General features: G+C 40.8%; 1 protein-coding gene across 2 annotated transcripts; it reads left to right on the top strand.

Annotated features, from left to right (window-relative positions):
• Positions 1-257,981: 257,981 nt before the first annotated feature.
• RAPGEF5 (Rap guanine nucleotide exchange factor 5) lies at positions 257,982-529,946 on the top strand. Of its 2 annotated transcripts, none has more exons than XM_049894492.1 (26): positions 257,982-258,327; positions 307,703-307,753; positions 309,480-309,586; positions 319,856-319,977; positions 321,815-321,983; positions 344,199-344,265; positions 368,207-368,255; positions 404,684-404,757; positions 415,235-415,360; positions 449,445-449,563; positions 450,024-450,112; positions 476,910-476,988; positions 480,914-481,058; positions 483,021-483,118; positions 487,809-487,839; positions 488,823-488,901; positions 491,417-491,566; positions 495,390-495,487; positions 498,713-498,835; positions 501,130-501,308; positions 506,924-507,014; positions 509,566-509,616; positions 510,612-510,699; positions 515,833-515,897; positions 522,537-522,591; positions 525,934-529,946. In XM_049894492.1, the coding sequence occupies exons 1-26, from the start codon at positions 258,103-258,105 to the stop codon at positions 526,020-526,022; spliced, it is 2,619 nt and encodes an 872-aa protein (XP_049750449.1). In that variant the 5' UTR covers positions 257,982-258,102; the 3' UTR covers positions 526,023-529,946. The 2 variants fall into 2 exon arrangements, with proteins under 2 accessions (XP_049750449.1, XP_049750448.1); XM_049894491.1 differs by having other exon boundaries at positions 525,864-529,946.
• Positions 529,947-576,716: the final 46,770 nt, after the last annotated feature.

The following is a 576,716-nucleotide window of genomic DNA, read 5'->3' as shown; positions in this document are numbered from 1 at the left end:
CCTTCCTAAACTAACACATTCAGAAGTAGAACAACTAAATAGACCCATAACAAAAAAAGAGATTGAAACGGTAATCAAAAAACTCCCAACAAAAAAAAAGCCCTGGCCCAGACGGCTTCACTGCAGAGTTCTACCAAACTTTCAGAGAAGAGTTAACACCACTACTACTAAAGGTACTTCAAAGCATAGAAAATGACAGAATACTACCCAACTCATTCTATGAAGCCACCATTTCCCTGATACCAAAACCAGGTAAAGACATTACAAAAAAAGAAAATTACAGACCTATATCCCTCATGAACATAGATGTAAAAATCCTCAACAAAATTCTAGCCAATAGAATTCAACAACATATCAAAAAAATAATTCACTACGACCAAGTGAGATTTATACCAGGTATGCAAGGCTGGTTTAATATTAGAAAAACCATTAGTGTAATCCACCATATAAATAAAACAAAAGACAAAAACCACATGATCTTATCAATTGATGCAGAAAAGGCATTTGACAAAGTCCAACACCCATTTATGATAAAAACTCTCACCAAAATAGGAATTGAAGGAAAATTCCTCAACATAATAAAGGGCATCTATGCCAACAGCCAACATCACTCTAAATGGAGAGAACCTGAAAGCATTTCCCTTGAGAACGGGAACCAGACAAGGATGCCCTTTATCACCGCTCTTATTCAACATTGTGCTAGAAGTCCTAACCAGAGCAATTAGGCTAGACAAGGAAATAAGGGGCATCTGGATTGGCAAAGAGGAAGTAAAATTATCTCTATTTGCAGATGGCATGATCTTATACACAGAAAACCCCAATGAATCCACCAGAAAACTACTGAAACTAATAGAAGAGTTTGGCAGAGTCTCAGGTTATAAGATAAACATACAAAAATCACTTGGATTCCTCTACATCAACAAAAAGAACATCGAAGAGGAAATCACCAAATCAATACCATTCACAGTAGCCCCCAAGAAGATAAAATACTTAGGAATAAATCTTACCAAGGATGTAAAAGACCTATTCAAAGAAAACTACAAAGCTCTACTACAAGAAATTAAAAAGGACATACTTAAGTGGAAAAACATACCTTGCTCATGGATAGGAAGACTTAACATAGTAAAAATGTCTATTCTACCAAAAGCCATCTATACATACAATGCACTTCCGATCCAAATTCCAATGTCATTTTTTAAGGTGATAGAGAAACAAATCACCAACCTCATATGGAAGGGGAAGAAGCCTTGGATAAGCAAAGCATTACTGAAAAAGAAGAAGAAAGTGGGAGGCCTCACTCTACCTGATTTCAGAACCTATTATACAGCCACAGTAGTCAAAACAGCCTGGTATTGGTACAACAACAGGCACATAGACCAGTGGAACAGAATTGAGAACCCAGATATAAATCCATCCACATACAAGCAGCTGATATTTGACAAAGGCTCAGAGTCAGTTAATTGGGGAAAAGATAGTCTTTTTAACAAATGGTACTGGCATAACTGTATATCCATTTGCAAAAAAATGAAACAGAACCCATACCTCACACCAAGCACAAAAACTAACTCCAAGTGGATCAAAGACCTAAACATAAAGACTAAAACGATAAAGATCATGGAAGAAAAAATAGGGACAACCTTAGGAGCCCTAAGACAAGGCATAAACAGAATACAAAACATTACCAAAAATGACAAAGAGAAACCAAGTAACTGGGAGCTCCTAAAAATCAAACACCTATGCTTATCTAAAGACTTCACCAAAAGAGTAAAAAGACCACCTACAGACTGGGAAAAAATTTTCAGCTATGACATCTCCGACCAGCGCCTGATCTCTAAAATCTATATGATTCTGTCAAAACTCAACCACAAAAAGACAAACAACCCAATCAAGAAGTGGGCAAAGGATATGAACACACACTTCACTAAAGAAGATATTCAGGCAGCTAACAGATACATGAGAAAATGCTCTCGATCATTAGCCATTAGAGAAATGCAAATTAAAGCCACAATGAGATTCCATCTCACTCCAACAACAACAACAACAAAAAAAAAAACCACAAAATAATAAATGTTGGAGAGGCTGCGGAGAGATTGGAACTCTTATACACTGCTGGTGGGAATGTAAAATGGTACAACCACTTTAGAAATCTATCTGGCGATATCTTAAACAGTTAGAAATAGAACTACCATACAACCCAGAAATCCCACTCCCCGGAATATACCCTAGAGAAATAGGAGCCTTTGCACAAACAGATATATGCACACCCATGTTTATTGCAGCACTGTTTACAACAGCAAAAAGCTGGAAGCAACCAAGGTGTCCATCAACGGATGAATGGTTAAATAAATTGTGGTATATTCACACAATGGAATACTACGCATCGATAAAGAACAGTGACGAATCTATGAAACATTTCATAACATGGAGGAACCTGGAAGGCATTATGCTGAGTGAAATTAGTCAGAGGCAAAAGGACAAATATTGTATAAGACCACTATTATAAGATCTTGAGAAATAGTATAAACTGAGAAGAACACATACTTTTGTGGTTACAAGGCGGGGAGGGAGGGAGGGTGGGAGAGGGTTTTTTTTACTGATTAATTAGTAGATAAGAACTGCTTTAGGTGAAGGGAAGGACAATACTCAATACATGGAAGGTCAGCTCAACTGGACTGGACCAAAAGCAAAGAAATTTCCGGGATAAAATGAATGCTCCAAAGGTGAGCGGAGCAAGGGTGGGGGTTTGGGGACCATGCTTTAAGAGGACTTCTAAGTCAATTGACAAAATAATTCTATTATGAAAACATTCTGCATCCCACTTTGAAATGTGGTATATGGGGTCTTAAATGCTAACAAGCGGCCATCTAAGCTGCATCAATTGGTCTCAACCCACCTGGAGCAAAGGAGAATGAAGAACACCAAGGTCACATGACAACTAAGAGCCCAAGAGATAGAAAGGGCCACATGACCAGAGACCTACATCATCCTGAGACCAGAAGAACTAGTTGGTGCCTGGCCACAATCGACGACTGCCCTGACAGGGAGCGCAACAGAGAACCCCTGAGGGAGCAGGAGATCAGTGGGATGCAGACCCCAAATTCGCATAAAAAGACCATATTTAATGGTCTGACCGAGACTAGAGGAATCCCAGCGGTCATGGTCCCCAAACCCTCTGTTGGCACAGGACAGGAACCATCCCCGAAGACAGCTCATCAGACATGAAAGGGACTGGACAGTGGGTAGGTGAGAGATGCTGATAAAGAGTGAGCTAATTATATCAAGTGGTCACTTGAGACTGTGTTGGCATCTCCTGTCTGGAGGGGGTTGGGATGATAGAGAGAGTTGGAAGCTGGCAAAATTGTCATGAAAGGAGAGACTGGAAGGGCTGACTCATTCGGGGGAGAGCAAGTGGGAGTACGGAGTAAGGTGTATATAAACTTATATGTGACAGTCTGACTTGATTTGTAAACGTTCACTTGAAGCTCAATAAAAGTTAAAAAAAAAAAATCAAAAAGATGAGAAGCTGGTTCTTTGAAAGGATCAATAAAATCGACAAACTACTAGCTAAATTGACAAAAGAAAAAAAGGAGAAGATGCAAATAGCCCAAATAAGAAATTAGGCGGGCAATATCACAACAGAACCAACTGAAGTAAAAAAGATCATAACAGAATACAATCAAAACGTATACTCCAACGAATCTGAAAACTAGAGGAAACGCGCAAATTTCTAGAAACCCACTACCTACCTAAACTAACACAAACAGATAGAAAATTCGAACAGACACGTAACAAAAGAAGAAATTGAAGAGGTCATTAAAAAAAAAAAGTCCTAGCCCAGATAGTTTCACTGGAGAATTCTACCAAACATTCAGAGAAGAGTTGACACCAATACTTTTCAAACTATTCCAGAACATACAAAAGGAAGGAATACTCCCGAATTCATTCTATGAAGCCAGTATAACTCTGATACCAAAGCCAGGCAAATACACCACTAAAAATATTATAGACCAATATCCCTCATGAGCATTGACACAAAAATTCTCAACAAAATTCTGGCCTTTACAATCCAACAGCATATCAAAAAAAATAATACATTGCGATCAAGTGGGATTCATACCAGGTATGCAAGGATGGTTCAACATTAGAAAACCAATCAACGTTATCCATCACAGAAAGGAAACAAAGGAAAAGAATCACATGATCATTTCAACTGATGCAGAAAAGGCATTTGATAAAGTCCAAAACCGATTTCTGATAAAAACTCTAACCAAAATAGGAATAGAGGGGAAATTGTCCAACAAAATTAAGGGCATATATATATAAAAAAACCAACAGCCAACATTATTCTCAGTGGAGAGATTGAGAGCATTGAGATTGAGATTGGGGACCAGATAAGGATGCCCTTTATCACCACTCTTACTCAACATGGTATTGGAAGGCCTAGACATAGCTATAAAAAAAAAAAAAAAAGACATAGCTATAAGAAAGGAAAATAAAGGACATTCAAATTGGTAGGGAAGAAGTAAAGCTATCCCTGTTTGTAACAATATGATTCTATGCATAGAAAATTCCAGAGAATCCACAAGAAAGCTACTGGAACTAATAGAAGGATTCAGCAAAGGGGCAGGGTAGAAAACCAACATGGAAAAATCAGAATCCTCTATATTAACAAAAAAAAACTTCAAAAAGGAAATCAGGAAAACAATACCTTTTACAATTTTTCCCTAAAACAGAAAATACTTAGGAATAAACCTAACTAGAGACGTAAAAGACTTAAACAAAGAAAACTACAAAACACTACTGCAGGAAACCAAAAGAGACCTTCATAAATGAAAAAACATACTATGCTCATGGATAGGAAGATTTAAGATTGTGAAAATGTCAATATTACCCAAAGCAATCTATAGATACAATGCAATCCTGATCCAAATTTCAATAACATTCTTTAATGAGATGGAAAAACTAATCACCAACTTTATATGGAAAGGGAAGAATTAAATGAGTAAAACATTACCGAAAAAAAAGAACAAAGTGGGAGGCCTCACACTACCTGATCTCAGAACCTGCTATATAGCCACAGTAGTCAAAATAGCCTCATACTAGTGCAGGAACAGACACATAGACCAATGGAACAGAATTGAGAACCCAGAAATAAATCCATCTGCCTATGGATGGCTGGTCTTTGGCAAAGTGTCAAGTCCATTAAATGGGGAAGGGAAAGTCTCTTTAACAAATGGTGCTGGCACAACTGGATATCCATTTGCGGAAAAACGGAACAGGATCCATACCTCACTCCATACACAAAAACTAACTCAAAATGAACCAAAGGCCTAAATGTAAATCCTAAAGCTATAAAGTTCATGCAAGAAAACACAGGGATAATGCTAGGGACCCTAATTTATGGCATAAACAGAATATCAAGCATAACCAAAAATGCACAAATTCCAGAAAATAAACTAGATAACTGGGATCTCCTAAAAATTAAAAATTTAGGCTCATCAAAGACTTTTCCCAAGAGTAAAAAGAGAACCTTCAGAGTGGGAAAAAATCTTTGGCAATGACATATCTGATAAAAGTTTAATCAACAATACAAACAAATCAACAATACAAGCAACCCAATCACAAAATGGGCAAAGGACATGAACAGATACTTCGAAAAAGAGGACATTTAGGTGGCCAACAAATACATGAAAAGATGCTCTCCACCCCTGCAAGAATGGCACTGACCAAACATTTAGAAAACAACAAATGCTGGCAAGGTTGTGGGAAGATTGGAACTCTCATATACTGCTGGTGGGAATGTAAAATTGTACAACCACTATGGAAAAAGATATGACTCTTCCTTAAAAAGCTAGAAATAGAGATATCATATCCAGCTATCCCAATCCTAGGAATATATCCTAGAGAAATAAGAGCCATCACAGGAATATACATATGCAAACCCATGTTCATTGCAACATTATTCATGATAGCAAAAAGATGGAAACAACCTAAGTGCCTATCAACAGATGAATGGATAAACTATGGTACATACACACAATGGAATACTATGAAATGATAAAGAATAATGATGAATCCACAAAACATCTCACATGGATGAATCTGGAGGGCATTATGCTGAGTGAAATAAGTCAAACACAAAAGGACAAATATTTTATGAGACCACTATTATAAAAACTCAAGAAAACATTTATACACAGAAAGAAACAATATTTGATGGTTGTGAGGGAGGGGAGGGTTGGGAAGGGAAAATCACTAACTAGATAGAAGACAGGTGTTAACTTTGGTGAAGGGAAAGATAATACACAATATAGGGGAAGTCAACACAATTTGACTGAGGCAAAGGAAGACATTTAGAGGATTACAAGGAAAAAAAAAAAAAGAGACAACCACAGTAAATATTATGGCATATACAACCCTAAAAGAACAGTAAAAACAAATAATAAGCAGATACATAGGCAGATACTTATGTTGAATAGGGGAAGGAGGTTGTATAGGAGTATACCCATGTACATACATATAAGTTAGGCTGTGGATATTTTTACATACATGTTTGTATGTACAGCATGTATATTCATATATTTAGTAGAGCACAAAGTGGGCACAGTCATGGAAGCATCCTATTGTTGTTAAGTGCTGTCAAGTTGGTTCCAACTCATGGTGACTCTATGTACACAGAATGAAACACTGCTGGGTTCTGCTCCATCCTCACAATGATTGTTATGTTTGAGCACATTGTTACTGTTACTGGGTCAATTCATCTCGTCGATGGCCTTCGTCTTTTTCACTGACCCTCTACTTTACCATATGTGATGTCCTTCTTCAGGGACAGTTCCCTCCTGATAACATGTCCAAAGTATGGCAGACAAAGTCTCCCCATTCTTGCTTCCAAGGAGCACTCTGACTGTATTTCTTCCAAGCACATTTGTTTCTTCTTCTGACAGTCCATGATAAAAAATGTAGAATAAAGTTTAAATTAAAAAAAAAAAAATCCAGACTTATTGGTCTGAAAGAGGCTGGAGGAACCCCCTAGACTATTGCCCAAAGATAACCTCCTACCTTGAAACTGAAGACGCTCCTAGAGTCCACCTTTCAGCCAAATAATAGACGGGACTGTAAAATAAACAATATCATCCATGAAGTATGTGCTTCTTAGAACAATCAACTGTAAGAGACCAAAAGGGCAACATTTGCTCAAAACCAAAGATGAGAAGGTAAGGAGGTACAGGGAAACCAGGCTAATGGAAATGGGAAACCCAGAGAGGAAACGGGGAGAGTGCTGACACATTGCGGGGATTGCAACCGATGCTACGGAACAATTTGTTTAAGAATCATTGATTGGAAAACTAATTTGCTGTGTAAACTTTCACATAAAGCACAGTACCCCTTGCCGTTGAGTTGATTCCACCTCATAACAACTCTGTAGGGCAGAATAGAACTGCCCCTTAGGGCTTCCAAGGAGCAACTGGTAGATTCAAACTGCTGACCTTTTGGTTAGCAGCCAAGCTCTTAACCACTGCACCGCCACTAGGGCTCCGAAAGCACAATAAGATGTTCAAAAGAAAGAAAATGGTCCATTAGGTACCTGTCTTAGTTATCTAGTACTGCTCTAATAGAAATACCACAAGTGGGTGGCTTTAACAAAGAGAAAATTTCTTCTCTCACAGTCTAGTAGGTTACAAGTCCAAATTCAGGGTGTCAGCTCCAGGGGAAGGCTTTCTATCTCTGTCGGCTCTGGAAGAAGGTCCTCGTCCTCAATCTTCCCCTGGTCGAAGAGCTTCTCAGGCACAGGGACCCTGGGTCCAAAGGACACGCTCTGTTCCTGGTGCTGCTTTCTTGGTGGTATAAGGTCCCCAACTCTCTGCCTGCCTCCTTTTCCTTTTATCTCTTGGGAGACAAAAGGTGGTGCAGGCCACACCCCAGGGAAACTCCCTTTACCTTGTATCAGGGAGGTGACCTGAGTAAGGGTAATGTTACAATCCTACCCTAATCCTCTCAGCACAAAATGACAATCACAAAATGGAGGACAACCACACAATAATGGGAATCATGGCCTAACCAAGTTGATACACGTATTTTTGGGGGAACATAATTCAATCCATGACAGCAGTTTAGAAGCGGAAACCCATTGAATCTCTCTCTCTCTCTCTCTTTTTTTTTTTTTCCCCCTGCATTCTTGGTTCCAGCATCTCTCCCATACTGCTTTGGTCTTTTCTACTCCACACCCCCTTTACTCCTCACATTATCACTTTATCCTTGCTGTATGATGGGAAACTGGTCCTTGAATGAAGCCAAAATATAATTAGTGCTTGTTGTAATTATTGAATTACATTGTATGTTCTCTCCTTTTCTTAAGGCAAATGAAAATTTTAAAATTGTCTTTCTGAGAAAAAATGAAATGAACTGACTTTAAGTATATTGATTTCAGTTAATTTTGGGGGATAGGGATGAAGCATTGATGGTTTTCAGGAAGAAAGACATTCCTTACCCTTATCTTAAACCACTTTGCTTCTTATTTTGTTTTATTATTATTTATCTCAGAGCCACATATCTTCAGACTTTGCGGAACACAAACAAACAGAGAAAACCACACTCACTCTGCAATTATCAACTCAGGTGTCAAAAACCTTGATGCCTTTCTTTCCTTCCATCAGCAAGTTCTTTTGGCTATATCCACCCCCTTCCTCCACTGCCAGAACTACCACTCTAGTCACCTGGACTACTCACTACTCAAAAAGCCTCTTAAGAATTTCTCTGCTTCTACTCTCCAGCCCCTCTCAGCAAGTCTTCATAATAGCAAAAATAGGGTTGCTAGATTAAGCAAACAAAAACGGAGGACACCCAGTTAAATTTGAATTTCAGATAAATAATGAATAATCTCTCTAGTTTAACCAGGCGTCTGTATTTTATCTGGCAACCCTAAACTAGAATAATCCCTTAAAAATGTAAGTCAGATGACACCAATTCTCTAATGATTTCTCATTGCTTTCTAAATAAAAGCCAGATTCCTTGCTATAAACTCCCAAGACTTCCATGGACTAACCCTGTCTACCTCTTTGGTCTTAGCCATACCATTTTCTCCCTCCTGATTCTACTTTATCACAGAAGTCTTCTTCTTGTTCCTGTTGTTGTTGTTAGGTGTCATGGAGTTGACTTAGACTCCACAGTGACCATATATACAACAGAACGAACCACTGCCTGGTCTTGTGCCATCCTCACAATCGTTGCTATGTTAGAGCCCATTGTTGCAGACACTGTGTCAATCTATCTCGTTTAAGGTCTTCCTCTTTTTCACCAACCCTCTACTTTACCAAGCATGATGTCCTTTTCCAGGGACCGATCCCTCCTGTCAACAAGTCCAAAATATGTGAGACAAAGTCTCACCATCCTCGCTTCTAAAGAGCATTCTGGCTGTACTTATTCCAAGACAGATTTGTTTGTTCTTTTGGCAGTTCATGGTATATTCAATATTCTTTGCCAACGCCGTAATTCAAAGACATCAATTCTTCTTTGGTTTTCCTTATTCATTGTCCAGTTTCCAAATGCATATGAGACGATCAAAAATAACATGGCTTGGGTTAGGAAGAAGGACCTGGCAATTTACTTCCAAAAAAACTGCCAAGTGAAAACCTTCCTGTTCCTAGACCCAGATAGGTCCATTGGATGTGCTATTCCCTCAGCCTGGAATTCTCTTCTCCTAGGAAAAAAAAAGTTTTTTTCTTTTTTTTTTAGACTTTTACTGGGCTGGCTCCTTCTTGCCATTCAGGCCTCGGCTCATTTGTCTCCTCCTTAGTGGAACCCTCTCAGACTAAAGCAGCTCCCCACCGACCTCTACCACATGACTTTGTTTTATTTCTTCATAACTATCCCACTCGGAGATTCTCTTGTTTATTATCTGTCTCCTTCACTGAACTCCAAGAGATCAGGGAACTTGTCTGACCTTTTTCCCACTGAATTCCTAGCATTTAGAATAGTTTGGTCTATAAAAAAAAAAAAATAGCAGGTGCTCAATTCAACTTGCTGAATAAATGACTCTAACTCTCTAGTTGAGCAAAAAGATGGGGTCTGTTTGTCCTTTGTAACACTAGTCTGTGAATTCACATCACCGGTTCAGCTGTCATTTCTACCAGAACAAGCAGACACATCCACCCAGAGAGAACAAAAGAAACTGCATTATTGCTTGTTTAATTCAGGGCTTGGAACCTGGTTCAAACTCCTGCTGAAAATTTGTATTTCTAACAAGTTCCCTGCTGAGAATTTGCATTTCTAATAAGTTCCTGGGGATCTAGTTAAAATGTAGATTCTGATTGAGTATATCTGGGGTGGAAATGCAAATTCTCAGCAGGGGTTTGAACCTGAACCATTCAACCTGTTAGAAGCCCAGGTTTAATTGTATTTTGTACTTTGTTGATTTAGCTGTTGGCACTGAGAGATTAAGAACAAAAGTTACCTAATACATCTTTAAGGGAATAAAGCAAGTTACAAAATGGTGTATGTAGTATGACTCTTGTAATACTCATAACACAATAAATATTTATTGAATGAATCATGTTTCCCTAAAAACATGTCTATATACATATGTCTAGAGAACAGCCTGGAAGAATTGACACACAAATGTGAAAAACTAGATATTCCCAGGGATGAGATGATGAGTGATTCTTTTTCTTTTCTTTTCTTTAACTTTTTGTACCATGAGCGTGTAATCATAGTCATTTTTATAATCAGAAAAACCAATAAAGCCATTTCTATTTTTAAAAGAAGAAAAATGTATTTGTCCATGCAAAACTTAATGTTTGAAACGAAGTACATTGAAGAATATGAACTGATGGTTGACAGAAAAGGAATTACAGATGGCTTTTAAACATTGAAAAGCTGTTCATTATCAGAGAAATTGCAAATTAAAATTACTCAAAGGTACAGTTTTTTTAAGTCATTCACTTAACAAAAATCAGAAAGATTTAACATGGAACTGTTCTATAGGAGGAAAGAAAGAAAGATAATATTTCATAACAGATGAAACTAAAAATTATATGAAATTCAAATTTTAGTATCCATAAATAAAGTTTTTTTGTAACACAGCTATGCTCACTCATTTACATTTTGTCTGTGACTGCTTTTGCACTAAAGTGGAGAGCTGAGTAGTTGCAATACAGACCATATGGCTCACAAAGTTTAAAATATTTACTATCTGGCCCTTTACAGAAAAACTTTGCCTATCTACACCTGCAGAAATCCTTTGACCAGTGTTATGGATTGAATTGTGTCTCCCGAAAATGTGCATCAACTTAGCTAGGCCATGATTCCCAGTATTGTGTGGTTTTCCACCATTTTGTAATCTGATATAATTATCTCAAGTGTTATAAATCCTAACCTCTATGATGTTAATAAGGTAGGATTAGAGGCAGTTATGTTAATGAGGTAGAACTCAATCTACAGGATTAGGTTGTATCTTGAGTCAATCTCTTTTGAGATACAAAAGAGAGAATTGAGCAGAGATGAGAGGGACCTCATTACAAAGCCAGGAGCAGAGCACATCCTTTGGATTCTGGGTCGCTGCACTGAGAAGCTCTTAGACCCAGGGGGAGATTGATGACATAGATTGTCCCCTAGAGCCAACAGACAGAGAAAGCCTTCCCCTGAAGCTGGCACCCTGAATTTGGACTTCTAGCCTCCTAAACTGTGAAAGAATAAACTTCTGTTTGTTAAAGCCATTCACTTGTGGTATTTTTGTTATAGAAGCCCTAGATAACTAAGACAACCAGTAACTCCACTTTGAGTTATACCCTTAGACATGTGAAAAACGAAATATTCAGCATTGTTTGTAAAGCATATATTGCAGAACAACCAAAATGTCCCTTGTAGGACATTTAATAAATTATGATATATTCATGCCATGGCATAGTATGTGCCTATAAAATGAATATAAGATGTGTTAGGTACTGATATGGAAAGGTATCCAAGGCATACTGTTAAGCTAAATAACAACAACAACAAAATGGTGTATATTGTGTAATACTTCCATGTTGAATAATTCTGGGGACACCATTGTATTCTATGTAAATGGCACCCCTTGGAATCGTACAACAGCAGCAGCCCTGATAATATGTCATTGCTGTGCTAATAGGAGGGGGAACATACACTCCTGCGTGCTTACATATGTGTTACATGAGAAACGCATAATAATGATTATCTGTCGGAGCAGTGGGAGTCCCTGGGTGGTGCAGTTATTGCACTTGAATGCTAATGGTAAAGTTGAAGTTTCAAGTCCACGCAGAGGTGCCATAGAAGAAAAAGCAGCCATTGAAACCCATATGGAGCACAGTTCTGTTCTGAAACACATGGGGTTGCCGTGAGTCAAAATTGACTTGACGGCAACCGGTTATTGTTTAGTTATTGAAGTGGTGGGAGCTGGACAAAGAAGGGACAGAAGTGGAGGGAGAATTTTGACTATATCCTTTTAACTTTATGATATTTAAAGCATTGAATGTATAGCCTATTTAAAAATTAAGCAATTTTTTAAGAAATAAAAAAGTTATATATAATCCCTCAATGATGCCATCAATCATGTTGGAGTTTATTATCTTCTGGCCTGAGATGAAGGTAGCTGTCACTCAGCCGTGCCCTTCCTTCTCTTGCAAAGGTGCTATCCTGCTGTCTGCTTCTTCCTCCCTCCGGCCTGCATTCCGATTGTCTGCTTTCACCACCACTATCTCCCACAAGATCCTCATCCCTAACCCTCCACACATCTCTTTGTCCCTGTCCTGCCTACTATCTCCCACATTCTTTGTGCTCTATGACACTGCTGCTTATTAGGGACAAAAAACCCAGTTGTTGTCCGGTTGATCCTGACTCATGGTGACCCCACATGTGTCTGAATAGAACTGTGCTCCATAGAGGTTTCAATGGCTGATTTTTCAGAAGTAGATCACCAGGCATTTCTTCTGAGGTACGTCTGGGCAGACTGGAACTTCCAACTTTTCACTTGTCAGCCAAGCATGTTAACTGTTTGCACAACCCAGGTGAGTCCATTTACGGACAAGCTTACTTTAATTCTAACTAATTTCTTATCCTTTCTCTTCCTCTCGTGGCCCTGTGGGAAATATGGCTCTCGAGCTCCCTGAAGGCCCCAGTCCTCTTCTGCCCTTTCTCAGGTGGACCTCACCTCCTCCAAGGCCCGCTTTTCTCCTTGGCAGTGGAGGGGGTTGGGCAGGATGTTCTACCTCCTCAGGGCCATTTCTAGACTGTCAAAACACAGGTGCCTCCCTTTCTGTTTCATCTTTTGGATGCCATGTCATCTATCCATGCTGTCCTCTTCAATCAAAGATACTATTGCCTCTTCCTCTACTCAGAGTCACCTCCACATGTCCTCGCATTGTTCTTTCTTCACCCTCTGCCAACCACTCAGTCATCTTGATCACTCCACGTGCTTCTCTGATGCTGCAGACTCCCACCTTCATTTCACAAACCAGAGAAGCAGCACCCTCATCTCCCAGTTGGGATATGACAGTTACCACTGTCATGGATTGAACTGTGTCCCCCCAAAATGAGTGTCAGCTTGGCTAGGCCATGATTGCCAGTAGTATGTATTTGTTCACCAATTTGTGATTTGATGTAATTTTCCTATGTGTTATAAATCCTAAACTCTGCCTGTGGTTAATAAGGTAAGATTAGGGTATGTTAAAGAGGATTAGGGTGGGATTCAACATGCTTACTCAGGTCACAGCCCTGATGAAAGGAGAGTTTCCTTGGAGTGTGGCCTGCATCGCCTTTTATATTATAAGAGATACAAGGAAAGAGAAGGGAGGAGAGAGATACAGACCTCATACCACCAAGAAAGCAGTCAGGAGCAGAGTGCATCCTTTGGACGTGGGGTCCCTGTGCTGAGAAGCTCCTAGGCCAGGGGAAGATTGATGACAAGGACCTTCCCCCAGAGCTGACAGATAGAGAACCTTCCCCAGGAGCTGGTGCCCTGAATTTGGACTTCTAGACTCCTGAACTCTGAGAGAATAAACTTCCATTAGTTAAAGCCATCCACTTGTGGTATTTCTGTTATAGCACGCTACATAACTAAGACAGAATTTGGTACTGGGAGTAGAGTGCTTCTATAACAGATATATACAATGTGGAATCAAGGCTGGAGGCCGAAAGAGTTTTAAAGTGCCTCATAGTAAAAGCCTAGATTGCCTTGAAGAGACTTTGGTGGAATTATGGAATTATGGATCTCAAAGACAATTCTGGTGATGACTCAGAAGATCATAAGGAGAGCTCCAACACCAGAGATAGAGAAGATGAGGCAGCAGCAGAGAAATGGCAGCAGCAGAACCAGGAGACCAGCGTGGGACTGTGTGAGAGCCAACTTACGGAGCAAGAGAGCTGGATGCCTTTGTGCAGGAGGGTTCCTGGCAGAGTTGGGTGCCTCTGGGCATTTGTTGATAGAGCTAAAGATCATTGGAACACGTGCCCGAGTACAGCAGATGTCAGCCCCCCAAGGGCCCGAGGGGCAGACAGGCCAAGGAACCAGAAAGCAGAAGCTGAAGAGACAAGGAACATAGGACGCAGAGCTGCCTCAGTCTCAAAGGGTAGGGCCACAACATCTGGGGTCTCAAAGAGTGGAGCCATGGCCTCTGGGATTTCAAAGGATGGGGTCACAGCCTCCTAGGTTCCAGAGAGTCAGATCTTCGCCAACTTGGTTCCAGAGTGTGGGGCTACCTTTCAAGAGTGCCAGCAAGATGGGGCCAGATCCACTGCCCAAAGCTGAGGTAGTGGGGCTGCTATGCCCAAGGGGCAGAAGAACGGGACCTGCCTGGGCTGAGGGAGTAGGGCCACCACTCAGATGGATTAGTTGGTAAGTGGAGGGAGGTAGGAGAACCAGCAAAGGGGAGAAAGTGAGAAAACAGGAGTGAGATAGAGTGATACTACTAAAGTGATGTCACCAAATTCACCACCCCCCCAACAAAAGAACTGTCATATCCCAATGGGGTCAATGAAGGTGAACTCTCATGAAAGACCATTAGATGTGGCAATAAGATGGTCATTAGTAAGATGTGAGAGAAGGAGTTTGTCCATGTGGTGGTTATGAGTCAGAGGAAGAAAGCCAGGAGAGTTGTGGCTGCCCAGAAAGTGAGGCTGTGGTAGTAGTTCACATATTCAAGGGTTTGGACAAGAATGAGTTGTTAACCTGTAGCAAGAAGTTCAGGACCAGATGAACATCTTTTCAATTTGTGCAAATCTCAGTACAACTGAAAAAAAAAAAAAAAAATGAGCCAGAGGAAAGGGGAAACTTCCAAAGGAGAGAGTGGCTGGGGGATTTACAGGAAAAGATGGGATTCAGATGACTGAGGTCAGAAACCAATTCCTCCTGGCCCAGAAGGGCAAAATGAGGGCTCAGGTAAAGGGCCAGTGAAATGCTGAAAAAAAGACAGGGAAGAAAGTGAAGGAAGTTATATCATCAAAAGCCAACACTTCCAAAAGACTACAGAAACATCTGTTATGGAAAGCTAAGGGAAGGATAGTTTCAGGATTTGGAGGTCTGGGTTCAAATAGTTTAAGGTAGGCCTTTTAAAGGGGATCTGATTAGGACTGGGCAAAATGTGTAATACGATAGTTTAGGATTTGCGGACACAGGGAGGTGAGGGTTTAGCCTTAGATAAGTAAATGGTTGTTTGACAAGTGAACCGTTTGCCCAGGCAAACAATCTATTATCCTGGGAGGAGAGCTGTTTGCCCAGATGAGCAAACTACTTGCCCAGACAAAACAAACAGTGAAGTTATTTATGGGTTTATAGCCTTTTCTTCCTAACCCAGAAAACCCAGTGCCGTTGAGTCGATTCCGACTCCTATCGACCCTATAGGGTAGAACTGCCCGATAGACAGGGTAGAACTGCCCGATAGAGTTTCCAAGGAGTGCCTGGCGGGTTTGAACTGCCAACCCTTTGGTTAGCAGCCATAGTGCTTAACCACTAAGCCACCAGGGTATTTCCTGGAAAAAATATTTATAATGTTGACCGGGATGGTCTTAGCTTTCAGTCCTGAGAGTGTAGCTGCCGAAGCAGATAGTCTCAATTGTCAATACTGAGGGTCTCCTTAAGAATGAGCATGAACCAGACACAAGAGCTGTGGTTCCCAACTTGGCTGAATCATCCAGGGCTGTTCAAAACATACTGACACCTGGTTCCCACCCCCAGGACTTCTAAATTGGTGGGATGGGGTGTGACCCAGACATCAGGATTTTTAAAAGCCCCCCAGGAGATTCTAAGACATAAAGTTTAGGAACCATTTCATTAGGGTTAGGAACCATTTCATTAGGGTTAAAGGAGGAAGTAGAGAGAAAATAACCATTTGGGTGATGCCTTGGGGATATAAGAAAAGAAGAATAAAATATTGAGAAGCACAGCAGATTACAGGTTGAAATCAGACAGCAGAACCCCATAATAGGTCTGGCCTGCAGCCTCCACCACTAGTGCCTGTGGCATAGAGGGGATGGAAGTGGAAGAGGGAATGCCCCAGTGTGATGACTGGGGCTTGGATTGGTGTGGCAGGCTCAACGATATGTTAGGCAGAGGAAACTCAGGCTCTGAACCAGTTCACTGTGGTGATCAAAGTGGGAAGAATGGATTTGGGGTAAGGGAAGAGCAAGCAGAAAGCTGAGAGATGTGATCAGAAGCCTGAGGCATGAATTTCAAAAGTGGGAGATCCACAAAGGGGTAAATCACCCCCAAGTGATGTCATGAAAGCCAAAAAAAAAAAAAAAAAAGAGGGCAGTGTCTTAATTATCTAGTGCTGCTATAACAGAAATGCCACAAATGGATGGCTTTAACAAAAAGAAGCTTATTCTCTCACAGTTTTGGAGGCTAGAAGTCCAAATTAAGGGTGCCAGCTCCTGGGGAAGCCTTTCTCTCCCTGTTGGCTTTGGGCAGATGATCTGGCCCCAGCCCGCTGGCACTCGTGGAAGGCAGTCTCACTCTCCAGAACTAGCCCTGTGAAGATCTGACTCTTTGAAACCTAGGAAGCTATGGCCCCACCTTTGGAACCCCAGAGGCCATGACTCCACCCTTTGAGACCCCATAATTCATAGCCCTACCCTTTGAGACTGAGGCAGCTCTGCATCCAGTGTTCCTTGTCTCTTCAGCTTTTGATTCCTGGTTCCTTGGCTCTCTGCCCCTTGGGCCTTGGGCTGGCCAATGCCTCTCCTGCTCAATTAAGTGTTCCAAAGCTCTTTTAGTTCTACTAATAAGTACCTGGAGGCACCTCACTCTGTCAGGAAGCCTCCTGTGCAAAGGCACTCAGCTCTCTTGCTCCGTGGATTGGCTCGCATGGAGTCTTTCACTGGTCTGCTGGCTCTGCTGCTGCCATTTCCCTGCTGCTTCTTTACCTGCGCCGTCTTCAGTGTTACAGCTCTCCTTATGTCCTTTTGAGTCCTCACCAGAATTGTCTTTGGTGTCCATAATTCCATCAACAGTCTCTTCAAGGCAAGCTAGGATTTTACTCTGAGGCACTTTAAAAATTTTCTAGCCTCTAGCCATTACTTAATTCCAAAACCACTTCCGCATTGTAGGTATCTGTTACAGCAGCACCCGACTCCTGCTGCCAAATTCTGTCCTCCAATACTCCAGCCTACTCACAGTCTCTCTTTGAAGGAATTCACTTTCGTGGCTTCAATGGTCACCTCTGAGAACAACTTCCATCTCAACAATTTAAGCACAAGATACACCAGGTGCTTCACAGACAAACACGTTGAGTTTATTAATCCAGTAGCTGAAGAGGGAGAGCATGTCATTCCTAGGGTGTGTCTCAGAAGGCCAGCGTGGATTTCCTGGCAGAATCCTGCACTTAATTGTGAACTGAGTAGGGCTGCCCAACAGTGGGCCTGTCACCTATAGGAGAGACTTCCCCCAGATCATTGCTCTGATGGGTCTTGAAAGCCCCAGGGCTCCATCCCCATGATTATTGATTCATTCCAGCAGCATTGACTTCAGGACACTAGCCTCAGCTCTCTGGCTAACCCTCAGTATAATTGGAATGGGAAACACCCTTTTGAGTGTGTGATCTTTGAATGAAAAGCCTTCACTCTCATCTCTCTGATGCTATAATGGAAAACATGAGTGATATTTCTGCTATAGTAGGGACACAGTAACTATCTTGTCCTTATGTGATCATATCATAGGAACTGAATTAGAGATGAAGGAGGAATTGCTTGATGAGATATTCCTGAAATAGCTCTGGAGACATTCAGAAGTTGTGCAAGTCGTATTTGTGTTTCATCCATCAATTCGCTGTTAACAAATATGTTTACAAACTTTTTAGCATGTACTGTACTAAGTGCTTGTGATACAAACATAAATAAAACATGCTATATCCTCTGCTTCAAAGAGCTCACATTGGCACTGACACTCTCACATGTTAAACTAACTGTAACATAAAGTTAGGTGAGTCTTAAAAGACAGTACAAAATGCTATCATATTTGTCATAGTGTTTTATGTTTCATGAAGTATTTCACATTTATTACCTTATTTAATATTCATGACAACCCAATAAGGTAGGCAGAGAAACTGGTATTGGTTATTTTATGCAGAAGAGGGTATCAAGGCACAAAGGGAGAAGTAGTCTGTGCCAAATCATGTGCCTAGCAAGTAGCTGAGAGCTGGGACTTGAACCCATGTGGCCAGGTTGAATTTCATGCCTTTTTCCACCACCCCATGTTGCCTTTCTGCCTCTTCCTTCATTTATAAAAGGAAAGTACTAGGCTGATGTCCTTCTTCTATGGTTCCTTTCAATTATGAGATTCCACAGTCTGGAATAGGGACAGGTAGACCAAAAACCAACATTATTGTTTTCCCTTCCTACTTCATATGGATGTTGTGAAGATTACATTATATAATACACTTATCCATTAAAAACACTTCATGATTCAATAAAATTAGATTAGCAAAGTGCTAACGGTTGTAGGAGTTCTGTTGGTGAAATGGTTAAGGGCTTGGCTGCTAATCAAAAGGACAGTGGTTCCAACCCACCGGCCGCTCTGTGGGAGAAATGACCTGGTGATCTGCTTCCATAAAGACTACAGCCTAGGAAAACCTATGGGGCAGTTCTATTTTGACATATAGGGTAGCTATGGGGTTGGAATTGACTTGATGGCACAAAACAATGACCATAGCACTTGATAGGAGGTATTTTTCAAAGTTCTTATTAGTTTTCCAAGTATCTGCCTCCCCCAGAATACTATGGGGACAAGGAGCATGTTATATCCACCATCACTAAGAATGGTATCCTCAACATGGATTGTTGAGGAAGCAACGGGCAAGACTGAGGTGGGTTCATCTTACAGAGGGAGGTAGCTGGATCCCATGCCTTGTGTTCTTTCCACCTCAACACATTTTTGTGTTAACTGTAACTACCTAGCTTAGTATTTGGTGGAAGTTCATGGTGGAAGTTCAATGAATATTTATAAAATAGAGACGGGGAGAAAAGAGGGAGGATGGGAGGCAAGAGGTTGGGAAGGAGAAAAGAAACAGAAGAAAAGGGAAAGATGACCCTCAAAATCTGTAAAATGCTTTTATCTCCTTAGATGTAAGTTGTTGTTGTGGTGTGCCGTTGAGCCAATTTTGACTCATAGTGACCCTATATAACAGAGTAGAACTGCCCCATAGGATTTCCTAGACTAAAGTTTTTACAGGAGCAAATTTCTAGGTCTTTTCTCCCACAGACCCATGGTTGGGTTGGGACTTCCGACCTTTCGGTCAAGACCTAAGTGCTTAACCATTGTGCCACCAGGGCTCCTAGATGTAAGCTAGGACTTAAATTTGTCTTGACATCCTCATAAATTTTCAGTATCTTAAGTGAGCTCAACAGTAGTGCCAGTTCTGTCACGGGAGAGGAGAAGAGGTAGGGGAGATCTCATGATACATCAAGTTCCGGGAAATCATGCTGCAGTCACAGCAGCAATAGCTTCCCCTGCCCCACATTCCTCTGGAAAGGCTGGTAATTTGCTTTGTGTTGTTTTAGCCTCTCTGGCCCAGGAAGCCATATTGGATGGAAACACTCCACCCCACACCTCACTCCCCAGTGCTGTCTGTGGTCAGTGAAGAAAATACAGTTGTGCCTCTTAAGAAATGTGGGACAGGAGACTGTGTGGAGCATTGCCAGCGTGGCAGTGGAGGTGCGTCAGCAGGCTCAGTGATAGATGGCAGAGGTCAGGGGCCTGGGGAATCATTTACAGTCACGGTGGCTCCTTTCTCTCCTGCCATCGTCCACTGATAGGAATGAGGTGGTGGGCGGCCAAACCACACAATGGGAGCCTGGAGAAAGATGTCTTTGGCAGTTTGTCCACAAGTTTCCTTCTTTAATTACACAATAAGTCAATATCCCCGGGGGGAAATTTTCTTATTGGCTGGCATTAATTTATTTTATAAAAAGCTAATCTACCTTTCAATAACTAGAAAGGAGCCAGCTTTGAATTTTGGAACAAGAACAGATGCAAAATCAATGAGAGAGTGGGCTTTTTGTATGTCAGAGAAGAAGAGTGGCATCCACATATAGGAGAGAGTTAGGAGGGATTAGATCTACAAGGTGGGTTCTAGCCAGCACCCCCAAGGCAGTCAGCTAATGGTAGGGTTGGGGAAGGATACTATTGGGGGGAAAAAAAACCTGCAAACTGGGGTTGCCTCTCACCTGAAATATGGGGTCTTTATTGGTTGTAAATTCTCTCCACATGGAACGAGGCTGTAGCGCGCTGGGAAACTGGCTCTTGGAAAAGAAATAAAAGCCAGGGTTTGTAGTGTTAGCCAGTTTTCATGGTGTAAATAATCTGACTGTGGTCAATTTCCAGCTAATAGTTGACATGCTCACAAAATTCCATCTTTAACAATCATCTCTTGTTAACTGGTGCAGCAGTTCCAGCATACAAGTGGCTAAGAAACAAAACTGTATTTGCCATTTCCAGGCCAGCTTTGGGTCAACCCTCTTAAACAAAGCTTTGCTTTAGCTTTGACACTTATTAGATGTGTGCTGCTTGGCAAGTCTCTTAATTTCCCCAAACTGCAGTTCTGTCTTGATAAAAATGAGAGTTCTGACAATATAGTAGACACCACTTGGAGTCTCTGCCAAGTTTTCTGTGAGATTTGCATTCTTCTCCCTCATGGTGCTATATTTGGACTATGGGACTCTGCTTATTAAATCGGGGGGGGGGGATGACAAACCTACCCTAACCTGTTAAACCCATTGCTGTTGTGTCAATTCCGACTCATAGCAGTCTTATAGGACAGAGTAGAACTGCCCCATACAGTTTCCAAGGAGAGCTGGTGGATTAGAACTACTGACCTTTTGATTAGCAGCTAAGCTCTTAACTACTATGCCACCAGGGCTCCCAATTCATTGGATGGCCAGTGGTCAATCAGATCTCTCCCTTGATTATTTAAACAGAGCAACCCAGAGCCTGGATTTGGGCCAGAGAGAGAGAGCAAGTCCCCCAACTCCTGTTGCTGTTGCTGCTGCTGCTCTCCTCAGTCCACCTGCTCTTAGGACTGATGGTTCAACTTTATCTTACATTCTGGGAGGTACCACCAGGAGCTTCCAATAAACATTCTGCACTCAGGCCAGTGTGAGTGGGTTTCTGTAAATTGCAACCAATGGAGCTTTACATAAGGCAAAAATAATCCTCAAGGCCTCTTTGGGGCTCTCAAAGTGTGGTCCCCTGGCCAGCAGCATCAACTTCACTTGTTAGAAATGCCAGTTCTTCGGCCCCACTCCAGACCCATTAAATCAGAAAACTCTGGGGTGAGCCCCCAGCATTCTATATTTTAACAAGTCCTCCAGGTCATCTAATGTGTACTTAAGTTTGAGAACCAACACATTACTGTACTCAGGGGAGTTTGTTTTATGCATGCAAGGCATTTTCAGACTGATGCAATTTTATTTTCTGATTAATGTACTTGATGACAGCCAAAAGATCATTTTTATTGGCAAGAAAGTTAGTACTTTTTATAAACAATACATATTACTTTCACAATTTGAATGAAATTCCAACAAATTTCCTTTTTCCCATTTTTAAAATTTTAATTTCAGCAGATCAAGACTGACATTTACTGAAAGATTATAAGTCGAGGAAAAGTGTGAAGAATGGACATGTTGCCAATAAATGAACGGAAGTGGAAAATATGCACCAGGTAATTTCAAAATACTGGAGGCCAGAAGGAAACGCAGGGCAGATAACCCAGATGCCCTGTGGCTTTGCACTGGAGGCGATTTCACAAACTGTGCCATTAAACATCAAAATGACTAATAGTTTCTGGCCTTAGGACACAATTAGAGTCTACAATGGGAGATTTACATAAGTACAGTAAAAAGTGAAACAGGAAATTTTGACTTAACTTTATCCTGACGTACATCAAAGCAGTTTTCGCTGTTGGGTTTAGAGGGATTGGTTAGATGAGAATTTTCATTACAAAATGATCTTATGCATGCAAGTCAAAACTTGGGAGTGGATGGGACTTATTTGTAAGTTGGTTGTTTAAAATGGACATTTTTTTTTTCCAATGGAAAAACTTATTGTCAGAGGGAGGGTTGTGGGCTAGACAACATAATCTTTGAGGTATGTAAACTGCAGTGCTGGTACAATGCAGATTCCTATCTGGGCTGAGCCCAGGAGATGAGCTGTACTTTAATCATTCCATTACCAGCCCCAGAAAGCACACCTGGAGGCTGGGGTTAGAGAGAAAGACATGTGGAGAGAGAGGAACCCCAGAAAGGAAAGGAGTTTTCTGGTGGAAGGAATGAGGAGCAACAGGGGCTCTCTTTGCTGGTGTCAACAGTAGGGGAGCTGAGGGCAAGGGGACGTTCTGCAGTTGAGTGACCAAATACGTGTGTTACTAGAAAGTTGAATAATCAAAAGTTCAGAACTGCTCCTATTTGCCATCAGACGCTGTGCGCATACTCCATTGGGATGCAGACCTCTGAAGCAAGTTTGAATAGCACAGTGGATACACTACACTTACTGGTTCTGTAATTTGGAGGCTTCTGGTCTGAATTCCAAGTCTACCAGTTACCCACTATGTGACTTTGGGCTAGTTACTAAAATGTGCTGTGTCTTAGCTTCTTTATCTGTTAAATGGGTATAATAATGATGATAATAATAATAGCAGTGGTATTTACGGGCATATTGTAGACTTGCTTCCAGACCACTACTATAAAGCAAGCCACAAGAATTTTTTGGTTTTTTGGAGCATAGAAAAGTTATGGTTACACAATAGATAAGTGGTAACTTTGATGAAGGGTAAGACAGTACACAATACTGGGGAAGCCAGCACAACGTGTCCAAGGCAAGGTCACAGAAGCTCCATAGACATATCCAAACTCCCTGAGGGGCCAAATCACTGGGCTGAGGGCACTGAGGACCATGATCTTAGGGAACAACTAGCTCAACTGGCATAACATAGTTTATAAAGAAATTGTTCTACATCCTACTTTGGTGAGTAGTCTCTGGGGTCTTAAAAGCTTGTGAGAGGCCATCTAAGATACTCCACTGGTCTCACCCCATCAGGAGCAAGGGAGAAAAAGGAAAACCAAAAACACAAGAGAAAGATTAATCCAAAGGCCTAATGGACCACCACTACCACAGCCTCCCCCAGACTAAGTCCAGCACAACTAGATGGTACCTGACAACTACCATCAACTGCACTGGCAGGGATCACAATAGAGGGTCCTGGACAGAGCTGGAGAAAAATGCAGAGCAGAATTCTAATTCAAAAAAAAGGACCAAACTTACTGGTCTGACAGAGACTGGAGAAACCTGGAGAGCATGGGCCCTGGACAGCCTTTTAGCTCAGTAATGAAGTCACTCCTGAGGTTCACCCTTCAGCCAAGGATTAGACAGGCCCATAAAAAAAAAAGAGAGAGAGAGAGACTAAGTAGGCACACCAGCCCAGGGGCAAGGACAAGAAGACAGGACGAGATAGGGAAGTTGGTAATGGAGAACCCAAGGTCAAAAAGGGGAGAGTGTTGACATGTCCTGGGATTGGCAACCAGTGTCACGAAACAATATGTGTATTAATTGTTTAATGGGAAACTTGTTTGCTCTGTAAACCTTCATCTAAAGTACCACAAACAAAAAAAAGAAAAAAGTTATGGTTACACTACATTGTAGTCTACTAATTGTGCAATAGCATTATGTCCAAAAATATATATATACTTTAATTTAAAAATACTTTATTGCTAAAAAATGCTAACGAAACATCTGAGCCTTCAGTGAGTCATAATCTTTTTGCTGATGGAGGGTTTTGCCTTGCTGTTGATGGCTGCTGACTGATCAGGGTGGTGGTTGCTGAAGGTTGGGGTGGCTGTGGTAATTTCTTAAAATAAGACAACGGTGAAGTTTGCCTCATCGATTGACTCTTCCTTTCGTGAAAGATTTCTCTATAGCACGCGAAGCTGTTTGATAGCATTTTAACCACAGTAGAACTTCTTTCAAAATTGGAGTCAATCCTCTCAAACCCTGCTGCTGCTTTATCAACTAAGCTTATGTAATATTTTAAATCCTTTGTTGTCATTTCAACAGTGTTCACAGCATCTTCACCAGGAGTAGATTCCATCTCAAGAAATGATTTTCTTTACTCATCCATAAGAAGCAACTCTTCATCCATTAAATTTTTGTCATGAGATTGCAGCAATTCAGTCACATCTTCAGGCTCCACTTCTAGTTCTCTTGCTATTTCCATCGCATCTGCAGTTACTTCCTCTACTGAAGTCTTGAGCCCCTCAAAGTTATCCATGAGGGTTGAAATCAACTTCTTCCAAATTTCTGTTAATGTTGATATTTTGATCTCCTCTCATGAATCATGAATGTTCTTAATGGCATCTAGAATGATGAATCCTTTTAGAAGGTTTTCAATTTGCTTTGCCCAGACCCATCAGAGGAATTAAAATAGGGAGCAAAAGCCCTGAGATCGGAGGGTGCCTGTTTGACAAATAGCGAAGAGACTGGTGTGATTAGAAGAGAAGCAAATAAAAGAGAAATAGGCACCTACAGACTGGGAAAGAATTTTCAGCTATGACATCTCCGACCAACGCCTGATCTCTAAAATCTACACGATTCTGTCAAAACTCAACCACAAAAAGACAAACAACCCAATCAAGAAGTGGGCAAAGAATATGAACACACACTTCACTAAAGAAGATATTCAGGCAGCTAACAGATACATGAGAAAATGCTCTCGATCATTAGCCATTAGAGAAATGCAAATTAAAACTACGTTGAGATTCCATCTCACTCCAACAAGGCTGGCATTAATCCAAAAAACACAAAATAATAAATGTTGGAGAGGTTGCGGAGAGATTGGAACTCTCATACACTGCTGGTGGGAATGTAAAATGGTACAACCACTTTAGAAATCTATCTGGCGATATCTTAAACAGAAATAGAACTACCATACAACCCAGAAATCCCACTCCTCGGAATATACCCTAGAGAAATAAGAGCCTTCACATGAACAGATATATGCACACCCATGTTTATTGCAGCTCTGTTTACAATAGCAAAAAGCTGGAAGCAACCAAGGTGTCCATCAAGGGATGAATGGGTAAATAAATTGTGGTATATTCACATAATGGAATACTATGCATCGATAAAGAACAGTGACGAATCTGTGAAACATTTCATAACATGGAGGAACCTGGAAGGCATTATGCTGAGTGAAATTAGTCAGAGGCAAAAGGACAAATACTGTATAAGACCACTATTATAAGATCTTGAGAAATAGTATAAACTGAGAAGAACACATACTTTTGTGGTTACGAGGCAGGGAGGGAGGGAGGGTGGGAGAGGGTTTTTTTTTACTGATTAATTAGTAGATAAGAACTGCTTTAGGTGAAGGGAAGGACAATACTCAGTACATGGAAGGTCAGCTCAACTGGACTGGACCAAAAGCAAAGAAGTTTCTGGGATAAACTGAATGCTTCGAAGGTCAGCGGAGCAAGGGTGGGGGTTTGGGGACCATGCTTTAAGGGGACTTCTAAGTCAATTGGCAAAATAATTCTATTATGAAAACATTCTGCATCCCACTTTGAAATGTGGCGTCTGGGGTCTTAAATGCTAACAAGTGGCCATCTAAGATGCATCAATTGGTCTCAACCCACCTGGAGCAAAGGAGAATGAAGAGCACCAAGGTCACACGGTAACTAAGAGCCCAAGAGATAGAAAGGGCCACATGAACCAGAGACCTACATCATCCTGAGACCAGAAGAACTAGTTGGTCCCTGGCCACAACCAATGACTGCCCCGACAGGGAGCACAACAGAGAACCCCTGAGGGAGCAGGAGATCAGTGGGATGCAGACCCCAAATTTTCACAAAAAGACCAGACTTAATGGTGTGACTGAGACTAGAGGAATCCCGGTGGTCATGGTCCCCAAACCTTCTGTTGGCCCAGGACAGGAACCATTCCCAAAGACAACTCATCAGACATGAAAGGGACTGGACAGTGGGTAGGAGAGAGATGCTGATGAAGAGTGAGCTATTTATATCAGGTGGACACTGGAGACTGTGTTGGCATCTCCTGTCTGGAGGGGGGATGGGAGGATAGAGAGAGTTGGAAGCTGGCAAAATTGTCACGAGAGACTGAAAGGGCTGACTCATTAGGGGGAGAGCAAGTGGGAGTATGGAGTAAGGTGTATATAAACTTATATGTGACACTCTGGCTTGATTTGTAAACGTTCACTTGAAGCTCAATAAAAGTTAATAAAAAAAAATAGGCTATACTATCAGGGAGGTAATAGGGGGTTGGGTGTGGAACCTAGAGACTTATTAAGACAAGGAACAGAGGGGCCCCTAAATCTGCAAACAAAGTAACAAGAAATGGGCTAGGGCGCAGAAACAAAGCCATTCCCCAGAACAGAGGGGCAGGGTGTCTAAAAATAGCCCACAAACTTCTTTAAAGTTGCCTTTCAGAAGCAGCTGGAGAAAACCAGGCCCAGGGGCATGAGCAGAACATCCACCTGTGACTGTCGTATGACCTTCCACCAGGGGCAGTGAGGGGCTATAGCCCCAGCTGGGGAATCGAACCTGGGGAGCGAGATACTGCTACGAATCCCAGAGGTCTCCCTGACAGGAGCCATCTGGGAAAGCTGCTGCACACGCACACACCTTACTTATTTAACATATCCCTGCATGTGCCTATGAATAAACATGAACCTTTTCCCCACCCAAGAAATTCTAAAAACTCAGGCCTGTCTTTTGTTCTGTGAGATGAGGGTAAGCGTTGCTCTAGGCCCTCCTCGTCTCCGCTTGGAAGCCTCTTCAACAAAGCTTTGCTCATGTGGAAAACTACATTCCTTACCTGCTCATTCTTGACCAGCGAGAGGCAAGGACCTTATTCCAGTAACAGAATCACTAACTATGGCAGCTATAGCCTTATGAAATGTATTTCTTAAATAATAAGACTCGGCTACAGAATGGATGTTATGTTAGCAGGCATGAAAAAAATATTAATCTCCTTGTACATCTCCATCGGAGCTCTTGGGTGACCAGATGCATTGTCAATGAATAGTAATATTTTGAAAGGAATCTTTTTTTCTGAGCAGTTGTTCTCACTGGTGGGCTTAAAAATATTCTGTAAACCAAGTTGTAAAGAGGTGTGTTGTCATTCGGAGTTTGTTGTTCCATTTATAGAGAACAGGCAGAGTAGATTTGCATAATCCTTAAAGGCCCTAGGGTTTTCAGAATGGTAAATGAGCATTGGCCTCAATTTAAAGTCACCAGCTGGATTTAGCCCCTAGCAAGAGAGTCCGCCTGTCCTTTGGAGTTTTGAAGCCAGGCATTGACTTCTCTCTAGCTATGGAAGTCCTAGATGGTATCTCCTTCCAATATGAGGCTGCTTTGTCTGCTTTGAGAATCTGTTCAGTGTGGCCCCTTCATCAGTCATCCTAGCTAGAGCTTCTGGGTAACCTGCTGCAGCCTCTACATCAGCACTTGCTGCTTCACCTCGCACTTTGATGTCATGGAGATGGCTTCTTTTCGTAAACCTCCTGAACCAACTTCTGCTAGCTTTAAACTTTTCTTCTGTAGCTTCCTCACATCTCTCAGCCTTCACAGAATTGAAGAGATTAGGCCCTTGCTCTGGATTAGGTTTTGGTTTAAGGGGAAAGTTGTGGCTGGTCTGATCTATTCAGACCGTGAAAATTTTCTCCATATCAGCAATAAGGCTGTTTCACTTTCTTATCATTCATGTGTTTACTGGAGCAGCACTTTTAATTTCCCTCAAGAACTTTTCCTTCGCATTCACAACTTGGCTAACTATTTGGTGCAAGAGGCCAAGCTTTCGGCTTATCTCAGCTTTTGACATGCTTCCTCACTTAGCTTAATCATTTCTAGCTTTGGATTTAAAGAGAGAAATGTGGAAATCTTCCTTTCACTTGAACACTTAGAGGCCATTGTAGGATTATTAATTGGCCTAATTTCAATATTGACATGTCTCAGGGAATAGGGAGGGCCTAGGAGAGAGAGAGAGAGAGAGACGGAGGAAGGGCCAGTCGGTGGAGCCGTTAGAACACACTACATTTATTGATTAAGTTATCTGTGTTATATGGGCGTGGTTTGTGGCGCTCCTAAACAATTACAATAGTAACATCAAGGATCACTGCCCACAGATCACCATAACAGACACAGAGACATGAAGTGAGTGCATGCTGTAGGAAAAATCGTGCTGATAGACTTGCTCGACGCAGGGTCGCCACAAGTCTTCAATTTATAAAAAATGCAATACCCATGAAGCACAATAAAGCAAAGCGCAATAAAATGAGGTATATCTGTATCTTTAAAGGTGGTGAGAATTCAGTGAGATAATTCATGGAAAGCACTTAATAAACTGAGCACTTCATCTATTACATATTGTTATTTGCAATTAGCCCCCGAGATACCTAGTTAAATGATTCTTATTCTTTTTGAAAAAGAAAATGATGGATCAGAGTTTAGTTAGAGGGAGAGAGATTAGCCAACACATGTGAGAAGTATAAAGAGTACTTTAATGCTTGTAGGAAATGGTATCCACTGTCTTATGTGGCTGGTAGCCCACGTCTCTAAATTGCCATGAAATAGCCTACCAGTTGAACCACTTATTAGGAACACATTTCATAGTTATATAAGAGTTCTAGAGAAGATAAGCATAGGACATTTTTTCCATAACAACTCATAGTAACTTCATGATGTTTAGAGGAATGTTTATTATTACCGTGCTAATTTCCTTCAGCATCACTGCTGTGGGGAAGAAATAGGATTTACAAACAAAATAAAAACAAACCCGGCTTACTGGTGCAGGCAAACCACCTGAATAGGTTTAGTCATGCACCTAGGTCTTCTGACAGGGGCAAGTGCTGAAAATGTTACCAATCACCAATCTGACACAAAGGGTCCTTGTCTTTTCCCCGAGTAAAAATACACGTGAGAGACAAACTTTATCTTCAGCAAGCTTTGTTTTGCCTGAGGCAAGCAAAATGAGCCAGCGGGGGAATAAGCCTCTCCAAAAGGCTGACTTGAAAAGGGAAGCAAGGCTAGGGCTTATATGGGTTTGGTGGAGACAATAGAGTAATGAATATTTAGTTGGCTTCTTTTAAGGGACAGGTACTTCTCAGAATGGCAGTGCATGTTAATTAGATTGGGAAGGCATCTGGAATCCAAGCTGGAAGCTACTGATATTCAAGATGGAGTCCTCTCGGCAGCCCTTGGCATCACTTTTTATAGGATATAGCGCAAGCGCACTGATCTTTGGTGCTACATCACCATCTTTGGAGGGCTAAGGAAGGTTAAACAGTGGTCATACTTTGTTCTGTAAAGGGTAAGAGACTAGAAAAACACTAAGAAGAAGATAGTAATTCACTGGTTGTTTCATCCTTATCTCACGTTGATAGGGTGTGATTCCTGTTTACCCAACTTCTGGATGGTAATCTTTTAACAGCTCTTTTGTTCTACCAACACAGTTAACCCTATCTGTCTCAAAAATATTTATGAGCATGGTTTTTGCCTTCCTTAAGCTGGGTAAATACAGATAACAAACTTCTCCTCTAGGCTTTACAAATGCTTCGAAAGGCCTGAGGGGTTATAACTGTTGACTCTAACACTGGGTTTCCCAGAGCCTTTGTGGTGTGTGGGCAAAGCCATTTTTGTTAGCTTGCGACTCAGGGAGTGTTCTGTCTGTGTCCATTATCCTCCAAAAAACCAGCCTGAGAAATGTCCTCTAGAGCAATGTAACTGTCTGTCCCAGTTCACCACACAGAAGCACATCCCAGTGTGGTGCTATTGCCAGGTGGAAACCCCAGGTTTTGCTTGGCGAGCCTCATCACAGCCAATAAACAAGAGGCTGAGGCTAGAGATTAGAAAGGTGTCTTTATTTCATTGCACAGTTGGGGCTGCTGCCTCCGAGACTCCTCAGCGAGGGTAAGGGGAAGATTATTTTCATGGGGATTACAAGTAGGAAGTTCATACATGTTATATCAGCAACATTCTTAATCATACTATACAGGCACAATAGGGTTTATGTATAACTTCATGCCTCACATGTTTAGAAAATGGCAGTTAAACTCGACCCAGAGGAAGGGAAGTTACTATGTATGAGGTATTTAATAAGCTAAAATGTTATCCAGAATGTCAACATGGCACCTAAACTGGTTTCTGCTGATTTCCTCTAGTTCTGAGAGGCAGTTAAGGAAAGGGGACCAAAAAAGATACCAAACCTGTTGCCCCTGAGTCGCTTTGACTCATAGTGTCAGGGGACAGAGGACAGAGTAGAACTGCCCCATAAAATTTCCAAGTAGCAACTGGTGGGTTTGAAATGCTGAAATTTTTGGCTAGCAGCTGAACTCTTAACTGCTGTGCCACCAGGGATCCAAGGAAAGGGGAACCAGGATGATAATGTAAAGCTAGGGGCATGTCAAGCAAGGGAACAAAGATGTTAATATAAAGCTACAGAGCGTGTAAAGCAAGCTGCTTAAGGCAGTGGAATTTTCCACAGCCTGGGGACTTCTGTCTCAGTGCTTCTGGCTTCCAGCAGGATGACTTAAGTAGATCCTATCCATGTTCTGGAAACCCTGGTGGCATAGTGGTTGAGTGCTACAGCTACTAACCAAAGGGTTGGCAGTTCAAATCTGCCAGGTGCTCCTTGGAAACTCAGTGAGGCAGTTCTACCCTGTCCTGTCGGAATCGACTCGATGGCATTGGGTTTGGTTTTTTTTTTTTTGTCCATGTTCTACACATGATACAGCACAATCTCAAAGTCTAAGTATTTAAGGGATAAAGGAACAAACTTCAAAAAATACCAATGCTTGTACCTGATGGGACTTGGGAGCTCTTTCAGTCATTCTCTGAGTCCCCTCCTCAGGCACTGCATGGGTTCCCTGCGAGTGCCAAGATGTTAGGTTCAGACTATAGTGAGCCCAAAGCAGTGTGGCTTGGTCACACAGAGACAAAAGCACTGAAATCAGGAAGCCAGGCTCACATGCTAACGTTGTGACGTGACCACCACCGGTCAACGAACATCTCCAATTGAGACCCAATCAAAGTGGTTTTCTCAAGGAGTTTGTGTTGAAACTCTCCCCCCGAATGCCTTGTTTTGAAAGAATAACTCTCCCTGCTGACTCTCAGCCAGACCCTGATAAGACGGTTGTTTGCTTGGGCTATAAACCCACCTTAAGAGTACTTTCATTTTAAAAGTTAGAGAAGAAATTTAGGGGCAGTGAGTTCACGTTAAAGGTGGAGGAATAACTTAGGCAAGGAGGGTGAGAATGGTTGTACACCTTGAAGAACGTAATCAATGACGCTGAATTGTATATGTAAAAATTATTGAATCAGTGTATGTTTTCCTGTGTACATTTTCAAATTAGTAAAGGATGATTATCACCACCACGTCCACAAAAAAGAGTGCTTTTATTTTAATAAAAAGCAGTTGGAGACCTAAACAGATCATTAATCAAAGGAATAAACCTTTTATGGTAGAATGTTGAGTACAATAGCAGCCGAGGTGGGAAATATTTTTAATACACACGTCTTGCCAGGTAGTCTTAAATCACTTCCCCTGTACCTGTCTAGTTGGACAACCCTTTTCATGAAAGTTCCCTTCTGTGAAATAGGGATAACATCTGATGTGGCTGTTTCACAGGATGTATCATGACAAAAAGCAATAATAGACATGAACTTACTTTTAAAAACATAAACACAGGGGCATCTTAGTGTAATTTTTAATAGTCAGCAATGCAGCATAAAGGAAAAAATAGATTTGGGAGTCATATGTGGCAGATATGAATTCTGCCTGCTCCATGTTGACTGTGTGTCAAACGACTGACCCTCTGTGAGCCTCTGATTTTTCAGCTGTAAAATAGGGACGATAGCTTCCACATTCCAAGGTTAGAGTGAGAATGATGCTGTTGTGTGTCCTTCATGGTGCTGGGCACTTAGTTGGCACCATTAAATGATGGCTGTCATAGTTTCTCAGATAATTATAGAAATATAAGTTTTTATTATCTATGAAGGGCAGTTATAGCAGGAAATTTGGTCTAGCCTCAGATTGATAGAAGACTGAAGGACCTTTGAGGATCCAGGGGAGCTCTGGGGTACCCTGCAGAGTTCAGTCTGAACTAAATTGGAAAAACAGGAGCTTCATTTGATTTTAGGTGGCTTCCTTGGCACCTTTGGCCATCTTTCCCCATCTACTTTATCTTTCAGGCATCCTTTAAAACGCCATATTTGAGTAGATGACACCCAGTTTGTCTTATTTCTTGCTGTGTCCCCAGCTCTTATACAGGGCCTGGGACACAGGAGGTGCTCTACCAAGATTTATTAAATGGATGAGTGATCAGAATTGGCCATCTAGACTTATGTGGGCTCCTACACTTGAACTTCAAGAAGCTAGAATTAGGAGAAATGGAGATGGAATTGAGATCAAGTGTAAGTTGGGTGGGAATACATGGATATGACATGTCTTCCCTTCTACCCCATTCCAGCCTGGAAGAGTCATGTGTCTTGACCTTCAGAGCTGAAGGAAGTGTGGAAAATGTTAGCTCAGATGAGAGGAAGGCAGATGCATGTTTAGTACTTCTTGACACTTTGGGGAACAGGCTCAGGGATCATTCATTAATTCAATAAATATTCATTGAGGGCCTACTATATGCTAGGCATTATTCTAGACACCGATGATATATCAATGAGCAAAACAGACAAAATCTCTGTCCTTATGGAGCTTACATTCTAGTGAGAAAAACAGGCAGTAAACAAATAGAGATGGTTTTGGATTGAATTGTGTCCCCCAGAAATATGTGTTGTAAATCCTAACCTCTATGCTTCTGGTTTTAATCCCATTATAAACAAGGCAGGATTAGTGTAAGGTGTATCTTGAGTCCATCTGTTCTGAAATATAAGAGATTGAACAATCAAGCCAGCAAGCAGAGACAGGGAAGAGAGATGCCAAGCCACTTGAAGATCGCCCAGGAGCAGAAGCTCAGAAGAGACAAAGACCCTCCTCCAGAGCAGACAGAGAGAAAGGCTTCTCCTAGAGCCAGCACCCTGAATTTGGACTTCCACCTTCCTAAACTGTGAGAAAATAAGTTTCTGCTTGTTAAAGTCACCCGCTTGTTGTATTTCTGTTGCAGCAGCACTAGATAACTAAGCCCGAGATCAATACTGGGTGACGTAAATAAGATAAAGAAAATAAAATCAGCATTAGGGAATGGAAAAAAGCAAGGGATGCTATTTTGACTAGAGTGGTCAGAGCAAGTCCACTTGAGGTGAAGAAATTTGCACAGATGAGCAAAGGCATCATAATATCTAAAGTAAGAGTATTCTAGGTTGAGAGAGGAGTGAGTGCAAAGAGCCTGGGAAGGAGTATTGTTGGTGTACTTGAAAAACAGCAAGAAGGTCAGTCTGGCTAAGGAGTGTGCAAGGGGGGAGTAGGGAGAAATGAGTTTGACAAGGAAGCAGGGGCCAGATCCTGTATTACATTTTAGGCCAAGGCAAGGACTTTAAGTTTATTTTAAGTGTGAGGAAAGGATTTCGAGCAGAGGAGTAATTGCCGTCTTTAAAGGGTCACTCTGGTGACTGTGTGGAGAAGAAACCCTGTAGGGGCAAGGGTGGAAGGAGGAAGGCAAGTTAAGCAGAAGCCCCAGTGTTCCTTGGGCAGGAATGGGAGGGGCAGAAGTAATAATAAATGAAGACATTTGGGATATGATTTCAAGGCTGAGCCAACAGGATTGAATGTGGCATGTGAGAAAAGGGAAGAGCAAGGATGACTCCCAGGTTTTTGACCTGACCAAGTTAAGGTTTTTCCTGAGATGGGGTGCACAGAGGGAGGAGCAGGTTTTGTAGGAGATATGAAGCGCTTGGTTTGGGGCTAACGATTTCTGTGTAACAGACCACCCCAAAACTTAGTGACTTAAAACTACAATTTCTTACTCTTTCATGCTACTGTAGATTGACTCAGGTGGGTGATTCTCAGTTGTGTCTCTCTTGCAGTTGTAGTTAGATACCATATGGGGCCAGAATGCCTAAGACAGCTCACTCGCATGGCTGGTAGCTGATGCTGGCCGTCAGCTGGGAGCTCAGTTGGAGCTGTCAACTGCAGGGCCAACATGGGCCTCTTCATGTGACTTGAATTTCTTACAGTTATGGCGACTGGGTTTCCAGGGGGAGTATCCCAAGCACTAGAATTCCTAGAGATGGAGGTGAAAGTACCATGGGTCTTTATGACTTAGCCTCACCAGTAACTGATTGCTGTTCAGTAAATTCTGACTAATGGCAATCATATATGTGTCAGAGTAGAACTGTGCTCCATAGAGTTTTCCATGGTTAACTTTTTCAGAAGTAGATTGCCAGGCTTTCTTCCCAAGTGCCTTTGGGTGAGTTTGAACCTCCAACCTTTCAGTTAGCAGCCGAGCATGTTAACTCTTTGCAACACCCAGGGACAAGTGCCTAAATGTTATTTCTATTGTATTTTATTGGTTAGTCAAGTTACTAAGGCTAGCCAATATTCAAGGGAAGGAGAATCAGACTTTACCTTTTAACATGAGGAGTAGTATGCATGTAGAGGGAGGGAAGGAGTTGCTGGCATCCCTGGAAACCATCTGTCACTTATACTGTACATCTGAGATGTGTATTGATATTCAAGTCAGGGAGACATTGGGCCTGAAGACTGGGCAGGAAATTTTTCTTCATAGATCTTTGTTTAGAGTGTTAGACCTTATATTGTTAGATTAGAAACAAATTGCCCTCTCATCTTTTTTTTTATTTAAGTGACCTAGTGGGAATTATGTTGTTCTGTTAGATACATTTGTGGTAGCTAATAAATGAGCTGTATTCTTTTCTTTTAATCATTATCATTAATATTTATTAATCACTTAGCACAATGCCTGCAACTGTAAGAACTTAAGTGTTAGCCATTATTATTAGCTATTACATTTTATTTTTTAATAAATTTCCTTATTCACATTCTTACAAGATACATGTCCTATGTGTCTCTGTGATGACTAGTCTTCACATTGAGTTGGTTGTTCCTGTTGCTGTGTAACAGTTCAGATGACCTGTTCTTCCATCTGACCCAATTGTTAATGTGCAATGTTTTTCAACCTGGTGTTTTCTGACATATTTTTGTCAAAGTCTACAGGAACTAAATATTTAGTATTTTCATAGTTATGATAATCTTAAAGTAATACAGATACTTTCTAGAACCCCTGGAATTCATCCTTTTATTGAAGGACTACATGCAATTTCAGAGAGGCACTTGTATTGAATGTATGGTCAGATTGGTTTCCAGGGAAGCCAAATAATGTAATGACATATGCTCCGAAGGCTTTGCAGTCATTCCAATAGAGAAAGGTAGTGAGAGAATTGAATGTCTCATATCACAGGCATATGAAGCTAGAAGGACCCCAGAGCTGACTGTGAGTATGTTGTGGAATTCTGTCTCTACACAAATTATCAATGGCCTGTTAGAAGTAAATGCAGTAGCAAAAAACAAAGTTTTTTGGTTAAAGAGTTTTTCTGGTTTTTTACTTCAGTATTCTATTTTAAACAAATATATAGGGTCGCTATGAGTCGGAATTGACTCGACGGCACTGGGTTTGTTTGTTTTTTAATTCTATTTTAGAGTGTGTTATCAGTCTTTCAAAATAATGGACCCATCATTGGAAGCAATTTTAATTTTTAAAAAGGGAAACAATGATGATAACAGTGGTTCAAGCGATGGCCCAATATGTTCATAACCAAAAGACTCAAGTTTGCTGTGATTGAAACTAAATACATCAGTGAATTTTTTCTACTTTAAACCAAGCATCATCAATTCAGTGACAGCAAATAATGTTGATAATTTGAATTTTATTGATTTTGTAACTTAGCTTCTATTTAATTTTTAAACTTCATTTCATTTTCGATTTGCATAAGAGCTACACACTTAAGGCATTTACACTTCATTCATCTTAAGGAAATATTATAATTAAACCGATTTAATTCAATAGTGGAGCCCTCATGGCACAGTGGTTAAGCACTAGGCTGTTAACCAAAAGGTCGGCAGTTCATATCCACCAGCCGCTCCTTGGAAACCCTTTGGGGAAGTTCTACTCTGTCCTATAGGGTCACTATGAGTTGGAATTGACTCAACCGCACCTAACAAAACAATAATTCAACACCGAGGGTTTATAATATCTTTCTTTTAAAAAGGTTATTTTATTACTCATGTTTAAGAAAACACTACTTAGTGAATAAAAAAAATTATAAATCCAATTAACATTCTCACCAAATTCTCAACACATCACCGGAAAATTGTCTTGTGCCATTGAGTCAGTTCTGCCTCTTGGTGACCCGATGTGTTACAGAGTAGAGCTGCCCCATAGTGTTTTTTTGGCTGTAATTTTTATGGAAGCAAATTGCCAGGCATTTCCTTCTGCAGTGCTGCTGGGTGGGTTAAAATTGCCAACCTATTTTTTACCATTCGAACACAAACCATTTGTGCCACCCAGGGACCTGTGGCTGGGAAGAGGGTAAGAAAACCATGGTAAGGACCAGTTTTACTTCCCAGAGATGCTGATGCCTGTTGCCATCTAGTTGATTCCTACTCATAGCAATCCTATAAGGCAGAGTAGAACTGCCCCATAGGGTTCCCAAGGTTGTGATCTTTAGGGGAGCAGTCTGTCACATCTTCCTCCTGTGGAGTGGCAGGTGTGTTCGAACTGCCAAACTTTCTGTTCGCAGCCGAGTGCTTAACCACTGTGCCACCACTAGGGCTCCCTAGAGATGTTGACAGGCTTGTAAAATTCTGGGTCTAATTGTTTGTATTTTTTTTTTTTAATTGTGGTAAATATATATGTAACAAGTGTTTTGTTTTTTAAAGATTTGTTTTTTGCTTGTGTGGAATAAGGCAGAAATTTAAATATGTGTCTCTACGTGTGTTTTATCTTTTTCTAGAGGCATTCACTCACTGTACTCTAATTATACGAGTCTACTTTCGGTTCCAAGAACATGCCAAACTTTTTCCCTCCTCATCACCTTTGAACTTGCTGTGTTCTCTGTCTAGACTGGAATATCTTGCCCTGGCTTTTTGCATAAACCAAAAAACTAAACCCATTGCCATCAAGTCAATTCTGACTCATAGCGACCCTATAGGACAGAGTAGAACTGCCCCATAGGGTTTCCAAGGAGCGGCTGGTGGATTCGGATGGCGACCTTTTGGTTAGCAGCCGAGCTCTTAACCACTGTGCCTCATCCTTTTTAACCTTTACATTTCTGCTTAAACATCCCTGCCTCAGAATGGTCTTCCATGACCCCCTCCATCTAAAGGGTGTTCTACTCATTATCCCTCATCACCTTCTTTAATTCCTTCATGGCACTTACAGGATCTCTCATGATTTAAAATGTTGGTTTTTCATATTTATTGCTTGGCTTCCTCATCAGATTATAAGTTATAAGAGGGCAGGCTCCACATCTATCTTTTTGACCTTGTGTTCCCAGCATCTAGTGCACTGCATGTCACATAACAGGGACCCAATGAACACTGATTGAATTTGGAAGTAGGTTGATCTCTGCTTTTATGACACAGTGTATTCCTGGAAACCCTATCAACAAGGAGGCTGTTGTGAATGTACTGAATACTTATTTAATGGCAAAAACTATTCAGTGAGTGAATAAAGTATCCAGTAAGAGGGTCTGGGTGTATTAGGTGAGCTGAGTAGTGCAAAGCAATGAGAAGCAGAGACTAGTTGCCCAACAGAGTGTAGCTTTGCTTTTTGAGCTATGAAGATTCAATTTTTCTCCTGATTCCAATGGGTCGCCTTTCCCCATGGATTGATGGGGCTGTGGGGGATAAATAATGGCCCTGTTTAGTAGGCCTTAGGCCAGAATGAGTGTCTTAGTCGGGATGAGATCTATGTTGTTGTGGTTAGGTGTCGTCAAGTTGGTTCCGACTCATAGCGAACCTACACACAACAGAATGAAACACTGCCCGGTCCTGCGCCATACTTACAATCATCGTTATGCTTGAGCTCATTGTTGCAGCCACTGTGTCAATCCACCTCGCTGAGGGTCTTCCTCTTTTCTGCTGACCCTGTACTCTGCCAAGCATGATGTCCTTCTCCAGGGACTCATCCCTCCTGACAACATGTCCAAAGTATGCAAGATACAGCTTCACCATCCTTGCCTCTGAGGAGCATTCTGGCCGCACTTCTTCCAAGACAGATTTGTTCGTTCTTTTGGCAGTCCATGGTATATTCAATGTTCTTCGCCAACACCACAATTCAAAGGTGTCAACTCTTCTTCAGTCTTCCTTATTCATTGTGCAGCTTTCACATGCATATGATATGATAGAAAATACCATGGCCTGGGTCAGGCGCACCTTAGTCTTCAGGGTGACATCTTTGCTCTTCAACACTTTGAAGAGGTCCTTTGCAGCAGATTTGCCCAGTGCAATGCGTCTTTTGATTTCTTGACTGCTGCTTCCATGGCTGTTGATTGTGGATCCAAGTAAAATGAAATCCTTGACAACATCAATCTTTTCTCCGTTTATCATGATGTTGCTCATTGGTCCAGTTGTGAGGATTTTTGTTTTCTTTATGTTGAGTTGTAATCTATACTGAAGGCTGTGGTCTTTGATCTTCATTAGTAAGTGCTTCAGGTCCTCTTCACTTTCAGCAAGCAAGGCTGCGTCATCTGCATAACTCAGGTTGTTAATGAGTCTTCCTCCAATCCTGATGTCCTCTTCTTCTTAATATAGTCCAGCTTCTCTGATTATTTGTTCAGCATACAGGTTAAATAGGTATGGTGAAAGAATACAACCCTGACGCACATCTTTCCTGACTTTAAACCAATCAGTATCCCCTTGTTCTGCCCAAACAACTGACTCTTGATCTATGTAAAGGTTCCTCATGAGCACAATTAAGTGTTCTGGAATTCCCATTCTTCACTGTGTTATCCATAGTTTGTTATGATCCACACAGTCAAATGCCTTTGCATAGTCAATAAAACACAGGTAAACATCCTTCTGGTATCCTCTGCTTTCAGCCAGGATCCATCTGACATCAGCAATGATATCCCTGGTTCCACGTCCTCTTCTGAAACCGGCCTGAATTTCTGGCAGTTCCCTGTCGATTTACTGCTGCAGCTGTTTTTGAATGATCTTCAGCAAAATTTTCCTTGCGTGTGATATTAATGATACTGTTCTATAATTTCCACATTCGGTTGGATCACCTTTCTTGGGAATAGGCATAAATATGGATCTCTTCCAGTCAGTTGGCCAGGAAGCTGTCTCCCATATTTCTTGGCATAGATGAGTGAGATCTATGCAAGTTGAAATTCAGTGGAATTAGCGATCAAAATAGTGACTAGTTTTTAAAAAAAAAAATTTAAATTGTGCTGTAGATAAAGATTTACAGAACAAATTAGTTTCTCATCAAACAATTAATACACGTTGTTTTGTGACACAGGTTACCAACCCTGTGACTTGTCAAAACTCTCCCTTTTTCCACCTTGGGTTCCCCATTTCCATTCTTCCAACTTCCCTGTCTCCTCCTGCCTTCTTGTCCTTGCCCCTGGACTGGTGTGCTCACTTAGTCTCGTATATATGGTTGAGCTGCATGTGTTATTGTTTGTTTTGTGGGCCTTCCTAATGACTTGTTTTTAATTCTCAGATCTTTATTAATTCATCTCAGACCTCTGTTGATTTATGAATTGGATAAGTACCATTTTCATTAACTCTAATATATACATTTTCTCCATACTTTAATGATTCTGAAATTGAGATACATCTTAACAATTGATGTTATGTTGTGGTTTAAATGGTCGCTGTTATGGATTGAATTGTATCCCCCCAAAATGTGTATCAACTTGGCTAGGCCATGATTCCCATTATTGTGTGACTGTCCATGACTTTGTGATCTGGCGAGATCATCATATGTGTTGTAAATCCTAACTTCTATGACATTAATGAGCAGGATTAGAGGCTGTTATGTTAATGAGGCAGGGCTCAATCTACAAGATTAGGTTATATCTTGAGTCAATCTCGTTTGAGGTATAAAAGAGAGAAGCAAGCAGAGAGATGGGGGACCTCCTACCACCAAGAATGAAGAGCCAGGAGGGGAGTATGTCCTTTGGACCTAGGATCCCTGTGCTGAAGAGCTCCTACCTAGACCAGCGAAGATTGATGACAATGACCTTCCCCAAGAGCGGACAGAGAAAGCCTTCCCCTGGAGCTTGTACCTTGCATTTGGACTTCTAGCCTCCCAGACTGAGAGAGAATAAATTTCTCTTTGTTAAAGCCATCCACTTGTAATATTTCTGTTATAGTAGCACTAGATAACTAAGACAGAATTTGGTACTGGGAGTGGGGTGCTGCTCTAACAGATAACTAAAATGTGGAAGTGGCTATGAAACTATTAATGGGTAGAGGCTGGAAGAGTTTTAAGGTGCTTGAAGAGACTGTTGGTGGAATTATGGATGTCAGACAATTCTGGTGAGGCCTCAGAAGGAGTGAAGAGAGCTGTAACACCACCGAGACATCACAGATGATGAGAAACAGCAGCAGAGAAACAGCAGCAGCAGAATCAGGATACCAGAATGAGACAGTGCAGAAGCTGACCCAAGAAGCAAAAGAGCTGAGTGCCTTTGCACAGGAGGCTTCCTGACAGAGTAGAGTGCCTTGGGGCACTTATTGGTGGAGATAGGTTTGCCAACCCACAGAGCAAGAGAACTGAGTGTCTTTCAGCTGAGATTTACTAGTAAAGTGGAGTACTTCCAGGCACATATTGGTAGAGCTAAAGAGCTTTGGAACATTTGTCTAAACAGGGCAGATGTCAGGCCAGCCCAAGAGGCCAAGAGGCCAAGGAACCAGGACAAAGAGCTGCCTCAGTCTCGAAGGGTAGGGCCATGACCTCTGGGGTCTCAAAGGGTGGAACCATGGACTCTGGTGTTTTAAAGGATGGGGCCACAGCCTCCTAGGTTTCAAAGAGTGAGATCTTCACCAACTTGGCTCAAGAGAGGGGGGCTGCCTTTCACGAGTGACAATGGAATGGGGCCAGATCCACTGCCCAAAGTTGAGGAGGTGGGGCTGCCATGCCCAAGGGGCAGAAAAATGGGGCCTGCCAGGCCTACAGTGGTGGAATCACCACTGAGATGGTCTAGGAGAATGGGGCTGCCCAAAGTTTAGGGAGCAGAGTTGCCATTCCAGTGGGCCTAGAAAATGGAGCTGAAGCCCAGGGCCAAGGGGCCTGTACCCAGAATCCAGACAGTGTGGTCCACACCCAGAGTCTGGTGGGCAGAGCCTGTGCCTAAATGGTCTCAGAGAACAGAGGATTATTTTCAAGCTTCGAGAGCTAATGTGATGTCTTATGCTGACTTGCTTTTTACCTGTTATCCCTTCTTTCCTCCAGTTTCTCCCATTTGTAATGGAAATACCTACTTTGTATCTGTTCCATGACTGTACTTTGGAAGCAGATAACTTGTATTCTAGATTTCACAGATGAAGAGGAATTTTGCTCCAGGGTGGAAGTTGGACTTGGAGTTGATTTAAGACTTTTGGGAGGATATGATGGGGTGAAAGTGTTTTACATGTGGCAAGGACATAAATTTGGGGGGGCCAAAGCGTGGAATGTTATAGATTGAATTGTGTCCCCCACAAATGTGTGTCAACTTGGCTAGGCCATGAATCGCAGTATTACGTATCCATGATTTTGTGATCTGATATGATTATCCTATGTGTTGTAAATCCTAACCTCTATGATGTTAATGGGAGCCCTGGTGGCACAGTGGTTAAGAGCTATGGCTGCTAACCAATAGGTCAGCAGTTCGAATCCACCAGCTGCTCCTTGGAAACCCTGAGGGGCAGTTCTACTCTGTCCTATAGGGTTGCTACGAGTTGGAATCAACTTGATGGCAACGGGTTTTATGTTGTCAATGAGGCAGGATTAGAGGCAGTTATGTTAATGAGGTAAGACTCAATCTACAGGATTAAGTTATATTTTGAGTCAATCTCTTTTGAGATAAAAAAGAGAGAAGCAAGCAGAGAGATGGGAGATCTTCTACCATTAAGAATGAAGAACCAAGAGAGGAGCATGTCCTTTGGACCCGGGGTCCCTGTGCTGAGAAGCAGGGGAAGATTGATAATAAGACCTTCCCCTAGAGCCGACAGAGAGAGAAAGCCTTTCTCTGAAGCTGGCATCCTGAATTCGGACTTCTAGCCTTCCAGACTGTGAGAGAATAAATTTCTCTTTGTTAAAGCCATCCAGTTGTGGTATTTCTGTTATAGTAGCACTAGATAACAAAGACTGTGGCCTTTTTCTTTTAAAATGGTACATAAAATAATATGCATTTTACAATCAATGGCATTTTGGGGTCAATAAAATAATTTCTATATTCCTTTGAAACAATTGGCTAATATTAATTTGGTAAGTGGAGGCACTTAGAATCACCTTACAAGAAGTCAACAACTGAATAGTAACTTTTCAACAAAAATTCCAACAATTCGTATGCACCCACGTGCCTCTTCCAGTCAAGAAGTGGAGTCTATTTCCTCTTCTCTTGAATCTAGGCTGACCCCATAATTTACTTTGATTGATAGAATGTGTGAGAAGTGATGTACAGAGCTTCTAGGTCTTAAGGGGATTTCCAGTCCCTTTGGAGAGCCAGATACCTAAATGTAAATAAGACTGCTGAATAATGACAGACCACATAGAGAAGTGAGGTATCCGAGCCATCAGCCAGCACCAATGCCCAAGGCGCGTGAGGCCATCTTGGATCTTATAGCCCCATTTGAGCTGCCCCAGATGACACCATGTGAAACAGAGATGAGCCATCCCCACTGAGCCCTGACTGAATTCCTGACCCACACAACCATAAAGAATAAAATGGTTTTTGTTTAAGCCACTAAATTTTGGGGTGATGTTTTACGTAGTAATAGAAAACTGAGACAGCACAAAACTAGGATTTAAGTCCTACAAACTATTCTCTCAATTTTCCCAAATTTGTAATAAACTCTTCCCCTCAAATAAAGAAATGTACTTCAATGATATCAATGTTAGGCAAAAATGCTCATTTTTCTCCCAGACCAGATTTCCCAGCACTAACAAAACAATCCACCACAGGCTATGAGAAGTTACCATCCAAAAACAAAGCCCCTGGGATCATCATTTCCTCAAATGACCTGCCCACTCACAGTTGTTTCTATGCAATGTCACCATGCTCGACTGAGTACCTGGGGCTCCTTAAAGATGTTTTCCTGCATACCCTAATGGAAAACCGCATAATCGCCAGGGTGCCACATCTAAAAATGACTAATGCACTTAAATAAAAAATGATTACCTTAGCATGGCAATTCATAAGAGAATGAACTTCCAATGACAACTGTTGTTCAAGACCATGATTAGTCAGAAAGAGTGATCTGGATCTGACGAACCTTAGGACTACAGGGCCCAAGGCATACACCCCCCCGCCGCGTCCCTAACCCCCCTCCCCGCGTCCCTACCCTCCCCCCCCAAAGAACATTCAGGAGGAATGCTGGAGGAGGCATGTCTCCTGAGAATTGCCGCTCAGAGCAAATGACCTGCTGACCAAGCAGGATATCCTCAGTGTGCGTAGCAGTTTCTCAATCGGAAGCATGAAAATCAGGAACATTGCAAAAAGGAGGGCAAGAACTCAGAGAGATTAATTTCCGGTGAGGTGTGAGAGGGAAATTTAAGCTACTTAATTTGCCGTAACAACCTCAGAATGGAAACTATTTTGGTAGCCAAGTGTGGAAAGTTAACATTAACCAATTAAAAGCATAGGCTCATAAAGCTAGGAATGTGCATGAATTCATGAGTCTGGTTTTCCTAAGCTGATTTGCTCTTTTGGAAGAAATTTTCCTCTATTGCTTCATGAAATATGACTGTGTTGTGTGTGTATGTGTGTGTTTATTCTTTAAAATAAACTAGAGCATCTTTTCAGGTCCTATTATTTCTATTTTGCAGCTCAATCCATGGATGCAGTCCAACAACTATTTTAATATTTCTTTAAAAGTAAATACAGTATTTTCTCCTTCTGTGTCTGCATAGCCTTTTTAATCATACACTAAAAATTTAGAATGAAGTATCTTCTGCAGCCTATGACCAGCATAGGAGGCCTTCTTGAGGGACTAGCTGTTGTTATAAGACCTTCTGTGAGTTAGAGTCCAAATCAATCCATCGTCCCAGAAAACCCAGACAGCTACATGGAATCTGTCTAGACATCAATCTACTGATGGATACAATGTAGACAAGGATCAATATTTTCTTTATTACTATTCAGTGGAGAGTCATTCTAGGCTTTGGTTTTCTCCATAACATCCAGGAGAGAAATAAAGCCAGAAAGAAAACTATGGAATGAAATCATTACTAAGAAAAAGTAAACCACAAAGGAGAGTGTGGTGTCTGAATAGTTCAGCCTGACAGCTATTGCCATGATTTCAATGATTTGCAAAGAGGCAGAAAGAAAAGTATCATTTTCCTAAAAGTGTAAATTTTGTCATTGCTGCAAAAACACATTGGTTGACATTCAGTAGGCAACACTCTACTGAAGCATCCCCACCTTCCCTCTGGACCCCATCAGCAGATCAGGAAGAAACAATGCCAGATATTACAGGTCATGCATTACAAATCTTCATTGGAAGCTAGATTATTATCAGTTTTCTTCAAATAAATCTAGGAAAAAATCTCATGTTCTTTTCTAGAAAAGGAAGTAGGGGAATTCACACCAAATCAGAGGCCCAGATTTGAGTTTCATGGGGTGTGACACTTCTCTCTTGACAGGAAGAGCCTAAAGTAGCATTGGGGGCAGGGGTGACAGAGGTTCTCGTGACCTCTTCACAGTCCCCAACATTTCCCCTCACAGCACCTAGCACCTGAAGTGTTTTCACTTCTCTTTATGACACTCTATGAAGGACCATCAATTAGGCCTATTGCCAAAAATGCAAATGGCTCTGGTCCCTACTAGGGAAAAAACAGGGCTAGGGAAATATGTATTGAAAGCTTGAAGGTTCAAGGTACCTAGGACAGTGATCTTGTTGGGACACCTAGGTGAGTAACCAAGAGTTTGGACAGTGAGAATGAGAAGAAGGGAGGCTGGGATAGTGGTGATGGTGGGGGATGATGTTGGGGAAAGATACACTGAGTGAGACAGGACAGGGGCTTAAGGCAGTGAGAAGCACTGAGCATTCAAAGACAGGGACCCCCTGAGTGTGGCAAAAGGTTGGTAGAAGGAGGCTGTTCGAATTTTCTACGGTCAGTCCTTTTTACAGGAAGGGGATGAGGAAGTACTCTTCTCTCTCCTATTCACTCTTCTTTCTGTTCCCAGGGTCCAAGACTTAGGCTAGAATCATTGACCCCGAGGGTTAGCTTCACCAGGCTTTCTGGCATCTATGGATGAGTCTCATCAGAACTCAGTCACCCTTGTTAGTCATATTTGCATAGCATATAACATTCTGCAAACCACTGGCTTATCCAAACAACTCGTGGGCTGCTTTCAAGGTGAGACTGTGTCTATACCACAGGTAAGGTCTGAGAGGGTCTTTGTGTGGCTGCACCCAGAGCCTTGCTACAGACAGCCCCCTTGATCAGCTTAGGGAGCCACAGTTTGCCAATCAGGCCTAGACTTGAAACAGTTGGGCAATTAGCCTGTTTCCTTTATCTTCCTATGCATTTTCAGTGGTCATTGTGGTTCATATGACATAGTTCCTCAGAAGACCACAGAAAAAAAATGACAAAATTCACAGAATAATTCCTATTGTCTACGGTTTATGAACACATATTTAAATGTTATTTATAAGTACATGGTTAAAAGTGGGTCTTCAGGATTGGAAGCATAAAGAAAGAACAAATTCTGGTGATTAAATACCTTTTTGTTTGTTTCTAGTTTTTCTTTTTTAAAACTAACTTTCTCACTACAAACAAACTAATAGATAGCAACTTTTAGGACAAAGCTGACTTCTCAAACGTGAAGGTAGTAAGAGTTAAGATGTTATAGATATGTATGTGACATGGACAAAGTTTTTAAATATTTTATATTATGGATTAAAATCCTGGGGTTTGCATAACTAACAATACACAAACACCATAAGATGAGCTAAATAACTGGATCTTCTAAAAATTAAATATTTATGCTCATCAAAAGACTTCACCAAAAGAGTAAAAAGAGAACATACAGACTGGGAAAAATTTTTTGGCTATGACATATCTGACAAAGCATTAATCTCTAAAATCTATAGGAAAATCCAATGCCTCTACAAGAAAAAGACAAATAATCCAATTTAAAAAAACGCAAAGGATATTGAACAGACACTTCACCAAAGGAGACTTCAGGTGGCTAACAGACACATGAGGAAATGCTGTGATCAGTAGCCATTAGAAAAATGCAAATCAAAACTACAGTGAGATACCATCTAATAAAAAAAAAAATATAAAATAACAAATGTTGGAGAGGCTGCGAGGAGATTGGAACTCTTATGCCCTACTGGTGGGAATGTAAAGTGGTACAACTATTTTGGAAACCAATATGGCACTTCCTTAAAAAGCTGGAAATAGAAATGTCATACAATCCAGCAATCCCACTCCTGGGAATATATCCTAGAAAAATAAGAGCTGTCACACAAATAGACATATGCACACGCATATTCATTGCAGCATTATTCACAATAGCAAAAAGATGGAAGCAACCTAAGTGTCCATTAAGAGATGAATGGATAAACAAAGTATGGTATGTACACACAACGGAATACTACAAAACTATAAAAAACAATGATGATTCAAGAAGGCATTATGCTGAGTGAAATAAATCAATCACAAAAGGACAAATACTATATGAGACCACTATTTAAAAAACTCATGAAAAGGTTTATGGGTGGGAGAGAGGAAAAATGCTAACTAGACCATAGATAAATGGTAGCTTTGGTGAAGGATAAGACAGTACACAATACTGGGGGAGCCAGCACAACATGACCAAGGCAAAGTCATAGAAGCTTCATAGACACATCCAACCTCCCATAGGGATTGAGTTGCTCAGCTGAGGGCTGGGAACCATGGTCTCGGGGAACATCTAGCTCACTTGGCATAATGTAGTTTATAAGGCAAATGTCTAGGGCCTTAAAAGCTTGTGAGTGGCCATCTAAGATATGTCTACTGGGCCTACCCTGTCTGAAGCAAGGGAGAATGAAGAAAACCAAAGACACGAGGGAAAGATTAGCCAAAGGACTAATGGAACACAACTACCACAGCCTCCACCAGGCTGAGTCCAGCACAACTAGATGGGGTGCCTGGCTACCACCATTTACTGCTCTGACAGGGATCACAATAGAGGGTCCTGGACAGAGTGGGAGAAAAATATAGAACAAAATTCTAAGTCACCAAAAAAAAGACCGGACTTAGGGGTCTGACAGAGACTACAGAAATCCAGAGAGTATGGCCTCTGGACACCATTTTAACTGAGTACTGAAGTTACTCCTGAGGTTCACCCTTCAACCAAAGATTAGGCAGGCCCATAAAACAATAATACATGAAGCTTGACCATGTATATGAGACTAAATGGGCACATCAGCCTGGGGCAATGACAAGAAGACAAAAGGTTATGAGAAAGCTAGACAAATGGAAATGTGGAACCCAAGGTCAGGAAGAGGAGAGTGTTGACATGTCGTGGGGTTGGCAACCAATGTCACAAAATAATATGTGTATCAATTGTTTAATGAGAACTAATTTGCTCTGTACACCTTCATCTAAAGCACAATTTAAAAAATCCTGAGATTTGAATCCCTTTGGAACAGTATAGCTGGAAGAGGAGGCCCAATCAGGATGGAACCAGATAATAAAACCAACACTAGTCCAGAGCACAACTCAAAATGAGAAGAAACAGCTGCAAACATCCATCAATAATCAGAACCTGGAATGTACAAAGTATGAATCTAGGAACATTGGAAATCATTCAAAAATGAAATGGAATGCATAAACGTCAATATCCTAGGCATTTGTGAGCTGAAATGGACTGGTATTGGCCATTTTGAATTGGACAATCATATGGTGAACTATGCCAAGAATGAGAACTTGAAGATGAATGCCACTGCATTCATTATCAAAAAGAACATTTCAAGATCTATCTTGAAGTACAACACTGTCAGTGATAGGATAATATCCATACACCTACAAGGAATACCAGTTAATACTATTATTCAAATTTATACACCAACCACGAAAGCCACAGATGAAGAAATTGAAGATTTTTACCAGCTTCTGCAGTCTGAAATTGGTTGAACATGCAATCAGAAGACATTGATAATTACTGGTGATTGGAATGTGAAAGTTGGAAACGAAGAAGGATTAGTATTGGAAAATATAGCCTTGGTGATAGAAACAATGCCGGAGATCGAATGATAGAATTTCTCAAGACCAACAACTTCTTCATTGCAAATACCTTTTTTCACCAACATAAACGGTGACTATACACACTGTAGGGTCGCTATATATGGACCTTGCTAGATGGAATATACAGGAATCAAGTTGACTATATCTGTGGAAAGAGACAATGAAAACTCAATATCATCAGTCAGAATAAGGCCAGGGGCCAACTGCAGAACAGACCATCAATTGCTCATATGCAAGTTCAAGTTGAAACTGAAGAAAATTAGAACAAGTTCAAGACAGCCGATGTATGACCTTGAGTATATCCCATCTGAATTTAGAGACCATCTCAAGAATAGATTTGATGCGTTGAACATCAATGACCGAAGACCAGACAAGTTGTGGAATGACATCAAGGACATCATATGTGAAGCAAGAGGATATTAAAATGACAGGTAAGAAGAAAAGACCAAAATGAATGTTAGAAGAGACTCTGAAACTTGCCCTTGAATGTCTAGCAACTAAAGCAAAAGGAAGAAATGATGAAGTAAAAGAGCTGAACAGAAGGTTTCGAAGGGCAGCTCAAGAAGACAAGTAAAGTTTTATAATGACATGTGCAAAGAGCTGGAGATAGAAAACCAAAAGGGAAGAACACACTGGGCATTTCTCAAGCTGAAAGAACTGAAGGAAAAATTCAAGACTCAAGTTGCAATAGTGAAGGATTCTATGGGGAAAATAGTAAATGACACAGTAAGCATCAAAAGAATATGGAAGAAATACATAGAGTCATTATACCAAAAAGGATTAGTTGATGTTCAACCATTTCAGGAGGTAGCATATGATCAGGAACCGATGGTACTGAAGGAAGAAGTCCAAGCTGCACTGAAGGCATTGGCAAAAAACAAGGCTCCAGGAATTGATGGAATATCCATCGAGATGTTTCAACAAACAAGCGCTGGAGTGCTCACTTTTCTATGCCAAGAAATTTGGAAGATAGCTATCTGGCCTACCGACTGGAAGAGATCCATATTTATGCCTATTCCCAAGAAAGGTGATCCAACTGAATGCAGAAATTATCAAACAATATCATTAATATCACATGTAAGCAAAATTATGCTGAAGATCGTTCAAAAGCAGCTGTAACAGTATATTGACAGGGAACTGCCAGAAATTCAGGTCAGATTCAGAAGAGGATGTGGAACTAGGGATGTCATTGCTGATGTCAGATGGATCCTGGCTGAAAGCAGAGAATACCAGAAGGATGCTTACCTGTGTTTTATTGATTATGCAAAGGCATTCGACTGTGTGGATCATAACAAATTATGGATAACATTGCGAAGAATGGGAATTCCAGAACACTTAATTGTGCTCATGAGGAACCTGTACGTAGATCAAGAGGTAGTTGTTCAGACAGAATGAGGGTGTACTGCAGGGTTTAAAGTCAGGAAAGGTGTGCTTCAGGGTTGTATTCTTTCACCATACTTATTCAATCTGTATGCTGAGCAAAAAATCAGAGAAGCTGGACTATATGAAGAAGAACAGGGCATCAGGATTGGAGGAAGACTCATTAACAACCTGCGTTATGCAGATGACACAACCTTGCTTGCTGACAGTGAATAGCACTTGAAGCACTTACTGATGAAGGCCAAAGACCACAGCCTTCAGTACGGATTGCACGTCAACATAAAGAAAACAAAAATCCTTACAACTGGACAATAAGCAACATTATGGTAAATGGAGAACAGAATGAAATTGTCAAGGATTTCATTTTACTTGGATTCACAATCAACACCCATTGAAGCAGCAGTCAAGAAATCAAAAGATGCATTGCATTGGGCAAATCTGCTACAAACGACCTTTTTAAAGTGTTGAAAAGCAAAGATGTAACCTGAAGATTAAGGTACGCCGGACCCAAGCTGTGTTTTTTTTTTTTTTTTTTAATTGAACTTTAGATGAAGGTTTACAGAACAAACTGGTTTCTCATCAAACAGTATACACATTGTTGTATGACATTGGTTAACAACCCCAGAACATGTCGACACTCTCCCTTCTCAACCCTGGGTTCCCTATTACCAGCTTTCCTGTTCCCTCCTGCCTTCTAGTCCCTGCCCCAGGGCTGTTGCACCCTTTTAGTCTTGTTTTATTCCACGGTCCTGTTCAATTTTTGGCTGAAGGGTGAACCTCAGGAGTGACCTCGTTACTGAGCTGGAAGTGTGTCTGGGGGCCATACTCTCAGGGTTTTTCCATTCTCTGTCAGGCCAGCAAGTCTGGTCTTTCTTTTTGTGTTAGAATTTTGTTCTACATTTTTCTCCAGCTCTGTCCGGGACCCTCTACTGTGATCCCTGTCAGAGCAGTCAGTGGTGGTAGCCAGGTACCATCTAGTTGTACTGGACTCAGTCTGGTAGATGCCATGGTAGATATAGTCCATTAGTCCTTTGGACTAATCCTTCACTTGTGTCTTTAGTTTTTGTCATTCTTCCTTGCTCCCAAAGGGGTCAGACCAGTGGAGTACCCTAGATGGCCACTCACAGGCTTTTAAGACCCCAGACACTACTCACCAAAGTAGAATGTAGAACATTTTCTTTATAAACTATGTCAGTCCAGTTGAGCTAGGTGTTCCCCGAGACCATGGTCCCCACAGCCCCCAGCCCAAGAATTTGGTGACCCCTCAGGGAGTTTGGATGTGTCTGTGGAGCTACCAAGCCACGGTATTTTCAATTGCATCATATGCATGCATAAACTGGACAATGAATAAGGAAGAATTATCGACACCTTTGGGTTGTGGTGTTGGCGAAGAATATTGAATATGCCATGGACTGCCAAAAGAATGGACAAATCTGTCTTGGAAGAAGTACAACCAGAATGCTCCTTAGAAGCAAGGATGGTGAGACTGTGTCTTACATACTTTGGACATGTTATCAGGAGGGAACAGTCCCTGGAGAAGGACATCATGGTTGTTAAAGCACAGGGTCAGTGGAAAAGTGGGAGAGCCTCAATGAGATGGATTGACACGGTGACTGCAATGAGCTAAAGCATAACAACGATTGTGAGGATGGCGCAGGACTGGGCAGTGTTTTGTTCTGTGGTACATAGGGTCACTATGAGTTGGAACTGACTCAATGGTACCTAGCAACAACAAGAATAAATCCAGAGGTTGTCTCAAGGTGTGGCTAGAGAACCTGGGCCTCCCTGGGTTCTTTTCAGGGGATATAGAAGGTCTTCCCTTTTCCAGCTACATATCTGTATTAGGCACGATTTTCCTCAACCAAAACAACATAAGTAACAGATTGAACATAGAAATAGAAATTGAACATAGAAATAGATGAACATAGAAATAGATATTAACAACCAAGTGAACTAACTTTTTGAACCACTCAGGGACTCCAAGGAGTTTATTAATGTTATTTTAAATGAGTGAAGAAATATTACAAACATTTATCAGTTTTAATTTCTAATATCTTAAATATTATTAGATATAACCCATATAAACAAAAGCTCTTTAAGGTCCTCCATAGTTTCTAAAAGGGCAAAACCAGTTGCCATCAAGTAGGTTCTGACTCATAACAACCCCATGTGTTGTAGAGTAGAACTGTGCTTAATAGAATTTTCAAGGCTGTGACCTTCAGGAAGCAGATTGCCAGGACTTTCTTCTAGGGTGCTTCTGGGTGGGTTCAAAGAGCCAACCTTTTGGTTAGTAATTCGGTTCTTAGCCATTTGCATCCCTTAAAAAAAAAAAAGCAAAACCCGTTGCTATCTGACTCATAGTGACCCTATAGGACAGAGTAGAGCTGTGTTATAGGGTTTTAAATGAGTGGCTTATGGATTTGAACTGCTGACCTTTTTGGTTACCAGCTAAGCTCATTACTACTACACATCATGTTGGACTCCTTAAAAATGTAACAACAACAACAACAAAAACCTCACTGCCATTGAGCCAATCCCAACTCATAGCAACCCTGTAAGGTTTCCAAGGCCGTAAATCTCTATTGAAGCACAATGTCACTTCTTTCTCCCCCAGAGCCACTGGCAGTTTCCAACTACTGATCTTTTGGTTAGAAGTCGATCACTTTAGCCGTTGCACCACCAGGGGTCCTTTAAAAACGTAAAGGGGAGGCGGGACCAAGATAGCAGAATAGACAGATGCTTCTGGCAAGCCCTCTTACAACAAAGACCTGAAAAAACAAGTAAAATGAGTATATTTATAATAAGCTAGGAGTCCTGAACATCAAAGGCAAAGTTAGAAAAAGAACTGAGAAAGAGTGGCAGGGGGAGGAAGAGATGGTTCAGAAGCAGAGAGGAGTTACTGGACCTGAATCACTGGAGGCCCTCAGGCACCATTCCTGGGAGCGGCTGCAGTGGGCTGATACTAGCGTTGGGCCGCAGTTTCCTCAGGGAGAAGCAGCCACCAAACAGCCTACTCACACCTCTGGAACCAGAGAAGAATGGCACTCTCAGCAAAAGCTAAGTATTTGCGTATATTTGGCCATGCCCCCGTCCCCAAGCCGGCTTCAGAGGCTGTTGATTTCCCTGGGTCTGAGATAGGCCCTGTTGAGTGCCTACAGCCATCCTCCTGGCCTTGGAGAAGGAATAAATTTGCAATTGGAGGAAAAGAAAATTTGCCAGCTCCACTAACCGGGATAGCTCAGGACAGAAGCGGCGCCTGCAGGCATTAATGGTCCATGGACTTTGAGTACCTTTTCCCCCTGCATGGACCTGTGCGGGCCTATTTCTGGAGAAAAGGGCCTTGTTGACAGACTACAACTGTTTCAGCTGCGCGGTGGAGAGGCGGGTGTTTGATGTTTGACACCGCTTTGCCTATTAAACAGGGTCTTCACCTCCCACATCAGGGGCCTAAGGACTGGTGGCTCCACTCAGGTCACCCAGCCACCTGTGACAGGTGTCTAAGGATAACTGGTACCTCCCAGTCCTTACAACCAAAAACACTGGGTGCCCATGATCTGTCTGCAGAACCCACCCACCTATATGCTCTAGGAAAGAGGGACATGCTTTCCTCAGAGATGCTTGGGGGATGATTCTCAGCCCCCTGCCTTGCTGAGAGCATGAACCCCTGCTACAACCAGATACCGGTACCTACACCAATCACCCCAGCCCCTCTAAGACTGTAGGACAGAGCCTGTACCACACACCTGGACACCTGAGCTAAATTCATGCAAGAAAAGTGAATGGACCCCTAGACTGATATACCTGATTATAGCTCTAGCCATCTGGGGACAGGACATCAGAGCTCCAAACGTAAAAATAATCAAGCTAGCTCACTCAAGCAACCCATCTGGGTATATCAAAACAAAACAAAGCAAGAAACTACGATACAGTAAGCAAACATAAAATAAACCAATACAATAACCTATAGATGGCTCGGAGACAACAGTCAATATCAAGTCATATAAAGAAACAGACCACGATGGCTTAACAACTTCTCAAAACAAAGAATCAAGGGATCTTCTAGATGAAAGTACCTCCCTGGAATTACCAGAGGCAGAACAGAAAAGGTTAATATACAAAACCCTTCAAGACTTCAGGAGGGAAATCAGGCAATACTCAGAACAAGCCAAGTAAAACACAGATAAAGCAATTGAAGAAATTAAAAAGGTTATTCAGGAATATAATGAAAAATGTAATAAGCTGGAAAAATCCATAGACAGCAATCAGAAATTCAGAAGATTAACAGTAAAATTACAGAAGCATACAACGCAATAGAAAGTCAGAGGAGCAGAGTTGAGCTAGTGGAAGGCAGGATTTCTGAACTTGAAAATAAAGCAGTTGGCCCAATATATTTGAAGAAAAATCAGATAAAACAATTTTTAAAAATGAAGAAAACTTACAAATCATGTGGGACTCTATTAAGAGAAATAACCTACAAGTGATTGGAGTACCAGAACGGGGAGTGATAACAGAAAATACAGACGGAATTGTTGAAGATTTGTTGGCAGAAAACTTCCCTGATATAGTGAAAGATGAGAAGATATCTATCCAAGATGCTCATTGAACTCCACATAAGGTAGATTTTAAAAGAAAGTCACCAAGATATATTATAATCACATTTGCCAAAACCAAAGATAAAGAGAAAAGAGCAGCTAGGGATAAACAAAAAGTCACCTACAAAGGAGAGTCAATAAGAATAAGCTTGGACTACTCAGCAGAAACCATGTAGGCAAGAAGGCAATAAGATGACAATACCCTGCTAAGAAAAGACTGGATTGTAGAAGACATTAAGGATGGAATAAAGAAATTCATAGAATCCAATGAGAATGAAAACACTTCCTATCAGAACCTTTGGGACACAGCGAAAGCAGTGCTCAGAGGTCAATTTTTATCAATACATGCACACATACAAAAAAAAGGGCCAAAATCAAAGAATTATCCCTACAACTTGAACAAATAGAAAGAGAGCAACAAAAGAAACCCTCAGGCACCAGAAGGAAACAAATAATAACAATTAGAGTAGAACTAAATGAAATAGATAACAGAAAAACAATTAAAAGAAGTAATAAGACCAAAAGCTGGTTGTTTGAAAAAATCAACAAAATTGATAAACCATTGGCCAAACTGACAAAAGAAAAACAGGAGAGGAAGCAAATAACCTGAATAAGAAATGACATGGGTGATATTGCAACAGACCCAACTGAAATTAAAAGAATCATATCAGATTACTATGAAAAACTGTACTCTAGCAAATTTGAAAATGTAGAAGAAATGGATGAATTCCTAGAAACACACTACCTACCTAAACTAACACAAACAGAGGTAGAACAACTAAATAGACCCATAACAAAAGAAGAGATTGAAAAGGTAATCAAAAAACTCCCAACAACAACAACAACAACAAAAACCCTGGCCCAGACACCTTAGCTGCAGAGTTCTACCAAACTTTCAGAGAAGAGTTAACACCACTACTATTAAAGATATTTCAGAGCATAGAAAAAGATGGAATACTGCCAAACTCATTCTATGAAGCCAGCATATCTCTGATACTAAAACTAGGTAAAGACACCACAAAAAAAGAAAATTATAGACCTATGTCCCTCATGAACTTAGATGCAAAAATCCTCAACAAAATTCGAGCCTATAGAATTCAACAACATATCAAAAAAATAATTCACCATGACCAAGTGGGATTCATACCAGGTATGCAGGGATGGTTCAACATTAGAAAAACAATTAATGTGATCCATCGTATAAATAAAACAAGAATCACATGATTTTATCAATTGATGCAGAAAAGGCATTTGACAAAGTTCAACACTCATTCATGATAAAAACTCTCAGCAAAATAGGAATAGAAGGAAAATTCCTCAATATAATAAAGGGCAATTATACAAAGCTAATACCCAACATCATCCTAAATGGAGAGAGCCTGAAAGTATTCCCCTTGAGATCAGGAACTGGACAAGGATGCCCTTTATCACCAGTCTTATTCAACATTGTGCTGGAGGTCCTAGCCAGAGCAGTTAGGCTAGATAAAGAAATAAAGGGCATCCAGATTGGCAAGGAAGAAGTAAAATTATCTCTATTTGCAGATGACATGATATCGTACACAGAAAACCCTAACGAATCGTCAAGAAAACTACTGAAGCTAATAGAAGAGTTCAGCAGTGTGTCGGGATACAAGATAAACATACAAAAATCAGTTGGATTCCTCTACACCAACAAAAAGAACATCGAAGAGGAAATCACCAAATCAATACCATTTACAGTAGCCCCAAGAAGATAAAATAGGAATAAATCTTACCAGAGATGTAAAACACTTATACAAAGAAAACTACAAAACACTTCTGCAAGAAACCAAAAGAGACCTACATAAGTGGAAAAACATACCTTGCTCATGGATTGGAAGACTTATAAAAATGTCTATTCTACCAAAAGCAATCTATAGATTTAATGCAATTCCAATCCAAATTCCAAGGACATTTTTTAATGAGATGGAGAAACAAATCACCAACTTCAAATGGAAGAGAAAGAGGCCCTGGATAAGTAAAGCATTACTGAAAAAGAAGAACAAAGTGGGAGGCCTCACTCTACCTGATTTTAGAACCTATTATACCGCCACAGTAGTCAAAACAGCCTGGTACTGGTACAACAACAGATACATAGACCAATGGAACAGAATTGAGAATCCAGACATAAATCCAACCACGTATGAGCAGATGACATTTGACAAAGGCCCCAAAGCAGTTAAATGGGGAAAAGGCAGTCATTTTAACAAATGGTGCTGGCATAAGTGGATATCCATCTGCAAAAAATGAAACAAAATCCATACCTCACACCATGCACAAAAACGAGCTCAAAATGTATCAAAGACCTGAATATAAAATCTAAAATGATAAAGATCATGGAAGAAAAAATAGGGACAATGTTAGGAGACCTAATACATGGCATAAACAGTATATAAAACATTACTAACAATGCAGAAGAAAAACTAGATAACTGGGAGCTCCTAAAAATCAAACACCTATGCTCATCCAAAGACTTCACCAAAAGAGCAAAAAGATTACCTACAGACTGGGAAAACCTTTATAGCTATGACATTTCTGATCAGCGCCTGATCTCTAAAATCTACATGATACTGCAAAAACTCAACTACAAAAAGACAACCAAATTAAAAAATGGGCAAAAGATATGAACAGACACTTCACTAAAGAAGGCATTCAGGTAGCTAACGGATACATGAGTAAATGCTCATGATCATTAACCATTAGAGAAATGCAAATCAAAAGTAGAATGAGATTCCATCTCACTCCAACAAGGCTGGCATTAATCCAAAAAACACAAAATAATAAATGTTGGAGAGGTTGTAGAGAGACTGGAACACTAACACTGCTGATGGGAATGTAAAATGGTACAACCACTTTGGAAATCGATTTGGCGTGTCCTTAAAAAGCCAGAAATAGAACTACCATACGATTCAGAATCCCACTCCTTGGAATATATCCTAGAGAAATAAGAGCCTTTACACGAACAGATATATGCATACCCACTTTTATTGCAGCACTGTTTACAATAGCAAAAAGATGGAAGCAACCAAGGTGTCCATCAACAGATGAATGGATAAATAAATTATGGTATATTCACACAATGGAATGCTACGCATCGATAAAGAACAGTGATGAATCTGTGAAATATTTCATAACATGGAGGAATATGGAAGGCATTATGCTAAATGAAATTAATCAGTTGCAAAAAGACAAATGTTGTATAAGACCACTATTAAAAGAACTTGAGAAATAGTTTAAACAGAGAAGAAAATATTCTTTGATGGTTACAAGAGGGGGGAGGGAGGGAGGAAAGGAGAGTGGTATTCACTAATTAGATAGTAGATAAGAACTACTTTCGGTGAAGGGAAAGTCAACACACAATACAGGCGAGGTCAGCACAACTGGACTAGACCAAAAACAAAGAAGTTTCCTGAATAAACTGAATGCTTTGAAGACCAGCATAGCAGGGTCAGGGGTTTGGGGACCATGGTTTCAGGGGACATCTAAGTTAATTGGCATAACAAAATCTATTAAGGAAACATTCTGCATCTCACTTTGGAGTGTGGCATCTGGGGTCTGAAACGCTAGCAAGCAGCCATCTAAGATGCATCAATTGGTCTCAATTCACCTGGAGCAAAGGCGAATGAAGTACACCAAGGACACAAGGTAATTATGAGCCCAAGAGACAGAAAGGGCCACATAAACCAGAGACTACATCACCCTGAGACCAGAGGAAGTAGATGGTGGCCGGCTACAACCAATGACTGCTCTGACAGGGAACACAATAGAGAACCCCTGAGGGAGCAGGAGAGCAGTGGGATGCAGACCCCAAATTCTCATAAAAAGACCAGACTTAATGGTCTGACTGAGACTAGAAGGACCCTGTTGGTCATGACTCCCAGACCTTCTGTTAGGCCAAGAGAGGAGCCATTCCCAAAGCCAACTCTTCAGACAGGGATTGGACTGGACAATGGGATACAAAAAGATGCTGGTGAAGAATGAACTTCTTGGATCAAGTAGACACTTGAGAGACTATGTTGGCATGTCCTATCTGGAGGGGAGATGAGAAGGCAGAAGGGGTCAGAAGCTGGTGGAATGGGCATGAAAAGAGAGAGTGGAGGGAAGGAGCAGGCTGTCTCATTAGGTGGAGAGCAATTAGGAGTATAAAGCAAGGTATATTTAAATTTTTGTATGAGAGACTGACTTGATTTGTAAACTTTCACTTAAAGCACAATAAAAATTTTTACAAAAATGTAAAGGGGTTCCTAACACTAAAATGGAGCCCTGGTAGCCCAGTGGTTAAGAGCTCAGCTGCTAACCAAAAGATCGAGTCCACCAGCTAGTTACTCCTTGGAAACCCTACGGGGCAGTTCTACTCTGTCCTATATGGTTGCTATGAGTCAGAAACCACTTGAAGGCAATGGTTGAATACTAAAATGTTTGCTGATTGCTGCAGAAATCCTGGCTCATTTTTCAAGCTAATTCTCTAAACATTGTACCCATCTAAAGCCTCTTTCTTTAGCTTGAGCTTGGTACTACCTCCACACCCCCAACTTCTGTCCAACAGTATGCCAGTGTGCAAGGGTAATATAAAAATATTTAGCAACTGGTATAGTGTGGATACCCACTATTATGAATTGTATTGTGTCCGTCAAAAAGATATGTTAAAGTCCTAACCCTTGGTACTTATGAATGTGATCTTGTAGAGAAATAGATTTTGTTTTGTTTTTTCCCTTTTCTTGTCTTTTTATGTGAGGTCATACAATATTTGTCCTTTTGTGATTGACATATTTCATCATCATACTGTCTTCAAGCTCCATCTATATTGTAGCGTGTATCAAGATTTCATTTCTCCAGGAAATAGGATCTTTGCTGATGTAATTAGTTAACGCGAGGTCATACTGGAGTAGGATGGGTGCTAATCAATGAGTTTTGTCCTTATAAAAGAGGAAAAGAAACACAGAGAGACATGGAGAGTAGAAAGCCAAGAGACTACAGAGTCATGCTGCCTGCAGCTGCAAGCCAAGGAAGGTCTGGAGCTATCAGAAGCTGGGAGAGACAAGAAAGGATTTTCCCCAAAAGCCTTCAGAGAGAGCATGGTCCTGCCAATGCTCCAGAACTGTCAGACAATAAATTTCTGTTCTTATAAGCCACCCTATTTGTGGTACTTTGTTATGGCACACTAGGAAACTAATATAGCCACCAATCAAAATGTTTGCACAACCAGTAAGCAAGGACCGTGGCTGTAAGTGACAAGTTCATCCCCACTGTCTCTGAGCTTCGAGATCCTTCACTTTTAAATTCCATCTATCTGTGGGTGGGTAGGAATCTTCTCTCCCACCCAGGAGACTCTTCTGTTTGTGGTACATCCCCAGGGCTTAGCTCAGTACCTGGCACATTGTAGGCGCTTGGCCCAGCCTGTGTGCAAGCTCATTCTACCTGTCTTGAGTGGTGGAGTGCCCATGATTTGCTTTGACTAGCAGCGTCACTCAAACCAGTTTGAAGGGACACAAGATAGGGTTTCACTGTGATGAGAAGAGAGGGAAAAGTCATCACTTACCATCATCCCCAACCTAACTTGCCCCTGAGAAGATAGAGCTTCAACTGGTCTCATATGGCACAATGTCTTAGATCAGATTGGTTTAGGCTTAAGGGAATGGGTGCAATGCCTCAGAGGATCTTATCTTAACCAAATCAGTGAAGCCACTCTGGTTAAAACCTAGTAAGCATGCTGCATAGAGTGCAGCAGAGGGAGCCTTTCATCAAAAATGCATGGAATGTACATAGATATCTTTTTCGGTGGGATGAGATTATGGGAACTCGGAAAACTAGATGCAGGGGATTTCCAAAGGTCTGGAGGCTAAGCTAATGTCAGCCAAGACTGCACACTTAGGCTTCTCTGAGCTCTCCCTGTAATGATATGCTTCCTCAGGCACTTCCCTCTTAATTGCCTTCGGTTTCCAAGTTACAGCATTTTCCCTCAGGGGAGATAAATTTCCCTCAGGAAAATAACTATGAGGGCTCTTTATTGGGATAAGAGAGATAGAGAAGAATAATGGGCATTTTCTCCTGGTTCAGCTCTGACAACTGTCTCAGCCACAGGTGGCTTATGAAGTTGGCTTCCTCCATTTTCAGACTGAAAGGGCCTTCCATAATAAAGAAGCCTGAAGTGCTTGGTCTGAATGGTGGGACCTGGGAACGTGCCCTGCTGTTTCGTAGTGCTGCTGTAACACAATACCACAAGTGGGTGGCTTTAAAGAACAAAAATTTATTTCCTTACAGTTCAGGAGGCTAGAAGTCCAAATTCAGAGTGTGACTGTAGGGGGATGTCGTTGTATCCTTCAGCGTCTGTAGCCCTGGTATTCCTTGGTTCCTTGGAGAATCTCACATGGCATCTCTCTCCCCCCTTTCCACTTCCACCCCCCACCTTATGCTCATTTCTGTCTAGTCTACTCTTTTTATAACTCAGAAATGATTAGGTTCAGGACATACCCTATATTGATCCAAACCTGCTGCCATCGAGTCGATTCCTACTCATAGTGACCCTATAGGGCAGAGTAGAACTGCCCCATAGAGTTTCCAAGGAGCTCCTCGCAGATTCGAACTGCTGACCTTTTGGTTAGCAGCTGTAGCACTTAACCACTATGCCACCAGGGTTTCAGGACACACCCTGTACTGATATAGCCCCATTAATACACCAAAGAAAACCCTATTCCCAAATGGGATCAAATCTACAGGTATAGGCATTAGGATTCCAATACGTATTTGGCGGGGGGGGGGGGGGCGGGCAGCGTGTATACAATTCAATCCATAATACCCGGCATACATGGGAGCCAGGGCCTGCAGCCTTCCGGATACAACCCTCGTTTAGGGTCCTCTTCCTCAGGAACTCCTCCCTGTGCTCATCAGCCCTGCCAGAATGTGGCCCCAGTGTGTCTGTTCCATGCATCTTGCGCCATCTATGTCCTCTCTAATTTGCAACAGTATGAAGCCACTCAGGACTTTGATGTTGCTACTGACATTAGCATGCCCTGACCCAAACTTATCCTCTTCTTCCTGTCCCCACACCCTCTTCTGCTCCCCACTTCCCCAATGTCTTCTTTCTTGTCACATACTGACCACAAGAGTTATCTTTAGCCACTCTTTACATCCCTTTTGCAATACCCACTCTGTTGCCAAGTATCAGTGACTTTTCCTTTCAACTTTCTCTCCTATCTCCCTTTCCTTATAAGCCATTTGTGCTCCGTATATGGACATTTGGATGATACTTTTTGGACACCGGGAATATTTTGACATTGGGACCCTGGAAGGGCAGGTAAAAGATATGGGGAGATGTAAGAAGGCATGGGGTGAGAGTAAAGGATGGGCTATGGATAAGGCTTATGGGGAGTGCCTGGGTGGTGCAAATGGCATGCTCAGCTGCTAACCAAAAGGTTGGTGGTTTGAGTTTAACCAGAGGCACCTTGGAAGGAAGGTGTGGTTATCTAATTCCAAAAACAATCGGCCATTGAAAAATCCTATGGATCACAATTCTGTTCGGACAGACATGAGGTCACCCTGAGTCAGAACCAACTCAATGGCAACTGGTTTTTTGATCTATGGGGATGGTGAAGGATGAGATTAGGGCATCTATTATGCAAATCTTGTGATAATTAAAAGAAGGTAAAAGTTCAGTTGTTTTAGAGTGTTGAAAATTGCTATGAATGCAGGGGTGGATTAAGCAGTAAGCATGGTATGCACCAGCTTATAGTAAGTGAGGTACACACAGGTTTACTAATCTGTAGTGCACATCTGATGTGGTGAACACCATGTGAAACTGTTCATGATAGATTAGTAAGTAAGCACAATTAAGCCCATGCATATCTTGCTTATTGGGTAATCCGTCCCTGTATGAATATCAAAATGTCAACAACTGCCACAGAATGGCAATATCAGAATGTCGTGGATCATTGCAGAAGCCTCCTCCTGGTTGCTTGAATTTATTTTCTCTAATATTGTATACACCACCACCATATTTAAGTAATTTCAGCTAAATACACCATTTATTCGTACAGTCAACAAACATTTGCTGAGTCACTTCTCAAGAGTGGGATTTGGTAGGAAACAAGATAGACAAAGTCCCTGTTATTTTCCTTCCATCCTCTTCAACAACTCCTGCTCCAAGTAATATTTTTAGGCTGGCTCTTAAAAAGTTAGTCATGAAATGTATACATGACAAATATACCATGAAAGCTCCAGAGATAGATTTTTAACTCATTTATTATAATCAAAATTAAGATATTAATGGGTAAAGACAGTCAATGATTACTGAGGTGCTAAGCACTGTGCAAGTCATATTATTTCCCTTTGGTATTTTTTTCATTGGAAGATTGTCTTAGTTATCTAGGGCTGCTATAATAGAAATACCCAAAGTGGGTGGCTTTATCAAACAGAAATTTATTTTCTCACAGTTTAGGAGGCTAGAAGTCCAAATTCAGGGTATTGGCTCTAGGGGAAGGCTTTCTCTCTCTGTCAGCTCTGGAGGAAGGTCCTTGTCTCTATTCAGCTTCTGTTCTTTGGCTCCTTGGTACTCTTCATGTGGCATGTTATCTATCTTCCTCCATCTCTGCTTGCTAGCCTAATTTGCTTTTATATCTCAGAAGGGATTGATTTAAGAACACCCTACACCAATACTGCCTCATTAATATAACAAAGAAAACCCATTCCTAAATGGGATTATAACCACAGGTATGTTGTGTTGCTGTTTTATGTTAATTTGGACTCATAGCAACCCTATAGGACAGGGTAGAACTGCCCCATAGTGTTTCCTAGGCTGAAATCTTTACAGGAGCAGATAGCTGGTCTTTTTTCCTCCAGAGCCACTGGTTAGATCTGAACATCTGATCTTACAGTAAGCAGCTAAGTGCTTTAACCATTGCACCACCAGGGCTCCTCCAAACACGGGTATAACCCACCCATGACCCATTGCTGTTGAGAGGATTCCGACTCCCAGTGATCCTACAGGGTAGAGTAGCACTGCCTCATGGGGTTTCCAAGGAGTGCTTGGTGGATTAGAACTACTGACCTTTTGGTTAGCAGCTATAGCTCTTAACCACTACACCACCAGGGCTCCACCACAGGTATAGGGTTAGGATTTACAACACATATTTTGTGGGGAGAAGGGCACAATTCAACCCATAACAAAGTTGAAATGGAAAAAAAAAAATTATGGGGATATTCCAAAATACATGTTGGAATTATGCCACACATTTGTTTTAATCGTTTTCTTCTTTCAGATTTTAAGCTTGAGCACTTTTAAGCTTGCTTTTTCAAGTTGTGTTCAAAGAGAGCAAGTTCAGTGCCTGGGTTTGGTATTATTCTAACTCCTTAACATTTAATATAAACAGTTTTCAATTTTAACTTTGAAAGGCAAAGAGATAAACTCTTGCCTCCATCTTTCCCTGAATCTTCTTGTCCAGATTCCCCAAAACACCAACCACACAGGCATCCACTTTCTCTCAACTTTCCTCTCTCAGTTATAACCGTAAGTTTTGTGAGAAGTCAACCAATTAAAAATATTATGACATTAAAAAAAGATTAATCACACAGTCCTCACAGAGTGGTCATAGATAATAAATTAAAAAGTGCCGGGTATTATCTGGAGTTAAACCAACTAGGCAAAAGTTTGGTCCGTTTTGGACAAGTATGAGGAATGAATGAATGCCATCTGTGATTCAGTGCTCAATTCATCATGCCCCACGTTTCCTTTCGGATATCTGCTTAAGTAGACTTGGAGAGTGTCCAGGGCAGGAAGTGGGGGAGAGGAAGCCAATAGAAAGTGCCCAGTCTTCAATCTCCAGTGTTCTGAAGGGCTAAGATCTGTCTGGGCTTGTTTGAAATTTTTTGGAGAAGTGACTTGCACATGACGAATGGGGAAGTTCTGGTTACAGAAGCAGGAAATTATCTAGAGTGTCCCTAGGTCATGGACAAGAGAGGACAAGAAAGAGAAGCCTTTGGGTGTATATATACACATATATACAAAAACATGAAGAGACATGGGGATAGAAAGATAGGTCCCTGGCTATTGCTTCATAAACCCAATGCCTTACCTTCCTATCAGCTCTGGGGCCTCATGTGCAGGGATCAGCCATGCCTGCCAAGGTGGTTTTGAAGCCAACATTTATTGACCGCCTCAGGCATTGTCTGATTTAGTCCTTTTAGTAGGCATGCAAGGACCACTTTTAACCCCACTTGATAGGAGAGAACACTGAGACCCAGAAAAATTAACAAACTTGTCCAAAGTCACAAACTCACTCAGTCCCTCTGCCTCTCAGAACTTCCTAAGCCTTACCCTAACTCCCTCAATGCTCACACTAGTTCTCTTTTTTTAATGCTTTTCCAGAATTTTCTATACTGTACAGAATAAATACAGAACCTTCTTTTATACCATTCATTCAAAATTCAACAAGAATTTATTGAGCACTATTACTCATCCATCTATCTAGCAAACCTTTCCTAAGCACTTCCCATGCCCCAAGTACTGTACTAGGTGCTGGGAATAAAAAGTAAAATAAAATACTGTGTCTAACTTTAGTAATGATAATAAAAGGAGCCCTGGTGGTACAGTGGTTAAGTGCCTGGCTGCTAACTGAAAGGTTGATGGTTCGAACCCACCAGAATGAAATGCTGCCGTTGTGCTCCTGAGGAAGAGGTCTCTGTGAGGTGGTTACTATTATCATAATCTCCATTTTGCACAAGAGGAAACCGAGGCACAGAGAATTTAAGAAACTTGTGGTGGAGCCGAGATTCAAACACAGGCAATCTGAATGCTGTACTCCAGGGTGGGAGGCAATGCAAACAAACAAATGCTGGCAATGCACTAAAATCAATGAGGATTGGAGCCAGTCCATGGTTTTCGGGGGGAATCAGTGACAAAATGTGCTCAGGATGGGTCTCTGGCCCTTAGTGTGGGTGTGAGCCTATTGGCCAACCAAAAGTCGGGGAGTCACTGGGGTGAGGCGAACCACTGGGTGTTCAAGAGGCAGAAACAAAATTCTTATATTTTCTTTCAATTTCATTTCAGGCACATGGGGCTGTTTTCTACAACAATTGAACCCAGGGTCATGGCTAGGAAGAAATTGTTTTGGTTGTACTGGGAAAAGGATCAGTAAGGTGCTAGTGTCCTCATCCCAGTAAGAATCCCAGGATGGTTATTTCCCTTATTAAGAGTCAAATGCCTGGCCATTCTGTAGTGTTCATTCATTCATTCAAGAAACACTTATTGAGCACTCACTACGTGCCTAGAAACTGTTCTAGGTCTTTGGGATACTTCAGTGAACAAAACAAAAAAATAACCTTGCCTTCTCAGAGCTTACATTCTTGTGGGTAAAACAGGCAATAAAGAGTTACATTGTTTACTATAAAGTAGGTTTATACATGGGAACCCTGGTGGCACAGTAGTAAAAAGCTTGGGTACTAACCAAAAGGATGGCAGTTTGAATCCAACAGCTGCTTCTCAGAAATCCTATGAGGTCGTTCTACTCTATCCTATAGGATCGCTGTGAGTAGGAATCGACTTACATTCTTGCGGGTAAGACAGACAATAAACAATTGTCATTATTTATTATAGAGTAGGTTTATAAACTATAAAGTAGGTTAGAAGGTGGTAAGTGTTATAAAGAAATAGCAGGTAAGGAATGGGAAGTGTGGACAAGGGAATCCGGAATTGCTATTTAAGTAGGGGAGCCAGCCAGGCCTTATTGAACAAGTGACATTTGCGCAAAGTCCTGAAAGATGGAACAATCAGTGCCAAGTTCCTAAGGTGAGAAGTGTGTTTAGGGAACAGCCAGGAGGCAAGTGTGGCCAGAGCAGAGTTAGTGACAGGGAGTAATAGGAGATAAGTCAGAGGGGAAAATGCCTTATAGGATCCTATAGATGCTGTAAAGACTTTGGCTTTTACAGTAAGTGAAATGGGGAGGAGGGTTAAAAAGATTATTGTGGCTGCCATGTTGACAGTATGTTGAGAGCAGGCTAAAATAGTCAGAAAGCTATTGCAGTAACTGGAGCAAGAGGTTATGGTGGCTTGGACTATGGCAGTAGCAATGGAAGTATTGAGAAAGAGTTTGATTCTGGATAAATTTTTGAAGCCAACAGAACATCCTGACAAATGATGGGTGGGGTATCAGAGGAGAGGAATAAAGGACTATTCCATGGTCTTTGGCTCAAGCACCTGGATGGTGTTTCCCTCATGGGAAAGACTTCTTATAGAGTCACTGGGGGAATACCAGGTATTCTGTTGTAGACCAGCTAAGTTAGGGGAGGCCATTAAACATCAAGGTGGAGAGGTAAAGTTGGGACTTGGAGATGTGGGCTTGTGTATAGAAGAGAGGCCTGGGCTGGGGCTACAAATCTGGGAGTCCTCGACTTATGTTGTTATTGTCGGCTCCCGTCAATTCAGTCTCTGACTCATGGCAACCCCATGGACAATGGGATCAAACTGTTGTTCTTCATAGGGTTCTTACTGGTTGATTTTTGGAAGTAGATCGTCAGAGCTTTCTTTCCCTCAGCTTATAGGTTCTATTTAAAGCCATGGAGTAGATGAAATCACCCAGGGAAGGAAATAAATATGGAAAGAGGATTGAGGAATGAGCACCGGCCCTTCAATGTTAAGGGGTTAAGGAGGAACTGGCTAAGGAGACTGAGCAGGCGCAGGCACAGCAGTAGAGGAAAACAGAGCTTAGTGACCTGGATGCTCGGGAAGACCAAGTGTCAGGGAGGAGGAGTATCCTGGTCTGTCTGCTTGTCTACAGGAGTAGGCACGCTCCAAGTGAAAGTCAAGCCTGTGCCATCCTTGGGATCCCGAAGTCAGGAGTTAGTCAGGCAAAATAGTTTTAAGGGAGACAACAGCTTCTCTTTTCCTGTCGTGAGAAAACAACTTCGTAATTTGTATAATTGGGCCCCGTGAGAAGGACTGGTGTGAGTTCAACGATGAATGGAGGAGATTTTAGCACTATCAATGAGTCATTATGTAACCCACTTCTTCATATGCTATGTACATGTGGTTTCTAATCAGATTGGAATTTGTTTAACAAAACAATCATGGTCTCCATTTCCCCAAAGTCATCTACATATCAATTTTGAAATGTTAGTTCATGCTATAGTGCTTTCCTTGAGGTGTCTCACTTCCGTTTTCCTAATTTTACAGGGAAAACAAAAATGGATCTCCGATGAACAAATTTGAAATTAAAACTAAAACTGTTCTTGTGTTCACCAAAATGCATTCTCCAGCCATCTGTGGACCTTAGTACCCCCAAGCTAGTTCCTACAGAATTCATGACATAAAATGGTCCATTCCGTAAAAGGTTTCAACATTCTTTCACTTGTCTTCTTTACACTCTCTGGTTTGGACTGGATCCCAAAAGAGCTAGATTTGGCCACATCACAATGTGAGTTTGAGACAAAGGGAAACCAAAGTCTAAGTCTGAGCAATGTTGGCAGGAGACAAGGAACTGTTTAAAGCCTCAAATGTATGGGGGCCTACAAGTCAGGCAGCAAGTAGGCAGGTTGAGTGTGCAGAGACTGGAGATATCCCCCAAGCAACAGCGCTCCAGGGACCTGGGTTTTGGAGGTGCCTGTGGCTGAGTCTGTGGCTGACGAGGGGGCTGATAATGGCTTCATTTCACTAATCCATTCAGCTTCCACTTAATGAATAACTCCCATGCCCACCATTTTGTTTCTTGATGAACTGATAATGTTTATTTTATTGCACTTAATAAACCAGCCATGGCCTAATAATGAGAGATTAGGAAATAGTTTTTATAGGGTGGCCATTGAGTCAGGCTGGCCAATTTTACTTTAAGGTGTTATCTTGAGTCTCAGCAGCCTCATCCGGAGGGAGCATTTCAATATTTCCCTTGAAAGGTTGCTAAGATAACAGATGCTGCATCGAAAATACCCGATACAGCAATTCTCATATAGTTTTGTTAGCAGCCATCAAGTCAGTCCCGACCCAAGGTGACCCCATGCACAATAGAATGAAATGCTGCCTGGTTCTGCACCATCCCCATGATCAGTTGTGAATCGGGCTAGTGTGATCCATAGGGTTTTCATGGGCTGATTTTTGGAAGTAGGTTACCAGGCCTTTCTTCATAGTCTGTCTTAGCCTGGAATCTGCTGAAATCTGTTCAGCATCATAGCAACATGAAAACCTCCACTGACAGATGGGTGGTGGCTGCACATGAGGTGAACTGGCCAGGAAATCAAACCTAGGTCTCCCTCATAAAAAAAAAAAAAAAAATTTTTTTTTTTTTGGAAGGTGAGAATTCTACCACCGAACCACCAATGTCCGTCTTCTCACATAGTAAGGACTCCATATGTCGTAGCTGTTATCATGATTGTCTATTGGAGCACAAAGGTGTGGGTGAAACAGCCCAAAAGGGTCTTCCCGTGCAGTCTGACAAACTGAAGAATTGTTCCAGGAGAGAGGTGGTAAACATGCTACCTTCAGGCTATTGTTCACCATAGTTTGACTTTGGCAGGCCTTGGTAATCAAACACCAACTCCAGCTCCTTCCAAACAAGCCCAGGAATGGCTTCTGAGTTACCGCTCCAGACCAACACCAATTATTTGGAGTTTGCTTGTGAGGTGAAACCTCTTTACCACAGTCATCCTGAGCAGGGAGCCAAGAAAAGCATTTCTTAGACCTTGTGTGTTGATACACTTTTTAATGAGGTGAAGGGATTTGACCCAAAGACAGCCCCTTCACAGTGAAAATCAGAGCCCTGAGCCTAAGAGGAGGGATATAGCTGCAGAGGGGGGCCTCAGTCAGGAACATATTTAGAAAGAAGATTCAAAGAAATGCCATTATCTTCTTAGTGCTGAATGCGCTCTCCACCATCCACACCTGGGAAGGTGTAGAGGTAGCCATGGGCATCCCAGGCTGCCAAAACCGCTGAGTACTTGCTCAGCCTTCCTCATGGCCTGGAGCTTCCCAGGAAGAGGGAACTCTCCCCACCCCCGCCCCCACCCCAGTGCAGCCAGCCTCCTTTCCATCCTCCCTCCCCTGAAGCCCAGCCCTGGCCAGACTCTGGGGAGACAGGAAGGTGGCTCAGTCCTCAGCTTCCTTCTCCAACGCCATTCCTGTTTCAGTCAGAGCTGGCAGTGAGGAAATGAGCAGTCAATTTCTCCCCTTCCTGAAGGTGAAGCCCTTGGTTTTACTACTCAATTGAGATCCCCACAGACTAAAAAGTCTGAGTACCAATGATACCCGCTTCCAAGTGCAGGGTACTGAAAGTAGGTCATTAATAGCAGTTAAGTATTCACTGAGTGGTGAGAGCCAGGGGACTCTTGGTTTCAGATTCCTAATTTGGCCTAATCCTGGTGTTTCTGCTGTTTGTTTGGCAAATCAGTTAAGCTGCCCTAACAGGTAGTGAAGAGAGCAGCTGTGGGGTGTATTTGCTGATGACTCAGCCCATCTCAGGTCCTTTTCAAATGGCATTTCCTGATTCGTGATCTCTTCCCTGCAAGTCTTCTTCGAAGATCAAGGAAAGAAAAACTATTAATGAAGCATGCTGCTTCTAGAACCTGGGTTGGTCCTTCTATATTCTAATATTACAGTCACGTCAGCAAACATCCATTATATTAGGGCATTATGCATTTTATGAGATACAAAAGCAGCAAGCCCAGGAATAAGCATCAGGTACCCAATATACAAATAACTAGGAAAACTGGTTTCATTTGAGCAAACCAGCCTCTGAAGTCATATTGTAAGGGAGTAGGGAAGTAGGAAAGCTCAAAATCCATTTTGGGGCATCCATGGGAGTCCAACTTGAGTCAGTAAGCCTGAGGATGTAAAGTTGAATGAGTCCCTTAGCAAGAATGAAAGATTAGATAAAATTATTTAGATTTACTAAGAGTGGGAAATCAAGTAACTTCTATGGAAAAAACAGCATGCTATGGCCACAGATCAGATAATAATAATAGATGGAGTGATAACATGGAAGCGCTCAGGGATGGATTTTCCTAGCAATTATGGATGTCTTGCTTTCATATGACTAATAATAATCCCCTTTGTCTGTACATTAGCTATTTACTCTCAATCATACACCAGACTTTCCATATGTCAGAACAGGCTCAGAGAAGTTTAGTAACTATCTGAGGTCACACAGTGGAGAATATAGCCCAATTGTGAACTCAGATAGTTCTGACTCAGAAAGCTGGGCTCTTCATTGGCTCACCACACAGCTTCCCAATGACAGTAGACACACTTGAGAGCAATGTCCATGTCCTTTCAGTACTCTTAAATCAAAACTAAACCTACCCCCCCCAAAAAAATCCCCCAAACCTGTTGGCATCAAGTTGATTCTGCTTCATGGCAACCCCATATGTTACAGAGTAGAACAACTCCATAGGGGTTTCTTGGCTCTACTCTTTTTTTTTCCCCCCAACTCACCTACAATTTTTTTTTTATTGTGCTTTAGATGAAGGTCTACAGAGCAAATTAGTTTCTCATTAAACATTTAATACACATATTGTTTTTGTGACATTGGTTGCCAACCCCATGACATGTCAACACTCTTTCCCTCTTGACCTTGGGCTCCCCATCACGAGCTTTTCTCTCCTCTTCTGCCTTCCTGTCCCTGCTCCTGGGCTGGTGTGCCCATTAAGTCTTGTTTTGTTTTATGGGCCTATCCAATCTCTGGCTGAAGGATGAACCCCAGGAATGACTTCAGCATGGAGCCAAAAGGGTATCTGGGGGTCACACTCTCAGGGTTTCTCCAGTCTCCGTCAGACCAGTAAGTCTGGTTTTTTTGTGAGTTAGAGTTTTGTTCTACATTTTTCTCCAGCTCTGTCTGGGACTCTCTGTTGTGGTTTGGCTATACTCTTTACGGAAGCAGACTGCCTGGCCTTTCTTCCCTGGCTCTGCTGGATGGGTTCCAACCACCAACCTTTAGGTTAGTAGCCAGTCACAAATGGCTTGGGCCACCTAGGGACTCTTTATATGGCCTCGTCTTTCTCTGGGTCAGTGGTTCTCAATCTTAGCATGCATCATCACAATCATTTAGAGGGCTGGTATAAGTCCAGATTGCTGGACCCTATTCCTGGAGTTTCTGATTTCTTAGGTCTGGGGTGGAACCTGAGAATTTACATTTCTAACAAGTTCCCAGGTGATGCTGATGCTTCTGGTCCAGGGACCACACATGAGGACCATTTCTAAGGATGTTGTTGTTGTTAGTTGTCACTGAGTCAGCTCTGACTCAAAATGTTGCTCAGTCCTGTGCCGTCTTCACCATGATCGGTATGCTCGAGTCCATTGTCACCGCCACTATGTGTTTTGAGTGCCTTCCAACCAGGAGCTCATCTGCCAGCACTATATCAAAAATTCTGTTGTGATCCATAGGGTTTTCATTGGCTAATTTTCAGAGGTAGACTGCCAGGCCTTTCTTCTTAGCCTGTCTGCTGGAACTGCTGAGAATAAACCTGTCTTTCTTGGAGCATAATACTAATACTACAGAGAGGCAATTTTAACACACCTTTTCTTATTCTAATAAATAGATGAACAACAAATAAGAAAGGTTTTGTTTCATTATCAGTGGTCAAGTTTTCCTCTACTGCAAAAATAGTTTTTCAGCTGTCTACAAAGTTAAATACTTAAACAGGCAGGTTGGCCCGCATACCAATAACCATTTATAACCACACGTGAAATTTCTTTCTAAATTCTGGCAAGTGACTAATAACCAGTCTGTTTCAGATCTCAACCTTTTTGGAGAGTGGGTGTTTCTTGAGTGCTTGCAGTCGGCACGCGCTCAAGTTGGAGCTCATCCATGGATAAGCTGTTGTGTGGGAAGATCTGAGCAGTGGCTGCAGGCTGGGGGATGTTTCTTTTCCTGGCATAGCTGCCAGGGTGTGAGGTCTTGGTCAAGGAATGCTGTTAGAACGCTGGGTGGTCAAGACTTCTTCCTCTGAGCCCTGCATGTCTGCTGCCTCTCTCCTTTCCACTTCCAAGCTTGTATATTCTCTAACTAGCACTGTCTAATAAAAATACATTGCGAGCTACACATGCAACTTAATTTTTCTAGTAGCCACATTGAAAAACCAGTTGCCATTGAGCTGACTCCAACTCATGGTGACCCCATATGTGTCAGAATGGAACTGTGCTCCATAGTGTTTTCAATGGCTGATTTTGGGGAAGTATATCACCAAGTTTGTCTTCCCAGGTGCCTCTGGGTAGACTTGAACCTCCAACTTTTTGGTTAGCAGCGAGCACAGTAATCATTTGCACCATCCAGGGACTCTATCAAAACTGTAAAAAGAAACAAGTGAAAGTAATTTTAATCATGTGTTTTTATTTAACCCAATATATTTAAAATGATCATTTCAACATGTCATCAATATAAAAAGCTATCAATGAGATATTTTACAGAGTCCTGCTTCTTTTCCTGTCTGTCAAATGGTGTTATTTTACTGGTACTTGAAGTCTGGTTTGCAAAGATATGTAATCTTGATACATAAACATGCCAAGATTTTTATCGTTCCTCAGGTTTAGGTTATCATCCAATTTGTAGAATAAATGATGTTCACGTGGCTTTCTTGGCATAGTCTTCGTGATTGGGTTTGAGTTGTGCTGTAGATTTGTGTGCACGTGCTGCCACCTAGCGGTGGAAGAGGCTGTTGGCTTGTGCTGGAATAAATACAGGTTTGCCCTCTGCTGGTTAAGGCCCGTACGGTTTATACATAGGGCTCGCCTGGTGTGGCCCTATTGGTCACATCTGCGGCTGACTTTCTAAAGCCAGGGTTCTCAAAGCGTGGTTCCTGGGCCAGTAGCATTAGCATCACCTGGGAATTTGTTCGAAATGCAAAGTCTTGGGCCCTACCCCAGACCTACTGAATTAGAAACTCTGAGGGAGTTTAAAAAACTAAGTTTTAACAAGCTCTTCAGGCGATTCTGGAACCCTGGAGGTACAGTGGTTAAGAGCTAACCTGCTAACCAAAAGTCAGCAATTCAAATCCACCAGCCGCTCCTTGGAAACGCTACGGGGCATTTTCTTGGCAGTTCTACTCTGTCCTATAGGGTTGCTATGAGTCGGAACTGACTTGACGGCAACAGGTTTGGTGGTTTTTCAGGTGATCTAGTGCAGGATAAAGTTTGTGAACCACTGCTGCAGTCTGAAATGATGGTTCTTGGTCTTGTTTGGAGTCACGGGTTCTTTTGAAGCATTCTTTGAACTTCATGGACAGTCGCTGCAGAAAAAAAGGTACAAATGCACATGTACCCAGACTTTTGCAACCATTTTGGCAGAGTTTGTGGATGACTATAGATGGACCCCTGCTCCAAATCACGCAATTAGTAATAGTGGAGGGGGCGAGGGGTGGGCGGAGATTAAGAACTGTCCATCAGGACAACACCATGGTTTGTGTTGGACATGCGCCTCAAGGATCTGCATCATGGTTTGACTTGGTGGTTTTTAGAGGCAGTGGTAGCGTATACAGTAACTTTGTCGACATTTTTAAAAAACGTACCTTCACTGGAAGTAAAATCATGCTTTTTAAATTAGTATATTTTCAAATTTTTCAGTAATAAAAAGTATTTCAACATATTACAATAAACATAAAGTTCTATTACCAAAAAAAAACAAACAATCCAAACCCATTGCTTTCAAGTCAATTCTGACTCAGTGCCCCTATAGGACAGAATAGAACTGCCCCATAGGGATTCCAAGAAGCGGCCGGTGAATTGGAACTGAGGACCTTTTGTTTAGCAGCCCAGCTCTAAAAAAAACTAGTGCTGTATAAATTAAACAAATAAAATTATTGATGATAAAATAATAGAAAACCAGAAATTTTAATCAGATTAGGAATTCAATGTCACTAGGATTTTTTTTTAAGGATGTAATACTTTGTAATAAATTAGTGACTTGTTTTGCTTTCATGAAAGCAGTATCTTTGGACAGTTTCAATGCTTACTTGCTCCAATATATCATTTTCTGTAGAGATAATTGCTACATGTGATAGTCTTTACTGTGAAAATATAATCCTCAGGTGGGTTTTAATAAAATTTAATTTCAAGGGGCTATATTCCCTACTAACTATCTTTCCCAGTGGCCAAATTAACTGTATACTGAGAGTTACAAAAGTATGTGGAAATGTCTGGTAACTTATTGCTGCAAATAGCTGCAATGCTCATTGGAGATTCATGTTAGAGTTTAAAATGCAGTTTCAGGTTTTTAGTTTCTCATATATCAGTGATTCACATCTTACTGTGTTGATTGTTTATTACCCAACGCCAGTCACCCATTTGTGTATAATTAAAGTAGCTAACCTTCCTCTTAATTTTTTCCAATTACATATGTCATGCAGAAAACTGAGATGACCATGATATTCTTTTAGTGATGAAATTGCTCTGTCTAATGGAGACAAGGGGCCTGGGGGCAGAGTAGTTAAGAGCTACTACGTGCTATGGCTGCTAACCAAAAAGACTGGCAGTTCAAATCCACCAGCTGCTCCTTGGAAACCCTATGTGGCAGTTCTGCTCTGTCCTATAGAGTCACTGAGAGTTGGGATTGACTCTCTGGCAACAGGTTTGGGTGTTTTTGGTTTTAATGTAGAAAAAAGAAATTGCTTTTAAAATCTAGTTTGGGGTCATGGATCATGAGATTCTCAGTTGAAGACCTTCCTCCTCTCTCTGGTTTTTTTTTTTTTTTGATGGTAGACAACTTGGCTTCAAAATCAAGAGATTCTGCCATTTGTTTAGCATCTGTAACAGATGTTTGATAAACATAATCACTGTTTTCTTCAAATAATTTCTTAATTCATTTGATGCTATCAGGAGCATTGTATACATTGTATTTTGTTCCTGCATTATTTAGCTTATATCACTAGTTTTACTTAATGTATTATCTACAATTAGTACTGAGTAAATAAATTTTACAGCTCATATTTTCAGGAGTATCCCTCTGGCTTGCATTCTAAAATCTATATCAATAAAATCATCAGCAGTTTAAAAAAAAATATTGCAAACTGTTCTTTTAGCTCTACCTTTCCCCTGTGCCTTTGAAAATGGTCTCAGATTTAGATTTACTAAATATGTCTTTTAATACAATTCTGTACTTCATGTAGCTGTAAAGGTCTTGGGCAATATTAAAAAAAACTCAGTGTCAAAGGAGATTTTTTTTTGCTGCATTATTCACTATCAAGTGAACATAGAACACAGATTTAGAAATATAGATACCCTAGAAGTATTTTTGAGGATTTTCGGTTGCAATTTCATTACATTTTTTTTTACACATATTTGCAGCATTATAGTATCCCTGGGCCTTCAATCTATTTTTGTTTAGCTCTAGTTCTTACAAATGGGCTACTGAAAACATCCAGTTTCCTTTTGTCTACTAGACAACGCTCACCTCCCTTCAAACATGCACTTATGAGAATAGTTGCATTTAGGAAATTAACAACTTCACATGATTATCATCTGTTCTACAAAGTTTGTGTTAAAAGTTGTATCCAAGATAACTGAATGCTTTTAAAAATATTTCTTCTCTTATTGAGAATGATTTAATTCATCACATCTGCTATATTTTCCATTATTCAGCTCTGTGTTTTGTCCCCTAAATGAAGTGAATGATTATTTGGAGTTTATGTTCGTGTTCTTCATAAATGTGTTGCTGTAATAATATCAATATTTGCTGTGATTCGTTCCAAATAAAGATAATGCCTATATCACTGTCATAGATTGTTTTGGATGATTCCCCGTTAGATATTGCCTCTCCAAAAACTGAATCACGCATATTATGTGTTCAACAGAAGCACAATGATATGTTTATAGCAAAGATGTCTATGATGTGACCGGCATTGCTTTTGAAATTGTGCTCTTGTACAGTGCACAACTGAGCAACTGTACATGGTGACCCTAAAAGGTAGAGGTCTCAGTTGTGCCCTCATTAGAGATGAGCTTAGGGGTTTCCCTTCATCAGTAGGCACAGTAGGAAATTCCAATGCAGCTAGTGAAATATTATGTAAGTTGAAGATGTTTATTTCTCCAGTCCCCATGATTCTTTTTTTTTTAATTTTTATTGTGCTTTAAGTGAAAGTTTACAAATCAAGTCAGTCTGTTACATATAAACTTATATACACCTAACTATATACTCCCATTTACTCTCCCCCAATGAGTCAGCCCGCTCCCTCCTTCCAGTCTCTCCTTTCATGACCGTTTTGCCAGTTTCTAACCTTCTCTACCCTCCCATCTCCCCTCCAGACAGGAGATGCCAACACAGTCTCAAGTGTCCACCTGATACAAGTAGCTCACTCCTCATCAGCATCTCTCTCCAACCCATTGTCCAGTCCATTCCATGTCTGATGGGTTGTCTTTGGGAATGGTTCCTGTCCTGGGCCAACAGAAGGTTTTGGGGACCATGACCACTGGGATTCTTCCAGTCTCAGTCAGACCATTAAGTCTGGTCTTTTTATGAGAATTTGGGGTCTGCATCCCACTGTTCTTCTGCTCCCTCAGGAGTTCTCTGTTGTGCTCCCTGTCAGGGCAGTCATCAGTTGTGGCCAGGCACCATCTAGTTCTTCTGGTCTCAGGATGATGTAAGTCTTTAGTTCATGTGGCCCTTTCTGTCTCTTGGGCTCATAATTATCTTGTGACCTTGGTGTTCTCCTTTGATCCAGGTGGGTTGAGACCAATTGATGCATCTTAGATGGCCACTTGTTAGCGTTTAAGACCCCAGATGCCACACTTCAAAGTGGAATGCAGAATGTTTTCTTAATAGAATTTATTTTGCCAATTGACTTAGATGTCCCCTGAAGCCATAGTCCCCAAACCCCCGCCCTTGCTCCACTGACCTTCGAAGCATTCGGTTTATCCAGGAAACTCTTAGCTTTTGGTCCAATCAAGTTGAGCTGACCTTCCCTGTATTGAGTATTGTCCTTCCCTTCACCTAAAGTAGTTCTTATTTACTATCTAATCAGTAACTAACCCTCTCCCACCCCGCCCCGTAACCACAAAAGAATGTGTTCTTCTCAGTTTAAACTATTTCTCAAGACGTGATTCTCTTTTTAAACATATTCTGAATGTCAACAAAGACTCTGAAGACTTAAAGTCTGCAAATAATGTGTTTTCAGGAAAAGCATCCATTTGTGGAATGCATGGACATGTACAACAAGGAAATCAAGCACCTTTTCGTTTTTTAAATACGGCTGTGGGGAAAACCTTTGATTTAACCAAAGACAAATCTAAAATTATTTTGTTCTCATTCTTGAAAACACAGTGACAAATAGAAAAGGTTGTGGGGAAGTAAGCCCAGGGTCTCAATTACAGCTCAGTGCCAGTAGTCTTGTTTGTGTTTATATTTGGTCCTCTTTGCCAAATATCCTAAAACAGTTTCCAATTCTAAACTAAATCTTCCATTGACTGCAAGCAATTTGAATACCTTCACCAGGCCCCGGGAATAGAGAGCTAGTAGTCTGTAATTGGGCTTCCTGGGTGGTGTAAACAGTTAATACGCTTGGCTGCTAACCAAAATGTTGGTGGCTTGAGTCCATTCAGAGATACCTCAGAGGAAAGTCCGCAATCCACTTCCGAAAAATAAGCCACTGAGAATCCTATGGAGCATAGTTCTACCCTGACCCACATGAGGCTGCCATGAGTCTCTATAGCACCCTCTACTGGTAGAGTTTAGCATTGTGCCATCTGGCAAAGGAGAAATATTTACCTGGTCTCCAAGGAGGGTAAAGAAGGAAATGTGTTCCAGAGATATCCCTGGAGTTTCTCAGTGCGAATTCAAGGTATTGAGAGTGAAGAAAGTATTGTTAGGGACATAAGCAATCAGAAGAAAAGGAAGGCTTCTGAAAACGTCTCTTACTTTTCTTTTCATGAGCAAAGAAAATCCACACGCAGCTTTTCCTTATGGCCAGCATCTGGTTCAACCCCAGTACCTCTGCCCTCTCCTTTTGCAAATCCTCTGGCCAAAGCCGCTGCCTCCACTTGGGGCAAAGGACATCGCTGCTCCTGACCTGTTGCTCTGAAGGTCACTGTCACTTGTGTCATTGCCTTTTCTCTGGGGCCGTAGCTAGTACCACATCTATTAGAAGGCAAGTATGCACGTCAGGCCAGGGTGGGGGGCCCACCTCTGCTGGCTCTGCACTTGGACCATAGTTATTTAGGCATAGATGTCTTTCTCTTCCTGCTTCCCATCTAGCTCCCTCGCTAGGTGTTGTCCCTACGCTCAGGAGCCAGGTACCGCTGCCATTGCACAGGACTCTCACAGAAGTGCTCCCTCCCAGCCCCTGCCCAAGGCTTAGAGCCTGAAAGTAAGCTGAGGGTAACCAGTAGCTTCTCTATTTTTTGTCCCCAATTACTTCCCTTCTTAGCCTATATTCAGCCATTTCAGGAGGCAGCAAATGATCAAAAACTGCTGGTACTGAAAGAAGTGCAAGCCATATTGAAGGCATTGGGGATAAACAAGGCTCCAAGAACTGATGGAATAAAAATTGAGATGCTTCTACAAACAGATACAATGCTGGAAGGACTTATTTGTCTCTGTCAAGAAATTTTAAAGAGCTACTTGGCTAACCACCTGAAAGAGATTCATATGAATGCCCATCCCAAAAAAAGGCAATCAAATAGAATGCAGAAATTATTGAACAATATCATTAATATCACACACTAGCAAAATTTTGCTGAAGATAATTAAAAAATGGCTACAAATGTACAGGGACAGGGACCGGCTAGAGGTTCAAGCCAGATTCAGAAGATGACATGGAATAAGGGATATCATTGCTGATGTCAGATGGATCTTTGCCAAAAGCAGAGACTACCAGAAAGACGTTTACCTTGTTTTATTGGCTATGCAAAGGCATTTGACCTTGTGGCTCATAACAAATTATGGATAACTTTGCAAAGAATGAGAATTGTACTCATGCAGAACCTGTATATGGACTAACAGGTAGTTGTTTGAACAGGACAAAGGGATACTGCATGGTTTAAAACAGGAAAAGTTGTGCAACAGGGTTGTATTCTTTCATATTACTTATTCAATCTATATGCCTAACAAATAATCCGAGAAGCTGGGCTATGTGAAGAAGAGCATGGCGTCAAGACTACAGGAGGACTCATTAACAACCTGAGATATGCAGATGACACAACCTTGCTTACTGGAAGTGAAGATGACTTGAAGCACTTACTAATGAACGTCAAAGACTACAGCTTTCAGTGTATAGTACACTTTAACATAGAGAAAATGAAAATCCTTATAAGTGGACAAATAAACAATATCATGATAAATGGTGAAGAGACTGAAGTTGTCAAGGATTTCACTCTTCTTGGATCAACAATCAATGCCATGGACGCAGCAGTCAAAAAATCAAACAACATATTGCATTGAGCAAATCTGGTGCAAAAGACCTTTCTAAATAATCTTTTTAATTTCTTCAATTGCTTTATCTGTGTGTTCTTTGGCTTGTTCTGTGTATTGCCTCATTTCCTTCCTGATGTCTTGAAGGGCTCTGTACATTAATCTTTTGTGTTCTGCCTCTGATAATTCCAGGGAGGTACTTTCATCTAGAAGATCCCTTGATTCTTTGTTTTGAAAAGTTATTAAGCCATCGTGGTCTGTTTCTTTATATGACTTGATATTGACTGTTGTCTCCGAGCCATGTGTAAGTTACTTTATTAGTTTATTTTATGTTTGCTGACTGTGTTGTAGCTTCTTGCTTTATTTTGTTTTGATACATCCATATGGGTTGCTTGAGTGAGCTAGCTTGATTATTTTCACCTTTGGAGCTCTGATGTCCTGTCCCCAGCTGGCTAGAACTGTTATCAGGTATAACAGTCTAGGAGTCCATTCAGTTTTCTTGTATGAATTCAGCTCAGGTGTCCAGGTAGCTGATCATCAAGTGTGTGGTACAGGCTCTGTCCTACAGTCTTAGAGGTGCAGGGGTGACTGGTGTAGGTACCGGTATCTGGTTGTAGCAGGGGGTCACACTCTGAACAAGGCAGGTGGCTGAGAATAGTCCCCCACATGTCTCTGAGGAAAGCGTGTCCCTGTTCCCTAGAGCATACAGGTGGGTGGGTTCCGCAGACAGACCGTGAGCACCCGATGTTTTTGATTGCAAGGACTGGGAGGTACCAGTTATCCTTGGACGCCTGTCGCGGGTGGCTAGGTGACCTGTGTGGAGCCACCAGTCCTTAGGCCCCTGATGTGGGTAGGTGAGGACCCTGTTCAAACACCAAACACCCACCTCTCCGCCGCACAGCTGAAACGGATGGAGTCTGCCAATAAGGGCCTAGTCTACTGAAATAGGCCCACACAGGTCCATGCAGAGGGGAAAGGTACTCAAAGTCCACGAACCGTTTATGCCTGGACAGGAGTAGCTTCTGTCCTGAGCTTCCCCAGTTAGTGGAGCTGCAAATTATCTTTTCCCCCAATTGCAAATTTAATCCTTCTCCAAGGGCGGGAGGATGGCTGTAGGCGCTGAACAGGACCTATCTCAGGCCCAGGGAAATCAACAGCCTCTGAAGCTGGCTTGGGGAGAGGGGGTGCAGTAAAATATATGTAAGTACTCTGCTTTTGCCGAGAGTGCCGTTCTCTGGTTCCAGAGGCGTGAGTAGGCTGTGTGGCTGGCTGCTTCTCCCTGAGGAAACTGCGGCCAAATGCTACTACCAGCCTGCTGCTGCTGCTGCTCCCGGAAATGGTGCTTGAGGGCTCCCCATGATTCAGGTCCGGCAACTCCTCTCTGCTTCTGAACCATCTCTTCCTCCCCCTGCCCCTCAGTTTGTTTTCTAAGCTTGCCTTTGATGTCCAGGGCTCCTAGCTTGTCATAAATATACTTGTTTTTTTGGATCTTTGTTGTGAGAGGGCTCACCAGAAGCATCTCTCTATTCCACCATCTTGGCTCCACCCCGCAAAAGACCTCTCTAAAGTGTTAAAAAGCAAAGATGTTGCTTTGATGACTAAGGTGCGCCTGACCCAAGCCATGGCATTTTCAATCACCTTATATGCATGTGAAAGCTGGACAATGAAATAGAAAGACCAAAGAAGAATTGACACATTCAAATTGTGGTGTTGGCAAGGAATATTGAACATACCATGGACTGCCAGAAGAATGAACAAATCTGTCTTAGAAGAAGCATAGCCAGAATGCTCCTTAAAAGTGAGGATGGCAAGACTTTGTCTAGCTTATTTTGGATATGTCATCAGGTGGGACCACTCAGGAGCTCTGGTGGTGCTGTGGTTAAGAGCTCAGCTGCTAACCAAAAGGTCACAGTTCAAATCTACCAGCCACTCCTTGGAAACCCTATGGGGTAGTTCTACTCTGTCCTAAAGGGTCATTATGAGTTGGAATCGACCTGTTGGCAATGGGTTTAGGGGACCACTCAGTGAAGAAAGACATCATGCTTGGCGAAGTAGAGGGTCAGAGGAAAAGAGGGAGACCTTCAATGAGATAGACTGACACAGTGGCTCAAATATAGCAATGATTGTGAGGATGGCACAGGACTGGGGAACATTTTGTTCTGTTATGTATAAGGTCACTGTGAGTCCGAGCAGACTTGAAGGCACCTAACAAAAACCACACTAGACTATTCCACACCCAAACCCCTCACCATTGCCCCTTTCCTTCTCCCACTCTGAGCCAGCAATGCCTTCTTTTCCTTCTGTTGCTGGGGGAAGGATTGGGATTCTGTCTTGTTCCTTTTCCTTGGCCAGCTTGCAGAGTTCCAGCTGCCAAGCAAGCAGGCCTTGTTCCGTGGATGTGGGCAGGCAGCCCCATTGCCCCCGACCTATCTGGCTGGTTTCCACCCCTTCCCACAGAGGACCCCTCATTTAGGGAACCCCTGGCTATCACAGGATGAGAGGTGAGCTGGCTACAGCTGTGCACATTTTCCTATATTGTCACTTCCATGTGCCTCCACCACAGAACCATCTGGGAAAAGAACTTGGCCACCAAGACGGCTTGAGCCTTGGAGTAGGGATGGATTATCCAACAAGCAAGGTATGCAAAAGCTTACTTGTGCTTACTTACTAATCAAAGATATGGTGAAATGCATGTGAAATTGTTCACTATAGATGATCTGGTAAGCAAAGTAAGCACAGTTCTTACCTTGCCTATTGGATAATCTGCCCCTGGTTCTAGTTACAGGTCCACTGTGTTTGACAGATAACTATGAAAGCAAATCTTTAAATATTGCAGGGAAGCTTTTTACTCTTTTTAGTAAGCTGGCTTTGACAGAAACTCAGCTTCACCCACACAGGATACAGAATAAATACAGACTTACTTTAAAGTTATGGTAGAAACCTAGTAAATATTCTCTAACTTTCCCTCTTTCTAAATGATCAATCATGTCTAATCAGGAGCTCCACTCATCAAAAGCATCTGTATCAATAATGTCTTCATTCAAAGTTTTCATTACTACCATCGACACTTGTGGTCCATAGTTTCAAACTATAATACTATCTAATGTTGGATCAAAGTATTTGGGCTCATAATTTGCTACTTTACGGGTGGGTTTTCTAAATAATGGGCATTTAAACTGCCTTCAGTTTTTTGATCAAACAATCATTGCTTCAGTGGCATCTTTGTACATATATACAATTTTTTTGGAGGATAGATTCTTAGAAGTGGAATGATTATGTCAAAGATAACGTACACTTTACATTTAATAGAGTATTGGCAAATTCTGTTTTAAGGAGGTTGTTACAATTTACATGGTATATAAAAATGTGTATTTTCTACATTCTTGCTAATACCTTGTTTTTTTAACTTTCAATAAACTTAAAATTTTTTTTTGCCAATGTGATATGCAAAGAACAGTGGTTTCTCATTGTTTCAATTTCATTTCCTTAATTATGAGTCATTGGGGTTTCTTTTTCTCTTTATGCTTTCCCATTTTCTATTCAATTTCTGGTTTTCCTTACTAATTTGTATATGTCTTTTATTTGTTAAGTAAATTCGTCCTTTTTCATCTATGTTGCAGATTTTTTTTTCTCATTAGTTATTTGTTTTTATACTTTATTTTTTTTCATGCAGAAGATTTTAACTTTTATATAGTCAAATTGATCAGTCCTTGTGTTGATGGAGTCTGTGTTTTTGGTCTTCCTTTGAGAAACCTTTCTATTCACCCAGGTTTCCTCCTGGCGTGAGGAGGCTATATGACATAATGATTAAGTGTGTGTGTTCTCGAGTTAAACTGCCTGTGTTTACATCAGGCCTCTATGATTTGCTTATTGTGTGACCTGGCTGAGTTACTTAACATCTCTGGAAGTAGTCTCCTTATCATAGGGATGTTGTGAGGTAGTGCCTGACATAGGGTAAACACTCAATGTTTTTTCTTTTTATCCTAATCTAGTGCTTTCATGGTTTCACTTTTTATTTGTAAGTCTTTATTCATTAGGAAGTAGTTTCCATGTGAGGAGTAATTTAAGGATCGGGCATTATTGTTTTCCAGATTGCTAGTCAGCTTTTCCAGTGTCACTGACTGATTAATAATCTCTTTTCTCCACTGATTTGCAATGCCAACTTTACCATATACTAAATTCACATCTGTATTCGAGCCTATTTCTGGATTTTCTATTTTTCCCCACTGATTTTACAATTTCTGTTTAGCCACTGAGCTTTTTAATTATTTTAGCTTTATAGTTCATTTTTAATATATAGTACAATATATAGTACAGCTAGATCTTCCCTTTACTCTTCTGTTCAGAATTCCCTGGCTATTACATGTATATTTTTTCATATGAAGCTTTATATTAGGACTTCTTTGAAATTAGAGATTAATTGGGGAAGAACTGACTTCTTTACAAAACTGTTTTCTTAACCAAGAGCAAGATATTTTCCAGCTTACTCAAGACTTCTTTTATATCCCTCAAAGGGGTCTTAAGTTTTTCTTTATGAAGGGTCTGCACATGTCATATTATTTTTGTTGTTGTGGCTGTTATCTATTAGTTTTCTGTCTACTTTTTGTATGTAGGAAAGTTACCAATTTTTGTAATAAGCCACCTTGCTGAATTTTCTCTCTCTCTTTTTTGTAGTTTTTCAGTTGATTCTATTGTAATACAGTGATATCTACAAATAATAATAATGTTGCATCCTCCTTGCCAATGTTTAAACTTTATTCTTTTCTTTTGTCTAATTGTATTACAAAAACCTCCAGAACAATGTTAAATAGTGGTGGTGATAGTGGGCATTCATATAGGCTCCTGAACTTATGCATCTAGTGTTTTGCCATTCAGTATTATATTGGATTTGGTTTGGCAGACTTTTGAAAATCATAGGAATTTATTTTCTGCTTCTCAAGCATCCATTTCCCTTTTCTCCAGTCAGTAGTTTCCAAATCTTGCTTTGGGGTAAATACCTGTTTCTTCTTCTCAGCACTGTGGTTTGGGTGAGAGTGACTCCACTCATACCTGGGAGAAATGAATCTTGCCTGGATTCATTTCCAGAGGAAAATCCCTAACCTCCAGAGACATGCAAATATATACAATATAAAGATAGAGAATGTTTTCCTTCACTTCTCTTAGAAACATTTTATTTTTCATGTACCATGAGGATTGCATCTTAGTCTAGTTGATTGCTCTCATCAAAAGGATAATAAAACTTCTCTTGTCTCCCAAAGAGAGCCAAATGGTTACAGGTTGGTCTGGGTTAAGCCCCAAGGTGCCTGGAAGACTGGAGCACTCTCTCCTAGATACTTATATTTCAAGGAAGAATGAGGCCCAAGACCTTGGGAACTCAGAGACATACAGCCCCTGGAGAAATTTTACTGACATACCAAAGGCTTAGAGTGAGAACCAAGGGTCCTTTCCATCTCATCTCCAAGGCTGTTTCTCTCCCCTTTCAGGAGGGGAGGGGACAGATGCCCGTCTTCTGTGTATAAATTGAGAAAATCTATTGGTCTTAGTCCCTAGCCTATTGAGTGTCCCGCCACTTATGTAGGAGATTTTTCTACCTGGCTTTCATCATGTCCTAGGAGTAAGGACTGCAACAAAGGGGGCCACACAGTTATTATGTAGATAATAACAACTTATCTGTCTACAATCCAGAACATCTCCTGTGCATATTCAGCACAAGATTAGGAAAAAATGAATAGTAAAAACCCTGTAGTACCTAATTAATTAGTGAAAATGTACAGTCATTCTCTATGATACACCTAGAATTTGTACCAGCCAAGCAGGAGAGTTCAATGGGTTTGCAGTAGGAATCACCATCCCTGTGTCTTTCAAATCTTTAATGGTGGCGCTAACCTTGGCAGTTTCCTAGGGAATTGGCTTTGCTTTACATCTTGGCAGAGAGGTCACTTCCAGGGCCATGCATTTGGCCCTTCCAGCCATAATGGTCCTAAATCCACAGATCAGGGGACCAATGTGAGAATTCTGCCAGTCACTAAGGATGTTTATTCCTTCTATACATCTTGAGATAGAGGGAGTAACAGTGGTGAGTGTCCATGTTGGACCCACTGAGGTGGACTAGGGCCAGGACACTATCCATCACCTGACATCTGTGAGCTCCAATCCCAAGAGGTGGTCCGTGGTGGTATTTCAGGTCCCTGGGGACTCATTGGAAACCCTGGTGGCATAGTGGTTAAGTGCTATGGCTGCCAACCAAAGGGTCAGCAGTTTGAATCCACCAGGTGCTCCTTGGAAATTCTATGGGGGCAGTTCTACTCTGTCCTATAGGGTCGCTATGAGTCGGAATCGACTCGACGGCACTGGGTTTGGTTTGGTTTTTGGTTTTGGGGACTCATGTCAGTTCAGAGCCAGTATTTCATAACTCCAGGAAGGTTTGTATATTTACTTTCCCCCTGTTATGTTTACCAGGATAAATGGCCACAGTGTCCCTCTGGGAAAGTTTTGGGAGAAAATTTTTATTATATGTTATGGCTGCTTTGCAGGGTTTTCATTCTAGGGTTTTAGATATGTGAACCAGGAAAGAGGCCATGCATCCCCTGTGATGGTTTGATTTAGGTTTCTGCCTACCCATCTACATGTTTTCTCCCTATATATGTCAAGCAGCATCTTAGTAGGCTACTCATCTATTTCTTTTCTGATATCTCCACAATCACTTAGTCCTAGCCACAAATCCCTACAGTACCATTCCGTTCTTGTGGCTTATTGTAATTATACCCACCTTGTCTCTATTGGTTAAGTGCAGCCACCTGGGCTCCACTGCGCCAGAATTGTGTTATTTTCCTTGCATTCAAGGAAGCTAATCCCATGCTGAGGCTTTGGTGGTTCAGTGGTAGAATCCTCATCTTCCATGCTGGAGACCTGAGTTGGATTCCCAGCCAATGCATTTCATGCTTAGCCATCAGTACACTATCAATGGAGGCTTGCATGTTGCTGTGATGCCAAACAGGTTTCAGTGGAGCTTCCAGACTAAGATGGACTAGGGAGAAAGGCCTGGCAATCTGCTTCTGAAAATCAGCCAATGAAAACCTTATGGATCACAATGGTTTAATCTGAAACCTATGGTGTGGATGGCATAGGACCGGGCAACGTTTTGTTCTGTTGTGCATGGAGTTGCCATGAATCAGAGCTGACCTGACAGCAGCTAACACAACAGCAACGACAATCCCACGCAGCAGCCCACAAGTTATCTACTGCCTACAGAGGACAGCCACCACAGAACTTCCCAAAGATGCAGTTGTCCCCACCCCCAATAACCTTTTTTTTTTTTTTTTTCCAGTGGTGTTGAGTGTGGATAGTACTCCAGGATCTACCAGTGGGGTATGAGTGGGAGGGTGGGGGGGTGCTCTGCAGGTTGCACATAATACATTCCGTTGTTCCTATTTCCCTAAGCCTTTGCAGGGAGGTTCTGGTGATTCGTTCTGACTGTAGGCTACTATGCTGGGCAGAATAGTTGCAAAGGGAATTAAGGCTGCTAATCATCTGACTTTACAATGATTATCTGGATTATCTAGGGCTCAAGCAACCTTAAATGGAGAAGAAGAAGGAAGGATCAGAACCAGAAAGATGGCATCATGAGACGCACCGTTGCTGGATTCGAAGATGGAGGAAGGGGCCATGAGTCTAGGAAGGTGGCAGCTTCTGAAAATTACAAGAGGTAAGAGATTCCCCCAAGGCCTCCAGAAAGGACTGCAGTCCTGCTGACACCTTGATTTTTGCCCAGCAAGACCCATCTTGGACTTCTGACCTCCAGGAGTATAAGATAATATATTGGTAGATCTCAATGTAGCCCAGATAAAAAAAAAAAAAAAAACCTAGGCCTGCTCCAGTCTCATCAATTTGTGTTGGCAGGATTCCAAGGAGCAAGTATGAGAATGCATTCTAAGGGTGATACACAAAACAGGATGAAATATAAAAAATGGTGGGCTAGAGCTGGCTTACGCCAGCTTGTGAAAACTGTTTTAAGCCACTAAGTTTGTGATAATTTATTATAGCAGCCAGTGGAAACTAATACAGTTACCTCTCAGTCCGAATCTTGATTAATACCACTCCCAGGTTGTAGAGCTAATATATTAGATTCTGAACTTCAGATGAGTACACCCATGATAAACTCAGCCTTGTTGAGACTTATGGTCAGTGTTATGCTGATAAGTGTTTAACAATCAGATCTCCGTGGGTAGGGGTGGGCTGGTGGGGAGTTGAGGGGAGGGATGGGGTGGTGAGAGGCCTGATTTATAGCATTTGCCAATTTCCAAGGTGTAAATACTCTCCTCACGGCTTATTTCCCTCTATAAGCATGATACCACTGAATACAGAGTTGCTTAGTAGGACACCATTTTCATTATACAGATAAAAAAAAAATAGAAGAGGTAAATAGCCCCAAAAGCACAGATAATAATAAAATGTAGTAAAGACAACTAGAAGTGGAGTTTTGAGGATTTGTTACCTTTATTTTTTAATTTATCTAGCAGTGGTTAAGAGCTCAGGTTACTAACCAAAAGGTTGGCAGTTCGAGTCTACAGCTGCCCCTTAGAAACCCTATGAGGCAGTTCTAGTCTGTCCTATAGGGTCACTATGAGTTGGAATCAACTCAACAGCAATGTGTTTGGTGTTTTGGTTTTTTTTTTAATTATCTATATTAAATTTGTAAAATCTAAATTAAAAAAACTTTTATTATGGCAAAAATATACATAACAAAATATGCCATCTCAACAATTTCTCCATGTATAGTACAAGTAACACTGATTATATTCTTTAAATTGTGCAACCATTCTTGCTATCTTTTTCCAAATCATTTCACCACCCTTAACGTACACTCATGGCCCCTAAGCAAAAAAACTCTCCTTTTTCCCTCTTGCCCACCCCTGGTAACCACTAATAATCTTTGGTTTCCATATATTTGCTTATTTCATATGAGTGAGATCATATAATGTTTATCCTTTTGTGACTGACTGATTTGGTTCGGCATGTTGTGGCCTGTATTGGGTTTCATCTCTCTTAACGGCCGAGTAGTAGTCCTTCGTGTGTGTGTACCACGTGTTGTTTATCCATTCATTTGTTCACAGGCATTTCAGTTGTTTCCTTAAGTTTTAATAATGGTTATGTTTAACAACTACTTTGCAAAATTCATAAAATTTTAACAATCAGTTCTCACAAGCTGGTGTAAGCCAGCTCCAGCTCACCATTGTTTATATTTTATCCTCTTTTATCTATCACCCTTAGAAAGCGTTCTCCAACTTGCTCCCTGGACTCCTGCCAACACAAATTGCTGAGACTGGAGCAGGCCTAGTGTTTTTTCATCTGGGCTACATCTGATTCTAGAGGCACATCCTAGTGGTAGGATGGGTCCTGCAGAGCACTGGCATCTACTCTGAGCAACTGCCTCAGGGCTGCTGGTGAAAATTTTTTATGCAGGAGCTATTTCGTTGGGTGGGAGAGGGGCTGCCTCTCAGGACAGTGCAGATTTAAAGGGAATTGAGGGGTTCAGAATTTCCACCTTCGTTCATGTCTCCCCAGATGTCCCATCCTTCATCTCAGAGTCCCATTCCTTTCCCATCAGTGCCTTTAGCATAAAAAAGAAGTTGCTGTCAGTTTTGCTTCAGGACGACCCCATGTGTGTCAGAGTAGAACTGTACTCCATAAGGTTTTCTTTTTACTGTTGTTGGAAATAAGCACAGCAAAACATACACCAATCCAGCAATTTCTATAAGGACAATTCAGTGACATTGATTACATTCTTCAAGTTATGCAACCATTCTCACCCTCCTTTTTTGAATTATTGCTCCCCCTGTTTGCTAAGCTTCCTATCTAACCTTTTGAGTTGCTTGCTGTCAGTTTGATCCCGTATCGATCATTCTTTAAAAGAGCACAATGCTCAAGGGAGAAATTCTTTACTAATAAACTATTGTTTGGTTTAAAGAAGACTTCAGGGATATTTTTGGTTTAAGGTTTGAAGATTATCTTAAGACAGTAGTTTTGGATATTCATACAGTCTCAATGACTCCAGAATGTCTGGATTCTATAAGAATTTGAAATTCTGTTCTGCATTTTCCCCCCTTTGATCAGGATTCTTCTGTAGAATCCTAGATCAATATATTCAGTAATGGTAGCTGGGCACCATCCAGCTCTTCTGGTCTCATGGCAAAGGAAGTAGTTGATCTTGAAGGCAGTTAGCCATGCATTCTATTTCCTCCTCCTATTTTTGACTCTCCTTCTGTTGCTCTAGGCTAATAGAGACTAATTGTTGTACCTTGAATGGCTACTTGCAAGCTTATAAGACCCCACACACTATGCTATGAACTAAAAGGTAGAACAGAAGCACTAAGCACATTCTTAGGTCAATTAACTGGGATGTCACATGAAACCATGACCCTAAACCTCCAAACCAAGAAACCAAATCCCATGAGGTGTTTGGTTGTTCAAAAGCAGCCTCAGCAGTTACTCTTCGTTTTTTGTTGTTATAAAACATATATATGTATGTACACATACACATATATGTGTATATATGTAAATCACACAACATTTGCCAATTCAACTTTTTACAGGTTCCACAGGGTTTTCAATGGCTGATTTTTTTGGAAGTACATCTCCAGGCCTTTCTTCCGAGGTGCCTGTGGGCAGACTCAAACTTCCAACCTTTCAGTTGGCAGATGAATACATTAACCATTTGCACCACTTGCCTTTACTCTAGCGCAGAGGATTTCAATTTTAGTGTATATCAGAAACACCTGGAGGACTTGATCAATCAGAGTGCTGCACCCCATCTCCAGCGTTTCTGATTCAGTAGGTCTGTGATGGGGCCCAAGAATTTGCCTTTTTCATAAATTCCCGGCTGACACCATTGCTGCTGATATGGGAACTACACTTCGAAGAAAACACTGTATTAGTTTAAGAGACCTGGTGGGGTCAAATATTTATTTGTTGCTGCAGTTTTGCAACCCTAACAACCAGGTGCTGGACTTGGTTCCAGCCACGTCTGCCTGAGAGGACAGGAGATGCAGAATTCCCTCAAAGCTGCCCTGGAAACTTCTGGTTTTCTAGGTCTGTCTTCAGTTGGGAAACCCTGGTGGCATTGTGGTTAAGTGCTACAGCTGCTAACCAAAGAGTCGGCAGTTCGAATCCGCCAGGTGCTTCTTGGAAACTCTGTGGGGCAGTTCTACTCTGTCCTGTAGGGTTGCTATGAGTCGGAATCGACTTGATGGCACTGGGTTTTTTGTTTTTTTGTTGTTGTTGTTCTTGTCCTCAGTTGGACTTTCATGACCTTCAATTTCTCTTTCCACTTTATACTCTCTAGCATTATTAGAAAAAGCCAGGTGACCCTACAATCTTTATAATTACTATTTCAGTTAGTCTTTGAAGTATTACAAACTACCCCAAAGCATAATGGCTTAAAACAATCATTTTGTTTGTTTACAGTTCTGTGGGTCAACTGGTCACTTTTTCAGGTCTGGGTATCTTGACAGGCTAGGTGGTCTACAATGGCATGTCTGGGGCCTCCACCAGGATGTTGGAGACACTGGTAGGGCCAGGGCCTCTCTTCCCATGGTCTTATCCTACAGGTGTCTTGCTTAGGCATCAGGGCCGGATTACCCAATAAGCGTGGTACATATGGGCTTCCTTATGCTGTGATTACTAATCTGCAGTGAACAATTTCACTCGTTTTTCACCACGTCAAAAAAAAAAAAAAAAATGATGTGGTGAAATCCATGCGAAACTGCTCATTATAGATTAGTAAGCAAACACAAGTAAGGTCATGCGTACCTTGCTTACTTGTTAATCCACCCGTGCCAGGTGTCGTCACGTGGTGGCCAAAGGGTTCCCAGTGAACAGCAAGAGAGGGCAAGGCATAAATGCATAAGCGCTTTTCCAGCTTCCGCTGGTGTCACGTTTGCTAATATTCCATTGGCCAATTTAAGAACATGGCTAAGGCCAGAATCGAGGTGAAGAAATAAACTCCATTTTTTCAAGGGAGAAACTGCAAAATATCGTCCCTATTTTTTTCCCCCAGTATACAACAATATTATTGTTACTGTACCATAGAAATGCTGCAATCACTTGGTTTCCCAATGAATTTGTGTATTCCATTCCCTGCCTCCATGGTGGGAACTCTAGTTTCTGTTTTTTTTTTTTTTTTTTCCCTCGATTACCTGGTTTAAATCCATTGTGAACAGCAGATGTCACTGTTGCCTTCTGTGCGGTTCAGTCTCAATAAAAAGCCTGCGGTAGAAACAGCAACTTAACCAAGGCTACCATAGCCCCAGTCTTTGTGACTGCCAGCCATTTTTCTCATTCACTCTACTCTCTGATCCATTTGGGGACTTTTCCATGACAAAATGTAAAACCTTCCTAGCTTTTCTCTAGTTTCTAGGACCTTTCTCAGCCACTGCCTTTGCATATGCTGGCTCAGAACAATCAGCTGAAGACGCCCTGATTAGGAAAATAGGGACAAGGCCCCTGCAGTTCAAGTCTACATTTTCTTATCTCCCTCAACTTGCTTCTGCCCTGCTGGGTAGCACATAGCAGTGGCTTCCTCTCAAGGGGCTACTGGAATTACCATCTGTGATGTGGCTCCTCTTAATAGGTGGGGCCTACCTATTAACAACTCAACGTTAGCTGCTGTTGAGTTGGTTTGACTCATAGCAACCCCATGTACAATAGAATGCAACGTTACCCGCCCTTGAGCCATCTTCATGATCATTGGTGTATGAGTTCATTGAGTCAACGAGGGAAACCTCATTGAAGGTTTCTCTCACCTTCAATGGCCCTCCACTTTACCAAACACGGTGTCTTTCAGTGATCAGTCTCTCCTAACGACACATCCAAGGTAAGCAAGTTGCAGTCTCAGACAATATTCTGTGATAATTGTCTGAGACTGGGTAATTTTCAGAAGTAGACTGCCAGACATTTCTTCCTAATCTGTCTTAGTCTGGGAGCTCCATTGAAATCTGTCCTCCATGGGTGAACCTTCTGGTATTTGAAATATTGGTGGCATAGCTTCTGTGTCATAGCAACTAACAGGCCACCACAGTATGACAAACTGACAGACGGGTGGTGGACCAAGAACATTAGTTCCCATCTTTTTCTTGTGTTAGGGCTAAGGCATTTACTTTCTCTTCCCTGTTGGGTCTATATTTTAAGGTGTGATTTAACATTCAGGAAAGTAGGGTATAATGAAGCACAGAAGGGGTGAGGATGAGGGCGGGAGCTCCATTTATTCAAATATCCCTGATTCCCACTAGCCTCTGGGCATGGAGCCCACTCAGTGAGTACTATTGTGAAGGGTGTGACCCTTTTCTCTGGGTTGTAGAATAACAGATGGGAGGGAGGTAAGTTCCTAACGGTTGTGGCTCAGATTATAAAGTTCTTCCTTTCTTTTCTCTCTGTTCAAACACACACACACAAATGCACAGCTCTGCAGGAAATCTGGAGAAGGAGTACTTGACTGTGGGAAGGAATGGGTGGAGCAGGGAAGAAAAGGAAAGCACATCTGCATGGGTGAGCTGCTAGGTCCTGAAGGCCACATGCATGGGGCAGCTGCTCCCTGGTGGGTGGAGTCAGGAAGGGCCAAAAGAGCGGGAAGCAGAGGTCAGGGGCAGTAGCGCGGCCACCTGTTTCAGCCGTGGCTGGGGGTTTATGCAGCAATAACAATTTCTGTGGTGGCCCATGGAGTGGAAAGTCCCCTTTCCTTTTCCTGTACTCTCAACCTCAGGAATGTGCCAGGATGACAGTAACCCCTGATCAAGGGAGTTCTGGGACAATCCTAATTTCAATTATTCAAATAGATACATCGTTGTTTTAATTTCCGTCAAGTCAGCTCTGACACTTGCTGTTCCGGCTCTGACGCTTGGTGCCCCCATGTTTAACAGAAGGAAGCATTGCCAGGCCTTGCACCATCTTCACAACCTTTGGTATTCTCTAGTCCATAGTTGTAGCCATTGAATATTTTGAGTGCCATCCAACCTAGCAGGCTCACCTTCCAGCACTATATTAGATAATATTGTTTTGTCATCCATAGGGTTTCCACTGGCTAAGTTTTTGAAGTAGATTGTCAGGCCTTTCTCCTTAGTCTGTCTCAGTCTGGAAGCTCTGCTGAAACCTGTCCACCATGGGTAACCTTCTGGTATTTGAATTACCAGTGGCATAACTTTCAGCAGCTTAGTAACACTCAAGTCACCACAGTACAACAAACTGACAGATACAGGTACTGATGTAACATTGTTTTAATTATTTCCTTAGTTTTATATTTCTTTACATGTATCCTTATTCATTTTTTTTAGACAATATGATAAATGTATAATGAAATGTTATACATTTTATTTTTAATTTTGATACCATGAATCATAATTGACTCGATGGCAACTAGCAACAGCAACAACATACATTTGTAAGAATTTTCAGATTAATATTCTTATAACTGAAAAAGTCAGCTTTTATCAAACTCTTGGTCCTGAGTTGTAGTACAGGTTAGACCTGCTGTCATGGTGACATTTTCAGAAGTTCTCAGATCAATTACATGGACATTCCTTGGAGAAGGCATCATGTCCTCATTTTTGTATCTGCATGACTGGAAAATAGTAGGTACTCAGTATGGAGATGGTAGTTGTTGTTCTCAATGGAGATTTTTCATACCTTTTACCCTCCCTTCAAGGAGCCCTGATTGCACAGTGGTTAAGTGCTCTACTGCTAACCAAACGGTCAGCTGTTCAAACCCACCAGTTGATCCGTGGGAGAAAGATATGGCAGTCCGCTTCCATAAAGATTACACTCTTGGACACCCTGTGGGACAGCTCTCCTCTGTCCTATAGGATCGCTATGAGTCAGAATCAAGTTAACAGCAATGGATTTTGTTTTATTGTTTTTTTTTTTTTTTCTTAACCCTCTATCCCTTCTTTCCTTCCTCTGCCTCGTTGGAGAGACAGATAAACTAAAAATTACTATAAATTGTACAGTTTCCAAGGCTAGCCCTGTTGGCGCAGTGGTTAAGTGTTTGGCTGCTAACCAAAAGGTTGGCTGTTTGAATCCATCAGTGGCTCTTTGGAAACCCTATGGGGTAGTTCTACTCTGTCCTATAGGGTTGCTATGAGTTGGAATTGACTCAGAAGCAATGGGTTTGGGTTTTTTTGTTTGTTTCATCTTTACAGAAGCAGAGTGCCACATTTTTCTCCACTGGAGCAGCTGGTGGGTTTGAATTGCCAACCTTTCAGTTAACAGACAAGTGCTTAACCACTGCACCACCAGGGCTCCAGTTCATAACAATGGCCTTTATCATAACTCAGCCTTTAGAGATGAGAACACAGTTCCAGTGACATCTTCCTGGAGAAAGGCTGAGTGAGCTGAGAAGGCTGAGCGGGTGTCAGAGATGGTGAGAACATATCAGTCCACAGGGCAGCTGGTGTGAAGGCCCTGAGAGAAGAGGGAAAGCAAAGTCACCATGGCCAGTGTGACCAGATGAGAAGGTGCAACCCACAGAAGGGCTTGCATGGAAGGGGGTGGTAGCAATCAGGTAGGTATTTTAGCAGGATAACTTCTTGGCAGGATAGAGGTAGACAGGAAGGGACATAAGGATTACCTAAGATAGGGAGAACATGGTAGGAGATGTGGAAATTAGATGAGAAGTAGAAAGGACCTGAATATGGTGGTGCATTGGGACTGAAGAGAAGTAAAGTGACGCCCAAGCCATGAAGGAGGTGGGAGGGACTGGATGTGCAGCACCAGAGGTCTGGCGAGCTTTCCAATGTGCTGTGCCTTAGAGGGGCTTTTTTTTTTTTTTTTTTGCCCTTTAGGTGAAAGTTTACAGAGAAAATGAGTTTCTCGTTAAATAATTAATAAATACATTGTTTTGTGACATTGGTTGCCAACCCCAGGACATGTCAACACTCTCCCCTTCTTGACCTTGGATTCCCCATTTCCATTCGTCCACCTTTCCTGTCCCCTCCTGCCTGCTGGTCCTTACCCCTGGGCCGGTGTTCCCATTTAGTCTAATATACATGGTTGAACTACATGTGTTATTGTTTGTTTTATGGGCCTGTCTGATCTTTGGAAACCCCGGTGGCATAGTGGTTAAGTGCTATGGGTGCTAACCAAAAGGTCAGCGGTTTGAATCTACCAGGCGCTCCTCGGAAATTCTATTGGACAGTTCTACTCTCTCCTATAGGGTCACTATGAGTTGGAACCAGCTCAATGGCAATAGGTTTGGGTTTTGTGTGTGTGTGTGTGTGTCACCTTTGGCCGAAGGGTGAGCCTCAGGAGCGACTTCAGTGCTGAGTTAAAAGGTGTCTGGAGGCCATGCTCTCTGATTTTCTCGTCTCTGTCAGAGCAGTAAGTCTGGGCTTTTGTGTGTGTGTGTGTTTGAATTTTGTTCTATATTTTTCTTGGAGGGGCTTTTCTGAAAACAAGCACCACATCAGGAGGGGAGAAGAGAACTTGTAGAGAGGTGTGTGGGTGAGGGCTGGAAAAGTGACCATTTGGGACTCTACCTGGAGGCGGTCGGGAGAGGTGGGAGGTTGAGGCCGGGCCCATCGGAGGAGGTGGAGACCATGAGGAGGTAGAGGTAAAGGCATCAGGGCTGGCCTTGGAACAAATCTCATCAGCTAATGTTTCCCTGGCTTCATTTCTCTCATGGGAAGCCAGGTGTACTTCACTAGACCTGGGGGTTGTCCTTCCAGCTGCAGAACTGCATACACTTCACAGTCGCTATGGAACGTGCCATCCCATTGTCCTCTGCTCACCTCAGCTGCTATTAGAAATTAGAGAGTGTTCTGTGAATGTGACTTACTTTCTCTTTAAGCAACCGACCATCTATGGCAGTGCTTCTCAACCACAGCTGTACACTGAGAGCCCCCAGGGAACTTTAAAAAGCAGTGATGTCTGGTTTCTACCCTGCAAGAGATTCTGATTTAATTGATTTGGGGTGCAGACTGAGCACCGGGACGGTTTTCAATCTCTCCAGGTAATTCTAATGTGCAGCCAGGTCCAAGAACCAGCGAGTACAGGAGACTTACATATGCCAGGCATCATGCATTATCTCTTCCAGTCCCCTTAACCAGCAGCTCTCAAAGTGTGGTGTCTGAACCATCAGCATCACTTGGAAATTTATTAGAGATGTAAATTCTAAGCTTCCTACTGAATCAGAAACTCTGGGTGTGGGGCCCAGCAATCTGTTTTAACAACCCTGGTGGTGAGGGAGGGGGCTGGCATTCTCCCCAGTTGAGAACCACTGACTTAACTCAAAGGAATAAATCTCTAATGGTGGAATTTTAGGTATCAGTAATTATGTTGAGATGTATTGGGGACAGAAAGACCTTCTCAATGTCTCTCAAATAATACCCATAGGCACCTTTTCCACATTTCCTACTCTTTTAACTGGAGGAAAAGTGAACACATTCAGTTTGTACCTACTCATCCTTACGCAACATAAAGATCAGTTAAACTTGGCGTAACAGAACCTTTCTTCTAAGGGTGACTTTTTTCTCCCAGGTATCAAAATGAGTGGGATTCATTTTGCCTCTCTTAAGGTGAGGTGTAAAATTTGTTGACCTTTTTTTCCCCCAAGGTTTTTCTTTACAAAAGGCAAAAGAGCATTGCTGTACCAGTTCCTGGGCTTGCAGGAGCCTCTGATGTTTCCTTCTTCATGTTGCCAAGTGCTCTCCCATGTGGTAGCTTTTAAGATAACAACTTGGGCGCTCCTGTCTTTCTCTGCTCTTCTGAAAATTTATTCTAGGGGTGGATGCCGGGGTGGGGAATGGTGTAGGGGATCTACTGGGTAACAGGCTTGACAATACCAAAGCGTAAGTAAAGTGTTACCCCTCCTGACACCGGTTAATCCTATGTTAACTGCTTTTCATTTCTTATCCAGAGGAAACTAGTAATAGGGGAATAAGAAGAACCAAAGAAGGCTCACTGGTGGAAATGTTAGAGAGGGGTTCCCCTCCCTGCCCTCCTTCCCCTGAATGGTAAGGCTTGCTCACCACTTCCCAGCACCTGTCTCACAGAACCCCTGGTGTTCTGCAAAACAGGTACATAGGCAAAGTGCTGGGTTCTTCACTGCAAGACTTCTCAGGGTCTTTATAACACAAACATGAAGCTCTAAAGAAGTGACTACAGTTCTGAGTTTTCCAAATTCTTTTAGCCAAAGAACCTCATTTACAAGGGATATATATATATCCGTTGTAAATAAGATTCATATGGGAGACTTATTTATTCTACAAAATAATTAACCTCAGTTAATTATATATAGCTGGTGTCCGATGGACCACACTCTGGAAATTATATACAGCAAGGAGCTGGTGATAACTAGCAGTGACGAGAGGAGAGGGGCCTCTAAGGTTTGGAAATGTAGTTCCTGTGGCCTTCTTGATGAGTAAACAGGCAAAAATCTCTTCTTTTCCTACCAACCTCAATGGCCAAGTAGTTGGTCCTAAATACTTCTATTTACCCTCAGTTTTCTGTTGGGCTTTAAGTGGGCAAATACATGTCAAACACAACTCTGGAAATTTCTTTAGCTGCTTTTCACACATGTGCATTTTATATCACGTCCGTAAGCCATTGTGGGCATTTTATATTCCTACAGTGGCCCCGGCTAAGCCAGCCCAGAAAGGAGACTGACAAGTTCTTATTGCCTGGAAAGAGAGAACGTGGGTAAGAAGCTTCTCCCCTTTCCCCCATTCCCATCCTGGTGCAACAATGAACCCTGTTCTAGAAGCACCATGGAAAGAAAATGCTCAGTGGAGTTCTCGGAAGCACCCAGAGTAAACCAAAGTTGACAGGAAAATATGCTGATGATGCAGATTTCGCAGTTAATGGACAAAGCAAATTTTTGTCTATTTTTTTAAGTCCTATTTATGGATCAGAACCCTGGTCGCCTAGTGGTTAAGCATTCAGCTGCTAACCAAAAGGTTGGCAGTTCAAATCCACCAGCTGCTTCTTGGAAACCCTATGGGGCAGTTTGATTCTGTCCTATAGGGTCACTATGAGTCGGAATCAACAACAGTGAGTTTGGTTTTGGGATTTATGGATCTATTCTCAGTGAAATGGGAACCTTAGGAACAAAAGATCCAGGGATGCTTCCCAAGTTCAAAACCAAACAATAAGATGTGGTTGACTTCTCAAGGGCCTGAGGATGGCCAGCAGGGGTAGGTATTATGGATGCTATTGCTGCCAAACCTTGAGTGAGTATACTGGTTGTTGGTAGTTCCCAGCTAACCTCCGTTTCTGGAGAATTTCCCTTGGTCAAATGGGAACCACCTCACCCTCCTGGCCCATGAACAGTCCACCCCCCAGGGGCAGACCAATTCACTGGCACAAGGATACAAAATGCCAGCCCCTTTGTCTCAAGGTGTGGGACTGCCCCTGAAGTGCACTTTGAGATCCAGGAATCCCAGTGGAACGAAGCTGAAGCCAAGCTCCCACTGAGTCCACCTCCTTGCTTCTTTAGCTCCCTTCCCTGCCTAGCCTAAGTCTCTTGCACCTAGAGTTGGCAGATTTAGCAAATAAAACTGATGACACACAGTTAAGTTTAAACTTCACATAATGAACAACAACAACAAAAATATTTTAGTACAAGTATATCCCATGAAATATTTGGGCTATACTTATACTAAAAATTGTGTTGTTTATCTTGAAATTTAAATTTAACTGGGCATTCTGTATTTCATCTGGCAACCCTACTTATACCTCTTATCCTGAGAGCACTCCCCCAATAAATCACTTGAATAAAAATCCCTGTCTCATGCTTTGCTTTTGGAAGTCCCCAAAAAGGGGGAGGAGGAAGAATGGAGACAGTTTGAAACATCCAGGATCCTTTATTCTGACCTTTTGGGGAGTGGCTGGTAAGCAGCTTCCCTTGCAACCAGAGCTCTGGGAGTCTGAGGCCCAGGCCAGGTGCAGCCTTACCTGGCCCCTGTGATGAGCAATCAGTTCCCTGAGAGAATGCAGAGGCCATCCAGTCTCCCCAGAGCAGGATTCCAGCTCTCCTGGGTTTTGCCTAATTAGGCATGAAACCTTGATGAGAATACATGCCAACAGATTTCATTTGACTTAAATGATGCTTCCTTCCCAGCGCTCATAGATTATAGGAGCTGAGCTGCTAACGTTACCCTGTTGACTTTAGTCCTAACAGCAACCATTTAGCTTCATTTCCTCATCTTTCAATGCAATAATTCTCTGGTTTTATATGGCTGTGTGCAACTGAGTCCTCTAAGTGACATATGAAGTTTAACTAGCCCTGTGATGTGCCTGGCTTTCCAAAGCATACTCATGTGGGGGGTCTTATTTATTATACAAAATAATTCATCTCTGTACACTATTATTTAGGATAGGATCGTGCTTTTCAAACCCTAATGAGTAAACAGCCCTGAGGATCTCATCAAAGTGTGGTTCTGACTCAGTGGGTCTGCAGTGGGGCCTGAGATTCTGCATTTCTGACAGCTCTCGGGTGATGCCAGACACAGTAAAAACAAACTAGCTGCCATTCAGCCGGCTCTGACTCATGGAGACCACCCCCCCGCCGCGTGTCAGAGTAGAACTGCACTCCCTAGAGTTTTCAATGGCTGATTTTTCAGAAGTAGATCACCAGGCCTTTATTCTGAGGTACCTCTGGGTGGACTTGAACCACCTACCTTTCGGTTAGCAGCCAAGTTCATTAGCAGTTTGCACCGTTCAGGGATTCCACTAGACACAATATCATCTCTTTTTTACGAACACCAAGGCACAGAGGGATTACATAATGACATGCATGCTGCTAAAACACAGATAGCTTGGCCCCAGACCCAGTACTCTTAACCACTTAAGCCAGGTGAATGAGGTTAAAAGATGGGGTGGGTTGGTGGACATCTATATATATGGACAGGAAACTGCTAGGAGACTTGCAGGAACCCATAGTAGTTGTCAGATCACCTGGGTTCGAATCTGGCCTCTGCTGTCATTGCATGACCTTTGGATGTCACATGACTTGGCTACACCCCTGTGAAATGGGGTCATTCATACTCATGACCCCCTCACAATGCTGTTGGAGGGTTCCATGATGTAAGGTATGTCCAGATATCTAATAACGGGTAACGTTTATCATTAATGTGACCTCAGACAATTGACCCATGCAAGCCAGACAATGCACTGTAAAGGGCTGGACAGGCAGCTGGATATAGGCCAGACCTGTATGGGAACGCAGGCCTGTCCTCCCAGGGGCAAGATATGCACGGGCTTACTTATGTTTGCTTACTAATCTGTAGTGCACAATTTCACCTGTTTTTCATCATGTGGTTACTTACTATGGAATAGTAAGTAAACACAAGTAAGCCCGTGCATACCTTGCTTGTTGGGTAATCCGTCCCTGCCTCTTACTGTAGTGCTTGTGCTCATTGCCTTGCTGCAGCCTCTGTTTCCTTAGGATAGAACTTAAATTATTATGTTTTGATCCTGCTGCTTTTAGAAGTTCTGTGTAGGCATGCTGCAGCTGGCTCCTATTAAAAAAGGATAAAGGCTTCTCACAGGAGGCAGCATTATACTGCAAAGCTCATCTGTAGCAGCACCCACCCCTGTGCCATCTAAAGGCATGTCATCACTGGGAAAATGAGGGGGAGCATCTAACCATTCTCTGGATAATCAGGTGGTGTAGACAGTAAAAAAAAAAAAAAAAAAAAAAACCAGACAATTCAGCCCTGAGCCCTTTTCCCTCAATAGAGGCGATAGCTTAATGCCTTCATTACCTGCAACTCCCCGTTTCACTTGGCTTTTATAGGCTGAGTCTCCCTGGGGCGAGCTGCAAATTGGAGTAAATTTAATCCATCTCAGCAGCAGGGCATTACCTGTCCCCACCTTGCCTACGATCCCTCCCCATGCTCTCATCACCTTTGTGGAATAACCAGGTCTCTTACACAAAAGGCGCAAGCCCTGGGATATTGTCAGTCCCAGGGAATCAAAACACTTGGAGCTTTTAAGAGAAAGGAAAGTGCTGTGTGTGTGGGAGGACTTCACTTTTTGTGTTTTACTGTGAGTGATACGTAAAATTATGACTCTGGATTTTGATTCTTTAGGATTTGGAACGGCATACGTTTTGTTCCTGTTTTTTGAATGTAAAAAAATTATAGCTTATAAAAACCCTAAAAGGCGTTATTGAAAACCTTTTCCTGCACCTGCATTCAATGATATTCCTCTCAAGAGCAGGGCTGGACAATAGGGTATTTCTATCATTGCAGTGAGCTCTGTCTCTGCTCAATAGGGTAGTATGACTGAGGATATGAATTTGAATTAACTTCAATTATTTTTAAATTATTTAATACATTATATGTAAATAGCCACACAGGCTAGTGGCTACCATCTTGCACAGTGCAGTTCTAGAGAGAGAAAAGGAAATGTATACATCAAAGCCTTGGGAGGCTTACGGTTCCCATGTGGAATATGAGGGGAGTGTAAAGTCAGCAAGTTAAAGATAAAATATTGGCCAGCCAGCAAGTTGTTTTCCCTACTCACCCACTCCATGGGAGGTTACTCTATAGGAGAATAATGTAATGAATAAAATCTGTCTTCTTTTCTACTTACCTGGCATTAAGAATTAGTTATTATAGCTCCAAGGCTATTAATGAGAAGGCTGCAAATTGTAAAATACTATACCAAATAATGTGAGTCTATTAAGGGAAGGCAGAGTGAGCCCTCCGTGTGGGCAACTGGACTACCTCCATCCAGCATGGGTATATCATTTTGCCTTCCTCCCCAGCCTCTAGAGGTATCTCCTGCTTTTTTTTTCTTCCATCTGCCCTTTCTTCCAGTCCCAACCCTGGGCTATGATTCAGTCCCACCTAAGGTTGCATGACCTTTGGATGGTACATGCTTGGCTACGTCACTGTGAAATAAACCCTGGGACTTGCTTATTTCCTGGTGGAAATGATAACAATAATATAGCAAGGATGAACCTAATTCACCTTGGGCATGGAAGAAATGCCTTTATTTTCTTTAAACAGCATTTTCAAGCTGGTCAGGAGTTTAAGCTCAGTCATTTTGGCAGGCAGTCTTAGAGGATGCCTTAGTGGGTGCCACACTTAGCCCTTCTCTGGTGAGGTCCAGCCCCTACTGGGGTACAACTGGAGAGCTAGGCAAGGATTCTTGAGCTGCAGGCTCACCTCCACTCTGTCAGAGCCTCCGGTTTCCTCCCAGAGGAAGGAGCTCAGGGTTACTGAAACCACAGACAGAAGCAACGTGATCTTCATGCCCCTGAGATACATAACAGGCTCACTTCCTTTTGGGGATTGAGAAGGGAAAAAATTAAGAGAACAAAATCTAAATCTCATTTTTTCTGATTCTTCTAAGTCAGTGAAAACAAAAGATAAACTAACATTATAATGAAGTATTAAGACATCATTTTGCCATAGTAATAATTGTTGTTGTTGCTGTTAGCTGCCATCAAGTTGGCCACCAACTCATGGCAACCCCATGCACAATCGAACAAAATGCTGCCTGGTCCTGTGCCATCCCCATGATCAGTTACAGAAGATCCGACCATTGTGATCCATAGAGTTTTCATTGGCTAATTTTTCAGAAGTAGCTCGCCAGACCTTTCTTCCAACTGTAATATGTTGTTGTGTGCTGTTGAGTCAATTTCAACTCATAGGGACCCTATATGACAGAGTAGAACTGCCCTACAGGGTTTCCTAGGCTATAATTTTTATGGGGGCAGATTGGGAGGTCTTTTCTTCCATGGAGCAGCTAGTGGGTTCAAACCAATGATCTTTCAGTTAGCAACCAAATGCTTAACCATTGAATCATCAGGGCTCCTTATTGTATAATAATAATAATAAAAGCTACCACTTAGTAAGAACTTACTCTAGAGCTGCACTGCCCACTATGGTAGCCACTAGCCATATACCATGAACTAGTATACTAGTATATAGTAGACTACACACTGGTATACTATATACTGGTCCATGGACTGTCAGAAGAACGAACAAATCTGTCTCGGAAGAAGTACAGCCAGAATGCTCCTTAGAAGTGATGACAGCGAGACTTCATCTCATGTAATTTGGACATGTTACCAGGAGGGACCAGTATCTGGAGGACATCATGCTTGATAAAGTACAGGGTCAGTGAAAAAGAGGAAGACCCTCAATAAAATGGATTAACAGTGGCTGCAACAATAGTCTTAAACACAGTAACAATTGTGAGGATGGTGCAGGATCAGGCAGTGTTTCTGTCGTACATAGGGTCTCTATGAGTCAGAATCTTACAACAAGAAGCCACCTATGCTACTTAAATGTAAATTAATTAAAACTAAATACATTAAAAAATTCAGTTCCTCAGTTGCTCTAGCTACATTTTAAGCATTCAGTGGATGCATGCGGCTAGTGGCCACTGTATTGGACAGCACAGATACAGAACATTTTCATCACTGCAGCAAGTTTTATTAGTCAGTCTAAGTCCTATGGTGAGATTTTATATGTATGTTCATTAATAAGTATTACTATTCTCACATTCCCCCACGTGTCTGTCAGTTTGTCATACTGTGGGGGCTTGCATGTTGCTGTGATACTGGAAGCTATGCCACCGGTATTCAGATACCAGCAGGGTCACCCATGGAGGACAGGTTTCAACTGAACTTCCAGGCTAAGACAGACTAGGAAGAAGGACCTGGCAGTCTACTTCTGAAAAGCATTAGCCAGTGAAAACCTTATGAATAGCAGTGAAAAATTGTCTGATATAGTGCTGGAAGATGAGCCCCCCAGGTTGGAATGCACTCAAAAGACGACTGGGGAAGAGCTGCCTCCTCAAAGTAGAGTCGACCTTAATGACATGGATGGAGTAAATCTTTCAGGACCTTCATTTGCTGATGTGGCACGGCTCGAAATGAGAAGAAACAGCTGCAAACATCCATTAATAATCAGAATCTGGGATGTAAGAGGTATGAATCTAGGAAAATTGGAAATCATCAAAAGCAAAATGGAATGCATAAACATCAATATCCTAGGCATTAGTGAGCTGAAATGGACTGGTATTGGCCATTTTGAATCAGACTATCGTGTAGTCTGCTATGCCAGGAATGATAACTTGAAGAGGAATGGTGTTGCATTCATTGTCAAAAAGAACATTTCAAGGTCTATCCTGAAGTACAACGCTGTCAGTGATAGGATAATATCCATACCCCTACAAGGAAGACCAGTTAATACGACTATTATTCAAATTTACGCACCAATCACTGAGGCCAAAGATGAAGAAACTGAAGATTTTTATCAGCTTCTGAAGTCTGAAATTGATCAAACATGCAATCAGGATGCATTGATAATTACTGGTGATTGGAATGCGAAAGTTGGAAACAAAGAAGAAGGATCAGTGGTTGGAAAATATGGCCTTAATTATAGAAACAATGCCGGAGATCGAATGATAGAATTTTGCAAGACCAATGACTTCACTGCAAATACCTTTTTTCACCAACATAAACAGTTACTATACACATGGACCTCGCCAGAGGGAACACACAAGAATCAGATTGACTACATCTGTGGAAAGAGACGATGGAAAAGCTCAATATCATCAGTCAGAACAAGGCCAGGGGCCAAATGTGGAACAGACCATCAATTGCTCATATGCAAGTTCAAGCTGAAACTGAAGAAAATCAGAGGAAGTCCATGAGAACCAAAATACGACCTTTAGTATACCCCATCTAAATTTGGAGACCATCTCAAGAATAGATTTGACATGTTGAACGCTAATGACCGAAGACCAGACAAGTTGTGGAATGACATCGAGGACATTATACATGAAGAAAGCAAGAGGTCACTCAAAAGACAGGAAAGAAAGAAAAGACCAAGGTAGATGTCAGAGGAGACTCTGAAACTTGCTCTCGAACATCGAGCAGCTAAAGCAAAAGAAAGAAAGGATGAAGTAAAAGAGCTGAACAGAAGATTTCAAAGGGCGGATTGAGGAGACAAAGTAAAGTATTATAATGATATGTGCAAAGAGCTGGAGATGGAAAACCAAAAGGGAAGAAAACACTCGGCTTTTCTCAAGCTGAAACGGCCGAAGAAAAAATTCAAGCCTCGAGTTGCAATACTGAAGGATTCTATGGGGAAAATATTAAACAGTGCAGGAAGCATCAAAACAAGTTGGAAGAAATACACAGAGTCATTATACCAAAAAGAATTAGTTGATGTTCAACCATTTCGAGAGGTAGCATGTGCTCAGGAGCCGATGGTGCTGAAGGAAAAAGTCTAAGCAGCAATGAAGACATTGGCGAAAAACAAGGGTCCAGGAACTGGAATATTAATTGAGATATTTCAGCAAATAGATTGAGCGCTGGAAGTGTTCACTTGTCTATGCCAAGAAATATGGAAGACAGCTTTCTGGCCAACTGATTGGAAGAGATCCATATTTATGCCAATTCCCCAGAAAGGTGATCCAACCGAATGTGGAAATTATAGAACAATATCATTAATATCACACGCAAGCTGCTGAAGATCGTTCAAAAGCGGCTGTAGCAGTATATCGACAGGGAACTGCCAGAAATTCAGGCCGGTTTCAGAAGAGGACGTGGAACCAGGGATATCATTGCAGATGTCAGATGGATCCTGGCTGAAAGCAGAGAATACCAGAAGGATGCTTACCTGTGTTTTATTGACTATGCAAAGGCATCCTACTATGTGGATCATAACGAATTATGGATAACACTGCAAAGAATGGGAATTCTGGAACACTTAACTATGCTCTTGAGGAACCTTTACATAGATCAAGAGGCAGTTGTTCAGACAGAACAAGGGGATACTCAGTGGTTTAAAGTCAGGAAAGGTATGCATGGGGGTTGTATCCTTTCACCATACCTATTCAATCTGTATGCTGAGCAAATAATCTGAGAAGCTAGACTATATGAAGTAGAATGGAGCATCAGGATTGGAGGAAGACTCATCAACAACCTGTGTTATGCAGATGACACAACCTTGCTTACTGAAAGTGAAAAGGACTTGAAGCACTTAGTAATGAAGATAAAAAACCACAGCCTTCAGTATGGATTACACCTCAAAAGAGAGAAAACAAAAATCCTTACAACTGGACCAATAAGCAACATCATGATAAACAGAAAAGATTGAAGTTGTCAAGGATTTCATTTTCCTTGGATCCACAATCAACAGCCATGGAAGCAGCAGTCGAGAAATCCAAAGACACATTGCATTGGGCAAATCTGCTGCAACAGACCTCTTTAAAGTGTTGAAAAGCAAAGATGTCACCTTGAAGACTAAGGTGTGCCTGACCCAAGCCATGGTATTTTCAATCACATCATATGCACGTGAAAGCTGGACAATGAGTAAGGAAGACTGAAGGAGAACTGACGCCTTTGAATTGTGGTGCTGGGGAAGAATATTGAATATACCATGGACTGCCAAAAGAAGAACAAATCTGTCTTGGAAGAAGTAAAACCAGAATGCTCCTTAGTAGCAAGGATGGTGAGACTGTGTCTTACATACTTTGGACATGTTGTCAGGAGGGATCAGTCCCTGGAGAAGGGCATCGTGCCTGGTAAAGTACAGGGCCAGCAGAAAAGAGGAAGACCCTCAATGAGGTGGACTGACACAGTGGCTGCATCAGTGGGCTTAAGCATAACAATAGTAAAGATGGCTCAGGACCGGGCAGTGTTTCATTCTGTTGTGAATAGGGTCACTATCAGTTGGAACTGACTCGATGACACCTAACAACAACAACAATTCTCACTTTATAGAGGAGGACCAAAAGCCCAGAGATGCTTAGCGTTAACCAGGTACCGAATGGCAGACTTGAAGTTCTCAATCCAGGTCTCTCACATATTTCCTTAGAGAGCAAGAGGCTCCTCAGCTCTGCGACAGTATGTGGCTATCATAAGACCACGTTAAAGAAATGTGCTGACTATCCTGTGAGAACACTGTGATTAGAACAGATAGATAGTATTTAATAACTGGAGGAATGGCTGTATCTGAGAGCAGAAGTTTTTGCTTTGTTAGCTTCAAATCTCAGTGCCAGGGAGATGTGGGAATCTCTGTGGGCTATCCTCATTGCCTTTCATAACCAAAGATAAACTTCAGACTTTTAGAACAATGGTGTAATTGTTCACCTCTCTGTTTTTGAAAATAGCTTTGGTTATCCAGTAAATGGGAGCCTAATTGGGACCAGGTTCAGGTCTCACCAGTTTGGTGCTACAACAGGGACGTGTCTGGGCCTGAGTGTTGGCATCCTCCTCCCACCCCCATCCCATGTCCTCACAGCAGCCTCAGCCTTCCCAGTCTTGCTGACTGAAGCGAGTGAGCTCTGGGCTCAGATGGGTGGTACAGGGCCATGGAGTGAAGTGGGAAGGGTGCCTCTGTGCTTTCCCCTATGTGTTTGGTTACAAAGGGGGCTCTGGACAGACAGTCTACTTCTTCCACCAAGATCAGTGTCTCTTTCATGGAAATCATAGGTCTAAATAGGAAACATACAGAGAGAAAGAGAAAAGGACAAAGACATCTTCTAGGGGAAGATCCTTCCTTGTCTCCTTCAGCTTCTGTAGCCCCAGGCATTTCTGTCTGGATCCTCACAATACTGTCTTCCCACTGTGTGTGACTATTTCTGTGTCTGTCCTTCTCTTTTATAAAATGCCACTTGGCAGGGTTTAGGATTAGGACCTATCCTACTCTGGTATGACTTCTTAGTTTAAAAAAAAAGACCTCTATTTCCCTAAACAAGGTCACATTAACCAGTACAGGGGTTAAGACTTCAACATCTTTTCAGGGGTCAGAATTCAATCCATAATACCATATATGGAATGATACATACATTTATGTGTGCGTGTGCACACGCATGTGTGTGTGCATAGAATATGTATAGATACGGGTTTTTTTTGGTTATGCACATATATACATATGTACATAGAAAAAAAATCCTGACTCATGGCAACCCATGTGTTACAGAGTAGAACTATTCTGTAGAGTTTTCTTGGCTATAATCTTTATGAAAGCAGATTGCCAGGCCTTTCTTCTGCAGTACCACTAGGTGAGTTTGAACCAGCCACCTTTAGGTTAGTAGTTGAGCACAAACCATTTGTGCCACCCAGAGACCTCTGCATATGTGTGTGTGTGTGTGTGTCTGTGTGTGTGTGTGTCTGTGTGTCTGTGTGTATTCCCATGTCCGTATATATGCCTTAAAGTAGCAGGTATTTTTACTATACTAGGCAGACAGCTAGCACTGCATCAACAGAGAATGCTGTTCATTTGGCCCTTTTGAGCTTAGACAATAACACAAATCATTACTTGGTAACCCATAGGCTAAGGCACATATCTTTCACCTCTGGAGCTGATTCTCAGCATGCAGCCACAGAGATGGACATGTTCTAGTGGGTCCTGGGCAGGTTGTTAGCAGTGCAACAGGACTCTGCTTTTCCCCTGTTCCCTGTTTGCCGTCACCACTCTAGGCTGGAACTTGTAGCATGGCCTGGGCCTCAGGATCTCCTGGTTGGCCCCCAGAGCCCAGGCCATTCAGGAATTTGCAGGAATTCCATCCTGGAGAGATGCAGGAGCTAGAGCAGTGCTTTCCAGGCCCAACTTTGATTCACATTCACCTGTGGAGTAAAACCACCATCTTGAAACTATAGCATCCAGTCTTCCAACCCAGACCTACTGGGTCATCATCTCTGGGGGTGGGGACCAGGCAGTAGAATGATCAGTCAGATTTTGTAAATACTCAAGACTTACATCTTCCAAACAAATGTTTCAGAATTATATTGTTTTAGCGCTCTCATTAGTCTTGAGGCACAAATTCCATGTTTTCTAATTCTTTTTTTGCTTCTTTTTTTTTTTTTTTAAAGAAGACTGAAGGTAGAAGTAACACTGGTAGCTAACATATTAAACATAAATCTTGTGCACCTTCTCCGATTCCCTTACTGCCTCTTTCTTTCTTTTTCTTGTTTGGCACCTTACCCATCCCAAGTCACCCTTCTAGATTAAGATGAGATGCAACAATATGGCATATGGACTCTGGCTCCTGGAGAGACCAATGAAGAGTTGGAGGATTTAATCCAGTAGAGTGGGCTAACCCTTGATCAGCTAGAACAGGGACATGAGAGGGAAGCCCTCCTAAAACCCCTTTCCTGCCCCAGGATTGCTCCAAGGTGCAGCTTCTCCTTGCAGACCTTCCAGAGAAATCCCAAGGTGCTGAGTGAACATGCCTGCTTAGTGACTGCTGTGTCCCAGCCAGTACAGCGATGCATCACATTGTGCTTCTTTGCATCTTTCCTTTCCTCACTCCTGATTTTGTCCTCCCACTTACTGCCCTGGGCTTGCTTCTACAGGACCTGAGCTAAGACAGCAGCACTAGTAGTAAAACCACAGGATGGTATACGAAGGGCTTTCATTTTCACCATGTCATGTTTTTCTTACAGCAATCATATGAGGTAGGTACATCATCGTTGTCATCCCCATTTAACGAATGAGAAAGCTGAGGTGAAGTCACACAGCTCATCAGATCCAGGCATTCTGCCTCCATAGCCCATACCTGCTTCCATTCTGCTCTACAGCCTCCAAACAGCCATGATGAGCAAGGCGTGTGAGGGGAGGAACCCAGGGTGTGGAGTGTGGTGGGGGGAGGAGGGTGAATGTAAAGATGTCTGGGCAGGAGGGGAAGGCTGATGAGGAAAGAAAGGGGAACTTCTCTTACCAGCCCAGGAACTCGGCAAATTCACAGGCATGTTGCCAAAAGTTAGGAAGTGCTGGATTAGAGCAGTGGAAAAGGAAAAATTTTGCTTTTTTTTTTTAATTGTTAAATTCAACAGACATAGAATTACTTTGTCAAATTGCTATAAAGTATCTAAGTACTTAGCCTCAATTTTTGTTCTCATCTCATCACAGAGAGCTAGCATACAGTCTGCCAACCGCAGTTTGAGCAGCACGAGGCTAGAACACTTTTAAGACTCCATGCAGATGCTTGTGACATTTGCTATTGACGCGTGAATGCTCTTTGTCATTCCCAGGTCAATAGCAAATGGCACTAGTCAGACCCTGGATGCCCAGTGGCTGCAGACAGGGTGCAGGGCCCATCTGCCTTCCAGATCGGTGGCTTTACCTTCTAACGTTTGCACATATGAACTATTATGAACAGCCTTAGGAAGCTGGCCTGATGCCTGGAGAATCCATCCAGGTTCTATTTCTGTGACTGTGGAAAGGGACAATAACTGTAGTTTTCTCACCCCAGAAGCCCCAACAATCCCTGAACTTAAAAGATAAGCATTTCCAATGCGTCTTCATCATCTTGAATCTGATAAAGGTATTCCCACCTAGATGGTGTCTCCCTGGGTATCTAGATATTTTAGTTTTTTGTTTTGTTTTAGTAGGTAGCTATTTCTTCCATTAGCCAAATACATCTTTATAAAATAGTTATCTCAAATGATCCACATTATCAACATGAAAACATTTTCCATTAATCAAAATTGGCCTTTACTTTATGGGTGGATTGAAAAGGCAGAGACCAGTCTACTTCTCATACAGAATCTAACGCCTTAAGGAGGTAATATGTCTGGCTTTATGTAAAAGGAAAATCTGACTTACGGAAAGATATAAGATGTAGACAACCCTATGAAATGTCACAGTTTGGCAGCATCTTCAGATGGCAGCAGATGGTTTTTGCTTCGTTACCCACTAATAGTTTATTTATACGTTCAGAGATGGGAATTATTTTCCTCAAAAAAAAAAAAAAAAAATGAGGCAACTGGGAATCCTTAAGACCAGGCTTTGCAACTCTTGCTCTGGGTGGGGTTCCCCTGCATTGTTTTCCTCACAAAATCCGTGAAGGGTTTGCAGTCATTCTAACAGCCTGTGACACCCCTGGGAACCCATTTTCTCCAACCACACTTGGAAAAGCTAAGTGCAGCAGAGGCTGAAAAGGGGTGCAGCCCACCAACTGGGACTTGATGCTCTGTCAGTTTGAGCTGTGTGGGAGAGCGCCAGCTGCATTCAGTAGGAAATCCTGATTTAGAAGCTTCAAGAAGGAAAGAAGGGGGGTAGGGGGAACAGAGTCCTTATGATTCCCGACCCAATTTAAAGAAGAAAGGAAGACCAGAGAAATTATTATTTCGAAGTTTGGAAACCTGACCCTATCCTTAAAGCCCAAGTTTTCTCTTTAATTTTTGCTAGAGCAGGGGGAAAATAAGGATTTTGTTTTTTGGGTAGTAGTTTACTTTTAAATAATTTCAGACTTTCAAAAGAGTTGCAAAAATAGCACAAAGAGTTCCCATATAGTCTTCACCCAACTCCCACTTATGTTAACATCTTACGTGTTGTTGTTGTTGTTAGGTGCCATCGGTTCCAACTTATAGCTACACTGTACAGAACAGAACAAATCACTGCCTGGTCCTGCGCGATCCTCACAATTGTTGCTCCGCTTGAGCCCATTGTTGCAGCCACTCTGTCAGGCCATCTCGTTGAGGGTCTTCCTCTTTTTCACTGACCGTCTACTGTACCAACCATGATGTCGTTTCCAGGGACTGATCCCTCCTAATATTATGTCCAAAGTATGTGAGCTGTACTCTCGCCATCCTTGCTTCTAAGGAGCATTCTGGCTGTACTTCTTCCAAGACAGATTTGTTCATTCTTCTGGCAGTCCATGGTATATACAATATTCTTCACCGAGACCATAATTCAAAGTCATCAATTCTTTGGTCTTCCTTATTCATTGTCCAGCTTTTGCATGCATATGAGGCAATTGAAAACACCATGGCTTGGGTCAGGTGCACCTTAGTCCCTAAAGTGCCATCTTTGCTTTTAACACTTTAAAGAGATCTTTTGCAGCAGATGTGCCCAATGTAATATGTCATTTGATTTCTTGACTGCTGCTTCTCTGGGTGTTGATTGTGGATCCAAGTAAAATGAAATCCTTGACAGCATCAATCATTAACTGGTCTTCCTTGAAGGCTTGTGGATATTACCCTATCACTGACAGCGTTGTACTTCAGGACAGATCCTGAAATGTTCTTTTTGATGAGGAATATGATGCCATTCCGCTTCAAGATGTCATTCCTGGCATAGCAGGACCATATGATTGTCTGGTTCAAAATGGTCAATGCCAGTCTGTTTCAGCTCACTAATGCCTAGGATATCGATGTTTATCCATTCCATTTCATTTTTGACGATTTCCAATTTTCCTAGGTTCATACCGTGTACATTCCATGTTCCGATTATTAATGGATGTTTGCAGCTGTTTCTTCTCATTTTGAGTCGTGCTAATATCAGTGTGGAATCATGGATGTTATCTTATCCTTTTTGTTACAATCCAATGCTGTCAGTATTTGTTGCTCAAGTTGTTCCAACTTGGCCTTCGGGGACTTCTTATTTTCTGGCACCTCAAGGTATCCTAGGCTTATATTTTGAATTTTCTCTGCCCAGCCCTAGAATCAATCAGTTGTCCAAGGATTCCTGGCTTTTTTCATTGGAGAACAGTATTTAGGAACGAAGATCTAGGCTGTAAATGTACTTATTGCTCCTGGGGTGTCATATTTTCTAGCTTCTCTCACTGGATGTTGTTTTGTTGTCGAGTTAGTTCCGACTCATAGCAACCCTACGTACAACAGAATAAAACACTGCTTGGTCCTGTGCCATCCTCACAATCGTTGTCATGCTGTGCCCATCGTTGCAGCCACTGTGTCAATCCATCTCATTGAGGGTCTTCCTCTTTTTTACTGGCCCTCTACTTTACCAAGCCTCAGTGGATAGAGCTTGATAATATATGTATGCATACTAATTCATGCATATGCACAGCACTATTTTTATTTCTGTATCTAACTTTCCATGTGTGTATTTTTTAAACATGAGTCAATATTCGTGCCTCCAAAACCAGTCCAGCACCAAAGTATTCATTATAGCCTTCATTCTTCCCTTATTTGTAACTTTTCCCCCCAATATTGAGAAACATAGTTCTCATTAACTACAATGTATTCACTTCTTTGTTCCATATGAGCATACAAAAACTAATTTCAGAATTCCTAATCCTTACCCCTGTGAGGGAGCTCTGGTAGTAGAGTGGTTAAGAGCTTGGCTGTTAACCAAAAGGTCAGCAGTTCGAATCTACCAGCTCTTCCTTGGAAACCCTATGGAGCAGCTCTATCCTCTCCTATAAGGTTGGTATGAGTCAAAATTGACTCTATGGCAACAGATTTTTCCCCTGTGAGAAACTAGAATACAGTGTTTGTGTGCAGTTTTTTTTTTTTTTTTTTCCTTTAGTCTTATAGATGCCAATCAAAACACTTCAGAATTACCTAGGTCAGCTCCTTCTTCCCTTCAGTGTGGTCATGGACTCCATTCTATCTTTTTCCCCACATCATGGTTAATTTTTGTTATATTACACTTAGTAAAATTTGCTTTTTTTAGTGTTCCATTCCATGGGTTTTGACAAATGCATAGGGCCACATGTCTACTACCACATTTCCATCATCTCACAAATTCTCTGTGCTACTCCTTTATAGGTAACCCATCTGTCTGCCCCTGATGTTTTCCCTCCTATAGTTTTGCCTTTTCCAGAGTGACATATAAATGGAATCATATAATACATAGCATTTTGAGTCTGGCTTATTTTACTCAGCAAAAGATACTGAAGATCTGTCGTGTTGTTCCATGAGTCAATAGTTCTTTTCTATTGCTGTGTAGTATTCCATTATATTACAGTTTATTCACTCATGGGTTGACAAACATCTGAGTTGTTTCCAATTTTCAGCAATTATGAATAAAGCTACTATAAACGCTTGCATACAGATTTTTGGTGAATATAAGTTTTCATTTCTTTTGGGTAGATTGTTGTGTTGTTAGTTGCCAGATAAAATACAGGATACCCAGTAAATCTGAATTTCAGATGAACAAAAACTTTTTTAATACAAATATATCCCGTGTAATATTTCGGGCATACTTACACTAAAAATATTTGTTTAGCTGAAATTTGAATTTAGCAAATAAAAATACAGGACAGCCAGTTAAATTTGAATTTCAGCTAAACAACTATATTTTAATATAAGTATGCCCGAAATATTACATGGAATATATTTATACTAAAAAAATATGTATATTTATTCTACTGAAATTCAAACTTAATTGAACACTCTATTTTTTTTTAATAATTTTTATTGTGCTTTAAGTGAAAGTTTACAAATCAAGTCAGACTCTCACACAAAAACCCATATACACCTTGCTACGCACTCCCAATTACTCTCCCCCTAAGGAGGCAGCCTGCTCTCTCCCTCCACTCTCTCTTTTCGTGTCCTTTTCACCAGCTTCTAACCCCCGCCACCCTCTCATCTCCCCTCCAGGCAGGAGATGCCAACATAGTCTCAAGTGTCCACCTGATCCAAGAAGTTCACTCCTCACCAGCATCCCTCTCCAACCCATTGTCCAGTCCAATCCATGTCTGAAGAGTTGGCTTCAGGAATGGTTCCTGTCCTGGGCCAACAGAAGGTCTGAGGGCCATGACCACCGGGGTCCTTCCAATCTCAGTCAGACTGTTAAGTCTGGTCTTATGAGAATTTGGTGTCTGCATCCCACTTTTTCTTTTTTTTATCCCACTGCTCTCCTGCTCCCTCAGGGGTTCTCTGTTGTGTTCCCTGTCAGGGCAGTCATTGGTTGTAGCCGGGCACAATCTAGTTCTTCTGGTCTCAGGATGATGTAGTTGCTGGTTCATGTGGCCCTTTCTGTCTCCTGGGCTTGTAATCACCTTGTGTCCTTGGTGTTCTTCATTCTTCTTTGATCCAGGTGGGTTGAGACCAATTGATGCATCTTAGATGGCTTCTTGCTAGCATTTAAGACCCCAGACACCGCTCTTCAAAGTGGGATGCAGAATGTTTTCTTAATGGATTTTATTATGCCAATTGACTTAGATGTCCCCTGAAAACATGGTCCCCCGACCCCTGCCCCTGCTACACTGGCCTTCGAAGCATTCAGTTTATTCAGGAAACTTCTTTGCTTTTGGTTTAGTCCAATTGTGCTGATCTCCCCTGTATTGTGTGCTGTCTTTCCCTTCACCTAAAGTAGTTCTTATCTACTATCTAATTAGTGAATACTCCCTCTCCCCCCTCGAGTAACCACAAAAGAATGTTTTCTTCTCAGTTTAAACTATTTCTCCAGTTCTTATAATAGTGGTCTTATACAATATTTGTTTGTCCTTTTGCAACTGACTAATTTCACTCAGCATAATGCCTTCCAGGTTCCTCCGTGTTATGAAATGTTTCACAGATTCCTCACTGTTCTTTATCGATGCGTAGTATTCCATTGTGTGAATATACCATAATTTATTTATCCATTCATCCATTGATGGGCACCTTGGTTGCTTCCATGTTTTTGCTATTGTAAACAGTGCTTCAATAAACATGGGTGTGCATATATCTGTTCGTGTAAAGGCTCTTATTTCTCTAGGATATATCCCAAGGAGTGGGATTGCTGGGTCATATGGTAGTTCTATTTCTAACCTTTTAAGGAAGCGCCAAATCGATTTCCAAAGTGGTTGTACCATTTGACATTCCCACTGGCAGTGTAGAAGTGTTCCAATCTCTCCACAGCCTCTCCAACATTTATTATTTTGTGTTTTTGGATTAATGCCAGCCTTGTTGGAGTAAGATGAAATCTCAATGTAGTTTTGATCTGCATTTCTCTAATGGCTAATGATCATGAACATTTCCTCATATATCTGTTAGCTACCTGAATGTCTTCTTTAGTGAAGTGTCTATTCATATCTTTTGCCCATTTTTTAATTGGGTTATTTGTCTTTTTGCAGTTGAGTTTTGGCAGTATCATGTAGATTTTAGAGATCAGGTGCTGATCGGAAATGTCATAGCTAAAAACTTTTTCCCAGTCTGTAGGGGGTCTTTTTACTCTTTGGTGAAGTCTTTGGATAAGCATAAGTGTTTGATTTTTAGGAGCTCCCAGTTATCTAGTTTTTCTTCTGTGTTCTTTATAATGTTTTCTATACTGTTTATGCCATGTATTAGGGCTCCTAACGTTGTCCCTATTTTTTCTTCCATGATGTTTATTGTTTTAGATTTTATATTTAGGTCTTTGATCCATTTTGAGTTAGTTTTTGTTCATGGAATGAGGTATGGGTCTTGTTTCATTTTTTTGCAGATGGATATCCAGTTATGCCAGCACCATTTGTTAAAAAGACTGTCTTTTCCCCATTTAACTGTTTTGGGGACTTTGTCAAATATCAACTGCTCAGATGTGGATGGATTTATGTCTGGATTCTCAATTTTGTTCCATTGGTCCATGTATCTGTTGTTGTACCAGTACCAGGCTGTTTTGGGTATGTGGCACTATAATAGGTTCTAAAATCAGGTAAAGTAAGGCCTCCCACTTTGTTCTTCTTTTTCAGTAATGCCTTATTTATCCGGGGCCTCTTTCCCTTCCATATGAAATTGGTGATTTGTTTCTCCATCTCATTAAAGAATGTCCTTGGGATTTGGATCAGAATTGCATTACATGTATAGATTGCTTTTGGTAGAATAGACATTTTTATAATGTTAAGTCTTTCTATCCATGAGCAAGGTATGTTCTTCCACTTATGTAAGTCTCTTTTGGTTTCTTGCAGAAGTGTACTGTAGTTTTCTCTGTATAAGTCTTTTACATCTCTGGTAAGGTTTATTCCTAAGTATTTTATCTTCTTGGGGGCTACTGTAAATGACATTCATTTAGTGATTTCCTCTTCTTTTTGTTGGTGTAGAGGAATCCAACTGATTTTTGTATGTTTATCTTGTATCCCGATACTCTGTTGAACTCTTCTATTAGTTTCAGTAGTTTTCTTGAGGATTCCTTAGGGTTTTCTGTGTATAAGATCATGTCATCTGCAAATAGAGATACTATTACTTCTTCCTTGCCAATCTGGATGTCCTTTATTTCTTTATCTAGCCTAATTGCTCTGGCTAGGACTTCCAGCACAATGCTGAATAAGAGTGGTGATAAAGGGCATCCTTGTCTGGTTCCCGACCTCAATGGGAATGTTTTCAGGCTCTCTCCATTTAGGGTGATGTTGGCTCCTGGGTTTGTATAAATGCCCTTTATAATGTTGAGGAATTTTCCTTCTATTCCAATTTTTCTGAGAATTTTTATCATGAATTAGTGTTGAACTTTGTCAAATGCCTTTTCTGCAACAATTGATAAAATCATGTGATTCTTGTCTTTTGTTTTATTTATGTGGTAAAAAGATTACATTAATTGTTTTTCTAATGTTGAACCATCCCTGCATACCTGGTATGAATCCCACTTGGTCATGGTGAATTAGTTTTTTGATATGTCGTTGAATTCTATTGGCTAGAATTTTGTTGAGGATTTTTGCATCTACATTCATGAGGGATATAGGTCTATAATTTTCTTTTCTTGTGTTGTCTTTACCTGGTTTTGGTATCAGGGATATGGTGGCTTTGTAGAATGAGTTAGGTAGTATTCCATCCTTTTCTATGCTCTGAAATACCTTTAGTAGTAGTGGTGTTAACTCTTCTCTGAAAGTTTGGTAGAACTCTGCAGTGAAACTGTCTGGACCAGGGCTTTTTTTTTGTTAGAGTTTTTTGATTACCTTTTCAATCTCTTCTTTTATTATCGGTCTATTTAGTTGTTCTACCTCTGTTTGTGTTAGTTTAGGTACGTAGTATGTTTCTAGGAATTCATCCATTTCTTCTAGGTTTTCAAATTTGTTAGAGTATAGTTTTTCCATAGTAATCTGATATGATTCTTTTAATTTCAGTTGGGTCTGTTGTAATATGGCCCATCTCATTTCTTATTCAGGTTATTTGCTTCCTCTCCTGTTTTTCTTTTGTCAGTTTGGCCAATGGTTTATCAATTTTGTTGATTTTTTCAAACAACCAGCTTTTGGTGTTGTTAATTCTTTCAATTGTTTTTCTGTTTTCTATTTCATTTAGTTCAGCTCTAATTTTTATTATTTGTTTTCTTCTGGTGCCTATGGGTTTCTTTTGTTGCTCTCTTTCTATTTGTTCGAGTTGTAGGGATAGTTCTTTGATTTTGGCCCTTTCTTCTTTTTGGATGTGTGCATTTATTGATATAAATTGGCCTCTGAGCACCGCTTTTGCTTTGTCCCAAAGGTTAGGATAGGAAGTCTTTTCATTCTCATTGGATCCTCCGAATTTTTTTTATTCCATCCTTAATGTCTTCTATAATCCAGTCTTTTTTGAGCAGGGTATTGTTCAGTTTCCAAGTGTTTGATTTCTTTTCCCTGCTTTTCCTGTTATTGATTTCCACTTTTATGGCCTTATGGTCAGAGAAGATGCTTTGTAATATTTCAATGTTTTGGATTCTGCTAAGGCTCGCTTTATGACCTAATACGTGGTCTATTCTAGAGAATGTTCCATGTGCACTAGAAAAGAGGGTATAGTTGGTTACTGTTGGGTGGAGTGTTCTGTATATGTCTATGAGGTCAAGTTGTTTGACTGTGGCATTTAGATCTGTGTCTTTATTGAGCTTCTTTCTGGATGTCCTGTCCTTCACCAAAAGTGGTGTGTTGAAGTCTCCTAGTATAACTGTGGAGCTGTCTATCTCACTTTTCAATGCTGATAGAGTTTATGTATCTTGCAGCCCTGTCATTGGGTGCATAAATATTTAACATGGTTATATCTTCTTGGTGTATTGTCCCTTTAATCATTATATAGTGTCCTTCCTTATCCTTTCTGATGGATTTAACTTTAAAGTCTCTTTTGTCAGAAATTAATATTGCCACTCCTGCTCTTTTTTGATTGTTGTTTGCTTGATATATTTTTTTCCATCCTTTGAGTTTTAGTTTGTTTGTGTCTCTAAGTCTAAGGTGTGTCTCTTGTAGGCAGCATATAGTCTGATTGTGTTTTTTAATCCATTCTGCCACTCTCTGTCTCTTTATTGGTGCATTTAGTCCGTCTGCATTCAGGGTAATTATGGATAGGTATGAATTTAGTGCTATCATTTTGATGTCTTTTTTTGTGTGTTGACAGTTTCTTTTTCCCACTTGCTTTTATGTGCTGAGTAGATTTTCTTTATATATTGTCCTTTCCTCAGATTTGTTATTGTTGATTTTGTTTCTGCTGAGTCTGTATTTTCCCCTTGTATTTTATTTTGATGAGTAGGATAGTTTGTCTCCTTTATGGTTACCTTATTATTTACCCCTATTTTTCTAAATTTAAAACTAACTTTTATTTCTTTGTAGTGCCATATCTTCCTCTCCATATGGAAGATGTATGATTACATTTCTTAGTCCCTCTTTATTATTTTAATGTTGTCTTCTTTTATATAATAACATCGCTGTTACCCTGTGTTGGGCTTTTTTTTTTTTTTTTTTAAATCTTGCTTTGTTTTTTTGGATTTCCCTGTCTGGGTTGACTTCTAACTGCTCTGCCCAGTGTTCTAGTCTTGGGTTGATACCTGATATTATTGATTTTCTAACCAAAGAACTCCCTTTAGTATTTCTTGTAGTTTTGGTTTGGTTTTTATGAATTCCCTAAACTTCTGTTTATCTGGAAATGTCTTAATGTCACCTTCATATTTAAGAGACAGTTTTGATGGATTCTTGGCAGGCATTTTTTTTGCTTCAATTTTTTAAATATGTAATCCCATTGCCTTCTTGCCTGCATGGTTTTTGCCAAGTAGTCCAAGCTTATTTTTATTGGCTCCCCTTTGTAGTTGACTTTTCTTTATCCCTCACTGCTCTTATAATTCTTTTTATCTTTGGTTTTGGCAAGCTTCAGTATAATATGTCTTGGTGACTTTCTTTTAAGGTCTACCTTATGTGGAGTTCAATGGGCATCTTGGATAGATATCGTCTCATCTTTCACAATATCAGGGAAGTTTTCTGCCAATAAATCTTCAGCAATTTTCTCTGTATTTTCTGTTATCCCTCCCTGTTCTGGTACTCCAATCACTTGTAGGTTATTTCTCTTGATAGAGGCCCACATGATTCTTAAGTTTTCTTCATTTTTTTTAATTCTTTTATCTGATTTTTCTTCAAATATATTAGTGCCAAGTGATTTATTTCGAGTTCCGAAATCTAGCTTCTACTTGCTCAATTCTGGTCCTCTGACTTTCTATTGAGTTATCTAATTCTGTAATTTTATTGTTAATCTTCTGAATTTCTGATTGCCGTCTGTCTATGGATTTTTCCAGCTTATTAAACTTTTCATTATGTTCCTGAATAATCTTTCTAATTTCTTCAGTTGATTTATCTGTGTGTTCCTTGGCTTGTTCTGTGTATTGTCTCATTTCCTTCCTGATGTCTTGAAGGGTTCTGTATATTAAACTTTTATATTCTGCATCTGGTAATTCCAGGAATGCACTTTCATCTAAAAGATCCCTGGATTCTTTATTTTGAGAGCCTGTTGAGGTGATCATGGCCTGTTTCTTTATGTGACATGATATTGACTGTTGTCTCCAATCCATCTATAAGTTACTGTATTAATTTATGCTTGCTTACTGTGTCTTAACTGCTTGCTTTGTTTTGTTTTGGTATACCCCTATGGGTTGCTTGAGTGAGCTGGTTTGATTAGTTTCACCTTTGGAGCTCTGGTCCTGTCCCCAGCTGGCTAGAGCTGTTATCAGGTATATCAGTCTAGAAGTCCATTGAGTTTTCTTGTATGAATTCAACTCAGGTTTCCAGGTAGCTGATATCAAGTGTGTGGTACAGGCTCTGTCTTACAGTCTTAGAGGGGCAGGGGTGATTGGTGTATATACCGGTATCTGATTGCAGCAGGGGGTCACGCTCTGAACAAGGCAGGGGGCTGAGAACTGACCCCCAAGTGTCTCTAAGGAAAACGCACCTCTGTTCCCTACAGCGTGCTGGGGGGTGGGTTCTGCAGAGGAACCATGGGCACCCAAAGTTTTTGTTGTAAGGACTGGGAGGTACCAGTTATCTTTGGACCCCTGTTACGGGTGGCTGGGTGACCTGAGTGGAGCTACCAGTCCTTAGGTCCCTGTTGTGTGTAGGTGAGGACCTTGTTTAATAGGCAAAGCAATGTCAAACATGAAACACCCACCTCTCCACCGCACAGCTGAAATGGTTGGAGCTTGCCAACAAGGGCCGATTTTCCCGAAATAGGCCCACACAGGTCCATGCAGAAGGGAAAGGAGAGCACTCTATTTTTATTTGCTAAATCTGGCAGCCTCAACTTAAAACAGTGCCTGGCACTATTATTATCAATATTATTATTACCAGTCAGGGTGGGGATTGACTGAGCTAAACAGTTCCCTGCCTAGGGGCTTGCAAGACCAAGAGCCTTGAACAATTTCTCAATTTAAAGACTGTTCTGTGGAATATTAGGTAATGTTCATGAACACTTTTTATCTTTCTTTGCATAAGCACCATTTGTACATAATATAAATTGTTTTGTGGAATCCAATCTGTGAAGTTTATAAAATTGCTATACGTAAGTAAAAATAATTGTATTTTATTAAATAAAATGTGAACAGCATTTCTTCACTGCAACCTACTTTTTTGTCAATGGATATTACTGTTGCACTGAACAACTAAACTGGTGCTTCTCAAACTTCAGCGTGCCTAAGATCCTCACCTGGGGATCTTGTTGCAATGCAGAATCGGAGCTTTTCTAACATGCTTCCAGATAAGACCGGTGCTACTGATCCAAGGGCCCACTTAGAGCAGTGAGGCCCTAGACCACAGTCTAATTTAACAAACTCTTCTCAGTCATGCCATGGTCACATGCTGGTGACACATTCAGGCCATCTATTTACACTCCCCAATGGAGAATTATAGACAAACTCTAGGAGAAGAATTTTTGTCAGTTTAGGTTCATTAAAAAAGAGTGAATTACCTATGGGTGGTGACCAGTGAGGTCCTTCTTGGAGGCAGGAAGATGTTTCAGAAGCCCTATTTAAGGGCTACCTAAAATATATATATATATATTATTTTTTTTATTATGCTCAGAACGAGTCCTGTGGCACAGTGGTTAACACGCTCAGCTGCTAACCAAAAGATTGGCTGTTTAAACCTACCAGCCACTCCTCAGGAGAAAGATGCAGCCATCTGCTTCTGTAAAGATTTACAGCCTTGGAAACCCTATGAGGCAGTTCTACTTTGTCCTATAGGGTCACTATGAGTCAGAATCAACTCAGTGGCAGTGGGTTTTTTAGGTTTATTGTGCTCAGCCCTTAGCTCAGTCCCAAGAAGATCTGAACTCTGCCAAATTTTTTTTCAAATATCTATAAAGAAGATGTAGAAGAGATTGAAAGGCTCCTGGGGCGAGGGCTGGAAAATATTTCTTGGTAGACCATTTGTTGTTTTTTAAGTAAGGTTTGTATTAACACCAGAGGATAAGCTAGATAACTGGGGTCTTCCACAAATTAAACACTTGTGCTCATCAAAAGACTTCACCAAGAGAAAAACAGAACCTACAAACTGGGAAAAATTTTGGGGCTATTACAAATCTGACAATGGTCTAATCTCTAAAATCTACAGGAAAATCCAACACCTCTACAACAAAATGACAAATAATACAATTTAAAAATGGGCAAAGGATATGGACACTTCATCAAAGAAGACATTCGGGTGACTAACAGACACATGAGGAAATGTTTGAGATCACTAGCCATTAGAGAAATGCAAATCAAAACCACGATGAGATACCATCTTTCCCTGACATTACTGGCATGAATCAAAAAAACAGAAAAATAACAAATGTTGGAGAGGCTGCAGGGAGATTGGAACTCTTATGCACTGCTGGTAGAAATGCAAAATGGTACAACCATTCTGGAAAACAATATGGCACTTCCTTAGAAAGCTAGAAATAGAAATACCATATGATCCAGCAATCCCACTCCTAGGAATATATTCTAGAGAAATAAGAGCCATCACGTGAGTATATAAATGCACCCATGTTCATTGCAGCATTGTTCACAATAGCAAAAAGATGGAAACAACCTAGATGCCCATCAACAGATGAATGGATAAACAAACTATGATACATATATACACAGAATAGAGTACTACTCAATGGTAAAGAACAATGATGAATCTGTGAAGCATCTCATGATGTGGATGAATCTGGGGGGCATTATGCTGAGTGAAATAAGTCAATCACAAAAGGACAATATTGTATGAGACCACTACTATAAAAACTCATGAAAAGGTTGACACACGAAAGGAAACAGTCTTTTATGGTTACGAGGAAGGGAAGGGCTGGGATGGAAAAACACTAAATAGACAATAGATAAGTGGTAACTTTGGTGAAGAATAAGACAGTACACAATACTGGAGAAGCTCACACAGCTTGACCAAGGTAAGGTCATGGAACCTCTATAGACACATTCAAACTCCCTGAGGGCTCTGGGGACTATGATCTCAGGGAACATCTACCTCAATTGGTATAACATAGGTTATAAAGACAATGTTCTACATTCTACTTTGGTGAGTAGTGTCTGGGGTCTTAAAAGCCTGTGAGCAGCCATCTAAGATATTTCACTTGTCTCACCCTCTCTGGAGCAAGGGAGAATGAAGAAAACCAAAGACACAAGGGAAGATTAGTCCAAAGGACTAATGGACTGCAACTACCACAGCCTCTACCAGACTGAGTCCAGCACAACTAGATGGTGGCTGGCTACCACCACTGACTACTCTGATAGGGATCACAGCAGAGGGTCCTGGACAGAGCTGGAGAAAAATTCTAACACACACACACCAAAAAAAACAGACTTACTGATCCGACAGAGACTGGAGAAACCCCGAGAGTATGGCCCCCGGACACCTTTATAGCTCAGTAATAAAGTCACTCCTGAGTTTCCTCCTGTAGCCAAAGATTAGACAGGCCCACAAAACAAAATGAGACTAAATGGGCACACCAGCCCAGGGGTAAGAGTGAGAAGGCAGGAGGGGACAGGAAAGCTGGTAATGGGGAAACCAAGGTCGAGAAGGAAAGAGTGTTGACATGTCATGGGGTTGGGAACCAATGTCACAACACACTATATGTATTAATTGTTTAGTGAGAAACTAGTTTGCTATGTAAACCTTCATTTAAATTACGATAAAAAATTTTTTTTAAGAAAATACAAATTAAAACCACAATTAAAAAAAAGAAAAAAGAATTGGGAGCAGGAAAGACAAAAAGTTAGGTAGCCACAAAGCTCAAACGTAAGGTCTTCCTCAAGAAAAAAGTAAGATTTGTATTAAAGGTGAATGTATGTACAAAAATGTGCACAAATCCAAATATACAGCTGGATGAATTTTCACAAAGTCAACACACCCAGGAACCCAGCATCAGATCACTAACCTACTATCCTAACTTGGGAAACCCTGGTGGTGTAATGGTTAAGCGCCATGGCTGCTAACCAAAAGGTTGAAAGTTCAAATCCACCAGACGCTCCTTGGAAACTCTATGGGGCAATTCTTCTCTGTCCTATAGGGTTGCTATGAGTCGGAATTGACTCAACGGCAATGGGTTTGGTTTGGTTTTATCCCAACTTGTAACACAATAGACTAGAGGCTGGCTGGCTGGCTTTTAAGCAGATTTAAGATGCTGTTAATTTTTACCCAGCAGATTACTTGGAAATTTCCTGAGAAGTTTCCTCTAAGGTGACTTCCTCAGGGTTTTCTACTTAAGATGTATTGCTATCCTTTTAAACAAAATTAGTAAAGGGGGACAAGTCTAAACCGAGGAAAGAGACCTTATAAATAAGGAGTCTTCTAGAATACTGTCAGATGCTTAACTGATTGGAATAACCTGTAATTATATTTCCTCTTAAGTCTTTTTCAAAGACCAGATAAGAACAGCAAATATTCCATGTGCCAGGTGTTCGAAGCACTTTACATTCATTAACTGACACAATCCTACAACAATCCTATAAGGCAGGTGTTATTATTATCCCCATTTTACAAATGAAGAAATTGAGGCACAGAGAGTTAAAGTAACTTGCTCAAGATCTCACAACTAGACCCACTAGTGGCAAGGCTGGGATCTGAATCCAGGCAGTTTGGCTCAACCACAATGCATAACCCCAGAGATTTGGTGGGATTCCCTTTCATAGCCCTGTCCTTGAGGCTGGAAATGCAGCTCTCAAATCATCATTTTGCTTTCCTGGAGTACATTTTGCATTACCTTTAACAATTGGTTGGACAAGTGAGTTTTGCCTTTACTTGTATTGTTAATTGGCCCCAGTTGGGCATCTAAGTGGATGGTATTAAAGAGCACCCAGTCAGATGCAAGTGTCTGAGGTGAAAAGCGATTTAGTAAAACAAACCCTCAGTAAACCCAAGAATAGCCAGCCAGACGGCAATCAGGGCCAATGAGGAAGACAGGGGTGCTGGGTAATGATCTGAGCCGAGGTCTCCAGACTTACTAGAAAGGGGATTGTAGCTAACGGAGCACTGCTTTCTCATTGCAAGTGATAAATCTTCCTAACGGCGTTTCAAACATGTTGTTCCAAATTTAAATATTTTAATATTAATTTATTCTAATGCTACCTCAACTGGATAATGAACAACACTATCAGCTGAATTAAAAGGGGAAAAGAAAAATCACAGACAAATCCTTGGAAATTCTCTGCTCTGGGAGTGAATCCAAGGGAGAGTAAAAAGCATTCCATCAAAACTAATTTCCTTTTTGGTTGGAAATAATAATATTAAACATCATAATTATGAATGACTTAAAAATTTTAGTGTGGTGAGGATGGCAATGGCATAGCTGGCTATTTCTCTGGGAGTTCAGGTTTTGGCCATCAGCCCAGCCTAATAAGGATAGTTAACACAATATGTTTATTATGCATCTGGCACTTGCTAAGTGCTTTACACAGATGATCTCATTTAATCCTTTTACCAATCATACAAGCAGGTGCTCTTTATCCACATTTTACAGGTGACAAAACCAGTGTTTCAAGACTCAGTACACAAATTAAGCTACACAGCGGGAGTGGGGTATGCCTGATTCTGGAACCTGGGCTCTTAACCCCAGCCTGTCACGAGGAGAGCATATTTACAACATCAAGAAAATGAAGCAACCACAGCAGAGACTGATCTGGTTCTCAAAGAGAGACAATGGAAAGTGGGCCGTGTTGTCAGGAACTGTAGGAAATGTAAGTCTCCCAGAACAATGAACTGTAACTTACTGGGGAAGATCAGTCAAACGCTGGAGTAGAATTGCTCAGTGTTTCCTCAGTGGCTGGAAAGAATGGATGAGAGTACAAAGCACCGTCACTTTGAAAAGCACATCAGAAACTGAGATGACTCTCTGTAGATCTGCAATTTGTAGCCAAGTGCCCCCAGCTGACACCCAGAAGGAGCGGTAAGCAACGTTTTAAAGTCCAGGGGCGGCATGAGAAATCTAACCTGGTCAGTCTTGTGGATCCAAAACAGCCAGGAGACTGACCAGATTTTTCAGTTCTCTCTAGAATGTTTGGCTTCCTGTGTCAGTTTTCAATTTGCTGCCTCTCAGCTCCAGATGCATCCTTCAATATAACCTCTGTAATAAATTACGGAATTTAAATTTTTATCTTTTAAAATGTTAAGCTTTTCAGTAGAGGGCGCTGGAGAGGCACTGCAGGAGGAAGAGGCTCTCCTGCCCCTGCCCCTGCCACTTCCGCTTCCGCTGCAGAGTCAAGGTTGGTGGTGTGGGTGTGAGGACGTCTCGTGGATCCTGCCCCAGCCACAAGGCAAGAACATGATCCCTCTGTGACCTTGCAGACTTGGCCTGCTGAGTACTTTTCCGCAGCTGTCTGTACTTGAAAACCAGAGCTCTCCATGGCCCGTGCACTCTGAAGAACTCCTGTCCCGGATTCACCTGGTCTCCCACGGCACGCCCACGCCACGAGTTGCCATCGCACCTCCCTCGCCTGCATTCCGGAAGGTGGCTTCTTATTTGCACAGCAACTGCAGCTCCATGGCAAACCTCTCTGCTCTCTGGTGGGCTGAACCATGCTTTCTTCATCGAAGTCTGACCTTTCCAAGTTTGCCCTTCCATGGGTACTCTCCCTCAGCCCTAGGGTACCATACAGAGTTTCATTACTACTGTGCCGTTGTTGTTATCTACCTTCCCAGTCAGCCTGACTCGTGTCGAAAAAAAAAAACACTGGCTGGTGCTGCGCCATCCCCATGATCAGTTAAGGATCAGACTGTTGGGATCCATTGGGTTTTTATTGGCTGATTTTCGGAAGTAGGTCGCCAGACCTTTTTTTAGTCTGGAACCTCTGCTGAAGCCTGTTCAGCATCATAACAATACAGGGTCGGCCATTGGCCGGCAGGTGGTGGCTGTAAATAAGTTTCATTGGCGGGGAGTCGAACCAGCCTTTCTTGCATGGAAGGTGAAAATTCTACCACTGAACTAATACCTGATTTTATATCTTATAGTTATTCTTTTATAATAGTTAATACTTTATGTGGAACTTCCCCTGTTTACCCTATTGTGTAATTCTGTCTGCTGGTTGAACCCAGACAGCTACAGCTTCCATAGATCACCCACCTCAACCAAAATTAGGCTATTTTGGTGGGAAATCTGGATGCTGAAACCGAACTGCTTCTATGAAGCTTCAAGACCACTGGAAATCAACCAAAATGGAAAGAGATTTTGAAAGCAATATTGAGAAGAAAAATCTGTTTTCCTAGTGGAGAATGTGGGGATGCAGCATTCTCCAATGAGAGTCATGAAGACAGGATCCGTGAGGGGGTTAGGATGGGAGATAAATTGATGGCGTGGTTTTCAAAAGAGGACGTTGAAAAATCCTAGCGGAATACTGGTCTGGCGTAACTCTGGGAAGTGAGGTGCAGCCTGGCTCACTTTCTCTGTACCAGGAGAAGAGTATAGGGGAAGTGCCATAAACAGGAAATATGTCGTTGTTGTTGTGAGGTGCCGTCGAGTCAGTTCCGACTCATGCACAACAGAACAAAACACCACCCGGTCCTGAGCCATCCCTACAGTCGTTGTTATGCTTGAGCTCATTGTTGCAGCCACTGTGTCAGTCCACCTCATGGAGGGTCTTCCTCTTTTCTGCTGACCCTGTACTCTGCCAAGCATGATGTCCTTCTCCAGGGACTGATCCCTCCTGACATGTCCAAAGTATGTAAGACGCAGTCTCGCCATCCTTGCTTCTAGGGAGCATTCTGGTTTTACTTCTTCCAAGACAGACTTGTTCATTCTTTTGACAGTCCATGGCATATTCAATATTATTCGCCGACACCACGACTCAGAGGCGTCAGTTCTCCTTCGGTCTTCCTTATTCATTGTCCAGCCTTCACATGGATATGATGCGATTCAAAATACCATGGCTTGGGTCAGGTGTACTTTAGTCTTCGAGGTGACATCTTTGCTCTTTGACAGTTTAAAGGAAAAACAGGAAATATAGAAATGGTTTATGTGTACTTTTTGTTATGTCTGTGTCAGCTAAAGTGGACGTTTTTATAATGAGCATAAAATTCCACAGACATCATTCAGGTCACATTGTTGTGGCACCCAACCATTATCTGGGACTTTATTCTGACATAACAGGATCAAGTTTCAAGGTGGCTCCTATCAAGTTGAAATTGAAAAATTCAAGCTATGTTCAAAATACAGCAAGAAGAGTCAATGGCAGCTTATTTCTTTCAGATGACTCCTTTGTCCACTTTGGCCAGTTACAAAATTAGAAATATTTTCAAAGTAAATAGGCAACAGCCCCTAAGCTTAAAGGCTGAGGCATTTTTCTTTTTAATCCATGCATGTTACTGGTTGCCGTCAAGTCGATTCCAACTCATGGTGACCTCGTGTGTGCAGAGTAGAACTGTTCCACAGGGTTTTCCAGGCTGTGACCTTTTGGAACCAGACCTCCAGGCCTGTCTTCCGAGGCACCATCAGTAAAATCATGAAATTCAATCAAATCCTGTGCCTGTGCTCTAGAAGAGAGTTGACATTTACAGCCCCAACTAAAGTGTACTGCAGAGAAAATAGCATCCAGTGCATTACTTGAGAGCCCCCCACATCTGCAGATGTGACGTAGCTCAGATCCAGTGCTGTTGGATAAACGGGGTGGGTCAAAGCCAACTGCTGGGAGGTTTTCCTTCTCTTCATTCCCTCCTGAACCTCCTTTTTCCACCCTTAATTTGTTGCTTTTTGTTCTTTTTGGTTCTGAGGGTGGTTTTAAGAATAAATTCTCTTCAATCTAATTTCAAGTTGTATAAAATCTTTTATTATTTATTATTCAGGAGAGGCTTCAGTGGTTATAAATTAGGGTACTTCCAAAAGGACAACTTTAGCATACCACATCTTAGTTTCAAACTTTTTTAAAAATTGTATTTTCTTTTTTTGGTGAAAGTATATGTAGTCAAAGGAGCCCACAAGCCACTAAGCTGGAGAGAAGACCTGGCGATCTATTCCCCTGGAGATTAAACCTTTTGCTGACCAGTTGATTCCAATGCATAACGACCTTATAGGACAGAGTAGAATTGCCTTATCGGGTTTCCATGGCTGTAACGTTTACAGAAGCAGACTGCCGCATCTTTCTCCCGAGGAGCGGCTGCTGGTTTCAAACAGCTGACCTTTTGATTAGCAGGTGAACGCTTAACCACTGCGTTACCAGGGCTCCTCCCCAAAGATTTCAAGCCAAACCAAACCCGTTGTTGTCGAGCTGATCCCAACTCATAGCGACGCTGTAGGTCCCCGTAGGACAGAGTAGAGCTGCCCCATACGGTTTCCAAGGAGCAGCTGGTGAGTTTGAACTGCCACCTGTTTGGTTAGCAGCCTGAGATCTTAACCACTGCCCACCAGGGCCCCCCATAAAGATTACAGCCTGGGAAACCTTATGGGGGAAGTTCTACTCTGTCACCTGGGGTCGCTGTAAATTGGAATCCTCTTGGTGGCACAGAACAACACAGCTGAAGACACCATTTCAGCCATCTCTATGTGTACAATTCAGTGACACTGGTTACACTCTTCAGGTTGTGCTACCATTCTTGCTGTCCTTTTCCACATTATTTCACCACCATTTTCTTAAAATCGCTGCCCCTAAGTTTCCCATCCAACCTCTCCAGTTGCTGTTGTCAATTTGATCTCACATAGCTAATTCTTTAAAAGAGCAAAATGTTCAAAGCAGACACACTTTACTAATTAAAATAAGCTTTTTTTTGGCTCAAAGAAGACTTGAGATAGTTTTGGTTTAGTTTGTTATTGTTAGATGCTGTACTGTTGATTCTGACTCATTTAGGTTAAAACTGTTTGCCCAGGCCCTACCAGATAAAAATTGGAACTCCTTAGCATGAGATACAAGTCCTCTGCAGTCTAGCCCTTGCCTGCCTTTCTGTTTTTATCTCCTGCCATTATGGCTGTGCACATGACATTTTAATAAAAGTAAAGTCCTTGTATTGTAAGGCCTAAAATTTCATGTACTACTTCAACATCTTTGAGCTTCACAGGGCCCCAAAGACCTAACCATGAGTTCCCCTGCTCTTGCCAGAGTTGCCCCCCACACACTTAGCAGGAAAGGCTCTCCACCTGGCTAGTTCCCCTGTCTGCTGGACCAAACTCTACCTAGTCCTCAACCTAGTGGGTTTCACTTCTCTTCGTTTGCAAAATTATTCAAACAAGTCAATCACATCCTTCCAAGATTAGCAGGGGTCACCTCATCCTCTCATTACTACAAAGCCTGCCTCCCATATCCTCTGCTGGTTTACTCTGCTCCCGAGTGCACCCCCCATGGGGCCCTGCATGGACTGTGGTGTCCTCCTCCCCCAGGATGTGAGTCTGTGTAACTGATAAACTGCTGCTAATCTCATCTGTCCAGTGTCAGCTGTCGTGTGCTTGGTTATCCCCAGAACCCTTGGGCAGGACTCCCTCCCTCCTTAACCAATGGGGTGAAGAGGTGGACAAAACAGCCCTATAGTTCCACCTTCATGCTTTTCCTGCTTCTGTGCCTTTGTTTCTGGCGTACATTTTGCCTGAAATTCCCTTCCCTCCCTCTTGATTATGTCCTACCTAGTGGTGTGCTGGTAAATGTTTAACAACTGGGTCTCCAGAAAGAAAAAGCCTACCATGTAGGGTTTGCTGATTTCTGAGCTTTAAATATGCACACCAATGCTGATCTCAAGATACCAGCCTATCCATTGCATGGTGAGTTAGGAACAGATGTGCGTAATTGGTTCTTGGAAGCCGCTGAGTGGCCCCTGCACCCCCTGCCCCAACTCTAGCTATCCTTTAAAATTCTGCTCAGGTATCAACTGAAGCCTCCCCTGATGACAACCTGCTCTGGCCCGAAGACTGGGCCGGCTGTTCCCATGGTGTCTGGGACATTTCTCTATAGTTGGACCTTAGTATCCTGACTTGTCTTTTCTGTTCCTACATGTTATGGATTGAATGGTGTTCCCCAAAAATACGTGTTGTAAATCCTAACCCCCATACCTGTGGTTATAATCCCATTTGGGAATGGTTTTTCTTTGTTATATTAAGAGCCCGTGTTCATGTAGAGTGTGTTTTAAGCCAGTCACATTTGAGATATAAAAAGAGCACATTAGGACAAAGGAGCAAGGAGAGATAGGGGTAGATGCCACACCACATGAAGATCACCAGGGAACCAAGGAGCAAGGGCCTTCCCCCAGAGCCGACAGAGAGAAAAAGCCTTCCCCTAGAGCTAGTGCCCTGAATTCGGACTTCTAGCCTCCTAAACTGTGAGAAAAAAATTTGTTTGTTAAAGCCACTCACTTGTGGTGTTTGTTATAGCAGCTCTAGATAACTAAGACACTGTCTATTTCTTTCTCAGACTCAATTCCCCCAAAAACGAATCACATGTTTTACTCAGCACCTAGCACAGTGCCTGGCACATAGTGGTACCCAGTCTATGTTTATTAAATGAATAAGTGTAGCTCCCTGCTGCCAAAATTATGTAATTTCTTCTCCTTCAGCTGGATTATTTAATGTTCTTAGAAATAAGCCTTAGCCAAGCAGCCTATTAGAATAGCTCATCTGTACTTGTTATAGGCAGAGCTGTGAATATTTGCCTGGGTGAGACTGTGGTCAGGATGGGAAATGGCTAGAGATCTGGTTTCTCCAGCTAGTTCTTTGTGGCAGAGAACCCCTAGATGGAGAGTACTGTGACACCAATAATTACAGTGCCTTTTAACTTCATTTGTTTTCTTTTTCTAATACCATGTCATTACATAGGTAGGCAGGGCACTTGCAGTTGACTTTGAGCTTTCTTTCTAAACCTCAGGTTTACAAGGCTGAAAACTTTCCCATAAAAAAAAAAAATAGATTTGCTAATTCTCCGTGTTCAACACAAACCCTGCCAACAACTGGAAAATGAGAATTACTAGTGCATGTTGGGATTATTAAAATATACGTGACAAAAACTTGACTCAAAAATAACCAGCACTTACTTCACATTTTGCAAATAGGGTATATTGTAGAACTACAGAATTTTAGAGTTGAGATTCACTAGCGACTCTACCTACTCCTGGAAAGAGTTCTCTAGTTTGCAGAGTTATTCGTGGTGGGCAGTCACCCACCATAAGGCATCTGATCTCTTCACCTTGTCATTCAAAGCCTTCCATGCTCTGGTTTCAACATTTCGGTTGGCAAAAAGACTTTACCACAGTGTTTGGGACTCTAGGTGCGAAGGGGATACGCTTGGCTAATTGTAATAATTCCAGTCTTTTTACTTAGGGTGGTCACCTTTTCTGCTTCCTAATTCATCTTTATTTTCTCCAGGGCTTCGAACCGGTTCCTTCTGGTTAAAACCCCTGCTGAGAATTTGCATTTCTAATAAATTGCCAGGCAATGCTAATGCTGCTGATTAGGGACCAATTCTGAGAACCACTAGTAGAGCAGTGATTCTTAAGATTTATCACACATAAGAATCACCTGGGGGTCTTGATAAGCTGTAGCTTCTGATTCAGTATATCTGGGGGTGGACATGCAAATTCTTAGCAGGGATTTGAACCAGAACAAACCGGTTTGAGGCCCTGATTTTTTTTTTCACTCCCAGTTAAAAACCAGATCTCATTTTATTGCTTTTTTCTCTGCAGTGAAAGAAAGTTAAACCCTCTATACCAGAAACCCAAGTCTGCTCCTTGGATCTAGGTTATAGCTGCTCACCTTGCAGCACCTAAACCTCTAATTGGTGGATCCTCTGGATTCTCCTAAGGGAATTTATCTGAATCAAACTTCTCTTAACACAGGGTTCAGGGTCAATGTTTGGAAGTAGCCCTCCAGCTTCACTTTGTTCTAGAATGGGCACACTCAACTGTCACCATACATCAGAATCACCTGGGAGACTTGTTAAAAAATACAGATGCCTGGTCTATTCCCATTCTGAACCAACTGGTCTGCGATGGGGCCTGGGCATGGTAGCACTTAAATCTCCTCAGGTGATTCTAAGGTGCAGCTGAAGTTGGGATCCTCTACTGAGTATACCTTGGCTGGCTGCTTAAACTTAGCTCTGTTATCTCTTCCAGCCATCCATCCCTCTGGCACACATTGTCAGATCCCTTCTGATCCCTTCTTGGTCTAAACCAGACTCGGTTTTCTCTTTTATTATCATTCACCATCTCTAAAAGATTGGGTTCAGGCTTCCAATTTCACATTTTCATGCCTCAAGGAACCGCATCTTCCAGGCTTCTATCTATCCCCTTATTATCCACCATTAGCATCAACATCAGTTAAAAATAGGCATATGTCAAAACCTGGCTTGTGTCTCAACCCACATATGGACTAGATCATTGGTGTGATTCAGTCAAGACAGGGAACATTCATTGAATGCCTAATGCATACCAGTTCTTGAGCTAGCCCCGGGGTTATAAAAATGAGTGAGAATTTTCAGTTCTTGCTTTCAAGGAACTTTGAGAAGAAAAGCAGATATCCAAGCATATAAGTATAAGGCACATGACAGAGGGAAGAAGAGATGCTACTGGAGTGCTTGGAAGTGACATTGTCTCACCGTTGATTTTTGAGCAGGATGTCTCCATTGAAAATTGGGGAAGTCAACCTGATTATACCTCAGAGAAACTTCCCATAATAACTTGACACCCTGAATATTTTCCCTAGCTTCAGAAATCTTCAACATCAACAATCCTACTGATAGAGAAAAAGGAGAAGAAATATTTTAAATGGATTAGGATGGTTCTTAAAATGTTTGCCTTCTTAGGCAAGTGTACAGACCAATTCCAGAGGTTTAATTTACTTTATTCCAACTAAATAAGTGTGTCACCATGGCTCTTTGGCCATTGATATTTATCTTAAAAGAGACAGCATACTGAAAAGATGGTAGTATTGTGATCTGACTTTATATGAATATAAATGTAGGCAAACCACAGACTGGGAGATGGTATTTGCAATATTCACACCTAACAAAGGACTCATATCCAGCATATGTAAAATGCTCTTACAAACTAATAAGACAACTCAATAAAAACTAGACAACAGGCTTGACCAGACTCTTCACAAAAGAGCCAAATGTTTAATGAATATATGTGAAGATGTTCAACATCTTTACCCATCAAGGAGATACTAAATAAAACCATGATGAAATATACTTCACACCCACCAGAATGTCTAAAATTAGAAAGACTGACAATACCAAGTGTTGGCACGCACATGGAACAACTGGAATTCTTGAACATTGCTCGTGAGATTGCAAATCAGTACAGCTTCTTAGAAAACTGGCAAAATTCATTAAAGCTAAATTTACAGCACCTCTGTGACCTAGCAGTTCTAGGGTATATGCCTGTGCAGCAAATCTATGGCAATAGATGTCACAATAGTGGTTACTTCTAGGGGTGAGGGTAAATATTGATTTAGAAAGGGCACGAGAGATCTTTTTGGGATATTTGAACTATGTTATGTTCTGATAAGAAAGGTGGTTATATAGGTGTATATTTACATAAAAATTCATTGATCTATGCACTTTAAAAACCAGTTGCCATCGAGTCAACTCTCACTCATGGTGACCCCACATGCGTTAGAGTAGAACTGAGCCATAGGACTTTCAATAACTGATTTTTCAGAAATAGCCTTTCTTTCAAGGCAACTCAGGGCCGAGCACTTTGCACCATCCAGGGATTCTGTATGCACTTTACTGTATGCATATTATACCCTAATTAAAAAAAAAAAAACTGGAAAGTAATGTAAACATAAAGTCATAGGAAAAAGCTATGGGTGACGTGTTTAAACTGTGTAGACAAGATCCCCTCTAGCTAATTCCCTTGGCCCCTTCCATCTCAATAATGCTAAACAACGTGAACATGGTATTTTACAATTTTCCCCTGAGCCTGACAACTGTGAATATTGTACCAGGGTGTTGGGGAAATGGTTTGCTTCTACGCCCCCCATCTAGGCTGCCTAAGTAAAGGTCTGGGGCCCAGAGCATTCTCTGATAAGGAGGCTGGGAATTGGGTTGCCTTCTCTCTTCTGGTTCCTTTTTCTTATCAGAGAAGACTTTCCCCTGTTCTGGGCACACAGGAACTTTCTCTGTCTCTTGCATATGCATGGGCACCATATGGCACCTGGCCAACCCCATTTCTATATCTGCACCCGGTGTGGAGGAAATGGGGTCTCTCATGGTGTGGCACGAGAGGAGGAACGTGCCAGATTTTAAGACTCGTTCTTGAGGGGTAGACTGAAGGGGAAACAGGCTTCGTGAGGCTGAGCATGAACATCCTCATGTGATCTGCTAGTTTGCTGTAATTTGCTAAATCATTTTTAGGTAAGCCCCTATCTTGTAGCCTCTATTGTCCACCACTACTGTTAAACCTCTGCCTTCCCACTTTGGGGTGTGGAGATCTGCTTTGGTCCTTTGGTTGCCCAGGATTTACCTCATCTGTAAGCCTCCCTAATAAATTCCTTTGCTGCCACCCTGGAGTTGCGCCTCTTTCTTTGGTCTTTTGGCACCCTCCATTTTTGGAGACAAGTTTCACATTACTGGTCCATGCCTGGACACAAGACCTCACTCAGCAGTGTTCAGGGGGAAAGGCTGAAGGGAATGATGAAAACCTGAGGGATAGGTACTCTCAAGTACATGGCCAGTGGTAGAAATGAAGATACTTCAGCTTCGATATCCAGCCAGTGCACTTTCTACCCATCATGTGGTCTTTCAGAGTGCTTCCTTCTAAAGATGTTTGAGATGAGTAATGTGGTGTTTTATAGAATTTGGCAGAGTTTCATGCAAGTAAAGCCAACAGAGAATGATTCTGAAATAAAATCCTGTCACAGTTGGTTGGCACTGACAAGATTTCTTTTTTGGGGGGTTATGGGGTAATGTCTCCTTGACTAGTGATGAAGACTGGAGGGAGTTAGTGAAAGAGAGCTTGGTGCCAACTTGGTGGCTGTATGAAATCATTGCACTTCAAAACAGAAAGCAGAAATATAAGAAATCAAAATAGTTTGTCCCCGGCCTCCTGCCTTCCTACTCTTCTTGGGTAAGAATCAAAAAAGATTTGTCTCCAAGGAACTGGTGTCAGGATGAGCAACTGCCACAAGACATAAATAATTTTCATGTTAAGGATCCTGGTTGTGCTGCTTGAACATGTGAGACACTGGGCCCCAGAGGTGTGCCCACATGCACACAAGCAAAGCCAAGATTTTGTGAACTTGAGGTAAGATTCTCAGCCCTGGCTATCAATGCAAGACAGTCATTTAGCTTCTGATTACTCTCCAGTTTTTACACAGAGACCAAAGGAGTTAGCTCAGGATCCAGTTTAGCTGGAATCTACCAATCTACGATTTGGGGAGGAGGAACAGTAAAATTTGTTTTCTTTTCTCTGAACTCATGTAACTTTAACTGTACTTTCCTCTCGACACTTGTGCCTGTTGTTAATTTATGCCTCTCAGCTGTGAATCTGCCCTATCTTGTCTGCTTTGTGATCCCGGAGCTGGACTCTTCAGATTGCTTTTCTCCTTTGACAGCTGGCTCAATGTTAGGCTCTGCCAGTAGAAGGTGTAGGAGGGAGAATGCAAAGCTGAAGGGGAAGGAAGGACTCTTTTTCTGTCTCTGCGCTATTTCCCTTGAAGTGGTGAGCAACTCAGGGTGCAGAGGGTCCCAGCAGTGTTCTCTGCAGTGATGATGTCTCTCACGGTTCTGTGATGAGCACCCTCCACCCAGGTTTTTTACTGTAGCAGTAAGCAGTAGGGTCCTGCAGCAGCCACACCCTGTCTTCGAAGGTCTGCATCTGAGCCTTGTCGGACCTTCTGTAAATGCTCTGTCCTTGCTCACTTTTCCTTCAGCCTTAGAGCAGCAGCTGCTTTCTACAGTTACACCTTAGAGTTCTCTTTTGGTAGCTAATCCTCTTCTACCTAGTTAACAGCTCTTTATACTAGATTTCCCTGTTCAAATTTCCAACGGGCTTTCTGTCTCCTGACTGGTCCTGAAAGATACAACACTTGACACATTTGATTTGTGTAATGGCTGTTTGTATATGTGTCCTATTGCTCCTTATGGAACCTCAGTGCTTTTGGCTTCTAGGGAAGCTGCCTTCTAGCTGGGGTGTGTTGAATTAGATGTAGTTAAAGGGAATTCGTTTCCAGATTCTAGACTTCTTTTCTTAATATGACTGTCCTGAGAACCTGCCTGCAGGGGAGACTCCACGGGAAAGTGCTCCTTTCCCACTTGCCTTTGACTTTCAAAAAGAAAGGCATACCTCTCATTTCTCCCTAATTTTATGGTACACTGTCTAAAGTTGCAATATATTTATGTTGTTTTAATCTTGTTCTAACAATTTTAATGATAATCCAGATGAAAAATCTTAATAACTAAAACCATAATGTTACAGGAAATTAAAAAAAATTATTTTTAATTACGTTGCAGAGATTTATGATAGGATGATCAATAAAAGACTTTCAAGCATAAAATACATTACAATGGGGAAAATGGAATGGAAATATGAGTATAAGGAGGAAAAGGAACAACTACATTTTCTTACTATTAAAAGGTTTTTCATGTATTTTTAAGTTTTGAACCATGGTAAATATATAATTACTATGGTGTCTGTGGGGTCCTGGGTGGGGCAAATGGTTAACAGGCTCAGCTGCCAACCAAAAAGTTGGAGGTTTGAGTCTATCAGAAGTGCCTCTACCAATCTTTCAGAGAAGAGTTAACACCCCTACTACTAAAGGTATTTCAGAGCATTGAAAAGGATGAAATAGTCCCAAACTCATTCTATGAAGCCAGCATAACCCTGATACCAAAACAAGGTAAAGACATCACAAACAAAATTACAGACCAATATTCCTCACGAACATAGACACAAAAACCCTCAGCAAAATCCTAGCCAATAGAACTCAGCAACATATCAAAAAATAATTCACCATAACCAAATGGGATTCTTACTAGGTATGCAGGGATGGTTCAACATTAGAAAAAAAATCAATGTAAGCTATCACATAAATAAATTAAAACATAAGAACCACATGATCTTATCAATTGATGCAGAAAAGGCATTTGACAAAGTCCAACACCCATTCATGATAAAAACTCTCAGCAAAATAGCAATAGAAAGGAAATTCCTCAGCATAATAAAGGGCACTTATACAAAGCCAACAGCCAACATCATCCTGAATGGAGAGAGTCTGAAAGCATTCCCCTTGAGGAAGGGAACCAGACAAAGATGCCCTTTATCACCACTCTCTTATTCAACATTGTGCTAGAAGTCCTAGCCAGAGCAATTAGGCTAGAAAAAGAAATAAAGGGCATCCAAATTTGTAAGGAAGAAGTAAAAGTATCCCTATTTGGAAATGATATGATCTTATACACAGAAAACCCTAAAGAATCCACAAGAAAACTACTGAAACTAATAGAAGATTTTGGTACATTATCAGAATACAAAATAAACATACAAAAATCAGTTGGATTCCTCTACACCAACAAAGAGAACTTTGAAGAGGAAATCACCAAATCAACACCATTTACAGTAGCCCCCAAGAAGATAAAATACTTAGGAATAAATCTAATCAGAGATGTAAAAGATCTATACAAAGAAAACTACAAGACACTACTGCAAGAAATCAAAAGACACCTACGTAAGTGGAAAAACATACTTTGCTCATGAATAGGAGACTTAACATTGTGAAAATGTCAATTCTACCCAAAGCGATCTATAGATACAATGCAATCCTGATCCAAATTTCAATGACATTTTTTAACGAGCTGGAGAAAAAAATCACCAACTTCATATGAAAAGGGAAAAGGCCCTGGATAAGTAAAGCATTACTGAAGGAGAAGAACTAAGTTGGAGGCCTCACACTGCTTGATTTTAGAACCTATTATACCACCAGGGTAATCAAACAGCCTGGTACTGGTACAACAACAGATACATAAACCAATGGGACAGAATTCAGAATCCAGACAAGCAGGTGTTATTTGACAAAGGCCCAAAATCCACTAAATGGGGAAAGGACAGTCTCTTTAACAAATGATGCTGGCATAACTCAATATCCATCTGCAAAAAAATGAAACAAGACCCATCCCTCACACCATGTACAAAAACTGACTCAAAATGGATCAAAGACCTAAATATAAAATCTAAAACAATAAAAAGACCATGGGAAAAAAAATAGAAACAATGCTAGGAGCCCTAATACATGGCTGAAACAGAATACAAACTGTAACTAACAATGCGCAAACACCAGAAGAGAAACTAGATAACTGGGAGCTTCTAAAAATCAAACACTTATGCACATCAAGAGACTTCACCAAAAAAGTAAAAAGACAACCTACAAACTGGGAAAAAATTTTTGGCTTCCACATATCCTATCAGGGTCTAATCTCTAAAATCTACAAGATACTGCAAAACCTCAACAACAAAAAGACAACCCAATTAAAAAAGGGGCAAAGGATATAAACATGTACTTCATCAAAGAAGACATTCAGGTGGCTAATAGATACATGAGGAAATGCTCACGATCGTTAGCCATTAGAGAAACGCGAATCAAAACTACAATGAAATACCATCTCACCCAAACAAGGCTAGCATTAATCCAAAAACCAAAATAATAAATGTTGGAGAGGTTGTGGAGAGACTGCAACACTTATATACTGCTGGTGGGAATATAAAATGGTACAACCACTTTGGAAATCGATTTGGCACTTCCTTAAAAAGCTAGAAGTACCATACGATCCAGCAATCCCACTTCTTGGACTATATCCTAGAGAAATAAGAGCCTTCACACCAATAGATATATGCAGACCCATGTTTACTGTAGCCTTGTTCACAAAAGCAAAAAGATGGAAACAACCTAGGTGCCCATCAATGGATGAATGGATAAACAAATTATGGTATACTACACAATGATAAAGAACAACGATGAATCCTCAAAACATCTCACAACATGGATGAATCTGGAAGGCATTATGCTTAGTAAAATTAGCCATTCGCAAAAGGTCAAATATTGTACGGGAGCACTAGTATAAGGACTCAAAAAAAGGTTTAAACAAAGAAGAAAACATTCTTTGATGGTTACGAGGGTGGGGAGGGAGGGAGAAGGGAATTCACTAGATAGTAGACAATAACGACCTTAGGCAAAGGGAAGGACAACACACAATACAAGGGAATTCAGCACAACTGGACTAAACCAAAAGCTAAGAAGTTTCCTGAACACAACCAAACACTTCGAGGGACAGAATAGCAGGGGTGGTGGTCTGGGGACCATGGTTTTGAGGGACATCTTGGTCAACTGGCATAACAGTGTATTTAAAAAATGTTCTGCATCCCACTTTGGTGAGTGGAGTCTGAGGTCTTAAAAGCTAGCAAGCAGCCATTGATGATGCATCAATTGGTCCCAACTCACCTGGAGCAAAGGAGAATGAAGAACACCAAAGACACAAGGAAACCAAGAGCCTAAGAGAGAGAAAGGGCCACATAAACCAGAGACTCCATCAGTCTGAGACCAGAAGAACTAGATGGTGCCTGGCTACCACCAATGACCACCCTGACAGGGAAGAAAAGTGTGGTGCAGAACTCAAATTCGTGTAAAAAGACCAGACTTAATGGTCTGACTGAGACTAGAGGAATCCCAGAAGACATGGCCCCCGGACTCTCTGTTGACCCAGAACTAAAATGTTCCTGAAGCCAACCCTTCGGACAAAGATTAGACTGAGCTATAAAACATAAAATAATACTCATGAAGACTGTGCTTCTTAGTTCAAGTAGACACATGAGACTAAATGGGCAGCTCCTGTCCAGAGGTAGGATGAGAAGGCAGAAAGGGATAGGAGCTGGTTGAATGGACATGGGAAACTCGAGGTGGAAAGGGGGAGTGTGCTGTCATATTACAGGGATAGCAAATAGGGTCATATAACAATACGTGTATAAATTTTTCTATGAGAAACTAACCTGAGCTGTAAACTTTAACCTAAAGGCCATTTAAAAAAAAATACATGTTCAAGAAGAGTTCTACAAAATTGTTTTAGGAGATACATGAGTAAACAAAATTGCCTCATTTATAAACAGCAAATGAAATCAAGACTGACTAGCTGATTAAGTGAATCAGTAACTGAAAACAACATCCCGTTTCCCGTCCCAGGTTCAGTTTCTCAGCTCCTTCTTGTCCTGGTGAACCATACCAGTAGAAAATGATTGAAACCAGCATGCCCTTGATGCCAAGGCCCAGATCAGGAGCCAGGTGAGCTGAAGCTTCTCCTTTGTCTTTGTTTCAGAATAACCTATGGCTGAGTGGATGGCTTTTAAGGATGCATTTCCTAACAACCTTGTGTCTTGCCTTCATTTTGTCACCTGTAAATTGGATTTATTGCATTTAGAAATTTCTTATCGGTGAAGGCTGGAATATTCATTTTCCTTTTGGAGGGAAACATCTCTGGTAGGGTAGCAGGACACTGGGCTTAGGCCGGAAGGTCTTGGGTTAAAGTCCTGGTTCTACTGGTGACTAGCTGCATGACTTTATCAAATGTCCTCATCCCTCTGCACCTCAATTTTCTCATCTGCAAAAAAAGGAATGGTAAGAACTATTTGTGAGCCTTGGATGAGATGGTACATGGGGCAGACCCTCAGTAAATGTTGAATCCGACGCTGAAGTATTAGTTGGCAGTGAGCTTTGGAGACATCCACCTCTCCCTGCTCTGAAGGCCGCCTGTGACTCTACCACAGTTAAACTAGATGCCCATCACAGGTCTCGATCTCATAATGGACCTCAATAAACACCCTTCCATCCTAACGCAGGTTTGTGGAACATTTGATCGTTGCACGTGGAAATGTTCGTATGACATTACCAGAAATGTGGTCTGTGCGTGCTGTCCTCACTACAAATGCCATGTATTTCAGTCATTTCCTCAGAGAAGACATGTTTGCAGGCATTTCATGTTTAGAATCTACTAGTCATTACAAACATGTGTTTAAAGTAAAAAAAAAAAAAAGCCACTATATTATTATATAAAATACAAAATACAGGCAACAGCTTGCACATGCCTGTACACACACACAGAGCGGTTTGTTAGTTTTTTTTTTTTTTTTTTTTTTATTGTGCTGTAGGTGAAAGTTTACAGAGGAAATTAGTTTCTCCTTCAAAAATTTATACACAAATTGTTTTGTGACATGGGTTGTGATACATGCAATGTGTCAGCACTCTCCCCGTTTCCACCCCGGATTCTCCATGTCTATTTGTCCAGCTTTCCTGTCCCTTCCTACTTTTCATCTTTTCTTTTGGGCAGTTGTTGCTCATTTGGTCCCATATACTTGATTGAATAGAGAAGCATATGCCTCACGTGTATTATTATTTATTTTATAGACCTATCTTTGGCTGAAAGGTGGACTTCAGGAGTGGCTTCAGTTCTGAGTTGGAAGGGTTTCTGGGGACCATTGTCTTCGGGGTTCCTCCAGTCTCTGTCAGGCCAGTAAGTCTGGTCTTTGTGTGTGTGTGCGCGTGCGCACGAGCGCATTTGAATTTCATTCTTCATTTTTCTCCTACTCTGTCTGGGACCCTCTCCTGTGATCCCTGTCAGAGCAGTCAGTGGTGGTAGCCAGGCACCATCTAGTTCTTCTGAGCTAAGGCTGGTGGAAGCTGTGGTTCATGTGATCTATTAGTCCTTTGGAGTAGTACTTTCTTTGTGTCTTTTGTTTTCTTCATTCTCCTTTGTTCCAGATGGGGTGGGACCAATAAGTATATCTTAGATGGCTGCTCGCAAACTTTTAAGACCCCAGACGATACTCACCGAAGTAGGATGTGGAACATTTTCTTTATGAACTATGTTATGCCAATTGACCTACATGTCCCCCAAGACCATGATCCCCAGCCCTTAGCCACAGTAACTCAATCCCTCAAGGTGTTTGGGTATGTCTAAGAAGCTTCTATGACTTTGCCTTGGTCAGGTTGTGCTAATTTCCCCTATATTGTGCGTGGTCTTCCCCTTCACCAAAGTTGACTCTTCTCTAATATCTAGTTAGTGATTTCACCTTCCTATCTTTCCCCTCCCCTCGCCATAACCATCAAAGATTGTTTCTATGTGTAAACGTTTTCTTGAGTTCTTATAGTAGTGACCTCATACAATATTTGTCCTTACGTGATTGACTTACTTCACTCAGCGTAATGCTCTCTGGATTCATCTATGTTGTGAGGCATTTGGTGGATTCATCGTTGTTCTTTATCATTGCATAGTTTTCCACTTTGTGTATATATCATAATTTTTTTACCCATTCATCTGTTGATGGGCACTTAGGTTGTTTCAGTCTTTTTGCTATTGTGAATAATACTGCAATGAACATGGGTGTGTATATGTCTGTTTTTGTGATGGCTCTTATTTCTCTAGGTTATATTCTTAGGAGTGGGATTGCTGAAGCATATATTTCTATTTCTAGTTTTTTAAGGAAGTGTAGTGTTTTCTCTACACCAGCCAACACACATGTCACCAAACTCTGGTAGCTGTTGACCTGGCACTTTATAAGCAATACAGATCAATTGAAAAAGTGAATTACTTGTGCAAAGTGCCTAATATTAAAACTATAAGGTTTTACTCGTTGCTGAATGGAAAGTCACTGAAGGGAAAGTGACTGTGGTTGCAGAGCTGAATGAGGTTAAGCAGCGTTAGAGCTGCTTCTACACTTACACCACCAATCTTTAAAATCAGGATTGGTTTCACACATTTACACTAATATGAGATGAATTTTAAAATTAGTTTATTGGTGCTCTCAAGACAATAAACCCTCAGGCCATAATCTATAAAGATGAAGAATCTCATTCCAGATCTCAGTTAAGCTAAGGGAAATAACTATTGGAAAAAGACAAAGAGGAAAATCGAGTTCCTACAACGTGCCAGACACCTGCTAAGTACTTTCTCAGATATGGCCTCATTACTCCTTACACACCACTGTGGGGCAGATAGCATTCCTTCCATTTCACAGATGAAAACACCGAGGTTCACAGAAGCTGAGTACAGGTAGTCCCTGACTTACGACGGGGTTCTGTTCCAACAACTCTGTCATCAGTCAGTTCTGACGTAACTCAAATACCTCTTTTTTTTTTTAGTTGTCATTATTATTGCCTTTTATTATCAGTATCTTTATAAATTTGATCTTTGAACATCTTTGAGTAAACACCTAAGAATGATAACATCAGCAAATTAAACACATGGCAACATTGTATGTAGTACCTATCACTAATGATAAAACCAAAAAACCAAACCTGGTGCTGTGAGTTGATTCTGACTCATAGCGACCCTATAGGACACAGTAGAACTGCCCCATAGGATTTCCAGGGAGCGCCTGGTGGATTTGAACTGTCAACCTTTTGGTTAGCAGCCAAACTCCTAACCATTGCTCCACCACCAGGGCCCCTACTGATGATAGATGTACCAAAAAACAAACAAATGATGGTAGTAAGTACGGCTTATTGTAATTCGAATACACAGTAAACTGGGAACTACCTGTATGAGGACAGGATTTGAGCCCTTATTTTTACTGAAGCAAAGTCCACATTCTTTCCCCTTCACTTTATTGACTCGTTATTGATGGTTAGAAAAATAAGGGCTATGGGAAATATTACCATTCATATTCCAATGGAAGGGCTCACAACAGTGGTTTTCAGTCTTGGCTGCATGTTAGAATCACCACTGTTGCAGGTTTTGCACTCCTTGCTTGTAAGATATTTGGCTTGAGTATCCCCTGGAGGTTTGTTGAAACAGATTGCTGGGCCCTACCCCTAGAGTTTCTGATTCTGTAAGTCTGGGAGGGGCCTGAAAATGTGCATTTCTGACCAGTTCCCTGGTGCTGCTGTTGGTCTGGAACTTCATTTTGTAAGCTACTTGTCTTAGGCATTGCTTCTCAGAGCACAGTTCTGACCTGGAGCACCTAAGTCAGACTCAAACGCAGATTCTTAGGCCTTGGGCCAGACCTACTGGACCAGAGTTTTAGGGAGCGAGGACCAGGGATCTGTCTTCCAACAAGTATTCCAGGTGATTCTTCTACTGGCAGCACTATGAGAACCGTTGTCCAATAGGGCTTTAACCTCTACCCCACCACATGTATCGGAATTCCTAGATAGTGCAGTTAACACACTTAGCTGCTAACCAAAAGGTTGGCAGTTTGAGTCCACCCAGAAGAGCCTCGGAAGAAAGACCTGGTGATCTACTTCCCCCAAAATCAGCCATTGAAAACTTTTTGGACACAGTTGTAGTCTGACACGTGGGCTTGTCCTGAGTTGGAACTGGTTTTTTCCATCACGTATGTAATTTTATGTAAATACTGTCTCATTTTGAATGACACCTGTACAGTGGAGCTCCATTTGCACTTGACCATTAGCTGTTGTGCCTTGCTTCAAGAAATGTTTAATCACTAGTTTTTTGAGGACTCTCTGATTGTGAAATTGCCAGCTCATCGGGGGAAAGAGGCTTGCCCAAACAAGTGAAATCAGAAGAAAAGCAGTCAGTGAAAGAGCCTCCTTCCCCTTCTCCTCTCCCTCCTCATTTTACCCGCAGTTATTCAGTTTCATTAACCCTGTGAAAATAAAGCTCGGACTTTTGAGTTTAAAGGGGCTTGGCTGCTTGGAGCCTGGGAGGACGGCTTACCTCAGCACTGCGAAAGGCCTACGGAAAGCACACTTGACAGACGGGGTCGAGGAAGCCCCGCCTAGCCCCGGATGTGCCGTGCAGAGATGCAGGTGCTTCCCTCTGGCCCCCGGCCCCTCAGCTATGGGCTCCAAAGTGAAGACGGCTGCCAAGAAGAGTATTTATTTATAGCCTTTGCCTTTGCTGGCTGGTTCCTGCTAGATTCTCACTGGTGCGCCTCCTCACGCGCCGGTCTGCGGAGCCCAGCCCAACTGGCTGACAAAAGGAGGGGAAATTGGAAAACTAAGGTGTGGATGGCCCAGCTGTCCTCCCTGAAGAGGTGCAGAAATTAGTCCTCCTTACCTGAAGTTATAAATATAACAGAATTGCAAATGAGGGAGAAAATAAGGTCACGGAAAAAGATTTTCCATTGTTCTTCCATTTCTCCAAAACCTGCTGTTTGCCCAAGAGAATCCCATCACAGGGAGGGCGGTGCCGCCATCTGAAGAACTGCTTGTAACGAATGTGGGAGAGTTTAGGAAAGTCCCGAGGCGCCTGCCCTCAACGTCAAACCCGCCAAGAGGCCCTCAAACTGAAACCAGCTTGGCTTTCCAGATTCTTAACGTAAACCTGTCAGCAGAAACAATGGCCCTTTTTTCTTTTGCATGCTCCGGTTTAGCCCTTTGGGTTTCAAAAGACAACTGATCAAACACAGTTCTCAGCGTGTCTACTTTGTGCCCCGTGGGCAGCAGCAGAGTTCCCTGTGGCGGGGGAGGCGGGGGAGGCGGGGGAGTTTAAAATGTGGTGTACTGGGAGGGGCCACAGGGTTCCCACCCTCATGTGGAAGAGTATTGGGGAGCCCATGAAATATCTTGTCAGTTTTTACAGGTGGACACTGTATATAGACCACAGCTTGTCAGCTAGAAGTTTCTAGGTGAAATCTTTAAATCTCTAGGGGAAATCAAACAAAACAGCAAGTGTTCCGGAAAGGGTTTCACTTCCTAAATGACAAGGAGCCTGAGCTCAAAACCTGTTACTCAGAGCCACAGATGAAACTTCTGTAAGAGGCACAGTCTGGCCTATTGTTCAGTCTGAGGCCCTTGCTTCTCCCAGGGGCGCCATGAGCGGCAGGAGCAGAGACCTCTTGGTGGACGAATCCTTGGCCCTGGGCCATTTTCTTGACAGGCTTGACTGGAGTGTCTACAAGAGTCAAGTGACTCCTGGAATCCCTATGATGGGTATACCAAAAAAGCAAACCAAACCCATTGCCACTGAGTTGATTCCCAATCATAGGTGGTACAGTTTTAGGAAATTCCTTCCTAAAAGTGGCAGGGAATTTAGTTTTCATTTTTCCCTTGTTATGGGGAAGTAGGCAAGAGGGAAGTCCCTGGGTCATGCAACAGTGAACGCCCTCAGCTACTAACCAAAACGTTGCAGGTTCAAGTCTACCCAGAGGTATCTCAGGAGAAAGGCCTGGCCTTCTGCTTCTTAAAAACCAGCCACTGAAAACCCTATGGAGTGCAGTTCTACTCTGACGCACATGAGGTTGCCATGAGTCGAAGTCAACTGCATCTGGTTTTCTGGAAGGCAAGAGTGGAATGACACATAGGTAGCAGCAAAGGCAGTCAGGGTAACATCTAGATCCAGGCACATAAGAATAATAGTAACCAGCCTTGCCTGTGCATTTAGGCTTCGTGCTAAGCACTCTCCATACATTGTCTCATTTAATTCTTACAATAACTCAATACAATAGGTATAGTTGCTCTCCCTCCTTTAGAGCAAAGGAAACTGAGGCTTAGAAAAGCTAAGGGACTTGTTCCTTGTCACAGGACGAATATGGCATTGTTGGGATTCAAAGCCCCTACTCTACCACAAAAGGTCCATTCTTTAACCATGGCCCTAAGTGCAGTTCTGTTGGTCAGAGACAGGCCCGAGAGCTTGTTGGGCTTGTGGTGGCCTCTGGCTTCCTTGCATCACACAGATGTAGGGAGACCTGGGAAGTGAGACTCAGTCAGCAATCCCCTGAGCACCAGTTTATGGGGACAGCCTCTCAGGCTGGCCCAGGACCCTGCTAAGGCTTCTCTTGTCCCATTCCCGCAGGCTTTGACACAACCTTCCACCAGATGCCAGCAGCTCCATTTCTGGTCTGGAGCTTGTTCAACTGGGGTGACAGTTTTGGCACTTTATGTAGGTCAAATTCCTGGTGGCTCCAGCCAAATGCAAGAGTTTTTCTTGGCTTTTGGGTGGGTGGGTGGTGGTGGCGGTGGCAGTAAGCCCAAAGCAGAAAAGACAACTGGCAAACACCAACCCCTAGACCACTATTGGGATCAGTGATGGTGGGCTGGTAGCTTGCCATGGGTGTGCTGTTATCCTTTCCTGGGTGTTTGCTCGTGGGAATAAATGCAAGTGAACCCTATGGGGCAGTTCTACTCTGTTGTACGGGGTCACTGTGAATTGGAATTGACTTGATGACATGCAACAACAACACACAGTGTGAAGGGGCACAGCAGCAGCAGAAGTTACCTTGTTTGGAGTTGAAGATCTCTGTAGTCAGGGGGGATGATCATTTTGTAGTTTCTTCATCAGGTGGGAGCTGTTGCTTTAAATTCTAGCCACACCCAGAGAGAGCTTTTCTTCCCTGGAGTCCTCAGGATCTTTAATTTTTCAAGTTGCCTAGACAATATTTTCACTTATGTCTTCCGTGTTTACTGTTACATCTCCAGGATCCGGCACAGTTCTGGACGTATCTAATCAGTTGCTGTTGAGTCGACTCCAACTCATAGCAACCCCATGAGTGTCAGATTAGAGCTGTATTCTAGTTCTACCACGGGGTTTTCAATGGCTGATTTTTCAGAGGTAGATCTCCACACCTTTCTTCTGAGGTGTCTCTGAGTAGATTGGAGCTTCCAACCTTTCTGTTGGAGCCAAGCATGTTAACAGTTTGCAACACCCAGGGACTCCTCCAGGCATTTGTTGTTGCCGTCCAGTGGGCTCTGGGCTGATAGTGAGTGCTATTGATGTAATTGATTAAATGACCACCTAATGGAATAAATGAGTCAATCGACCATTAATTTTGGGGGCTAGATTCCTGAGTGCTTGCTTTGGCATCACATATACTAAAATTGGAACCAGAGAACCCTAGGATATTCTCTGGGTCTTAAAGGAGCAATGTCATTTTTAGGGATTTGGAAAGTGTATGAGTTCAGGTCCTGTAAGAAGCAGACACTGGAACAGAATTTGGAGTGCAAGAGGTTGATTGGGGGAATGCATGTGAAAGATAAAGAAGGAAGAAGCAGGATTGGGTAAGGAATTCCGTAATGTAGATCTGATACTGTGACAGGAAAGGGAAGAGCAAACAGGATTGAACAAGGAAGGCCTCAGACCTGAAGCACCTTGGCTTCCGACTGGGAGTGCCAAAACGAACACCGCCCAGTGGAAGAGCCCTGTGCTGGGCAGACATGGCAGGCCCTAGTTTCCTCACATTCGTTCCCTGTGCATGGCCATTAGCTGGGGCTACCTGGAAGGAGCATAGCCTTGGCTGAATGCAGGCCATCAGCTAACCGCTCCTCGCAGCTGCAAGGCAAGTTCTTTCTTGAAGTAGGATCTGAATGCCCAGATCATCTCCACCTTTCTGCACTGCCACAGGAAAGGTGAAGATGATCTGGCGTGGTCATGGTTATTACTGCTTCCCCTTCTCCAAGCAATGTCGTTTCTTCCCCTGGTCTCTTCCATCTGAGTGCATCCTGTGTCTCCATCAGTTCTACCCTTTATCTGTCCTTATGAACACCTCTGAATCCTTCTCACTGGGATGTGACCCAGGACACCCTCACTATCTCTCAGCCCCACCATATTCTCTCTTACTCCAACCACTTCCCAGATGTCTCAAACTCAAGAAACCCAACCTCACTTGAGTGTATTCCTTCCCACAATTTACTGTCCTAAGATCCCAGCTCTGACAAGAGTATCAGGTCAAAGTCTGACATTCCTTTTCACCTTCCCCTTCAGTTTCTTTGTCAATGGCTCCAACATTTGACCATTCACCACTTCCAATCCCAGACATTTAGGGAAAAGCTTTTCAAGACTTTACTCCTGCCCTGTAGGCACCAGCTGCAGAGGCAAGATCAGAAATTCAGGGCCTGACAGGAACTGGTACACAGACAGCATCCTTGTTTTTGACAGAGTATCTGGTTATCAGTGTCTGAGTAAACAACCCAAATGAGGAGGCTTCTGTTATCAGCAGGGGAAAACACATTTGTTTTCTTGACTCCTTGTATCCGGTATTTGGTGTACTGAATAAGCAATCCTGTTTCCTTTAAGGTATGTACGTTACTTTCCTTTGAAAGGTTCTGTTCCAGCTCCGAACCTGTCTGCTCTGGGGTGTGATCTGAAGTTGTGTATTAGACAATTCCTCTTACTGTGATCTTTTCACCCATCATAGTTAATGTGACCACCTTTGCCTTCTTATTCGTTCGTTTGGTTTTTATTCATCCCACAAACGTTTACTGGGGACATTGAGAGAGAGCCGAATAGGGAGTGATTAGTTCTCTACAGGTAGGCTGCCTGGGCTCAAGTCCCAGCTCTGCCAACGACTAGGTATGAGTTACTTAACCTCTCCCCATCTCAGTTGTCTTATCTGTAAAAAAAAAAAAAAAAAAAGTAAGTAGGGTTAATTAGAGTGCCCATCTCAGAGGTTAATGAGGATTAAAATACAGGCAATTTTAAACACTGTTTAGAATGCTATTTTAAACAGCCTAACTCTTTAAAGACGGTTAAACACTAGCACATGGCAACGGCAATTAAAGGAATACAGAGTCAGTAACATCAAATTCTTACTCTCAAGAAGAGTTCCACTTGAGTGGGGAAGAGATGGTACATAAACAATTATGACCCTGGTTGGTGTGGGCTATGACTCAGGCAATCCTAGAACTTTATAAGCTTGGAAACTTTTTTTTTTTTTTGGGTGGGGGGTGGACATTTTTGAGATAGAAAGACAGGGCTAAAATAATTAAAATTATATTTTGAAATTATTCACTGACTGTCATGCATTGAATTATGTCCCCTTCAAAATACGTGTATCAATTGGGCTGGGCCATGATTCCTGGTATTGTGTGATTTTCCGGTATGTTGTAAATCCCGCCTCTATGATGTTAATAAGGGAGGATGGGCTGTGGTTGTGTTAGTGAGGCAGGACTCAATCTACGAGACTGGATTGTGTCTTGAGGCAACCTCTCGAGATATAAAGAAAGAAGGGAACAGAGAGACAGCGGACCTCATACCACCAAGAAAGCGGTGCCGGGAGTAGAGCGCGTCCTTTGGACCCGGGGTCCTGTGCAGAGAAGCTCCTAGTCCAGGGGAACATTGATGAGAAGACCAATAGAGAGAGAAAGCTTTCTTCTGGAGCTGACACCCTGAATTTGGACTTTTAGTCTGCTTTACTGTGAAGGAATAAATTTCTCTTTCTTTAAGCCATCCACTTGTGGTATTCCTGTTACAGCAGCACTAGATAACCAAGACGCTGACTCTCAAATTACCTTGAGTATAGTGGTAGATCTATAATAGTTCTATTAAGAAACTAATATAAAAATAAATTAAAAAAAAAAAAAGAAAATATTTTCCATGTACATAAAGCAAAATTTTAAAATAAACTATTTTATATTGATCAAACCAGTCTAAGTAGAATAATTATTACTGGTCTATATCCACATACTTTAATTGGTGGCACAGTGGTTAAGAGCTATGGCTGCTAACCAAAAGGTTGGCAATTCATATCCACCAGCTGCTCTGTGGAAACCCCATGGGCTAGGTCTACTCTGTCCCGTAGGTTGCTATGAGTCGGAATTCACTTGATTGCAATGGATTTGGTTTTGGTTTTTGGTTAACCGATTTCTTAATTATATCAGAGGAGTCCCTGGGTGGTACAAATCGTTAAGTGCTTGGCTATCAGTTGAAAGACTGGTGGTTTGAACCCACCCAGAGGCATCTCGGAAGACAGGCCTGGAGATCTGCTTCTGAAAGGTAACAGCCTTGAAAATGCTATGGAGCAGCTCAACTCTGCACACGTGGGGTCACCATGAGTTGGAACTGACTTGATGGCAACTAACAACAACAGTCATATCTGTCTTTAATGTAGTAAGTCATTGGCATTTTGAAGAATGTATTTGTTTCAATAATGTCTTTTTATTTCAATTTTTAAAATGAAATTGTCTGCAATGTCATTTTCAGTTACATTTATGATTAATAAATTTGAAATTAACCCTTTCTTGTGGAACATAATATTTTTAACTGAAAAAGAACTCTCTCTGAATGACTCAGTAAGCTCAGCAGATTTGCGTCTGGTTTTAACGCAGTCAGTGCTATTATCAGGACCCAAAGGTAGATGGTAAGTGTCACGAGACATTTTATGTAAGTTATATATTCATCAAGAGGAGGTTTCTCAGGATAGGTAATACCTGAGCAGAACCTTAAAAGATAGGTTGGAAATTGTTAAGTAAAACATGAAGTTAAAAAAAAGATAGCTCTGTGTAAACATTTTCTTTATTTCACTTAATTCTCACAAAAACTGCATGTGGCGGGTAGTATTATTAGTCTCATTTTACATATGAAGAAACCAAGGCTTAAAAAAGGATAAGGAATTTGCCTAAGATCACCCACCTAGGAAGTTGTGAGGGTAGCATTCAAACATGAATCCTTGACTCCGGAGCCTGAGGCACCTCTGGCAGGCCCACCAGATCATGTTCAGCCCATACAAAGGCTCGTTGTGAGAGATAACATGGCAAGTTGAAAAATTGAAAGTCGTTTTGGCAAAAGCATCTGATGAAGGATACTTCTGGAGGTGAGTGGAGGCTAGATTGTAAAGAGCTTGGGATACTGTGATGGTTAATGTTATGGGTCGACTTGGCTAGTCCATGATTCCCAGTGGTTTGGCAGATATTACGTAATCATCCTCCATTTTGGGATCTGACTTGAGCAACCAAACAGTTGGAAAGGGCGTTCCCCTTGGGGGATGTGTTCTGCATCCAATATAGATGGATGTTCTGGCAAACCTCGCTCTCTCTCTTGATTCCGCATTTGTTTTGTGGTCTGACCTCTGGTTCTTGGAGAAGCCTTCAGCCAGCTGCCTGACCTGCATATTTTGGATTTGCCAGCTCCCGCAACCCTGTGAACCAGCAACCTGCAGTCTAACCTACAGATTTGGGGTTCATCAGCCCCTGCAACCATGTTAGTCAGGAGAAGCCACCAGCCTGATACCTGACCCATGGATTTGGGTCTTGCCAGACTCCACAATTACATGGTTTTGCTCCCAAGAGGGTTCAATTAATCTTTTGCCAGTATACCCAGGTCAGATTACTGCTTTGCATGTTGGACTGCTACAGCCCTCTATCAGAATTTCCTCTGGCTTTGCCCTGCCCAGGCATAGTTCACCATCTCTTGAATCCTAACACGTGCATTCATGCTCCACCTCCCTGATGTGGTGGGTGAGATGGGCCAGTAATGTACCCTTGGCAGACCAGAGAGGCCTCAGGATCCCACCTTGGCTGGCGAGTCAGGCAGGCTTTCACCTTTATTGAGCCGTGGTGGCTTTCTTGCAAGCCACTGACTCGAACACGTTAGACTCCTTGATCCATGTTTCAAGATTGGTTGGGTGGGGTGGAGCATGAGCATACATGTTAGGACCTGAAAGATTCCTGGTACCTGGTATGCAGCTATTGATCTGACAATTGCCTTTTTCTTGATTCTGATTTCTAAGGACTACCAGAAGCAGTTTGCCTTCAGCTGGCAAGGCCAACAGTACACCTTCAATGTCCTACCTCAGAGGTATATCAACTTTCCAGCCTTAGGTCATAATTTAGTCTGCAGGGAACTTGATTGTCTTTCCCTTCCATAGATGTCACACTGGTCCATTACATTGATGACATTATACTGATCAGCCAAGTAAGGAAGAACTATCAAGGACTCTAGACTTATTGGTAAGACATTTATTTTCATGCTAGAGGGTGGAAAATTAATCTGACAAAAATTCAGGTGCCTTCCACCTCAGTGCAACTTCTAAAGGTCTGGTGGTGTGGGGCAAGTCAAGATATTCCTTCTAAAGTGAAGGCAAATTGTTACATCTGGCCTATCCTACAACCTAAATGTAGGCACAATGCCTGGTGGGCTTCTTTGGATTCTAGAGGCAATGTCTCCCTCATTTGAGAGTGCTACTGCAGGCTACTTATCAAGTGATTCAAAAAGCAGCTAGTTTTGAATGGGGCCCAGAATAAGAGAAAGCTCTGCAACAGGTTCAGGCTGCCATGCTAGCTGCTCTTGGGCCATATGATCCAGCTGATCCAATGGTTCTTATAGTGTCAGTGGCAGATAGAAATGTTGTTTGGAGTCTTTGGCAGGCACCTGTTGGTGAATTGCAGGGTGGTCTCTTAGGATTTGGGAGCAAAGCTCTGCCATTCTCTGCAGATAACTGCTCTCCTTTTGAGAAACAACTTTTGTCTTGTTACTGGGCCTTGCTAGAGATTGAACACTTAACCATGGGCCACCAAGTCACCATGTGGCCTGAGCTGCCCATCATGAACTGGGTTTTGTCTGAACCACAGAGTCATAAAGTCAGATGTGCACAGCAGCACTCCGTCATTAAATGGAAGTGGTATGTATGAGATTGGGCTCGAGCAGGACCTAACGGTACAAGTAAGTTAGACAAGGAAGTGACCCAAATGCCTATGGTCCCTATTCCTGTCGCACTACCTTCCCTCTCCCAGTCTGCACCTACAACCTCATGGGGAGTTCTTTACGATCAATTGACTAAGGAAGAGAAAACTTGTGCCTGGTTTACAGATGGTTCTGCATGATATGCAGGTACCACTTGAAAGTGGACAGCGGCAACACTGCAGCTCCTTTCTGGGACCTTCCTGAAGGACAGTGGTGAAGAGAAATCCTCCCAATGGGCAGAACTTCAAGTGGTGCTCCTGGTTGTTCATTTTGCTTGGAAGAAGAAATGGCCAGATGTGTAATTGTATACTGATTCATGGGATGTAGCCAGTGGTTTGACTGGATGGTCAGGGACTTGGAAGGAACATGATGGGAAAATTGGTAACAAGAAGGTATGGGGAGGAGGCATGTGGATAGACCTCTCTAAATGGGCCAAAGAAGTGAATATATTTATGTCTCATATGATTGCTCAGCAAAGGGTGGCCTCAGCAGGGGAGGATTTTAACAACCAAGGGGACAGGATGACTTGTTCTGTGGAAATCAGTCATCCTCATTTCCTAGCCACTCCCATCACTGCCCAGTGGGCTCATGAACAAAGTGGCCATGGTGGCAGGGGTGGAGGTTATGCCTGGGCTCCGCAATATGGACTTCTACTCTCCATGTCTGATTTGTCTATAGCCACTGCTGAGTGCCCCATCTGCCAACAGAAGAGACCAACACTGAGCCTCTGATATGGCACCGTTCCTAGAGGTGATCATCCAGCAACCTGGTGGCAAGTTGATTACATTGGGACACTTCCATCATGGAAAGGGCAGTTTTTTGTTCTTATTGGCATAGAAACTTACTCTGGATACGAATTTGCCTTCACTGAATGCAATGCTTTAGCCAAAACTACCATCCATGGACTGACTTACAGAATGCCTTATCCACCATCATGGTATCTCATACAGCATTTCCTTGGATCAAGGAAATCATTTCACAGCAAATAAAGTGTGGCAGTGGACCTGTGCTCATGGAATTCACTGGTCTTACCATGTTCCCCATCATCCTAAAGCAGCTGACTCGATAGAATGATGGAATGGCCTTCTAAAGACATGATTACAGCACCAGCTAGGTGGTAATACCTTGTAGGGTTGGAGCAGTGTTCTTCAGGAGGCTGTATATACTCTAAACCAGCATCTAATATACTGTGCTCTTTCTCCCATAGCCAGGATTCATGGGTCCAGGAATCAAGAGGTGGAAATGGGAGTGGCACCAGTCACTATTATTCCTAGGGACCCACTTACAATTTTTTTGCTTCCTTTCCCTGCGATCCTGTGCTCTGTGAGCCTAGAGGTCTTAGTTCCAAAGGGAGGAATGTTCCCACCAGGAGATACAACACAGATTCCACTGAACAGAAAGCTAAGAATACCACCTGTCCACTTTGGACTCGTGCCCCTGGAGCAAGGGGCAAACAAGGGACTTATCATGTTTGTTGGTGTGATTGATCCTGATTACTAAGGGGAATTGGATTGATATTACATAATGGAGGAAGAGTACATGTGGAATACAGGAGGTCTCTTAGTACATCTCTTAGTACTACCATGCCCTGTGATTAAAGTCAATCCAATTCTGACATGACTACTAAGATCCCAGACCCATCAGAAATGAAGGTTTGGGTCATCCTACCAGGCAAAAAACCATGACCAGCTGAGGTGCGTGCTGAGGGCAAAGGGAATACAGAGGGGTGGTGGAAGAAGGTAGCTCTAAACACCAGTTACGACCATGTGACCAGTTGCAGAAACAAGGGCTGTAATTATTACGAATATTTCTTCTTTGATTTGTTAAGTGTATATGTGTGCATACCCATACCTCAATTGCTGTTGAGTAGACTTCGACTCACAGCAACATTATATAACAGAGTAGAACTGCTCCATAGGGTTTCCAAGGCTATAAATCTCTATGGAAGCAGATGGCTGCATCTTTCTCCCGTGGAGCAGCTGAGGGGTTCAAACTGCTGACCTTTTGGTTAGCAGCTGAGCATTTAACAACGGCACTACCAGGACACCTGTGTATGTGTGTGTGTGTGTGCGTGCATGTATGAATATATACACACACACATATATGTATAGCAAATCATACATGAAAAAAGCAAAAGATCACTAAAAAGACAGGAAAGGAAGACAAGAACAAAATGGATGTCAGAAGAGACTCTGAAACTTGCTCTTGAATGGACAGTAGGTAAAGCAAATGGAAGAAATGATCACATAAAAGAGCTGAACAGAAGATTTCAGAGGCTAGGAGGCAGGAGAGAACAGGAAAGCTGGTAATAGGGAACCCAAGTTTGAAAAGGGAGAGTGTTGACATGTTGTGGAGTTGTTAACCAATGTCATAGAACAATGTGTGTACTGACTGTTTAATGAGAAACTAGTTTGTTCTGTAAACCTTTATCCAAAACACAATTTAAAAAAATAAAAAAAGATGTGGAGGGACCCTGACGGTCACGGTCCCCGGACCCTTTAATAGCCCAAGATTCGAACCATTCTAGAAACCAACTCACAGGCAGGGATTGGCTGGGACTATAAGATAGACAATGATACTGATGAGGAGTGAACCCTGTGGCTCAAGTAGACACATGAGACGAGCAGGTGACTCCTGTCTGGTGGCGAGATGGGAAGGAAGAGGGGTACAGAAGCTGGTTGAATGGACATGGCGGATACAGGGTAGAGAGGAGGGATGCGCTGTCTCGTTAAGGGGGGAGGAGCTGGGAGTGCATGGCAGGGTGTGTATGGCTTTTTGTATGAGAGACTGACTTGATTTGTAAATTGTCACCTAAAGCACAATAAATAAACTAAAAAAAAAAAAAAAAAAAATGCTTCCATAAAAAAGATCGTTTCCAAAGGACAGCTTGAGAAAGCAATGTATTATAACGTAACATGCAAAGACCGGCAGTTAGAAAAACCAAAGGGAAGAACACACTCAGCACTTCTCAAGCTGAATGAACTGAAGAAAAATTTCAAGCCTCAAGCTATAGTACTGAAGGATTTTATAAGCAAAATATTGAACAATGCAGGAATCATCAAAAGTAGATGGAAGGAATGTATAGAGTCTCTGTACCAAAAAGGGAAACCCTGGTGGCATAGTGGTTAAGTGCTACGGCTGCTAACCAAAGGGTCAGCAGTTCAAATCTACCAGGCGCTCCTTGGAAACTCTATGGGGCAGTTGTACTCTGTCCTATAGGGTTGCTATGAGTCAGAATCTACTCAACGGCACTGGGTTTGGTTTGGGTTTTTGGTACCAAAAAGAATTGGTCAATGTTCAACCATTTCAGGGGTAGCATATGATCAGGAACAGATGGTACCAAAGGAAGAAGTCCAGGCTGCCCTGAAAGGAATGGCAAAAAACAAGGCTCCAGGAATTGACTGAATAACAATTGAGATGTTTCAACAAATGGATGCAACTCTGGAAGTGCTAACTCGTCTATGCCAAAAATTTGGAAGGCAGCTACCTGGCCAACTGACTGGAAGAATGCCCGTTCCAAAGAAAGGTGATCCAAAAGAATGTTGAAATTATCAAACAATATCATTAATATCACATGCAAGTAAAATTTGCTGAAGATCATTCAAAAGAGGTCACAGAAGTACATCAACAAAGAACCGCCAGAAATTCAAACCGGATTCTGAAGAGGATGCGGAAGGAAGGTTATCATTACTGATGTCAGATGCATCATGGTTGAAAGCAGAGAGTACCAGAAAGATGTTTACCTGTGTTTTATTGACTATGCAAAGGCATTTGACTATGTGGATCATAACAAATTATGGATGACATTTCAAAGAAGGAATTCCAGAACACTTAATTGTGCTCATAAGGAATGTGTCCATAGACAGAGGCAGATGTTAGAACAGAACAAAGGGATACTGTGTGGTTTAAAACCAGGAAAGGTGTGTGTCAGGGTTGTGTCCTTTCACCATTCAATGTGTCCTTTCACTTATTCAATCTGTATGCTAAGCAAATAATCCAAGAAGCCAGACTATATGAAGAAGAACATTCATCAGGATTGGAGGAAGACTCATTAATGACCTGTTATGCAGATGACACAACCTTGCTTGTTGAAAGTGAAGAAGACTTGAAGCACTTACTGATGAAGATCAAAGACTACAGCCTTCAGTATGGATTACACCTCCACATTAAAAAAAAAAAAAAAAAATCCTCACAAGTGTACCAATAAGCAACATCATGATAAATAGAGAAAATATTGAAGTTGTCAAGGATTTCAATTTACTTGGATCCACAATCAATGCCCATGGAAGCAGCAGTCAAGAAAATCAAATGACATATTGCATTGGGCAAATCTGCTGCAAAAGACCTCTTTAAAGTGTTAAAGCTCAAAGATCTCACTTTGAGGACTAAGATGCACCTGACCCAAGCCATGATATTTTCAATCACCTCATATGCATATGAGGGTTGGACAATGAATAAGGAAGACCAAAAAAGAATTGATGCCTTTGAATTATGCTGTTGGCAAAGAATATTGAATATAGTATGGACTACCAGAAGAACAAACAAATCTGTCTTGGAAGAAGTATAGCCAGAACGCTCCTCAGAAGCAAGGATGGTGAGACTTCATCTCACATACTTTGGACATATTATCGGGAGGGATCAGCCCCTGGAGAGTAAAGTAGAGGGGGAGCAAAAGAAAGGAACCCCCTCAATGAGATGGATTGACACAACGGCTGCAACAATGAACTCAAACAAAGCAACAATTAGATTCTGAGGATAGCACAGGACCAGGCAGTGTTTCATTCTGTTGTTCTTAGGGTTGCTATGAGTTGGAAGCAACTCGATGGCACCTAAAAACGACCACAACATATACCAAATATCTTCGTTTTCTTCCCTTCCTGTTTCCATTAGTTATTTTAAATCTAAGATGTAAACCGCTAGTATGTTTTAGTTGTATCATGTGAGGTGAAAGTATGACTTCATAATTGTTTTTATTTAAAGATTTGCATGATTTAAGGAGATGTGTACAGCTGCCAACTTGACAAGGGGTGCACTGTGGTGGTTAATATTCCGGCTCAACTTGGCTAGGCCATGACTCTCAGTGGTTTAGCTGATACTATGTAATCATCCTCCATTTTGTGATGTGATGTGAGCAGCCTATCAATTGGAAAGGGAGTTTCTTTGGGAGTGTGTCCTTCATCCATTGTATATAGATATTCTGGCAAAGCTCACTCCATCTCTTTGTTGATCCTGCACTCATTTCCTGGTCTGACCTCCGGTTCTTGGAGAAGGCGTTAGCCAGCTGCCTGACCTGTAGATTTTGGATTTGCCAGCTCCCACAACCCTGTGACCCCTTAGCCTGTCACCTGACCTGCAGATTTGGGGTTCATCAGCCCCTGCAACCACGCTAGTCAGGAGAAGCCTCTGGCCTGATGCCTGACCGTGGATTTGGGAGGTGTCAATCTCCATAATTGAGTGAACCATGTCCTTGAAATAAATTTCTCTCTGTATGTTTGTATATATACTTCACTGGTTTTGCTCCTCTAGAAAACCTAGCCTTAAACAGATGCCGAGCTATCACAGCCTGGATGAAACTTCCCCTTTTCTGTGAAGACTCCCTAGATGAGCGCAGCCCACACCAACTCTTCTCCCTTCTTCCCTACTCATGGAGCTGTTGTTTACATGTGCGCTTTAGCAGGTGGCTAATTTTTTTTTAATTAAATACAAAGAGCGGTGCCATGGCTAAGCGCTCACCTGCTAACCAAAAGGTTGGCAGTTTGAACCCATCAGTGGTTCCTTGGGAGAAAAGACTTGTCAATCTGTTTGCATAAAGATTACAGTCTAAGAAATGCCTATGGGCCAGTTCTATTCTGTCATATAGGGTCACCATGAGTTAGAATCGACTTGACGACACACAATAACAACAAATTAAATACAGTTTAGTGCTTTACTGAATATTTTATGTTTTTCTCATTGTTCTATGTGTGTATATCTGGTCTGTGAAACAAAAATGTAAACTTTTTTAAAGCTGGGGCTGACATTACTACAGGTTTCTTAGTAATCCCCTCTTAAGGCTAAGGACACAGGAAGCATTCAGAAAAATGTTGATGGGAGGAGGGTTGCTTCTGGATTGCATTAAATTGATTTTCTAATATTCTCAATGTTTAGAAGTTGACGAGTTTGTACCTGTTTTAATTTTGCTTTTTGACAACACCAGCTTTGTGCTAACCTCCCAAATTGGTTCTTTGGTTTGTCCCTGGTGTTTCTACTTCGGCTGCTTGGCTATATACACCCTGGAATTATGGTTGAGCCTCCTACCTCCTTTCCTGCAGCTTTTGAGCAAGAGGCCCATTGTCTTCCTAACACCTCAAGGCTAAAACAAGTCCAGTTGGGCAGTCAGGTGATTCTTCAGTGCCTCGTTGGCCATTTCCATTGGTGTGTTACTTGATTTGAATCTCAACTGACAAACTCCCAGTGGTTTTGGTCAATCTGGCCAGATCTACATTAGACTAAAGCTCTGGGAATAGGTCGTGCAATATGGTAAATGCAGTGTGGCTATTTAAACATAAATTAATTAAATTTAAAATCCAACTTCTTAGTTGTACTAGTCATATTTGAAGTGTTCAGTAGACACTTGTGGCTAGTGGTTAGCCCACTGGGGAGCACAGATTTAGAACATTTCCATCATTGCAGAAAGTTCTATTGAAACAAGGCTATTAGTTTAGGGTGACAGTATTGAATATATTAACCAACTGAGGGGCCGACACTCAGCAGGATAAAACAAAGTTTTGATTAATGACTCTTATTCTGGCTTATTTATTACTTAATGTAACATTAGTGGAATTACTAAGGGTAAAATTACTTTGTAGCACTTATTATAAAACCATTCATTTAAGTATCCGTGACTTCTAACAAACCTGTGGGCCCTATTGGGATGGGGAACACGTTTTATCTTTCTGTCTTCTGGGCTTAGAGTTGTGTCTGGCACGGAAGGGGCTCAAAAACTGGGGAATGAATACAAAAATGCTTAGACATATCATTTATTTATTGCAAACTATTTCTTTTATAGCTACTGGTCTGAAAAATTACAAGATCTACCAAATTTTTTTCCTTTTACCTATTCTTACTATTTTTAATGCTATATTTTCTGAGAAAATTAAAGGAACAAAAGTTCAAGAATGACACACAAATTCATTTGTATGAAAATATTAGAAATCTATGGTGGGAGACACTGAAGGAAACACTCCCAGAGGACATATATGGGGTCAGTGGAGGTCTTATATTAGGGGCAGTGTGGCCCTCATTTGGCTTTCTTATGGAAGTTGGCAGGAGCCAGCATGGGGCATAATGGCTTTTGATGGCCACAGGGGCCTTATCTGTCAGCCCAAGGAAAGTGGTACAGACTTATGGAAAGTCAGCTTCCCCTCCATTTCCTTTCTCTGGAGGGTCTCTCTGCCAGAGCCCTGTGATGTTTATCTGGGCTCTGCAGATCTTTGGAATGAGGTCATCCAGGAAGCTGAATCCCTTTCATACAATTATCTCTGCATCCTTGGCCCTTTGTTCTCATGGAGAATGACCAGTGACCCCTATGCTGCTTCTTACGTGGTGAAAACAGCTGTTGGGAGATAGGATGCCAGATGCAGGCCCCTGTATGAGTGCACAAGTCCTTTCCCAGCTGTTATGATGGGTCCAGTGGATGTAACACATGGTCACAAAGCTACAAGGGAGAAGAAAGGACTTTGTCGATGGTGGGGAAAACACACACCCACACACACATATACACACACACTATCATCGTCATCACAAAACCCAGCAGTTTTTCCTCTTCAATTTATTTTAGTTGACAACCAGCTAGACCTGTTCCTGGGATTCATTTTTTCCTGTAGAGGTAGGGGTGGGTAATTCTGTGGAATGAGATTTCTTGGCAGTCTCCACCCCTTCATAGCTTTCAATATACTCTTCCCTATTTTATGTGTACACCTTGCAATATTTTCCACCTGATAGGAATTCTTCTGTGTAGCAGGCCCAAATACCCACAAGTCATGCCCTCTTTCCCATACAAATCCCCACTTCCCTAAACTGGTTTGGCTTAACCTGTTCTTGTGCTACTGTGAGCTAAAGATCATCTCTCCCCAGGGTTTTGAATCAGTATATGGAGGGGAAGAATGCATTGGTGGTAGTGAGGGGTTCCTTGCAGCCATTGCCCAACTCAAACCAAATAACCAGGATATTTGTGAAGTCTGTGTTTTCTGTCGTGGTGTAGTGGTTAAGTGCTACAGCTGCTAACCAAAGGGTCAGCAGTTCGAATCTGCCAGACGCTCCTTGGAAACTCTACCGGGCAGTTCTACTCTGTCATATAGGGTCCCTGTGAGTCGGGATCGACTCAACGGCACTGGGTTTAATTCATTTAGGTTCTTTCCATTTTGAGATGTCCTCTATACTCACTCCCCCCACTTCTCCCTTTTCCAGTTAATTACTGAAACCTACTATAAGCAACCAGAGCTCTGGTGGCACAGTAATTAAGAGTTCAGCTGCTAACCAAAAGGTCGGCAGTTTGAATCCACCAGCCAACCCTATGGAGCATTTCTACTCTGTCCTATAGGGTCGCTATGACTCAGAATTGACGACACCGGGTTTATGAGCAACCAGGCAGCATTTTGTTGGCAAGAACAGCAAGACCTTACCATTTTTCTACCTGAGGTTGAGCCCATGAATCAACTAGAATTCTTTTTCTCACGGATGATGAGGCCATTTATCGAGAAAGAGACAAGGCTCCTATTCTTTGTTTTTATAAGTAATGCTCACATTGTATGTAATCCATAGCAGAACACTGAGCAAGAAGAGTAGTGAGTCTCTATTAGAAACCAATGAAGGGAAGGTTTCTTGCTTCCCATGGGTGTATGAGTGGGGGAGGAGGGCAGGAGTAGTGGGCATTAGTGAGTGTTTGTTGTATTTGGCTGCCTAGTATCCATTCCCTCTTCCTATTTCCTCAGTTTACATTCATGTAATGTATTTGTCAAGGTCCTTGCAGGAAACATGGCACAACCACAAGGGTTTGGTGAAAGCACTAGTTGAAGATGTGCAGGGGACTGGTTATGGAGACCAAAAGAGGATGGTAAAGCACCAAGGGAATAGCAACAGCAGGGAGCCATTCTCACCCCTAGAGTTGATGGAGGAAGGGAAGGAACCAGTGACCAGGGTCTGGAAAGAGGTAGAGCTGGAAAGGTTTGGGGACTGTCCAACAGCAGTTGTCCCTGTAGAGGAACATAGACACTGCTAGAACCACAGCAAGGCAGGGAGCAAGAACTAGGGAACTAAATGCCCTAGTCCCATTCCCTCCCACCTTCTGATCTCTTGCAGGTGCATCCATGATCAAATCCAGCTAGAAGCCAGAGAGCGAGGGAGCCAAGGAGATGCAATCTGAAGAGGCTGACTTCTTAGAGTCCAGAGTAGAGTGGAGAATGAACCTGGAGGAAAACAGAGCACAGAAACCATGTCCGTTCGACCAAACATGTGCTATGGAAGAGGGGGCCCTGCTCCAGAAGCATGGCAGTAGACCCTGATTAGTTGATTCCCAGTCAGCATATTTCATCCCCCTGGCTGTAGTGCAGGCCAATGAGTCAAGAGAAAAACATTTTGTAGAATTTTGGAAAAGAAGATGTGTCACTTTTCAGAGAAATCTACCAGGAAGGAGATTTTTTTTCCTTCCTGCAGGATATAAATGAGGAAATAAGCAGCCCTGAAAGCTGCTTCCAGCCATTTGAAACATGAAGGGCATCAGCTTTAGGATAAGGTAGGTACCATAAAAGGGAAGATGGAAAGAAACTACCTTTGGTACCATCATCATTGGGCCACTGAAGCTCACCCTATCACTATATTTGTTTCATTACAGTCATACAGTGTTTTTATTATTTATGTCAATTTGAGCTGGAGTTTCTGTTACTTGCAACCAAAAGCATCTTAACAGAGCTACCAGTATTGGGCCTGGAACTAGGGAACATGTCTCTATTCAGTGCACCTCAGAATGTGGAGAACTGTAAAGGTGAGACAAGTTATAGTTTGATGGGAATCATCGTAATGTAAGTGATAAAAAAAACTAAGAACAGGATGAAATCAAAATGCCTGAGGGGAGGTGGAAGCTAGAATTCTAGAGCCAAGGGTTCAGAGAAGATTAAATGCAGGTTAAGGAGAAATGAAGATCTAGTCATGGTGATGCGTGTGTCTGGTAGGCTTAAGAGGCCTGAGGCAGGTTGGGCAGACAGCTTTGAGTGAGGTAATCACATTCTTTAAGTAGCAGGAAGCAACAGCTTCACCAGGTTCCTTGAGAACACTTGACTATTGAAGGCAAAACTGTGGTGCTGTGTCATCAGCATTATCCATCATGACTCTTAGGGGAGTAAGCCTTTGGACTCATAGCCTGTAGTTTCAGTCAGAACCAAGTTAGCCAGGGGTGGAGGGAGGAGGATGTGGCTCAGCAGTCCACAGGCTGCCTGGCACTCATCTTGAGGCACACATTCGAGTAACATTGAAATCTGAGTGGAGACCAAGGCCCAACAATGCAATATATTCTTTGACAACTTCTACCTTTGTTATGAGTTTTATTGATTCCTCTCCTTGATCATAGTTTAAAGATGCTGTCTTGGTGGTGCTGATGGTAAAGATGAAGACAATGGTAATCATAATAGTTGTATTTATTGAGTACTTAATATATGTCTGATACTAATCCAAGTACTTTATGCTCACAAATAAGTTTAATTCTCTCAACGATCCTATGAGGAATTTACTATTATTTCCCCCAAGAGGCAGGTGAGGGAAATGAGAAGTCACACAGTTTGAAGTTTGTTATAAAGAGGATTTTAGTCATTTGGTAGTTGTTGTTGGTAGTCGCCATTGATTTGATTCCAACTGATGGCGAGCCCATCCATGTATGCAGAATAGAACTGCTCTATAGGGTTTTCAAGGCTATTGCCTTTCGGAAACAGATCTCCAGACCTGTCTTTTGAAGTGCCTCTGGGTGGATCTGAACCACCAACCTTTTGGCTAGTAGTCAAGCCCTTAATCATTTGTGCCATCCAGGGACTAGTCATTTGGTTAACCTCTATATTTAAAAAAAAAAATTATGAAATACTGCATACACATGAAAGAACATACATGTATATATATAAAACCCAACCCAAACCAAACCCGTTGCCGCCGATTCTGACTCATAGCGACCCTATAGGGCAGAGGAGAACTGCCCTGTACAGCTTCCAAGGAGCACCTGGTAGATTCAAACTGCTGACCTTCTGGTTAGCAGCTGTAGCTCTTAACCACTACACCACCAGGGTTTCCTATATATGTATATGTTATAAAAAATAAATTTGGGTATATATCCATAAGCACCTTGAGACATTGAACACTACCGCTAGTTCTCTTAAAGATGCCTGTTGTTAGTTCCATGGTACGTTCAATATCCTTTGCCAACACTACATTAGAATACATTAATTCTTCTGTCTTCCTTTTTCATCATCCAGCTTTCACATGCATGCTAGGTGACTGAAAAGGTTATGGCTTTGGTCAGGAGCACGCTAGTCATCAAAGTGATATTTTTGCTTTTTAAAACTTTAAAGAGGTCTTTTGTAGCAGATGTGTCCAATGTAACATACAATTTGATTTCTTGACTGCTGTTTCCAGTGGTCGTTGTTAATCCACGTAGAATGAAATTGTTGACAACTTCAGTTTCCTCTCCATTTATCACGATGTTGTTTATCAGTCCCACTGTGGGAATTTTCATTTTCTTCACATTCAAGTGTAATCCATACTGAAAGTTGTAGTCTTTGACCTTCATCAGTGTTTCAAGCCTTCATTTTCAGCAAGCAAGGTTGTGTCATCTGCATATCACAGTTTATTAATAAGTCTTCCTTCAATCCTGATGCCTCCTTGTTCATATAGTCTGGTTTCTCAGATTATTTGTACAGCATGCAGATTGAATAAGTAAGGTGAAAGGATAGATTGCTGTATACTTTTCCAAATTCTAAATTAGTCAGTATTCTCTTGTTCTGTTTAAATGACTCTCTCTTGATCCATGTATAGGTTTGGATGAGCACGTTTCCTGCCCTTGAGGTAAATACTTGACTGAATTTTGTTTCTATCATTCCTTTGTTTGGTTTTACTACATAGGTATATACTCATAAACAATACATTATTTAGATTTGCAAGTTTTTGAACTTTATATAAATGGTTTCATTCTGTATGTATTCTTCTGAAATATGCAATGTGGTGTGAGATTCATCCATGCTGATACAAGTGCCTCTAGTTTACTCATATTTCATTGAAATGTGATATTTCTTTTTACGAGCATATGACACTATCTATTTTTGTTGTTATGGTTGTTGGACAGTTGGGTGAAAGGTTCTTGCTATTACCAGCTTTGCAGCTATGAACACTCAAACTTATACCCAAGAGTTTCTCCAGGATATAAACCTGTGAGTGGAATGACTGGGCTGTACGTACGGCATATGCAATTTTGAGAGTCCTGTGTAATGACAAGTTGTTAGCAAAGGGATTGTGTCAATTTATACTCCCACAAGCAGTATAGAAAGGTTTCCATTAAATCACAGCCTTGCTTACCCTTGGTACTGTGAGAGTTAAAAAAAAAAAAAAAATTTTTTTTTTTTGCATGTGAATCTGGTAGGTTTAAAATTATATTTTGTTGATTTACTGGTGAATTTGAACATTTCCCACATGCTTACTCACCATTTGTGATTCCTTTGTTTTAAAAGACCTATTCATAACTTGGCCCATTTTTGCATTGTTACTTTGCCCTTTCATACTGGTTTGTACAAGTTCTTCACATTTTCATTTTTTTACCACTTTGTACCTGGTGTAGACAAATGCCATAGATGTTTGTGTATTGATCTTATATCCAGCTAAGTTGCTCAACTCTCAAAATTAATGATTTTTCTATAAATCCTGAGATTTTTTGGTAGGCAATCATATCAGATGTGATTAATTACAGTTTGTTCTTCCCTTTCAATCTTTAAACCTTTTGTTTCTTTTTCTAGCCTTCTTGAGCTGGCTAGGACCTCTAGTATCTAAATCTACCATAAAAGAAATGGTGACATGGATAACCTTATATTATTCCTGATTTTAAAACGAATGTTTCTAATATTTCACCATGAACCATAGAGTTTTCTATAAGTTTTCAGTAGATATTCTACCCAGAAAAGAAGTTTCCTTCTCTTCCCATTTAGCCAACATTTTTTTTTTTTAATGGAGCGAATAGGCGTTGAATTTTATTATGTGTTTTGCCGTATCTCTCAATATTCGTATGGCTTATTATTTTAATTTGAGATAAACTACATTTTTTAAAAGATTTTATAGTGTAAGACCAACCTTGGTCATATGTTATTTCCTTTTTATGTATTGGCAGATTCAGTTTGCTAACATTTGGTATTGTTGCATTTATGGTCATGAAGGAGATTGCTATATCATTTCTTCTTGTACAATTCTTACCTCATTTTGATAAATTTAGCTTTATGAAATTAGTTAGAGTGTTCCGTCTTTCCTCCTCCCCCTTCCTCTCCTACTGTCTTCCTGTTGTTGTTCTTCATCCTCTGCTTCCTCTTTTTCTTCCTTTCCCTTGGAAGCGCTTGTAAGAATGGAAATTATCTGATCTTTGAATGTTACAACTTACTGATGCTTTCTTTGTGGGAAGACAAAACCACAACCACTGATGGAATTGAATTCCTTTTAAGATTATAAAAACAGTCAGATTTTCTATTCCTGGAGTAGTTTTGGAAAGTTATACTTTTTTTGAATTTGCCTATTTTGACAGAAGCAACCATTTCTGCTGATGCTGGGAGTGTTGGCGGCTGATAACTCTGAATGAACCCCCCTCTGGGGATTGCCCAAAATCAGGCCCACTTCTCAGGGGAGGTCTGCATCCAACATCTGGTCAGTGCTTGAGAATAAAGGCCCTGTTCCTTGCTCTAATTCTTGACTATTCTAGAGGGCCACCCAGTTTGAGACCTCATAGGATTGGCCAAGGTCAATGTTGCATCTGTGTCACAGTTCAGTTTCTCCAGCATGCAAACCGGTCCACAAATCTGACCCTCTCAGTCTCAGCTTCCTCTAGAACCGGATGTACAACAACATGCATGGTTTTCTCTTCTAAATTTGATTTGTTGTTCTATTCTTTTCTCATTTCTAATATTTGTTTATCTGTACCTTCTTTCTTGTCATCTAAACAATCTTGCTACACATTTGTTAATATTACCACTTTTTTCAAAGAATAAGCATCGGCTTCACTGATGTTCTAAAGTATCCTTATTTTTCATTTCATTCCTTTTTTTTTTCCCCCTGCCTTTTACTTCCTTTAGATTTATTTTTCTTGATATTTTTTAACCTCTTAAGTTGAATGGTTATCTTATTCATATTCAGCCTTTCTTCTCTTCTAATATGAGCCTTTAAGGTCATAAATTTTTCTTTAACAACTGTCTTAGGAAATAAACATATGATAGATTTTGATATTTATTTAGTTTCAAATTTTTCTAATTTTATTTATATCTTCTATGACCAAGAATTATTTAGCTATTTAAAAATTCCAAACTAAAAAAAAAAACAAGTTTTGTCGTTGTAAATTATTTCTAAAAATTGCTTTTTGTCCGTGAACATAATATTTCAGATACCAAATTTTTAGATTTGTTGAGATTTGATTTTTGGCCTAGTACGTGTTTAATCTCTGTAATGTTTCAGTGCGTGCTAGAAAAAAAATATGTAGTTTCCAATTGTTAAATGCAACAATCTATAGATGACCATTAGAACAAATGTTAGTTGTATTGTTTAAATCTTTTATATTCTTATTGGTATTTGTTTCCTGCTTGATCTATAATTTACTGAGAGAAGTTAGCATTTCCTGCCATGATAGTGATTTGCCAGTTCTTCCAGTTGCTCTGTTTTTATTGAGCCAATTTTATCTTCTTTAATTTCTTTTAGTAATGTTTTTTAGTTTTCTTTCTGGGTTGGGTGTACAAGTCTTTCACGTTCCTGCTTTAATTTATGTAGGTAGTTTTTCTTTTAGATGCTATTGTAAATGGTAATGCTTCCTAAATTTCCTTTTCAGCTTGCTCATTGCTGATGTCTAGAAACCTGACTGATTTTTGTGTTTTGACCTTGTATCTTGCTACTTTGCTGAATTCATTATTAGTTCTAATAGCCTTCTTGTGGAATCTTTGGGGTTTTCTGTGTATAGGATTATGTCATCCTCAAAAATGGATAGCTTTACTTCCTCTTTTCCTATTTGGATTCCTTTTATTTATTTCTTGCGTAATTACTCTGGCTAGACCTTCAGAATGATATTGCACAGAAGTGGTGAGAGGCATCCTTGGCTTGTTCCTCATCTTAAAGAGAAAGCTCTCAGTCTTTCTTCATTGAGTATGTTAGCTCTGGGTTTTTCATAAATGTCCTTTATTATACTGAGAAATTTCCCTTCTGTGCCTATCTTCTTGAGTGTTTTTATCACGAAAGGGTGTTCAATTTTGTCAGATGTTTTTTCTGCATCAGTTGAGATGATCATGTGTTTTTTTTCCTTTGTTGTATTACTGTGGTGTATTATGTTAATTGATTTTCTAATATTGAACCACCCTTACATTTCTGGAATAAATCCCACCTGATCAAGGTATATAATCCTTTAATATGTTTTTGAATTTAGTTTGCCAGTATTTATTAGTAACATTTTGTTGTGTTTTCGGTGAGGGTTTACACAGGTTAGGTTCTCATTCAACAATTTCTACACAAATTGTTCAGTGACATTGGTTGCATTCTTCACAATTCATGAATATTCTCAATATTTCTGGTTTGGTTGTTCCATTTCTGTTAATCTGGTTTCTTTGCCCCCTTACATTCTTATCTTTGTTTTAAAGTAATTGTTGACTCTTTGGTCTCATATAGGTGATTTTTTTTAAAGGAGCACAGAACTCATGGGTTATATTCTTTATTTTGTAAGCCAATCTATATTTAGATAAAAGGTGACCTCAGGGGCTAGTTTCAGTTCAAGGTTTAAAGAGTATCTGAAAGCAATAGTCTCGGGGAGTTCTCTAGTCTCAACCAGTCCAGTAAGTCTGTTTTTTTTGTTTTTAGGAATTTAGGAATTTTAGGTTCTGTTCCACAATTTTTCCCATATTATCAGGGTCCATCTATTGTGGCCCTAGAATATCAGTAGCAGTAGCCAGGTACCACCTAGTTCGTCTGGTCTCAGGGTAGATGAGGCAGTGGTTCATGTAGACTATTAGTTCTATAGACGAGTTTTCTCTTTTCAGTCTTTGGTTTTCTTCTCTTTTGCTGCGGATTGAGTAGAGACCAATAGCTGTATCTTAGATGACCACTCTCAAACTTTTAAGGCCCAAGACACTACTCATCAAACTAGGATGTGGAGCATAAACTTTATGAACTGTATGATGCCAACTGATTGAGATGTTCGAAGAGACTATGGCCCTAATCCTTCAAACCCAGGAAAAAAATCCCATGAGGTGTTTGGTTATGTCTAAAAAGTATCCATAATTGTACCCCCTATATGCTTTATTATATACATGAATATATGTGCATATAGTCACATACATGCATATATGTATACATATAAAAAAAATATGCACACACCTAAATATACATGCATCTTTACTCACATATACATACCTATACACATATATGTCTGTTGTTATTGTTGCTTGGTGGTGTGGAATTGGTTCCAACTCATAGTGAGCCTATGCACAACAGAACAAAACACTGCCTGGTCCTGCGCCATCCTCACAATTGTTACTATGCTTGAGCCCATTGTTGCAGCCACTGTGTCAATCCACCTTGTTGAGGATCTTCCTCTTTGTCACTGACCCTCTACTTTACCAAGCATGATGTTCTTCTCCAGGGACTGACCCTTTCTGATAACATACACACACACACGCACACATATATTTTTTGGTTGTTGCTGTTGTTTCAAAATTATATATTTCCTAGCAATTACCAAAAGGTCCTTTTTTCTTCTGTACCTTTTAGTGACATTGTTTACCTTCATCAAGCTGTGTACATTTTGGTTTGCTAGTATTTTGTTGAGTATTTTTGTATCTGTGTTCAATAGGGACATTGATCTGTAGTTTTATTGTGCTGTCTTTTTCTGGTTTTGGTATCAGGGTAATGCCTGCCTCATAGAATAAGTTTGAAAATTTCCCTCCTTTTCTTTTTTGGGAAAAATTTAAGTAGGGTTGGAGTCACTTCTAAAAAATGCTTGTTAGAACTCCCCAGTGAAGCTATCTGGTCCAGGACTTTTCTTTGTTGGGAAGTTTTTAATTATTGATTCAATCTCTCCATTTATTATGGGTCTGTTGAGATTTGCTATTTCTTCTTGAATCAATATGGGTATTTTATGTCTTTCAAGGAATTTGTATATTTCCTCTAAATTATCTAATTTGTTGGCATACAACCGTTTATAGTACTCCCTTACAATCCTTTTTATTATTTATTTCTATAGGGTTGTTTGTAATGTCCCCGCTTTCATTTCTAATTTTAAATATTTGCATCCTTTCTCTCTTTTTCTTTTTCAGTCTAGCCAAAGGTTTGTCAATTTTATTGATCTTTTTTAAAAAATACTTTCTGGTTTTGTTGATTCTCTCTATTGTTTTTCTATTTATTGAGCCTATATAGGTACTTGGGGCCCTGGTGGCGCAATGGTTAAGAGCTGGGCTGCTAACAAAAAGGTCAGCAGTTCTAATCCACCAACCACTCCTTGGAAACCCTATGTGGTAGTTCAACTCTGTCCTGTAGGGTCACTATGCGTTGAAATCAACTGGACGGCAACTGGTTTGGTTTTTCAGTTATATTGGTACTTAGAAATTTAGAATTTTTACACTTCTTGATGAATTAAATATTTTGTCATTATACAGTGAAGCCTTTATCACTAACAATTATTTTTTGCATGTGGTCTATTTTGTCTGATATTAATGAAGCTTTTTTTTTTTTTAGTTAAGGTTTCCTGGTATATATTTCTCCATCCTTTTACTTTTCAACATTAATGTGTTCTCATGCTTGAAGAGTGTTTTGCAAATAGCATGTTTCTGAATTTTTAATAATTTTGTCTCTTAACTGGTGATTTTAGTCTTCTTACCTCTATTTTGATTCCTTGTATGTCTGATATCTTATTATGTATTTTATATTTGTTCAGATGTTTTTCTCCTTTTTGCCTTCTTTAGGATTGATTTTTTCTTTTTATTTCTTCCCTCTTCACTTATTTTGTGAAGGTACCCAAGAAGGTGAGCATGGCCAGAGAAAGTTACACGAACGTGCTGCCTGGCCTTTACATTCCTGACCAATAATCTCAGTTGGTCCCTTGTTGCCCAGCAACCCTACTATGTTTTCCTGCATTTCTTAGTTCCTGGTGTGCTACAGCTGCTAACCAAGAGTTCAGCAGTTTGAATCAGCCAGGCGCTCCTTGGAAACCCTGTGGGGCAGTTCTACTCTGTTCTATAGGGTTGCTATGAGTCAGAATCAACTCGACGGCAGTGGGTTTTTGGGTTTTTTAGTGTTGGTATAACAAAAAAACAGCACAAATGGGTGGTTTAAAGAACAGGAATTTATTGTCCCACAGTTTTGGAGACTAGATGTCCAAATCAGGTATCAGCTCTAGGGGAGAGAGCGTCCTTGTTGGTAGCCTTAGGAGTTTCTTGGCAATTCCTGGCATCTGTGTTTACCTATGTGTGTCTCTGTGTCTGTTCTGTTCTTTTTATAAAATACCACTTAGAAGTGATTAGGTTTAAGGTCCACCCTACTCTGGTATGACCTTATTAATATAACAAAAGAAACCCCCTAATTCCAAACAGAGTCACATTTTCAGGGTTAGAATTTCCACATGTCTTTTTAGAGGACACAGTTCAATTGATAACACTACCCATCCACCCTCCTACTCACTTTTAAACAATTCTCTCACTTAAACTTTCAATACTCCTCCCTGCTCTGTTTCTTATTTCACTGAGAAAACAGAAGCAACAGAAGAGAACTTCCAGGTATTACCACCACCAAATCTGCCAACCTCTCTGAATCATTCTCCATCTTCCTGTGAACACATTTCAGTGACTCCTTTGTCTTACTCAAGAATGACTACTCTTGTCAAGAGAACCAGTGACATCCACATTGCCACATGTGATGGTTCATCCTCAGTCTTCAACTTGCTTACCGTCTAACAGTATTCAACCTAGTAGATTCCTGCTTCCTTCTTAAAATATGTCTTCCTTTGGTTTTCCAGGACATAATTCTTTCTTAGTTTTCATTTGTAACCATAGTGGGCACCCCTTCATCTTTTTTGCTGATTCCTTCTCATTTTTTCAACCCTCAAACATTGGAAACTCCCAGGCTCAGTCTTCAGACCTCTTTTCTTCTCCATCTACATTCATGCTTTGGGTTACTTTATTAAGCCCCACAGTTTTAAATGTCACCTGTAGGTTGATATGGAGCCCTGGTCTCACAGTGGTTAAGAGCTTGGCTGCTAACCAAAGGTCGGCAGTTCAAATCCACCAGCTGCTCCTTGGAAACCCTATGGGGAAGTTTTACTCTGTCCTATAGGGTCTCTATTAGTCAGAATCGACTTGACAGCAACAGGTTTTGTCTGGTTTTGGTATAAGTTGATACATACCACATCATAGGTTAAATGCAGCTCTTCTCTGAACACCAGATTCATATTTAGTAGCCTACTTTGTATTTCCAATTGTATGTCTAATATGCTATCAAATTGAATATGTCCACACTAAACTAGCATCTCCTCCAGTTTCTCCACATGCTCTTCTCTTGACCTTCCCCAACTATATTCCAGTATATCAGGCCACGAATCTTCAAGTCCCATTTGATCCTTTCCTTCTGTCACAACACACTTTTAGTCAATCAGGAAGTCCTTTTGACCTTTCAGGAATCTGACCAATTTTGCCGGCTCTACTGCACCAAAGGGACCCTGCTACCTCAGTGGTTAAGTGTTTGGCTGCTAACCAAAATGCTGGCAGTTGGAATCTGCCAGGTATTCCTTGGAAATCCTATGGGGCAGTTCTGCCCTGTCCTGTAGAGTAGCTATGAGTTGGAATTGACTAGATGGCAGTGGGTTTGGTTTGGTTGTACTGTACCCAATTATCTAAGCCATCATCACCTTTTCTTTGTCCTGTTGTGCTCCAGCTCCCACTGTTACTGCTGTGCAGTCTATTCTCCACACAGCACTCAAAGTGAGCCTGTAATTGTTAAGTCACCCGTTAGGGGTCTTCTCATCTCATTAGAATAAATTCCAAGTCACTATATGACACACAAGGCCCTCCATGATCCAGCCTCCTGTTGTTTCTCTCACCCAATTTTTTACACACTTCTTTCACTCACCCTTCTCCAAGCACTTCTTTGTTTCTCAGACATGCCTTTTTCCTGAGACAAGGGCTTTTCCACTTGTGGTTTCCTGTGTTTGGAAGGTTCTTCCCCTCAATATCTGCAAGGTTCACGTCTTTCAGGTCTTGCTTAGATGTTACATTATCAGAAAGTCCTTCCTTCACCAAGCTATATAAAATCCCACCCCATCCAGCCACTTATTATCCTTCTTACCCTTATTTATTCTTCTTCTTAGTATTTATCATGTACTATTATATTTTGTTTATTTGTTATTTGTCTGTCTTTCACTATTAGAATGTAAGGTCTTTCAAGGCAGGGCATTATCTGTTTTGTTCACTGCTGCTGTATCTCCCACTTCTAGCTCACAGCCTGTCCCATAGTAGGTGTTCAATAAATATTTGATGAATGAATGAGTGAATGAAAGAATGAAAGAGTATAGTTTGTCTTGATGTTACAAATTCTCAGGTGGGACTGTTTCTCCCTTTATCAAGAGCCACAGGTATGCCTTAGTACAGGAGTTTTGCTGTTTCCCACACCTTCCATGAAGATGTAGCCCTTTGGAGAGCTAACTTAATTTATAGAGGTGGGAGTGGGGGTGGAGAATAGTGCCTGCCTTTTGACTTTCTACCCTGCATGGGCCAGGCCTCGTCTCCTGTCTTCCTCAAGAGTGAACATTGGTAAAGATCCTCAGGGCAACATTGACTTCACCACTTTTTTTTTTTAAATTCTGAATTCTTCCCCCATACTTCATATTTTGACCTCTGAGGATTTCTTTTACTTTTTTGTAAGCTTAGCTATGAGTTTCAATCAATTACTTAGTTTAGCATTTTAGGAATAATGTAGAGGGAAGGATTTCAAACTATCTAGTTTACCATACTACTGAGATAGAGATCTACAAACTGTTCATTTTTCAAGCAGGGCACAGGAGTCTGAAAAGGTTGCATAACTGTCTAAAGAGACAGTATATCTATGGTCTCACTGTAAGCAGAAGAGCTGAGAGTAGCCCCTGGGCTTTCTCACCTCCAGGGCAGTAATTTACTTCCACTTTGGGCTTGTAATGTGCCCTATTTCCTATTGAGAGTCTAATGGTACAGATATTTCCAGCCTAATGAGTATCCATAGGCAAAGAGGATTAAAGGAAGGAAAACAACAATAACAACACAGCAGTCCGCAAAGTTCTAAGGAAACTGTAATAGCCACTTGTAAATACTTAATGAGAAGTAGCTCTGGGAATTGTGGCTGATTTCAGCAGAGTAGCTTTTGTCAGAAACTACCCTTGTGCTGTTTCTCTAGAAGTCAAGTCTGCAAGAACCATTTTGCTCAGTATTTCAGCTGTGGCCTAAGACTGGAGGCGATCTTCCTTCAGTTCCTACAGTTCATTCAGGCTGTGCCCTGGACGCTCATCAGTCAAAATGGAAACATTGGTATTTTGATAATTATGTCAGGTTTTTATTTTAAACTATTAATTACTTAGGCACCCTGGGACCAGTCCCTGGAGAAGGACATCGAGTTTGGTAGAGGGTCAGCGAAAAAGAGGAAGACCCTCAATGAGATGGATTGACACAGTGGCTGCAACAATGGGCTCAAGCATGACAATTGTGAAGATGGTACCGGGCTGGGCAGTGTTTCAATCTGTTGTACATAGGGTTGCTATAGGTCAGAACCAACTTGACAGCACCTAACAACAACAACAAGGAGCTCTGGTGGTATAGTGGTTAAGATTTCAGCTGCTAACTGAAAGGTCAGCGGTTCAAACCCACCAAGGGAGAAAAATGCGGCAGTCTGTTTCCAGCCTTGGAAATCCTATGGGGCAGGTCTACTCTCTGTCCTATGGAGTTGCTATGAGTCAGAATCAACTTGATGGCAATGGGAATGGGTTTTTTATTTTCTAGTGACATAAAGTAGCTGGAAATGGGCTGTACTTTAAGGAAGACGGTTTCAGGTTGAACTCTTCAGAATACTATACAAATCAGTTAAAAAAAACCTGAAAATTTCCATCGATCAATCAATCTTGCTTCATATGATACAACTGAGTTCCTTTTTTCTTTTTTTAAAGGTGATTTGTCTCATTAAATTGATTGACTATGGACCTGGATTGACTTAATTGCATGGTTACTTCTTATATACTGTAGACGGTGACTGCTCTGCTGGGTCATTATCAAAAGCAACAAATAGACCATGAATAACAAGTGAACAGCCCCAGTTTAGAACTTTTTCCTTGCAAAATAACTTATGGATGTCAATCTGGCAGTTTAATGATTTAAAAACGTGTGAACAATAGAGAGTACATCATTCTGTCCAGTGAATTAAATTTTAATTATTTAATCAAATCATTGGGTCACTTAACCTGGTACGGATTTTTGATGAAGTTATAACGATTTTAGAAACACAGGCAATGAGCTATTCTGGGATACCAGCCTTTGGTCTTTTGTCCTGAAGATTTCTTAAAAAAAAAAAAAAAAAAAAGCAGTAAATTATGTTTTCTGACTACCAAAAAAACCAGACCCAGTGCTGTCGAGTTGATTCTGACTCATAGAGACCCTATAGGACAGAGTAGAATTGCCCAATAGAGTTTCTAAGGTGCGCCTGGCAGATTCAAACTCCCGACCCTTTGGTCAGCAGCCGTAGCACTTAACCACTATGCCACCAGGTTTTCAGAAGTATTATATTGCATATCTGAGAAATACAGAAAAGTATAAAAGGTAAATAATTCATGTTATGAGTACTTCATAAAAATATTTAATGGTCATATCTCACTGTATGAATGTAAAACAGTTTACTTAAACATTCTCCTTGTTTTGGATTGAATTGTGTCCACTTAAAATGTGTAAAATGTGTACCAACTTGACTAGACCGTGATTCCCAATATTGTGCCCACGATTTTGTGATCTGATGTGATTATCCTATGTGTTGTAAGTCCTAACCTCTATGATGTTAATGAAGCAAAATTAGAGGCAGTTATGTTAATGAGGCAGAACTCAGTCTCCAGAATTAGGTTGTATCTTGGGTCAATCTCTTTTGAGATATGGAAGAGAGAATCGAGTGGAGGAGATAGGGACTTCATACCATCAAGAAAGAAGTGCCAGGAGCAAAGCACATCCTTTGAGCCCAGGGTCCCTGAAGTGAGAAGCTCCTAGACCAGGGGAAGATTGATGACAAGGACCTTCCTGGAGAGCTGAGAGAGAAAGCCTTCCTCTGGAGCTGACACCCTGAATTCAGGCTTCTAGCCTCCTAAACTGTGAACAAATAAACTTCTGTTTATTAAAGCCATCCACTTGTGGTATTTGTGTTATAGCAGCACCAGATAACTAAGACACTCCTATTGTTGGACATTTAGGTAGTTTTTTGTTATTTAATATTATATATACTATTATATATTATCTATAGCAACATTATAAGTGGAGAAAAGATTGAAGTTGTCAAGGATTTCATTTTACTTGGATCCATAATTAACACTTGTGTAACCAGCAGCCAAGAAATTAAAAGGCACATTGCGTTGGGCAAATCTGCTGCAAAAGACCTCTTTAAGGTGTTGAAAAGCACAGATGTCACCTTGAAGACTAATGTGCGCCCGACCCAAGCCATGGTGTTTTCAATCTCCTCATATGCATCTGAAAGCTGGACAATGAATAAGGAAGACTGAGGAAGAATTGACGTCTCTGAATTGTGGTGTTGGTGAAGAATATTGAATATACCATGGACTGCCAAAAGAATGAACAAATCTGTCTTGGAAGAAGTACAACGAGAAAGCTCCTTAGAAGCAAGGATGGAAAGACTATGTTTCACATACTTCGGACATGTTATCAGGAGGGATCAGTCCCTGGAGAAGGACATCATGCTTTGTAGAGAGGAGAGTCAGCAAAAAAGATGAAGACCCTCAACAAGAGGGACTGACATAGTGGCCGCAACAATGGACTCAAGCATAACAACAATTGTGAGGATGGCGCAGGACTGGGCAGTGTTTCGTTCTGTTGTACATGGGGTTGCTATGGGTTGGAACCGATGCAACAACACCTGACAACAACATATCATTGAACCGAACATCTCTGTGCATTTTTTTATGTATCTTAAAATTCTTTTCTTAACATCCTATAATTATAGTACATAATAGTATAACTATTTAGTCAAATGTTATAGATATTTTCCAGGCTCCTAAGACAAATTTACAAATTGCTTTCCTATAAGGATGTTCTTTACATTCAATCCATTAGCACACAGAAGAACATGTCTCACCATACCTAGGCCAATATGGAGTATTAAATTAAAAATATATATTTGTTATTTTAATAGGTGAAAATTATAGCTTCTTAAATTTACATTATTCTTTTCTTAGAGTTGAATATATTTTTCTCATGCTTGTTGTTGTTAGGTGCCGTCGAGTCGGTTCTGACTTATAGCGACCCTATGCACAACAGAAAAAAACACTGGTCCAGTTGTGAGGATTTTCGCTTTCTTTATGTTGAGGTGCAATCCATACTGAAGGCTGTGGTCTTTGATCTTCATTAGTAAGTGTTTCAAGTCCTCTTCACTTTCAGCAAGCAAGGTTGTGTCACTTGCATAATGCAAGTTGTTAATGAGTTTTCCTCCAATCTTGATTCCCCGTTCTTCTTCATATAGTCCAGCTTCTCGGATTATTTGCTCAGCATACAGATTGAATAGGTATGGTGAAGGAATACAACCCTGATGTACACCTTTCCTGACTTTAACCCAATCAGTATCTCCTTTTTCTGTCCAAAAAACTGCCTCTTGATCTATGTAAAAACTCCTCGTGAGCACAATTAAGTGTTTTGGAATTCCCATTGTTCGCAACATTATCCATAATTTGTTATGATCCACAGAGTCAAATACCTTTGCATAGTCAATAAAACACAGGTAAACATCCTTCTGGTATTCTCTGCTTTCAGCCAGGATCCATCTGACATCAGCGATGATATCCCTGGTTCTACGTCTTCCTCTGAAACCGGCCTGAATTTCTGGCAGTTCCCTGTTGATATACTGCTGCAGCCTTTTTGAATGATCTTCAGCAAAATTTTGCCTGGGTGTGATATTAATGATGTTGTTCTATAGTTTCCACGTTGAGTTGGATCACCTTTCTTGGGAATAGGCGTAAATATAGATCTCTTCCAGTCAGTTGGCCAGGAAGCTGTCTTCCATATTTCTTGGCATAGACGAAAGAGCACCTCCAGCACCGCGTTCGTTTGTTGAAACATCTCAATTGATATCCCATCAATTCCTAGAGCCTTGTTTTTTGCCAATGCCTTCAGAGCAGCTTGGACTTCTTCCTTCAGTACCATCAGTTCCTGATCATATGCCATCTCTTGAAATGGTTGAACATCAACTAATTCTTTTTGGTATAATGACTCTGTGTATTCCTTCCATCTTGTTTTGATGCTTCCTGCATCATTTAATATTTTCCCCATAGAACCCTTCACTATTGCAACTCGAGGCTTAAATTTTTTCTTCAGTTCTTTCAGCTTGAGAAACACCAAGCATGTTCTTCCCTTTTGGTTTTCCATCTCCAGCTCTGTGCACATGTCATTATAACATTTTACTTTGTCTTTTCGAGAGGCCCTTTGAAATCTTCTGTTCAGTTCTTTTACTTCATCAATTCTTCCTTTTGGTTTAGCTGCTCAACGTTCGAGAGCAAGTTTCAGAGTCTCCTCCGACATCCATCTTGGTCTTTTCTTTCTTTCCTGTCTTTTCAATAACCTCTTGCTTTCTTCATGTATGATGTCCTTGATGTCATTCCACAACTTGTCCGGTCTTCAGTCACCAGTGTTCAATGTGTCAAATCTATTTTTCAGATGGTCTCTAAATTCAGGTGGGATATACTCAAGGTCATATTTTGGCTCTCATGGAGAGCTTATTATTATTATTCATTTTTTTTAAGGTGGACAAACTGCTCTGTTCATGCTCTTTACCCATTCTTATATTGAGATTGTACTGTTTTTTCTTATAGATTTGTATGAAATCTTTATATACTAGTTAAATTAGCTTTTTGCCTATGTGTAACAAATGTGATTGTCAGTTTATTCTTTACCTTTAATTTTTATTTTATGTTTTAATGTTTAAAATCTGTACATTTTTATGTACTCAAATCTATCTTCCCTTTGCTATTTTTTTACATTGTATTTAAGCTTGGGAACCAGAGATAGATAGAAGTCATTAATTATATTCTTTAACAGCTTTATTGAGGTGTAAATTACACACCATTGTTGTTGTGTGCCATCAAGTTGATTCCAACTCACAGCAACCCTATAGGACAAGTAGAGCTGGCCATAGGGTTTCCTAGGCTGTGGTGGTGCAGTGGTTATAGTGCTCAGCTGTTGACCAAAAATCTAGTGGTTGGAATCCACCAGCTACTCTGGGGGAGAAAGATGTGGCCTATAAGGTCGCTATAAGTTGGAATCCACTAGATGCGAGGAGTTTAGTTTATGGGTTTAATCTTTACAGGAGCAAATTGCTAGGTCTTTTCTCCCATGGAGCCACTGGTAGGTTCAAACCACCGACCTATTGGTTAGCAGTCAAGAACTTAACCATTTTACCACCAGGGCTCATTAGTTACATACCATAAATACACACTTAAGTATACAATTGAATAACTTTTAGTAAATTTATGGAGTTGTGCAACCCTCCACATAATCTAAATTTAGAATATCCCCCAAAATAAAACCCTAGTGTTCATTTGCAGTCACTGCCCATTCCTATCCCCCACCCTGGGAAAACTCTAATCAACTTTTTTGCCTCTATGACTTTGCCTATTCTAGACATTTCATATAAATAGACTCATAAAAGATATGGTCTTTTCTGACTGGCTTCTTTCATTTAACATAATGTTTCAAAGCTTAACCATGTTATAGCATATATCAGTATTTCTTTCCTTTTTGTTGCCAAATAATATTCCATTGTATGACTATACCGCATTTTATTTATCCATTCACCCACTGATGATGTTTTGGGTTGTTACCTCTTTTTGGCTGTTATGAACGAAGCTGCAATGAGCATTCATGTATAAGTCTTTGTGTGGACATATGTTTTTATGTCCTTTGGCTAGATACCTAAGAGTGGATTACTGACAGTTTTTAAACTGTCAGCCATTTCCATTTCCATCAGCAGTGTTCCAGTTTCTTGACGTGCTTGACAAGGCGTGTTATTTTAATCGTAGTTGTTTTTACACTGAGGTCCCTTGTCTTTATTTCATTTTGATCTAGGATGTAAGGTATGGATTTAAAATAATTTCTCCTTATTCTATCTATTTGTGATTTTTTTATTACATTGAATTCATATTTAAATGAAGTGTTTTTATAATCTCTTTTTTCTCCATTTCTCCTGTCACACCCTTCAACATAAAACTCATCCTTTACCTTCTCATTCAAACAAAAATAAGTATTTCCCAGGCATTTTGTCATACGAAATCTATTTGACTGATTTATCAACAGCTGCTTCAAAGCTGTTTGAACGCAATGGGATAAAATCTTAAAAGAAAAAAAAGGAGAACAAGAGAGAAATCATACAAATGAGGATGTTTATCCTCAAAATATTCACTTTGAGTATTCTAATGAAGTTATTATCTCTAAGGTCATTCTAGGGGTTGGAGTTACCCTACAGGGCCTGAGGCACATTATTTTGACTCTCTTTGGTGGTTATAATGTCTATGGCTGGTGAATTTTATTTTTAGAAAGAGTATAAATCACTTGGAACCAAAGATATTAAAGTGGGTGATTGAATTGAACCAGATATATGAACTGTATAGTAACACCACCACACACACAAGTGTACACGCTTGATTAGTTTTCCTGTGTTTACTAGATTAAACTGGAAAAAAACTCTAAAATCAGAGTTACCAGTATTTTTAAGTGGTCACATTATTAATTGAACAAGAGAATACACCCACTCCTCATTTATTTCATGATTAGACTAGGTCATTATATGAAAATCAGCATTATGTGAAAATTAGGGTAGCCTCGGCCTAACCAGACTGTGTTTTAGAGTTTACTTTAGCCTACTATACTCAATGCACAATGGAGGATGATTACATCAGACCACAAAAAATGGAGGATGACTACATCATTACACAACTGCCAAATTACGTCATTACATACCTGCTAAAATTGCTGAGAATCATGGCCCAGACCAGTTGACATATAACCTTAACTATCACAGCCAGTGTTACTCTTGCCTCACACCTTGGTATTCGTTACTGCCAGACATACGCCGTTAATGTGCAAAATTGTTGGATAGTAGATTTTTTTTACTATTGTTGTAAATGTAAAATATTGGATAATGAGACAGTCGATCAGTAAGGAGTGGGTGTACTCTTTTGTAGCAACATTTTAAAGATAAAAACATTCAAGTGGATGTACAAGTTCTAGTACACTTACAGTGAAGATGACATAGAATAGATCCCCTAGCTGACTCATGAGAAAGCAAGCAAAAAATATATTATTTGTTGTGTTCAAACAGACAACTCCTGAGGGAGCAGGAGACCAATGGGATGCAGACCCCAAATTCTCATTAAAAGACCACACCTAATGGTATGATTGCAACTAGAGGAATCCCAGAGACAATGCTCCCCAGAACTTCTGATGGCACAGGACAGGAATCATCCCCGAAGACAAATCATCAGGCATGAAAAGGACTGGTCAGTGGGGGGGAGAGAGATACTGATGAAGAGTGAGCTAATTAAATCAGGTGGACACAGGAGAGTGTGTTGGCAACTCTTGACTGGGGGGGGGATGGGAAGATAGAGAGAGAGGGAAGAAGGTAAAATTGGCACGAAACGAGAGACTATAAGGGCTGACTCAATAGGGGGAGAGCAAGTGGGAGAAGGGAGTAAGATGTATGTAAACCTACATGTGACAGACTGATTGGAATGGTAAATGTTCACTTGAAGCTTAATAAAAATTAAAAAAAAAAAAAATGCCTATACCACCTGGTAGGTCTCCATTTCCAGATATAAAGAAATCAAGAAAAAAAATATATATATATATATTATTTGTTGTGTTCAGCCACTCAGATTTGGGAAGTTGTTGCCTATGAAGCTGAAACAAGGATCAGATATGAGAATCAAATAGGTTTATGTAAGTTGGATGGAAATGTTCTGACAACCTTAAAACATTCTACCCAATGAAGGAATTAGCATTTCTAAATTAGCAAGTGGGTATAACAATTTGAGAAAATGCATTCTTTGAAAATTACTTGGCAAGTATTTATTTGAAATAGAAATTGAACTCTCAGGAACTACATCTGATTTTGTGTTTTTACAATGGGTCAGGTATGCTTTCAGCTTTCTTCATCTTAGGCAGTTGCAAGCATATGGAATTAAATTCACAGAAGTTTTAGTGAGAAGGAGAAATATTTTTTATTATTGTTAGGAATAGTAACAGCCCCCATATAACAACAGCGCCATCTCCACAGCAACAGTAAGAATGGCCATTTCTTGAGTGCCTATGTGCCAGAATCTCTTATACAAAATTCTCTAACTCCCACAGTACCCTACTCCCATATCCAGAGAGTAAAAATCTTGTCAGAAGTCAAAAAGCAAGCATAGGAGCTAGAATTCAAACCAGGTCTTTCAGACACTCTCTTAGTTTGGATTCTCCCAAATAAATGTAAGTAATTTATTTGAGCAATGGGAAGATATTCAGGGAAAGGGAGACAGCCAATAAAGGGTATATTTTTATGGCACAAATAGTTAAATGCTCGACTACTAACAGAAAGGTTGACAGTTGGAACCCACCAAGAGGTGCCACAGAAGAAAGGTCTGGCAGCCTGCTTCTGAAAAGTCACGGCCTTGGAAACCCTATGGAGCAGTTGTACTCTGAAACACATGGCGACTCCATGAGCTTGAACTGACTCAATGGCAACTGGTTTGGTTTTTGTTCTGTTTTTATTATGCCACCTACTGCTATGGGCGATGGGAGTTTAATCTGGGGTAAAACATTCCAAAACTCATGACCTAGAATTATCCTACCCAAGGGCTGAAGAAGATGAGGTATTTCTAAGCTAACTCCTGAGAGTCATTAGACAAGGCCTGCTCCCAGGGGCTGAGTGGCCTGCTGTGGCTTCAGGAACAAAAGCAGGAGAGAGGAACAGAGAAGCAGTTAAAGGACATAGAGATAAAAAAAACTCTTGTCACAGTGTATCCTTCACACAGGCTGTCAACATCAGCAAACTGTTGTTCTTTTTCATTTTCTCAAGGTTTGGGGATGATGTATTTCCTTATTAACCAACGGTCTGAAAATAGCTTCCTGAACTTCCCCAGTTCTCATGCCTGCTGAAGGTTGCTCCCCCGCACAGAGTGAGACAAACCAACCTTGGGCTGAAATTCTGTGCTTCAGAGCAGCCCAGGAAGGGGTGGGGCCTTCTGAATAGCTTCTTCAACTGAGTGTAATGTACAGAATTTAAAGTTTGATATGGGCAACTTAGAGCATCCTAAAAGTGCGTGCGTGTATGAGCTCACATGTAAGCATATCTTGGAGAATGTATGTAATTTTAGATATTCTCAAAAATAATTGCTCTTGATTAGGGTAAATGGTAGTCACCATTTCCTATTTTCACTGTGAGTTGAAAGAGAAAGGCAATGGCTTAAATCACTGAACAGGTGTTTTAGATTAGATATAAGGGGCCATTTCTTTTACAGATGGATTTGATAAACCCTAAAATGGATTGCCAAGGGAAATTTTGAAACCTTATTCTGGAAGCTTTTAAAAATTGGATAGATACTCATCCTCCTGAGATAGCTGAAGTGTAATCCTATCTGGAGATGGCAGGCTGGATTGGCTGCAGGGTGGGAGTGGACGAGAGAGGAGATCTTTCTACTGAGATCTACTGACTGAGAATTTCATTTCACTTTTCAGGGCATTTCACCATTATTGATTTTATCTGATTTTAAAAGTCACAAATATTTTTTATTTAAAGTTCAGAGAATACAGAAAAATATGAAAAAAGTGATTATCAAACAAAATCCTATAATCCAGAGGTCAACAAGAATTAGTTTGGGCATGTAATTTTCCCAGACTTTTTATGCATGAGGACGGATATATTTTGCAAAAAATGATATTATACAATGCATGCTTTTGTAATCTAATGTTTGTATGTAGTGTATTGTGGACTCCTTTCCGTGTCCATAAATACTACTTTGCATCATTTTTGGTGTCTAATGAATATTCCATTCTATTGTATACAAGTAGAGTAATTTATTTAACCAATTTTCTACTGTGGACGGTTGTATTGTTTCCCTTGGAAATCCTTGTATATGTGTCCTGGTGGACATGTCCAATTATTTGTTAAGAATAAGTGCCTGTGAGTGAAATTACTGTTTAGGGTATGCCTTTTTAAGATTTTGCTACCTATTGCTAAAGTTCCCTCCAGAAAGTTCATGTCAATTTACATTACCATCAACAATGTTTGCAAGAGCCTATTTCCCCATTTTCTAAACAACACTGGCTACTGTCAATGTTTTATAAACAGTTCTTTGAGTACTAGAAAGCTTGAGGTTTTCAATCTTCTGTATTCTTTCATTACCTGTCTTTTTTTGTCCTTTACCCATTTTTCTATTGGGGAACCTGGATGGATGGATGGATGGGTGGATGGGTAGATGGCTGGATGGGTGGATGGCTGGATGGCTGGACGGCTGGCTGGATGGATGGCTGCCTGGCTGGATGGCTGGCTGCCTGGCTGGATGGCTGGCTGGATGTCTGGATAGCTGGCTGGCTGGATGGCTGGCTGGATGGATGGATGGCTGGATGGCTGGCTGGATGGATGGCCGGCTGGCTGGATGGAGAGAGAGAGAGAGACAAAGAAAGAGATACAGAGACATAGATATTACCCTTTTTTTCATAGGGAACATTTTCCAAGTTGTCTTTTAACCCTGTTGATTATGGGTATGTTGTACAAAAGTTTGCCTCACAGATTATTCTTTGGGCTGCATTGGTTATAACTAGAATAGGATGACCTTCTAGAATTTTCGCCATAATTGGCTCACCTGCTTCTGGGCCAGATGAAATCTCAAGGTCATGTCACCAAGCAATATGGGGCAGAAGGTATATAGACACACCCAGTGAATATTTTATGGAATAAGGGCAGGATTCACTGTTAGTAAATTAAGCCAGAACTGCTGAACTTGACAACAGAACATGAATCAAGCCTTCAGCACATGGAACACATTGTGGCGGGCAGAAGGAGAGGTGAGGGGCAGTGGGAAGGCATGGAAGACGGTCCTTCCAGGGCAGTCCTCTGTCCCCTCCATCTATGAGTAGCAACATCTTCCTCTTCTCAGTACTCTCTCCTCTTATCCCCTCCCCCATACAAAGTCAATATGCCAAGAGGCTTTACAAATCACAGCTGTTGTTGACTCTCTCCCCTTCCTCTTTCCCTCCCTCTAGACCTAAGAGAAGGGAGACATGAATGACATTTTTCATACTTTACGACTTAGGTCAAGGAAGGCCTAACTGCACATTCCAAGGTAGACAGAGAGGAGAAGGAACAGGGCATTCTCCCTGGGGTGGGGCTGCTGGTGGGGAAGAGGACCAACTGCAGGTGTACTCTGATCATGAGGAAGCAGAATTTTGCATCATGATTAGTCACAAGGACAGAGATAGAGCCTCTCTGCTCTTCTCTCATTACAGTAGCTGTTATGGTTGCAAGTTTGGTGAGTTTTGGAGAACAGTGACCAGCTTGCTCATTTCAGTCAGAGTAAAATCTAAATTCCTTACCTGGCCTGCAAAGCCATATATGGCATCACCTCTGCTACCTCTCTTACCTCATTTCTTACCCCATTTCCTCTGTCTCATGCACGCTTCCCCAGTGGCTTTTGTACTTGCTGGTACCTTTGCTTAGAATGCCCTTTCCCTACACATGCGCATAGCTCACCCAGTCATGTCCTTCAGCTCTCTGCTCCAATGTCACCTTATCTGAGGTCCTTAGCAGAAAGTTCTATCTGGGAAGTCTGTCTCAGAGGGCAGGGACCAAACACTTGGGTTCCTGAGATGGACCCCAGGACTGGGTTTCTGGGAGGGACTCCAGGGCTGAGGCTGTGCTCACTGACAGGAAGGAGCTGAACCCAAACTTTTGCAGGGCTCAGGGCCAAAATGATCACCAGGTCAAGGAGTTGGCACAGAGGGCCATGTGAGGATTCAGTCACTGGGACTAGACTTTTTTTTACTCCTCCAAGTCCACCTGTCCTTGGCTGAGCTGGCCCTACCCACAAACAGCATTATCCCACTGTCCCCAGCCTCCATTCTGGCCCATGCTCAGAGCCCACTACTCACAGCATCCCAACCTGCACCCTTGCCCCTCATTCCTTCACCCCCTACTCTGCCGCAAGTATGTCCCTTCAGTTTGCCATTTCACCTTGCCTCCTTGGCTCTTGCTTCCTTGGCTCTTGCTTCCTTACTGAGTGTCACGGATTGAAGTATGTTCCCCCAAAAATGTGCATATCAACTTGGTTAGGCCATGTGTGGTTGTCCTCCATTTTGCAATTATAATTTTATGTTGAGAGATTAGGGTGGGACTGTAACACCACTTTTACTCAGGTTACCTCCCTGATCCAAGGTAAAGGGAGTTTCCCTGGAGTGTGGCCTACACTACCTTTTATCTCTCAAGAGATAAAAGGAAAGGGAAGCAAGCAGAGAGTTGGGGACCTCATACCACAAAGAAAGCAGCACCAGGAGCAAACCGTGTCCTTTGGACACAGGGTCCCTGCACCTGAGAAGCTCCTCAACCAGAGGAAGATTGAGGACAAGGACCTTCCTCCAGAGTCAACATCCCAAATTTGGACGTGTAACCTATTAGACTGTGAGAAAATTAATTTCTCTTTGTTAAAGCCATCCACTTGGGGTATTACTGTTATGGCAACACAAGATGACCAAGACACTGAGATTCATATTTCTCCTCATCTCATATTAACTCTAGCTGAACAGGGAAAATATTCCTTCCTTTGGAGGTAGATGTAGCCTCTAAAACACCTGAACTCAGCCAAGCCCCCTGAGCAGCAGTGCCACGGGTATACCCCAGCTTGGGAGCTGGCTTGGCAAGAGCATAGTGCAGGAACTTGGTCTCAAAAGCAAGACTGGAAGTTAGCTACTAGAGCTAGACCACAAGATCAGAGCCAGGCTGGGAGCTGAGTTCAAGGTGCCTGAAACTTGGAAATTCCTGCCCTGGTGGATGTGATTGTCCCAGAGCACAGGACAGTGTGAAACCAAAGGTGATGGTCAGATGACTCCAGGTCTGTGTGGAGGAAGGAAGTGGACATGGTAGTCACGCTATTTACCAGTTCAGCATGGGCACCAACCAAATAGCTGTAGCAATTTACTTGCTGGCACAGGATGTTATCGTCATGTTCTGCTGCTCCATGTCAGCCCTGGCAGAGGGACCAGCCATGGCACTTCTCCCAGCCATAAGGAGCGCTTCCTCTCCAGTGGGAAAGACTTGCTTGAATGTAAATTACCAATTTTTTTTTTTTTTGTGAAGGATGCATGGAAAACCAACAAAACAACATACTTAACCTTGCAGAAAACATAGCCTTCCAGTATGATATTCCCGTCTAAATCATTGTTTAAATGGACTGAAGGCCTTGGGATAAGGTATTGTTTTCTCATTAAAGTCACTGTAAGTAAACACCAAAGGAACATCAGAACAAGCACATCTGGGATCATCAAGCCCCAACATAAATGTCCACAGGCATGTGGAGCGAAGGTCTGAGTCTGTGACCACTGAGCCTCCAGTGCTGACCATCTGGAACAGCCACTGTGTTTGCCTGGCCATATGGCCAGGACTGACCGCAAAAGCGTTCTGCATCTCACCCATACTCAGCAGCCAAATTTGCTGCAGATGTGCTAGGCATTATCGGCTGCTACTGTTTGAGAAAGTGCATCAGGCCCAATCTTTCCAAAGTGCTATTCAACCAAACCCTGGACACTCTAATATGAGGCTGGATCTTCCTCTTGGGAGCCCACTATTCTGCCAAGAGAGGATTTTTCCAAGAGCTGCAATTCCCAAGTACTAAACCTCCCTGCATATCACATATCTGTTTAGGAGATTAGTTAGGGAAGGGGAGATAAGGAGAGAGAGGCTTAAGCATTATCCCTTCTGCCAGGCTAACAGGCATCTCCTCCACCAACTGAAAAGGAAGAGAGTGATGACAGGGAAAGATCAAGGTGGGTTCACACACACACACAAGCACACACACGCATGCGTGCGCTTGGTCATTTTGGCTAAAAATCTGGTCCATTCATCCACAGTTGATAGGTATAATGTTCAGGCTCCATACCAAATATTTCTATTTAGTTAGTTTAGGGTGGGGACCTTTTTTTTTTTTTTTTAAGATTCTCAGGTAACTACTGGCTTCACTTAAAATTGATCGTCCTCTGTGTGCCAGGTAATGTCATGGGCACGGATGGGATGGGCCAGTCAATTCAATCAAAATCCCTAAACTAATTGTATGTGACAGCTCTTCAATAAGATATCAAGATAATTGCTTGAAAAGGGGAAAATTTTATCAATCAACCAGGTGTTATGTCTAGATAATCAGATTGATTTGTTTTTCCTGAATTAACAGAATTAAATTCATGTTGATGTTGTATCACGTAGAGACAGGCAATCACAGCATCTCTCAAAGTGGAATCCAGGTACTCCCTGTATTTGGGGGATTGTTTAAAATATAGATTCCTGGGCTCCCACTCCAGACTTACTGAATCAGAATCTCTGCTTCCCAGGTTTTGTCTAAGCAGTGGTTCTCAACCTTGGCTGCACTTTAGAATTACCTGGGGAGCTTTTGAAAGCCCAGGCTACACCCAGATCAATTAAATTAATCTCTGAAGATGGGACCCAGGCATCAATAATTTTTAAAGCGCCCCAGGTGGTTCCAGTGTGCAGCCAAGGATAGGAATCAGTAAAGTAAGTTGAATGGGACTAGGCATGTGTCAGGATCTTCCAAAAGCTTCCTGTAGTGTTCTAAGGCGTAGAAATTACAGATCCTGCCCTCTGAACAGAGGTTAACTAGATGAAAGAACAGGTGAGCGTTCTTTCTGAGTTCCTGAAGTTATTTTCTACAATAGTGATTCACAGTGAGTTTTGCCCATTGAGGTTTGCCCAGTGAAGAACTGTTATGGAGAGCCTACCACAAGTCCTGCAACTATACTTCTAACACAGCAGTCTGAAAGCCCTTACTGCCCAAATCCTCAGATCCACCTCTCCCTGTCTCTCTTTCCCTCTCCCCTCCTCTCTGCCAGAGCTCAGGTCCACCATAGGTCTTGCTCTGGGGCCCTGACTCAGACCTGCTCTCCAAGCATCCAAGCACCAAGCTCTTCCCCCAGTGGTTGTGTGTCAGAACCTGCTGTTACAACCAATCAATTCTCCTTAATGTGGACTTAGGGAATCAGGAGCTACTTTGTCCAGAAAATACTTATATTTTAGTAGGAGGCTTTTGAAGAGAATTCTTTCAACTAGACAAGGCAACAATTTCCCTCTAAACCCAGTCTCATTCTAGAATCCTTCTATACACGGTGCTATAGGCAACCACTAAAAATACATCAGAGTTCAAATGGCTATAGAAACCTTTTCGTTATCCCTGCCTTAATGCAAAACAGAATCTCTCCTGGTGGATCCAGTTAGCATAGCAAGTCCAAGGGATGATAGTTTGAGGATGGTGGAACTTTCAATGGTCCATGTCCATGGGCAGAGTCAGCCATGCTCCCACCACCATTAGAAACTAAAGTTAAAAGTACAGATTTAGCAATGACAAAGATGAAGATCAGAAAACTGCTCTTGTGTATTTTTTCTACCATGGTCCTCCCTCGTTTTGGTAAATAAGTCCATCTTTCACAGAAAGACTAGACACCCTGAGTTTGGTAAACTGGTCATTCTCTGGAAGAGAATATTCTGCAGCATTCCTAAGAATCAAAAAGGACCAAACATTTTCCCCCGTTTATTGTAACTTTTTAAAAAATTCAAGTTAGCCAGATTTGGTACATTAACTTTCTTTCTTCTTTCTTTTAGCTATGTCATTTAAACCTTTTCTGGTCATTGATATCATTCAGAATTGGGTGAAAGCTCTAGCCAAGCACCCCAGGAAAATTCACCAAAACATAAAAATCTGCATTCAATTTCAAAAGCTCATGACCCTCCAAACCCATGTTTTCCATGTATAATAGTAGCTCACAACAGAAAACCAGAGACTGTCACTAGATGCTTATCTCCCAAGCTATTTTTTCTGTTTACTAAATGTCCAAAACACTCCCGATGCTTGCCCATCTCTATTTACAAAACACTATAGGCAACCACCAAAAATAGACCAGAGTTTGTACAAGTGAGAAAATTTTTGCCACCCCGATCTTAGTATGGAGACACACACACACAAAAAAACTCTCCTGGTAGACCAGCAGCATGGCAAGTCCTTTGTGTCTCTGTCCTCTCTATTTGGAATGGCCTTCCCTGTCTCTTCGTTATCTCTTCCTATTGACAGCTACCCAGTGAAGACCAGCCCAAATAGCACAGCTTGCCCAAACGTGGTCCCAGTCTCTCTCTTACCTCTGTCTCTCTCCCCTCCTGGAATGGGATGACTCCCAATTTTTAAACTCTCAGAGGCTTTGTTTAGCCCTATCTTGAAGTACCTCATGATTATTTCTGCATTTTTCTTTCCCTTTCTATTGTAAGGGAAATATATTATTAGGAGAAATCATCTTACTCATCATTGTATGCTTTGTAGTGCTAATTTTATTGTCAGAAGATAATTTTATTGTTTAATTGAAATAAAATGAGACGTGGCCATTTGCTGGATCCATTATCTTATAACCCCGTGAGATAAAAGAAGACATGCCACATTCAGCAGGAGCTCTGCCCAATGGTAGTATTGCTGAGGGTTTTCACAGCCTTTTCAGTCCAACTAACTGCACTTGTAAACCACTGGTCAAAAACATAAAAGCAGCATGAAAGTCTAAGACTCATTTGTGCATGGGCCACAGGTTAGTGTGCCTGGTTGTCTTGGTCACCCAAAATCCCAGGAAGGTCACACAATCATTTCTACTAGATGGCTTTAGGCCAGCCAATTAGTGGGTCAATTCATTGGGGGTGTGCTGCAGGATCTGCTTAGGAACATGACAAGGTAATGAGTGAACTGGCATGGAACCCAACCCAGCCATTCAGAGCAATTTGTTCAAGGAGGCATTGCTTCTGAGAGAGACTGAATGCTTTGGCCAATAGCCATATGGATCTAGGAGATAATTTTAAATGGAGAAATACCTAATACATCCACTAACTTAGCTGGTAACTTCCCCCAGTAGCTTAATTTCTCCACAACCACTTGTCTTCCAACACTTTGCAAACCCCCCACGCCCTTCTTCGTCTGTATGTAACTAGTGAGGTGAACCAGTAAGATCCATGGGATGGAACCATAAAGACATTTTTATTTTTGTTTCCAACTACCCCTTTAAAACTGTTCAATGGGTTGTCTTTCCTCTGTTCCTGAATAAAAAACTTGGGGCAGTATCACAACTTTCTAGTCATTCTCAGATAATAAAAATCTTCCCGTTACTTTAAGTCACAAACAGCCTTAATTTAACATGAATTTCTTCTACTCTCCCAATGGTCCAGTGTCAGGGGACAGCCCCAGCAAGGAAAGACCCTCATTGTGTGTCCTGACAGATAATCTGAAGAACTGACACATAGCCCTTTCCAGATTCATGTGTTCAGGGAAACTTACCGACACGGGCAAGCAGCTGCTAGCCGGCTGGAGTATTTTCCGCAACCACTTAGCAAGGGACCCAAGCTTATATACCATTCCAGCTGAGACCAAGGCTCAATGTTTTTCTCCCACGTCCTTGGGTAGTCAGTGTTCCCAGGGACTTCACATCCAGGCTCAGATATTTTCCTTCTTGTTAAGGCTTCTTCGGCCTTGGCCACTGGCCTAGTCATTCCACTCCTGGCCTTGTACCTTAGCCTGAGTTCATCCTGAATTCATCCCCAGCATGCTTGGGGGAAGAGCAAAGCCAGTTCCATTAGGAGGAGATGTGTATAGCTGAATAGCATTACCCTACATCCAGGAAGGAGCAAAGGTTACTGGTTTCTTTCTTTCCCTTTCTGATATTTCTACTTCCTCTAAGGCTTGCTAACCATATTTTCTGGAATTTCAAGAAGCAGAACAATGTTTGGAGGATAGGTAAGTTCATACTTGACTGGTATTTTCATAAGATGGTGTCACATTCTCTAGGCCTTTCTCTTGCAGGTACTTTCCTAAATTCTTCTGAGACACTCACTGGGCCCCTCTGAATATGACTTTCCCTACCTGGAGCACTCTTCTCCTTTGGTTTGGCTCTCTTGATTCCCCTCAGCTTCTGCCCCTGGTATTACACTCCCTAACCTCTTATCCTGGAACCCCACTGTTATGGATTGAATTGTATCTCCAAAAAATATATGTTGTAAATTCTAACCTTTATGCCTTTGATTATAATCCCATTTGGGAATAGGTTGTCTTTGTTATATTAATGAGGCAGAATTAGTGTAGTGTGTGTCTTGAGTCAATCTTTTACAAGATATAAAAGGGGCAGATTAAGCAAACCAAGAGAGGGGAAGATAGATGCCAAGCCACATGGAGATCTCCGAGGAACCAGGAAACAGGAGCTAAGAGACAAGGACTTTCCCCCAAAGCTGATAGACAGAGAAAGCTTACCCTAGAGCCAGTGCCCTGAATTTGAACATCTCTCCTAGTAAATTGTGAGAAAATCAATGTATTTCTTAGAGCCACCCATTTGTGGTATTTCTGTTATAGCAGCACTAGATAACTAAGACACCCACCTTCTTGGGCAGGATCCACATCTGATTCACAGGGTTCACACACCTTTGATCTGCTGATAGAAAATTATTTCCTAGATCGAGCTGACCTCTCAGCTTTCTCAGGTGTGAGTCAGGCACCAGTCCTCAAGTCACTGCAGGGAACACATTTTAATCTTTCTGAGTAGGGACTGTTAAACCCTGAGGTAGATGGTGTTTCAGGAAGGTTGACTCTTCCCAAAGAAGCTCTTTAAAAATCCTCTATTACATCTTTGTCCTCCTCAGTGTGACTCTGAGAGTCATCTAGCTGGTTCTTAAGCACCTGTTAGAAATATCTGCAGCTGGTTGTTCATCTCACAGCTTACTTTGACATCCAATATACACAATGTCAGGAAACTCTGGTGGTGTAGTGGTTAAGTGCTACTACTGCTAACCAAAAGTCTGGCAGTTCAAATCTACCAGGCGCTCCTTGGAAACACTATGGGGCAGTTCTACTCTGTCCAGTAGGGTCACTGTGAGTCAGAATCAGCTTGATGACAATGGGTTTGGTTGGTTTGGTATCCATAATATCTTGGTGCTCCAGTTGAAACTTTCAATTTAACACTTGATTCCATGTACAACATGGTCTTACTTCCTTATGCATAGCTGAAAAGACCAGGGGTGAACTCTTTACCCAAGGTTAGACAATTTGTTGGTTGGCCAAAGACCTGTGATTTGGGTATGCCAGCTCAAATAAAAGCAGGGATGAACAGATTTGAGTGGACAAATTTTAACAAAGCAATGCACTGCCACCAATTTATGGTAGGGATTTGAGCTCACAAGTCTCAATGCTAAGTCAGAACTGGTGGCCATGTTGGAAGAAGCAAGGCAAAAGAAGGAGCAAGTGGGGCCAGCTGAGAGAGAGCGAGCACAAGAGAGCAAGAGAGAGCCACACACAGTTAAGGCTAGGTCAAAGAAGGATGAGGGAGATTATGTGGAATGTGGGAGAAGAAGGAGGTCTTTTCAGTTCCTGACCGCCCAGTGGGCGTCTTCCTGTGGTCATATTGGGCTTGGTTCCTGGCCCTTCAATGTCCGTGAGCTTAACTATTGCAGCTTTCCAGAAAGTCCCTACCCATCCTCTTTAATTGAGCCATCACAGCCAAGTAAGAGGATGGGTAGGGGCTTCTGTTTCTTGTAACCCACACAGGCAAACTAGAGCAGGAGGCAACTACAGCACTGGGTGTCTTGGGTAACAAAGCTCTGAGCCTTTTTCCTTTTAGATCTCTTCAGATGTATTGAATACTGCAGCCAATCAGCTGCTCTCTGCCATGGCTTGAGTGAAAAATACAGACTGTCAGCCTGACAGTCAAGTCAACATAATAGTCTTGTTTTTTTTCCTTTGTGGCTTGAATGTCACCCTCCCTGAGCTGCGAAAGGATATTGCTTCACAGGAAGTCCCACATCTTCTTGTTGTTATTTACCAGGTTTGGAAAAACTTTATGTAGTTTCAAGCAGACAAGCAGCAATTTGTTTTCAAGTGTAGAAGAGTGGTTCTCAACCCTGGCTTCGCACAACAGAATCGCCTGAGGAGCTTTTAAAACTATCAGTTCTGGATACCACCCAGGCCAATTAAAGCAGAAACTCTGGGGGTACAGCCCAGACTGAGTGCTTTTTTCAAATCTCCCCCAAGTTATTTTAATGGGCAGCCAGGGTTGAGAACCACTGATCCAGGGGAAGGGAAGAGTGCTGGATAAAGTAAGCCAGTATTCATAGAGTATCGACTATGTCCTAGGCAATTTACCTAATAGTAGCTACTGTTTATTGAGTGCTTACTATGTGCAAGGTACTGTTTTAAGAGTATTATATCTGTTGGCTATTTTAATCTTTAAAACAGCCCTCTGAGGAATTATCCCTATAGTCCAGATGAGGAATTGAGGCACAATTATAAAGCTAATAAGTAATGGAACTGGGTTTCACATTGAGACAGTGTTCCTCCAAAACTCATGCTCTTAACCACTATGCTTTACTACCTCACAATAACCCTCACCATTAGTGAGGGTAGACTCCACTATACCAGGAGTGGAGGGAGAGAAAAGTATCCCAGAAAGCCCCTTACAACAAAGAATTACTTCTTACAATACTTATTCCTTAAGGAGCCATAAGGAGGTAGGAGGTAGCGGTGATTGCTCTGCTCCACAAAGTCACTCAGGGACTCAGGCTGAACGAGGTTTCACCATCTTGTAAGCTGTACCATATGAAAAATGTGGCCTCTCAATCCCTTGGACCAGGGAAGAGAGTGAGTGGATAATCACACATAGGCTTTTCACGGCTTCAGCCTTACGTGGCATCATTTCTACTCAGCCTTCATTGGCTAGGGCTAGTCACATCACTGTGCCTAGCTGCAAGGGGGTTGGAAAATACAGGGGAACAAACGGATTACCTGTAAACATTAATTTCTTTGCCATATCCTGTGAGATGGGTGTTTTCCCTGGTTCAAGAAACAATCTCGGAGTTTAAGACATGTGCCTCAGGAGACACAAAGTTTGCAGCTAGCCCTCAAACTCAGGTGGTCTTACTTGAATTTTTGGACTCTTTCCACCTCATTAGTGAATGACTGCAAGTGCCTGGAGAAGGGTATTCTCTGCACAACTTACCATTTATTTATTCTTGAGGGCATCTAGTAAATGCTAAACAATACCACCAAAGGTAAGGTGACACTAGAAATTTCTGGGTTGTAAATACAGATAATTGTGCTATTTTTATAAGGCACGCTCACTAAAATCACCAGGGGAAGTATCTAATGCCATCCTGGGAGTAGAATGGAGCATGTTTGGGTGCCTAAAAATAAAGGAATGCTTTCACTGTGTGTTGCTAATATATGTAGCTTCTAAAAAAAGCAGCTGCCAAGTAGCACAGCTCATGTACACGTAAAAGATGACATTTACACTGTTAAAAACAGCTTTTTGAAATTTCTGGAGCTCTGCCATCCCAAATTGCTCCAGGTATAGAGTTGACAGGCTGGAGGAAAGTTGTTTGTTGGTTTGTTTGTTTTTTGCCTCTCTGTGATCAGCCATGACTATGGTTATTTATTTACCCACAGCATGAACAGGAGTAAGGAATTCACTAAACTGAAAACTCTACTATTGTAACATGAAATGTGGCAAGTGATGGAGAATTTTCACTTTGTCTAGTAACTTTGGGTCTATTATTTTGATAATTACGTCTTAAAACATTGGGCATTTTCCAAATAGTCTGCTGTATTGATGGGAAAGAAGACTGTGACCTAGGGTGGGTAGCCCCCTACTCAGGTTTGCCTTGCATGGAGCTGCTTTGTCCCTAGTCCCCAGAAGCAGACCCACTGCTCAGACGTGGAGGCCTCCGCATTCTGGTGTGTTGTACCACATTTGTCCTGTACCTCTTCATAGTGCTCACTGATGCAGCATGTGGCTCACAACCTAAACGCTGTGTTTGGAATTGTAGCTGCATAAATGTTGACAAGCCCATCCCAAACCTTCTTCTCTGACCAGACACCTCCTTACCACAAGAACTGTGGGCAACAGTACCAAGGCAAGAGCACCTAGGGCAGTATGCTGGTTGAGAAAACAAACTGATAAAAATTGTTGTTAGTTGCCATTAAGTTGACGCTTGACTCATGGCAACCTCATGCCCAGTGGAATGAAATGCTGCCTGATCCTGCACCATCCCCATTATGGGTTGTGGTTCTGACCACTGTGATGTGCAGGGTTTTCACTGGCTGATTGCCAGGCCTTTCTTCCTAGTCCATCTTAGTCTGGAAGCTCTGTTGAAACCTGGTCAGCATTACAGCAACATGCAAGCCTCCACTGACAGACAGTTGTTGGCCTCTCATGAAGTGCATTGGCCAGGAATCAAACCCAGGTCTCCAGCATGGAAAGCAAAAATTCTACCACCAAACCACTACTGTCACTCAGGATAAAAAATAACAACCCTTAATTGGCTTATCTTATGCCAGGCACTCTTGTAAGCACTTTCCATACTAATTTATTTAATCCTCCTAATAACTCTGTGAAGTAGGTACTATTATTTTTATCTTATAGATGAGAAACCTTGAAGCACAGAGAGGTTAAGAAACTTGCTCAAAGTCACAACTAGAAAGTGGCAGAACCAAGTGGGAAGAATGGTTTCAGAGTTCGGACTCTTAACCAAAAAGTAAAGTTTTAAAAATTCGAAGAGAAAAAAAATGACAAGAGGTGATGCATTAATTCCTTTACCATGTTTATCTTGTGGACCTCTGTAAGGCTGAGAATGGGGCTACTTTCCCAGCAAAATCAAACCCGGACTCTGGGTGTGGTTTCAGGGGGGTGTGGTCCCCAAACTGAGCTGACCATTAAAATCACCTGGGGAACTTAAAAATGCAGATCCCCATCCCCTGTTCCTGAGTGGCTAAGGTAGTCTGGGGCCTGGAAAACAGTATTTTGTGTTAGATTTCTCAGACATTTCTGATATGTAGGCAGGTGGTGGAGTCCTTTCCATAGAGGAATCAAAATGCTCTAAGCACAGGGATTGGCCAAAACAGGCCTGGGTCAAAGAAGTGTACCCAAGACAGATCATCCAGTAATACTTTTCTCCACGGAATGTGTATTTAAAAACAAGCATCAAGGCTAGAATTGAAGGGGAAAAGAGAGTGGTCAGGTTTCAGGATGGAAGTGTGTAACCAGGAAGGGTCTAGACATCAGTCTGCCCCAGCCTGTCCATTTTGCCTTAGTGACAGGACAGAGATACTTAGAAAAATATCTTTTATTTTTTTTTTCTTCTTTACACAATTAACAACCAACATTGTAGGAAATAAGGAGCGCTCGTGATGCAGTGGTTAAGCACTCGGCTGCTAAACGAAAGGTTGGCAGTTCAAACCCACCAAGCAGCTCCATGGGAGAAAGACCTGGCGATATGCTCACATAAAGATTACAGCCTAGAAAACCCTATGGGGCAGTTCTACTCTGTCATGTGGGTCGCTATGAGTCGAAAATCGAGTCAATGGCACCTAACAACAACAACAGTCAATTGTAGAAAATTGCAGACATGTCACTCTGATGGCTAAGGTACACCTGACCCAAGCCATGTTCTTTTCAGTTGCCTTATATGCATATGAAAGCTGGACAATGAAAAAAGAAGATAGAAGAAGAATTAACACATTTGAATCATGGTATTGGTAAAGAATAATGAGTACACCATGGATTGCCATAAGAATGAGCAAATCAGTCTTAGAAGAAATACAACCAGAATACTCCTTGTAAGAGAGCATGGCAAGACTTCAGCTCACTTATTTTGGACACATCATCAGGAAAGACCAATTGCTAGAAAAAGATCATGTTTGGTAGAGAGTCAGTGAAAATGAAGGAAACTCTCAGTGAGAAAGATTGACATAATAGCCAAAACAATGGACTCAAACATACCAATGATCATGAAGATAGCACAGGACTGGTCAATGTTTTGTTCTGTTACATATAGTCTCCATGAGTTGAAGCCAACTAGACAGCAGCTAACAACAATGTTGTAGAAAATGCATATTAGTAAAAAGAATAACATTAACTGCACTGGCATTCCTATCACTCAGTTATTATACTGCTAACACTTTCACGTCCAGATACAATTTTTCTCTTTTTAGGACAAGCTGATGTTGCCATCTACCCACCTGTGGCCTCATCGAGTGACCCACTAGCAAGATACCTAGTTCCTTCGGTAAGGTGGTTGGGTTTTGCTAAGGCCTGAAACCAGAGCATCCCTCACTGAGCTGAGATGGGGTCTGTAAGGATTCAATAAAACCTGTCCAGTGAATGGATCTAGCTTGATGGAGCTTTGTCATTGTCACAACTACAGCCCTGTTAGCAAGACCACAACCTCTAGTGCCAAATCAGAGTCAGTATCTAACCTGGAAAGAACCTTAGCAACCCCTTGGTGGTCATTTAACAAACAAGGAAACCGAGGCCCAGAAAGGAAAATGTCAACTGTTGGATGGCATCCTGCCTGGCTGTTAGCTCAAACATCCCTGAAACATAACTATATACTGTCAAAAGAATCAGGTGACTCCTAGGGACATGATTAATGAATGGGCTACACAAAACCAGATGGTCAGAGCTCAGTGGAGCTTGACTTTGTATAAATCCTTTATGAGTACTGGCTCACTTATTTGTATAATCTAAAACTGTGGCTTGGTTGGGGGAAATCCATCTAACAGGCCCAACAGCGCTTGTAATGCTATACATTTTTGTGAAAACACATCCACACACACCTTCCTCCCTTTCTTACAACCTCCCTCTGCAATGCAGTTGGTTAGGTTTTGTCAAGCCTGAGCTTGTAATTTAGAGTACCTTAATAATGGTCATTTTAATAGATCTGCTTAAATAATAATTTGTAGTCTATTGTAGGGGTTGGCAAACTTTTTCTTAAAAGTTTGCCAACCCCTACAATAGTAAGTATTTTAGGCTTTGTGAGCCATATGGTCTCTGTCCCAACTACTCAGCTCTGCCACTGTCACACAAAAGCAGGTATAAACAATACACAGCTAAATGAGCATGGCTGTGTTCCAAATACGACTGTATTAACAAAAGTTCACGGCTGGCCTGCCAACCCCTGGTCTATGGCATAATCGCAGCCAGGACAGATTACCCAATAAACAAGGTACGCACAGGCTTACTTGTGTCTACAAAAATGTGGTGAAATCCATGTGAAATTGTGCACTACAGATCAGTAAATAAACACAAGTAAGCCCTTGTGAACCTTGCCTAATGTAAGCCCTTGTGAATCTTGCTTACTGGTTAATCCACCCCTGATCACAGCCTATCTAACAAGTCTAAGTTACTGAATGAGATGTCAGAAGATAAATAACTGAATCTTTAGAGTGTGTACTCAGATGTATTCATAAAAATTAAAAATAAAAAAAAACTTTGTTCTTTGTTTATGACTTTGTTTTTTTTTTTTTTTAGCCAAACATATGTGACAGTGACTCCATGTGAACATATCCATAAAGTGGAATTATTTAAGTTCAGACTACACAGTTCACAGGTCTCTCCAAGATATTAAATCAGATAATGGGTGGAATATCAACCACTTATGCTAACATTTCCGTCTTTAAACAGAACATATTCTCGAAGTAGATAATTCTTTGGAAGAGTGAATTATGGTTGGTTTCTATATCAGTTAGTTGCAAAAACAAGCTACCCCAACACATAATGCCTTAAAACCCGTATCATTTATTTAGCTCATGAGTCTGTAGATTGGCTGGGTTGTCCTTTTGGTCTGGGCCAGGCTCAAATGACAAAGACTGGGCTTGCTCATGGTCTGCAGTCAATTGGTGGGTTGGCTGGAGGTGATGGGTCTACGATGGTCTTATTCACATGTCTGGTGGTTGGAGTGAGTGGGGAAGTGGGTACTAGCTCACATGCCTCTCATTCTCCTGTAAGCTACCCTGGGATTATTTACATTGTGGTCACAGGGGTCCAAGATTGCAAGTTGAAGCTCAAGGGGTCTAGGCTAGGAACTAGTACACTGTCACTTTCACTGTATTTTATTGGCCTAAGCAAGTAACAGGAATCCTGGTGGCATAGTGGTTAAGTGCTATGGCTGCTAACCAAAAGGTTGGCAGTTTGAATCCAACAGGCGCTCCTTGGAAACTCTAAGGAGCAGTTCTACTTTGTCCTGTAGGGCTGCTTTGAGTCATCATCGACTCCACGGTGACGGGTTTTAAGCAAGTAACGAGATCAGCCCAGGTTCAATCAGTTGTTGTCAAGTTGATTCCGACTCATGGTAACCCATGTGTGAACTCGAACCTCCAACCTTTCTGTTAGCATCCAAGCACTTAACCATTTGTTCCACCCAGGTGGCCTACCTAGAGGTAGGGAAATAGATTCTGCCTCTTGGTGGGAGCAGCTGCAAAGTGACATTGCAAAGGCCACTGATCCAGGAAAGTATGGACAATTGGGGCCATTACTGCAGGCAATCTACCAGAGAATGGGCAGGATAATTGTATTTTAAAGACAGGACAGGAAACCTTATTGGCAATGTTCTTCATATGGTTGAGATAAAAACAAAACCAGCGGGACTGACATGTATTTTCACAGTGTTGAATGAGCCCAAACTGTGTTTCAGGGTTTGATTTCTATCCACCTATCAGGCCTGTCCAAATTCCAACAGTTTTCCTAGTGTGTGCAATTGTGTTCTGCCTTAGGGAAGCCCTCAGTATGAACATTCAAACTGTCAAAAGAGAAATTAGGATGTTATTCTTTGATTGACAAGAATTCTTTAATTTTTAACAAAAGGTTTTATTATGGAGTTCCTTGAAATAGTAAGTTCTATATTTACCATGTGCTATGGATTGTTGTTAGGTGCCATCAAGTCGTTTCTGACTCATAGTGACCCTATGTGCAATAGAACAAAACACTCCCCAGTCCTGTGCCATCCTCACAATCATTTCTATGTTTGAGCCCATTGTTGCAGTCACTGTGTCAATCGAATTATGTCCCTGTCCCCAAAATACGTGCTGTAAATCCTTACCTCTGTGCCTGAGGTTATAATCTCATTTGAGAACGGGTTGTCTTCGTTATGTTGTTGAGGCAGTGTAGGGTGTATCTTGAGTCAATTTCTTTTGAGATAGACAAGAGATTAAACAAGCCAGCAGAGAAGAGATGGGTGAAGACAGATGCCAAGACACATGGAGATCTCCAAGGAACCAGGAAGCAGAAGCTGAAGAGACGACCTTCTTCCAGAGCTGACAGAGAAAGCCTTCCCCTAGTGCCAGCACCCTGAATTTGGACTTTTAGCCTCCTAAACTGTAAGAAAATAAATTTCTGTTTGTTAAAGCCACCTTCTTATGGTATTTCTGTTATGGCAGCACTAGACAGCTAAGACACCGTGTAATTACTTCATACAAATTTGACATGAAAATTTTCTGGGTATTCCTATCACATGAGACCTGACACATCCATTTTTCTCTTGGGGCTTCTCACATATAAAGATTGTACTCTTAGTTTTACTTTTCACCATATTCCTATGTATGAATAGGCCAAATCTGCAGCAGCAGTACCTCTTTTTTCTTTTTAGGGCATAAATCCACTTTGGGCCTGGGAAAAAACGCTGGACCAAGATTCAGCGGACGTAGTTATAGCCCTAGTTCAGAGATGGCACAGGTACTGAAAAGAACAGCAGGCTTAGAGCCAGGAGATCTGGGTTTGACTCTCATCTACAATTATCTTTCTCTGTTACAACACATCCTTTAAATGCTTCTTGGCTTCATTTCACTAGACTGGGTACCTCCAGTGTCTTTCACTGTACGATTTCATTTGTTGGCTGTGTGATTTCTCTGGGTCTCATTTTTCTTATCCGTAAACTGAAGCTAATGGTACTTACCTTGCCAATTTCATTGGATGGTAAGAATCAATGAAAAAATCAGAAGCAAGTTTACCAAAAAGCTATTGAAGCTTGAGCTTTAGGGTATCTCATCGGCATAGCTTTCTTCTAAATAAACATACCTAATTTTATATTCATAATTTTGCTTTCTTTTTCTTAGGAAAGACTCTCAATGTTGCTTAAGCTAAAACTGGAACATGACTCTGGAGATATAAAGAGTTACTTTATTAAACTCCCCACCCAAAAACAAAACCTGTATCATCAAGCCAATTCTGACTCACCATGACCCCATGTGTTACAGAGTAGAACTGTGATCCATAGGTTTTCTTGGCTGTAGTCTTCACCAAAGCAGATCACCAGGCCTTTCTTCCATGTCACCATTGGATGCATTCGAACTGCTAACTTTTTGAGTAGTAGTCTGGTCCAAATTTTTTGTGCCACCCAGGTATGTAAAGAGGTACTTTATTAGGGCTCTGTAATTTGCCGATGTCTGAAATTTTAGAATTAGAGATGCAGTTCTTTTTTTAAGGTTTTGACATCTAATTAAATGAAAATACTTCTGAGATGTGTAGCACACAAAGTCTTATCAGTCATTTACACTTTCGTCTGAATGAGTTGTGTTTCTTTTTTTCTCCCCTGAGAGCAGGTTTTAACAGCTAGGGAAAGCATAAAGAATAAGTGAGCATAAAGTATAAGTGGGGGAAAACTCAGAAAGAGAAATTAGGGTGATATTTAAGATAAGACGCAGGCAATGACCAAACAGATGGATGTCAGCCATAGTCCTGAAGTAGGTTTCTGAAAACCTTTAGTTATTGAATCCTAGGGGAAGTCCAGGGATACCAGGGGAGGGGCTGGAATATCATACACCAAAATGTTGACAGAAAATTTATCTCTGGGGGTATGAATGTTTTTATTTTCTTTTGGGGGCATACTTTCATTTCCCCCCAATGATAAAAGTTGACATGAATTCTGTATATCAGATTTGTTTTCAACATTTGAAAAAGACTGCATTTCAAAGCAGAGAGTACAGAGAATACACCTCACACTATTCAGCCAAAGCTGGACTGATTTGCTTGGTGGTTTAGATAGTATTTCAGATGAAAAACCTCTCTACTAGATGGTTTTTATTTTTCCAGACAAATGTACTTATTTGAAAGAAGCATTTTCTTCTTTGAAGATGATTCAGACTAAATATATGTATTTTTAAGTTAGATAAAGCTGAGTCTACTTTTCTTATAGATGCTATTAAGAGACCATTAGGATAGAAACATTTACTAGGGCTCATTCAATTTAATTCCGTTTAATTCTACAGCATCAGTAGGTGGGAGGTATCAAAATGAGTAAGACTTGATCCCTGCCCTCAAGGAGCTCAAAGCCAAGTGAATAAGACATGTGTAAAGAGAAGAGCCATCGAGCTGTCTGTGATAAGTGCTCTAGTCCTGTTAATTCTTGCCACCCCAAACTAAAAGTCTTGACCCCAGAGATGCATAGTATTTTGGACAGTACTTCAGCTGTAAGGCAACCTCTCTTTGTAGTCATTCATTAAGCCTCACTGCCAACATAAACACAGATCAAAGTTCATTTATCTTTCTCCACCCTTGATTTTAAAAACTTGGCCCTGTTCCCTGACTCTTCCATGAATGCTTTGCCCCTAAATATTCTGGAAAATACTGGAACACTGAGTCCTCTTCACACTCATCAGGTTTTCTGACGTTGCTTCCAGCAGGTTTCAGTCTCACAGACATTGCACTTTCCCCCTAACAAAAAGGGAGGCGAAAGTCAAAATATTTGTGTGCTTTGCCTGTTTCTCCAAATTGTCCCAAACCACTGCTGTACTACCCACCTTTGCCCATACTTACTAGTAAGTCTCACAAAATAGAGGCACAGAGCATGGAGGGAGTAGAGGAAAGAAGATGAATTCCATCTGGGAAGGGACATCTGAAAAGACTTCCTGGAGATGGTGTTTAAGCTGGTGGAGGGGGGGGCGCTGAAAAGGTGGGCATGATTTCAGAAGGTGAGAGTGATGCCTTCTGGTTGTAGGATCCCCATGAGGAAAGTTCCAATTGTGGAAAATGGAAGGTGGATTTGGGTTTAGAGCCTGCTGGGGGGCCGGGGGTGAACCTCTCTTGGAGGAGTGTGGCTCAGGGGAGGGAATGAAAGCGAAGAGGTGATTTGCAGCTATTCTGAAAATCGTTGTGAATGCCAGCTTAACCACTAGTTGCCATCAAGTCCATTCCGACTCCTGGCGACTCCATATACACATCAGAGTAGAACTGTACTGCATAGGGTTTCCAGGGCTGATTTTTCAAACTTAGGTCTTCAGGCCTTCTTTCCGAGGTGCCTCTGGGTGGTCTTGAACCTCCCTCCACCCTTTCAGTTAACAGCTGAGCTCCCTAACAGTTTACACCCTACGGGGACTCCAAATGCCTGTCTAAGGAGTTTTCAACGTATTTTTTATACAAGGGAGATAGCTCCAAAATATGGATGATGGTGGTGCGTCCATGGAGTTATGTGTGTTGAAAGAAGCACAGAATCCCTCTCTAAAGACCTCTCCACCCATCCGTTGTTCTTAGATCCCTTCCATAAACCAGGTTGCTTAGAAGGAGGCCTGGGAGTTGACACTTGTATAATGGTACTTCATATCCGCCCTCAAAGGCCCACAAAGGTGTATGCTTCCAGAGAGAGTTATTTCCTCCTCTTCTGCTCTATAAAGACATACCTACTGAACATAGATCCACGGGTGTGCACTGCTAAGCCTCAAGACATCAAAATTTCTGGAAAAAAACCACTCATGTTCAGTGTAAACACATGAACCCAGGAGTCTGCACTGAATAAAAGGAACATGTTGTGAAAAGTTGATTTCTTATTATTTTGTTGTGGAAAAGACCAGGTGTTCACTTTCTCCAACACTCTCACAGGACTGAGGAAGTCAGATTCAGCTCAAAAGGAGGCAGACAGGTTAGTTCATCTCAGGGAAGAAACACGTTAGAAAAACGATCCCTCCAGAATGGTTCTGAAAATTGCCTTTGCTGATCCATGATGGAAAAACAAAGTGCATTTGATGAATTCACCTGAATAAAATCTTGGAAAATTATCTGGATTTAAAAAATTTTGAAGCAGAGCTTAAAAGCATTAGCTGGTTTCTGTGAGTGGGGGAAAAGTATAAACACACACACAGACACACACAAGCAATATGTCTTAATGGTGTACCTCTTTGTAAGATGGTGCTTCTAACCTAGAGGAGTATCATTTATTGCTCATTTCCTATGGGGAGCGGGATGTGGGTTGAGGGCTCAGCGAGAGGTGTGATTTTAAAACAGACTCCAGGACTGAAAGAAATCATAGGATTTCTTTTCACTAGGAGGAACCTGAGTCCCTTGTGTTTGTCATGGTTGAGAAAGTTGAAGCTCCTTGAGTTTTTATGGCTATGGTTTACATCTGGGGCAAGGACATCAGAAATGCATTTGGAGGCGTGTATCCAGGGAGAAAAGCAGAATTTGTACTATTTTACTTTTATCTGCTGAGTGTTCTCTGCATTCTCTGTTCTTAGAACAGGCCGTGAAGGGAGGAATAGAGAGAAAAGGTGTCGGCTTACTTTTTCCAGCTCCCTGCACTTCCAGTCGCAATACTTGGTCACGCTGCGATACTGATTTCATGCCCTATGGCCCAGGGCTTCATAGAATCAAGAGGTGGTAAAGCCTTTGGACATCTATCTCAGTGGACTGGCCTCAGGTGGCAAGGCTGACCTGCCTGCTGACCTCACGAAGTCCACCTCAGCCAGGGGTGCCACAGCAGGGCAAGAAGCTAAGGGTCTGGGAGAGAGAGGAAGCAGAGGCTGTCAGAGAAGACAAGCACCATGGGCCTGATAGAGGGAGGAACCAGAGATGATTACCCTGGGTTATTATAAAGACCTATACTTCTGGCCAGATTACATAACGCTCTCAGGCAGGACAGAAAAGTGTCTATGATGTTTCTCTTAGTTGACTGGGTTTGGAGCACTTCATCCCATCTCACTGAGCACTTAGGCCAGGAGTATAATTCAAGAGCAGGAAGACAGGAAATGATTTTTAAGGCCTTGCTCAATGTTCTATCTTGTTATGACACTGCTGTATCTATTAATCTATGTCCACATTTCCATCAGGGTCTTGTTCAGCTCAGGAAAACTGGTCCTAGCTTGAGTAGGCCTAGGAGGCTGTTCCAGAACATTCCTTGTCACTTGATTTTAACTGAGCATTTACTATAGCCCGGCCCTGTTTAGAGAATGGCATACAAGGAGAGGAACACACAGAGCCTGCTTTCCAGGCCCTCACTGCACAGAGGAGAAGGCCCTGGCTAGCCTGACTGACTCACATCAAGGAGGGCCCAACATCTGCCCCATGAGTGAACCTCACTTCCTTCAAGTCCTTACTCAGTATCACCTTCTCAAGGAGGCCTAACCAGAGCACTGCATTTTAACTTGTATCACCCGTTGTCCCCTTTCCCTACATTTTCTTTATTTTTATACCTGCATTTCTATTCATGCTTCTTCTAACGTACCACTCGTTTTATGATTATTATTTACTGTTAGTCTTTTCCCACAAGAATGTAAACTCCACAAGGCAGAGATTTTTGCCTGTTTCACTATTTTGCTCGCTGAGGGATACCAAGTACTTCAACCCATGCCTGGCTTATGACAGGGGCTAAGTGTTTGTAACTGACTTCTAGGACAACTGAATGTGTATCTTGGGGTGCCCTGAGTGGCCAGTTATGTTAAATTGGGGCTAGGTTGGATTCCCACTACAGCAAGTGTCTGGCTGGCCTAGGAGCAATGCTGTCTGTTCAGCAGCTCAGGCCACTTCTTTCTCACTTTCTTGAAGAATGGTGATTACTTGTTAGGAGCTAAAACAGGTGTGTTGCCATTGTTAGATGCTGTCTAGTTGGCCCCTGACTCATGGCAACCCTGTGTACAACACAACAAAACACTGCCCAGTCCTACACCATCTCTGTGATAATCAGATCATCGCAATCCATATTGACTGATTTTTAGAAGTAAATTGCCAGGCCTTCCTTCCTAGTCTGCCTCAGTCTGGAAGCTCCATTGGAACCTGTTCAGCACCATAACAGAACATAAGCCTCCAGTGACAGATGGGTGGTGGCTTCGTATGAGGTACATTGGTTGGGAATCGAATCCAGCACTCTCACATGGCAGGGGAGAATTCTACCACTGAACCACCATTACCCCCGCTAACACAGGTATCTGGTGCTGAATCTTGTAAAGCTCTGACTCTAGGCTAGAAACTGGGGCTTTCTCTCATTTATCTTATCTCTGATCATAATGCATGGAATTTCACAGTGCTCAACTGATGTTTATTAAAATGGAACTTGGTTGACAAAAAACTTAGTCCCTCCTTTCCCAGACAAGGGAAGAATCCTGTTGCATACTGTTTTATCACCCAGGACCTGGCTTGTCTAACGGTGTATTTCTGAACACAGCCATGTGCTGCAAAAGGCTCATTTTGTGGAGGCGTGTGTATGCATGTTAGGGGGTTGATTTCTTCTCCTTGGCACCGGTCGGAGCCATGGCTTCTTCCTCTTCTGTTCCTGAAATTCCTCCCCAATGAAGTGTCCAAGTCTTTGCTGTCAATGTTTATCATCTTTGAGTCAGCCTGGCCTAATCACACCCCTCCTTGCTGATTGGACCACAGACCCAGTATCAGGAACACTGTTTACATCCTTCAGCAACTTTCTAGGTTACCCAAGATAAGCAAGTGGAGGGAGTAAAAGTAGGGCAGAAGGACCAAGAGATCCTCTAAGGAGTGGGCCGGATGTCCTATCTCTTTGGTTTGCCTTTGATAGTGGGTTGATTTCCAAGAGTCAGCAGCCTACAACCAGGCAAGGTGAGGAGTCATGGCAGGAATTCTTCTCAGTTGTTCCCATTCTGGAAGGCTGGCCACCAGAGTTTTCAACCACTTGCTTGTTCTCTCTTGCCTAGGGCTTCTAGAAAGTGTGCAGAAAGTCTGCGATAGCACAAAGAACCTCCCTGTGGCTGTCAAGCAAGAACTCATGCACCTGGAAGAAGCCCTTCCACTGAGGGAGTTAGAACAATTCTCTGTGGCCCAGACAGGGCCTTAGAAGAGTGTCTCATATTAGATAAGTGCTTTGTCCGTTGCTGTAACCAGGAAAGGGAGGCCAAAAGCCTTGACCAGGAACATCAGTTCTTCTTGCTCCTACTTCTCCAGGAAGGTATCTTTACAGTCACAGCCACATGAAATGGGGTTGAGCCAGAGTCGGGGGAATGGGAAAGGAATCCAGGTCCTTGTCAATGGGAGGATGTTCCTGTGGTACCAGGATTCTTTGCTTCAGGGTCTTGACTGCTGTGACCATCAGTGACCAGTGGCCACTAGGGAGGTAGATGGCTTGGGGGCCCAGATCCTTGTACATGCATACCTTGGAAGTATTGTGGGTTTGGTTTCAGACTATCGCAATAAAGCCAATATCTCAATTAAGCGAGTCACAAGAATTTTTTAGTTTCCCAGTGCATATAACAGTTACCTTTACACTATACTATAGTCTAATAAGTGTGCGATAGCATTATGTCTAAGAAAATAATGTACATACCTTAATTAAAAATTACTTTATAGCTAAAAAATGCTAACCATCATCTGAGCCTTCAGCAAGTCATAATCTTTTTGCTGGGGAAGGGTTTTGCCTCAATATTGATGGCCGCTGACTAATCAGGGTGGTGGTTGCTGAACATTGGGCTGGCTGTGGCAATTTCTTAAAATAAGACACCAATGGAGTTTGCAGTACTGATTGACTCTTTCTTTCACAAGACTTCTCTGCAGCGTGCAATGCTGTTTGATAGTATTTTACCCACTGTAGAACTTCTTTTAAAATTGGAGTCAATCCTCTAAACCCTGCCGCTGCTTTATCAACTCAGTTTATGTAGTATTTCAAATCCTTTGCTGTCATTTCAACAGTGTTCACAGAATCTTCATCAGGAGTAGATTCCATCTCAAGAGACCACTTTCTTTGCTCATCCATGAGAAGCAACTCCTCATCCGTTAAAGTTTTATCATGAGATTGCAGCAATTCAGTCACATCTCTGGGCTGCCTTTCTAATTCTAGTATTCTTGCTACTTCCACCACATCTGTAGTTACTTCCTCCACTGAAGTCTTGAACCCCTCAAAGTCATCCGTTAGGGTTGGAATCAGCTTCTTCCGAACTACTGTTAATGCCGAGATTTTGTTTAGCATAGCCACCTTTATCACTTATCCTAGCTCGATCGTCTGGATAACTTGCTGCAGCTTCTACATCAGCTCTTGCTGCTTCCCCTGGTACTGTGATGTTATGAAGATGACCTCTTTCTTTAAACCTCATGAACCAGCCTCTTCTAGCTCCAAACTTTTCTTCTGCAGCTTGATCACCTCTCTCAGCCTTCACAGAATTGAAGACAGTTAAGGCCGCTTTGCATGAGGCTTCGGTTTAGGCAAATGTTATGTCTGGTTTGATCTTTCTGGACCACTAAAACTTTCTCCATATCGGCAATAAGGCTGTATCACTTCCTTATCATTCGTGTGTTCACTGGAGCAGCACTTTTAATTTCCTTCAAGAACTTTTCCTTTGCATTCATAACTTGACTAACTTTTTGGCAGAAGAGGCCTAGCCTTTGTCCTATCTCAGCTTTCGACATGCCTTCCCCACTAAGCTTAATCATTTCTAGCTTTTGATTTAAAGTGAGAGATGTGCAACTCTTCCTTTCACTTGAACACTTAGAAGCCATTGTAGGATTATTAACTGACCTAATTTCAATATTTTCATGGCTCAAGGAATAGGGAGGCCTAAGGAGAGGGAGAGAGACTGGGGAACCGCCGGTTGGTGCAGTAGTCAGTAGTCAGAACACACACATTTATCGATTAAGCTTGCCGTCTTACATGGGTGCAATTCATAGCTCCCCAAAACAATTAGAATAGTAACATCAAAGATCACTAATCACAGATCACCATAACAGATATAATAATAATGAAAAAGTTTGGAATATTGTGAAAATTGCCAAAATGTGATACAGAGACACAAAATGAGCACATGCTGTTGAAAAAATGGCACCAATAGGCTTGCTCGTTGCCAGGTTGCCACAAACATTCAATTTGTAAGAAACACAGTCTCTGTGAAGTGCAATGAAGTAAAGCTGGATAAAATGAGGTATACCTGTATTAGCTCGTAACAAGTAATTGATGTTTTTTGAGAGAATGAGGAGAAAAAAAAACTATCACGGGTAAAGGAATAGGGTACTTGGTCCAATTGGTGTGTCTCCTACATTTTTCTCAAGTTTTCTGCCTTACCTCATACCTCTGCCATACAGCTGCCACCCCAGCCTGCCACCGCCCATCCCATCCCTCCACATATACTTTCTCTAATCCCAGCAAAATAGGATAGGAAGTAGTCACAAACTCCTGTTGGGGTCTCAACAGAATTATGTGAGGTTGTCATCACTCTCAGGTTCTGAGTCATCAAAATACAGGAGGGAAGTGAGCTCCCCACCATTCCATCTGAAGCTGCCCCCAGGCACTGCTGTTCATCATATGCAAAAGTGGGTGTGGCAGAAGTGACCCACTGGCAGCGCGATGGCTGGGATTCCCACTATACAGTTGGTATTTTCCTCAGCTAAGGCCAGGGGGCCAGGGGATCATCAGGATGGGGAGGTGGGTGGAACCAGTTTAATTTTTGCAAAAGCCACAGTTCAATTTAGCATCTCACAGTTCACTTTAGCATCCTAATTGTAAAAGCCAGTATTGTCTTACTGAAAACAAGGGACAGGTTAAAAATGACAAGAAAAATAAGAATATAAATCTTGGATGTTTTCCCTGATGCTCAGCTTTCCATTTTGTCTGGAACTGGAATATTTAACTCTATAGTATGTGCTAGATATTAGCCTATGATTTACTCTGCTCCATTTGGACTGAAATTAATTTTTTAAATGTCTTACATGTTAACACTAACAGAGAGTCCTCCCTATGGACACAGTTGTAGGTTATACGTGTCTGCTGTGTCCAGGATGTCGATCAAAGCAATGCTTAATATTGTTGCCTGTCTATGTGTCATGATCATTTCTAAAGGAGCCCACAATAGGTTCAAATCACAGCTAAATACTTTTTCCCCTTGTTGTCCTGGGCTGATTTCAATTCTTGTCCAAGAAGCACATTCAATATCATTTTCTATTTGTTTTCTGCTATCTGTTTGTTAAAGAATTGGCTTCTCAGTGAGTAGTGTCCAGCGATATTACCTGCTTAGAAATGTATGCTCAGGGCACTCCAGGTAGAGAATCTTTCTTCATAGCAAACATTAAAAAAAACAAAAGAAATCCTACTGAAAATGTAGGAGCCAATTGAACACAATTTATAGCATCTTTTCTGAAATGGCCAGCTAGTACACCAGGGAGTGCCTTGCACAGCATGAGAAAGATTAGGGAGAATAAGTCATATTTCATTTGTTTGTTTCTCCTTTGATGGGTGCCCCAGGACACTCTCATCCTTTGGATTGATGGCTGAGAGAAGAGACACTGAAGGGTGAACTAAATGCCAGTTAATTCTGTTATGCCATTTAGTGACATCCTGCCTGGGCTCAATCTATCCGCAGTGGATCTCTACAGGGGAGCGCATTTGATGGGAAATATAGACCGTGTGGTCCTTTTTCTGGTCCTAACAACTCAACAAGGGTAATCACAAGTCCTGGCCTTAGCAACAGAGGATGTCAATCTGTGAGCCAGCAGAACTGGAGAGATACTTGTTCTTCCCCTGGGTACTGTGCTCTGTGAGCTCTGGAAGTCTGCAAAGATGGGGTTAATGTTCTGAACTGGAGTATTATCCACGTCTGACAATTACACTGGACAAAAGACCTGAGTTCAAACCCTAGTTCCACTAGTTGTCAGTGGGTAGCCTTCAGCCTCCTCAGTTGTAAAATGGTGATAACCATACTCACCTCCTAAAAACACTGAGAACTTTGAGGTGATATTCAAATGTAAGTCATTATTATCACTATTACACTGTGCCCATATACTACCTTTCTTCTCTACTTTAAATAGAAAAGGTCTCTTCACCAAGCATTTGTAATTTTCGAAGTACATTATTTTTATCAGTATTGTTCTTTAAGCTTCCCCTTCACAGACAGTAGAAAATCTGATGAGCTATGGGAAACCATCCATTTCAGCTCCCTGTTTCCGAAGTAGAAAGCCAAGGTGGCAACTAATTTCCCTGAGGAGAGTTGAAGGATTTTCTTTCTTTCTTTCTTTCTAGCATTTTATTGTTGTTTAGGTGAAAGTTTACAGAGCAAATTAGTTTCCCATTCAACAGTTTATAGATAGTTTGTTTGGTGATATTTGTTGCAAACCCATGAATGCGTCAGCACTCTCCCCTTTTCCTCTCTGGGTTCTGCATGTCCATTCGCCCAGCTTACCTACCCCTACCGCCCTTTTGAACTTTGCTTTTGGGCAGATGCTGCCCTTTAGGTCTCGTATAGTTGATTGTTCTGAGATGTACATTCCTCACTGATGTTATTATTCTTTTTACAGGCCTGTCTATTGTATGGCTATAATGTGATCTCCTGGAGTGATTTCCGTTCTAAGTCTGAAGGGCGCCTAAGGGCCATAGTCTCAGGGATTCCACCAGTCTCTATCAGACCAGTAACTCTGGTCTTATTTATGACTTTAAATTTTGTTCTACATTTCTCTTCCACTCTGTTCATGACCTACCATTTTCGTTCTGATCAGAGTGGCTGGTAGTGGTAGCTGGGCACTATCTAGTTCTTTTGCTCTCAGGCTAGTGGAGGCCATGGTTTATGTGGTCGATTGGTCCTTTGGACTAATTATGTCCTTAAGTCTTTGGTTTTCTTCACTCTTTTTTGCTCCATATGGGAAGAGACCAATTGTTGTATCTTAGATGGTTATTTGCAAGCTTTTAAGAGCCCCAATGACTACTCACCAAAATAGGATGTAGGACATTGTCTATAAGGATTATGATATGCCAATTGACCTAGATGCCCCCGAGACTATGGTTCCTAGCCCTCAAGCCCAGAAAGTGTATGGTTATGTCTAAGAAATTTTCATGACTGTGTCCCCTGTGCACACTACTGCATACATAGGTGTATTAGTTGAAGGGTTTTCTAATAGTAAGAACCTAGGTTTGTTACCTGACTAATAACCCCCTCAAGGTGACACCCAGTAGGGGTAATTAAGGTAAAATAAACAAAAACACCCTACGATGAATATCTATAACTATATGGAATTAAAAAAAAAATCTTACTCAAGGATTACATTCATTAATTAAATAATGTAAATTAAAATAATTGTGCTCCTTTATTATTGCTTACTTTGGGCAAGTAACCATTCCACTCCACCCTGAATGTTGGCACACTTATGAAATTGTAGCTTCCTCATTTCGTCACATCGAGTTTAATAAGTGGTAAGGAGTTTCACCAGTCCCTGCCCTAGGATGCATAGGTGTTGCAGTAGGAGGTAGCTGATGTGGGACAGCGACCCTGACTTGCAAGGGTTTGACAACCCAGAGGGAGCACAGGTTGGGTATTGTAGTAAGGTCACATAAGTTTTGGTCATCACAAATCTTTATGTGATTAGGTTACATCAAGAACTTGAAGCCCAAGTCATAGTAAGCTTAGAATACAGAATCCTATATTTAAAGATTGAAGGCTCTTTAGAGATAATCTAAGCTTTCACTACTCAAAAATGTGGTCCAAGGGCTAGCAGCATCAGCATCACCTGGGAGCTTGTTAGTAATGCAGAATCTCAGGCCTCACCGTAGGCCTACTGAATCAGAATCTGCATTTAAGAAAATCCCAAGGGGATTTGAAGGCACACTGAAGCTTTAGAAGCACTGGTCTAACTTATTCCCCTTGTTTTACAGATGAACAAACTAAATAACAGCAATACTGAATGACGTAGTCAAGAGCACACAGCAGGTCAGTGGCAGAGCAGGAAGCAGCACACCCACCTGATAATCTGGCTCTTAGCTCTGTTAATTTCAGTAACAATGAGTTACGGACCTGGTACCAAAAGCAAAGATACACCCTCTCCAGGGAAATATGCAATAGTGACATCAAGCAATGCAGATTTAGGGAGTTAAACTAAATGTTGTACCCTGTGTATATAAATGGGTTAACCAAAAGCCAAGCCAAACCCGTTGCCCTCGAGTTGATTCCAACTCATAGCAACCCTACAGGACAGAGTAGAACGGCCCGTCACATTTCCAAGGAACAGCTGGTGGATTTGAATTGCCAACCTTTTGGTTAGCAACTGAACGCTTAACCACTGTGCAACCAGGGTTCCATAAATGGGTTAGCTCCCCCCCAAACTCTCCTTGTGAAATTTTATTCTGACTGCAGGTAAATTACAATGGATACCTAGAAAACAAAAAGTGTAAAAATGATAGCAAAGAGGAATATTCCTTCCTGTATAGCTTTGCATCCATTGCATAGGGCAGTGCAGCTCAGGGTTGAGATGGGATCTACCTTAGAGCCTTTGCTCTTGCTGCTCCCTGTGCCTGGGATTGTCTGCTTCCAAATCTTCACATAATACATGGCAGGTTCCCTCTTATCATTCAATTCTCATCCTTGAAGAAGCATTCTGTGGACACTCTATCTAGAGAAAACTTCTGTCCCCGTCCATTCCCCTCAGTCACTCTATCCTCATTTTATCTCTATCTTCCAACCAGAGGTGCCTCAGAAGACAGGCCTGGTGATCTGCTTCCAAAAGGTCACAGCCTTGAAAACTAACAAAACCAACAATATCTGTATCTATATATCAGTAACACTGGGGAAAATTTTTAGTGTAATTATAGGAGGGATTTAAACACTATTTAAATCTTATTCTGTATACTTAGCAAGTAAGAGGCACAACTTGAAATGACTACATATAAAATGACCCCCCTCACAGCACGTACATTTGGTGAGAACAGGGACCTTGCCTCACTTGTACACTGCTGCATCCCTATTGATCAAAAACGGTGCTTGACACATAGGTGCTCGATAATGTTTATTAAATGAATGGGTAAGCAATTTAGAATAAAGTTTGCCATGCTCAGGGATAGTAGCTGCTGTTGAGTCAAGTCCAACTCATGGCCACCCCCTGTGTGTCAGAGTAGATCTGTGCTCCCTAGGGTTTTCAGTGACTGATTTCTTGGAAGTAGATCACACCAGGCTTTATTTCCAAGGTGCCTCTGGGTGGACTTGAGTCTCCAACCTTTTGGTTAGTGGCCAAGCATGTTGACTGTTTGCACCACCTAGGGACCTAGGGCAATAATAAATAAGAGCTGACATTTATTAAGTATTATTAGAATGTGCTGGGCACCGTGCTTCATGCTTTACATGTGTTGTCTTATTTAATTTAATTTTTTATTATTAAAATAAAAAAAACAGGCACTAGTGTCAAATGCTTGGAAGTTGTGATGTTAAGTGCCTCTTCCTAAAATTGGGGCAACTCACTGAAACGTGGGCTAGATTTCATGCACATGTTCCTAGATAGAAGCACTGGGCAGCCTTCTGCACAAAGGTGGTCCACACTGGCTGAGCTTTCAAGGAATCAGGCTGAACTGGTTAGACAAGGAGAGCACTACATTCAGTACTGTGTTTTGGTCCCCTTGCCAGTTTTCCTTTAAGCACGTGAATGGTGACAACCGGACTTAGAGGGATAGCGTGGAAACAAATGTCCTGGCACATTTTCAAAGTAACGATGGAAGAATTATTAACTCTCGCCCATTACCTGTGCATGACCTGCAAAGCCGTCTGTAACAAAGTACCTTATGGAGAGAGAAATGTGATGTCAAGGAGAGGACAATTCTTATCTTCTCATTTTTCACTGAAGAAAGAAAGTAGATAGGCCAATTTTGGCCTCAGTCATCAAGTACATTTCATGATGCTGACGGAGAAATGAGGAGTCTCTGGGTGGCACAAACAGTGAATACACTTGGCTGCTAACGAAAAAGTAGAGGCTAAAATTCACCCAGAGGTGCCACGGAAGAAAGGCCTGGTGATCTACTTCCAAAAAATCAGTCCTTGAAAACCCCAGGGAGCACAGTTCTACCCCGATACACATGGGGTTGCCATGAGTCTGAGTCGACCTGATGGCAACTGGTTCTTTTTTTTTTTTTAAACAGGGAAATGAAGGGCAATAAACTTGGCCTCATGGTGATAGCTTCTGCTTAACTTTTTTCCAATTTAAAATTTCCCAAAGTGCTTAGTCTCTACTGTACTCTCAGTCTTGGTTTTCACCAGTTCCCACATCCATATCAAACAGCTGCAACTGGCTGACTCAGTAGGACCGGGCCCACCAACTGTTCAGGGAGTCAGCCGGAAAGGAACATCTATAACCAGAAGCAGGAGGATGGGTGAAAACAACTTGAGTAAATGCATTTCATTCCAGAGAAGAGCTTTAAAAAAAACTGTGTAGCATTTAAAGTTCTATTATTATTTTTGGCATCATATTGAGTCCATGTCTCTTTTTTGGCCACTTTTCTAGTACTTTATGTATCTGAAAGCAAAATTTGCAACCGATTTCAGTAACACTGGGAAAGATTTTTCAGTGCAATTATAGGAGTTATTTAAATGCTAGTTAAATGTTATCCTGTATTCTCAGCAAGTGAAAGGAGCAAGTTAAAATGGCTATGCGACCTCTCATATAATTTATATTTATATATCATAGACATAGAAAATTCCTTAAGCATTTGTCATTATTGGCTATTGCGTAATTAATTGTATAATGAAAAATAAATCCAATAATAATTATTCATGGATCCTGAATTAATTACTAATGTGAAAAACAGATGGGTAAATAAGACAGTGGGCAGCCCTTTTCTTCACGTGGTCAATGGTGTGACTTAGTAATTTTATTTTAATAAACTTTTTATAATGGAAAATTTCACACATATACAAAAGTAGAGAGACTATGTACCCATCACCCAGCTTTGATAATTATACACATTTTGACCCTGTGCATTGATTGTGGCATGAAAATTTGTTTGGAGGACTAGCTTAGCCACAGTGTACATGGTTAAAATATGCTGTCTGCCCTGGCCCCCGTTAAAAAAAGTTTAACTTCTTACAAAAAACCACACAACCTTTTTCCTTTTATTTTCTTTCTTTCTTTTTAAACAATTAGAATCTTTGTGACTGTGGACAAGGTCTAAAGGGGAGGGCAAGGAACCAGGAAATTGGCATATGGAGATCTTTCCTGAAGGAAGTTAGGGATGCCCTCAAAGAGAGGTGCACAAAGAAGAGCAGGTAACAGAAGTGATGTGATCAGACTTTCCCCAGATCTCTTCAAGGGGTAGTCTAATCCTTTTGATCATGGAGACCCCTACATTTAAGTAGGATGTAGGCTTTGTATTTTATTTATAGAGACCTAGTCATCAACATAGAAACCCTGCTGGCATAGCGGTTAAGGGCTATGGCTGCTAACCAAAAAGATGACAGCTCAAATCCACCAGGTGCTCCTTGGAAATCCTATGGGGCCATTCTATTAGGGTAGCTTTAAGTCGGAATTGACTCAACAGCAGTAGGTTTTGGGGTTAGTCCTCAACATTGGCCATAACACTGGTTGCTGAAAGCATAACGACTGAGAATGGGGCTTAATGACCCAAGTACCCAAAGAATTCTTTTTAAGTTGTCTCTTTAGATACAACGTGTTTCAAGCGTAAAGCCTTAAAGACAGTGTTTTAATGAGGCACAAATCATCTTTTATGCAGAATATCTCAGATATATTCTCCATACGCATGGGATGAACAAGTTTATCTAGTAACAACTAACAACTCTGGGATAAAAAAAAAAGGAACTTGCCCTGAAATCAGAAGACACAAGCTTGAATCCCAAATCCGCAGAAAACTTGTATAAAAATATACGTTGCCGTTATTAGTACTATTGCAAATCACTTGCACTTTGGTTTCTTTTGTTCTATAAAGCAACCCACTGCCGTCGAGTCGATTCCGACTCATAGCAACCCTATAGGACAGGGTAGAACTGCCCCATAGAGTTTCCAAGGAGAGCCTGGAGGATTCAAACTGCCGACCTCTTGGTTAGCAGCCATGGCACTTAACCACTACACCACTAGGGTTTCCGTCTTATAAAGTAGCTCTGCTCAAAACGTATTCCCATGTCACAGGTGGAGAAACTGGAGCAGAGAGAGATTAACTAGCTTGGGGAAGTGTTACAAATTGGCAGACCGATGTTGAACCAAACCATCTTTCTCTAACACCAGAGCTCTTTAGGTTTCATCAGAGCTGCCAGAGGTAGGCAATTACAGACATGAATTTTTCAGAACACATGATCAAAATGTGCTGTTTCCCTGAGTTATTTATTTAGAGCAAGGATGAGAGTGAAGTATTGTGCCAACATATCGGTCCAAACCACATTTGAATTTCTTGCTTGTATTTCTTGGTACGTTACAATTTTTAAAAAGGTCTTCATATCCATGACCATTTCAATTAATTGATTCTCATAAGACTCTGTGAAGTAGGTGGAACAGATGTATTTAAACCCATTTTACAGAGGATGAAATGGAGATAACAGTGAGACTCTGACTTGTCAAAGATCGTAGTTTGTTGGTGGTGATATCCTAGGATTTCTCACCCTTGGGTTGCTGATGTTCATGATAGCACAGAGATGGCTCTGTCGTGGTTCTAAGATATGTTCAGGTGGTGGAACCTGGGCACCACACTGACCTCAGCTGAGCACCATGGAAAAAGTAAGGCATTATATGCTAGTTTTTCACACACACAGAAATTGAAGTTGGTAACACTTTCAAGAAAATGTTTTTGGAGAAAAACTCAAAATTCGAAATACAGCATCCACTAACTTGATTATTTTCTGCAAATTGGCAAAAGACCATCATTCAATTTTAGGATTAGGAAAGTTCAGACAGGCAGATTAAAATGTTATTGCTTTCGCTTCTATCAACTCTCCTTTGCCAGCCAACGTTTCTGTGAGTCAGCTACACTTAAGCAGAAAATCTAACTCTTCTGAAAAGCAAACCCTCTCAAGAGATTAATATTAGCAGCAATAGCATCTCTGTTCTCAATTGATGCTAACTGCCTTTTTTTTTTTTTTTTTGCCTTGTTATTCCTACCTCCCAAGCACAAAAGTCTAATGTACACAGCTGAACCTTATCTTCTAACTTCATTCAATCCACAACTATCTATGAAGCCAGGCACAATTGTGGTCTCTTGGGATATGTTAGTCACAAACTGATAGAAATCCCTGCCCTTTAGGAGCTTGCAGTCTAGTATCTTTGAGGGTAATTTCCTACTCAGATTATAATGGTGTTGAACATGTTGATTTCCAACGAAAGTGAAGTCCCTTACGGTATTCTGATGTAGTGCAGATCTCTAACTCTAGCCATTCAATTACCAAATCTGCCAGACAATAATCTGAATAAGGAATGTTAAAATGAACTATTCCCACAAACTCAACATGTGCTCTGAATTCTTCTGCAATTTGGGCCCTACTTCATGTGGGATAGCTGGGAGTTTCATAGAAATTACTCGATAGTAGCCCTTAAGCAAATAACCTTTCTGTAGTTGGGGCAAATGGTTAATTTTAAATCAGGTCAGAGAAATAGCTCCTTTATATCATTCAATTCTAAAGAAAACTTTCCTCTCCCATACCACCCCAATCATTATACTAACCATTCACTGTTTCCGAATTCCTGACCTATGCTTCATTTTTCTGCACAGAACTCAGTTGCTGTTGCTGTTGCGACTCTAACTCATGGCAACCTAATGTATAATAGAACAAGACGTTGCCTCATTCTGTGCAATCTTCAATATCGTTGGTATGTTTGAGAGTGTTGTTGTAGCGATTGCTTCAATCCATCTCATTGAAGGTTTCCTTCTACTTTAGCAAACGTGATGTCCTTTTCTAGCAGGGTTACCCATGGTGGACAAATTTCAGCAGAGCTTCCAGACCAAGACAGGCTCGGAAGAAAAGCCTGATAATCTACTTCTGCAACTCACCAATGAAAACCATATGTACAACAGAGCTCAGTAACAATAGACTGAGGGTTCTGAATAGAAATGAAGCAGAATGGAGAGGCAGGAAGGATGAAGAAATGGCTTGTATCCTAAGAAGCATCATGAGTGAAAAACCAGAAAAGTTTTGTTGTCTCTCATGTTGCCTCAACGTATCCTTGAAACTTTTTTTTCTAATTTTTATTGTGCTTTAAGTGAAAGTTTACAAATCCAGTCAGTCTCTCACACAAAAGATTACATACACCTTGCTACATACTCCCAATTGCTCTTCCCCTAATGAGACAGCCCGCTCTCTCCCTCCACTCTCTCTTTTCGTGTCCATTTTGTCAGCTTCTAACCCTCTCTACCCTCTCGTTTGCCCTCCAGGGAGGAGATGCCAACATAGTCTCAAGTGTCCACCTGATCCAAGAAGTGCACTCCTCACCAACATCCCTCTCCAACTCATTGTCCAGTCCAATCCATGTCTGAAGAGTTGGCTTTGGGAATGGTTCCTGCCCTGGGCCAACATGTCTGGGGGCCATGACCACCGGGGTCCTTCTAGTCTCAATCAGACCATTAAGTCTGGTCTTTTTATAAGAATTTGGGATCTGCATCCCACTGCTGTCCTGCTCCCTTAGGGGTTCTCTGTTGTGTTCCCTGTCAGGGCAGTCATCAGTTGTAGCCGGGCACCATCCAGTTCTTCTGGTCTCAAGCTGATGTAGTCTCTGGTTTATGTGGCCCTTTCTGTCTCTTGGGCTCATAATTACCTTGTGTCCTTGGTGTTCTTCATCCTCCTTTGATCCAGGTGGGTTGAGACCAATTGATGCATCTTAGATGGCCGGTTGCTAGCATTTAAGACCCCAGATACCTCTCTCCAAGGTAGGATGCAGAATGTTTTCTTAATAGATTTTTATTATGCCAATTGAATTAGATGTTCCCTGAAACCATGGTCCCCAAACCCCTGCCCCTGCTATGCTGGCCTTTGAAGCATTCAGTTTATGCCGGAAACTTCTTTGCTCTTAGTTTAGTCCAGTTGTACTGACCTTGCCTGTATTGTGTGTTGTCTCTCCCATCACCTAAAGTAGTTCTTATGTACTATCTAATTAGTGACTACTCCTCTGCCACCCTACCTCCCTTCCCCCTCTTGTAACCATCAAAGAATATTTTCTTCTCAGTTTGAACTATTTCTTGAGCTCTTATAACAGTGATCTTATACAATATTTGTCCTTTTGCAACTGACTAGTTTCACTCAGCATAATGCCTTCCGGATTCCTCCACGTTATGAAATGTTTCACAGATTCATCACTGTTTTTTATCAATGCGTAGTATTCCATTGTGTGAATATACCATAATTTATTTATCCATTTATCCGTTGAGGGGCACCTTGGTTGATTCATCATTTTGCTATTGTAAACAGTGCTGCAATGAACATGGGTGTGCATATATCTGTTTGTGTAAAGGCTCTTATTTCTCTAGGATATATTCCAAGGAGTGGGATTGGTGGATCATATGGTAGTTCTATTTCTAGCTTTAGCGCCAAATCGATTTCCAAAGTGGTTGTACCATTTTACATTCCCACCAGCTGTGTCTAAGTATTCCAAACTCTCCACATTTACTGTTTTGTGCTTTTTGGATTAATGCCAGCCTGTGGGAATGAAATGAAATCTCATTGTAGTTTTGATTTGCATTTCTGTAATGGCTAATGATCGTGAGCATCTCCTCATGTATCTGTTAGCTACCCGAATGCCTTCTTTAGTGAAGTGTCTGTTCATATCTTTTGCCCATTTTTTTAATTCGGTTATTTGTCTTTTTGCAGTTGAGTTTTTGCAGTATCATGTAGATTTTAGAGATCAGGTGCTGATCGGAAATGTCATAGCTAAAAACTTTTTCCCAGTCTGTAGGGGGGTCTTTTTACTCTTTGGTGAAGTCTTTGGATAAGCATAAGTGTTTGATTTTTAGTAGGTCCCAGTTATCTAGTTTTTCTTCTGTGTTCTTTATAATGTTTTCTATACTGTTTATGCCATGTATTAGGGCTCTTAACGTTGTCCCTATTTTTTCTTCCATGATGTTTATTGTTTTAGATTTTATATTTAGGTCTTTGATCCATTTTGAGTTAGATTTTGTGCATGGTGTGGGGTATGGGTCTTGTTTCTTTTTTTTTTTTTTTTGCAGATGGATATCCAGTTATGCCAGCACCATTTGTTAAAAAGACTGTCTTTTCTCCCATTTAACTGCTTTGGGGCCTTTGTCAAATATCAACTGCTCAGATGTGGGTGGATTTATGCCTGTATTCTCAATTCTGTTCCATTGGTTTATGTATCTGTTGTTGTACCAGTACCAGGCTGTTTTGACTACTGTGGCAGTATAAAAAAAGTATAATAGGTTCTAAAATCAGGTAGAGTGAGGCCTCCCACTGTGTTCTTCTTTTTCAGTAATGGTTTATTTAACTGGGGCCTCTTTCCCTTCCATATGAAGTTTGTGATTTGTTTCTCCATCTCATTAAAGAATGTCGCTGGAATTTGGATTGGAATTGCATTAAATCTATAGGTCGCTTCTGGTAGAATAGACATTTTTATAATGTTAACTCTTCCCATCCATGAGCAAGGTCACGTTTTTTCCACTTATGTAGGTCTCTTTTGGTTTCTTGTAGAAGTGTATTGTAGTTTTCTTTGTATACGTCTTTTACATCCCTAGTAAGGTTTATTCCTAAGTATTTTATCTTCTTGGGGGCTATTGTAAATGGTATTGATTTGGTGATTTCCTCTTCGATGTTCTTTTTGTTGGTGTAGAGGAATTCAACTAATTTTTGTATGTTTATCTTGTATCCCAATATTCTGCTGAACTCTTCTATTAGTTTCAGTAGTTTTCTTGAGGATTCCTTAAGGTTTTCTGTGTATGAGATCATGTCATCTGCAAATAAGGATAATTTTACTTCTTCCTTGCCAATCTGGATGCCCTTTATTTCTTTATCTAGCCTAATTGCTCTGGCTAGGACTTCCAGCACAATGGTGAATAACAGCAGTGATAAAGGGCATCCTTGTCTGTTTCCAGATCTCAGTGGGAATGCTTTCAGGCTCTCTCCATTTAGGTTGATGTTGGCTATTGGCTTTGTATAAATGTCCTTTAGTATGTTGAGGAATTTTCCTTCTATTCCAATCTTGCTGAGAGTTTTTATCATAAATGGGTGTTGAACTTTGTCAAATAACTTTTCTGCATCAATTAATAAAATCATGTGATTCTTGTCTTTTGTTGTATTTATATGATGGATTACATTAATTGTTTTGCTAATGTTGAACCATCCCTGCATACCTGGTATGAATCCCACTTGGTCATGGTGAATTAGTTTTTTGATATGTTGTTGAATTCTATTGGCTAGAATTTTGTTGAGGATTTTTGCATCTACATTCATGAGGGATATAGGTCTATAATTTTTTTTTTCTTGTGTTGTCTTTACCTGGTTTTGGTATCAGGAATATGGTGGCTTCATAGAATGAGTTTGGTAGTATTCCATCCTTTTCTATGCTCTGAAATATCTTTAGTAGTAGTGGTGTTAACTGTTCTTTGAAAGTTTGGTAAAACTCTGCAGTGAAGCTGTCCAGGCCAGGGCTATTTCGCTGGGAGTTTTTTGATTACATTTTCAATCTCTTCTTTTGTTATGGGTCTATTTAGTTGTTCTACCTCTGTGTTAGTTTAGGTAGGTAGTGTGTTTCTAGCAATTCATCCATTTCTTCTAGGTTTTCAAATTTGCTAGAGTACAATTTTTCATAGTAATCTGATATGATTCTTTTAATTTCAGTTGGATCTATTGTAATACTGCCCATCTCATTTCTTATTCGGGTTATTTGTTTCCTCTCTTGCTTTTCTTTTGTCACTTCGGCCAATGGTTTATCAATTTTGTTGGTTTTTTTCAAAAAACCAGCTTTTGGTCTTGTGAATTCTTTCAATTGTTTTCCTGTTTTCTATTTCATTTAGTTCAGCTCTAATTTTTATTATTTGTTTTCTTCTGGTGCCTATGGGTTTCTTTTGTTGCTCTCTTTCTATTTGTTCAAATTGTAGGGATAGTTCTTTGATTTGGGCCCTTTCTTCTTTTTGGATGTGTGCATTTATTGGTATAAATTGGCCTCTGAGCACTCCTTTTGCTGTGTCCCAAAGGTTATGATAGGAAGTCTTTTCATTCTCATTGGATTCTCTGAATTTTTTTTATTCCATCCTTAATGTCTTCTATAATCCAGTCTTTTTTGAGCAGAGTATTGTTCAGTTTCCAAGTGTTTGATTTCTTTTCCCTGCTTTTCCTGTTATTGATTTCCATTTTTATGGCCTTATGGTCAGAGAAGATGCTTTGTAATATTTCAATGTTTTGGATTCTGCTAAGGCTCGCTTTATGACCTAATACGTGGTCTATTCTAGAGAATGTTCCATGTGCACTAGAAAAGAGGGTATAGTTGGTTACTGTTGGGTGGGGTGTTCTATATATGCCTATGAGGTCAAGTTGGTTGACTGTGGCATTTAGATCTTCTGTGTCTTTATTGAGCTTCTTTCTGGATGTCCTGTCCTTCACCGAAAGTGGTGTGTTGAAGTCTCCTACTATTATTGTGGTGCTGTCTATCTCACTTTTCAATGCTGATAGAGTTTGTTTTATGTATCTTGCAGCCCTGTCATTGGATGCATAAATATTTAATATGGTTATATCTTCTTGGTGTATTGTCCCTTTAATCATTATATAGGATCCTTCCTTATCCCTTATGATGGATTTAACTTTAAAGTCTATTTTGTCAGAAATTAATATTGCCACTCCTGCTCTTTTTTGATTGTTGTTTGCTTGATATATTTTTTTTCCATCATTTGGGTTTTAATTTGTTTTTGTCTCTAAGTCTAAGGTGTGTCTTTTGTAGGCAGCACATAGTCTGATTGTGTTTTTTAATCCATTCTGCCACTCTCTGTCTCTTTATTGGTACATTTAGCCATTTACATTCAGGATAATTATGGATAGGTATGAATTTAGTGCTATCATTTTGATGTCCTTTTTTGTGTGTTGTTGACAGTTTCTTTTTCCCACTTAATTTTATGTGCTGAGTAGATTATCTTTACATATTGTCCTTTCCTCATATTCTTTGTTGTTGATTTTGTTTCTGCTGAGTCTCTGTTTTTTCTTGTATTTTATTTTGATGAGTAGGATAATTCATCTCCTTTGTGCTTACCTTATTATTTACCCCTATTTTTCTAAATTTAAAACTAAGTTTAATTTCTTTGTATTCCCCTATCTTCCTCTCCATATGGAAGATATTACATTTCTTACTCCCTCTTTATTGTTTTAATGTTGTCTTCTTTTATATAATAACATTGCTATTACCCTGTTTTGAGCTTTTTTTTTTTTTTAATCTTGCTTTTTTTTTTTATTTCCCTGTCTGGGTTGTCTTCTGATTGATTGCTCTACCCAGTGTTCTAGTCTTGGGTTGATATCTGATATTATTGATTTTCTAACCAAAGAACTCCCTTTAGTATTTCTTGTAGTTTTGGTTTGGTTTTTATGAATTCCCTAAACTTCTGTTTATCTGGAAATGTCCTAATTTCACCTTCATATTTAAGACATTTTTGCTGAATATATGATTCTTGGCTGGCAATTTTTTAAATATGCCATCCCAAGTTTGATTATAATACATCTGGGTGACTTTCTTTTAAGATCTACCTTATGTGGAGTTTGACGAGCATCTTGGATAGCCATCTTCTCATCTTTCACAATATCAGGGAAGTTTTCTGCCAACAAATCCTCAACAATTCTCTCTGTATTTTCTGTTATCCCTCCCTGCTCTGGTACTCCAAACACTCATAGGTTATTTCTCTTGATAGAGTCCCACATGATTCTTAAGGTTTCTTCATTTTTTTTAATCCTTTTATCTGATTTTTCTTCAAATATATTAGTGCCAAGTGATTTATCTTCAAGTTCAGAAACTCTGACTTCCACTTGCTCAATTCTGCTCCTCTGACTACTTCTGTAATTTTATTGTTAACCTTCTGAATTTCTGCTTGCTGTCTGTCTATGGATTTTTCCAGCTTATTTAATTTTTCATCATGTTTCTGAATAATCCTTTTAATTTCTTCAATTGCTTTATCTCTGTGTTCCTTGGCTTGTTCTGCGTATTGCCTCATTTCCTTCCCGACGTCTTGAAGGATTCTGTATATTAATCTTTTGTATTCTGCCTCTGGTAATTCCAGGAAGGCACTTTCTTCTAGAAGATCCCTGGATTCTTTGTTTTGAGAGCTTGTTGAAGCGATTGTGGTCTGTTTCTTTATGTGACTTGATATTGACTGTTGTCTCCAAGTTACTGTATTGCTTTATGCTCGCTTACTATGTCTTAGCTTCTTGCTTTGTTTTATTTTGATGTGCCGAAATGGGTTGCTTGAGTGAGCTAGCTTGATTATTTTTGCCTTTGGAGCTCTAATGTCCTGTCCCCAGATGGCTAGAGCTGTTATCAGGTATATCAGTCTAGGCGTCCATTCCCTTTTCTTGTTATGAATTCAGCTCAGGTGTCCAGGTAGCTGAACAAGTGTGTAGTACAGACTCTGTCCTACAGTCTTAGAGGGGCAGGGGTGATTGGTGTATGTACCGGTATCTGATTGCAGCAGGTGGTCATGCTCTGAACAAAGCAGGGGTCTGAGACCCGACCCCTGAGCATCTCTGAGGAAAGCACGTCCCTGTTCCCTACAGCATGCAGGTGGGTGGGTTCTGCAGATAGACCAGCGGCACCCAATGTTTTTGGTTGTAAGGACTGGGAGGTACCAGTTATCCTTAGACCCCTGTCATGTGTTAGCCTTGAATCTTTCAAGAGACTGTTTGCAACTTGACGGAACCAAATATCTGAAAGTGTTAGGTGATAGAGAAGGCTTGTGGCTTATTACTCTCTTTAGAAAATGTGTTAAAGTATAGATATAAATGAATTCGGTAAGTACTTTTTAAAAAGCAAATGTGAAAAATGTTGAGCTGATATATTTATAGCTTTAACTACATGAAAGGTGATTCGTAAGTTAGGGCTTTATTATTTTTTTAATTAAATTTTAGAAATAACTGTAGATTCTATGTATTTTTAATTCTCAGTAAGTTCTGTGGGGAGATTGTTCATATAGGAAAATGCTAGTTGGCATCTCCCTTGTGCCTATTATCTAAGTTCTAAAAAAATTGCTGTTCATTAGGCCCAACTGACATGAGAAGTTATAATTTTCTTAGTGTTCTAAAAAAGATGACATTTGACATGCGGTGACTTTTGAATGTGGGTGGGAAGATGACAAATAGTTGAGCAAGCATCATTAGGCACTGTCACGGAAGATGAGTTAAACTCTGGAATGGGTATTGGGGGTGCAGGACAGGAAAGATGAGAAAGGTTTTCTAAGTGGAGCAACTGCTGAGCAGAAAGGTCCATGGCTGACTGTTGAAAAGTTTTGATTCTGCAGTGGGATTGAAACAGTCTCTTACTCAATATTTTTTTTTTCAAAAGAAAAGGATGCCTAATTAGGATTGATAAAATCTTTGATGTGAAAATCTTTATTATAACCATTTACCCTAAAGTATATTTTTGAAAAATGAGTTTTGTTATTTTTCATGCTTTCTTTATTGACACATTCTAGACTTTTCCTTTTATGAAACTTTTTGCTTTAATTCTGGTGGGCATTTCTGTTTAATTAGCATACAATCTCTTAAACTATAAACTAGAAATATAGCTGTTCCCAGAGCAAGTTTTAGAGAGGTTTTCTCAACCTTTGTTAATTGCAAGTTGGAAAGCTCGCTTATCTGTCCTCAGTGCTGAGACTTGTGTGGACAGAAATCATACTCACAAAAGAGGAAGGCAGAGAGTTGACCAGAGTTATCTTAATTCTGACACACTTGATTTTGTGTATGTGTGTGTGCTTTTTCATAGGGGAACTTTGTTCAGATAAAAAATTAACCATGAGCTGAGCTACCGGTCCCACATTTCATTTGTAAGTTTAGGAATTGAGTTGAAGTAGGTATTGATTGTCTACACAAGCAGTGAGTTATGGACCATCAGGAGCCCTTCTTAATTAGCATAATTGCCAGCGCCTTGGTCTGCACGTCACAGGGAAAGACATAGGGGACAGCATGTCCGTGCTGAAATCCTGTGCCGCAGTCCTTACAACGCACTGCCAGGTACACTTGCTGCTGTCCCCTGCAGAGCCTCCACCCTCCAATCATCCTAGGATTGCTTCACCACATTCCTTTTTAATTCCCCACCACCTCCTCTCAAGATCCTGTCCTAAATATAAACTAGAGGTGCCCTAAATTTTTTGGGGGGGGAGGGGAATAGTACTAATTTGAATGATACATTAGGTAATCAGCAAAAGCAAAGCTTTCTAGATCTCTATTGGGAGCCTCACACCGTGGTTACCATCATAATTCAAATATTACTATCTATGTACATGCAAATACCTAGTATAAGTCTACTATTTACTACCCACTCTCATATTGGAAAAGTATCAACTGTCACAAGATACAATTCTTTTTTAAACAATATGAAAAAAGTATGAAAGACATGAATTCTCATGATAGCTGCAATTAAAAGCTTTGGCCAGGAAATCATTTACAATTTTTATGTGTGTTCAGCACTCTTCCCATGAGTCTAACGCAAAGTCATTGATTGAACACACTTTATCCAACAAGGAACCCTGGTGGTACAGTGATTAAGCACTGGGCTGCTAACCGGAAGGTTGGCGGTTCAAACCCACCAGCCACTCAGAGAGAGAAAGATGTGGCAGTTTGCTTCCATAAAGATTACAGCCTCGGAAACCCTGTGGGGTGGTTCTACTCTGTCCTATAGGGTTGCTATGAGTCAGAATTGACTGAATACCAACGGGTTACCTACCAAATTGCCTGTGGAGATTCCCTGTTCACCCCACCCCTGCTTTATCAACTCCTGAGAGATCACAGAGCCTAAGGTTTGGGAAGGCTTATGAACTAAACATACCCTACTGACAGAGCTCATGGGTGTGGGAATGGAAGAGGGCACTGAGGTACTATTAAGTTTTCATGACACCTGCTGTGTAGTGGAGCTGATTTAGTCGCTGTTAGCAGACTAACCCCGTGCCAGCTTTCTTTCTTGCTTTTTCAGGGATACCAAAACCAAAAAACCATACCCATTGCCGTTGAGTCAATTCCAACTTATAGTGACCCTATAGGACAGAGGAGAATCACCCCATAGGGTTTCCAAGGAGCACCTGGTGAATTCAAACTGCTGACCTTTTGGTTAGCAGCCGTAGCTCTTAACCACTGCACCACCAAGTTTCCCTAAATCTCCATCATCTGAGGAACTCCTTTACTCAGAACGCAATACTGAAAATGTATGGTTGGGAAGGGGTGGCCATAAATTAGCTGGTGGGGTTATTGACATGCTGAATGCTTGTCAGAAATCATCGTTGTGTTTTATGGGTGGAAGATACTTTCTAAAGAATGATCTCTTCTCTGGCGATCTGTTATGAAGGCTCAGGTATTATGAAGAACTCACACACCAGAGGTCCTCCAACTTCTGAAAAAAGAACCAATGTCGTTTTCCCCTAAAAGCTTTGAAGTATAATTAGAAGCAATAACTAGATGTACACAAACATCACAGATGGATCTTAAAAACATGGTGTGGAGTGAAAGTGGTTTTCTGTGAAAAAAGAGTAAAATGAAATGAGGTTTATGGCACAATATCATTTATGTACATTAAAAATATAACGCACAACATTACCCATTTTATAAGGCTAGTGCATATCAAACACCTTAGAGTGACATGCCTATGGGGAGAAGGAATAAAGGAAAGTGAAGGGGGTAAATGAAATAGAGTAAATTAAGCAAGCATGGACTACAAATGTTGTGTTATAGACTAAGGAGTATAATTCACTCACCTCTGTGAACCTGAGGGTCAAAGGTAGAAGAAGAATAAAACTTTGTCTAAGATATGGGTCTCTTCTCGTCTGGAGCAAGGAGAGTGAAGGAAACAAAAGACTCAACAAAGAAATTAGTTCACAGGACTAATGGCCCACATGAACCACAGACTCTTCTAGCCTGAGAACAGAAGAAATAGATGATACCTGGCTACCACTACTGACCATTCTGACCAGGGATACAATAGAAGTTCCTGGTTAGAATCAGAGAAAAATGTAGAACAAAACTCAAATTCCTAAAAAAAGACCAGATTTACTGGACTAATAGAGCCTAGAGGAACCCCTGAGACTATCGCCCCAAGATACCCTTTTAACCTGGAACTGAACCCACTCCTAGAGGTTACCTTTCAGCCAAATAGTAGATTGGCCTATAAAATAAACAATAACACCCATGAGGAATGTGCTCCTATATGAGACCAAATGGTCAACATTTACCCAAAAGCAAACATAACAAGGCATGGAGGGGCAGGGAAGCTGGATGGACCGGGCAGGCAGGGTGGAAATGGTGAGAGCTGACACACTGAGGACATTGTAACCACTCTCATGGAACAATCTGGGTATGAATTGTTGAATGGGAATCTAATTTGCTTAGTAAACATTCACCTAAAAAAAAAAAAAAAAACCACTGCCATCGAGTTGATTCCGACTCATAGCGACCCTATAGGACGGAGTAGAACTGCCCCATAGAGTTTCCAAGGAGCGCCTGGCCGATTTGAACTGCTGACCTCTTGGTTAGCAGCCGTAGCACTTAACCACTACACCATCAGGGTTTCCTAAGGCACAACAAAATACTAAAAAAAAAAAAAAAAAAAAAGTCGTGATTCCCACGTTAGGAGTGGGGAGGAGAGGTGTTCCTGAGCACAGTGAGGGGAAAGGGAACCCACTTTACTTGTTTCCTCCTCCACCCTGCCCTCTATCATGCACGCCAGTAAAGTCTGGAGAAGGGGCATGGCATAGGGCAGGAGTCAGCAAGCGTTCTGTTCTATGAAGGGTCATATAGAAAATATCCTAGGCTGCACAGACCAAATAGTCTTTGTTACAACCACTCAGCTTTGCCACTGCAGCACGAACACAGCCTTAGACAATATATACACAAAAGGGCGTTCTGGTTCCAACTTTATTTAAAAAGACAAGCCGCAGGCTGGATTTGGCCCATGGGCCGGGGCCCTAGCATAGGGAGCTGGCCTCGATCAGTTGGCTTGGCCTCCACTCTTAGGGAGGGTTCAAAGCAGAGCCTCTAAGACGATTCCGTTGTTCAAAAATATGACCTATGAGGACAAATGCAAAGGTACCAGGCTTATTTAAATTCAGAGAAAAGGAGCCTGAAGTCCACAGGGGCTTCCACGGTAATAGAATCTCCAACACTCCCATTCGCTGTTGGGATAAATAACCCAAGGGCAGGGTTCACACCGCTTTTCATCTGATCAAGTCAAGAGCATGTTTCATAAGCAAATGCAAATGCTCAGGAGGGGTTCCGAGTTCAGAGCCAGCGGCACGAATTTACGTTCTGGGTCTCCCTGTGGAATTGCGTAAAGGGCTCCCTAGCTGCCTTTCTCAGACAACCTGGCTTCATTCTGAAGAGACTTCTTCCAAGAACCCCCAAGCTGGACAGGAGACTGCCTGGATGATAGCTAAACCCATGCCTGCATCTCACTTTAAGGGAACTTAGGACAAAAGAATAAAGCCCTCAAAATTATAATTTCTAAATGAATAGGGCAATCAAGCGCTGTAAATTCAAGCACGATGATCATCAGTGCAATTCTCAGATATCAGTAGGAAAAGGTAAACAAAATCAAGTGTCTGGACTGCCTTTCGCCTGTGCCCTGGCCTGTTCTCTCCGAGTTGTTAATTATTGTCTCTCAAAGCACCTGCCCCCATCTTGTGGTCCGTCAAGTATCTCAGCCTGCCCCTCATTACTGAGTCCCCGGCTGTTTCACAGAAGAGGACAGCTTCCTCTGGCGTTGGAAGGCAGCCTGTATCCTGACGCTGCTGACATCTTAATTCCATCCTGTAACAATGTGCTTATCCAAGACAATCCATTTGTTCCAAGTCAGATTTCCCAAGGCACCCTTCCCCAGCATCTGACTTAGGTCTATACTTTATTACTACAGCTTGTCTGCTTTACTCTCCCAATGAGAGGCTGTGAGGCAGGAAAGGACCCTTTTCAAGCCTGTATAAATTAGTGTCAGTCATAAAGCTCACCCATAGTTTTGCCCAGGAGTCCATGGGTCAAAACAGGGGTGAAGAGAATCATTAGCTAAGTGTGCACATCAAGATTTCAGGGTCTGTACATCCTGACTACGACAGGCAGGGAGCTCTTCAAGCGGACCTAGGGGGAAAAAATTAATAGTTAAAATCTCCATGGACCCATTATTCCCATGTCTGGTTATAAATCCAGAATATTGACATATGGAAACTTTTTCATGAATGCAGTATGTTTTGTTGAATTCTCCCTAAGCCACAGGAAATTGTCCTCAGCATGGTTAACTATACCTGATTGGAAAGTTTATCGTTAAGTGAGAGAAATGAAACATTAATCTTCACTGTAAATAAGCGTTACCTCAATAATTCAAAACGATGTTAAAAATACTCATCTTAGCTCACCCACATGAAGCATTGGGTGCCTACTAGCAACTACGACCTGTAGCATTTTCTGTGTTTTGCTGGGATGAAGGGAAAGACTTATAAATGCTGTGAGTTTTCTGTTTGCTCACTGTCTGCCCAGATGAACCAGTACTGTTGTTTTCTCAGTTTTGCAATTCTGCCCTCTTTTTTTGCAGTGGTTCCTAGATCTCAACCCTCCAGGCTCATCACGTTTGTTCCCTCTCCACCTTCGAAAATCTGTGTTTCCCTGGAGGAGGAAAAAAGAGTGACCCTTACCCTTTCTAGCCACAAAGGTGGTAACAATGAGCTTGAGAGAAGTAGACACAGAATTTCCTCCACTTTTGGTGAATACTCTGGGCATTTTGTCTAACGGGATGATAATCCAACCTTTGGAGCCCTGGTGGCATAGTGGTTAAGAGCTTGGTTGCTAACCAAAAGGTCAGCAATTGGAATCCACCAGCCACTTCTTGGAAACCCTATGGGGCAGCTCTACTCTGTCCTATAGGGTCACTATGAGTTGGAGTCAAGTTGATAGCAACGGGTTTGGGTTTTTTTCTCTTCTTTTGTTTTTGGCATGACCTTTAATTAAAAATAATATAAATGACTTAATTATTGAGTGCTTACTATGTGTCAGGCACTGTGCTAAGCACTTTACATGTATTTTCTCCTCACAACAACCTGGCGAAAGAGATATTAATTTAATATCTGCAGCTGGCTGTATCTCCCTATTAGTACAGTTCTACTCTCCCCCTTTAACATAGTCAGCCTTGGGGACAGGCCCAAAGGCGTATTGCTATTACTTCACTCCTCCCACCTTCCCAAGACTTAGTATACAGCTTAATAAATTTACCTCAGGTATTTATTGAGGTGAATAAAAATACAGTATACAGTACAGTATAAATGAATTAATTTAGTATCTCCTTTAGATGGGGAAACCAAGGCATAGATAAGCTAAGTGACTTGCCCAGGGCACACAGCTAGCAGTAAGGGTGGAATATCAGCCCAGCAAGTCTGGCCCCTGCTTTCAGCCTCTGTAGCACAGCAGGGAAAGGACCAGAGTTGGTGACATCCTGAGTTCAGCCACTTTTTGGTTATGCTACTTCTCAAGGGAGGCAAGCCTCAATCATCCCATGCAGGATTTACTCAGTGCTAATTTAAAATGCTGGCTGATTAATCCGACAGCCAGCACCTTACCACTCTCCTCCCTTTATCATGCAATCAGTCCCTGTCTGTTCAGGGAATGTAAACTCAGGTTATTATTAGCCAAGGGATAATTATGAATGTATATAATTCATATATGTAAATGTTAGAAGTATTAATACCTTTTTTCTGTCCTTAATCTTGTCTAAAGTTTATCACAAAGGGATGTTTTGATGTCTACAACCTAATCTCTTAGGCAGATTAGAGTTTTGTTTTATTTGGGTTTAATGTGCAAGTGACATACATTCTCAGTACTGTACAATAGAGACTAGATATGGTTTTGTACTTGGCCACTGATCCTTTTGTCAATGGAATGTTTTTCTCTTTTCTTGCTGTCTTTTTTGAACAATAACATGTATATGAAATGGCCAAGCCAAGTCAGGGTTGCAGAACTGTTTCTGGAGCAGTGCAAAATGAATCGTCCTACATGTTCTCCAAACAGAATACCTTGATTCCATTAACATTGCTTTCCAATGGAGATGATTATCCAAAGGCAAACTCACGCATACTGACAAAACCCTAGCTCAACAACAGTAATAGTAACAGCTTTCTACGTGTCAGGTGGAGTCCCTGGGAGCAAACAGTTAAGGAGCTCAGCTGCTAATTAAAAGGTTGGAGGTTTGAGTCCACCCACATGCACCTCAGAAGAAGGGTCTGGCAGTCTACTTCTGAAAAATCAGTCATTGAAAACCCTTTAGGGCTCATTTCCACTCTGACACACACGAGGTTGCCATGAGTTGGAACTGCTTGATGGCAACTCATGGTGGTGGTGGATGCTTCTGGTCCTGCGCTAGGCAATTTGTACCTACCAAATGATTCCTGTAGGATGGGTACACAATTATCCCCACTTAACAGATGAGGAAACCGAGGTATAGAGAGTCAAATCACACAGCCAGTAAAGTGTAGAGCCAAGACTTAAACTCTCAGATCCCGTGGACCTTTTTAGTCCTCTGAAGCATCATGATACCCAGCCAAGTGTCACAATCCCAGCTTCGACAGGGGCCTGGGATTAATAAGTGAGGTCAGCTTGTGCTGGGGCTGTAGCAAACAGACAGAGCGTGATCTAGTAAAAGAGGAGCTGCTACTCACATCGGGCAGGAGTGCAGGTTGTGTTGCCAGATCTCTGGTTTGTCCCCAAAAGCCAAAAATCTGGAGTACAGTGAGAACTAGCCCAATTTTTAAATGTCGACACCTAATTTTATAGAAGTACTCTGTATGGCGGCAACACACACCTGCAGCCTACCGCTGAGCTGTCTTCCAGCCACCGCCTTCCACCTCTACCACACTGGCTGCCAGGACACCAGGTCGCAGCTGCAATGTACTTGCTCTCAAACATTAACCTTCTCTATGGAAGTGCTCCTGGATTCTGGTTTCTAATTCTCTGATTCAACTTTATGAACTCATGCTGTTGAAGAATAGAGATGGAGTGGATGGACCTGTCTATTTCAGTGCCCCAAACTGAAATTTACTCACTGCGAGTGCCAACTTTGCTTTCAAGCTTTCCTGTGTTCCCCTTACTAGAACCGATGTCATTTTTGCTGGAGATGATTTGTTCTGCTGCTGGCTGTATCTCCCTACTGGTTAGTATGGTTCTACTTTCTCCCTTTAACATAGCCTCTCAGGGAAAGGCCCAAAGGCTTATTAATATTTGTATTTATCCCACTCTTCCCTTCTTTCCTAAAGGCTGAGCTCATTCACTGCTTAATAGATTTACCGCAAATATTTATTGAATTAAATATAAAAATTGTAGTAGAGTTGAATGTATTTATAATATATTCGCTAGGAGACAAGTTGTTTTAACAAAGAAAGCTAAAAATACAGTTACTTTGTCTCTCTACAATTCAATTTTCTCGTCTGTTAAACAGCTACAATAATGTACCTCACCTACAGGTGTAAATTGTTTAGTGCAGCCCCTAATGCATGGAAAGCACTGAATATCGGTTGGCGTTGTACCTTCCCCAAATCACACATGGGATTTAATGTAGTACAGCCAAGACTAAGTAAGCACCCCCAGGGCATCTTATTACAAAAGATCCTCACATCAAGGATTGAGGTCCTCAGGAATCCATACAAGTCTCTCCCACCTTACAACAACAGTTGGAATTCTGCATATATTTTATTGTCAACTACAATTGTTTGTTTGAATGAAATTAACATATATTTTCCTTCATAACAGAAATATGCACAAATTTAAAGGACGAATGTGCTAATTACCCGCCTTCCTTTGCCCCTTAGCCTCTTTTCAGTCATGAAACTTCAGGAAGCAGAAAATGGACATCTGCCTGTGGTAAAAGAAAGAAAAACATACTGAGGGAGAAAGAGCAGTTTGCCTAGAACCTCTGCCTCCTGGCCTCATAAACCTGTTGCTACTATCAAATCAATTACAACTCATAGAGACCCTAGAGGTCAGAGTAGAACTGCCCCATGGAGTTTCCAAGGCTGTAATCTTTGTGGAAGCAGACTGCTACATCTTTTCTCTCTTGGAGCCACTGGTGGGTTCAAATCTCCAATCTTTCAGTTAGCAGCCAAGTCCTTAACCACTGCGCCTTCCTAGCCTTATATCTAGGGGATTTACTGAAGAAGACCTGTGTGGCAGATCACGTCTGTGCCCTGCCCACATCGCTTCCAGCCTCACCATGTAGCACACACCAGCCAGACTTTAAACTGCGCATATCACATCTCTGTGCATGCAGGTTTTTTTCTGGTAGCAAAAACCTACTCTGTCAGTGCTCAGGGCAGGCTGGAAGTACCAGTCTTGATGTCCAATGACTGACGAGAGTTGGAGCATAAAGACCCTGGCTCTGTCACCCTCAAATGGGATAACTCTGAGGTGAATGTTCTATACTGGCTTCCAGAGGTCCCTGGCAAGATTTAAAAAAAAAAGTGGCAACTTTCTTGATAATGCTTCTCTTATTGGCTCCCTCCCCTACACTTATTGAAGTTCTCCACTCCCCTATTGGTGTTCCTGGGAGCACCTCCCAAGTAAATTACTTGCCCTAGGATCCTTATCTCAGGGTGTGATTCTGGGGGAACCAGAACTAAGACAACGTGCTTTCTGGCTGCTTGTGTGTACATATGAAACTTCCATATTTAAAGATGCTGCTGCAGTTTCTATTTTAATGAGCTGACACACTGCTTCGAGTTCTTCTAGAATAAGTGGTCCATCTTCTGGTGAACTCTTTTAGCCTCTCCTCACAGGGAAGGGTGCCATTACAGTCCTGCTCTTTGCCTGATATAAATGCCTTTGCCCCGGATCAGCCAGCCTGCTTTTATTCTTCCATAAACATGAAAGCCCAATCCTTTCAATGCTTATTGGATTTTATTAGCTTGTACTCTTGTGACATACCTTTATGTTGGGTAGGTGTGTTTGCATCAGTGTTATATGGTTTTTATAGGTCATCTTGTGGCTGTGCCAAAATTTCCTTATGGGGCAGCTGCAATAACTACTGTGAAGTTAGATTTGTTGGGGGTGGGGGTGGGGGTTAATTCTGAATAGGAGCCTAATTAACTGTGACGGGACCAAACTTTTTAGGAACAATACAAGCTGCCCTACATTCGTGGTAGAGAACCACTGGCTAAGTACCACTGACCCTAAGCCTGTTCTTTACTTACTGGTTCATGGAGTGGATGCCAGAAGGTTTAGGTGTTTCCAGAGACCATTGAAAACAGTGCTAAGGACACTTCAAGTTAAGTAATTTTCAGCATTCTGCAATACCTTAACTCCCTGCAAACTATTTACACCCAAGCCCTGCAGTTTTGGAATGAGGACAGCTCTGGGATAAACCTATAAATAAGTGTCTTAAGTAAAACCCAACCTGACCGTGCATTTTGCCTTCCTGAAGTTCACTGACGAGATCACTGGTCTTTGTCTCTTTTGGAAAGGTTTTGTCACAAAAGCTGTCTCTTTGTTATATCTTTTGTGAATCCCTTATATTAGTGCATAAATCCTAAGATGTATTGCTGGCTTAGTGGATTTATACGAAACATTCAAGGGTCCACCATCTTAGTCTTTAATCAGTGGTGAGTGCTAGGACATCTTTAGCAGAGCACAATTTTAAAGGCTGTGGCTGACTTGCTCTGTGCATCTCAGCCAACTTATTTGCCCTCTGCTCATTTACCAGTAAAAAGGAAATAATGCAAGTGTATAGTACTATTATTTTCCATCTAATAATTTAGAAAAGCTTTTCCCATGAGTTGATTAAAGTATTATATGAAAGGAAGATTTTAAATAGGCTCTGGGTAAATCTACTAACCCATGTAAATCCACCCAGTACATTTAAATGGCCTTTCTTTGAAGTAGGTCATTCTGTCAAATGACGAGGGCCTTAATCCTGTGTGTAGTTTAAACATGTTTTGTAAGGTAATTTCTCCTAGCAACCTGTTGGGGTGTTAGTTTAGACCTGATACAAAAGGAGGTAGCAATGAACTGCCAAGCACAAAATCCCTTGTGTGGTTTCTCAGAATTTGTTTTCAAAGAATTTTAAAAGTTTGTTTGTTTTAATAATGGCAAGTGAGTATTAGAATGAAGATGTGACATTTCTTTATGATTCTCGACAAGGGCATTGAGCACCAAAACTGCATTTGGCAACTGGCTGAGAGCAGGTATTATCTTTTCCTGAATCCTCTCTTTCATCTCCATATCCCATATCATCTTCTTGTTGATTTTTGCTTGAATATGTCTCAGCTCTTTTGTCTCCATTCCTACTTTGACTATTTTGTAGACTAAGTTGTCATCACTTCTTTCAACGTCACTTATACCTCCAGGTTGGCCTTCTAATCTTAGATCTCCATATTCCAGGCAAATCTGCCTCCTGTTTCTTGGCTCACTATCCTAAAATATGCTGCTATCATGTCCCTGCCTGGCTCAGAAACACACCACTCTCCCTGTGGCTTACCATGCACCTTCCAATGTCCTCTGAACTTTCAAGGCCTTCCACAGTCCAGCCTTCACCACGCATCCCAGCATACTTTTGCTTTCCACTACTCAACATGCCTTATTTTTTCCGAGTCATACTCATTCCCAGGGCCCATGGGTTTGGTGGTGCAGGCTGTGCACTGCCAAGTGTCAAAGGGCACTGTTCATGGAGATTGTTACCAAAACAACACCCCTGGCATTGTGCCAAGTAGCCCTAGGCATTTCTTCTTCCGTAGTTTTGTTCTTTCCCATTCCCTGTCTAAATCTTTCTCATCTTTCAAAGTGTAGTTTGGCCATAATGTCTTCCTCAACTCTGCCAACTCTCATTGGTCTTGTTCTTTGACGTTCTGTAAGTCTTACAAGCTCCTACCCCCAAAAGTAGTTCCTAATAAGAATTCCCCTGCAGCAGAGGGCAGGGACCCTTGTCTTATTCATCTTTCCACCTCCACAGAAGAACACAGTGAGGCTTAATGACTACTGAATTATTTTATCTTTTTTCAAATGTGATTGTTTTGACCTTCCCAATTAGCTTCTAAGCTCCTCAAGGGAATGGATTCTGCCACCCACATCTGTAGCTGACATGCTGCTGTGCATAGGACTGGTGCTCTATAAATACCGATTGTTTAGTTACTGGACATGACCCATATAATTAAACCATGAAAAAAAAAAGAACATTAAATGTTGATATATATGATTCTTAATGCAAAATCAGCATCATATCTAGTTTGATTCCAAAGATATCTACTCTGAACCAAAGGTGAGTCTTCAAGCAGATAAGGCCCACTCCAGGAAGCTGCCAAAATTGTCCAGGGGGAAGAAAGAGCTAATCATTTTTTAGCTAACAGTAATGAAGTAGATTTCAAGCAAAGCACTTCAATTATTTAGGACACTGAATATCTACAGAAGGTTATTAATATGTAAACCAAAAGGCAGAAAAGCTAGAAAAGCAACATCTCTGCTTTTTTGTTAGGGATTGAAATTTTATGACAATTATCTGTTCTCATAGCAGAAAATTATTCTAAATACATATCCAAGGGTAACTATGAGGAGTCATGAATTCTCTAGTAAGTGCTCGAGAAAAACACAGCCACAAAATTCTGCCATCCCATCTGTCTTTTTCCTCTCATGGAGGATCTGTTCTGCCTTAGGGGGACGATCAAATGGAAAACTGAAACAGAAAATAAAATTGCGTCCTGCAAGTGCCTTATTTTGGTATTTTCTCCTCTTATCTAATCCTATGGTGATTGTCACTGCTTCTTCATGATATTTTTAGCATTTGGGCATAAACAAGAGCATTGGATTTTCATTGGTTTTGGCTCTTCCCAGACTGATTGCCACCAGATCCCTCCAAAAATCTCTTTGCCAGCAGATATTGATCCACCTCGCCAACATAGTGCAGAGTGTTAGCCTTTGCTTATTTTCAAATTTGTTTCTTTTGGGTGGAGGGCATCCATTTGCATTAGTTAGGTATCCACTAAAATAAGGAGCAATCCTTTAAATTGCAGTTGAGTTCATAATTAATGCTTCTGGTATAAACGGGATCGCTCACATCTGTCTTTGTTTTTGGTCTGTCTGTACATGTTCACATTTAGGAAGTTAGGCTCTACTCCAAATGTCTTAGGAGATTCCATTATTAGATTACATATTTTGAAAATCTGATGAAGACAATGTCTCCTTCTACCAGAAAAGTGCACAGATATTTTACATATAATTTAAGGAGGTTTTCAGACCTTCTAAAGTCTATGGTCCCTGGGTTGTAAAGAATAATGAAGATAATCTCTAACATGCCTATGCTGCTGACTGTACCAGCACTATTCTAAGTGCTTTATATGTAATAACTCATTTGTTGTTGTTGTTAGATGCTGTTGATTCCTACTCATAGTGACCCTACGTACAACAGAATGAAATGCTGCCCAGTCCTGAGCCATTCTCACAACTGCTGCTATGTTTGGGCTCATTGTTGCAACCAGTGTGCCAATATATCTCGTTGAGTGTCTTCCTCTTTTTTGTTGACCCTCTACGTTGCCAAGCGTGATGTCCTTCTCCAGGGACGGGTCCCTCCTGATGACATGTCAAAAGTGTGTGAGACAAATTCTCGCCATCCTCACTTCTATAACTTATTTAATCCTCATAATAATCCTTTGATGTATGTCCTATTTTTATCCCCATTTTAAAAATGAGGGAACTGAAGCCAAATATGTGGCCCGTTTAACCTCTCATGACTGGTAAACAATGGAGGAAAGATTTGAACCCAGCCAGTTTGTCCACAGAGACCACCATATTGTAGTGTTATAGTTTAGGAGTCCTGGATTAGAAATCATGAGGAAAGATTATAAGAAGGTAGTTATTAAGATAAACCACTTAATGCTTCCAAGACTCTTATATAACTTCATGGACTTTTGAATTCATTTCGTCTTCTCTTCTAATGTCTATACTGTAAATAAAGATCTAAAAATTATCTTGTCCATATACTTGGAGAAGAACTATTAAAATTTTACAAACAATAAGCCTCTTAGTCTCCTGTGTAAGTAAATACAAAATTCTATGGTTACTATTACGAATAGCATCAGAGAGAATGATTCAAATCCATGTATTTAAAAAGTGAAACATCATCAGTTTTAATCTGAAATTATAAAATTACAGTTCCACACAGAGAACCATATTATATGTAAAGAAGAAGTTACAAAATATTTAGAAGCAGTGATATCAGTCCCCAGGAAGTTCACAGCCAAAGACGAGTCAAAGATGACAAATGCAGATACACCAATGGTCTATGACCAAAACTGAGTTGACTGGAGAATTGAGTCAGAATCTCTCATCCTTGACAATGAAGGTTTTGACATTTCAACAGAAACTCTATGACTAACAGCTTTCCCACTGCTAAATAAGTAGACATAAAAGAGCACCTGTAGATAAAAGATTTGGTTAACAAATCTGTTAATTATCTCCACTTCAAGTATCTCTTCCTCTAGCCCTCCCTTCCAAGGGACAAGGTCATAAGGAGAGAATCAGATGAGTGTTGCATATTCCTTTCAGGATCTGTGGTATGTACAATTGTCCACCCATTTTTTCTGACTCTCACATTTTTTGAGAAGCCACTTTCCCAATGATAGTGCATGCTGTTGCAAGACAGGGGCCTTTATGACTGTTTGAAACTGAAAAAACAGGTGCATGCTACAAATTACTATTTCTACAGGGTATTGCATAAGCTGTACAAGGAGCACCTGGTAGACCTGAACTGCCAAGTGGTCTTAACCGCTATGCCACTAGGGTTTCCTATTTGGGAACACATATGTCCCAGTGGACTATGGTGGAACTCTGTGATTTACAGGGCTCAAATTAGTAGTACAATATATTGTTGTACTGTGGTAGCTTGTGTGTTGCTGTAATACTAGAAGCTATGCCACTGGTATTTCAAATACTAGCAGGGTCAGCCATGGTGGACAGGTTTCAGCAGAGCTTCCAGACTAAGACAGACTAGGAAGAAGGATCTGTTGATCTACTTATAAAAGGAAGAAAAATTGACCAGTGAAAACCTCATGAAGCAAAGGAACATTGCCTGCTATAGTGCCAGAAGACGACTCCTCAGATTGGAAGGCACTCAAAATATGACTGGGGAAGAGCTGCCCACTCAACCTTAATGACGTGGATAGAGTAAAGCTTTCGAGACTTTAATTTGCTGAGGTGGCATAAGTCAAAATGAGAAGAAACAGTTGCAAACATTGATTAATAATAGGAAAGTGGAATGTATGAAGTATGAATTTAGGAAAATTGGAAATCACCAAAAATGAAAAGGAATGCATAAACATAGCTGAAATGAACTGGTACTGGCCATTTTGAGTCAGACAATCATATGGTCTGCTATGCCGGGAATGACGAAGAGGAACGGTGTTGCATTCACCATCAAAAAGAACATTTCAAGATCTATTCTGAGTATAACACTGTCAGTGATAGGGTCATTTCCACGTGCCTACAAGGAAGACCAGTTAACACTGCTATTATTCAAATTTATGCATTAACCACGAATGAGAAAAATGAAGAAATTGAAGATTTTTACCAACTTCTGCAGTCTGAAATTGATCAAACATGCAATCAATATGCATTGATAATTACTGGTGATTGGAATGCGAAAGTTGAATACAAAGAAGCATCAGTAATTGGAAAATGTGGCCTTGGTGATAGAAATGATGTCCAAGATCACATGATAGAATTTTGCAAAACCAACAACTTATTCATTGCAAATACCTTTTTTTCAGTAACATAAACGGTGACTATACATGTAGATCTCACCGGGTGGGATACACAGGAATCAAATCAACTACACCTGTGGAAGGAGACGATGGAGAAGCTCAATATCATCAGCCACAACAAGGCCAGGGGCGAACTGTAGAACAGACCATTAATTGCTCATATGCAAGTTCAAATTGAAGCTGAAGAAAATTAAAACAAGTTCATGAGTGCCAAAGTAAGACCTTGAGTATATCCCACCTGAATTTAGATACCATCTCATGAATACATTTGATGCATTGAACACTAATAACCAAAGACCAGTGGAGTTGTGGAATGGCATCAAGGACATCATACATGAAGAAAGCAAAAGGTCATTAAAAAGACAAGAAAGAAAGAAAAAACCAAAATGAATGTCAGAAGAGACTCTGAAACTTACTCTTGAACATGGAGTTGCTAAAGGGAATGGAAGAAATGATCATGTAAAAGAGTTGAACAGAAGATTTCAAAGGGCAACTCAAGAAGATAAAGTATTATAATGAAATGTGCAAAGACCTGGAATTAGAACACCAAAAGGAAGAAGACACTTGGCATTTCTCAAGCTGAAAGAACTGAAGAAAAAATTCAAGCCTCTAACTGCAATATTGAAGGTTTCTACGGGGAAAATATTGAATGATACAGGAAGTGTCAAAAGAATACAGAAGGAATACAGAGTCACTGTACCAAAAAGAATTGGTCAATGTTCAACGTTTCGGGAGGTAGCATATGATCAAGAACCAATGGTACCATAGGAAGAAGTTCAAGCTGTGCTGAAGGAAATGGCGAAAAACAAGACTCCAGGAACCGACGGAATACTAACTGAGATGTTTCAAAAAACGGATGCAACACTGGAGGTGCTCACTCATCTATGCCAAGGAATTTAAAAGACAGCTACCTGGCGAGAGATCCCTACCACTTAATTGTGCACATGCAGAGCCTGCACACAGACCAACAAGCAGTCATTCAGACAGAACAAGGGGATACTGCATGGTTTAAAATCAGGAAGGGTGTGCATCAGGGCTGTATCCTTTCACCATACTTATTCAATCTTTATGCTGAGCAAATAATCTGAGAAACTGGACTATATGAAGAAGAACGTGGCAGCAGGGTTATATATGCAGATGACACAACCTTGCTTGCTGAAAACAAAGAGGACCTGAAGTGCTTACTGATACAGATTAAAGACTACAGCCTTCAGTATGGATTATACCTCAACATAAAGAAAACAAAAATCCTCACACTGGGCCAATAAGCAACATCATGATAAACGGAGAAAAGATTGAAGTTGTCAAGAATTGCGTTTTGCTTGGATCTACAATTAACGCCTATGGAAGCAGCAGTCGAGAAAGCAAACAACGCTCTGCATTGGACAAATCTGCTGCAAAAGATCTCTTTAAAGTGTTTGAAAGCAAAGATGTCACTTTGAGGACTAAGGTGAGCCTGACTCAAGCTGTGGTATATTCAATCAACTCATATGCATGCAAAGGCTGGATAATGAATATGGAAGACTGAAGAAGAATTGATTTCTTTCAATTATGGTATTGGCAAAGAATATTGAATATACCATGGGCTGCTAGAAGAATGAACAAATCTGTCTTGGAAGAAGTACAGCCAGAATGCTCCTTAGAAGCAGAAGTGGCGAGACTTCATCTCACATACTTCAGACAGGTTATCAGGAGGGACTGGTCCCTGGGGAAGGATGTCATGCTTGGCAGAGGGTGAGTGAAAAAGAGGAAGACCCTCAATGAGATGGATTGACACAGTGTCTAAAACAATTGGCTCAAACATAGTAACCATTGTGAGAATGGTGCAGGACCACTCAGTGTTTCGTTCTGTTGTACACTGGGTCGCTCGCTGACTCGATGGCACCTAATAACAACAACAACATAGAGAGACCAACCAACTGACTCTGGGTGGTGCAAATGGTCAACACACTGAACAACTAACCAAAAACTGGTGGTTCGAGTCCACCCATAGGAACCTCAGAAGAAAGGCCTGACTATCTACTTTAGAAAAATCAGCCATCAAAAACCCTATGGAGCAAAGTTCTACCCTGACACGCATGGGGTCAGCATGAGTTGGAGTCTACTAGATGGCAACTGATTATGTATATATATATATATATATTCATATGTAAAACCGAACCTGTTCTGACTCATAGGGACCCTATAAATTATGTGTATACATATACAGAGCCCTGGTGGTGTAGTGGTTAAGAGCTCGGCTGCTAACCAAATGGTTGGCAGTGCAAATCTGCTCCTTGGAAACCCTATGGGGCAGTTCTACTATGCCTTATAGGGTCACTATTAGAATCAACTTGACAGCAACCGGTTTTTGGTATATATACATATCATCTGTAACGTGTTTTCATAATCATTATTTACTTTAGCCTTCGTAACCACCCTGTGGAATGGGTTTTATTATCCCTGTTTTATGTAGCGATGACAAAACAGGCTTAAACAGGTAAAGTGCTTAGTTAAGGTCACATAGCTAATAAATAACAAAATGAGACTTGACCCATGTTCAGTGTTTGTTCTATTACCCCACAACTGCATTCAGAGTGTAAAGGACGACAGAGTTATATTTTGATGGTTGGCAGTAAAGAAGGTGCTTCAGGAATAACCTGTTACAGATTTGGAGTTTGCCTAGAGAAGGGAATATTTGGGGAAAATGCATTGGTGAAAATCATATATAGACCATAGTTTGTTCACAAGGTCATGCAGCTGCACTGGGTCTCACGGGGAATTGATTACCAACTACGGTACCAGCCACATGGAGAGCTATAATGTACGGGGCACCTCATTGGGTTAGATTTCTCAGCAAACTGGTAGTTTAAGTATTACACAGAATAAACACAGAGGCTCAGAGAGATCAGGTACCTTGTTAAAGCCACAGAACCAGAAGGTAGAAAAATCTGGATTTGAACCCAGGTCCACCTGATTCCAAAGCATGGGTCTCTCCATTTCACTACCCCAGGTCCCTCTAGTAGCCACCTTTGTTGAAGTCACTAGTTGTGTCAGGATACAAGTGATATTAGATCAGGAAGGTAGCTGGGAAATGGGAAAGGGAGAAAGCTTTTTTAACCTGTTCAGATCTTCCTCCTTTCTTATTAATAGAGATAAATCTCACTCTGACTATGCCCTGTAATAATAGTTCTCAAAATTGTCTTTATCTCAGGACCCTTTTACACTCTTAAAATATTGAGGAGCCCAAAAAGCTTTTGTTTATGTGGGTTATATCTATTCATACATACCATGTTCAAACTTAAAACTGAGAAATTTTAAAAATATTTTTTTATTCATTTAAGGAGCCCTGGTAGCAAAATGGTTAAGCACTTGGCTGTTAAACTGAAAGGTCGGCAGTTCAAACCCACCAGTGGCTCCACAGGAGAAAAGACTTGGTGATCTCCTCCCATGCAGAAAACAACCTAGAAAGCTCTATGGGGCAGTTTTACTCTGTCACATTGGGTCACTATGAGTCAGAATTGACTCAACAGCACCTAACAACGACATTTATTCATTGAATAATAATAAAATGATTACATGTTAATATAAATAATATGTTTTATGAAAGTTAACTATGTTTTCCAAAACAAAACACAATTTAGTGAGCACAGTGGCATTGTTTTCCATTTTTTTAAATCACTTTAATGTCTGAGTTAATAGAAGCAGCTGGATTTTCCTATCTATTCCTGCATCCTGTCTGTTGCAATATCACATGTCTGTAGCTTATGGAAAACACCAATATATACTCTCTCAATATATTATTAATAGTTTTGATCTGTGGAATCGCTGAAAGGTTCTCAAGGATGTCCAGAGGTCCCGAGACCACACTCTGACACTTTGAGAGCTGCTGCCTGTAACACTGGGGACAGTGAAATAACTGAACCTTTGGGCTGCAATCAACATTATGGATCATTAATTCAATCATGCATCTGATAAAACAAATTCCCCCAAGTCCAGTATAAGCTCCTCATTTTAAAAGGGTTGGAGCCATGTAGGTTCAAACGGTACTTTAAATAGATACAAAAGCCTTCATTGTGTTGAGAAGAAATTTTTTCTCTGTGGATTCCCTCACTGGTCTTAACTCCATATAGATTGATTCCAATTTCTCTTCTACATATTGAGGATATTTGAAAACAACTATTGCCCCTTGAGTACTGTCTTCTCCAAATTAAAGGCCCTCTCCATGTTGAAGGACTTTGGACAGTTTCCACTGCTGTTCCTAGTGTTCTTTGGCCCTAGATTGATATCTTAACACCATCTTCAAAAGCCAGTTTGAACTCATGAGGTGTTGCCAGAACCATCTAAGGCAGGTTTTCTCACAGCTTATTCTGCTTGGGTCATTTCTACAAGTGCCGAACATTCACAAACAAGAAAAAACACATTTTTAAAGGTCTCTAATTTCTGGTCAGGGTATCCCTTGTTTCTTTGCACCGTGGATCAGTGGTTAAGAGCTTGCCTGGTAACCAAAAGGTTGGCAGTTCAAATCCACCAGCCGCTCCTTGGAATCCCTGTGGAGCAGTTCTACTCTGTCCGATAGGGTCGCTATAAGTCGAAATCGACTCAATGGCAACGGTTTGGCTTTGGGGTTTTCTGTCAACCTAGTCCAGGTTTGCTTTCTCCAAGGCATTGTTTCATTTTTTCCTTCCCCTTGACCCCTACAAGAAAGGCAGTGCTCTATGTACAAAGCTTTAAAGTTTGCAAAGAGCTTTAGAAATATCATCTCATTTAATTAGCACAGTAACTCTGTGAAGAAGGTTCCATTAACCAGATTTTATGGATTGCCATTGTAATACTTCATGCTTGGGATCCTGTAACTGTTTTGGTGACTTCTCAGCTTTCAGCGTCTCTGTATTCTAAAGCATTCTACGTATTGATGCTGAAATCATCTTTTCTCCCTGATGATCTGAACATGCCACCATCTGGAGTCCATTTATAGCCTCCCAACACCCTTGGGATAAAGTACATTCCTGTGACCTTTGAGACTCTGCATCTGCTAAGACCTCCATCTTGTTTTCCTCTATTTAGTACAGCAGTGTTTAGCTAATCACGATTTTGTTCATTCATTTGTTCATCCAGCCAGCATTCATTCATGCATGCATTTATTTACTCAGCACTACTCTGTACTTGGAGTCCTTGGGTGCTGCAAATGGTTAACGTGCTTGCTGCTAACCAAATAGTTGATGGCTCAAGTTCACCCAGGGGAGCCTTGGAAGAACCACCTGGGGATTAGCCACTGAAAACCCTACGGAGCACAATTCTATTCTTACACACATGTGGCCACCATGATTTGGAGTCAACTCAGCAGCAACTGGTTTGGTGTTTTTGTTTACCTGCACTGTATTAGATGCCAGAGAAGAATACAAAGATGAATAAATTCTGTCCTAAAAGGGTTTACAACATCACATAGGTCAGATATACCAGGTGCCAGGAATCAGTTGCCATGGAATTGACCTGACTCATGGTGACTCCATGTGCATTTTCAATATTGAAATGGTATAGTTTTCAATTGCCGATTTTTTAAGGTAGATCACCAGGCCTTTCTTCCAAGTGACCTCTAACTTTTCAATTAGCAATTAAGAGGCCTTAAGCATTTGCACCACCCAGGGACTCCAGGCTATGCAGATATCTAATTCAAATACAAGACAGACTGATAAAAGAGATGGTAAAAATAGAATCATAGTGGTAGGTAAACCCCAAGGTTTATGTGAGGAAGAGTTAACCCTAAATGGGGAGAGCAGAAAAGGCTTCAGGAGGAGGTATCGTGTGACCTGTGTAAGGATGAGTAGGTTTCCATAAGCACAGAAGGGAGAATGGGATGATTCCATAGCATAGGTTTGCTTTGCTTGCAAGAAAGCAGGCTTGGCTTTCTTGCTGTGTTTTGGTCAAGTTATTTTCATGTTGCCCCCTTTTTCTGTCTTCTTGGGCTTTTGGCCACACTGAATTTTTTTTTCCAAAAGTGTCCTAAATGACAATGACAACAACAACAAAAAACCTATTACCGTCGAGTTAATGTCGATTCATAGCCCCTGGGAAACTTGCATACCTGACTTAAAAAAAAGAAATTACCAAGATGATAATAGTCAATAGTATATGAAAAGGCGTGATCAGGCAGATTTTGTTTCAAGATTATGAGTGTAATGAATAGAAGATGAATTTACAGAAACAGCATCCATCCCTGTCAGCCACTGTCTCTGGCTGGAGACACCAATGCAAAGAGTTTAAGATCTATCTTCCCCCAGGGGAGGATTTGCATGACGCATAGTGCTTGGTGTCCTGTAAACATAACAGCGCAGCAGCACACAGGTTTGTCATGAACAGTCTGATGGAAGATAGTTCTATTTATGCTTCTCAAAAACAAAAATAAAATGAGTAAAGCTTAATATTTTTAGGCCTCAAACATATTACATTATTTTGCTACATTTCACTCAATTGCATAGTCATTCTGTAAGAAAACATAAAAATAATGTTAGTATCAAGTACTCAGACAAGTACTCTGACGGTTATATCTGGCATTCTCAGCAAAGATCTGCCTTCTGATATCCCACCTACTCTTAGCAGTGGGGAAAGGGAGGTTCATATTTATTCCATTTTGGTCACTACATATGAGGTGTTTGCAGGGTTGATTAGACAGACAAAAGAAAAACTGGTGTTTAAGGCTGTATTTGTTTTTTGGAGCTGGTAAAGCAAGGCAAAACATCCTAAGTGGGGACAAAAGTAAAAATGGGGAGATGTTGGCAAGCGATGGGCTTCAAGGAGGGCTCATCAAAGTCCTAATCACTGTGGTCTTCAGAGATTCGTTAGTATGACATTCATTCTGTACAGTTAGCAGGAGGCTAGCAAGTACATTCTTCCCTTGGAAAAATGCAAGAGAAAGCCCAAGTAATGGATGCTTTCTTTACTATTCTTCGTAATTATATGGGACTACAAAAATTAATGAGGAGAAGCCATAAGAGTTACCACTCCAAATTCCTTACCACTGGGAATGAAACGTTACCTGCTGCATGTTCTCCAGGGACTGAAGCTTAGAACGAACGGAGTGGATGGCCTCTGCTCCTCTGCCTGTTAGCACACTAGTCTGGTTTTATTCTTTGGCACAATGTTTTTGGATACTGGAATATCTATCTCTTCGGTCCTTTCTCTTTAGCTTATCCTCTTCTCTTGCTGGCTGGATTTTCACTTGGGTGCCTTCTCTTCTAGTCAGTTTAACTGCTATGTAAAACTAACACCCCTCAAAACCAGCTCCCCCTATCTCCCTGAGTTCTCTAACTCTGGAGCCATTTTTTAATTTGATTTTTAAAAAATGTTTTTGAATTTCAATCTTTTAAAAAAACAAAAAATATAAAACCAATTACACAGTGAAAAAGGCCTTTCTTCCTTTGTTTTTCCAGGTAGCCAGTTCTGATCCCTCGTAAGAAATTTCCAGAGTTTTTTCATGCACACACAAATATGAATATAAATTTCCCTCCTTTTTATACACAAAGGGAGCATGCTCTTCACATTTTTCTAAGCCATGTGTTCTGGTCATCTACTGCTGTGTAACAAACACCTCCAAACATAGTGGCTTGAGACAATTTATTATTATATCTCACAATTTGGTGGGTTGGCCAGGCTCAGCTGGGAAGTTCTTGGCTGGGCTTCTCACATGTGGGTTACCGTCAGAAATCAGCTAGTACAAGAGTCATCTGAAAACTCAGCTGGACTGGGTGTCCAAAATTGTTTATAAGTAACTAGTAGTTGATATTGCTTGTTGGATGGGAGCTCAGCTGCCAAAGCCTTCACGTAGGCTCTCCATGTGGCTTGGGCCTCTCACAGCAAAAAGGCTGGGCTCTGAGTGGGAGTACCCCGGGAGCAAGCATCTCAAGAGATCACGAAGTGAAAGCTGCCAGGCCAATTAAGGGCTACTTACAGAACAGGCACTGTCACCTTTGCTGTATTCTATTGGCCAAAGCAGTAACAGGGCCTGTCCAGGTTCAAGGGAATGAAGAAATAAACCCCATCTCTTGATGGAGGGGTAGTAAGAACACTTTGCAGAAGAGCTTATGGAATAAGAGATACTGCAGTGGCCATCTTTGAAAAATAAAATCTGCAACACCAACCATCTGAAGTAACTTTCTACTCCTCCAACGCCTGAGGAGCCTTCTTTGTCATGTCTGAACTAATATCTAACCCCTATTTCTGTTTCCACGGCCCCCTCTGATTCAGACCCTTATCACTTTGCAGCTAGTTCATTGTCAGAGCCACCTTCCTGGTCTGCCCTCCCTGGCAACAAAACTTACGTTTCTCACCTTAGTTATTTCCACAAACCTTAGCTTTGATGATGCCATTCTCATATGTAACAATTGGTTCTGGCACCCCAGCCTTTAGGAAAAGTTGTGAACTGCTGGCCAGTACTCTTGTTTGACTTGGCTTGTTTGCTGACTCAAAAAGGACTTATATCTGAAAAAAATTTCAACATTGCAAAATCAGGAGATTTTATACGCTAATCCAGATTAAGCTCCTTTTCCAAAACTGGGTTCTTATAATACGGAAAAATTCAATTGTTTAACTAATATGTTTTAGATACTGACTGAAACAGAAAAATCCCTGCCCCTGTGGAGTTTATATTTTAGTTGTGAAGAGGCAAACAGCAGACAATATAAATAAGTAAAATGTATAGACTGTTGGCTGGTGATAAGTCGTAAATGGGGAAGGCTACAATGTTAAATCATGTGGTCGTGGAAGGCGTCACTGAAATGGTGACATTCGAGTTAAAAAAATTGACAGAGTCCCTGACAGGGAGCACAACCGAGAACCCCTGAGGGAGCAGGAGAACAGTGGGATGCAGACCCCAAATTCTCATAAAAAGACCAGACTTAATGGTCTGACTGAGACTGGAAGAATCCCGGCGGTCATGGTCCCCAGACCTTCTGTTGGCCCAGGACAGGAACCATTCCCGAAGACAACTCAGCAGACACGGAAGGGACTGGACAATGGGTTGGAGAGATGCTGATGAGGAGTGAGCTACTTGTATCAGGTGGACACTTGAGACTGTGTTGGTGTCTCCTGTCTGGAGGGGAGATGGGAGGGTAGAGAGGGTTAGAAACTGGCAAAATGGTCACAAAAGGAGAGACTGGAAGGAGGGAGCGGGCTGACTCATTAGGGGGAGAGTAAATGGGAGTATGGAGTAAGGTGTATATAAGCTTATATGTGACAGACTGACTTGATTTGTAAACTTTCACTTAAAGCACAATAAAAATTATTAAAAAAAATTGAAAGAGTTAAGGAAGGGAAATGTGGATTTCTATAACTGTGCTGTCTAATACAGTAGCTAGTAGTCACATGTGATTATTTAAATTTATATTAATTAAAAGTAAATAAAATTAATTCACTAGCCACATTTCAACTACTTAATAGCCACATGTGGCTAATTGCTACAACACAGATTTAGGACATTTCCATCACTGCACAAAGTTCTGTTGGATGCCATTGCAGAGGAAGCTGTTCCAGGCAGAAGATACAGCAAGTGCAAAGGTCCTGAGGCATGACATTGCTTGATTTGCACTATCAGTGGCATGGCTCCTTTGTTTACACATTCCTATCATTCCCTGTTGTCTGAGGCTTAATGACACTTGGCATTTATCACCTAACCCAAGCCAACTTTCCAAGTGCTCTTATTGATATCTGAGTATTAGACTTTTGATCTGTGCTATAGAACCTGTGGAATAAAGTCCAAACTCCCCGACCTTACATTGAGAAGCTGTGCGAAAGAGTGTGAAGACCAAGATTCTGGACTGGGAGACAAAATACATGTGTTCCATTTTGGAGTGGAGTAGGTTCATGGTGTGATTCAAATGGTATTATCAGGGGTGATATGGCACAAGTACCCACTAATCAGAGTGGATGCTGGTCAGTAGTGTCCTGGAGAGCTCCTGCTAGATCAGGTGTTAACCCTTTAATTGGTGGTGCAATGGTTAAGCACCCAGCTGCTAACCAAAAGGCGGTTATAACCCACCAGCTGCTCCGTGGGAGTAAAGGCCTGGTGATCAACTTCTGTAAAGATTTCAGCCTAGGAAACCATGTGGGGGCAGTTCTATTCTGTTCTATAGGGTTGCTATGAGTCAGAATTGACTCGGCAGCACACAATAACACAACAACATCATGACGATGTTTGGAGCATGGAAGGAGAGTTGGGGGCACTCTGAGGCCTTCTGCAATGACTAATTACCAACTGCTGCTGTGGTATTTCAATATTATAAAAACTGGAACAGGCTGACACATTACATACAAATGGAATTTCGGCCTTGGATAAATATATGTGATAGGTATTGAAAACTGTAATATATTTAAGAGCTTATTGCAGAGTTGTTTCCAGTAAACACACATGGAGGTGATAGAATTTCAGGCCTTCTGCAAAGAATGACCAGCATCCATTCTAGTATTTTCTCTCACTTCTTCATTATCCCTCTCTCTAACCAGTATGACACTCTCAGTGCCCAGTAGATTTTGTGTGCTACCACCTTGGTGTTTTTCTCATGTTACCCTCCTTACTTGAAGGTGACTCCTTTCTGGCTGCCTGAATCTTCCCCACTCAGCCTTCAGCACAGTTCAAACTTCCCTCCCTTCATTAACTTTTCTTTGCTTAGCCTAGCCCAGAAGCATTTCTCGCTCCTGTGGCCTGGAATACTCATTATCCACACTCACTTGGCAATTACCAAGAGTACAAGGCAATACGTTTATCTACTCCTGGTCCAAATTTTAAGTTCCTTAGGGGCAGAGGTCACACGCTATTCTTCCTTTTTCTTTACACATCCACATTTCTGTATATATTCACCAAGCATCTACCATCTGAGGGGCTAAGGGCCCTAACCTCCTATAATCCTATTTGTTGACTTTTTCTTTTTTTAAACGTGGACAAGTTTATTCAATTCTTACAAGTCTTAGGCAAAGACTGGGGTCCCAGTGTCCTACTGTTATGGAATAAAAACTGTAGCTGACTGTTGTTGAAGATGGATTGAGCCGGGATGTAAAGACTCACAGACCCCTGGTTTTTAGGGACCTGCTGGAATAGTTTCACCCTCAGGGCTCCACACTTCCTACCTCCTGGCATGGGGTAAACAATGATTCACACCATCGTAGGTCTTTACATTTTACCAAGCGCATTCATCACACACACCAGGCTTTCAACGAAGGTCAGGTTCCAACACGTTAACAGAGATTCATCTTCGGGTCACCAGACTTGCACCTACGTTGCTAAACACCTAACATAACCAACAGGAGTTCTCTTTATCCACCTACGTTGCTAAACACCTAACATAAGAACAGGAGTTCTCTTTATCCTTTAATGGCTGTGCCAAAAAGGGGTCAGAAAGGCTGCAATTCTATCTCCAAGGCGTTTGACCAGCTGAATACCGAGCCTATTTTGAAGCTATTTGACAACAATAGTTTTTAGGAATAAAGGTTATGATTTAGGGCTAGGCTGTGCAAAAAAGCGCGGGAGGGAGGCGTATCCCAGACTTTTCAGCTCACTTGGTCTAAGTCCAGGTCAGCCGTGGCTGTTGGGAATAGGGGAGTGAAGCAGGACTTTTGAGACTAATGGGAATTGGGGCTGGGTGGGCAGTAGAGTGGGTTTTGTGGAGGATTCGGGGAATTCCCGCACCTGAAGACAAGCGGGTACCCAAGGTGCCCTCTCGCCGGGTTCCTACTCTTCTCCGGTCCCGGACTGTCTAAAAGGGCCAGATTTGGAGGTGGAGGTGAGCCGCGCGAGGGGGCGGGGCAGGGGCGGGGCCGGACGCACCTGGGCTGGGAAGGGGAGGCGCGCAGGGCTGAGCCTCACGGGGGACGCGGCGCGCGCCAATGGGCAGCGGCTGGCAGCGCGCCCCGCGCCCGAGCCGCAGTCGCGCCCTCTCGCTGCCTGGCTAAGCCGCGGACGGCGCGCGGAGGCGAGCGCGGCGTAGAGGAGCCCTGGCGCCGCAGCCGCCAGCAGGGCATGAGGATGGCCGTGGGTTCGGTCAAGATGCAGCCGCCGTGCGAGAGCCCGGCCCTGGCCGCGGCGGTGGCGGCAGCGGACGGCGCCCTGCGCCGTAGCCCCAGCGCCCGTGAGCGGGAGCGCGAGCAGCCGCCGGCGCCTCTGCGGCCGCGGCTGAAGGACCTGCCCGCGCTACTGCGGAGCGGACTCACGTTGCGGAGGAAGCGGAGCGCCGCCGGGGGCCGGGTGAGTGCCCGGCCCGAGTGGGATTGCGCGGCGCGCACGTGGAGCTGGCGCGGACGCTCTGCCGTCCGCGCCCACCCTTGAGGACCGCTGCGGGGGTCTCCTGGAAGCTGGGGAGGTGGCAGAAGGCGCGCTCTGCCGCCAGACTCGCTTGGATAGGGGCCTGAGGTCGTGGGAGTGACCCCTGTGAGGAACCGTTTCACCTCCCTCTCGATGCACCTGACTTAATCCCTAGGCACCTGGATTGAGGCTGCCGGACCATGGGCATCGCCAGAAGAAGGGCGGTTTGCCTCTTCTCGGAGGGGAAGCTGCAGGTGTCCGGTGCCTAACAGTCAGCCAGCCCTGCCCCGACAGAAAGCCTCAGGCCACACGAGTGGGATCTCAGTTCGCAAGGGGCGTGGGACGTGTGTGCTTGTTTGGGGGCGTCCCGTTGCAAGCCCCGGGCACCCAGGCTGGCTCTGGCTTCCACCACCGCCAAGGGGGAGACCCAGGAGTTGAAAGTTCCTGGGCGAGCTTCTAGCTCCTAGATTTGGGCATCGCCAGCATTTACTCGGTGACGCCCCCTTGAGCAGGAAGGTGCACGCTCCCAAGAACCTTAACTATTGACTTCCTGATGATGTGCTTAGGTATGATTTCCTGGTGAAGGAGTGTCCCTCATAGGTTCCAAGTGCATCTAAAGACCTGAGCAGGTCAGACATGTTTTGTATGTTAAAAGGAGCGAGAGTGGCCTGCTGACTGTCTCCTGGAATCTTTCTCAAGGCACTTAGCTGGTCCTGTCAGGGCCGTAGGCCAGGGGACTGACTTACTCAGATCTCCCTGCTCACCAGGGCTTTGGGGAACTTTTGGTGGGGTATACCCAGTTTAAAAAAAAAAAAAAAATCCGTCACCATTAAGCAGCCTTTTTTTTTTTTTACTGAGAAGCTGCAACAATGTAAATTTTGTGGCTGTAATTTTTAAAATGAAGTCTCGGTTGTCTGCCTTACAAAACCTCACTGGGGAGGCTTTTAGCTCTTGCAAAGATGGGTTTGTGGGAACTTGAGGGTTAGGGAGGAACACTTGATTTGCTGTGGCTTCCGTTGGAGGCGAGTGGGCCAAAATTAATGTAGGTCTTTAACTTCTCTAGACTGTGTTCTTCCTTTCTTAGGCATTTTCCTTCCTATGTAGGCATGATTGTGCGTGTCACACCTCAGAACGATGTCTTGAGGATTGCTGTTGTTAGTTGCTGTTGAGGCAATTTCAACCAACGGCGATCCCATGTGTGCAGAACAGAACTGCTCCACAGGGTTTTTCTGAGGAGCCTTGGGTGGGTTGGAACCACCAACCTTTCAGCTAGTAGTCTGGTGCTTAACCGTTTGTACTACCCAGTGACTCGATTCTGAGGATTAGCTGCGGGTAATTGGACATTCTTAAATTTGATAACAAAGGGAGCATTGGAATGGCCCACAAGTAACACCTTAATGTATGGCGTACAGGGTTGCCTGCAAAGAAACCGAGGAAATGTGTCCCAGAGATGTAAGGGCTAAGTAAACACAAGCACCAGAGTTACAGACTTTGCAGGAATCTAGGGAAAAGTAGGTCAAATTGTGTTCCTATTATCCTTGACAGTTACTTTTTCATGGCACAGAATACTGAAGACAGGAGGGCAGCTAGGCAATCTGTGACAAGAATTGTCGAGGATTTCTGCATAAATAGATCTGTAGTGTTCATCTGCATAGAGACTTGTGTTTCTTGCTGCCTGAAATGCTGTTTGTGCTTTACCAATATACATATTTTATCTTTTTAATTATTCTGATTGTGGTTACCTTCTTTGATTTACTATTAACCATTCTTTGACTTACTATTGTATTCTCTTTGGGACATTCCAACGCCAAACACATTCAATAAGAGCCTTTTTTTTTTTCTAAATTGGGGGAGGGTTAATTGGCAAATTCTCCAGTATTGGAAACCCATAATTTTCAACTATTTTTCCCTCTTTCTGTTTGGAATCATTTTTGTGATTTTGAGGCTTTTCCCATTAAAGGGGTTGGAAAGGGGAAGAAAGAGAAAAACAAGTCAGCTAAACTTTTTGCGGGTTGTGTTGCTCAACCCAGGTGCATTGTAGGCTATCTCTTACCAGGCAAAATTAAGCTGATACTTGGTTAACACAACAGAGTTCCTTGGTTTAGTCACTTCTAACCATTCAAACTGCTGTCTGATTAAGATCCTTTACACCTCTTTAGGACAAATGGTGAGAGACTTAGTTTTGCTTTGTGGGTGGACCCTAGCTGCCTCTTAAAAGTCAACGCTATGGCAGAGTTTGAATTCCCACCAAAACCGTTTAGTCTTTGTTTGTTTTTACTTCTTACGGCGATTATGAGAGAAAAGTACAATAAACACCCAAGCCTCAACAGCTAACAGTTTGCCAAACTTGTTTCGTTTATTTCCCTCTGCCCCACTTTTTTTGTGAGGGCTGGAGAGCAAAACCGTAAACATCATGTCATCTCATTCATAAATGTTCCAGTTTACATCTTTGATAAGGACTTTTAAAAATACATAAATTCTATTCCTTTATGACACCTAAAATATTAATAATAATTCCTTAATTTTTTTTTTATAATTACCATATTTAAATTTTCTCAAACAGGTCTTTTTACTTATGGTTTTTTGAAGCCAGGAGCTAAACAAGGTCCACACGTTGTATTTGGTTGTTAGTTTTTAAAGTATATAACAGTTCCCCCCTCCCTTTTTTTGTGCCATTGACTTGCTGGAGACAATCTGCTAGTCTGGTAGATTGTCTCACTTTCTGGGCTGACTCCTTGTTTGTGGTGGCCCCATATTTCTTGTAATCTGCTAGTTAGATCCAGAGGCTTGATTAGATTCAGCTTCAGAGGCAAGCATCCTTGTAGGTAGTGCTGTGAATTACGTATTGCTTCATATCATGAGACACAAAATGTCTGGAATTCTCTCTTTTTGAGATTAAGATTGATTAGTGGGCTCAGGTAGTGTCTGTTTACCTGTCTTTCACCGAATGATTTTACCATCATACATAGTTGTAATCTAGATCCATTCATTAGGGATTGTGGAATGGTGATGAGCTAATCTTGCCTTTATTAATTGGAATTCTGTCTATAAAGAACTTTCCCTTATCAAATATTTGGGTCCCTATTTTTTTTTTCTTTTAAAAAGTCAGATTGTACAGGAAATGCGGGAAAGGGCTTAATTTTTTTTCTTTTTATCAATTTTCAAGATAATGATTTGTTGCCCTAGTAACCCCCAAAGGTTTGAACCCATTGCAATGAATATTCTTTTTGATGCTTAGTTTGTTTCTCCTGTATACGGCCCCAGTAGTCTCTGATAGCTTTCTTGCTTTCTGGCACAAGATGTTCTAAACTTGTCTTGTTCATTTTCTGCTCCAGACCTGAAATCAGCCATCTTTTCCAAGGAGCAGTGATTCTTTTTATAGAATAGTCTTCATTTTTCCCAACTCTCACTTCTTAGTGGCTGCATTATTTCTACCATGTTCTTAAGCCTCCCACCTTTTTTTTTTTTTTTAAGTCCTTCTCACCAGGCAGATTCTAAGACTGACATTTTCCCCTTAATCAAATAGGTGGTAACTACGTTCCTCTTTCTATATATTGTCAAATGCCAGGACTGACTCGTTTGAGCATGGCTGCTGTGATCTTTTCTGCAGTGCTCTGCCACTTCATCATCTCCTTGAAGTGGTTCATTTACAGCATCCAGAATGATTCACCAATTGTGCCAAATTGACTGTTCACCGAAGTCCTCCAGTGGCTCTTGGCCTTTGGATTAGACATCAGAAGGGTGTCTGTCTTCTGTCCCCTGACCTCCTTTCTCTAACCACCCTTCACTCAGGCAGTGGCCCTCTGGCAGACACTCTTTAAAATGGAGAAACTGGGAAGAACAGCTGGTGGCTGTCTGAATGAGGTTCTCTCTCTTTCATTTAGCATCTCTTTAAAGAGGAACAAGACAACCCCTTTCCTTCTGTCCCAGAGGGAGTGCTTTAGGTGTGACTTAATACTCTCCGTCCTCAGCCAGAAATTTGACTTTGTTGACTGATAAACAGGTACTGCTCCAAGCTATACCAAACCCAGCTATACCAGTATGTCTAATTTACAGTCATTTCGTACACACATTTTACAAGCAAATCATGTAATTTTTCCTGTGTAGTTAGAAATCATCATTGATTTAATTTAATTTAAATTAAAATCAATGGTTAACATGTTATAATACTGAAGTATGTGCCTTGCATGTTCTGAGTACTTTATATATGTCTGTTACCTCATTTAACCCTTACAATGAGCCTTTGAGTTAGATGCTATTATTCACATTCTATGGATGTGGAAACTGTAGCACAGATTATGTATGTAATTTGCCCAAGACCACATTGCTGTTAAGAGTGTAGTGGGAGAGAGGTTTGAATCCAGGCAGTCTGATTTCAGAGTCCATGCTCTGAATGGATCTTGTTTTTCTTTGAATGCAATGAGGGCAAAGGGCCTATTTACTCTAAACTACTATAGGGCCTACTGATACTACCTTATCACTCCCAGAACAGTCAATAAATGCTGTTGTGATGCCAGACTTTTACCTTTCTTTCATTTTCAAATGCAGAGGCTTGTGATAGACCTATGGGGGCGGGGACATTGTGGTTAGAGGTGAATGATAACTAATATTTTTTAAAATTAAAAATGGCATACAGTGTGTCATAATAAAAGTTTCCCAGGCCTATCTTAATCAGGGCCAGTCCAAAAGGCTCATGAATACACCAGACTTCCTTTTTTTTTTTCTTGCCTATTTGCTTATGGTAGCCTATCAGAAGATAAAGGCCACTAGCTTTCATGGACACTGAGAATATATGTCCCATTTACATTTCCTCCCCGGAGGTTTGTTGGCAGGCTTTTGAGCTGGTTTAGTATGTTCTGGTGTTGTGGTAGATAACTGGTGCAACTGCCTAAAAAACAAAGAAGTTGTTCTGTGCCACATTGGAGTGGTGAGAGCCATTTTATGAGGGGATGCTTCCCAGAGCAGAGATCTTGTGAAACTTTTGTGTCTTTTGGCTTCTGTATGGCAAGATAAAGCTTGCAAGTATGTTTACTATATCCTTTGTGTCATTTGGAAACTACTGTTACTGGCATCCAGAAGTATTCAAGTGAGTTATTTTAGGGGTGAAAACAGTTTGTGATGCACTTCCTGGGCTGTGGTACCCATATGTACCACGTGTGCGATATGCTTCATGGAACATGGTACTGATATGGCCCACTCTAAATAAAACTGGGAACAACTATGTGCAGCAAGCGCAATGTTTATTTAGTATTTCATGTGTATTTTTGTATATTTTTAGAAAGTTCAGTAAGATATTTTATGGCTCGAGTATAACCAGGAAGTGTGATGCACTTCCTGGGCCATGGGACCGATATGGCCTGTGTGTGTGATGTTCTTCATGGAATGTGGGACGATATATCCCGCTTGCAGTTGGTACCCCATTTTTTCAAATAATAAAAAACTACCAACAAACAATGATTCAGCATCCATTCCATTAGTAAACAAAAATGGCATCACCAAAAAAATGTGATAATAATAATTTACCAATGAAAGGGTTAAGGAAGGCATGCGTCTTCCAAGATAGGTGAGTCAGATCAGATATGAGGGACACATGATGATCTTGTTTGAGAAACTGACTGCAGTGCCACTGATTGCTGGCAAATGACCAACTCGGACTTTGGTATTATAAAATTACAGTAACTATGGCTATAGCTGCCCCATATGGTTTCCAAGGACTACCTGGTAGATTCGAACTGCTGACGTTTTGGTTAGTAGCCCCAGCCCTTAACCACTATGCCAGCATAAATAAGGAGCCCTGGCGGCACAGTGGCTAAGGTGCTCAGCTGCTAACCAAACGGTGGGTGGGTGGAACCCATCAGCCACTCTGTGGGAAAAAGATGCAGCAGCCTACTTCTGTAAAGATTTACAGCCTTGGAAACCCTATGAGGCACTTTTACTCTGTCCTGTAGGGTCACTATGAGTTGGAATCAACTCCATGGCAGTGGGTTTATGGCTATAAATAAAGTTAAACTCCATTGATGTCACCGCAAAAAATATTTATTTGGGAAGAAGGAGAAGGAAAAAAAACCCTGTAGAATCATCTGTTCCATTTTAATTTCATGTGAATTCTAAAAAGGAAGCTCAATGGCAAGTTAATACTGTATTTCTTCTCCCTGTGTCCTCCCTGTGTCCTCCCTGCATCCAGGCTTTGGTTCCGTAATTGACTTGGTGTCATCACTCTGTCCTTGGAGGAGTTTCTTTTTGAGCCTGGGTTTCTACCTCTGTCATAAGATATATAGTGGATCAGGTTTTTCTGAGAATTAAGACAGTGTATATAATGTGTTGGACACATTGGAGCTTAAATTTTCTTTCCCCGGATGCTTATTCTAGGCAAATGTATTTTCATGAACCTATTTATGGAAATCTAGGCACACAAAATATTTGGATTTATGTGCAATGTCTGATTCCGTTTTTTGGAAAAATGGTGTCCTAACATATAGTGAATATTTTAAGCGGTGTCTAAATACTGTTACCGTAACAAAGTAGTCTGAGAGAAGCGTGTCTCACACTCTTAAATTGACTTGACAGTAATTGGTAACCAGGGTAACTAAAAATAGATGGAAAAGGAGGGAGATAAATCGCTAGTGATGACTTTGAGTACTTATGATTTTTTCCCCCTCAATATTGCATAACAGCTCTTGTTAGGAATACTGATAAGGAGTCTGGAAGTAGTTTGTGAGAAGTTATGAGGTTTTATGTGAAGGTAAAATAGTTAAAATCAATTATTTAATTTTTGTTGTAGTAAATTATTATGATAAAACATTTATAGTGGATGTAGAAAAGGAGAAGCCCACAGATACTATTGTAGACACTGGCGCATCTTTATCAGATTGAAACCTCAGCAGGCTTTTTTTTTTTTTTTTTTAAATCTTTTGATATTTGTTGCTAAATTACTGTAATTACATTTTTCAGGCAGTGTGATTTTTTTAAATATGTATTTTATTTACTCTTGATGGCAATATACACAGCCAAACATACATCCATTCACAATTTCTACATGAATAGTTCAGTCACATTGGTTACATGTTTCACATTGTATTTCTATTCATATTGTTTTATCACCATTAATTTAGGCTCTCTGCCCCTTAAAGTTCTTACTTGTGCTTTAGATTAAATGTTGTCAGTTTATACTCATATAGATAATTCTTTATAAGAGTGCTGTGCTTGAAGGAAACCTTCTTCATTGATTGGGCTGAACTTTAGTTTAATGGTGGCTTCATGGGATAGCTTCAGTTCAAGGTTTAAAGACAATTACCAGGCATGAGATTCAGGGGTTTCCACAGTCTCAATGGATCCAGCAAGCCTGGTTTCCATGTGAGTTTGATGTAATGTTTCATGCTTTTGCTCATTTTTTTCAGGATCCATCTTTTGGGTCCTTGATCAAAATGTTGAGTAATGGTGGTCAGACACGATTCATTTCTTCTGGTCCCATGGTAATGGAACCTCAGTAGACTTTTTAGGAAGAGGATATTAGCCTTATTTTCACATACAAGGTAACTACAGTACAGAGAGGTTAAGTAACTTTCCTGTGATCACCCAGCTAGGAAGTGGCAGAGGTAGAATGGCGCCTAGGACTGTGTCACTCCCAAGTCTGTGGCCTTTCCATAATACCATGTCATCTAAGACTTTGACATAATTATAACACAAGGTGTTTTGAAACAATGGACGCACAAAACATATTGGCTCATTTTCTTTCCATTGTCTTCAATAGTGGTTTCCAGCTTCAGTTTTTAATTACTCACAAGGAGCATTTGTCTGTTGCTTGAGCGGCTATCCATCATCTCCCAGTAGTATCAGCCATTGTACAAGAAATGGGAAGGTTTGGGATGACTCATCTCAGAAGCCATTGTTTTCTCAGAACCTTTTGATGCTCGCTAGCTCCATGTTACAAATCTACTTGGAGATTTATAAAGCAAGGTAGTTCCTTTTCTGGCCTGTGTGGAAGAACTGGAAGAAGAGGGAGAATTAGTTTGTCGTAACCCAGGATTTAAGTTTCTGATCATGACTCGCTTGATATTTAAGAAACTTCATATTAAGAAGTTGAAAGTACATATACCTGTCAAAGTAACCACACCTGTTTACAATTTAATAAAACAATAGAGAACACGCAACTGTCTTTCAATGAAATGACACTTTTGTTTATTTACATTTTAATGTGGTATGATTACCTTAAGTGTATGACTCTTATTTTTTTTTTTTTTCCTCCCTCTTTGGACCCCAGGCCTTTTTAAGAATTAGAGTGTAGCATTCCAGAAAAATGCACATGCAGATCTAATTTTGCATCTTATTTCAGGGGGCTCGTGGAGGTTCTGAAGCCTGGGCCACCACAGGCGCCTGGTTAAAAAGCCCTTCTCTAACCTGCTTACTGGAGAGCAATGCCATGGTTTTATAATTCTTTTACCTTTTCTCTTCCCTTACTCTAAAAATTTAACCTGTATCAGGTACTCATTCAGTCATCAGCAAGTATTTGTTAGTTTGTTGATTTGGAAACTCTTTGCTTCTGAGTAAAGTAAATGCTTCAGTGAGCCCTGGTAGGTGGTGGAGGTGATGATGACTCTGACCAGTATTTTTATTTAAATAACATTTATCATGTGGAGGGTGTTTGAAGAACTCTAATGTGGTAGAAAAAGGCTCAGAGAGGTTAAGTACATTGCCTAAGATAACCCAGTAAATGGAGAAGCAAAAAATTTTGACCTAGGAAGTCTGACTCCAGATTTTATCTTATAACTATTCTGCTATACTGTCTCTCTCTCTGGGTAAAATAACTAGGGTATTTCCTTGATTATAGTTCCTTTTTTTTTTTTTTTCTTTTTCTGTTTTAACACTTTGAAAGCAGAAGTATCTTACAGTTGATGTGATCATTTAATGGAGCGCTTAGTTTTTCACTGTAAAGCTATTTTTAAATTAATGGTGTATCTTAAAATTATCGATGTCTTAGAATTAAGGTAACATGGCAAACCATGTTTTAATTTTTAAATGTAGCTGCATGGTTTATCTAGAGAAATAAAGTAAGTCAAAGCTTTAAAATGGTGAATACAAACAAAATTCGTATCTATTTATGACTTGTGATTTAAGATTATATTAACAATTGGTATGAACACTGATGTTGCTTAGATGATTTAAGTGTCAGATGAGAATAAATTTATGATTTTTTTAGAAAACATGAGTAGTCTTTGAGTAATATTGAAGGTGAAAAAAATAAAAACTTAAATGAAATAAAAAATATATAGATTATTGTTGGTTTCCTCACAGATTTTTTTTTTTTTTAAGAAAGTAAAATTTAGAAGTTAAGCTTTCCACATAATATTCTTATTTTCTGAAACTGAGAACATAACCCCATGAGAATGCATTTAGACTTGCCTCTGAGTCACCATAATTTGGTGAGCTGGCAGATTTTACCTTCTGGGGCGCAGTTAATCTTTTTTGTATTTTATCTGCTTTGTTCTCCAGGCATTGGCTTCTCCACTGAACGGCACTTTTCTTTCTTTTTTTTTTTGCACTGTTTATGCTATCTGTAGAAAAAGCATAATTCAGGATTTCTGATAAGGCAAAACAAACCTTTACTAAACTTGAAAAGCCCTGAAAACAGAGCTTCTGCGCTCTAGCTGTTTGTCTTCCTGTAATTTTTTCTAACTGGTCTAGCAACTTAAACTCCAGCCCCATTGGTGGTTTTACTGTTCAATTGAAGTTGACCTTGTCAAATCATTTACTTGCAGCTGTTAGAGGTGTGCACACAAAGACTTGTGATTGCCTCACACTTACGCCTTTGTTGCTGACTGTAAATTTGCTTTGCTCTCATCTGTTACTATTGAGGGACGTGAACAGCTTACCACTTCTGCTTGGTCTAACACTCTACGTGTTGACTGTAATGAACAAACACTACAAATGGTTCACTTATCATATTGTGCTGTGAATTTATTTATTTTAGGCATGAAATCATCTTTTATTTAAAAAAATACATATATATATGTAGAGAGGGAGATGTGTGTAGTAACTTTTAGAGGTTGGGGTAAGTATGCCTATTTCAATCCATTGAGATAGAAATTGGCTGTGGCGTAGTAGGGAACACATTTTCTGAGTCTGTCACATAATGTGTGACCTGGGGTAAATTAAGTAACCTCTCTGAGTCTCTCTCTCTAAAATGGAATATCAAAGTCCTATCATGGGAAATAGCCGTGGAATAGGTCATTGGTTTTTTATTGTTCTTGTCTCACCAACGTCAGATTACTGATCTTTCTACGTTGAAATGCCAACTGCATCTACAGAACACTTTCAGGTATGTCTTGTTGGTTGCCATCAGGTCAATTCTGACGTGTCGTGACCCTGTAGGACAGGGTAGAACTGCCTCGTAGAGTTTCCAAGGCTGTAAAAAAAAAAAAAAAAAAAAATTTTTTTTTTTTTTTAATCATGCAAGCATACTACCACATCTTTCTCCTGTGGAGTGGCTGGTGGGTTTGAACCGCTGACCCTTCTGTTAGCAGCCAAGCGCTTAGCAGCCTAGCACTGTGCCATCAGGGCTTCTAGGTATGTCTTAGGCAAATGGAAAGATGGCTCTTTAATATCTTCACATCTCTTGAGTTGAGGGTGGGAGTGGGAGGATAATGCATTGGCAAAGAGCACATTTGAAGATGCAAGAGGAATCAAGAAATCTCATATCAAAGGAGTAAAAAGAATGTACCTGTAAATCCGTTTCTAGAAGATTAAATGGTGGCTGTAAACAGAATTCTGGGAGAGGTATCAGAAGACAACTTAGTGGTAGCTACCCTTTGTGTCTGTGGGAAATCTTACCAGGTAGTCTTATCTTCTTTTGGATAAGAGGTTTGTGGCTATTTCTTGTCATCAGTGAAAGCTGTTTCTTAGTCTTATATAGCATCAGCAGTTTTTTTCCTCTACTATTTCAAGTTTCTCACAAGTCTTCAAACAGCACCTATCGAAGCATTCAAATTTTCCACTGCCAGTGGCACATCAACTCCTTAAAACAAAACAGCTGCCTAGTTGTATTCTAGTGTATTTTTTAATATCTCAAATGAAGTTAGAGCTTAAGAAAGCTGGCAAATTCAGTTCATCAGTAGTTAAGTGTTTACTCTGTCATCATTTATATAATGCTTTACATTTACAAAGTGCTTTTGCACGCCTTATTTTCCTATTCATAACTCTCAAATAAGGTATTCCTTTTAGTCTCAGAGGCAAGTTAGGGAGCTTTTCTGTATGCCGCAACCTCACCATCTGTGAAGCGAAGGTAGTGCCCATCTCATGGGTAATGAGTTAATACATGCAGTCTTCTCGGGACACAGCTGGTTACACAGAAATAGCTCAGGAAGTGTGAATTGCTGCCATCGTCATTGCCATCATCACCATCAATATAATCTTCATTATTATTGCCTGATGTTTTGGCTCTGAAGGACTTCAAGGTCAATGCCTTTGAAGAGCTGGAGGGGATATTATTGGCAATGTTGGTAGAAATTAAGGAACCTGAGGTTCAAAAATTGTTATCTTGGTGAAGGCCATAGTGAGGAAATAAAAAGTCAACAGCTCCTTAGGCTGGACTTCATTTAGTCTCAGGGTCTCTGAGAGGTTGTCTGTGGACTCTCTTCTGCCTAAGGCTGTGAAGGATGGGGTCTATAGCAGAGCTTCTCAAACTTTGGCACACACCAGAATTCCTGGAGGGCTTGTTAAAACAGAATCCAGGTCCTTAATCTTACAGATTCTGATTCAGTAACCCATGAATGAGGCCTAAGTACCTTCTATTGAGTTCCCAGGTGATGCTGCTACCACTGGTCCATGGACCACACTTAATAGCACTGATCTAAAGGGCCTGCAAGGAGCCCTGGTGGTACAGTGGTTAAGCACTAGGCTGCTAAGCACTTGGCTGCTAACAGAAAGGTCAGAGGTTCTGTCTGTAGATACAGGCTTCAGGTCTCTCAAGCCTCCAGTAAAGTTTAGTCTTTCCCAATGAGAAGGCTTTGAAGACTTGTCACTGTTACTAGTCCCTGCATTCTACAGTATCACCTGTTGGGTCCCTGAGCCTTGCCCAGAAGGATTTTCCTGAAATGACTGTTGACCGATACAGGAGCCCAAGCAAGAGCACTGCTGAAAAGAATGCCAGTGGAAGATGTAGCCTTGTGAAAAGAGCCCCATGGATGGAGTGGGCATTGACAGGGATTAAAGCAAGGAAGCTGGCCTAGTTCCTGAAGTTTGGGTGGAGGCTGGAGAGAAAGGAATGCAGGAAAAGGGGCCTGGCATTTAAAGGGATGCTGGACTTAACCACCGAAGGTCCTGAGAGATTCCTGGGCCTCTGGCTAGAAGCTGGGACTGTTCTAGAGGTGGCCTGATTGCCATTCCTGCTTCATGCCTATGCATACACTTTGATGGCTGTGGTTCAGAGTCAGAGAAGTCATTATTGGAAGAATTTACATGCCTTCTTTACAGTTCCCTGACAATTCTTTTCCCCTGCCTTTTTCCCAGTCGCCTTTGACATGATCAGCCTGTACACAGGAGTTATAAAACCTTTATGTGGCACTTTGATCTTGCTAAATTTTGTCACGGTATATTGAACATGTTCTGAAATGCCTGCCAAAGCTACATTCACAAAGTAACAAATAGTTGAATGGAATAATTACACCTTTCCTTACTTTGCCTATGGGTTCCAGTGGTGGGCATGTCAAAGCTGTAAAAACATTTTTTGTGGCTTTGGTGCTCGGCCAGATCAACTTCTATGGTTATTTCACCATGAATCAGGACCACAACACATACTTAAACCAATTCTGTGTGTTTATCCATTGTTTTATGTTGAAATGTCATGCCCAGGTTGAAACTGTTTCACAGCTTTTATAAACAATGGGGTGGTAGTAAAGGGTGGGTACCAACGTTTGAATACCTTGTCTTAATAAATGAGAAGTTTAAAGAAACAGGCCCTCGATCTCAGAATTTCCATTGCTTTAATTATTTGGAAGAAGATAAGTTCTCTATAAGGAAAAACTAACTCTGAATTTTTTTTCTCTTTCTGGGTTTTCATAAATTTGTATATAGGGAAGCATGATCAGCCACCTCTTGTTACTCCATATGGCACAGATTTAAAGCATTTGAGTCCTGTCTTTTTTTTTTTTCCTTATCTGTTTTTCCTTTTTTTCTGGTCATTTAGTCAACAAGTCTTCGTTGTTGGGTACCCAGAGAAGACATGCCACTGGAAGCACAGAGGGGAGGAGCCCAAATCTGCCAGGAAGGGGAGTGAACTTTCCTAGATGAAGACTTCCAGAAGTAGGGATGCATGAGCAGTGTCAGTTAGTGGGAGCTGACAAGAGAGATAGGGAATGGGGTTCTGTGATGCTGGTGGGAGAGTCCATGCCATGTTCAGGGAACAAGGAGTAGCTCAGTATGGAAGAGTGGGTGGCTGGGCTCCTGATCTTGCAGTTTCAGATCCTGGGTTAGGACTGCTCTTGCTAATCCATCTTGTTTTCTCCTCCAATCTAGAGTGAAAGTTCTCCCTCTCCTCCTAGCTGTGCCCTTTCTGTTAGGAGACTCAGGTTCGCTTTGTGTTCTTTGTACCTCCTTCCCCTGTTTGGCTCAAGAAATCTCTGATTTGCTTCTCTCCCAGTTTTTGCAGACTCATCTCCTTACTCATTCCCCTTGGAATGAGCTGTCCATCTTCAACTGGGGTTTGGTTTCCTTTGGCTTTGCCATTCCTGCTTTCTTGCTCTCTTCCTTCGCCTAGGTTTTTATGCATAAGGTTTTTCTGATGGGCTGTTTTCCCAGAACCTTTTCTCTGAATCAGCTCATCATATTGTTTGTTCTCATTACTATGCAGCAGAGTAGTTTTATTTCTTCATCATTGCACCAATCTATTAGTTTTCCTGACCCCAGCTGAGGGCCCTGTTTTATATAGAAGAGGATGCTAGATACCCTTTTCAGGAGTTTAGGGTTTAAGCCTACCTTTGCATGTTAAAGATAATCATGTTAATAAACTGATAACAAATGTTGGTGAGGGTGTGGGGAGATTGGGACCCTTATCAATTGCTGGTAGGACTGTAAAGTGGTATAACCACTATGGAAAATGATATGACACTTCTTCAAAAAACTAGAAATAGAACTACCCTGTAATCCAGCAGTCCCATTCCTAGGAATATACCCTAGAAATCTAAAAGTAGTGACATGAATAGATACATGCACACCTATGCTCAGTGCAGTTTTATTCACAGAAGCAAAAAATGGAAACAACCGAAGTACCCATCAGTGGATGAATGGATAAGCAAAATGTGGTACTTGCATACAATGGAATACCATGCAACCATAAAGAATAATGATAAGTCCACAAAATATAACATAGATGGACCTGGGGGACATAATGCTAAGTCAGGCACATAAGGACAAATACTGTGTGGTTTGTCTTTTATAAGAAGACAAGAATAGATGCATATAAATAGACCCATGTTTAATGATGGTTACCAGGGGAAGGAGGAGAGGGAGAGGAAAACACATTCTAAATTGTAAATACTTGTTATTTTTGGTGATGGAAAATGTGGCATTGAATGTGGATGTAGTGAGCACAGCATGACCAAAGTAAATGATGCCACTGAGAAGTGTTCATGAGAAAAGGAAGCCTGGACCAAAGAATTTGACATATATAAGAGGGTAATAAATCCAACAAAGTCTAGGATCACATAAGGATAGATATAGGCATATACATATACAAGTCGGTACAGGTGTACACATATGTGAGAACAGATAGAAGTATTTATATGTACATGTAAATACAGATGTGTAGGCAGATGCATGTATTCATTGAAGACATGACTACAGATGTTCCTCAGATATAACCAAATACCTGCTGGGATCAGTTTTCTGAGTTTAAAGGCTTAGGACCATAATCTCATGGGACAGCTCAGCCAATTGGTGTAATAAGGCTCACAAAGTCCTAGTGAAATGAGTGGCGTCTTGGGTCTTGTGGTGCAGTAAATTACTTAATATGGCCCTTCTAGCCATAGTCTTTGTGACTCCCACACAGTGAATGGGTTGGGCTATGCAAATAAGGTGTATGGAACCTGTGATGGTTAAGGTTTTGTGTCAACAGAATTTTCAGTGATGTGGCAGTTATGTAATGATGTAGTCATCTTCCATTTTTGTGATCTGATGTAATTATCCTCCATTTTGTTATGTGTTGTAAATCCTAGCCTCTATGCCTGTGTTAAGGTTTGGGAGTGAGTTTTTTGTTATGTTAATGAGGCAGGATTAGGGTGGGATATTGTGGCATAGTGGTTAAGTGCTATGGCTGCTCACCAAAAGGTCGGCACTTCAAATCCACCAGGTGCTCTTTGGAAACCCTATGAAGCAGCTCTTCTCTGTCTGTAGGGTTGTTATGAGTTGGAATTGACTCGATGGCAATGGGTTTGGTTTGGTTTTTGGTTTCTTGAGTCACGACCTTACTAGCGGGTGTGGCTGATGTCACCACCCTTATTGCAGTCACCACCGTTACCACACTTATTCAAGACATGCTCTTACTTGAGTTGGACCTTTTTTCTTACAAGAGATGAAAGGAGAGAGAAGCAAGCTCCCACCAAGAAGAAGAGCTAGGAGTGAAGCACATCCTTTGGACATGGGATCACTGCTCTGAGAACCTCCCAGGCCCAGGAGACAGAGGGCTGTAACACTGGAGACAGCGCAAGATGGTGAGAAGCGGTGGCAAGCATGGCAGAACCAGGAGACTGGTGCAAGATTGTGCAGTGGGCTTCCTGGCCCACAGAGTGAGGCAGCTGTGGTGGGTGTGCTGACCCATGAAGCTAGATTGCTGAGCGCCTTTCAGCAAGAGGCTTCCTGGCAGAATGGGGTACCTCCGGGCAATTGTTGGTGGAGCTGGGCTTGCTGACCCATGGAGCAAGAGAGCTGAGCACCTTCGGGCTGAGGTTTACTGGCGAGTGGGATCAGCCCCAGGCACTTATTGGCAGAGCTCAAGAGGTTTGTAACACTTGCCTGGGCGAGGAAGAGCCTAGGCCGAGGGGCTTAGGGGCTGAGAGACTGAGGGCCAGAGAGAGAGTCCTGCCTTGGGGCACGGCTGAGAAGAGGCTGTCCTGATTGAAGAAGTGTATCCTGAGTAGTTTCTGATCCTGCATTGTAACCTGCTGCTTTCCTAATAAGCACTGTAATTGTGGGTATTGTCTGAGGGCTCTGCATGGCCATTACAATGAATTATCAAACCCAGCAGAGAAGTGGAGAGTGCCTTGGGGTGGGGGGCAGGGGGAGGTGGTGGGTGGTGTCAGAATTGCTAAGAAGGCTGGAGAGAGGAGGTGTGTCTGACCTTTGCCTCATGGGAATCATCCTTGGGCTGTTAATGCTGATAATGATTCTCTCTCCTCCTCATAAAGTTAGATGAGGAGGCCTGACTCCGCTGCCAAGCCATTTTTACAGGTTTTAAAAGCTTGTGAGCAGTCATCTAAGATACAACTATTGGTCTCTGCTTATCAGGAGCAAGAGTAAGAAGCTAACCAAGATCATAGAGAAGAAACAAATATACAGGGCTGATAGCCTACGGGACCCATGATCTCAGCTACCCTGAGATCAGAAGAATGAGGTGGTGCCTGGCTACCACCGACTGATCTGAAGGAGGGCACAATAGATGATCCTAGTTAGAATGGGAGAAAAATGCAGAACAAAACTCAGATTCTTAAAAATGACTAACTGGACCGCCTGAGACCAGAGGACTCCCTGAAGCTATCATCCTGAAATGGTCTTTAAATCTTGAACCAAAACTATTCTGAGATCAGCTTTTAACAGAAGAGCAGAATAACACATAAAATCGAGAATATTACCTGTTAAATCACCGTTGTACTAGAACAACATCTGTGTGAGTCCAAAAGGTCAACTTTAATCCAAAGCAAAGATGAGAAGATAAGGGGGCAGGGAAATTAGAGTACTGGAAATGGAATAACCAGAAAACAATGATCAATTTATGTGAAAATTGTCAAAGGGGAACCTATCTTGCTGTGTAAACTTTCACCAAAAACACAAAATACTTTTGGAAAAAAAAATAAAAAATAAATGGATCACAACTACCACAGCCTCCACCGGACTGAGTCCAGCACAACTAGATAATGCCTGGCTACCACCACCAACTTCTCTGACAGGGATCACAATAGAGGGTCCTGGACAGGGCTAGAGAAAAATGGTAGAACAAAATTCTAACTCACAAAAAAGGACCAGACTTGCTAATCTGATGGAAACTGGAGAAATCCCGAGTGTATGGCCCCTGGACACCCTTTTAACTCAGTACTGAAGTCACTCCTGAGATTCACCCTTCAGCCAAGGATTAGACAGGCCCACGAAATAAAACAAGACTGAACGGGCACACCAGCTCAGGGGCAGGGCCAAGGGGGCAGGAGGGCACAGGGAGGCTGGTAGTGGGGAAACCAAGGTTGAGAAGGGGAGAGTGTTGACATGTCCTGGGGTTGACAACCAGTGTCATAAAACAATGTGTGTATTAATTGTTTAATGAAAAACTAGTTTGCGCTGTTAACCTTCATCTAAAGTACGATTAAAAAAAAATATATAAAGACTAATAAAAAAGATAGTCATGTTAAGGCTTACCCTGGTAGAAACAGGGAAACACCCTAGTCCAACAGCTTTAAATTTTTTTTAGAATATTTAAACTCTCACATTATTTTTCCCCTCTAAGTAGAGAAGAGGGCTTTTAGTAACCACTCTAACTGGTGTGCCTTAGGGAATGGAGAGTTTACAAATGTGTTGACGGCTGATGAACATCACGTCTTCAAAGCTACCCGCTTTCAATAGAGACTTCTGCCTTTGTCAAAGGATACATATAAAAAGGTATTGAGGTGGTCAGAATTAAGATTGTGAAATTCAAAACAAGTTTTATTTCTTAATGACAGTAATAAAAATGGAAGCTTTTATTTAAGCAATTTGTTTTGGGAAACAAGCAGAAGGCAAAGTAGAGAGGACTAATGGTTTTGTTAATTATTTCTTTTACTGCAGTCTGCTGCTTGTAATGTGACACCTATTGCTCTCGTCACAGACATGATTTAGTGCACTCACCCTACTTTTACCTTTCCTGGAATTTTTTTCTTCCTTCTGAAAATCTTTTTTTGTGAACCTACCATCTGATGGACCATACATCAGTCAGGATAGCCTAGGTTTTGCTGCAGTAACAAAAAAAAATTCCAAAATATTAGCGACTTAGCACAAGAAGTTTATTTCTTGCTCAAAGAAGGACTATTTTGCATCTGGGTACTCTTCAGGGTTGCTGTCCTCCATGTGGTGGCTCTACTCCTGTCTTATGACATTTCCATGTGTCTATGTATCTCCCCCAGTGACCACAACAAGTGAAAAATAGAGAATTGCACACAGGCTTTTAAATGCTTTTACCTGAAGAGACTTTTTGCTCATATGTCATTGGCCAAAGCAGGTCACGTGGCTTCACTAATTTCAAGGCTCTGGGGAAGTGTCATCTTCCCAGGAGCTTCAAAGGAGAAAAGAAGCACAAATATTTGTAATATCCCTCTCAGGCATTAATGGAGCTGAGAATGCAGAAATGAATAAAGACATGGTCCCAGTCTTCAAGAAAGTCAACGTCCAGTGGGGGAGACAAACATGTTAATAGTATTGTAATATAGTTTTACAAAATGGTACAAAATACGTAGTTTGATAACTACTATGATAGAGGTTTTTTTTTTTTTTAAGTGTTAGAAAATACCTTGGGAGCACAAAGGGGGAGAATCTACCTCCCTGTGCTTGAAGAAGAGAGGAAAACTTCAGAATGGAGGTGATATAAGAGCTGGGGCTTGTCTGTTTGCCACTTTAGATTTTACAGTCCCTTGGTAAGGGTGGTATCTGGTTTTATTTTATGTGCTGCATAACATCTTAACTAATAATTTGGGATGCAGCTCTAAGAAATAGGTTTACCTGTTCTTTGAGGCCTCAAAAAAAAAAAAAAAAACCACAAAAAGCAGTCTGTCAGCAATAAGACAGATGTACTTCTTCAAATTAAATGCAACGCACGAGTATCCTTTTATTGAAGACTTGCTAAAAATACTTTTACTGAGCAATTATGCTACTGACAGTTCTTTGATCTCAAAAATTAAACTTGCTGTTACAGTGTAAAAAGAACAAAGCCAAGTGTTAAAATAACAATCAAGGTTAGTTATTAGGCAACAAAGGTTGCATATACCATACTTTGATTTGCCAAGAGATTCTGACATATGTTACATTAGATATAAATATGAGTGGTGTGTTAATATTGCAAAAATTTTGCTTTATAGACAAAACAGTCTCAGATCTAATAAAGTCATATTCTTTGTCTCTTTCACTTTGTGGCCGCACTGGCCTCCTTGCTGGCCTTCCATAACTCTGGACATGTTCCCACCCCAGGACATTTGCACTTATTCTTTTTGCCGGAAACTCTGTCTCCAGATATCCACCAGGATCACCCACTTCCTTCAAGTCTTTGCTCAAAGGCTACTCTGTCAGTGAGACCTTCTGACTACCCTACCTAAGATTGTAACACCAGCCTTCGCTTTCCCTATGTTCTATTTTTATTCCACCTTCTAATATAAATAATAGAATAATTAATATTTATTTATTTTGCTTAGTGGTGTAGTGCTTAAGAGCTCGGCTACTAACCGAAAGGTCAGCAGTTCGAATCCATCAGCTGCTTCTTGGAAACCCTATAGGGAGTTGTACTCTGTCCTGTAGGGTCTCTGTGAGTCAGAATCTACTTGATGGCAGCAAGTTTTTTCTTTTTTTTATGATCCATCTTCCCCGCTAGAATAAAGGCCAGGATTACTGTTTGTTTTATAACCCCCCATGCAGTTAGACTAGTGCCTGGAGCATAGTAGGTGCTCAGTAAATACTTATTGAACAAATGGGCCACTTTTTTCCCCGCAGCAGTTCCTCCACACGTCACATGATGTTGTATACCCCCTGCCAATGAGTCGATTCTGACCCATAGTGACCCTGTAGGACAGAGTAGAACTGCCCCATAGGGTTTCCAAGTAGCAGTTGGTAGATTCAAACTGCCAACCTTTTGGTTAGCGGCTGATCTCTTAACCACTGTGCCACCATGAAGTTGTATACTTACATATATTTTCCTTCTATAAAACCTACCACTTTTCATTGAATACTTGTGAAATATGGCAGTGCCAGAGGTCGTCTAACTTTACAAAAGGGGAAGATAATCAGCATCAGCCCAAAGCTGATTCTAGTGAGGTTGAGGGCAGACATAACTGTACTTTCCAACTTTTTATCACTTAGGACACCAGCTGTCCCTCCCACAGCACTCTGTACTTCTCTCAGGTATGATTATTCATTGCAGTGGCCACACAGAACTCGCAGACTGTATTCACGATTATTGGGTTTATTAGGGAAGTAACAGGTTACAACTTGGGATCAGGATCAACTTGGAAGTAACAGGAACAACTCAGGAGACAGCATGGGATTAATCAATCAGGATAGCTTTCAACCTCTCAGCTCCTTCTCCCCTGTGCCTGCCACCAGCCCTTGCTCTTGGCCTCTGCCCTGCTTTGGCCTGGCTTCTGACCTGCTTGGGTCTGGCCTCTGCCCTGCTTGGGCAAGTGTTACAGATTTTTAGCGTTGCCAATAAGTGCCCAGAGGCAACCCACTCCTCCAGGGAGCCTCCTGCCCAAAGGCGCACAGCTCTCTAGCTCTGTGGGTTGCCAGACCCATTGCAGCCACTGCACACCATGGGCGGGGAAGCCTGCTGCAGCTGTCTTGTGCCAGTCTCCTGGTTCTTGCTGCCTCAAGCCATCTCCATTGTTACAGCTCTCTGTCTCCTGGGTCTAGGAGCTTCTCAGCACAGGGTCTAAAGGACGCACTCTACTCCTAGCTCTTCTTGATGGTAGTAAGATCCCCTCACAACTTGGAGGATCATTTTTCTTTAAGCCTACCCAGTGCCGTTGAGTCGATTCTGGCGACCCTATAAGCCTAGCAGGATGGAAAAACTGACCAATCCCCTTGGTGTGGACCACAAGCACCTAATTTGCATAGTTCCAGCCAATCCCAGCAAGAGTTTTACATACCTTATTTGCATAGTCCCACTCATTCACTTTGTGGGTGTTACAAGGCCATGGCCAGCAAGGTCATATAAAAAGAGAGACCCATTGCCCTGCAACTTTAATAGTGTGTCAGCTGCTGTGCCCTAGGAGAGCAAGACTGAGGACTGTACGAGGAACACATAGTCTGGAGGGCAAACATGTCTGATTTCTGTTATGATATTTAATAAAATTTGGCAAGTATTTTAGTGCTTCCTGGGCTCAAGCATAACAACAATTGTGAGGACGGCGTGGGACCTGGCAGTGTTTCGTTCTGTTGTATGTAGTGTTGCTATGAGTCGGAACTGACTCAGTGGCATCTAACAACAACAACAACTATGTGTAGACATTAAACCAAAAAAAAAAAAACCTTTTGCCGTTGAGTCGATTCTGACTCATAGCCACCCTTTTGGACAGAGTAGGACTGCCCTATAGAGTTTCCAAGGAGCGCCTGGTGGATTTGAACTGCCACGTTTTGGGTTAGCAGCTGTAGCACTTAACCACTGCACCACCAGGGTTTCCAGACATTGAATAGGATTCCTGAATTCTAGAAGCTTATTTTATTTTGAGTGTGATATGCCAGAGCTTAAGATCTATTTCTTCACGTCATGAACTTTCATGGAATACCTCTTCCCTGATGTTGCTGGTGGAGTGAGATTTTATATGGTACAGTCCAATGGCTCTCAGCTTCTTTTCTGCCACAAGACACATAAAACAGGTGTTCATGTGCTTGACCGTCCCAGGGGTATATAGAATCCCCAGTGAACAATAGGGGATTTTTTTTTCCCCATAAGAATTCCACTAACCTGTACATAAACTTTTTTTTTTTTCTCAAATGAAGTTTCACCTCTTGTTCTCCCACTCTTGAAAGTATATTGAAGAAAAGAAGTTGTTTTAGAAGCAGAATAGGTGGCACAAATGCTTAAGTGCTGGGCTACTAACTGAAAGGTTTGAGGTTCAAACCCACTCAGAGGTACCTTGGAAGTAAGGCCTGGCAGTCTGCTTCCAAAAAGTAGCAGCCTTGTAAACCCTATGGAGCAGTTCTACTGTGCACACACGGGGTCAGCATGAGTCAGAACTGATTTGATAGCAACTTACAACAACAACAGGTTATTTTAGGACACCAAACTGATTTAATTTTAAAAACTTATTAATTCCATTACTTCTTTTACTAGTAATGCAATTCTTGTGGCATAAAAAAAAAAACACCCAGTGCCATATCACAGTGTGGCATATAACAACTAATTAAACAGCATGTCTTTATGGCTCAGTTGAAAACTGATTTAGGCAGTCTGTTTGTTGTGTTGTTATGTGCTGTCGAGTCGATTCCAACTCATAGCGACTCATAGACAGTATATGCTATGCGAAGTCAGAAAGGAGATCAAGCTTGATTAGCAGTATTTAAGAGAACTGCTGGGCTGGGGTAGTATTTGAGGGCAAGACTGAGTTGGTCAGACTCTGATAGAGAGTAGACTAGGTCAAACAAAGAGAGCTGGGCATGTGATAGGGACAATGAGGGCTGGTTCTAGTTGGGGAAGGAGTGTAGAGGATGAAATGTTTGGATCGGTAATTTGAGAGAGTTGGTAAATGACCTTGAGTTTGTCCTTGTACCAATGATGTCAGCAATGTAGAACATCACTGGAAAACCTGTACACGGTAGAGGTTGCCAGACTTTGTATTTCATGCCTTAGTAAAATTAAAAAAAAAAAAATTGGGACCCAACATATGACTTCAAACTTATAAAAATTCTGTGAAAAACAAACAAAAAGAACTCAGTAGCCCTCACCATTTCATAGCAGAATGACATTTTAGCACTAAAGCAAGATGAGCCAAAACCCAGAATAAAGGACTGTTCTTCATTATTAAATAAATAGGATAATTAAGTAAATTTAGTTTTATAAAAAACTTCCTCCATTGCCCTCATTCTTTTGGTGCCTCGTATTGGCGTTTGGAACCACTTTGTGCAATAGAAGTAGGGGATTTGGGGACAGAATGAGGGTGAGACTATATGTGGACATGATCTAACAAACGTAAGGTGGCAGTTACCATCAGTTGACAAAACATTTCTTTAGAAAGATTAATCTAAGTGGGTGGTGCACAGAATGGAGAAAGTAGATCTTGGAGGCAGAGAGATCAGTTTGGGGGTTTGTAGTCCAGAAGATAGGGGCTGAAGGCCTGATCTAAGAAGAAGGCATTGGGAATGAGAGGTCTGAGAGTTGGGAATGAAGGGGTGCTAAGATTTTGTGATGTCCTTTTTGTTTTACTGAGCAGTTAAAAATCAGCAAGGACTCAAAACTAGTTCCTGGTATTGAGAGAAATATAACTTAAGAAATATAATCGAAGGTTGTCTCTACTCTGTACAGAAGGTCTGTTAGATTCCCCAGACTCTTTAAGAAATTATGAGAAGGGTTATCTGTGGGTTTGTATGAGTTGTCTCTGTGTATAAGTTAGCTTATGTGAGAGAAAGAAAGAGGAAGGAGATACTTTTTCAATGACCACTTGCCATCGAGTTGATTCCAACTCCTGGTGACCCCATGTGTGTCAGAATAGAACGGTGTTCCATATGGTTTTTGATCATCAGGCCTTTCTGAGGCATCTCTGGGTGGACTTGAACCACCGACCTTTTTTTTTTTTTGTATTAATTTTTATTGTGCTTTAAGTGAAAATTTACAAATCAGGTCAGTCTCTCATACAAAAGTTTACATACACCTTGCTATACACTCCTAATTGCTCTCCCTCTGATGAGATAGCACAGTACTTCCCTCCATTCTCTCTCCTTGTGTATGTTCGGGTAGCATCTGGCTACCTCTGCCCTCTCATCTCCCCTCCAGACAGGAGATGCCAGCATTCTTCACCAGTCTCATTTTCCATTCCGTATTCCAATCCAATCCCTGTCTGAGGAGTTGGCTTTGGGAATGGTTCCTGCCCTGGGCTAACAGAAGGTCTGGGGTCCATGGCCTCCAGGATTCCTCCAGTCCCAGTATGACCATTAAGTCTAGCCTTTTTATGAGAATTTGGGGTCTGCATCCCACTGCTCTCCTTCTCCCTCAGGGTTTGTCTGTTGAGTTCCCTGTCAGGGCAGTCATCGGCTGTGGCCAAGGCACCATCTAGCTCTTCTGGTCTCAGGCTAATGTAGTCTCTGGTTTATGTGGTCCTTTTTTTCTCTTAGGCTCATAATTATTTTGTGCCTTTGGTGTTCTTCATTCTTCCTTGTTCCAGGTGGGTTGAGACCAACTGATGCATCTTAGATGGCCGCCTGCTAGCATTTAAGACCACAGATGCCACTCTCCAAAGTGGGATGCAGAATGTTTTCTTAATAGATTTTGTTATGCCAATTGACTTAGATGTCCCCTGAAATCCTGGTCCTCAAACCCTCGCCTCTGCTATGCTGGCCTTTGAAGTGTTCAGTTTTTTTAAGGAAATTTCTTTGTCTTTGGTTTAGTCCATTTGAACCACCGACCTTTTGGTTAGTGGCTGCACGTTAACAGTTGGCACTAAAGGAGGTATATACCTCTCGGACATTTTTCTGAGTTTCATTTTTTTGGTTCAGGAAAGAACTAAGTGGTAGTCTCATGTATCCCCTCAGAATTAACACTGTATGGTCGACCCCCCCAAACCAAAAGCAACCCATTGCTGTTGAGTTGATTCCGACTCATAGCAGCCATATAGGATGGAGTATAAATGCCCTATAGGGTTTCCAAGGCAGTATATATTTACAGAAGTGAATTGCCATATCTTTATCCCGTGAAGCAGCTGGTGGATTCAAATCACCAGTCTTTCTGTTAGCAGCTGAGTGCTTTAACCACCGTGCCACCAGCTGTCCTCTGGTGGACTCAGGCAGATGAAAATAGATGCCCCACTACCACCAGCTCCCACCCCTTGTCCTTATGCGGCATCTGTTTGGCACCTGGTCTTTATTCTGGATAAGCGCAGAGCCAGCTGACCTCAAACCCAGACTTGGTTAAGTGAAGGAGGATAATGGAGAAGATAGACCATGTGGGAAGAGAGACAGCTGGCTGGAGTGAAAGGATTTTGTTCCCTTTATCCACCCCGCCCTGTTCCAGTTGGAGCCCTGAGTGGCACAGTGGTTAAGAGCTCAGCTCAGATCGGCTGCTAACCAAAAAGGTCAGCAGTTTGAATCCACCGGCTGGTCCTTGGAAACTGTACTGGCAGTTCTACTCTGTCCTGTAGGGTCACTACGAGTTGGAATCAATGGGTTTGGTTTTTCTGTTCTAATTCTTAGATTTCTGTGTGTGTGCAGTGCAAGGAATTGTGGCCTACAGATACTCAGAGCTGCTTTTCACAGTAGATTTTAGGTGTATTGTGAACCTCTGTTGCCGACCACACGAAGTCCATCTGCATTTTTTAAATTGAAAAGAATAAACACCACTATTTCTTGCCTTTATGACTTTGATAGTAGCTGTTGATTCCCACCATGTAAGGTGAAGATCTGGCTCATTTACACAACACACACCCCTGCCCCCAATGCCTACCTCCCTCTTCTCAGTGTGTACACATATGTGTGTTGCCATTAGCTACCATATAAATACCCCAGACTTTCCCTCTCTGCCCACAACTTATTTACTTGCACTAGCTGTTCTCTTATCACAAATGGCCATTCTTTGTTCAGGTGCTTTGTTTCAGTTCTTTGTAGTGTCTTCAGAAACATTAGTTCTGGAATATTACTAGCAGTGGAGAACACATAGAAGCCCCGTGTCTGTATTTTGGGCATTGGTTTTACTCTGCCACTTTTAGTGATATCTAGTCTTAGTGTTTTTAAAGTTGATCTTAACCCTTACTTTCTGCTGTCTCTTGTCTTTTTTTAGACACTGTGTTTCTGATCATTAGTAACATCCCTTTACTCTTCCCTCCTGTTATTTTGTTACACGAGAACAGCCAAAATGGAAACTCTTATAGAAGATCAACCATCCTGCTTCTATGAAAGAAGCCCCTCTACCTTGCTTAAAATTGTGGCACGAATATCTAGAAATAAAAAAGAACAGGAGATTTTCTGCAGTACATATTCTTTACCTTCTTCAATTTGGTTCAAAGAAAATTATATCTGTTCATTCTCTTTTTGAAATATTGTCTTTCCCTTAAGGTAAGATAATTAAAATTGTCAGTTTTTCTGGCAAACCAGATCACAGTCTATTTACAGATAAACTTTACTTAAAAAAAAAAAAAAAAAAAAACCACCTCGGATGACAAAGTACATCCCATGCATTGGATATGTGGTTTTGGGTCCCAAAGTTGGTGGGTTAGTTTCTCTCTCTCTCTTCCATATGTGTGTGTGTGTATATATATCTATCTTCTTGTTGTTAGGTTGCCTTATAGTGACCTACGTGTAACAGAATGAAACACTGCCTGGTCCTGCACCATCCTCACGGTGGTTGCTATGTTTGAGCCCATTGTCGCAGCCACTGTGTCAGTCCATCTCATTGAAGGTCTTCCTCTTTTTCACTGATATATAAATATTTATTTATTTATTGTAGATATATAGCTTATAGGGTCGCTATGAGTCGGAATCAACTTGATGGCAATGGGTTTGGGTTTTTGTTTTTTTTGTTTTGATATAGCCATGTAAGTTCAGCATGATTTTGAATGTCTAAGTACTTAAATATTTATCTATTGAATATTTTGAAGATTCAAAGTAGCTAAAAAAGTGGAAGTGTTTTCACTGATAACATGAGAAATCTAGAATCATTATAATGAAATGTTAGCATTTAATATGAATATAAATCATAATGAGCTCAGATTTTATCTCATTTGGCAGGCAGTACAATGGGATGATTAAAAACATTTTTGTTTCAGTTATGTACATATATATGCATAGATGTGTGTCTTGGGTCACCATATATATTTCTTGCTGTGGATTGCAATCAGGAAAGTTTGAAAGCCAATGATTTAAGACAAGGGCCACAGCCTCTGCCAGTCTGGTCTGCATACCTTGCAGTTGGTTGCTCCCTCGGGCATAGAAGAGTGTGAGAAAGCCAGAGAAAAGGTGGTTGAAGATTTAATGTATCACCCGATGGCTAATAGGACTGTGATTGTACAAAAGTGTTTGCTGTCCAGCTTGAGATACATAGGACTATAGTGAGGGCTCTATGAAAGGAAGTGCCTTCCGTGAGTCACAGAATTAATTTATAATTGGAAGCTTTCAAAAACAAATTTCCCTATGTGTGTCAAATATAATAAGAAATGGGGATAGGCTTTTGAAAACCTTTTGTTAGTGTCCAATCTTGCTGACAGAAACGTGGGTGAGAGTGGAAGGAAAAAGTGCTTTGACAGGAAAGAGGAAAGTTCTGTTCTCTGCAGGTGGAACAGTCCTCATTTTTGCCTTCGTATTTAAGGCTTTATTTATCCTGATGACTTTTGTGTTACAGGTAAGTACATTTATAAGAAGAAAACACGGGCATACAATTGTGTTAATTAACTCCCAGAGCTTCATTTAACTCATGATTACACTTCTAACGTTGTTGTTGAAATTAAGAATAGCTTTGACAAGGCATGTAAATCTCACATGGCATGGGGTGCAGGCAATTCACAGGCAACCTTAGAATTCCTTTAGAAGAGAACTTTCAACCTAGAGGACCTCTTGCTTCAATTATTTGTTTATTTCGTAGAATCCCTGGGTAGTGCAAATATATTAAGCACTTGGCTTGTTAACCAAAAGATTATAGGTTCAAGTCCACCTAGCGGTACTTTGGAAGAAAGGCCTGGTGATCTACTTCCAAAAAAAAATCAGCCATCGAAAACCCTTTGGAATATAGTAAGAATGAGTTGGTTTTGAAGATTATCATGTGTAAGGAAATTATGAATTTTAGAATCTATCAAATATGGTTTTAAAGGCAGAAGAGAATAAAAGCTTTATTAAAAGTATGCTTTTATCCTAGGACTTTAACTATATTTTCGTATTCTGAGTTCTTCCATTAATTTCAACAAGTTTCTTCTATTCGTTGCTTTTGAAACATAATAGAAATGGAAGGAAAATCCTTGGAGACCTGCTCACCGTCTTCCATGTTCCTTGAAAGTTTTTCATCTACTCTGTAACTATTTTTAAAGGGGTCTTGGCCTTTTATTGCAGGGGACACCCAGGTTAATAAACCCAAGAGGTTAGAAATGCCAGGGTCATACCTTGGAGAGGGGTGTTCTCTTAGGAAAAAAAAAGTTTCAAACCTGTGTTCTTTTTCCAAAGACTTTGGTCAAATTCAGCTTTGTGTTCTATCTATGAGTTTTAAAATAGTTTTTGGTGATTTATTCTTACCTTCAGTGAGAAATCGGTATGGAAAAGTAGTTAATCCAATATGTATTTAAAGGCTCTTCAAAAGCCTTTCTCCTCCCATGAGCTGAGGCCTGTGTACTGACATTCTCCGGTATCAAATGGAGGAAGGAATGTGATGGATGATGAAGGTGCTGAGGTCAGAATCAGAGCCTAAATTCTTGCTATGGCTCCAGTGATGCCTGTGTCTAATGTGTGAGGATCATGAGTAATAAAAAATTGATGTACAGTTTATATATTGAGAGTGAGTAGTGAATGCAGTACCTGTACTCTGGGGGAGAGAGAGGAGGGTTATATTCTTTAAGAAACTACATTGACCATGTACTTTCAGATCATGTATTCACTATAACTGTCATATCGTAATTCATTGCATATCTAACCTGGTTGTGTGTGGACATAAGTAAATTTAAACACTGGGAATCCAAAATTATTGATATTTGACTTCCTGAATAATTTTCTTTAGATGTTGTGAACTCTGAGTATTCACAGGCTAATGAAAAATGATCCAGAACACCAGCAAAATGGCCACAGTGTAATTAGATGTTATTCATATAAAATAACTATGAACATTGGTGTTATTAGAATAGGAACTCTAGGAAGAGCCCAGCTTGTATCTTTTACCCATCAAGAGACATGCAGAAATGGAAGAGCTGCCCTATCTCTTTTTGAAATTTCCCTTCTCTAATCTCCCAAAATGGATGTCAGAAGAGACTCTGAAGCTTGCTCTTGAGTGTTGAGTAGCTGAAGCAAATGAAAGAAATAATGAAGTAAAAGAGCTAAAGAGAAGATTTCAAAGGGTAGCTTGAGAAGACAAAGTAAAGTATTATAATAATGAAATGTACAAAGACCTAGAGTTAGAAAACCAAAAGAGAAGAAGACACTTGGCATTTCTCAAGCTGAAAGAACTGAAGAAAAAATTCAAGCCTCCAGTTGCAATACTGAAGGATTCTATGGGCAAAATAAGGAGCCCTGGTGAAACAGTGGTTAAAAACCTTAGCTGCTAACCGAAAAAGTCAGTGGTTCAAACCCACCAACCACTCCACGAGAGAAAGATGTGGCAGTCTGCTTGCATAAAGATTACAGCCTTAGAAACCCTATGGAGCAGTTCTGCTCTGTCCTACAGACTCACTATTAGTTGGAATCAATTAGATGGCAGTGGATTTGATTTGGATTTTTTTATGGGCAAAATACTGAATGACACAGGAAGCAGTGAAAGAGGATGGAAGGAATACACAGAGTCACTGCACCAAAAAGAATCGGTTGATGTTCAGCCATTTCCAGAGGCAGCATATGATCTAGAACCAGTGGTATCGAAGGAAGAAGTCCAAGCTGCTCCGAAGGCATTGGTGAAAAACAGGCCTCCAGGGATTGACAGAATACCAACTGAGATGTTTCAACAGATGCATGCAGCGCTAGAAGTGCTCACTCATCTGTGCCAAGAAATTTGGAAGATGGCTACCAGGCCAACCAACTGGAAGAGATCCATATTTGTGCCATTCCAGAGAAAGATGATCCAACAGAATGTGTAAATTTTCAAGCAGTATCATTAGTATTACACACAAGTAAAATTTTGCTGAAGATAATTCAAAAATGGTTGCAGCAGTACATTGAGGGGGAACTGCCAGAAGTTAAAGCAGGATTCAGAAGAGGATGTGGAACAAGTGATATCATTGCTGATGTCAGATGGATCTTGACTAAAAGCAGGGAATACGAGAAAGATGCTTACCTGTGTCTTACTGACTATGCAAAGGCATTTGACTGTGTGGATCATAACAAATTATGGATAACATTGTGAAGAATGGGAATTCCAGAACACTTAAGTGTGCTGATGAGGAACCTGCACATACACCAAGAGGCAGTTATTTGAACAGAACAAGGGGATACTGCATAGTTTAAATTCAGGAAAGGTGTGCATCAGGGTTGTATCCTTTCACCATATTATTCAATCTGTATGCTGAGCAAATAATCCAAGAAGCCGGACTATATGGAGAAGAATGTGGCATCAGTATTGAAGGAAGACTCATCAACAACCTGCATTATGCATATGACATGGCCTTGCTTACTGAGAGCAAAGAGGACTTGAAGCACTTAACTGATGAAGATCAAAAACTACAGCCATCAGTATGGATTACACCTCAACATAATACAAAAATCCTCACAGCTGGACCAATAAAGAACATCATGATAAGCAGAGAAAGATTAGTTGTCAAGGATTTCATTTTACTTGGATCCACAATCAACGCCCATGGAAGCAGCAGTCAAGAAATCAAATGATGTATTGCACTGGGCAAATCTGCTGCAAAAGACCTCTTTAAAGTGTTAAAAAGCAAAGATATCACTTTGAGGTCTAAGATGTTCCAGCCCAAGCCCTGGTATTTTCAGTTGCCTCATATGCATTTGAAAGCTGGTCAATGAATAAGGAAGATCAAAGAAGAATTGATGCCTTTGAATTATGGTGCTTGTGAAGAATATTGAATACATGATAGAGTGCCAAGAGAACGAACAGATCTGTCTTGGAAGAAGTACAGCCAGAATGCTCCTTAGAAGCAAGGATGGTGAGACTCCATCTCATGTAGTTTGGACATCTTATCAGGAGGGACCAGTCCCTGGAGGAGAACATTATGCCTGGTGAAGTAGAGGGTCAGCGAAAAAGAGGAAGACCCTCAACGAGATGGATTGACACAGTGTCTGCAACAGTGGGCTCAAACATAGCAATGATTGTGAAGATGGCACAGGACTGGGCAGCGTTTCGTTCTGTTGTACATAGGGTTGAGATGAGTCAGAACCAACTGGACAACACCTAACAACAGCAGTCGCCCATTGTCTTCTCTCTGCCTTTGTTTTACTCACAGACGGCTCTTTAAAATTCTTCTGTTTGCTCCCATGGTCTTCTCCATGTTCATGTCTTTTTAGGGCAGGCAAAAATAAACTAAATGGACTTCATTGAGCAGAAAGGAGAAATGACTAAAAACATCCTTTCTGGAAGAATCTTTAGTCTTGTGCTATCTTGTTGACCTTTTACCTAGAGGTTTACCTCATTCTTTCCCATCCATAAGTGTACTTACAGTAAAACTGACTTAACTTTAAGGAGCCTGGTGGCTCAGATAGTTAAACACTTCACTACTAACTGAAAGGTGGGTGGTTTGAACCCACCCAGCCACTCTGCAGAAGAAAGACCTGGCAATCAGCTTTCATCAGGATTACAGCCAAGAAAACCCTATGGGGCAGTTTCTTCTCGGTTACATGGAGTTGCTAGAAGTTGAAATCGACTTGATAGCACCCAACAAGTTAAGTTTAGAATTCTTTCTGAATATAACCATGTTCTCATTCTTTATGTATAGTTACATTTTTATCTGTGTAACTTTGTCTTTCCTTGTGGGTTTGGAAGTGGGAGTGGTGTGAATGAGGTTTTATCTTGTTTTTAGAATTGCTTTTTTTTTTCTGGTTATAAAAGGGATACATTTAATAAAGAAAATTTGGAAGCTTGGAAATAAAAAAAAAATCTGCTAGTAGCCTATCACACAGAGACCATTATTATTAGCATTTTATCTATTCCTTTCTATTTGTTTTCTAAACATAGTTGGCCTTATACTGTTCAGTTTTACTTTTTTTTTTCTGCTTTTTACCAAAGTACTGCCATGTATTACAGGCTCTTTAAGATATTTGTAAATGGCTGCATAATCACGTACCTGGACAGGATGTGGGAAGTGGGGAGTGTGGGCAGGGGAGGGCTGGGGTGAGGGGGAAAACCAAAGATTGTAAAATCCTCATAAGCAGTAAAAATACTGTAACAGAAAGTTCCCTCCTCTATAATTCATAACAACTTGTGTTGCTTGATTCCTTAGTCACCTGCTTTTGGATTAGAGGGCATTTTATTTACTTTAGATCTTACATCTAGAATCAGAGAACTTTGAAAGGGACATCTTTTTAAAAATTAGGCTTGTGATTGACTCTAGCTGAGCTGATTAAATGGAGAAGAAATTAACTTTGATACCTAATTGCATACAGGCAGAAAGTAGAATGAAATGGAAGGTGTTTGAAGCGAAGTTTGATTAAAAAGAAAAATTGAGGAGATTCTAAAATTGGATCCCTTGTAAGTTTTTTTTTTTTTTTTTGGAAGTACCTCTCACAGTAATTACGTGTGAGGAGAAGGTGTGAACACAAAAAACGTGAAGTTGTTTTTGGATCTTCTGTATCAGAATACGTATAAATTGGAATCTGAATGTGATTCCCCCTTAGAAGGTAAACAAAAGTAAAGGGGGGAGGCAAAATGTGCCCAGAATGTTTGGGGCAATCACAGGTTGCTTCAGTCTGAGGATTTGGTAAGAGATGTTTGGCCCTTTCTCCCTGTTTTACATCATTGACTGTTTAATGTCCTGCCTTTGGGGGCCAAGGCTGGCCCCTGCTTGACTTTCCCAACTAAGAAAGTAGGAGGTGACACCATGGCCAAACTTGATTAATATGAGTAGTTACAAGTCTTTACTAAGCAGGCCAGCAGGAGAGGTTCGGAGAAGTGAGTACAGTGTTTTGGCATTTTCAAGTGGAACTGCTTGTGCACTGGGGCAGCTTTTAAATTGACTGTTCTTGAGTAACATCAGTAAATGAGCTTTAAGGTGGGAATGGATGTTTAGCTAATCAAACAAACAAAAACAAATAAATATAGTATTAAAAAATTCTCAGATAAATTTGAGAAATGTTGAGTTAAACAAGTTTATTACTGCAGGACTTGTTTAGCTCCTTTAATATACTTTCATGCATTTTACATTTTTAAGGAAGGAGAACAGAGTTAAGCAGAATCTTCAAAACTCATTTTAACCATATAACCCTTTTTAGGAGTATATCTGTTGATATCTTGAAGGGCCATTATGATTTAGAAACATTTGCAGCAGGAAGCAGGATTTAATATATTTTTTTTTTAGGTATAGGTTAGGAGTCCCTAGGTGGTACATAACAGTTAAGCGCTTGACTGCCAGCCAAAAGCTTGGCAATTTGAACCTACCCAGAGGCGCCTCGAAAGACAGGCCTGGTGATCTGTTCCAAAGGTCACAACCTTGAAAACTCTACAGAGCAGTTCTACTCTGCATATATGGGGTCAGCATGGAAGTCAACTTAATGCCATCAGGTCGAGTTGAGCCCAACTCGTGGCCACCCTATGTGTGCAGAGTAGAACTGCTGCATAGGGTTTTCAAGGCTGGGACCTTTCAGAAGCAGATCACCAGGCCTATCCTCTGAGGTGCCTCTGGGTGAGTTCGAATCGCCAACTGTCAGCTAGTAGTTGAGTGCTTAACCGTTAGTGCCACCCAGGAACTCTGGGCATAATAGGTTAGTGCTTCTCAAACTTAAACGTGCATACAGATCACCCGGGGATCTTGTTAAACTGCTTCTTCTGATTGGGTAGATCGTGAGTGGAGCCTGAGAATCTGCATTTCCCTGTATGCACTCAGGTGATGCCGGTGCTGGTGATTGCTGTCATCAAGAGATTGCAGCCCTGAAGACAGTATTTGCTAGCTGGTTTTAGTAGCATTCCGGGAACTTATACTGGAAGACCCCTAATGAGCAAGAATAACAGACTGGCAGTTGATGCTTGCTACATTATAGGGGGGATTTCCAGGGGAAAGCAAAAAGAACTAGAGATCCCCTTGAATTCCAGAACATCTGAGCACTGTTATGGTGACCTACGGGGTATGTGCTCTATTTCTTGTCCTGGCTAGGAGATCGCTGGTTATGGATGCTGGACCTGTAATGGGCTTTTGTGCTAGAATAGAAAGGGGAGGAGGAGGGGACGGTGTGAAGAAAGACTATCTATGATGATTTATTAGAGAAAATAAAGGATGTAGGCAGATTAGTGGTGATATGGTGGTTAAGAACTTGACTGCAAACCAAACCTACCAGCCACTCCACAGGAGAAAGATGTGGCAGTCTGCTTCAGTAAAGATTTACAGCCTTGGAAATCCTATGGGGCAATTCTACTCTGTCCCTTAGGGTTGCTATGAGTCTGAATTGACTCAATGGCAGTGCGTTCAGGTTTTGTTTAGGCAAGTTAGAAGAGACAATTTAGTGAAAAGACTAGAAAGAAAGTGAGTCAGTAGAGGCAGAAGAGATTCTAGACAATTGTCAAGAAGTTGGAAAGTGTAAGGACATAGTCAGGACAAGTACTGGCATTACCAAAACCCTACAATACTGATTGGGCTCTTCCCATTTTAGAGGGGGACCCTCCAGAGAAAGCGGCCCTGTTATAAAGCCTGCACTTCATGGAATCCGATTTCAACAAAGGGAAAGAAGTGAAAGTTAAGGCGTCATAGATGGAAGCATGAAAAGGAAATATGTACAAGATGTTCACAAAAATCTGATTCTATAGTTAGAATGTATTAGAAAAGTAGAAGGAAATGAAAGAAGCCAGTGTGGCTAGGAAGTGAGCTTTCTGTGGACCTCAGACTTAAAAACCAGACATGTATGCAACAGGAAGGAGGGACACGTGACCCAGGATAAATAAAGTTTCACAAGCCTGTGAGACTCAAGTGCCAGGTAACCCAGGGCTTGTGAAGTAAGGGAAGGACAGCAAAGCTAACAATTTTATCTGCGATCACAGCAAGAAAAGAAGGAAGGCGTAGGCCTACTTCTTCTGGCAAACAGTGAAATCTTGACTGATGAGAGACTTTATTTCCATCCAGAGAATGATTTTTTAAACTGGAACTGCACAAGATAGGTAGAAATACATTTCTTAACTGCTACATCACTTCAGGGGAGCTAGAAAAACCACCTTCCATGATACTGAAAGCCTGTCCATGGGATTATAACCTGCTGCTAGGAGTGTTTGCAAAATTGCGGGGGCTGTATGTAACATTGCAGGTGTCAGAAATTTTATAAACTTTAAAGTGCTTTGGAAGTACATAACAAAGAGAAACTCCAGCAGAGGAGACGAGAGCATATGAATGCTTTTTAACCTAAACTGTGCGAGAATTTGGAATCCCTGATGGCGTAGTAGCTAAGAGCTATGGCTGCTAACTAAAAGGCTGGCAGTTCGAATCCACCAGGCGCTCCTTGGAAACTGTATGGGGCAGTTCTACTCTGTTCTCTAGGGTCGCTGTAAGTCAGAATGGACTCGACGGCAGCAGGTTTGGTTTTTTTGGTTTTATGTGAGAATTTTAACATTTTGAAGTGGAAGGCATTCCAGGCCGAGAGAATATTGCGTACAAGAGTCAGGTATTTGAAACAACATGTTGTATTATTGGGTTTACTAATATTTGGGTACGCTGGACCCTATATAAAATAAGTTTTATATAGTCTAAACTTATTTAGATTGTGGTCTAGATTGGAAGCTCCTAGTTTAAAAGGAGTTAACATTAGTGAAACAATTGCTCCCTCCTTTTTTTAATCTTGGGGGTCAAAAATTGATTTGAACTTTTTTTTTTTTACGTAAAATGTAAGTGAAGATGAAGATACATATTAAACAGTTTTGAAGGAAATTAAATTTCAGTGGGAGATAATTTTGGTTCAACATGAAAAAAATTCTTATCACTGTCTGGTAAAGCACTAGAATATTTTGATGGGGAGATGTATGGAGATTTTCCTGCTCTGTAAAATTTGATAACCTAGACCCTGGTAGACAGACTTTTATAAAGAGCCAGAGAGTAAATATTTTTGACTTTGTGGGCCATATGGTTTCTGTCACCGCTACTCAACTCTGCTATTGGAGTATGAAAACAGCCAGAGACAATATGTAAACAAATAGGCCGGCTGTGTTCCAATAAAACTTTCTTTACAAAAACAGGTGGCAGCTGGATTTGGCCCATGGGTCCTAGTTTGTGGACCCCTGATGGAGAGTTTCACTTATCTTACATAGTATAGATGAAAACTGTGGAATGAGCCAGCGACCTCAGGAGGCCCCTTCTAGTGCTATATGTCTGAGGTTGTTTTTATGTCTTAGATGAGTAATTGCGAAATGAAAAGAACTAGAAGATCCTACGTTATCACTTACATTGTTTTGGAGCTTCAACAATTTATGTGCAAGTTGACAGGACACATCTAAGAGGCTAATTTGTTTTCAGATATCAAAGAAAGGAAGAAAGGTAGCTTTTCCGAGATTGTCTGGCTGGGGGTAATATAGGGAAGGAAAAGTAATCTATTATCCTATTGAAAGCTATCCACAAAGCAGTTTAATGTAAGTGTGTTTCACTACAAGGAAATAACTGATATTCTAGTAGGTCTTTAAATTTCAAAACAAGCACATAAGTCATTCAATGTATAAAAATATCCTTTTTTTTTTTATGTGGCCACTTAAGGCAGGAGGGAAAGGAAGGGTGGCAGAGGTGTGGCAGGGATGGCAATGGGTTTCATAAGTCTTGAGCTTCACCATCTGGTGTGAGAACCAATGGGTTATCAGGCATTGTGACATTGGGAAGAAATCACATTGGAGGGTCGGCTTCTGCTACATACTGCAGAAAGTCCTAGATCAGCAGAAGGCATCAGTCCTTTGGAGTTTCTGAGGCTGCTTGAGGAGCCATGGCATACACATACGGATGGAAGCAGGAGGCATTCTATTTTAGTGGCCAATGTAGACAAGTGTTAAAGGGTTTCTGGGAAGAGATTAACCATGGGAGACTCGAGGCTTCATGGGCTTCGTGTTTGTGGTGGATTCAGGAATGAAGTGTGTGGAGCAGAGTTCGGGGCAAGGGCACAGCACAGAGGTGAGAATACATGCAGTCTGTATAGTAAAAATCAGACAACCTACCTGGCCAAAGCTGAGAATTTGTAGAGGAGAAGTGCAGGACTGTGTAGACCAGTAAGGAGGGCACTGACTGCTGGTTAGTTAAAGTGTTGGAACATTATCTGTAAGCACTCAGGGATTGGAAACTTTTTTTTTTTTTAATATTTGTATTATTTAAAAAAAAAATACGGGGATGTGTAAGGAGATGTTTTTTGGAGATTAATCTGATTTGTGTGAAGGCGCCTGGAGGCCAGTGTGGGCAGGGAGGCCAGCTAGGTTATTCCTTTGTGTAGCTGAGTAAGAAGAGTTATGGTGAGGGCAGTGTCGCTTTTAGGAAAGAAGCAGATGCTTACTTTGAAAGAATATTTGGCATTCTTGGGACTACTATTGTGGGGAGGAAGGAGCCCATTAAATTTTTTTATTTTGAATTTTAACTTTTTGTTTTGAACTAATTTCAGACTTAAAAGTTGAACGTATAGTACAAAGAGGGTGCTCTTTTCTCTTAATACCCTTCATTCGTAAACCTGTTGCCGTCAAGTTGATTCTGACTCATAGTGACCCTATAAGACAGAGTAGAACTGCCCCATAAGGGTTTCCAAGGAGCAGCTGGTGAATTCAAACTGCCAACCTTTTGGTTAGCAGCTGAGCTTTTAACCACTGCATCACCAGGGCTCCATACTCTTCATTCACCTTCCCTAAATGCTAACATTTTACAGGTTGTTGTTGTTAGGTGCTGTCAAGTCATCTCCTACTAATAGCGACCCCACTACCAAAAAACCAAACCAGTTGCTGTCGAGTAGATTCCAACTCATAGCGACCCCAGTACAACAGAACAAAACGTTGCTCAGTCCTATGCCATCCTCACAGCCATTGTTATGTTTGAGGCAATTGTTGCAGCCACTGTGATAATCCATCTCATCAAGGGTCTTCCTCTTTTTCACGGATCCTCTGCCTTACCAAACATGATGATCTTCTCCAGGGTCTGGTCCCCCCGATGACATGTCCGAAGTACGTGAGACAAAATCTCACCATCCTCACTTCCAAGGAGCACTCTGGCTGTACTTCTTCCAAGACAGATTTGTTCGTTCTTCTGGTGGTCCATGGTTGTAAGAATGGCGTGGGGGAGGTGTCTGACCTCCTCCAACCACGTAAGGGGGAAGGAGAACCAAGGTCAACAGCGCAAGGCTAACACCCATGAGGTAGAGGCCAAACAAGCTTCCTCTCTCTGCCATCTTTACTAATTCTGACACTAACTGTCCCTCCCATAGCACTCTCCACTGGGTTCGATAGTTCACTGCAGTGGACACACAGAACTCATAGACCATATCACAATTATGGGGTTTATTAGGGAAGTAGCAGTTAGAATTCAGGCTCAAGAATGCTCGGGATACAGTTCTTCTATCAGGATAGCTTTTCTCTAGCCATGTTTGCAGGCGTGCCTCTCTCTGGCCCTCAGTCTCTGTCCAAAGGCATTCAGCTTCCTCTCTTCATGGGCCAGGAAGCCCACCACGCTATGTCCTGCTGACAGGTCTCTGCTGCTGGGTCTCTCCTTACTTGTTGGTGGTGAGCGCCTCCCGCCCCCTGCCCCCTGCCCCCTGCCCCCTGCCCCCTGCCCCCTGCCCCCTGCCCCCTGCCCCCTGCCCCCTGCCCCCTGCCCCCTGCCCCCTGCCCCCTGCCCCTTGCCCCCCTGGAATTGGCTCTCTTTTAAGGCAAAACTGACCAATTCCCTTGGTAGGCCACAATTACTCTATCACACAATCACCTGGGTGGCAGTTATCAAGATCATGGCTAGAAAGGCCACATGCAAAAGTAATTAATCACACTGCAGTGGTATATTCAACATTCTTTACCACCATGGAGCCCTGGTGGTACAGTGGTTAAGAGCTTTGCTGCTAAACAAAAGGCCATTAGTTTGAATCTACCAGTGGCTCCTTGGAAACCCTATGGGGCAATTTCTACTCTGTCCTATAGGGTCACTATAAGTTGGAATCCACTCGATGGCAAAGGGTTTTTTTAAGGTTTTTCGCCACCATAGCTGTAAATTCTTCTTCAGTTTTCTTTATTCATTGTTCAGCTTTCACATGCATATGAGGCAATTGAAAATATCATGGCTTGGGTCAGGCGCACCTAAGTCCTCAAAGTGAATTTCTTTGCTTTTTGACACTTTAAAGAGGTCTTTTGCATCAGATTTGCCCAAAGGAATATGTCATTTGATTTCTTGACTGCTGCTTCCATGGGCATTGATTGTGGATCCAAGTAAAATGAAATTCTTGACGACCTCAGTGTTTTCTCCATTTATCATGATGTTGCTTATTGGCCCAATTGTGAGGATTTTTTTTTTTTTTTTTTTGTGCTTTAGATGAAGGTTTACAGAGCAAATTAGTTTCTCATTAAACAATTAATATACATATTGTTTTGTGACATTGGTTGCTAACCCCATGACGTGTCAATGCTCTCTCCTTCTCAACCTTGGGTTCCCCACTATCAACTTTCCTGTCCCCTTCTGCCTTCTAGTCCTTGCCCCTGGACTGTGTACCTATCTAGTTTCAGTTTTTTTATGGGTCTGTCTTATCTTTGACAGAAAGTTGACTTAAGTACTGAGTTAAAAGAATGTCTGGGGGCCATACTCTTTGGGTTTCTCCAGTCTCTGTCAGACCAGTAAGTCTGGTCTTTTTTTGTGAGTTAGAATTTTGTTCTACATTTTTCTCCAGCTCTGCCCAGGACCCTCTTTTGTGATCCCCTGTCAGAGCAGTTGGTGGTGGTAGCCAGGCACCTTTTAGCTGGTGCTAGACTCAGTCTGGTGGAGGGTGTGGTAGTTGTGGTCCATTAGTCCTTTGGGCTAATCTTTCCCTTGTGTCTTTGGTTTTGTACGTTAAGCTGTGAGGATTTTTTGTTTTCTTTATGTTGAGGTGTAGTCTTTTGATCTTCATCAATAAGTGCTTTCAAGTCCTCTTTGATTTCAGCAAACAAGGTATGTCACCTGCATATCTCAGGTTATAATGAGTCTTCCACCAATTCTTCTTTGATCTTCCTTATTCACTGTCCAGCTTTTGCATGCATATGAGGTAATTGAAAATACCATGGTTTGGGTCAGGCACATTTTTGTCTTCAAAGTGACATAATATAATTATCAAAACTAGAAAATTAACATTGACATACACTATTAACTAAAGATTCATTTGTGTTTTGCTAGTGGCCTTACTAACTTCCTTATTCTGGTCCAGGATTAAATCCAGAATCACACATCACTTTTTGTTGAGCTCCTCCAATCTGGGATAGTTCCTCAATTTTTCTTTATCTTTTATAACCATGACGCCTTTGAGGTGTACAGGCCAGTTAGTTTGAAGAATGTCCCTCAATTTGAGGTTGTCTGGTGTGTCCTTGGAAACCCTGGTGGTGTAGTGGTTAAGTGCTACAGCTGCTAACCAGAAGGTCGGCAGTTTGAATCCACCAGGTGCTCCTTGGAAACTCTATGGGGCAGTTCTACTCTGTCCTATAGGGTTGCTATGAGTAGGAATTGACTCGACGGCAGTGGGTTTGGCTTTTTTTGGGATGTGTCTTCGTGATTACATTCAGGCATCCAATTCAATGAAAATACCATAAAATTACCTTCCTCAGTTCATCATATCAAGAGGCAAATAATGTCAGTATACCTTATTATTGGTGATTTCTTTGATTACTTGGTTCAGGTAATGTTTACAACTCTTCCCCAATGTAAAAGTCACTATTTTCCCTCTGTACTTATTTAAAAAAAAAAACAAAAAACAAACCAAACCCATTGCTGTCGAGTCGATTCCAACTCATAGCACCCCTATAGGACAGAATAGAACTGCCCCATAGAGTTGCCAAGGAGCACCTGGTGGATTTGAACTGCCGACGTCTCTTAACCACTACACAACCAGGGTTTCCTCTGTACTTATTATCTTTATTTTTCTTTAATTATCTTTATTTTTCCCTCTGTACTTATTAAGATAGTTTGACAGGATGCAAATATCCTGTTTTTCATCGTACGTTTGTCCCAGTGGTCTAATGTGCATTGATGATTCCTGTCTGCAGTGTGTATTACTCTGGTGTTTGCCTAATGGCGATTTTCTGTTTTCTTCTTTCCATCTACATTTTATTAATTGGAATTATTCTATACCTGCTCTATCAATTTTGTTTATATATCCAATTATGTATATCACTGTGGACCCATAGATATTTATTCTATGGGTTGTAATCCAGTAAGGGCCCCTGTTGGCACAATAGTTAAGTGCTCGGCTGCTAACCAAAAGGTCGACGGTTTGAACCTACCAGTGGCTCTGTGGGAGAAAAGACCTGGTGATCTGCTCCCATAAAGATTATAGCCAAGAAAATCCTATGAGGCAGTTGTACACTGTTGTATAGGGTTACCATAAGTCATAATTGACTTGATGACACGCAACAATATAATCCAATACTTCTGTTATTTATTTTCTTTTCAAATTGCCCCAGATTTGGCAAATGGGAGCTTCTTCAAGCTGGCTATCATGAAAGGGTCCACCTTTGAGTCCAAGGGTGACTGGGTAGGTTGGTATTAGTACAAGTAGGGAATTCAGTGAAAATTGGAAATAAGTAAGCTTGAGAATTCTGCCATTGTTTCTAAATCTTTAGTAATCCGATTCTTAAATTTTAAAGGGTTTTCTGTGATTGCATTAACCAGGGAAGCCCACCCTGGTAGTCAAAACTATTCTCTTGTTTGTAAACAGAGTTGAAAAGAAAGATATTTTTCCCCAGGACGGTATAACATCAAATTGATGACACTTTTGGGGTTTGTTGCTGTTGTACCTAGTGTGTATACATTTTCCCAGAAGTTGTTCATTATTGCTGATTCATCTCCCTAGGCAGGCATGATTGTGAAATATTTATAAATCTTCTTACTACTCACTTTCATTTTATACGTTAGCTTTTAAATAGGGCAAACTTGTTTATACTAGAATGGAGTCCTTTAATAATGGGAAGTAAAAACTAAGTTTAATGCTGTGGATGCTATTAAAAGGATATACCCTTTCAGAGGTATGTAGGTGCTATGCAGACATAAAGGTCCTTTGGCTTAGGGCTATGTCTCGAACGGGGTATGTAGAAAACATTGCATGAACAGGTGCAAGGTGGGATTTACTGAAACAGTGGCTCTTTGTTCTATACAAACCTGACTTGGAGGCTCACCCACAGATCCATATGCTGTTGATCTAGTGACTTGTATCTTCACTTCCCTCAGAACTCAGCAGAGCGTGTGAGGAAGGTGATGTTTGAAGAGTGCTCCAAGCCTCTTAGCTCAAGTGGATGATGAGGGGTTTAAATTGCTATTCTCAGCCACTTATTCTAACACAATTTTACTCACCCTTGGCTGTATTTTAGAACCACCTGGAAAGCTTGGGGGAGGACAAATACCCAGGCCCCACCCCCAGAGATTTTAATTCAGTTGGTCTGGATTGGGACCGAAAACCAAAAACCAAACCTGTTGCTGCCGAGTTGATTCCAGCTCATAATGACCCTGTAGGACAGAATAGAACTACCCCATAGAGTTTCCAAGGCTGTAAATCTTTACAGAAGCAGTGCCACATCTTTCTCCCATGGAGTGGCTGGTGGGTTCGAATCGCCGACTGGTTAGCAGCGAAGCATTTAACCACTGCACATCAGGGTTTCCTAAGATTGGGGCCTGGGCACCTGTTTTTCCTCTCCCAAAGCTTCCCAAATCGTTCTAATGTACATCCAGGTTTGAGAACCACTGGATGTCCAAAAAAACGCCCAAACCTGTTGCTATCGAATCGATGCGACTCATAGCAACCATATAGGACAGAGTATAACTGCCCCATAGGATTTTCAAGGAGCAGCCGGTGGATTCGAACTGCAGACCTTTTGGTTAGCAGCTGAGCTCTTAACCACTATGCCATCAGGGCTCCTGAGCAGACACTATTTGTGACTTCATAATACAGTTAGATGTGCTTGTTTGTCATATTACTCTTAAATCAGCACATTTTATGTTATAAAATAAAAGTATGGAGCAGCAAATAAAAATAGTCTTGGGTTGTGAACTCACAGTTTCTTAACTTTGCCAAGTGTAGTTTTGTCATCTGTAAAATATGACTAATAATAGTACCTACCTCATAGTTTTGCAAAGGATTAAGTGCTATGATGTATTTAAAATAATTATTCTCTGGCATAGAGTACAAACTCAATTATTAACTATTCTTAAATAAATAACATGTAACATGTTTCAATATAGTGGTGGCTTTAGAATCAATCAAAATTATCTTTCAGTCCTGGCTCTGTAATTTCCCAGTTCTCAGACCTTAAGCAAGATACTTAATTTTCCTGACCCTTGGTTGCGCAGTGGTTAAGATCTAAGGCTGCTAACCAGCTGGTTCTTGGAAACCCTATAGGGTAGTTCTACTTTGTTCTATAGGATTGCTATGAGTTGAAATTGCCTCGATGACAATGGGTTTGGTTTTGGTTTTAGGCCTTGTTTTAGTTATCTAGTGCTGCTATAACAGAAATACCACAAGCGGATGGCTTTAACAAAGAGAAATTTATTCTCTCATAGTCTAGTAGGCTAGAAGTCCAAAATCAGGGTGTCAGCTTCAGAGGAAGGCTTTCTCCTTCTGTCGGCTCTGGGGGAATGCCCTTTTCATCTATCTTCCAGTGGTCTGAAAGCTTCTCCACACAGGAACCCTGGGTCCAAAGGATGCGCTCTGCTTCTGGTGTTGCTTTCTTGGTGGTATGAGGTCCCTTACTCTCTGCTGGCTTCCCTTTCCTTTTGTCTCTTGTAAGATAAAAGGTGGTTCAGGCCACACCCCAGGGAAACTCCCTTTACATTGGATCAGGGATGTGACCTGCATAAAGGTGTTACATCCCACCCTGATCCTCTGTAACGTAACCTAACCTAACCTTGCCTTATTAACCACAGGCAGAGATTAGGGTTTACAATTTACAGGAAAATTACATCAATCACAAAATGGAGGACAGCCACACAATACTGGGAATCATGACCGAATCAAGTTGACGCATATTTCTGGTGGACACAATTCAGTCCATGACTGCCTTCTTACAGTAGGAATTAAAAAAAAAAAAAAGTTGCCATCCAGGCAGCTCCAACTCGTGATGACCCCATGTGTTGCAGAATAGAGCTGTGCTTGAGAGGGCTTACAAAGCCGTGGCCTTTTGGAAGCTGATTGCTGGATGTTTCTTCCAAGGTTCCTATGGGTGTTTTCAAACCACCAACCTTTTCTTTAGCAGTCAAGTGCTTAACCATTTGTGCCATCCAGGGACTCCAAAGTAGGAATAAAAAAAAACATTGCTGTGGAGTTGATTCTGACTCATAATGACTCTATAGGACAGAGTTAGAGCTGTCCCATAGGTTTTCCAAGGAGCGCCTGATGGATTCAAACAGCTGACCTTTTGGTTAGCAGCCGAACTCTTAACCACTATACCACAGGGTTTCCTATAGTAGGAATAGATAGCTGCAATTACTAATATGGAAAAGTGCTTAAAACGTAGCGGGTGCTCACTAAGGCTTTCTGTCACCTTCGCTTTCATTCCATTTTCTTAACGCATCACAAGGCAGTAGAAAGATATTTTGAGAATATACTGATTTTGGTGTGGCCACACTGTGTTGAGAAGATATTATTACAAATGGTCTTTGTGCCTGTGACCAATGTCACAGGCACATCCTTTTGAGCCCCGAGGAGACAGTTGTGGGCTGCATTACAACCAGAGCTTGCAAAGAGTAGTGATCTGCCCTGCGTCTTCGTCTCAACAATTGGCTTATGTTGCCAGTTTTCGTTATGCCTCGCTTGTGATGACTCTGTAATTCTGAGACCTGCAAACTGGCAGGGATTCTGTGCTTTGAGCTTTGATCAAGCTTTGGTTGAGATCTAAATTTATCCTTGTTGTTGTTGGGTGCCATCAAGTCGATTCTGACTCATAGTGACCCAGTGTAACTAAGTAGAGCTGCCCCACAGGGTTTCCTTGGCTGTAATCCTTATGGAAGCAGATTGCCAGGTCTTTCTCCCATGGAGCTGCTGGGTGGGTTCAAACTGCTGATCTTTTGGTTAGCAGCCCAGCACTTACCTGTTGCGCCACCAGGGCTCCTTAATTTATCCTGGAGCTTAAAAAAGCACCCACAGTCTTAGAACCCCACCGGACAGCTTTATACACCACAGCCTTTACTGTCTTCTATAACTTCTTATCACATGTGGCTACCAATTACTGATGAGGCTTTTTGACTTCCTAGGATTGTAAGACATTCAGGTATAGTTATTCCACCTCTCCATCTTCATATTCTGTTTGGTCACCTAGAATGGGAAAAAGGACTATGACTGAAGGTGACAGAAAGTTGTACCATGAACTGAATTCTTGAGTTGTCAAATGAACGTAGTAGTTCTTGTTGGTTCATGTTTGTAATAGGGCAGGTCATACTTCTCTGGTGATTGAAGTTATTTAGTCTTTTTCTTTTCATTTCTATCACTTCCTAGTAACTGAATATGTTTACTCCATGAGCATAGTATTAAGACATCTGCTTTAAGGGTGATGAACGATGTACCTTAAGTCTATCACATAGTTAAGCAAGATATTCTCAACAACTCTGAAATGAGTTTCATGCTTGGTTCAGACCCAGCCTTGAGTCCATAGTTTAAATTTAGTGAATACCCAACTTAAAAAAAAAAAAAAATGAAGGCAATATATGGTTGCTAAACAATTATCCTTTTGAATTATGCCATTTTTTCCCCTGGAAGTAGATTTGTGAAGATGAAAGGGTTGCACTTCTCTAATATATATTTAAAAGATGAGATTTGACTGGAATCATGTAGGGAGCCATTTTCTATGGTTCATTAAAATGGAAAGGAAGAGAAATCAATTTGAATTAAAATCTAATTTTATTTGTATTATGACTATTCTCTCAGTGGTATGTATTTTTCGTGAAAGAATCATTGCATGTAGCTTAAATAATTCTAGGAAAATGGAAATATAGGGAAAAAAGAATTATCACCTTATCTGGGCATGATATTTGTGGGAAAAAAAATGGCTAAAACACCATGTCAGAGAGGGCACTCTTTGCTTAAGGAGCACTGAGTTTCTGTTAAGGGTGATGGAAAAATTGAGAAATGGATGGTAGTGATGGTTGTACAATGTGAGGAATGCAATTAATGTACTGAATTGTATATGTAAGAAATTTGAAACAGCAAATGTTCTGTTGTATATATTTTTACTGTAATTAAAAAAAAAAAAAAACTGGAAAGAATACCCTGCATCTGTTGTTGTTGTTGTTAGGTGCCTTCGAGTATACCAGATATCCAAATTGGTAGGAAAATCAGGATCAAGAAAGAGAATTCGTGGGTTTAAAGTGTTTTTTAGATCATATGTCTTTTGGTAAGTCAGTTTCTAAATCAGGGATGATATCTTGTTCTCCTGTTTGTTTCTGGAAAAATCTGCGGTGCCTGACAAGGAGCTCAGTAGGTGCTTAGTAAATGTGAAATGGATGGAAGTAAGTTGCCACAGGAATGATTAGGTAAAGCCCTGGAATGGTGAGGGGAGAAAGAAAACTAGGGAATTTAAAGATGGGCTGAAAGCTCTGAGTAATTGTATGTTCGGGCAAGAATGCTGACGTTGAGGGGTGTGTTTTCAGGAATGGTCTGGTATGCTCTTACAGGCAAATGCTGGGAGAGCAATTCTTGAGGTAACTTAACAGCAGTGCTTCTCAAGCTTCTGCGAGCTGACCCGTGGTGTTCCCCTGATAAAATTAAGTATAATCCTTTCCCAATTCCTAGTATAAATGAAATAATGGGTAGAATATTCCTCCAGGTTCTTTTTTCCTTAAGTCTTTGGCATTTGCTATTTTTGGTCAATATTGAAAACTACCACGAAAAGATCTCTACCAAAGTACAAAGTTATGTTAGTTATTTTAAATTTCACAAATCCATGCTCTATGACATTCCACAAAGAGCACCGTGGCATCCTGGAGCTCAGCTAACAAGTTTGAGAACCACCGTCCTAGAGTGTTAATGAACAAAGCTCCCCTGGTATCAGTTGAGAAGAGGGCTTCACAGGAGCTTCTGACAACAAATCTAGGTATTATGTCCTGTAAAAGACAGTTCTTATTGTTGATTCCCTGTTGGCTTGTAGCTTATCTAACACCGTTATCTATTCAGTGTAGAAGAATCCCATTGCTTTATTTACTCACCTTACAAATCTTTTGAAACAAGCCATGGGGGAAGTTTCTGTTAAGTGGGATTGTGTGAGTGTAACACTAGTGTGGAGACAGCCAGATTTAGGTTGGCAGCAGAAAGAAAGGCAAATGGTTTGTTTTCCTTTGGGAAAGTACCCCGCCCAGGTTTTTAGAACTTGTTTGTACCTAAAAGCTTTCTTTTCAACTAGATCAAGTATTTGCTTTTCTGAGCTGACTCAAGCAGTTAGATGAGCAATAAAGTTTGTCAGTTCTGGTCTGCCATATTGTGGTTTAAAAGTTTCTCTGTTTAGAGAAAAAAAAAAAATTTCTCATGATGATTCATCTTCATACAATAAATCTGGTACATATACCACAAGTTTTAAATTGTTAAGTATTTCAATAAATGAGTGTATTACATAGGCCTAGACACAGAAGGGGTAGTCACTGGGAATGTATAGACTAGATCAGAAAGAGAGTTGACATTTTATTTTAATGTATTGGAAGTGCCAATGGCCTGTCTACCTTATAAAATTGTCTTTGAAATAAGTTGCAGATCTTTAGCAGAGTGTACCAATCAGCATTTCTGGATAAAGAGTCGATACATTTATTTCAGTTTAATAGAAGATAAGTAGTGTGGGGGCCACGTGAAGTGGGGAGGTTCTGCTGTAGACAGAAAGTTTGCGAGAAGATTCTGATGGAGGAAAGCAATGACAGGCAGGATATGTTTTGTAAATTTAGCAAATTATTCAAAGAAGTGGAGGCGGCAGGCTAAAAACGGTGGGCTCTCAAAAGACAGCAAGTCTTGGAATAGAGGTGTAAAGAGCTTTAAACATGGGTTGGAAGCTCAGTAACTGTTAGTTTCTCCGTGCTTTTTCCCATTCTGCAGTGGAAAATGATAATAGTTCCCTATTGTGCTTAAGCATATATGGGTGATGGTGCTGCTTACTGGATTGTAGGAAAAATTAGCTCCTACAATTCAAATCATTCAGCAAATACTTATTAAGTTATAAATATGTAAATATCTATAAACAAATGAATAGAAAGATAATCTTGATGTGAGGTTGTACCCTAAATGCAGTGACAGTAAAACAGCATAAGCTGCCAGCACTGCCCTCAAGGGGAGAATGTGCACACAGGAAGACAACCACCAACACAAAACAGACCAGGAGCTGCCACACAAACAGCAGGTGGGAAGAGCTTCACCCGGGAAGGGACTGCACAGACCTGGGCTGTGATGCCAGAGTGAGATTCAGGAAAGCATCAAGGAAGATGGCGGGCTTTCAAATAATGTGGAGAAGAGTGTGAGCAGAGGCAGGGATTTGAGTGACAGGTTCTTCCGACACACAGATGTTGCTAAATCGAAGAGGCCCTGTAGGGAGATGGAAAGAACATAATAGAAACCCATTGGAACCAGATTGTGGTGGACCCAGAAGGCCAGACTGGGGAATTTGGATTGACTCACGTAAGGAATAAGAGACCTACTTTAAGTGGAGGGGGTGGTATCGTGAGATTTGTTTAGTTCAAGTTTGCAGGATGGCCTGAAGGGGGCATCACTGGAGCGCAAGGAAACCTGTTGAGACTCTGAAGCAGCAGTTCAGGCGTGTAGTGATGAAGGCCTGAGTTAGAGCGACTGGAGTGGAAATGAAAAGGAAAGAAATGGAATCAAAATCTCAATAAGAATAGAATGTCAAGTAAAAAACAAAACAAAACAATTTTTCTATCGTACTCTGTAGATTGGGGGCTCCCAATCTACAGAGTAAAACCCAGTAATTTTTTTGGTTACTGGGTTTTACTCTGTAGATTTGGAGCCGTTCAAATGGCATATCCTTTTCCATTATATGAATTGTGGCCTGATACTTACATTGAGCAAGAATAAGGATGCTAATTCCCTATGGCCTATGGCTTGAGAATTGGGCTAATTTTTTTTTTTTTTTTTTTGCATGGACAACCACTGGGCCTGCCACTATTGCATACATTTTGCCCTTTTGTTACAAAGATTGATTTGGTTCAAAGATTTCTACTTGGTTCTAACTTTTCCCCGTTTCTTTCTTTTAAAATAGACTCTATCACGGAGAATTTCCAACCCATATCTTGACCACACTCCTTCCCAGGTATGATTCTCTTCTCTCTTAGTGCATGTTCTATAACAAGGATTCACCAATTTTGGCATAGAATGCCCTAGTTACAGCTGTTCCCTTTGATCCTAACCTCATGGAGTTTTGGAGGGTGCTGCAGTGCTCACACCGCCACCTTCAGCTGGGGGTGGCATGACATAAGGCGTTTGAGATGTTCAGATGATGAACTGTCTGATAGTACAACATTCCCTGTGTGCTCATTGGTAAGGAAAGCTGAGGATGCCTTCACTGTGTTGTGTCAAGGAATTGTCAGCAAAGACGTGCATATTTTTAAAGAATAACAGGCACCTGTGAGCTTTGCGAAGGCAAGGGACGTTTTCTACCTCGTTCACCACTGTAACCCCAGCGTCCAGAAAGGGGCCTGGCACTTGGTGGCTGCTCATTAAATGTTTTTTGAATGACTGAATGAACTAACGTGATATCAGGACTGGCCAGGTGTCAGCTGACTCACACCTCTTTTGTGGTAATACTTCCTGTAACCTGAGTTGTTGCAGTTTTTTTTTTTAGTTTTAACATGCTAAAAATAAGTTATTTCCTGGCCTCACTTTTTCATCAGATTCTGTTTAGGAGATGATCGCAGGAAAATGAGAGAAATATTGAAGAAGCATAAGGTTCCCTGTCAAGTTACAATCAATATATTATCAATCTGTTTGCTTTGAGAGAAGATACAAAATATTTCATAGGCTCTAAAAGAGTGCACCAAGAAACAAGTAAAAAATATGTAAGTGCCCACCCTTAAAATATACTAATTTTCGTGGGCCCTTTCCTTATGAAGACAGCTCATTTTCACTTAGTTTTCTTTGTGAAACAGCGTTGTATGTTAGCGGAACGTGCCAATTATGTAGGAAGGAGGTCATATATAAAGTAGGACCTAGAGCTCTCTAGAGGAAACCCTGGTGGCGTAGGGGTTAAGAGCTATGGGTGCTAACCAAAAGGTTGGCAGTTCAAACCCACTAAGTGCTCCTTGGAAACCCTACAGGGGCAATTCTACTCTGCCTGTAGGGTTGCTATGAGTCCAACTGGACGGCGAGTTTTTTGGTTTTGTTTAGAGCTATGTAGAGCTAAGAAATACCCTCCTTCATGCTCCAAGAATCAGAGACTTGTATGGGGGAATTAGAAGATGAAAAAAAAAAACAAAATTTTTATCTGATGGTTGGAATCATGAAGTAGATGAAACAAGGGCGTTTGGAATTAACTGTGAACTCTGCAGTTGAGTGAAGCTGAAACGCAAAGCTGACAGCAGCCTGTTATCAAATTGTGTCATGTTTCAAGATGTTCACAAGATAGGGGAAAAAAAGAATTATTTTCACATGTTCCAAGACTTTTCCATGAGTATTTTATCCATAGGGCAGATTTAATACGTGATATAAGTATTTTTCAATTTGATGTATTGATAGACACATTGTAATAAAAATAGTGGATATTTTATACCAAAAACCTTGTTGTAAAAGGAGATTTCATCTTTATAGCTAAATAAAGCAGCCTAGCATTTGGAAAATAGTGATTGTAGCTTAATAGCATAAATAGACCAATAGAAGAAATAAAGACGGTAAATGTAGGTCTGTAGATACATAGACTAAAATATAAATATAATTATAGGGATTTGGTGTTGATTTTTTATACATAGCATGTTTTTGGTAGCTCACAAATTGTCACATTTGCAGTTCTGAATTTATGGTGAATGCTTGTCTTTTCCATTTAGATTTATGGAGAGAGTTCTTCTTGTGCAGGAAAAGCACTGAGGAATATTATTATTGTTCAGGCAGCTGACCTGATAAAGGACAGAGTGAACCTCAAGGGATTTTACAGGTAACACAGTTTTCTAACACCTCATCAAAAAATTCTCTTTGAGGAAAAAAAAAAACAAACTTATGTTACAATTGTAACCTTGATCAAAGAGAGATGGGCAATATCAATAGTAGTAGTAGCTTGTTAAGGAGCCCTGGTGGCGCAGTGGTTCAGTGCTCAGCTGCTAACCGAAAAGTTGGCAGTTTGAATCTACCCAGGGGCTCTGCAGGAAAAAAGACCTGGCAATGTGCTCCTGTAAAGATTGCAGCCTACAGGACATATCCCAGAAGGGTCTAATCTCTAAAATTCATAGAATACTTCAACACCTCAACAACAAAAAGACAAATAATCCAATTAAAAAATGGGCAAAAGATACGAACAGACACTTCACCAAAGAAGACATTCAGGTGACTAAATAGACATATGAGGAAATACTTGAGATTACTTGCCACTAGAGAAATGCAAATTAAAACCACAATGAGATACCATCTCACCCTGATATTACTGGCACGAATTAAAAAAATAAAAAAACAGAAAATTACAAATGTTGGAGAGTTCATGGGGAGATTGGAACTCATGCACTTCTGGTGGGAATGTAAAGTGGTATAACCATTGTGGAAAACAACATGACACCTCCTTGAAAAGCTAGAAATAGAAATACCATACAATCCAGCAATCCCACTCCTAGGAATATATCCTAGAGAAATAAGAGCCATCACACAAATAGACATATGCACACCCATGTTCATTGCGGCATTATTCACAATAGCAAAAAGATGGGAACAACCTAAGTGCCCATCAACAGATGGATGGTTAAACAAATTATGGTACGTACACACAATGAAATATTATGCAACAATAAAGAACAGTGATGAATTGGTGAAACATCTGTCAACATGGATGAATCTGGAGGGCATTATGCTGAGTGAAATAAGCCAATCAAAAAAGGACAAATATTGTATGAGACCACCATTTTAAAAACCCAGGGAAAGGTTTCCAGAGAGAAAAAAACAATCTTTGATGGTTATGAGGGAGGGGAGGGAAAATCACTAGGTAGTAGAGAGGTGTTAACTTTGGTGAAGGGAAAGACAACACACAATATAGGGGAAGTCAGCACAACTTGACCAAACCAAAGTCATAGAAGCTTCCTAGACACATCCAAACACCTTAAGGGACCGAGTTGTGGGGGCTGAGGGCTGAGGGCTGAGGACCATGGCCTTGGGGGACATCTAGGTCAATTGGCATAACATAGTTCATAAAGGAAATGTTCTACATCCTGCTTTGGTGGGTAGTGGCTTGGGTCTTAAAAGCTTGTGAGCGGCCACCTAAGATGCATCTGTTGGTCCCATCATATTCGGTGCAAAGAAGAATGAAGAAGACCAAAGACACAAGGAAAATATTAGTCCAAAAAACTAATGAACCACATGAACCACAGCCTGCACCAGAAGGCTAGAAGAGCCCAGAAGAACTAGATGGTGCATGGCTACCATCACTGACTGCTCTGACAGGGAGCACAGTAGAGGGTCCTGGACACACAGCGGGAGAAAAATGTAGAACAAAATTCAAACTCACAAAAAAAAAAAAAACCGGACTTACCGGTCTGACAGAGAGTAGGGGAACCCCCAAGATGATCGCTCCCAGACACCCTGCTAACTCAGAAGTAGAGCTACTCCCGAAGTCCACCTTTCAGCCAAAATTTAGACAGGCCTATAAAACACAGTAACACTCCTGAGGAATGTGCTTCTTAGTTCAATCAAGTATACGAGACCAAATGAGCAGCACCTGTCCAAAAGCAAAGACAAGAAGGCAGGAAGGGACAGGAAAACTTGATGAATGGACATGGAGAACTCAGGGTGGAAAGGGAAAGGGAGAGAGTTCTGACACACTCTGGGGATTGCAACCAATGTCACAAAACAATGTGTATACATTTTTGAATGAAAAACTAATTTATGCTGTAAACTTTCACCTAAAGCACAACAAAATTAAAAAAAATAAAAGATTACAGCCTAGGAAACCCTATGGGGCAGTTCTACTCTGTCATATAGGGTCACTGTAAGTTGGAATTGACTCAGCAGTACACAGCAAGAACAACAGGAACAGCTTGTTTGTTTTAAGTGTCTATTTGGAATACTAGTGGTGACTTTTCATTAACCTTGGCTGTGGATTTAAATTGGAGTCTTGGTTCTAAAGTGAAGGTATGGAATCCCTAGCTATAAGTGTGGTTGGACACCTGAGAAAGTCTTTGCACTGATTCTTCTAAGGTATGATACTTTATAATATTTTTATTGTGTGTGTGTATGTGTGTTGCACTGGGACTCCCATAAATGAAGGTTCTCCTTCAGACACCTTGTCAAGGCTCTTCGAGGACTGGTGGGAGGCCCGCAGACAGAGAGAATGAGGATTGCTGTTACTCTCCGGGGAGAAGTAGTCCCGCAGTAAGAGTGAGGTGGGAGTTCCTAGGGATGCAGTTCTCTGCCTTAGCTGGTGAATAAGGGCAGAGGAATTAGAGTAAACCAGTGCCTTAATGGCCAGTTTTAAAGTACAGCTTGAGCAACAGAGTGGTCACTTAGAAAGTGTGGAGCACATGTTTTTATCTCATGGAGCAGTTAAAAGACAAAAAACAAAAGTGAGTTATGGTAGCAGTGACAACAGCAACCAAAATACATGTATGTATATGTAGGTATGTATACATACGTGTATATATATGAGTTCATGTGTGTGTATATAATTAAAAAATATATATGTATATATGAACATGTGTGCATATATATAATAAAAAAAGGGTCACAGGATCTGATACTTCTTAGATATAACCAATCACCTAATAGGGTTAGTTTTTTTGGCTTGAAAACTTAGAGTCATAGTCTCATGGGACAACTTGGTCAGTTGGCATAATATAGTTCATAAAGTTCACATGCTATGTCCTAGTCTGCTGAGTAGCATCTGGGGGTCTTAAAAACTTTTGAGTTACCCTGCTAATTCAGAACTGAAGCCATTCCTGAAGTCCACCTTTCAGCCAAAGATTAGACAGGCCTATAAAACAAATAATAACATGTGAGGAACTTGCTTCTTAGTTCAATCAAGTATACAACACCAAATGGGCAACACCTGCCCAAGAACAAAGACAAGAAGGCAGGAAGGGACAGGAAAACTGGTTGAATGGACACAGAGTATCCAGGATGGAAAGGGAAAGGGGGATAGTGCTGACACATTGTGGGGATTACAACCAATGTCACAAAACAATTTGTGTATAAATTTTTGAATGAGAAACTAATTTTGCTGTTAACTTGTACCTAAAACACAATAAAATTAAAACCAAAAAACTTTTGAGTGGCCATGTAAGATACAATTATCGGTCAGTAGTTGTCTGGAGCAAAAAAGAAAGAAGGAAACCCAAGATTCAGAGAAGGAACTGATCTACAGGACTAATTGTCGACATGAACCATAGCCTCCTCTACCCTGAGACCAGAAGAACTAGATAGTCCCCAGCCACTACTACCATATCTTCTGAACAAGACCACAATAGATGGTTCCTGATGTTGTTGTTAGGTACCTTTGGGTTGGTTCTGACTCTTAGTGAGCCTATGCACAACAGAACGAAACACTGCCTGTCCTGCGCCATCCTCACAATTGTTGCTCTGCTTGAGCCCACTGTTGCAGCTACTGTGTCAGTTCATCTCATTGAGGATCTTCTTCTTTTTCACTGACTCTCTGCTTTACCAAGCATGATGTCCTTCTCTAGGGACTGATTCCTCCTGACAATGTGCCCAAAGTATGTGAGATGTAGTCTCACTATCCTTGCTTCTAAGGAGCATTCTGGTTGTACTTCATCCAAGACAGATTTGTTCTTTTGACAGTCCATGGTATATTCAATATTCTTCACCAACACCACAATTCAAAGGCATCAGTTCTTCTTCGGTCTTCTTTATTAATTGTCCAGCTTTCGCATCCGTATGAGAGAATCAAAAACACCATGGCATGGGTCAGGTGCACCTTAGCCCTCAGGGTGACATCTTTGCTTTTCGACACACTTTAAAGAGGTCTTTTGCAGCTGATTTGCCCAAGCATCTTTTGATTTCTTGACTGCTGCTTCTATGGGTGTTGATTGTGGATCCAAGTAAAATGAAATCCTTGACAACCTCAGTCTTTTCTCTGTTCATCATGATGTTGCTTATTGGTCCAGTTGTGAGGATTTTTGTTTTATGTTGAGGTGTAATCCATACTGAAGGCTGTGGTCTTATGATCTTCATCAGTAAGTGCTTCAAGTCTTCTTCATTTTCAGCAAGCGAGGTTGTATCATCCGCATAACACGGGTTGTTAATGAGTCTTCCTCAATCCTGATGCCCCATTCTTCTCAGATTATCTGCCCAGCATATGATTGAATAGGTATGATGAAAGGATACAACCCTGACTCACACCTTTCCTGACTTTAAACCATGTGGTATCACCTTTTTCTGTTTGAACAACTGCCTCTCCATCCATGTACAGATTCCTCATGAGCACAATTAAGTGTTCTGGAATTCTCATTGTCTGCAGCGTTATCCATAATTTGTTATCTACACAGTTGAATGCCTTAGCATAGTCAATAAAACACAGGGAAGCATCTTTCTGGTATTCTCTGGTTTCAGCCAGGATTCATCTGACATCAGCAGTGATACCCCTGCTTCCATGTCCTCTTCTAAATCTGGCTTGAGTTTCTGACAGTTCCCTGTCAACATACTGCTGCAGCCGCTTTTGAATGATCTTCGGCAAAGTTTTCTTTGCATGTGATGTTAATGATATTGTTTGATAATTTCCACATTGGTTGAATCACCTTTCTTGGAAATGGGCATAAATATGGATCTCTTTCAGTTGGTTGGCCAGGTAGCTGTCTTCCAAATTTCTTGGCATAGATGAGTGAGCACTTCCAGTGCTGCATCCATTTGTTGAAACATCTCAATTGGTATTTTGTGAATTCCCGGAGCCTTGTTTTTTGCCAATGCCTTTAATGCAGCTTAAATTTCTTCCTTCAGTACCATTGGTTCCTGAGCATATGTTACCTCCTGAAATGGTTGGATGTCAATTCTTTTTGGTATAGTGACTTTGTGTATTCCTTCCATCTTCTTTTGATGCTTCCTGGTCGTTTAATATTTTCCCCGTAGAATCCTTCAGTATTGCAACTTGAGGCTTGAATTTTTTCTTCAATTCTTTCAGCTTGAGAAATCCTGATATAAAGAGAGAAAAATATGGAACAGAAGTTCAAAAATTCTCAAAAAGTCTAGACTTACAGGACCCACTGAGATAGGAGGAATCCCTGAGACTATTGCCCTGAAATATTCTTTAAGCCATGACCCAAAACTATCCCTTCAAGTCACCTTTTAGCTAAATAGCAGGTTAGATCATAAATTAATGAATATTGCCCATGAGTACTGAGCTTTGTTAGAAGATCATTTATATGAGACCAAATGGTCAACAAATACTCTAAAAGCATAGATGAGAAGGTTGGGGGAATGTGAGACTAGGTTCATGGTAAAGGAACAACCAGAATGTAAATAATGAGAATGTTGATGCGATGTGAGGAATGAAACCAATGTCACTGAGCAATATGTGTAGGAATTGTTGAATAGGAACCTATTTTGCAGTGTATACTTCCACTGAAAATACAGTAAAATACTATTAAAAAAAACAAGAGAGTCATGGGAGTCAGTATAGATTATCAGCTTTTTATTTTTCCAAGTAAAGACATTAAGACCACCCCAAACTCTACCAAAAAAAAAAAAAAGGAAAAAATCATATTATTATTATCGTTGTTCTTTTTTCAAGAAATGACATTGTAATACCATTAAGAGTAGGAAGGGTACTGAGAACAAAAGATGCACAAAAAGTTGGGAGGTTTATTAGTATAAAGGATATTCGTTTAATTAAAGTTAGCTATATGATATTCCTTTTTTTTTTTTCCCATTTGCCACAGATGAGGAAAAATTTCATCATGACATGGTTTTGGAAGGAAACTCCCTTTTTATTAAGGCATAGTTTACATTCAGTAAAATGCAAAAATTCGAAGTGTACAGGTTGATGAATTTTTAATTATTACACACTTGTATAACTGTTATTCACATCAAGATACAGAGGATTTTCCCACCACCAGCAAGTTCCTTTATGCCCTTAACCAGTCAATAACCATGCCTTGTAACCAGTTTCTTTTTAACATCAAAAACATGGCAGAATCTGTATCCTTCAAATCAGAAAACCAAATCCATTGCCCTCGAGTAGATTGTGACTCATACAACCTTATAGGACAGAGTAGAACTGCCCCATGGGGTCCAAGGCTGTACATAAATCTTTACAGAAGTAGATTGACACATCTTTCTCCCATGGAGCAGCTGGTGGGTTCAAACCACTGATCTTTTGGTTAGCAACCAAGTGCTTAACCACTGGGCCACCAGGGCTCCTTTCTGTATTCTTAAACCCAGACCCATTTGCCGTCAAGTCGATTCCGACTCATAGCAACCCTATAGGACGGAGTAGAACTGCCCCATAGAGTTTCCAAGGAGCGCCTGGCGGATTTGAACTGCTGACCCTTTGGTTAGCAGCCGTAGCACTTAACCACTATGCCACCAGGGTTTCCTCTGTATTCTTAAAAAAAAAAAAAGAGCCATTAATTAAACAGATACATGGGGAGAGGGGAAGACTACAATGAATTAACAGTTTAAAATCTGATATTTAGTCATATTAGCATATGTTTGGAAAATATGCCATAGGTTAGACATTATTGATTCTGTTTACAAACAGTGCTTTTGTGTATATGGACTTGTGAACCGCTTAAAAAAGCTTCAAGATCCATCCTCCTGCCCCCAGCAGGGATTCATGGCTTAAGGGCTGAGACGTACTAGTTTCTCTCCTCTACCAAGTGGACATGACAGGAAGAAAGCCCGGCTGTGGTCGATGGTTGGACTGCTTCACATAGAGCCTCATCTTGTTTTAAATAAATGATATCAACTTTAGACATTGTCTGATGTTTCTTCATTTTTTAAACTGAAGTTGTATGTATAAGTTTTTGAGTCTAGTTGTGAGCAAGCTTGTAAGGATTCATTTTAGCTGTCACTCAAGGCTATGTGCAAAGTCTATCATTGTTCTCAGGTTTCTTTCTTTCTTGTGGTCTCCATGGATATAGACTGAAGAAAGAATCAGAAAGTGTACATTGATCAGGTTGATGGATAAAGAGCCATCTATCCAAGTTATATTTAGTGGGAATAGAAATGGGGAGAGAGCATGTGCTTTGCTATTTTAGGTCCCTGATGGTTGGGCCAGAACCTCTTTTGTTTTATAATCTAAAGACTGATTAACATTCTGAGTTTAAAGACAAAGTGCTGGTATAATTGCCTGGAGTGGATCATTTCCATTTGTCTAGTAGCAAATTGAGATGACATGTTGCCTATGTACCATGTGAGGATTCACTTTCAAAACTTTACAGTGTTTTCTGTCTATTTTATACTATAGGAAAAAATCATACTGGTTTCTGAGACTTCATTCCTTTACACAAATTAGTCATTAAATACCACCACCCATTCGTATTGGAGATTAGGGGCCTGTTTGTACTACCATGCATTAATTGCTAAAAACGTGAACTGAGACAGAAGGGGACCAAGAGAAGCCAATGTTTTAATTCCAGAGATTGGTAAAATTTATGTTTGTCACAGTGGCCTTGTAGCGAATCACCTCCATGACACAATGTCCCTACCTAGCATTGCAGCTGTAGTTAGATCTACATGTACGGGGAACAGCTTCTGGATACAGTACAAGGCTGAGAATACAGTGGGGTAAAATCTGCTGTTGGTATTCAGATTGCTCCCTTCCAACCATCTCTGTTTTCTTCCTTGCTGCTCTCCCCTGAGTCCTGTGAATGTAGGCATTTTAACCCATTGTTGCAGATATGCTCAGCAAGTTAGAGACTAGGAGTAAATGCAGAGAGGCAGCTCACCTCATTTTGTTTGCTTTGGTGATATTAATGATAGTGGTTATCCTTATCCCTAAAGTTGTTTTCCTTGGTGCAGATGGATCATTGAAAGTGGTTTGAAATATAACTTGATGAAGTTGGGGTGGGAGTAGATAGGGATTGTGTGCGACTGAAATAGTAGCTTGCCCTGAGTGTGGGGCCCAGTTATTAATTAATGTTCTCATGGCAATACTGTGTTTTAGCATATTGACTCAGTGCCCTGCCCTTTAAAACAGAGGGAGCAATTCCCAATGAGGAGGCAGAGCTAGGGGCTTAGGGCCTTGCAGCTGTAAGTGTGGTCTCTGGTATCACCTGTTAAGGGATGAGGACTCTCAGGCGCCATCCAGCCTACTGCATCAGAAGCTGTACTTTAACAAGACACCCTTAGGTGACTTCTATGCACAATTTTGAGAAGCCCCAGTTTAAGAAACTTCTTCCCTGTCACCTATGACCAAGCAGATCTATTCATCTAGCCACCTTTTACAGACTGGCAGTTTTAGTTTGTTTGGTAAATGTTTTGTTGTTCTGAAAATATCCATGGGATAAAAGCTCTTTATATGCCCAAAGATACTGGCTAATTGACAGAGGTGTTGAGGAATTAATTAGTTAATTAACACTTGGAGCATTTAACATGGAAGGTGTCCTGTAGAATTAGAACTTCGTTTTGACTGCTTGGTCTAGTTGCCTGTTTTGTTGTGATCTGTTTTCTCGTCTTGTTTTTAAAAAAAATCCATATATTTGACTGTTAATCTTTTTAATATCTTAATGCTAGCCTGCAACTGAACATGTCTGGAACTAGCTTAATTGCTTTAGTGTGTCTTTCAAATAGTGATGCTTTACCAAAAAAAGTATTCTTTTATAAAAAACTAAAATATTTGATCAAATATCTCAGTGGAAAAGCTTACTACCTTATTTTTCCTTCATCCCAGGAAATGTAGAACTTCAGGGCATTTCTTCATATTGTTGGTCACTGTGCAATTCCGAGGCATTTGCAGTTATGCCAATCACAAGAGCCAGCAAGATAGACTATTTTTCTCTTGTAGGAATACAAATAAATGATGACATTGCTTCGTCTTTGAATACCAAATATAGAATAAAGATAGCCATTTACATGATACATCATTCTCTCTTTTAGTATTTTGATGACATTTTATCATAAGGGAAGTTGAGATTCAGTTAAACTTCTGCCAATGAAAAAACATATTTCAGAAAGTTTTTTTTTTTCCAACTGAGGCTGATAAGGAATAGTAGGCATGAAGATACTGCTTGTAATACACAAATTGAAGCATTCTTTGAATACAGTTGTGTATTTTCAGGCAGCTTACAGAGATGTATTTCTCCATGTGGTTAATGGAATCCATCACACACATGTGGGTTTGTGGGTGTATGACCTAGGATGTTTAACTAGACTACATAGATTGTATTAAAGAGATTAACAGTCAAATTTATTATTGTTCTTTGAAACAATTTTTTTTTTTTTAATTTAGTCTCTATTTAAAGAGTAGCAAATAAAAGTATACCTAGCCATGATCAGAACTTTGTCTAACCTTCTCGGAATCAGTTTGTTCTCAAAGGGACTAGGTAGAAAAATCTGTAAATGGTTGACCCAATGTTTATCACTACCAACTTGAGGTTCATGTTTCGCCAAGGCAGAAGCATTATCTTTGTATATGGGCTACTAAATGTATTCCTTTGTTTATTCAAACAATTTTTTTTTTTGTAAACTTAATGTGTGTCATGTTGTTGTTGTTAGGTGCCGCTGAGTCAATTCTGACTCATAGCCACCCCATGTATAACAGAACAAAACACTGCTGGGTCCTGCACCATCCTCACAATCATTGTTATGCTTGAGCCATTGTTGCAGTCGCTGTGTCAGTCCATCTCATTGAGGGTCTGTGTTATGGACTATTCTAATAGGGATTTAAAAATGAGTTATACAAAATCTCTTGTTAACTCTCTAAGAAGGTTGCAGCTGCATCCCTATTTTTTCACGGTGGCAGTAGGGCATACCTTCCTAAACCTGTGTTCTTTGAAAATTATTTTCTAGGGGAAGAGGTAGATATTATTCATTTGGAAAAAAGTATAATTACTAAATGTTAAGTGCTTTGAAGGGAAGGTCCAAGAGAATCTGACACTAAGTTTCTCTAAGGAAGTGATATTTGAGCTAAAATTTGAAAGATGAATGAGGAATATGTAATTTATTCCTTGGGTTGCTTGTTTAAAAAGCAAGCCCATGAAAGAAATGTTAAGTGTCATTTTTTTGGACAAATTAATGGCAACAATATTTTACTGTGATTTTCTTTGCTTTTGTTCAGGAGAAGCTGCGTTGGATCAGAACTCGTAGACTGGCTTCTAGAACACTGCCCTTTTGTCCAATGCAGATCGATGGCTGTAGGGGTCTGGCAGCTCCTACTGGATATGGGAATTATGTCGTCAGGTTAGTTCTGTATGTTTTGAAGTCACAGCACCATTTTATTATGTTATCAGATGAAAATGTCCTTGATTGTCTAAAGGATGTTACAGTCTGGATGGAAATTGTTTTTACAGGTAAATATTTGCATTCTCTTATTTTATAAATAAAAGTAGCAGGTCATTTTTTGATTTGGTTTTTTCTCTCATATCTTTTGTAAAAAAAAAAAATAACTTGCTGACTGATAGACTTTCTTACTCCCACCCTTCTCTACTCAAAATGCTGCTCACAGGCTTTTTTTTTTTTAATCAGTGACATCTTTAGTTGCTCTAAATGTGATTTATCTTGCTGTACTTAGAGTAATCATCAGAAACTGATTTTGTAAGTGGAATGTGTATGCCATTTTAATTCAGACTTAGTAATCGTGAACGGTTAGAGATAGGACCCATGGAAATGAGCTGTTCAAACAGAACAGAAAATAGATGTTAACTAGAAACTAAAATAGATAGTATCTCTTAGTTGAGCCCAGGGAATTGAAGGATTCAGGCACTGTGAATACTTAACTTTTTTACTCAGTTGCTAGTCGGTTACTACGAAGCTCTTTCTTTTTTTTTTTTCCTCTCTCTATTTTTTATAGATAATAAATATTGAGGGCCAGAGAACATAGGTTCGAGAAGGCAAACCCCTGGTACCACTGTGAAAAAATGGTGCAGATGGGGAGGCGGCCACAATCTTCTTAGAGAGGAAATAATACCTAGCACCTAATGCTCTCCTTTTAGAAAACCAGTTAACTAGGTTTATCCAAGGAGCCCTGGTGGCACAATGGTTAAGAGCTCAGCTGCTAACTGAAAGGTTGGCAGTTCAAATCCACCCATTGGCTCCGCAGGAAACCTAGGAAACCCTATTCTATCACATGGGGTCGTGATGAGTTGAACTTGATTTGACAGCACCCAACCACAGCAACCTTGGAAGAAGAGAGGTATTATTATCTCACATGCTAGATTTAGGCTTCTGTTGCCGAAATATTTTGTGTTAAGTTTCTTTGGAAAAGCCTCTGGTTCTTGTTTCCTTTAAACGGGATTTCTCAATGTTAACAGTTGACATTTTGGGATAGATGATTCTTTGTTGTGGGTCCTGTGTATTGTAGGATTTTTAGCAACATCTCTTTATCCACTAGATGCCAGTAGCAACCCCCAGTTATGACAGTCAAGCACCATCTCCAGACATTGCCACCCCAGGGGACAAAATCACCCCCATTGAGAACCACTGCTCTAGAACTTGCCACCATGCTGCATTTGTGTACCACTAAAATAAAATCCCTGAGTGGTGCAGACAGTTAACACTTCTCAGCTGCTAACCAAAAAAGTTGGAGGTTTGAATCCACCCAGAGGAGGGACCATGAAAGAAAGACCTGGTGAACTACTTCCAAAAACAGCCACTGAAAACCTTAAGGAGCACAATTCTACTCTGCTTGGGGTCTTCGTGAGTTGGAATTGACTCGACAGCAACTGGTTTGGTTTTTAAAGTAATTAAATTACATTATGGTTCACTTTGGGTCGCTAAAAAAATTTCTCACCACCCTCTTTGAATTACCATTGATTTCGTCTGTATCTGTCTATGAAGCAGAAAAATTATAAAATACATGTAAATATGGTGGCCAGAGCTTCAAGTAATAAAAACAGACTGGCCAGTAAGTCCTTTTCAGTTTAATGAAGTTGTGAAAAGGAGTGGGCTTAGAATGCATATTTGTAGTAGTCCTACTCCTGGCTTCTTCCTCCTAGGCCTTTCAAGTTATTATTTAGTTTTTGACTCTCTAAATAACATACTTTTTAAGACCCATCCACGCCTTTTTTGTTTCCAATAGTGGACCGGCATCTGCACTTTCAAGATACCTATGTTTTCTACCAGTTTTCATCTGATGAATGTAGCTGCCTGTACTGTGAATTTGAAAGAGAAGAAGAATGGCAAAATGGGGTCAAGCTTTTACTGCACCTTGTGCCTCTCATTCCTGCTAGATCTGGCATATGTGAACTGTAAGTAGATCCCACTTTGTTTGAGAAGTGATTTTCACTTAGAGAGCATTTACTGGTGTGCCAGGGACTATGCTCTGCCCTTGATGATCACTATTGTTTAAGAGTTAGTTAAACTATTCCCATTTTTTCAGATGCAAGTTCAGAAAGATAAATGGCTAAAAATGAAATACACCTAAGAAATGTCTAAACTAAGAATCAAACCCCAGAAGCCCATGCCTCACCAGCCGTGCGAGTCGCCATATGAGTACATGATCTGAAATGGGGACAACACATGGTTTGGCTCAAGTTGGGATAAAATAATAACTCCCTTCTTATCCAATATCCAAGGCGTGACTTTCTTTCCCTAAGAAAGAGCTCAGGAAACATTTTTAAAAATAATCTAGAAGCAACATTTGGCAAATTAAAACACATGAGTCATTATCATATGAAGATACTGAATTGCCATATGATGACAATGAATTAAAGCTAATTAATTAGAGAGGCTTTGGGAACAGGATTTGAGTCATGATATGGCAATTCTGACATGCCTTTGTTTATCTGTAGCCATATGACAAACTTTGTATTGTAAAGTGCAGATTAAAATTTGAATTACTAATTTTTACAAATGGAGAACACTTCAGTTTTCAGAATAGTTTCACATACTGTTGAATCTTTAAGTTCTGTGAGTTAGGAGGGCAGGTGGTATTGTTCTCGTCTCCTAAGAAGGTAGATTCAGAGAGAATACCCTACAACCATCACAAAGATGTTAGTCTTATTGGTTTAAAAAGTGGTAGTTGATACTGAACCATTAATACAGACTGTTTTCTTTGGAAACAAAGTATCAGAATATTATGAGACACTGTACATTTAGAAAAATTGCTTGTCGAAAATGTATGCCAGGCACTGGACTAAATGATTTATGTGCAGTATTTCATCTTCGTATGAATTCTGTAAGACAGGTACTATTATTATCCCTACTTTATAAGCAAGGAGCCACAGAGATCAGGTGATCTCTCCAAGAGCATCCGGTAGTCTCACACAAGTTGTGAGTAGAGTCTTAGGGTTTGAATCCATGTCTGTCTGGCTGTAATGCCCATGCTTTTAACATCTGCAAAAGTTATGGACTCATTCTAGCTTCCCCTTCTGAGAAGTTATAAATGTAAACTATAAAAGTGTTAGACCAAGTTCTGAAATGGTTATGAATTCCCCACCACCACCACTACAGTTTATGGTGGGCCTTGCAGTGGCAAAACAAAATTCAAATATAATTCATCACTCAATTAGTCTGAGCATGGAAAATGTTCTTTAATTTGCTCTTAATGTAGGTCAGAAGTGTCCCGAGAAACATTTCAATAAAAGTTAACAAGCTTTCTAGGAAGGAGTGGCATGCTTTTAAACTAGAAGTAGCTGCCACCGGCTTTGAGTCTGTGGGACTGGCACTCTCTAGCTGCTCTTCTCATCCACCTTCCTGTCCTGCACACGGGATGGGGCAGTGCACACAATTCCACGGACACACCCAGATTAACCGAGCGTGCTCAGATTATAAAGGCAGGTGAAATTAACTTGCAGGTAGTATTCATAATTACCTCCACCCCTTCTCCCCCAGTCAGAAGGGTGTTAGAATGCCAGTTGATGAAATGACATTGTTATAGGGGTAGCCCCAGTCATCTCTAATTTCTAAAAATGAAAATACTTTAAAAATTTGGGTCCCAACATTAACTGCAGATCACTTGCAGTCTTTTGTCAGCTGATCACTACAAACACAGTGTTATGGCTCTGTAGCTGAGCATCACTGTAGCATGCCGTGTTATCAGCAATTTTTTTTCTACTTTTGTATACATGTGCATATAGGAGTGATAACTGACTCCTACTGGGAGCTATGGACCTGTCTGTAATATATTATAGATACTATTATTTATATATATCATATATATAAATAATAGTATATTATAATAATTATAATATTATATATATAATATATATAATCACTACCTGAATATAAAAAGATAATATTACTGAACCATCGGAAGCCTCTTCTGGAGAGAAAGGATTTTTTTTTTTTTCCTATATTAGAGCTGTAAGCCACCTACTAACGTTGGTAGAATGCTTTTGACCAAATTTTGGAAAACCAAACTTCAGGTTATTCAGTCTAAGAATAAACTATGGTCAGAGAAAAAGATGACCAGGGATGTTGGCCTCTTTCGATTGTATTACCACAGCCCTTTACATGGTCCGATGCATAAGATCCCATCATACCTCTTGCTCTAATCTGACAGAGTTCATTCTTTCTAGCCCTCACTCCATTTGTACCATCATGTCAGTGTGATGTCCTTGCTCTTTCCTCTGCCTTTTACTTTGTCTATTCAAATTCTACCCACCTATCAAGGGGGAGCCCAAGTCCTTCCTTAACCACAGGACTTCTATGATGTCTCCAGTTCCCACGCTGATCTTACTGTTGTAACTTACTGCTCTTGCTGTTTGTACCAAAGATTTTCTATTCTTTTGTATCATTCTTTGTCCTGTATTGTTTCATTTTTATCCATTCTACTGAAATGCCTCCTGAAGTCTTCTTGATTCATTAACTTACATTGTCCGTTCATGTGCAGAAAGCCCTGCAGCCCTTTAAGCCACCTTTTGGATATTTGAAGGCTTTTGGTCTGCCTGTGTGCTTCTACATTAGGTCTGTCTCATTTGATATCTAATCTCTAAGTCTCCTTAAAACGATGCAAGGAAGCCTCTTAATATCTCCATGTAAACAGTTGTGTTCTGTACAAATACTAAAAAAAGGGGGCATTTTCTCATTTAAAAAAGAATAAATAAAGCAGGAGGAGAAATTGAAGCTGCTGCAGGTGTCTAGGCTAGTTTGAAGAAAAAGAATTTTTATTCTATACAAAATAACATTTATACCCAAACTGAGTAGGCAGTTTGGAAAGAACTGAGTGAGCCTGTTGTCAAGGGTACTTACTATCTTTGGGGGGAAAAAGTAACAGTCGTGGTATCTCGTTCAGATTAAAAGCCAAACCCAGTCACCCAGGATGTACCTTCTTCTAACTCCTCTTTTCTATGGGGAGAGAGCAGCACAGCTGAGGAATGATGAAGTAACCATGTGGGGAAGGCAGCCTGATAATTCCCTTAATACCAGCAAGACCTTTCTCTCTAATGCAAACTAGTTTGAGAATTTAGGCTGTGAGGAAGCTTGACTCTTTCAGTTCTACTGCTATTTCGGTAGCTTCTCGCTTGCCAGCAGTGGGAGTGGTAATGCTCTAAACAGACTGAGTCTAAGAGCTTTGAATATGTGAAACCATGTTCTACCAATTATAGGGCAGTTAACATTTATGTTGTTATTAAAAGAGTTATGTTGTTCTTTTTAGGTGCTGCCTAGTTGATTCCAACTCATAGCAACCCCATGCGACAGAGTAGAACTGCCCCATAGGGTTTTCTTGGCTGTAATCTTTACAGAAGCAGATCACCAGGTCTTTCTCCCATGGAGCTGCTGAGTGGGTTCAAACCGCCGGTCTTGCAGTTAACACCAGAGCTACCGCCAGAGCTCCTTAAAAGAGTTATAGTGAGCTGCTAAAATTTCACTCCTGCTACACTCAGATATGTAAAGAAAAATCTATCTTCTTTATTTTTCTCTGAGTATTCTGTTGTCTACATGAGTGTCCATCCTGCTGAGTGGCCAGAGAGAAGGAAAGGAAACCCCACAATTTTATTATAAGCCAGTGAAATTATTCTCATGCAGTACTTACTTACAAAAGTCGCTATAGTTAATTGTTTAGCATATTCTGGTAAGAGTTCAGTCTCTGCACCTCTCCCTGTTCCTCAGCAAATCAGCCTCTGGTGGATGGAGGAGTGGTGTGGTCCCCTTGACCCTGGCAGTGGAGGACATGAGAGCTCCTCTGTCAGGTAGGCCCTTCTTCCTCCTCACTGATCTTGCCTAGTGGTTGGGCAGTCAGCTCCCGAATGAGCCCTGAATGCCATTGGTCCTGGTATTCTGTTGACGTCTGCTGCAGAGCCTGGGGCTGGTATAACTTGGGTCTGTCTCTCTCTCAGCTGAATCACAGCCTGGTGGGCTTCTCTGGCTGATGTGTCCCTCCTCGATGCTACTGGCGTTGCTGACTCCCCTGAGGTCTGGCTGCAGCTCCCATAGGCATCCCATTCAGCCAGTTGAGCTTGCTGAAACAGCCTACCTCACAAGCTTCCTACCCTAACTTTTCCTGGTTCCAACCTATGGTTAAGCTTTAGGGGGTATACCTGTGCTTGGGTGTCCACACCACACAGGAACAGAGGATGACTTGGGAGAAAGTAGCTCAGACTCTTCCCTTAACCATACTGCATCTTCTAGTTTCTTTTACTGGGTCCATCCTTAGGTTGTGGTAAGGGTTGTCGGTGAGGTATCTTGGAGCCTAAATGAGAAGTCATTTGTTTTTTTTAACCACCTTCTTAACAAGGAACCCTGGCCTGTCTTCCAGTGTCTCTTTCCCTCTCCTTTCTTCTTTCCATAACCCGTCAGGACCAGAAGGAGTGAGCTTTTCTCTAACTTCCTTTGTAATGTCCAAGCAGAAGGGGCTAGCCTCAAGTGGTGTACTTCCTTTGTATCATCTTATTCCTGACACCAGCCACATGGCTAAATATTAAAGGACAGGGTATAAGAGAAGGAGCATTTCTTATTGCTTAAAAGGGAACCAAAATTGAAGATTATTTTTAAAAATATCATACCTGTTCATTGTTATTATTGTTACTGAACAGTGTACTTCATTGGCTGGTGTGCTAATATTCAGATTCCTCAGTGACCGCTGCTAAGGAAAGCTTAATGCAGTGGGGCACAGTGAATTTTGTAGCATCCATGATTCTGTGCTCCAGATAGAGAAGTGGAAGGCACTTGAGGTAGATGTGACAGTGAAGGCAGAAGACTGGTGGCATATTTGAGGCAGTAAATGGCAACATGATGTGGCTGGAACCATGGGCTGCAGCCAGGAGACCTCAGACTCTTCGGGGGAGAGAGGCAGGGCTCAGAGTGATTGCAGGGGTTCTGCAAATCTATAGGGGAACCGAGTAGTACCTTTACATGGAGCAAAAAGGATGTTTTACGTGTGTTGTTTTTAAACTGTATATAGATGCAGCTGAAATAAATAAAATACAGTTTAAGTTATCACTTGAATTCATAGTAACATGAATTATGTACTTGCTCAATCAACATATACAGAATCCATGGGCCTGTTTCGTTCTTTTGTATATAGAGTCACTACAAGTTGGAAGCGACTCGACGGCACCTGACAACAACAATCTTGAAAAAAATGTGGAACCACTGGCTTAGCCACTTGGCCTAAGCTTCCTTGGTGGTGACAACAACAATAAAATCTACAACAACAAAAATGATTACCACTTATAGAGCATTTACCATATACCAGCCACTGTTCTGAGCATTTTACTTATAATGACTCATCAAATACTTAAAAGAACCCTTCAAAATTACTGTTGTTATCATAATTTGACAGGTGAGGGAGATGAGGCAAAGCAGGTTATGTAACTTGCCAAAGGCACACAGCTTGTGAATTAATCCATGACAGGACTTTGTACTTGGTGGCAACTACATGAATTGAAGACAAAATGTAAATTTGAAAGTAACCTTATGGCAGTGGTTCTCAACCCTGTGATGCTTTTAAAAAATAAGGAGCTATCTGTCATCTGGGGTGTACTGATCAAGGATGGGGAGGGAGAGATGAGGCGTGAGTATCAGTATTTTCTGTAGAGTTCTCAAGGTGACACTAACGCACGCCAACATTGACAGCCATTGCTCTATAAGGCTAGCCTTACAGACAGAGCTTTCTTAACTCATAGTCAAATAAATGAGAGTCCCAAAATATTACATAAAGTACCCAGACTCATATTAACCTGACATGAAGATGATTTTATTAAGCACGGTACCTACTGGTGCTTGACTGACACTTCTGAAAATTTCACAAATTTAGCTTCATAAGCATTTATATTTGACAGCAGTTGCCAAGATAAATGAATTTGCTCTTCTTAATTTTTAGGTAAGGAGAAGGGGCAGGGAGTAGGGGGTCTGAGAAAAGATACCCACGTTTCACCAGTAGTGCTGAGTGACTTACTCAGTAGGCATTTCCTTATCCTCAGATTTGCATAAAGCAATGTGCTTGGCCCTATGAGGGATACAAAGTATATAAATAATGTAAGGCCTTGAAGGATTACAGGGGGGTGAGATTAATTCACATGAATAAAAAGGTAGGAAGTAATGTGCCACAAAAAGTTACATCAGTAGCAAGTTTTTATGAGAATTCTGAAGCAGTGAAGAAACTGAAGTATCTTCTAAGAAACAGAAATATTTTATCCTATACATTACTGAATTCTTTGAAAATAGGTAATTATCATGTGGAATAGTTAACCTTTCCCTAGCTATGGAAGATTATTTTAATGTATTTTATCAAAGGTTACTCTTCCCTTTTTTTTTTTGTTTCATACGTTTTGATCAATCACCTTGCCATCTTTAACTTCCCATGAACAAGAGATCAAAAAGGCAAGTTTCCAGGAAAAAAAAAATGTCAGGGTAGAGAAGCTAAAACTATATGAGCCCCTCATCACTACTCTTTAGTGTGATAGGATAATGAAATATTTTCTTCCTAAAGTGTTGCTTGTCTTTTCATTCTATTAATAGGAAACCCTGGTGGTAATAGTGGTTAAGCGCAATGGTTGCTAACCAAAACATCAGCAGTTTAAATCCACCAGGCACTCCTTAGAAACCCAATGGGGCAGTTCTACTCTGTCCTATAGGGTTGCTATGAATCAGAATTGCCTGAACAGATACGGGTTTTGTTTTGTTTTGTTTTTTGGTGGTACAAATATATAATAGAACAATTGTTGTTGTTGTTGTTAGGTGCCATCAAGTCAATTTCGACTTACGGTGACCCCATATGATGAAGTAGAACTGCCCCATGGGGTTTTCTTAGCTGTAATCTTTATAGAAAGAGATCACCAGATCTTTCTGTCATGGAGCCAGTAGGTGCATTCTAACCACCAACCTGTTGGTCAGCGAAGCACTTAACTGTTTGCACCTCCAGGACTCCTAATGGAATACTACTTAGCAATAAAAAGGAACAAACTACTGATACAACAAAATGGATGAATTTCAAGTGCATTTTGTCATGTGAAAGAAGACAGACTCAAAAGGCTATTACTGTATAATTCCATTTATGTGATATTCTGGAAAAGGCAAATTTATGCGATTAGAGAAAACATCCATGGTTGCTAGGACTTGGGGTAGAGGAAGAGTTAACTATAAAAGAGCAGCACAAGGGATTTTTGGGGGACTATGGAACTGTTCTGTACCTTGATTATGGTGCTAGTTACCTGGTTATGTGCGTTCACCAAAACATATTGACCTCTACAACAAAAAGAGTGATTTTTACAGCATGTAAGTAAATAAATAAATAAATAAAAACAATCTACTGATCGTATTTTTTCTTGTACAGTAAGCGTTCAGTACAGTATCTGGATTTCCGTATGCTGTGGACTGAGAAATAGGCATAATAGAGCAGACCAGGTACCAGAGAGAGAGAAATAAAGAAAAAATATGGAAAGGCAACAAAAACTGGAGAAGTTTCAGGAAATCTTTTACTCAAGTATTTATACAAAATGAGACCCATTGCCACATCTTGTCCTTGTACGATAGACTTTTTTTTTTTTTGGCGAGGGGTCATGATATGTCTGAAGGAACCCTGGTGGCACAGAGGTTAAGTGCTCTGCTGCTAACAGAGAAGTCGGTGGTTTGAACCCACTGGCTGCTTTGTGGGAGAAAGATGTGGCATCTTTCTTCCATAAAGATTACAGCCTGTGGGACAATTCTGCTCTGACCTACAGGGTTGCTATTGGTTCAAATGGACTCAGTGGCAACAGGTTTGGTTTTTCCTATGATATGTCTAAGGATCCCACCAGCCGCTCTATGGGAGAAAAAACTTGATGATCTGCTTCCATAAAGATTATAGCCCTGCGTTCGATAAAGTCCAACACCCATTCCTTATAAAAACTGTCAATAAAATAGGAAAAGAAGGAAAATTCCTCAACATACAAAACCAACAGCCAACATCATTCTCAATGGAGAGAAGCTGAAAACATTCCCCCTGCGAACTGCAATAAGACAAGATGCCTTTTTTCACCACACCTTTTTATTCGAGGGTATTGGTTTTTTTGGGGGTATTTAACATTGTGCTGGAAGTCCTAGCTAGAGCAATAAAGCAAGAAAAAGGAATAAGGGACATCCAAATTGGTAAGGAAGAAGTAAAACTATCCCCATTCATGGATGATATGATAATATACATACCCTTTGCCATTGAGTCGATTCCAGCTAATAGAGGCCCTCTGGGACAGAGTAGAACTGCCCCATAGTTTTCTAGGGAGTAGCTGATGAATTCAAACTGCTGACCTTTTTGGTTAGCAGCTGAGCTCTTAACCACTGTGCCACCGGGGCTCCACTGTACTATACATAGAGAACCCAAAAGACTCCACAAGAGAACTACTGGAAGTAATAGATTCAGTAGAGTATAAGATATACATACAAAAATCAGTTGGATTCCTATACACCAATAAAGAGAATTATGAAAAGGAAATCAGGAAAGTAATACCACTTACAATAGCCCCTAAAAAAATAAAATACTTAGGAATAAATCTATTCAGGGACATAAAAGACTTATAGAAAAAAAAAAAAACCTACGAAAACACTACTGCAAGAAACGAAAAGAGACCTAGGTAAATGGAAAGATATACCGTACTCATGGATAGGTAGGCTTAAGATTGTGAAAATGTTAATTCTACCCAAAGCAATCTACAGATACAATGCTATCCCAATCCAGATACCAACAGCATTCTTTAATGAGCTGGAAAAACTAATTATTAAGTTTATATGGAAAAGAAAGAGGTGCCAGGTGATTAAAGCATTATTGAAGATGAACAAACTAGGAGGCCTCGCACTACCCGACCTCAGAACCTACTATACATCTATGGTAGTCAAAACAACCTGGCACTGGCACAATGATGGACACATTGACCAATGGAAGAGAATCGAAAACCCAGATGTAAATCTGTCCACCTACAGCCACCTGATCTTTGACAAAGGCCCAAAGTCCATTAAATGGGGAAAAGACAGTCTTTTTAACAAATGGTGCTGGCAAAACTGGATGTGCATCTGTAAAAAAATGAAATGAAACAGGACCCATATCTCATAGCATATACAAAAACTAATTCAAAGTGGATCAAAGATGTAAATACAAAACTATAAAGGTCACAGAAGAAAAAATAGGGTCAATGGTAGGGACCACAATAATATAGGTATAAATAGGATACAAACCATAACTAACAATATACAAACACCAGAAGATAAGCTAGATAACTGGGATCTTCTAAAAATTAAACACTTATGCTCATCAAGAACTTCACCAAAAGAGTAAAAAGAGAACCTACAGACTGGGACAAAAGTTTTGGCTATAACATATCTGACAAAAGTCCAGTCTCTAAAATCTGTAGGAAAATCCAACACCTCTACAACAAAAAGGCAAAAAATCCAGTTAAAAAATGGGCAAAGGATATGAACAGATACTTCATCAAAGAAGACATTCAGGTGACGAACAGACACTTGAGGACATGCTTGCGATCACTGGCGATCACTGGCCATTAGAGATTTGCAAATCAAAACTACAATGAGATACTATCTAACCTCAACATTACTGACATTAATAAATAACAAATGTTGGAGAGGCTGTGGGGAGCTTGGAACTCTCATGCACTGTTGGTGGGAATGCAAAATGATATAACCATTTAGGAAAATGATATGGCACTTCTTTAAAAAGCTAGAAGTAGAAATACCATGTAGCAATCCCACTCCTAGGGATGTATCTTAGAGAAATACCGTGTTCATTGCAGCATTATTCACAATGGCAAAAAGATGGAAACAGCCTAACTGCCCATCAACAGATGAATGGATGAACAAACTATAGTACATAACATAATGGAATACTACAAAATGATAAAGAACAATGATGAATCTGTGAAATATCTCACAACATGGATGGATCTAGAGGGCATTATGCTGAGTGAAATCAGTCAATCACAAATGGACTAATACTGTATGAGACCACTGTTATGAAAACTCATGAAAATACAGAAAGAAACTATCTTTGATGGTTATGAGGGAGGGGAGAGGTAGGGAGCAAAAAGCACAAACTAGACAATAGATAAGTGATAATTTTGGTGAAGGGTAAGACAGTACACAATACTTGGGAAGTCAGCATAGCTTGACCAAGACAAAGTCATAGAAGCTTCATAGACATACCCAAACTCCCTGAAGGACCAAGTTACTGGGCTGAGAACTAGGGACCGTGGTCTCGGGCACATCTAACTCAATTGGCATAACATAGTTTATAAAGAATATATTCTACATCCTAATTTGGTGAATAGGATCTGGAATCTTAAAAGCTTGTGAGCAGCCATCTAAGATATGTCTACTGGTCCTACCCCATCTGAAGCAAGGGAGAATGAAGAAAACCAGAGACACAAGGGAAAGATTAGTCTAAAGGACTAATGGACTACAACTACTACAGCCTCCACTACCAGACTAAGTCCAGCACAAGTAGATGGTGCCTGGCTACCACTACTGACTGCTGTGACAAGGATCACAATAGAGGGTCGTGGGTAGAGCTGAAGAAAAATATAGAACAAAACACAAACTCACAAAACAAGATAGACTTACTGATCTGACAGAGTGGAGAAACCCTAGAGTGTGGCCTCTTGATAGCCTTTTAACTCGGTATAGAAGTCACTCCTGAGATTCACCCTTCAGATTGGACAGGCCTATAAAACAAAATGAGACTAAATGAACATACCAGCCCCGGAGCAAGGATGAGAAGTCAGGAGGGGACAGGAAAGCTGGACGAATGGAAATGGGGAATCTGAGGCCAAGAAGGGGAGAGTGTTGACAGGTCGAGGGATTGGCAAACTAATGTCACAAAGTAATACATGTATTAATTGTTTAATGAGAAACTAATTTGCTTTGTAAACTTTCACCTAAAGCACAATTTAAAAAAAAAGAAGAAAAAAATATATGTATTGCAGCCTTTGGAAACCACGTGGGACAGTTCTACTGTGTCCTATAGAGTCACTATGAGTTGAAATTGACTAGACAGCAACAGATTAGGCTTTCGGTATATGTCTAAGGAGTCCTGGTGGTGCAATGTTTAAGCGCTGGGCTGCTAACCAAAAGGTGGGTTGTTCAAACCCACCAGCCGCTCGGTGGGAGAAAAGACTTGGCAATCTGCTCCCTTAAGTATTACTGCCTAGGAAGGATCGCTATGAGTCAGCATCAACTTGACACAACAACACAATGATATGTCTAGAAAAACTACCTAAAGAAATACTGGTAATAATATCTCTCTCTTTTTTTCTTCCACCATGCTGAAAATTGAAAAAGCAGAGGAACAGACAAGGAGAGTCTTCCTTATGAGAGAAATGGTGTAGGAAGGGAGAAGGAATGCATTTATTGCAGTATGACCTCTATGATTAAGTGATATTTAGACTTGTCTTTGTTACGTGACTATGATTTCATCAGCAATCACCATCTACCCAAAGCAACTCAAGCTCAAATAAAAGGGCAGGACAGCATTGTTTTCAGTCTCTTGGTATCCCCAAATAATGCTGTTTTCCATAGAAAGCTTAACTAGTGGACAGTGAGAATGGAAAAGGAATATTCTCTCAAATGAAGATCAAGGGAATAATTTTAAAACCGTAGCCATTTCTGTCTCCTTTCTTTCAGTTCCCTCCTGTACCTTAGTTTACAACCTCCCTAAATAGAACACTTGTATTATGTCTGAGGCTTATCGAGGTACAAGTACAATTCAGTACGATGAGGAGTCAGCGTGCATAATAGGCTAAATATTTCATAGGCCCTCCTAGAGCTCCTCTCTGAGGTGCTACTTTCACTCTCATCTCAGCCTCACAGCTTCTCTTGTTCTTATTGATCCTACATTTCTCAGACTTTTACTTCTGAATTTCTTTCTCTTTGCCCAGTTCCTCAGCTCTGCTTTCTCTGTCTTCAGCCATCGCAGGACATGGTCCCTTCTTGTTCTGTCAGATTTCAAAGGTAGATGAAAAAAAAAAGGGGGTGGTTAAATAAAGAGCCTGAGGATGACAGTCTCTTTGTATTCATGAAGTGGATCTTCAATGCCACTCAGTAGTCCAATTAATTTCTTAGTGAATTCACACTCCTAGAAGACTGTAAGAAGCCCTTGAGGCTCAAAGATTATGCTCTTGGCTGTTAACCAAAAGGTTGGTGGTTTGAACCCACCCAGTGGTTTCATGGGAGAAAGACCTGGTGATCTGCACCCGTAGCCTAGAAAACCCTATGGGGCAGTTCTACTCTATCACATTTCACTGTGCGTTGAAATCTACTCAATGGCACTTAACAACAACACAACAGAAGGCTGTGTTACAAATACTTTCCTCTTACCTTTTTTTTTTTTTTGGTTGCTTTTTACTTCGTTGAAAGGGGATGAAAAAAACCCTTCCTCATGTCTCGTTTGTCAGATTTGTCAACCTACCTGCATCTGTACTGGTGGACTCTAGCCTTCGTCTTGCCAACGATGGTTAGAAAGTCCACGTTCTTAGCTAAGGTCAGGCCCCTAAAATTGTGCTTAGATCCCATCCCTGTACCTCCACTCAAGGACTCCATTTCTGTAAGTCTACCCTTTCTTTTTTGCATCATCAGCTTTTATCTCTTTTGTATTGTTTCAGTCAGCATGTGTTAATATTTCCCCAGTGCTCTTCCAGCAACTGACCAATTTTTCTGTTCCCTTTTTTGTCAAAACTTCTCAAAATATGTATCTGTAGTCACTTTCTCCATATCTTCTCCTCATGCTCTCCCCTGAATTCACTCCATTCAGGTTTTCAGTACCACCACTTCTCTGAAAGTGTTCTTGTCAAGACTACTAAAGGCTTCTGTGTTGCCAAATGTGAGGGTTATTTTCAGTCCTCATCTTACTTGACCAGTCAACAGCATTTGACATTACTAAGCATGCCCTTCTTGAAGCAGTTTCCTCACTTGGCCTCTGGGACACCATCTCTTGATTCTGCTATTTCATCAGCTTCTCCTCTTCAGGCTCCTTTGCTTATTCTTCGTCATCCTGACCTCTAAACACTGCCATGCCCCAGGGCTCAGAATTCTTTTCGTTTGGCTCTCACTCCATATGTGCCCTCACTGAGTCACATGCTTTAAATATCAGCTATACAGTGGTGACTCTCCAAATTCAGGCCCCTCTCTCCCTTTAGCATCTTGAATAAAATAGCACCACCACTCACACTTGTCATCTGTTTCCTTTATTCTACTTATCCTGCCTCACTTTTCCTTTTACGTGTATAGGCAGCATGAAAAAAGTATTGGCATTCTTATTTTCTGAAATAAAAAAAATCCAGAAAAGATAAATACTCTCTAATGAAGATTACAAGTTCAAGTCTGCCATTCCTACATCCCAAACCTACCTTTTTATATACCCGACTTTTCCTAATTCAGTTCTCATTTTATGATCCTTGGAGAGTAGGAAATACTATGTGGATAAAGAAACATTTTGAGTGTTTCTCAAAACATTTACATGATGAAACTAAGCATAGTTATGCATTAGGATCACAGGCGAAGAAAATTTCCACTTATCATTTTAAATTGTTTTTATAAAACAAAAAGTTATGAAATCAGCTGGTCTTAGTCATCATTCCCTCTCCGAAGGAAACACTAAATCCCCCCAAATTTCCGTTGTTTATAGTAAAGGCTCATTCCAGGTGTTAGAACAGATTGCTTATCTTTATCAGACCACATCTTTACACCAGGCTGTTTTGCTCCTTTTATTGACTGGTGTTCAGAGTATCCGAATGTCCGCTAGGCCCCAGTCCGTAGGGGCGTGAAGGTAGCAGTTCCTTCTCAGTAAATACCGATATGCTTTAAAAGAACCACTTAGGAGAGACTTGTCCAGAGAAAGAAGGCAAGCTTCTGGTGGGTACGTTTTCTGGCACAGGAATCGCCTGCACCCATCAATACACCTCCCACCCAGTTTGTATGGTTGCTACAGTGTTCCTTTTCTTGGCTTTCATTTCTGAGCAGATGGCTGTGCTGTGGGAACAAGCATGCAGGGAGGGTGCCTAGCACAGTGTCTGACACAAGTGGGTGCTTATTAAATATTTGTTCAATTAAAAAAAATACATACATATATAACAAAACATTTGCCAATTCCTTGTCTTTGATTATGTTCATCACGTTGTGTGACTATCCAGTAGTAGAAGTCCAGTAGCACAGGACTTCTAGCAAAAACTGAACTTTCAGACCTGATTGTGTTAGCATTTGAAATGCAGCTATTTGATGGACTAGTAAGTATTAATCCTCATTTCATCAAAATAAAATGTAAAAAAGAGATATCAATAATATCTAATTTTAGATTAATATTTAATTATCTACCCTGAACCCTTAATGAAACTGATCACAGTCACGATTTACTACTGTTAGGTAAGTTTTTTTCTCTAAGCGTAATTAGTAGCATGATGCTATGTAAAATTATTTTCTCTTGATAAGGTAAACAGGTAGGTTTGCATTCTTGATTTTAAAGATCTCAAAAAAAAGCCAATTCTTATTCTTCCACCATCTCATTTTTTCTTTTTGTCCAAAATACAGATTTTATGGGATGATGTAGATGGACAGTACTCATGGGGGTCGTTAAAGTTTGAACATGGTAGAGATTGGGTCTCTGCTCCTTAAGGAGCTTTCTCCTGTGTGGTGTTTAAAACCGGTAATTATTTCTCAGGAAGAAAAATTTCAAATCTGGCGTAAAAAATATTTTCAAAAGAGAGGATTTCTGAACCTGTTTCCTTACTTGCTAATCAGCAGGTATGGAACGAACTCTCAGGTTATTCAAAGAAATTATGCCGTCCTCAGCCAAATTAACTCGATTCCTTCTCAGCTTGATGAAGGGAGAGCCCTTTCTTCTGCTCAAGACTCACTCTTCTGCCTGGGCTCTGGGTCCTACCCTTAGAAGTGTCCTGCTCTTAATGTCTCAGTCGTTCTCTCTCTGCTGCCTGTTTACCTGAAGCACACAACTGGTTCTTTCATTCCTAACAAGAAGCCAAACTTACCTTCAATCTTACATCTTCCTCTTTCTCCATCTATCTCATGTTTGCTTTACAGCCAGAGTTTATTACTATCAGCATAAAACCCGAACTCCTTAGCCATAGCAGAAGAGGACCAGCCTGGCCTGGCTTTATTCTTAGCTTTATCTCTTGGTATTCCCCACTTCGTTCTCCTAGTAATTCTGCTGCTGTCCCAGGCTTCCTCTTTATCCATCAGAACCTCAGCTTGGGCATCTTTTCTCCAAGACCCCTTGACAGTCACAGATCTGAAGATCTGGTTAAGTGATGCTCACCTGTGTTGACTGAGTGTCTTAAAGGTGCGTTTCACCCATCTCTCTGAATATTACCATTTTTTTGGTAAGTGTGTGTGCCGTGCTTTTCCTGTTTCCGGTGGGATCATGTGGGAAAGATCCGTATGAAGTTTTTCTTGGTCCTTATTTATTTTGTGTCCTGGAATTTCATCAGCCTGTAGCAGGGATGCTTTGAACATCATCTTGAAAATTGTTTTTTCCCCAGGTCCCTCCAAACCAAACAGCCCAGGGTATGTCAATATCAGCCTGGCTTGCAGGGTGGTGGTGGGAGAGAGGAGGTGGTGGGCAGGCCTGCCCTACATCCCCAGGCTCATCCTCTTCTGTGTGAGAATTCTGGTTTGAAGAGACACGTGCTCCCCACTCTCACTGGGTCCTGATCCAGAGTATTTTTGTTCAGTGTGAAGGTCGGTGTGTGTTATGTATGTAAGAAGCACCCTGCGATGGCAGTAGTAGCATTTTGCGTGACTTAGGACACATTTCATGGTGCTGAATCCCTCTGCAATGTGCATCTTGCCCATGCCCAGTGCAGTGCCGTCTTAAGTGTGCCTGGGGTCGCAAAGGACACCTCAGTTGGATTGGTATGTGCCAGTTACACTCAGCCCTCATCTCTTGAACTGCTTGGCTCCAAATGTTTGTCAGTTTATGGTGCTTGGAATGTATTTAACATGTTTTCCTATAGAAACAATGTTATGTGTGTAGTAGCTTTTGGTAGCCCATATGTGCTATTTATTTAAAACTGAGATATATGTGTGTCTGTATTGTTTATATACGTATGTGTGATATATATATACACGCACACACTATATAGTGTGTGTATGATAGAATTTTTTTTAGTATGATAGAATTAGTGCTTTTTACAAAGGTTGTGTCAGTATATAAATATCAAATATAGAACAAATAAAGTAATAAAATATAAAAATTATATCTCAATATATAAAGTGGTATTTGTTATTTGGATAATTTTTCTGCAAGAAAATGCTTCCAGACTTCCAGCATAGAATACTACTAGGGAAACCTCTTCCATCATTTGAAAGGAAGTGGGATTTTCTAACTCCAAGGTGATATTGGTTCTTCTTGGATCCTGACATTTGGCACAAATGTTCTAGCTAAAACCTGACTCATTTTTTGTATAGAAGAAGTATGGTAACATTTGTTCTAAAAATCCTGACTGGCATAATCTCAAACCTACCATCCTAATTCTCATGAAGGAATTCTCATTAGGTGAATTCTGGAGAAACCCTGCAGGAACGTCAGTTAAATTCAAGTTGTTCGAGATTATACTAGGGACTGACTGGTATGAAAGGGATTCCTTGGCCTGGCTATGCTGCCTTCTAGGACATCTTATTGGAACTCAACACCGTGCAACCTTTTAGCCCTCTGAGAGCTGATAGTTTGTGTTAGGGGGATTTTTGGGTAGGACTTCCTGCTAATTTTCTTTTCTATTGCATTGTGAATTGTGTAAGTGATTGTTAAATAATTGGCCAGGTGGGAAATAAAGTTTTTTGGACTATATATTTCCTCAGGGAGAAAGATGTAGCAGTCTGCTTCAGTAAAGATTTACAGCCCTATAGGTTTGTTAAGAGTCAGAATTGACTTGTCGGCAGTGGGTGTGTGGGTATTTCCTCAGAGACTGGATAGTTTAAAACCCGAGGAAACAACTGTTGTTTCAGCAGGTTGGAGTGTTGTTAGAACTGTACTAATCACTTCTTAGGGAAAGATGAGGAGGTGCTGGTAGTGGTGACTGTGTTGCTGATATTTTATTTAGGGTATTTTTCAAAGTTACCAGCTCTTTTGTATTTGATACAAGAAAATAATATTTTACTTGTTGGATTTTGGTAATAAGAAAGTTGTTGAAAGGAAGAACTGCTGCAGGGAAACTGAGAAGAAGATAGGATTGCTAGGGAATAGTTCTTGAGTATAAGCAGTGTCCTTCAATTGAGCAGACTATAGACAATGAGTTAATATCTAATGCGTTGGTGGTCTTGAGACAGAATATTCCTTGAAAATGATGGTACCCATTTAATTTACTCAACAAATATTTATTGAAAGCTTCCCTTATACCAGGTTGTATTCTAAGTATTGGGAATACAACAGTGAACAAAATAAACAGAAATCTCTATTCCCTTCGAACATACGGTCTAGTAGGAGAGGACAGACAATTTATAAAGAAATAGATTTATGTTGACTAAAACATTTTAGAAGGTAGAAAATTCTATGGAGGAAAATTAACTAGGAAATATGGGATGGGATATGGGTCAGGAAAGGCCTCTCCAAGTAGGTGACAAAGATTTTAAGGATGTGAGAAAGAGAGCAGTGTGGAGAACTAAAGGAAATGTTCTAGGTGGAGGGAACAGCCAGTGCAGAGGTCCCAAGGCAGAAGCATTAGAAGAAAAACAAGTGTGGCTGGAGCAGAGTGAAGAGAGTGAGATAAGAGAGAACCACCAGGGGGCTAGATCATGAGGACTTTGTCAGCCTCAGTAAGGACTTTGGAATTATGCTGAGTGAGATCGAGAGCTACTGGAGGATTTTGAGCAGAGAAGGAATATGATCTAACTTAGTGTATTAATAAGATCAAGCTGGCTGCTTGGGCAAGTCTTTTGCAAGAAACCTCTTTAAAGTGTTGAAAAGCAAAGATGTCACGTTGAGGACCAAGATGTGCCTGTCCCAAGCCATGATATTTTCAATTACCTCAAATGCATGCAAAAGCTGGACAGTGGATAAGGAAGACCAAAGAAAAATTGATGCCTTTTGAATTATAGTATTGGTGAAGAATATTGAATATACCATGGACTGCTGGAAGAACGAACAAGTCTGTCTTAGAAGTACAGCCAGAGTGCTCTTTGGAAGTAAGGATGGCGAGACTTCATTTCATGTACTTTAGACATGTTATCAGGAGGGACCAGTCCCTGGAGAAGGACATCGTGCTTGGTAGAAGGTCAGCGAAAAAGTGGAAGACCCTCAACGAGATAGATTGACACAGTGGTTGCAATGATGGGCTCAAATATAGCAACAATTGTAAGGATGACACAGGACCAGGCAGTGTTTGGTTCTGTAGTACGTAGGGGTCAATATGAGGCAGAACTGTCTCAGTGGCACCTCACAACAGCAGCAACAACGCTGGCTGCTAGGTTGAGGTGAGCATTGTCATGTCTAGGACCACAGTGATAGTGGAAGAGGTGGTGAGAAGTGGTTAAATGGGGGATATATTCTGAAGGCAGAGCCAATAGGATTTCAGGCTGGATAAAATGCAGGGTGTGAGAGAGAGGAGTCAAGGTGATTTCCACCTGAAAGAATTGTAGTTTCCCTTGATTAGAGTAGGAAAGACTACGGGGAGGGCAGGATGTTTTGTTTTGGGGTAGGGAACTGACATATGATAATGTATCCAGTTTTATGTTTAGAGAGTCAAGATTAGAGGACCTTAGAATTTATCATTCCAGCATCCTCCCAATGGCATACTTAGATACTGCAGTTCTCAAAATTATAAAGACATATCTGCCCACACCACTGGGAACCAGCACTTCCCCTTGGAGATTACTGGGTCCGGCTTGGGCTGTTGGTCAGCAGAGACCTTGAGAAGTGGCTGTGGGAATCCCTAAAGGTTAGCACCTGTTGTGCTGGAGCTTCCTGCTGGCACAAACCCTCAGGGATCCATCTTCCTTCCTGGGGTCACTCCCTTTCTATCTTATGTCATTTGTCACTGCCATCACCTGCTGATTTCAAGCAGGCTTTCTCTCCTCTAACCACTAAGAGATTTGTATGGTTAGTAATAATGGGAAATATGCACTATGACCGTTGATTCCGTTCTTTATTCTCCCGTGCCCATCTGTTTCATTATCTATTTTGATCTGATAAGTGAGAACTTTGTCTCCCCTAGGTGGTACTGATGTATATTCTCATGCATAAAAGAATCAGGACTTATCTACATTTTGAGAAACTACATTTGCTGAGGGAAGAACTCTGGTGTTTCTGGGCATTTTGGCATAGAGCTGGGGAGGAGGTTTAAGGTACAGAGTGGCCACAGATAAAGTGTATTAAAATTTTGTTTTTTAAAGGGGGCCCCAGTAGTGAGGAAGGAAGGAGAGTGCTGAGTGCTGGCCTTTTCTCTTCCTGTCCCCTTTTCAAGTTCTTCCACTCTTTGCCTGTTAAACCACCAGTCCTGCTCCCATGACCTGCCTATATACCAGGTGAGATGCAGGTACCTGCTGGTGCAGGGAAGCATGGGACACATTAAGGAGGAAGGATGACTATTTCTGATTTCCAGAGCTCTCAGTTTGAATAGTAGTTTCCTAGTAGACACTGAGATATAAGGCGTTGTTTAAGATGGCTGTCTGTTGGTGACCTATGTGCCTTGTGGTTGCCTCATTAGGGGTAAAGGGTTAGGATGTTTAGGGACTGGTGAGGTGTGGCCTCTGCATGGAGCACATGATGGTGGGGTAGGAGATGGGAAAATGCCCTTAGCAAATGAAAAGCCAGATCACAAAGAGCCTGGCAGACAGAGGAATTTCTCTTGTGGTGCAGGCAGTGGGGATAAGCCCTGAAGGTTTTTGAGGGTGGGAATAGCAGAGCCAGCCCTGGGTTTTAGAAAGGGATTCCTGGTGTCTATTTTTTTTTTTATAGGAGACTGGGTAGAAGAGGAGAAACCAGAGGCAAAGAGGTTGGTTAGAAAGTGGTTAAAATAGTTTGTGCAAGAGAAAGTGAGGGCCTGGGCTGTCAAGGGACTTGTCAGGATGGGGCCAAAGAGAAGCCAAGCTCCAGGAAGGGAAGTGAGAGGATCTGGTGACTGAGCAAAGGTGGGCATGAGGGAGGAGTGGATGGCAACAGGGCAGTGGCCCTGTAGTAGAGTTGTGAGGGCAGAAAGCAAGAGGACTTCAGTGTGGGTGATAATGAGTTTGAGGTGCCTACCGACGACTCAGCCATTACTCTTGAAGCAGCCGTATCCGTCAAATACACAAGCACTTCTCTTGGAATTTCAAGTTCTTTTCAGCAGTTTGTTGAAAACAGACCCATGACAGAATTTGTGCTAGCGCAAAATACCTCATCCTGTTAACTAATCCTTCATGTATCTTTCGGGGTCTGAGGAACATGAAAAGGCACGACCAGCCCATGCTTCCCCTCAGACAGACTGAAGCTTCAGAAGCCCTGGTTTTGTGCTTTAGCCTTGAGTGCCTTTGGTTTTTAATTTCCTGCCAGATCTGTTCAGCTACCTCAGCATAATCATACAGACCTGGTTTGATGGCTTAGGAATGCTTCGTTACAGGGGGCTGCAAATCTCTTTATGCTATAACTTCATTTATTACTTTAACTTTGTTTATTATGGACACCCTGGGAATAGAGAATTTTATTAATAAAGCTCATTTTTGAAGTACTCATTATCAAGGTAACTTGCTTTTTTGGAAATGTGCTGATACTAAATTATAATATTCAGTTCCTACTGTTGTTACTGGGCAGATTGTTAGCCAGTCCTTCAAATCCTTTGCTGCGTGAGTAATTAAGTTATTTGACAACAGCGGCACTGCTTCGTACCTGTATTGTGCAGTTACTGTAAAGCCGTGGCTTCTAATTCATTGCTCGGATTTAAAGGATGTGATTTTTTTTTTTTTTCTTGAATAAGAGTTTGATAACGTTTACAGAAATAAGAAGCCAACACCAGAATTGATCCAACTAGCTTTTCCTTTCTTACTGAGCTTCTTACTTAGCTGTCCTGTGAGCTTGGAGAAGCCCCCCTGCCCTGGCAGGCTAGCACTCCAGTTGGCCCACTCTACTTACTGTGATTGAAATCAGTCATGGGAGTGGGATTTTGATGATATCGCTCTGTTGGGGCAATTACCACAAATCCCTCCCAGTCCACAGACTGTGCTGAAAGGGATTGCTTGTGGAAAGAGATTTGGGAGAGAGTTTTATACACCCGTTTGGCTTTAGTCAATTTTTTCTTTGACCAAAGTAGGCCAAAAAAAAAAAAAAAAAAAATGCAATTTATAACATTTGTCTCAGGGAGTAGATAATTTTATACGTTAACTTGCACATTTGAGTGATACAGTTTTTTTCAGTGGAGGCTGCAGGGGTATAGAAAGTCAATGGTCTCCTTTTGCCTTGACTTGACTTGGGCCTACCACCATAATGAGCAGCCACAGGGTGATTTTCCCAAATGAACAAACTGATCTTCTACTTTGTTATTTGTCTTTTTCGTTATTTAACATATGCATCATTTTCTTGACTTCTCAACTGGTCTATAGGTGCTTGAAAAAGAGACAAGTACTTCTGCTTTCATATTCCCCATAATTCCTATCATAGTATTAGGTCTATAATGAAGTATTTCATAGTAAATATGTTTGGCTGAAACTCAAGCATATTGGAAAATTTGTACTTTCATATTTTCAAAATCTGGATTTCATGTTGACTTAGTGGGAATTTCAGCCCCTGACCACCTTAATATTTAAGTCTACTTGTGTTCTGTGCACGTCCATGTTTGTACTTCTGGTGTGCCACGGTAGTTCTGTGATATTATTAGAGAACAATACTCAAAACTCGTGATTGAATTGGTATATTGTAAAGAGGTTTTTGCTAATTGATTCTGAAGAAACAGTTGGGCTGTGAAAGAATTGTGTCCTATGGCATCATTGACACAAATGTTATTTGCGTGGGTAATTTCAGCAGTGTAGCACTGACAATGCCATTATTTTCTATGTATTCTCCATACCTTAGTAGATACATTTGAGCATCTGAAGCTGAAGAGTAATTAGTTCTTTGTTTGTTATAGGTCTCATCAGAAAATTGAAGATGCTGAAGAAACCAGTGATGAAATTCTCGCTCGTCTAACATCTGCGGTAAGGCCACCACAGTTTCCCTGCCTAGAGTTGCAAAAATAATGAAGCCACAGTCTTTGAAGAGAGAGTTTGGATCATGGTGTAGACAGGCATTCACCCTGTGGCTGCTCATGAGGGTGGGAGGTCCAAGTCAAGTCAAGGCAAAAGGAGACAGAGCATTGACTTTCTATACCCTGATGCAGCCTCCACTGAGAGATCTTAGGTATTCCTGGTGGAAATTTCATGGAACATTAGTGGAGGTGTAGTATCTGATTTTTTAAATACAGTATAATTTAACCTAGGAAAAGTTGTGACCTGCTGCACAAAGGAGAAAACATTCTTTGTTTTTTGCTAGGAACAAAACAGGTAACTGTCTTAGGCCAGGATTTTGGCTTTTAATGTACTATAGTGCAACATTTTTATTGTGCTTTTTAAGCCACTAATCCGACTTGGTAATTGCCTTCTTGGTTGAAGAAAATCCCATAACTTTCTTCATAGAAAAAGCTGGCTATAGTCGCTAATCATAGAGCTCCAGTTTTTGTTGTTGTTATTTTGTCTGTAGTGGTTTATTTTTGAGGGGGATGGATATTCCTTTGTTTGTTTATTTGTATTTTGGTAAAATACAAGACTTGCCATTTTAATCATTTTTAAGAGTACAATTCAGTGGCATTAATTGCATTCACACTGTTGTGTAGTCATTACCACTATCTATTTCCAAAACTCTTTGATCCTAAATTTATAACAATCTAATTTGAACCAGCTTAACTTCAACAGCATACAAATATTCTGTTCCTGTAGCTTTACCCCACCCCTTTTATGTTGTTGTTTTCATTACAAATTACATCTTTCTGCAATGTTTGTCCAATGATATTTATAATGTTTTTTAAACCATGTAGAAAATAAGTAGAATTATAAACCAAAAATACAATAATAAAAAATAATAATAATATTGACTTTTATATTTGCCCATATAGTTATCTTTACCAGAGATCTTTATTTCTTCGTTTTGCTTTTGGTTACTTTCTAGTGTCCTTTCTTTTCAACTTGAAGAACTCCTTTTAGCTTTTCTCACAGAGTCAGTTTCGTGGTAATAAACTCCCTCAGCTTTTGTTTATCTGGGAAATGCCTTAATTTCATCCTCATTTTTGGAGGACAGTTTTCTGGACCTAGAACTCTTGGTTGATAGTTTTTGTTTTTCTTTCATCACTTTAAATATGTCATTCCATTGCCTTCTGGCCTCTATGGTTTTCTGATGAAAAATTAGCTGTTGATCACATTAAAGATCCCTTGTATGTGATAAATCACTTCTCTCTTGCTGCTTTCAAGATTCTCTCTGTTTTTCAACAGTTTGATTATAATGTGTCTCAGTGTAGATATCTTTGAGTTTATCCGTCTTGGAGTTCATTGAGCTTCTTGGATGTTTAGATTCACCTCTTTGACCAAATTTGGGACGTTTTTGGTCATTATTTCTTCTAATATCCTCTTTTCTTTCTCCTCCTTCTGGAACTCCCGTAATGCATAACATGGTCTGCTTGATGGTGTCTCGCACGTACTGTAGACTCTATTTACTGTTTTTTCATTCTTTTTTCTTTCTCTTCCTCATACTGAATAATTTTTATTGTCTTGTCTTTGACTGCACTGATTTTTTCTTCTGCCTGCTCAAATCTTGTCTTGAAGCCCTCTTTTCAAGTTTTTTCTTTCAGTTTTGTATTTTTCAGCTCCAGAATCTCTATTTGGTTTCTTTTCATAATTATAATTTCCTTCTCTTTATTGACATTCTCATTTTGTTCATACATTGTTTTCCTGATTTGTTTTAGTTCCTCGTCCATGGTTTCCTTTAGCCCTTTGAATATACTTAAGACAGTTGTTTTAAAGGCTTTGTCTAGTAAGTCTAATGTCTGGGCTTTCTCAGGGACAGTTTCTGTCAGTTTACTTTGTTCCGTTGACTACGTCGTATTTTCTGTTTCTTTGTATGCTTTGTGATATTTTTGTTGCACACCAGACATTTGAATATTATAATGTGATAACTCTGCAAATGAAATTTTCATTTTCCCCAGGATTTGCTGTTTTACTTATATATTTATTTTTTGATTGTTGAAGGCTGCAGTAATCCACTCGTTTAGTGAATTTTCCAAACTATTTTTCAAAGAATATTCCTTGTCATGTGTTGTTACTTAAATTCTGTTCCTTTAGCTTGTGTTTAGCAAGTGTTTTGGCAGAGATTACTTTGAACTCCAGGAGCTAAACACACACACACACACACACACACACAGAACGACAACAACAATCTCTCCCAGCCTTTGCAGATTGTCTCTGTGCTAGGACATTCCTTCAGTACTTAGCAAGGCTTTGACTTAGCCTAGAGATCAGCCATAGGTGAAAGATTAGGGTCTCCTCAGATCTTTTCTGAGCATATGTCTTGCACTGGGTATACAGGTGCTTTTGAATGTTCTAATTTCCAAAGAAACTCTCCCCAGCTATTCCTTTGAGGGTTTAGGTGGTCTGTTTTATATGTCAACCATAATCTTTTGTCCCAGGTAGCTGTGATTGTTAGTTAGACTTAAATTTTTTTTGAGCAGTGCTTGCCACCTTTCTGGCCAGAGTGGGTTCCGCGTTAGGCTAAATAAAGACAAATCCCTTAGGTCAGTTCTTCAGGTAGCTCCCACACTGCTTAAAACAGACATATACAATAATTTATTAAAGAGGTCGGCTCTGCCCCCTCTGCAACCCAGGGCTCAGGGTCACATACAGGGAGTGCAGGCTGCCATTTTCAAGATCGCTGCTGAGCCAGGGAGGGGGTGGGACAAGGACAAGAAAAAACACTACAAAACTTTCCTACCATTTTTTAAAATATTTATTTATTTTTATTGTTGTTGTTGAGACTATACACAGCAAAGCATACACCAATTCAACTTTTTCTCCATGTACAGTTCAGTGACATTGATTACATTCTTCAAGTTATGTAACCATTTTCACTCTCATTTTCTAAGTTGTTCTTCTCCCATTAACATAAACTCACTGCCCCCTAAGGTTCCTATCTAATCTTTCAAGTTGCTGTTGTGCATTCTTAAAGGAGCATAATGCTCAAGGAGGACATTTTTTACTAGTTAAGCTAAACTATTTTTGATTTTAAGAGGACTTCAGGGGATGTTTTGGTTTATGGTTTAAAGATTATCTCAGGGCAATAGTTTCAGGGGTTCATTCAACCTCAATGACTCCAGAACATCTGGAGTCCATGAGAATTTGAAATTCTGTTCTTTATTTTCTCCTTTTTGATCAGGATTCCTCTATAGAATCCTTGATCAAAATGTTTGGTAATAGTAGCCAGGCACCATCCAGTTCTTCTGGTCTCGTTGCAAAGGTGGCAGTTGTTCATGGAGACAGCTAGCCACACATTTGGTATCCTACTCCTTATTCCTGACTCTCCTTTGTTGGTCTAGACAAATAAAGATCAATTGTGGTACCTTGGATAGCCACTTACAAGCTTTTAAGACCCCAGCCACTACTCAACAAACTAGGAGATTGTCTTAGTTATCTAGTGCTGCTATAACAGAAATACCACAAGTGAATGGCTTTAAGAATGAGAAATTTATTTTCTCACAGTCTAGAAGGTTAGAAGTTAGAATTCAGGGTGCCAGTTCCAGGGTGGAAGGCTTTCCATCTCCGTCAGCTCTGGGGGAAGGTCCTTGTCATCAGTCTTGCCCTGATCTAGGAGCTTCTCCATTCAGGAACCCTGGGTCCAACGGATGCCCTCTGCTTCTGGCACTGCTTTCTTGGTGGCATGAGGTTCCCCTATCTCTGCTCACTTCCCTCTTTTATATCTTAAAAAAAGAGATTGACTCAAGATAAGCCTAATCTTGTAAATTGAGTCCTGCCTCATTAAGTTAACTGCCTCTAATCCTGCCCCATTAACATCATAGATGTAAGATTTACAACACATAGGGAAATCTCATCAGATGGCAAGATAGTGGACCATCACAGAATACTGGGAATCATGGCACAGCCAAGCTGACACACATTTTGGGGAGACATAATTCAATCCATAAGTGAGATAGAATAGAAGCACTAAATACGTTATTAGGCCAATTAACTGGATGTCCCATGAAACCATCACCCTAAACCTCTGAATCTAGGAGCCAGATCCCATGATGTTTTTGTTGTGTATAGCAACCTCAGCAGCTACTTTTCTACCATTTTTAAGTTGACTTTTTCTTCATTCAGCGTTCACGTGGTTACTGTAAACCCTTGACTGTTTTCCAGAGTTCTAAGAAAGTTGGTTCCGACAGTTTCTGCTTATTTCTCAATGTTTCTATGGAGTGATGGGAGCTTGGAGCTGCCTATTCTGTCATTTGGCTGACATTACTCCAAGTTCCAGTTTTTGACAAGCTCCAGCAATCCTATCTCACAAAGTCTTTATTCATTGGCTTGGCTTTTTGGAAACTTTCTCAGCTTTCCCAAAGATTCTTTAGTTTTGCTATAACAGCATTATTGAAATGGTAATTGCTGAAAATCACAATAAATTTTGGTATTATATGGGTGGGATTTGGGATTATATGGATGAAACTAGTTCTTGGCATCTGAGCACAGCTTGCCTTTCCCTAGAAAAGTTACTTTTTACTAAATATGATCAATGATATAGAACTTGTGTGAAATGGAATCTTTATAGCATGTTATGAAAAAATATTTAGCATGACATTTGCAATTTTAAGTATTGACCGAAAAGGAGTACCTATTGTGTGCATAATCGTAATAGCCATCTATTAAAACAAAACAAGACAAAAAACCACTCACTGTGTATCGGATGCTATGTTAAACATTGTATATGTGTGTGTGTACATGTATGTATATACACATGCATACACATTCTGCTAAACTTTACAGTAGCCCTATGAAGCAGGTGGTATTATCTCTTTCGTGTGGATAGGAAAGCTTTTAGAGTTTAAGTCACCCTGCTAGATAGGAACAGAGCCAAGATCTGAACTCAGAATTTTCTACTTCCTATTCTCTTACCTACTATATGCCTCATTTTTTTTTTTCATGATATAATATAGTTTGGGGGATAGTTTCAGAAGTGACAAAGATATGTAAAATATGGTTCCAACAGCCATTCCAGGAAGACAAGATAGGTATATTTAGAAAGTTAACATATAAAGAAATTGGAAATTGAACCCCCCAAATTGGAATATAGATAGAAAATTCAAGGAACAGTAACTAAAAGCTTCAATGAAGAAATTGGACTTGAACTGCCATTGAAAGCAGTTCAGATTTGAAAAGGTGAATTTGAGGAGGGTGAGTATTCTAACTGTGGGACTTATTGTGGGCTAGCATAGGAATAGAAAAGTACTTTGGGAAAATAGTGAATAGACCATCCTGGTTAGAAAAGGTCCTAGTTAAGAAAAATGAAATATTTTTTGAACAACAGATTAACGTGATGAAGTAGATGTTTAAGAAAGAAAAAGTAGAGTTGGAAGTTGGTAGATTGTTTGGGAGGCTGATGAAAACCCAGTTCATGATGGTTTTTGTCGCAACTAAAAAAAAAAAAAAAATCAAACCTGTTGCTTTCGAGTCAATTCTGATTCACAGTGACCCTGTAGGACAGAATAGAACTGCTCCATGGAGTTTCCAAGGAGCACCTGGTGAATTTAAACTGCCGACCTTTTGGTTAGCATTTGTAGCACTTAAGCACTACTCCATCAGAGTTTCCAAACTAAAAAAAGAGAGCACTAAAAATTGCTAAAGATCAGTAGGACTTGGTAAAGGTACAGGAGGAGTTAAGTGACTTAAGTTCTAAACTTTCATGAATGGAGAAGTGATGATAGTGTTAAGAAGTTGAGTGGATTATGTGGAAGGAGAGTTTTTTTTTTTTTTTTAAATACTGAGTTTGAGGAGATAAGAAGATGAGAGAGATTCAGGAAGCATCTGGAGACATGAATCTGAAACTCAGAAAGGTCAGTGCTAAAGTTATGTTAACCAGTCACAACAGAGAGTTGTAGATTGAAGAGCAGAATATAAGATGGAGTCTTGGGAAACATCCATAGGAAAGGTGAATCTGGAGATGAGAGGACAGTCAGAGGAAGTGGAAATAAGCAAATGGTTTATATCATGAAAGCCAAAGCCAGGAGAGCCTCTAAAAAAGGGAAAGGATGAACAGCAAAATGTTTGTTATAGGTTTGTTTGAGGTGATCTTACTGGAAAATTCCCCAAGCTAAAAAAAAAAAAATAACTGAGTAAAATGAGGTAAGTGACGGAGTAGTATTTAGGAATGAGGAAAAAGGGTAGAGGAGAAAATATCATTTCTTAAATTGATGGTTAATTGGTCTGAAAGAATGAAAATATCACTCTACTGAGATTGAGGACCTTGACCCTTATAAGCTTCTCTGAACAATGTTACCTTCACCAAATTGAGTGGGTTGGACTGGACAATCTCTTAAGATCCCTGCAGTTTCTAAATTTCCATTGTTCATTCTACGAGCATTTATTAAGAGACTGTTGTGCTCAGTTTACCTCTTCACAATGTAGTTGTTCCTGCTTACAGTGATATAGAAACTTACATCCAAAAAGGAAGATATTTACACGCATCACTCAGCTGATAGTTCTCATCTGCTAAAAAGGATAAACGACCTCTGTACTACAGAGTTGCTAACCTATTCCTCAAGGGGTTGCATGATTTGGGGGTACTGGAAAGGGGGAAGTGGCTTCCAGCAATGCAGTTTACTGTAGCCTTTTGTGTATTCACCTCTTTTTATTCAAACTTGGGAGTGTTGTATATGGCTGCCTTAAAAAAAAAAAATTCTCATTTCTTCAATCCCAATAATTTATTTCCTAGTCTCTTCTTTAGTTCATTGGGAGAAGGCCCTGTCATATAAAACAAAAATGAAACAAAACCTAAAATTCTACCCTAAAGAAAATACGAGTGAGTTTTCATATTAAAGGAACATGAGAAGACAGCATGTATATAGAAAGAAAAATGTCTTTATAATTCAGTCAGCTTTACGGTTACTAAATTTACAGAGACATCAGCAATGAAAATGTTCCACAACCATGTTTCTAGTGATTTTCAGGAAAGAGCCACCCTCCAAGTGCTTGACATACAAAAACCTAAACAATAAGACTCTGTAAGAAGTTTTCAGCTTAAAGAAAAAAAACGTCTGGAAGAGACCCCTTCCATGCTATAAAGTCTGCAGAAATACTCTTGAAATTATTATCTGGAAACAGTTAGACTTTCTTGTACATATTCTTATGGTTTCTGCCTTAGCACTTTAACTTCCTTTCTAATCTTTTCTGGCCCTGTGAATTTTAAGTTGAAAGCCTTTCTCTTCTTTATTTACTATGAATTTCTGTTGGTGCTGTGGTAAAGCTGGTAAGCTAGAAAGGGCCTTTGAATGACACAGCCTATCAATCCCATCCTTGATGTTCTGAGCATTATTTTATTTTTAGACATGAGTCTTGCCAGTGTTCATGACAAAAAGAGTATTCAGAATTGATAAGTATTCAGCTTTTATATATTTGTATTACAATCCAGGTCTCTGTTTGCTCAAAACTAAATTAAAGATAAGGAAAAGTTTACAGTGAATTAAATATTGCTTTTTTTTTTTCCAAAGCCGTTGTTCTTAAGGAAGTAAATTTAGGAAATAAGCCAAACTTGGGCTGAGGCATTGTAAAGAACTGAGAAGTACTTGGGAGGTTTCCAAAGATAGGAAATAGAAACAGGGACATCTTTAAAAAAGAAGATAAACCTTATTCTAGGCTTCTTTCTCATGCTCGTATAAAATCAACATCCCCTCCCCCCGCAAAAAAAATCTATCAGGCAGTTTTTATTTCGTTCAGCTAGATTTTCATGAAGGAAATTGTAGAGATAAGAAAACACAAACGTCTTATCTGGACTTGAATGAAATTCATGACTTTTACTCATATAGTATAATTGTCAAACCAGTGAGGTGATGTGAGCATCATGGATTGAATTATGTTCCCCCCAAAATGTGTTATCAGTTGGGCTGGGCCATGATTCCCAGTATTGTGTGATTTTCCTATATGTTGTAAATCCTGCCTCCATGATGTTAATGAGGGAGGATGGGTGGCAGTTGTGTTAATGAGGCAGGCCTCAGCCTACAAGTTTGGATTGTGTCTTGAGGCAATCTCTAGAGATATAAAAGAAAGAAGCTAGCAGAGAGACAGGGACCTCAAACCAACAAGAAAGCAGTGCCGGTAGCAGATTGCATCCTTTGGACTCAGGGTCCCTGCACAGAGAAGCTTCTAGTCTGGGGGAAGATTGATTGGAGAAGGACATCATGCTTGGTAAAGTAGAGGGCCAGCGAAAAAGAGGAAGACCCTCAACGAGGTGGATTGACACAGTGGCTGCAACAATGGGCCTAAGAATAGCAACAATTGTGAGAATGGTACAGGACAGGGCAGTGTTTCGTTCTGTTGTACATGGGGTTGCTCTGAGTTGGAACTGACTAAGTGTCACCTGACAACAACAAATCTATATGGAAGCAGATTGCCACATCTTTCTCCCATGGAGCAGCTGGTGGGTTCAAACTGCTGACTTCTCAGTTAACAGCTGAGCTCTTAACCACTATGCCACCAGGGCTTCTATAGCAACATTGGGGGCAGTTATGAAAGGACAGAGCAGCTCTGGTGGTGCAAATGGTTAAACCCTCAACTGTTAAGCAAAAGGTTGGCAGTTGAAACCCACACAGCAGCTCTGGGAGAGAGACCTGGCAGTCTGCTTCTATAAACATTATAGCCAAGAAAACCCTATGGGGCAGTTCTGCTGTGTCACTATGAGTCAGATTGACTGGATGACATACAACAACAGCATAAAAGGACAGGGGCATGTGGTTTTCTGTCCTGCTTGGTCCAGCGAAGTGAGCCATCACTTGGATGGTGAAAGAGAATGTTTTGAACGTTTGTAGAACAGAAAACACTAATGTGGTGGGGTGGCTTTACCTTGAGGAATGAATTAAAATTACGAATCAGGTGTTCAGAATTTAGGAAGAGAGTTCTACGGAGATGAAAACAGAATCCCTGGGACAATTTGCTAAGGCACATTACCCTCTCAGATTCCTTCTGAGAGCCGATTCAGTTTATAATTTTTATCAATTTAGATTTCTGTGTATGTTTCTGCTCTATCCCCTTGCTCGTTTTCTTCAGTTCATCTAGCTTTAATGTAGAACATCTGTTTTTGATGGTTTTAGTTGTATTTTCTAAATTCCTTCTCATAGGGTCCTCAAAGCATAAGTTACCACCCTTCTGAGAAATACCACTAAGCTAAAATCTTACTAAATAATGATAGTCATATTAACTGGTCGTCCTTGTAGGTGTATGGGTATTATCCTATCACTGACAGCATTTGTACTTCAGGGTAGATCTTGAAATGCTCTTTTTGACAATGAATGCAACACCATTCCTCTTCAAATTGTCATTCCCAGCATAGTAGCCTATATGATTGTCCAATTAAAAATGGCCAATACCAGTCCATTTCAGCTCACTAATGCCTAGGATATCGATGTTCATGTGTTCCATTTCATTTTTGATGATTTCCAATTTTCCTAGATTCATACTTCGTACATTCCAGGTTCTGATTATTAATGGATGTTTGCAGCTGTTTCTTCTCATTTGGAGGAATTGACAGACTATCAATTGAGATGTCTCAACAAATGAATGCAGCGCTGGAGGTGCTCACTGGTCTATGCCAAGAAATATGGAAGACAGCATCCTGGCCAACTGACTGGAAGAGATGCATATTTATGCCTATTCCCAAGAAAGGTGAGCCAACCAAATGCGGAAATTATAGAACGATATCATTAATATCACACACAAGCAAATTTTGCTGAAAATCATTCAAAAATGCCTGCAGCAGTATATCGACAGGGAACTGCCAGAAATCCAGGCTGGATTCAGAAGAGGACGTGGAACCAGGGATATCATTGCTGATGTCAGATGGATCCTGGCTGAAAGCAGAGAATACTAGAAGGATGCTTACCTGTGTTTTATTGACTATGCAAAGGCATTCGACTGTGTGGATCATAAACTATGGGTAACACTGCAAAGAATGGGAATTCCAGAACACTTAACTGTGCTCATGAGGAACCTTTACAGAGATGAAGAGGCAGTTTGGACAGAACAAGGGGATGCTGATTGATTTCAAGTCAGGAAAGGTGTGTGTCAGGGTTGTATTCTTTCACCATACCTATTCAATCTGTATGCTGAGCAAATAATCCCAGAAGCTGGACTATATGAAGAAGAACGGGGCATCAGGATTAGAGGAAGACTCACTAACAACCTGTGTTATGCAGATGACACAGCCTTACTGGCTGAAAGTGAAGAGGACTTGAAGTACTTACTAATGAAGATCAAAGACCGCAGCCTTCAGTATGGATTCCACCTCAACATAAAGAAAACAAAAATCCTCACAACTGGACCAATGAGCAATGTCCTGATAAATGGAGAAAAGATTGAAATTGTCATTATACTTGGATCTACAATCAACAGCCATGGAAGCAGCAGTCAAGAAATCAAATGACACAATGCACTGAGTAAATCTGCAGCAAAGGACCTCTTTAAAGTGTTGAAAAGCAAAGATGTCACCTTGAAAACTAAGGTGTGCCTGACCCAAGCCATGGTATTTTCAGTCACATAGTATGCATGTGAAAACTGAACAATGAATAAGGAAGACCAAAGAAGAATTGACGCCTTTGAATTGTGGTGTTGGCGAAGAATATTGAATATACCATGGACTGCCAGAAGAATGAACAAATCTGTCTTGGAAGAAGTGCAACCAGAATGCTCCTTGGAAGCCAGGATGGCGAGACTGCGTCTTAACATAGTTTGGACATTTTGTCAGGTAGGATCAGTCCCTGGACAAGGACATCATGCTTGGCAAAGTACAGGGTCAGTGGAAAAGAGGAAGACCCTCAATGACGTGGACTGACACAGTGGCTGCAACAATGAGCTGAAGCATAACAACAATCTTAAGAATGGCTCAGGACCAGGCAGTGTTTCGTTCTGTTGTGCATAGGGTCACTATGAGTCGGAACCAACTCGACGGCACCTAACAACAACAACAACAACAAAGTCTTACTTGCCAGTTAAGCCCAAATTATAAATGAAGGCAACTGCTTTAAGTCCTAGAAGATCTAGAAGTAGGTGAAGCCCCAGGAAGCAAACAGCTATCGTAGGATTTAACTTTTGGTGAAAGTGTTAGAAAACAAGGAGCCTGCTATGGAATTTCTTTTTGCATCTCCGTGGGGGAAAAAAAAAGAGAGAGAGAGAGATTATAATGCACTGCTCTACAATGTCAACTTCATGAGAGTATTTTTTCCCTGCCCTGTGCCCAGAGATTGTGACACAAGTCCATCCATTTTCATATCACGTGTTCTGTCTTGCTTTCTAGCATCCTTTCTAGTAAAAGTCTTGTTCTCACTTTTCCCCCATTTGAGATCCTACTTCAAAGGTAAAACTACTTTGTTTTTATTCTCGTTAATTAAGGCCTGAACTTCAGTTAAGAGCTACAGGTTGCTACAGCTGCTAATAAACAAGGTCAGCAGTTTGAATCCACCAGCTGCTCCTTGGAAACCCTATGGGGCAGTTCTACTCTGTCCTATATATAGTTGCTATGAGTTGGAATTAACTCGGCAGCAAAGGGTTTGGTTTTTGGTTTGCACTTAGCTTAAGCCCCTGTGCGATTCTTTCCCCATGCCTTCTTTTGCTTAGATGGTGTTCTCTTGTGAAATATTTGTTACAGAGCCACAAGAACCTGGGTCTTGATGAATAATCAATTGTTCTGTGTCACCAAAAGCATAACAATGTGAAATTCTGAAACCCAAAACTTTTCTAGAATATCTTCTCAGCTATCTCATTTTCTATATTGCCCTGTTTTTTTTTTTGATTGTGCTTTTACTCATTTACAGTTCCTTTCCTTCTTTGTCATGTCTAATCTCTCACCTAACACTTCAGTCATTTTCTTTAAGGTGTATCTTTCAGAGGGCTCTATTTATACCCTTTCTTCATCCAGAAAGGTTGTAAAATAGCTAAGATTGCTTTAGTTTGTCTTTTTTGAAGAATCTACAACTTTGGATCTGATACATTGGAGCCTTTTTTTTTTTTTTTTGAACAATAGTGTCTGAAATTAACCATGACAGCTTCTTTGATTGGAAACTCCCAAATTGATACCGGTTCAGGAAGCAGAAATAGCATGGGATTTGGGTTTTGAAGAGTCTTTCAAAAGATAGAGTTTTAGGACTTATTTCAGAGACGGTTTGCCAATTTAGGTCTAGGAGTTATCCTAGGTTAGTAAAAGTGAGGAGAACCTGTCACATGATGACAAAGTCTGTCATACGGTTAGCCCAATCAAGTGATGGTTTTTACCACATTTAGAAATATTTTTTAATAGACTGTATTTTTTAGAGGAAATATGTTTTTAAAATCTGTTACAGAATTAGTTTCCACTCACTTTATTTCCTGGCTACCTGCTTTTTTCTTTCTGAGGAATGGAGAAACAGAGTGAGAGTTAATCCCCTTTCTCTCAGTCTCTCACAGACCTGAGTGGGCACGTCTGTTTAGAGAATTAAAGTAAGTTACTTACCCAGAGAATGACTAACCTTCTGTCTGGCTGCCACAGGATCAAGAACATCTTGTTACCTTATATTTCTTGTCTGTAGGGAACATAAAGTCCATACTTAGAATCCTTAGGCTGGCCATAACTCTTCCATCAGCTTGAGAGCTGCTATGTGATTTGGGGAAGGGCCAGGTAGGTTGAGTTCTGGGAAGAGGTGTCAAATGAGGTCTGAGAAGACAGATCTGGTTTTATGGAACATTAAAAAAAGCACAAGTGGATAGCATATTCTCTCATAGTATTTCTAGTTCCTGTTGCTTATAAGTAAGCATGGGGCTTGTTAGTACCTCCCTTCATTGTATTATAGAGCTACCCTTATCCCACTAAAAAAAAAAGTGCTCAAAAGGTCTTGGGCTATGGATTGTAGGCCTCTAGGACAGCTAGGAGAGCTGGTGAAAGCTCCTTAGGCTTCCCCCAGATTGGATCTCACAGTAACACTACACAAGCCCATGAATGTCAATACCCAAATAGATCCCTGTTCATAAAAGATTCTTAATCAATAAAAAAGCTTATATTTTTTATGTCAATTGTATATCAGATGATTTTCTTCATTCTGAGAATAAATCCCCAAATATGGTAATATACATACACACAAACACACCTTCTTAAAATGAATTACTAAGCCATTATCTCTGATTTAAAAAAGAAAAAAAAAAAAAAACCTGAGCCTGTCCTGATTGTGTGGCAATCTAATTTAACTCTAACCTGAGAATTTGGTTTTGGTAAGCGTTATAAGAGAAGCTGTTTTACCTACTGCAATGACCCCAGTGGGGCAAAGTTTATTTAAAAGAATTTGTTCAGAGAGGTATGAATGTGTAGAACCCATTCAAGAATAAAGCATGTCTCAATCAATCTTTTGAACATGGGGGAAGAAAAGGAGGGCCTAGTTTGTTTATTAAGGGTGATTCACAAACATTCTACAGTGGGCTGCTTCTTTGTATATTTGTCTAGAACAGAACCTCTCATACCTACTTAGATGAAGTATAATTTTATGTATGTGAGTCAGTGTTATAGCTTTGATTAGGATGTCTATATATGAAGAAGAAACAAGAGACCATATAAAAAAGTCATTATATATATATTGTTGTAAAAATTAGAATAAAATGAAATTTTATGTGGCTAATGGTTAGGAATAATGTGAATTCTCTTCCTATATCTGTAAGTGTCAAAATGATGGTAAATTAGGCAGTAAGTTATAATTCCTGTGGATTAGCTTTGCAGCTTTCTATTTATCTCACACTTGGACTGTTTCAATCGAATATAAAGACTTTACAGTTTTTTTTTAAATAATTTTTATTGTGCTTTAAGTGAAAGTTTACAAATCAAGTCAGTCTCTCACACAAAAACCCATATACACAGTCCCAATTACTCTCCCTCTAATGAGACAGCCCGCTGTCTCCCTCCACTCTCTCTTTTCGTGTCAATTTCGCCAGCTTCTAACCCCCTCCACGCTCTCATCTCCCCTCCAGGCAGGAGATGCCAACATAATCTCAAGTGTCCACCTGATCCAAGAAGCTCACTCCTCACCAGCATCCCTCTCCAACCCATTGTCCAGTCCACTCTCTGTGTGAAGTGTTGGCTTCGGGAATGGTTCCTGTCCTGGGCCAACAGAGGGTCTGGGGGCCATGACGACCGGGGTCCTTCTAGTCTCAGTCAGACCATTAAGTCTGGTCTTATGAGAATTTGGGGTCTGCATCCCACTGCTCTCCTGCTCCCTCAGGGGTTCTCTGTTGTGTTCCCTGTCAGGCCAAGACGTTACAGTTTTTAAAACACCCATAATGAAACCACTCAGAAATAACCCATTATTAACATTTTAGTAGTTATTACTTTTGAGGTTATTTTCTACATAATATCTGTGTATTTTCTACAAAAAAAACCTTTTGTATTCTATATTTTTCACTTGATATATTTTCAGTGCCTTCTACAGTGTTTATAATGGTTCCATAGTGTCCCATTCCATGGATTTACCATTATCCCCTATTTTTGAACATTGAGATTGTTTTAGTTCTTTTGAATTTATAAACAACATAGAGATGAACTTCTATGTGGAGAAATCTTTGAAGAAACTTGCTTGCAGGTATTAATTTATTAGGATTTAGGAAGACCAAGTGAGAAATGGGTAAGAGACAAAGAATGGTTAACCTTCTCTGATGCCTGTCTTGTACAGTGCTCTGTGAATGCTTTTCGTGCTCAGTCACACTTCTGTCTCCGGTAGCAGAGTGTATTATCACCTCCATTAGACAGATAAGGTATTTGAGACCAGAACTAGTAATTAAATATTGATTAAGGCTAATTAAGACCTACAGACCTGGATTATCTGGGTGGGCCCAATCCAATCACATGAGCCCTTAGATGCAGAGAACTTTCTTTCTCTGACTGGAGTCAAAGAGCAGCGGCAGAAGAGAAAGTGAGAGAGATCCCAAGCACAAGAAGGATTCAGCGCATCGTTGTGGGCTCTGAGATGTAGGGGCCCCTATGCTAGGAATGTAGAGAGGCCTCCAGTTGCTAAAGGCACCCCCTAGCTGGCAGCCAGCAAGGAAATGGGCACCTCAGGCCTACAGAGGCAAGAGCTGGATTCTGCCAACAACCTGAAAGAGCTTCCCCGAGCCTCCAGTGAAGAATGCAGCAGAGCTGACACCTTGATTTTGGCCTTGTGAGACTCTAAGCAGAGAACTCAGCTAAGCCACATTATACCTGGACTTTTGACCTATGGAACCATGAAATAATAAATAGGTGCCATTTTAAATCACTAAATTTGTGGTTATTCCTTGCAGCGGAAATAGAAAACTAATACAACACATTCCTTGTTGAATATGTATCCACAATCCTTTGATTTGTAACATAGCAGTTATCTCTTGAATCTCAAAAGCTGCCAGGCCATAGCTAGTTAAGTTGATTGACACCTCTGAAGTTTCAAATCGAATTTCTGTCCTTCATGCACGTATTAAAGTTTCAGAGTTTCATGGAAATGGAAATGCTTATTTTTGAAGTAAACTCTGAAAGTAAACTCTGTTCATAGTTTTTCAATGAAATATTTAAGTCCTTTTCATGCCAGTTCCAACGGGAATGGGAGTGGGTACGTGGCAATCTTAGTTGTTAAGGAGTTTATAATTTAGATAGAATTGAATGGGTCTGAAGCACATGATACATTAAAGCAATTAAGGACTGGATATGAACTCCTATTTTATTAAGTTCAACTGTTCTAATTATAATAATGTGATGATAATGTTGATGATGATAGATAACATTCAAATAGCCCTGGGTGTCAGGGCACTGTTGCAGATGCTTTGTATAAACTCATTTAGTCCTCACAACAACCCTATGAAGTAGAGACCTGAGACTCCACCAACTGGAATCCTGGAGAACTGCCCTCAGGGTTGGCATAAAACAAATGGAGATTTCTTACCGCTGATTAAGGCTTTTGGATTTTGAGTTTGGAATCTTGTTCTTCCAGGAAGCCCTCACAGATGAGCTCTTTTAGATTGATATACTCTCTAGTTGGAACAGGTCTAAGTTGATCTGGGTTCATCCTCACGTACATGTTTCTAATATAACATCCCTACAGGTTCTACATGAATGGGAGGCCTCTACCATAACTACATCCTCACAGCATTGGGGACATGACTGGTATTGCAGTTATACTATTACCACAGTTTAGAACCTTAACTCCAAAAACCACAATGATTGAGAAAAGACATTTTACAACGTAAAGAATGATATGTAATATGGGATAAAAGGCATAGTGACAGCTGAGTTTGCAAATTATATCTTTGGAGATACTTTGTTAAATAAACTATATTGTATAAAGCCATTGAAGAACAATTTATAATGTATAGACTGAAAATGTTCTTAACCAGAAAATGAAAAAATAACTTGAGACATAAAAATTATAAGTGTAACGATGTAAATGTGATATTGTTTTATTTATTATAGCAACAATCAGAATGTACAGCATACTCTTGTTTCCTTAAAATTATATTTCATAGATAAGAAATTTTTATTTATCAGGATATTCATGCTGACCAGTAGTTAGGGCTTTGGGGAAATTACTGATCCAAGAGTTATAAGCGCAGTTGAAAACTGAAGAAGCAGTTATGTCTGTTCTTTTGAAAAGATCAGTCTTTGTTGTTATCTTATTCTTTTCAAATTTCTTTCATCCAGTACATCTGCAGTGTCTCTGCTCTTTGTCATGAACTTTATAAGATTCCCCCAACAAGAAATGGCCTCTGACAGTTATTATTATTTTTTTCTGTTTGTTAAGATTTATACCACCTCTATGGTTGCTTTGAGTTGGAAGCCACTGACGGCAACAGATTTGGGTTTTTTTTGGGTTTATGTCTGTCCAGTGGACTAGATGGTCATAAAATCACCATTCAGCTGTAGCCTGGCAGATATCACACACCACCCCCAAGAGTCTCACCCTTTTTCTCTTTTGATACTGGGGCAATTTGTAGAGGGGACATTCATAAGACAAATCTTTAGCATAATTCTTTGGTTTGGGTACTTCCAGTGTTTACCTTCCCATATAAAGCATCTTCTACTTAACATCACATAGTAGACTGTGGGTATTTGAAAGTTCTTAGGTTGAGTCAAAACATGCCTTTCTGTAACTTCTCTCGTATGGTCTGAGGTTTTTCCTCAAACTTTCAAATATATAAAGCTAATGATCATGCCTTCCCTTAGAGCGTGTTCCTTTGGACATGTTGAGTTTGAGTTACTAGTGGGACATTCAGTACAGATGTCCAGGAGGTGGATGGATATGGGGCTCTAGGGCCCAGGAGGTCTAGCCTGCAGACACATAGAATTGAAGCCATGTGAGTAAATGAGATTTCCTAGGGAAAATCTCCTAGAATGGGAAGAAAGTCAAGAGGGCTGAGGATAGATCACTAAGGAACATCTAAATATAAAGAGAAGCACTGGAAAAAGGGAGACTTGGGAGAAGAGAGGTAGCATCCAGAGAGGAAGGAGAAAAGCCTGGAGCACATGGTATCATGGAATCCCAGTGGTTAAGAAGAAAGGAATGGGTGACAGTGTCAGATCCTATAGGGAGGACAAGGTAAATGAGGAGGGCTGTGTCTATCACATTAAGCTACCTCCTGATTGTCGTACTGTGGATGCCGTCTTCTCCTCATGAACCTAAACAAATGTTACCCAAACCTGAACACAGTGCAAATGTTGACCTTTCTGGTTTTTTTGTGACCTGAATGCTGTTCTTCTAGTAATATTCTTAAAAAAAAAAAGTTATTATTCATTTTAAGTAATCCCATTCCCAGTGTTAACTCATACCATGCTTGTGATCAACTAAAATTATCAGGTCTTTTCAGCGTGAACCCCGCTCAGACTAGATGCACATGTAAGCCAAAATTCATTGCCATCAAGTTAATTCAGACTCATAGTGGCTGTATAGGGCAAAGTAGAACTGCCGCATAAGGCTTCCAGGGCTATAATCTTTATGCAAGCAGACTGCCACATCTTTCTCCCATGTAGGAGCTGGTGGGTTTGAACCGCCAACCTTTTGGTTAGCAGCCAAGTGCATAATACCTACACCATCAGGGCTCCTGATGCGCATGTAGCTGACTTAAATAACAGACTTTAGAAACCTAAGCCTAAGATTTTATTCCAGTTCATCTTGGTTTCAGGCCACTTCTACATATATTAGTCTTTGAATAGTCTAGTTATTATCTGAGCTATGATAAAATCAATAGATATTTGTATATATATTCAACAACAACAACAAAAAGAGGTCTTTAAAATATTCCTAATAGCCTTGGAATAGATGAGTAAGTGTAAGCTTATTTTATCATTTCGGCATGCTTAATGAACATCTCTCTTGGATATGGTGACAGCAGTTATTGGAAAATCAGCTATTTGTTAAATAGGTAGAGAGCAATAGTGTCTAGACAGATATATAACTTTCTTAATTTTCTAATTATTGGTTGACATTAAGAGGTAATTGTGGGATTATCCATGTGTCAGACTTGTGGCAATATTTGCTCTTTAGAATATAACAATGAATTGAAAATAGAAAAAAGGACCTTTGAGGAACAAACACAATTGTTATTTAGCCCACGTGTGCTCCTTCGTAGGCGAAAAGTCAAGTCACTGTTACTGCTGAGTTTGTGTCTTGTGTAAAAGTACATTGATTGCTTTAAGAAGCATATTTATTTGTTTTTTCCTCAAGTTCTTGAAGTCCTAATTAGTTTGAGATTATATAATGGTTTGAATGTGACTATGTTTGGGAGTAAAACAAGGGAGAATATCAGATTATGTTTCTTATATTTAATTCAGGAAGTTGAGACAGTGGATTCTGTATTTTAAAAACATTTCTGTCACGGTATCGAAACAAAACAACCCAAACCCATTACCATCAAGTCAATTCCGACTCATAGTGACCCTGTAGGAAAGGGTGGAACTGCCCCGTAGGGTTTCCAAGGAGCAGCTTATGGATTCAAACTGCTGAACCTTTTGGTTAGCAGCTGAGCTCTTAACCACTGCACCACCTGGCTCCAAAAATGTGGGAAGATTTACTAAAATAACCTTTAGAAAACTTCTGAGTTAGTGATTCTATTTAAAATTAATTTTAAAGACAACCTTTGGTTAGCTAAGACCCTTGACAGTATTGCTCAGTCCTCCCAAAATGGCCTTCCTTGACTTTCTGTCCAACTTCAGACATCATTTTCAGGGGCCTCTTTTCCAGGAAGGCTGCTCAGGTCTTCTCAGCTAAGTTCTTTCGTGTAGATGCTCTCTAGTACTCGGAGTTTGCATTTGACGCTTTCTGTGACCTCTTGGGTTTCAGCTCTGATGCAAAACAGCTTTGTGAGCATTCAGATTTTAGGCTGAGGGCACTATTAAAGTGCCAGAGAAAAAAATTTCCACAAAATGCTGGAAATAAGACTAGCTTTGATTCTCATTGGATTTCAGAGTCATTTTGTGAACAGCCCTGGTAATTGGAGATAGAGAGCCAAAGCATTTCAACATGTTTCTGACTCTAGTTTCTGATGAGTAACTAGAGAGGAAGGGAAAATATGGATATGTCTTGTCAGTCAGTCCCATAATTACCCTCTATTTAGATACTCACAAGGGCAAATATACCCTAAACTGCATGTGTGTTTTGAATTATGCCTTTTTTTCATATCAAGTAAACCATATTTTAAAGTTTAAGCTCCTGAAAAAGCTTCCTTGCAGTTTTCTTTGTACTTGAGTAGATCCTATCTGTCAAACTGCAGACATAGTAACTGAATCTTATCATTTCATTGGATTATAACATAATTTTATACATAAAACACTCTGAAGGCCATGCCTCTCTACAAGTGAATTAAATTAGAGGAGAACAAAATGAAAAGTAAAGATTTGATCATCAGTTGAAATTATTACAAGATTGAAACACTGAGTCATAGGGAAGACTAGGATGTCTTGATGAATAGTGCCATGTTCTCAACCCTGGCTGCAATCTAGAACAATTAATACTGACACCTGGATCTCTCTCTGGATTGGGGCCCAAGTAACAGTATTTTTTTTTGTTGTTTTTTTTTTAAAGCTCTTGAAGTGATTGTGGATTTTGAGATAGGAAGATTATCCTGGATTACCAGGTGGACTCAGTGTAATCACAAGGGTCCTTATATGGAAAAGAGGAAGAGCCAGAGATGGAGATGTGACAATAGAAGCAGACTGGAGTGTTGTGAGGTCTCAAACCTAGAAAAGGCAAGGAAAGAGATTCTTTCTTAGAGTTTCCAGAAGGAATACAGCCCTGCCAGCAGCTTGATTTTACCCCCGTGAAATCCATTTCAGACTTCTGACCTCCAGAATTGTAAGAATAATTTGTGTTTTAAGCCACTACATGTGTGGCTTAAACCAGGCAACGTTTCGTTCGGTTATACATAAGGTCTCTGTGAGTTGGAGCTGACTTGGCACCAACTAACAACAAATTAGTGGTAATTTGATACAGCAGCAATAGGAAACTAATAGAACCAGGGATCTGATATATCTTCCAATCCTTCTACACAAAATAATTAGCTAAAATGCAAATGCCTAGGAGTGCCCGCATTCCTTGACTTATGACCCTACATCACTCCAGCAGACAGGCCCCTGCCTCTGAGGAGCTTCCATCTAGCCAAACAGGCGACAGGCTTTAGTCACACAATTAAAAATGATTAATTAAATGATGGCTAGTGTGTTTTTGGTGCCCTGGTGGTATAGTGGTTAAGAGTTCAGCTGCTAACCAAAAGGTTGGCAGTTCAAATCCACCAGCCGCTCCTTGGAAACCCTATGGGGAAACCCTTATAGGGTTGTTATGAGTTGGAATTGACTAGATGACAATGGGTTTGGTTTATTTTAGTGTGTTTTTAGAAGACCTGGCGAGCTACTTCTGAAAATTAGCCAGTGAAAACTCTATGGATCACAACAGAACATTGCCCAGTTACCAACAATCATGAAGATGGCACAAGACCAGGCAACATAGGGTCGCCATGAGTTGGAACTAATTCGATGGCAACTAACAACAACGATGTGTTTAAAAAAAAAAAGATGCTGTGAAGATGTTACAGGAGCATGTATGAACCCTTACCTAGTTTGTGCTTTGCCTGATCAGCACGAAATTTCCCCTTTATGCTTTGTAGGAAGAGCAACCTACCTTTAGGTTTTTCGCGCAAAACCTGTTTTTTCCTGAGGTAGAAACATAGGAGCTCTTCTACACCCCACCTAGTATAAAGGATTCTTATCCTCTTTGACTGCAAAGACTCAGAAGATGTAATGTTTGATAATTCCACCTGTTTTTCTTTTTTCCTATAAAAAAGCTCAGGTTCCTTCTAAATCAGCCGTGCTGCTTTCCTTACCTTTCCCACTGCCTGCCTCTCATCTTCTTCCTGGCTCCCCCAAAATCCTCTAAAGTTTTCTTGCTCCTTTCTGTCCCCACCAAATCTTTGAAATGACATAATAGATGTAGTGTTGTACAATGTTGGAAATATAATACGTTTCCTTTTCTGAATCACCTATATTTTGAGCTTTATTTCTAATTAGAAGAAGAACAAACAAAAAAAAAAGATCCCGGAAAGATGATTTTAAGTATGGAAAACTGAAAGAGGAGGCTGCAGAAGACTGTTTTCTGATGCCCTGGAACAAAAGAAGTGATCCAGTTCATGCATCATTTTCTGTCTTTGGTTTCTTCCCGTCTCTGAGACCATAGTAGAGCCTTCTCTGAAAGGCCACAGACTCTGGAAGCCATTGACAGAAGATCCTAGTGAATATTTATAATCTGCATCTTGTCACCACCCCAACTATTTGTGACATCCTGAAGGAGGAAAATCCTGAAAGAGATGAAAATAGTGCAATATATAGAATAGATAATAACTGATATTTTTATCTATGCTGTTTTTATTCAGTTAGTGCACATACAAATATTTACAAAGGTTTTCCTAAGGTCACTGATCATTTCTATCTCTCTCAGCCCTCTTGATTCTATAAGTTCTTCAACTGCAGATTTTCTAATCCTGAGCATATTTAGAGCCAAACTCCCAAAGTTGGGGAGTGACTGATTATCTTCTCATTGTTGTGAGCCATCGAGTTGATTCCAACTCATCAACCTCATATGGCAGAGTAGAACTGCCCCGTAGGGTTTTCTTGGCTATAATCTTTACGGAGGCAGATTCCAGGTCTTTTTCCAGCAGAGCCATTGGGTGGATTCAAACTGCCAGCCTTTCGGTTAGCAGCTAAGTGCTTAATCGTTGTGTTACCAGGGCTCCTTGGCTTCTCATTACTGTATGATTTTTCTAAGAGAGTCTTAAGGTATCAAAGAATTAGTTAAAGCAAAAATATTCACTTTTGAATGGCATCTAAACTAGCCAGCCAGTCAAAGCATGGCGGGAAAAATAGTGCCCAGGAAACATTCTTCTTCAGAGGTGATGACAAGGCCCTGGCCGTTGTGAAAGCCCTCCTAAGTGGAGTCCCAGTGGCTAGCGCATTGCTATCCTCACGTTCAAGTAAATTAATATAAATTAATTTGATGGCAAATCTTCAATGTAACATTGAACTCGCATGTTCTTACTTTAAGGTATCATTAAAAAAACTTCTGCCGTTGAATCAACTCCAACCCATGGTGATCTCATATGTGTCAGGATAGAACTGTGATCCGTAGGGCTTTCAATGGCCAATTTTTTTTTTTTCGGAGGTAGATCACCAGGCCTTTCTTCTGAGGCACCTCTGGGTGAGCAAGAACCTCCAACCTTCTGGTTAGCAGCCCATTGCATTAACTATTTGCACCACCCAGGAACTCTAAAGTGTCAGAGTAATGTATTAAGCTGCATGGCTTTCCAAACCCCCTCGCACCCCGCTACCTCTAAACACTTGAACACACACACACTTCTAAGCTTAAAGGATTGTGTCCTAAAGGGGAAAGAGCTTGGTTGTTATGGAATTTTTATTGCTATCAAACTTAGATTTCCCGAAGATTATCCTCAGGTTATCTTTTTTTTCCCCCCCTTGGTGTTTCCTTTGAAAATGACTGTGGCTATCTCTTTTGTCTCTGTTATGTGTTCCTCTTTGAGAATGCTTTTAACAAAGGATTTAAACATTCACAGTGAAGAGTGAGAGAGACCAGGAGTCTGGAAAAATAAGTGGGTTTTTAGGATTTTAAAGGTCATCTTGTCTATTCCCATTTCTCCTGACTTTTGAGTCTCTGACACCTGCTTTGATGTGACATATTATCTAAAAGGGTTGCTGTAAAACAGCCAGGCTTGAAGGGAACATTCATTGCATTTACCTGGAGTCCAGTTAAACCAGGATCCTCTATCTCATGTTTTCTAGCATACCTGTGTAAACTGGAATCTTTGAGTAATAAATAATACTGTATTTAATATCCTTGTCATAGTACTGTGTATTTTTTAATAATTTAATTTGTGTCTGCATTCTTTCTGAATGTTATATGGTTATGTTTTTTTAAGTACTTTCTATCATCATGGCAAAAATGCCAATGTTTTGCAATGTATACATTCTGGCCTTCAACTATCTGATTTTTTTTTTTTTCTAAAGTAAGTCAATACAATTCCTCCAGATTTTTGGCCTAACATTCCATTCCAGGGGTTAATTTGGGAATAGATAAGGGTGGTGGTTGAACAACATAATCAGCATAATTAATGTCACTGAACCATACACACCAAGATTGTTGAGATGTCAAATAATTTCTTACGTATGTATTTATCACAATTAAAAATAATAATAATCAAATGAAGTCAGCAAACTTAGATTTAACTGCAACAGCTCTGAATTTTGGTTGCATACCTAGAAACAAAATACTGCTTTTGATAGCTACATTTTTCTTCTTCTAATTCGATTTTTCCCCTAATATTTTATTAGGTGCAGAGAGAGCTAGCAGCTGTTATTGCTTTGAAAGCCAGGAAGTCTGGTGAGTAGTCTTTATCGGTCTGGAGGAAGGTTTTAATTCTTTGTGGATATTTCACATATTATCCTAGAGCGGGCAGCCAGCCGCCCTGGTGGCACAGTAGTTAAAATACTCAGCTACTAACCAAAAGGTTGGCAGTTTGAACCTACCAGCCACTCTGTGGGAGAAAGATGTGGCAGTCTGCTTCTGTGAAGATTTACAACCTTGGGGATCCTGTGGGGTAGTTCTACTCTGTCCTCTAGGGTCACTGTGAATTGGATTTGACTCAATGGCAGTGGATTTGGTGTTTTGGCCTTTGGCAGCCAGCTGAATGTATCTCGGGAAGTTTTAGTGTAGAATGCAGAGAAGCATCACTTTTTTTTTTAACCTTCTTTTCCTAGAGAACAAAGTTTACTAGTGGTTACCAGCGGTGGGGGAAACCCTGGTGGCGTAGTGGTTAAGAGCCGCAGCTGCTAACCAAAAGGTGGGCAGTTCAAATCCACCAGTGCTCCTTGGAAACTCTATGGGGCAGTTCTACTCTGTCCTACAGGGTCACTATGAGTCAGAATCGACTCGATGGCAGTAGGTTTGGTTTTGTGATTTAACAGGGGTGGGAGGGCGGAGCAAAGGTGGCGGGGTGGTTAGCATTGATTGTATTGATCAGGGGTAGGATTGCACAGCCGACCATTGTAACCACTGTCAACAAGTTGCACACCTGCAAAAAGCTGAATTTACAGAAGTTGTGTGCCAGACACAGTCACAACAATGACAAAAAAAAAAGAGTAACTGCTGAGGCTGCCCATGCACAACCATCAGCCTCCTGGGACATGGCTTCCTGGTTAGGAGGCCCAGGGTCATGGACTCACAGGCTATCCCAGTCATTGAACCCAACAACATGTTCAGTGCTTCTGTTCTAGCCCCTAGCCTATTGCATAGTGCCTGGGATCTTAAGAGCTTGCAAGTGGCCATCCAAGGCACAACAATTGGTCTCCATTCACCTGGAGCAACAGAGAAAGAAGGAGACTCAGGAATAGGAGGAAGACATGCAGTGTGTGTCCAGTTGCCTCCATGAACAACTGCCATGAGACCAGAAGAACTGGATGGCACCTGGCTACCATTGCTGAATATTTCAATCAAAGATTCCATAGAAGAACCCTAATCAAAAGGAGGAAAATGCAGAACAGAATTTCAAACTCTAATGGGCCCCAGACCTCCCAGAGCCACGAAAGCTGGATGAATCCCTGAAACAATCCCCAAACCTTAAACCAAAAATATCTCCTGAAGCCCCCTCAAAACCAAACAACAGTTCAACTCAACTAGTAAAAAATATCTGCCTTGAGCACTAAGCTCATCCAAGAACTATCCACGCGGGATCAAATTGACAACAACAACTCAAAAGACCAGACAAGAACCTTAAGGGGGCAGTGAATTTATGTTAACAGAGGAGGAACAACTCTAAAAAGGAGGGCGAGAATGGTTGTGCACCTTGAAGAATGCAATCAGTGTCACTACGTGATATGTGTAGAAACTGGCATCTTGCGGTGAGAAGCATGGTGGCTATCCTCTCTCCACTGGGTTTCATTTTGAGGAAGGAAAGAATCCTTGGGTTGACCCTGTGCATAAAGAAGGGCAAGGAAAACATATTCTTCCCACTTTTCCTTCCAGACTGCCTCCTTCTGAGTCTAGTGCCATGAGTGCGCTTTGTGTGTAAGTGGTACCTGCCTCGTCCTCATCCAGGTTGGATCCTCCAGAACCACAGCATCTTCATTATTTTCAGAGTTTTGAGACAGATTTTAAACTCCTTGTTCAGGAAGGCCTGAAACTGCTTTAGTCTGATAATTTCATGATCTCTCTGATCTTGCCAGTGCCAAAATTCTGAAGAAAAACCTCTGGGTCAGGTTTGTCCTATTTGTCGACTGACTCCTCGAGCTGGCTTTTCCTCCCCGTAGCTGCTCAGAAGATGTCTGAAAAGAGCTGAAGGCTAAAGCTTCTATTCAAACTGCAGCTTCTCTTGGGAGATTCAATTCACTTGGAGGCTCACCCCCATCCCTGGCATTTGAGCTATCTTTTTAGCCTCTGAAGTCTCAAGCTGGGGCCTCTATCAAGAGAACCCTTCCAGCTAATGTGGGCTGGGGTACCCTCTCACCATTTGTTTTTAAAATCATTTATTCTAGCCATCATAATAGCACTTTTTAATAGCACAGGATGTTATATCGTTCTCTAAAATAAAATGTCGCTATGTTGTTCTAATCTATTTTAGATTTCAAGGGGAAATGAAATTAAAATATGTATTTACAGATTACTGCAACCATGGAAAGAGTTTAAGTACACAGTAAAAGAAAGCAGACCACATTGCATTACAAATTGTAACCACACAGAACAATGAAAACCATAAAGGTGGTCTTTTTTTAAGGCTATATTTTTCATCTCAAAGTAGTTTTTTCTAAAAAGGTAATTTTTAATTGCCTAATAATATTTAAAAGCAAGCATTTTTCATAGGCCTGATTGCATGGATCGGTTTCCTAGTACCTGTCAGAAATAATCTGGAAATGATGTGTGGAAAGGAAAAGAAAGCTCTTAAACATATCTTGAAGGAGAAAGAGCTATGGTCTGCTGAAATTCAATCTGAAATGGAGACTTGCTGAGGTAGAAAAAAGCTTGCTTAGAGCGGACGAGTGTCAGAAGGAGGCATACTTTACTGTTCCTTACTGTTCAAAGGGATGAGGTCAGTGCTGAATGGAATGAAAAACAAGACAGGCGCTTCTTGGATAATGCTAAGCAAGAATGAAATTTTTCAGGCAGAAATACTATGACAGAATCAAAGTGATGACAAATTTCGAAGAAACAAATGGAATGGAAATATCTCAAGAACACAGACCATACATTTACTTCTTTCTTTTTCTAGTTAGAAACTAAGAATTCGCTTTTATCTCAGTTACTTTTTTAACTAAGCACAGCTAGTGCGAATTTGCTTATTTTATTCATCTGATTTCCTTTATGACTTTCTTTGTATGATTTTATTTCCAAGTTGGCTGATCTAGAGGACACAGCCTGGGTGAGATAAAGGTGGTGAAGCGGAGGATGCAACGAAGAGCCATCTGGGCATTGAACAGAGAGGGCAGTGTTCCTGGAGCTCCTCAGTGAACAGCATTAGACTGCTAGGTGTTTACAGAAGTAGAAGCCAAGATAGAGCAAGGACAGCAAAATAAAGGCGATTGCAGGAAGGGCTTAGAAATAAATTGTACTAGAGCTGATCTTAGTTCATTTAATCATAAGGACAAAAAAACTTACACTCTGTGACAGGATGGCAGTGACTTGGACTATAGGATTAGGTGGGTTTTTTGTTTTTGTTTTATTGTTATAAAAATATGGATAATAAAACATTTGCCAATTCAGCATTTTTTGCATGTACAATTCTGTGACACAAATTATATCAATCGTGTTGTGCATCCATCACCAATATCCATTGCCAAAGTTTCCTTCCCGTAAACAGATTTTTTAAAGTTTCAGGATAAATTAGGGAAGTAATCAAAAACAAATAGTGTAGGAGAAGAACAGAGCAGGTAAATACAGATAGGGAGGCTGGTGAAGGGGGTAGCAAATTTACATAGAGTGGGAATGGAAGACCTCAGATAAGGGGACATTTCAGCAAAGACCTGAAGGCAGTGAAGAAGTGAGCTTTGCAGATATACCACAGAAGAGCAGTTGGGGAAACGGATTGTATATGTTGTGTTTGAGGAACAAGGAGGCTAGAGTGGCTGGTGCAGAGTGAACAAGGCAGAAAGAGGTAGGTTTTGGATGTCAGACTAAGAAGTTCCAACTTTCTAGAGGTGAAGGAAAATGAAGTAAGCAAGACCCATACAAACTAGGTTTTGCAGACTAAAAGATTGTTATAAAGTCAATTTATTATGTCTCCATATAACTGCATAATGACAGCATGCCTGTTTTCCTTATTTGATCTCTGAAGCTTGGAACAACTTCTCAGGAAGTGAAGTGATCTCACACTCATATACTACTAATGAGAGCATAAATTTATACTAAGTCTTTTCAGGAAAGCACTTTTCAGTATGTTCCAGCATCCCTGACTGTATGACTCAGTAACACCTTAACTAGAGGTCTAACAATAGGACATAATCAGAGAAATTCGTGTTAATAATATCCGTTGCAGTGCTTTTAATAACGCAAGGAATTAGAAACAATCCTTAAGTCCCCATCATAGAAACCAACCCAAACCCACTGCCATCGAGTCAATTCTGACTCATAGCGACCCTATAGTACAGAGTAGAACTGCCCCGTAGAGTTTCCACAGAGCACCTGGCAGATTTGAACTGCTGACCTTTTGGCTAGCAGCCATAGCACTTAACCACTATACCACCAGGGTTTCCCCCTATCATAGAGGAATAGGAAAATAGGTATGTCAATATGATGGAGTGTTAGACAGCTTTTAAAGTGATGTTTGTAAGAATCAAGTTTTATTTTTTTTTAATTCTAAGCCTGTAACTCACTGGCATTCACTGGCTTCTTTACCCACCAATCAGTAATACTAACTCCATCATATATGAAGTTTATATATATATATATATATATACACACACATATATATTGGGTGTATTTCTGGGCCCTGTATTCCATTGATCTTTTTGCCTATACCTGTAACTACGCTATCCTGTTTTAATTACCAAAGTTTTTAATAAGACTTTTTTGAGGAGGTAAGGTGGATAAGGCAAATCTTTTTTTGCTCTTTTTCTCTTCATAGTTTTAGAGTTAATTTTTCAAGTTTCATGAAAACCCCTATAAGGATTTTTTAAAGGTATATTGAATTTATAGAACATTAGATAAATCCGACACTTTTTTGAGATAGTAAATGTTTTCATCCATGAACATGGGATACCTTGCATTTCTTAAGGTATTCAATGCTGTTTTAAAAATTTCTCCATAAAGGTTTTGCACATTTTTTGTTTGATATTTCTGTGTGCCTTATGGTTTTGATTACTGTTACAAATGGGCTATTTTTTCTATTATCTTTCTAATTGGTTATTTTGCTGTATGCGAGCTCTTGGTTTTGTGTCTAGCAAAAGTGTTGAACTCGAATTCTAATAGCTTGCTTTAAAATTATCTTGGATAGTCTACATGGAAAATTATTTTCACCTGCCAGTAATTACAGTTTTGTCTCTATTTTACCAATCCATTAACTCTTTTTTCTTTCTTTTATGGTTTCATTAGCTAGGACATTGCAGTATAAGGTTGTGTAATATCAATGATACTTGACATTCTTGTCTTGTTCCTGACTTTTTCTTCTTTTTAATTGTGCTTTAGGTGAAAGCTTACAGAGCAAATTAATTTCTCATTAAATAATTAATACACATATTGTTTTGTGACATCAGTTGCCTCCTGACTTTAATTAAACATAATGTTTTCTGATTAGAAAAGTTATATAAGCAAAGAATATTGTTTTGGAGAAAAACAAAGAGATTTCTTTTCCCAGCCTCCTAAATCAAGGCAAAAATCAGCAGCAATCTGGAGGTAAAAATAACTGACAATGTAAATATTACAAAATTTTAAAGACTCCAAATATGGGAATACTAGAAAGATCGTCTGCGTCACTCTACATTCTCAGTGCTTGAATTGGCATTGAGAATGGATGAAAAATAGCAAGGCACAAGAGAGCCTAAGTCATGGGTATTGCATTCATTCATTCCTTTACTAAATGGGCACCTACATGTAAGGCACAGTGTCAATCACAGAGAATACAAGGGTGAGCAAGGACAAACATGGTTCCTGCTGTTTTTAAATTACAGTACATGTCTCATAAATAAAAAGTGTTAATTAGTCAATGACTGTCTAAAAAGGAAAACTTATTACTGTGAAGTTAGGAGGTTATTAAAAAGCAGAACCGTCAGGTAGAACCTTACTTAAATACAGTTCCAATTGCAAAATGGTGCTTTTTATGTATGCTTGTTGTTGTTTAAAAAAAAACATTTTGAAGGTTTATGTATTTTAAAGGAGGAAGAAGCTATTATACATTTAATTTAAATAAAAGTATTAATCTGATGTTTGGTACATCTGGGGTTTGACAGGAGGAATTGATTGCCCTGATATCTTATGTCTTGCAGTAAACTGTTAATTAGGGCTCAGGTGGTCATGCCAGATTTATGTCTAACTGTGAGGGGTTATTAAAATGAGAATTAGTATAAAGGAAAGTTTTTGGTTTCAGCTCACCATACCAACAGAAATAAAAGTAACTGCCAATCAATAGGTTATATAAATGATTCAAGGTTCTAGCTTAGTAAAAAATCCATTTGTCGTAATTTTCTAAGAAGCCATTAGGATGTGCCTTTAAACAGTTTTCTCCTCTAAGAGCTAATCTTAGAGAATGTGGAGGGCATGTTAAGGCTTCACAGAATTTACAGAAATTAGCACAGCTATCCTTGCACCTCTTTTTCTTTGTTGGATTGCTTATTCTTCTGCTAATGTTAGCTAATTAGTATCTTGGGAGATATTTTTCTTCCCTTTTCCAGGGAACCCACATCCAAAGCACTTTTAGCTCTCATTATCTTTAGATCGTATGAAATTTGTGCCATCTTGGGCTTCTATTTCTGGAAAGCCAGAAATCTCATATTGGTAAATCATCTTGGCAGTTTTTAAATTTCATACAGTATCTGCTTAACCCATAGTTAAGTGTTTTAAAACTAAGTATCGAGAATATTAAGGTTTGGGAAGGAAACAAGGGGCTCTAGGCTCCGTTTTGCTATTAAATGTCTTTGTGACCTTAGCTGAATCATCCCAGTTTGTATTATGGGTGGATTGGTCTAGAATCTGATAAGCTTAGAGATTTCTTCCAGCTCTAATATTTAATTATAGCAATTAATATATTCATTAATTGCCTTAATTAACCTTAATCACAACCTCGGGATTATTTTATTCAGAACTCTTTCAGGTGTAAGTGACAGAAATGCAAGTTGAAAACCAAAAAGAGGGTTCATTGACTCGGGAAATTTCTGGAGTGTAGCAAGCCAGCAGAAAGAGAGAACCACTTTTCTGGTAACCCCAACAGAAGTCTTGGTGAGGGATCTTGTTGGATGGATGAAATGCCTACCCCTGGAACAGGGCAGGAGAAGTGGGGAGTGGGGGAGAGGGAGTAGAGAGGTCAAGTCAGTCCCTACACAGGATACATGGGCTGAGGCTAGGGCAGGCGTGACTCCACAAAGAAACTCAGCAGAATCTTGAGAATGGATGCTGGCAGGCAGAGCAACATGTGTTCATCACAGGAGGAGTGACTTTATGGTCCCTCTCTTAACACTTAGAGAGTAGGTACTATGCCTGAGACCACACAGGTCAGCAGCCAGAATGCAAGCTCAGGTTTTCCAACACCCGGTTGGGTTTTTTATTACGCTGTGCCCCACTCTCGTTAATAATATTCTAGATTTTGAGACTAAAGATGTGATTTGTGAAAAGGCATTCCTGTTTTCCACTTTTGTTCCTGGAAATGGAAAAGGATAGAGTGGAAACTTAGAACTTTTCAAGTAGTGGCTATAGGCTAACAGCATTTCTTTTCTATTTCTAGGGTAAACTAGTTAGGGATGTAGGTGAAAGTGTTATTCATGTACCAAGATATTTTGTAGTTTCTTTGTGAGATTGAAATGTGTATGATACAAAATAGTATAAAATGGTTTAGTGTATTATGTTTTAGTTTTAGTTCCTTTTTTTTTTTTAACTTTTTTTTTGGTATTAAACACTTCTGTACCAAAATGTTGGCCATTCAGCATTTTTTACATGTACGGTTCATTGACATTAATTACGTTCATCATGTTGTTCAGCCATCACCACTATCCATTTCCAAATTTCCCCATCATCCTTACTATAAGCTCAGTGTTCCCTAAGCAATGAGGCCCTCTTCCCCATTCCCTCCCACCTGCCCCGGTAACCATTAATGAACTTGGTCTCTGTATACACACTTGCCCGTTCTAGATCTTTCATATAAGTGGGATCATAGAACATTTTTTTTTTTTATGAATGATTTATTTCACTCAGAAAAATATTTTCAAGGTTCATCCATGTTGTAGCATGTATCAGGTCTTTCTTTAACTTCATTACTTTTAACCGTCTAGAAAAGGTAAGAAAGCTAACATTTTACATCAGAGTTAAATTATTTATTTTAGCCTTATAGATCTTCCTGTTTGTTTTATCATCTTTGAATTCTAAAGGGTGTATGACTCCAAAAACCTGTTTGCTGCTATCTCCCATATAATTTAAATCTGTCTGAAACATACAAGTGGTCAACCGCTGGATCTGGTCAGGCAAGTTGAGTGTCTTTAATCACCCTGGTGGTGTGGCTAAATTTCCAGTCTGGAAGATCAACTTTTAGTAGCAATCGCCGGTCACCAAGTACACATTTTAGGAAATTGTAGGAGTTTTAAGCCCTCTTCTTAAGTGTATGTATTTAAGGTTAGGGGAAATCAAATGTTGACAAGACACGTGGAAGCTCTAATGTGAGGGATTTTGTGATGTGTGTAGCCTTCTAATCATTTGTTTGAGTCACTGGGCAGTGCACACAGTTAACACACTTGACCACTAACCAAAAGGTTGGAGGTTCAAGTCCACCCAGAGGTGCCTTGGAAGAAAGGCATGGCAGTCTACTTCCAAAAAATCAGCTACTGAAAACCCTTTGGAGCACAGTTCTACCCTAACACCCATGGGTCTTTTTGGGTCAGAAGTGACTAGCAGCTGAGCTCTTAACCACTACACCACCAGGGCTCCTTTTCATGTTTAGAAGAAAAAAAAAAGTATAACCTTTACACCTGTGGAATTGCTTCTACATTTGTGGTCCTGTAAATTTTTGCTTTTCATTTTAGTTGACCGATATTTGACAAATTTTTCTTTTAATGTAGCACCATGTTTGACTTTACCCTTACCCTTTTGTAAACAGATAGCACCTATTTAGGAGAATGTGCATGATAGAATAGGATTTTAGAGTAGATGTTACTAATGAAATTAAAGCCCAACAAGGACTGGTTCACATACTAGTAAAATTACAGTTATCTCAAACTTCCCCTACCTTCTTGGTTTTGTGTAATCATTTCTTACTGAAAAAAGAATTGAAATGCTCTGAAACTCAATGCTATAATGATGGTCTTTTGAAAGGTTTGTTCGTCTAATCTCTGAGTGCTCTTACAATGAGTGTTCCAGCTTAAAAATACTGGTTCATGATGGTAAAAGCCCATTGGCTGTATTTCAGGTAATGAAGTTATAATGCTTACTTTTTTTTAGTGGTATTTTCAAGCTGCTTACATTTTCCTAAGACTTCCACAGCCTGTCCCTACAGGATGCACCTGTCTTCTCTCAGAACTGATATTTCCACGTGGTTTGCTTTTGTCCTTGTCTTCTCCTTTGCCACCTCCCGGATGCTGTGTTGCACTGTCGTCCACGGTCAGCTCAGCCTACACTGATTGTCTTCACCCACTGAATGTGTTATTCAGCATCTGTCAGCCAAGAGGAAAGAAATAGCATGTGTTTTCCCCTCAAATAACCCACAGAACATTCTTGTCTTCTTGGTTGATTGATGATCTGGGATGTTTTTCCCAGAAGAGAGAGCTTTGCCTCACACCACGCTGATTGTTAAAGTGTATACAATCTCCCTCCTTCTCCAGTGCCGTAATAACTCCTTGTTCTAACATTCCCAGAAACTGTTCTTTCGCCCCCACTTGCGGCCAGATTTTGTACATTCATATCCCATCTCCACCAGCACATGTTCTTGTTGAGTAGTGGTCAGTTCAATGGCTGACAGGTACCCGTATCTTCCTTTTTTTTTTAAATAGCATAAAAACATAGTAAGAGCCTTAACAGTAATACTCAGTGCAGTGTAACATTAAAGGCTATTTGAAAATGTAAAGCTCTTACAATCAAAAAATAATAATAACACTGGTAGAAACCAGGAATAATTGAAAATGCACACAGCAGATGCTTTGTAAATTTCTCTAACTCTCCCACAGGAGTACAGAGAAAATTGCCTTTTAAAAAATCCCATGACACTGTCTTTTGTAATTAGAGCTATTAAGTCAAAATGATAAACAACCATTCGATGACATACTATAGAAGAAAAGAGCCCTTTGCGCTGATTTCTTCTGAAGAGCAAGCAATCTGAGAGTATCGCGTATAGGAAGTTCGACTCTTTCAACCCTGAGAGCTGTTTAAAATTTAGGAAACTAGAAAGGAAGGCAAAACAATTTTCTCTTTTACCCTTCAACGTGGTCATGTCCACTAAGATGTTACATGAAACTGATTGGCCAAAGAGATGAGTAATTGTAGCCGTAACTGAGTGTAGTCTAAAATGCAAGGGTTTTCAGGCTTTTATTTTCAAAAATGTGCTGCTGGGCCCTTTAGGGAGGGTGTGTAATACTTATAAGGCTCTGTAGACAAAGGCAGTTATTCTCCGTGGAAGTGTGTTCTTGTTGAGAATCATACTGGGAAGAACTGAACTCCAGTGGTTCCTGTCACCAGTAACGTGATGGCACAGGAGTGGGACCTCTTTTCTGGTCTTGAGTGTTCTAAGACATTGATTTTACCCTATTCAGATGCCTTCCTGTTACAGCTTTTGTTTTATAAACTTTGCTAAGCCTTGAAAAAGGATTTCCTGAGGTTTGGAGGAGAGAGGGGGCTATAAGACAGGAGAGAGGCATTAAAGGAGGAATCAAGTTTTCTATTTGAGAGCTGAGAAAAGGCTTCTAACATCACAACTCCTGGGAGCATATTTTCTGTGAGGAAGCTAGATGAGTATAATGAGTGTACCCTGTGCATAAATTCAATATTAGTTCTATACCCAAGGTCAAATGGAAGTTAATGACCATTTGCACACCAGAGATCTGAAACCCACATTTTATTTCTTTCTCATAATGACAAAAAAGGAGAGCAATTTATATTTAAATTGACTTATATTTCAAAGCATAAACAGAGGTCTCCCTGGTACTCTTTTTTTTTTTTCCAGTGGAACTTCCTGGCAGGGCTTGACTTTCATCAAAAATGAAGTCCCACCCCACTCCAGTTTCCCCGGGTGGACAGTTTTTTGTTTTCTGTGGAACTACTCTGTTCCCACCCTGCTGGGTTAGTGACACCAAATCAGAAACCAGCGATGCAATCAGGGCTACTTTCTTTAATGATTTAGGTTTTGCATTTGTTTAGCTAATTAGCTGATTGAGGCAACTAATGGGTGTCTTTAATATGCTGTTGACTGGGCAGCTTCTCTGGAAGCCTGCCAGCTCCTTTGTTCTTGGTCCTCTGGTGAGTGGGAGCTGCTTCCCAGACGCACATATGATATATGCTGCCCACCAGTCGGAGGCAGGGCACCATGAGGATGTTATGCTAATTACCAGGTGCCCCAAAGGGGACATGCATCCACTTATACCCCTGTGTCTGACTAATTTTTTGTATTTGAATAAAGGCTTACATTTGGAGTGTGTAGGTGGGAGCAGGGAGGGGGTGGAATCATTTTTAGTGTTTATAGTTCTGTGGCTGCTTCTCTGTATACCTCTAGTGTATAAAGTGTAACTAATCTGTATATGTTTAGAAATATTAAATATTTAAAGAAATATTAAAAGAAGATGATGGTATAACTACTGGCTGATAATGGAAAACTGTATTAACGGCTAACAATATCTTTTATGTACTGAAATATTCCTTGAGAAGAAGAGTCCTTCCTATATGCTGGTTTTATAAAGTCTTGAAATTCAGCAGCCTCCCACCTGATGGCAAAACAGTTAAGTGCTCAGTTGCTAACCAAAAGGTGGTTCAAACCCACCCAGAGGCTCTACAGAAGAAAGACCTGGCAATCTGCTCTCATAAAGAAAATCCCATGGGCCCCTGAGATCACCTTTTAGCAAAATAACAGAGTACCACACAAAATAAAGGATATTACCCATAAGTATGGTGGTCTACTAAAAAACCATCTGTATGAAACCAAAAAGTCAACATTTACTCTAAAGCAAAGATGAGAAGGGGACAGGGAAACTAGAGTACTGGAAATGGAACAACGAGAACACAGTTAAAGAGAATGTCGACACAATGTAAAAAATGTAACTAATGTCACTGAACAGTTTGCATAGAAGTTGTCAAATGGGAACATAATTTTGTGTAAACTTTCACGAAAAACAGCAATAACTTATTATTAAAAAAAAAACAAATGAACCCTATGGGGCGGTTCTACTCTGTCACATGAGGTCACTAAAACGGAACCAAACCCACTGCTATTGAGTCAATTCCAACTCATAATGACCTTTAGGATAGAGTAGAACTGCCCCATAGGGTTTCTTTATGGAAGCAGACTGCCACATCTTTGTCCCGCAGAACGGCTGGTGCGTTTGAACCACAGACCTTTTGGTTAGCAGCTGAGTACTTTAGCTACTGTGCCATCAGCACTTTTGATTTGGTGAAACCTGTCTTAGTCATCTAGTGCTGCCATAACAGAAATACCACAAGTGGATGGCTTTAACTAAGGGGAATTTATTTTCTCACAGTCTAGTAGGTTACAAGTCCAAATTCAGGGCATCAGCTCCAGGGGAAGGCTTTCTCTCTCTGTCAGCTCTGAAGTAAGGTCCTTGTCCTCAATCTTCCCCTGGTCAAGGAGCTTCTCAGGTGCAGGGACTCCATGTCCAAAGGACGCGCTCTGCTCCTGGTGCTGCTTTCTTGGTGGTATGAGGTCCCCAACTCTCTGCTTGCTTCCCTTTCCTTTTATCTCTTGAGAGATAAAAGATGGTACAGGCCACACCCCAGGGAAAATCTCTTTACATTGGATCAGGGATGTGGCCTGAGCAAGGGTGTTACATCCCACCCTGATCCTTTTTAGCCACAGGCAGAGATTATGATTTATAATACATAGGAAAATCACAAAATGGAAGACAACAACACATGGCCTAACCAAGTTGACACGTATTTTTGGGGGACACAATTCAATCCATTACAGCACCTAACAACAAAAACCTACCAGAATATACAGTCTTCTGCCTGGATCTAGCAGTCCTTGGCAGGTAGTCAGGAAATCTGTCTCCTGCACTGACTGTGTTATCTGGTAGGACACTGGCCTCCATCAGGCTCAGTTTCCCTCCTTTGTAAAGGAAAAAGTGAGCATGGATAATGACTGGAGTGCCATGCTGGGCCTGGTGGTCATGTTCTAAGTACCAAGTTCTAGGGAACTTTGCTTCTTCATGCAGAGCAGTGCCATTTTTTCACGATTTCTTAATTATACATGGCTATCGGCTTTAATATAACAATCAGGGTCACTATGAGTCGGAATCGACCCGACGGCAATGGGTTTGGTTTTTTGGGGTTTTTTTAATCGGCTTAATAAGAATATGAGAACAATAATTGCTGGTAATTTAATTTTTCATTTCATTGATTTTTTTTCTCAGTGAAAATCTACAGAAGCCTCCTTTTTTTTAAAACCTAGGGAACATTTTCTGCTGTCATTTGTATTGACAAGTAAGAGCTATCAAGGGAAATCTTTGTCTCCGCCATATGACCCATCTATTGTCCATCATTCGTCACATTAAAAGTCTAATTGTATAAACAGCCGTGAAAACGGAGCTGTTCTCAGTGAAACTGAAAATTACATGAACTCACTGTGTGTGAATATAAGTAACTAATGCTTCCTAAAAAAAAAAAAAAATGCTTCCTAGTAACATGGAATTTGCTTCACCTGAATTTTAGTGGGATAAGTGATGCTGTTACAACAAAAATAAAATTTACTCCATATACTATTCCTGCCGCTTATATTACACATAAACACTTAACATTTGAGAATTTCTAAATCAGACATTTTCTTTGTAAGCAAGTAAACAATTGCATTTGCTCTATCTATTCACATTTTCAGATAAATTGGGAAAATGCTATCTTTTAATACTTCATACAGTGATTAAGATTTGTCTTTAAATGAGGTTGTTGATAGATATTTTGTCCCTGGAGTCAAGAAAGACACATATACTTTCAGTTTAAATAGTATATTTTGACGTGTTATTGTTTGGATGTAGAGAATCAGAGAGGGATACCTTACTTATTTACCAGTTGCCATCAAGTCAACTTGACTCGTGGTGACCCCATGTGCATCAAGAGTAGAACTGTGCTCCAGAGGGTTTTCAGTAGCTGGCTTTTCGGAAGTAGATTGCCAGGTCTTTCTTCTGCAGTTCCTCTGGGTGGACTCACCCCTCCAGGCTTTTGGTTTGCAGCTGAACATGTTAACTGCATAACCCAGGGACAACCTAAAGAAGGATACTTTAAAAAATAATCCTATACCATAAGATTCAGCAATCCTACTCCTAGGAATATATCCTAGGGAAATAAGAGTCATCATACAAATAGACACATGCACACCCATGTTCACTGCAGCATTGTCCACAATAGCAAAAAGATGGAAACAACCTAGATGCCCATCAACAGATGAATGGACAAACTGTGGTACATACACACAATGGAGTATTATGCAACGATAAAGAACAACAATGAATCTGTGAAGCATCTCATAACCTGGATGGATCTAGAGGGCATCATGTTGAGTGAAATAAGTCAATCACAAAAGGACAAATACTGTATGAGACCACTACTGTACTGAAAAGGTTTACACACAAAAAGAAACAATCTTTGATGGTTACGAGGGAGGGGAGGGGTGGGCGTGGAAAATCACTAAATACACATTAGATAAGTAGTAGCCTTGGTGAAGGGTAAGACAGTACACAATATTGGGGAAGCCAGCACAACCCATACAAGGTAAGGTCATGGAAACCCCTCCGTAGACACATCCAGACTCCCTAAGGGACTGAATTGCTAGGCTGAGGGCTGTGGAGACCACGGTCTTGGGGAACATGTAGCTCAACTGACGTAACATAGTTTACAAAGAAAATGTTCTACATTCTACTTCGGTGAGTAGTGTCTGGGGTCTTAAAAGCTTGTGAGCAGCCATCTAGGATACTTCACTGGTCTCACCCCTTCGGGAGCAATGAAGAATGAAGAAAACTAAAGATATAAAGGGAAAGATTATTCCAGAGGACTAATGGACCACATCTAACACAGCCTCCACCAGACTGAGTCCAGTACAACTAGATGGTGCCCGGCTACCACCACTGACTGCTCTGACAGGAAGCACAGTAGACGGCCCCCAACAGAGTTGGAGAAAAATGTAGAACAAAATTCTAATTCAAAAAGAAAGATCAGACTTACTGGCCTGACGGAGACTGGAGAAATCCTGAGAGTATGGCCCCCAGACACCCTTTCAGCTCAATAATGAAGTCACTCCTGAGGTTCACTCTTCAGCCAAAGATTGGACAGGACCATAAAACAAAACAAGACTAAACGGGAACACCAGCCCTGGGGCAAGGACTAGAAGGCAGGAGGGAACAGGAAAGCTGGTAATAGAGAACCCCAGGTTGAGAAGGGAGAATGTTGACCAATATCATAAAATATGTGTATTAACTGTTTAATGAGAAACTAATTTGTTCTGTAAACCTTCATCTAAAGTACAGCTAAAAAAAAGAATCCTAGATCTCTTTCAGAATAAAACTAGAAAACCAAACCCATTGCCATCAAGTCGATTCTGACTCGTAACGACCCTATAGGACAGAGTAGAACTGCCCGTAGAGTTTCCCAGGAGCGCCTAGTGGATTTGAACTGCTGGCCTGTTGGTTAGCAGCCTTAGCACTTAACCACTACACCACTAGGGTTTCCTAGCAACCCTATAGGACAGAGTAAAACTGCCCCATAGTGTTTCCAAGGAGCAGCTGGTGAATTTGAACCACTGACCTTTTGGTTAGCAGCCAAGCTCTTAACTACTGTGCCACCAGGGCCCTCTCTTTCAGAATAGCTGCATGGAAATCCCTCTTTGACAGACCAAATACATCTTTTTTCTAAAGCAGGGGTCCTCAAATGAAATTCACATAACAGTATCTGCAACACTTGTGTTGTGTGCCCCAGAATCAATTCTGATTTACAGCAATCCTATAGGACAGAGGCAAATTGCCCCATAGGGTTTCCAAGGCTATTTACAGAAGCAGATTGCCACATCTTTTTCCCACAGAGTGGCTGGTAGGTTCCAACTGCTGAATTTTTGCCTGTTGTTGTTGTTGTTAGGTGCTGTCGAGTCGGTTCCGACTCATAGTGACTCTGTGCACAACAGAACGAAACACTGCCTGGTCCTACGCCATCCTTAAAATCATTGTTATGCTTGAGCTCATTGTTGCAGCCACTGTGTCAATCCAGCTCGTTGAGGTTCTTCCTCTTTTCCGCTGACCCTGTACTCTGCCAAGCATGATGTCCTTCTCCAGGGACTCATCCCTCCTGACAACATGTCCAAAGTATGTAAGACGCCGTCTCGCCATCCTTGCCTCTAAGCAGCATTCTGGTTGTACTTCTTCTAAGAAAGATTTGTTTGTTCTTTTGGCAGTCCATGGTATATTCAATATTCTCCGCCAACACCACAGTTCAAAGCCGTCAACTCTTCTTCGGTCTTCCTTGTTCATTGTCCAGCTTTCACATGCATATGTAGCGATTGAAAATACCATGGCTTGGGTCAGGCACACCTTAGTCTTCAGGGTGACATCTTTGCTCTTTAACACTTTGAAGAGGTCCTTTGCAGCAGATTTGCCCAATGCAATGCGTCTTTTGATTTCTTGACTGCTGCTTCCATGGCTGTTGATTGTGGATCCAAGTAAAATGAAATCCTTTTACTTGTGGATCCAAGTAAAATGACTTCAGTCTTTTCTCCGTTTATCATGATGTTGCTCATTGGACCATTTGTGAAGATTTTTGTTTTCTTTATGTTGAGGTGTAATCCATACTGAAGGCTGTGGTCTTTGATCTTCATTAGTAAGGGCTTCAAGTCCTCTCCGCTTTCAGCAAGCAAGGTTGTGTCATCTGCATGACACAGGTTGTTAATGAGTCTTCCTCCAACCTCGATGCCCCATTCTTCATATAGTCCAGCTTCTCGTATTATTTGTTCAGCATACAGATTAAGTAGGTATGGTGAAAGAATAGAACCCTGACGCACACCTTTCCTGACTTTAAACCAATCAGTATTCCCTTGTTCTGTCTGAACAACTGCCTTCTGATCTATGTAAAGGTTCCTCATGAGCAAAATTAAGTGTTCTGGAATTCCCATTTTTCGCAATGTTATACATAATTTGTTATGATCCACACAGTCGAATACCTTTGCATAGTCAGTAAAACACAGGTAAACATCCTTCTGGTATTCTCTGCTTTCAGCCAGGATCCATCTGACATTAGCAATGATATCCCTGGTTGCACGTCCTCTTCTGAAACCAGCCTGAATTTCTGGCAGTTCCCTGTCGATATACTGCTGCAGCCGTTTTTGAATGATCTTCAGCAGAATTTTGCTTGTGTGTGATATTAATGATATTGTTCTATAATTCCCACATTTGGTTGGCTCACCTTTCTTGGGAATAGGCATAAATATGGATCTCTTCCAATCAGTTGGCCAGGAAGCTGTCTTCCATATTTCTTGGCATAGATGAGTGAGCACCTCCAGTGCTGCGTCTGTTTGTTGAAACACCTCAATTGATATTTCATCAATTCCTGGAGCCTTGTTTTTCGCCAATGCCTTCAGAGCAGCTTGGACTTCTTCCTTCAGTACCATCGGTTCCTGATCATATGCCACCTCTTGAAATGGTTCAATATCGACTAATTCTTTTTGGTATAATGACTCTGTGTGTTCCTTCCATCTTCTTTTGATGCTTCCTGCATCATTTAATATTTTCCCCATGGAACCCTTCACTATCGCAACTCGAGGCTTGAATTTTTTCTTCAGTTCTTTCAGCTTGAGAAACGCTGAGCGTGTTCTTTCCCTTTGGTTTTCCATCTCCAGCTCTTTGGATATGTCATTGTAATACTTTATCTTCTCGAGAGGCCCTTTTATATCTTCCGTTCAGTTCTTTTACTTCATGAATTCTTCCTTTTGCTTTAGCTGCTCGACGCTCAAGAGCAAGTTTCAGAGTCTCCTCTGACATCCACCTTGGTCTTTTCTTTCTTTCCTGTGTTTTCAGTGACCTCTTGCTTTCTTCATGGATGATGTCCTTGATGTCATTCCACAACTTGTCTGGCCTTCTGTCACCAGTGTTCAATACGTCAAATCTGTTCTTGAGATGGTCTCTAAATTCAGGTGGGATATACTCAAGGTCATATTTTGGCTCTCATGGACTTGCTCTGATTTTCTTGAGTGCTCCTTAACAGTGCTAATTCCTGGACCTCTCCTCTTGAGACTCTAGTTAGTTTGGATGAAGGCCCTGGAATCTGGTTTTTAACAAGCCCTCTCCCCTAGGTGGTTTCAATGCCACATTTTGACAAACACATTCTAAAGACTGTCTGATCTGCAGTCTCAGGGAGGAGCTGGCACTTCATGAAAGGGTGTTGATCTAACCAACCAGGCAAGGTAGAGGGAAACAAAAATTTATTTTCCATGCTGCTACCAACTCATTTATTGGGCAATTTGTTTCTCTACCTGAGTGGAGATTTTCTTATGGGAATGATAACACAAGTGTAGCGCTCTCATGACATTGACAGTAAAAGCTTTTGTAAACGAAGAGAATTATTAAAGCTGTATGTGGTGGGTAGAGTCAGGAGTAAGCAAACATTCTGACTGATGTTTCAGTGCTAAACTTGTCAGGAAGACATGTTTTCTGCAGTTGGTTTGAACTGGTGGGAAGGGGAAGTAAATTTAACCCTGGTTCCAAGTAAGCGCACCTGAACCAAAGGCACATCCTATGTGCAGATCCCAAGTCAATGGAATGGGAAGGGTTTGTGTGGTTGTCCTTCTGCCAGTGAGTGGCTAACTTCAACCTATTAAAAATGCAAATATTTAATGAAAAGTGAAGCTCTCAGTTTAAGGTGTATTAAGATCAATTGAGGAAGTTTACACCTTATCGTGTTGTTTTCTGGTCGAAGAATGACTGTGAGAAATATGAGATTGAGGTTATCTTTATATCCTAAGAATATACCAAACTAAATCCATTGCCATCGAGTCAATTCCAACTCATAGAGACGCTATAGGACAGAGTAGAACTGCCCCATAGGGTTTCCAAAGAGCGGCTGGTGGATTTGAACTGCTGACCTTTTGGCTAGCAGCCGAGCTCCTAACCACTGTGCCACCAGCCGAGTTCCTAACCACTGTGCCACCAGAGCTCCATCCTAAGAATAGATGGTAGTCTTTAGAAATGATGCCCATTTTTCTTCACTCTAGCTGCAACGGAAAACAAAGCATGACAGATAACAATTGCCACCTTAATTTTATAGGTTCTGATTTCTTCATTTTGGTTCTTAGTTTTGTTTTAGTGTGTTAAAAGACTCACATTGTATATCCTAATTTTGAAGGTGGAGCTAAGTGCAGGTTCTCCCTGCACTTACACAGCAAACACAAACTACATGTATGAGTAAGACTAAAGCAAACTTCCCACCCCCAGGGGGAAGATAAGATTGTCAGCCCCCTGAGATCCTGGGTCATGCAAACAATTGATGGGCTCAGCTGTTAACCAAAGGTTAGCAGGCACCCTGGAAGAAAGGCCTGGTGATCTAAAAAATCAACCATCGAAAACCCTATGGAGCATAGTTCTGCTCTGACACATATGGGTTTGCCGTAGGTCCAGGTCACCTCCATGGCAACTGGTTTAACTGGTTGATAACCCCAAGCTGGGAACTCCATGTTCCCAGCTGACATTAGAGGAGTGGGGGCATTGTCCCAGCAGCCTGTGGTCCTCAGGGAATGTGCATCCATCACGTCCCGTCAGGGGAGGGGAAGAGTCCATCCTTGGCCTCGGTGATATTAGAACAGCACACTAGCCTAGAGGTCAAGACACCCACCACAGACCCTCCAGGCCTTTCTCCAAGTCACCACTGAAATTGATCCCAGGCAAGAATTCAGGCTCAACATTTGTACATACATTCAATTTCTTGAAGTTGCTTCACTTAACATTAGCCTTATGTGTGTCAACACATTTCACGGTTAACCTGGTAAACAAATGGACTCTGGTCTACATTTATTTGGATGCGCCAGGCCCCTCCAAATTATAAGGTCGCTATGAGTCGGAATCGACTCCATGGCAACAACGGGAATGGATACGGGTAAGGCCCCTCCACGGGAATTTTCTTGAGGTCTACTCTAGGGCTTTCTTTTTATTATCTTAATATTTTCAGAAGAAAGCCAGACAGATAAAATAACCTATAGTTCTGTCAATGTGATGTGAAGACTTAAAATACATACACTTCTACTGACTTAGTTTGGGCTGAATACTGGTGTCTATCGAAACTTTTATTTGTAACTCTTTTGACTTAGATTTAGTTGTCAGATAATCTTATGAGGTTGTTTTATTTTATGACCCACTAAAGTACTTATATTGATACTTACATTAAAAATGATAGCATAACAAGTTCTCAAAATTGTTCACGACGTTGAAATGTAGCAGGATAGACGATGTGTCCTTTATTTTCAACAGCTGCTCCATTGTCTTTACAAGCCCCTTCCTACTGCTGTTGAGCAATATTTTAGCCGTTTTGGATTTGAACTGTTTTCATGATAAGCAGTCTGTTCAGGATGTAACTTCCAGCCTGGGGCTAGTTTAAATTCCTCCATTTGGATAAGGAGCCTTGGTGGCACAGTGGTTAAAGCTATAGACTGCTAACTGAGAAGTCAGTGATTCAAAACCACCAGTGGGCTCCGCGGAGAAAGATGTGGCAGTCTGCTTCTGCAGAGATTTATATGAGTCGGAATCGACTCTCAGCTCAACAGCAATGGGTTTTAGTCCTTGGCAAGCAGCGTGTGTTGGACCCACATAGGGTCCCTGGCTCCTCTGGTCACTGCTGCCCGCACTGGGACTCATAGCTACAGTCAGTGCCCATCTCAACCAGGTCAGGCTCCCTGAGCCTCCCTAACTGCCCGGCCCCATTTTGCTTCCTGCTGGGGCTATAAACCCTGTGGCTACCCTGTCACGTGCTCTGCTCAGCCCCTTGTCCTTCCTGAGATCATGAAGAAACTTCCAAGTCCCAGGAAACTTACCATCCTGGGAAAGAAGAGCAACTCAGGAAAAATAAACTCTGCATCCTCTCTGCCCCCAGCCTTACTGTGCTTGTTGATGATTTACTGTGAGGCTGCTGGCCCCAGACTGGGGAGGGAGACTGAGAGGCAGTCTTCTCCATGTGCCAAGGGTGAATCTGTGTGCAAACCCCCTCAGCCATCTACCTGACCTCGCTCTGTCAGAGCTGCAGCCCCGCTGGGGAGATCAGGCCCACAGCTCTTACATTTTATCTCTGCTGCTTCTTTGTCCTCCTCCTCCTACCCTTTGTTGAAGCAACAAAGGGATAGTCTTGAGTTTTTCCAGCTGGATATTTCTTGATCTCCTACTTTAGAGCAACAAACCTTGTGACCTAGCCATCATGGGAGAGAAAGATCTGAGAGCTGAGTCTTCTGGAGTTGGTTCTTGATGTGCTAAAGGAAAGTAACATGCCCTTTCTCTATAGATGTTGCCCTTTCAAGCCTGTTGTCTTGCTGCAAAATTCTACTTTGGGTGTTAAAATATAAATATTAATGCATTCTTTCTGTTTTGCATTCTTTGCCTTCCACTCTACTTACATAGTAAGTAGGTCTGATTAGGGAAAAGGGCCCGTTCCCAGATTAAAATGCAAAAGAGGAAAGCACATTACCCCGTCTTGTAGCATTTAGTAGATACCATTGATTAAACACTTTTTATCCATCCTTTGTCCCATACAACACCCTTTATATCCCTCTTTTACAAGTAATGAAGCTGAAGCTCGGGAAGTTGAAGGAACTTGGGAAAGGCCACATACTTGAAAATCATAGGTATGATAGCTTATTTTTCCACCCTGAATGTGTAATAAAAGGAAATTCCTTTAAATTCTAACAGGATAGATTTACATGAGATATAAGGAAGATCCTCATATAATCTAAGCTGTGATACAGCCTAGAACGTTGTTGTTAGTTGCCGTCAAGTTAGTTCCAACTCGTGGTGACCTTGTGTATAACAGAATGAAACGGTGCCCAGTCCTGTGTCATCTTCATGATCTTGGTAGGTTTTGGTCTATTGATGCATCAGTTCATCTCATTGAGGGTTTCCATCCTTTTTGTTGACCCTCTATTTTGCCAACATGATGTCCTTTTCTAGTAATTGATCTTTCTTGATAACGTGCCCAAAGTAAGCAAGCCAAAGTCTCACCAGCTTTGCTTCTAAGGGGTATTCTGGTTATATTTCTTCTAAAACCAATTCACTCACTCTTCTTGTAGTACATGGTAATATTCACTATTTTTTGCCAGTGCCACAATCCTAATGCATCAGTTCTTCTGTCTTCATGCATGCTTTCACATGCATGTGAGGTGATTTGAAAAGACCATGGCTTGGGTCAGTGTGTGGAAGATTTGCCCAGTGCACTATGTCATTTGATTTCTTGACTGCTGTTTCTGTGGACATTGATTGTTGAGCCAAGTAGAGTGAAAATAGTTGACTACTTCAATTTTTTTTTTTTTTTTTAATATCATCATGTTGTTTATTAGTCCAGTTGTGAGGATTTTTGTTTTCTTCACGTTCAGGTATAATCCATACTGAAGGCTGTAGTCTTTGATCTTCATCAGCAAGTGCTTCAAGTCCTTTTCACTTTCAGCAAGTAAGGTTGTGTCATTTGTATAACACAGGTTGTTAATGAGTCTTCCTCCAACCCTGATGCCACAGTCTTCTTCATATAGGCCAGCTTCACAGACCAGAATTGTTGTTGTTAGGTGCTGTCAAGTTCGTTCCGACTCATAGCGACCCTATGTACAACAGAACGAAACACTGCCCGATCCTGCGCCATGTCCACAATCGTTGTTATGCTTGAGCCCATTGTTGTAGCCACTGTGTCAGTCCATCTCATTGAGGGGCTTCCTCTGTTTTGTTGGCCCTGTATTTTACCAACACGGTGTCCTTCTCCAGTGTCTGATTTCTCCTGACAACATGTCCAAAGTATGTAAGACGTGCTCTCGCCATCCTTGCTTCTAAGGAGCATTCTGGTTGTACTTCTTCCAAGACAGATTTGTTCATTCTTTTGGCAGTCCAAGGTATATTCAGTATTCTTTGCCAACACCACGATTCAAAGGCGTCAATTCTTCTGTCTTCCTTATTCATTGTCCAGCTTTCGCGTGCACATGATGCGATTGAAAATATCAGTAAAAAAAAAACCAGAACAGGCTACTGAAAAACCTCTTTCCTGACCTCCTCTTGGGCTTTCTGCGTTGGTTTATTTCTGTTTTGTGGCCCATTTGTGTGTTGTTTGTATTTGCAAATACTAGGATTCCTGGGAGTTCTTGATTCCTCTGTATGTTTTGGAATTCTACCAGAATCTCAACGGGAAGGTTTAGCAATAGAATTGCCCAAAATTCAGAAACAGGAAAACTTGTGCGCATCATATGAATTGCCGTAAAGTTGTAATAAATATTATTTTTTAAATGTAGATTACTTGCCTACTTAGTCACAAGACTTGTCCCCACAAATCTCACTTTCTGGCTTACATTCCTGGAAACAGAATTTCTTTGGGGTGAAAAGCAAATCAAGAGACTCGTTTTAGCCGTGGCTTAGCCATTTGCTGTGACTTAGTAGCTTCCAGAGACTCAGTGGCTTCTTCTATGAAATGGAGCTCATGACACCTGCCTTCTAGGGGTGTGGAAAGGTTAAGTGACATGGTATAAAGCATGGAGCTTCATGCTTGCACACAGGCTCAGGAATCATTTGTCTTTTACTTACTGAGATAAATTTTTTTTTTTAATTTAATTCCTGAGAATTAGGGTATTGGAGTACACTAGGTTCTTTGTTAATGTATGAAAACCTTGCAGCGTCGTTGCTGTTTATATCACTTACCAGTTGGTAATGGTACAGATGTGATTTTAGCAGATTAGCCTGAATATGTCCTGTCACCAGAATGCATCCTTGAAAGGCACTTGAAAAGCTAAAGCCATTATATATCCACTTGCCTTTCTGTCTCTAAAGCAAAATACTGAAGAAAGATTGTAGTTAAGGTTAACTGAATTTTTGTTCATTGAGGTTTTATTTTAGTTGTATAATGTACAGGCCATCTTTGCTTTAAAAGTTTTTTGGTACCCTCCCCCACCCCCACCCCCCTGCCAAAAGAAGGGCAACCAAACAGACTACTGGGATGAAGTTTTGATTACCTCTTTATTACCCTGACAAATGGGGTAAATGTTTGTGCTCTAATTAAAGGACTTGATCCGGGATCGACTTTGCTCTGGTGACATTATCATTTTTCTCTTTTGAATGGCTTTTCTGTTGACCCGGCACGTATTAAATCTCACTCACGAGAACAATGTAAAAACCTATTAAGAAGCAAAAGAAAAGGAAGTTTGGAGGGTCTTGGCTGTAAGACAAAGACACAGAATTGAAATAGAATCCTCTCTGCCTTAGGGTGGGGATAAATCATGCAGTCATCTAGGCAGCAGGGAAGGCAGCCCAGAGCCTTTTTTTCAGTGGTTTGAGCCACTTCCAGTCAAACGTAGGAAGGATGGAGCCACCAATAGGGAAGATGGGGGTTTTCAAGTTATGTCTTATTCTCCTTGTTACACATTTATTATGTTGTCTGAAAAGAAAACCCAAAACCAAGCCAGCTGCCATTGACCCGGTTCTAACTCATGATGATCCTGTGTATGTCAAAGTAAAACTGTGCTTCATAGAGTTTTCAGTGGCTGTGACCTTTCAGAAGTAGATCTCTAGGTCGTTCTTCCAAGGCACCTCTGGGTGAGTTTGGACTCCCAACTTTTCCATTAGTAGTCAAGCACTTAACCCTTGGGGCTACCCAGGGATTCCTGTGTTGTCTGAGGTGCTGCAAATTTCCACAAGATCAGCACACCTATATTCAAATATAAGTAAAAATAATATATTCATTTTCTGAAGCAAACGTTTGATATCTGCTCTATATAAATCCATAGGTTGTGAAGTATGATGCAGGGTGGGATTGAGTGGATAGGAATGCTGAACAATGAGCAGGTCTTTATAGTCCTAATTTTCAAAGAGGCTGAAGTCCAAGTAGGAAAAGGAAGGTACATTCACTTCAGCTCTTGCTTAATCTGTTTGCTATAAACCTAATTGTTTTCTTTGTTGCCTCATTCATGTTCAGTTTGTTTTAGGTAATAATTTAGTCTTCATAGCGTATTGGCACAAATGTTGGTAGGAAGGGGTGTTATCAAGAGTCAGACACACCTGAGTATTCAACTGTCTTCTACACTGACTTCCTGTGTAATTCTGAGCAAGCTGTTTAGCAGCTCTTGGCCTTAGTGTTTCATCTGTAAAATGAAGATAATAATAACAGTGCTTGGAATCTGATTAAGGAGAAGGCCAGCCACACACCTCCCTTAAAATATCACTGAGATAATGGGGTATATGATGCCATTTAACTCAGGTTTCTCTAAGAAATGTATCATATAACTGTCAAAATGTAACTGGATCTTGCTTTGTCCAAGGAAATCAGTCTCATCTACTAGAAATGAATAAATACCCCCTGCTGGGTCTGTGCTTTGGGCACATTGCTCAAGGCCCATCAGGGTAGCCCCACCAGCCTGCAGACTCACAAGTTTTTGGTTGGTGATCAGTGGGAATTCTGAAACCAAGTCATGCGTGGGTATTTGCTGGAACTAGGCGAGAAGGTTGCATCCATGTAAGTGATTTTCCTCACTCCTCCGTAAGTGTGAGTATATCACACTATCCAGTTAGGAGTGTCAGGAAAATTACCAAGCGAGACAACTCAAAAGAAGTGAATGTGCTAAATCCCAAGAAATGGTATTCATCTTCTATTAATAGAAACCCAGTTTCTCACTACCCCTACTAAATAAACACTGAACAGATATTGAACAAATGTTGGTAGGAAGGGGTGTTAAATTGTTAACCTACCCAGAGTGGACACCTCAGTCCAGCCTTACCTGTACTTCTTCTAGAGGGTGATGGGGAAGATTGAATGATATTGAACAAATGTTGGTAGGGAGGGGTGTTAAATTGTTAACTCATAGAGTTCAGCATATAACTGAAACACAGTAAGAGTTCAATTAAAAAAACAAATCCAAACCTGTTGCCATCCAGCCAATTCCGACTCATAGCGACCCTATAGGAGGGTTACCAAGTTGCAGCTAGTGGATTCAAACTGCCATCCTTTTGGTTAGCAGTCAAGGTCTTAACCACTGCAGCACCAGGGCGCTAGGAGTTCAGTAGCTATGTGAATTTATTACAATGATGGTGGCATTTCCTTTGCTTACATCACTTCCTTGCTACCAAATGACCTCCAAGCTCCTCAGCCTGATGTCCAAGGTGGACTTGCTTTCTGGCTTTGTTTGCTAGTGTTTCCCAACACTACACCATTCATTGGCCCCATGCTAGACCCATGCTCTCTTCCAGTTTGCCCCCTTTTATGTCAACATCTCTACCTCAACTGCCCTTCCTCCCCCTCACCTCATCCACCTGCCAGAATCTTCCTTTTCCTTGAAGCCTCTTTCATAATCTCGACCTTTCCCCAAACCAACCTAGACCTAACCTAGTGCCGTCTCCCCAAACTAGATGTGACATATTATTCAATTTGTGTTTGCCTTATAGTTATTACTTTCTGAATTGATCAGCTTTGTTAAATTCAGTAGACCATTACTTAGCACGACTGTGTTCTAGAAATTATCCTAGATGCTGGAAATACGAAAACATAGGCTCTTCCCTTGAGGAACTCATAATGTAGATTAACAAAGACAGGCATTCATGTTGCTAGGTGTAAAACATTGAGATAAATAAACATTAGTGTGCAAAAAAAGGGCTTTAACCAGCCAGGATGAGGGATTTTTCATTTTGACAAGGGCTGTCAATGCAAGTGGTGAGGATTCAGAAGGATCTTCATAACGAGATGATGTTTGCACTGGAAAGCCTTTTGGACAAGAACAGTTTCATCTGGTGAAGGCAGACAAGGGCTTCCAGGCTAGAAACAAAGAAATGTGAGAGATGCTCCTGGGAGGAGAGTCTGAGACCTAACAGTCAGGCCTTAACTTTACTAGTGGAAAAACATTCTGATCTTTTATTTTTTTTTCCTTATTCTTTCTACTGTATTCTGTTCTATTTCATTAAAAAAGGAAAGAAATACTAGTCAAGATCCAAATAAATGAATTAGGTGCTGTAGTTTGACCATCCTTGACTGCGAGGCAGAGGTGAAGTGCCCCAGATACGTGTGCGTTTTACATGCGAGGACTAAGACAAGTCAGGGTGCGCAGGTGGTTCACCGGTGGAATTCTCACCTTCTGTATAGGAAACCCTGGTGGCACAGTGGCTAAGAGCTATGGCTGCTAACCAGAAAGGTCAGCGGTTAGAGTCCATCAGCCGCTCCTTGGAAACTCTATGGGACAGTTCTACTCTGTCCTATAGGATCACTGTGAGTTGGGATCAACTCAATGGCAACGGGTTTTTGGTTTATATGGGAAACCCAAGTCCGATTCCCCGCCAGTACAGCTCAGTGCAGCTCCCCGCCGTCTGTCAGCAGAGACTTGAATGTTGTTATGATGCTGAACAAGTTTCAGTAGAGCTTCCAGACTAAGATGGACTAGAAAAAAGGCCTGGTGATCTGCTCCCAGAAATCCACCAGTGAAACTCCATGGATCACAACGGTCTGATCTGCACCTGATCATGGGGACGGGGCAGGACTGGGCAGCATTTAATTCCATTGTGCATGGGGTTGCCTTGAGTCAAGTGCTGAGTCCACCACAGCTAACAACAACAATGATAAGACAAGTTACTTAGCCTCACTAGCTTCAGTTTCCTCATCTATAAAATGGGAGAATGTTTACCTGCCCCATTCTTCAGATTTTGTGAACATCAAATGAAACCCTTTATGCAAGCACTCTCTCTGTGTAAAAATACTGTACAAGTGAAATGCATTATTGCCAAAACTTTAATTCTCAGCAAACCACCCAACAGATTATTTTTCTTACCTATAGTCGCCAATTCCTCTAAAATGAAGATCATACTCAGACTTGAAATCCTAAATGTCTGTCTGTAGTAAAAATTTTGGAATGGTTTATAAATCAGTAGGAAAAAACAGGTCAGTTAATTTTTTTAAAGAATGACCTCAAATTTAGTCACTTAATGCATCATGACCATCGTTGCTAATGTTGTTAGTGTGGCTCTTACCTTTACAAAAAAAAATCAGAAAGTAAAAAAGCATCATTTTAGGGGACATCAAGCCATTTGTGTTTAAATAATACTGTTAGGAGAGTTTTCTTGGCACTCATCCTGATAAGATGTGGGAAGAGAAAAACTGTTGTCTCTAAGGCAACAAGAAAGTGATATCAAAGCAAGCCTTAAAAATCCTTAGAGGCTGCCAGCTGTTGCTCATCTTGAATCCCTGTTGGCTAACTTAGAAATTGGTTAAATTGATTCATTTGGACCAGGTAGTCTGATATGAATTTGTGTTCATTAGTCCATATACATTCTTAGTTCTTATGTAGGCGCTGTTGTGCACTATTTAAAATACATGCTTTAGATACTATATGTGTGATTTTTGCTGTAGCAAGTTTTTTTCAAAGTCTTTTAGACTCTGTGCGGGGAGATAAGGAGATGGTTTGTGTTGGCATAGAGTAAGGCTCCCAGCCTCCCTCGGTCCCAGAAGCTGTCGTTCCTGTGTACGTGTTCTACTGGAGGGAACTGTCCCAGAATCAATATTTGCATAGGAAATTTTCCCCAACCTACCCTTACTCTGATCAGATAAAAGAAAAATTAAACTCAAAAGCCTAAGTGACTGCTTCTTCCTCCTTCCACCACACGGCTGCACCACTAAGAGGCACGAAGTGAGAAAGTGTCTCCTTATTTATTGCTTCCCATTAACGTAAGTATTAAAGGGTCAATAGAGCGCTCCTTTTTAGATGACTCCAACTGTGCATTTCATGCATGTGGTTTCATGGGGTGATCATAAATCTGTGGAAGTCCAGGATAAATAAGTTTTTGTTCCCAAGGGGTATATGGGAACCACTGGCTAAAATACATTCTTGGCATCATGGTTTTCCAGTTTTTCCAAGAAAATAATGTTATTTATAATTTGAAAGAGAACACTGTCTTATCTTCGTCATCATGGTGCTAAGGTTAAAAGTCTACCAGAACTTTGAGTGGTTCTCCCTTAATGCAGGTTGAGCTAGATTGCTGAGTTACTTTGCCAAGTCCCTAAACTTGCTTGTATTTCTAGTTCTTATTCTGTTAACAAATTCTGAGGTCTTTAAAGTTATGACAATAAATGTGGTATTGTTGTTGGGGATTACACTAGAAATACAGGACTGAGTTTTTATCCCAGATTTGCTGTTAGGCTTATCTAATCCTTTGACTTTATCATATATATAACCATAGTGGTAGTAGTAGAACTTGTCTAACTTCAGGAGGGAGAATGAGAATCACCATCATAAACACAAAGCTGATTCCTATGAGGTGGAAGTCAGACATACCTCTGTTCTCCAAGCTTTTTACTAGTTCTGACACCAGCCGTCCTCCCTACAGCACTCTCTACTTCTCTGCTGGGTTCCATCATTTGTTGCGGTGGCCACAAACTCAGACCATACTCATGATTATAGTGTTTATTAGGTAAGTAACATGTTACAATTCAGGATCAGGATCAATGTGAAAATAACGAACAACTCAGAAGACAGGATAGAGTTCATCAATCAAGACATCTTCTAACCAAGATAGCTCTCAGCCCCTTCTCGGGTGTGCTCACAGGCAGGCTGTGCTCAGGCCTCTGCCCCCAGCCGGTGCATGGGCAGGCTATGACATCAGGCGGGCAAGAGCAAATGTTACAACTCTTTTGGCCCCAAGGCACCCCACTCCACCAGCAAGCCTCCTGCCCCAAGGCGGTCAGCTCTTTTGCTCCATGGGTCAGCAAGCCTACTGTAGCCCACCTCACTCTGTGACCCAGGAAGGCCACTGCAGCTGCCTGGCACTGTCTCCTGGTTCTTGATACTCATGCTGCTACAGCTATCTTATACCACCATCTTGCACTATCTACAGTGTTATTGCGGTCTCCTGGGTCTAGTTGGATCTCAGGGAAAAGACCCCAGGGCCTTAGTGCAAAACACATGCTTCACTCCAGACTTCTTCTTGATGTAATGAGGTCTCCCTCAGCCTCTGTGGAATCGGTCCTATTAAGCCTAGCAGGATGGCAAAACTGACCGATCCCCTAAGTAGGCTACAGGTACCTTATATGCATAGTAATATAGGAATCCCACCTGCAAGTGTCTTATACACTTTACTTGCATAGTAAACAAACCAATCCCTCGCAAGATTGTAGCCCAGCCAATTATTTTGGCAGAATTACAAACACAAGACCAGAAAGGCCATATATAGAGGAACCCATTGCACCACAGTATATATTAATTATGCTTAAACCACAATCTTGAAATTGTTATCCATTGCCCTGCCTGTTTTATGTCCTAGTATAACAAGGTAAGAATAAGAAATGCCTATACCTAGAATCTTGTTGTTTTAAAAACAAACATGAAATGACCAGTGAAGAATTAATTAGTAGGCAAAAATATTCCAAAATGTCTTCTAAACTAAAACTTTGAAAAGCAAAAATTCAAAGAAAGACTAAATTAAGTGCCAAGGTATGGTTAGTATTTTAGATGAGGTTATTTTGTATTAGTATATTATCACATTGCCCTCCAGGAAAATAGCTCCCCATTACAGGATGAGGAAAAATTTCTTATATTATTTCAGTTGGTTAAGTGAAGCTCCTTACTTCTATCCATTGCATTTTTAAGTGAATTTTATATTTTATTTTTATTTTTGCACTCTTGCTTCTACTTTTTCAGCAAAAACGTAAGTGTTTTTCTTTATTCCTAAGTTTCCTTCTAACCAGGCAACAGTAGCAATAGTGCAGGCTCTACGGTGTGTTTCCTCATGGCCGTGGGTCTCCACCCAGGAGATGGGGAAGGTGAGGGAGCTGTGGTCCCAGGTGTACCCAGTGGCCATGAGGCTCAGCAAGGAGGCCACACCTGGTACCACACTTCTGGCCCAGGAGCCATCCCCACTACAACCCACAAGTGGCAAAGCCAGAGGGAAGGTTTGGGCGTCTGTGGGCACTAATATCTTATTTTGTTATTTTTTAATTGTACTTTAAGTGAAAGTTTACAGTTCAAGTTAGTTTCTCATACAAAAACTTATACACAGATTGTTATGTGACCCTATAATGTGACAGCACACTCCTCCTTTCCACCCCGGATTTCTCATGTCCATTCAACCAGCTCCTGTCCCTTTTTGCCTTCTCACCTCGCCTCTGGACAGGAGCTGCCCATTTAGCCTCGTGTATCTATTTGAACTAAGAAGCACTGTCTTCACAAGTATCGTTTTATGTCTTATAGTCCAGTCTAATCTTTGTCTGAAGAGTTGGCTTTGGGACTGGTTTCAGTTCTGGGCTAACAGAGATTCCAGGGGCTGTGTCTCCCAGGGTCCCTCCAGTCTCAGTTAGACCATTAAGTCTAGATTTTTTACTAGAATTTGAGTTCTGCACCCCACGTTTCTCCTGCTCCATCAGGGACTCTGTTGTGTTCCCTGTCAGGGTAGTCATTGGTTGTAGCCAGGTACCATCTAGTTCTTCTGGTCTCAGGCTGATGGAGTCTCTAGTTTATGTGGCCTTTTGTGTCTTTTGGGCTAATATTTTCCTTGTGTCTTTGGTGTCCTTCATTCTCCTTTGCTTCAGGTGCGTTGCGACCAATTGATGTATATTGGATGGCCACTTGCTACCTTTTAAGACCCCAGACACCACTCGCCAAAGTAGGATGCAGAAGATTTTCTTAATAAACTTTGTTATGCCAGTTGACCTAGATGTCCCCTAAAATCATCGTCCCCAGACTCAGTCCCTCAAAGTGTTCAGTTGTATTCAGGAAACTTCTTAGCTTTTGGTTCAGCCCCATTATGCAGACCTCCCCTGTATTGTGGGGCACTAACATCTTTGCCAGGACCAAGATAGACCTCAGCGACTTGGTGCAGAAGCTGGACCTGGTCGCAAGGAGTATCACTTTCCTCAAGAGAGATGCAGAGACAGAGTCTTTTGCCCAAGAAGGAAAAGCTAAAGCTGAGGTGCAAGAGGTGGCTGCCTAAGATAGAAGCCATCCGCTGGCTGAGGAGAAGCACTGGGAGGCATGGTGGCAGAGCGCCATGGACATAGTGGGGGACCTGTGTCCACTGATAAAGGCCTTACCTGGGCTGGCAGAGGCTTACAGCAGCCCAGGAGAAAGGTGACCAGCAAGCCTAGCCTTGCTGAGTTCAGCCAGATAGGCACTGTGAAGAGACTTTAGCTGCTTCAGGAAGAAAGAGTCTGATTCTGGGCGCTGCTGGCCACCCAGCCTACCAAACCAACCTCTTACAGGCTGGGCAGCGGGTAGCCCACCAGCTGCAGCTAGAAGACAACAACAGTCGTCAGCTCTAACAGCCCAGAGCCCCTCGAACACAGTGTTCCAGGGAGCCCAGTGAGGGCTGGGCACCCAGCCAACTTTGGCGGTTGGTATCCTGCAGCTGGGAACAACCCTCCCTGCTGTTTTTCTCTCTCTGGGGCATTAGGGAGGATGATGGTGGATGTGAAAGATGAAGAAAAGGAAAAAAGGCAGACCCCAACATCTGGGCAGCAGCACAGCCCCCTTTGAACAAGCATGAATGGAACTTTTTGCTGAAAATAGAAGAAAAGCATTCACCCACTTCCACTGATCCTACCTTGCCTTTAAAGGCTCAGCTGATGGGAATTATCCTAGTTATCCGTGGAATTTAACAGAAGAATTTCCCCACCCCTCTTTAATTCATAAATATTTGAAAAAGGAATAGCTTATATAAGTGGGTTAACCAGGCAGTGCCATTTTGGTCACTTGGGGATGAATTGTTCATCCCAGTTAGCATTTACAGAGCTTGTACTATGTACACAGCATTGTAGGTGGGCTCCACGGTAAGTACCACGCCGTAGGCATAAAAGGTGTACAAAAGCAAAAGGTACATGAAATAATATATTTTTTAAAATGCACAGCAGAGAGCATGATATTTAAATGTACACAAAGTAATGCAAACTGGATCCCTAAGTATAGCAGGTGAGCTTACTGTCAGCTAGGTTGGTGTGTTTTTGATCTGCTTTTGACCAAGAGGACAGAGAATAAATAGTATGGTGGATACAAGGAATAACCTGTTCTATTTAGGAATAATCCTTGATTGTGTCTTCTCTCTTATCTCCCTTTCTTCCTCCCCCTATTTTCAATTCATTGGCAAGTTGTGCTCATTTTGTCTGAAAATACAGCTCAGATCCTCCACATATCCTCAGCTCATTGGCTGTTCTGAGCCATTGACATCTCTAGCCAAGACGATAGCAGTAGTTGCCTAAATGGCCTCCCTACTCCCACTCTTGCCCATTTTCCACAAAGAAACCAAAAAGGACTTTTGAAAATGTACATCAAATCACCCACTTCCCTTCTTTAAATCTTTAGTAGTTCCCTGTGTTGTCAGATGAAAATCTGGGTATACCATGGCGTGTGCGCTCTCCAGGCTTTTTCGCATGAAAGCCATGCATGAGTGGCTCTATCTCAACCTTCAGGTCTCAGCCCAAATATGACCTCAAAGAAGAACTGTCCCTGGTCACCTTTCTAAAATGACCTCTCTCCCACAGTTCTTTCTCATTTCTCCGTTTGTTCCTTGAAGACTCTTTTCATGACCTTCATTATTCATTTTTTTTTTTTTAAGTCACTGTTGTTTGTTGTAGTAGTATTTGTTGTTCATTGACTAAATCCCCAACTAGTATGTGTGCTTCAGGAGGTCAGGGACCTTGTCTGTCTTGCCCAGAGGAGTCATCCCAGTACCAGGTGTATAGTAGGTGCTCAATAAATATAAAGAGAAAAGTAATTAAACCATTGTACTTGGATCAGAGGTGGGTAATACATGTTTTGGAATTTAATGTCACTGTGAAGTTGGAGATTAGAAGGAAGCTAGAGAGTTCAGGGAAGACCTTCAGTGAGAAACAGAGAGGTTCAGACTTGGTACCAAACCGAAAAAACCAAACCTGTTGCCATCGAGTTGATTCCAACTCATAGCGACCCTGTAGGACAGAGTAGAACTGTCCCATAGGGTTTCCAAGGAGTGTGTGGTGGATTTGAACTGCTCACCTTTTGGTTAGCAGCCAGAGCTCTTAACCATTACGCATGAGGGTTTCCAGACTTGGTATGAAGTAAGCAATAAATAGGCCAAAGCATGGCATATGTTGTTTTTATATTTTTTGAGACTCATTTTCTTAGCACTTGTGTCCAAATTGGATTGGGTTAGGGAGACGCTGGAATTGTTACCAATCGCCAATCTGACACAAAGTGTCCTTGTCTTTTCCCCGAGTAAGAATATACACGAAGACAAACTTTATCTCCAGCAAGCTTTATTTTATTTGAGTCAAACAAAAGGAGTCAGCGGGGAACTAAGCCTCTCCAAAAGACTGACTGGAAAAGGGAAGCAAGGCTAGGGCTTATACAGGTTTGGTGGAGACAAAAGAATAATGAATATTTAGTGGGCTTCTTTCAAGGAGCGAGTACTTCTCAGACATGGAGCCCGCTGATATTCAGGATCTAGCCCTCTCTGCAGCCCTTGGCATCACTTTTATGGCATATAGCGCAAGCACACTGATCTTAGGCATTAGATCGCCATATTCAGAGGGCTAAGGAAGGTTAAACAACGGCCACACTTTGTTCTTCTGCGCATGTGGAGCTTTATAAGGGGGGAAGGGACTAGAAAAACACTAAGAAGGACATAGTAATTCACAGGTTGTTTCAGCCTTATCTCATGTTGACAGAGTGTGGTTCCTGTTTACCCAATTTCTAGATAGTGATCTTTTAACAGAAACCCTGGTGGCATAGTGGTTAAGTGCTACAGCTGTTAACCAAGAGGTTGGCAGTTCAAATCCACCAGGTGCTTCTTGGAAACTCTATGGGGCAGTTCCACTCTGTCCTACAGGGTCATTATGAGTCGGAATCAACTCATCGGCAGTGGGTTCGGTTTTTTTTTTTTGGAATCTTCCTACCAACACAGTTAACCCTATCTGTCTCAGAATTAGGATTGTGTAGGAGGTTATTGTACCACTGCAGAAAGGGTGATAAGGACTTGGATAGGGAGGTGCTGTGGAAATACGGGAGAAGAGGTGGATTCAAGATTCCACAGTTTGGAATTCTGTGGTGGCAATGCACCAAGCAATCCAAATATAAAACTTGTGCTTCTTTTATTATATGAAATTTAAACTGTCAGTAAAAGCAATACATGTATATATATATACTTATACTGTATTATATGCACACATACACAAGGAGCACTGGCGGCACAACGGTGCTTAACTGAAAGGTTGGTGGTTCGAACCCACCTAGAGGCTCTACAGGAGAAAGACCTGGTGACCTGTTTCCATAAAGATGACAACCAAGAAAACCCTATGGGGCAGTTCTACTCTGTCACAAATGGTCACTGTAATGGATTGAATTTTGTCACCCCAAAATATGTGTCAACTTGGTTAGGCCATGTGTAGTTGCCCTCAATTTTGTGATTTTCCTATGTATTATAAATAATAATCTCTGCCTGTGGTTAAGAGGATTAACCCTTAACCAGGTCATCTCCCTGATCCAACGTAAAGGGAGTTTCCCTGGGGTGTGGTATACACCACCTTTTATCTATCAAGAGATAAAAGGAAGGAGAAGCAAGCAGAGAGCTGGGGACCTCATACCACCAAAAAAGAAGTACTGGGAGCAGAGCACGTCCTTTGGACTCGGAGTCCCTGCATGAAGAAGCTTCTAGTCTGGGGGAACGTTGATGAGAAGGCTGACAGAGAAAGAATGTCTTCCCCTGGAGCTGATGCCCTGAATTTGGACTTTTAGCCTACTTTACTGTGAGGAAATAAATTCCTCCGTTAAAGCCATCCACTTGTGGTATTTCTGTTATAGCAACACTAGATGACTAAGACAGTTACTGTGAGTTGAAATTGACTCAATGGCACCTAACAACAGCAAAATATATTTATACATATATATGTTTATATATATTTGTGTGTGTATATATATCTTTTTTTCTTTTAATACAACTTCTCATGTAAAATTGTTAGAAGCCTTCATATGTAGTCCAACTCACTTTAGTGAAGCTTAATACTGAAGATGTCTGGATGGGCTTAGGTTAAGAGGAGAATTGAGATTAAGTATTTTCACTGCCATTAAATTAATAAATGAGATAATGAGAACATGCCCAGTGGTATTAATTAATTTGTCATCTGAATAACAAAAAATAGTGCTGATATTTAAATTTTATGAGTCTATCTACTTAAATTATATTTTTCTGCCAAATTGCTATCTGAGAGAAAATTATCTGAAACAGCTAATGATTTCTAATACATTTGTTTAATATTGTTCCTTTCTTTCTTTCTTTTTTAAGCAATTGAACAAGATGAAGAAAACAGTGACAAACACATAGCTGTGCCAGAAGCTGAAGGTGTTCCACAGTCTCAGGTAAAGAAAACTCTGTGACAGACCACACTGTGTCTTTGTGTCAAGAGTGATGAGATAGTGCAGGAAAGCTCAAGTGATACAGGTTTTTACGTTTTGTATTCTATAAATGCAGTCATATTACTGGGAATAAAGTGCTTTTTTTCATATGAAAGTATTTCCCAAGAAGGTCCCTGATAGGCATTGAATTGTGCTCTCCAAAAATATATGTTGTAAATCCTATACTTGTGGTTATAAGTCATTTGGGAATGTGTTTTCTTTGTTATGTTAATGAGGCAGTGTTAGCGTAGGGTGTGTTTGAGTCAATCTCTTTTCAGATATAAAAGGAACAGATTAAGCAAGAAGAGATGGGGAAAGATAGATGCCATGCCACGTGAAGATCACTTACCGGAATAGAAGCTGAAAAGAGGCAGAAGAGAAAGCAAGCCTCTACCTAGAGTTGATGTCCTGACTTTAACAAATTTCCATTTGTTAAAGCCACCCACTTGTGGTATTTCTGTTATAGTATCACTAGATAACTAAGTCTCTAATTTGCTAGTCATATTTGTAATTTGATTCACGGGAGAGGGACACATAGGGAAACATACCTTCCTGTCCACACTTCCCAGAGAAAGCAAAGAAAGTGAATGAAGAACCAGGAAGAGAGGACACCCGTAAGGGAGACCATCTCCTGGAGATGCCAGCAGAGAATCAGCTAGCTGACAGCATTACCTGCCGGGGTTTACCTGGACAAACTAGTGTGATGCCTGTCTGCCAAAGATTCTGTGCAACCACCCAATATCTGAATTATGGCATGGATGTACTTTTGGTAGCAGCTGACCTCCAAGTACTGTTGCAGTGTAAGAACATTGGACCCTCCAGTATTATGCACTGTTAAAACTTCATATAAAAGTAGAGCCTTTAAAGATTTTTAACCTGGTTGACCCATTGTGCTTCACCTTTGAAGTTCTAAATGTTGATTCTAAACAAAATAATCACATTAATGTTTTTAGTCATGATTTCACAGGTTGTAATGTTTTAATAAATTCATATAAAGAATTATTTTGCATGATAGTATTGAAAATATATATTGCACACATTCATTTTGAAATTATATTTCAGGTTTCCAAGCATACCTAGGCAGGTATTCCCTGGTGCAGTGTATTTGCCAATTTATCTATGGTTTCTTAAATCATTAAATTATTAGTAGGTTAAATGTTTCTAAATTTACATTGCTGCTATTCTTTGTCTTGAACAGATTCTATGAGGGAAAGTCTGTTCTAATGGAATTTTATTTCTCCAAAGGATACACAGGCTTTGCTCTGTGACTTTATTCAGCAACTTTGACATAACTGTACATCTACAGACGTGTAAAGGAATGAAATCAAATGTGAGTGGGTAGTTAGATCAGGAGTAGATTCTCTTTAGGTTTAGTCAAGAGTAAGTTCATTGGAAGGTGTAGTTATAGGTGTTACAGGCCCAGGCTGAAGAGGGAGGAAGGCAGCTGTCATTTTCCCAGATGTGTTGGAGGAAGCTTGATCGGCTGCCACTTGAACCACCAGTTTTATTGGTTTGGTTCTGCAGGTCCATGTATACAGGTGTTCTGGGTAGACTCATCAGTAGTTTAAGTCATGTGAGGTGAGCTTAAGAAAACTTTGAAAATTTCACTATCATATACCAGGCAGAATTAGAAATAAGTGTGTTTGTGTTCATACTCATGTGTGTATACATATATGTATAATTTCACATAAAATTTATTTATTTGATGCCTGATGTATATACATGTAATTGAGCACCTGTATGCCAGGAACTGTGGTAAATATTGCAACTTTTCAATCTTTATAAAATAAATACTGTGTGTATCACCAAAAACCATAAATAAACATTGTATCATAGCAGTCTTTGAACTTAAGTATATTTTAAGCATGTTGAGTGGAAATTGAGTTCTCATTCCTTCTCATTACATGTTGAGATATATTACTGTGGTGAAAATGCGCCTAGGCTGTTGAAAGCTTTGGGTACAAAAAGAGTCAAGATGTTCACTAACCCCAGAGAGACTGGACCTTGGGATACACAGGTTTCCCATCTTCCAGAGAATTCTATTCCCCCCACCCCCACCCCTTATGTTGGCTCCTTTCTTCTTCTCAGTCTAAAAATATCTTTTCTGCCTAAGAAACTTCCTGTTTTAATTGTGTGAAGTGTGAGCAGAGTGAGGAGAGTTGATTTAGGCTTGGTTTTCATCCCAGCCCTTCCTCATAACCAGTGCCTTTGGGCAGGTTCCTTAGCGTCTCCAAGCCTGTCAGTTCCCTTCAGGTGGCACCATGTCTTTGTTACCCCTGTGTACTTACCAGCCCAGGCAGTACCTGGCATGCTTGGTCTTCGTCTCTGTAAAATGGAGATATTATGAAACCCCAGGAATGAACCTTCCCAAGCTTCCATTGCCTCGCCTCTAAAATGACGGGGCAAAAAAACAAACCAAACCTGTTGCCGACATTGATTCTGACTCATGGCATCCCCGTGTGTTAGAGTAGAACTGCTCCATAGGGTTTTCTTAACTGCCATCTTTACAGATGAAGCCCTGGCAGTACAATGGTTGAGTGCTCGACTGCTAACTGAAAGATTGGTGGTTTGAACCCACCAGTGGCTCCGTAGGAGAAAGACCTGATGATCTTCTCCCATAAAGATTACAACCTAGAAAACCCTGTGGGGCAGTTTTATTCTGTCATGTAGGGTCACTATGAGTCAGAATCCACTCCAGGGCACCTAAAAACAACAACAATCACCAGGCCCTTCCTCCACAGTGCCAATGGGTGGTTGAAACTGCCAACCTTTATGTTAGTAATCAAGTGCAAACCATTTGCACCACCCACGGACCTTAAAATGGGGGGCAGGAGTCATCAAAAGATTCCTAAGATTTTCTGATGTCCCAGTATAGTGACTGAGGCCTGTAATAGTAACACCCGGGGGTTAGTAGTCCCTGGGTAGTGCAAACAATTAATGTGCTCAACTGCTAACCAAAAGGTCAGAGGTTTGCACCCACTCAGAGGCACCTTAGAATAAAGGCCTGGTGATCTACTTCCAAAAAATCAGTGACCGAAAACCCTGTGGAGCAGAGTTCTGCTTTGACACACATGGGGTTGCCATGAGTCAGAATCAACTCGACAGCAACTGGTTTGGTTTTTTTGGTGGGGGATTAGTAAACCTGCCTTTATCAACACATTCTCTATCATGTGCACTTCTTGTTGTGGATACTTCTCAGTTCTTTCTCCAGTTATCCAAGGGCATGTTTTTTTTTCCTTTCCAACGAGGGAGAGTTTTTTTATATTTTCTTTTTCTCTCTGGAGAAATTTGGGAAAATAAATACTTGCTGACCTAAGATGATGATTATTATTATTAGTATGAACTGTCATCTGAGTTTTCCTGGAAAGTATTCTTAATATGTTTTGTCTGTTTCGGAAATAGATTGCATATAATTGAGTAATGCAATGTATGGTTCCAACCCATCAGTTACTTTTTTTTGTTTGTTTTTTGTTTTTTATTCTGTCATTTGCAATTTATGTTCAAAATAGCAACAAAAAAAAAATTTTTTTTCTACTATTTTATGAATTTCTATTCAAGGTTTAGTTTTTAATGAAATTAATCTATTAGGTAGTAATCAATAAGAATTTATCCAAATACCCTGCATTTGTCTAGCAATCTGTTATTGGAAAAGTGCTTTCATAAAAGGTAGACTCCTTTATCTTAGTTTTTCTTCCCTTAGCAATTTTTGCATGGTGTTTTACCTGGATGTTTTAGAAAAGGTGATTTTTAAAGTTAAGGTAATGCAGACAATGTTTTCATACACAGATCTGTTCTAGTTCACCTTTTTTTATCACATAAAGTTGTTCCCTTATCATCCGTGTGGCCTCTCCTAAGGGAATACTGTCCAAGTGTCATTTTACCACTAAAAGAATGGACCCAACATTTTTTGACTCCATTTATAAAGGAAACAGACTTTTCATTTACATTCATAACATTTCTCTTCTCAAATACTGAAAATCATATGAATAGTTTTAATAATACATTACAGAGATTATTTTTTTCCTTTTAAGAAAAAGAAGCAGGCCTTGAAAGAAGGCTCTTAAATAACTCTCCTGACAGTTACACATTAATCTTTTATTTTTTCTTGGCATAGCAGTCTTAGGTAAACTGTTTATAATTAGTTTCACATAGATAAATTAAATAGACCAGGAATATGGAAGTCTAGATCAAGCGCTGTTAGTTATCTTGGTTCTCCTGTCATAACAAAGCTCCCAAAATATATTAATAAATTCATGGGTTTCCTGAATTAAATCACTAAATTATGGAGCTATGAAAGGGATCCCCTGAGAACGTCTGGCTTAGTGTGATGCTTCCAAATAGGACTGCCCTTAGAAACCATCTAGGACATATGGCCATCTCTCTGGGTTTAAAGTTCTCTGGAGAAGGAAGAAGCACTCATAACCCTCCTTGAAAGCCTTTTTTGATAGTTGTTAGAGAATTGATTATCTTGTGAAAATGCATCTAGAAATTATGTGGAAACCAGAATATTAAGAGAGCAATATACCTTTTTTTAGTTATAAGATGTGAAGTAAATAGGAAATGGTTAAATTAATCTGAAACTCATTTCTAAAACTGTTAGCATTTTGGTATTTAAATTTGATTTGTCAAGTGCACCCAAGTATCTGGTTCTAATAAAATACATTTCCTCATGAGAGAAAAGTCTATATTTAGGATCGCAATCATATGGCATGAACGAAGTTCCGTAAAAACTCAAGTTTGCTCAAAAACCTAAAAAGAGTCAGGACTTCTTAAATTACCTCTGCTCAACCCTACCCTTCTATTGCTAATGCTATTATTGATTGTTAAAAAAATGTATGTGGGACCCACAGGCAGAAAGAAAGGCTTATCTCCAAATCAGAGTCTGTGCAATCACAGCCCAGTTGCTTGGGGGCATGGACTGGCGAGAAGATGTAAGTAAGAGGTTTGCCTCACATGCCAATTTAGTTAGCTTCATGATGTTCTCACCTGTGCACCACTCTTGCCCGGGCCCCAGCCCCCACACACCCTCTGTTATCCAGGAAGTCCTCACTGGAGAGCAGAGAGAGATTAAGACTGATCCATCACACTACTGAATAAACAACTACAGAGCAGGTCCTAATGATGCTGGGCTACGAAAGGAGTGAGAAGAAACTTGAGGGCCTCTGTCCTTGTAGGTGTCCCTGGGTGATGCAAACCATTAATGCTCTCAGCTGCTAACCAAAAGGTTGGAGGGTCAGGTCCACCCAGAGGCGCCTCAGAAGAAAAATCAGCCATCAGAAACTCTATGGAGCACAGTTCTACTCTGACATACACGGGGTCACCGTGAATCAGAATTAACTAACTGGCAACTGGTGTCATGTAGGGACTAGAACTGCTCTTCAGAATATGATTGTGTGCAAAGCTGGTAACCAGTGAGTCCTGTCTTTTTATTTCTGTTGTTCACCCCATACATTGCTTCATGTTATCATTCTCATAAGGAGCCCTGGTGATGCAAGGTTAAGTGCTCGGTTGCTAACCAAAAGGTTGGCAGCTTGAACCTACCAGTGGTTTTGAAGGAGAAATGACCTGGTGATCTGCTCCCATAAAGATTATAGCCTAGGAAACCCTATAGGACAGTTCTACTCTGTCCTGTAAGGTCGTTATGAGGCAGATATACCATCTAAGAATACCAGTTTAAAGGAAAAGTGAGGAAAGCTAGCTGATTTAGTTACTTTATATAGCTCCTTTGAATTTTTAGTATTTATATTCAAATAAACTTTTCTCAGTCCCACTTCTAAAGCTTGCGTCTTTAGTATTTGTTTAGCTTGAGCAGTGGTTTTTATTTTATAAAATATCAGTATATTTTATAAATTCCCTCAGCAAAAGATCAGACTGTTCAAGAAAAAAAATATTTTTTGTGATGCTATTTCAGTAGAATTAAGTCTTACAACTTCTTTTTTTTTTACCTTTCAAAAACTTATTTTTGTTTTGTTTCCAATTCAACTAAGAGTTATTAGTGTGTTATACAAGGTCAGGAAATAAGACGATCCACATGAATGAATTTTATACATAAATTCATTTAAGTTTCAAAACATTTAAAGGATGTTAATCATTTGTGACTAGAAACTCCCCCAAACAGTTTCCTTGCCTTCTTAGTTTAAAGGAGGATACTTAATACCATTGATGCTTTTTTACCCTCTCTAGTATTGATTAAAATCAGAGTATCTTCCTGATCAGCCCATATATTTAGCATTGTCTCAGGTTTTTTTTTGTTTTTCAGGTTATGGGCTCCATTAAAATCCTGACAAACAGAAAAATGCCCTAAGGAGAGTGGCTAGGATGGTAAAAGGGTATAAAAATAAACTCAACCTGGTAAAACCTAGTGCCGTCAAGTCGATTCCGACTTACAGCGACCTTACGGGACAAAGTAGAACTGCTCCATTGAGTTTCCAAGGAGCGCCTGGCGGATTCGAACTGCAGACCCTTTGGTTAGCAGCTGTAGCACTTAACCACTATACCACCAGGGTTCCAAATAAACTCAAGTGGGCCTTTAGTAATGCTTGACAACCTTATTCCCTAGTCCACTCTCTTCTCTTAGGCTAGGAGTTGAAAAACCATGGCCCACTGGCTAAATCTGGCCCACCTCCTATTTTTATAAATAAAGTGTTATCGGAACACAGCCATGCTCATTCATTTATGCATTGTTTCTGGTTGCTCTTGCACTACAACTACAAAACTGAATCATTGTCTCAGAGACCCCATGGCTTGCAAACTCTAAAATATTTATTACGTGGTTCTTTACAGAAGAAAATTTACCAGCCCTTGTAACTTAGATGACTGTTTCATACCTGCAGCATCATCTACCCATAGTCCTTACTCTCAGCTAATAACTTGACTTCTTATTTTTCTGGGAAATAGATGTTGTCGGTAAAGAGTTTCCACCACCAGGTATGTCAACCTACCTGCATGCGGGTACTTCACCTACCCTCATGTTACAGTAGATGAAATATTCATATTCATGTTTCTGTCTGAGGGTAGATCTTATCCTGTCTCTCCTACTCAAGGACATTACTCCTGAAACACCTCCTGTCCACCTGCATCATCAAATTTCCCTCTCTACTGGATGATTTCTAATAAAGATACAAAAATACTGGAATAGCTGTCATCTTAAAACAGATAAGCAGAACTCCACTTGACATCACTCTTCAGCTGGTGCCCCATTTCTTACAGCAAAACTCCTCAAAAGAGTTGTCTCCCATTCCCTGGTAATCAGGCTCTTGTCCCTGCCACTGCAATAAAAAAGTTGTTTTCAAAGTGGCCGATTATTTTTGTCAAATTCAATCTCAGTTATTTTGAACCCATCTTATTTGGCATTTCAGCAGCATTTGGTAGTTTTTTACTCTCTCTTCCTTGAAACACTTTCTTCACTACTCTCCGCATACTCCTAGTTTACTCCTCCAAGTACTCCTCCTCGTCTCCTTTTCTGATTTCTCCTAATCTTCCCAGTATCTACACATTAGTTCCTATATTTTTTCTCCTCCCTGTCTACATCACTTCTTTGGAAACCTCATTCGGTTGTCTGGTTTTAAATACCATGTACACAGTGATGACTCCCAAATTCTTATCTCCGGTATGGACTTCTCCCCTGAACCTGTAGACTGCCAACCCAGCAACTCCATTTGGATGTCTAATGGGCATCATACTTCCAAACCTTCTCCCCTAGTCTTCCCAATTTCACTAAATGACAACTCCGTCCTTCCAGTTGCTGAGGCTGGAGACTGCCTGCTCTACCTTTGACATATATCTGGTTTCTAACCACTTCTCACCATCTCCACCACTGCCACTTCTAAGCTACTTCCATCTCTTGTCTGGAGACCAGTATAGCTTCAACTACTGCCCTCCCCCACCCCACCCCCAACAGTATTTTCTCAACCCAGAAGTCAGAACAATCTTGCTAAAGTATAAGACATATTATGCTAAATCTCTGTTCAAAACCTTCCAAAGGATTCCCACCTTGCTTATTAAAAAAAAAAAAAAAATCCAAAGTCCTTTCACAGCTTCCAAGGAAACTGTGTATTCAGGTCCACATCATCTCTCTTCCCAGTTCCACCACTCTACCCCTGACCAAGGAGCCCTGGTGGTGCAGTGGTTAAGTAAATAGCTGCTAACTAAAAGTCTGGCAGCTCAAATCCACCCAGCAGTTCTGCAGGTAGAAAGACCTGGTGATCAGCTTCCGTAAAGATTATAACCAATCAGTACTGAAGTCACTCCTGAGGTTCACCCTGCACCCAAAGATTAAAACCAAATCAAACCCATTGCGGTCAATTCCAACTCATAGCAACCCTATAGGACAAAGTAGAACTGCTCCATAGGCTTTCCAAGGAGCAGCTGGTGGATTCCAACTGCTGATCTTTTGGTTAGTAGCCGTGCTCCAGCCGTAAAACAAACAATAATAAACATAGCTCAACCACGTATATGAGACTAAATGGGCACACCAGCCCAGGGACAAGGACTAGAAGACAGGAGAGGACAGGAAAGCTGGATGAATGGAAATGTGGAACCCAAGTTTGATAACGGGAGGGTGTTGACACGTCTCAGTATTGGCAACCAATGTCACAAAACTGTGTGTATATTAATCGTTCGGTGAGAAACTAATTTGCTCTGTAAACCTTCATTTAAAGCACAATTAAAAAAAAAAAAAAGGTCTCTGAAAAAAAGATTACAGCCAAGAAAACCCTATAGGGCAGTTCTGTTCTGTCACATGAGGTCACTATTAGTCAGAATCAACTGGACAGCACCCAATAACAGCAACCGCTGACTAAGTCCACTCTAGCCATGCTGCCCACTTTGCTCTTCCTTGACCATGTCAAAAACATCCAAGCCCTGGGCCCTTGGACTTGCTATTACTGTGCCTAGAACACTCTTCATCTGGATATCCACAGCTTCTCTTCCTCACTTCCTTTAGGTCTCTACTCAAATGCCATCTTACTAGAGACTCCTTCCCTGACAATCCTAGCTTAATAGCACCTCCAGTCATTTCTGTGTCCCCTTGTTGTTGTTAGTTGCCATTGAGTTGATCTTAACTCGTGTTACAGAGTAGAACTGCTCCATAGGGTTTTCTTGTTTGTAATCTTAACAGAAGCAGATCGCCAGACCTTTTCCTCCATGGCACCCCTGGGTGGTACCTTTAGATTAGCAGTTGAGCACAAATTGTTTGTACCACCCAGGAACGTTTTCTGTCCCCTTGCCCCACTTTATTTTCCTTCTTATCACAATTACCACCTGATATTTCATATCTACTATTATATAACATATAGATATGTACATATAGATATAAATATCTTCATGTAGACATTACGTAATGAATGTAAGCTCATGATATGAAGTATTTGGTTTTTGTTGTTTTTTACTACTGTATCCTCAGAACCTAGGGTAGGCCTTCACACATAGTGATTACTCAAATTTGTTGAGTGAATGAGTACCTTTAGCACAAGCTGTTAAGGCCATGAAGCTTTGGTTCACTTGCTGGCCCTTTCCCCATACTTGGTCATGCTGCTTTAGTGCATTCAAACTCTGCAGGTTGTAATGGATAAAACAAAGGTTCCATGGTTTTGACTGCTTCTGCCAAGTGAAACTTCAGATTACTCTATGAGATCATGGCCTGGTATGTCAGTGTGAACCATTTTGGAAAGAATTTGCAGAAAAACAGGTCATAATTTTTGTGTTAGTTTGAATATAACTAATCCAAAGGTCTAATCCAAAGTTCTAGATTTCCCTCCCTCCTAGAGTTATCATCACTGAGGTGCTTTGGCAATGAAAAATATGATGCTTTATGGATCATTTCCAAACCCTGATGAATGAAATTTTAAGCTTCTTTTTTCATTTTTAATAAAAAGATACCACTGTATTTCCTGCAAAATTAGAGGTATTTTACTAATGCCCCATAGTAATTTTCCATTTGTGAAAAAAAAAAAAGTCATTTTGTAGTCTTGTTAACTCTGTAATTGTATATGGACTGATGTTGTGGCCCTAAAGAATAAGAAGGTCCTGTCCTGTTATTTTTAGGACTCTGTATCACTTTACCCTGTTTGCCAGAGTGGTTCCTGACTAACTTTCCCAGGAGTTTTAACCTCTTGTTAGGCTCTGCTTCTGTAACAGGAAACAGGCTGTCAGGAACAAACAAATAGTGGTATATCAGGCACACACTCAGTAGCAAATGATTTAGTTTGCTCTGCCCTTCACTCCCATAAAGCAGACTGATACATGATCTCAGCCTGAAGTCTTTTGGCGCGACATTCCTCAATTGAAATAATATAATTTTAGTTTCGCAGAGGCAAAGCATTTTACCAAGCATTTACAGGCGACGGCAAAGATGAGTTTACTCTGAGGCGAACTTTGCAGTGGTGTCATGTCCTGGGACTGCGGATTTAAGTATATCTTTGCTTTTTCTCCAACTCTTAAGGCAGGGGTGATGTGCAAGCTTCAAGAAAGAGATGATATCGGACGAATTGAACTGGTCCAGAAGTTGGCAAGAGAAAACTGTCAGCTTTTGCAGACGGACAAAAAAGAGCTGGAGAAATCTGAACACGTAAGCCCTTTTCCTCTTGGGAGTGCAGGTTTGAAGGGGTAGAAAATGCTTCTGCTGGGTTGTATGTTCAAGGGAAAGAATAATTTGTTTCAAATTCTTCAGGGTTTATTTATTTATTTTGACTCTCTGTTTTAAAGCATCCTTCTTAGTGAAAAATGGCAGCTGCTTATAGCTCTTAGCCAGTGGTTTATGGTAGTGGATTCCTAAGAGAACTCTTCTCAAAATTCAAGTATGTAGAAATATAAGCACACATTTAAGTAGATGTGAATGCACCTCTATTTATGAATCCAATTTGTTGGCTTTCAAATGTGGCCTTGGAAGTTTTACCCCATCAGATAGTTTGGAGAATATGAATTTTAAGAAATAATTCCAGTGTATTTTATGTTTAGTATGGGTGTGGATCTAATGGTCAAATGCATGTATCCTAAGTCCCTAGAAATAGATAAGAAAAGAAGAACAGATCATAGATGCTCTCACCAAATGGGAGGGTCAGAAGGGAGTTTTCCCAGTAATTTATGAGAGCTTGTGTTCCAACAAGAGTTATATTGTTTGGATATAGTTAAAACCGGAGGAAAGTGACGCTCTGCTGTTCCTCCTGAAAGCAGTTATTCAGACTGAGCCTTATAATTCAGAAAGCTGCCGTCACACTGGGAAGACAATGGGGCCACTTTCTTCTGCTACATACACATTGTTGTCTGTTTATATTTTGTTGTTGGTTGTAAGATTGCACTCTCAGTGCTGAACTGTCCACAATTGCACATGAAAAGGAAAATTCCTCAGTACTCGTAAGCATGTTTTTCTCTGACTTTAATTTTTCCTTGGAATTTTCTTTTTAACCCTTTCCAAGGGGAGAAAAATTGCTTCACATTTTTTTCTCCTCCAAATCCTTCAGTACAAATGACAGGGTTTTCCTGAGCAGGAGAGGAGGTGAGATGTTCAAGGATGGCATGCTGTTTAGTTTATAACTCAACATAACTCTAACTGTCAGATGTCCAGTGGGAACAATTGGTGTCTCAAGGGAGTGAATAATCAAGCTGTTTCAAAGCCTTGTGATGGAACTATTTCAGGGGTGACTGTTGACTTTAAGTGTGGTTGAAAGTCACATAGCTGGGTAGGAAAAGTTTAGCACTTGTTCAAGTTGTTAAAAGCCCACCGAAGGCTCACCATATCAAAGACTGACTCCTGACCTCTGCAGTCATCTTAGGATATTTGAGTATCCTAAGTGTGTGGCTTAAACTTCTCAAAGCAATATTTCCTCTGATTCATTTTAATGATAAGAGCAACAGTTTTCCTATGCCCTTTCATTGATTGCAAGATGCACATTTCCTTCATGTTTTAACATCTCTGAAATCAGTTTGGGTCTTAACAACTGATGATAAGAAAATATGTCATAGTTTAATTATGAGCATTTTTGTTTCCTCTTAGTGGTCTTTAAAATGAAGGCTGTATCTTACAACTGACTGCATATTAGAGTCAATGAACCAGTGACAACTTAGGGTAGGGCAAGATCTTTCAAATTTGAACAAACAGTGGAGTACCACTTCATCATCATTGCTAGACACCAGCAGCCTTAGGCCACAAATAACTTTACACTTATTAAAAAGATACCCATGTTGTCTTTATCTTATGTTCAGTCTAATCCAGAATATTAAAAAAATTACAGCTAATGAGAATATAACCAAAACAAAATCAAACCTGTTGCCATCAAGTCAATTCTGACTCATAGCGACCCTATAGGACAGAGTAGAGCCACCCCGTAGGGTTTCCAAGGAGCAGCTGGTGGATTCAAACTGCTGGCCTTTTGGTTAGCAGTTGTAGCTCTTAACCACTACGCCATCAGAGCTCTTCCAAATGCTTAACTAAAGAAATCTGAATTTGGCACAGATAATTTAAAGACTTAACATGAATGGTAGTAGATTTGCTATTAGATACTAGTGGTAGAAGATACTAGATACTTAAACACCTTTTAGAGTCAACTTATTAGGAGTAAAATAATCTGGCAGATTGTTTTAATATTTTATGTCTTACATATTGCTGTTGAGTCGATTCCAACTCATGGCAACCATATAGGACAGAGTAGAACTGCCCCATAGGAATTCCAAAGCGTAATCTGTATGGAAAGTTATTTTATATCTTAATCACTATTGACTGGAGCCCTGGGGGCACAGTGGTTAAGTGATATGGCTAACCAAAAGGTCAGCAGTTCAAATCCACGAGCCATTCCTTGGAAACCCTATAGGGCAGTTCTATTCTGTCCTTTAGGGCTGCTATGGGTCTGAATTGGCTCAATGACAATGTTTTGTTTTGTTTGTTTTAAACCAGTCAGTGTATCTGTATCTTTGGTTTGTACTTTAAGCTCACAGTGTTCACAAGGGTATGCAGTATTTCTGTTTTTCATATCCATGCTTTCTTTTCAATAGCCGTCATCTGCTCTTGCTCATGGGAACTCAGCTATAATACAGGGACATGTACAGAGGAAGCTGTAGTTTACTTAATGTAAACGTAGGTCTGCAGTTTCCTCCTCTTGTTACAGCGATAATGACCAAACCCTGGAGTTACATAGAGAGTTCCTTTTCTTTTGTGATTTTAAAGTGCTTCGTCTACCTCATCTCCTTTTCCTGAGCCAAAGCTAGTTAAGTAGACAGTGGTAAGAATTTGAGTTAGAATCTAAGTTGCCTGTTAGAATTATTCTTTTTACTAAACTGCATTGCTTCTCCAGTTCTGGAATGCCATATCCCCTTTTACACACCTGTCAAAATGAGAAAGTTACCTTGAGGCTGTACTGCGTAGGGAAACATGTTAATTTGTTAGAATAAAGTCTTTGATGTTGGTACACATTGTTACAAATTGAAGGTTATTACAGCTTTCTGAGTAGGCATTTCTAATATTTTCTTAAACTGATAAATGCTATAATTATAAATGTGTGCAATTAAAGAAACACCTCACTGTGTGGCTTTGCCAATGTGTTTCTAAAATAAAAAAGTGAACTCTAATTATCACAAGTTTCTCAGGAAGCGCTCAGTTATTCTATTTTCTATTAACTAGCTGTAGGCAAGATCAGCCAGCATTCCTTCCTAAGAGTTCAGAATTATTATGTGAAGACTTTAACAAGGGGACAGAGATCAGATATTTCTTCCAAACATTATAATAGTAGAATGAATATTTGGTCATTAATTTTTTAAGGAAATTATCTATTATATCAGCATTGCATTTGCTTAGTCTTAATTCTATGATTACATCAATAAAGGAAAGGGTGAGTATAACCAGTTGGGGACTTTTGAAGGATGAGTAATGGTCATAAAGAAGGGCCAGCAGGAGGGAGCATTTCAGGCAGAGGGACTAGCAGGAAGGTATATGACTAGAGGATGGAGTGATTCATGGAGAGTGCAGGGGCTGAGCTGGAAAAAAAAAAAAAGGAGGCTAGAATTCGGTTGTGAAAGACCCAGTAAGCCTCCTTAAGGAGTTTAGACTTGCCTTTTCAGCAAAGGAGAGCCATCAAAGAAGGGAAGTAGCATAGTTAGATGAAGTCTTCATAAGATCTCCCTGGCATTGGTTAAGAGGAAAAAATGAGTGGGAAAGAGAAAAGTGTTGGAAAGCTATTGAAAAGAAAAGAGAAAGCTATTGTAGTAATAAGCCAGGTGAGACATGTAAGCCTGAACCAGAGTGGTAACTATGGAAGTGGAGAAGGAGATAGATGTTGAGAGTCATTTAGAAGGTAAAATTGGCAAATTTTAATGACTGATATGTGAGCTTTGTTACATTAAGCAAGTTTTGAATTTTTTATTAGAGTTTTGCCCTTTTTTTTTCTTCTTCTTCTTTTTCCTGCACTATGCTTCAGGTGTCTAAGATACGTGCTAGGACACACGGTATTATTCTAATTAATGAATTTTTACACAAGGATTCTGGCTAATAGTATAGAGACTACATAAACTTTTCTTTCGGACCAGATTGTTTGAAAACACCTTAAGCAGAGAATCTCTGGTAGCCCCAGAATGAACTGACTTTTTTGAACCAAAGCTTTGGCATTTGCTGCGGTATTATGTGTGCCTTCTTCATAATTAACTGTGATTTTAGGGATACTCTCTGACCTGTACAGTCTGAGTTGATGTTGCTGGACTGTTTTTCTAGAATATTTCCCATCATTCATTTATTCAGTTAATCTTTATTAAAGGTGATGCATTAAGGGATCAAGCATAACTACAGGTGGCTCCTAAGCTCAAGAAGTATAGTCCAGCTGTGGAGAAAAGACACTGACACAAATAACTGAGATACAAGGAAGCAGCGATGAGAATCCCAAAAGAGATATAGAGGAGTTAAAAGAACTTAAACTTACAGAAACAGGATTCTCTCTTATGGTGGAGGTAGTCTTTGATTTGGACCTTAAATTCAGGTCTGGGATGGATTTGAACCATTCAAAAAATAAGAAGCATTCTTAATGGAAAGAATAACATTAGAAAATGTACAAAGATATCAAAATACAGGGTGGTTTTGGAAATCTCAACCCATTCCATATCACCAGAGTACCAGGAATGGGGGTGGGGAGGAGATGATGACAGGCAGGCAGAAGGAGGAAGGTTTCCTGTGAAATAAGGTTGGGGCCAGACTGTGAAGGATTTTATACTTTACTTCATTCTAAAACTAATGAGGAGGCATTGGGTATTCTGTTAGTTTTCATCAAAAAGGAAGATGAGAGAGGCCTATGTGAGATATAATATTATCTCAGTTTGGCAGATAAGAAAGCTGAGGCAGATGAGGGATTAAGCAGAGCTGGGCTAAGGGTGAACCCAAGTCTGATTGCCTTGGAGCGCATCTTCCCTCAGCAGTCTTCAAGGGAGTGAGGACTGAGTCGGGGATGGGTAGCCAAGATGGCAGGAATGGTGAGAGTCCTGAGAAGGCAAGAACAGAGTAGGAGGGCAGCCTTGGAGGAGAGACAGAATGATTATGTATTGAAAGGATGGTGGTGGTGGGTGGGGATTCCAAAGAAAAAAGAAAAAGAATGCTAAGGTGCTTACTTGGTTTGAGTCCTGACTTAGATTTGAGAAGCTTTTAAACTATTCACATTTTTGTGTCAGTGAAATAGCTGTGTTACAGTGTCTGTCTACATGTGGGTCCAATTTTCTACTATATTTTTCCTGAAAGATATGCTTTATAGTATATTAACTTATAGATTAGAAATACCAACAATAGTTCCTAAACTGACTTCCTAATTTCCAAATTGTAAAGATCTGGAAAATGTATGTGAAAACCGTGTTCAGGGATACTTTCCCTAGAGATCCTATGTCCCCCCTCCTCCCCACGCGGTTTTCTTCAGTCAGTGCTTTTGTTAAGTCTGAGTGAGGACCCACCCTACTTCCTTCCCCTTTTCTAATTCACTCATGAAATATGGGTGGGAAGGGGATTTTGCAGATTCTGGAATTGAATCTTGGCACAGTCTGCTGCCAGGGTAGGGTCTCTATCACTCAACCGTCACCGAAATTTCCTTCCCTGTTTCCTGCAGCTTCATCCTGGAATTCTGCCTACGTCAAAGGGTTAGTTGTTTAAAGGGTTAGTTGTTTGAGGATTACTAGGGGAGAAGTGGTTTGGAGTGTTCTGGCTGCTGTCACTCTTATTATCCTTATGAAAAGTTGGTCTTTACCTTTTTCCAACTTTGATTTGGTCTATTTGTTTTAAAACAAAAAAAAAGCTGGCAAATGCAAGGTAAAAACTCCTTTTGCTCAACATGAGATAATGAAAAGTGGTTTTATCATTCTGTATTAAACTCACATTATAAATCTATGTGTGTAAAGATAAGAGTAATCTTGGCTTATTTGAAGTTTACCAGTAATTTAGTTTAACCAAACTACTTAAAGACAAATAGAGTTTTATAAGATTATTGCTTAGTTATTAAAAGCCAGAATTCAGATATAATAGGGAATTCAAAATACATTCAATTGTCCACCTGTACACTGAGAAATCACCACAATGAAATTATATTACTTTTCTCAATAACAATATCCTCACTGTGTTGGTTTGGTTCTAAAGTACCTTTTCATGTGAATTAGGGCTTCCTTGAATGAGTCATTTTAGTCAATTTTTAATAAAGATTCATATGGCCACAGGGTAATATGAAAGTGGTAGAAGATAGATCTTGCCTCCAAGATGTTTACAGTCTAGCTGAGAAAAGAACTTCCACATGGAAAACAAGTAGCTATTCAAGACAGCATTTAATGAAGTACCTAAATAATTTCACAGAGTTCAGTGAGAGGGAAATACGTCTGGTAAACACAGTTCACAACTGAAGCAATCCGTGTTCTCATTTATTCAAAAGTGAGGTTTACAAGTTTAGTTCACTACCCATGCTCTTTGAATCCTATTTTTCTTTCTTTTTCCCCTCCAGAAAAATGGCACCAAGGCTGCCAGTGAACGTTAGTGATGAGCCCTTGCTGTCTGGTGGGACCATCTGCTCATTAGGTGTATTTTTAGTTCTTGTAAGAAGCTCATTGCAAGTCCCGACATTTTTTAGAATTAGTTTCAGCATTTTTAAGGAGAGACGGATTTGTCATTATGCTATTTGTTTATTTTTCTGAGAATATTCAAGTTTATTTTAAAAAGCCCAATTAAGAAAATTGGCACTGGTCCAGTAAGTTTGAGTTACCAAACTCATGTTATCAAAGGACCTTTTATTTCCTGCCAAACCAGATGCTGTACCCTAGGTTTATCAGGTTCTTATACTTGAAAATTAAAATACATAGCCTACCATCTTTATCATGTTTGGGAAAGCATTAAACCGAGGTATTTGAAAAATAGATCTTTCTTTTTGCCCTCCTCAGTGGTATATCTCACTCCAGATCCCTGAGGACCTTATACTTTTTCCTTCTCCACCCCCATCAAGCCCTGCTCTGCATTAATATAACAGCAGTTGATATCTGGTAGACTGTAGATTGGGCAACACTCAGTGAATCTTTGGTGGTTTTGGTTTACTTGGGTTTATAGTGGATGCTGTGGGGACGAAAAGCAAGATGAACAGACAGATGGACAGTTCTTCATGACATCTGTGTACTACTGGACCACGGAGGGGGGGGGAATAAAGAGAAAACATTAAGAGATACCAAGGAGTAGAGAGACATAGCGTTGCCTGTAAGTTACTAGAAAAACAATCTACTTTCAACCCAGAAAACCTGTCCACAAAAATGGAAGAAAAAGAAAGTTTTGTCATTGAATAAGCATTAAACTTATCACAGGCAATCCACTGAAGAGATTGCAAAGACAGGAAGGAATCTTAACCATTATATAGCTAAGCAGATATACCCCATTACATTCTATTTGCAAGATAATATTGCTAATTTTCTAGTATCTGTATGGCAGGAGGTAGCTTTGCAATTTGGGGCTGGCCTACCTGAGGTAATGCTAATCTCCTTCCAGCAAAGCAGAAGGTTGGGGAGTATCAACTGAAGTTACATTTCCGAGAGGTAGCTGCCAGATCCTTGAGGATATGTCTTAGATTTACATACTTTACAAGAGACAAAGAAAGAATTTACAATTACAAGTTGTAGAAAGTGAATTCTGAAATAACAGGAGAAAGGGGAGTCTCTTATACCAATCAATTTACAGCATGCCTCAGTTCCCTGGGACTGTCCTCCTATGCCAGTGCCCTTCCCAGTACCCTCCTGGAGCTACCCTTCTACAAGAAATTCAAACACTGGTTTAACAGTTACCCATATGGCAAGTGGCATGTTGGCACTATGCAAGCTTGTCTCAGGGACCTCAAGTTGTCTAGGGAGAAACACATTTTCCTGAGGAAGAGGCAGGATTTGAAGGGTCAGGAGAGCTACTGGGAGAAGTGAGGAGCGACAAGCATGAAGGCAGAGGATGTGAAGGGCCTGGTGCTCTGGAAGGAGTACAGAGAGGCTGGAGTATAGGCATGCGGGAGAGAAGGAAAGAGTGAAGTGGGAGAAGCGCAGGAGTTCACACATGCTGGGCCTTGCAGGCTTAGCCAAAGACTGTGTGTTTTCTCCTAAGAGCAACATTGAGCTCTTGTGAGGAATTTAAGCAAGAGAGAGAAAGATGATTATATGTGAATTTTTAAGATTCCTTTGGCTGCAGTGTGGGAATGGATTTGAAGAATGGGTCAGGCTCACTCCTTTCAAAGGTCTGACTTCTTTCCTCCCAGTCCTCTCTGTCGGTTTCTCCTGAAGCAGTGAGAGTCTGATGGGAGGAGCTGAAGTATAGGGACTTCAGCTCCAGTAAAGATAGAACAAGTTACAGCTCATTCTATGTATTTATTACTTTACCCTAAAATATACTATTGTATTATGACTTTTCCTTAAAAGGTTGACTTTGATTTAGTCCAGGTTTTTTTTTTAGAAATGAATTTTGAGCACACACAAAATATGAATAGTTTTGTTAATAAAGAATACGCAGACATGGATGTTCACTCTGTTATGTGATATTTGCCTCATATTGATTAAGCCAAAATTTGGTCATTTCTGAGTGATTCAGATACTTCAGTTGATAAAGATGAAGAAAATTTATAAAAGGTTTCCACGTAGGATGCAAAGAACCTCTTTTCCTTTTGCAATGGGAAGTGGGTGGAAAGGAAAAAATTCCATCTGGCATCCAGCTGCCCTCAATGTTGTTTTAAGATAACAAAAATAGAAGATTGCTGAAAATATCATAACAGAACATAACGGACTGGACAAGTGTACAGTACATATTTTTCTAATAAGTCATGTTAAATAGCCATATTTTACTTAATAATGTTAAATACCCATATTTTACTTAAAACACAACTATGTTCTTATTTCTCATTACATAAAAATTTGCCTTTGAATTTTTTTTTTTTTTAAATATCTACTCCATTACTGAAGCAAAAAGGACCTATTGCTTTGGTCTGTAGAAGCCATTGCTGCAGCACTTAGGTTTACCTGGAGTAGCTTTTCCTGTGTGTGTGTTTTTTCCCAATCCTTCCCTCCTGCATTAAAAAAAAAAAGGAAGATAAGATGACATGTATCTACTGTACATTTGTACATAATTAAGAGAACCAGGCTCAACAGCTTTTAACAAACCCTTGTAAATGCCGTCTTTGTTCAGGTTCCAGGAATGGCTGGGCATGACTGAAGCCAGGTGAGTTAGAATAAAAGTTTAGGATTCCTCAAGCTCCAAGAAATGCATGGTGGAAGAACAATGGTGATAGAAAGACAATTAAGTGGCAGGAAGTGGTTTTGGGGTAGGGATTTATAAGGAGGCCCGTAAAAATGTAATGAGATACATGAGCAAATCTTGGTGACCTGAAAGATGGGGGTAGAGGGAGAATGTGTCGAGATAAAATTTGGCCCTGTGCCATCAAAGAGGGGAGAGTGTGTACTTTATGTGAATGATTCTTCAACATTCCCTAATTTTGCCTTGGCTCAGATTTATAGAGGTAGAATAAGTTTTATGTTGATATTCTTGTGAATAAAGAATTCTAATGATTCCCAAATGGTGTAATGCATAATAAAATCCAAAACTGAATTTTATAGTTGATGCTACCACTTTCTCCCTGTTCAGTGAACTGACTGTTATTGCAAATTGGGGGGCTGCAATGATAGATTATTTTTCAAGGAATTTTAGACATCATGTACCTTGATTCTTCAGGTAAGAAAACTGGCATCTGCTTAATAGGACTATAAACAGTTTTTTCTAAAAAAGTAAAAAAAAAAATACTGTGATGGATTTGTTCTGTTATAAGTTTATTAATTATAAACAAATGTTAAAGTATTTCAACTGAGCATTTTCTTGGGAAGTCTAGGTAAGATACCTTTTAGCCTCTGTAAGTCAGAAGCAGAAAATCATTCATAATGACAGTAATTACTGGCGATCTTTAGGTTTGTTAGGGGAAGTTGTAATGCAGTTTCACTGCTTTTATCCCTTTGTAAAAAATAATCAAAACACAAAGAAATTAAAACAAGGTTTATTTCGAGCTGTTCATCTTTAGGTACGCAGGGAGATTGTTTTGTTTCTAAAAAACAACTGGCTAAAAGTAGGCTAGTTACAATTGTAAAAGAAATGTACCTTTGAATTTGCTCAAAACAATAACACAATATTTGATTACTCTATAGTTTGATAAACAATTTGCAAATTAGAGAGGTGCTCATCTCCCTGCATGAAGAAAAAAAAATGCTCCCAAGGCCTAGAAATTTTACAGAAGCTTTGATACAGTGTAAGTTTCCATGGTGACAAAGTACTTAATGCTTAAGTTAGCATTAAAAAAGTAACTCCTGAAAATTTGGTCTTTTACCCATTCTTAGTTATGAGACCTCCTGAAATTAAAATTAAAGAAGCACACAATATTTCTCATTAAATCACCAGGTCATGAGTTTGTTATTGACTACCCTTTTTAAGCCAAAAAAAAGACAAACTGACAATGTTGCTGAAAAGTTAGCATTTCCTGGTAAAAAAAAAAAAAGCAACTGACAAGTCAATACACCTACTCCTCATGGGGACATTTCACATTTACGACCTATTGACATTTCTCATTTACAACCTATTGTCTATCCAACTGTTTTGGCATTAATGAGGCAGTAGGTAGGGCAGCAACATGCTTCCAGAAGCTGCCCTGTGGGGCTCACCTCCTCCGGCCACCGCCTCCAGGGGGATGCTCCGGCAGCACAGAGCCTGCTGGCACCTGTTCTGGGTTCCCAGCTCCTATGTGGCCTGAGCCCCTGCAGCTCAAAAGTGCTGTTGGGTGGGAAGGGAGAAAAGAAAGAGAAAATGGAGAGGGTGTTTGAAAGAAGTGCATGCAAGTTTAATGACACCCAAAGTGAGCTGAACTGGGCCTGAAGCCTTCTGCCTCAGTAGGGCCAGTGTACAGTCAGGTTCCCAGTGCCTTAGCAGGAAACCATAAGCCAAGGTGACTCACCAGGCCCCAAGGGCAGAGCAGGCTCTGGGATTTTGAATGTTGGTCTTGGAGAGATGGGTGTGGAGCCCTGGAGGCAGCTCCTTGAGGGAAGCTCTGATCCAGCATAGAAAGATGATGAAGTGGTTAAGCCTTGGACCCTCCAGCCACACAATCCAGCTTTATCCAGCTTTGTCTCATCCAAGCCTTCTTCTCCGCAAAGGAATAATCCATAACTGGACTTGTTACACTGATCTTAGCAGTTATTATTTATGTGATCATATTTTCTATAAAAAAAAAAAAGGTAAACGGTCTAAAAACAGAAGATAAATACTTAATTTTTGCGTAAGGCCTACTTTTGCTTAACTGCCTGGGCTTTGGAGCTTAACCACGTTGATAACTGAGGAATGGGTGTAGTTTTTCAGTTTGGATCAGGCTTTTAATTTTGGGCTTGTAAGAGAAAATCCTTGAAATCAAAGTAAGATGTCTATTTTTAGTTTTTTTTGACAACTTTGTGTTGTGTTTCTATAGCTATATTCTATGGGGCCCTAAAGTGAAGTTGGAGCCCCTGGGTGGTACAAACAGGTAATGTGCTCAGCTGCTAATGGAAAGGCTGGAAGTTCGAGTCCACCCAGAGGCATCTCAGAAGGATGGCCTCGTGATCTACTTCCAAAAAATCAGCCATTAAAAATCCGATGGTGGAAGAAAACATAGAGACAAAGCTAAGGGTCCTAATTTATGGCATGAATAGGCTATCAAACATAACTAAAAATGCACTAACCGCAGAAGATAGCTAGATAAGTGTGACCTCTAAAAATCAAATACTTATGTAACCGGACACATCCGGGTGTGCTCAGTGCAGTTAAGAAGACAGGAAGGGAGTGAAAGCGAAAGAAGAAGCTTTATTTAGTTGGCCAAGTAAAGGAGCATACCAGGACTCAGGTCACCAAGGTGGCCCCCTGAACCATAGCTCAGGGGGTTTATATGGGTAAAGTAAATTGAGCCTTCAGGGATGCCTCAAGGTGGAGCCAGCTTGCTGATTGGTTTGGCCCATAAAGGTGGTGTTCTTGGGGCGGTCCAACTTCTGTGCCTGCTCAGCCTGAAAGGTGGGCCACAAAGATGGCATTTTGCCCACTTCTGGGGCAAAACGAACCGGGGGCGGGTGTGTATTTCGGCCTCTCACTTCAATAGGTCATCCAAAGGACACAGTCATCTGGGACTAAGCATGTCAGGCAGGCCAGACCTGGTTCAGGACCAATTTCAACTGATTTTGAGACCACAATCTCTTGTTTTTTCTGAACTGAGCCAGAACGGGAAGTATGCCTAAATAAGGAGATATCCTAAAGGCAGGGGTTCCTATACTACCTAAAGGGGAGATAGCTTAAATGCAGGGAGTTAATTCCTATACAACAGAAGATGTCAGGCACCATCCCTTGCTTATTCAAGATGGTGGACGTTCTGCCGGCCTCACTTATGCTCATCAGAAGAATTCTCCAAAAGAGTAAAAAGAGAACCTACAGACTGGGGAAAAAAATTTTGACGACATATCTGACAAGGGTCTAATCTAAAATTTATAGAAAACGACAACACCTCAACCACAAAAAAGACAAACAATCCAATTAAAAAATGAACAAAGGACATGAACAGACAATTCACCACAGAAGACATTAGGCAGCTAACAAACATGAAGAGATTCTCTCTGTCATTAGCCATTAGAGATCCAAATCAAAACTACAGTGAGATACTCTTTCACCCCAGCAATAATACCACTGATCAGAAAAACAGAAGACAGCAAGTGCTGACAAGGTTGTGGGGAGATTGGAACTCTTATATACTGCTAACCAAAAACCAAACCAAACCCTTTGCCATCAGGTCAATTCCGACTCATAGCGACCCTCTACACTGCTAGTGGAGTGTAAAATGATACAACCACTATGAAAAATGGTATGGCACTTCTTTAAAAAGCTAGAAATAGAAATACCATATGATATAGCAATTCCACTTCTACATATATATCCTAGAGAAATAAGAGCTGTGACATGAATAGACATATGTATACCCATGTTCATTGCAGGATTATTCACAATAGCAAAAAGATGAAAGCAACCTAAGTGTCCATTGCTGGATGAATGGGTAAACAAACTGTGGTGCATACATACAGTGGAATACTGAAAAACAATGAAGAATAATGATGAACTTGTAAAACATCTCACAACATGGATGAATCTGGAGGACATTATGCTGAGTAAAATAAATCAGTCACAAAAGGTCGAATATTATATAAGACCACTATTATAAAAAGTCAAGAAAAGGTTTACACACAGAAAGAAACATTCTTTGATGGTTTCCAGGGATGGGAGCGACAGGGAGGGAGAATCACTAACTAGATGGTTGACAGGTGTTAAATCTGGTGGAGGGAAAGGCAGTATACAATATGGGGGAAGTCAGCACAACATGATGAAAGCAAAGACACTGAGAGCTACACAAGAGTAAAGGGTAACTGTGGTAAATACTATAAGACATACAATCCTGTGGAAACCCTGGTGGTGTAGTGGCTAAGTGCTACGGCTGCTAACCAAAGGGTCAGCAGTTCAAACCTGCCGGGCGCTCCATGGAAACTCTATGGGGCAGTTCTACTCTGTCCTATAGGGTCGCTATGAGTCAGAATTGACTCGACGGCAATGGGTTTTTTTTTTGGTTATACAATCCTGCAACAACAGTAATATCAAACAAAAACTTGTGGAGATATAGCTAGATATGTATGTTAAATAGCTACGGGAGGTCTCACAGAAGTACACCTGTGTGCATATGTAGGTACAGTTATGGATGTTTCTGTATACATATTTGTATGTGCTGAATGTATATTCATATATACAGTAGAGCACATAGGAGGCACGGTTATGAAAACTTCTTAGACCTAACCACATGCCTCATGGGACTGGATTATTGGGCTTGAAGGCTCAGGATCATAGTCTCGGGACATCTAGGACAATTGGCATAACACAGTTCATAAAGATAATGTTCTACATCCTAGTTTAGTGAGTAACTTCTGAGGTCTTAAAAGCTTGCAAGCAGCCATCTAAGATACAACTATTGGTCTCTTCCTGTGTGGAGAAAAGGAGAGTGAAGAAAACCAAACACTGAAGGAAGCAATTAGTCCAAAGAACTAATGGACCACATGAACCACAGCCTTCTCTGGCCTGAGAACAGAACTAGATGATGCCCGGCAACCACTACAGACCGATCTGACCACGATCACAATAGAAGGTCCCCGTTAATGTGTGGAAAAAATACAGAAGAAAATTCAAAGTCATAAAAAGACCAGACTTTTAGTCTCATAGAGAGTGGAGGAACCCCCCAAAACTATAGCCCTAAGACACCCTTCTAACCTGGAACTGAAGCCACTCTCAAAGGTCACCTTTCAACCAAATAATGGACCCAAACCCATACCCCAGTGCCGTCGAAATAATGGACCAGCCTATAAAATAAACAACACCCATGAGGAATGTGCTCCTTAAAGTAATCAAATACATGAGACCGAAAGGGCAACATTTGCCCAAAAGCAAAGATGAGAAGTTAGAGAGGGACAGGGAAACCAGACAAATGGAGACAGGGAACCCAGGGTGGAAATGTGGAGAGTGCTAACACATTGCAGGAATTGCAACCAATGTCACAGAACAATTTGAATATGAATTATTGAATAGGAAATTAATTTGCTGCATAACTTTGACCTAAAGCTCAATAAAATGTTCAAAAAAAAAAAATCCTGTGGATAAGAGCCTTTACACAAACAGATACATGCACATGCATGTTCGTTGCAGCACTGTTTACGATAGCAAAAAGATGGAAGCAACCAAGGTGCCCATCAGCGGATGAATGGATAAATAAATTATGCTGTATTCACACAATGGAATGCTACACATCGATAAAGAACAATGATGAATCCATGAAACATTTCATAACATGGAAGAATCTGGAAGGCATTATTCTGAGTTAAATTAGTTGCAAAAGGACAGCTATCATATGAGACCGCTATTATAAGAACTTGAGAAATAGTTTAAATAGAGAAGAAAATACTCTTTGACAGTTACGAGAGTGGGGAGGGGGGGAATTTGATAGTAGACAGGAACTCTTTTAGGTGAAGGAAAAGACAACACACAATATAGGCGAGGTCAGCACAATTGGACTAAACCAAAAAAAAAAAAAAACCAAAAGCAAAGAATAAACTGAACTCTTCAAAGGCCAGCATAGCAGGGGCAGGGGTTTGGGGACTATGGTTTCAGGGGACGTATAGGTCAATATAAAACCCTTGTGGCGTAGTGGTGGTTAAGTGCTATGGCTGCTAACCAAAAGGTCGGCAGTTTGAATCCACCAGGCGCTCCTTGGAAACTCTACGGGGCAGTTCTACTCTGTCCTATAGGGTCGCTATGAGTCGGAATCCACTCGACGGCAGTGGGTTGTTTTTTTTTTTTTTTTATAGGTCAATTAGCACAATAAAGTCTATTAAGAAAACATTCTGCATCCCACTTTGGAGAGTGGCATCTGGGGTCTTAAACGCTAGCAAGCGGCCATCTAAGATGCATCAATTGGTCTCAACCCACCTGGATCAAAGGAGAATGAAGAACACCAAAGACACAAGGTAATTATGAGCCCAAGAGACAGAAAGGGCCACATAAATTAGAGACTACATTAGCCTGAGACCAGAAGAAGTAGATGGTGCCGGACTACAACCGATGACTTCCCTGACAGAGAACGCAACAGACAACCCCTGAGGGAGCAGGAGAGCAGTGGGATGCGGACCTCAAATTCACGTAGTAAGACCAGACTTAATGGTCTGACTGAGACTAGAAGGACCCTAGAGGTCATGAGCCCCAGACCTTCTGTTAGCCCAAGACAGACACCATTCCCAAAGCCAACTCTTCAGACAGGGATTGGAGGGGACTATGGAATAGAAAATGATACTGATGAGGAGTGAGCTTCTTGGATCAAGTAGACACATGAGACTTTGTGGGCAGCTCCTGTCTAGAGGGGAGATGAGAAGGCAGAAGGGCTCAGAAGCTGGCTGAATGGATACGAAAATAGAGGGTGGAGAGAGGGAGTGTGTTGTCTCATTAGGGGGAGAGCAACTAGGGGTATATAGCAAGATGTATATAAATTTTTGTATGAGAGACTGACTTGTTTGTAAACTTAAAGCACAATAAAAATTAAAAAAAAAAAAAATCCTATGGTGCACAATCCTATCCCTGATACACACGGGGTGGCGATGAGTCAAAGTCAACTTGATGGCAACTGGTTTAAAGAGAAGCTAACCTGAAATGACACTTGCCCCAATAAGACGTTTCCATTGAACTGCTTTTCCTCTCCTTACTAACAGCGACCCCACTGGAAAATTAATATAGCAAGCCCGAGAGCACAATTTTGTCAGCATGTGCTTTGGGGGCTTCTTAGTAAACACCCATTGGGAAGCATGTCTAAAAATTATCTGAGTATTAAAAACAATAAACGTATAAATGTAACTATATGGAAGAGGAGAAGGTAATTGAAGCCATGATGATAACACTGTCTCCTCTAATAATATGGATAACTGAAATTTTAAAAGATTTAAGTGAGTAAAATTGCCAAATATAAAATGGCAGAGAAATAGAGGAACCACATCTGGCCCAAGATGGTGGTAACTGTACCTACAAGTTGAAGATTGAGGGATAAACCAGGGAGGTGGTGAAGGGAAGATTTTGAGCCTGGATGAGGCAGGATTCTGACTAACCCTTAAAATCCAGGAGAAGAAATGTTGGAACAAACTAAAATGGAGCCAATTCTATTCTGATTGTCTTCTGGAGAGTATATTTGAATGCCAGATGCTTGTTGACAGAAACATTTTATGACTTGTTGAACTATTAAATGCCATTTCCATTGTATTTTGGCAATCACACCTGACCTTTATCTCAATTTTAAGTAGATTCCATTTCCGTCCCAAGTCAGTAAGTCTCAAATTCCTGTCCTTCAGTATTACTCATAATCTTGGCATATGGAGGAGCTCTGCACAGACCTGAGAAAAGTTCACCACACCCTGGAAAAACCCTTATTAAGAAAGATCAGAGAGTGACTCTAGGTATATGGAACAGTTGCAGTTGCTTATTTCTTTCTGCCCCACCCTCTGCTATTTGTCATTTTTGTATCTTAGTGATGGCAGTATTCATGTGCACATCTGTGAAGGCATTTAGAGCTAGGATGCCAGGAACCTAGTAGCTCTGACTTCTACTTTTATGTCCCACATCTGGCTGTTGTTGGGGAAAAGTTATTAGAAACAAAATCTACTCCAACCCAGAAAACTTCTTCATAAAAATAGAAGAGAAAGAAAAGTTTTATTATTACATAAGCATTAAACCAGAATGTAATGCATCACTGGCAATAGCTAAAGAGATTGCAAAGACAGAAAAAGTGGATACAATTCATTACATTCTTCTTTAAGATAAAATTGCTAATTTTCCAGTGTCTTTATGGCAGGATGCCTAAAGTTATGCTAATCTCCTTCCAGGAAACTGAAAGGTAGGGGAGGCTCACTGGAAGTTACATTTCAAAGAGGTAGCTGCCAGATCTTTGAGAATACCTCTTAGATTTACAAACTTGTCAAAGAGACAAAGAATTTGCAATTACAGGTTATCTAAAGTGAATTCTGCAAGAGGGGGAACCCTTTCCTTAACAGGGAGTATCAAAGCCTATTTTCAGTTTGTACTTTTCCTTACACTATGTACTTCAGAATCTTCTCAAAGAATGTAGTCAAAGTGTCTTATTGGTTCCACTTTAGCCCACATCTTAGATTTGAGACTGCTCCAATCCAGAATGGAGAAGCCAGGAATGGTGTCTTTTCCTTCTGAGTGATAAGTAGACAGTGGCAATATTCACTCATCCTCAGTCTGGAAGACCCTAGGAAGAAAGCCATAGTTGCGTAGCACTTGGCATTTGGATCGGCCAGTGGAAGAGCCAGAGTGGACTGAATTATTCCTAACCTGAATGTGGGGAGCTACAGCTGAGAAATCCGGTCACTTACCTAATTGCACCAAAACCCGTGGCCGTCAAGTCAATCCCAACTCATAGCAACCCTATAGGACAGAGTAGAACTGCCCCATAAGGTTTCCAAGGAGCGCCTGGTAGATTCGAACTGCCGACTTTTTGGTTAGCAGCCAAAGTCTTAACCACCAGGGTTTCCAAGGTCTTCAAAAAAGAGACCATCATCAGCCTTCATCAGGTTCAACACTGTGTTTCCTCACCATTAGCAGCTTACTTCAGACTTCTCATGACTGAGCTCATAGAGATGATTAGAAAGTCATACTAGATTAAGACTGGAGATAACCAAATAGCTATTTAGCTCACTGCCACTTGTGGTGGTCCTTTAAGGATACATAAAGATGACTTTGTTGACCACCTAAGTAATTGTTAACATCAGTAAAACCTTCTTTTCCTATGTAGAGCAGATTTTCAAAAGATCAAGCTAAGATTAATTTATTCATTTATTAAAACGTTCATAGAGTACTTACGAACCAGGCATCACATGAAATAGAACAGAAACAAAAGTGATCAAGATGTGATGTGAATCCCAAAGGCACCCATCATTTAGCTGGGGAGAGAGTTGAGAAAATACAGACAAGAGAGTAAAGAAGGGTAATAAGCAGACAGAAGAGAACCAGAAAAGGGTTTCATTTTGAATAAGGTAATTGTTTCCTCACATTCTGTGAGGCATTTGCTAAATTAAACATCGCCTTGGTCATAACCCAGCTAGTATAAAAAAATTTTTTATACTAGCTGGGTTATGACCAAGTCTGGGCACAAGTCACAATTTAAATCTCCAATCTAAAGAAAGTTACATATTGTTGGAGTTGACCATCCCCTTTCCTCATTTTCTACCTGCAAAATTATTTTTTTTAAATGTTTATTATATTATATATAGTTCTTGACCTGTTTTACTGATTGAATTTGTTTTCGAAAAGAAGGAACGAGGTTTCAGACAGGTGGCTGGAATTTATAGCACATTTATGTTAAAGATTTTTTGTTATTGTTTAAAATTGTTTTATTAATTGTAAAAACAATACCTACCTTTGTAGAGAATTTATAAATAGAATGCTAGAAGAAAGAAAGGAAAGAAAATAGTGATAACCACTATCTTTCCCTCTACCCCATCTTCACTCTGCCCAGCATATACGTCATGAGGCTTTCTCACTGTTTTCATAGCGTATTTCACTTAACCATCCCTTTATTTGGGGGCAAATATGTTTTCAAGAATTTTGTTGTTGTAAATGACCTGTCATGTTCATTTCTGTATAAAAACTTTTACCTAGGTTTATAGTTCTGAAACATAAATTCTTAGCAGAGTAATTACTTCTTACAAGTATGAACCGTGTTAAGCTCCTATGTTTTTTGCTCATTACTGTCCATAAAGTGTGTGCCAGTTTTCACTTACACCAGCTCTCCATGAAAGTATTTGTTTTGTAATGGCCTCACCCTCACCTTCTTCCTGAGTATTATGATTTTTATTAGGAGAAACTATATGTCTTTGTCAATTTGATAGTGGAAAATTATTATCTTGTTAAAATTTACACTTCCTTACTAATGAGGCTGAATATTTGATCAGCTGTATGTCAACCCATTTCTCTTCTATAAATTATCCATTTGCCTCTATTGTCCATTCTTTCGTTGGGGTTTTTCTCATTGATTTGGATAAGCTCTTTATATATTGAGGATAGAAACCTTTGTCATATTTGTTGCATATAATTTTCCCCAGTTTTTTATACATAAATGAGCAAAACTTTTTTTTTTTTTTTTTAATTTAAAAAATTGTCTTTAAAATTAGAAAGCCCTTCCCCATTCTGTGACCAGATATTCTATTTCTTCTACAATTGCACTTTTCATTCAGGTCCTTAATACACCTGGAATTTATTTTTGTAATGTGAAAGTAAGATTTCTTGATTAGCTATCACATGAATAAGTTTTCTTCATTTACTGTTTTGTTACTAGAGAAAAAAATCCGTTTTATTTTGGAGGGGTTGAGATTCTGTTAACAAACTTCCTCCTAAGATAAAAATGTTGAATATAGAGATTTGGGGGATTTTTTGTTTGTTTGTTTGGACATTTTATTGTGCTTTAGGTGAAGATTTTATGGAGCAGATTAGTTTCTCATTCAGTAATTCATATACAAATTGTTCAGTGACATTGATTGCAATCCCCCGCCCCCGCAATGTGTCAGCACTCTCTCCATTACAGTCCTAGTTTCCCGTTTCCATTTGTCTGGTTTTCCTGCCCTTTTCTGCCTTCTCATCTTTGCTTTTGGGCAGATGTTGCCCTTTTGGTGTCATATAGATGATTGTCATAAGGGCTACTTTCCTCGCAGGTGTTGTTATCTATTTTATAGGCCTGTCTATTATTTGGCTGAAAGGTGATCTCCAGGAGTGGCCTCAGCTCCAAGGATGTCTAAGGGCCATAGTCCAAAGGGTTCCTCCAATCTCTGTTGGACCAGTAAGTCTGGTCTTTTTTATGAATTTGAGTTTTGTTCAACATTTTTTTCACACTCTGACCAGGACCTTCTGTTGTGATCCCAGTCAGAGCAGTTGGTAGTGGTTGCCATGCACCATCTAGCTCTTCCAGTCTCAGGCTAGTGGGGGCTGTGGTTCCTATGGTCCATTAGTTCTTTGGGCTAATTGCTTCCTTGAGTCCTTGGTTTTCTTTGAGTGCAGAAACTTAATGTGTCAGTTTACCTCTCTGAGCTTCAGTTTTCTCATCTATAAAATTACATTAATAATTTAAGATTTCTTCTAGCTCTAAAATTCCATGCTTATAGCCTTTCTTAACTTGAATACCCCCAAAATTCAGCAACATCCATATTTTTGAGTCAAACTCTCTTTGAGAAAATGTTGCCTCCTTTTGTAATAGATACCAATTGATTACTCAGGAAAGCTTTGCAGTAGTCATTTTTACTCTTGATTGAATATGCCTATCAATGCCAAGAATCATTCTGTTCTTTTATATTCTAAAAACACTCCAGTGGATATAACTTCTAAAAATATATTCTTTGTGAAATTGTGTTGATATGGGGCAGATGGCTGATCTAGCATATCCCACTAGAAGTGTCTCTGCTGTCAGGGTATTAAAGTCATATTCCAAGTCAAGTCATTAAATATTTGGAATTGTTTTTCGGAATTCAGAATGTCCTGAGGAAGATAGAGATCTGGAGTTCCCAAATCGTGACAAACTAGAAAACATGAGATCTCATTGCCTTGGACGCTTAGAAATACCAAGAAAGTGACCCAGTTATTTATACTAGCTAGATTCATTAATCACTGCTTTTTTTAAAGAATGCAAATTTGTCTCTCTTAAATGTCTATCTCCCTCTCATAAAAAAATTACTCCTTGAGGGCATTCCCCATATTTTATTTGAATTTTGATTCCCAGTGTCTAGCGGTAGGCTTTCAGTGTTTGTGGGACTGAATCCTAGAGGGGAGGCAATTAAAAGTGATTTGAAATGCTTCCTAAGCTTAAGCATTCAAACCCAATCTGTAAAAATCCAAAGTTGTACCAGCTCCATGGTTTAACTCATTGGAGGTTTAAGGTTCTGCTTGAAAGGTTTCCTATCAAGGAGAATTTACCTGGAAATGACAAGCAGAAAAGATAGGGAGGTTCATTCCCCATAGTCGGTTTGTAACTGCAGACAGGCCCTTGGAAGAATTCACACTTATTAAAGACCAGACTCAATCTTTTAGACTTTAATGAGTTACAATTTACCAAGCAAGGATCTTACCTGGGCAACTTTGTATATGTGGATTTTGAGACTCATTGGCACCCCAAGTATACATTAACATTCAAGAAAAGAACTTTTTTGTTGTTGTTGCCTTTATTATCACTTAAAAACTTCTATTTCTTTTTCAGTCCATTCTTCTCTTCCTACCACACCTCTCCCCCACCCCAGAAAAAGGGGGGGGGACCAATTACTATGCAACCAAAATTTATTTTATTTTAACTTCCTTTCTTCCTTTTTGCCTCCTGTTTTTGCCTCCTGTTTTGTTTTAAAGTCTCTCAAACAGTTTTAGCAATATGCCACTGCACTTTAAGTTCTCTTAACCAATTTTAATACCAACTTTCCATAACTGTACAATGCACCAAGGGGACACATTGCCTTAGCTTTGTCCCAATCTTGTTTCAAACTGTGAAATGAAGTTTTTGAAATGATTACTGCAGAGACTGAAGGCACGCCTCTCTGAAAAACACCAAGGAATGTACAAAACATGAAAAAACAAGAGTGTTTACTTAAAATGTTTTATAATCTCCCTGCTCCCATGCCATGTGACCTAGCAGTTGCTACAGTAACTAGGAATTGTTCATTCCATAACTTGCATACATACTGAGGCTGCCCGTTTTATTACTGCTTTACCGTCTCTAAAGTCACACATGCCTGCATCGACACGCACACACACACACACACACATACACACACAAGCATATTCACCTGCACACCCTTAGGCACACACATGGAAACACACAAAGAGATGTGGAGTTACAGAGTACCTCACTTGAAGCCCTCCTGTTTTCTAAGTATCATTTTATACTTTCTTTACCTCCTTTCTAAATTTGAAGAATACTTTTGGTGGATCTGTTCAGATTTAAGAGTTAGCTTTTTTCCAAAGGATTTCAGTTTTATAAATTAGGTCTTTAATTAGGAGGCATTTCTAAACACAATTGAGTTTCAGATGCTGCGGGAGGAATTTAAGAGGAGAAGCCAAAGTCATAGGAACCAGTCAGGGCTAGTTACCAAGTAAAAAAAAAAACAAGTACTACCCTAAAAATCTATATTGTCATCTCGTTATTCAGATTTTAAAGGCATCTATAAAACTGCTGCCATAAATTATTCAAACCCCAAGTGACAAGTATATCTGCAACTAGAATGTAGAAACTTTATCCTAGTCATAATTTAACTTGGCTTTTCATCCGTCTTTGGGCTGCTTGGGGAAGGTGTCTGTACTGGCATTTTCCCTTTAGAATAACATTGCCTCTCTATTACACACACACACAAACACACACACACATTTTAAATAATTCGAGATTTCTTGGAAGCTAGAAGATATTTCTGCATAAGATGCACTTTTTCTATAAAACCCTTCTAGGAAGCAAGGTTTGAGTTTCAGGTTTTTTTTGTATGTTTTTAATCTAAGGCAAAATATGCATTATATATAGAGTGCCATCAAGATACAGTAATAAAGAGAGATGGAAATAAGTGCTACGGAATAAAATTTTCCAAGTCATCTCAGTTTTGCAAATCCCAGCATGACAATCTGTAGTGAACATATTGTACAAATAAAGTCTGCGTGGATGCTGCAGACAGAGAGAACTCAGATGTGCAAAGTATTGACAACCACAGAGTTGTTCTCCAGTGTTCCTGGGAGTTGACAGGTTTTTTTTTTTCCTTTTCATCTTTCAGTTGTTAGGAAATGCTTAAATTAGATTTCTACAGGAGTCCCCATTTTTTCTGAATTATCTCCAGATAGGCCCCCATCGGTCTGTGTGCACACAGTGAAGTGGCCCAGGTGCCCTTTGACCTAGGCTCCTTGAGTCCAGACAAGCCAGGGTGCTGGATGAAGAGCACATGTCTGCATTAAGTGGTTGAGAGAATCTTGATTTCTCAGCTCAATTGACCCTTCTTATATTCTCTTCGGGGCTGCTAAGCAGGGCGAGTGTATATAACTCACGTTATCTTATCAAAATGAAGTAGCCACCGTATTGGGGACAGAGGATTGGCAGAAAGCAATGCATGCCTTCAGGTGGTCATGGCTGTCTTCATACCTTGTTTGTTGCCACTTGTTTATCCTGTTTACACTTTAATTGTGCTGACACTCAAGAGTTGCTAACTACTCCCTTGCAGATAATCAGTAATCTCACTGAAAAATTAAGGGGTCATAGGCATTAACTGATTCTTGAATTTTTTTTCTTTTTTTTTTTCATTTGAGAGTCAGGTACAACTGAACTTCATTGCTTCTTTTCTTTTAGATTTTGATCTCTAGGGATAATGAGACATAGGGTTGCAGGGTAAGGTGAGTGCCAGAGAGAAGCATCCCTGCACACCTATGAAAGTTATCCAGCTCATCGTCCCCCATTTTCCTCATGCTGAAGGGCTTTCTTTATCCAGGTTTGATGAGCTTTGTAATTAAATCCCCTGATGCCTTCTGGCACTCAGTGGTGCATACAGAGCCATGGAAAACAGTTCTCAATGCAACTAAAAAAATGTGTGTGTTTTAATGCGGGTGATATCTACGCACATATACGAACAAAATTATCGCAAAGCCCTGATATAAATCCAATTTTGGAACTCTTTGGTATCAATTTCCTTAGATGTCATGTAGTTACATTATAGTTTGTATGTTTTTCTACATCCATTTATTGAGGGCTTCCTCTCTGTTCAGCACTCATAACTGTGTCTATAAGGTCAGATTTATCCCATTTCACAGGCAAGAAAACTGATGTTCAGAGAGACTATAGACTTGGTCAAAAGACTTCAGTGGCAAGCCTAGGATTTGAACCCCAGACAGGTCTGTCTTCAGTTTGGTGGATATCTGCTTAATTTTATCCAAGTCATAATTTCCTTGAAAGGCTGCCACTGTTTGAGTTTAACTTTTGTACTGTTCAAGAATTGTTATTATCCATGAAATAGAGATGGATGGACCATGCTGCTGGCATGGGATCTGGTGGAGGTGAGCTTGGTGAGATGTTTAGATTATTAAGCAAACTAGGTGTAGCTAGTCAGTGGTGTTTAAGGCTGTTGGTCCTGACTCCCATGAACTGAATCACCTGGAACCTCTTGCCCTTCTGCTTTGAATGGGACTTAACATTTAGGAGGTCTTGGCAGGAGATCAGAGAGCAGTTGCAGAAAAGGTCAGGGTACTTCTTCCCACCTCTATCCTGCTTCCTACTGTAGTTCTGGCACCCCTTGTTGACTGCAGCTCCTCCACGGTGGCCTCTCATTTAATCTCCAGCTCCCACTGGGATCTCTTATACTCACTCTTCCCTGCACCCCATCCTCCTTCAAACAGGGGCAGTTGAGATCTCCTGCTTTGCTAGTCTATGGGTATCTCAGACCTACCCATCCTCTGTTAATAGTCCCTTCATTAAGCACTTTCAAAACCCTAGCTGAATGGGCCTCCCTTTTCTGTAAGTACCTCGACTGACCCATGAAGCTATTACAGTATATTTAAATATGCTTGTGATGAAGGATTGACTTTATATTTAAGGTATTAACAATCTCTTCTCATTTCTTCCTGTTCTGTTTTGCAAGAGGTTTACTAGCTGAAGTTGGCCTCGGGATCAAATTCCTAGTTTTAGGATCCTTAGACAGCTTGTTTTATGTGATAATAATTGCTTAGAGGCAATAAGATGGAATAAAACAATTCTAGCAGCCAGAAGTTTTTAATCCAGTCATGTTACTGGTTTTCTGTGGGAATTTGGTCAAGTTCCATGACCACTTTGTGTTTGCTCTCATAGCTATGAAAGGTCAGACTTCACCTAGATTTTGTAAGCTTTGAGCTAGTGAATCCTTTTAATTCCACCTAGGCTTTAATTTGAATTATTAATTTGCAATTGTGTGGGTAAAAAATAAAGAACAGATTATTTTTACTTAAATATCTTCTGCCAGAGTAGCCTGTACAGAGATGTATTCGTAGTGCCTGGGTCCTGGCAAATCTAAACTGCTCACCTTGACACAATCTGCATATTGAATTGTTCTTAGTGTGCTTTCTTAATCAGTTCTATCTTGCCAGCAATGTTCCTTTAATCTGTTTTTTTTTTTTTTTTTTAAGATCTGTTTACTTTTTTCGGTGAGAAAAAAAGAATCATGTGATACATTGTCAGCAAATTCTGTGAAGGTTGGTCTCAGACAAAATTGTTTTGGCCAGAGGAGATTTTTTTTTCCGATAAGTGTTCCAATTTTGCTGTACCCACATTTACGGTACAAGAATAGATACGGGCATTGGTGGTTTGATGTGCTAAGTTGTGTGTGAATTTCTGTAGAACAAGATGAGAGAGATACCTAACCATTAAATTGTGTGCATTTTCTCTACTTAGGAGAGCCAATAACTTTGGGCTTCTGTGAGAAAAGTGGAATCAAGACAGCTGAATCTTCTAGAATCTTAGTGTTGGGAAGGATGTGGAGGCCATCTTGTCCAGTACTCACTCTCAGTGAAGAACAGTCTTCATTGACTCTATAATATCTCTGACAGCTTCTGCTCCAGCTTGGGAATTAGCTTATGTCACCTTTGTTAACACTTCCTTAAGTTAGGCCATGATCAGATCAGCCTCCTTTATCTCAACACCCCTTTCTAGAACTACGTGGGTAATTCTACAGCTCCCTCCCGCACAAGGTAGAGTGGCTCAGAGAGTTAAAATAACCTACTACTGTTTCAATTCTCCTAATCTTTTATTTTTATTTTTTAATGTTATTGTGCTTTTGGTGAAAGTTTGGAGCCCTGGTGGCGCAGTGGTTAAGAGCTTGGCTGGTAACCTAAAGGTTTGCAGTTCGAATCCACCAGCCGCTCCTTGGAAACCCAACAGAGCAGTTCTTCTCTGTCTGTAGGGTCGCTATGAGTCAGAATTAACTCGATGGCAACAGGTTTTGGTTTCAGGTGAAAGTTTACAGAGCAAATTAGTTTCTCATTCAAAAATTTATACACAAATTGTTTTGTGACTTTGGTTTTAGTCCCCTCAATGTGTCAGAACTTTCCCCCTTTCCCTTTATATCCTGGGTTCTCTGTATCCACTCATCTAGTTTTCCTGTCTCCTCCTACCTTGTCTTTGCTTTGGGACAGGTGTTGCCTGTTAGGTCCCACATACTCGATTGAACTAAGAAGCACATTCCTTATGTGTGTTACTATTTATTTTATAGGCCTGTCTAATCTTTGGCTGAAAGGTGGACTTCAGGAGTGGCTTCAGTTCTGAGTTAGCAGGGTGTCCAGGGGCTGTAGTCTCAGGGGTTCCTCTAGTCTCTGTCAAATCAGTAAGCCTGGTCTTTTTTTGTGTATTTGAATTTTGTTCTACATTTTTCTACTGCTCTATTTTATCTCAGCATATTTTCTGAGTCTCTAAAACACATCCATGAACCCCCTGTTAAGACCCTTGTAAGAATGTATTTTCTTAAAGATGTAGCAGTCTGCTTCCATAAAGATTACAGCCTTGGAAACCCTATGGGGCAGTTCTACTCTGTCCTATAGGGTGACTGTGACTTGGAATCCACTTGGTGGCAATAGGTTATATCCTAAGTCAAGTTCTCTGTCCAGTTCCAACTACACTGAGTGTTCAGCCATTCCCTGCCGCCTCCCTGACCAGGATCATGTTCACCATTACAGGATCTCACTGCCAAGAGGAAGGTCAAGATGTCAGGCTCATTCAGCAGTAAACCTGTGGCCTGTCACGGGAGCAGTTGCTTTTAAAATGGGCCCTCTCACTGTTCTCATGGCTGGGAAAAGTTATAACAGCAATTCCAGCAAAATAATTTTGACTTTCTAACAGTCCTTGTCGGGGCTCTCAGGGGCTCCCTCAGAATGAAACGCTGGTTTATATCAGTTGGGAAGACATTCAGAATTCTAGATCCCTTCTGTATCACTAGTTTAAGGGGGAAAATTTATGTATGTACAGTTTCAAGTTCACAAACACTTGTATTGCTGGAGGCATTGGGAAGCCGCCTAATGATTTAAAAAATTTTTTCTTTAATTAAAAAAAAAAAGAGTGTATTTTCTTAGAACAGCCGGGACACGATGGACTGGAAAATGCCAGTGGCTATTTCTGTGAGTACTTGGAGAGGAGTATTTTCCATTATCTCTGATAATGGAAAATCAAGCAAGCAGTTGTGACTGAGAAATCTCCAGCAGCCCTGAGAAATCTCTTAGTAATCACTTTTTCTTGCTGGTGCTGGTGATACATGAAAGTATAAATACAGTCAGAAACTGACTTTTTTAAAACTCAGTGTTTTTATTACTCTATGGATATTTTCATAATAAAATTAAGTATATCTTTCATTTTAATAAATGAAAGAAAATTTACAAATTTGATTTGGAAGTGCAAAAGCTGATCATGATAATAGAAGTTAATCTAAAGCTACTGGTTGGAGCTGCTGTTCCTGTTATTCATTCAGGCAGCATAGCAGCGGAGCCATAAAAAGAAAGAAATAGAACTACTTACCCCAAAAATGGAACAGAGATGAGAAACAGAAAGTTTGGAAACTCTCCTTGGTTTTCATAATTCTGAGGGGCTCTGTTCAAACAGTCCTGTGAGTCTGAGATCAAACCCCTTTCTCTTACCAGTCATCCTCCAGCTTTCAGCTGATGATACCCATTCATTTCCCATCCCTATCCCCATCCTCATCCCAAATAACATACCCATATACAAAGCTGTGAAGAATTCATCTGGTCAGGTACTGGGAGTTCCTTGTTCTCCTACCATCTCTTCAAGATGGTATGGGAAGGGACTGGTCTCTGTAGGTCTAGGAGCTGAAGTATATATATTTGGGGGGATATGCTTAAAAAAAAAATTTTTTTTTTTTTTTTTTTTTTTTTAATGCTTACTGAGGTTAAAAGGAGCTCAAGCCAGGGCTGAGCACCATGGACAAAGGCATGGCAGCATGAAAGTGCATGGTACATTCTGTAAATACACCCCGACCCCCACTGCACCTTTCCTATCATCCATTGCTACATCTGCAGAAGCCCCTTCTCTCCTGACGCCTGTGCTACTTGCTCTTGCCTTTACTCCAGCATGCTCTCACACTTTCCTCAGTAGCTTTACTATCTGGCTCCTACCTCACCATCTTCAGAGCCCTGTCCTCTGCCACCACCCTCAGGAACATTCCTGTGTATGACTCTTATCTCCTTGACAAGGAAATGCCTTTCATCCTTAACACCAATAACCACCATGCCCACACCACTCCATACCACTAGCAAGGTAGCATCTTATAACTTTTGTCAATGCCCTCTAGCCAGAGACCACCAGGAACACACTTACTGGATGAATTGGGTTTATTACTTATTGCAGTCACGGAGACCTCACACCATAGGGAGCCACAAGTGGTATCGCTAAGTAGGAGGGCATTAGAAAGAACTTACAGGACTTTGGTTTGTGTGAGGTGATATTCTGTGAAACTGTTTATGTTCAGCTGGAGAGCCCCAAGGCCTTGCTGTGAAGGCTGGGCCATCTCCTGGATGTCAAAGACTCCTTTTCTTTTTCTCAGTCTTCACCACCAGAACTGCTTTACCTCAGATATTCCCCTTGATCAAAGCCTCTTTAGCCTTCCTCCTCCTCCACCACTCAGCCTGCTCTTATAGCGCATGAGAGGAATTATCCTCAGCACCTCTGTGTTTTCCCAGTTTGTCAGCTTCTTTCTTGGCTCACTTGTTTCCCTGACCAGACAGACACCATGTACTGATGAGCAGTTTTCATGAGGTGCTAATAGTCACCCCCAGTTCTCTCTCCTCTGGTACCTTCAGTTGCTTCCCACTTTGCCAGTCCCTTATCCTAGGTGTGCCTCATCATTCACTATTCCCCTCTCAGGTTTATGAGCACTTCAGCAGCAAGTCATTAAGCTATCAATGTGTTTTCTAGCCCAAGTCTACATTGCTGCCTGGCAATCCTTTTTTGGGTGGGGGGTAGTAATCTTTTTATTCCCTGTTGTACCCTCTGAGGTCACTTTTCCAATAATATCATTCCGTTTCGGCCACCAGCTTCACCTCAAACACCCTCCTTCCAGAAGATGGTCTCAATTTATACTCTAATAAGAAGATTGGAAGGCCATCTCACATGATCTATCTCAACTTCCATGTTCCCTTATTTTTATTTTTTAAATCTCCACCCATTCTTACACCCTTTATCCTCTCTGAAAAGAATTATCTTTCCTTTTCTGACCTAACCTCTCCACTTGTATTTCTGATCCTGTCAGCTCTTCTCAGTAACCCCCCCTCACCTTGTTTCCTCCCCCTCAGTCTTACAGTCTTTTCATGCTGACTCCTTCCCTTCAAAATGAAATTCCGAGGCAGTAGAAATTCTTAGGAAGTGATCTTTCTTGGCTCTGCCTACTTCCTCCTCATTCATTCACACCTTAAGTTTTGTGGTTACTTAACATCTCACCCACTGACCTTACATGATCTCATCATCACTTTTTCTTAGACTTGCCATCTTTGTAAACCTTACCACATCAGATGAGCTTCTTCCTTGAACCTCCTGATACAGAACTCTCCAAGTTTTCTTCTGGCTCGTCTTGGTTTTTGTCTTCATAATCTCTACAAGTAGGTTTTCTCCATGAGTCTGCCACACACTCTTTTTATCTCTTCCCCTCCTCTTTGTATTTTTCTTCCATCTCTCTTGTTTTCATGGTTCCCTCTCTCTTCTGCTCCCCCTTAACAATCTCATCTACTCCCAAAACTTGAATGACTCATAAATTTGTCTCTCTCCTTGACCTTTTCCCAGGGATTTAGTTCTTTATTTCTAACTGCCTGCTAAGCATCTACAATAGGACATTTCCTGAGCACATCAGATTTCTGAAACCAGGTTAATCAGTCTCACCAGAACCAGGTCCTCCTCCTACAATTTCTGACTGATTGATTGGCATTCCTGTCCATTCAGCAACTCATGGTCATCTTTGATTATCAAATTCCATAGGTTCTATTTTGGGATTGTCTCTTACATTCATCTCATTTTAAGGTATTCACCCAGCTATATATATGTTGTTATTGGGCCTATTATCAGTTAAGGTCAGGGAGCTTGTGGCATTCATCTCGGCTTACCACTTAGTGTCCAACACAATGCCTTCCCAAAGGAGGTCCTCACTATTTGTTGAGTAAAAAATTAGGAACTAAGTATTTTAATGCTTTACATTATGAAGTATTCATCATTGAACATATTTCCCATCATTATTTCTGTTAATACTTTTGTTCTTAACCCAGCAAGCAGCAGAATGGAGTTTTATACCTAGAACCTTTTTTTTTTTTTTAAATCAGTTGGATATACTTTGTTTTTTTGTTTTTGTTTTTTTAATTTTTATTGTGCTTCACGTGAAATTTTACAAATTAAGTCAGTCTCTCATACAAAACCTTATATACACCTTGCTGTACACTCCTAGTTGGAAACCCTGGTGGCATAGTGGTTAAGTGCTACAGCTAGCTGCTAACTAAGAGGTTAGCAGTTCAAATCCGCCAGGCGCTCCTTGGAAACTCTATGGGGCAGTTCTGTTCTGTCCTATAGGGCCGCCATGAGTCGGAATCGACTCAACGGCAGTGGGTATATACTCCTAGTTGCTCTACCCCTAATGAGACAGCACATTCCTTCTCTCCACCCTGTGTTCCATGTCCATTCAGCCAACTTCTGTCCCCCTGGGCCTTCACATCTCTCCAGACAGGAGCTGCATCTTGGTGGTGGTACTTTTGCTCTTTTTTAGCAGGAGTAATTAGTTAAGGATACATGGGTCAGGAGACATTAATTTCACCTTCCTCCTTGAGAGCCAGGTATAATATATTGGGTTATTGTCTTTTTACGGCAATTTTAGGTAACTTACATCTCCCTTTTTACATTGATTTTTCTGCTTTTTACCTTCTTTATTTTTTAACAGATTTTCTAAATGGAAACCATCCCAATGACATAAGATGCTATTGATAGTATATCAATATGATTCAGCTCTTCCCCTGCCCAGCAGAGTGTGGCCGCTCTGTGCACAGCCATGTAATACATGTGAGTTACACAGACATTAGAGAGGCCTTTCCCATTCATATGTATGTGCGTCATTCGTGGAAGTTAATAATGCCATAGATCACGTGCATGTAGAATGTAAAATGTACTTCAGGATGACAGCAGACTCATATAGAATGAATATTGGCTTACTATTAGAGGAAACCAGGGAAAGATTTTTGTCATTTCGTATCTACTGTTTACTGAATTATTTGTCGGTCTCTGTGTATCCGTGTATCTCAGACCCTCAGTCTGCCTTTTTTTTTTTTTTTTTTTTGTCAATATGTGCCTCCCTTTCCAGCCACTTTATTTCACTCCAGCCACATGGATAACAAAAGAACCCTTTGGAGAAATGAAAGATAGCAATTACACATTGGTATTCATGTTACCAGAGTCACACTGATGTCCTTGGGGAGTTTAACAATGAGTATCCAACATTAATTGCCATAGTAGCTGCGTGTCTGACCTTGCTGAAATGTAATACATCATTTTTACATAGTAAAATTATTTGCCACTAAAAGATTAAAACAGAATGATCATAAAATTGTATTACTGTTTAGAATGACTAATATTTTTTGTTGTGAAGAAAATCCTGGAGACTCAATTGACTAAGTGCCTACATTGTCTTAGGAATCAGGACACCAGGCACTGAAATGCCAATTTCTGTCACTGATTTGTTGGCAATTGTGGCAAGATTAGGTGGCCCAGTGGTTAAGAGCTCGGCTGTTAACCAAAAGATTAGCAGTTCTAATCCTCCAGTGCTCTTTGGAAATCCTATGGGGGAGTTCTACTCTGTCTTATAGGGTTGCTATGAGTCGAAATCGACTCGAAGGCAACAGATTTGGGTTTTTTATCCTTATGAAGGAGGAGTCCTGGTTGTGCAGTGGTTAAGCACTCAGCTGCTAACTGAAAGGTCGGTGGTTCACAACCACCAGGTGTTCCACAAGAGAAAGATGTGGCAGTCAGCTTCCATAAAGATAATGGCCTTGGAAACCCTATGGGGCAGTTCTTCTCTGTCCTATAGGGTTACTATGACTTGGAATAGATGGCAACAGGTTTGGTTTTTATCCTTATGAAAGGTGAATAAAATACATTGACACCCCTGATAGGTCTATGGCACTGACTAATAAGATGCAGTGGATATAGTACTTTTTTTTTTCTCATGAAAATATACTTAACAACACATACCCCATGTAAATAATTTCTGCGTGTACAACTCAGTAACGTTGACTACATTCTTCAAGTTCTGCAGTCATTCTTGCTGTCCTTTTCCAAATTGTTCCACCATGAATATCGTACTTTTTGTCCATTGAGGAAAACTAACCTTTTATAATTATATGAATTGGAATCGACTCAATGGCACTGGATTGTTTTGTTTTTTTATAGGGTCGCTATGAGTTGGAATCCGCTTGATGATAATGGGTTGGGTTTCTTTTTTTTTTTTTAGATAGGAGAAACGTATTAGAAATCCTAGGACATGTTTCACTTTTAAAAGAAGTGACATCATTTTTTAAAGTGAAGCCTACTTGCAATCAACTTTTTTTGCTTTAATCTTTTGTCAAAATCATCAGAACTACAGAAGCTAGATTTTCTTATGCGCGTTTCCTGTTCTTTCTTCCCTGGGCTGCCCTTGCACTGACTTGGTGTCACACTCCGGGAGGATTTCACACTAACCTCTCTGGAAGCACTCATCACTCAGAGCCTGAGTTCACCCTGCTGGGTCAGCAGTGAGGCCCTCCCCACGGACAGTGCCACGTCAGCGGCCACACTCACTGGGACTGTGGAAGCTGTGTGAGCAGAAATGAATGATTGTTCAGCCTGCTCTCCGTTTTTAAAAGGAACTGAGATGAAGGAAGTCAGTGCACTCACCCATGACATACAAATTTCAGCTAGATGAGATTCTAACTAGAGATCCATTTTTGCTTCTACTCTGGCAAAACAAGTGCATGATAAATTTGAAGGCCCTCTGAAACCTGGGGGGGGAAAAACCCTGAATGGGTCGTTTTTAGCCCACCTTTTAATGTAAGGCTGTGATGTAAATGAATGTGTATCTACAACTACTTAGTATGGTTTGCTTATTGTTTTAGTGTTTAAATAATGTTGTAATTTTAATAGCCTAAGTGATTGTTTAATAGGCATTAGCCAGGTAAAAGAGATTATATAGTACATATTCAGTTAGTATTTTGTGCTTTTTGAAACTTTAAACTTTGGATTGTCTAATTCAAATTGTTCAGGTAGTTCTTAAAATGAATTCTCTGAGTTCCCCACTCCCCCCCGCCCCCCGTTTCCTTTATTCATGTCCCTCTCCATAAAAGTTGATCCTGGATACTGTACCATTAGAAGTAGATTCTTCACCAGGCTTCTCATTGATTCTGAGTCTTTCAAAGAAATCATGATGTAAAGCAACTCCAAAAAATGTAACTTCAGTTAGCTTTTGTCCCCCTTTTTCATTTTCTCTCTCCTTTTCCTTCTTGCATCCATCACTGCCATCCGAAATTAAAGCAAGATGATGAAGTCACGACTGTTCAAGTTAAAGAGCAAGACCAAAACGTCCTGGTGTTGAAAAAAGTGCCCGGCGGTGGCCCAGCCCCCACGTCTGGGAGTACAGAGAACGATTGGAGGTGAGAGATCCCCCCTGCAGCCTCAGAGGCACGCGCTCCTGTTTCCTTTTCCCTGCCTGCTTTCCCTCCTCTTGCTCCATCTCACTTGCTCCCTCTGCCTCCTCTTCCCTCCCTCCCTCTCTTTTCTCTCCGCCTATTGAGCGTTCAAGCGGACTGCAGAGCTCTTAGCAGCTAGATGGATTCAGTTCCCCGAGAAAGGACAGAGATGGCAAGATCTTTTAGCTTTTAGGGGATGCCTTTGTTACTAACTGTTCACAATGGGCAGCTCCCGGCTGAGGGTCTTTGACCCTCATTTAGAGAGGAAGGATCCTGCGGCGCTCTCAGATCGAGAGCTGCCCTTGCCTACCTTCGATGTGCCTTATTTCAAATACATTGATGAGGAGGATGAGGACGATGAATGGAGCAGCCGCTCACAGTCTTCCACTGAGGATGACTCAGTGGACTCTCTGCTCTCTGACAGATACGTGGTGGTGTCCGGGACGCCGGAGAAGATTTTGGAGCATCTTTTGAATGACTTGCACCTGGAAGAAGTCCAGGACAAAGAAACAGGTAAGGCACAGGTCTCCTGCTTCCAGACTCACAGCAGCTGATGCTCATGTCAGTATGGTTAGGGGCAAGGCTCTCACTGCTAGCCCAAACCAGAGTGGGTGGAAATAGCTTTTGCTTTGTATGGCTCCCCCTTTGCCCTGTGTCATTTTGTTTTAATCCAGTAAATGGACACATGTAGATCCCAAACAGCTGCCTGGAAAGTGGCACTACAGAGAAAATTCCGTGAAGGCAGATGATCTTGCTTCTTTGGCAATTTTTACCAAATCTCACCTAAAGGTAGTTGGCGAGACACAGTGTTCAATGTGAAGAAATTCAAGGGGTGTGTGTGGGGATGGGGCGGGGGAAGGATAGTTAGCAAGCGTTCACCTAATATCTCAGAAGTGCTGAGCTGGGGGGAGTAGCCTCCCTGCCGAAATGTCCACAATTAATGCAACTACTCAGCAACTACATGCCCAGCAGCAACTTCTGTTGTTTGTTTCTTTTTTTCCAAGTGTCTTTAAACTGCCTGCTCAGAGCAAGCCCTGGTGTGCAGAATATAATACTTACAGCTTTTTCACAGCAGACATTATAATTCACCTGCCTTATTGATCGGACTTCTTGTCCTTTTTATTTAATCTGGGAGCAAAATATCCATTTAGCTTTCGCATCCATCCATTTTTGGTTAACACTACCACTTCATTTACAAAATGACTTACTCAGACTTCCTTTATCACAGAAGGGAGAGCAGTAGCTTTTCTTAACCAGAATTTGTAATTTGTTCCAGTCTGGAGTAATTATTCCCATGAATAGGCCTCTAGGCTGCAGCTTGAATTCTGCATCTTGATCTCTTGGTTAAAATGCACTTTTTTGCAGCCACCATAGCACCTGTGATGGCCTCAGTTTGCAATATGTTGACTGCATCAAGAAAAGGCGGTTGTACACTGTATTAGTGCAGGGAAACCCCTTAGGTTTTTACCGTACAGAAGGTAGTGTAAATTGACAGATTAAGTGGAAGCAAGAGTTTCCTTGTGTCCCAGTAGTTTTGTCTGCACACAATTGATGTCTGGGTCTCTACTGCGTTCTAAAGGATATTGAGAAAAAGAAGGATGTGTGAAATATCTAAACTGGTATTTTTAAAAAAACAGAAAAATGACCCAATTGTGTATCCTACAGTCATAATTTGAACCTCAAAATTCAAATAAATGCCTTATTTTGCTTATGTTTTGGGAGAAAATTAATGGTTGTCGTTTATATGCATAAAAAATAAGCTAAAAGAAAAATCGTATTGTCATGCCATTTGTCGGGTTGTTTTTTGTATTCTACAGATTAATAGTTTGTGTATCTGAGCACTGTTCTCATGTTCTGCTTCATCAGGTATGATCATCCTGGAACTGGGTATAATTTTCCATATGCTGATGACCAGACTGCTTTACGCAGGTGGTGAGGACTAGATTACAGGCTAGTTGTCTGTTACGGAAAGGACGTCTTTAAACATGGGTAGAGTTTTGGGAAGGCTGAATGTTTGCTTATTTTAATATAAGACTTTGTGCCTAGTTAATATTATTAAGCATAGAAATTATTAAAGCCAACACTAGGCCTACATTGATTTCTTTTTTACTTTCTTTTAGAATTTGTCACTAGCTTGTTTTCTTTTTACCTTTGAGAGAAATGGCCCAGGTGCCCATTAGCACGTTCCAACTATTTAACACTGGGAATGGAAAATCACCGTCATTACTGTTGCTGATGCCAGTAGTTGCCTGTGGTTGTTGGGAAATGGTGATATATATGGTGCCTAGTGACTTTCACTCCACTCTTTTCTCAGTTATACCAACGCTGGCATCAAATATATCACTTCAGCCATGTGCTCAGGACTCAGTAGCTTGACCCTTGTAGCACCACCAAAAGCAGGGCAGGAAGGGGCCAGTTGGGGTCAGGCTCACCTGGTTCTAGTTCATTTCCATAGTTTGAGGTAGAGCACTTGTGAAACTTCAGATTTGTACAGAGACATCTGAGGAAAAAAATGGTAACACTTTTTCTCCCTATTAAATGAGACTTTTATTGGGGGGGAGTCAGTTTTGGAGAAAGTGCTTGACATGTGAATCATAGAGACACTTAAGTGCGAGTCATGTGTAGTTCTTCAAAACTTCAACTAAGCACTTGAAAATACAACAGAAAAGCCATCATGTGAGTTTTGTTGATACAATTAAAAGAAATATAATAAAAATAAAATAAATTTCATGTGCAAATTGAAGAAAAGTGATTATTAGTTTGCTCTAGTTTGAATATTAAGTGAATCAGATATTTAAAGTATTCAAGGCCCCTTGTCACTGACAGAGGTGGAGTCTACTTTTTTATCTTGGTCAGGTTGGCAGCCCTCATCATAAAAGGCCTGTGTGTATAAGAACCTAATAGTTACATAAACCATATGGAAGACAGATGGAGGAAAATGAGAAGGGGCAGCAATAAAAGTATACTGCAGCGTTTTTATGTTCTTGAGCGCCCCTTTTAGGGAGATGGAGCCATATGGGGCCGCGTGGAGCCATATGGTGGTCCTCCCTGTGGCCCCCAATGGTGATGGGAGGAAAGACTAGATGAGAGGAAATAAATGGTCCTGGACGCTGGGATGAGTCTGTCTGGATTCTTACATCCTACATTCCTGCACCCCCCAGAGGCTGGGGAAGATAACTGAGTTCGGGAGGAGAGTAATTTCCCATCTCTTTCCCACAAAAGTCACTTCATTATGGAAATGTAGGTGCAGGCTCAATAGAGAAGACCTTCTAAGCTTACACAGGACAAGTTGAAGTGGTTACTAATTGATGTTAACATGCAAATGGCAGAAAGTAGGTGTAATTGGATGGAATAGGAAGGAGAATGCCAGGGTATGTGAAGGGCTATTGAGATGATTTAATGCATTTCTATTGCTACCTTAATTAAGAAAAGAATAGAAAACAAGTAAGGAATTTATATAGTACTCTTATCACCAAATCAGGCTGGGTTATAAAAATAAATTTTAAGATGCTTAAAAGCAACCTTACTAATGATTTTCCTGAGTAATTTGGTCCACACAAAACTTCCCATACTTATTTTCTCAATCCCTTATGTGTATACCTTTCCTCACTGGTAGTGCCAGGCACAAAGAGTCATCTAGTATCTGTGGAATGAATGACTTTTTTTTTTTAATTCTAAAATAGAAAATGAATAGAAAACGCTAAGAGGGAACAAGAAAACCAACCAAGCTTTTGGGTCTTCCTTTGCCATCAGCTTTGGAATCTTCCTGATTATCTCCCTTCTGTTTGGTAAATTAGCAATAACACTCCCAAGTAACAAACAGCAGTGAAGTTCAGTTTAATCTAAATTTCTTAACATTTCTACCTTTACTTCATAATTCTTCACTGCTTAAAATGTAAAACTATTTGAGTCTGATAAGGAGATATTTATTCGTGAACATGGAAAGTGATTGAAGCGGTTTTCAAAATTTTCCATTTCTTTCAAGGTTTAGGCCTGTCTTGAAATATTTGGGATGTTAGAGAAGAACCAAACACTTTCTGCAACTTTGTCTTTCATCTCCCCAGAAAGAGGGTAGACATCATTGGGCACCCCCAGCCTGGGAGAATTACAAGGAAGGCAAGGAAAAAAACTAGGAGGTATGGGCAGAGGAAGTGGAGGGATGGCGTGGCAGGTTCTGACCCAGCTGTGGTCTGCAGGGGCCACTGCTCTTATTTAACCCTTTCTCCTCCCTGGGAAGGATAAAGTCTACTTTGCTTAAACATGCTTCTGTTGGGAGCAATGGTTTCTATTTCAAAGCAGGAAAAAAACACCATGTATCAGAGAGATGATGTGGAGAAAAACCTTATTGATTTTTCTTTCTAAACCTGTGTTATAACAGGCCTACCTCAGGGAGACCCTAAAAGGAAATACATTGTTTGTTCTCCTCATCCTTCTTGTGATTTCTCCCAGATCCTGTTTCCATATTCTTTATTCATCTTAAGAAAACTTACTCATTTTCACAGGTTTTCAAGAACACCAAGCAAAGAGAGAGAATAGGATAGACAGAATATGTAAAGTCAGGTAAAGCCTACCATCTGAATCTCATTAGGCCTGGCCTGATTTGTTCAAGGCATGGCTGGGTGTTTTTTTTAACTCCATGATGTTATCATTCAGTATTTTCTATTAATGTGTATTCTGTGTGGAAATGTCTGCTTAGCCTGTTTCCATCTTTTCCTGGATATCTCAGTGTTGGTGGTATGCTGTCAGCCACACATAGTAGGTTGAACATACTACTGAGGAAAAAAGAAACATTGCTGTTGAGTCAATTCCGACTCATAGTGACCCTGTAGGACAGGGTAGAACTGCCCCTTAGGGTTTCTAAGCAGTGGCTGGTGGATTTGAACTGCCCACCTTTTAGATTAGCAGCCGAACTCTTAATTACTGTGTCACCAGGGCTCTAATTGAGGAAGTGAGGTAAAATTACTGTTTCACAACCTCTGTCAGAGTGCCTGATTTATGTTACAGGGCTGTCTCCTTCAGCTGACAAAGTCCAGATTCTTAATGGGCAGCTTAGTGGCTTTTTTAGAGCATTGCACTGCGAGCACCTTGAGTTAAGCAAGGACAGGCACCTCATTTTTTATTAACTTTTTAAAATTTCCTCTCCTGCCAACACCCCAATAGTCATGTCATGAATGTTTGTTATGAAAGAAAAGGAAGTTAAGAATGTTTTTTATCTGATCACTGAAAAGGTAGACAATTTAGGTGAAGGTCTTCCTTCATTGCCTTGCCTTTAAGATTTCTGAAAAAATGTTGGGTACCTCTGTTCCAGGCTTCCTCTTCTAGGTCACCAGGCCCTAGCCCTGCAGCAGCATGGCTCCTACAGGACTAAAACTTTTTGAGAGCAGGCAGAAAATTTTGTAGATGGTAGTAAGTCTCTTCGTGATTTTGTAGAAAGGGTCATTTTAAAGACTACCAATGCCTGGGTCCCACCCCGAAAGATTCTGACTCAATTGACCTAAAGGTTAAGGCTCCGGTGCTATGGGCATTAAAAGCTCCCCAGGTGATGCTAATACTCAACCATGTATGAGAACCACTGAAATAGAACACTGACTTTATTTCACGTTTTTTTTTTTTTTTAGATTAATTCCAGGTTTCTAACGGTGGTACGTTTTCCTCTGAGAGTTAGGGGCATCATTTCCCCTTTTCTCTATGTCTTCAGCCCCCGCAGCTCTTCCTTTCCAGCTCCCCACACCCTCTCCAATGCTTTATGAGCCTCAGTCTCCTGTTCACTGGCTAGTTCTGCCCTGGAGCTTCTGCAGCCAGAGGTCAAAATTCGTAAACCTGTACTGCTGGTCCATCCACTGTAGTGATTTTAGAAAAACGGAACCGTCAGAGGGGAAAGAGGTACTGGACACCAGCTGTGTGTCCAGCTCTTGGAATGAAGAGGTGATGATATAATGAATAAAACTGATTCAGACTTTCGCAAGGGTTCTATGTAGGGTCTTGAACTGGTTTGAACCAGTTAGGTCATGGTATATGAAGCAAAACTGGAACAGACTTGAATTTTTAAAATTTGGGTGATCCAGAACCATTACCAGATGGGGAAAAATTACAGGTCAGAGCCCTGGAATAGGAGACTCAGAAGAGGTGTAGTGAGCCCTTTCAGGAGCCTAATGTGTGAGACTGGATTATTGCCAGGACTGAGGAGCGTGACATACAGAGCAGAGTGGTGGGCCACCACCTTTGAACTCAGCACCTCTGTTTCTGACTGTGCAAAATCCAACGGCAAGAGGTTTGGTTGCTATGTAACATGTACACTGCCCTTGTTTTTTAAGAGCGAGATTAAGTTTCTTGAAGGACTCTGACCCATAATTTTACCCATTCTGGTTGTTCTGGTTCACCCAAATTTTAACAATTCAGGTCTATTCTGGTGTCACTTCCTTGGCCATGATTGATGGCGAAGAACCGGTTTCAAGCCCTGGTTCTATCACACTACAGTAATCTCTGGATGGGTGGCCCTTATGTCTCACATTTCTTTCTTCTGTAAGAAATAATGTTTTAAAGAAGAAGAAAATGTACAGAGCAAAATAGAAATGGTATAAAGCCTTGAGTCCCAGACCTGGGCTCCATTAATAACTAGCCTGCGACCTTGTGCAAGTTATAAACTAGATGGTCTCTGAAGTGCATTCGTTCACTGAAACTGTTTGAGTCAAAGGAATCTATATCAATCTCTTTCCTTTCAAAATACATTACCGGTAAAACCAGTTGATTCCAACTCATAGTGACCCCGTGTGTGCAGAGTAGAATGGCTCCATAGGGTCTTCAAGGGTGTGACCTTTCAGAAGCAAATCACTAGGTCTTTCTTCTGAGGCACAATCTGAGTGGGTCCAAACCACCAACCTTTCGGTTAGTAGTCCCGTACTTACCCACTTGCACCACTCAGGGACTCCACAGTATGTCACAGAACTGTAGAAATCCGGGGGAGATCTAGATAACCTCCAGAATCACACAGTTATTTTGTGTTAAAACTAACATCACTTAGCCACTGCACAAGGGGTTAGGATATTTGGTCTGACTTCATGTTACTTTTTATTACTGCTACATTTTTTCAGCCTCATAGAGCAGTTAGAATGTTGATGTGGTATTAAACTTGGAATCCCAGGCTCAGTGGCTCTACCTGGTGATGATTTAAGTGTGTTTGTGTATAACCTTGTCCAATGGGAAACTTTTTAAGTTCCTTTGAGAAATTAGGTTATAACATTTCCAAAGAATAGCTGTGATTTATCACCTAGTAGTAAAATCCATCTACAGAGTTTTATTACCAAGCCATTTTAGGTTATTCAGAAACAGTCTGTTGGAGGAGAAAGGTGGCTTTTTTCCTCCAGTGATGAAATACACTACATCATATCTGTTACACGTGTTAGTCATTCCCTTGTAATTCCTTTTGCATTTTACCTTGCATAGTGTTCTGTAGGAAACCCCGGTGGTGTAGTGGTTAAGTGCTACGGCTGCTAACCAAAGGGTCGGCAGTTTGAATCTGCCAGGCGCTCCTTCGAAACTCTATGGGGCAGTTCTACTCTGTCCTATAGGGTCGCTATGAGTCGGAATCGACTCGAGGGCAGTGGGTTTATTTTTTCTGGGTAGTGTTCTGTAATAAAACATAACAGCACATTTAATTCTGTAATAAAACATAACAGCACATATAAGTCTGTATATGCTCCTGAACGAATACCTTAGAAAAATTTAATTCCTTCATTCCACAAATATCTTTTGACCTCCTACTATGGACCAAACACTGGCCTAGATGCTGGGGATATAGCTGTGAAAGAAATAGAAAAACTCCTTACCTTCCTGGGGTTTATATGCTTATGGAGGGAGTCAGACAATAAACAAAATAAATAGGAAAACATTGTATATTAAATGGTGGGTGCTCAATAACCAATATCATTACAGACACTAGTTTAGGATACCTATATCCATGAATTTTTAAAAGTAAAGAAGGTGGGGAATGTTTCAATTTATTTAACATATTTTAAGAATGATCATGAAACCTCTGAACCTACTCAATGAAATCCAGAACCAAAGGAAATTGAATTAATTGAAATAAAAGAAATACCATAAAAGAAGTAAAAGAAATTTGAAGTAGGTGTAGCTGTCCCCTGGCGGTGCTATCCCCTGGCGGTGCTAGCTGCGCAGCAGGCAGGCAGCCGTGGAATCTGCATCCCTGGAAAGGGTTGATAAGGGTATCAGCATTTTACCATCTTGAGCTGTGAAAATAGCTTTCTCAGAGACAAATAACTAGACTAGGTTGCCACTTGAGGTCTTTTTCAGCTTTATGAACCTGTCACTTTTAAATATTAGGTTAATTTTGTTTGCATATATGCTAATAAAAAAATCAACTGAAGACTAAGTAAATTCATTAGCACAAACTCCAGCCGTCCTGGGTGTGCCTCTAACGCCAGACGAAGGAACAGCGCTGCTCAGCAAGGCTTTGTTTTCCCAGATAAAGCAAAGACTTGAAATGGCTACCCACAACTGACAATAAAAATCCCCAAACGGTGTCAAGAGAGAGCCAGAAGTAAAAGCACTCAAGTTAGAATATGATTTCAGCTCTGCATTATTTGTACTATAGCGTTTGCTTGGTTTGGTTTTTTTGGCAGGTCCCTTAGCTTCTCTCCTAATTACTAATACTGTTGTTAGTTGCCATCGAGCAGATTCCAACTCGTGACCACCCCATGTGTGAAGAGCAGAACTGCTCCCTAGGAATTTCAAGGCTGCGATCTTTAGGAAGCAGGTCGCCACCCACTTCGTCTGAGGCGACTCTGGGTGGGTTCAAGCCACCAACCTTTGGCTAGTAGTGAAGCACTTAAGCTCCTAATTACTAATGTGGAGAATGCCATGTACATTTGCTGACCATAGTTGACGCATTGGGAGACTTCATAAATTAACGCTGACAAAGTGAAGAGATAATCAAAATTGGGTAGAAATTTTCTTCTCTGTTGCCTCATTTTTAAAAGCAGGGAACTAGGCCTTTGAGGCCTCTTCCAGATCTGAAAACCAGGATCGGAGATTACTCAAGACACTAATTCCTTTATTCAGACTTCCTCTCCATTAGATGAATCTTGGCAGGATAATTATCCCCATTTAATAGATATAGAAGCTGAGGTTGGAGAAGTTAATTAAGCTGCTTCAGTGATAAAAGTGAATGATCATTTGAATCTGGAAATGAACCCAGATATATTCCTAGCTTTATTCCAAAGGTCATTTTTGTCTCATGACTAGAATCATGGATAAAAGGCATAATTGAAGGACTGTAAAAACCTACCATTCAACTGTAGCCGTAAACCCCAAATCAGGTGCTTAGGTAGCCGCTTAAGAGCAATCTAATCTCCAACATAAAGCCTTGCTTCCTGGTTTCCAGCTGTGGGCAGGCTGGCCACTGGGTGAGCTTACAGCTTCAAGAAGGTGGAAAAAGAAAATCTAGTTCCACTGCTCCTGTATCAAACTGTTCAAATGAGAAGTGACTAAAAATCAGATCTTGACCGTGGATTTCATTTGAGGTGTTCATCTTGTAGGCTATATCTATTCCCACCACCTTTGAACATTCGATAGTATGTATGATAACAAGGGAATTGATGCTTTTACACTTCTGCCAGTAGATTGTGGGTTAATTAATACCCTTGTTGGTAATGAAGCAAGGTGAAATGAAGTGAGACAGAGCTAAAGCATAAGGTCATTAACACACAGTGATTAATAATGGAAATGTGGAAGTTTTCATTACAGCCTAACCAATGGGCAGAGGAAGACATTTAATGCATAAGGATATAATAAATAGGAGTATGGCACACCTTTCAGGGAAACAGTGCCTATTTAGAATGAAATGGTTCATCGGAATGCATTTTTTAAAACAGCATTATTTTCATGTTTATTATATATTATCTGTTCCAATAATTTGAACTATAGCTTATACTCTGGATTTTAACTTAAATATTACCAATGATTTCAGCATGAAAAGTTAGAATAGTGTTACAGTTTTCCGATGAGATTTAAGTTTTCAGAGAAACATTTTACTCAGCAATCACCCAGTATATATAGTAAAGTGTGGAGAGATGAACATTTTCATTTAACTCTTAATTTTATGATTATCTTTCAGTTTTTACCCTTGTTTAGTCTGTGTCCACCATTATAATTTACTTAATGTGTGTGTTGGGGGGAATAAAGTAGAGAATAAAACATTTGGGTGATTAAGACTGTAACATTTGATTAAAGGGAAATATCACATACACTTGGTTTACCAGGTGTGGCTTTTACCATTAAAAGGTGACCATTGTACAGCTTTGTAAAGGGAAAGTGTGAGTCTAGAACACGCTGAAAACAACTGAATATTGTGGGGCTATGGGAAATTAATCTCCAGAGGATCTGAAGGTAGGAGATGGGAAATAGAGTGTATGAGGGAAAAGAATTGTCTTACAAATTAGGCCCTTAGCCTCCTGACTATAAGAATTATGAAAAATTTGGTCATCTTAACAGGAGTTTATAGATTGTCTCCTTCAAATATTTTTAAGGAAAATGTCAAACCACTTTCCGATCTTGAACCAGAGGGTGGAGGTAAGACAGTCTTTGAAAGGTTTTTCACACTGTGTTCTAAATGAAATACACATGCAGCTTCGTGTTTCTGTGAAGTCAGTGCTGATGGTAATGTCCCCGACCTTTGAACCAGGAGGTTGCCCGGTGTAAACTGCAACCACTATGGAAGACTTTCTCCTGCAGTGATGCATGCACGTGTTGTTTGCTTTATTTCCTTTGTTCACATTTGCACATTATCTTCTTCACCTGAAATGCTTTACCTCCTACCTCAAATGGCAATTTAGCATTCTTCTTTTCAAATAGACTTTCATGGAGGAACCTTAGTTATTTCTTTCTTTGTAGTGGACCTGTCCATTAAGTCACAAAGTTAATATAGAATCATGAGGCCATAGAAATACTCAGTTTTATTATTATATGAATAAGATATTGGCTTTAGTCTAATATGGTCTCTTTGGCATAGGGTGAAGGTTGCTTTTGAAACATAACTCCTCAGTATACTTCTGTTATCTCATGAGAATAAATGTGAGACAGATAACAGCTTTGTTTAACTTTCTCTTTATATTCTGTCTCCCTAATATATACCCTTTAAAGATGAAGGCTGTCATTTCTTTCTTTTCTGTGTATACTATTTTGGAAAAATAATTTTAGTAGCACAGTTTCTCTGTTTGGTGCTAACTAGAATTTTTTTTCTTTTAAAAGAAAAATGCTGTTCTAAAATCTGGAACGTTGTAAAACAGTATTTTCTCAGTGAGTTTTGGGTCTATCGGCATATTTAGTACTGTGCTTCAGTAGAAACACATGTGGTTTTGTCAGTGCTCAGCTGCATTTTCGGAAACTTGTTTAAATGTGTGATATGAGTCAGGCATTTTTGGAGCAACAAATTGAAAGGAGCAGCAGATACTGAAATTCACGGAGATAGATATTGTCAGTAGTGAATTTGACAGCCTAGTAATTTTAACAAAATGATAGTTTCACTGTTAATGTCAGCAACTGAAAATTATTTGAAACTGTGTTTAAGATCGTGTCAGAGGTGGAACTCTCTCTTTCACAGAGATTTTTGTGTCCGCTCCCCACACAGTTGATGGGTTTAAAGTGAGATCATCAGACGTCCTGGTCTGGATTTTAAAATGCCTGGGACATCTTTCTCAAGCAAAATTTAGCATTCCGTTAGAAAATGGGGAAAAAAATTTTTTTTTTTTTCCTGTGTAAGAGTATGTACTTCAGATAGTTTTTGTAAGCATGAGGAGGCAATGTTAGTGGATGGCAATTTGTTGATTATAATCACTGCGTGTTAATCTCTCACAGCATGTTTCAATCAAATTATTGCTTCATTTAAAGGATGCCTCGCCACAGAATTGCTGTAATTGACAAGCACACGTGTAAAAGGGGGTAGTCTTTGAGTGGGAGAATCTTTGTCTTTAACATACCTATAATTGAGCTTTTCCTCATTTCTCTTTGCAGTCTTCTCATTATAACCTTCCCCTCCCATTTCCCATTACGCTCATTTTCTGCCCTTGGGGCTTTCTTGCTCTACAACTGAAACCATTATTTCCTTCTGTTTGCAGCCTTTCTTTCGACTGCTGTCTACTTGAGGCTGTTGCTTGGCTGGCAGCCATTTCCCCAAATCTCAGAAATAAATATGGAATTGAAGTCATTAAATATGAACAGAAAGTGTAGAAAACTAAAAAAAAATCCCAAGATATCTTGTAATCTAAATGATGACAGAAAATAATTTTTAGGACAACACTGCCTCCTTTTCTGCTCTAGAATTGGTGTAGTTCTCTGTACTTAGCAGACAGTATACTTGGTGGATCTTCTAACTTTTAAATCATTTAATCCTTTAAATGAGCTTCCTTTCATGTGAAGATGAAATGTACAAATGACGTTTGCCCATTGCGTATCTGGCTAGGATGTTTCTATTTAAATTCTCAGTCTAAAAATAAAGGTAATTTTAGGTGAATGGGGGTATTTATCAGGACCGATGATAGATAGTAGTTCTAATTTTAAGGCGTCTGCTGCTTCCCTTATTACATCCCTTTCAGCATGTTTTCAGTATACCTGATATGAAGAGAAATTTACAGCGTCCTTAGAGGAAAGTAGTTTTTTTCCCTAAATTTTCTTACTGCTTTACTTCAAAACACATATTTTGCTTTTGCAGAGTAAGTGTCCTGTCATTTGTTAAGAATAAAAGAGAAAAAAGGATGAAGATTTTTCATTCTAATTTTGAATCTTCTCCCCAGAGTTGGACATATCAAATATGACCCTTTATGTCTTAGTTTGATTTAATGTGAATTTGAAGGCATCACAAGCCGTTTTCATTTACCACTGATGACTTTTGTAGGACGATTGTAGTAAGCACAAGTCCTGCCGGTGCTGTGTGGCATAGTGTGCACAGCTTAAAATTATTATGACAGTTTACACTAGTTGACAGTCTCCAGGGAAGGGTGCTTATTCTCTTAAAAAAAAAAAAAAAAAAGGCAAATTTGTGATCATCAGCACAACCTAGAAACCCACAGTAGTGAGATCAGAATTATTTCATAATACTTACCGTTTGAAAATTACCATCTTAAATCCTTTTGGCTGATGAGTTATAACAACAACAAAAAAGAACCCAAACCCTTTGCCGTCAAGTTGATTCCAACTCATAGTGACCCTATAGGACAGAGTAGAACTGCCCCATGTGGTTTCCATGGAGCACCTGGTGGATTCAAACTGCCAGCCTTTTGGTTAGCAGCCGTAGCTCTTAACCACTATGTCACCAGGCTTTCTAATAAGTTACACGCACATTTAAAAAGGCCTCTGTCCTTAAGTGTACTTTTCCTACTTTTGATCACTGAGAAAATTGAGAACCAGATCACATTGGTAAGCATGTGTTTGAGTTTCTGAAGAATTTCAGAGCATGTCTGTTATTTATGACTAGTTATGGCTGCATTTAGGTCCCAGGATGGTACAGACATTTGGCACTGAGCTACTAACCTAAAGGTTGGCAGTTCAAACCCATTCAGCAGTGCCACTGAAGAAAGGCCTGATGATCTACTTAAGATTACAGCCAAGAAAACCCTGTGGAGCAGTTCTACACTGTAACACATGGAATTGTCATGAGTCGAATTGACTCAATAATAGGTTTGTTTTTTATGGCTGTATTTAAGAGTAAAACTCTAGTAGTGACTTAAACAAGATATCAGTGTATTGCACTGTAAACATAGAGACATGCAGCATATATAGCTGGTACCTAAAGCCATTGCCATCTAGTTATTTTCAATTCATAGTGATCCTGTAGGACAGAGTAGAGCTACCTCATAAGGTTTCCAAGCTGTAAATCTTTACGGAAGCAGACTGCTACATTTTTCTACCATGGAGCAGCTGGTGAGTTCAAACCACCAGCCTTTTGGTTGCCAGCCAAGTGCTTTAACCACGGCAGCACCAGGGCTCCTTACAGTTAAGCTGGTGAGGCCCCTCTAAAGTCAGCCAGGAGTGAGAAGTCTTCCAGCTCTTTGTTGTAATGTCCCTAGAATATGACCTTCATCTCTTGGGCCACGATGGATGTTAGCATGACAGTCAGTTCGTGCTGTTCCAGGCAGCAGGATGGAAAACATCAAAAGAGGGCACCTCGTCAGCTTTAAGACAATTTCCCAGAAGTACCACCCACCCCTTCTGCTTATATCTCATGGACCAAAACTTAGTCTCATGGCTATGTATAGCTGCAAGTAAGGCTAGGTAATGTCTTGTTTTAAATGTCTAGTGAGCAGTATGCCCAGTAAAAATCAAGGTTTGATTCCTAAAGAAAGGGAAAATGACGTGGAATTTCATAAATGGAAGTGCATGTGAGTCTTTCAGAACCCAGATGTGCATGTTTCACATCTGCTGCATGGGTCACGTCACCATGAATCATGTGATTTTAATGATGAGAAAAAGACCTAAAAGTGTTAAGTGTGTTTGAGCACTACATTTAATTTAAAACAAAATAGAACTGACCTGTTAGAACCGTTTGAGACAAAAGAGGGTGTGCAAGTGCCTTTGGCCTAAAGGCAAAAATATCCTGGGCGATGGCAGTTGGTACGAGTTTAATGGTTTATTTTCCCAGGTGTTGAATTGATAAGCACAGATGATAAACTGAGGGCGGGATGGCCAAGGCTTTGACATGACAGTCAATTCTTTAGATTTAGGAAGGAGTGAACAAAAACAAAATATGATGCGACTAATAGTTTTCAGTATCTGTAACGTTTAGGAGGAAAATAATTTTATGATTTAGTTTTTTATAAATTTTTTTGTTTCTACTATTATATTTCAATTTTTTAAAAATATAAATATGGATATCTGACCATTAAAACATAAAAGCATTATAGATCATGTGGGTAAAGCTCTTAGCACCAGCTCACAGTGTATGGTCCATCAACGGTGGCTGTTATGGTTCTTTTCAAAGAGAGTAGCTGCTGTCATTTCCTCTCCCTATTTTCTTCATTGTGCATCAAAACCACCACTGGCTTCGTGGTGGGTAATAAGGAATAGATGTAGTTTAAAGTAAATTTGGATCTCTCTAGGGCTCAAAACATGTGTGCTGGTTGGTGGTGGTGGGCAGCAGGGGTTGGAGTGTGGAGGGTGCTCAGATGTTCACATGAGTGAGATGTTCATCAGCCTGGGGCTTGTAGGATGACTTCTGTGGTCCTTTAATTATCTTACCAATTAAAGTTGAAACTCTGTGAAAGTTAACTGTATCTTACCACTTTGTATTCTCCATGGCAGAGAGCACAGCGCTCGACTGTGGGTAATTGGTGGGTAAACAATTATGACCAAACCTTTGAGGCCCTAAGCCACAAGCTTCCCTTTCACCTGTGTGAGAAAGCAAGCAGCTGTGTGTTACTGAAAGAGTTCTCATGGCTACACTGGAAGCCAGAACACAAAGGCGTGCCTGCTCTCAGGCTCTAGTTAATATATTTGTCCAAGAAATATTTTTAAACATAGATGTCTTAGTTATCTAGTGCTGCTATGCCAGAAATACCACAAATGGATGGCTTTAACAAACAGAAATTTATTCTCTCACAGTCTAGTCTGAATTCGGGGTGTCAGCTCCAGGGGAAGCCTTTCTCTGCACTGAAGGAAGATCCTATTCATCAATCTTTCCCTGGTCTAGGAGTTTCTCAGCTCAGGAACCCCCAAGTCCAAAGGATATACTCTGCTCCTGGCTCTTTTGGCTTGGTGGTAATGAGGTCCCTCTCCTCTCTGCTTTTTACTATCTTAAAAGAGATATTAAATTTTAGTATCTCAAAAGAGACCACTCAAGATAAGGACCTAATCCTGTAGATTGTGTCCTACCTCATTAACATAACTGCCTCTAATCCTGCCTCATTAACATCATAAAAACCCATTGCAAGTCTGACTCATAGTGACCCTATAGGACAGGGTAGAACTGCCTCAAAGGGTTTCCAAGGAGTGGCTGGTGGATTTGAACTGCTGACCTTTTGGTTAGCAGCTGAGCTCTTAACCATTCATGTTGTTGTTATGTTACCAGGTTCTGCTCGTGTGGCTTGAATTGGCCAATAAACAAGAGACTGAGGTGGGAAGGCAGAAAAGCACCTTTATCTCATTGTGCAAGGGAGGGAGTCAGTCAGAGCTGCTGCTGCCAAGACTGCTCCTCCAGGGCTACGGGAAAGGCTACTTTTTAAGGGGTTTGCAGGTAGGGAGTTCAAGTTATATCAGCAACATTCTTAATCATACTACGCGGGCACAATGGGGTTTACATATAACTTCTAAGCAGAGAAAGCAGGATTCTAATACAAAGTTGTGGGGGAAGAAGCCAAGCAAGGGAAACAGGATTCTAATGCAAAAGCTGCTGGTTGAGCTAAGCAGAGAAAGCAGGATTCTGATGCAAAGCTGTTTGAGATAGTGGAATTTTCCACAGCCTGGGGAATCTGTCTTAATTAGGTGCCATCAAGTCAGTTCTGACTCACAGAGACCCTATGTACAACTGAATGAAACATTGCCCAGTCCTGTGCCATCATCACCATCATTGTTATGCTCGAGCTCATTGTTGCAGCCACTGTGTCAGTCGATCTTGTTGAGGGTCGTCCTCTTTTTCACTGACCTTCTACTTTACCAAGTATGATGTCCTTCTCCAGGGACCACTCAGAGGTTAGGATTTTACAATACATGGGATAATTATATCAGATCACAAAATGGAGGACAACCATACAATACTAGAAATCATGGTCTAGCAGTTGACACACATTTTTGGGGGACACAATTCAATCCATAATAATAGGCAATTCATTAAAGTAAATTTTCTTGGAAGTGATTAGTTTGTGTAAGTTTGTGCTGGCTTATTTACAGTGAGCCTTTTTTTAGGTGTATACTTAAAGTAAATAAATTTCATAGTTTTTTTTTTTTTTTTTTTTAATGTATGTAGCCATCATGCTAAGTTTTAACTTTAAAAGTGGCAATAGACTATCCATTGATAAACTTTAAGGAAAATTCTTTCTAGTATTTCTGTTAACTAGGAACAAAAGTCTTTACCTCTCTGAAATTCAGTGCTAATGATTCACAATGACCAGAAATATATTCACATTTAGCATGATGATGTATTTTAAGTTTTGAAAGAAAGCTGATCATAAAGACTCTTCCTGGTGCTTGAGAGAGAAAAATATAACATTCTGTCCTAAGCTGATTCAAATACTAAAGTTATTATTCATTTCTGGAAATAGCTATCTCCCAGAATTCTAATTTAAAATTTTAGGTTTAAATAACATTTTTTGTTTCATGAATGTTTGAAGTGTTTAACTGACAAGCACTTAGGAACACAGTTTGTATCTTAAGATTGTGTTGCATGTGGTAAATCACACTCTCATGCAGCAACTCAAGTCAGTTGTGTTAGACTGAGTTAATCTTAGAATCAGACATTAGTTTTTGTTGGTCAGTGCTGGCAGATTAGTATTAAAGGCTTCATACTGCTGGAGAAGAGTTACTATAAGAAATGAAATCTACTCTCAACCTAGAAAATAGAAAAGAGAAAGGTTTTATTATGGAATAAACATTAAACCAGAATGTGATGCATCACAGGCAATCCACTGAAGAGATTGCCAAACCAGAAAGAAATCTTAACCATTATATAGCTAAGTGGTTATAGAATCCATTACATTCCTGTTTGCGAGATAATATTGTTAATTTTCTAGTATCTTTATGGCGGGGGAAACGCTGGTGGCATAGTGGTTAAGTGCTACGGCTGCTAACCAAAGGGTCAGCAGTTCAAAACCACCAGGCACGCCATGGAAACTCTATGGGGCTGTTCTACTCTGTCCTATAGGGTCGCTATGAGTCAGAATCGACTCAACGACACTGGGTTTGTTCTTTTTTTTGGTTATGGCAGGGGGTAGATTTGCAACTTGGGGCTGGCCCACCTGAGGTAATGCTAACCTCCTTCCAGCAAGGGTTGGGGAGGATCACCTGAAGCTACATTTCAGAGAGGTAGCTGCCAGATCCTTGAGGAGACACCTTAGGTTTACATGCTTTTCAAAGAGACAAAGAATTGACAATTACAAGTTATAGAAAGTGAATTCTGAAAGAAGGGGGGCAGGGGGAGAGGAGCCTGTTATTTTCAACAGGGAGATTTAAAACCTCTGATTTTCAATTTGTATTTTTCCTGACAATCTCCATGACAATCCCCACATTCTGATCTATACCTTTAAATAAAATGATATTTTCATTGATCATGGAGATATTATTTTCTCCTGGCTCATTTGTAAGAGCAACTGCTGTTTCTAATCAATGAGCTGTACAAGTCTTTGGGGAAAAACTATGTGATACATTGTGTGAGAGCTGATTATCAGAATATCTTAGTTCCTTAGACTCCGGCTAGAGTATGTCCCCACCATTTGCTGAGGGGCATCTCTCCAAGGCCATCAGACCAGAGACCGTCCACCCATCAATCCCGTGGCCTTTGAAGGCTCCGAGCCTTCTCCAGCAGCGTTTGAAACATGATCTGCTATTTTTTGCGGCCCTTCTTTCCCGTTGGTTTTGATTGCATGTGTGTCTCCCAGTTCTCCTACTTCTGGGCTTCTCCTTTCCATTCCTTAACTCACCTTTCTCTTACCATTACCCAGATGTGAACATCCACCACAGCTTAACCCTCAGGCCACAGCTTATGCTTCCTGTGATTGTATCTGAGAATCCATGTTGGCCTCAGCCATCTTCTTTATAGAGTGGCTCCTATAATTGTAACTTCAGCCCTCTTGGGCAAACTCTGATCTTTGGGCTTTATATTTTTTCTTTTTGTTTTGCCTTATAGTTTCTTAGAGTCACCTCAGGATCTGTAGCTTAACATGTTTAAAGGTAAACTCATTCACCTCTCCCTTATTCTTCCCTTACCCAGTCTGACTTGCACAATACAGTAAGCTTAACTTGTATCTGTCTTGTCGGTTTGCTTTGAAAACTTCCATTCACTTCCGATTTCCTACAGAATGAGCTGCAGGCTCCTTAGTCTAGCACTCGGAGGCCCTTCAGGATTTGGCTCCAGCCCACTGTTCTAGCTTTAATTTTCAGTTATAGTATGTGATGTGCTCCATTACTATTTCACAGCTATCCCGTAGAACCAGAATTACAAACTTGCATGTCCACAGGCAGTTAACATGAATGAGTAAAGAACTGGTGATAAACTGGAGAGGCAACTCAACTCAGCTCTAAACCATGGTTTCCATATGACATGTGGGCCTCGTGTTCCCAGATCTTCTGATTTTACAACAACAAAATGAAATCTTCTCATTTTTAAGTATTGTCAGTTAACAAAAAAATATCTTGAAGGGCTAGACCAGATCCACAGGCCACAAGTTCGTGACTCAGCCACAGACAGACCACCACCTCTACGCCTTCACTCACATTGACCTCATCTCTTTCTCTTCCAATTCTTCTCAGAATTGGAAGTGTCATCTCCAGTGTCACAGTTTGGTGAAACCTTCCCTGGCAACACCAGCACATTGAACTTTCTCCCTCTCCCTTCATAGCCTGAGACATTATGGTTAGTGCTATACCCCAGTGCCATCGAGTCGATTCCGACTCATAGCAACCCTATAGGACAGAGTAGAACTGCCCCGTAGAGTTTCCAAGGAGCACCTGGCGGATTTGAACTGCTGACCTTTTGGTTAGCAGCCATAGCACTCAACCACTACACCACCAGGGTTTCCAATGGTTGGTGCTACTCAGTTGAAATGTTACCTTATTTAGTTCATTCCATAGGGATCCATTTCTCACTCCCTAACCAATTATGAGCTCGAAGGCATCAACCACTCTTTTGCTTCCCTTTCTCTCTACTCCCAAACTCTTACTTAACAAATGCCTTAGATATAGTCAGTTCTCAATATGCAGTTTTCGTTGACTGGTTGGTGGTACTTGGTGAATTGGGACAAGATCTAAGTTTATTTTATGAAAATAAACAGCAGGTGATATTTATTGAGTGCCTAGTATATGCTGAATTCTCTGCCAAGTGCTTTACATATACTACCCTACAACTCTGTTAAGTGTTGATATGATTTCCACTTTCAGCTACTCCTTGGAAACTCCACCAGGCAGTTCTATTCTGTTCTGCAGGGTCACTATGAGTCGGGACCAACTTGAAGGAAATGGGTTTGGTTTTTGGTGTTACAGGTGAATTAGCTAAGGCCTAGAGAAGCTAAGTAAAGCATCTATGGCTACCCAACCAAAACTGCAGGTCTCTGATTCCATTTGTATCCTTTCCACTCTTTCCTGAGCTTCCCAACAGGCATGGCAGACACACAGAAGCCACAAATGGGCATGATTGTGCTGAGGTACTGACAGCAGCTGATTGGGGCTGGGACAGCAGGAGCGCAAAGGGTCTATCACCTCCTTTAGTGACCAACAAAATGCCCTTTTTCTGTGTATCATAGTGTGGAGATGGTAGGCAGGCACCATATTCATTACTCCATATTCCTTCTAGTAAATTTCAAAAAATATATATATATTTTTTCAAGTATATTAAGGTGAAATTCAATAACACGAAAGTAACCATTTTAAAGTGAACAATTCAGTGGCATTTAGTACATTCAGTGTTGCACAACCACTACCTCTATCTAGTTTCACAACCTTTTCATCACCCCAGAAGGAAACCCTGTGCCCATTAACAGTGTCTTCCAATTCCCCATACCCCATCTCTCCACCCCCAACCCCTGGCAACCACCAGTCTGCTTTCTGCCTCCATAGTCTAGTGAAAATTATAATCTATAATGTGTGGAATTAAATGTTCAACAGCTAAGAAGGTAATACTTGTATAGAAAAGAAAGAATGATGGGATTCCGAAGCGGAATGTTACAAGTTAAAATTAAAATGGATGTCATTATTTGAAGAGTGCCATCCAAACCCAGTGTGTAGTAAGTTCCTGTCATGAGCAGGGGTGACGTCTAAGGTTTGATGTATAAACAGCTTTAGATAAGTAAGCATTTCTTGTTCAACAAATATCTAAAAACGAAACTGGATCTGAAGATTTAGTACTTTAGAATGAGTAAGTACCACCCTATGGTAAAACAGTAAAAATATGCAGGAATTGAGTGAATTTAAAAGCTGTGAATAGCTACACTTGAGGTCATTACTGTCAACTTTCAGATATGTAAAATACACTGAGACAGAAGCATAGCTTTTAACGGCATTGTACTTATTCTATGATTCAAACATGAACATTAGAAAACCATCTTGTTTGTGCTTAATCAAATTACATGGTACACTTTGGCACTGCTTCTCAAAAAATAATGGTAAGTTGTAACATTTCAGGGCCAGAAATAGTCTCCTTCAAGTACAAAGCTTTTCTTTGGTTCCTTAAAATGAAGGTTAAGTAGAACATTTTAAAGAGTACCTTATATTCCATTGCATTGGAAGTAGAAATATATATGCAACCAGAGTGCCAACAATAATACTTCAGGGAATATGAGTTAGTACAGAAACGTTCAATGTTCACATTACCATACTTAGATTAAATGACTACTGTAGGCAGTTGTCTGTCAGAACTCTTCATTTGCTTTCTTCATAATTCACTTTAACAGTTGAGTGGTTTCATTATTGTAGTGCATTTTGCTTATGAGAGTTGAAAAAATAACTGAAGTACATTTCTGTAATTGTTCCTAAGTAACCCTGTTGTTGTGGATTGAATTATGTCCTCCAAGAATATATGTTGTAAATCCTAACCTCTATGCCCGTGATTGGAAACCCTGGTGGCAGAGTGGTTAAGAGCTACATTTGCTAACCAAAATGTTGGCAGTTCAAATCCACCAGGCACTCCTTGGAAACTCTATGCGGCAGTTCTACTCTGTCCTATAGGGTCGCTGTGAGCCAGAATCAACTTGACGGCAGCAGGTTTGGTTTTTTGTTTTTGTTTTTTTTTTTTGTTTATGCTTGTGGTTATAATCCCATTTGGGAATGGGATATTGTGGTTATGTTAATAAGACAGGATTAGTGTAGGGTGCATCTTGAGTCAATCTCTTTTGCGACATAAAAAGACATTAAACAAGCAAGCTAGAGGAGCAGAGATGGGATAAGATAGATGTCAAGACACAGGGAAATCTCCAAGGAACCAGGAAGCGGAAGCTGAAGAGACAGGACCTTCCTCCAGAATGGGCAGAGAGAGAAAAGCTTCCCCTAGAGCAGGTGCTCTGAATCCAGACTTCTAGCCTATTAAACTGTGAGAAAATAAATTTCTGTTTGTTAAAGCCATCCGCTTGTGGTATTTCTGTTATAGCAGCACTAGATAACTAAGCTGCCCATACTCCTTAGGATTTCTAGACTTCAGGGGAGTTTGCTTTAAAAAAAAAAAAAAAAAAGCTTTTGGTAACATTTAGATCAGTTTCTTTAATTTGATTAGATTTATATACCAGGACTCTATAAAAAGGGCCTGTACCAAACCTCTTAATAGCGCACCTTGACACACTCTGGTATGCTCTAGAAGCCAGTGTGTTTTTGCAGAAATAAAATATGACAGAAAATATTATACATAATGTATACATATACATAAAAGGAAGTACGTTCTAGTGAAACAAAATAAACATAAGCAATTCTTTTTTGATGCCTTAAAAATAAAACAGTAACAGGTGACAGAACTATAGAGCCATTTCTATCAAGGCTTTAGATTTTGACAACACGTTGATATATTTTAAGTTCCATAGTACTTAAAACTATACTAGTATTTGCCCCCTAGTTTTGATGGTTATCAGCATGTTACTTTTATACTACAAGAGTGTTTGTTCCCTATATTTAAAAAAAACTGTAAAAATATTCTTTTGGGGAGAGCCAAGGGGGTTATTCCCAAAAGGATGCCTGAATATTTTTGTTATTTAGTGATAAGCCATGAGTTTGGGGTTAGATTTAGTGAATAGAATTTCAAAGAAGTTTTTTTTGTATATTAGTACCTAGGTATTCAAAGACTTAAAAATCAAAATGAATACATCTTTTTATTCAGAATGTTATTGTATCTGCCACCTCTGAATTTGTTTAAATGAAAGATCCTTTTATACACAATGGTGCTTTTCTGCCTAGAGTCTTAAACTACTATTAATTAAGCACTATATAATATAATAGATAATTATAGTGTTTTAATATATAGATACTAGTGGATTTGCTAGTCTTTTAAATGGCTATTGTTGGCTAATAGTCTTCAGGGGATCATTTATGTCGCCATTGTGGTGCTAAAAATATCTCTAAATACCAATGGGACAGCTTTTCTTGAAGCATGGCTATTACAAAATCAACTTTCATTTGAAGTACATTGTTTTGACTGTGATTTTTTTATTCATATCCCTCAATTACTTTCAGAATCTGTGCAGGAGAAAAATACCAATACTGAAAGAAGAATAAAGGAAAGCTCTTTATTCTATAGAACATTTTCAGAACAATATAGCTGTTAAAAAGAGAAAGAATTCAGTTAGGGGTATTGGGAATCTGTTCTGTTCATTAGGATTTTAACTGTTCTATTCATTAGGGTTTTTTACTAGAGGTATTTTTGTGTAGCTTCATTGTTTTTATTTTAATTAATATTTCTATGGCAGAGAGATAATTAGGTATACACTGTTGAATATTAAATATGGTAGTCACTGAGGGGAAAATAAGCATTTCTGGGTCATAGCCCTTAACAAAATATTGTCGTGTATGAGCTGATTAATTGAAATGAATGCCAAATGGGTCCGGCACTATCCAACCAGATTCTCATAGCCACTCAGTTCATTATCTAAGATTGTTCCAGAATGGAATGACTGGTTGTGTCCAAGTTAATAGTGTTCTTTTTAATCTTGGCTACTAATGGAGTAAATCTTGATTAGAGAATAGTTCCAGCCTAATTAAATGAAGCCAAGTGTAAGCACATCACAGAGCCTGTCTGGTCTTGTATGTCACAGTAAGCATTTGGAAGCCTAACACGTGAAGAAGCCTTCGGTGTCATTACCTAGTGGTTTCGGTATTTTGTTGGCTTCTATCTGTAAGGGCCCACAGAAGACCCTAGAATAGATTCTAGGTTACTCTGTTGTCCTTGTTAGGTTGTACCTTACACTGAATACAAAAGAGATTCAGCTTCATTTCATTTCAGAGAAGATGAGGATTTTCTTCAGCTATATTTAGCATAAGGAAATGTTATAATTTTTTAACGTTACCCTTCAACAAGGTCCCAGAGTGATAACTTTCAAATTGTATTCCAAAGTATCCTAGTGTCCCAGACATTATGCACATACTTTGTTTTTAGTGCAACGGTTTTAAAAACTGTAATGAAAGGCACACAAAACTTCAGATGTGTATTCCAAATTTTATATTACAGTGAGGAGCAATTAACTTGTGCTGCAGGTTAACTAGTTTGGGGGCAGATTTTAGAATAAAGCTTCTCGCACCATTTTGTGTATATATCTGAAACGTTTGTAAACAGGGACTTCGGTAGTGAGCCCCTAGCTCTTCTATGAGTGCAGACTGAGTCCACTCATATTAAATAAATTGTCTAAGCAGGCACACTACGCAGCTTTCTTTGCTGGACTTAATTTGTGCCCAGCAAGGCCCAGGCACATCTACATCTGTTTGGGAACTTGCTTTGGCTATAGAGTAAGTTATATTGGTGATTGGTAATGTATTGCAATATAATATAACATTGCAAGTTTAGGCTTATTTTTTATTTTGGGGCCATCGTCTAATTCATTTTTTAAATAATACTGTTAGTTATCATAAATAAATATCTTGGAAAAAAGCCCTTTCATTAACAACTGTGGTTCATTTTAATCAAGAGCATAAGGTGATTAAAAAGGCATACCTTTTTTTTTAACGTTACCACTTGAAACCACTTACCGGCGTGGCTCAGGATGATCTTGGTGCTCTGCAGCCAATCAAAACATTGAAATAAGTTGGCCCCTGCAGCTGATATAAAACTGTAACTGTCATCCAGAAACCAAACCAATTGCTGTAGAGTTGAGTATGATTCATGGAGACCCCACTTACTCCATAAGGTTTTCAAGGGTGTAAAGGTTAAAGTACTCAACTGCTAACCGAAAGGTTGGTGGTTCAAACTTACCAGCTGGAGAAAGATGTGGCAGTCTGCTTCCATAAAGATTACAGCCTTTGAAACCCTATGGGACAGTTCTACTCTGTCTTATAGGGTCAATATGCCTTGGAATTGACTCAACAGTCGTGGGTTTGATTTTTTAATTTAACCTTTCAAAAGCAGGTCACCAGACTTTCTTTTGAGGTACCGCTTGGTCGATTTGAACAGCCAACCTTTTGGTTAGTAGTTAAGCACTTAACCAGTTGCACTACCCAGATGTCATCCACAGCCTCTTATATCAGATTTTTGTGTTCATAAATATAGTCTTGTTTGCACTGATCAATTTTTAAGGTAAATGTTAGTAATTTAAATCTATCTTTATACTAATTAGTAAAGCTTTATTTTATATGGTGTTGCTCCACGTAAGACTTCATTTGGTAAATATGCAGAAAACTAAATCTGGGAGATCAATGAAGAGAGAATGACTGCAACCTCTTCTGAGAGTTAGGAAGTCAGCTGTGGCCACCCATCTGCCTGGGAACTGTGGGGTCTGAAGCTGACTGGGACCCCTGACTTCTTGGGTAGTTTTAGAAGCATTTGGCAGAAAAACTAAGTTTTCTATTGGTGAGTCCCATGGGTGGCAAAAAATGATGACACCCATGGTCCTAAGAAATAGTATAATTAGACTACTGCTTCCATGATACAGAGAAACTTAACCAGGGGTCCAGGAAAAGTACAAAGAATTCTTTCTAATGTTAGCTTATGTGTATTTTTTCTGGTACAAGGATTTAATGCTTTCATCAGAATCTCTAAGAGGTCCAGGACCATAAAAGCTCAAGAAATACTGCTTTAGCAAGGTCAAGGGTCTATTAATGGTAAATTCTCAGAAAACTTAATAAAAATGCCTGTTAAAAAATTGTGTGTCTAATACAGGAGAGGTCAGCACAACTGGACTAAATCAAAAGCACAGAAGTTTCCTGACTAACCCGAATGCTTCGAAGGCCAGAGTAGTAGGGGTGAGGGTCTGGGGACCATGGTTTTAGGGGATGTCTAGGTCAATTGTTATAATAAAATCTATTAAGAAAAAAAGTAGGCAAATAAATAGGGGTTTCGCTTGGGAAAAATTGTGTGTCTGTGTATATTTTAGTAAATCACATTTTGCATTTGTTACAACAGTGCATGAATAAATTACTTGAGACATTTTGGAAGTCAGTTTTAACTTACTTAAGTGGGTATTCCTAAAAATTCTAAAATTTTTCTTTTATCCAATCTTCAATATAGAGCTGTAGAGCACTGCATTGGGCAGTTATTTCTACTCACATTTTTTGAGAACATAAATGCTATTGAGTATATAACTTATTACTATTTCATATTAAGTAAAAATTTTGTATCCAGAATATAAATGATATGAAAACTTAAACCGTATAGTTAAAATGATTTTCAGATAAGGAGACTAAGTTATGGCAAAATCACTACTTTACATTCTGCATATGACTTTTTCTCCCATTTTGGAAATTATTTTGGCTGTCAGTTTTCCTGTATGTATATTGTATGTAAGCTGGCATTTTCTAAGAGCACTCAAGGCAAAGAGGCAATAAAAATGGAGCATGGTTTTAATAGTTGGAGAGGTAGAAAAAGGAATCAGGAAGGAGATGTTGTGATGTGTGGTACCTGTTCTCATTTTTTACTGGACTCTCTCTCTTCACAGCAGTAAGGAAATCACTCACTACTTTCCCAACTTCTTACAGATGCATTTGTGAGATAAAGGTGAATGGCCTTGGAATCTGATATGTGCCCTCTGGGTTTTATTATCCATTGTTCTTGACTTAGGTCAATGGCTTTGGAAAGCCTTAATTTATTAGACTGTGCAGCCTTCGTTCCCAGCACAAATGGAGTGCATACCTCAGAAATTTCATGAAATGTATTTTCTTAAGCACATTATTTACACATCGGTTTTCCATAACATCTTTACCCATAATTATAATTGATATTTTAGGGGAAAAGTGACAAAAGTTGTAGGTTTAGAGAACTTTGCAAAAAAAAAAAAAAACTCATGGCTTGAGCTATTCTATGTAAGTTTTGAAAATCTTGAATAAATATTTCCTGGCTAAAATTCTCCTATTCTAATCCCCATCACCACTGCCATGTTTTACAACCATTCTCCTGTACACACTTTCTGGGGCAAGGATAAGCAGCAGCCCCTCTCTTAGCCTCTGCTTACACTGTGTTTGTTTTCTTTCTTTGCAGAGACTCTCCTTGATGACTTCCTCCTCACGTACACTGTCTTCATGACAACCGATGACTTGTGCCAGGCGCTGTTAAGGCAATATCCTTCATTACCTTCGGGATGCCGTGTCATCTTTCTCTCAGACAGATGTCTCACATTAGGAATTAACTGCCTTTCTTAATTTACTCAACCCCATGCTAGAGTGTGGACATGTTAAATATTAATGTCATGATATCCAAGGTAAAAGATGAAATGAGACAGAATAGACCAGGGGTACTGGTAATAGAGAGCTGCTTTTTTCACATTCTACAATGTGGGTAGGTTGGACGGTTTATATTGTTTTCTTTAAATCTGTGCCTGATGATTGCTTTGAAATCTGTAGGTAAATTTGGCCAACTGGGTAAACCCCCGAGTCAAGAGGTGGAGTGGGTTGGCAGTTTCACATAATAAGTGGATTTGGAAGGCACAATCAATCAGATAGTGTCAGACCACTTGCATATGTAATAATCATGTTTCTGGGCAAGTGTCCCAGGGGAGACAAGACATTCCCCCACATAGGAGATCCAAACCACGCCCTGGAATCAACTGTCAACTTTTCAGAGCTTTGTCACTGCATGCTCTTTCAGAATGATGGATGTGAGTGGAAGGTTAATGACTAGTTTAGGAAGCATATAGTTTTATTCACTAGCTAGAAGAAATATAGCATAGAAACATTGAAAGGCTAAAAAACAAATTCAGATAGACTTACTGAAAGTCTCCAAATGGGCCTCTTGCCCCACAACGTTTAAAGAAGATGTTTTAGAAGCATATAAGTAAGCTTTTAAATATAATGTTTTTAATGAACCAAACTAAAATCCCACTATAGACCACATGATAATTTTTAGAATTTTTTTTTTGGGGGGGTGGGGTAGCAGAGTGTATACCAGAGTTTTATTGAGCTCTAATGATAATGATTCTGTTAATATTCTTTTCCTGTTAAATAATGGTAGCTTTCTCCCCACTTTATAGAACTTTCCTTTCTTAAAGAATATACTAGGATTCCATATGGGGCATAATTGAAGTAAAATCCATTAATAAACATGTAAACTAGAAATGATGATTACTTTTTTGTCCTTTACTACAACCCTATAAGTAAACAAAGCTACTGATATTTTGAAACTTCTTAGAATTAATCCATGAAACTGTTCGTAAAACATGAGGGAATTTTGAATTTAGAGAATTTCAATAAAACGTTAGATTTCTTTCACAGTTTCCAAGTGGGGTGTTGCTAAGAAATTCAGCAATATGTATAAAGTTTTGAATTCCTTCTTTGAAAGTATTTTGGAAAACTATGAGCTGATTTCATCTACATTTTAATGCTAAAGAGTTGCCATCCATTAAGTAATATATAGTGTGTTTTATACCAAATTAAACCAGAAAACCAATCCTGTTGCCCTCAAGTCAATTTTGACTCATAGCAACCATATAGGACAGAGTAGAACTGCCCCATTGGATTTCCAAGGCTTTTTTTTTTTTTTTTTTTTTAATCTTATGGAAGGGGCTGCTGGGTTCGAATTGCAGGTTTTTCCGTTTGCAGCTGAGTGCTTAACTACTGTGCTATGCCTTCAAATTATGATTTTTGACTATGATCCTAATATTATTTGTGGTGGATAAATCCATTATATTTATCATTGAATAATGCCTCATAGGATTTCTCTGAAGAGTCTCTAAAACTTTTCTTGGATATAAATATGTTTTGAGTCTTTAACCAACACTGTTACATGACAATTTAGATTCTTAGCAGCCTTGTTACTGATTATCCAAACTATGAAATCTAAGACATTAAGCCAGGATTCTCCCTAAATGGTTATTTCTGTGTGTTTGCATGTGCTGCCTTTTATGAATGAGTATAAACTGCACACAAATAATGGCGTCCATGTTTAATCTGAGATATTTTTATGCACATACTAGTAAATATGTCATTCATGTTGTACTACTACCAACTTCTAAGGAATGATCCAAATTAATTTCTGGTTCCTCCCCCCCTTATTGTTTTCGAACATTATTTATAGATTTGAGCCATTTCTTCTGGGCTTGGATGTCTTAGGTAGATATTTTTATTATAATAAATACCTTTCTGAATTTATCATCATCAAAGAGCATTATTTAAGTTCATATAGTCCTGGGCCAGCTAATGTTCATTGCATTATACTGAAGTTATAACTTATACCCAATGCTTTACCACTACCCACCTCCCCAGCTTAATTTATATATCATTATAAAGTGTGGATAAATTTTAAAAGAATGTATATACCGCAATATAGTAAACCAGAATAATTACAAATGGAAATTTAATCAGTAAATATTTTTTAAAAGACATCTTCCAGAGAGAAAAACACAATTAAGCAAATAAATGGTAGTAACTATGAATGGAGAAGTGTGGTTGAGGTTTCAGCCCCTGAAATTGCTTTATTCTGCTGATCCTTAATTGTAGATCATGTTATATACGCAGCTTTAAGAACAAGCTCCTACCTTTGCCTACATATGCTGACCTGAAAAAAAGAAATTGTTACTATTTCTTAATTTTCTGAATTTTTTTTCTTTGTATGAATGAGGTCATTATAGACACAGGAAAAGAAGAAAAGGACATTTGCATAGTAGAAATAATATAGGATCAATCTTTGTGTTTTGGCTTTCAAGAGAAAAACTAGAAGAATTAGACGTTTTAACAAATTCTTTGTGTGGTTGCCTAATTTTGTTTTGTAGATGGGGTTCAAAGAAATGACATGACCTTAATTATTTCTACAGGATGGAGAGAGAGTGACAGAATTATTTTTAAAAAATATTCACAAAACCTAATGTAGAATTTATTCCTATTTTGCAATTATGCATCACCATTTAAAAAAAAAAATGGCATAATTTTGTCCAACAACCCCAAAGCCTACCTGATATACTGTGCTTGGTGTATCTTAACATTTCATATTTGTAGTTAAGTTTTCAATGCGTCCAAGCTACTTAGAAATAATTTTGATTAGAAAATGCCAAGCTTCTGTCTCATTCCTAGGAATTTAAGCATTTTGCCCTTGAGGTTGTTATTTTTATATAATTTTAGTAGTATGATTAACTCATGGTCATTGTGTATAAATTAGGAATGCAAATAAGTATAATAAAAATAATTCACTGCAATACTCTGAAATCCCAGTACCTTGAAAAACCACTGTTGACTTTTTAGTATATTCTTCCAGGTAATAAAATTATTCATATAAATAAGCATTGTTGGTAGAAATGAATCATTCTAAGCAAACACTTTTCTACTCAACAATGTGTCACCAGTGCTCCATGTTAGTAAATGCTCTGCTGGATCATCCTCTTTGTGGCTGCAGAGTAGCCCATTAAATGGATATGTAATACTTTAATTAACTGTCCTTAATTATGGACGCTTTTAGGTTATTTCCTGTTTTGTTTTGTTTTAATGAAAATGAAGATTACCAGTCCTTTTCTATCTATATCTTTGCACACTTACCCAATTCTTTTCAAATAAATTCCTAGATATGGGCATTTGAATCATTTCACAAATTGTACTACTCTGCTTATTTGGGACTACCTTAGAGGTAACTGGTTTTATTTCTGAGGATCAGAGACAGTCTGGCCTAGTTCTGGTCGAAGTTTCATTGAAGTAGTGTTCACCTACAAAGTGGGGCCAGGTGTCCTCTTGCTCCACCCTTGAGCTTAATGGGTTGTCCTATTTTTACCTTTCTTAAACCCTTGCTGCCTGTGGAACCATGTCAGCAGCTACCAATGCGATGTCTCACTGTTAGCTTTATGGCCTATTGCTGTCCATACTGAAATCATTTTCTTGGGTTTACATTTGTTCTTTTCAGTGAATGCCTTTTGCTCTTCTTATATGTATTTTTTGCTTCCTGCATGCTTATATATTTGTAGATTCTTTGAAAATGTGTTTTAGCATATTTTGTGAAATCAATGAATGAGTCTCTTCAATTTTTTAGTTTTCAATAATGTAATGTTCTTTCTTAACCATCTGCACCTATTCTGCTAAGAAGTATCAAGGCAAAGAAGAAAACTCAGATGTTCCTTGTAGGAAACGTAAAGTCTTACATCTTGTTTCCCAGTGGATTGCTCTGTACAAAGACTGGTTACATGAAGATGAACATTCAAAAATGTTTTTAAAGGTAATGTAAGACTTCCTGATATTTTTTGATGCCAAATGACTGGTTTTATTTTCAGTTAAGCATCTCAAAAATCTCATTTGTAGGTAATAGTCGTTCAGCTTTTTTTTTTTTTGTAGTATTCAAGATGTAAATTCATTTTGACCACTGAGGCCTGCTACTCCCTACATAGATAGAAACAATGTTTTAAATTACCATGAAAAAATAAGGTAGACGGCAAATTTTTAAGTAGTGTATTTTATTTTTATCTTGTTTATGTTGAGAATATATACTGCAGAACATACACCAATTCACAACTTCTGCACGTACAACTCAGTGATGTTGATTACGTTCCTCAAGCTGTGCAACCATTATCACCCTAAATTTCCTATCTAAACTTTTGAGTTACTCTTGTTAGTTTGTTCCCATATAGATAGTTCTTAAAAGAGCGCAGTGCTTAAGGCAGACATTCTTTACTAGTTAAGCGAAACTATTGCTTGGTTTTAAGAGGACTTCAGAGGGTATTCCTGGTTTAAGGTTGAAAGATTATCTCAGGGCAATCATCTTGGGGGGTCATCCAGCCTCCGTAGATCCAGAAAGTCTGGACTCCATGAGAATTTGAAATTCTTTTCCACATTTTCTCTCTTCTGATCACGGATTCTTCTATAGAATCTGTGATCAAAACATTAAGTAACGGTAGCCAGGAACCATCCAGTTCTTCTGGTCTCATAGCAAAGGAGGCAGTTGTTCATGGAGGCAATTAGCCACATATTTCATTGGTAGAAAGCAAATTTTATATTCACTAATTTAAGGTTACCTGTGTCAACTGGGGTTGGGTTATTTTATGTAAGTCATGGGAATTTTGATTGCACATAAAATAATTAAGGAAGGTAAACTAAAACGTACTTCAAAACTTGATACTTTATACTGAGATTTACTATAGTTTGACCAACTGGTTGCTGTTAATTCTGACTTATAGTGACCCCATTTTATCACAGTAGAATTATGCTACATAGGGTTTTCAGTGGCAGATTTTTTAGAAGTAGATCACCACATCTTTCTTCTGAGGTGCCTCTGGGTTGACACAAACCTCTAATCTTTCATTTAGCAGCCAAACACATTAACAGTTTATACCACCGAGGAACTTCTGGTTAGTCTGAATTAATCAGTCCCATATATACAATATTTGGATGGAACATTATTTATCATCTCAAAACTATGTTGAGAATGTATATCTTATGAAACATTTTGGGGACATGAGAATTTTAAACAGTAATAATTTGTAAAATAGGTAGTAGCCTCGGCTTACATTTTGGATTTAGAAAAATTGATTTATTTTTCTAATCATTAATAGGCTGCAATATCTTTTTAGCATAGGTGGTTATCTGGAGGTAGTACAGAGTTTCGTTCCTTCCGCCACTGAAGCCATATTGGGTGGGTGCAGGTTAATACAGAAAAGCAGTAGAATGGAATTCAAGCAAGGGAGAGCTCTGTTTCAGAATAGGCAGGCACCTAAACTGATTCTGTCTTTCCTGAAGGAACCCACTTCGAATTCAACATTCAGTTGTCATTTAGACATGCCATTAAAAATGGTCTAACTAACTCTTTGACAAAATTCCTTGTTATTTTTCAAAACAACTGGTTATTTTAACTCAATTACTTTTTTTTTTTTTTCCTCCCAAATGCTTATGTGGATAGTATTGGGGAAAAAATAGGCATGGACGTTTCAAATAGCCAGTGAGGGGCCTCTACGTTTCCAGCATTCCTTACCTACAGCCCCTAAACACTGATAGAGAGAGAGCCTGGCAGTTGAGTGAGAGACTAGGCAGTATAAACCCACTCAGGATCACATTGGTACTTGATTTAACCTCTTACCTTGTCCTAGATTCCATCTGTTCCATGGGCAGGGTAGCCATTGTATGTGTCTTAATCCTTACAAAATGGACGATAAACCATTTCAGCTGCCATTTGTGTTTTTTTCCCCAGACCATATACAGGAATGTACTAGATGATGTATATGAATATCCAATACTTGAAAAAGAATTGAAAGAATTTCAAAAGATACTTGGAATGCACCGTCGTCAGTAAGTATTTTCTTACTACAGTTACTAAAAGAAAGCAGCAGCAAATGTGACAGAGTTGGGAGTGTCCTATACATAAAATTGATTTTGAACATTTTGACTCTGGGATTCATCTTGATTCCTTAGCTTTTATAGTAGTAAATGGTATGTTTTGTTTTTACATTTTAAAATGAGTGAATACTAAATTACTTTTTTTTTTTTTAGTGCTGTTTGGTATGGTAGAAATAACTACTCATAACAACCTAAGTGCATAAAAACAATCATTTAATAAACTATTACTTAATTTTGAAAGTCTAGGTATTTAACCTGTCATTTTTCGTCTCCCGGCTATCTATATGGAATCGGAATATAACTTCTGTTTGTGGAGTATTTGAGAAGGCATATGTATAGACCTTTTTTATTGTGGTAAAATATATATAACAAACGTGTACCCTCTCAACCATTTTTATGTGTACAATTCAGTGACATCAATTACATTTAGCATGTTGTGTGATCACCACTATATCTGTTTCTAAATTTTTTTGTCACCCTTAACAGAAGCTCAGTGTCCCTTAAGCAATAGCTCCTTTTTTCTCTCCCACCGGCCCCTGATCAGCACTAATCAACTTGGGTCTCTATGCTTTTGCCTATTCTAGATATTTCACTTAAGTGGGATCATATAATGTATATCATTTTGTGTCTGACTTTGTTTCACGTAGCATGTTTTCAGAGTTCATCCATGCTGTACCATATATCAGAGCTTCATTTCCCTTTATGGCTGAACCATATCCCATTGTATGTGTACCATATTTTGTTCATCCATTTGATGGAGATTTAGGTTGTTTCTACCTTTTGGCTAATGTGAATAATGCTGCAGTGAACATTGGTGTACAAGTATCTTTTTGTGCCCGTACTGTCAATGTCAAGTCTTTTGGTTATATACCTAGAAGTAGAATGGCTGGGTCATATGTTTAACTTTTTAAGGAACCGCCAAACTCTTTTTTTTCTACAGCGGTTGCAATATTTTACAATCCCACCAGTAATGAATGAGGGTTCCAGTCTGTCCACATCCTTACCAACAACTTGTTTTTTTTGTTTTTGTTTTCCCTTTTTCTGATAATAGCCACCCAGATGGGAGTGAAGTGATCTCATTGTGGTTTTGATTTGCGTTTTCCTAATAACTAATGACATTGAGCATTTTTTCATGTGCTTTATTTGTTATTTTGTATATCTTCTTTGGTGAAATATCTACTTATGTTCTTTACTCATTTTTGGATTGCCATTGTTTGTCTTTTTGATGTTGAATTGTAGGAGTTCTTTATATATTCTGGATATTAAACTCTTACCAGATATATGGTTCCCAAATGTTTTCTTCCATTCTGTAAATTGTCTCTTCACTTCGTTGATAAAATCCTTTGATGTACTGTTTTTAATTTTGATTAAGTCCAGTTTATCTACTTTGTTATTGTTGTTGCTCCTCATGCTTTTGGTGTCATAGCTAAGAATCTATTGTCAAAAACTCGATCCTGAATCATCACCCCTATATTGTGTTCTAAGAGCTTTATGGTGTTAGTTTGTACATTTAGGTTGTTGATCCATTTTGAGTTAATTCCATTTGTAATTTGAAGTATGGGTCCAGCTTCATTCTTGTACGTGTGGAAATACAGTTGTCCCAGCACCGTTTATTGAAGAGACTATTCTTTGCCTATTGAATGGACTAGCCAACCTTGTCGAAAATCAATTGACCATAGGTGTATAGGTTTATTACCCAACTCTGAATTCTATTCCATTGGTCTGTATGTTTAACATTATACCAGTACTTTGCAATCTTACAACTTTGCTAAATTCATTTATGAGCTCTAATAGCTTTTTTTGTGGATTCTGTGTGATATCTATCTATAGGATGTTATTTGCAAATAGTGTAGTTTTACATCATCCTTCCTGATTTTGATAACCTTGCATTTCTTTTTCTTGCCTAATTGCTGTGGCTAGGACTTTCCGTACAATATTGAATAACAGTGGGGAAAGCAGGCATCCTTGTTTTGTTCCTAATCTTAAAGGACAAAGTTTTTTTTTTTTAATATTTTATTTTATTTTTGGTGAAAATATACACAGCAAAACACAATTCCGTTCAATAATTTCTACACGTAACGTTCAGTGACATTGGTTACATTCTTCACATTGTGTCAGCATTCTCATTATTTCTGTTCTAGTTGTTTCACTCCCATTAACTTAGTCTCACTGCTCTAAACTTCCCATCTATGCTTTAGAGTAACAGTTGTCCATTTAGTCTCATATAAATAATTTTTTAAAAGAACACAGTGCTCAAGGGTGACATTCTTTACTTTTTGAACTAACCTGCTATTTAGTTAAAAGGTGACTTCAGAGAATAGTTTCACAAGAAAGGGCAAAGTTCTTAATCTTTCTCCTTGAATATGATGTTAGCTGTAAGTTTTTCATAAATGCCCTTTATAATATTGAAGAATTTCCCTTCTATTCCTAGTTTGTTGTCTGTTTAATCATGAAAAGTTGTTGAATTTTGTCAAATGCCTTTTCTGCATTGATTAAAATGATCATGTGGTTCTTTTCCTTTGTTATATTAATGTAAATTGTTACAGTGATTGATTTTTCTGACGTTGACCCACCCTTACATTCCTGTAAGAAATCACACTTGATCATGGCATATAATCCTGTTAGTGTGTTGTTAGATTAGGTTTGGTAGTATTTTGTATCTATATTCCTTAGGGATATTAGTCTTTAGTGTTCTTGTGATGTCTTTGGCTGGCTTTGATACCGGGAAGATGCTAACCTCATAGAATGAGTTAGGAAATGTTCTTTTCTATCTTTTGGAAGAGTATGAGAAAGATTGGTGTCCCTTTTTCTGTAAATGTTTGGTAGAATTCCCCAGTGAAGCCATTTGGTTCAGAACTTTCTTTTTGTTTACTGTATTTTTATGCAAATAACATGAGCCCTCTATGTTTGTTTATCAGCCACACCACCCTACACCACCCCTCCCCACCAGGTATTTTCATAAGCACCACTATGCCAATTTTTTTTTACATATTGCTGTAGAAAAAAATTAGTATACCGTATTTGCATAAATATTTCACAGGGGAGGGTGTGATTGGCAAACAAACATAGAAGGCATGTGTTACTTGTGTAAAAATATGGTATATCTTTTTCAAAAGTTTTAGAAATAAGTCCTAGTCAGTGGCAACCAACAACAACAGTGAGCCACGGAGCATTTTAAAAGCTCAATTTTATGGGTTGCCTGAGGTTTCTTTATCAATTTAGAAAGATTAAAGAAAGCCATTTATTCAGTGACTATTTTTATTGGCATGTCCAAGTATCCCCTAGGTATCTGTCATTAATCTTTCATATTGGCAATATATGACTTTACTGTGATTTTACCACTGTTTCTCCTTATTCATTTCAATAAATGAAAACATAAGTCATTACTCAGTTTTTAGATATAACTGCAAAGTTAATCTGAAGTAAAAATTCTGATTTGTAATACAATTTCTATTCAGTAAACAGAAGTATATCTAGTTGTGAACTACTTCTCTTAAGATTTTAGCAGTCACAAATGCATTTCCCATAGAAAACATTGATTCAGGCCTTTCAGATTATTAAGCTGGACTTAATTTTCATAAAGGAAGACCCTATTACAAATGAAATGTCTATACAGATTAACTTTAGGGAGCAAACAAATCATTTGTAAGCTTTAGCCCTCGATCGTCAAAATCATACATTTAGAAATTCAAATATGAGGGCAAGTGAGGGCCATGCATTAGAATTGAATACCATGATTTCTGTTTTGTTTTGTTTTTAAATCACAGTCTACACTATAATAAATTGCCATGGTCAAAGAATAATAATGAAAATATGCACAAATAAATGAACCAAAAAAGGAAAAGAAAATCCTTACATCAAAATAGTTCCTCACATAGAAGATAGACCTCTTGTATTTGGGAAACTTCAATTCATGATTTACTACGTTTAAATACATTAATGGCTCAGCACATTCCAATAAGAAAGTACATTTAAAATGGGAAATGATAGATTAAAATAAGGAAATGATATTCAGGCATGATTCTTGCCTCCTTGGTATAAGATTATGAAATAACTTTAGTTTCCGGAATAACACCTGAGCCCCAGTGTTGAGCTCATCACATTTTTCTCCAGTCCCAATGTACTAATTGAGGAAGGTGTTTCCTTCTGAGAACCTTGACACCTTTCACTTGATGGTTCATCTAACTATGTGTGAAATCAGCCTGCCACAGTGCTGGTTCCTTCAACAACAGATTTGGCCTTCAGAAGGCACTTGGCAGTGGGAGTCTCTGCAGGGTCAGAGAGGAGGATATACACAGTGTTCCCACTTCCACAACACAGAGAAATCCTGGAAAAGAGGCACCTTGACGGGATAGCTATCTAGATGGAAATAATTTCACCTCAAGTCCTGTCAGTATGTGAGAAAACTTTGCATTTCTGTGGAACGAATAAATTCACTTCTTCCTTCCAAACGCAGCTTCACTTTCTGTGGGTAGAAAGCAAAACATCCCTGCTGAATAGATAGCTTCTTTTCTCCCTGTTTCATTTGGAATTCAAAGCCCATTGTCAAGTGTGTTGCACAAAGTAAAATAATGAATACTGCGTTTTATCTTTTTTTTTCTGGGTTTGAGTTGAAGACTGACTCTTGTCCATTCCCTTTCAGCACTGTAGATGAATATTCGCCACAAAGGAAGGTAAGCCTGACCCCTGTATATCTGTCTGAAAGGGAGTGTTGCAGTTCAGAGACCTTGTTTGACCTCTCATGGCATATCTTCATGATAAAATGAATACTGCCTCGAGAAGAACAAGGCCAGATGCAGGACCCCAGGCTGCAGCTTTCCTGTACCTTATTGCTATTCTTCAGCTTCCCTGTGCAGACCCAGTTCCAACCATGTGCACTTGACTTTATGACATTCTGCATATTCCGTGTTGCATTTTAGGCACACAACTTCTTTGATATCACCAAAGTGATGTAAATTTGAATTTTAAAACATAGTATGGGAAAACAAAAATCCAGACACGAATCTTGACTCCAAGAGTCAGGAAGTGTGTAGAAGAGGTTTGCACTTTTTAACACGACAGAAAGATAGATGGTAGCAAGCATGGATTAATGTTCCCTATTCAACTTGATGAGGGGGGAATACAAAATGAGATGTCAGCCACAAGTTTCATAGAAGCTGATATATCAAGTGAATAATCATACTAATATTAGTCATATACCTATTCCCCTTAAGAAAGTCATTGAATTGCAGCAGAAGTGTGAAAGGATCTCAAAGTTGCTTCTGTGAAAAATGCAGAAAGCAGAAAATCAAATCATAACGAACTTGAAGGTGGATGTTGGGCTTGGGAAATGACGTTTCCTCCAGAGAAGAATCGGTGGAAGTTTGTAGTAGCCAGAGATGGAAAATTGTGGAAGTATTCTCCTACATGTTGCCGGGAATGATTACAGGGGCTTTTTGCCTGCTGCTGACAGTGACCAAGGCCAGAATCATGTTGCCCAGAATCTCCACCTTCACATGCATTGAGGCAACTCTCAGTTTATTTCTTCAAGATTGGATGGGTGGATTTCGTATTTTAAAAAATTGGCTAGCTCTCTTGGAACATGTTGAAACAGCTGTGGTTTTTCCAAGTGGCAGAAATACATTCATTCATTGTTCTCTTTCCCCCCTTCTCATAGAATAAAGCCCTTTTCCACCAATTCAGTCTTAAGGAGAATTGGCTCCAGCACAGAGGAACTGTGACTGAAACAGAGGAAAGTGAGTATGATTTTAAGCAAGAGCCTTGGGGTAGGTGGAGTAGCAGTTAAGCACCATCATTCTCCAACGTTAATATGTGAGTCTGCCTTTAACCAGCTCTCATATCCCTCTGACAAGCACATTAGCATCAGATATGATGGTTTTTCTTTTCTTGCTTTGAGCATTATGGTTTTCTTAGATCATATTATGCCATCATCAGAAAAGACCGCTCACTAGAAAAGGACATCATGTTTGGTAAAGGGTCATCAAAAACAAGGGAAACCATCTATAAGATGGATTGATGTGGTGGCTACAACAATGGGCTCAAATATAGCAAAGATTGTGAGGAAGGCACAGGACCAGGCAGTGTTTCATTCATTCTGTTACGCATAAGGTTGCCATGAGTTGAAGCCGACTCGATGGCAACTAACAAAGGACCAAGAGTACTTTTAATTTGGGAAGTAAGGAAAGGAGATTGTGCAGAAAGCCTCTCTGCATTCTTGGGCAGAGGTGCAGAATGAACTGGAGACTCAACCTTGTCCTTCTGAGACAGACGCCTTCTCCCTTGCTTTCTCAGCCTATGACTAACTGGAAATATATCCAAAGCAAATGTGCACAGTTTGGGCTGAGTCAGTCCCTGAAACATACAGAAGAAAATTTTGGAAAGGATAATGCAGGGAAGGATGCGAGGTAGAAATTCCTCCAAGACAAGGCTGTGCCCCTCAACCCATATATCCTCAGTCTGTGCTCATTGGCGTAAAAAAGGCTCATGACCTCCCCTGAGGAGGGCTTCTCATTCAATAGAAGGGAAGACACCTTTTTAGCACCCTGAAGGTGCTTTCCTGCATTAGCATTTTAAACAAATTAAGAAATGGTAGCAGTGGTTTCCTCCTTTTGGGTAAAGGTTGAGTCAAGTGGAAAACCAGGAAACACAACACATTAAAATGTCCTGCTATTGAGACTTTGAGACTTTCTCTTTTAAGTCGCCTTTCTCCGTGTGCTGAACTTCTCAGTGTGAACATTCAATATGTTCAATTTCTCAAACATTTGAAAGATAAAAGGTTACAAGAATGCCTCTTCTGTTATATAGTGTTGGTATATAACACTGATGATAGCCGGAGCTCTGTGGTATCATATGAAGATCTAAGTCTCCAAGTAAAAGAGCAAACAAATTCAGTAACTAATTCATTAGTTACTGACCTTCCTTGCCTGTTTGCCTTAAAATAATTTAATTATATAGTTTTCCCAGCCGAGCTTCAGAGGGACTAGGTGTTTTCATCACCCCTGGCCTCTTTTTGTTCCGTTTGTTAAGCAAGCCTACCTCACATTTAATGGTTTGTAGACTGTATTTTTGCCTTGCTCAAAAATTCCATTTTCTGTGGAAGGAAAAAAAAAAAATGCCTTTTTTTCTTTCACAACTCTGTTGACAAAATATAAAACAACTATTTTTAGATGCTGTTGTTTTAGTGACATACCCAATCAAACCAAACCAAACAGGATACTGTCAGTGCTTCATGGTGACGTGTTTACTTTGAGGTTCTGGACATGTGAACTCATAGTTTGGCGCTTGCTTCATTTGCATTTCTATGAAAACATTCCTGGATTTATTTTTGCAGTGCCATTTAAATTGCTTATGAAATTTCTCTAGAAGTTGCACTGTCTTTGTTTATTATTACTATTATTTGCAATATCAAAAACAAGAATTTCTAAGTATATTATCGTCCTTCTGCCTCTTCTAAAAAAGCTAGGGTTTTATAAATTCAGAGTGTCTGGTGTAAGAAGCAAATAATATGTCAGTCATCTCCATTGCTGTTAAAACAGTTTCTGCTATTCAAATCATAAAGAAAAAATTTCCCAGGACCCATTCACTCTGCCAGTAGTAATGTCCTAGTAATAATTATTATCACCATAGATAATAAAAAAGGAAATTAAAAAAGGCTAGAAATGTGACTTCCATTTGGAAACTACACTCACCATCATCTCGATCGGGGGAGCCATTCTTAAATAATTGAGAAGGCTGAACACAAAAACCAAAGCAGGCAACAGATTTTTAGATACGCTTATGAGAATTCTAGTAACGAAATATGGGTGTTCTCGATTGAGCCACAGTGACTGTTCAGAAATGTCGTGTGTAAAATACAGTGGAGTGTAAAATAAAAATTTATGAGCTAGACAGTTTAATAGGCTGCTTTGGGGCTCTCAGAAGTACGATGAATGTTCCACAGATTTCTACTGTATTGTGGTCAGACTATCTCCAACACAAATGCATACCTGCGTGATGTGGGTCTGTCTTTTCAATATGGAAAGCCTAAGAACTAGGTGCTGTTCATTAGCTTTACAACTCCTCTGTCTCGTGTGTGCAAGCACACATTTATATGCATGTACCCTCAGGCACTGGTGTGCATACATAAATATGTAAATCTAGCCATATACCTTTTATATTAAAAAGAATGACAAGGTAGGTGCCTTGATTTGAAAAGTCTATATCTCGTGACAGCATTTCTCTGTTGACTGACAATTCTCTTGACTTGTGCAGTTTTTTGCCATGTGTATATAACTGAGCACTCCTACGTCAGTGTAAAGGCAAAAGTTTCCACGACAGCCCAGGAGGTCCTGAAAATTGTGGCGGAAAAGATCCAGCATGCGGAAGAGGACCTGGCTCTGGTGGCCGTCACGTTCTCTGGGGGTAAATTATTTTCTGTCATTGAATATTTTTTCACTTGTCCGCCTCTGAAAGGAGAGGGTTAGCATTTTTTTGTAGAGTAAACGTGCTGCTCCTCCCTTCTGGGTCCGCAGCTGGCTGACCACAGTAACAATAAGAAGCTGCCTACCAGAGGTGTTTCCATGACAACAGTTGGGTACTGCTGGATACTGAATTTCCTCCCCAAGAACTGAATGGAGAGGCACGCCAGTGTTTTGAAATATAAAGCTTTTCATATTTTGTACTCTAGATAAACCTCCTGTTTTCATATTTAAATTAACTTGGGAAATTGCTAAAGGATGAAATTACTTTAGGACAAAAAGGAAACACAGACTTGAACTACTCATATTGCCAGCTGACAATTTAATAGTTAAAGACTTCCTGTTGAGAGGAATAAAAACTGTACAATAAGCCAAAAGCTCACAGGCAGTGTTCCTTCAGGTGGATGCGGAAAGTAAGGTTTGGGTACAGCTTTTCCTTCTACTAGGCTTTATTTATCCTCAGAGAATAGTTTATTGTCTGTTTTGAATAAGATCGCACAGATTACAAGCTGACATTATTGATCTATTTGACCTGAACAGACCCCTTCCTTTTCACCAGAGCCTGTCAGATTTCGATGTTGCTGGCCTCCTTTTTGGTTTACAATCTTTATTTAATATCACATTAACCCTGGGAAAAACACAAAGAAAGTGTCTTAGCATGAGTAGTTGAAAAATAGGAGTACTACGTGAACTAATCAACCACAGATAGGGCAGGCAGTGGGAAGGGGGCAGATAAATGGTTCCTTTTTACCCTTTGTTCTAATTCTACAGTCAAGGAAGAATGTCAGGATATAGTGGACGTTAAAGTATTACATGATGGAATATTGTTTCTATTGCTTTGTTCTCAGAGGCAGGTAAGATGGTGCTATAAACCAGTCAATTATATATGCAAGCAGATACATCCCTTCCCCCTGAGCTTAGTAAATTGGGGTCTCCCGTCCCTTTCCCCTCTCACCTCCCCTAGCACTCCCATTATACAACCCATAAAAATATTATCTAGAAAAAAGAGAGCTAAAATTTGAGAAACATGTGGACTAAATTAATTTTAATTGGGAATTAGTTGAATTTTTAATGAAAAATTTCAGGTGTTTCAGATAGATATATGACAGATGTATATTATATTTAATTTTAAGTGACTAAGAAATGACTTTGAATCGTATTAAGCTTCATTAAAACTAACATTTGCCCCTCAAGATGGTATCACTACAGAAAGTAGTCACTGGGACCCCATTCAGACAGAAGGCATTGGGGAAGAAAGGACCCTGAGCAAACTTTGCAGCACAACTGAGACTTAACTCCCTCTGGAGCTGGTTCAGAGTCAGTCCAGGCCACAAGCAAATCTGTCAATTAGTGAGTGGCCCTTTTACTACCCAGCATCTATTTGAGGCTCTAAAATGCCTTTTGCACATTCTTATTAAATTAGATTCATCAGAATAGACAATGGCATTCTAATATGTATAGACCTATTGCCAGTCATCACTAGAAATACTACTAGCTTATCTCTTGAGTTAGCCCACAGATCTGAAAATGTCCCATCCTTTTCCATTACTGTTTTTGGCCTTTTAAGAACCTTTCTGCCTGAATCTTATTATCCCTCAAACAATAATGTTTTAATGGAAAAAAAAAAAAGCGCAGAGCTTATTAATGCAGTCTTTGCTCTAGTTACATACTTCACAATAAATAGTGTTTTAATGCTACCGGAAATGACAGTGAGATCTACTTTTTTTTTAATTAAAAAAGTTTAAAGATGTTGGAGGTTTTGTTGCTGTTTCTAACAGGAATGATACTATTCTCATATTTTTCAGTAAGTTTCCAGCTGTTTTGTACCCAGTCTAGATCTGTGTATATAACAGTAACCTACACACTGATTCACGGGTTAAAATTCTATCAGATTTAATATTTTAAAATGCAATGACAAACCTGAACATAAAGAAAAAAATGTTTCTTGGCAAACAGAAAAATTGCTGTCAAAAAGCTGTGGCATTTTACTCTGTAGCAGGTGCAGATGGCCTCTCATAAATTCAGATCTGAGGGCTGCAGGGCATTGTAGCTAAACAAAGAGTGAGGAGATGGGAGCACTTTAGAGCCCAGCAGTGTGGTGCCATTTACTACACACGTCAACAGCCTGACATTATAGTACTATTGATCTTTATAATGCTGGGCCATAAAGAATATATTAGGTTACCATTTGTATAGTCTGTATTTAGCAAGAAAGATGTCCATCAGAAATGTTCAAAATAGAATTTGGCATTTAAACTGATTGAGTTATCTAGAAGAGGGTTCATGTGGAGTATTGCATTCTGTAATCATGCTGGATAACTGCAGGGCTGCCTTAGGTGAAGCTGATTATGTCCCAGTGGAATAAACTTTAATATTACTTTAGTCCATTCCCATCTGCATTCTGTAGTTAAGATGAGAAGGACATTTTTCTATGAAGAAAACTGTCGTGTTCTAAGAAGCTTCCAACCATAGTAGAAAAATGGTCAAAAGAAAGGAACAATTTGTACTAGATGAGAAATCTGTGAAAAATATTTCACTTCACTAGTAACCAAGAAATGCAAAGTAAGCTGAGAATCTATTTTTTATGGTTGTAAAAATACAGAAAGCACAGTGTTTGCCAATCAGACATTTTTCGTGGGTACAGTTCAGTGACAGCAGTTCCATCACGCATCCTGTGCAGCCGTCACACGTATCCATTGCCACATTTCCCATCGCCGTAAACAGAAACTCAGTGCCACCTAAACAGGGATCCCCCTTTCCCTTTCCTCCCACTGCTGCTAACCACTAGTAAACTTTGATTTTTATACATTTGCCTATGAGAATCAATTTTTGGCTTTAGCAACCTTATAAAAAGTAATGATCAGGGTTAGTCAATTTACCACTTTTGTTCCTGTTTTTAGGAAAATAAATAGATTTCCTAAAAATAAAATTTTGAAAGCAATTTGGCAGTTTGTATAAAACCATCTAGAAACATTCATCCCCTTTGGCCCCGTAATTCTACTACTGGAATCTCTCTTAAGGAAATCATCCATAAGCAGACAAAGATTTATGCACAAGGATGTTCACTTCAGCAATATGTATTATTGCTGCTATAATAATAGATCCCATTTATCAAGACCCTGTTATGTGCCAGGCCCTGTGCTTGTAGTTAGCATATATCATACCATTTACTTTATATGACCAAAAACAACTGGAAGCCGTTAAACATTCAACAATAGAGGAAAGATTAAATAATGACAGATATGACTGTTATGCAACCAATTAAACATGATATATAAAAATTTTAATGAGTGGGTAAGTGCTTATAATAAAATTATAATGTAAAACCATATATGGAATAATTGCAAATATTGTATATATGTATGTGTTAATGCGTGCACACGCATATACATATGCACATATAAAAAAAGATCAGAAAAGATATATAGCCAAATGTTATCAGTGTTATCATCATACAGTTATCTTGGAGTGATGGGATTATGAGTGAATTTTATTTCTTTCTTAAGCTATTGTTCTATTTCTAAAGAATGACTGAATATTACATTATACAACAGGTTTCCACTTTATGCGTGCTAAGGAGTGAAGTCCGTGATCTCACTGGTGTCATTGTTTACAGTGTACTGAACCAAATTAAATCCATTTTAAATCCTATTTACTTTTAAATATTGTTCTTTGGCAAGCTCTACTCTTTAGGGGTACCATCTAGGCCTGCTGCTATTCATGAGTTCCTAATTACATTGTCTCTTTTCTTCTCTTTCTTCATAAAGACAAGCATGAACTTCAGCCAAATGACTTCGCCATCTCCAAATCTCTTGAGGCATCTAGTCGTATATATGTCTACCGGAAAGACCTGGCTGACACCTTGGTGAGGACCTTTTAGCCTTTTACTTGAAACACAGACACAAGGTCAGACCCAAAGCCCTGGCCAAGTATCCTCTTACCAAATAACTCTACATTTGCAAATCAAAGAGAGATCCACCTTGAAGAATTCTAAACCCCTACTAAGTTAAATCCTGCTTCTTTCCGAGCTCCTGAAACAAGGGACCTGAGACAAGTGAATCCTTCTCCCATGGAATCTTAGTTCCATCTCTCCGTTTTTGGCAGACGTTTAGAGATGAGGCTGAGAAATGCACCCTGGGCAGATTTAGGGAAAAGAGACCCTGCGCCCTTTATTTCAGTGCATTTGGTGCTCTTCAAATGCTCCATTTCCTTGAAGAGAGGGTAAACTGTGGGCACACCCCTGTATAAAGTAGGTCATAACAACAGGGCATCTGATGTCACTGAAGTTATTTTCTATTCTTAATTTAAGAACATATAAGCCTAAATGGATGATTTTTGTTGTTGTTGCCGTTCCTGAAAACCTCAGTCTTGTGGCTGCTCTCTGGATGGTAGGACCAAGCCTCAGATACATCACCTATAAACAGCCGGCTCTAACAGATGGTTGTTTTTCCGCCTAGATTCCTGGACCTAGCTTCTCTTCATGGAGTCCTCACTGGGGCTGGTCCGCCTAGCTGGCTTGTGATTGAGGGATCTGTATACCACACAGGTTTTAAAAAAAAAAGAAAAAAAAAAACTGCTTATAATGAAAATATTGTGTGCAAAATTATCTGCAGAATATCAAGCTACCATAATAATATTAATCATTGTCATTTTTCGTACTTATATACAGGACACGTATGTGCTGAGTAATTTACACAGAGTATCTTATTTAACACTGGCAGGAACCCCATGATGTGCAAAGAGGCTGGATAATTTACTCTAGCTTCATACAGCCAGGCAAGGGCCAGCGCTAGGATTTAAATCCAGTCATGAAGCCCTTGTTCATTCCTTTCATTGGTGCATAATGAGGCAGAAAAGGGGCAGGAACTGCTTTGCTTACTTGGTTCTTTCCAGTACTGAGTGCCCTTTGGAAGGTCACATGTGCTGTGTTCTTTCATCATGTAAATGCATTAGCAAAACGTTATCAACTTAGTGCTACACAGCATCTTTGAGTAAATAATGAGATTGATTTTACCACTTTTCAGGAAGGAGAGTGATTTAATACGCAGCTAGTGTGGGGCTTTCCCCCCCGCCCCCACCATGCTACGCAGACTTCTATGGTTCCCTGTACACATTCCCAGGGTGCACTTCTACCACTGTCAGGCCAGTTCTGAGGAGTAGAAGGCAGGCCTGAGGCAATGCATCAGTGCAACAGATGAGTGCCTCCGAAGAGTGTTTCCAGGGAACCAGACTCCCACCTGCCTTCAGTTTCCCCACTGGAATCACAGGTGTAGATACTGCATTTCCAAAAAGGTTTCGGTTAAAATGGAAACATTTTAAGGGAAACATAACGCATTAAACCACCAGTACCCACTAGATGTGGGAGCACTGGTAGTTCAGTAGTAGAGTTCTCACCTTCCTCGGGAGACCCAGGTTCAATTCCAATGCACCTCATACACAGCCACCACCCATCTGTCGGTGGAGGCTTGCATTTTGCTATGATGCTGAACAGATTTCAGTGAAGCTTCCAGACTAGGGAGAAGGGCCTGGCAGTTGACTTCTGAAAATCAGCCAACGAAAACCCTATGGAGCACAATGGTCAGATTGTTGTGCATGGGGTTGCCATGAGTCAGGGCTGACTCGACAGCTCACAACAACTCACTAGCATGTGCACATTAAAAAAACAAAAAACAACAGCTGTTGCCATGGAGTCTATTCTGACTCATAGAGACCTTGAAATTAATTCATCTTAGAAAGCAGGAATTAAATCCCCAAAGAAATGAGATACTGAAATGTAAAGTGTTTCTTGGTGAGAGCATGGATAATCTTCAGTAACCAAAGGACAGTTTCAGGGTAAGGGGCACATCAAGGCAGAAAGTAGGAGGAACAAAAAAAGCCAAATAAAAATATCCTCACGCCTCCAGATGATCAAGCAGGTATTTGTGTTACCTGTCCATACTTTGCTCTTCGTTTGAAAGCGGCCTGGGCCCTGTTGAGTCCATCTGGTCCCTGTCCAGCCCTTGGTTTAATCCTCCCACCTTGATATTTGCAAGCTCATTCATTTAGTCAGCTCGTACTGAGCCCCACACTGTATCCCCTTTACAGAGAATCAAGTCTCTGGAAGAAAAGCTCTGTGAAGGTCCTTTGTCCTTAGTTTTTTAAACTAGAAAACCTCTTCATAAATGTAAAAACTTCTAAAATAAAAATAGTTTATTTTGTAGTTTAAAAAGATTCATATTTTGAACCTGAAATATTCTCTTCCTGCGTTGTCATTTGCTTTTGCAAAATCTCATTTTTAAGAAGCTGTCGTTAATTATTCAAGTCCGAGGCATTGAAACCCCTCAAACGGGAGAATTTATATTTTCATTACGAAATATCAGACATTTTGGAAAGATGCCAAATAATTTCAATAACTTCCACAACAGATTAAAGCTGTTGTGGCATTTAATAAATTCCTGCCAGATTTTAGAGACATAGTACTGCCAAACTCATAGTAGTTAGCCCTGTTTATGTGTAGGAAGCAGTTGGTACTGAAAATAATCAACCTTTGGGCATAAATGGAATAACTTATTTTTTTAGTTCATGTTTAAACTTTTTCGCTTTGCATGGGCATTTTAATGTAACTCGTGGATGTGTGTCTGGGATGAGATTTGTTAAATGTATTTCCTGTAAAAGCCATGTCTGTCTTTATTGAAGTATACCATGACATTTCTTTCGTTTGTTTTTGTGCTAACCCTGCTGGCGCATTAATTCTTACCAGAAGCCAAAGTGCTTTTAGGGCTTTCGGTTTCATTATGCTATCTGCCAGGGCAGTGTTTTATAATCAGGTGTGTGTGTGTGTGTTTGCGTGTGTGTGTGTGTGTGCGCGTGCGCGTTGCGGGAGGGACGGGTTAAGTCAATGAAGCATCATTGATCAGATTCCCGTTTCCAAGGCTGTTTCCTAAATTGGTTGTAACTCACTGAAGGTGAATAAACCAGAGAAAATATTAAGTGCCCTCAGAAAAGATGACTTTCCTAACCTGGGCTTCTAGAGCCTTTCTGTGGCTAGCCAATTCAGCACGAAACATTTGGGAATTACTGAAGATCCTTTTGTTTCTGTCCATTGGTTTAGAACCCATTCGCAGAAAGTGAGGAGTCACAGCAAAGGTCGATGAGGATTTTGGGAATGAACACTTGGGATCTTGCCCTGGAATTAATGAATTTTGATTGGAGTCTGTTTAATTCAATTCACGAGGTAAGTAGGGAGTAAAAAGAAAATAAATGCTACTGCTGTTTTAACTGCAAAGTCTTTTTGAAGAATATTTATGTGTATGTCTGAGCATAAAGTAGATCCATTGGTGATACAGTTTTGCAGGGATAGAATGGTCCAAAAATATATTTAGGGGCTTTAAATATATTGAAAGACTGAAAGACTGACCTAATCCTAGGAAAACCATATACTTGGCCATGCATTCTTGTATTTGTGTAATGTGAGTATAAATGTACTATATTCTTACATGTATGTATACATACATATGTGTATATACATTTGTATAAAGCTCTAGTGGGGTTGAAGAGCCATTTTACCTTTGATACTGGTATTTTTACTTTTTTTTTTTTTCATGAAAGTTACATGCTTATAAAAGAACCACATCTGGATTGTGTATGTGTGCACACACACATTTTTACTTTAAGAAAATTCTGTAAATTTGGACTGAGCTGCAGGACTTCAAGGACTTTCTTGAAAATCTTGAGATATGTTTCAAATTTTTATATCTATCAACTTCTCCCTTCAGGACAAATTATAACATTTACAAAACAGTACAAAACAGTAGGGGCAAAATGCTATTGACAACTGATGACTAAATTTGACCAGTGAAAAGGCTCACTGGAATCAGGAGATGAAAAATGTGACAGTCCTGTGCAACCGTATGTTGGATTTGCTTTGCCATGTAGTGAAATTTTTCATTGCAAAATGGTCTTCCTTTTGAAGGAGTTTCATGCCCAATTTGGGAACCCTTAAGCTTCACTTTCATTTTGTCCTTGTTTGCTATTAGTCGCCATTGAGTTGAGTCCGACTCATGGCAACCCCATGTGTGCAGAGTAGAACTGCTCCATAGGGTTTCCAGCGCTATGACCTTTCAGAAAGGAGCCCTGGTGGCACAGTGGTTAATCACTGCTAATCGACAAGTCAGTGGTTCAAACCACCAGTGGCTCCGAGGGAGAAAAATGTGGCAGTCTGCTTCCGTAGATATTTACATCTTTGGAAACCCTATGGGGTTGCTAAGAGTTGGAATCGACTCGATGGCAGTGGGTTTAGCTTTTTGGTTTTGACGTTTCAGAAGCTGGTCGCCAGGCCTGTCTTCTAAAGTGCCTCTGGATGGATTTGAACCACCAACCTGAAAGCCAGTAGTGGAGTATTTAACCATCTGTGCCACCCGGGAACTCTTAAATTTTCTCATTAAGTTGAGAGAAAATTTGAACATTATGAACTGAATTTGAACAAGTAATGAACTTGGGCTGAATGACTTGTCACTTTGAAAATGTGATTAGAGCAGCCTATGTCCCTGCTTATCCAGTGGAGGGTGTTGATTATTTCTGTAAAAGAAGCATACATACATCCTCCTACCTTTAAAATCAAGTCTCTTCTATTGCTCTGCATATGATCAGGCTGTATTAATAGTTACTGGTCTTTCCTACTTTAGTAAATCATTGGATCTTACCCAATAATCACTTTCTTTATGAATTGACAGTATCTTTTTCAGTAGTTCTCAAAGTGAGATACCTACACCAGCAGCATCAGCATCACCTGGGAACTTGTTAGAAATGCAAATTCGAGGCCCCACAACATAACACATACATATTGTATCAGAAACCCTAGAGGGGGCATCTGGCATGCTAAGATCGCCCTTCAAGAGATCCTGGTTCACACTAAAATTGGACAATCATTGTCTTAGAGAGTTGACCTAGTTGTTGTTGTTGTGTGCCATGGAGTCAGTTGCGACTCACAGCAACCCTATAGGACAGAGTAGAACTGCCCTACAGGGTTTCCTAGGCTGTTATCTTTACAGGGGCAGATCTCCAGGTCTTTTCTCCTGTGGAGCTGCTGAGTGGGTTTAAACCTCCAACTATTCAGTTAGCAGTCAAGTGCTCGACCATTGCGCTACCAGGGCTCCTTCAGGTCCTAGCAGTAGTATTCATTTTCACTTGTATTTGCCAACATACAGAGTTTGGGAGGTTTGGATTCGGCCTTAAGATTCACACTTTAGAATGCCTTAAATGGTAAGGACTTTGTCTTCCTTGTATTCTAAAACATTATTTTACATAAGGATTCTAGATAAACATTGTTTAAGAGGCATCTCTGAAATTCAAGATGAACAAAAGGTAAATTTGGGATTCAACACATTATTTGTTATATTCTCTGTTAACCTAGCTAATCAAATGGGAGTGGCTGCCTGAAGATAGCTCTTAAAAATGAGCTAGATTTTCTATCAACATAACTTTGAGTGTGCTAAAAATAATCCCTGGCATAAATACATTTTCTTTCAGCAAGAGCTGATCTACTTCACATTTAGCAGACAAGGAAGTGGAGAGCACACTGTGAACCTCAGCCTGCTGCTCCAGAGATGCAATGAAGTCCAGCTCTGGGTGGCCACTGAGATTCTGCTCTGCAGCCAGCTGGGCAAACGGGTGCAGCTGGTGAAAAAATTCATCAAAATCGCTGCTCAGTAAGTTCCTGCTGGTGAAAAGTGCTATATCTCTAGTCTCTTTGAGAGAGTACTTTTTTTTTCCTGTGGTAATGATAAGAAAGGTTGGGATGTAAAAATATAAAATCGATTTAAGTAACCAAATGATTGAAAAGGTCTGTTCTTGAATATGTATTATTTGCATTTGAATTATTTATATTTTAAAGTAAATGCCAAAACCAGAGGCTCAAGCCCTGGTCTCTGTGCTGTAGAACTAATCAGAGGGCAGTACACCCATCCCCTGCCCTACAGCTAAATTACAGTGTGGACAGGTGCGCTACAGTAGGCTAGGAAAATCGGAGAAGGTGATGTGAGGGAATGAGAATCCTTGAAAGGCAGGTGTGCTCTAGGATTTCGCTCTTGACTCTTTGTTGCCCAGAGTATGAATTTTGCAAACTCATGAGAAGGAAGACCTTCCACTGGTTGGTCTCACCCTCCTGAACTCCGAACCGCACCCCCTGTGTGTACCCTTCACCCCAGCCACTCTAAATGTCTGTCTCTTTCCCAAAACACACCATCATCCAAGCCTGGATGTATGAGGTTGGCTCTGCCAAGAATGGCCACTTCCATTTGAACTGGGTCTTGAATGACAGCAGTTTGTTTGGTTATCCCTTAAGACCTAGTTCAAATGTTCTTTGCTTCCTGAAGCCCTCCCTGACTTTCAAATGCAAGGTCAACTACTACCCCCCCGCCCCCCGTCCCCTCACACAGTTGTTTTTTTAAACCACTTTTATTGTATTTATACAATTTATCTGTTTTTATAAGATTCCATCACTAAACTGTAAGCTCCCAGAAGACAGGCACCATTTCAAATCAATCATTGTGCCTTGGGTGCCTGCTGTAGAACTTAAATAGTAGCGACTCAGTAAATGTTGGTTGAATGAAATTTTAGTAACTTGCTGGGAGCCTCTCAAAATACTGAATTAGTACCGAGACTGTTCACTTAGACAGCTTCCAGAAGCAGGAGCAACCTGGATCAAAATCTTTCCCAGTCCCTTTTGCCTCCCAGCCTTCCCATTTTATTTTTCCTTTGTCTTCCAAAGTAGTTTTTATATACAATCGTGTGAGTAGAATACTTGTCAATGTAATGTATTTAGGAAATTTACACACTGATTGCTCGTAATATATGCAGATCCATGCAGGGTACCGTGGGGGGATCAGACTGACCTGCACCTAATCCTCGCACTCGGGAGACTGCAGTCTGCTGAGGAGATAATTCTATAACGCACATGGCTAATGTGCAAAGGAGAATGGAGAAGTGCCCTTTACGGGATCAAATTCCACTGGGCTTTAGAGGAGGAAAGATAATATCCCAAAGGACGTGAGAAGGATTAGGAAAATATCTTTGGAGGAGGTAGCGTTCAAGGCTATATTTGAATTCTGAGTGGGATTCTGGCAGGTAGGAATTCAGAAGAGCACATTCGAAGCTTGGGCTGCCCTTATTATGAATGCCTTGTTTTTTATTTTGCTGCTGCCTTTCATAATATTTAAAAAAAAAAAAACCCTCGAATCTGCCAGGCACTCCTTGGAAACTCTATGGGGCAGTTCTATTCTGTCCTATAGGGTCGCTATGAGTCAGAATTGACTCGACGGCACTGGGTTTTCATAATATAGCCTGTGAAATTCCGGAAGGTGGTGCTCCTTTGGTGAAAACACTTTCTTGTACATACCAGCTATGAGGAGAAATGGGACATTAATGTTCCAGAAAGTTAAATGACACCATCCAGCTCAGTTCCCAGCGTAAGATTCTGTCCATCCTCCGAGACGTGAAATATATTCACACTTTCTCCATATGGTCCCATGCTCTTGAATTATTTATTGTTCCGGTCTCTGTCCCTTGCCCATGGAACAGAATGCCAATAGAAACATACAGTTAAATTCCTTATAATCACCCTAGTAGGAATAACCAAGGGAAAACGGTAATTTCCACAATCATGAAGTGTTTTCCCTGCCTAAGGCATCCTATTTGCATATTCATGTCTCCTCATCCTTCTCACCACCATCCCCACCCCCCACTCTGTGGAGTGAGTGGATTTGATTTCCTCACACACAGACAAAGGAGTGTTCGCTAAACTGGAATGTTTAGTGTCAGTCTGTTCTTGTCGTGGAATGAATGACCCTGGATGAAAGGAATCCAGACTCAAATGGTTACCAATATTTGTACTGTTCCAATTTGTCTTATAGAAAAATCTTGTCTTTATTAATGTTTTTTTATTTACAGATTCAAATATTAGTTATATGTGTTTTTTAAAAAAATGACTAAAAAAGAAAGAAACATGGACCAGGAAAATTATTCATGGGGAACTAAAAGATAAAAAGGTGGGAATTATACTTAATATTCCATGCAGATAAATGGCGCTGAATAAAAAAGGGAACAGTACTGAATAATAATAAAACCATATCCCCAAAAGTTCATTTTTTCAACTCAGTCTCCACTGGATTGTCCCTCTCTTAGTCTTCCTGCCCGGCTTCACCTTCAAATGCAATTTGAAGGGCTTGCTGTATACAAGGCACTTCAGTGATAGGCAGAAGGTAAGAATGAACTAGATATGTTCTAGCCTCAAGAAGCCTACTGCCTAGTGGGAAGTGACATAATTGCTGAGCCACCATCATGTAGCAAGGTGGGGAGACCAAGGAGGAAGAAAGCCTTTGACCAAGGTTGTTCTAGCATAGAGACAAAACAGCTCTTATCGGCAGCAAGAGCCTGGGCAGAGGAGGCTGGCATTTCAAATCAACAAGTCAAGAGATGGAGCTAACTCAAGTCTGTCCTGACTGGTGCCAACTTTGAGGGGGTGTAGTAAGACAGAGAGGGTAGGATGGGGGAAGTGAGTGGCAGGAAGGAGGTTGAGGAGCAGTACTGTAGCTGTTAGGCAGCAGTGACCCTCAAAAACAGATGGGCGTCCAAATCACAGACCAGGAAATATCTTGTTTCTGTTTATTCACCCGAGAGAAAGTTGGCACATGCCAGGTGAAAGGCCAATTGGGCTGAAATTCAGGGCTTCCTGCTTACCAGCGAACTGAAGGCAGAGCCAGAAGTAGGGCAGGAAGACTAAGAGAGGGACAGTCTGGTATAGATTCAGTGACAAGGTGCCTGCTGGAGTTGTGTTCACCTCAGATATCTTAGACACAAGGTATGGTGGCAGCAGTGACTTTCCAAGTGCCGCTGTTAATGGGGATTGTTGTTAGCTGCCATCGAGTCAGCCCCCAACTCATGGTGACCCCATACATAATGGGATCGAACCATTGTGCTCCATAGGATTTTCATTAGCTGATTTTTCAAAAGTAGATTGCCAGGCCTTTCTTGTGTCGTAATCTGGAAGGTCCACTGAAGCCTGTTCAGCATCACAGCAATACACAGGTCTCTTCTGACAGATGGATGGTGGCTGCACATGAGGTACATTGACTGGGAATCAAACCCAGGTCTCCTTCATGGAAGGCAAGAATTCTACCACTGAACCACCGCTGCCCACTTATTAATGGGAGTAGAACTTCCAAGATCCTACTAGGCATGTGCTAACTGAATTGGCACCCAGGCTCAGCTGGACTTGGGTAGTACATGGCTCTAGGACCAGGCAATTCAGGCAGGATCTGCCAGGGCGCAGCCAGTTGGATATATTACCGCTTTCACAGCCCCAAACCATTTCTTGGTTCTAGACTAGGTGTTCTTAAGCATTATCTGTGCAACTGGAAATTAGTGTAGCCTTTTGCGGCAGTGGTTTGTACTGTGTAAGAAGAACCTTTAAAGTCTTTGTAGTTTTTGACCAATCATGTAATGGCTGGAAGTCTAACTTAATGAAAAAAAGTCATGGACACAGTAAAATGTTTATGCACAAAGATATTCATTGCAGCATTCGACATACTAAGGGGGAAATGAAAATAAATGTCAACAATAGGGAGATGAGTGAACAAATTATAGTACATGCTCCTGATAAATATTATATATTAGTGATGATAGTAAAGAATCCATAGTATATGACTTATCATATTAATTTGAAAAAACAGGATACAGAATTGTATATACATTGTTCCCTAATTGCATTTGTGGAATTTGTGGAATTGTGACATTAGTGAAGATGTAATGGAAGAGATGGCATTTGTTCAAAGCTAAATTAATGCTCACTGGGTGCCTGTTGGAGCCCTGGTAGTAAAGTGGTTAAGAGCTCAAGCTGCTAACCAAAAGACTGGCAGTTCGAATCCACCAGCTGCTCCTTGAAAACCCTATGGGGCAGTTCTACCCTGTCCTGTAGGGTTGCTATGAGTCAGAATAGGCTCAATGGCAATGGGTTTTTAAAATTTTGGGGGGTGGCTATGAAGACCCCTGGTGAAGCAACGGTTAAGAACTACAGCTGCTAACAGAAAAGTTGGCTGCTAACCAAAAAGGTCAGCAGTTCAAATCCACCAGCCACTCCTTGGAAACCTTATGAGGCAGTTTTTCTCTGTCCTATCGGGTCATTGTGAGTCAGAATCGTCTTGATGGCAACAGGTTTGGTTTTTTGGATTAGGAGTCCTGGTGGCACAGTGGTTAAAGCACTGGCCTGCTAACTGAAGGTTGGCAGTTCAAAGCCACCAGCAGCTCCTTGGGAGAAAGATGTGACAGTGTGCTTCCATAGACATTTACAGCCTTGGAAACCCTATGGGATCTCCATAAGTCATAATCATCTTGACGGCAGTGGGCGGGATTTGAATGCCTATTAGGTACTTGCTTTTTTTTTTTTTCTTTCATATTTAGTAATCAGGGTAGGGTAATTTTCTAATTTTACACATTTCCCTCAGAGAAGTTGTTTTCTAATGCTCTCCTGATAAGGGAGTATCTGGAATTAATAGCCTGTTCTGGCTGACCTGAAAGCCCATGCTCTGTCTACTACACCAAGCCTGCTCAGCTGCTCTTGAAAATTAGTGGAATTTTGACCAGTTAAGTCTAAGGGCATGATTGACTTCATGCAGAATGGACATACATGGTTACACAGTGAATGGAACTCAGCATGATCTTACTTTGTATTTTATTTCCTTTTTTCTCTAAATGATAAATGTGGGATGGTGTTCCCATGATATATACCACACTTAAATAGACACATAAAAGAGTAGCTACTTCATTGATAGCAAAGAAAATAGCTTTAAATTTAATGGAAGAGGGAGCTTGTGGGGTGAGGTGAGAAGGCTTGTCTGTCAAAAAAGAAAAACAACATACTGATTAAAGAGATGGGGCTAGAAAGCAGTTTCAACAAGAGGATGACATATTAATGAAAGATGAATTTAAAAGAGTCTTCAGTTGAAACTGTAAAAGCATATGAAATAGGATTTTTTTTAAAGGTAGAATTTTTTAAAATGTCCAGGGAGTATTAAGAGCGTAAATCTCTTCCTAAGGGTGAGAGTTAGTTTGCAGCATTCGGAAGTCCTTCTTTTTGCCTTAGAAACAGTTGAGGGGATACTACCCCTCATCCAGGGATGGTGAAAGGTACATTGGAGCCATAGCCGAGTTCAGCCCTGCCCTAGAGGTTAAACTCTGGCCTAGAAGATGCCTTTCAGCCTTATCTTTTGTGACCTTTTGGAGAAAGGATGTTGCCTTAAAGTGTCCTCTGCTTTCTTTTCTTCCACAGCTGCAAAGCCCAGAGAAACCTGAATTCTTTCTTTGCTATTGTGATGGGTCTCAACACTGCTTCTGTCAGCCGACTGTCGCAGACCTGGGAGGTGAGCCTGGGGTTTCCACATGGAGAGGGGAGGGGGTGAGCAAACAAACTGAGAGGGGACTGTTAAATAAAGGAAAACCTTTATTTAAAATAAATAGATTGAAATGAAATAAGCGCTACTAGAAAAAAATTTAAAAAGTAATGTGTCAAGTTGGTAGAGACTGGTTTGCTCAAATGCTCTTTAAAAACATGTTTCTAAAATATATATACAAATAGATGAAATATGTAAAATATATTAAATGTTCATGAGGTATATATTTTTATATTAAAAATAATTTTTAAAAGTGAAAAAAATCTTCCCTATCTGGAACCAGTCTTCCTCTCTCCCCTCCGCTATAGCACGCTTACAATCCCATGCTGGCTCCCTCATGGCTGCCCTGCACTGTGGTGTGTGTTTGGAAGTGGATTTGCTGTGATGCTGGTGAATTTAAGCTTCAGGGCCTCTCATTTGTGTAGCCCCTGGCAGTGTGTTCACATGGATGATGTATATCTTTGTTAAATGTACAAAAGTGAGGTAGTTTTGTATTCTTTTTCATAAAGAGGACCCATGAAATGTTATCAGTTTCAGGCCTCCCACATTCTGGATCTACCTCTGTGCACGCTGTATTGGGAAGGTGATTGGGTCATAAGAAACAGAAGCCCGCTTGAGTTAGTGCAGGTACTGAAGGATGGACCCTGAGAGTGTCTGTGAGCAGAACCAAGACCAGCATCCCTAAACTGAGCCAGACACAGAGGCAGCGCTCTCAGCCTCTCTCATGGCCCCTTCATCTTCTTCCTTTGGGCTTTCATTTCCCTCACTTTCCTTCTCTATGGATTGGCTGCCTCACTCTTTGTACCATTTCTCTCCCTCATTTTTCTTTAATCGTAGGGCCTTCTCCCTTGTAGCTATACCTGTATGGGGCTTACCGTGATCTCCTTGTCTTCTCTCTGCATTACGTGTGCTCAGACTCTGCTCTTATCACTGACTACACCATTCTCTTCATAGTTCCCAATTCAAACTCCTATTAGAAAGAGCTGATAGGCCGACAGTTTTTTCTCATATTAGATCTCAGCGTACATTTCTGGGCGACCTATGGATTCACTTTCTTTGAGTCAAAGGCCTTTCCCTGATGGAATGCCCTGTGGTGACCTCAGGGTCAGGGTCAGCTCTCCCTAAAGCGGTTCAAAAGAAAAGAAATGAAAGCCTGGCCCACTCTGGTTAGGCAAACAAATGTGCGTGCGCATCCTAAGATGAAAGCAAATGGGCAGCAAAGGCCATAATTGATCAGAGGAGGAAGAAAACAAAATGGGCTTGAATGGCTGGCGAGGGCCTATGGAAAGGGAAATTTAAATTAAGCCTTAAAAGAATCTCTGATTTATGAAACTGGGGAGGAAAACTAATCCAATTAAATTCAAAGAGCGTGCATCTAATGTGACTAATGACCTCCTACTACGTGCAGAGTGCTACGGCGTTGTCTTGGCAGATAGAAAACGGGCCAGACAGATTAGAGCAGAATGTGTGGGGATGAAGGAGGTTTTGAAACAAGTCCTGCAGGACCATGGGGGAGAAAGCAGAGGCCTCCTTCTACAGTGGGATAGCTGAGAAAGACCCCAAAGAGAAAGCCTGACCAAATAGGACCTTCGAGGTCAAGTTGGATTGGTAGAGGGTGGGATGCACATTCCAGGCAGAGGTGACCACAGGATCTCTTGGCCAGGTGACTGGATATAGGGAGAGAAGTAGGTTTGAGGGTCTTCCTGAGACATCTCCATATCCTCACATGAGGAAACTGAGATCAGAGAGCTCAGAGACTCGCCCCAAACCACACAGCTAGAAAGTGGCAGAGTTGGAACTCAAAATCAGATTTCAAGTATGCAGTCTTTACCACAAGAGATTACCGTGTTAAAATCAGGCTGGAAATGTTCCAGGCCTGTCTTCCTTAGTCCTGAATTTTTAGCTGGGAGAATGACATGTGTTTCCAAATGCCATCATTTTACGTGCCACTTATTGGTGTGGTTGATCAGTATAATTCAATGGTTCTGCCCGTCAAAGTACGGACTTTATTATTTAAGATGTTCATAGCCTTTTACTACTTATTTTACTCTCTCCTGTAAAATGTAATTATATTATTTATATTTTTTTAAAAAATTATTGTTTTCCATTCAATAAGACCATTAAGAAAAAGAGAAAATACATCAGAGTTAGGGTATAGAACTGAGATCCAAGTTGTTTTTGTTAAGTAATCACCAGTGTGTGGAATGTCTAGCCAACTGGATTCCTGAAACATGTGGTTATTAACTTTAAATTGTTTTTAGCACCATTCCCAAGGACTGTCACATTGGGGATGATGAAAATTGAATCATAAGAAGCAGTCAGGCCAGAACCAAATGATAGAGGTGTTTATGTTCAGAAATGTGACAGGTGAAAGTACCACTTAAAGGAAACACCTCTTGGTGCCCTCAAATCAACTGACTAATGTGATTTATTCCGTTGTCTGGTTTTTGTTTGTTTATTTTTAATTTGCTTGGGTTTTTGTTGTTGTTGTTGCTTATTTGTTTGTTTTTATTTTTGTTAGAAAATTCCTGGGAAGTTTAAGAAACTTTTCTCTGAACTTGAAAGCTTAACGGTAAGTAGTTAGACCAAAGGGGACTTAATCTTCAAATTAATTGCTGGTGTCTAGTTTCTTTCTAGATTTCAGTGACTGGTATTTGTACTACTTAGTGGCAGGTAGCTTAGACTAGTTCACTTGTACAAGAAAATGTAGCTTTGCTTTTTATGGAGTGAAGCAAGTCAACAGTTAATATTTCTTCCTCTCCATCTAAAAAGGTCATGAGAATAGTCCTTCTGGTATGAGTTTCACAAGGCAGATTTTTAAACTTCAATCATTTCAAAGCCTATGAAATTGGTGCAGTGGTTAAGCCCTCAGCTGCTAACCGAAAGGTTGGTGGTTCAAACCCACCAGCCACTCCATGGGAGAAAAATGTGGCATTCTGCTTCCGAAAAGATTTACAACCCTGGAAACCCTACAGGGCAGCTCTATTCTGTCCTATAGGGTTGCTATGAGTCAGAATCGACTCGATGGCACATAACAACTAAAACAACGTGAAATTAAGCAGTATAGATTTAGTGGACAAGTTAGGGTCTTATGCATTATTTTCTGCTTTTGACTATTAGGTTTTAGGTATAGAATTTATAGTTTTTCTCCCCAGAACACAATAAAACAGTATTCTCTTATTTTCTCTCAATTGTCTATGCAAGGGTAGTTTTTTTTTGCAATGTACCTAACAAAAGTCTTTGGGGTTACCTCATTATAGAAATTATGCAGAGGAAACTGTACTTGAAGAACCAATTTGAGGAAAATAATAGGACAGTCAAAAAGTACCTCTCTTTTGCAGTCATTTCCCATTATTATAAACCAATAATGTGAGTCTCATTCATTGCCTAGATTTTCTGCCCTAATTTAGTGAGTTTATTCTCCTTGGAAACCTTTATCTACTTCATTCTTAGGAAGAACCTCTGTATATCTAAATCGTGTTCCAATTGTATAGCAAAAGTAGATGTAGAGTTGTTTCTATTGCATATTGATCTTTCTCTTTCTTTGCAATCTGTTTGGTTCCGCAGGATCCTTCCCTGAATCACAAAGCCTACAGAGATGCATTCAAAAAGATGAAGCCACCAAAAATTCCTTTCATGCCCTTATTGCTTAAAGGTAATGATTTTCTGTCTTTTATGCTATCTATTTAAGTCCATCTTCCAGAAATTTATCACTCTAGCTATGGAGGGCAAGTAAACTCTCAGTTTATTTCTTGACAGTAATTTTGACATATCAGACCTAGTTGTGTTTGCTTGTGATTTTTTTTAAATGCGCAGTTATTTCTGAGATACCTAAAGAACTTAATTTTGCTTAATACATCAAAGCATTTCCACTTGACTTCCAAAACATAGCCCTGGAAACTTTTGTGTTTTTATTTTACTCTGCTTCTAAGTGCTTTATTATTTTCTTTGAGTATACAGTCCACCTAATTCAACCAAGAATAAGGCTGGCCTAAAAAAGAACCCAGACAGTGATCAGTCATGCTCTGTGTTTGCAACCTAAGCTTTCAGAGATACAACCCAGAACCTGCTGCTGTACGAGAAACATCTCTGGTCAGTGCAAGCAATAGAGCATATAGTAATTCTGCTCTATTGACAATGTACTTTCTTCTTTCCAGGAATGGAACCCAGTGAGGAAGGTATTTTGACAGCTCCAAGTTAGTCCATTAAAGCACCAAATAATTCACAATGAAACATGTTAGTTAAGTTTACTGATGAGATCTCAGTGGTCTCTTTTTTAAACCAAGGGAATTCTTAAAAGGGAAGTTCTTTTTAATGTGGGCTACACTACTGACATTCAGTGGATAGCTTTATCTGTGTGCTTTCCGGAGTCCCTGGGTAGTGTAAACTGTTAACACACTCATCTGCTACCTGAAAGGTTGGAGGTTTGAGTCCACCTAGAGGCACCTGGGAAGAAGGGTCCGGTGATCCACTTCCAAAAAATCAGCCATTGAGAACCCAGTGGAGCACAGTTCTACTCCGACACACATGGGGTCACTATGAGTCGTGGTTGCCATGAGTCAGAAACCACCTGATGACAACTGGTTTTATGTACTTTCTGGGGTATAGGGGTTTGGGCATTTTTTTAAACTGTATTTTGACCCTTCAAGGAATTTTATAGGATTATTCTTTCATCTGGCCTTTGCCCTTCAGAAGCTTCTGACTTCCACTGGGCCAGACCCCAATGGCCAAACCAGAAGTGTGATTCTGGAATGAGTCGCTTAGAAACTGAGTTGCTGGTTGACCTGACCCCCCACCCCCTCACCCAAGCTCCACCACTGGCAGTAAAGCTGAGATTCCCTCTCCAGCTTTTCTTAAGAACTGCCAGAGCTTGGAGAATTAAGTGAGTAGCATCCCTATAGCTACTCACTTAGTCTTTCTCTAATACAAAGTAAGGATCTCTGTGAAACAAGAATATCATATTGAGAGAATTTAGAGAAGCACAGAATGCTTCATTCAAGCTGAGACGATTCTGTTGAATGTAAATGAAGGAAATAAGGAAACATTGCAGATCCAAAACAACAACTTAAAAGTCCATTTGGTTCTTCGTATTTATTTGCTTTTAAGATAAATTTATTCAGGATTATGATTTTTATTTGCAAATAAAACACCTTCAAAGGGGAGGAGGGAGGAGCCAGAGGAGGTAGGAAGTAGCACTTAGAATCATTATCTAAATGTTGTCTAATAAAGTGGTATGATGGGAAGTAAGGACAACTCTGGAAAAGGAATAAATTTTAGAAAGAAAAAATTTCAAAACAAATATTTTTAAAGTAATGAGAAATCACTTGACATTGTCTCTTTACCTTGATTACGTTGTTTTTTTGCAAATAACCCATCCCCATAACACACTCACACATATAACGCGTAATGGCTGACTTACAAAAATAGTGAGGGGGGTGTTGCACAGTTGGCAAAAAAGGTATAAAGCACACATTATTTGCATAAAAATACAGTAGATAGGAGTGCAGCTATCTGCCATACATAAGTGGTTTTCCCCCAAAAATATTTAATGCAGTCAAGTGTTGCACACTTACATCTTAACTTGGATGCGATTTTCTGCTTTGAGTTTTTCTACACCTTACTATTGGTAGGAAAAAAAAATTGTCCTTTTTCTACTGAAAATCCATTCAGCCATTCTAAAAGAACGAGCAGTAAATAAAACTTTTTTTTTCATTAGAACCCTTCACAAGTGTAAATCAGCACTTATTTCTTTATCCTTATTTTTTGTCTAAAAATAAACGTTAAAATATAAAAATAAACGTTATTAATACTGTATATATCATGCCAGAGATACATTTCAAAAAAATTTTTTAAGCATTAATTTTTTAGGTGTTTTAACTGCATAATTCTTTTTAAAATTGCAATAAATTGTTTTAGAGCAACTAGCTTGATGTTTAATGAACCTCTCCCCCACCCCCACCCCTTACTGCTTTGGATTGCTTTTAATTAGAGCAATACCCAGTGCCGTTGGGTCAATTCCGACTCACAGCGACCCTATAATAGGACTAAATTAATCAATTTCCAGTAAGCATACAAATTATCAGATACATGATAACCTGAGGGTCCTCCCAGCCATCAGCTTTCCGATTTCTCAGTTAAGGTAATGAGGATTACCTTAGTTGAATTTCTCAGTTGAATCGCTTGCCTTTTGATTCACTCTCCCACCCTGCTATGGTGTGGACTCTGGTTCAGAAAGTGGTGAATGGGAGAGCCTAAATAAGTGTTGGGAAGAGGTCTGGCAGAGCTAAAGGTCAAGGAAACTCTCAGGTCACAAAGAGCTAAGTAGTCTTTATTGTGTTGGAGGTGGTGGTGGTACCTGCCGTTAGGGGGAATAATCAAGAGGTGTTTGAAGATAAACTGGAGTCCTGGTTGTGTACATGTCTTTAGTGGAGATTATTGTTCTTCAGTTATCAATTACTGTTCTTCAGTACTTGTGGGGGGTATTTGAAGAAAAGGAAAGTTGGGATATTTGGGTGTTTCTTCACTTTCACTTGCAATCCACTGCAAGGGTGTCATTTCATTCAGCAGTTCTCTTTCATGAGGAGTTTGAAGTATGTTCAGGGGTCTCCAGATGAAAGGAGTCTTGCAGGCACTTGACTGTAACTGGTAGTCAAAAAAATCCAAGTACTCTCAACATGAGGTGCCCAGAGAGGCCCCACGTGAGAGCCTTTCTGGGTTAGAATCCTGGCTCCGACACTTCTGGCTCTGTGAGTTCGGACCATCGATACTTCACATTCTTTCATCCTAGGGTTTTACCTTCTCAGTTCTTGTGAGGATTAAATGAGTTAACTTAGAGCAAAGCACTTAGCACTATGCCTGGCACCATTAATAAATGTAAGCTGTCATTATTGTCATCCTTTTCAGCATCATCTTCAAAAACAGGGAGGGGGTGATAAACTTTGTAACCCTGGGGAAATGGACCAAGTGACATGGAGAGGATTTGGTAATCTGGAATTCTTGGTGAATCAGGAGAGGCTAGGCTTTTCGGCGGTGGTTAATATGGAGTGCAAGTATTGTTTCATTTGCTGTGTAAAAAAGGTAAAAGCTAGTAACTACGTTGACTACTCTTTCCTAAACATTGTGTCACAGAATGAAGCTTGTAATTATTTTCTAAAAACAAAACTGTGAAAGATAATAAAATAACCAGAGAGTTTGTGAGAAGACCATGTAATTAATTGTGAATTGTTTTCCTATTAGGATATCAGTTAAAACAAAAAATTCATGAAAATGGTGCAATCCATGCTGCATAAGGGTTACTTTGGGGACAGGTTCTATCAATGTATCCTATAACAGTGTAACTAGCGTCACACCTCAGTGCTCTGGGACCTCACGTTTTGCAGGCAGGTTCCAGTACAGGTACAAGGAACACAGAGCACTGATCTCATGATTGCAGGAAACAGCAGAATAAAGGACTTCCTTAAATGAAAATGCTTTCCCTTTCTGTTTATAGGGATTTTAAGCTGTTTCTCTACTTCCTATCAGGTTAACAAATATTCTCCATTTTTATTTATAGGAACTTTAAGCTGTTCTTCCTCTCTTTTCTAGAAGCTTATTTTAACAAGATTTTTGAAAATTGTTTTTGTTTGGTTGGCACTCCATGTCTGTGATACAACGTGATTATTTTTACATCCTTTAAATTGTAGTATATTCTTATTCTGATCTTTTGTCTGTGCTGACACTGACCCTCCAGTCTGATTTTTTGTGTTAGCTACTCTCAGACCTTCAGCAGCTGTCTTTAACATAGCAAATTCCCAAATCCGTCTCTCTCTGCAGCCAAAAGGAGATTTTCATTTAAATATCTTCGTCACTTTAAATGCAGTGAATTCCGAACCAAACTTAACTTACCTTCCTCCAAAAATGCACTGTCATCCTACTTTCCTTATTTTATTTTCATCGGTAATGCTTTCTTAATGCCAGTCAAATAGGCCCAGAAATCTTACTATTTTCAAATCTGCCTTTTCCCTCACCACTTCCCATACATAATCAGGTTCCAACTTTGGGAACTAAAATGCTGAATCTTAATTTTTTAAATTAAGCAGATCCTTTGTACTTTGCCCAGGGAGTTTTAAAAAGCAAACACCTAAATATTAAAACCTTGTTGTTTCTGGGTATTCAGTTTTTTGTTTGTTTTGTTTTTCTGGCCTAAAAACATAATGGACCAGTTAAATTATGGAATAGTGTTAGCTTATCCAGGTGTGAGGTGTTAAAAGGCTATGGCGCTTCCTTCATGAACTGTGATCTTTGAGTGCCCCGCTGCAGAAGGTCTGTGGGGCAGCAAGAGTTCCCAGAGAAATGACATCAGAGGAAGTGGCCCGTGCCTTTCAGGTCACCCTGTTGGTACCTCATGAAAGCCTCTGGATTAAGCACCCTAGGCTCCACCCACCAGCCCTTCTTAAACCTGCCTTTGCTGGGCTCTACCACAGCAGTCAGCGAGGCCCACCTACGGTCTATGACATTTAGCAGCAAAGTGGGGTTCTTTTTTTTTTTTTATATTAAGCAGATTAAAGTCATACACTTCACTGTGAGTACAGAACATACGCTTTCAGTGTGTCGTCCCCACACACGTAAATTATGCACTTTCACATAAATACTACACAGACTCAATTTCTGGTTGCCTTGCCAAATTCATGGAATGACCCGTAAGTATTACTTACTATTTAAGAGAAATTAATAAGTTGAATTGTGTCTCAGCTCTTCAGCCCTGATGCATGACCTGTTCCTAACGTTTCACATGTCTTTTAATTTTCAGATGTAACATTTATTCATGAAGGAAATAAAACATTTTTGGATAATCTCGTCAATTTTGAAAAGCTGGTATGTCAATTTCATTAATTTTCCTTACTTCTCCTGTAGCAGAACTGTATGCTTTCCTTTTCTGCTCCAGGAAACAAATGGTTTAAGTCTTTTTCTCCATCAAACGTATGATTTCCAGGCGCTAATTTGCTGCCTTTTGTGTATTGTCAATAAAATGTGTTCCAGTTAAAAACAAGTGTGCTCCAGCCTGTACAAGGCAAGGCCATGGTAGCTCCATAGACACATCCAAGCTTGCTGAAGGACTGAATTGCGGGGCTGAGGGCTGTGAAGACCATGATCTCAGGGAATATCCAGCTCAATTGGCATAACGTAGTTTATAAAGAAAATGTTCTACGTTCTACTTTGGTGAGTAGCATCTAGGGTCTTAAAAGGCTGTGAGCAACCATCTAGGATACCCCACTGGTCTCACCCCTACAGGAGTAAGGACGAATGAAGAAAACTAAAGACACAAGGGAAAGTTTAGTCCAAAGGACTAATGGAGCATATCTACCACGGCCTCCACCAGACTGAGTTCCATACAACTAGATGGTACTCGGCTAACGCCACTGACTGCTCTGACAGGGATCACAATAGAGGGTGCCAGACAGAGCTGGAGAAAAATGTAGAACAAAATTCTAACTCAAAAAGAAAGACCAGACTTGCTGGCCTGACAGAGACTGGAGAAACCCTGGGAGTATGGCCCCCAGGCTCCCTTTCAGCTCAGTAAAGAGGCCACTCCTGAGGTTCACCCTTCAGCCAGAGATTGAACAGGCCCATGGAACAAAACAAGACTAAAGGGTCACACCAGCCCTGGGGCAGGGACTGGAAGGTAGGAGGCAACAGGAAAGCGGGTAATAGGGAACCCAGGGTGGAGAAGGGAGAGTGTTGATGTGTTGTGGGGTTGTTAACCAATGTCATACAACAATGTGTATACTATTTGATGAGAAACTAGTTTGTTCTGTAAACCTTCATCTAAAGTTCAATAAAAATAAGTGTGCTGGCAAGGTTTTGAGAACCAAATAGTGTTGCACACTAAAATGAAAATCTGTCTTTTTGAAAATGAAACTTAACTGGATTAACACCAGTGGTTGAGTATATATAATTGAGCCAGAAATAAAACTGTCAGGTTCCTGTCAGAAGGAATTCACATTCATGAGGTTAAGTTTTACTGTTTTAAAAGCACAAGTCTCTGTTCCAGCACGTACTGCTTCAGAGGCACAGGAGGGAGAAAGATCTCCTTTTTGGGAGGTATTGTGTGTCTCCCAGTACTCTAAGCTTGGATGTGATAGTGGAATTTGTAGGGTCTGTGCATGAGGGGAAGGTCTGCTCTCACCTACTAACTGAAGGGTTGGTAGTTCAAACTCACCCAGCAGCACGGTGGAAGAAAGGCCTAAGCAATCTGCTTCCGTAAAGGTTGTTGTCGGTGGTTGCCATCAGGTAGATTCTGACTCATGGTGACCACGTGTATGCAGAGTAAAACTGCTCCACAGGGTTTTCAAGGCTGTGATCTTTCAGAGGCAGATTGCCAGGCATCTCTGGGTGGGTTCAAATCACTAACCCTTCAGCTAGGAGTCAAGTGCTTAACCAGCGTGCGACCCAGGGACTCTACCATAAAGATTAAAGCCAAGAAAACCCCATGAAGCAGTTCTACGCTGTAACACATGGGGTCGCCATGAGTCGGAATCAACTCAAGGCAACGGGTTTGGTTTGTGGGTTTTTGTTTTTGTTTTTGTTTTTTTGGTGCATGAGAGGCAGGGCTACCTTCCTCCTCTTTAACCTGTGGACAAGTGGACAAGCATGGCCACTTCCGAACACTGCAGACAGAGCAGCTCTGACAAAGTGCCTGTCTCTGCTCATCAGTAGAGGTTCCTGGTCATCTTCTCTTACATGTTGCTAGAATGGCCCTTTCTAAATTATCCCTAGGACATTCCCTGGTTCTTTGTCATGCAGTGGGCTCCTCCAAGCCTTTTTGACCTGTCGTTGGGCAGAGAAGAGTTTCCTGTAAGAATTGAGCCGCTGTAAAAAATTGTCTTCAAAAGAGACCCGACTAACTACCAGAGGGACAGGTTTGTCTGACAGATGAACTTTAGTGTCATAGATTAAACTGTCCTTCATGGTTAAAGATGATTTCAGTGACCCTTATCTATAGATCATGACTTTTCAGTGACCTTTTCAGTAATGGTAATGGATTTGTGTAAACTCTTTCATGGACTGAATACCAGCTCCCTGTGTGACTGGCTGAGACATTTGAGAGAAGGTTGAGTGAGCAGGGGCTGCAGACCATGACCAAAGAGCAGAGCAAACTGATGAGTCCAAATGAGGGTTGGAGTCTGCCCTTTGCCTCATGAGTGCTCAGGTTAACTCAACCACACATAAGATGAGGCAGAAAGATGATGGTGCAGTCAACTCTTATAAAACTCGGAAACCCAAGCACCTAGAATCGGAAAGACAGATGTCTCAAGATATCCTGTCATAATTGCATTTTAATCACTCTGAGGATGACCACTCGATGGTTAATTATTTTGGATGTGGATACATCTATAACTTTTAGATTTTCTTCTGCACTAATTGCTTTGGAATCAAAGCCAAGATATTTTCGGAAACCCTGGTGGCATAGTGGTTAAGAGCTATGACTGCTAACCAAAAGGTTGGCAGTTCGAATCCACCAGGTGCTCCTTGGAAACTCTGTGGGGCAGTTCTATTCTGTCCTATAGGGTCACTATGAGTCAGAATCGACTCGATGGCAATGGGTTTGGGGTTTTTTTGGTTTTGTCAAACCAACACAGCAGGAAATGAATATTTAAAATGCCAATTTTTTGTATTTACTCCTTAGAGATTTGTTCTGTGTTAATCTGTTTAGTGTTCTGAAGATCACAGGGCACCCATTTGCAACCAAAAGCTGTAGGCACTAAAATTCTAGTCTCTAAAGCAGGTTAATCTTCAGCGTTTGCTATTAATGAAGTGATTACAGGAATATGAAGCCTTTGGTCAACATTCACTTAGTCTCCTGGCCAATACATCTAGTTAAGAATTCCAAATAAGCTTTATATAGGGCATGTATAAAGAGGTGAAATGAGACTTGACATGCCACGTAGAATTCCCTGTAAAGGTCTAGTAACTCTTTACCTCTGACTAACCCAGAAGGGACGTAAGAGAACAATTGTACTCTTTATAAACTGACTGTTATCTCTTGTTAAGGGAGATCGGTAGTTGACCTTTTCCCTAAAGTAAACCACTAGTTTGGTTAAATTCATTGTGTCATTTCCCCTTAGATAGTTTCACCAAAGTGAGAGAACAATTTCATCAGCACAAACGGGGAGGAGCAGTGGAAAGATCCCTACCCCTTCTCTCTTTACTATGATTAGCCATCTATGATCCTCCCATGACTTTCTCTAAGAATCCAGCAGAAGTTCTTTTAATACCAGCTAATGTCGTCTATAAGGAGCCCTGGTGACACAGTGGTTAAGGGTTTGACTGCTAACTGAAAGGTCAGTGGTTCGAACCTACCAGCTGAACTGGGGGGGGAAAGATGTGGCAGTCTGCTTCCATAAAGACTGGAAACCCTATGCGGCAGATCCACTCTGTCCTATAGGGTTGCTATCAGGTTGCTATGAGTCAGAATCAACTCAATACAGTGGGTTTGGGTTTAACATCATCATTTATAGATGGCACAGGACCAGGCAGCATTTCATTCTGTAATACATATGAGTTGGAGTCGACTTGAGGGCACATAATAACAACGGTGTAGTTTATGGTCTTGTTTTTATACATGCCAAGACTTCAAGCTAACCACAGGGAGTGAAAAAAAAACCCCACTGCCGTCAAGTCAATTCCGACTCATAGCGACCCTGTAGAACAGAGTAGAACTGCCACATAGAGTTTCCAAGGAGCGCCTGGCGGATTTGAACTCCTGACCTGTTGGTTAGCAGCCGTAGCACTTAACCACTACGCCACCAGGGTTTCCATAGGGAATAAAAGAGAGTCTAAATAAAAATACTTCTATTAGGAACAAGGATTGTCTGTACCCTTAGTTCTTTAAGAAAGTTTAAGGAAATAGCGTGGCACAAAATAAGTATTATTCTATTTTAAAGGTTTAAATTCCTAAAGAGAACTTTTATTAAAAAGAACAGCTAGAAAGTGGGTGCAGTTATACATACACACAACAGACCCTTAGCACACACAGGCTCCAGGCCACCAAGTGGTTACTAGCACAGTCATTTCTAATGAGAGCTGACTTCCTGGTAGAACTAAGGACCTGGTGTTCAGGGCAGACAGCACTTAAGGTATAGTGTGACTCCTGCTGACCCCCTCCTTTTCATGGAGAAGAAAGGGTGAAGTCAGAAGCTTTTCCAGAAGGACAAAAACCAGTTTTACATTGTATAAGCCCTCTACCTCGATACCAGAGAATGAAACTGCCCTTCCTAGTAGACTCGGCATTTTTCAAGGAATGTTTTTCTGCAAAGGCAGGGTTTCACTTACACTGAAGCCTCATCTTTCACCATAATGAACCAATAGAACCTAAACGAATTAACTTGTGAGAAGCCAATTTCTCTTGATGGATATTAGCTTGAGCCAGCTAGTAGATAATTCAGTGTATTGCCTTTATCTGGCCGATAACAGGCCAGCACGTTAAGTTGGACCACATGGAGGCCCAGAAATGGTCGTTGGGTCTAATAGAATTGCTCTTTTCCCCACGCTAGGTTCCATGCTGCATCAGCAGCTCTAAATATGTCAGTGTCAAACGATTAAATAGTAAAGAAAGAATACTTTTGTTTCTTCTCTTCATCCTTCAATGTTAAGAGCATCATCTTTTACCAGATTCCTCCCTCCCCCTTCAGGAAACCTAAAGATGAGAATCAGTACTTGGATTTCAATGCTGCACTCAGTACTGAGCCTTGCATCAGTTAGGAGCTACGCAAATGGCACATGATAGAAATCAATGTGACGCCATAGCTTAAAACCAGGAGAAAATTATGCTGGGAATAGCGGTAAAATTTGGGAAGGAAGTTCAACAATACACTCACAGACATGAGTCAAGTCTCATTTCCTTAACAAATGCAACTTGAGCTACTGCTAGAATCACTGTCTTAGTTAATTTTCTACTGTCGAATACTTTAATCAGTAGGTTATATTCAAATACTATTTCTGTGATTCTGCTGGATTCTAAGTAGTTTTGTGTGTGTGTGTGTTAAAAATTATTCTTGCAGCAATAATTCATTGATGGATCGTGGGTTTGCTGTAGAAAAATAATCCTCTGTTCAGTGTGGGCTGGCAGGGCATGAAAGATCATGACCCGTTGAGGGGTTTGGAGGATCAAATAATGCATGACGTGGATTTTAAAAAAAAAAACATTGTGATAAAACATGTATACTATACAATTTGCCATTGTAACCATTTTTAAATGTACAATTCAATGGCATTAAGTACATTCACAATGCTGTGCAGCCTTCACTATAATCTACTTCTAAACTTATCACCCCAGCCAGAAGCTCTGTACCATTATGAGGTTTGAATTTTGATGTGAAACAAAGTAGGAGTTACCGTAGATTCTGCAGGAAGACTAGAACATAATGAAAACAGTATTTGAAGGTTATCCTGGCAACTCTATAGGAAGAACTGTAATGGAGAATGGAGCCCCCCTGGGTGGTACAAATGGTTTACATGCTCAGCTGCTGACTGAAAGGTTGGAGGGTCAAGTTCACCCAGAAGTACCTGGGAAGAAAGGGCTCGTCATCTGCTTTTGAAAACTAGCCATTGAAAACCCTATGGAGGATAGTTCTACGCTGACACATATGGGGTTGCCTTGAGTCAGAGTCGTCTGGTACTAAATTCTGTGTTTCCTTCATGGAAAACTGAGACATGGACAAATGAGACAGGAGACTGTTTCAGCTACACAAGTATGAGGTGATAGGCACTTGTCAAAACCAGCTGAAAGTTTAAGAAGACTTTGCCTGGTGATCTGTGAGGACTTTAAAGAAAGAAATTGAAGTAGAATACTGAAGACTATATGAAGGAATACGAATTAGAAACGCATCTCTAGAGATACTGATGTTTTAAAAAAGTTCATGTTTCATAAATATCTCAATTCCTATCACCATTTGAGACACTTGAGTCTTTGATTCCACAAAAATTAAATGTGTAGCAAGTTTATGAGTGTGATATGTGGTAGGTGCTGGGCATGCAGAGCCCTCGGGTGGCATCTGGTTTACAAGTGGAGAAAAGTTCAACAGTAATTACAACACCACAAAACCAATATACATAGTACAAAGAGAAGTGAGAATGCTGAAAACAGAGCTTCTTAGATTGAAATACGAGAACTCAGGCTTCATGAAGAGAAAGTGACACATGGCCTGAAGAGAAAAGCATAAGCAAATTTGGACAGGAAGACTGGGGGTGGGGTGCTGCGTTTGCTTGCAATAAGTTTCGCCATGGCTCGGTCAGCATCTGTATAACCAGGGAGTCACTGTTTCTGCAAGTAAGGACTAAATACTCTTTTGTAACCCAAACTCAATATAATCAAGTTATATCCAGCTCTAAATATAGCTCTTCTGTTTACATTCAGAAGTCTTAGACTATCTTATCTATCCCAGCAGACACTCCTACTTCAGTGATAAACCCAAATGACCCTTCCATTGATACATTTCCCATTCTACCTTCTAGCATATGATCGCAGATACTGTCCGAACCCTGAGACACTGCAGGACTAACCAGTTTGGTGAGTAATAGAAGTGGAGTGTGAAATGTAAATTTACTATACATTGGTACATACTGTGACCATATCACAAGTATTTGGTGCTAATAAATGTAAACAGATTGCAGAGTATAATATGCATGTAACTGTGCAGATTGTATGCATATAATATAGTCTGTATTGCATTATGGCACTGGGTTTTTTTGGGGGGGTATTGCATTATGCATGATTGGGATGCAGAGAAAGGCAAGATTTTCATCCACTCATGGTAGCAAGTTCACACTGTAGAGGGAAGGTCCCCACCCCATCTTTGACCCCAGAAAGTCTTTCTTGGCTTGTTTGTCGGTTCATAATTATTAGTGGGTGAAATCAGGAGGGGCCGTGATTCCAACCTCCTTGTTCGAAGCCTTCCTGGAATAGGACGATAGTTTGTAAAAGTGCCTAAAGCAATCTTCCAGAATATTTTCTCCAACAAAAACTTCCTGTCTAAAGTTGCCTTTCAGCTTTAAAAAGTATTTTTCTGAGCAGTTGCATAGGATCCCCGCTGAGACTTACGTCTGTAAGAATATTTGTTCCTTTATAAATTTCAGGCATTATTTACACTATGTTTAAAAGGTGTTAGAACATTGCCGGAAGGAAGGAAATCAGCTTTATTGAGTGTAAGGATGTCACATGGGCAATGGGATACCAGTCCTAGTGAAGGGATATTATTAACCCCGTCAGTACAGAGCAGAAAACTGAGGCTCAGAGAGATTAACTCATTCACCTAGTAGCTGGTAGAGTTAGGATTCAAACAAAGTTTACCTGACATCCTTGACCATACCTTTTATTTGCCCTATGCTGATTCTATACATATAGAGCAACTAACAAAAAGAGAAGAAACTGAGTCCAGTAATTATAGATCAATCAAAGGTGACCTTCCAGTAAATTTTAGTTTATGAATTAATACATCCTAATTTTTTTTTTAATTGTAAAACAGTTTTTTTCCAGCAATATAGAAGTATATATAAGGTAGGAAATCAGAGTCCTACTTCCTGAAAAAAGTACTATTAACGGTTTGGTGCATATGCTTCAGAATCTGTTTTTAATCACTGGCTGATCTTGAGTGGCAGTACTGTCCCCCAACAAAGCAAGTTAGGAGCTGCACTTCTGTATGGGCTAAAGTTTCTGCTTGAAAGGGGGAATTACAATACAGGACCTAATTTTCTAAATAGTCACGTGAATGAATACCATTCATATATGCTTATATAATTCTCTACCAAGTATGCAAATACAATGCTATTATAATAGAAACAGCAGTGATAACTTCCTATTATAAATGAAGTTTCATTCAAATGTACATGCATAATTTTGCTGATGAGTATGAGTTCATTTTTTTCTCATCCTCCTTTGATTCCCAAGTATTTACTGGGTGCTCAGCTAATTCCAAGACATGAGCCTCACTGGCCAATGTTACCTACATGGAACCTCCCAGTCACCGGAGAGTAAGTCTGCATAACACAAAGCAAAGAAGGAATTTAAATAACTATCAGGCCTGTTTGTGTTCTGATATTTATATGTCTTTAAAAATTGGATTTGACACTGAATTGTCTAAATTCATTATGACAGTTTGTGTAAGCATAGTAAACCATTTGGGATACGATAAGATAATGTTTATCAAGTCATTTATAAACTGTGCGAGTACCAGTTGTCATGGTTGGATTCATTGATTCTGCCGTCATTTTATGGGCTGAAAATTAACAAAATTTTTATAGCATAATGTTTTCTAAACCATCATTTGCTAATCCAAAAGCCGCCTTTCAATGTCTTCCAGAGATGATACTCAAAAATCTAAAATAATACAGCTTTTTGGTCACTTCCAAACAAGGAGAGTGATAAAAATTTTGTTTGACACCTGGTACTTTTATTTGCTGAAACCAGCAAGCCTTGTTTCCATTAAACCTAAAGAGTTACAAGCCACCCATGACATAAAAACCAAAAAAAAAAAAAAAAAAACAAATCCATTGCCGTCGAGTCGATTCCAACTCATAGCTACCCTATAGGACAGAGTAGAACTGCCCCTTAGAGTTTCCAAGGAGTGCCTGTGGATTCGAACTGCCGACCTTTTGGTTAGCAGCTTTAGCTCTTAACGACTACGCCACCAGGGTTTCCACCCATGCCATATAAGCCTGAAATTATTTCCTCATAAAACACATTTGTCATAAGGAAGGGGAAAAGAAGGGATTTTCACCAAGAAAAGAACATCGCATTAAAATGCACAACCTCCTGTGGCCCCTTCCTAAAGGTGGTGTTCCCTCTTCCTGCTGAAGCTGAACTCCGGTCTCCCCCAACACCGCCCCAGCCCTCTCCCATCTGTAACTCCATGAAAGCAAGCACATGTGGCATCACCATCACTCATATTGACACTGTCATACTATTGCACAATTTAGCCAATCTCCCTAAACCTGGAACCTTTGTTTTATTTATTTGTTCTTGACTATGGGAAGTGGGCTCATGCCATTGTGCGGACTACTTTATCACTGCCCCCTTATCAGAGTTGTCACCAGCATGGCACGTATGTGTTCACAGTGCACCAAAGCTTCTTTTGGCCCTTCCAATTCTTTGACCGCCCTAAATTTGTGAGCACGGAACCACATTTCCTGGGTCGATCTTAGCCCATACACATACTTTTTGAACCTACTTTGCCTATTAGCCATACTCTAATTTCTGTTCTGTGGAATCTGGTCATTCATTCAACCCCTTAAATTTTCTTTTCCAAAAAAAAAAAAAGGACAGCATAGGATTACAGAAAGTATAAAATGGTAAGAGCTATTGTGTTCAATTGCTCACCAAGTTAGCAGTGATTTCTGACAATTTTAGGTTGACATAAAGAGCCAGTGCAGGCCCTTTAAACGGGCAGTTGCTATAAAAGACTGCAGAGCATGGGAGCTGAAACTGTGGACTTGGGAGCCAGATGGTCTGGGTTCGAATCCTAGCTCTGCCACTTACTTGCTGTGTGACTGTGCTCAGTTTCCTGGTCTGTAGAGTAGGATAAAAGCATAATTACTAAATGTTGCATAATGCTAAGTAGTAATAAATGCTTTATAACTGTTTGCAAAACAAATATCCCTGCCATCTAATTAACTGGCTGAAGGAATCCAGTCTGAGCTGAGAAAGCATTGCTACTGTGGAACTAAGATATCTGTTCTGGGATTCTGACCTTATAGCTTTACTTCTAATGTGAGGTTTTACTGGCATTTAGAAATGTCATCATTGCTCTCGTGATATTGATTGTCTTTCTTTCCTCCAAATATTAGGAGGTGATATGTCTCCAAAAGAGCATCAAGAGCTAAAATCCTACGTTAATCATCTGTATGTCATTGACAGCCAGCAGGCCCTGTTTGAGCTCTCACACAGGATCGAACCTCGGGCATGAGCCTCACCGCCTCACCTCCCCTGTAACTGCAGCACTTTGAGCTACGGGAATGCCTCTGCCAAGCACGTTGCTTTCCTGTGAGAAGAGAAGTTGCTGAGTTTTATCAGCATATCACAAGACTGACACAGGAAGCCAACTCAGGCGTGTTCAGGAGGTGACGTCAGCCAGCAGAGATGGGAGAGGCCTCTCCACACTACCCTAGGAGCGAGAAGGCAGAAAGAATTAGCAGCATTCTTGAGATGGAGACATCTGGCTTCTTGTGATAACATTGTTGATCCAATCCAGTTTTCAGTTTGTAAGATGTACCCATGCCAAGACAACATGTCTTGTCACACAATGACCAAACATTTCAGTAAGAACATGCTTGGAGCAGGGAGGAGCGTTACTTTGCCTGGCAGTAGGTTACTGTGTATAGGCTGTCAAAGAAATAGTCCTTTGGAACACCTCAAGACAGTGATGGCATCTCTGGATTCCCAGGGAGAAACGAGGTCTCCGTTGTTACAAACAGTGACATCACCAAAAGCCACTGTGTCTAGGGAGTTAGTGTGGACCAGCAGCTGGCATCCATGTTGACTTCCAGATGAGATATGTCAAGGCATGCATTTCTCTGCATCCACAATCACTTATCGATGTATGCTTGCAAGTAAAATTAGTTTCTGCACAACTGATCTGCAACTATAGGCAAGTTAGACTAAGTTGCTTTGCCAGTAAGGAAAACTAGTGATCATTAAGAAATTGACTCATATTGTTTAATTTCTGGGAGTTTTCTTCACATTTGTAAGCAGACTCTGATCTCGTATTGGGTACAATATAATTTTGGAAAAAGCACAGCACCTGACACATAGTAAGCACTCGGTAAATGTCTTTTGAGGTAACAGAGTCACAAAGGTCTGCATTCCTATGCCTGATGATGTTTTGCATACCTCAGGCAGGTCCCTGGCCCACTGTATGGAATGATAACAGGCAGGTTAAGAGAGACCTAATGTGCGAAGCACTTAGCACTCCCTAGAAAAGAGCAAGGCAACATGATAATGGTGACTACCAGCCCTTCAGCAAATGAAAGGAGCCCCGGACCATTCAAATGTCAGATTTACCACTCAAATGTCAGATTTACGTTGGAGACTCAGAAGTACCATAGTCCACCTCCAACCAAATTAGGAAACCTCCCTGTAATTCATCTTGTTTTTGTTCAAGGTCTCAAGGTTGTCTTTTTTTATTCCCTTTTTAGTAGGTTGGGGCTCCAATAATAAATAAGACCACTTTCTATTCTCTAATACTGGTTAGAGGATCTTCCTCAGCCTTCAAATGATCAAAAAGTCCTGTGGGATAAAACAGTGAAATATACACCTGCCAGCTTATACTTGTCACTTTGCTGAAATACAAGGGCCCTGCTTCTTGCGCTAGGCCTGCTCGTTTCCCACACGTGTGGATCTTGGTGAGCTGCTCACCGCTCGTGCCTCTTCATCTCGACGCCCACGCAGAACCGTTTCCTTTTTGTCTCATCACTGCCTCATTCATCCTGATGACTGAGGTGTGCCCAGTGCATCCTAACACCTTTATAGTAGTGCTGTTACTGGGGCTCAGGAACCACACCAAGCTTGAGATATTGTCAGAGAACCCATGAGGAGGCAATTTTGGGTAGGACTTTAAAAGACATGCAAACTGACCCAATATGTAAAACTTCAGTCCTGAAAATTTATAGGGTTTTATGGAAAAGCAGGGCTGGTTCAGTCCGCAGTAACAGAATGAGACCCATTGGAGGAGAATAGAGTCATCAGAACCACAGAAAACAAACTCCCCTCACGGTGATCTAACTCAAAAAGCTCTCTCTTTGGTGATTACCCAGGATAGCACGCACTTACAGTACAGGTAGGTGCTCTTTCTTTGTGCTAGAAAGTAGGGTTTGGCCAGTCTAGTCATATAAGGCCATGTCAACATTGTCTCTCTGTTATGCAGTTTAAATTATTTTTCAAATTAGATCTGCATTGCTCCAACCAGAACATTTCCTCTAGAGAACTCATTTTCAGTGGAGAAGCATTTCAGCACAGTGCCTGCTACAGGGGTCCCAGTTCAAATACATACCCTTGGCCAAGTGAAGCCACACACACATTGCATTTAAACACATTTTATATGGTGTATTCAGGGTACTCTGCATGCGTAGGTGTGAACAGGCTGGGGAGAAGATGGTGCCTGTCTACCTCCTTCAGCCATGGACAGCAAAGGAAAGGGGGCATTATCTTTAGATTTGCTTTTTTCTCTCCGTCTTCTGAATGTCAGAACCCTCAAATCTTTCTGAAATGTAACTGCCTCCAGAGATTTCCCAGGCAGGGCCCCTCAGAAGCTTTGAGAAAACTTAAACCTGGAATTAAAGAATTCAAAGCAAAATTGTGGGAGATCAGATTGAGTTCAACATGAAGCTCTTTCTAACAAATTGGAGCTGCTGTACAGTGAGCATCTACCATAGAACTCAGAGGGCTCCCAACTATTGGAGATTGGGCCTATTCCCTCTGCAGATATTTGCCAAGACCTCTTTAGGACAGGTTCTTGCTATGGCCAGAAGGGTGGGCTTAAAATGTCTAAGCTTATTGTTAGACATAAAGAACACAGAAAATCTCCCTTAACTCTGAAAGTCTTGTGTGGTCTGCCCACTTCAGTGAATGAAGCACAGGCACTTCTAAGTGGGTTCTTTTTGTCACAGCACAACTTGGACAGACCTGCTGGTCTCTGGGTTCATCAACATTCCAGCCAAACAGCCCTGCTTAGACGTTAGCACAGGACGACAAAACATAGGTTCCCGTAGACAGAATAGCAACCTTCTCAGATTTTTTTTTACTTGCATGTTTGCAGATGATCCAAAGACTACAGTGTTTTAAACTCACTCTTTGTTATAATCTGTATAATTGCCAAATAGTTGTAGTGATAAATATGACCTGGATTCACTTTATTCTGATATCATTAATTATGTTTAGATTAACTCCCTTTTCCAAGCCCCTATCCACAATTAAGTAGGGTGGAGCATACTTTGACTCTGGAAGCATAAGGGTAAAGTAAAAACCACACCCCTGGTTTAGTGGGGAGAAGGTGTTGCACTAATATGGATGCACCTCTGAAGGTGGGGAGAGGGTTGTATGCGGAGAGAGTGAGGGTGACTTTTTCTGATCCCTGGAGCCAGGCTTTTCCTATTGCCCTGATCCTCAGCTCCACAGTTACAGCCACCACGCACACTACGCATATCAATTCAAGTGTTCCTAAATGGTGCAACCAACCCAAACTTCTCAGAAACCAGGCAAAATGTTTAAAATTGGGGCGATCAGTTCTACTCTAGTTGTCCAACATGCAGTTGCTTTGCAATGCTTCAAAAACATGTCCTTCAAATTTCAGCCTGCTATTAGTGAGTGGGCCAGTTGTTCTTAAAACTGGTAAGGGGGGAAGAGTTTTTTAAAAAATTGCCAAAAAGTTAGATGAAAATGTATTACTGTATAAAGCAAAGCTGTATATACTAAACATTTTTTAGCAGAGTAATATTTATTTGCATAGCCTATTTATTGTATTCATATTACACTGTTATTAAATACTGGGATGAAATCAATGACCTGAAGCAAGGAACCTTGCCTTTTAAATGTATCATTAATTAGGACTGCTGTGACATTGCCAGCTTGCATTTACAATTAGAAGATAGAAAGCCCGAAATCAGGGTGTCTACCTAACTTCTCAGGGACTACACTTAGTAGTTTTCCATCATTAGAAGAGCTGGTAAATATGAAACACTTGTCGAATTACCAGAATTGCCATTAACAGTGTTTTCCTTCTCATATTTCACGCTTCCTGCCTCTGTATATATGACTGTGTTGTGTATTTATCGAAGCTAGTAAGCAATAATTTATATGTAAAAATGGCCAAGCAATATAAGGTTAAAACTTATATAAGTAACTGTTATCTTGTATTTTCAAGTGTTTTTTTAAACTGCTTTTCCAAATATATGTTAAAGATACTATTAATGTCTCCTAACGACTTGCTTTTTCCATATGTGTGGGTTAAATCGTCTTTGTTCCAGTTGACTGGAACTCAGGAGTCATTTGCTCACTGAAGGAGCTGCATGTAGGTGGAGAGGTTCACAGGTAGCCCACAGAAGCCTAAGTAACTTATGATGCCACTGAATTGTTGCACATAGTATATTGGAAGTCATATTAAGAAATCTCATATTCTGGGATTTCGGTAATATAACAACCACCGTGATAGCTTAACCTCACTCTAATAGGACCAGGAATTCTCCCTTTCCAACAAGCCCAGACACTGAAAGAAGCTTCAAGCCCCTGACAGTCATGTCCTTGCCTAGAATAGAGCCCCCAGCGTAGGAAGAGTGACAGGTGGAATGGAGGGGGCTTAGGGATAGATAATAACAATGCTCTGGAGAGGCAGGAAGACTAGCCGTGTATACATCTCAGGTGAAGAATTCTGTGGTGGATTGTATTACCGTTTAATGTAATTCTCTGCCCTCTGCAGGAGAAGTATGTATATCTCACCATGGTAAACTCATGCTTTGTCCAACAAAAAATGGGGAGATGTGGCCTGTGCCACTTCTTGTAGTTTAAGTTTCTTGGATGTATAGATTATGTATAGATAAATGTTTTTCCTCAAGTTTGGGTAGTTTTCAGTTATTGTATCTTCAAGTTCTCTTTTGGCCTGCTTCTTTTTTCTTTCTGAGACTTCTGTTAATGCATGTGTGTCCCACAGGTCTCTGAGGCTGTGTTCATTTTTTTTTTTTTTTTCTTTCTGTTCCTCAGAATAATCTCAAATGACCTACCTTCACATTTGCTGATTCCTTCTGGTACCTGCTTAAATCTGTTGAGTCAGTCTAGTGAATATCCCATTTGTTGACATACTATCCAACTCCAGAATTTTATTTGGTGTATATATAATTTCTCTTTATTAATATTCTCAGAGCCCTGGTGGCAGTGGTTAAGTACTAGGCTGCTAAACAAAAGGTCTGTGATTCGAACCCACCACCCTCTCCACAGGAGAGAGATGTGGCACTCTAATTCCGTAAAGATTACAGCCTTGGAAACAGTATAGGGCAGTTTTACTCTGTCCTATAGGGCTGCTATGAATCAGGTTCAACTTGACAGCAAGAGGGATTAATATTCTCAATTTATTGAGACACCATTTTCATACTTTAATTCTTCCTTTACCTCATTAAACATTAAAAAAAAAAAAAAAGTTGCCATTGAGTTGATTCCGACTCATAGTGAGCCTATAGGACAGAGTAGAACCGCCCAATAGGGTTTCCAAGGAGCGTCTGGTGGATTAGAACTGCCAACCTTTTGGTTAGCAGCTGTAGCTCTTAACCACTATGCCACCAGGGTTTCCATTAGCTGATTTAAAGTCTTTGTCTAGAAACACCAATGCCTGCACTTCTTTGGGCATGATTTCTATTGATTTTTTTCCTGTGTAAGGGCCATGTGCTTTCTTTGCATGCCTTGTAATTTCTGTTGAAAACAAAATTGGACATTTTTAATATTATAATTTGGCAGCTGTGGAAATCAGATTCTTTCCTATCCCTGGGATTTGTTTTGGCTCTTTTTTTGTAGTTGATATTTATTTAGTGTGTTTTTCTCAACTAATTCTGTAAAGTCTATACTCTTTGTCATGTGTGGTCCCTGAAGTCTCTGTTCCTTTAGCTTTGTCAAAGTGCAGAGTTATGCCTGGACTCTGTAAATAGAGAACACCCACCACCCACTGCCATCGAGTCAATTCCGACTCATAGCGACCCTATAGAACAGAGTAGAACTGCCCCATAGAGTTTCCAAGGAGTGCCTGGCAGATTTGAACTGCCGACCTCTTGGTTAGCAGCCGTAGCACTTAACCACTACGCTACCAGGGTTTCCAAATAGAGAACAGTAGAGCTTTATTGAGGAATAGAGTGGTTCAGACTAGTCGGCACAAAGCATAAGTGTGAAGTGTTCCAAAGGGTTAGGTAGAGAGTGATTTTTATATACAGTGTAGAGGAACAAAAAAAATCTTTCTTTACATCAACTTATCTGAGAACAGTCTGTGCAAGCAGTCTTTCAAAATAGAGTCACAAGACCCTCTGCCTAGGTAACATTTTGCCGTATGTTTAACCACATTCTTGCTCCTTCCTTGATTGCCCAAGGGGGGTAGTTAAAACTACAAGAATGGAAAATTCCATGCACAGTCTAAAAGCAGAAGTGGAGGTTAGGAGCAAAATGGAGCATGATTCAAACCTGAGTCAGCCATCTTAGTCTTGCCAAGCACCTCAGATTTTTAGGGGGCACTCACACATTACCCCCTTTTGATCATGAATCTCAATGGAGATTCTTTGATCACTATTGTAAGAGTGTTTCCTTCTCCATGGTCATTGTTCAGAGTGGTTTTTGTTCATAGATTAAAATCATTCCCCATTTCTTCACCATGCCATAGTTCAGATACTCTGCTGTGATCTGCAAGGCAAGGTTAGTGTAGAGCCACATTAGGAGGAACAACTTAACTGAAGGGCTAACTCAAGGTGTGAAAGTAGTCTTCTCTAAAGATTCAAGATACATAGTCCTCTGCACAGCAAAGTGGTGGACTGGTTCCAAGCATTAAACAGAAATTTCATAAAGCATTTGATTATTCCTATAACAATGATTACTGTAATTAAAATGATTAGGCCAGTTTGTAATATGTAATACAGCCAAGAACCTATACCAATCAGTAACCAGCTAAAGATATCTAGGAAAGGAGAATCAAGCATAAGAGGTATTGAATGTAGGTATGTAACCTGTTGGCAAATTTTTCAGATATCTTGTACTTCTCCTGTATTGTTAATCCAGGCATAACAGGAAGTATTGTCAATAACACAAACTTCACCTTGCTGAGCTAAGAGGAAATCTAGAACTAACCTATCATCTAATACAACTTTAACAATGGATTCTAAAGATCTGTTGAACAACCATTCTGTCTGCAACATCATCAGCAATTTGAGCCATTGTAGTGGATAGGTTATGAATGGGTTTCTCAAGTTGGGGAATACCATAAGTAGGCAGGAGTGCCCGAAGGAATACTCAACCCATTTCAGGCTTGTCAGCTATTGGATTAGAGGATGACATATCGTCCCTTCAGTTCTTACTGGGAATTTTCAAATCACTGGTCCAATGCATACTTTCATTATAAGAATGAGTATTCGGTGGAACTCCTAAAAGCCCTAACTTATATTGACCCTGCATTCTCCAACCGCGTAAGCATAGGACTAGTCACTAGGGTTAGGCTCTCTCATAGTGCTGTAATTGGAAATAGTTCTATTAACCTCAAACCAACTTTCAACAAGAGAACTGTCACAAATGGGTAATTGTCCTAATCTCACTGGGCTCCAGAGTTTAGTACAAAGAAGGGACAGATTATTAGGATCTGTCTGGCTTCCATCTTGACAATATGGCAATTGAGTCATACTCAGGGACAAGGTATTGAAATACTTAGGGGAATCAGCAATTTGCGTGGGGTTATTAGTTTGGAAATACTGTAGTAATCTGCTAAAACTGCAATAGAGACTAGGTAAATTTCTGTATCTAAAGCAATTCAGTATCCAGCTTACGACATGGGCTAAATTGAAACACGGTACCTGAGGTTGAGCCAATAATCCAGGGAGATGTCAAAGTCTGACATATATGGTTTTTTAAAGGTAACATTAAGATTAATAACAGTTTCAGGCATAAGACTAATGTGATATTGGAGACACTAGTGGATCTGAGTTTTTATGTCCGCATGGATTGGGGTGACAGATCCAACATTCATTCAAATCACTGACACTTGCTACTGATCGGGGCAACTTAACAAAAGCATTTTTTTCCAAACCTCAAATGGAATTACTATGAAGAGAAGAACAAAGCTTAAACAAAATTTCATGTCATACAAGTCTTACCAGGAGATTAAACCACAGTCATATGACAAAGCTAGCAGAATTAAAATAGTGACAATTGTTAGGCAAAGTCCACAAAATTCAACATGCATGAGGTTGTATTCTATGATATTGGGGCTAGCTGTCTACCTCAGATGTTATCTGCTTCTGGCCCTCAGAGCATCTCAAGGTAATCTTTAGTTCTCCAGAGGGCCTGCTAATCCACAGAGGTGTCTTGGCTTTCTTTAATTGTGACAAATGGATCCAAGGTTTGACTCTTAGTTTGGCAGCACACAGTTTGGTGAGGAGGACCAGGTATAGTCCCTTCTAACAGGGCTTCAAGGAGTCTTTCAGTTAACGCCTCTTCCCATATACATACTCTCCTGGATCAATATTGGGCAGGCTTTGAGGCTCTGGCTTTTGGTCACCAGAGGCTTCTTTAACCTGTAAAAGATATGTATATATATATATATATATTAAGTATTTGATTAAAGATTGGCAATATTTTAGTAATTTGGGCTGTGCAATCTTAGCATCAGTGTGAGCAATATAAGGAAAAGTAACCCAAAATTGGCAGGTCAGATGGAAGGCTGATGACTCATGTCATCAGATCACAAAATGGAGGATGATTACATAATATCTGCTAAACCACTGACAATCATGGCCTAGCCAAGTTGACATATAACTTTAACCATCACAGGTGCCTCTTTGTGCAGTAGTAAGGATGCCGAGGACCATTTGGTTCTGAAGAATTACTTCTCTCATTGTCATTTCAGTATTCATTTCATGGAGTCCATGGGTGGAATCATTTAAAACACTGCGAACATACTTAGAACTTTGACATGAGCCATAACATCTTCTAATCCTATTTGAGGTACAGAGATGATAAAAACCAAATGACTATGCCATTGAAATATAGATCTACACTAATGAACTCTTAAAAGGGGGACAGAAAGGTCAGTTAATTTTGACCTTGGATCCAGCTCATTCCCATAGTACATCTGCTAATTCATCCAGGTGGGAGCCAAGGCCAAAGGTTAGAGCCACATAACCAAGATGTGCCATTTGGGCTTGTTGAATAGCAAGAATCAGGAGATGAGAAAAAACCCTTACTATAGGGTATCCTGTAGCCAGCATAGTATTATTAGTTACTAAAACAGTTTTTTCTTACATTAAAAATGGAAGGAAAAATAAAAATTGTTTCCTATATCTAGGAAATAGAACATTGAACATCAGTATTTTCATATAAAACTTGGAGTAATTCTTTTAGTTTACTCACCCCTATGAGGTTAATTTTAGTTCCATGAAATTCTGGTTCAGCAGCAGTCTGAAAACCCCATCCGTTTCTGTGTAAAAGTTTTGGAAATCTTGGTTTGGTCCAGTAATATTCATGTTCAAAATATTGTAGTCCTCTTTATAAGCCTGAAAATAGTCCATTTTTATTGAAATATTTTGGTCAAGTGTTCTCAAGTCAACCAACAAAGTAATACTTACCTGTAGATGACAACTTAAAAATGTACTTGGTAAACTTATAATAATAATAATTCTTAAAAGTGAAAGACCTGATGGAAATTAACTACAAAAAGTAATGCAAACCAATTAAAAAGAAACATTAGACATATTTCTAAACATAATGATTAAGTTTATTTTCAAAGAACTTCAAATATAACACATAATGATCTTGAGATATAATACTAGTCAGGATATATCAAGGATATACCAAGATTATCAAGCCACTAAAACTTTGAAGAGTAGCAAAAACTCCATGGGTAAATGGTGTGAATTCCACAGTTAAAACTATTTGCTTTAATGTTGCTAGATTCAAAGGAAACAAAGTTGCAGCCAAGTTAGCAGTTGAAATAATAAAATTATGACATAATATTTTGTACTTGTTTAATATCACACAAACATTACTGACACATAAATTTTAACTCAAAGAAAATTAGGTACTTTTTCTGATTTGATAATGTTTCATGTAACTCATAACATATTAAATAAAACTTTTTTTTGCACTTTACTTTTTATAAACAGAAATCTTTTGTGGCTTTCCATGAAGTTTCAAAGTTGTCAGGAGCTTATCATAGGTCATGGAGAAACAATACTTGTTATTTAACCCAAAATCTTAAAAGTAAAATTTTGAGCTTTGTTTCAAAGCCATGCAGCTTGATTTTTGCCTCGGGGATTCATTCTAATGAGATGTCAAACCCTTGCCTCTGAGACAGATTATACAAAGAATAAATTAACTCTTCAACTCAGTAATTAAAGAAAATTTTGTTATTTAAACAGCAAGAACCCCAATCCTTTATATGCTATTTGACACTCAAGCTCTTAAAAATCTCATAAATTAACTCATCAAACTTTAGCCAAAAGAGATAAAAACATTGAACATATTGTCTTAGTTGCCTAGTGCCTCTGTAACAAACACAAGTGGATGGCTTTAACAAACAGAAATTTATTCTCTCACAGTCTAAGAGGGTAGAAGTCCAGAATTCAGGGTGCCAACTCCAGGGAAAGGCTTTCTGTCTCTTTCGGCTCTGGAGGATGATCCTTGTCATCGATCTTCCCTTGGTCTAGGAGCTTCTTCACACAGGAACCTCAGGTCCAAAGGATATGCTCTGCTTCTGGTGCTGCTTTCTTGGTGGTATGAGGTCCCCAACTCTCTGCTTCCTTTCTTTTATCTCTTGTAAGATAAAAGGTAATACAGGCCACACCCCAGGGAAACTCCCTTTACATTGGATCAGGGGTGTGGCCTGAGTAACATAATTTAATATTGCTTCATTAACCACAGGCAGAGATTAGGATTTAGAGCACATAGGAAAATCACATCAATCATAAAATGGAGGGCAACCACATAATACTGGGAATCGTGGCCTGACGAAGTTGACACATATTTTTGGGGGATGCAATTCAATCCATGACACATACCAAATAAGTTCCCTTTTAATAAACATTTTAAACATTGTCTTTGTTGCATATCATAGTACAACCCTTTAAAAATGGCAAAAATGAACACAACTAATTTGCAGGCCGAAACATAAATAATAGCCTTCCTCTGTGGCATAAGAAGCAAGAGTATATATACTTAAATATAATGCATAACTATTAATTGAATATCAGTAAGTTACCTAAAGTTCTTGGAAATTATTTTAAGCCTATATGCCACAAAAAATTACTTTTGAAATAAAGTTTGTTTAAATAGTTATATTTTCATTCAAACCTTTACCATCTGCTTTCTTTTTTTTTCAATCCAACCTTAGATTTTATCAACTTTTTTTTGTTTGTTTTTAATCATAATGTCTCCATTGCAACCAATCATTTTATTTCAGTTGTGTTGCATTGTGATTTCTATGTTTTAGCTTCTTAGAACTCCTCTACAATAGGGAGAACTTGTTTACAGTTCTTTTAATATGGGGACTCACCCAATTTCTGATAGTTATAGTAAGACATCCCAAGTGTCGGTCAGTTTGCTGTACTGTGGTGGCTTGTGTGCAGCTGTGATGCTGGAAGCTATGCCACCGGTATTTCAAATCCCAGCAGGGTCACCCCTGGTGGACAGGTTTCAGTGGAGCTTTCAGTCTCAGACAGACAAGGAAGAAGGACCTGTCAGTCTACTTCTGAAAAAATTGGCCAGTACCAACCTTAGGAATAGCAGTGGAACATTGTCTGGTATAATGCTGGAAAATGAGCCCTTCAGGTTGGAAGGCACCCAAAATAAGACTGGGAAAGACCTGTCTCCTCAAAGTAGAGTCAACCTTAATGATGTGGATAGAGTGAAGCTTTCAGGACCTTCATTTGCTGAAGTAGCATGACTCAAAAAGAGAAGAAACAGCTACAAACATCCATTAATAATAGGAACATGGGACGTACGAAGTATGAATCTAGGGAGATTGGAAATGGTCAAAAATGAAATGGACTACATAAAGATCTATATCCTAGGCATTAGTGAGCTGAAATGGACTAATATTGACCATTTTGAATCAGACAGTCATATGGTCTACTATGCCAGGAATGACAAATTGAAGAGGAATGGCATCAAGTTTACAGCCAAAAAGAACATTTCAAGATCTACGCTGTCAGCTTTAGGATAATATCCCTACACCTACAGGGAAGTCCAGTTACTATGACTATTATTCAAATTTGTGCACTGATCACTAATGCCAAAGATGAGGAAATTGAAGATTTTGCCAACTTCTGCCGTCTGAAATTGATTCAACATGAATCAGGATGACTTGATAATTACTGGTGACTGGAATGCTAAAGTTGGAAACAAAGGAGAAGGATCGATAGTTGGAAAATACGGTCTTGGTGATAGAAACAACAGAGATCACATGATAGAATTTTATAAGGCCGACAGCTTCTTCATTGCAAGTATCTTTTTTTCAACAACTTAAACGGCAACTATCACGTGGACCTTGCCAGATGGAATACACAGGAATCAAATCAACTACACCTGTGGAAAGAAACAATGGAAAAGCTCAGTATCAACAGTCAGAACAAGGCCAGGGCTGACTGTAGAACAGACCATCAATTGCTCATATGCAAGTTCAAGGTGAAGCTGAAAAAAGTTAGAACAAGTCTTAATAAAAAAAAAAACAACCCAGTGCCGTCGAGTCGATTCCAACTCATAGCGACCCTATAAAGAGCCAAAATACGACCTTGAGTCTATCCCACCGGAACTTAGAGACCATCTCAAGGATGGATTTGAGGCACCGAACACTAATGACTGAAGACCAGACAAGTTTTGGAATGACATCAAGGATTTCATACATGATGAAACCAAAAGGTCATTTAAAAGATATGAAAGAAAGAAAAGACCAAAATGGATGTCAGAAAACACTCTGAAACTTGCTCTTTGAACATAGAGTAGCTAAAACAAACAAAAGAAATGATGAAGTAAAAGAACTGAACAGAAGATTTCAAAGGGTGGCTTGAGAAGACAAAGTAAAGTATTATAATGAAATGTGCAAAGGCCCAGAGTTAGAAAATCAAAAGGAAAGAGCACACTCAGTATTTCTCAGGCTGAAGGAACTGAAGAAAAATTCTCAAGCCTTGAGTTGCAATATTGAAGGATTCTATGGCAAAAATGTTTAACAACTCAGGAAGCAGCAAAAGAAGATGGAAGGAATACACACGGTCACTGTACCAAAGAAAAATTGGTCGACATTCAACCATTTCAGGACGTAACATATGATCAAGAACCAATGGTACTGAAGGAAGAACCCCAAGCTGCACTGAAGGGAATGGCAAAAAACAATTCTCCGAGAATTGATGGAATACCAATTGAGATGTTTCAACAAACAGATGCAGCACTGGAGGTGTCCTCTCATCTATGCAAAGAAGTTTGGAATACAACTCCCTGGCTAACCAACTGGAAGAGATCCATATTTGTACCCATTCCAAAGAAAAGTGATCCAACAGAATGTGGAAATTATCGTACAGTATCATTAATATTACACACAAGTAAAATTTTGTTGAAGATCATTCAAAAGCAGTTGCAGCAGTACATCAACAGGAAACTGCCAGAAGCTCAAGCCAGATTCAGAAGAAGACATGAAACAAGGGATATCATTGCTGATGTCAGATGGATCTTGGCCGAAAGCAGACAGTGCCAAAAAGATGTTTACCTGTGTTTTCGTGGCTGTGCAAAAGGCATTTGACTGTGTGAATCATAACAAATTAAGGATAACATTGCGAAGAATGGAAATTCCTGACCACTTAATTGTGCTCATGGGGAACCTGCACATAGACCAAGAGGCAGTCATTAGAACAGAACAAGGGAATACTGCGTGGTTTAATGTCAGAAAAGGTGTGCATCAGGGTTGTATCCTTTCACCATACTTAATCTGTATGCTGAGCAAATAAGCTGAGAAACTGGACTATATGAAAAAGAATGGGGCATCAGGATTGGAGGAAGACTCATTAACAACTTGGAATATGCAGATGATACAACTTTGCTTACTGAAAGTGAAGACGACTTGAAGCACTTACTGATGAAGATCAAAGACCACAGCCTTTAGAATGCATTTCATTCAGCATAAAACAAAAATTCTCACAACGGGACCAATAAGCAACATCATGATAAAAGGAGGAAAGATTGAAGTTGTCAAGGATTGCAGTTTATTGGGTCCACAATCAGCACCCATGAGAGCAAGGATCAGGAAAGTAAATGACCTGTTGCATTAGTCAAGTCTACTGCAAAAGTTGTCTTTGAAGTGTTGAAAAGCAAAGATATCACTTTAAGGACTAAGGTGTGCCTGACCCAAGCCATGATATTTTCGATCACCTCATATTCATGCAAAAGCTGGACAATGAATGAGGAAGACCGAAGAATAACTGACACCTTTGAATTATGTTGTTGGAGAAGAATATTGAATATACCATGGACTGCCAGAAAAACAAACAAATCTGTCTTGGAAGACGTACAGCCAGAATGCTCCTTAGAAGCAAGGATAATGAGACTTCATCTCGCATACTTTGTACCTGTTATCAGGAGGACCAGTCCCTAGAGAAGGACAACATGCTTTGTAAAGTAGAGGATCGGGGAAAAAGAGGAAGACCCTCAATGAGATGGATTGACACAGTGGCTGCAACAATGGGCTCAAACATGGCAACAATTGTGAGAATGGTTCAGGACCCAACATGGTTTCATTTTGTTGTACACTGGGTCACTATGAGTCTGAACCGACTTGATGGCACCTAAGAACAATATACTAAGACAGCATTTTTTCTTATTTTCTTTTGGCTTAAACAGTCTTCACCTAGTTGGGAGCGGCCTTCAAAAGACTTCCTGGAGCTTCATGCCTCCAGAGGCTGGGGGCCAGGGAGGTCTGATCCTGCCCTGCCCTCCGTCTCTTTTGGCTCATGGTCAAAGACAAGAATTGGTCATCCCAATTCATTTATATATATTTAAGTTGTCCCAGGAATTTGGAAGACAAATGATAATCAAATTCTTTCCCTTTTATGCTTTACTATTCTCTTGGTAAGCAGTTTTGCCTTCTCTTCATCATAACCTTTCATTTATCCAGTAAATATCGAAAATCTTCAGGAATTTTGTAAATGAACCCATCAATTCTTGGCTAGCCTTCCTCCCCCTGCCCCCAGGCTCGTCCTATGCCTCCCTTTTTCCATTCTGGAAAAGTTTTACTTTAACACAAAATTACCCCTTTTTCTTCAATAAAACCCATTTCATATAAGTTACTTAGAGAGGTTTTGATTTTAATATTTTGCTTTCAAGGTTGACATAAACAGAAAAACCTTTGTCAGAACAACTATATTTTCATTATTTCCTGGGAATATTAGGACTGTTTAATTGATATATATATATATATTCATCATTAAACCAATCAGTACATTTTCTGAAGAAATACTATAATCTGATTTAAAAATACCATGTGGAGATAGGAAATTATTTTCACAGTTCTGTGTTTTTTATGCTTATAGCATCCTTTAGAGAAGCAATTTGGAATAATTTGTCCCTTGTTATACCAATCAAAATAAACAATCTATCCTTTTTCAGTGTACTTTTCAAATAGACCAATTTATATCAAAGTTCCTCAGAGTGGCTACTAAAAGCCCAGGGACAAGAAGTAGGATTTTTTTCTTGAAAGAGAAAAGAACTGAGATTTTAGACAACCCCATGAAAAACACCAGCCATGGCCCTCAACTCAGACACAACACTCTAGACTAGAAGCAAAAAAAATAAGGGGAGGGGGCAGAAAAATCACATAAACTCACCTATTTGTGAGGCCAGCTCAAAAACTAGGCTTACCCCCAAGAAGATAAAATACTTAGGAATAAATCTTACCAAAGATGTAAAAGACCTATACAAAGAAAACTACGAAGTACTAGTGCAAGAAACTAAAAGGGACCTACATAAGTGGAAAAACATACCTTGCTCATGGATAGGAAGACTTAACATAGTAAAAATGTCTATTCTACCAAAAGCCATCTATACATACAATGCACTTCCCATCCAAATTCCAATGACATTTTTTAATGTGATGGAGAAACTAATCACCAACTTCATATGGAAGAGAAAGAAGCCCCGGATAAGTAAAGCATTACTGAAAAAGAAGAAGAAAGTGGGAGGCCTCACTCTACCTGACTTTAGAACATATTATACAGCCGCACAGTCAAAACAGCCTGGTATTGGTACAACAACAGGCACATAGACCAATGGAACAGAATTGAGAACCCAGATATAAATCCATCCACATATGAGCAGCTGATATTTGACAAAGGCCCAGTGTCAGTTAATTGGGGAAAAGATAATCTTTTTAACAAATGGTGCTGGCATAGCTGGATATTCATTTGCAAAAAAATGAAACAGGACCCATACCTCACACCATGCACAAAAACTAACTCCAAGTGGATCAAAGACCTAAACATAAAGACTAAAACGATAAAGATCATGGAAGAAAAAATAGAGACGTTAGGAGCCCTAATACAAGGCATTAACAGAATACAAAACATTACTAAAAATGACGAAGAGAAACCAGATAACTGGGAGCTCCTAAAAAATCAAACACCTATGATCATCTAAAGACTTCACCAAAAGAGTAAAAAGACCACCTACAGATTGGGAAAAAATTTTCAGCTATGACATCTCTGACCAGTGCCTGATCTCTAAAATCTATATGATTCTGTTAAAACTCAACCACAAAAAGACAAACAACCCAATCAAAAAGTGGGCAAAGGATATGAACACGCACTTCTCTAAAGAAGATATTCAGGCAGCTAACAGACACATGAGAAAATGCTCTCGATCATTAGCCATCAGAGAAATGCAAATTAAAACTACGATGAGATTCCATCTCACTCCAACAAGGCTGGCATTAATCAAAAAAACACAAAATAATAAATGTTGGAGGGGCTGCGGGGAGATTAGAATTCTTATACACTGCTGGTGGGAATATAAAATGGTACAACCACTTTGGAAATCTATCTGGCATTTTCTTAAAAAGTTAGAAATAGAACTACCATACAAGCCAGAAATCCCACTCCTCGGAGTATACCCTAGAGAAATAAGAGCCTTTACACGAACAGATATATGCACAACCATGTTTATTGCAGCACTGTTTACAATAGCAAAAAGCTGGAAGCAACCAAGGTGTCCATCAATAGATGAATGGTTAAATTATGGTACATTCACAGAATGGAATACTACGCATCGATAAAGAACAGTGACGAATCTGTGAAACACTTCATAACATGGAGGAACCTGGAAGGCATTATGCTGAGTGAAATTAGTCAGATGCAAAAGGACAAATACTGTATAAGACCACTATTATAAAATCTTGAGAAATAGTATAAACTGAGAACACGTTCGTTTTTGGTTATGAGAGGGGGGAGGGAGGTGGGGTGGGAAAGGGTTATTTACTGATTAGTTAGTAGATAAGAACTACTTTAGGTGAAGGGAAGGACAATACTCAATACAGGAAAGGTCAGCTCAACTGGACTGGACAAAAAGCAAAGAAGTTTCTGGGATAAACTGAATGCTTCGAGGGTCAGCAGAGAAAGGTTTAGGGACTATGGCTTAAGGGGACTTCTAAGTCAATTGGCATAATAAACTCTATTATGAAAACATTCTGCATCCCACTTTGAAGTGTGACATCTGGGGTCTTAAATGCTAACAAGCGGCCATCTAAGATGCATCAATTGGTCTCAACCCATCTGGTTCAAAGGAGAATGAAGAACACCAAGGTCACACGATAACTATAAGCCCGAGGCAGAAAGGGCCACATGAATTAGAGACTTACATCATCCTGAGACCAGAAGAACTAGATGGTGCCCAGCCACAACCGATGACTGCCCTGACGGGGAACACAACAGAGAACTCCTGAGGGAGCAGAACGGTGGGATGCAGACCCTGAATTCTCATAAAAAGACCAGACTTAATGGTCTGACTGAGACTAGAAGAATCCCAGCGGTCATGGTCCCCAAACCTTCTGTTGGACCAGGACAGGAACCATTCCCAAAGACTACTCATCAGACATGGAAGGGACTGGACAATTGGCTGGAGAGAGATGCTAATGAAGAGTGAGCTACTTGTATCAGGTGGACACTTGAGACTGTATTGGCATCTCCTGTCTGGAGGGGAGATGGGAGGGTAGAGAGGGTTAGAAACTGGCAAAATGGTCACGAGAGGAGAGACTGGAAGGAGGGAGTGGGCTGACTCATTGGGGGAGAGTAAATGGGAGTATGTAGTAAGGTCTATATAAGCTTATATGTGAGAGACTGACTTGATTTGTAAACTTTCACTCAAAGCACAATAAAAATTATTAAAAAAAAAAAACTAGGCTTATACAATACCATACAACACAAACAACCCCGTTTCTTTAAATGTATACAGCAATTTTTAGATGAGACTGATTCAGAAAAAACAAGTCCTAGATAAACTTATTAATTTTCCAGAGTCTCACATGGAGGGATTTTATTCAGACCTTTTGACTAAAACTGGGCATTAAACAAAAGTTCTCTGAGAAGGACAACACAATTGGGAACTCTTTTTTTTCCAGTGTGATCACTGAGATTTCAAATTACTTCAGGTATATTCAGCTTATAGTGTTTTTGAACATGAACCCCAAACCAACATCCCATTAAAAAAGAACTCTTGCTGTTGAGTTGATACCAACTCATAGTGCCCCTATAGGACAGTGTAGAACTGCCCCATAGGGTTTCCAAGGAGCACCTAGCAGATTCTGACTGCCGACCTCCTGGATAGCAGCCGTGGCTCTTAAACACTATGCCACTGGGGTTTCCAGCCAGCATCCCAGTAGGGGGGAAATCCAGGCTCATTTATCAAAGATGTAAAGAATTATGTTGAAACTTTGATTTTCCCAGAGTCAAATAAAAGTCCTACCAGGGAGTACCACATGGCTTGGACTGTGTTTTGTTTCACAATGTGCCTCCATTGCATGAGCTCTTCTTGAGACTGATGGCAGCCTAGTGCTCTAGCCTGTCTCGTGTCCCAGCTTATCCTCTCATGGGCATCTTTCTGTTGGTGGCAAGCATCCTGGAGATTTTAAGATGCTCAAACCTGTGCCCACATATTTTTGCAGTTTAGAAGACTCTTGGATTCCTTTGTAATAACCATGCAAAACCTGGTTGCATTCTTTAATTCATTCAGCCGGCTTGACAGCTAGTCTCTTATTTTAGAGCTTAAATATACTAGCCTCTCCACTTTGAAAGTACCCTAAGGTGGCCACTGATTTAACAAACTATCATTAGGGAGCTCAAAACAAACAAACAAAATACAAACAAGACCTAGACACACAGTTCTTGGTAACATAGAGTTCTTGGCCATCCAGAATTCCACTAGGAAAATCATCTGCTTTCTTGAATTTAGCATACCCCATACTGAGACAGTCCTATGCACTACGATTCACCAAAACTCACAATAAATATTGGAGTTCATGAAAATGGAGAGCCTAAAACAGCTTAGCCAGTACCAGAGCCCAAGTCCTCAATGCCTCAGGGTCATGGAAGGCAATGTGCCTTTGAAATACTGCTTCTGACACCAGAAATGTAAAAGCACAAACCCTGGAAATAGAGAACAATAGAGCTTTATTGAGGAACAGAGCAGTTAGAATCTGGTGGCAGAAAGCCTAAGGGCAAAGTCCTCAAAAGGGGTTAGGTAGAGAGGGATTTTTATGTACAGTTTAGGGGGCAATAAAAAGACTATTCACATCAGCTTATCTATTTTAACATTATTTCTGAGAACAATCTGCATAAGCAGTCTTTCAAAGTGTAGTCACAAGACCCCCTCCTTAGGTAACACTTCTCCCTCTTTTTAACCGCATTCTTGCCCCCTCCTTGATTGCTCAAAGCGGGTAGTTAAAACTTGACAAGAAAATTCCACGCACAGCCTAAACGCAGAAGTGGAGGTTCGGAGCAAGATGGAGTCTGATTCAAACCTGTGTTAGCCGTCTTAGTTATGTCAAGCACCTCAGGTTTTTAGTGTGCTGTCACACAGCTTAAAAAAAAAAAAAAAAAGGCCATTGAGTCGATTCCTACTCATAGCGACCCTATAGGACAGAGTAGAACTGCCCCAATAGCCCCTGGTGGATTTCAACTGCCGACCTTTTTGGTTAGCAGCCGTAGCTCTTAACCACTATGCCACTAGAGTTTCCTCACACAGCTTAGTGGTCAGGTATTTCTTCAACCTTCTAGAACCAGAACATCTCCCAGTCTTTCCCACGGGGCTCTGAGTGCATGTTGAGACACGCCTTCAACGCCCATCTTAGCCTCCACTTTCTGTTTCCATAGAGCCTCAAGGTCAGGAAGAGCTGAGAGTTTTTGGCCTTTCCGGTCTTTCCTGAGCATGCGCACAGCCCTGAGCACATGTGTAACCTTCTAGATTTCCAGGAATATGTTGGGGCTTTTCAGGGCCCTTAAGGATGGCTCATTTCCCAACCTTCCGCAAGCTTTTTGGTTCTATGTTGTTTGTGGCAACTGATCTATTGCCTCAGGCAGCAGCAACCTAAACCGTTAGCCTGTAGATGTTTTCAAGTACCCTCCCCGAGCAGCTTTAGCACTAGGCGAGTTCTGGTTTAAGCAAAATAGAGACAAGCCTTTTGAGCCAGTCTTCCAGGGACCCACCAGGCAGGTGAGAACAGATCATTAATTACAATTCTTTGCAAATGAAGCTCATCCTGCTGTCTTTAGTACTGAGAATGCAGGGGTATGCAGGCTGTTATTTCCAGGGCAACCTCAGCCATGGGTAGCAGGTAATGGGCCTGGGGTAAGTTAAAACACCACAAATCTCGCTGCTCTAAGGATCAGTCAGGTTTTTTGGTTTGTTTGCCTTTTTTTTAATAAGCATTCTGAGGATACTGAAAACCTTTGGTTAATTTACAGAGTTGCCGGTTTTTTCCATGGCTTCTATGAAGGAATGAAATTTGGAGTTACTTACTCCACCATTTTCGCAGACATCACCTCCTAAGCTGCTTCTAAACAGAAGCTTTACAAGGCAGCCCGCAGTTGCCCTGTCTCCCCTGCTTATAAAACCTGCAGTATTCCAGCGTAAGGCTGCACCATCAGCCTGGATGCTGGAGTAAAGGCAACATGGAGCCCAGCTCCAGCTTGTGAAAGACGTGCCATCTGAGACGGGAATAAAACATCTCCATTATAAGCCACTGAGCTGTAGTGACTGTTAGCTCAGCAGTTTATTCTCTCCCTGGACACGTCTTTCATGATAAACCGCCCTATTCCTCATTTCACTTCACGTGTGGACAGTAGTATTCACTTTGCACAGTACCTGGCACATAGTAAAAAAAAAAAAAATTAGGGACAAGTAATTGATGCAACAACCTTTTGTCACACATCCATGCCAGAGGCTTGTTTTTATATAGAAGGAGGTAAAGACCAGAAGATGATTTTCTTGGGCTCTTAATCACCAGCAAGGGTCACAAGAGGAAATGGGAGATGAGAGAGAACAGGGGCCACTGCCTCTACGACAGACCACAGGAGAGCTGGTGAGAATGTACCACTGAGCTTCTCCCCTTTTGTCCTGGTCCCAGAATCACAGGGGCCTCCTTGAATCTAAAGCAACATAGGAGACAAAGAAAAACGGGCAACACTAGGCTCCAGCTTTGGAAGAGGATAGGAGAAGAAAGGGAAATTCCAGTTGCTATAGGGTTGCTATGATTCAGAATTGACTCAACAGCAATGGGTTTGTTTTTTTTTGATTTAAGGATACTTGGGGATTTTCTCCAGTTAAGACTGGAGTTGCAAGTGCTGGGAAGATAAATTGCATTTTAACAGGAGGCTCACTTGAAACTCAGGAGCCTGTTCTCATTCAAATTAACAGCTCTCAAAATTAAATTTCTAGCTCCAGCCCTAGTGCAAAAGAAGCCCTGGTGGCACAGTGGATAAATGCTCAGTTGCTAACCGAAAAGTTGGCAGTTCGAACCCACCAGCCTCTCCAGGGAGAAAGATGTGGCAGTTTACTCCATAAACCTTACAGCCTTGGAAACCCTATGGAACAGCTCTACTCTGTCCTATAGGGCCACTATGAGTTGGAATGGACTCAACGGCAGCAGGTTTTTATTTACCCTTAATGCACTAGCTACAGAGTCATGTTTCAGGGGTGCGAGCTCCAAATCAGGTCCCCTTCTTTATCTGAGGTCTTCTGGATCCCTAACCTATAGACTTGTGTATTTGCTTCCCATTCACTACTTTGAGCAAATGAAATTCTTCAGACTTCACACTTGCTAATGTTCTTTAGTAAAACATCCCTATTGCTGAAGGCAAATTTCTCTTACCTAGACAGGGAAGCAGCTATTCCATTTCCAAGCACAAGAAAGGCACACAGAATATGAAGGGCAGACACACTGTGCAGAAATGTGGAATCCCGAGGACAGTGTTCATGTAAGGCAACTGAGTTCACTTGGCTCTTAACGACACATAACAACAATCCTTGCTCCAGTCAACTCATGTTTTTCAAATTTTTTTTTTCTTTGTGCTTTAAATGAAAGTTTACAGTTCAAGTTAGTTTCTCATACAAAAATTTATATACACGTTGTTATGTGACCCTATTTGCTCTCCCTACAATGTGACAGCACACTCCTCCTTTCCACCCTGTATTTCCCATGTCCATTCAACCAGCTCCTGTCCCTTTCTGCCTTCTCCTCTTGCTTCTGGACAGGACCTGCCCATTTAGTCTCATGTATCTACTTTTTTTTATATCTACTTGAGCTAAGAAGCACACTCTTCACACGTATCATTTTATGTCTTATGGTCCAGTCTAATTTTTGTCTAAAGAGTTGGTTTCAAGAATGGTTTTAGTTTGGGACTAACAGAGTCCAATGTGAGATGGCTCACATTTCTTGATTTTGTTTCTCTTATGGTGACTTGGTTCAGGAGGAACTTGGCCTACTCCTTGGCCCTACGAAGGCTCCTCATCAAGCATCCTTTCTCTAGGGCCTGGCAGGTCCTCCAAGGGTTGGGTTAGGGTTCCCTGTGGTTAGTTTAAGGGCATTTCTTGATTAACTGCCCTTTTCTCATTTCATTTGAGGACAGTAGTATTGGCTTTGCACAATACCTGGCACATAGTAGGATAGAGTAACAGACATGTTATCAGGAGGGACCAGTCCTTGAGAAGGACATCATACTTGGTAAAGTAGATGGTTGGCGAAAAAGAGGAAGGCCTTTAATGAGATGGATTGACACAGTGGCTGCAACAAGGGGCCCAAACATAGCAACGAATGTGAGGGTGGCGCAGGACCTGGCAGTGTTTCGTTCTGTCATACATGGGGTTGCTATGAGTCGGAACCAACTCAATGGCACCTAAAAACAACAACAGATGAAAGGGTACCTTTATTCCTTGACACAGCAGTCCCCTAGCCAGCTCTGTAGCCAGCACCTGCAGTCTCTTCTGAGTCCATTGCCTTCACCCCAACCTAGAAATGAAAGAATTCAAACCACACGTGGCACCTACATATCAAGGTAAACCAGGACAGGAGAGGTTGTGGACAATTCCAAGCCCTCCTTTCTGCCTAAACACACCAAGTCACAATTGGTTTTCTGCTACAGCCACCCCGTGTTGAAGATCTTTCCCATGAATCTTGAAGTGTTCTCCTAGGTATAGAACAGACTCCCCTGTTCTGGATCCCCCCAATATCTTTGAGTGTTTCTAACATTCCCATATTTTCAACTAGAGGTGGGGTTGGTGGAAAAGCCAGGTCACTCACTTCTGAGGGGACTTTTCTTCTCCCAGGAAGACCTTTTATGGACGCCCCAGCCTTTGCGGTTGACTTGCCCAGAGATGGTCATGTGGGAAGTGGTATTGACTGCTTCTCTCTGGAAGGCCCCTTTCCTGCTGATGGAAGTTTAGAGGCTCCCAAGTTGTCTGTATGCAGTTAGAGTCTGTAATTTCTAATTAGACCCAGAGTGAAAAGCAATCTCACTCTGAGAAAATTCCTGCAGTGGTCACCTTGTTCTTTTTTTTTTTTCATTGTGCTTTAAGTGAAAGTTTACAAATTAAGTCAGTCTTTCATACAAAACCTTATATACACCTTGCTATATACTCCTAGTTGCCCTCCCCCTAATGAGACAGCACACTCCTTCTCTCTACCCCGTATTTCCGTGTCCATTCAGCCAGCTTCTGTCCACCTTGGCCTTCACATCTCTCCTCCAGACAAGAGCTTACCACATAGCCTCACGTGTCTTCTTGATCCAAGAAGCTCACGCCTCACCAGTATCATTTTCTATCTTATAGTCCAATCCAATCCCTGTCTGAAGAGTTGGCTTTGGGAATGGTTCCTGTCTTGTGCTATCAGAAGGTCTGGGGACCATGAAGTCCAGGGTCTTTCAAGTCTCAGTCAGACCATTAAGTCTGGTCTTTGTACGAGAATTTGAGGTCTGCATCCCACTACTCTCCTGCTCCTTCAGGGATTCTCTGTTGTGTTACCTGTCATGGTAGTCATCAGTTGTAGCTGGGCACGGTCTAGTTCTTCTGGTCTCAGGCTGATGTAGTCTCTGGTTAATGTGGCCTATCCTGACTCTTGGGCTCATAATTACCTTGTGTCTTTGGCGTTCTTCCTTCTCCTTTTCTTCATGTTGGTTCAGACCAATTGATGCATCTTAGATGGCCGCTGCTAGCGTTTAACACCCCAAATGCCACTCTCCAAAATGGGATGCAGAATGTTTTCTTAATAGATTTTATTGTGCCAATTGACCTAGTTGTCCTCTGAAACTGTGGTCCCCAAACCCCCACCCCTGCTATGCTGGCCTTTGAAGTGTTTGGTTTATTCAGGAAACTTCTTGGCTTTTAGTTTAGTCCAGTTGTGCTGACCTCTCCTGTATTGTGTGTTGTGTTTCCCTTCACCTAAATTAGTTCTTGTCTACTATCTAATTAGTGAGTCCCCCTCTCCTTCCCCTTCTTGTAACCATCAAAGAATGTTTTCTTCTCTGTTTAAACTATTTCTCGAGTTCTTATAACAGTAGTCTCACACAATGTTTGTCCTTTTGCAACTGACTAATTTCACTCAGCATAATGCCTTCCAGATTCCTCCATGTTAGGAAATGTTTCACAGATTCATCATTGCTCTTTATCGATGAATGGCATTCCACTGTGTGAATATACCGTAATTTATTTATTCATTCATCCGTTGATGGGCACCTTGGTTGCTTCCATCTTTTTGCTATTGTAAACAAGGTCGCCTTGTTCTTGGAGACCAGAAAAAAGAACAAAGCAGAGAGATTGAAGTCTCAAAAGCATATAGCCCACAGGGAGACCTGAGGCAGTGGCAAGATCTTTCCAAAGACCTTCAGGGATGGCGGCTCTTCGGTGTCTTATAACTCTTAAGGTCTTTTCTCTGGGAGAGACTTGCACAGTGAATGATACCACCATTCAGCCAAGTCTGAACCGTGGAAACCATCTAGAATCTTCACCTCCACCACCTCTTGGTCATTAAATTCTCTGCCAGCTTTCCCTTCTTCTGTGTTGCCTCTGCATGAATTCAGGGACTCGCTATCCATTACTTGAGTCATTACAATAAGCTTCTACCTAGTCTCCTTCCCTCTAGTCTAAATTTCTTCCAATATAATCTCCAAACTGCTATCAAATTATTTTTTTTTCCTAAAACACAAATCTGATCATGCTTCTCCCCAGCTAAAAATCCTTCAATATCTCCTTCTAGGCTGGTCCTGGTGCCCTGGTGGTGCAACAGTTAAGCATTCATGTGCTAACTGAAAATTTGGCAGTTTGAACCTACCCAACATCTGTAAGAGAGAAAAGACCTGGTGATCTGCTTCCATAAAGATTACAGCATATAAAATCCTGTGAGGGTGGTTCTACTCCGTTGCATGGGGTCGCTATGAGTTGGAATCTAATTGAAAGCACATAACAACAACAGGCTGATCCCAGAATAATTTTAGTTGCATACAAGCTCTTCACATTCTAGTCTCTACTTAACTTGTCCAGGACCAAGCAGATCGGACAGATGCCCCCGGGAAACTAATAATTTGGTACTCCCTTTGAACTGCTGTTCTTCACAAAGAGATAAATTGATTTCTACTAATAAAAAAATGTCTGTTCAAAATAACACACGCCAAACATTTGCTAAATAAGTAAGTGTATATGAGGCTTATTTGCAACTTTCAAGGAGTTAAATCTGGAGGCCAGCCTGATAAGAACATATAGCTCTGTGTGTGTGTGTGTGTGTGTGTGTGTGTCCTAACAAGAAGAGCTCAGGCCACAGAACTGCCTCAAGGAGTGAGCTCTTCTCCAGCAGAGGTGTGCAAATAGATCTAAAACCAACCAACAGTGATGGTTTCCAGAGCATTCAGTCCTGAGAGGGCTGTGCTGGAAGACCTTTAAGGTCTCTTCCAGTCCATGCTGATAAGAAAACTGATGGAGGCCTGTGATTGCCAGAGCTAATTAGGCTTTTTTTTTTTTTTTTTTTTAAAGGAAATGACTGGGCTGAAAGTAGGAAACAAGAACTTTGCTTGCTCCTTTGTATTCAATTGACCTAGACTAGGCCTCAGAAGTTGGAAGGGAAAAGGTAGTGGGAGGATGCCCGGAAGGAACACCTCACCCCCTCCCTGTCCTGTGCCCAGATGCTGACTCCACAGTCCTCCCTGGGAGGGATGCCTGCAACAAAATAAGTAAAGCCCCTGGAGTCAGCACATCAGGCCCCTGCTCTGGGTACCAACCTGGTGACTGCCTCCAAAAGGGCAGGTACTGGGCCTGATTTGCTCATCACTGTATCTCTGGCCTCTACCATCAGCCCCCCACCTCCTTATTTCCCAGGCTTCTGTGTGGAGCCACCACTCAGGTCCGGCCAGTCTCTGTCCCGAACACCTTGTGCCAAATATCTCCTGCCCTACCTACTGGTCAAGGCTCAGTCTAGTCTAAGCCTTTCTGGACAGCCCCATCTACACTGAGCTCCCCTATCTGAATTCCTACAACTGAGCCTTGTGGGGAATCACTTTGCATTTGAGGGCTGTCTCAAGGAAAAGGGTTAAATAATAGTGTAGACTATGGGCCCAGACTGCATATTCCAATTAGGCTCAGGCACATACCAGCTGGGAGAACTGGGGAACGATTCTGCCTTGCTCTTAGTTGCTTTTCCTCACCTCATAAAATGAGGATTAAAATGCTACCTATTTCAAAAGGTTGTTGTGAGAAAATGAGAAAATGCATGTAAAGTGCTTAACACAATGCCTGGTCCACAGTAAAAAAAAATAGTAAGCACTCCATAAACAGTAAAAAACAAAAAACCCATTGTCATCGAGTCAATTCCCACTCACAGCGACCCTATAGGACAGAGTAGAACTGCCCAATAGGGTTTCCAAGGAGCGGCTGGTGGATTCGAACTGTGACCTTTCGGTTAGCAGCCAAGCTCTTAACCACTGCACCAGCAGGGCTCCAAATATTATTAATCCAGCAATATTATCATTCCTGTATTAATTTCAGTTAATAGTCATATTATTAATGATAATGATTTTAATTAACCTTAAGAATAAATAATGATGTGTTAATAACATTCAGCATAATATTAATAGTAATAATAATGCTGGTTGCATGCAGAAGATTTGCAACCACATTTTTACTCTACTATTTAGTGTGTGTTGCTATGAACCTCTTTTATTCCTAGTTCCCCCAACTGTAAAAGAAGAATAATAATAACATCTTTGCCACAGGGCAGTTGTGAGAATGAAATGGATGAGACATGTGTGAGTCCTTTGTATGTGCTAAAGTGAGGAGCAAATTTGAGAAAGCCTTACTAAAAAGCCCTGAAGAAGTTGCTTGAACAACTAGAATGATGGAGTTGCAACTAACTGGGATGAGGAAGACCTTGGAGGTAACAGATTTGAAAGAAAATATCTGGACCTCTGCTCCACAGGGTTTTTTTGGCTACAATCTTTATAGAAGCAGATTGCCAGGCCTATCTTCTGTGACGCAGCTGGGTGGGTTTGATCTGCCAACCCCTCGATTAGTGGATGAACACAAACTGTTTGCCCCACCCAGGGACTGTCAAAAACTCAGTTTGGAACATATTAGGTTAGATATGAATTGGAACCAACGGTAGCCCATTTGCCCCAGATCAGGTTTATATGCTGAACACATTGGAACTTCGACCTCATCATTTCTTGGATTTTCACCAGAGTCAAGGTACTCCATGAACTGAGTGTTGTGTAAGATGAGTAGTTTGGTTTGATTGAAGTTAAATAATGACCTTTCAAACCTCCAGGTCCATGCTCCAAGGATTTCCGGCAGGGGCAGATTATCCACTACCAGGTCATCTGTAGTGAACAATTTCATCACCACATCAGAAATTCTGCTTCTGTGTCTCTCTCCCAATCCCACAGCATCTTCCTACAGAATCAAAGCCTCTTTTCAAATTTACAACCCCTCACAGGCGCAGATGACTTAGTAAACAAGGTAAGCACAGGCTTACTTATGTTTACTTACTAATCTGCAGTGAACAATTTCACATGGGTTTCACCACACAGTGTGAAATTTTTCACTGCAGATGATCTGGTAAGCAAGGGAAGCACTGTGCTTACCTTGCCTATTGGATAATCCACCCCTGATTTCAGCACAACCATGTGAAACAACTTCGAAGCACAGAACCCCTCAAAGTTCCACCAAACACATACCTCCTTCTCGGGTAGAAAGTCATCTTGTGGGGCTACCAACTGAGGCTCTTGACACCCTTTTTCTATCAACCCCACCTTCAACTTTGACATCACAGATTCATTCCGTGCCAGTTTCTCACCCAGGCTTTCCGTCCCAGAAGAAAAGCAGAGGTATGAATTACAATTTTGTCAGCACAGATTTTGGAGGCTGCAGTCAGCCAAGATGAAATGCAATACGCCTGAAAGACATGTAGTAATAGATGCTTGGAACAAGCTTCAAGGTGGTCCCAGGCTTTCATTGTATCAAATTTTACACTGCGCACCTAGAAACAAACTTATAAAGGGAAAGGACTTTTGAGACAATCCATTCTTTTTTTATGTTACCTTCTTTGTCCCTCAAAGCAACTCTTCAAGACAGGAATTTCTGTCTACAAAGTGCTCGGCACAGCGCTTGGTGCACAGGTGATGGTTAATTAATATTTGTTGAATGAATGAGGCCTTTGGACCTGTCATGATCAGAATGTGAGACATTAGCGACCCCTGGTGGACATGTGGTGCTCCTACACAGAATTTAAGTCTCAGACGTGTTTTTTTTAGACGTGTGTGGTGGCGCAGTGGTTAAGAGCTCAACTGCTAACCAAAAGGTCAGCAGTTGGAATCTGCCAGCTGCTCCTTGGAAACCTTATGGGGCAGTTCTACTCTGTCCTATAGGGTCTCTATGAGTCGGAATCGATGGCAGTGGATTTGGTTTGGTTTGGTATAGATTTGTGAGGGGCCCTGGTGGCGCAGTAGTTACAGTGCTTGGCTGCTAACCAAAAGGCTGGCAGTTTGAACCTACCAGCTGCTCCACCGGAGAAAGATGTGGCAATCTGCTTCTGAAAGATTTATAGCTTTGGAAAACATATGGGGCAGTTGTGCTCTGTCCCAAAGGATCCCTGTAAGTCGGAATCTACTTGACGGCAGTGAGTTTGGTTTGGGGGTTTATAGATGTGTGAGCCCCGCTGGTGCAGTGATTAAGCATTCGGCTGCTAACCCAACGGCCTGCAGTTCAAACCCACCAGCCACTCTATGGGAGAAAGATTTGGTAGCCTGCTTCCATAAAGATTATAGTCTTGGAAACCCTATGGGGCAGTTCTACTCTGTCATAGAGGGTCACTATGAGTCAGAATCAACTTGACAGCAATGGGTAATAGTTGTGTGATCTAAGACCCGGTTAAAATTCAATGGCACAATGGGGCACTGTTTAGAAGTCCGTGTACAGAGTGATGAGGCAATGGCTTTGCTGCTCTGCATTACTGGGGGTGTGGTCCAGTGGGTTATTGTTCTCTGTTTTTACGGTATAAGGCAGTCTTCTCTTTCTTTTTTTAAATCTAGAAATCAAGGAGGGGGCAAGGAGCCAAATGAAAGAACACGGGGTTGGGCACTGTCATCTGTTACCTTCTAAGGGGACGGAGAGGGCCAGGGCAGGATGGATCAGGCCAGCCTTCGATGTCAGCAGGCTCCCTTCACCACTGGCCTGGGAGAAAGTGTAAATCTCCAAACATGGCTTACCAGGCACTTCCAGACCTGGCCCCTGCTTCTTCTGCAATCTTACACCTTGGCAGTACTCGCTGCTCTGATCCCACACCCCAAGAGATACATATTCTTCCCTCCAAACCTTTCAGACACTCTCACCCCCAGGCCTTTGAATGTATTCCTTCAACAACCAGTTATCAAGGGTGCTCCATGGCACTGAGTGGTGCTGTGCCAAACATGCGGATACATCTGTGAAGAAGACTCATGTTTCATCCTACAGAGCTCAGAGTGTGGTGGAGGCGGTCTTCCCCTGCCTGGATCTTGTCTTCACTCTCCGCTTAAGTAACTCTTCCTTATCCCCCAGGTCTCAGCATCTCCAGGAAACCTTTCCTGGTCCCTCTGGCCTGGGCTGGATTCCCCTCCACTAGGTGCGGTGGTTAAGAGCTCAGTGGCTAACCAAAAGGTCAGCAGTTTGAATCTACCAGCCGCTCCTTGGAAACCCTATGGGGCAGTTCTACTCTGTTCTATAGGATCACTCTAAGTCAGAATCAACTTGACAGCAACAACAACAGCAAGAGCCCTACTGAGGCATGGGTCTACCCCCACCTAACTAAGAAGACCAGAAGTCTCCTGAGGAAACAGGCTATTTTGTTTTGTTTTTACCATTGAATTGTTACCGTTCCTCACAAAGCCAGAATAGTAGCAGGTACTTGTGTGGTTGCAGGAAGAGCTATGATAACTGACAGAATGATGCCACAGATCCCCTTAAAGGAGCAAAGGACACGGCTCACCACACAGGCACACTGCAGGGAGCATCGGGCAGTAGAGGGTGAGCTCTGCCCAGGAAGGTGGAGATAGCAGTGACGCTGCCTGATTAGAGTGAGGCTCCGTGGGGTTGGTGGTAACACACAGGAGGTCCCTTCTGACCCCTACCACTGTTCTGGTGTCTGCCTGCCCAGGTAACGGGCAGCAATTCCAGCACATTTCTGAGGACATGTTGCTAACATGAATCAACGTTCACGTCCCCGGAGCAGGTTCCGGGTAAGCCACACCTGAGGTCTACTCTAGCAGCGATCTGTGCAGGGGTCCCCACCAATTCATGGCAACCCCATCTGTGTCAGAGTAGAACAGTGCTCCGTAGGGTTTTTAATGGCTGATTTTTCAGAAATTGATCACCAGGTCTTCCTTCCCAGGCAACTCTGGGTGCATTTGAACCTCCCATCTTTTTGGTTAGTAGTGGATCGTGTTAACAGCTTGCACCACCCAGGGACTCCCCAGAGTTCCCAAGACCCATCGTTCACACATTCTTCATGGAAGCCCCCTAACACATCCACACTTCAGAGGAGGCTGTGCTCAGAAACCACAGTCTCGCCAGGGGTGCGAGGATTGAATCAGACAGGGCTTTGTTTCCTTCCCTCCTCCCTTCTTTCCCATAAAGGGCTTTTAATGGCACATCCAAAAGGAAAAGTCAGCAGCTTTCCATCTTTTAGCCACTGCCATTAGCACCAACGTTTGCTCCCGAGCTCCTCGGTTCCTTGGTGGGGGCAGGGTTGGGGCTGCCTTTCTGCTAAGATACTGGCCGGCCTGTGGCCCTGGAGGCTCCCAGGTTTCCATTATGCATTAAAATTCCCATTTGCCTGGGGCTGAGCTTCTTCTCAGAATCAAATAGGTCACTAAGGGCTGGAGACAAAGCACAAACAGGGCCTAGAAGCCAAGAAGCTTAGATAAAAATGGGGATAAATGGGCATTTCAGAGAGCCGGGGTAGCGGGTGTGGGGCTTGGTCCCTTCTCCGGCCGGCAGTGCCTGGCTGCTTTGTCTCCAAACAGTCCTTCCATTTGGGAGATGCCAGGTTGGTTAGGACCCAAAGCTTGACTCTTTTGGGGGTGGGCTGGGGTGGGGAGCAATGACACAAACATAGAGACTCCCTTCTGGATGAAAAGGTGGCACCACCTCTACTTCATACTCCCGTACAAACCCCACCCAACATGGAGGTCACTCCTTTTTAGCAGGATTAATGTAAATTTCTTTTAAAGAAAATAAGTTCCCAACCTTAAGGTTTTTTTTTTTTTTTTTTTTTGTAATTGTGCAAATCCTGGCCATGCAGAACTACTTGGAGTCTTCAGCTAGATACAGAAAAATAGCCCAATCTTTTCTGTTTCTTCTGCCCCTCAGTTTATTCCATTCAGCACTCTAGGAGAAAGAGCCCTGGGGTCTGAGTCAGGTTCCTGCTCCACCGTCCTCCTGGTGCTGTGACCTTGGGCCTCACTTATCCCCTCTGGGCCCAACTCTGACATTCTGTGACTGTGCAGGATCACGGGGAGGGGAGAGACATGGCTCAGTTAGTTCACTGATAAACCCCTTTAAGAACTGTTGTGATTCTCCATCGATAACTGCAGTCTTCACTGAGCCGTTGTTCAGCAAGTGTTTACTATATGCCAGGAGTCAGGACAGGCATGGAGATCAACAGGTGACTAAGACATGGCCTGTGCCCACGAACAGGCAGTGCGGTGTGGTGGAAAGCACGGATTTTCTGAGAGACACAGCCACAGCCCATCATTAATTAGCTTTGTGAGCTTAGATAAGGTTTTGTTTTTGTTTAACACTCTCTAAGCCCTAGTTTTCTCATTTTTGTAATGGGGGCCGTCATACCCGCTGAATGGGATCATTATATAGGGTGGCCAATTGTCCTGGTTTCCCTGGGGCTGAAGGGTTTTCTGGGATGCAGGACCCACCCACTGCCGTCAAGTCGATTACGACTCATAGCGACCCTATAGGACACAGTGCTAAAACCGGAAAAGTCCCTGGCAGACCAGGATAAGGTGGTCACCCTAAATGAGAGGATGAATCACAATAACACATACAAAGGGAACTAGCACAGTGCCCTGCATCTATTAGGTGTTCTGTAAATCCCACCCCCTACCCCCTTCCTTCTCCCTCTACCTGTCCAGATTCTGGCTGTGCTGGAAACTTGACAGGTTCACTGTAAGCATTGAGCGCCATCTAGTGGTGCGCATGCCCATGAGGCCGTCCAGCCACTTCTGCCTTGCTGAAAAAAGGTTACCCAGTCCATTCCGATTATAGTGACCCTATTTTATAGTAGAATTGCCCCATAGGGTTTCCAAGGCTGTATACGGAGGCAGACTGCCACATCAGTCTTCTGTGGAGCGGCTGGTGGGTTAAACCTCTGGCCTTTTGGTTAACGGACAAGTGCTCAATCACTGCACCACGAGGGCGCCTTGAAAAAAAGAAGAGTCAGCAAAATCCCCACTCAGTGAGCCAGACCAGACCCAACTCTATTATTACTGCTTGACTCAAATCCTAACAGTCCTGGACGCTGGGCTTTGAAGCTGTCTGGTTGGCTGGTAGCTAAAGTGAGACCTCAAATGAACGGTGAGAGCCCAACAGTGACCACCAATCGGCTGAGAAAAGCAAAGAGTTCAATGTTTTCATCACACAGGTTGTTTAGTGCAATAGTTTACAACATCTTATGCTTGAGACAACATATTGAATACCAGTTTAGGAAAGCAAGTTTTAAAACGGTAAAAAGAAAAAATCGCAGTTTTGCAGTATTCATTCAGCATTTCTTGCTTCCTTCCTCCGCTGTACTTCCATCTCTACCTGCAAGGCGGAGTTATCCCACATTAGTTATTCAGATCAGGTAGGTGGCCGATTTTTCTCTGTAACCAACTTGAGATGACCTCTTGCTGGCTGCACGTTGTTGGGGCCTGCTGTACACCCTAAGCCATTTGGCTTCACAGTCCGTCTGACAGATGTCACCGCAGCAGGTATGCCCTCAGAGAAACCAGAGGCCCCCTGTGCAAGCCTGTGGCACAGAATGCACGGGCACATGAGCCGACAGCCACGGGGGTGATGTCCTCTGCTCCCAGAGCTAGTATTCAAGAGATTTTCTTTTCAAATACATATATTTTTAAAAATGTGTTTAATACCAGTTGCTACCAGACATATGTAGTGCCTATTACCTTGGTGGTGTAGTGGTTAAGAGGTATGGCTGCTAAACCAAAAGGTTGGCAGTTCGAATCCACCAGGCGCTCCTTGGAAACCCTATGGGGCAGTTCTGCTCTGTTCTCTAGGGTTGCTACGAGTCAAAATCAGAATCGACTTGATGGCAATGGGTTTGGTTTTTGATTTATTCTATGCCATTCGGTGCAGCGGCAGTTCAATGGTAGAATTTTCGCCTCCCAGGTGGGAGACCCGGGTTCAATTCTCAGCCAATGTACCTCATACACAGCACCCCCATCTGTCTGTGTAGGCTTTCGTGTTGTTAAGATGCTGAACAGATTTCAGTGGTGCCTCCAGACTAAGACAGACTAGGAAGAAAGGCTTATAGCCTAGCAATCTACTCCCCAAAATCAGCAAACGAAAACCCTGTGGATCACAACAATCCAACACACAACTGCAGATGGCGATGCTGTAGGACCAGGCAGTACTTCATTCCATTGTTCATGGGATTTCCGTGAGTCCAGTTTGCCATGAGTTGGGGGCTGACTCAACAGCAGCTAACAACTACAACAATATTTTTGCGGTCCAAATATAGCCAGGGTCACTTTCCCCCATTCCACAGACTGGGGAAGACCAAGTCCTCCCTGAGATCTCTGCTAAATCCCACTATCACACCATCTGGCTTCGCCTTCCTCACCCCTATGAGGTGAATGCTGCTGCCCTCCCCCTGTAGCAGCGCCCATGGATGGGAAGGGTCAGGTTGGTCCACATACACCCACTCTATCTCACTGCCAGCACCACAGCACATTTGGTGGGTGACTTGGAATGGGTGAGCCTCTTATTCACCCACAATGCACTTACCTAGAACAGTTGGACGTGGAATTTGCAATATCTTTGTGGGGTTACACATCCACCATGGTTTGGGGCAGCCGGCTATGGGAAGTAGAGAATCCTGGCCCTGCTTCCTTGTCCCTGGCTGGGGCACGGCACATTGGTCTGGCACCCGGCAGGAGAACAAACCCGCAGCAGGTGGGTCGTATGCACCAAGTCTCCTGGTTGTCTGTGAAGGTCTACACCTACCCCATGGGTATCCCATGCCTGAGGGGCTGCAGCATCAAATAACAAAAAAAGAAACACTGGGAGAGGTGAAGAGAGGCTGTGCAAAAAAGGGAAAAATCTTTATACTATAATTCAGAAACTTTAAGAGCACTTTTTTACTGCTTTTTGAATGAGGCCCTCCAATTTCATTTTGCACTGGATCCTGCATATTATGTAACCAGTTTGCTGGGATGAAAGCAACCACTTCTGCTGTCAGAGTTGAAGTTTTTTTTAATTTTATTTTAATGGTGTTTTTTAGCTCCTGACTGGACTTGGTTGATGGTCAGTATAAACCCATTGCTATGGAGTTGATTCCAACTCATAGCAACCCTACAGGACAGAGTAGAACTTTCCAAGGCTGTAGTCTTTGCAGAAGCAGACTGCCATACCTTTCTCCTGTGGAGCGGCTCATGGCAATTAACGACTGCACCACCGGGGCTCCTTGTGGTTGGTATCCCATAAACCCGTTGCTGTTGAGTTGATTCCAACTCCTAGCAACCCTATAGGACAGGGTAGAATTGCTCCATAGGGTTACCTGGTGGATTAGAACTACTGACCTTTTGGTTCTTAACCACTGAGACATCAGGGTATAATAGGCAGAATACCGGCCCTTCAAAGATGTCCACACCCTAACCCCTAACCCAAACCAAAACCAAACCCAGTGCCGTCGAGTCGATCCCGACTCACAGCGACCCTATAGGACAGAGTAGAACTACCCCTCACAGAGTTACCAAGGAGCGCCTGGCAGACTTGAACTGCCAACCCTTTGGTTAGCAGCCGTAGCACTTAACCACTATGCCACTAGTGTTTCTCCCTAATCCCTGGAACCTGAGAATATGTTACATTACCTGACAAAAGGGACTTTGCAGATGGAATTAAGGTTAAGGACCTTAAGGTAGGGAGATCATCCTGGATTATCTGGATGGACATTTAAAAGCAGAAGAGGAAGATAGAAGAGTCACAGATGTGGTAGAAAAGGGACGCTGAGGAGGGACTCCAAGCATGGGTAGACTTGATCCACCATTGCTGGCTTTGGAGATGGAGGAAAAGACCACAAGCCAAGGAATGTGGTATCCTCTAGAAACTGAGAACAATCTTTGACCATCAACCAGCAAGGAAACAAGGACCTCAGTCCTACAACCTCATGGAACTCAATTCTGCCAACAACCTGAGTGTCCCTGGAAATATATATCTCCTCAGAGCCTCCAGAAGGAACACAGCCCTGCTGCCACCGTGATTTAGTCCTGTGAGACTCTGGCAGAGACATCTGATGAACACACAAGACTTCTGATGGATAGACTTTGAGAGAGCACATTTGTGTTGTTTTAAGCCACTAGATTTGTTACAGCAACAATAGAAAACTGATACAGTCGGTCAATCCAGTTGTGACAAGAACATGGCAAGGTCACAGCAAGAGGAAAGGGAGAGAGAAAGCTACGGAGATAGGCCCCAATGTGTGTGCGGGGCGGCGGGGAGGAGTCCAATGAGACCTATGGGTAACTACAGGATTCAGCATGGAGATACTGACTGCTTGGCTCATGGGCCAGTATAGAAGGAAAGAGCTGTTCCCTCAGGGAGAAAAGGATAAGTGGGCAGTATGTCTTGTAGGGAATCCCCAGGTGGCACAAATGGCTAATACATTCGACTGCTAACCAAAAGGTTAGAGGTTTGAGTCTACCCAGGAACACCTTAGAAAACAGACTTGGCAGTCTACTTTCAAAAAATCAACCATTGAAAACCCTATGGAGCACAGTTCTACTCTGACACACACTGGGTCATTATGAGCTGGAATCAACTCAACACAACTGGTTTACGTCTTATACAAGGAGCATGGGCCTCAGTTTTCCCGTCTCTAAATGGAGATAATACTACCTCTCAGGATTGTTGTGACAAATGACTGAGACAGTGTACGTGATATGTCCGACATAAAGTTGACCATTAATAAATGTGGTTCGTTCTCTTTCCCTTTACTGCCTTAAATAATACCCCCCCCCAAAAAAAAACCAAACCCAGTGCCATCAAGTCTATTCTGACTCACAGCGACCCTATAGGACAGAGTAGAAGTGCCCCGTAGAGTTTCTAAGGAGTGCCTGGTGGATTCGAACTGCTGACCCTTTAGTTAGCAGCCGTAGCACTTAACCACTACGCCACCAGGGTTTCCCCTTAAATAATAAAAAATAATAGCTTTAATTAATTCAGTCTTTCACGCATTGATACATTCAAAATAAACAAATATTTAATGAGACCCTACTATATGCCAGGCACTGGGCTAGCACTAGATATAAAATGACATGCAGAAATGTACAGGGTCCACACACTCACTTAATTTTAACTCCAGTTGGGGAACCATAAGCCAAATTGACTCATACTGACCCTACAGGACAGAATAGAACTGACCCATAGGCTTTCCAAGGCTGCAATCTTCTTTTTTTTTTTTTTTTAATAATTTTTATTGTGCTTTAAGTGAAAGTTTACAAATCAAGTCAGTCTCTCACACAAAAACCCATATACACCTTGCTACACACTCCCAATTACTCTCCCCCTAATGAGACAGGCTGCTCTCTCCCTCCACTCTCTCTTTTTGTGTCCATTTCACCAGCTTCTAACCCCCTCCACCCTCCCATCTCCCCTCCAGGCAGGAGATACCAACATAGTCTCAAGTGTCCACCTGATCCAAGAAGCTCACTCCTCACCAGCATCCCTCTCCAACCCATTGTCCAGTCCAATCCCTGTCCGAAGAGTTGGCTTCGGGAATGATTCCTGTCCTGGGTCAACAGAAGGTCTGGGGGCCATGACCACCAGGTTCCTTCTAGTCTCAGTCAGACCATTAAGTCTGGTCTTATGAGAATTTGAGGTCTGCATCCCACTGCTCTCCTGCTCCCTGAGGGGTTCTCTGTCATGTTCCCTGTCAGGGCTGTCATCGGTTGTAGTTGGGCACCATCTAGTTCTTCTGGTCTCAGGATGACGTAGTCGCTGGTTCACGTGGCTCTTTCTGTCTCTTAGGCTAGTAATCGCAAGGCTGCAATCTTTATGGAAACAGACTGCCACATCTTTCTCCCGTGGAGTGGCTGTTGGGTTTGAATCACTGATCTTTTGGTTAGAAGCCGAGCACTTAACCACTGTGCAACCAGAGGTCCTTTGGGGAAGCGTATAAATTTAAAATTCCATAATCATATAATTGAAACAGTGCTTCAAAACAGTTTTTCCCAGTTCAGTTATGGCCAAGGAAGTGAAACCGGAACAGACCAGAATTTTTAAAATTTGAATGAACCATAATGATAACCAGAAAGGGAAAAATGATGGATCGGAGTGCTGCTAGAAACCTAATCTCCCTCTTAGAAAACAAGGGAAGCATACGTGTTGCATAGCAACCAATTCTCTTGCCCGTCAGATTTTGAGCAGAGTTGGAAATAGCGGTGCCCTGCTCAAAGATGTTGGCTGAATATGCCACTTTGAATGTGTGTCGCTCTGTGAAGTCCTGCCAATAAACCAATCTCACGTATCAGGCTCCTGAAAGGGCTCACCATGCCTTTTCCAAGTCTCCCATTACAGGGCTTTGACCCATAATTTTTCCTGTTTTAGTCATCATTCTGGAGTACCCAAATTGTAAAAATTCAGATCTGTCCCAGTTTTGCTTTGTTGGCAATGACTGAACCTGTTTGAACCAGTTCGAAGCCCTGAATTGAAACGATAGTAATTACTATGAAGGAATGGTAAAAAAAATAGTTCATTTGGCTTTGTTTTTAAGCTAATCAAGGATATCAGGTAAGAAATAATACTAGAGGTGAGATCTGAACAACAACCAGTAGAGTGGAAAGGAAAAAGCAATGTACCTGAGGAAATGTGCAAAGGCCCTGGGGCAGAAGGGGGCATGGTGTGAAAGAGAGACTGAAAAGTAGATGGTATGGCTGAAGTAAAGGGTAAGAGGGAACAGAGGCTGAGACAGGGTGGACGGAGGTAGGAACTGGCCCAGTCCTGCACACTGCAGGCCAGATAAGGGGTTTACCTTCTTCGTTGAGAAAAGAGCAGCCACAGAAAGCCTTTGAGGGTGGAGGGAGGTGAGTGACAAGATCAGATTTGCATTTTTTAAAAATGCTAAGAGAATTTGAGGAAAACTTCCTACAGTTTTAATTATGCGGGAAGCAGTGTGGTTGTGGAAAAGAGCATGGGCTTTGGAGACTGGGATTCGAACTCTAGCTGGCCTGTCTCTCCTGACTGCATTAAATCTGCTCCCGTAAAGATTACAGCCTAGGGAACCCTGTGGGACAGGTCTACTCTGTCCTATAGGGTTGCTATGAGTTGGAATCAATTTGATGGCACACAACAACCACTAAGTGTGGGTCAGGAACCAACAGCATCTGCAACACCCTGGAGCTTGTTAGAAACACAGCATTCCAGGCCCCACCCCAGACCTAGTGAATCAGAGCCTGCATTGCAACAAGACCCTTTGCTGTCAAGTTGATTCTGACTCATCATGACCCCAGGCAATTCATGTGCATGTTACATTTTGGGAAGCGCTAATTACTTCAAACCTTTGAGCACTGGTTTAATACTTTGGTTCTCAAACGGTGCACTGAGGTGCCCTGGAGCATCATGGTGGACTCATAGGAGGCACTGTGGGGGTATTTTAAAGTTTAAAGGGAAACATAGCAACATCTGCAACACAGTGTGAGCTACTGTTTGAGACAGTTGTTTCAACATTAAATCGCTACCTTCCTTTCAATGATGTCATATCAGTGAGAAGCTGGGTTCTCCACTGTGATAAAAAGCTAATACTGTGTGAAAATCAATGTGGAACAAGAAACGAGGGTGGCAGTGTTCAACCTGATTCTAAGGTCCAAGAAGCTGTTCAGGGCCCAACAGGTGCTAAGTTGTTAGGACATCAATGCTTACTAAAGTACTTGAGCCTAAATGTATAATAAATGAAGTCCTGGTGACACAGGTGTTAAGAGCTCAGCTGCTAACCTAAAGGTCCGCAGTTCGAATCCACCAGTGGCTCCTCAGAAACTCTTTGGAGTGGTTCTACTCTGTCCCATTGGGTAGCTATGAGTTGTAATTGGCTTGATGGTAATAGGTTTGGTTTTGTTTGTGTAATAAATAGTAGTCCCTGGGTGGTGCAAACAGTTAATGCAGTTGCTGCTAACTGAAAGATTGGAGGTTCGAGTCCACCCAGAGGCACCTTGGAAGAAAGACCTGGTGATATACTTCCAAAAAATTAACTATTGAAAACCCTATGGAGCACAGTTCGACTCTGACACACATGGAGTCGCCATGAGTCTGAACTGACTTACTACATAATAAACAGAACTGTTAGAAATTTCTTTTGGCCTAGGTGTATTAACACACTAAAAGCACCCTGAACCAAGAACGTTTGGGAGCCTCTGGTTACTATTTGGTAAATTACTTCTCTTTACTTAATTTTTGAGTGGATTAAATGAGATAAGGTATAAGTTCCAACGCATTGAATGTTAGCTTGCTTCACTTTGCCCTTATTCAATCTATGGCTTTTCCTGGTGATTGTCATGTTTTCTTTAGAGACAAGTACAAAGCCATCATACCAAGGTCAATGAACTCTGCCCTACAAAAGGGAGATGTTCACGTACCACAATCCATTTCTCTACAAAACTGAGTTTTCACATGGATCATTATTGTTTACAAATCACTTTCACACACAGCCTCCTTGAATGTTCACAGCCTCCTGAAGAAAACTGAGGTTATATAATCCGTTTTAAAAAAGAAATATCAAGAGCCCAAAATTTAGAGAAGTTGCATAATTGCATGAGGTCACATAGCAGAGTCCTTTGTTACCTCTAGACCCACGCCCCTTATTGCCCCTGCCACCTGTGGAGAGAGGCATATTCAAGAACTGCATGGGGTGCAGGTGGCAAGCTTCAAGTTAAACTCTGCAGCTGGCTGGAGTGCTAGCTTCCTGCTGGAGCAGAAGGCCTCACACTGTAAGCACTGCGGTCAGCTAACGGCTATCCTGAGGTTCGTACTCAAGGAGGCTGTGGTATCCTGGGAGCCAGATTCACTCCCCAACTTGTCATGAACTTGCACGGGCCCTGGGACAGCAGTAGGTGGCTGGGATGATGGCATTCAGCCCTGAGCAGCTGCCATGAAGAACGACCATGCCCCAAATGAACTCCACATCCTCAGCAAATTCAACTGAGTGGTGCCGTCTTTACAACGGCAAAGAGCCTCTGAGATAGTGAAATACTGTGCTCCCCTGATAAACCAGGCCTGCCGGCCACCTGGGGACAGGTGAGAAGTACAGAAGGAAGCTGTGGAAAATTCCAGCTCCTTCCCTCTCTCCTGCGGACAAATACGGATGAAAGAAGCCACTTGCTTTCAGAGGTTGGGTTTATATTCCTCAGGCACTTCCTGATTAGCAGACGGATACTGATGCTTTGAGGAAAGAGAACTTTCATTCTGCTTCATTTATTTCCACTTCAGGTGATTTAATGAACCTTACACATACACACACACAGAGAGGCAGTTTTGGAGGGTCTGAGGAGACGAGGGGATTGGTAATGGACTCTGGTTTCTGTGACAGGGATGCTTATGACAGGGAAGAGCTGGGACAATTCATGGAAGGCCTCCGCAGAGAGCTTTGAAGATGAGGGCTACATCAGGGCTAAACACGCCATTTCCTCTGGATCCCTCATTTGGTTCTTGTCCAGATCAGTGGTGACTAGAAACGATGACCATCTGTCCACTGTTTCTTAGCCTCCAGCCAGGGCCAAGCAGGCCTGGTCCACACCACTACAGCCACCCCCCGTAGCCCACACTGATCTCTGTCCGTGGGGTGAAAAGTCCTGCTTTGTTCTTTTTCCTGTTTCTCAAGTTCAGTCCCTATGTAAGGAGGCAGCGTACAACATCATATCTTTTTCCTTTTAAATAACAGATTCTAGCATTTATTGAGAAATTACTAGTATAGGCATTGTGCTGTGTGCTTTTAGATACATTATCTCAGGCAACTCTCCCCAATGTCCCTCCACCCCTCATAACAGATGAAGAAACTGAAGCAAAGAATCCAGTTGTCATCAAGTCAGTTCCAACTCATGGCGACCCCATGTATGTCAAAAGTAGAACTGTGCTCCATAGGGTTTTCAGTGGCTGATTTTTTGCAAGTAGATTGCCAAAATTTTTTCTTCCAAGCTGTCTCTGGGTAAGGTCAAACCTTCAACCTTTCAGTTAGCAGCCAAGCATGTTGTTGTGTTGTTAGGTGCTGTCAAGTTGGGTCCAACTCATAATGACCCTGTATAAAACAGAAGGAAACACTGTCTGGTCCTGTGCCATCCTCTTAATTGTTACGCTTGAGCTTATTATTGCACCCACTGTATCAATCCATCTCATTGAGGGGTTTCCTTTTTTTCACTGACCCTCTATCAAGCATGATGTCCTTCTCCAAGAACTGATCCCTCCTGATAACATGTCCAAAGTAAGTGAGATGGAGTCCCACCATCCTTGCTTCTAAGGAGCATTCTGACAGTACTTCTTCTAAGACAGATTTGTTCGTTCTTCTGGCAGTCCATGGTGTATTCAATATTCTTCACCAATACCATAATTCAAATACGTCAATCCTTCTTTGATCTTATTCATCGTTCAGCTTTCCCATGCACATGAGGTGATTGAAAATACCATGGCTTGGGTCAGTTGCACCTTAGTCCTCAAAGCAACATCTTTGCTTTTTAACACTTTAAGGAAGTGTTTTGCAGCATGTTACATTGTTTAAATCTGCCCAGTGTCACACAGCTAATGAATGATGACCATGTTGGGATTTGAACTCAGGGTTGTGATTCCAGAGGCCCATAACTAGAGACCAAGTCAAACCAAACACGATGGCATGGAGCCTATTCTGACTCATAGCGCCCCTACTGGAAAAAAAAAAAAAAAAAGACCAAACCCATTGCCTTTGAGCCAATTTTGACCCTATAGGACAGAGTAAAACTGCCCCACAGGGTTTTCAAGGAGCAGCTGGTGGATTCAAACTGCTGACCTTTTGGTTAGCAGCCTGAGCTTTTAACCACTGGGCCATCAGGGCTCCATAACCCAGAGTATTTGTTCTCAGATCTTAGTAAGCATCAGCATCACCTGTAGGGCTTATTAAATAAACACGGGCTGATGGGCCCCACCCTTGATTTCTGGGACAGCAGGTCTAGAATGGGGCCCAAACATTTGAATTTCTAACAAATTCCCCGGTGACGTTGATACTGCTGGTCCAGGGACTACACTTTAAGAACTGCTGCCCTAGTGGTTCTTAAACTTCAGGTGCATAGAAATCACCTGGCGACTTATGTTTGTTCCTTTGAGTGGATCCTCGTGTCCCATTCCAGGAGGTTCAGATTTAGGAAACCTGGATGGGATCCAGGAATCTGCATTGTAAACAAGGCAAACAGGTGATCCTGAGTCCAGTGACCAGACTGAGAAAGAATGTGGTTCTGCTTGCCCACAGACTCAAGTCCTCAGCATTGACCGTACATTGCAACCACCTGGGAAACCTTAACAAGTACTGTATTGATCCCTGGAATTCACCCTCAAAGATTCTCATTTAGTTTCTGTGGAGGGCAGCCTGAACCTCTTTGGGGGGTTTTGAAAATCTCCTCCAGGTGATTCTAATGTGCAGACAAGATTGAGAACCACAGCCAGAGCCCTGAGGCATGGTGAGAAGCTGCTAGGGGCTGGTTACTGGGTAAGGTTCCATATCATTAGTCAACAAGAGCCTGGAGACCCCAGGAACCCCAGTTCTTTCCCAACACTCAATCAGAAAGAGTCTTTCTCATTGCTAAGAGGTTTCCAGCCCCAAAGCCTATATTCTTTTCCAGAGAGCTCACCAAAATTAGCACACTTTCACAAGAGGCAGTGTGGTGCAGTGGTTACTTATGTAGGCTGGGGACAGTTTGCCTGGGATCTGACCACAGCTTCAGTACTTACTGGGAGTGTGACCCACTGCACATCACTTTCCTGTGTGCCTGGCTTTCCTTATCTGAAAACACTCTTCATAATAGTACCTTAAAGCCTAGTTCTAATCTGACACACATGGGGTCCACTTGAGGGCAACCAGATTGTTTTAATAGTACTTTACCTCATCGGGTTGTTGTGAGAATCAAGTGAATCACTGCATGCAAAGGGCTTATAGCAGTGCCTGGCACATGGGGAGCACCAAACTCGCATGTTTTATAATTATTCATATATTGAACAGCTACCATGTGACAGGCACTGAGATACAACGGGGAATAAAACACAATGTCCCTTATCTCACAGAGCTGACAATCGCGGGAGGAGAAGGTGGAAATGTATAACGTGAGGGCAATAAGTGATTTCTATCTTCTTCTATTTGGGTGCCATAAAGTTGATTTTCTACTCACAGAGACTCCATCTGACAGAGCAGACCCGTCCCGTAGGGTTCTCTAGGCGGACTCGATGGCACTGGGCGGGGGTTGGTGGTGGTGTAATCTCTACCAGGAGCAGATCGCCTGGTCTTTCTCCGCAGAGCCGCTGGGTGGGTTCAAACCGCCAGCCTTTAGGTTAGCAGCCTAACCTTACTCGTTGCGCCACCAGGGCTCCTTATTTTTAGATTCCCCAAAATGTCTGGAGGCACCCTACGCAATAAAAAACTGGAAATTAAGTCCTGTACCTCTCCAGGCAGCACTTCCACAGGACCCTTGTCAGGAGCAAGATGAGAAAGTCAGTATGGGTGTGGATTGGGGTGAAGGAAGTGTGGATGGTCACGTTTCCCATTCCCCAAAGCGCTGCCCTCCTTCCATGGTATTAAACACTTCAAGAAATCTCTCATGATCTCCCTCGCTTTACCCTTCCTCTGGCTCTCACATTCTGCTTCTCCTCAACTGTCGCCTGGGAAATTTCCCTCTCACTAGATTTAAAAAAAAAAAAAAGATTTTTAGGTTTTCCAACTCAGTTACTGTTGGGGGAATGGGCATAGGGAGAGGACGGAGTGGTCCGGAGCGGGGCGCAGAGACACAAATAAATGGGACGCGAGGGGGAGCAGCGTCCATGGTCCCAGTGCCTGCCTGGCTGGGAGCGTCCCGCGGATGGAGCGTCTTTCCCTCCTAAGATGGTGGCGCTGCATCCTCTTCTCTGGGCTCATTTAATTCTGCCGGAATTCCGAATCGCCCCGGGACGCTAGAGGGCGCTGGGCCTTCGATGTCATTAAAGACATCCAGTCCCCTACGAGAGCTCACCGCCAGGCCTGCCCCAGGGCACAACCCCATAAATCCTAGAGGGCCCTCTTGGGCAGCAACCACGGGGGGCCACTAGCCAGGCGGTGAGCCTCTTGGCCCCCCGGCCGTCTCCACCACGGGAGCTCAGTCGCCGCGCACCGCCCATACCGCGTCGCTCCGGTAGGTGTCACTGTGGTCGGGAAAGTGACAGCCTGCGAGCCGCGGAGAACTCTGCACCCTGCGTTGGGGGCGGGGACGGGGCACTTAATCAGCCGCAGGACTCAAACGACTGAAATTTTGTCTCCCAAGTCGAAAAATTGTTCCCTTCAGCAGCTGAGCCTCCAGCGGCAGCATCGGACAAAACCAAAGGGGCCTTTTTGTAAAGCAGGGATAAGACTTGGATCAAACCCTCCACGCCTTAGGGGGTCCTGATGGCCCTGCTGCATGCTTTCTTGTTCTGGAAGTCCCCTCTCCCTGGATCTACCTGGAGACAGCAGGAGACGGGGGAGATTTTAAAAGGCAGCGCCGCCACGTGGGGGAGCTTTGAGTGTACATTCTCGGGCTTTCGGATGCGGAATTACCCAGGAATCTGCATTTTTCGCAGGCGCCCTAAGTGTCTCAGATCGTTCTATTACGTACTTGAAGAAACACTAAATAGGAGAACCAATCAGATTAACTCAATTTTCTGAGGATTTACTAGGAAGTGTTTCACCTGGTAATTTTCTGTAATTTTCCCGCTGAGGGCAGAAGGTGATTATTTTCATCACTGATAGGCTACGTTTTGGATCTGATTAGTACCAAATGCATGCCCCTTTGTTAAACCGTTACTTACATGCCTCATTTTGTGATGTTCCCTCTACCTGCAACCCTCACCCGCAGATCCGGACGACCCTTGCCTCAATTCGTTCAGTTTTCCACTCAAATGTCACCTCATCGGAATCTTCTCTGACGATACTATCCAAGAAATTGTCCCCCCTCAATGTGTCATCTAACTTTGCAATTATTGCTATTACTATTATTGTAACACCGATTTTTTACCTGAAAGTATTTTGTCACCACTCACTTTAAGTCCCCTCTCTGGCGTTAGTTCCTTTGCTCCTGGATGAAGACTCTATTGGGCAATACTTTGATAATAAAAAGCCCTAAAACTTCAAGGACGGTGCAGGACCGGGCAGTGTTTCGTTCTGTGGTACATTAGGGTCGCTATGACTCGGAACCCACTCGACAGCACCTAAAACAGCAACAAAGCTTCAAATCACAAAACAGTGTCAATGTGGTTATTAAAAAGGCCAAGGCCAAGTAATAGTCAAAATTCTAATCTTTTAATCTTGAGTTCGAGTTGAAGCTTCTCCTGTCCTTCAATCCACCCGCTGGTGGGGGTAGACTTTAGACAGGAAAGCGGCCTGGTAGATTCTAATCTCCTTTCTCTCCCTGGAGCCTGTCCTGCTCCTTATCCTTTTGCTTTCCCTCTGGCACTACAGTGGTGATCAAATGTTAATGCTCTCTGAATTTGGCAGGTCTTCAACACTGATTCTTTCTCATGGAGGCTCTTAGATGTTCTTTGGAATCTGCCCAACCTGGGGGGATCTCTCAGCTACAGTTCCCTTTATGGGGACAAGTATGCTTTCTTGGGGAGTGATGAGGAAGTAAGAGCTGCTTCCCTGGGCTTTGAACAGGTGCCTTCCAGTTGGAACCCCTGTTGAGAATTTGCATTTCTAACAGGTTCCCAGGTGATGTTAATGCTGCTAGTTAGGGACCAATTCTAAGAACCACTAGTGGAGCAGTGGGTCTCAAAATTTATTATACATAAGAATCACCTGGGGATCTTGTTAAAATGTAGATTCTGATTCAGTATATCTGGGTGGAAATGCAAATTCTCAGCAGGGGTTTGAACCGGAAAGAACCAGTTCAAAGCCCTGGTCCTTCCCTCCCTCAGCTCCTAGGAGTGTAGCATTATCTCTAGCTGAGATCACTCCATCCACTCCTGTTTATCCTCCTGGACAGGACCCAAGATGACCCTATTAAGGCCCTCCCTCTCCTGTGCCCCCCCCAACCCCAATCTGGTCCAGTGAAAATATTCATGCAACCTTTGTCAGGCTGGTAGGCCAACCTCACCAACCCAGCCCACCAGTCACCAATCCTTTGAATTCCTCAGCTGTGGGCCAGCTGCTGGTCACTTTGCCCCCTAACCACCCAAGGAAAGCCTTTGGAGTCATCTTATTGAAACCTCAAATGCCTGGGCTTTACCTGGTGGGGACAAAAAGGGTGAGAATGGCAGCACACTCATAGCTCTCTGTAAAGAAATCTGCCTACCCTCCACCCCTCTGGATCGTTTTATACAGTAGATGTGTGTGGGAGGGGCCAGGACTAGGGTAAGGCGTGTGAGGCACCAAAAAACTCTCAGTAATCAAGACAAGTAATATTTTAATGACATGCTTTAAAAAAAAAATCAAAATTGGTGAAAACAAACTCATGATGAATAAAATATCAAAAATATTAATAAAGAGAGGATGAGTACTGTGAGGGGATTTAGAGTTACAGAACCAGATCGTTTTTCCTTTCTCCTCCTTTTTCCACAACTCTATGCCATTTGAAAAGCAAGGATGTCACATTGAGGACTAAGGTGTACCTGACCCAAGCCATGGTATTTTTCAATTGCCTCGTATGCATGCAAAAGCTAGACAATGAATAAGGAAGAATGAAGAAGAATTGCCGCCTTTGAATTATGGTATTGGCAAAAAATATTAAATATAGCATGGACTGCCAGAAGAATGAACAAATGTCGCTGAAGAAGTACAACCAGAATGCTCCTTAGAAGTGAGGATGGCAAGACTTCGTCTCACATACTTTGGAAATGTTATCAGAAGGGACCAGTCCCTGGAGAAGGACGTCATGCTTGGTAAAGTAGAGGGTCAGCAAAAAAGAGGAAGACCCTCAATGAGATGGACTGACAGTGGCTGCAACAATGGGCTCAAGCATAGCAAAGGTTGTGAGGGTGGCACAGGACTAGGCAGTGTTTTATTCTGTTGTACATAGGGTTGCTATGAGTTGAAACTGACTTGGTGACACCTAACAACAACATGCTACTTTGGGAAGTATTTTAAATTGTTTGGGGCCTCAGCCAAAACTTCCATTTTAGGATCCTATTACATTTTTTGCTTACTTCTGTCTCAACCACTAGAATATAAAGGCTATGGTGGGCAGGGACTTTGTTGTGTGCTGTATCTTCAATGTTGGCATTTGGTAAATATTTGTGAATGAATAAATAAACCGCTCTGTTTTTTGACTCTTATATGTTGTTTAATTAGAGGAGCAAAATAGCTGCGGAAAAAATCTCAATGATACTATATGTCACTTCTGCATGTTGATCTGACTCTATGACATAAATTAAAATGACCTTGTAGAAAACAATGAATACTGAGCATTCCATATCCTAAAAGTTTTCGTAGTTAAAAAAAAATTATATATGTGTGTATATATAAATATTTTTTAACAATTGAAAATCAGTTAAGGGCATGTGTCAGTATGTTGCCTCGATGTGCAGTAAAGGACAAACTTTGTCCAAAGAGATGTTTGGCCTTTACCCTCAGCTCTTGGGAGGCATCTCTCTGTGTGACAGAGTGTCTTTTTTTTACCTGGGTGCATTGAGCCATGTCAGATAGTCTATGCTAACAATATGAGTTATGGTGGGAGCTTTGAGCCGCAACTGGTAGTCTATGTTAACAATGCTATTTATGATGGCATAATATCAGCTTGACCTCTGGAGGGACTTGAGACCAAGGTCAGCCATGAAGATAGTCAACCATGGTTATGTGACCAAACCCAAAAAACCAAACTCGTTGCCTTCAAGTTGATTCTGACTCATAGCGGCCCTATAGGACAGAGAACTGTCCCAGAGGGTTTCCAAGGAGCGGCTGGTGATGCAAACTGCTGACCTTTTGGTTAGCAGCCAAATGCTTAACCATTGTGCCAACAGATCCCCAGTAAAAACTCTGGACACTAACGTTTCGGTGAACTTCACTGGTTGGCAATACTCGATGCATATTGTCACACATTACTGCTGCAAGAAGTACGCACTGTCTGCACAACTTCACGGGAGAAGACAGCTGGAAGCTTCATGATTGGGATTCGCCTGGACCCTGCCCCCTGTGCCTCTTCCCTTGGCAGGTTTTGTTTCCTTTTGTTGTAATAAACAATAACTGTGAGTGAGTACAGCTTTCACTGAGTTCTATGAGTCTTAACAAATTACCAGACCTGAAGATGGTCTTGAGGACCCCCAAACCGGCAGTTTCAGATATGCTGGTGGTCTTGGGAACTTCTGAAATTTGTGCTTAACAAAAATTTCAAATCCTAAGTAGTTTGTGGTCTCCCAGGTTTCTGGATGTGTTTGTTGTTGTTCTTGTTGTTTTTGTTTTTCTAGAATTAAATGGTTGTGAAACAGTTACAATTATATGATAGACCCCTGCTTATTTTATGTTTTGTTTCTGGATGCTTAGTTACCTCTTATTATTTGGGATTCAATTTGTTTTATTATAATGGAATTAAAAATGTCCAGTAACAACCAAAGCCCATTATCTGTGTATCAGGACAATTAGGTAGGAGTAAAGCCATGCAGTGAAATAAAACGGTTCTTCTTCCAAACAGTGAAAAACTTTGTCAAGAAATAGACTTCGTTATCAGTCTCTGGTAGGCATTAAAATAGCTTCACATATCAGTCTTTAACATATTGATATCTCACACACTTAAACAGTTTCTTCACTGTGATTTATATTGAGATACAGCTTTAAGAAAGTGGCAGATTTGAATATTTTTCATTTAGATTAGGTTCAGAACTAGACCTTATTCGTGTATTTTTAATACAAAAAATTAACACCAGCATTTTTCCTATGCACCATCTGCTCTTACATACATACATAAATCAGTATGTATTTTCAGCTGAGGCTGATTTCTAGGTCATAGAATCACAAAGCCAGAATTCAAAGTGACCTCAAAGTTCTCCTAGAGGAAGTTCTCAAAAATGCAAAAATCTCTTTTCCTACACCCCTGTTGGCTTATCCTATAGCATCTCAGTTTTCTAAAGCTCAGAGAATAACTTGGGAAGAGTTATTCTCAGCAAAAAAAAAAAAAAAAGATTTAGTGATTAACTAGCACAGGGCTACTGTTGCCTGGATGGTATTTAGCTATGTTCCCTTGGATACTCTGGCTCTGCAGGGAGTGAGGAGTGGGAGGGAAGAGGCATGGCCATTTTCAGCTCAAACTCCAAACAAGTGGTTCTTCTTCCAGTCAGTAGGTTTTTGAGGTTCATCCTTCTACTTCTTAGGATCAAAAAAATACAAAGAATGTGGTTTCTGAAGGGAGAAGCAAGCCCATCTGAACGAAGGGTTGTAGATCCCCCAGCCCCCATTCCCCATGTTTGTGTTATGGGTCCCTGAATAAGGATCTATCTTGACTCTATCCCCAACCTGCTGTGGAAGGGTTTTCACTGTGGAAACTGGCATAGAA

The sequence above is a fragment of the Elephas maximus genome, chromosome 8, assembly GCF_024166365.1.
Source record: "Elephas maximus indicus isolate mEleMax1 chromosome 8, mEleMax1 primary haplotype, whole genome shotgun sequence".
In the NCBI taxonomy this organism is placed as follows: Eukaryota; Metazoa; Chordata; class Mammalia; order Proboscidea; family Elephantidae; genus Elephas; species Elephas maximus.
This window is presented reverse-complemented; position numbering and strand designations above follow the sequence as displayed.

Excerpts from the sequence above, each read along its gene's own strand:
- RAPGEF5 (XM_049894491.1), top strand. The coding sequence starts at position 258,103 with ATGAGGATGGCCGTGGGTTCGGTCAAGATGCAGCCGCCGTGCGAGAGC. Across the intron at positions 344,266-368,206 it reads TCGCTCGTCTAACATCTGCG|GTGCAGAGAGAGCTAGCAGC; the intron begins GTAAGGCCACCA and ends ATATTTTATTAG. Across the intron at positions 491,567-495,389 it reads GGCCGTCACGTTCTCTGGGG|ACAAGCATGAACTTCAGCCA; the intron begins GTAAATTATTTT and ends TTCTTCATAAAG.